The sequence below is a fragment of the Ixodes scapularis genome, unplaced genomic scaffold (assembly GCF_016920785.2).
Source record: "Ixodes scapularis isolate PalLabHiFi unplaced genomic scaffold, ASM1692078v2 PGA_scaffold6__148_contigs__length_123643588, whole genome shotgun sequence".
NCBI lineage: Eukaryota > Metazoa > Arthropoda > Arachnida > Ixodida > Ixodidae > Ixodes > Ixodes scapularis.
The window spans coordinates 48378234-48903363 of NW_024609881.1; the positions used below are offsets into that span (position 1 = coordinate 48378234).

Below are 525130 nucleotides of genomic sequence, written 5' to 3' on the forward strand. Positions count from 1 at the left end.
ATTTTAGCTGACGTGCAATAAGTTGAATATAAATTATGAAGCAAATCGCGAAACAAATCGTAAAGCGCTATTTTTAATGCCTCTCTGTCCGGCTCTGTTGACTTATTTTTACCAAGCTTCTTTCTTGCGGGAAGACATAATATCCGAGGCCTTTTTGCCTGGTGCTGTTATTATTCCGTGGCATACAACATGTGAAGCCACCGATTGAAAACCATGAGTAAACACCTGGCTAAAAGTCTCGTGCTAACCCGAAAACTTCCAAACGCCGGGCGTACAATGCGCATCGACGCGGCCGGAAAAATGGGGAGAACTACAGGTACCAGAATGCACCGCGGCAGCGGTGGCGTCGCGCAACTCCTGGTGAGATCGGTCTATTGCTTTGAGTGGGAAATTCATTTCGCTCGTCGCTGTAAACGTAGGACTGCTGGAACGATGATATTGGAGGCGAGTGAGATGTCCACTAAATTTCTGCACGAAGTGTGCCAAGTTTCATTAAGACGGCAGGTGTGAAAGTTGTTTCTAAGGGATGAAGAAATGAGGCTGTACGGTATATCCAATATTGGACCCAAAATGTTGTGTTATAGCGGGCTGTGCAAAGTGCAGATTTGGGCACACAGGTACTTGGACTTGACAGTATCATGACACAGCACTTATTGTACAAAAAAAAAAAAAAGGTGGCATAGGGAAACCAGGTGAAAATTTGGTTTGGGCTGCGTAACTCAATGGGAACCGGTTTTGACCATGAAAAGGCTGTCAAGAGAATACCACTGGTCGGGGGAGGTGGAGACTTTAGAGGTAGGAAAGGACTAGTGGACTGTACTTCCAATTAAAACAACTTTACGAGAGGTGGTTCCAAAGCCGAGAAAACGAAGTTGTCGGCCAACACACGGTTTGGCCGCCAAGGGCTTTTGGGGTCAGCTGTTGTGTAATTACCTGTTGTGCGAGGTGCTGATTTTCGGTGCACAGGTACTTTGACATGACCGTCACTTGGCACAATACTTATTATAACAAAAATAGTTGGCATAGCGAAACCAGGTGGAAATTTAGTTTGGGCGGCGTAACTAAATCATTGGGAACTGGATTTGACCGTCAAAGGCTGTCAAAAATACCACTCATCGTGGAAGGTGCACACTTTACAGGTAGGAAGGGACCAGTGGACGGTACTTCGAGTTCGAACCACTTTGCGATAGGTGGCTCTAAAGCCGAGAAAAAATATTGTTGTCTACAGAACTCGCGGTGTCAGTGTTTCCACATCCAAAAGGAGGCTGATCAAGAAAGAAAGCACAGCACATAAACTTCTATACTCAAACGCCGATTCTCCAGTGATTCCAAGTTTCATGGTTATTTTTTTTTTTAGATTTATATTTGTCACTTTTTTTACCGTTCAAATCTTTCTTCATGAAGTACAGATTGCGTGTATTTGTCCGGAAATATCATCGACACGTACGATGGGGACGAAACTTCTTTGGAGGGCATTCCTCCAACGAAATTGGCACTGCATACCCGCGAGTGTGGGATGGCATTTCAGTTCGTCCCATCGGCGCTGACACATGTAGGCGTTACTGGTACGAAAACAAACGCAGAGCGCAAAGCGGCAGTGTAGAATATGTCAGCCGTGCCGACACAGTGGCAGACATGATCGGGACACCAAATTTCTCGCGTCGTACGGCACGGCTCCATCGTTGTCGCTGTCCCACAAAACATCGGCGAGGTGAAAAACTGTGAGACTTTGTCTCCACGAGATACGACGCATAACTAATGAAGCACTTAATGACGCAGCACAGGCAGCACTTCATGCTGTGAACCCAGCGCAACAGCACCACTCCGACTTCAACGCGTACCAACGTACGCGGACCAACGTACGTTGGTACGCGTTCGGTGGAATCGAGACCGTTGGAGCTTTTCCTGGGTGTTTGTGGATCCAGCGTTCTTGTTCGTCGTGGTCTGTTTCAAGTACTTCTTAATTTTTAATTGCTGCTTGAAGTCGGGACGGGTCAGAAGCGCAGGTAGAAAAATAAACGTCCGTGGGTCGTCGCGACCGCGACGCCGTCGGCCATGCTGATTTGATCGTAAGAAGTGCGTAAGACAGCTTCGGAGGTGCCGTAGGATTTCGTCGTAACCTGCGCAAAACTTACGAAAATTTCGTTTCGTGAATACGAATTTGTTCTTAAGTTTTGTCTTACGCACAATTTTGGCGTAAGGTCGTTTCGTGAATCTGGCCTCTGCGCTTCCGAAAGTCGCAGGAAAGGTAAGACAGACGCAGACGACGTTGGGAGCAGACGACGTTGCAAAGGAGCAGACGACGCTCAGATAGGGGGTCGCGATCAGCCAATCAGGGCTCGGTGTTCTGACGTCACCGCTACCCCCTGCGCAAGAAGCAGACGAACTTGCCCTCCGCATTGTCAGCTGCTTTTAATTTCGCACTCACCTGGGTGGTGATGTTGTAAAAGTGAGAAAAAAAAAGGTCAACATACAGGCAAGCTGCTGCGTATTAATCTTGATGTTCAAACCCTGAGACTGGGAAGGAAACTTGAAGATATAACCCTTCTGTTTCTTCTATAATATATCTTCAACTTTCCTTCGCAGTTTCAGGGATCCAACATCATGGTTGTATGCACGTGTTTCCCTTCGCCGAAAGATCTGTCCCGCACGTTTCGCTCGTTGCATATACCTGCTTGCTTTCTAAAAGCCTTTTCGCCTTGCTCTCGAAAATAACAGTGAATTCCATTATGTGGTTTAAAACTGCAAAGTAGCACGATCGGGGGCATCCCGTTAACTAATCGCCTGTTTCTGCAGGTAGGATAAAGTGTCTATTTTTAACTAAACACTTGGTAATCCCTGTCGCTGACTGCTGCTCGAGAGTGTTATTTGAAATATCGAATAGTGATGACGTTGATGACGTGTGCCTGCATTGTAAAAAGACAATATACGATGATAACACTGTTTTTCAGTGTACCGAATGTCACTCCAGTTATCACCTTGGTACTTGCGCGAGCCTAACCGCAAAATCGCTCCGGGGGAAAAAGCTGGGGTATAAAGAAAGCTGGAAGTGTCAAACGTGTCTGGGAGCCAAGGGAAAACTTCGCAGCACTCATGAAGATGTGTCGACTACAAAGGTGACACCAGATGTACAGCAGCAGTTAACTCAAATAACGAGCATGTTGGCAATACTCGCGCCACTCAAACAACAAGTTGACGAGTTGGCAGTGATGAAAGAAACCGTCATGCACATTGAAAAGTCAGTGCAGGCAATGCCTGACAACTACGACGAGGTGCTAAAAAAGATGAAAGAACACGACAGCGATATTAAACAATTGAAACAGAAAGTAAACCAACTGGAACAAGACCGAAAGACTGATGAAACTGTGCAATTGAAGAAAGAACTAAATAAGTTGGAACAATATGGACGGAAAAACAATCTCGAAGTGCACGGTCTTATGGAAACCTTGAATGAAAACCTTTTGGAAAAACTAAACAAAATCGCTGACAAGATAGAAGTTCCACGGCTGACAAAAGAAAACGTAGAGGCGGTCCACCGCGTTTCAACTGAAGCAAAGAAAGCGCCCATGGTGATTGTGCGTTTTGTAAATCAACATGAGCGAAACGCATGGCTTCATAACAAGCAGAAGTTGAGGTCTGAAACTGGTAATCAGACTTGTACACGTTACTAAAAAATAGTAAGGAATTACATTTACAATTACTCAAGGCTAAATTGTAATTTATTACAATTACAATTACCCTCCCATAAAAGTAAGTGGCCGTTAACCCCAAAAGTAATCCGTTACTTTCGTGGCGTTACTTTCAACATTATTTTTCTCAATCAAGAAACAAAGGGAAGACGGTTATTCAAGTTCTTATTGTTGCCACCTGTTCCATTTATTGACGTTGAGTATTTTGAGCAACAGCTGACTTTCGAAAGTCTCGTCAGACATTTTGCGTTATTTCTTACTGAAGATGTCCACTGATACGCTGAACACACTCTTAACTGAGGCACTGGATAGGAGTGCCATATTGTGCCTCACGAATGTTTTATGCTCTGCATTGAGCTTTTGCAGCGAAGCAATGGAAGTACTATTTACCTCGAAGATAGAGCGAAGCTTCGTCCTTGCAGCCGTTGCCTGATATTCGAAAGTTTTAGTAGAGTAGGTAAAAGTAAGGTGATAAGTAAATAATAAATAAGGTTCGGCTCGATATTCTTCTTCCTTTGATTCTGAACAGGTCGAGCCTCGGTTGAGACGTTGGTAAATAAGAAAAAGGTTCCAATATTTTAATATAAGTAATCGAGAAAAAAAAACAGGACCCTCATAACAACACTTGATTAGAACGTTGGTTAAAACAAGGACATGTAAACGCACATTTGCCATGTATACCTTTCGAGGTGTCGTTTAAAAACGCACGGAGCACGGACCGACTGCAGTTTACTCCAGTGTTCTCCAGATAGACGTCAGCTGATGCCACGGGCAGCGAAGGGCAGAGAACTAAGCAAGCCCCGCTATGGCCCCACTCACGAGTGTCACTCTCTGCTCAAGCCCAGAATCTCAAGTCTATACGTCCCAGCCACCTTTATATTTTATTTGTAAAAATACCTGCTTGAGATAAGATGAGTCCTGCTGGGGTATAAACAGGAAGAAGAAAAAGGAAGACTATTACCATTTTCGAAGTGCTCGCAAAAAGCTGACTCACAAAAAGTGTCACTGAGATGCAGATAACTTGGCTGGAATTCACAAATAAAGTTGGCCAACCCTAGAAGTTGAACTACAAAAAAAAGTTAGTAGCTTTTAAAACAGGGTCAAATAAGGTGAAAGAAACAGAAAAATATACATCCTGCTTTTTAAGAGAAGGTGATAACTGTGCCTCGACGGACGAGAATGCTTGTGGCAATAACACCTTCACATATGATCACACCTCTTTTAGTGGATTTTAGGGTAGACGGAGCGTTGTCTCGTGTTGTGACATTATGAAAATGGTCCTAGTCACTATAAATGAGAAGGACATTGTTAATTTTTGTCTGTGCACTTACCACCTTGAGCTTCTCGAACAGGCATACATCACTTGGTGCCTTCCTCTCCCTGCCTTCGATCGCAAAAAAAAAAAAGAAGAACAAAGACAAAAAAAAAAAAAAGCGGATATGGCTTGCTCCCCCCCCCCCCCCCCCTTTTTTTTTTGTAGAAATGTTTATTTGGATTTTTTGACATTGTTGTCAGGGTCTAAAAAAATAGCTTCAGGGGCTTGGTGTTGCAAAAAAAGGCTTTGCGGAACTGAATAGTGCCAAGCCTCCCTTTGCGCTGATCAACACGCTTGACAGTGTCACTGCGCTCAACTTTACCAAAATGAAAACGTCCTTTCTTTAGAAGGGGGGAGGGGGGGGGGGGGGGGGGCTGGTCCTGAAAAAAAAATGTAACGGATTACAAGGAATCCGTTACGTAAAAGATGTAAGGGAATTACTTTAAAATTACTCTAGAAAAGATATAATTATTCCGTTACTAAATTACCGATAAATGTAAGGGATTACATGTAATTTCGTTACTTGTAACGGATTACGTACAAGTCTGCTGGTAATGATAACCTGTATTTCTCAAAGAATATGACGGCATTAAACAGACAGTTGTTTGACAACGTTAGAATGAAGGCCAAACTCCTCGGCTATAAGTTTGCTTGGCACAAAGAAGGGTGCTCGTACGTGAGGAAGCAAGAAGGCGAAGCGACAATTCGAATTGAGCACGTGAGCGATCTGGAAAAGATTAAGTAAGGAAGTACTTATGATAAACGTTTTATTTTTATTTGAAATGGCAACCCTAAAGCACACTTGCCTCGCGGCAGACAGGCAATATGTGTGAAAATATCACAACAGCTTTATTTTTAATAAATACTTTCACGATGAAGGACATTTTTATACAATTCATTTACAATTTTCTATCCGAGGGTGGGCACTGATACTATATACGTATGTTATCTTAATTTTTAATGGCAAATGAAGGCCTTATGCTACCGCAAAACTTGAAAAGTAATCTTGGTGCGGACTATATATCATGTATGACGTGCTTTCATTTAAATGTTAGGTCGGCAAAAAACAAAGCTGTCGAACTCGAGCTGCTTTTTTGACGAATTTGGTTTTAATTTTGAAGTAATAATGCTTACTGAAACATGGTACCCAGAAGAAACTAATATATTAAGACTGCCTTCGTGCCGTTCTTTTTATATAATTCGTACTGACAAACGCGGTGGTGGTTTAGCGATACTGAGAAAGTATGTTCTTTGTGAATTAGAAAGTGATTACAGTGTTTTCACTCCGGATTACGTAATGCTGTATATACGTAATAATAAGCATATTTTTGCAGCGGTTTACAGACCACCAAACGGTAATGTTGAGTCGTTTTTTGAATTTTTTTAATCTTTCTTGGTTTTTGTTAACAAAGAAAAGTGCATTGTAATATGTGGTGGGAATTTTAACATTGATATGTGTGCTGATACCGCTGTTAAAAGGACTTTAGAATCGCTAATCAATGCAAATGGGTGTGCAAATGTTACCAATAGACCTACACGTGTTACTCTTTTATCTGAAACGCTAATAGATTTGTTCATTTCTAATAGCCCTGTTGAATATATAAAGGCCGGTGTCATTGGTTGTGATCCGAGTGACCACCTCCCTATATTCATTTCTCTTAAAAACGTCCCGAAAAAGGTCTGCAATACGAAGCGGACACTGATTCAAAAAAGAACTTTAGATCGACTAGACGCCTTCGAAATCGCTGTCTCAAAGACAAATTGGAATAGTATACTTTGCGAACTTAGTGCCGATGGTGCTTACACTTTTATTGAATTATTTTTAAGTTTGTATAAGCCATACTTTTCCTTCACACCTATAAAAACAAATGAACGCATAAGAAAACCTTGGATAACTCCAGAGCTACCTTGTAAAATTAACACAAAAAAACGTCTTGTATGGCGAATTCGCAAAATCAAGAAACAAGAATGATCAATCAATATTCAAAAACTATCGCAACAACTTAATGAAAGAACTACTGCGTGCGAGACAGCGTTATCATTTCGACATGTTTAAAGCCGCACAGGGCCGTGCAGACGTCATGTGGAAGCGGCTAAACTCTCTCATCGTGATCGCCCATCCAGTTCTATTGAAAAAATTATGCATAACGGCACTGAACTTACTGGTTGCTCATTGGCAAATGCTTTCAACGAACATTTTGTAAATGTTGCGAGTACGTCTGCAACAAATAATGCTGCTATTTTTAGCGGTAAAAAAAACAGTGACACGATATTTTTAGACCCTGTGGTAGAACCCGAAGTGTTGAGTGTATATTTGCAGCTTAAAAATAGTGGAAGCTGTGACGTAGATAGTATTCAAATAAGGCCTGTAAAGCACGTGATTCATTTGTTAGCACCTGTAATAACTCACATGTTTAGTATTTCTCTAGCCACAGGAGTATTTCCTAAGCGAATGCAGATTGTTACCCAAAGGAAAAATCCATCAATGTAACCCTGTTTGGCAGTCAATGTTTTCTAGTGGACCGCTGACTGTACGTCAAGCATGTCTGATTGGCCAACAAGTTACTCTGACCGACAGTCAAACTCCAGTCAGACTTCACTTGTCGGTTTTCTGATGGTTTCCTGGTGGCAGTCGTCCGCCGCGAAATGCCATCAAGATGTCTTGGTGGCGATTCTGATTGTACATCGATTGGCTCTGACTGTACGTCAAAAAGCTTTGACGTGCAGACAGACGTACGGTCAAAGGACGTAAAGTTCGTTCGGATATCACTATTTCGTCAAATCTATGAATACGAAAAATAATCTATGCACAAGAAAACGATTTCGGGACGTTAGCCCATAAAACCGCTCATGTTAGAGATATGACACGCAGCCGACCGACAACCTTGATCAGAAGCCCGCCGAACACTTCGCTGACTTCGTTTCGACCATAGAGGCTTCGCCGAGCTTTCATGAACGATCGCTCTCGACTCGTTTTGTTTGCCCGCTTGCTCCAACCTGTCGATCCTGCCCGGGCTCTACAATGTATTATGTTTTAGTAGAATTTCTACTCGACAAGACCCAGCCTGTTGTGAGGTCTGACGATGTAAGGGACTTTAGCGGTGTATTTGAAGACGACAAGGTGTACCATGTCTACAGGGCCGGAGACGCGCGAACAAAAGGATTGTTCTACGGCGCGAAAGTACTCTACATGGCAGGTGAGTAGAACTGAAGTACGGCGAGTGATGTACGAGTGCTCTGCATAACATGCTGAAGGCTTAACTGCATTTGCAGCCGAAGCATCTCGTAACGGATGGTCAAATCGAGTTTCCTAAGCGGTGGCATAGCATAGGGGTTACGGTGTCCGATTTGTACTTAAGTGGTCGCGGGTTGGATCCGGGCTAATCCTGCTTTTTTTTTTTCTTTTTTTTTTTCTCGAACATTGTTTTATCGAGGCATTTGGCGATATTTATGAGTGCGTATAGCTTTACTCTTATATAAATGCTGCCCTTGTCGATGAAATTCCCTTGGCAGTGGCAGTCAGACGCCATCTGATGGACCATCAGATGACGTCTGATGGTCCATCACGTTCCACCAAGGCTGTTGACTGGCAGTCAGTGTCCCAAATTACTTATCTTGGTGGAATTTTCAATTGGGTAAGGTTTCAGTATTGTATAAAAAAAGTAAGCGTAAATGAACTGGGAAATTACAGATCCATCTCAATATTGCCAGTGTTCCCCAAGGCACTCGAAAAAGTCATTCATACCCGATTAACTAACTTTTCTAATAAGTACGACTTGATAATAGCGTCGCAGTACGGTTTTAGAAAGCACAAATCTACGGAATCCGCTCTACTTGTTCAAAAAAAAATGGTGGCCCTTGGAATATTCATAGATTTTACCAAAGCTTTCGACTGTCTCAATCATCAAATTCTATGTTCTAAATTAGATAATTATGGAATTCGAGGGCACGCTTTAGAGTTAATACGGTCGTATCTGGGGCATCGGATGCAATATGTTAGTATTAATGAAAACTCCTCCACGATAAAACATTCTTTTTGGCGTACCACAGGGCAGTATTTTGGGTCCTTTCCTTTTTAATATATATGTTAATGATATTACCAATATTAATCCAAATGCAAAATTTGTCAACTACGCTGACGACACAAGTATACTCTTTAATTCAAATAATGCTGATACCTTAATTGATATGGCAAACCTGACTCTGTCTAGATTAGAAATATAGAGTGAGAACAACGCGTTGCAAATAAATGCGAAGAAAACAAAAGCCGTGCTTTTTCGCCCGAAAAATAAACTTGTAAACATTACAAAAGACCTAAATTTAAAATCTAGCAACATTCAAATGGTAAACTCCTTTAAGCTCTTAGGTGTTATTTTCTCTGAGAATATGTCGTGGGAAAATCATATAAACAACCTTATTCCAAAGCTATTCCGGGCTGTGGGCATGTTAAATCGTCATCGTTATATTTTGCCAGAAAAAAATAAAATTATTATTGTATAATTCTCTATTCCACTCCCAGCAAAGTGCAGCAAATTAGAAATACGAATTTTTTTTATAAATCTTGCACAAATCTCGAAACACATTCATAGTTACTCTACCCGCGGAGCTGAATGTTGGGAGGTGGTCACACCGAAAACAAATTATGGCACACAAACGCTAAAATATGCTGTTCCCAAATTATTTAATCTGTTTTTAGCTAAAGGTATTGATTGGGACAAATTATCGTTGAGTGAAGTGAGGTCACCCTTTTTTCACTGATGTAGTTGCTCTCTTTACTCCGTGTTTTGTTCTTAATACTATGAGCTTGTTTTTGTTTTTGTTTGCCCGTCATGGTCCTATATGTCAGCATTGTGATAATCTAATGTATTGTGCTTAACATGTTGTGATGGTGATCATTTTCTGTACATTTGGGTTTCTCTTTTGATTGCTGTATTATTTCCCCACTCTGTCGCTGCTGCTGTAGGCGGTCAGGAACCCGTTAAGCTGTACCTCACAGCTTTTTTTTCCTGATCGCCCCCATCATCTTATGGTAGAAGTAAACACTATTATTATTATTATAAACGTGCACCGATTTCACCACTACTTCGCCGAGACTACCAATCGTTTCGTATCGCCGCTGACTATGGGCGCTGGCTGTCGCTCGACTCTGGCGCTCCCTATAACCACCTGCTTTGAGCGAATTGGGAGGATAAAAAATTACTCGAAGAAAAAGTTTGCTACCGGCTTCATGAGCGCTGCAACTTTATTATCAATTTTACAGAAAAAATGAATACGTTGTACAATTCAATAACAACTGCATATACTCTATTTGCTTGCTTATCACTAGGGTGTGTACTTTCCGGTGTTTATTTGTGAGAAAAATCGGAGGATGTTTTTCGGTGTTTATTTATTTTCGAAACACCGGTGTATTTCGGTGGAACGTTTCACGACGAGGCTAAAATCGGTGATTATCGGTGGAAAAAAATGCGATTGATCACAGACAGAGAGTTCCAATTTTATTCAAAGATTTCATACACTTCTCAAGGAAACATATATTTCTCACACTTGGTTATTATAGTAGATGCAAGCATACTTCGAGAGGCTTGCATCCGTCATGGCAGCACGTTCCTTGCGGTTCACAACCCGCAATTTTGAAAACGCACGCTCTACATTTGCGCTGGACACAGGAAATCCCAAAATGTCCACCGAGGCTTGGGACAGTAGTGGCCAGTCAGGTAAATGAAGTTTCCAAAATAACACTGGATCAACGGTGCTAGTCACAGCATACTGGCGGTAACAAAGGAACTCTGATTCTAGGTCACTGAGGTAGCTCTCGTCTCGGAGGACCAGTCGATAGATACTTTCATAAGGCACAAATCCCTCTGGCAGCTCCACGTTTATGCACGGATTAACAATTGGCACGCGGCACCAGAACGACGATTCATCCATGAAATCTGTGGCGTAGTCACCCTGAGCTTTCCGCTTACTTCCCATCCTGGTGGCCTTCTGCCCCGCGTGACGACGAAGGGAAGCAAGTCTCACGTTGAGAAAACCCGCAGACGCGGGACGGACGCGCCTTCTCAAACACGTCTGCAATTTTTTTTACAGAACGATCCTTTTACATACAGCCGAAAAACTCTCCCGCCAACAAAACCCTTTTTCCGTTTCCCCAAAAGCCCATGGAAACTAAACAGATAACAAGGAACGCATGTCAGTTCTGAAAGGTCAGTAGCTCTGTACGACACGGATGTTGGCAGTGTCTTCCAGGAACCACAGCAACCTCTGAATACATGGCTTGCACCGACATTACTTGGCCAGACACAATGGGGAAAGGGCACGTGAGAGCGTACCCTCCACTGCGTTAATTTTTCCACAAAAGGGGGCCATGGGCGACACAATGGGGCAAAGGCGGTGTGAGAGCTTAGCTTCCACTGCGTTAACTAGACGCTTTTGACCCCCAGAAAGGAGGGCGGGCTGACGCCACGTGCAAGCCATGTATAGACACTGGAAGAATGCAGTATCCACGAGATAACACGTTTGACGAACCTCTACGGGGAAGGGGTTTCGCTAGGTCGGAATCGTGCGACGACCGGTGTTTTTCGGTTTTAACCGGGGCGAAAATATCCAACCACCGGTGTTTTTCGGTTTTACCCGATTTTATATTTTCGTCACCGACGGATGTTTATCGGTGTTTTTCGGTTAAAACCGGAAAATACACACCCTACTTATCACGTTATCTACAACGTATAAACAACTAGAAGTAGGAGACAGGTGTACCTGACCCGCTAGGCCACATTCTCTAAAGCAAAATAATGTAGAAATGGGACAAGTTTGAGACTTAATTGTATCAATTGCAGTGTTTCGCACGTCGTATTTACCGACAGTTTCTCAGAGTACGAGAAGAAACACATTTGAACCAGCCAATTGCATGAAACTCAATAAGCGCAAGGATTACTTAGGACACCCCGCAAGAATCCATTTCGAGCTGCTTTCGATCGTGCATCGAGCCGGCAACATTAGAAAGTTTTCATAAATCGTTTCTGCCCGTCACGCTACAAGGTCCGAGACTTAGCAGACAAAACTAGCAGCGTGCATGCTCAGTAGTGGCGTCTGCGTTGCGGAAAGCCTGACGGAGGAAGAAAAGCGGTGCACGAGAACTCCTATTAGGGAGTTTTCTGAGTTTTCGTCGTCCACGACGAGGGACGGGGGAAGCGATCTACGAAAACTACCTAATGAGCCAAGGCTGAGAGTCTAGTCGGTGACAGGTTAAGAATTTTAAGGGAAGCTCCTCGCACTTCGTCTCACTTTAGCAGAGTGATAACTGGGGAGGCGATAACCTCCTCTCTAGCGTTCGCACTGCTATATTGGAAAGAGGTGGGAGAAGCTTCCCCAGAACTCTACTGTCACCGATCGTTGAGTGCTACAGATGTAGTCTGAGAAACCTGGGATTTGGAAACTAAAGCACCTCGCGTACCAACATAATTGCTAATTTCATTTAAGAAATTCTATTAATTACCATGCTTATTTTTCTCACTCAACTCGGGGGACATTTGAACGCACCAGCCAGGCAGTCTTGGGGGAGGGGGGGGGGGGGGGGGGGGGGGGGCGTGTGGCAGATGTGCACCTCATGAACGTTAACATTAAACAAATGCCGATAGAGCCTTTCACATAATAACGTAAGAAAGGAATAGAAAGAAAGACTGAAATTGAAAGCAACCACTACTGGGAACAAGCACAAGGCGACACTGCATTCTCCAAACAGGACACGCTTTCTATTATACACAGCTAATAAAGCGGGCACGCTTTATTAGCTGTGCATAAAGCGCCCCCCCCCCCCCTTTCCACTTAAAAAACAACAACAACGTAGTTTTGGGTGCGCGTGTACGTTTTCAGGAAGGACAGGAGCCACGCAAACAGCATGGCTTTCCTCCTAGTTGCTGTCGTTGACCCCGGTTGCTACCCCTCCCCCCTGCCCTCCCCTCCTCCTGGCTTTCGGCAGGTTAGGGACTGACAACAGCGGAGACCTTGACGGCCAGCCAGCAGAACGTGTGAGTGACTACGTTCAGGCTCATGTCGTGAGCGCGCTCAAGACTTTGCCCAAGGACGTAAGCCTGTCCGAACAGGACACCTTTTTTTTTTTAGTTGACAGCATTTTATGTACGGGATTGCGGGTCTTCCTCCAGTCCTAGTCCCCTTTAAAACAATTTTTCTTTTTTTTTTTTTCTTTTTTGCCGGGAGAAAGGTTATTGTTTGATTCCGTCCTTGGACAGAGGCTTGGAGGACGCTCATCGTGTGGGTTTGCACAGTCATTCACATGCTTTGCTGAATGTCAAGGCCACCGCTGCTAGTCTCAATCCCCAATCTCCCGAAAACAAGAAAGGGTGAGGAAACGACACCGATATGGTTAGGAGCAAAGACGTGTTGATGTCCTCACTAAAAAGCCTAACTCTTGCAGCAACAATCAGAATTGCTTTAACCAATGCGTTTCTTTTTCGAGGGGGGGGGGGGGGGGGGGTTGTTTGCCGTGTACGGCATTCACAGTGTTCTGTTTGACCAGCTCATAGGGGGAGGGTAATCCTCCGCTTCCGCTCCAACAAATGCTGTGCGCAGCAGTAAGCGTGTCTTGAACCCCTTCAGAAAGGTTCCGCTATGTCGCGGCACGTCCCTTCGGACGATGAAAGTACGAGTTTTGTCCCACCTCGAGAACAAAAACAATTTTGTCATTCACCAGGTAGTTTGTACTTTCGAGGAAAGATTGCGTAAAACGCTCCTTCGACGGACGGAATGTCACCCACACGTTCGGCATAACACTGTTGGCTCCATAGCGCCAGTACAAGTAGTTATCATTTCTTTGACTTATTAGTTTCAGAAACAGCACCGGCGAGATTGGTGTGTTCCAACCGGTGTCCTCAAAAAGCATACTGAACTCAAATCTGCAGACGCCCTCCTCGACTTTACATACTTGGCGCATATAGACCTGGGAACCATCAACGACAACTTGCCCAAAGGGTGTTCTCGCGACGAAGCACAGGGACCCGGATGCAGCAGCTGCCCTAACCTGCTTCTGGTCAATGTTATCGAAGACGAATATGTTCCTACGTGGACATCCAGGCGCAAAGGCGTCGTCAGATTGGAAGCCGGGAACAGCTAGGTTCCAGACGTCGAACTCCTCACGGCGAACACGGTCTTCAACGAGCGCGTTCAGCGTGTCCCGCGTGTTCATGATGACCTGGTTAATGTCTTCAGACCTCGTGTTTAAGTTGGTCACCAGAGATTCGGACCGTTTCAGTGCTTCCGCGCACTCGTACACTGATTTGAGGATAAGGTTGGAGCTATCTTGGACAGCAGACATTAACGAGTCTGCGCCGTTTATAGCGCTTGACGAACCTGGATTTTCACTGAATTCAGTATGACCGGAATTGACCTCTCGAAACACGCAGGTACTTTGCGCGTGATTCCACATCTCAGAGCGGAGGATGCGAGTTTTGCAAGAAGGGCAAGGCACAACGTGGAAGTCGCACCCTGCGAAGTGACTCTCCAGCTCGCATGCTGGGCCAACGAAGGTGCAACCGTTGCGCGAGTTTGTACAGCGCACCGATTTGTCGTCGAGGCTATTGTTAAAGTCGAAGGTCTGCGAAGATTCACGATCCACGATGGTTCCGTCTAGCGGACATTGTCGACTGTCCATCTCGATGACTCGTTTGTGACACTTTCCGCAAAAGGAGTGAAAACACTGTCCAGGCAGGTAAGATGACTTGGACACGACCCCGCAGAGGCTGCAGCACATGATCGCCGGCAACGGCCTTGTGAATTCTAGAGGCCTCCAGTCGAGGAAACTCGTGAAGCCCACCAGGATTGCCGCTTGAACCATGACTTCACCGCTCTCGCAATCTTCACCGTGGTGTGCAGCAAGTCAAGGCCGTCTGCTAGGCTGTCTGTCTCTGCGTTTTGATGTGGAAGCATTAAAAAGCTGCCTTAATAGGAGCTCGATTAAGTAGAACTACTGGCCAAGTACATTGATACACCAAAAATGCAACTGAGGCTAAAAATGCCACATTTTAACGCGATGACAATAATCCCAACACCTCAATGTAAACATGAAGATCAGTAAAAACGTAAACAGTATATTGACTTTTAAAAATTATTAGTGCTATACATTAGTTCCAAGGGTCACCCCTAACCGCACTTAAATCTGACAGAGGTTACACTAGCTGCAATTGTTCGGAGTTAGAGTAGACCAAACTGTGGCTAGCCTGAGACCATCCCATGCAAAAAATGGTCTATGGTCGTCTACGGAAAGTTCTATGTCAGGCTACCAGCCCCTATGGCCCTCTATGGTTGGCCATAGAAATCCTAAAAAACAGCTACAGCCAGCTATAGAAAAATCTATGGCTTAGTGTCTAAAGGCTGGGAATTAATACATTTTCGTTTCCCGTCTATAAAAAATTCTTAGTCACGTGTCTAAAGACTGGGAACCAATAAATTGTCTTTACCCGCCTATAGAAAATTCTATGACACTGAGTCTAAAGGCCGGGAACTAATCGATTTTCTTTACCCGCCAATAGAAAATTCTATGGCCCCGTGTCTAAAGACTGCTAACCAGCAAATTCTCTTTAGCCGTCCATAGAAAATTTTATGGCCCCGAGTCTAAAAATTCCTCCTCAATGCTCGCGGCGGCACCGGCGGTCGAACCGCCGCTGCCACCACGAACATATTCAATGGCGGTGAAGGCAACGTGAGGGCTTGGTTGCCGTCACGTAGAGCGATCCCACTACTGCCCATGCGCGGTGCTAGCGGAGGAAAAGCGGAGCTACGGAGGTTGGCGGAGGTACACTAGTTTAACAAAAAAGCGAGGCGCGAACATATGGCGTGATTCTCTCGCGAGAATCACGCCATATGTTCGAAGTTGACAGTTATGTGTTATTGTGTCTGTAGTGGATCTTAAAATTGTTGTATTTTTGTATATTTATTTTGTTTGTGTTCCTGTTTCTCCTCCGAGTGGTGTAAAAAAGGGGCTGGAGCCTCGTCAGAAGACAACTCGTCTTCTTTTACCCAGCCCCCAGACCCTTTTTTGTGTCTGAAATAAAAGATGGATACATACATACATATGTGCCCGCTTCGAGATCGCGGGTGTTCATGGAGGATGAAACCTCGCTGATGCGATAAGTACAGGTGGCGATTTATCACTGGCATGACATGTACGACCACTGTAGTCACGTTACTTGCTACATGACAAGTAGACATAACAACCCTGTGTATCCCTTGTCTCCTTTTGCGTTCGCACACCAAGATGTCTAACCAACACGCTCTCACCGATTCTATCTATAAAAAAAAGGACGGACAGACACGTAACTATTTTATCCTTAAAAGCCTCGTCCCACTAGAGCGACAAACCGATTTTTGTCCGGCGACACCACGTAGTTCCGTGTCGCTGATGCTGTCCCACTGCGACGACCAACACCCGCGACAAACGCCGACAGGCGCCGCCAATTCGATCGACGACGGACGGTTCTTGTCTGTCGTTGGACTTGAAGCGCAGCAAGCAGTCTCACCAAAGAACATCTCTCAGAGACGATATCCTCCTCGCCCGCTTGTACGCTCTGTTGACTCTCATCCCACCCTTCTACCCTTTCTCCCGTGGCTCGCTCAACACCTCCTAGAACAGGAGACCGTAGCGTTCTTCTCGTGACGTCACAAAGGAAGGCCATCGGGGGCGCGCGTCGAAGCGAAGGGAACAAGCGTGGATCGACCGTCGTAAGGCGCTTTTAATCCCATACGCGTGTCTTATAAGCTAAAATGAAAGAGGCACATTGCAACGGGTTTAGAAAATATTTTATTACACGGGCAAAATATTACACCGCTAAATATTCGGTACTAATTGACACGAGGTATCCGTATAAGACGTCTATAAAAAAATGGTGATTGTTTTGAGTCGAAAATATTGAGCCACGCAATTATTGCTACAGGAATGCATATTTCATACGGAAATACTTCGACAAAATGGCGAGACACGTAGTGATTGGACACCGCAAAACAGATCACAGTAAAAAATCAGTTAGACGTAGTCAACGCGGACACGGCTAAGCAAGTGTCACTTACGCTCATGTAAGCAATGTAATCGCGTGCAGTCATTGAAATTTTGCATTATACACCGGCCATGGCAGAATGAATGTAATTTCGATCGAATGAATATATGAGGTCGACAACTCAGCTTGCGACGCCCGTATAATCACTCAAGACCGCGAGCTGATTAAACCCCATATCATTTAATCAAAATATATTAACTTTTCTGTGTGGCAGGGGTAGTAAACTTACTATTTACAGTCTACTTCTCCCCTTGGGCTCGAGCTGCCTTAGAACAAAGTATAACTTATTTTGTATAAAGTAATACTATAACCTTAATACAGTTAAGATGCTAGTATAACGCGGTAAAGGCAATAAAATAACATTAGTATTATTACGAAGATGTGCGGCCGGCAGCGAATGACAATGACGCCTCCACTCAATGAGGTAGAAAGGATTTTATGGAAGCGCGAGGAGCTTGGCGCGTGATGGTCAGGCACGCCACTGCCCCAGCGCCGTTGCCTTCTTCGTCACATTACCCCACGTTTAAAGAGGACGACCCGGCCGATGAATGGTGGAAACACGAGAACAAAACAAACAAGCAAATTAGTCGTTAGTTGTTGATATAGCAGGAGTTTAGTCTGCCAGAATATGGCGACATTGTTACCTACTGTAGGTAAGCACAAAGTAGGATACGACGTTCCGCGGAAAGCCATTCTCGCAGACGAGAGACTCGTCGTCACCTTTTGTAATATTCGGGATGCAGTATTGTCCCCCAAAAAACACCTGCCCTCGATCATTAAAATAAGAAGTCTAAAACATCCTCAAAATCATCTTAAAATTTCGTGGCGCTCACATAGAATGCCTTGAACGACAGGAACGATTCGGGAATTCTAGTTCAGAAAAAGTTTGGTGTCGATTGTCACGACTCTTTGCGGAAAGTCGCCAACGCCAAATGAAGCCAAGCGGAAGCTTCATTCAAGAAATAAAGAAATCGTCTCCACTTTCACCGTGTTTGTCGGCGCGTTTTACGCTCAAAGAGCAAAACACGAAAACCGCGTCGCCAGACTGTTCGTCTGTGTATTTTGAAGTGTTTTGTTGACAACTCCAGTCCCACTAGAAAACAAGTTTCCTTGACCCCGTGTTCTGCGTTGCGTCCGCCAGGCGGGACGGCGGACTCGTCCGTCGCTCGTTGTCATGTGTCCCTGTCGTTTGTTGCTGTTTATCGCCCTAGTGGGACGACCAGCTCGCCTGCCTACTTGCTTTAACTTCAATGACAAGTGGGGCGCACAAAAAAAAATGAATCGTCGTAATCTTAGATTTTTTTGTGTGTGATTACGTTGCTGTTAAGATCGTTGCTCTATTCGAGTCTACCCGTCTCTACGTTCCTACCCCCGCTACCTCCGCGAGAAACATATACTCTTGAAATAAAGCGTACGCACTATACAGCGAAAGGTGATCCGTGCGGCGTTTATTTCAGTTCTGTGTAAAACAGAACAACATATCCAGTCGATAAGAACGAGCACTGCGTTGCGACAAGTGAATGCGTCCGACATACGTTGTATAGTCCCTCCACATCGAAACTACGCTCGCGGGAATACTCGTTTTTCAAAAACCATAGCCCCGCACAAGAAATGACAAATGACGATTCGGCGAAGGAACCAAGCAACGGATTCAGAAAACAAGGTCAACTAATCATTTGGGAAGAGTCCGCTTCGAAGGAAGTGTCGCACAGACATTCCATTCTAGTTGCGGGACGAAGTGGGGGAATGAGGGCGGATCGGCGGGCTTGAAGGAACGGATGATTCACCACTGCCGACAGTTCACCGCTGCTTTTTTAGTTTGCGCTGCGCTGCATCTCCTGTTGCATATCAAATACCGCACTCGCAAAAAAAAAAAAAAAAAGACTTGCATTTATCTGCCGGAGCAGCAACCACATGTGACAACACAGCGTCCTTCTCGAGGAGCTTCCAATCCGGCCGCCTACCGCGTATACCATTTAGAAGTGCCGCCGGGCTGCACTGTCCCCTGTGCGTGCCTGCATACCCTCGCCCCCATTATGGGGCCATTCTCGCCAAGATAATTGTGCCAAAAGCTGGAAACCCTAAGCAAGATGTGTCAGGAAGTATGGATGCTCATACACTAAAGTACGCAACGATACACTTGTCTATCTGCTTCCTCGTCCTTGTATTGTCTGCGCTTCTTTAGGTGACCATGAACCAACTGGACCCAATTGCTACCTCGATGCACATTACATGCTGCGACTTGTCGCGAGAGTTTTCTGCTACATTCTGCGTGTGCGTAGCAGTACGTGGTCTCTAATGGTAGAAATCTGCTGTTATCGAAGCGATCGAATTTAACCGTATGTTTTATTTGCACTGGCGCGCGTCACCGTTAATTAACCTTCTTAGCGCCTGGGGCAGAGATACACTCCTTTATAAAAAAGAGTCTATACTTACAAATATACATATCGAATGTCCGCTTCTGCTCATGGCGTCGGTAGAATCTAGAAAATCAAACCTGCGGCGCGTGCTGGCTCGAGCCAGCTTCCGTCATTCTCTTCGCAAGTTAGCGACGCAGATCAGGTACGGTAATATAAAAGATAAATAGAATTTTTTTGTGCGCACAACTTTACCGGGGTAGACATCGAAAAGTAGAACAAGGCGCACAAACGATGAGGACGCAAAGTAATAGAAAGACACAGGAGAAGCGCCGACTTTCAACTGATACGTTCAATTGAAAGGAGCAAGAAACAGCGATAAACAGCTTAATCATGGTGCAATCACCATGTGTCAAAGAAGGCAATCTCCTTCCAATGTAAATGAACCGATGTTTGCCTGACACATCGGCTCGCCCCTTCGTTTTTGATGGTCTAAGTTTAGAATCCCTCCGGCATTGATTCCCGCCGCTTCCAATGATGATGACGTTAATAAAGTTGAGGCGACACTCACAGTCTGCGCAGTGTAGAAGAAGGTGACTGCCCCCGCATGACGGCGACGTTTTGTTGTTATTTTTCGAACTTATTTGCGTGTTCGGAGCAGCGGTCCGCTGGCCGGGCGTCACTGGAAAGACCGCGGCCATCTTCGGGCCGGCGAGAACGCCTCCGTGCAAGGCCAGCCCCAGGGGTGGGCGACCTGGGCGGTGGCTCAGGGCGTCATCAATAGGGCGGCGCCGCCGAGCCCCCGTTTTGAAATTATTTTAGCTTCTTTATTTATTTGAACACAGCGCCCTCTTTTGGAATGCGGTTATCGTCTGACGAAACGCTCTAGTTTGGTTATTACTCACATGTATACTAACAACGTGATGCTATTCCTAGCAAATAGGGGCGTATAACAAAAAAAAAAAAAAAAAAAAAGAGACGGTGGGGGGAGGCGCCACTGCCGGAGTTCGCCCAGGGCGCTTGATGATGTAAGGCCGGGCCTGCTTCCATGGGCCGGGATTTGGAGACCCCTGTTCCAAACAGACCATGGCCAGACGGCTGCTATCTTTCCCAACAAATGTCGCCTGTTCATACGGCCAAAGATATGACGGCCCTTCTTTATGAGCAAGGAGGGGTGAGCCTTTGCATAATACCTAAAAGGGGTTTCCGGACATTTCATCGAACGCCGTTTCATCGAAAAATGTACGTTTCATCGAACGCCGTTTTATCGAATCGCTGATGGCCGTTTCATCGAATGCCTTATATAAAAAGTGTGAAGATGCTCTTTTATGCACGGATCGATGGCATTTTCGTGTCATTCACCCATTTCATCGTCAGGTTTTTTAATGTACAAACTTGTAGCTGTTACAATTTATTTTGCTGCAAGTAACCCATGAAGATATTTGTACCGATTTTTATGTTTGTTTCGCATATTGTGCTCATCTGTTCAACCCCTCTGTATTACGCGATGTTACTTGAGGGTATTGTAACAAATAATTAAAAAGCTGCACTGCCGGTAAGAGCGCACTCCAACTCATGGAGGCCAGAATGCGACTTAGGTTTTGCGCAGGCGCAACAACTTCAGCCCTGTGAGCTAAGGCCCTTACTGTGAGCCTCCTAGCCTCTCATGTCTTTCTTTTGATACTTTTTTACTGCCCGAAGCTTGCATTAGCTAAAGCTGATGTGCTATTTATGAAACTACAACGAAACATTGTTTTTTTTTTGTGTGTGTTTTTTTTTAGTTCTAAGACTCAATGAAGACAAAAGTAAGTACGTCACTTCAAAATTTTATTTGAAAACTTTCGGGGGTTCATGTGCTCGTGCGACAACCATTCACCGTTTCAAATTACGAGCAATTCCTCTCAAAAAATCCCCCCCCCCCCCCCGCCCCAGCCATGCTCCGTCGGTTTTTATAAAAAAGGCGGACCTTCTCATGCTATGGCCTTCTGCTGGCGAGGAGGCTCTTGGGAACTCAACATCGCCTCCAGCTTGCCTTCTGTCAGTTGATGTTCAGCGGCGATGCAAGTCAAAAACTTCCAGAACCCGGGATGGGCACCTCCGACCAGCTTTAGAAAGCGGGAATGCCACCCTAGCGTTCGGTAAGACGGCGTTCGATAAAACGGCGTTCGATGAAACGGCGTTCGATGAAACGGCGTTCGATGAAACGGCGTTCGATGAAACGGCGTTCGATGAAACGGCGTTCGATGAAACGGCTTCGATGAAACGGCTTCGATGAAACGGCTTCGATGAAACGGCTTCGACGAAACGGCGTTCGACGAAACGGCGTTCGACGAAACGGCGTTCGACGAAACGGCGTTCGATGAAATGTCCGGTCCCACCTAAAAGGTGCTGATTTAAACATAATTGAACATAAGTGGGGTCACACGAAAGTGAATCTCTCGAAACTTTTACTGGCCATCGCAAACGCCGAGGAACTTTGGAAAGCGATACTAAAGAGTGGCAGCGCGTTTAGACGATACGTCCTTCATGCAAGCCGCTTCGTTGCCTGCCAGAATGGAATACGTCATCCAAACCGGTGGTGCTACGACGCGCTAAATCACGCTACGTGCAAACGTGTTTGAACGGACAAGCGTCGAGGCACAAGTCTGCTTTGCTTCTCGGCACGGCTCGTGTATAGATTATCTTTTGTCCGAGCGTTATATTGGCAGGCGTCAATAAAAATGCCGTCTTCTTGTCGTCGTGAGCATTCGGTGCCTCGTTATGTTCCTCATTATCAGTTAGGTGACGCGCGATATGCAGGAGGCGGTCAGTAAAGTTCATAGATAAGAGCTTCTTACAAGTCAAATCTCTTGATACTTCTTTGAGAAGTAACGACCACCAATACAAATGACCAAGCACAATCCGCTGGAACAAAATGGCGGCATTCAGTCCAAACCTCTGCTGTGCGCCGCCATTTGCTACCTAAAACCTGCACCGTCACGCAGTCGGCGCCTCAAAGAATGTCGCTACTTCTAGGAAGCTCTTATCTAGGGACTTTAGTTCAGACTTCTGCTGTGCGCAGCCATTCGTTCCTAAACTCTGCACCGTCACACAGTCGGCGCTTCAAAAAATGTCGCTACTTGTAGGAAGCTCTTATCTAGAGACTTTACCTACAAGTAGTGACATTAGCTGCGTTCGATTTACCTGCATCTTCTGCACCGGTGCAGAAAAGTGTAGGGCGGTGTACCTTCGGTCGTACCTCAATACACACACCAGAAGTCCTACACTTTTCTGCACCGGTCCAGAAGGTGCAGGTAAATCGAACGCAGCTAGTCTTTAAAGCGTCGACTGCGTAACGGTGTAAGTTTTAGGAAGCGAATGAAGGCGCACAGCACAATACTGAACTGAATGACGCCATTTTGTTTCAGGGAAATGTGCTTTCTCATTTGTATTGGTTGTGGTTAGTTGTAACATGAAGTATCAGGGAACTTTAGCAGTCAGTGGTGAGGGGGAGGGGGGGGGGGGGGGTGGAGCCCCTTCCGCGCTGCCGTCCCTCCTGAAGTGACGGCAGCGCGGAAGGGGCTTCACCACTCTCTCCACTCGTTTGCGAATACGACATTCAAAAATGTGTTCACCACGCGCTCCTGTGTTCTCTTGCATATGGCTCACGATTACGAGTCAGCGGAGGACCATGTGATTTCCTTCAATGCACGAACTGAAGATAATCAATTTGCGAGCGACAGTGGCAAACTGCGGTTCGTTGCTGCGGTTAAAGGACCTGTAACTTGGGCATTGCATTGTTTCCATACTGCGAACGTGTGCCTGGAGGCCACAGGGGAGGTCCTGGGTACTGGGATTTGCGCGCTGTGTAAAACCACGGGGAAACTTCGGAGATCGAATTGGCCTATTTGAAAGTCCTACTATTGCGGAGGCAGCGGACGGGCATGACCTTTTGACTCGAGGCGTTTGAACGCGAAATGAGTGCGGAACAGCGTCCTTGCAGTACGAAGCGCGTAGTCGCGCAGCGGTGGCAATCAGTTCATCGAACGACGTTTCAATTGACACGCAATGTTTTTTCGACGGATTAGGGAGTTTACGTAGACCGCGTTTTCCCTCCGCGAAGCCCTCCGCACCGAGGAAGGCACTACTGCGGCTGCGCTCCGACGGCCTTGACTGTGCGTTGCGGGACAGCAAAAACGAGCTACGAAAACTGCTTAATGGGGAGTTGTAGTAGACCGTTTTTCCCCTCCGCTACGGTATCCCCGAAAAAAAAAAACGCCGCAGCTGCGCATGCGCGCGCCAGCCTTCTCTGCATAGTTCAAGGTAAATTGTGGCGGATTACGGAGCGCTATCCGGGTGCTTAGCGGGCTGCGGGAACGGTCTACTGCAATTCCCTATTGTTTCGACATATCGTTTCGTCGGCAGCTCAGATTCGATTTTTTTTTTTTTTTTTTCTGTAATACCCCGTTTTAGAGTGTCGCCGCGAAGCGACGTTTACGGGTGGGTTAACATTTTTGTAATGAAGCGACCCAGACCGCCGCCGGAGTCTGACAGTGCGATTGTTAAAAAGGAACCGCATGTAAGCGAGTTAGCAAGCGCTGAGACGAGCGACGGCGACAAAAGTCTGCGACGAGCTAAGAACATTTCTCACTGTCACTCGTCGCGTCGCTCCGTTTTTGGATTTCTAGAAAACGTCGCTTATCGCCTTAGTCGCTTTCATGCGGTTTGCCTCGTCACGCAAATGACCGGGGGACAGCAAAGCCGGTCGCCGTCGCTTGTCTCGTCGCTCGCCAAATCGCTTACATGCGGTTTATTCTTCATCACAAAAGCAGCATTATATTATTTTTCAATGGAAAAATCTGGCTCATACTTTGTCCAACGAGGATGTGGCTTCCACTGCAGTCTCAGCTTAGGGATGAACCGAGTATAGTTTGCAGCTTTCACCTCAATCACTCTGCATACTCGTGGCTCCGTCGGCCCCAATTTTCCCACTGAAAATTTCCGAAAACCGCTTGACATTTGAATGACATAAGGATGTATCGTGAATGTTTGCCGTCCGTACCGCTAGTGGTGGGCCAAGCGTCCGGCCCCCGATGTGCAATAAAATCACTCATTTTCCGCAAAAAAAAAAAAAAAAATGGAATTTTTTTTTTTTGGTGGTGGGGTTACGACGGGCTTGTCTAAAAATACTAAAAGAAATACAATAAAAATTAAAAAAAAATCAAAATCAAATTTGATCACTTTTTTTAATGTTAGTTTCGAAATATTTGTGCTTTCCGCACCACTGCTCCCCAAGAAATACACATTTTTCTGTCAGAAATCGACATGTTCAAAAGCAGAGAACGAGCGCGTCCATCTGTCTGAAGGTTGCTGGTGTGTTGTTCTCCGGTCAAAAGCGTGTCAACAAAATTAAAAGAGCAACCACAAGCCAACCATAAGCAGAATGCGAAACCTTACCGTGACTGACAACTGCTTCAGACTTCACAGCACTCGTCGAGACACCTCAAAACGTTCCACAGGCAAGCACAAACTTCGGATGCAAAGACCAAATAACCGCCCCCACTTCTAGCTTGCTCCGCTTGCTATTTCTAAAGCGTTTTCTCGAGTTCTTCGTGCCTGTCGGGATTGGATAGATGGTTCGATGTGTGGCTCCAGCGATAGCGTCTCAAGCCAATGAATTCAACGATAGCTTACGCCATCTAGAGCTGCGGCGGGCACTACAGAGAACCCGCCATGATCCAAAGGTCTCGATCGTCTCGATTCATCTGCTTCCTGCGAGCTAGTTGCCATTATGTGCGCTCGATTTGTCCTAGTTTCAGCGAGTGGTGTTCGCTTTAGCGAGCGATCCTTCATCAAACGGTATAACACATTCCTCCATCCAATAGTAATTTTAAAGGGGCACTGACACCCCTAAGGTCGTATTTTTGTTTTATTCACTAAAAAGATGCAAATTGCAGTCATAGACACGCAAAAAAAAAAACGAACGCATCGCGAAAAAAACTTTTTCGCGCGCGCGCGCGCCTTTTTATTTTTGGCGTTTGATTCTCCCACCTCTAGCCTCCTCGCTTCTTTTGATTCGTGACGTCAAGAATCATGAAATTTAGAAGCTTTGTAGGCGACATCTCTATAACGTTTAATAACGGCAATCCTAAAATGTTTTTTAACGCAATTGCGAACGCACTACGGCCCTTCTTTTTGAAATAGCAAAAATAGGGAGTTCGTTGTCGTGCCGTATCGTGGACTTGTATCCTCCCACGGAAAACAGGCGACACCGCTCAAAACCGGTCCGCCGGCGCTCGCTCCTTTCCTCCTCGCTTTGGGTCGCCATGGCAACAGCAGGGAGTCGTGAAAGAAAGTGGACTCTCAAGGCCCGTTCACACATCTGCGTTCGGAGCGATCACTATGCTTACGAACGAATGCAACCGCTGCGACTCCAACGACAACTGTGCGCGACGTGTACACACACATGCAACCGCATGCAACCACACGAATCAACAGCCAATAAGAAACAAGCTTCAGCTCTTCCTCCTAGCCAATAGGAAGCAACCCAGCTATGCTTACAAACACGGCGGACGGTTTCGTGCCCGACGCGGGGTAGCGGGGTCGTCACCGGAGCAGCCCGAGGTTTCGGCTACGGCGTACAGTCACGAAGATCTGCTGTGCGCCTACAATAGCTGTGTAAAGGCTGGTTCAGACATCTAAAACGAACCCGTTATCCGCGACTGCGTCCGTTGTGACCAGAGCGACCGGAACGATCGCTCTGCGCCGCGCGTACACTCCTGCTACCACTGCAACACGCGCAGCGGGTCGGCAGCACGGCGATCGCCTCTCCGTTGCCGTCAGCTGTTTCAGCGGTGCCTCCAAAAAGAAGGGGACGCGCTGCCACACAGTTGGGTAACAGAAAATAGACAGACCGTCTTCTATGACCTCAAGCTTTATTACTCTTTTTTTCAGGATACGCTTGCAGGGTAGTGCATTAAAAAAAAAGAAAAAGATGCAGTACGCCGTCTTGCACGATCACGACTTTAATACACGACTTTACCAACAGTACAAAACTCGCCACACGCCTTTTCTACGATTATAAAAGACGATGTAATCTTAGCAACGATATAGCAACGTAGAAATATAATTTGACAGACGATGCGAGCGTTCAGGATCGCTAACACTAATCACCTTTTTCGGGCGATGAAAACGAGTAAAAAATTCGCATCCTTTGTACGGTACGCACCAGTAATACCTTGAACTTGAGCACACGCAAGGAATTCGCAAAAAAAAAAAAATCCGGGTGATGTTTGAGGACACAAATGCTAAGAAAGCACCACTGTAGTCGAAGTAAGCAAACACGACGGCACGGGCGTTTCTGCTGTCTTGAGAGTGCCGCCACGAGATCGCCGCACAAGTAGGTGGATCTTCCCTTCTAGTACGTGCTGGGTTATCATAACGACACACGACGAAAATTCACAGTCAAGGATAGCGCTTTTACGGGGAACGATGACCGTTTACCACGCCGTCTATGTCGACGATCACCACCGACGTCATGTTTTCAAATAGAAGGAGCCTGGCACGACCGGCATGCAACGCGCGCGACCGAGCTCCTCGACCTGTGATTGGTCTGTCGCTCCCGCCGTTCCCGAACTATTCTAGTCACCATACCCGAACGTAACGAAAAAGTTCAGCCCGGCTCAACTCCTTGCGTTGCGAACGAACACGAACGAAACGACCGTTTGGCGTTTCGTTGCTATGGTAACTCGTCGTTCCAACCGGTTACATTCGTTCGTAAGCGTAGTGGTCGCTCCGAACGCAACTGTGTGAACGGGCCTTCAGGACTCCGCAATATTTGACGTCAACGCACCGGCGCGAATCGCGCGGGAACTTCGAATTCGGCATTTGGAAATTGTTTTTTTACTTCACAAATACTGAATTCCCAAATTTCAAAGGTAATGTCCCGGCATCGTTTTCAATCGTTTCGGATAATAAAAAAAAAAATGATCTTGATGTGTCAGTGCCCCTTTAAAGGAAGGTTTAAATCGCTTATTTTCGAGTACTTTCTACCAGACAAATGTAAAAACAATCCACCAACACTTCTAAAAATCGCCACTTCAAGATATCTGGTATGAAGGTGCGCGATAATGTGTTGAAACGACTAAGCGCGCTCCCTCAACAAAGAGATCCTGATTATATATATATATATATATATATAAAGAAACATGTACGGAAATATACGCAAATGTTCCAACTTCCAGCGGTACCCATACATGGCGTCAGCGTGCTCTCTCGTCGTCCTCAAAGTAAGGAGGGCTTTGTGGGACGAGCTTGTCCTGCTCAATGTACATTTTCTGAACTGAATTTGCCCTCCTGTTCTTAACCTGCGCCAAACACCACCTATTCTTTTTCACGATATATAGGGACCCTGTTTTCATTCCTTCGTGCAGGACCGGCACTGCACTATCAAGCGCCCCGGGCAAACTTTGGCCAAGGCTCCCCTCCGCCATCCCTTTGTTTCTATATGCCCCCTATCTACTAGGTGGGTTCCGGAAGAAATGTCCCCGGAAAAAACGTCTCCGGAAAGAATGTCCCCGGAAAGAAAGTCTTCAGAAAATACAGGGTGAAACAAGGAGACGGCAGGCTCTTTAAATCGACCGGAAAATTCGGTTTCTGAACCTATCGCGCTACGACTTAGTGCAGCGTTGCCCACAGATGGTGCTTTTTTTTTTTTGTAAAATTTGCAAAGAGCGAACTTACCTAAGGAAAAAGTAAAGAAAGAAAAAGGCTTAGCTCCTATGGAAACGCAGCAACGCCACCGGTCTGCAAACAACACGGCGCCGTTTCGCAGGGGAGACAAGGGATGGCGCAACGAAGACCGCCAACGAACGAGCATACGGCGCCGAGAGCCGGCACTTTAGCAGACGATCCTTTCGACTCAAAAGCGGCTCGCGTTCCGCAGGCGGCGACAGTCGCAGAAAAAAAACAAAAAAAAAACAGGCGCGGTAACAACAAGGAACTGCAATTCCTTGTCTGCTAAACACGCCGGCTCTCGGCGTCGTCTGCTCGTTCGTTAGCGGCACTTGGCGTCGTTAGGCGTCGCGATCGCTTGCGCCATCTCTTGTCTCCCGTGCGAAACGGCGCCGTGTTCTTTGCAGACCTGTGGCGTCGCTGCGTTTCCATAGGAGCTAAGCCTTTTTCTTTTGCAAATTTTACAAAAAAAAAAAAAAAAAAAAAAGCACCATCTGTGGGCAACGTTGCACTAATAGCGAGTTCGTTTCACGGCACTCGTGCCCACGCGTGCCCACTCGCAGCGTGGAACGGGTTCGTTTCAGCCGGCACTCCACGAGTGGTTGCACTCTCCGAGTTCGTTTCAGCGCTGATATTCCACGCGTGCATGCACCCGCTGCACCGAGAAAATCGGGAGTGCGCCAAAATGCAATCCCGTCATGCCTCGCTCCGGCGGGGCCGGCGAGGAGCGAGAGCAGGCGACGAGGGTTCGTCTGCTACGATGTGTCGCGGAACCGAACGGAACAAAAAGTAGATTTTCTGATAGAAATCGCGTCCCGCGGGCCACGAAATCAAACGCGAGCTTGAATTGTGAGCGTCTGCTATTTCCCGAAGCAAGCAATTGACAACCCGTGATTTATTTGCAGGTTTTAAATCGCTCTGTTGCCGTACAAACGCTGAAATATACCAGTGTGTAAAGAAATGCTCAGAACAAACGTAACAGCGGCCCCCGAGATGTCTATCATCATCCGTGTGCGGGTGGAAAATTTAATATTTGTCGGCAACACTCCCCCAGCAGAAACCTCTGTCTGCCCAATAAGCATCAGAGAAAGATAAAGATGGTAACTTTACCCGAGGATTGGGCAACATCATCATGTTTAACATTTACCTACGTCAGCTAACTTGCCCCGTCGTATTTTGTTCGAGAAAGCTCTCGTTCTTGACGCCCTCACCAAGGCTAATTTCTGATCCACCTATAATGACAATCCAAATCGAAAGTCCCAGTTTTGCTGGATATTCCAACAGGCTAGTTTTAAGCCGCACCCTTTCAGTGGTTCACGCATAATACCATGCTCAAACGGATCAAGCTTCTGCTCGGACAGCATCATCAGTTTTCTTCAGTGTAAACGGTTATAAGAATTGAAAGATCGTAACCAGCTGCTTTGTATAAAACTGGGTGCGAAAATTTACGCCGTATGTACCTATCTCTACGGCAGCCGAGCTGCTTGAAGTCATCGCAACTATAAACTACAGGTTGCAGCGACCACAGTTTGTAGATAAACATTGGTAGCCAACTGCATTCTCGCATTCCCACGCATCACTCTGAACAGAAAGGCGCTAGTTTCGGTTTGAAATCGGTACCTTTTCTACAACATAGATGGCGGCAACATCAGTCTTCTGCACGCGGTGCATTTGGCGAGTTCGTTTGAGTCCAGTTTTCCGTGCAACACTCTGTGAGTGCGATGCATTCTGGGAGAGAACTCGAACGGTGCCAGTGCGTGTGAAACGAACTCGCTATAAGTCGTAGCGCGATAGGTTAAGAAACCGAATTTTCCGGTCGATTTAAAGAGCCTGCCGTCTCCTTGTTTCACCCTGTATGTACTGTATGTCTCCGGAAAAAAGGACCCAGGTGGAAAGTAGGAAAAATGTCCCCAAAGGATTTTCTATCGCTGGGACTTCCCCGATTCACATGGCCTTCGGGCGGTCCTGTCATTATCCGGCAAGGAGGTTAGAAGTACTAGGAGGGGGCACGTTGCAATATTGGTGAAGCCTAGTCATAAAAAGTTTAAACGATTTTGTGCCCAGCGTGACCGCAGATCTGTCTGGCGATTGGTGCGCGTGATATGTCACGTGCGAGATGGATAATTGATTCTAGGAGGATCCTTGCAAGCTTGCGCGCGCTCCGTCCGGTAGTTTTATCAGGTCGAAGTCTAGACTGTGGTGTATTCTAGTACCCCACAGCAAGACGAAGTCTAGCTACGGTCACGTGAAGTGGTCACGTTGGCATGGTAAGTGTGGAGAGTAAGGAGGAAAATGAGAAAGAGGCGAGGCGTCAAGGGAGCATGGCTTGTGGAGGCTACGCGGCCGACGTCATGCCCTCTCCTACCCTTCTATTCTCCATGTTATCCGGTCACAAATGACCTCACCCATCTAGAGGTAGACAGGAAGACTGGAAGTCACACAAAGCAACCGAAGTGTTTGCCAAAACCAAATTATTGTTTTTTTTCTTTTCATTGTGAAATAAACATTTATAACACTTTTAGCCAAAACCAAATTATTGTGTTTGGGGAAATTTGAGACATACTTCTGTACTATTTCAAAATAGGTAAAAAGTGCGACACTGCTAGCAGGAACAAACGACCGCTAGTCATTTTTTTTTTTTTCTTTTTCTCGTAGAAACGAAAAGTTGTCAACAAAGTAACCATAGGTACTGAAAGCGCTCGTTTGGGGATATAACGCAGATGGTAAAATTTCGTTCCCACTAATACTCTAAGTAAAATGTGAAAATGCGCCAATGTCGTGCTTGCGCTAACAGCGTCGCGGTGTGTACCACGGAGAATCGTCTATTTCCTGATTTGTTGAGACCGTTTTTTCTTACTTGCCACAGGGAGCCTTTTTTCCCAAGGACATATGACCGGACCGCCCGAAGGCCATGAGGATCCGGGAAACCCAGAGACAAAGAATCCTTTAGGGACATTTTTTCCTACTTCCCACCTAAAGCTTTTTCTTTTTTTTGAGGGGGGGGGGGGGGGGCATTTTGTCCGGTGCCTTTTTTTCGGGGACATTTTTTCCTACACCCCTACTAGGTACGACACCACGTTGTGTGCAAACATGTGAGTCGTAGCCCAACAGGAATGTTTTGCCAGACGAGTACCGCATTCCAAAACGAACGGCAATCGAGCAGTTCAAATAAATAAAAAAACCTTAAAACAAATCATAAGGGGGGCACGGCGGCGCCCTTCTCTTGATGCCCCCCCCCCCCCGGGCGACCGCGTTATTGTGCTTCACCCCCGACCCTTTTGTAAACATCGGAGGGCATGCCTGCTGCAGTGGTACTCTTGCACGAGAGTTCACGTCAACAGTGCACGGGTTCAACGCTCTCGTGGCTGTTGCCTTGACTGTGCACAAAAAAAGTTTGTGACGTCAGGATTTTCCCCCTACAAACCATAAATTTACAACAGTATTCTTTTTCCTTTTTACTTGCACGTATTGCTCTTTAAAGTACTGTCAGCACTGTGGACACAAAAATAATGTCTAAAAAGATATACTATCATGTTCTATTTGTGCAAAGGCTCATATAACCAAAACTGCACACAACTTGTAAGGCATTCAATAAATAAGTACCGGGTGCCACTGAAAAAATATATGTTTTTCCATGTGCAAAAACAAATTCTGCTTTGCAAAACACTCAAGCTCAACCGCTATAGCAGTCTAAACCAGACACTAATGTTTCAGAACCTGCCGCGCTCCGATGAAAAAGTTAAAAGCGAATTTCGGCAATATTCAATGACAAAATGAGGCCAGTCTCCGGCAGCCGACAACAGTTATTTCCCTGTTGTCGCCGGCTCTGACGGACTCCATTTCCTCAATACAAATTTTCGAAAAATCGCTTCCAACTTTTTAATTAGATAACAGCAAATTCTGAAAGTTCGGCATTTGCAGTGGTTCCCACTGCTAGTGCTGCACATGGGCAGAATCTACGCATTCGGCGATACAGTTTTTCTTTTTATCTCGAAAACTTGGTACTTTGCTTCCCCAGTAGTGGTGAAGGGCACAAGAGCACTCCCCGGCAATCGGGGTAACGAAAATTGTCCATCGGCTGGCATTCTACTCTAGCTGGCATCATATTACGTTTCAGCCAAGGTTGCAAGAGCGAAAGGATGGGATCGTGGCTTACAAGGACACTTCCCAAAACAAAAATGTGGGCTATAAACAAAACAGTTCCTGCAACTCAAGTAGATGTGAATATCATGTAATATAAAGGCCCAGTAGTGTTGTGCTTTCCGACAAAGTGAGTATATTTCAACAAGCCAGGTTTACTGCATGTCAGTCCTACTTGTTTTGCACTAAACAGCACCAACAAAGAGAAGCAATCTGTAAATGTATGTCTCAACTGGACATAGGGGAGGCTATGCACGGATCGTGAGCAGAAACACAAGTCAGAAGTACCATTATCGTGATCTCAGAGGTTTAGTAGACCCGGTACTAACACCTAAAGAAAACACAATCTGAAGCACTTACAACCCATTTAATTTTGTCAAACCAAGAATTTGATCAGTTTGGAAGGTATTTGCATTTGTCGAGGCTTTTAAATCCCCAACTTGTTTTTTATTGTGGAACATATATTGTGAGGTTCTTCAGTCCCAGCATAGAAAGGTACCAATTACTCCTTTGGACAAAGCTGACAATACTCGCTAAACACAGCACATGTAAATTTTTCTCACAGAATTGTAGGCAATTTAACGAGCCATAGACAAATGCCCAGATATTGACAAATGTGCTGTCATTTAAGCGAATGTAGCAACAAAACAGGAGAGGCAAGCTTGATTAGCATATATCCACATTAAAGGAAGAGAAACACATATCTTCCTTCAAAATGCCACGCTGGGTTAAATGGGAACCCACGTCGCCTGAACAAAACGCAAATTTTCCACACAAGGACAGTATGACTGAGAACTGACAAAGTTTACACAAGGTGCATGATATAGAGCACTAGAATTTGACAAATAACGCCGACATTCTTGACTCATTGCCAAAGAGAAAATTGTTCGCCCCCACGAGTGAAATTTCTTACCTAACGTCGGGAGGTGAAGAACACTCCAGTATGTTACACCCTTCCACAATTACAATGTAAAAGAGAAAGGCGTCATGGCCAGTAGATTTGCCGAACACAAAGTAAAACAAGGGCACTCCCCATTTGTAGCACACAGTAGACAACGAGAAGCCCTGGTAAGAATGAGTCCACACAAATCCTAACATAAGAGAGCATCAATCGATCACCAGCCGCCCTTCAGAGGTGGTGATACATATCAAGAATATACCGAAATGGTTCATTTCGTGCCACGAAAGAGCACTTTTGACCAGACAAAACATTTTCGTTCAATTTCTCGGTGCGGGTGGACCGGGTGTTGCGCAGAATGATACGGGAAGTGCAGGCGAGGTCGCGCGGCTTATGATTGGCCCTGGCCGCACGCAGCTTTGGCTGCGCTCGGACGTGAGCTGGAACGCACTTGTAACTTTGGCTGTAGGCCAAGTAAGTACAGCTCTCTCAAATCTCTCATTTCATGGTGGCCGTAACACACGTCTTTGCCGACGCTGTTCGTTCTACCACGCTTGCGCAAATATTTTCCGGCAACTTCTTCGAGCCGGGTTTAACGATGTTGCTGAGAACCGCCAAAGCTTCGCCCTCCGTCAGGATGTGCCAGGACAACGGACCTTCGACAAACTCCACAGAAGTCAGTGTCAGGAATCTCAGCTCTGGCAGGAACGGCCTCATGATTTCTCGCAGCACGGCGGCATAAGACTCGTCGGTTTCTTGGGCACAGTTAGCGATCGCCCATGTGTAGACGCTCTCGATCACGTCATACTCGTTAAGGCAGAGCCGGGGGTGCTTCAGTATCCTGATGACGACGTCCCTCGATGCGGAGACGAACGCGCTCGACTCCAACACCTGATCGGCGTTCTCTTCCAAGAGCCTGTCGATGACGCTGTCGAACTTCATGATGCTTCCGTGCGTCATCGCATAGTCTAAGACATCGCACACGTTGGCTGGCTGCATTGCCTTTTGGATGAACATGTCGCAGGCTTCCACGAGCTTCGGCTCAATGTACTTCTGGGCGGCCGTTCGTGTGTGCAGCGCCTGCTTTATGTCGACGAAGGTTATTTGCTGGCTGTAGAGGTACCTGGAATGAGGGCAAATGTGACGCACACCTTATTCAAACTGCCGAAATGCTATACAGCCATGTCTTGTAAATATGTACACCTCTATTCCTCGTGAAAGCTTTCCATACTGTGAGTTGTCTATAGTAATGAGACAGAAATACATGTATTTACCTAGATTGTCCCCGAAAGTTTAGTCCATAAGCAGCGTATGTAAATTGTCTAATCATTTTCTTTGTTTACCTGTAAAATAAGTATATCTCGATTTTAAATAACAATTCAGTGCTTGGCACACTATGCAACCCTTATCCGGATAATGACGTGCCTCAGCATCCCATAAAATTGTTTATTGTATTGTTGGTGGCCCATGTTTTCTATTCCATACAGAACGAAAAAGGAAAGAAAATGCGACTTTGAATTCAGCTTTTGCACCTGAATTCACACAACTTTTAGTCAAGGTTCTTCATCACGTACAGAGGTGGCACACTAAAACTTCCACTTTGTTTTTTGCTTTGTGAGGAGGGAACCAATGAGAAATGAATGGCATGTAGAAATGTTATTGTGTCGTCTGCTCAGGTATCCTTATGAACGTAAAAACGATTCCAGGAAGCACTACAGTGGCCTGCACTTCGAGGCCAACCGGAAAGTCAATGAAGCTGCAGGGTCAGCGTGATGAGACTACATCAATTCTCCCAGCTCAGAGCCACAAAAGCGTGCAATTTAAACATTGCAACCTCAAGCAACAAACAACTAAGAAACGTAACTCAGGGCCAGAGTTACGGGACATGCTTGTGGTAGGGTGAGGGGGGGAGGACCTTTATATTTCCATCTTGATTTGCAAAGGGATGCAACGTCACAAACAAATTTAATGTGACAAACGGATGTATTGTTACCGACAAAAAAAAATACAATTTTACGAAGAATGAGGTTTTTCTTAGAAAAACCTCATTCTTCGTAGATCATTTTCTCAGTGCTGCCAACACAAAAACAAAAGCAAAATAGTTTCTAATGTGCATTGAAAAATTAATGGACTTGCAGCCGCACGCTGTAGTCTCAAGGCTTTTATTTCAGTCTCCATCTTTGTAACCTGCGGCATCCTCAGCGCCCGAATCTGACCGGTGTCAACAGTGGCCAGAGTTGCTCTTTTTAGCCATCCAGTAAGTGCCTTTTCTGGGTTTGTTTTAGCCATTTAGTCCATAGAATTTCGCCTAGACATCCGATTCAATGCTGTTGTCGAGCGGCTGCAGTGAGCCGACTCGGAACTGAAAGCGTACGCAGATCTTGTCAACACAGTATTCTTGACCTGTTGCACGTCGCCATACTGCGAAGTGGTTGGTACGAATAATACACAAAGAACTTTTAAAACTTACGTTGGGCCAGCTGAATGGACAATACCCACCACACACAAAAAATTACAGGACAGAAAACTGATGGTTGAGGCAAATTTGTAGAAACCAGAGGGGTGATTCTCCATGAATGCGATTGCATTTATCGTTGCACACTGCCAATGTGACGCACGTTGCACGCCGGCTACTGGCGACATGCGTGAACTACAGGGGGCGCTTCTGTAGCTATCATCATCATCGTTTGTGACGTCGCGGGTAGGATAGGATGCGCAAATCGTGGATACCTCGGCTCGTCAGCTCGCTAAATGTGCTGTTGGGGTAACGCGTGGCAAAGCCTGTTCTACAGGTTGTGTTTACTTGGTGAAGTGATATTTGCAGTAAGACATATTACCAAAGCTTGAAAATGTGGCACGCATAGTCGTGCTAAGAAACACTTTTAGCGCTGAGGTGTCGGAGCACTGGGATGGTGGTGTGCTATTCTCTACCCTAGTAAAAAAAAGCTGGATGATGAAAATAGAATATCCAGCGTTTTACCCTGCTACATCTACCATGGCAAATAGGGTGTTATGATTCAGACAAAATAAAACTGAGAACAAATGTCTCATCAAATTGGAACTAAGATGATTAAAACGTGCAGCACAAAGAGACAGGGCAGAACAGAAAAGACACAATCGCTGATTGTGTGTCTTCTCCCCTCAGTCAAAAGGGAAAGCGAAATTCGAGAACCTTACGTGTGTGCAGTAAACACTTCAGTGAAAGCGCATTCATGTATCCTGTTCGTTCCAATGTGTTGTGTGAGTGCTGGTCTCTTATAAATTCAAAGTTCCTTCCTTATTTTTTTTAATGTAAATTAGTAAACAAACTTTTTAAAATAGCTGGCTGAAGAAGCGGTGACTGGCTTCCGGGGTGCAAGCACAGTGAGCTGAAATGGTCTACTGTGCATAACTACTGCACATTAGAAGGCCAGAATATACATAGCTGAAAATCTTGAGTAGTGGCTTAATAATGCTACCACATTAAAACTATGTATTTTGTTCAGCTGACCCCTCATAAGCAATGAGCCAACAAGCTCAGCTTGGGCCAGTAACTTCTAAAGATCTTTTTTTCGAAATACTTTGGTCTAAATATGGGGTTTGCATCCCTTACACGAGTGTGACCCATACACGCAGTAATTCAATTTGTGCTTTTTTTGATAGAAAAAAAATTTGCCCCTGTGAATTTTGTTACTGCTCAGAATGCAAAGCACCGCACCTCGAAACCTCTCGACCTGGCATGCAAGTAACTGCACACACGTTTCTCTCATAATTTTTTAGGATATTTGTGTTCAGGAATCAAGATAAAGCTGTATGTACTGTTATTATCACTAGCCAGGGTCATCATTATGTAAAACGAAGCCCTAAACAAAAGCAAAAAAAGAAATAAAAAAATGTGGACAAAGGTTAAAAAGTTAAATATCTGCAAGAAAATTTAAAGTACACATTCTAATGTTACATACAAGGTGTCCCCCCCAAAAAAGTACATGTCTTTCTTCACTGCAAAAACAAGCCATGCATCGCTGAACGCTTAGTCTGCACCCAAATGTAGCACTAGAGGTCCAAACCAGACGCCAAAGCTTCAGCACTAACCGTTACACCTCATTAAAAAGTTACGTGATTTTCTGAAAATTTTCATGAGAAAATGGCGGCCAACAGAGCTCTCGAATACATGGTGCTCATGGTGCCACAAACGGAAAACAGGCAAAAAATGTGCCCTATTTTCCCATTGAAAGTTTCAAAAAGTCGCTCAAAACTTTTGAATAAGATATCCGCTCACTCGATTTTTAACTTTGGCGTTTACTTCGGACCTCTAGTGCTATATTTGGGCACAGAATGAGCGTTCGGCAATGCACATTTTATTTCTGCGATTAAAGAAAACACTGTAAATTTCTTTCTGGAACACCCTATGCATGCACATCTGGTTGAGTACAAATGTAAGAGCTACAAATATAAAAAAAAGAAACCCAATTTTTTTCAAATGTGGCAGGGACATCATTGAATATTAGTGATGGGCTGAACTTTTGCGGCGCCGAATCTTGGGATTCGGCAAAGCCGAACTTTTGCGGAACTATTCTAAAGATTCGGCAAAAATACATCGTTACCAGACTTAATTTTGATATTTCGTTATTTCTGTCGAAAAAAGGTTTTATGCTTCTTTTTTCTTAATTTAAATGCAACATGTAATGCATATTGACATAGTTATGACTAAATAAGGTGATGTTCTACAAGATAATTGTATCGGTGTCGTTTTTGTGTGTTTACTGGGAATTTTAGTGACTCCTTGCAGAAGTGGCGTGACAACAAGGTTGGGTAGAAGCAAGCGTGACGCAGTCACGAATCACGCTATGAGAGTTTCGGTTTTGAGGCATCATCAGAGCAAGCCTGCATGTGAGTGTACATTGTTAAAATGAAGGCAATAACACTGCGTTCTTGCTTTCTCTGGGAGTCACCGTTTTGTGCGCGAAAATGAATGCAACGGTTGCTGAGCCTTTACCAGAAAAGATAATATTATTGTAAATATGCATGTTTTTTCGATTTGAGTCACTTGACGTCAGCTTTGCATGAAAGTGTGCGTTCCATATTCACAACGTCTTGTTTTAACCTTTAAAATGCCAGTTTCTGGTGTTAGGACACACACAAACGTTTCGGAAGATAGGGAGAGTTGGGAATGTCGGATGTACAACATCGAGTATTTTAGTTTTCTGCAGATACATAGAAATTCCGAAATAACACTAATTGAAAAAGCAATATTATTTTGTTTTGGAACACACCACTCTTGAGCCGAAAACAGAATTGTTATAATTGCGCGGAGTGCTTTAAAGTAATTGTCGGCCAATGTTTGAATGTTTCAGAATGCACTGCATCATTTGTTACTTGCGCAGGGGACTGCGTAGATTGCTGGTCGATCTTCTATTCTTGAGGCAGAAAATATTGAAGAGAACCTCACCCACTCACAAACGCACAGTTACCGCGTTGCCTACTCCACACCTCGCCGTAACCGCTGGTTGTACTACGCCGCACGATGGTAACCGCACGACTGCACGGCGTCCATTTGCAATCCATAGCCCCGTCGCGTTCTCGCCCGTGCAGAGACATTTGCCGAATTTTTGCCAAATCTTTGCCAAACTTTCCTTCAAAAGTTCGGCATTTGCCGAACTTTGCCGAATCTGAAGTTTGGCAGATTCGGTCCATCACTAGTGAATATCCATACAAATAAAGAATAACCAAATCAGCAAATTGGCTGGAGTATAGTACAAAAGCTAACATGACGTGTCAACAAGATAGAGAGAATAGCAGCGTACGCCACAAGGACGGTGCACTCTTAACATAGCCGCTTCCCTGAAGGGAAGTAGTATGTACTCTTCCCCTTCAGGGGTGCGGTAAGCTACTCAATAATGTCTATGGAAAGAGCTTGGCAATTGACAAGGCCAGAAAAGTTTGAACTTGCACTGCAACCATGAAACAATAATGCGACATCCCTTGCTCAGAAATGCCGTGCAGATCTCATTTTTACTATAAACAATATTTTAGACTCCGTTGCAAATCAGACACGGCATGTAGGGTGGTATACGAGTAGGACCTAAGTTGCAGGCAGCGCATACACCAACTTGAAACGCAACCTTTCGTGCTTTTCTACCGCTAAACATCGTGTAAAACGCCAATTGCTGTCTATTTGGTGTGCTTTGCAAACCTCTGATGATTTATGAAGACAGAAAACTTCATGTTTGTACTTCACATAAAACGCTAAAATTTAGTGAGGAACGTAAATAAATACAAGTTAAGCTCATTCTCCGTCAAACCTTTATCAAAAGTGTTCATTGCTGAATAATAAAAAAGTAAAAATGACGTTACTACCTGCTATATATCTTAAAAGTGCAGGTTGTGACAACCTATCCAGCAGGGATGGGCAGTATTTCAAATACAAGTATTTGAAATACATATTTTAAATACTTTGTATATTTTGCATTTGTATTTAATTACGAATTGGGTAATGTATTTGACGTGTGTATGTAAATACTAAAACAAGGGTATTTCAAATACAATTGTAATTAAATACTATTTTGTGGGCGAAAATACATCCTTCAAATTTATTGGCACTGTCCAGAGCAGGAAGAAAACGACGCTCTGCACCGAAAGCAGTGTATCTCAATCAAGCACAAGCGTTCAGTGACTTTGTGATTACGGTGCTAGTCCAGGGCAAGAATAGTGACAAAATCGACGTTCACAGGCAGACTGGCTAAATAAGTGCCTGGGACAACTTGTGATGCTTTCAGCCTGATTTCCACCCATATTTTTGGCTCAAACATTCTAAATACGCAGGTCGTCCAGATTTTCGTAACTGGTGCGAGTTGCAACAATAAAAAATCCTCTAGCTAGTGCTGCGCGTCTTGGTCGTCTCGGTTCTTTGTTGGTCTATACCAAAATGTAATCGACAAAAAAAGCTGCTGCTTTAAGCTCTGTACTTTTTTCACCTATTACGTCCAAGCTGATTACATTATTTTTGTGATTATATTTCTATAACGTTACTAGAGCCTCGCACACTAACTCCCGAGTGTGCGATGCAAAATTAAAATGAGATACCCAGAAACCCGTTGCAGGTGCCCTGAAGTCGCTGACGCAAATTTTGAGGAATGTATTTGGAAAAGTACTTGGAGGAGACCAAATACATTTGGTTGTATTTGTATCTTGTACTTAAATGCTTTTTTGGAAATGTAATTAGATTTGTAATTAAATACATTTTTGACGAAGTATTTTGTATTTATATTTCAATACATATTTGCATGTATTTTGCCCATCCCTGCTATCTAGAAACATGTTGCATTAGACAAAATCAGAAAAACTATTTTCTTGAGCGACGTGAACTCGAAATACACACCGAGAGCCAAGTCTGACCCAATGACGGTTACGCATGCCGTTACTCTTGCGACACTACACGAGTAAACAACGAGGGCCCCCAGCCCGCAAGCACGTGAGATACAGAGCCACATCCTGTCGACCCACAGAGCTGTAGAGCTACCCCAAAAATCACCTTTGTCTTCGTTGTGGATTAGATTTTTCACGTGTGCAAGCCCCTCCTCTGGGACCATTACTCCCCCCTCCCCCTCCCCTCTCCTCTCCCTCCCTCCCTCCCTGCCCCCTTCCAAGCTGACAAACAGCAGAAGTTAAGTGTTTTTTGGCCCAGTCAACAATTGGTGTTGCGCGACGTAATTACACTTTCTGCCCCCCCCCCCCCCCCCTCCCTCCCTCCCTCCCTCCCTCCCTCCCTCCCTCCCTCCTCCTCTCCCTCTCCCTCTCCCCCCCCCCCCCCCCCCACGGGACGGTGGGTTTAGGAAAGAAAAAGTGGGCAACTGACATGCTTATGTGCCCTCTCACTGGAGTTTGTCACATAATAATGTATCGTGCATAAAAAAAAAAACTTTTCTTCTTCTTTTTGTGGCGTTCTTCAGAAATGCATAAAACATATTGTTTTTGTTTTTATTGGTTGGGAGATTGTGGGGCCCCCTTTTGTGGCTGCGTGGTCCTGGTGCCAGCGCCAGGGCTCAACACAGCCGCCTTGGCTGCCCATGCCAAGTGCCAGCCCTGTCACTAGCCATTACCTGAGGAACGTAGAAAATCCGTCTGGGTCCAAGTCGGTGATGCGAACCTGATCCCCCTCTGGCAGATTTCCATAGAACATGGATTCGAAGACCTCGTTTCGCATGGCGAGGACCATTTTGTGGGCCCGGACGCTTCGAGGGGAGTCGTCGAAACCGTGCTCTACCAGGAACTCCACATCCGTGTGCATTCCCCTCGTGAGGAAGCTGAGGTCGTCCCTCAGCGGCCCTTCGCCCTCTGCAGTGACCGGTTTCTCGACCTGAAAAGGGCGATACACCAGTTTTATTGCTCTTAGTAAATACCGCTTAGATAAAGACAATAGTAACCTATGCTCCACGTACGCGCTACTTTTCTTTATGCAATGCCAGTTGCAGAAATAATCCCGGAAAAACGAGCTGCCTTCACTCCCTCAACTCGCATCCAGAATGAGCGGCCAAGTGATCTGGAGCCAATTATATGTGCCGCCAATGTTTATCATAGCCGAACACTGGGGTTGGTAAAGGTAGGAAGCTAGCAATGGAGATGGGAGAACCGAAGCTATCCCCTGCCTATCTCAAATTGTCAGCGACCGTAGTTATAACTCGCGCACCATCAACATACGGGGTGTTTCTTTGCAAGCTTTACAGGTTTGTTTAAAAAAAAAGTGAAAGCCCTGTAACGTCGAATTTGAGTGGAGCTCTTGAGGAGGAGGAGGGAAGGGTACGTGACCTTGGGGGGTCACGTGACGATGCCTGATGACGTCATCATTGACGATAACAATGCGGATACCGATGACGTCATCAGTGATGATGACGATGCCGGTGACGTCTTAAGTGACGTCACGGATGACGTCATCAGCGATGATGACGATGACGATGCGGATGCCGATGACGTCATCAGTGATGATGACGATGACGATGCGGATGCCGGTGACGTCATCAGTGACGTCACTGTTGACGTCATCAGTGACGATGACGTCATCGCATCGTCATCAGTGATGATGACGATGACGATGTGGATGACGGTGACGTCATCTGTGACGTCACTGATGTCGTCATCAGTGACGATGACGTCATCGGGGGGTCACGTGACCTCGGGGGAGGGGAGTCACATGGCCTCAGTGGGGTCACGTGGCCTCAGGGGGTCACGTGGCCTTAGGGGGTAACGTGACCTGAGGGGGTCACTTGACCTAAGGGGTCACTTGACCGAAGGGGTCACGTGACCTGGGGGTGGGTCACGTGACCTCGGGGGGGTAACGTGACCTCGCGGTTACGCCGACGCCACTCAAGCCGGAAACGGGCCCCTAAGAGCTGCGCTCTAAAAAGCCGTTAGAGCTACACTTATGCAGTTTGTGCAGGTAACGTATGCAGCAAGGGGGACATAATATATGGGACTAATTATAACAATCAGACAGCTAATTAAGTAAAATTTGTAAATTAACTTTATAATTAGTAAAAATAGACATATGGTTCCAATTACAGTGATGCGATTGGTCGTAGCCATTTTGGAGCAGCTATTGAAGCAGCCAAAAGTTCATTTTGGAGAAGCAAAAAAAGCTTTCGGAACATAGCCGCACATTTCATTTTCATTTATATCACTGCAAATGTGAGGGGGAGAGGCTGCAAATATTAGGAGAACGAACACTAGCTGCTTAGTTGCATGTGGAAGCACCAAACACGGTAACAAGAAGACGACTGATGAAAAACAGCGCAAAATGCCGTGAATGATTATTTTGAAATACGAAATCCCACTGAACAAATGTTAAAATACAATAACTTTGAGCACCTAGATTTATGTGTACTTCAAATTCTAGGGGGGGAGGGGGGCAGGTTGTAACAAAACTGCAATTCTTAATTTAGACAAAAAACGAAGCATAACAAATGAACCTACAAAAGAGTCCATGTATACCTTCTTACACCTCGTCTCGCTCTAAAGGAGTACCTTTCCCCTTAGCACAGAGGTGTGCTGCAGCGAAGCAAGACATGCAACATTGCGACGCCCAGGTCACAATTGTCATTAAACTAACTAACCCACCAGAAAAGACCACGAGACTTATTGCGAAACTTCCAAGTACTGTCAGTGCTTGGTGCGAAATCAAACCAAATAGTATGTTATTTGAGGTGATCATCTAAAGTCCTGACAACCCGCACGAACCTACCCTACCTATGAGGCTTGGTAGCGAGGCCTGCAGCTGTTATATTTTCAGTATTTTTTAACTTAAGTTCTGGAGCAATGTTGGTGCAATTTCCTCAAATGTTGGTCAAACGTAGCAGGGTGTAGCAGGGTAAGCACTTTGGCACAGTTTGGTGTAACAGTCACATTACTGCAATCAGAAACTTGCTGAGCAGCATCCAAAACCACTACATCTATAAGTTTTTTTATAATTTGAGCGCGTGGGAGCGTAATAGTGCTCTAAAGGTAAAAATCATGCAGCAAGTACTAGGCTAAGGCTATAATAAGAGATGGAAAAATTGCAGCAGGTACAAGGCTACCCGCGCCTTAATGCACGGGTAGCCTTGTACCTGCTGCATGAATGGCACCTTTAGCACACTACTGTGCTTCTCACACCCTCAAAGTCTTACTGAAAATTAACGATTTTCGATGACGCTCAGCAAGATTCCAATTGGAACCATGTCTAATTTAACTAATAAAAATGTTATTTAACGAATTTCAATTAATTAGCTGACTGATCGTTACGATGAGCCAACTACACAGTGATGTGATTGGCCTAAGCCGTTTTGGAGCACCTTCTGGAGCAGCCAAAACAGAGTTTTGGAGCAGCAAAACTGGCTTTTGGAGCAGCTAAAACAGTGTTTCGGAGCAGCGAAAGTTGCTTTTAGAGCAGATATTCTTAGAAAAAAAAAAAAGATTAATTTCAAGTGGTGTACAAACGAAGGACACATGGCTCGCCGCTATCAACTAATTATTGTCAAGATAGACAACCTGGGAGTCTTTCAACATGTAACTGAAATGCCAATGACATGACACATTTGCAATGCTTCAGTTAAATGATACAAATATATCGGACCAAACTGCACGGCTGGTACCCAGCACGCTAGCGTCGGAGCGTCCGCACACGCCCACGTCTATCACTGAAATGTTTTTTTGTTTTTTTAAAGACGCGAGAGGAGAGACGGGGAGAAAAGCCATGCAAGACCGGATGAACGATTGATGCAGGGTACCTTGTATCGGACGGCTGCTTGCACCACCTAGCTCATGTGTGCTCAATTACGGTACTCAGTTTAGTTTCGGTTTTCAAAGGCGACCAAAATTGGTTCTTTGGTGCAGGCTTGGCGCAGATTACCCATATTTTGGCGAAATGTAGCAGGATGTAGCAGGGTTAGCCCAATGGCGCAGTTTGGCGCAATTGGCGCAGCAATCACATCACCGAACTACACTATCTCCCCTTATTATAACTCACCTCCATAAACCATATAAATGTAGCTTTTACAACCTTTTTTTTACAAATCTGTAAAGCTTAAAAAAATAAAAAAAAGCTGTATATCGAGTGGACTACGGCACCTTTTTCAGGGCTGGGGACATGGCGTCCCTCCTAGCCATCCGAACGGCCTTGTGGATCTTTCTGTTGCCCACTGCGCCTGGCACGGGTAGGCCAGACATGGCCCCTTGCCGAACGAGGATGCTGCCGAAGCAAGCCGAGGCCAGAAGTGACTCGGGACGGTGGCTCGCCCTGGCGCAGATGCCCAGTGACGGTGGGTCTACCTCCTTCAACCACCAGTTCGAGGTGGCAAAGTGCCACCTCGAAACGCCAGGCGTGGCGGCCTCCAACCTGGGAGCTGCGCGTGAATTAAAAAAAGTAAAGTTTTACACGGGCTAAAAGAAGAGCTCCGGCGAAACTTTGGTAGGCATGACCTGCAAAAGATTAGTTCAACACATTAACAGACACATCTGAACTAGTAACCCAATTTACAAACAATAACTTTTTTTTTGGAAAGTTGTTGAATTTCTACATTTTATTTGAAAGGGTTTATTAACATTACTAAAATTGAGACCTAAAATGTTGTAATTGGGGGCAAGAAAGCTTGTTCCTGGCGGGTTACAAGTTTGATAGTGTGAAGTGAAAGCTGCGGAAGCTTATGCCAGCAAAAACAGGAATTTACAAAATAATGTGTTTCGTGACTGCCTTCTGTCTAAAGAGTTCTTTAGACATTTTCTCAAGGTCTATGTGATGTCTACTTTGAATACCAAACTTCCTGCACATGATGAATACATGTGCAGGAAGTGACAGTAAGGTCCGTATCATACCACTGAAACACAATTTGTGAAAACTGATTTTGTGTAAATCTTTGCATGGACAAACATCTCGTGAAAACTCACTTCATGAACAGGTGCTCGTGCACCGTTCGGTCAACATCTTTCTTTTACCAAGCGCACAATCAAATTAGGAAGCCGCTAAAGGCTAATGCATGATTCACCGTCGTGTTTACCTAGGCTTTGCACTCCCCCTCCCTCCTCTCTCTTCCTCGGTAAACCAGGCGAGACACAAAAAGTTTGTTGCGAGAACAGCAGGGTAGTGCTCAACGAAACATGACAAGGTGCGTCGACGAAACTAATCCGAGAAGCCTTCCGACTGAACGACACATTGTTCGACGAACTAACTGCCGCAGGTGCGCAGGGTGTGGATATACGAGCTGGCCCAGCAGCGTTCAGGCCGGGGTGGCACACACACCATGCGGGAATCCCCGGGTATGTTAAAACCGTTCCTAATGCGGTTGGGATGGACTGCTACATTTCCTGTTGCAACGTGGCAGTCAGCTTCATGCCTTAGCATACTGGAGGCACCCCATACAGCATTTTACGCCTGTCGGCTATACTCCGTTGCACTCTAAATCCGACCACAGCCAATGCTGCGATCCGACTGAACCAGTCAAGTGGCGCTGAAAGTACATCGTCACAGCATTCGTCGTCTTTGTGCGTCTGCCATAACTGGATAAACCAATCGTGCACAAAAAAAAAAGCGCAGGATCACAGCACATTCACTGCATGGGTCTGGTTCGGATGGTGATGACAAGCACACGGATGAGTGCCACGATTCACTTTTGGCAATGCCTGATCGGCATTGCCGTATTGTAGTGTCGACTGTGATCAGAGCGAAGCGGAGTATAGCGCTTAACTCGGGCAGCTCAGATTGCCATCGACTGTACCTCACTTGTGCCCAAATAAGAAATGCCGGGCTTATTTGTGAGCCAGGGGTCTGCAGATTGGCAGGGTCCAAGTCACCGCCCCAGCTGAGATCACGATTTCTTTCGTGGAGCCTTTTTTTCCCCTCAACGAAACGGACTTTGTGATTTCGGAGCATTCAGTTCCGATGCCTCGCTTCGCTGGCTTGTGAAAGGCTGAGTTCTTGCGAAACGCCACGCAGACATTTACAGCAGCCCGATACCCGGGTTACCTACGACGGGTTGACTGAAAAGCGATGAGACCGAGTTTTTAAAATTCAGAATTGGCCGACTCTACAAACTCTCATTATTTCATATATATTTTTTTCAAGGTAGCATTTTTCACATTCAATATATTAATTTGAATGTTTCAAAAACCACTCAAAGGTAAAAATGTTTTGCAGTAGCACGTTCAGCATTGCAGCCGCGACTGCAATACAATCTTGAGCAAGCACCTACTCAAATACGGAGATAATAGTGCAAAACTGGGGGATGGACACTCCTTAAGTCAACAATATGTTAAGATATGTCCTTTGTTCATTTTCCAAATGTTACAAAATTCAGGGGCGAGCGCTTACTGTGGAATGGGCAGATGCTCGGTATTTTATGCACGTTTACTTCATCGTATAAAGGGAACTTCCTTCCAAGCTGTTCTTTTTTCTTTTTCTTTCAGCGCTGAAAATGCCCAGAATTGATAGGGCAATAAGTCTGGGTTATATGTAGAGCATTACAGTGCAGTTAACACTTTTTCAAGGTTAACGCGAAATTCACCAACGCTCCTTTGCTCTACTCTCACAAGCAACTTTTGTCATTCAACAAGACGTGTACGAGGTGCCGTCACTCTCTGCGACAGGACATTAAAGACAATCGTGGTCCAACTGCAGGTTCAGACACGTGTAAGTATTCCAAAGAAAAACGGAAGCATTCTCGTTACTTCTACATTACCCCTCCTATACCTGAAGAGATAATAAAATTGAGATCAATTTGTGTTAGATGAATTTTGGACGCCAGTTTACTCAAGTTCAAAGTCCCGGTTGAATTGAGCTTGAACACATGCTGTCCTTTCTCCCAAAGAAAGCCTTCCTTCGTGGCTGAAAGCTTGTTGTTGACATTCCAGTAAGTGGAACCACTTTTATCACCCCAAATAAACGCATTTGTGTATCGATGAACTGCAAATTAAACTTCAGCACCAAGTTCTTTAAGTTGACGAACAAAGAGGTAGCCATTCTACTAAGTATGCTCCTACCACCGCTCTACTTCATTTCACCCAAGTCCAGATGCAGTTGAGGCTGAGAGTCGATGGGACCGATCTGTCAAAAGTGGATCATCCTGGTGTTTGTCATGTTTGTGTGTGTCCTTTCATTGCTGAACCGATAAACAGTAAAAGCCTAGTGACTTGCACTTTTTACGCTGCTCAATTGGTCCCATTACCTGGTGGCAAGGACTGTGTCAAACAGGAAGTGAAGAGCAATAAAAGCAGTAATTCATTTATTTACTCCTTTAGGGTACATACCCACAAGCACTGAGGCACTGTAGAAACGAGTGGGAAATAAAAACAAACAACAAATGTAGCTAAGACATGCAAGTGATACGCAACACAGAAATTACACGTCCCAGAAAAACAAAGCAATTAAAATAAAATTTACGTTGAGTTGACACAAAGAAATGCGAACAAGTATTGGCAAAAACAGAAATAATCATATATATAGGGTGCGCACATTGGATCTTTCAAAGTAAAACAAGCCGGACAAATCAGCACCTCCACATACGAAGTTCAAACATTCACCAAATGTGCCTAGAGGTCTTGTATATTCTCTAGATAAATAGGTGCAGTTCACTCCCGGTAAAAATTAGACCAACAAACTTACCGAAGTCAATGTGGAAGTGTTGGCAGCCGACTGAGGTAAAAAAGGATGCAACTTGTTCGCAGACGATCGAAAAAGCGAGCAGACGACACACACTGTTGTCTGCTAGCTGCGCCTACCAAGGGATGGCGCCACAAGTTACATTCACTGCTAATTTGTCCGTCTGCGTACACGTCTGTGTTGACATCGGCAAGTTTATTGGTCCGATATTTTATAGGAAGAGAACTACGCCATGGAGTTTTAGGAGGTAGACGTCAGCACCACAATGCACATTCAGTGAAAACTTGAAACGCAATTCCAGTTTGTTTACAATACATAGTAAGAAAACAATGCAGTTCTCTTTAGTACCGACCAAAAAGAGAGCACGCCAAATATTTCAGTCCAATTTCGCTTAAAAGTGGAATAAACTGGCAAACAAGGGCTGATGTGAGCGAAATTACCAAATTCTGCTAATCTTAGCAATCAGGCACAGTGTGACCAACGGTGCAGTCAATACCGCCGTGTCTGCGCAGCCCACCCTGGACTATCTACGTCATGCTCAGGGCGCTCGGAGAGAGGTTCGCTTATTTCATACTTTTTCAAGCAAAGCTTACGGGCGGCGCTAGCGGCGTGCTTGTCGTTGGCCATGCGATTCGCCGAATGCAGGTGCTCCCGTGCGAGCATATGCCATCTCCGGCAGTGACCCTCGCGTGTGAGAAAGTCAGTTTGTGACGTTGAGCACAGCATACTTCTACAAACCCGTCGTGACATAATCACGTCTGGTTCACTGAACTTCACTTTCTACCATTTTTTTTCAAAACAAGCCCTTAGGAAAGCTTGCCTTCTGCGCTCAAACCCGAGCTGCAGCCGCAGGCGTCGTCAGGTGCAGCAGACAGCTGACCGTAGCAGACTACACTTTCACCCTTCCGCCGAGTTGCGTACAGCCGCCCGGTACGCGAGTCAAGATTTGTACCAAGTGGTTACAGATGTCAGAGCACGGAGGCAACAACACGGCGGCAAAATTGCCCGCCGAAGGCAAGGTTTTCGTTTTGGGGAAGGCTTTAAATGAAGATTGGTGAAAAATAGGATGCCCTCTTACAGATATTACAAACACAATCAGCCATGGACTGAAATTTCTTGGAATTGATTGGAGTTGCCCTTTAAGCGTTTCATGCGCCGGCACCAATTTTTCTGGCCGTTTAATACCGTAAGCTTCTCTGTATTCACCCCGTAGATGCAACATTTGCGAGAAGATAGTTGCAGACATCTAACACTCCCGAAATGAAGTAATAAAAATAATTTTAAAAAAAATTCTGAGGACACCCAAGCGGTTACGAGCTGCGAACGTAAAAGCATTAATGTCCGCTCCCTTAGTTCATCTGCAAATGCACTGGCGTGGACGGCCACATTTCGCTACTACCGAGGTTACAGCTGCCGACGATATAAATGCTTCAGGCACCGCCATGTTCGTTGGCGCCGAGAGGAGCAGAAGCAGTTGCAGTGCCAAAAGACCATCCTGGCTCGCTGGTGACTGCTGCGCTGCTGGGTGAGGCAGCGGCGCAAGTCAAAGCTCGGCGCGACGACCCACGCCTATTCCTCCCGCTATAGGCTGGCTCCTTACCAACCACGACGCCGCTGCTACGGGGCCAGCGACGCGCCGCAGCCAATGGGAATTTATGGCTTGTTTCGATGCTCAAACAATGCCGGCTGCCCTCCATGGGACAGTTAATGCTTTTGCATTCAAAAAAGTGAGTAGCAAAGAAAGGGTGCCGATTTATGATGAAAAGTGACACAAGGGCAACCACTAGGCACCGCAATAAAATGAATGGCGTCGTAAAAATAGGCATACCAGTAAACTACACAAAGTAGCCAAAGATGTGCCTGCCCGACAACGAAATCAACAAAATCACTCAAAAAGGAGCACATCACGGCCGAAGGGACGAAGCAGAGATCAGACGGAACGTATTTGTTGCGTAAGACCTTTACTACACGGAAGCTCTCTACCAAATTGGAAAACTTTATAGTGAGCTAAATTTTAATTAAAAAAAGTACAAATGCAAAAAACACAAATAGTTTCACGAGCATTGCTTTAACCCTTTAACCGTTTTGTACGAGCCTAGCCCGTCCACGTGGAGCCGTCCTGAAACCAATCATGACGAATTAAGGCTCGTCTGCTGTCCACACACGCAACCCTTTTGCACGAACCAGGCTCGCTCGTGGTTTAGTTTGCAGCTCTAATTACAAATAACAGCACCGCATCTTTTTTTCGTAAATTTTGCTTCTTTTTTGTTTGTAGCTAGAAATTTGATTTCAAAGAAAACAATTAAGCCATTGAGAGTCATAAATTCCAGAAAAAACTAAAAACGGTTAAAGGGTGAAATTACGAAAATTGTAGAACCCCAATTCAAATTCCCACCCACCCCTAAACCCCTGAGGTTCGCACCCAGCACGCTACTCCTCAGCCATCCTGTACCACTCCTCGCCCATCCTCTTGTATTGGTTGACCACCCTCAGAATCTCCAACTTGGCGGCTCTCTGCAGGTGGGGAGGGATCTTCTCCAGCGCATAGCAGATGTAAAGGATGAAGGCATCGTCGGGTTTTGTCACGTCCAGGTGCAGACGCTCGCAGATGTCATCCTTCCGCCTTGCGCACTCTTCGACCGCGCCACGTATGGCGGCCTCGAAGTCGGCCTCGGTGGGCATCGTGGGCCTCTGAGGCGGCACCTCTCGGGTCGCTGGCAGCCCCGGCTCGTCCTACGGGAAGAGCCGATCGCCCGTCACACTTTGCTCAAAAAACTTACAATGCTTACCGTAATATCCCCAGGGATAGCCCACCTAAAATCGCTGGCAAATGGGATGAAAATAAGGGGTTGGCTAACTTTCGATGTGCCATAGAAAAAAGATGAAAAGAAAAATGCTCGTTTTAGATTTTATGATCTTCGAAACTTGTGATTGCAGAAACAGGCGATGAACCAAAGACGACTGTCCTTCCCAGTCAGCAACGTTCGGCTTGTCTGCCGCCGTAGTTAAGTAGCACCGCCTTTGCCGAGGCCACCGTTGTTCAGGGCCCTGCAATTATCAGAAGCGGGCCGTCTTGCGGCGTTTCAGAAAAAATAGCAAATCCTGCCAAACATAGGGGGCGGGCCATCTTTCGGGGGTTGGGCATCTCGCGGGATATTACGGTAGGCTTTTAATGTCGCAAAATGCAGCGTGTGCCACGCTCTGACCTAGAAAACCGTAAACAAACTAATAATGCTTATTCGTCAGATCTATAAAAGAAGGAAACTACAGCGCGAAGTACATCTAAACGTGAAATACATAACCGGTCTTCGTTTGGAAAAAATAATCTGAAATGCGACCAAAAGAACTAAGCGTCGGTCTACCAATGTACGAACTGGACAAAATGGAAAACAATGTCTGGAAAGTTGGGGTAAATATGCTCGACGTTCCTGATTGAGGAACCTACAGTCCCGGAGAATGTGCAATGCCATTAACGAACCCCTGCAGTTCTCACGAGGCAGAACGTCTTAACCACAAAGAAGGTGTCGACGAGTCCAACACGAATGTCGGATTCTCGAGTGGTACACCGAGACTGGGGCAGTTTGTAAGACTGAAAATAAAGGTTACCATATTTTTTAATGTACAGAACAACACACCGTTTACAAAAAAGTCAGCTTTTGGCCACATAAGGTGTGGGCACTGCGCATGCGCAGGACCCATATTCATGTGAGGCAAAGCCTCTGCGGAAGCGCCATGACGGCAACAATGTCACCCTAGCGGCGTGACGTGGGGGCTGCGTATTAGTGTATAAGTATAGCAGTTTTTCCTAAAAAGTTTCCATGGGGGTGTCTTACAGAACATTGTCATTTATATGCATTTTACTTTTTTTGTCAGCAAGTACACACATTCACTGCCGAAATTTGTCACGGGGGTTATGCATCCTGTTAGGTACATCGGCGAGGGTATCTGAAACAGGCTCGCACTTGCGCATATATCGCGATCGCAAAACGCACGTGCGGGCTCATCGATGCAGTCTTACCGCACCCACTGCACATATATATATATCGTCAAAATGCCGGCAGAACGCTAACCCCACTTTTACTGAAAAATGCCCCAAAAAAAAAAAAAAAAAAAAACAAATTTCTGCAAAAAATGTTGAGTTTGAAAAATGACATATTTACATCCACCAACATCTAGATAGTATTCGCAGAAATTTTCACTACTTTACACTGCATAGTTATTTTTTTATAAATTATTTTCTGTTCACCAAAGCTAAAGAAAGGGTAGGGTTTGGAGCACTTTGAATGCATTTTTCTCCGTTCCACTTTTCGGTATAAATTCTATTTCAGCCAATGTATCGTTTGATAGTGGCAATGCAGGGAAGGCTCGTTCTTCACTTTTCCTGACTGAAATTTAATAAGGAGTGCGGCTATGGAAGTTTTTTGTCACTTTACGAATGTCTTTTATAAAAAAAATGTTGACATTGTGTCGAAGACACAGAAGACCAAAAAGTTGACCAATTTCGCAGAAGAGAAAATTAATAGAAATAAATGACTTTTTACAATAATCTTTCCATAGCCGCACCTCCTAGGCATTCTGCTACATATCAAGCAAATAAAAATCTTGAATATTGTGATAATTTTCCGACGATAGATTAACTAAACAAAGTAGGCATGTTGTTGCTAGAAGCTGCTCTAATTTCATTCCCACCTCACCGACAGACCTGAAATTGTGTTATGCACCCTCTAGCATGACCACCAGCGTACCCTGTAAATTTAATTAATTTTAAGACAAGGGTTCAAAGGTTGACTCTCCCAGGGGGTGTGTCCTCTTAATCCAGACATGGCCGCTTGTCTGGTCAAATCGGGCACTAAACATATAATTTTTAGAATTTCCAATTTTTGGAAATGTTGACGGTGGGCGCTCGAATGAAGTGGGCGCTTCCACGGTATTTTACAGTAAATGTAACTTATGTATAAACCTTTTATGAAGAAAACCATTGTTTAAGGGGGCCGCGAGTTAGACCGCAAATTATGCTAATGTGTCCGACGTCGCTGAAGAGGCCACACAGCCTTGAAACGTCCCGCAATTTTCACTCCACCTAAGTCGCGACTTAGGTGGAGTGCCATTTTCGTCCTGCATCGTACTCCCGAGTCCGTTTTGTTGGCAAATCGGTCTTTAATCCTACCGATCAAAGTCGGAAAATGCAAAGTCGCACACACATTTTATTTTTAAAGATTTTTTCCGAGCTCAAGAGACGCTCCGAGTTTGCTGTAAAACGGGTACAGATCTAGTGGAGTGTTGGGACTTGACGTCGCATTGTCGAGTCGTGTGACGCCGTCGCACAGTGACGTCAGCAGACAACGTGACATGGTTGATGTCCAGCGGCCACCGTTGTGCAGACGTCACGCTAAATCAACACTGTCCGTTAACTTTGGTGGACTTTATGCACTTTCGCGTGGTGTCGTTTCATGCTTTCCTCGGACGTCGCAGCCCTTAAACATTCCACATCAAAAGTGACGTAGAAATACTCTACAGTCGTGATCGAAAGAACTGCTAGACACAGTGGCACATATGTTTTCCTATGCAATAGTACGTCGGACACGCTAGCGGCGATGGCGGGCTCAAGATAGACTCGGTTCAGCAACACAATCTTCATAAAGTCAGAGGGTTCAAAGTAGCCGACGATTTATATGTTGCCACATGCTTTGACGCCACCACGAGGTAAAACCTGCGACTGCAGTGACTGGTAGTCTGATCACCGCACAGCCAAAATGGTACATGCACACGGAAGAATGTTAAGACTTAAAAAAAAAAAAAGCGAAAATGTGGTTGGTGAGAACATTACATGGATGGACTCCATGTAGCCACTGTCTGGGTCCACAGGCTCGCCATATGCATCTCTTTGGGAACCGAAGGTGTCCATCAGTAAATCTGCACACGAAAAAAAAAAGAAAAGAATAAGTGCTGAAAAGATATACAAAATGGCGGAAGTAACAGATGACAAAAGTGAATGCTACCTTCCTCATTTAAAAATGGTTCATTCGGAACGAACACAGTTAACACGAACGAGAGATTGCTAGCTATTCTTTAAATGTGACTGACGGCATTCCTCCAAGGGATGGTTTTGCCCGTGAGGCACGTTCTGCCGATTCTCGCTGGAAGTATCAGTCTTTTTACTTTCTCCAACCACACACGAACAAGGGCTCGTGCCTCTATGTTTAGGCTCTGAGCTGTGGGACTTGTCCTTGGGAGCTGACCCTTTGGCATCCTTGGGAGGGTGGTTCTGCCCGTCCAATTGGTCGAGTGTGTTGCAACCTGTACCCAATGGGATTCTAACTACACCCTGATTGGTTGGGACCCAGGTTTCGGCGCACTGACATAACCAGTGTTGCCAGATTGGGCTATATATAGCCAAATTGGGCTACATTTTTTTCTAGTTGGCGTCAAAATTTCGTGGTTGGCTATGTGGCTATTTTTGGGCTATTCCTAAGGGTGCGGCGAACTCTTGTCGAACCTCAGGTTCGAAGTCGAACTTTGAGGTTCGACTAGTTAATTTTCAAACTTCTAATCAGTTTCGAGAAAAAAATGTTTTTTTTTTTTTTTTTGGCTAGTCAAGAGGAGAGAGAGGAGGGAGAATGGCTTCAAACTTCTACAAACTTCGGGGTTTTCAAAATGCGCAGTGAAGCAATGCTAGCAGAATTCAAGTGGTCTCCCCACAGCGCATTGGAACAAATTTAACAATAGATTGCACTATTACTATTACACAAACAGATTGCACTATTACCACAGGCCCGGTAGCGCGTCTTCTACCCTGACGAAGACTGAACTCTCCAAACGCAGCTTTGGTGCCCATTGTGAAAATTCTTAGGCATCGCCCACTTTAAGAGAAGAAACACTATAAAAAATAGCGTCAACCGGAACGGGGGACGCTCATATTCTGCACAAAGAAAAATAGGCGGGTGGGTTATTGGTAAGAACCTTAGATATAGGGGGTTCTGGTTTGAAACTCCCAGTTCTAAGTGTTTGCTTCTGCATTCTGTTCTTTTACTGTATGATCATATCTCCCGGGCTTCACAATACAGCTATCCGTGTATGTTTTCTACTTCTGAAAACCTACGAAGGATGGGTCATTGTTTCACAAATTTTCATCCTTCTGAAACTCTTTTTTTTATCAGGGAACTTAATGTACACAAAAAGTGGCGCATCTGAGGGTTGAAAAAGAGATTGTAACGTGTTGTTTTTTACGCGTATGAAAAATTGTCAATAAAAGGCTTAAAAATTTTTGTTTTTAGTCTTGGCTATTTTGGGCTATATTTATTTTATGGCTTTGGCTATATTTGGGCTATAGCTCCCAGCCGTTTGGCGCTTTTTTGGTGGGACCATCTGGCAACACTGGACATAACCCCCCACCGGATAAAAATGGTCAAGTTTGAACTGGCCCGACTGGCCCGGTAGTTCTCTCCCGCGGTTCGCCAGGTTAGGCCTCATTCACACAGCCAGCGCCTCTCCCATCCCGGCACTGTCACGGGAGCACGCCGGGGCGGGGACGCGACGGCAGGGTGTCTGAACAGGCCGCGCAAGCAAAGCGACAGCAGGATTGGATGGATCGGATTGCTCATTTATTCAACCTAATTACAAAATAAAGAGATAATTGCACCTGAACACTAGTGCGCACGTTTCTTTTTTTCTAAATTAAAGATATGCGTCTGTTATTAGCTATTCCCGCCGAGAGGAACAAGAAAAACAACACAACAAGCGTTGGCTGACTGTTGGCAACTGAATGATAAAAAATCTTCCAAGCTTAGCGAAACTTTTATATTTTGTGATTGGTCAGTTTTCGATGGGGGCGGGACTCCGTCATCGGCCGGTGCCGTAGAGCAGCTCCCTGCGTCGCCTGGTGCATCACAGCTTTCCGACGAACACCGAGAAGGAAATCCTCTCCCCTGACGTGAACGCCCCTTGCGACGGTGATGGGATGGGAGAAACGCCGGCTGTGTGAATGAGGCCTTACTTGTGGCGTAAGCGATAGTCCCTGCTCTGCGGCCTAGCTGCCGTCCTCACCGTGGGCGGGAAGACACCTACATCCAATTTGGTAACTGCTTAACTACATATGTAAGCCGTGCGAGAAAGTTAGTTACAGTTTTATTATTTGTACTGTCTTCGTGTAATTGTTTTATGCAGCAGTAAAGTTTATTTTTGTTTCCTGTGTTCCTCAGAATTTCGCCTCCAAGTCTGTAAACTCTCCACCGTCGGCCGCAACAAGTAGAAGTCTTCAATCCTAACCAGCATCTGGACCACCATCTTCCACAATCCGTTCCAAACCCCGACGCTAGACACACTCTAAGGTGCCCATCGAGGTTTAGGACACAAAACAATGTGATCTCTACTTGCACAAACCCAAGTGGTTAGCTTTTGTGTCTGTCTGGGAAAGATGCAAAAAAGCGGTGATGTTAGTTCCGCACAAACTGCATTATGCACTGTACGTTACTCCGAAAGAAACGTGAACAATTTTATAACCTTGGTACAACAATTTCAAAAGCTTGTTCCTGCTGCGAATTCTATGCATGCACCAGCTAGTGTTGCTGTTAAAAAAAAAACTAACAGACAGAAGTGCACAACATCCCTCAACTTTTACACAGTCTTAAATAACCCGGTGCATGGGGCAGCATAACCGCATGAGGACCATTTTGCTGGTCTAAAGTGGGTAGCACCACTGAAATGTCTAACAAACCTTGACAATGGTATACAGCTCTTGTTGCATTTGAAAATGTCACTTTGAACTGAGCACACTGGAGAAGGCTAACGAAGCTCAGCTTTGTAAGCCGATTGCAATCTAATACAGAAATGACGAAATGTTATTCTGCTAATTTACCGATAAGCACCATGTGGCTACGGGGCTTCGTTACAAATGTAAGCATAGAGCTCGTGTGTGGAAAAAACAATAATTTTCTTGCTCTGGCCGAAATGTTTAATGTAGAGCAAATCTGCTGACGGATGTCAAGAAAAACAATCTGTTTCCTTCCTTTTCATGGTCTGTTGCAGGTTAAAGGGACACTGACACCCCCCAAAAAGTTTTTTTCATTTTTTGCCAGGCGCTTCATTATGGTGTCGGAGGACTACCCAATTAATATTTTGCAACAGAGTAGCGTATTTTTTTAATAAAGCCAAAAGACGCAACTGCTCGAAACCGAAACCGAAACCCGACGGAGGTCGGAGAAGTGGAGAGAAGAGAGTGAGTGGCGGAAGTCACGTGGCTACACCCGACCTTGCCGCTTTTTGTTTTGTTTTTTTCTTCTCCTCTCCGTAGCAGACGACACGACATGCGGCATACGGGAACTGTTCGCCGTGGCGTGCGCTTCTTTTGCAGTTATGTTTGTTCCGCTCGTTGTTCTGTACTCCAAGATGAGTTGTTTTGTACATTGAGGAGTTGGAGATCAGTAGTGAGTGCTCGTGGTGAATTTCCATGGTCGGCTCCGAAAAGAATACACCCAAGATGTTGCGTGAAGAGCTGGCTCATATCTCCTGCGTCCGGAAAAAAAGGGCATTGTGCGACAGAGTTTCCGAAAGATCAACGGGATCGGGACCAATGGCGGGCTGCAATTAATGTAGAACATATACCGGCACCTCAGAAAGCGGACACTACCTGATTTATATGCTCCTTGCATTTTGTGGAAAGTGATTACATTGAGTTCGCAGGTGTCAAAAAGGAAATCCCATACCATTTAATTCAGCAAAGTATCGTCCACAACATTTGTTTGTTATTTTTTTGTTTGTTTCTTCAGTGATGATTGTAAAAAAAGAAAAAGATATGTAAACATCAGAAAATGTTTAAAAAGAAAAATAAACTTTCACGGGGGATCGAACCCGGTCCTACCGCGTGTGAACCGGACGTCTTTCCCACTGAGCTACTGGGGCATCACGTTTTTAGTGGATCTCTTTCCTTAGTAATAATTCAGCCGGTAAACTGTAAGTTGGAAAGTTTGCTGCCGATTTTCCTTTAGCAAAAGCACTACCGGGTCGAACTCGGGAAGCACCATGCATTGGCGACATTCGCACCTAGAAAAGAAATCGTACGCGTGCATATTCTTCTCGAAGTAGACACGTCGTGCTTGAAGTTTGCGCGAGCGATGTCTTCAGCCACGAGAAGGGAGCGACGTCTCGGCGACGTCTTCGTGCAAATCGGCTTGGTGGTCGGGCGTGTCGTACGGGATGAATACCAATTCTTTTGATCAGTCCCAAATTTCTCTTTTAAAAGTAGACAGAATTCGCCGGTACCGCGAACGACAGTTATGAAATAGAGGTCCCACGCCCGTCGTCCGCTGCCATCGCCGTTCCCGCGAGTCCCACGATACGCGAAACGACGAACGCACAGAATGCTTCCGGTAGTCTGTGGAACTTTTTTTTTTCAATCAACGTATTTGCAGCTTTTTAGAAGCCACAAAAAATGGGTTTCATATTTTTTTCTATTTTTAATATTGAGTGTGTGTTTTCAGTGACCCACGACTTTGATTAAATTTGGTTGTCGCATCGATACCTTAGAAAACGGCCCGTGACCGCGAAAAAGAGAGTGAGCGAGACTCGAACCGGCCAGTTCTTGATCGGCGGTTCTCGGGCGGAAAGAAACCGAATTTCGAGCCGCAAATTCTGTTCTGGGTAGTTGAGCTCTCATATGTCACGTACAACTAAAAACCTCGGCGAGCATAAATACCCTGTCAGTGTCCCTTTAAGAATAGCATGGCAAGCCTCTCCTACGAAGCTCTCTGCTCACTATGGTGGTTTCCTCCTCTCCTGCATTTACTCTGCTCAAAATGTAAAGGGTGGAGGGCTTTGTGGGAGGAAAATGTCCTGCATTTCTTTACCTACATTCTTTACATATGGTATGCATGCTTAGCTTGTTTGTGCATGATGGCCTCCTCGCCCCTCACTTTAATTATTCACAACAGCTGTATGGGGAAGAGCGCACAAATACTCACCTGTTAGTGTCTTGTGATGAAAGGAAACTTGCTTGTCGGGTTCAAATTCTGCCTTGCTGTACGTCCACCCAAAGCTGTTCCTGAGCAGCTGCAGGAACCGACAATGCAGCACTGGCAGTGGTGGATATTTTGGGGCTAATGGAAGAAACCAAAAGCATATTACACTGAAACTAAGAATCAATCATGCTTATTGTCGGCAGCGAGAAATACAGCACAATATTATCAGCAGTCAATTTGGCCATTTTGTCGAGGAACTTAAAACGGGTGCCATGCGAGCTTTCCGACATAATTGTACCCAACAACGCACAGGCCGCTGCTTTTCTTTAGCTTTGTTCAGTGTCGGGCTCACTTTTTCTGTCATGCCGGATTATGTAGTAAATCCGGAGTTAAGGTATAAATTACAAATACAAGTTTTATAAAATAAACAGTGGTGGAACTGCCAGGTGGCGATTAAGAGCAACTCTTGTCGCAGGGAACAAGAGGTTTTGGAGCAGAGATTCCCATTCTTGGAGCAGATAAGTATGACCTTTCATGTCAGAAAATTTTATACAATCTTGACAGTTATCCTGTGGAGAAAAACTGCAATTATTGATGTGTTGGGAGACTACTTAAAGTACCATACCTACAGGGGGTCTGGCCACTACAGATATTTACTTATTTATTGAACATTCATACTCGGGAAATTTTGCAGATGTCTCAATAAACCTATTAGGAGTACCGATGGCATCTTTGCTCTGTGCTTGATGTAATTGTCATGAGTTCGACATCAAACAGACATTTTTGTGCTGAATGTGTCTCACGCTGCTCTCTGCTTTGTAGTTAGGCATGTGCAAATAATGAATTTTGGGTTTGAAGCAAATTCAGAGTGTATAGTGGCTTTGGCCAAATATTTTTTAATTGAACATTGAATAGTTGTTGCACCTTTCTCTATGCTTTTCACTGCTGTTACACCACATGAAACGAAAATTCAGTTGAACTAGCAAAGGTTGTTCCCAAGCTTCTAAATGCCCATTAATGAGCTTTGTTAAATTTAATCTTGCTATATTTATAGACTGTAGCCTCAGAAAGTCCAATACCTACATTGGGATGGCAAGTAAACAAAACATTTGACATAAAATTAAACCTGTAAAGAAGCCAAGCCATACCAAATTGAGGGGATTTATAAATATTCTTGCTACATGCAACTTTTTTCTAAATAAAAAGGAAAAAAAAAAATTAGCACAAATGATGAACACAAGTTGTTAGAACATCGCTGCCTAACATATATACCCTTGCATAATAGCCATAATGAATTTTTTAAAGATTTTACTGCAATGTAAATATCAACAATCACAATGTTACCTCTTTTAATACACCAGGTATGCACGTGCACCATACCACTCTAATGTGTGTTTTTCGTCTAAGCGTGCAGCTGCAGAAGTGAGTCGCGAGATTGCGGTGTTAGCTCTGCGGGTATTGCTTCTCACCAGTGCATCAGTGCTTGAGGAGAAGGAAGCTAACCCGCCGCAGTCAACACTTCGAAAAGCACAAACATTGCAGTTAATTTTGAAGCGAATATCAAATAGCACATTTGAAACTAATACCTGAAAATCTGAATATTTGCACAAGCCTACTCTTCAGAATTAATACTGAAACATAAAAAAAACTGTACTTTTCTTTCTTTTTAGTAGCATCGCCAACAACGGCACATGGCAGACACTTTCAGTTTCCTCTCCCTTTTGGCACAGACATGGCACACATTTTGCACAAATACAGCCTTTGTAGCAGCAGGTAACAGGTTATTTGTTCTGGCAGATTGGCGCAGCAGTTCCACCACTGAATAAATTACAACAAGATTATGCTGCTAGACATCCCTAGGTGGAATATACATGGATGTAAGTTCACTACCCAGTATACAAGATCTACAAGAGCCCAACAATTCAGTAAAAATACTTGTGGTTCGAAATTGTCTTTTTTTCAGGAGTAAAACCGCCAGTTTGAGAACAACTTGCTCCGGTGCTTGCATTTGCTTGAATGGAGAACCAAGAAAATGCAAGCACAACATTGCAGCACTACTGGGCATTAATAGCTTGCATCATCTTTCTTGCATGTGTCATTTTTCTCACTTGCATGAGCACCATTTTTTGTGGAGTTCACTTAAACATATGAAAGCTCAGCAGCAAAAAGCAGCCCTCAAATATTGAAATGACAGTGCAAACGTGGTTTCTGCATGTACATTGCCCAATGGCATCGCTTGCTTCAATAGCCCCACTGGAAATGCAAGGACTTGCAATGACAATGTGCACTATGTTGCACATTGTCAACATTTAAAAATTGGCTTAACCGCTTTGATCCGTTTCCTTGTTCTGTTTTATCAGAGGAATAATGATGGAAGCTTATCCCCGACTCAACAACTTACGGCGTGCACTGGGGTATGCAAATGTAATGTGCCACGATCCAAGAAGATTGAAGCAAGCACGAAAACAAACTGAAATGCAAAATGACAATGTTGCTTTTTTTCAGAGCCAGTTTGTTTTGAGGAACCCAGTGCCAGCTCTAGTTTGATCTCCTCATGAATAGTTGCATGTAGTAAGACCTACGTCCCTTCGAATACCCCACAAGCCTTTTCATCATATTTGTGACGCCAAACGCACGGGTTTATGCACTCAGGGACACAAACACTTGATCGCCTATCTTTTGCCATTTTCCGGAACTGAGAAGTATCTTCTGCAAGGCATACATACATCATCAACTTCTACCAGTTTTGGGCAGTGAACCGACCGAGAAATGAGATCGAGTGACGACAGTGCATGCGCCACTCGGGCGTGCATCTCAAAGCACAAACGAGCGTTCCGTAAAGAGGCGATACTCACCCATGACAATCTTAGTCACATTCCAAGGACACTCCTGCCTTCCTTGGTCCCCGTAATCTATGCGGCGGACATTTCGCAGTCTGGGTACCACCCAACTTCGACAATCAACAGTTCTCCGAAGTGGGCGCCCGTCGCCGAAGCCGCTGTGTCCGACAGCATATCACGGATTCGCGACCGGCATTCATTGCGCGTGGACGTGCCTTCGTCCGCGGGCGATGCGTCTGTTGTTGGGGGTTGTTTCAAGCAAAGCTGAGGAGTTCGACACCCATCCAACTCCTCGCGTCGCTTACAGCGGGGAAGTTTGGTGCTTCCTATAATCTCCAACAGGACGAGGACTGCGGAGCATTGCTTTCAAATGCCTGGCGTCCAGTGTGCGCCCCCTGCCTCGTGTTGTGCGTCGACTGCACCTGGACGCCTGAGGTTTGCGAGATGCCGAAGCATGGTCAAAGGTAGGCGCACTCTCGCTAGAGGCAAGACAACAAAAGGACGTCCCTGCCTTTCTAATTCTATCATGACAACAGCAGTGGCGATTTGCCGCCGCAGGCGGTCGCACTAGCAGCAGTCGCTCTAGATGTAACCATCCTTAAAAGGGCCTTAAACCACAATCTGCCAGTTTATTTATGATCATGACTCAATTCATGGACCAAAAACATCCTAAAGAACCAAACACTACACTCGCGCGTTGCCGATTTCTGTATCAAAATCGGTATCAAAAGTCGATTACCTCCGAACTAGTGCATACAGCAGAGCGCACTCCGGTGTCTGCGACAGTTCCGAGGTAGTCAATCATTAATACTGATTTTAATAAAAACATCGGCCATGCACAAATGTAATCTTTATTGTTTTTTTTTTTTATGCTGCTTAGAGCTTGCATATTGAGTTACGTCCATAAATAGACCACTACCAAAAGTGGTTTGGTGGCCCTTTAAAGCGCATTCGACAGAAACATTTGAACTGCCCGTCGGCACTCAAGTGGGTGTTAGGAAGTTCCATAGAATGGCACACCCGACTGCTTTGCACACCCAGGGAAATAGTGTCGCTGTCGCTGCACATGTTCCGAACCCATACCGTGTTTTGAGCTTTGGGTTTGCACCAGTAACATCAGGAAGGGAAATTCCTCCGTTTTGTAGCCTCCCCATCTTCCAAACACTTACGATGCCCCTGGTTCGCAAGCTCGTTATCTGAACCAGCGTGGCTATCCAGACCGGTAAAGGGATTATGCCGAGCCTTTGAGCAATGTGCGACCGCGATTTCAAGCTGCTGCGGTGGCATTGCTGCCAGTGCAGTGCACGCACGGAAGCTATGCCTCGACCGAATCTGGTTTCTGCACACGCAGTGCCAACACCTGCCGTGGGCAAACGCGGATCTGTTTGTATACAGTGGGTCGGGCAATAGTCGGTAAAAATGTGAAAAATGCTGTACAAACCGTGCCTCCAACGTGTGCTCGTCGCCGACCATTGTGCTTTAGCTAACGAGGCTCCAAAGGCTCATCAAATAAAGAAAGCATCCGCCGGAAGCGGAGCTTGCGGTGCATCCTTACCCTCTCATCGACTAAAGTTGGTTTACCAAGTCGTGGATGGGGTTAGCCAGAACATAAACACAAACACATGTAAAGAGACTACACACGAAGAGGACACTGCAGTAAGTGCAGTTCTCACTAAACTTATCCGGAATGCGCAAAAGCCATCTTACCTGACGGGAGGACTATTCTGCGGCAGCCAAAGAAGTGTTTCACGACGCAGCGCTCAACCGAACAGCCCGAGCAGGGGAGGCCGCTTGCTCGACGGCAGCATCGTGGTCCATACTTCAGCTTAGGCGAATGGGTGGTTCATGCTTACAATTCACAGAGAACAAGAACACACTTCAAATGTTTACTCGCACAAAGAAAGAACACACACACTGTGCTGTGATAGAAGAAAGGAACATAAAGAAGTACAATACAAACCAGACTTGAGAGTCAGCACAGTGCGGGTGTTCTATCTTTGAGCGAATGAAATTTTTAAGCTTGACTGTCCTTGTCCGCTTTGAAGTGTAAGCAACATTGCGGCTTTACCGTGGGGAGCGCGACCATTTTGCTGGCCGGCCAATCTGCCTTTACCACCACCTTTCACCATGAAGATGTAGACTGTCCAAACGGTCAGCAATGGGACATTTCGATCAGTAAGCATTTAACATTTCTACCGCATGAGCCACCTAATAACCGACGACTTTGGCAGCGACCTGTGCACAGTAGGGAGGGGGTAGCACAAAGCGTGGATCGCCTCACAGGCTAAATTGCTGCGTCGTCCCTGGTCCGGCGGCAATTTCAGCTTTAAGCGAGCGTCCTCCAGTGCTCAGACTGTTCCACCAATTGCTTCATCACTGAGCAGTTCCACAGTTGCTACCAGGATAGCGCTCCCACGAGATGAGACACCATTCGCGTGTACCGGACAAGTTTGACTACCTCTGTACATCCACTTCCTCCTACTGCGAATCTGTGTACACATTAATGCGGGTCCGCATCGTTTCGTGAAAACCCTTTTCGCAAACAACTTTTCGCCAATGCACGCTTCATCGAGACTGGGCTAGTTTGATTAACCTACACCTCCCGCACCGGCTAGCCTATCTCAAAGCACATACCGGAAGTGCACTGCCCTGCGTTTTTTTGTGCTGTGCCACTTTTCTGCGCCGGTGTAGGCTGGCTAGAGCAGGTATCGACTCGCCAGGTTTCGCCGACAAAATCATTTTCTTTTTGCTAGCCAGACTGGCTTTACTTCGCTTGCTGGAAGTATACCGAGCAGCTCCGACACCTCAAGAAACGAACCTGCGAGCCCTAAATAAGTCTGGTTTGGCCAATACCCGCGAGAAGACAAGGCCCGCACGTTTTGTCGTCGTTAGTGGATCCGCGCCCGGCGGCCCGTCCCATGCGGCAGACATGCTAAGCTCGACGATAAATGTCACAAAAAGGCCGACGCAATAGCATGTGCTTGCGTCACAATCTTTGCAAGAATCTTCAAGACGCGCTGGTGGCAATGCTGATACAAGCTAGGCAGCGCTGCGTGGGGCCATTAATGATGACATTTGGGAGGGGGAAGCTCAGAACCAGTCTTCCGAGTGACATTGGTACGGCAGGCTAGACTTCAAAATTGATTGCGCTACCGCTGTGGGTTTGTGGGCCTATTTAAGGAGGTGTTCTGGAAAATAAATCTTTAGCTGCGTTCGGAGTTCGTGTCTGTCCATCTTTTTTTTTTTTTTTTTTGTCCCCTCGCCCCAGGGTTATTATATTTATCCTTAACCAGCTCGCCTACCTATTTGCTTTAACGGCTCACTTCGCTCCGGGAAAAGGTATTATGATCTCAGGCTACAGCTTGGGAAAGCATCGTCGAAACTTTTGAGCGTTCGGCAAGCTAGGCTACCACGACAATGAACACAAAAACAGGATTGACACGGTTACCCAGGAGCGGGGGAAAACGGGGCGGGCAACACAAAGGATGCCGCCGGCAAGGGCGATGTGCGCGAAAGAAAGCTTTCGAACAAACGTCGCAAGACGTCTCGATAAAACCAAAACGAGTGACTTTCGATGAAACGAACTGTCGATTAAAGATCGCATGCCAACGCAACGATCTGTCGATGAAACGTCGTTCACGGAACCGACAGTTAACGGCTTAAAAGTACCGCCAAACACGTGTGAACTCGTCCTCCAAACCAAACAAAACCTTGAGCTCAGGCTCAACGTGAACCAAGTTACCGTGTCTGATGACCGCAGCAGGCTGTATGGGTTTCCTCGGTGGACCGTAAAGTTTTAGATGTCAAATGAAATGACCACAAACTGTCGTCACTTGAACTTGCAGAAGACCCTTGCCAGTTGCCTGTCGTCCTGTCGTACTCGGGCGGGAGTGCGGGAGTGGTCGGAGGTGGCTTGATGAATGGATTGTAGTTGTGGTTACAGCCAGAAATCCGACAAATCCAGTAACGGATGGATAAATACGGTTGAGCCCTTTGGATCGGGCGGTAGCTTACGCCACCTAGCCATTTTGTTTTACCATGGCGGCAGCCGGCGCCATCTACCCGCAACCTTTCCCACTACTCCTAAATTTCATCTAATTTTTTTTTTTTTCGTTTAACGTTTGTATTTGTTTTTTTAATAGCGGGTTCGTTTCACGGCACTGGTGCCCACGCGTGCCCACTCGCAGCGTGGAACGGATTCGTTTCGGCCGGCACTCGACGAGTGGTTGCACTCACCGAGTTCGTTTCAGCGCTGACACCCCACGCGTGCATGCACTCGCTGCACCAGTGCGCTGCACCGAGAAAATCGGGAGTGCGCCAAAATGCAATCCCGTCATGCCTCGCTCCGGCGGGGCCGGTGAGGACTGGAACATGTATGGACTAGAGCATTATATAGCTTATAGCGAGTTCGTTTCACACGCACCGGCCCCGTTCGAGTTCTCTCCCAGAATGCAGCGCACTCGCAGAGTGTTGCACGGAGAACTGGACTCAAACGAACTCGCCAAATGCACCGAGTGCAGAAGACTGATGCTGCCGCCATCTATGTTGTAGAAAATGTACCGACCTCAAACCGAAACTAGAGCCTTTCTGTTCGGAGTGATGGGTGGGAATGCGAGAGTGCAGTCACTACCAACGTTTATCTACAAACGTTGAACGCTACAACCTGTAGTTTATAGTTGCGATGACCTCACGCAACTCGGCTGTCGTAGCTCTAGATAGTTACAGACGGCGAAAATTTCTGCACCCAGCTGTCTACAAAGCAGCTGGTTGCGATCTTTCAATCCTTATAACCGTTTACACTGAAGAAAACTGATGATGCTGTCCGAGCAGAAGCTTGATCCGTTTGAGCATGGTATTATGCGTGAACCACTGAAAGGGTACGGCTTAAAACTAGTCTGTTGGAATATCCAGCAAAACTTTTCGTGGGACTTTCGATTTCGATCGTCATTACAAGTGGATCAGATGTTAGCCTTGGTGAGGACGTCGAGAACGAGAGCTTTCTCGAACAAAATACGACGGGGCAAGTTAGCTGACGTAGGTAAATGTTAAACATGATGATGTTGCCCAAGCTTCGGGTAAAGTCACTGTTTAGATTTCTCTGATGCTTATTTGGTAGTCAGAGTTTTCTGCTGAGCCAGTTTTGCCGACAAATGTTCAATTTTTCACCCGCACACGGATGTTGATAAACATCTCGGGGGCCGCTGGTGCGTTTGTTCTGAGCTTTTCTTGACACACTGGTATAGTTCAGCGTCTGTACGGCAATAGAGCGACTTAAAACTGCAAATAAAGCACGGGTTGTCAATTGCTTCCTTCACGAAATAGCAGACGCTCACAATTCAAGCTCGCGTTTGATTCCGTTGCCCACGGGACGCGATTTCTATCAGAAAATCTACTTTTTTTCCTTTCGGTTCCGCGACACATCGAAGTAGACGAACCCTCGTCGTCTGCTCTCGCTCCTCGCCGGCCTCGCCGGAGCGAGGCATGACGGGATTGCATTCTGGCGCACGCTCGATTTTCTCGGTGCAGCGAGTGCATGCACGCGTGCGGTGCCTGCCACTGAAACGAACTCGGAGAGTGCAACTACTCGTGGAGTGCCTGCCGAAACGAACTCTCTTTACGCCGCGAGTGGGCACGCGTGGACACGAGTGCCGTGAAACGAACTCGCTATTATATAGTGCTCTAGTATGGACTGGAGCGAGAGCAGACGACGAGGGTTCGTCTGTTACGATCTGTCGCGGAACCGAAAGAAAAAAAAAAAGTAGATTTTCTGATAGAAATCGCGTCCCGCGGGCAACGAAATCAAAGCGAGTTTGAATTGTGAGCGTCTGCTATTTCACGAAGGAAGCAATTGACAACCCGTGATTTATTTGCAGGTTTTAAATCGCTCTGTTGCCGTACAAACGCTGAAATGTACCAGTGTGTAAAGAAATGCTCAGAACAAACGCAACAGCGGCCCCCGAGATGTCTATCACCATCCGTGTGTGGGTGAAAAATTTAACATTTGTCGACAAAAGTCCCCCAACAGAAACCTCCGACTGCCCAATAAGCATCAGAGAAAGCTAAAGATGCTGACTCTACCCGAGGATTGGGCAACATCATCATGTTTAACATTTACCTACGTCAGCTAACTTGCCCCGTCGTATTTTGTTCGAGAAAGCTCTCGTTCTCGACGCCCTCACCAAGGCTAATATCTAATCCACCTATAATGACGATCCAAATCGAAAGTCCCAGTTTTGCTGGATATTCCAACAGGCTAGTTTTAAGCCGTACCCTTTCAGTGGTTCACGCATAATACCATGCTCAAACGGATCTAGCTTCTGCTCGGACAGCATCATCAGTTTTCTTCAGTATAAACGGTTATAAGAATTGAAAGATCGCGACCAGCTGCTTTGTAGGCAGTTCGTTGCGGAAATTTACGCCGTCTGTGATTATCTCTACGGCAGGCGAGCTGCTTGAAGTCATCGCAACTATAAAAAACAGGTTGCAGCGACCAATGTTTGTAGATAAACGTTGGTAGCGACTGCATTCTCGCAGTCCCACGCATCACTCCGAACAGAAAGGCGCTAGTTTCGGTTTGAAGTCGGTACCTTTTCTACAACATAGATGGCGGCAGCATCAGTCTTCTGCACTCGGTGCAGTTCGTTTGAGTCCAGTTTTCCGTGCAACACTCCGTGAGTGCGATGCATTCTGGGAGAGAACTCGAACGGTGCCAGTGCGTGTGAAACGAACTCGCTATAACAGACACGTTTACTGCCCCAGTTTGAACCATTGGGTTAATGGGTTTCAGTATAAAAGCTCGCTATGGGCTTTTGTGCAAAAGCCCACAGCGAGAACCAGTGGCACCATGCACTGAACTATTTTTCAACACCTCGTGGTCGCTTGAAAAAAACGTTAATTTTCTCTCAACGGGGTATCCAATATGATCGCATGTAATGGAATGTGTAATGATTTATTTGGACATGGGATATCTTTGTACATACATGACGGCGTGCGAGGTTAGACACAAATATTACAGCCCCGCCTGCTACCCGGTCGAAACCAAAACCGAAAATGTGTAAAACATAAACTTGTAGGTAGGGTTTTCACAGATAAACTCATCACGTGAAAGCAAAGGAGGCGAGGGCGTCGGCAGATTTCAGGAGATGGGGGTGCGACTCAAGGTTGGAGGGAAAGGGAATTTCCGTTTTTATTCTCTCGATGATTTAATCCGAGTGAAACGAGGGGGTGGAATGCTGTCAAATCTGTTTAGTCTGGCGACCCCCCCCCCCCCCCTCCCCCAGTGGATCTTACCCTGTAAAACTAGCCGGAAAATTCGGCGCTTTGTCATGGAAAGCTCGAACTTTAACCGAAGGTGCGTTGACGTAGTCAGCTTTACGTTACATATTTTCAAGGTGGGGTTTTCTTCGCGTAAAAAATTAGGCCGACTAAGTTACCCATACACCAACTCATGATTACAAACAAACCGGAGCGCCCGGAGCGCCCCTAGCGGACGCCACCGGCGCCGCGCATGCGCGATGGGGGTATGGGCAAAACAGAGATCATACATACTAACTCGTGGAAATGGAGCGTGCTGGTTAAGTTACGGTGTTGGTGGAGAAATGTGTTGTCCTGTTTTCGTTCTCTATGTTATTCTCCACAAACACCGATACATACTAACTTTAGAGGCTTTAGAGGAAAAGGTCCGCCAATTTCCCATGCATTCTGGCTGCCGCAAGCGGCGGAGCATGCAGGCCAAGGACGTTTAAACAGACAGGACCCGGCATGACGTCAGCCTGAGTGAAGCCGGAAGATACGTTTAATCCCAGACTGCCTTACGCACCCGTTCCGAGGCCGTGGGGTAGCGCACCGGCGGTTCGTCTGCTTTCTAATCTGCTCCGGCGTGTGCTTCACGAGGCTAGCTTTCGATGCGGTCGGCGTCCGCCGTGGGCGTCCACGATGCAAATTCTTTGCAGCGTGAGTGTTTATACTTAGTTCCACATTATGTGCGAGCGAAGTCAGAACTGGAAGCGCGAGCCCGTTCTGTGCGCTCCTGGCTTGCATGCGCGCTCATGCGATCTGCTGCTGCTGTTTATTAAAAATACGTTGCGCACCGCCAAGTCCTTCACGGTGCGTCGTCTAGAGCGTCTCAATTCTCGTCACTTACTTTCTGCTGGGCAACCAGGCGTTCGTTTATAATATAAAAGTCTCCCGTTAAGCGCTGTTTCAAATAACAGTGGGTGCCGCCATTACTTTCGGTGCACACAGTCGCGTTGCCACGGAAATGTCATGGCAACGCGGTTGTTTGCACCGAAATTAATGGCCGCGCCCACTCAGTAGGCTTTTCACTGGTCAAGAAATGCTCGTTGCGGCTCGTGGCCACGCCTACTTCCGTTACACTTCGCTCCATGCATTGGGGATAGGGACGCCACCTCCTGCCTATTATAAGCTCCTTGGTGCAGGCAGACCCTCAGGGTCCCACACATGGTTACCAACTGCTTTCAATTTCACAAATGTAATTATATCATCAGTGCAGTTTCATGAACTTCAACAATCCACGAACTTACCGGTGGAAAGATATTCGCGTTCCTTTCGAAGCTTTCTTTTTACATAGCGCGCGGATGTACGGCCGCGCGCTATGTAAAAGGGTCAACGCTAAAATAAACCATAGTCAACGCTAAAATAAACCTGGGTCAACGCTAAAATAAACCAGATACCCGGCTTCGCCGGAGGGGCGCGGGTGGGCGCGGTTGAGGAATACGAAACCGCGCAACCACCAGATTTCAGAGATTTCGGCAGAAGGGAAGTTAATGCATCGTAATGAATATACCGCTTTTAATAAGCGTTAGAAAAGCTCAAAATTTTGTTTACAATGCTAAATTATCACTATTTATATTGCTGAAAGTTTTCAGTCTTCGCGATTACCATTGCGACTGTCGTCCTTCAGCTGGCAACGTTGGTTTCTTTCTCTCGTGTTCTGTCGCTCTCTTTTGCGATCTTTCACTCGGGACCCAGGATGTCGGCGCACGGGATTTGCCACTCCTCCTCACCCACCTTGGGCAAGAAGCTCGCCGTCGCCCATAAACAAACCATTGAAATGCGATGTTGTCGGCGTCGGTGTGAGTCCCCCTGCCCTTTTTCGCGTTCGAATTGTTGATTCTACGTCTTCCTAACGATGTCTGACTACTTGAGCGGCGTCAGCGAAATTAACGAGGCTCGTTACACAGCAATACTTCGCGTGAATAATCTGACATGCGGCGATTCATTCCGCGTGGACGCCGCAGAATGTACGCTAAAGCCTGATTCACATGATTAGATTTCGCTCGCAATTTTCAGTAGCGACATCGCTCAGACTGCAAAAGCGTGAACCGTAGCTGAGATGGTCGACGTCGGTACTGAAAATCGCAAGCAGAATCTAACCAAGTCAACCAGGCATAACAAGTCGGTGATGGCCACTGGTGATCAACATGTCCTTGTATCTACTGTTTACGTCGAGCCTGCTTACCAACCTTCAAACTTCTTAAGTCTTTTGAGGCCTGCACTTACTTCTTATCGCAACTACCGGGCCCACGTTTGGTCTACGCGGGCCGGTGTCCTCTAAAAGAGCAGACGACAAGCAGAAACGTTTGAAAGAGCTGACGACAGTTCAAACGATCAGGCGACCGTTTGAACTTGAAGACGCACTGAACGTAGTCCGCAGGTGGTCCGTACAACTTGACGGTTTTCCGGCGTTCATTTTGAAACAAAACAAATAAATCTGATGGCCAGAAGTATCCGTGAATTCAACTCAAAATCCTTCCCGCCCAAGCAATCGTGGTCCGACGGCGTCTGGTTTTCCCTTTTCACGGCACATATACACGTTCTCCGACGAACCGAGCGCATGGAAACTGACCTTCAAACCTTTCTCGACCCTTTTGGTACAGCCACAGTCGCAGCATTTTGACAAGAAGGCAGGTTTTTGTCTGGTTCCTTTCAAAACAACACAGGAATACACGTCTCAGATGGGCACTTCCGCCCACAGCCCCGGACCGGAAGTGCGTCCGACGCGCCACCACCGCGCCGTGACGTAACAGAGATGAGTTCGTGTATACTATCTCTCACTAAAATTGTGCAGTGGACGCAAAGGCTGCGCTGGGTGAGGGAAGAAAGGGCAAGCATTAGGGGGCTGCAGAGGAAAAGCGAAACCTCCTATCCCCTGCAATGTTCCTAATTCTCGCCCCTTCTCTCCTCACCCGCTGTTACCCCTCCTCTCTTTCCCGGCCTTCCTCGCCCTTTTTTCCCTCACCTATCGCTGCCTTTGCTTTCAATGCTCGGATTTATTATAGGCAGACCATCGCAATGGTGCCATTCTGTAGCCAAGCTCTGCGGGAAGCCAAGGTCGATTTTGCAGAAAACACGAAGGCGCAGACGCAAGGCGGCGTGCTGCGGCGCGCTGCGTAAGGAAAATAGTGCGACGTGCGGCGACGAGCCGCGCATGCGCTGTCATCGTCGTCTCCTGTTTCCCTCTGGGTATGGTGCCTGTAACGCGTCTCCGACTGGTGTGTTTACCGTGGCCAAAAAAGTGGTCCCTCGATTTCCGCCTGATGACGTCATAGATGTGTCATGCTGTCGCCGGTCGCGATCCTGGCGGCGTTCCAACAGTTATGGTGTATGTGACAGACGCCTGTTCTGCTGTAGGTCCCTCCCTAATGCGGCAGCCCACTGAAGTTACAGCAGCCGGAAGTTGGGATGCCTGGGACGCTTTGACGACAGCGACACTCGCGTTCGCTGGTGCTTTTCGCCAGCATTTCTACCGCCAACGGCCAGGATCGCCACAGGCAACAGCATGACACTCCGGCTTCTGTGACGTCATTTGTTGCCACTTCAGGACCACTTTTGATGTATGGGCGGGAAAGGACGCTAAACACACCAGTCGGAGACGCGATCCATACCATACCTCTGGGTTGCAAATAGCCCGCCCGTGGATCGCGCATCACCGTGGTGGTCGTGGTGTGTGGCCCCCACGGCTCCACGGTCGTGGTGGTGTCGTGTCGTGGTGAAGTAAAGCGCGATCCCAACCAACGCGTGTTTGTGCGCGCGTAGGCATTGCCTATTTCGTGAAGTCGCGCTGATTCATTGCACCTTCCCTGCGCGCATAAGAAAGTTGGACACCTTCAACTTTTTTCTGAATGCGCACGAAAACGCGCCGTGACGTAGTAGGGAGCTCCTCTCCCGGCCAATCGGCGGAGGGCTCTAGTTCTGGCTCCGCGTTTCTTTGCGATCTTGCGCAGTTTCGCCCTTCCCACGTTCTCCGCCCGCCCGAACGATGGTTCAAAGGCCAATTACTTATGACAACTCAGGATTCCTTACTAATAGGGGCGGAACATTCGCATAGGACGCAAAAGGTGACGGTAACAATCAGGGTAAAAGGCCACTCTCTTTGTTTCTTGAAAGCATCATCTTTTGCATTCATAACAGATAAAAAAAGGACAGTTGCTTTTAATTATATGAGGAAACTCGTGGAAAGGTATGTCAGCGTGCGTTTTATCTGATGCTAGGCATTATGGTATGTCAACATCAGGCCAATCGCGTGGTCACACGAGGCGGCGAATCACATCATTTCTCGCCGTCGGAATCCTGTACAAGTTGTTGCTGCTGTCCGCGCGATTTATGCACTTCGTAACACTACAGCCTGCCCTTTTCACGGGGCTCTTTCTATGCGCATGCAAAATTCATTGTGATAAACAACGCAGCGGCTGACGGAAACGCCGTCCGCTCGCTTTCGAATGAGAGCTCGCCGAGTAGCCAAGATGGCCGGATGTGCCGTTCGCGTATCGCGTATCACTCCGCGAGAGCCGCAGACGCGAGCAACGCGATCGTCGTCAGTGTCGTCTGCTTCCCGTACCTTGCAATTTGCAAGCGTATGTTCTAAAACATCGCTCGCGTTATGAAAAAAGGCTATTGTACTGTACCCAGTTCCTACACATAATTTTCAGTGACTTAGGCAGCTTTCGGTTCGTTCGATTTTAGTCTATGTTTGCGAACGCAAAGCGGAAAATATGTTCCTCCGAAACTCGGCGCTCTGCAAGGCCGTTTTCCTCTACGAAGATCGGATCCAGCTCGGCGCACGTGACCGCTTCTCCGCCAACAGGTAGTATTCACTGGCGGCCATAGCTGTGTGCGCGAACGCTGAGCGCGTGCTGATGGCTATAGCATCCAGGGCTCTTTTGCAACCTGCATTCCATACCGTCAAAATGGCCGGTCTACAGAAATTGAACAACGCTTTTTGTGTGCTGGCGCTAATTTCTCCGGCTTGTTTTACAGCGTAACGAAGCGGAACTACCGCAAGCACCAACCAGGACAGACAGATCAGTCTTGAACAGTGCGAAACCCCCGAGACTGCAGGAACACATTTGTAGGTGTGATATTGTGACCAAGCAAATGGCCTGCTGTTGACGTACCATAATGCCTAGCATCAAATAAAACGCACGTTGACCAACCTTTCCACGAGTTTCCCCATATAATTAAAAACAAGTGCTTTTTAATCTGTTATGAATACAAAGGACGATGCATTCAAGAAACAAAGATAGTGGCTCTTTACGCTGATTGTTACCGTCATCTTTCGAGTCCTATTGCGAATGTTCCGCCATTAGTAAGGAAATTTGAGTTGTCATAAGTAATTGGCGTTTGCCCATCGTGCCATCTCAGTGTCATCTATACACTCAACGTGCGACAGTGCTAACGTTAATTCGACGTGCATCATATGGCGCTCATCGCAGCTACCCGGTAAGCCGACGGTGAAAATAGTGAATTTGTGCTACAAAATTAACTGCAACAGTTCGCAATGATGTAATGCATTTGTAGGCAGTAAATGTAAGTATCGGACGAAACATTCCAAATTAAGGAAAGAAAACGCATTGAAACGCGACGAAAAATACGAAGGCATTCCCCAGGTGCGGGGAAGAGAGCGGTGCAATCAACCAAATGGAGGCCGCGACGCGTGATTCTAAAATGGCAGCGCCCATGGCGGGGAGGGGGGGGGGGGGGGGGGGGGGGGGCAGCTGAAAAGGTTTATACACGAACACAGTGCTTCCAAACAAGCCCGGTTTCCCCACACCAGGTGTGGGCACTGCGGGGCGAGATACAAAAAGTTTGTTACGAAAATAGCAGGGTCGTGCGCGACAAAACGTCTAAGGTTTTTCGATGAAACGAACACGGGAAGCCTTTCGATCAAATGTCGCACGCCGACGAAACGATCTGATGAAACGTCAGTCGACGGACTGAATGCCACCAGGCAATAATTTAGATCAGGATCCGCGGATATCCACATCCGCAGCCCCTGACATCCGCATCCGATCCGCAATCCGCCAAAATCGGTCTAATTTTTATCCGCATCCGCCAGTTTACTGCGGATATCTGCGTATATCCGCGGATAATCCGCGGATCTGCAGTGCTCTATCTATAAGATTGAAACGACAGACGGTTTTGATCTATGGCCACCTAATTTAGGTCTGTTTCTCATCTAGGTTGGAAAACAAGAATGTAGTAATATTTGGCATTAAACTGTTTAACCAACCTTATACGCAACCGATGCTACGAGCTGATAGACCGATCAAACAATATCAAAAGCTCAAATCAGTGGGTCATCCGTGCACTTAATTGTTTCACCGATAATAAAACACAGACAGAAACATGGCGAACGCCATGTTGCCGCACTCATGACGCTGGCTGATTGATTCCCTCTGCTCGTAACATGGGCTGCGTCCGAATCTAAAGTCCAACGAAGTACAAAGTGTCTCCTCAAAAAAATGTACAAAAATTTTTGACCTCGCAAAAAAGAAAGAAAGAAAAGAAAACGCATCGCCCATCGCTTATTCTCTACTTAAATGTGGAGCTAGGGGTCCCAACCAGATGCATCCAAAGTTTCAACACTAACGGTTATCTCATTAAAAAGTTATAGATGATTTTCTTAAATAATCTATAACCTCGAATATATCGAGGTTATAGATCTTCAATACATGGAGACATGCAGTTATCGAAAACGGGGGAATATTGGCCCAATTTTTCCATTCAAAGTTTCAGAAAACCACTTATGACTTTTGAGCAAAAGATAACGGTTAGTGCTGAAACGTCGGCATCCGGTTCGGACATTTATAGTGCTACATTTTAACGGAGAATGAGCGTTCGTAGATGCGCAACTTGTTTTAAAAAAAAAGCAAAAAAAAAAAAAAAAACTTGTAAATATTTGGGGGGGGGGGGGGGGAGGGGGGGGGGGGGGGGACGCCGTATATGAATGTTTTCGGGATCTCCCAGTGAAATGTAGCGTAACGTTGGGAGTAATACAACGAATGTTTTTGACTACTGAGCTTTGGCATCTCTGATGATTTTAAAGTTTGCCGCTACATTCTAGCAACCAAAATACAACCCGCTAAAATGCTAGATAGGGACGAAGACGAAGGACAAAAACAGGCGGGACTCAGCGCTTTTCTTGTTCTTCGTTCGTCGTTGTCCAGTTATGCTCTTTTTACGTCAAGGTGTCAAATTACCAACTAGCCCAAACAAACCTTTTAGCAAACATCATATGAATCTAACTTTCTCTTGACGTAACATTAATGCATTTGTGCTTTTGCCATTTTCTTTACCAAGGTGGCCTGCTGGAACAAGCCCAATGGCTGCATCTTCGTGGGGCCCGTTCACAATCTGCCGAAGCACAATATCAAGTGCGCTTTCCACGTCGTCTCTTGCCCTGAGTTTTCCTTGTCTGCTCTGAGAAGCGAGATTGTGGGGCACTGCGAACATAGTTGCCGCGGACTCGCCGCTGGACCCCTAGTGGTCACAGATTTTGTCAACGGGGGTTATGACTGAGCGCATCGATCAGACGAGCAACAAACTCAAAGAAGCGTTGGGCAAGCTCTCTGAAGACCTGTCCGGTCTGTACACAAGTCTCAACAAGTGCCGGGCGGATGTCAGGCAAGTTGAAAGGAGGTCAAAAGAACAGCTAGAAGCCCAGTGTACACTTTTTGAGCACTCGTTCAGATTTCACATCGAAGGTCCGGTTCTTGCGGAGGACGGACTGAGTGAGGTCGCTGGTGACGCCGGCAAACTCAAGGGAGGGTGCCAGATCGGGGACTCGAGCACACACGTCGAATGCCCGCTGAACGTCACAGAGAGCGCGTGTCAAGGCGTACCTCCTGATAAGCAAGAAAAGAAATTCCACTGGTACTTAAAGGAGGTCGCATATCTGGTGAGAGAAGCAAAAAATAATAAGGTGGTGAAAGCTGAATCTCCACGGCACTACGTGAGTGGATGTATATACAACGTGTCCATCGTATGCTATAGTGGCAGAATGTATGGCTGCATTTATTTTGCGTGAAAGTTGAAACTCTATCCCGGAGCCCACGATTCAAGCCTCGAATGGCCATTTAGCAAGATTGTGAAGGCTTGGCTCATTCACGACGCGGATAAAGAGAGCCTTTTTAAGGAGATAGACGTGAGTCGAAGTAAACGTGACCGCGCGTTCCATAGGCCAGACAGAAATCCCAACGAGAGTTTTGAATGTCTTGAGTTGTATAATCAGGAGTATCTGGAAGAACGAGGGTTTATTAAAGATGACACTCTGCACCTGTTGTTTGAGTTTGAGTAATGTTGAGTTCCCTTCTCTCGCAAATGATCAATCAATAATAAAAAAAGGTGGCGTAAAAATGTAAATTCTCCTTTAATCTCCCATTCAAAGTCGCTCTAGTTTATTCTCAGTGACGTTTCACCTCTATTCAGTTATATCATTTTTCTAGGACTCGCGTTTCGAACAGGGTAAACACATCGAGAGTATTTACATTATGATGTCAATCATTATATATCACATGTTTTCAATCCCATAGATTTTTCTGTTGATTTGTTTTTGCAATTTAATATAAATGTGACATCGGAAACACTTTATTCACGTATTAATTTCTCGTTATTTGATTCCTTGCATTTGTGGACTAGATTAACCCCGTATCAAGCAAAGAAATTGTATTAATATGTGAGGACGCGCGGTGCTCTTCCGAGGCGAAATAAGTCATCTTTGGGGGCACAAATAAAATGGGAGTGTTGCACTTTATAGCCAGAGAAATTTATACTGAGAGAGTTTGGCCTTCTTAAGAAGAGTTTGACAGCCTGGCAACCACAGCAGCATAGTCTGACAACCGAGGGATGACTACTTCCGTTAGCCATTTTGGGGCTATGACTCATGTCTATGCGATTTCTCAGGAATAAAAAATACGAAGAAGTAACACCATTTTGTGTTATCGTGAAATCCGCTTGTTCTAGCGGGAAACAAGCTCCGCCTATTGGCCAAACTCTCTCAGTATAGACGGCTCTGTTTATAGCTAGCTCGCACTTCGTTCTTGAGCCGCGCGGTGTCATTTTGCGCGCCAAAGTGCGAAAGGAAGAAGGTGTGGCTCCAATCCACGTTGTGCAGGCGGTTGGCCAGCGAAGCTGTGGTATCGCCTGCAACTAGGGTGCCTTCAAGGACATTGAGGCACCCTACCTGCAACGATTGCCCCCTGCACTATACCAAATGACGGCACTGGTCGCAGCACGCCACCGCTGGTCGTATTACGTTTCTTTTCCCATTGGGGAATTGTAGTAGACCGTTTCCGCTGCCCGCTAAGCACCCGGATAGCGCTCCGTAATCCGCCACAAGATCTTGAACTATGCAGATTAGGCTGGCGGCGCGGCTGCGCAGCTGCGGCGTTTTCTTGACGGATACAGTAGCGGAGGATAAAAACGGTCTACTACAATTCCCTATTGCCTCTCCTCGTATTCACGCTGCTTCTCTGGAGTCCCAACTATGCGTGGCCTACCCGCAGCGGTGCTGCAGCAACCATGAAATCAGGGTTTGTACTTTTATATATGAAAGGCTAGTGACGTCACTCCCCACATTGCAGGCTGTCGTCGCCGTGGGAGCTTGCGCAGCAGTAATTTTTACCGAGAAATGTATGCGGTGAGCGCTAGGCTCAGATGGCTCGCTGCGTCCTCAGTGTTTCATCGTCAGGTCAAACGAAGTTCAGTATGTCCGGTTTGTCTGACACCCGCTTGACGTCTCCTCCATAAAAGTAAGTCACATCTTCGCATACTTAAAAAAAAAAAAAATTAAGAAGCCAGCTGAACAAAGGAAGGAAGATGACAGGAGAAAAGAATGGCGAACCGACCTCTGGTTTTACCCAAGATGTTTCAGAACCAACTAGCTCAACTTTTCCCCTTAGTAAGAAGCCACTTCGGAGGGGCGAGTGTGCGCTCGAGCTCAGCGGCCATTATTCTTCGTCATTCATAAGAACACTTCAGTTTTTTTTTCCTTTTTTTGTTCCGTTTTTTCTTTTTTTTTTTTTCTGGGTGGCCTGTATGCCGCGGAGTTTTCGTCTGCAGCTAGTTGCAGAGGTAGTGCCCAAGGTGGCACCGTGTGCACGAAGCCAGTGGAGAAAAAGTCAGCTAAAAGCTTTGAGTATAATTAATAAAAGAGCGCAAGCTGCTTGTACGAGGATTCCATGTAGTCTTGACTTAATAGTAGCTCGTGCTTTCATTATTTGGTGTATATCGGATTAGTATAAATTTACACCAACTTGCCCTTCTCGCACCGTTTTCGGTGATTAGGTGAATTCGAACGTGAAGAAAGCACACTTCGCGTATAGAAAGCATCTAGCGACAACAAAATCATTACTTCGAGTAAGTGATTTATAGTAAATAGACCCGATTTAAACAAATAGTGTTATCTAGATTCAATAAATCTGATTGAGTTAATTTAAAACTAACTCACGATTAATTTCCGCTCTAGATTGGGGTTAGGTGGTATTCACTGAGCCTGCAGGTTCGATTTTGCCAGGGAGCGCCACCGTCGATCCGCCATCTTCGAGGTCGCGTTTTGACTGGCTTGTGTACGGGGTCGTACGTTGGTAGTGTGTGCTAATTTCATATAGTTGAAGAAACTTCGTTGAACAAAAGAGAGAAAAAAAAAAGGTTTATCTTGGGGGCGGGCCGTTTTAGTTTCCATGTTGCCGCCGAGTACCGTGTTTAGAGGCTGAACCACATGTAAACAATTTAGCGAGCGACGGGACGAGACGAGCGGCAGCGACGAGACAAGCGACGATGACCCGCTTAGCTGTCGCTCGGTCACTCGCGCGACGAGGCAAACCGCATGAAAACGACGGGAGCACGCGACCAAGGCGATTAGAAACGTTTTCTAGAAATCCAAAAACCATGCACGCGACTACCGACCGTGAGAAATCTCTGTCGCTCGTCGCTGTCGCCGTCGCTCGCTAAATCGCTTGCATACGGTTCACCCTTCACTGCCGCTCGTCGCATAGCTCGGTTTTAGGATTTCTAGAAAACTTAGCGCTCATCGCCTTGGTTGTGTGCTCCCGCCGCTTTTATGCGGTTTGCCTCGTCGCGCGAGTGACCGAGCGGCAGCAAAGCGGCAGCGAAGCGGGTCGCCGTCGCTTGTTTCGCCGCTCGCCAACTCGCTTACATGCGGCTTTTAAATCGCTTGGGCTAATGAAAAATGCGCCGCATTTTTCATAAGCTGCGCACTCTGTGAGCCGCACGGTATGTTTTTGCAGAGGAACGAACACCGAAGGCACGACGTACGACACAGAGGAGATGGAGCAACACGGTTACACGGCCGTAGTGGAGAAAATCCACTAGAGAAAAACAATAAAGAAACTAGCAAAACAAAACAAAGAGTAATCGCACCGTGCTACAAAAGCACCAAAGTAGAAAAATCAGTCCTTGCAAGTGCTACCGCCGTGGGCACGGCGCGCGACACGGAGCGCTTCATGGAGCCGAAGGAGCAACGCGGCCGCGGTGAACGAGTCCGATAGCGACAAAAACGAACTAAAACACACAAAAGATACTACTACGGCGCTTCAAAAGCACCAAAGTATAATAATACCCACAAGTTTCGGTCAAAAAGACCCTTTAAAGTTGTAAAATGCTGCTAAACAACGCTCAAAAGGTCCGGCCAGACGACACCCGCGATAGAAAGAGACCTCGAAGATGGCGACCGGGGTAGGCGATGCCAGCGAACCTAGCGAGTGACGTCAAGTGAGTGTCACCTATATCGTAGTAGTATAAATTTACACCAACTTGCCCTTCTCGCACCGTTTTCGGTGATTTGGAACGTGCAGAAAGCACACTTTGCGTATAGAAAGCATCTAGCGACAACAAAATCATTACTTTAAGTAAGTGATTCAGAGCAAATAGACCCGATTCAAACAAATAGCGTGATCTCGATTCAATAAATCTGATTGAGTTAATTTAAAAGTAACTCACGATTTATTTCCACTCTAGATTGGGGTCGTTTTTTCACGACGGTTATGCAAAGGTATGCGGAAAGCAAGTCGCCTGCTTCTTGTGCAGGGGGGACCGGTGACGTCAAAAAGACGCCGAGTTCCAATAGGCTGTGATTGACAGGACTAGAGCCGCTAAATGAGTGACACTAGGAAGGACAGTGGGTAGACATCCGTGCTAGATACCTTGAGGTCCACCCACTTTTTTTTAAAATCAGCCAATAAGACATTGTCGTTCTGACATCATCGACAGCCCTGTACAAGAAGCAGACGAACTTGCACTCCTCATAGGCTTAGCACACCGTTGTCCTTACTTGTTTCTGAGAGGTTAAGAAACCCAGGCCGTGGCCTATTACGGTCCTGCTTCGTGATTGGTTCTTCGGCGCTCTTCTCGGTTCATGCTGCATTCTGATTGGCTGCGAAGAGATCATGAGATGCTCGGAAGTCTCGACACTCCGCATTTCTAAAGCTGTCGGCGGCGACAGCAGCGATAACTTAACACCTGCAACACGAACGAGGGGACTGCATATTTCCTTCTTTGATACGGCGAGCTGCTGCGGTCGTCACGGGAATTCCATAGGGAGTTTTCGAAGACTGCGTTTTATTATATACCGGCGCGTATTTTTCGGAGTTTTTTGGATTTATTCGAAAACACGGAACCCTAAGCATAAGTTACATGACGTCAATAGGGAGCTTTCGTAGACCGCGTTTGCCTTTCCGCTAAGCCCTCCGCAACGAAGCCCTAATGCGCCTGAGCGCCGATGTCCTTCACTGTAGAGTTCCGGGTATCGTAGAGGGTTACGCAGAGCGTTTCGGGATGGCGAAAACGATTCACGAAAACTCCCTAAATTCCCGCTAATTTTAGCGGGGAAACAGAATTGACGTATAGGTCGCGTGCCGTCAATTTCCTTGAAGTGTATAGGTCACGTGATGTCAGGTAACATCAAGTGACGCTGCTTTCCCCGCTAAATTTAGCGGAAAATGCGCGGACGGATGGGCGGACAAAAGTTTGGGATTGGGGGGTAGCGTGAAAAAGCATTTGATGCTTTAAAAATGGCAGAAAGATGTATTGGTGGATTTTTAGGGACTGCATTAGCATGACCCTTGGGAAATGCCACACATGTCCCCATTTGGGAATCACTAAAGCTGACCTTTTTACTTTTCTGTTTTTACTTTCTCTTTTGCTTCCTACATTTTTTTGCTGCCTCTTTCTGGCCTCGTTACGGGGTCAGTGTCAGCGTTGCCCAAAGGGGACGTGTGTGGCGTTTCTCAAGCGTCATGCTAACGCATTCCTTAAGAATCCACCAATGGATCTTCCTGCGATTGTTTCGCCCCCTTTTCTGAACTTTCCGCCTGTCAGAGTACGTCCGCGCCCTTGGATAGGTCATTCATATTCTTCGTGGAAAGAACCACATCCATACCACTCGTGGAAGGAACCGCATCCATATAACTCTTGGAGGGAACCGTATCTAACCGTATCTATCGTTTTAACCACAGACACATATCACAGCCCACGCACCGCTACCGCGGAAACCCAAGGAGAGGAATATCCGGCGACGGCAGAACGGCCAATGAGCACGCCCGTGTTCTACAGCGAAGTGGTGCCTCCCCTTCTCTGGCTCCACGTCAGCTATGCGGCTCTCCTTTGACGAAAACCCGACGGTGTCTGTCAGTTTATCAGCACCGGGAAGAAAGGGAGAGGATGACGCATGCTGACGTCAGCACTTCGGACCAATGGAAGCGTCGTACGCGTCACCCTGTCCCCTCCTTCTCCCTCTTTTCCCAACGTTGACAAAATGTCAGACACCGCCGGGTTTTCGTCAAAGCTAGCGCTCTAATTCTAACGCATGAAACAAGCGACAGGCTCTATTTAATACCTACGAAATTGAAAGGGTGGACATTTGCCAATTACGTTACTTTGATCTACCCAAGTGAATCTTTTTAAGCTGGAACAGTTGAATCTCAACTGGTTCAAACTTGGACTAGCCGGTTCCAACTTAGAATCAGTTAGGACCAATAGGGGTCCAACTACGACCAGCTTAGGGCTCAACTGGCTGTAACCATAAATGTGGTAATTGGGACAAGTTCATTCATGGTCGCAGACAAGCGCCGAATAAAGACAGGGACAAGAAATGAACGTCTGGTGCACTCGCAACTAACATTTATTGGAAAACTAATCCCTATATAGTCGTAAAAAACACCACTCAAGACTGCAAACGGTGTAGTCCTCTATCAAAAAATTTATATTATTTTTCCTTTAAGATTATGGGTGTGTAATGTGTACACCTCATGATCAATAGCTGCACATTCCCACGGCGTCAGTGTGAAAGAATTTATGATACCTACTTCGTCCCGTCAAATAATCGCTTACAAGCAAAATATATATTGCATTTTTGAGTTATAAATCAGAAAAAAAAGAACAATGCAAATGACGTCAACATATAATAATAAAAGTAGTAAAAGGTAAGCACGTTTTAATTTTTCATTGTTTGATTATCTTATGTGTAGTGCATTCTGGACAGTTCAAATATTTAATTTTAGTGCAGCAACTGTTTAGTTTTCATCTTTTTTTTTGTTTTGGCTTATTTGAAACTGAGATTTCTTACTATATAAAATGTGACTTGGAAGACAAGTCAGCTGATTACTGCTTGGAAGCCACGAGGCTCGTAAGATACAAGGTGTTTCAGCTAATTTGTTGCAAGACTTACAAAGGAAGGTTGGTGCAGGCGCGTCGAACCATTCTTAGCAATTCTATCGATCAAGTCAACTTTTTTCTACAATGAGCCAAAGTGGGTAATTAATACAAATTAATTAGCTAACTTTATGAATAATACTTTGTGTGCAAACCCTCCAGTACAAAAGTTGTAGAGCGTGTTCACAAACATCCCATCGCGTCGTTTTCATCAAGGTAACCTCGCGTGCCTATTTCTTTTTAAATTAGAAAAAGTGCACTAAATAAAAAAAAAGTCCCACGTGGCTAAAGGCATTAACATGGCAGTTTGTTGGCGTGTAGTCACGCAGGACTTTTTGCAATCTCAGATCGGTTTTCCAGGACAGAAATGCCACATTTAAAGAAACGGCTCGATGGAATATTCTCTTTTGTGTTAATTATTTAATTTGTCACTCCGCAAAGAGAAAAGAAAGATGTCCACAACAGGAGTATGAAAATTACTTAATGGGTTGAACACGTGCAGCGTGCAGACATGCTCTGTAGGTTTTCCATAGAGCCGCTAAACATCCCGTAGGGAGAATTTTTTTTCATAACAGGGCTGTTATTCAGTTCAAAAATATTTCGGATGATACACTGGTCAATATTATAAATGCACAAAAAAAAACCTCTGAATATCCATAAATATTTTTGTTTAAATTAAAAAAAAAAATGACGCTGTTGATTTGCACAGAAGGTTGTAAAATCTGAACACCTCTAAGCCCAAGGTAATCAGTCTGCTTGCAGGAAAAGTCTATACTATATTTCACCTTACGATGTGGCACAGAAAAGGATACAAGCGCGAGCTCCTTACTCTAGGTACAACATTTCATCTTTGGTGCTACTTCCTTTTTGACCCCGTGGTGAACCGTCTTTTGTCTCGATCGCTCGCAGCAATCTTCGGCCATGCTAAGCTGCCAATGGACGGTTCAAACCAAATGGGATTTCGGCTTGTGGTTAGAGGAACACTGATATTTTTTTTATAGTTTCCGCGACCCGCTGCTGGTCGAAAGCGTGCAGGTTTCATTGGACGAAGCACCGGCGGACCGGCGGCGGGAGCAGCCAATGGGGCGACGGTCACGGCGGCTCTCCATGACGGCTAAGCGGAAATGTTTAGTGGCAAGCTAGTCTTCGAGGAGCAGTATAGAGCAGAAGAGACTGCTTCTAAAGCCTGCCTTTGTTCTCTTGAAGAGTTTGCGAGAAGCGAGGGGCTCCCCGCTGCTCCTGGCCGGTGTTTGTGGGCCCCTTCCAAGTTGATATCTATCCAACCCTGAATGCGGTCAGCCGAATACATATATGTCCCCAATGACGTCAGACACTTAAAACAAAAAAAGTCCGGGTTCCGCTTTTTGGAAGACGAAGTAGGCGTCGGTTTGGACCGGTTCTGTATTCAGGACTCTGAATACAAAACTCCACGGGAAACAATTTAATACACCTTGTGACGTCCCTCGAAGGACGGCATGAGAGTTGACGATTACCCTGATTTGGTCATATTTCAATTTTATTAAAGACTAGAGCACGCTGGTAAAGAAAAAAGCAGTTTTTTATTTGTTTTTATATTTTATGGATGACAGAGACCGATTTCCGCAATTAATTGACCAAAGTCTGAAAATCGTTGCACTGATATTTTGAAAGTTTCCAAAATAACTGTTGCATCCATTTCTCTGCTGCAGCACACAGTTGGGTAAGCGCGCTACATAATGTTCCAAGTACGCGGTACAGCTCGCGGGAACGGGCGTCGATGCCGCGAAAGGGTTAAGAAGCATATACTATACTTCGCAATGATATTGACGCTCTATTGACTTCGCGTATCTTATTAACCCTTGGAGTAGAAGGTGTTAAGAAAGAAAAAAGAAATATCTGACTTATGTCGCTATCTCAATGATGACTGGTGATGACACAATCTTGTTGATTGAAACTGGTTATGTCTTCAGATGTTTTCTTCTGGCGTTGTGCAGATGTCAGATTCCTGCAAAAAAAAAAAAGGAACATTCGTTATTATGGAATACATTTTAGCGCTCAGAACACAAGAACAAAAAAACTAGCCAACCCGTCCCCCGCTTGGCTGTAGTGATGGGGCTGTATTAGAAACACGGATGGTATATAAGTGACGTTCCATGTAATAAAATCAGTTGTTAGTAGCGTATATATTGTAATGTCTGATTCTCGTCCTTTTGTCGTTGTGTTTTGAGCGCTAAAATGTATTCAAAGTTCCAAAACCAACTAGCCCAGCAATCTACTCTACTGAAATTCGTTATCAGTTTGGTTGAATTTAAATGCTCTTAAGTAATTAAAAAAACTGCTACGAGTTAAGTGATGATTGAACATTCTTACTTGCTTCATCGGAGGCGGCGTCATACGATGGGTTATTCAAAAACACAGGAGCACTCCTGCAGGAAAAAAAAATGTTATATTAATTATGGAAGACATTTACACAATTAACAAAGGGTCCTCTACGTGTAACACCTATTATGTGCTGCATGTTTAACCACATGTAAACACTTGATAGCATAAGTAATTTCTAGGCATTAGCGATGAAGATTTTAGTTGAAGACACGTGTAAGCATATGCTACTTCTAGAAACCGTGGCAGGAGTACAAATAATTTTCTTCAAAGTTCACCTGATTAAAAAGTAATGTTGCAAATAACAAAAATCAAGTTCAAAGGTAAATATTTTTTTAGCGTAATTTGTTTCGACATATTAGACATACATCCACAACTTTGTATTGTTCAATATGATTAAGACTGCTCCTAAAGATTGAAATCATAATTTTTTTTATAAAACAATAGGGTAAAACTAGAGCCACGAAATGAGGTACGCTTTGGGTATCGCCACTCCGTTCCCCGATCTGCTAGTGGGCGCCGCCATCTTGGTGTTCAGTGCAGAGCAGACGCAACTGTCGATCGTCAGAATTCAAAAATGCGACTTCTTCACCAGGTACGTTGCAAGGGAGCTCAGGTGATATTTCTTTGCTCTGTCGCGAACCGTTTCAACATTTCTGGAGGACGGAAAATCATGTCCTGCGATTTCGAATAAAGCTTCAGCTGGCAACCAAAATTTTAAAGGGCAATTCCGGCCAAAAATCAAAATGAAATAAATTCCTGATATCGCTGTAGTGACACAAAATACGACCCCAGCCAAAATATTACGCCCATGGGACGCCGCATTCTCAACTAATGGCGATAATAAAAATGCGACCCGCCGCGAGCCTCTGCTCCTTAGCGGGCGGCCAGCGGGTTGACGATCGCTAAAGCAACATTGGGCCGTGACGTCAGTATCGTTCTCTTTTTTTCCTCCGGTCCGGGCGTTGCGCGGAGTGCGGTTCTTTGAGCCGCTACCACCGCTACTTCGGCTTGTGATTGGCGTGTTTAGCCGTTGCATTTATCTGTAGCCCGTGTAGCTTCGGTACAGCCTTTTGTTTATTTGCTTGTGAGGACTCCAAGACTCGTTTTAGCGAGCAACTCGGTGCGCCCAAGACTGCCCAGCTGGTCCTCGAAAGATGCCGAGTGCAACTTGTAGTGCTGTGGGCTGCTCAAACAACCCGTTGCGCAACACGGAGGTGCTTTTTCACAAGCTTCCAACGGACCGGAAATTGGAGAAGGTATGGGTGACCGCTGTTCGACGAGTGGACTTTGGACTTCGGCTTTTACGCGCCCCAGGAAAAAAGAACGAAAAAACAGACGTGTACAGCCCAGCACATGTGTGTTCGGGCGCCGCGGCCCGCGCTATAGAGCCTCAGGTCTTCGTATATGGAGCTGACCCGCAGCGCGAAAGCAAGAGGGCCCACAGTACTGTACGTCACTGGCAGCGCGGCGCAGAGCAACGCCGCTCCATCCACGGAGCCCCGATGACAATCTAGGCCTAGCGACGAGTACGGAAGACCGCACACACGGCGACAGCCGCCGAGTACGGCACCGAACAAGTTCACGGGTTTTCCAGTCGCTAGCTTTTGGGTATACGCACTAACTCTTGCTACTTATGGTGGATAAGTACCACGTATACAGAATTAAAACAAAATCAGCTTACCTCCTATCTTTAGACGGCTAAGCGCAACAGAGGTAGGTGCCGCTCGGCTTGCGTACTCGTTCAACGAGAACGATCCTGACGTCACGGTCACATAGCGGCTAATTTCCGGTGTTGCCGGGGCCTCGAGCGGGTAGTTTCGGTTTTTTGCCCGCGCCCCAAACAAAGGTTTGAGGCCGTCGATATCTTTAAAACTACGCACAATAACGAGAAGAAAATCACACCTTGCAATTCAGGGACGCTGACTGCACTAAAAACAGTCATAATCCCAATATCGAAAGTATGGACCGGAGTTAAGCACCGTCTGGCTGAAGTGTTGTTTCTCTGAAGCGTAGCTTTATTTAGTGGCTCCAAGTAAACCCTTCAAGCCGCATTAATAACCCGCCCCCCCCCCCCCCCCCTCACCTGACCCCCTCCCTAAAAAAAAAACGCGAGGCTACGCCACTAGCTGTAGCGGTCTAAATCATTGTAAGCCCGAATTTTTATGAGCCCGTCGGTACCGAATAACAAGAAAATGGCAGTCCGAGGCAAGTTTAGTCTTAGTTATTCATAAAGCATATAATTACCGTACAATTGAAATACTCATTAGAAAAGCCTGATTCTAAAAAAAAAGCAAAAGAGCGATATGTTTTATTTAGTTTCACCACACTATACACAACTTACGGTGATGAGTCCAAATTCATGGCTTTAGGAGGCGGTTAGTTCTTTTAAAGTTGTGAGCTCGGAGCAGGCATCGAGCGTTATGGACATAACAATCACCACTTGACGCACATTTAAAGACGTAAACTGATTTAGAAAGGCGAGTTGGGCTAGTTGGTTGTACATGCTTGAAGTGAGGCGCCAAAACAACGAGGACACAAGGAGAGAAGCAGACAGGACGTGGCGCACTTTCAACTGAACTTTATTTTAGAAAAACACAGAAAAGCAAGCTATGCCCAATGTACACGTGCGCATGGGTAAGAAATAAAGATATAAAGATAGAACGAAGCCATGCGCGTTCTCCTACGTGACACGTTCATTTTGAAGGAACATACTCCCTATCAGATAGAGATAAAGATGGGGCGCTGACACAGACATCGGTGCCACGAGATCTTATGGTGAAGGCCTCCAAGATTTCGCCAGCGATTTTTGTTGCGCCGCTTCCAACAATTCTTGTTTCGTCAAACTTTGGGTCACACTCGCAAGTTTGACAAAACAAGAATTGTTGGAAGCGGCGCAACAAAAATCGCTCGCGAAATCTTGGGAGGCCTTCACCATAAGATCTCGTGGCACCGATGTCTGTGTCAGCGCCCCATCTTTATCTCTATCTGATAGGGAGTATACGTTCCTTCAAAATGAACGTGTCACGTAGGAAAACGAGCTTTGCTTCGTTCTATCTTTATATCTTTATTTCTTACCCATGCGCACGTGTACATTGGGCATAGCTTGCTTTTCTGTGTCTAAAATAAAGTTCGGTTGAAAGTGCGCCTCGTCCTGTCTGCTTCTCTCCTTGTATCCTCGTTGTTTTGGCGCCTCATTTCAAGTATTTAAAGACGGTTCTAGAGAGTTGCAACGAGAACAATATACATATATACATATATCCATAAATTTTTCATTTTCTTGATTATACCTATCTTTTTTCTGTCTGTTTCAAATTCAAGCTTCTAGGAACGTTTGTAAAGGTTGTAAGTACCTAGTGATACAAAGCGTTTGACCACGTCACAAAACATTTGACCCTGTTAAATCATCTCTGGCCATCTCCACCGCAAGATGGCCAAGTGTGATTGGGTCCCACGTTGGTCGTTAATGTTTTTTTTTTCTTCTGTGCTACCGGCCCAGAGAACGACACAAGGCACCGGTTCAACAGCACAGTCATTTAGTGACTCATCGCTGCACGCCGCAATCCAAAAGCTCCCGAGCACACTTCTGCGCCGTCATTTTATCAACGGCGTAGCGCCGTTCGCGTCTAAGATTGCACTTGGCCACCTCGCGGCGGAAATGGTCAGAGGCTTTGTACAACCAGGCTGCCTTTAGGTAGGCCTCCGTAGATGTCCGCTCTTTATAATTATAAAGATGCTAGGATTTTTGTTTGTGTGGCATGACTACCGTTTTTTATTATCAAATTTAGAAAATAATCGTTGCGAAGTTTTTCAAAAGAACTCACAGCAGGGTTCTCCTCCTTCTATGGTAGAGGAACCCAATGATGGCAACACCGACCAAAATCAGAACCACTGGCACCGCAATGGTCCAGGCAGTCGCCGCTGCACAGAGAAAAAGAAGAATATATATTTGCTTCTCTTATCCATCACGCCTTTTGTGGCCGGCATCAAATGGGGTCAACATCAGAAAACTTCCTCCTACAGAGAACGAACGGGGAGCATGATAAACATCTTTAGGAACTTGGTCAGCCTACTAGGCATAAAGGAAGTACACCGCCAGAGAAAGACTTAGGAATAAAAAAGGAAAGTCTCCGCGTTTCCCATGCAACACTTCATTTTGCTTTCGGTTTTATTGTACAGTGAAATATCAGCCGAAAAAACTTCATGGCACCTAATGCATAAGTTTGCTCAAGTGAATGTTCACTGAGTTGAAATTATTGGACAAAACGAAGGTTTGCTGGGAAATTAAATTAATTTTCTTCTTATGGATAGTTTGTTCAAGTAGAGTTTGTTCAAGTGGTCTTTCACTGTAACTCAGCATTGGGTAAAGCATATCTTAAACGTACCTGAGGTAAAGTACAAAGTAAATTAAAGGTGATGTACTCCAAGTGAAGTAGTAAGTACACTTGGTGCAATGTATTTGAAGTAAAGTACTGTACATACAGTATACATTTAATGTACAGTACAAGTACTCTTAACACAATCTTTCATGGTGCCCTTTCATTCTCATACATAAATTTTTAACTGGTATGCACTGCCTAAAGGGTGATCGTTGTGCATACGTTTTTTTTTTTTAAATGGCGGCGAATTTTGGAATAGTTTGTTCAAGCAGTTTGTTCAAGTGGTCTTTCACTGTAACTCAGTATTGAGTAAAGTATATCTAAAACGTACCTGAAGTAAAGTACAAAGTAAATGAAAGGTGACGTACTTCAAGTCAAGTAGTAAGTACACTTGGTGCAATGTATTTGAAGTACTATAAATACAATATACATTCAAGTTACAGTACAAGTACTCTTAACACAATCTTTCATGGCTCCCTTTCATTCTCATACATACATTTTTTGAACTGGTATGCACTGCCCAATGAGTGATCGTTATGCACCAGTTTTTTTTTGGAAATGGCGGCAAATTTTGGATAAAGTCAAGTGGTCACAAAGTTGTTGTTTTACTCTCAGTGACAAACTATTTAACACAATCAACTTATAAGGGACTAATTTGTATCAATCTTAAAGCCGCCATGATTCACCAAAAAAATGTCCAGATGCCGTCCCAAAACACGATAGCGCGTTTTTGCATGTGGATATACCATTTCTTTTTTCGTTCAAGGTTAGTCAACTGTCTTCTCGACCTCAGAAATTATGTAGAGTACTGTAAAAAGAAAAAAAAAAAGAACTTGAGCTTGTGGTAAGCGTGGAGACCGAGAAAGTAAGTGCGTAACTCCACTAGTATTCTTAAACTCCTCGCCTGCGCTGAACGAGCGAGAAGTAGCAAGAGTTAAAGATGTTGCGGAAAAGCCATCCTCATTACACACGGCGATGTGTCGTAATATTTGGACGATAGCCCTCCCGGTATTTCTTTAGAATTGAAACAGCTTCATTTTACTTTAAACATTTAACCAGAACAAAATTTGAAAAAGTACTTTGAAGTCGGGAGTTGCACTTTTCTGGAAAGATACCAGAAAAAAAAATGCTTTAAGTAAGGTACAAGCACATGCTTAGGGAATGTACTTCAAGAGAAGTTAGATTTTTCTAAACCTACTGAGCTAGTACTTTAAATACATTGAACTTAAAGTACTATCCTACAATGTTGTAACTAATATGTTGTTTCTTAATGAAGACGGTATGCGTAAACCAGGAACTTCCTTTTGTAATCCTAATTTAATTAAAAATACAGCTTGAAGCATGAGCTAGCTAACTTTTGTAGCTGGTTTCTCATTGCATTTTCAAGTTGCATGATTTAAGCAAGCGCAGGCAAGTCCTTCTACGTTACGATTGCGGCCAAGGAAGTTCACCTGCGAACTTCGCTTTTGACGATGCAAGTTACGCTTCTCCCCTGATCCGTTAAATGTATGGGAATCTTCAAGCAAGCTTCTCCTCTCTAAGGTTACTAGCTTGCTCGGAACTATAGTTCCACTACCCAAACTATAGGGTGGTTCAAGTCACCAGGCTCGATCTAAAATTGACCGTAAAAATCGACGCCTGCACGTAGCAATCTTAACTTTTCGTCAACGGTGTAATTCACCAGGTCGGTTTTCTTTGGTAAAATTACAAAGCGTAGCTCTCTTTCTGTAAAAAATAAGGCCAAGGAACTTGCCAGGGTCTACGGCGGGCAGCAACGCAGACGACAGGAGTCCAGTAGCGGGGTGTGTTTGGCGTTTGTATTGATAGATGGCGCTACCTCCTTATCGCGACGGCTTGCGACCACCGTGGCTTATTAAAATGAATATAATCTTTTTGAAATGTACCTTCGGTTAAAAAATAAACGCGAACAATAAAAGGAAAACTTAAAGTAAAAAAAAAAACGCGTCTTCTGCGTAACAGCGGCGCTTTTGCTGCCAACGGATCTTGTCTGCGTGTCGTCTGCTATCTTTCGCTGGCCGGCTGCACCTTCAGACGCTGCTCTCGAAGCCATCTATCAATACGAACTCCAAACACACCCAGCTAATGGACTTTGTCGTTTTGGTCGCCGCCCGCCGTAGACCCTGGAGAGTTTCTTGGATCTATTTTTTAATAAAAAAGAACTACGCTTTGTAATTTTTTCAAGAAAAAACCGACTTATGAAATTTTTGATTGCTACGCGCAGGCGTCAATTTTTACGGTTTATTTTAGATCGAGCCTGGTGACTTGAACCACCCTATATAATGCACATTTGCGGTTTGAGATTCCCATACATTTAACGGATCTAAAACACTTGAATCTTCCAAATACTAAGTTTTGTCTACTTTAATTACCGCAGCTCTCCGCCGCACCAAAACTTGGCAAATCGCTAAGTCTACCGTTCAAGTCAGCCAATCAGCGAGTCGGAAAGAGACACCTGTCTGTACTTCACCGTCCTATAGTTGTGCGCAGTACTGTCAAAGCTATGGGCGGAAAAGAGAGTAAAGTCCCTTTTGTGCGAATTTTAACTAACAGAAGAATCTCCGAGGGAGAAAAACCTCATTGAAAACCGTCTGTAGGGCCCACCAGGACCCCTGAAAGGTCTTAACGCACCAATCAAGAATCAAAATTTTCTAATGGGCCTCATGCCCGTCAAAGTTTTCTAATGGGTCTGACTCAAACTCTTCAGAAATTCTTGAAGGGTACCTTCAAGAATTTCTGAAGAGTTTGACAACCCGTCAAGGTTTTTTTAGAGGCCTATGGGATCTATTGCAAAAAGTTTCGGGAGGGCACGTGACCCATCGAAATAGTTTTAACACGTCTGTGGGGGAAATCGCGTGACCCTTCAGGATGTACGCGTTGGGGAAGGCGCTTTGCCATTTTGTATCAGGCGGCCAAACGACCAGTCGCTTCAGTGTTTGCTTCCCGTCCCAAACGTGTACTTTATTTTATAAAGCCGATTAGTCTGCGGATTAGAAAGAAAGCCTCTCAGTGGCTGTTTCTTGTGCCTCTCGTACGCACAGCTTCAGAAGATCGTTCAGCGACTATCAGGAACTACACCGTTGCCGTACTTGGGATTTCGTCAACAGTGGCCGATGTTGGTTTCGCTTTTGTCGTTTCCGCTGAACATGTTGCTGACGGTGCGTGCGTGCGTGCGTGTGGTGCGCCCGCTTGGTTTTAGGAGTCGAACTACCAAACATTTTATGAATTTACCCAGCTGCATTGTGAGTACCTTGACACAATGAAAGCCGTTTACAACTCCCTGTAACGCCGAATTAGAGCGCAGCTCTTGAGAAGGAGGATTGGAAGGTACGGAGAGGAGGCTATGCCACTCCTCCTCTGCTGCTCGCCTTCCATTTAGGGGAAGTGTTTCCGCTAGATTTAGCAGGGAAATTTTTCCGCTAGATTTAACATGGAAAATTTTCAACTAGATTTAGCGGGAAATTTTCCCGCTAGATTTAGCGAGGAACATTTTTCGCTAGATTTAGCGGGGAAACTTTTCCGCTAGATTTAGCGGGGAAATTTGTTCGCTAGATTTAGTGGGGAAATTTTCCCGCTAGATTTGGCGGGTAATTGTTTCCCCTACATTTAGCGGTGAAATATTTCCGCCAGATTTTGCGGGGAAAATTTTCCGCTAAATTTAGCGGGGCAATTTACTGATATGCACCGCGTGGTTCCGCCGACGGCGACGGCGTTCCAGCCGGAAACGGGCGCCTAAGAGCTGCGCTCTAAAATATTTTTGGTGACAAGGAATTCGGTTGATGCTATTTGGTTTGATTGCTTTTGTCTACAGTAGCTTGCGCTGCGTTTTCCGTACATGTGTGTTCTTATTGTCTTTCTGATTCTCACCATGCATGTGGAACTCAGTCTAAAATAAACTTCACGTGTAATAGAACTGAATTCTCAAGCGAAGCTCTCGCAGCTTAAATCGCGGCGCAAAAGTTTCAAGCTGCCCTTTGCACAAGTTCGGGGGCACCTTACCTGACAACTGTGTTATTACGCGAGATCTTCGCGTTTCATCTCACATAGGTCACAAAGGAAGTCATTTAGCACCATCGTGATGCTGTATACTGTGCATCCTTTATCGTTTTTTTCCCAAGCAGCAAAAAATATTTGAGTGATCCAATTGGAATTGCTTCCTGTTCCTGCCTCACCCCGACGCCACGCTCCATTTCAACACAGCCATCAAACAAGGCGTTTGGATTTACTAACCCACGTAATACCCCAAAACATTTATGTACTGAGTGAGTCAAAGAGATAATTGGCTGCATGATGGTACCGGATAGGTTAGTTTCTTAATGTATCCCGCTAGAATGTTCCACAGAGGTGCCTAAAGGTGGCGGATTTTGCGGTATATCAAAATTTCACTAAACAAACTTACACGAGTGGAAGTTTAAAAGCAAGAGCTTGTAACCTCTACTTAAGGCGTCTTCAGCTAACAAAAGGCGTCTGATTGGCGCGGTTAACAAATTATATTTTCCCGAGGAATCTGCCGTATCCGGTCGGCATGCTATTCAGTACCTCTAGAGCGAAAATAGTTTTTGTGGAAGCGGTAAATAAAGCCGATGCCAAAACCGACGCTCAAACATGTCGGCGATTTTTAGGGCCGTAACGCCAGTGGCAGGCGGGCTGCAGGTCGAGAAGGCTAACTAATAAACAGAGCATGCCGAGCATTTGTCTCGTGCTGTTGCGCAAGCGCTGGAGCGAGTTTCCAGAACATTCATTCGACATCATCAAACTTCTCGTAATCATTTGGGAACAGATTCTAGTGCGCAAAAGAGTGAACCCCTGCCTGCCACAGGCGTCACGTTCTCATTTTTGAACGGGGCAGCTGCCCCGTTTTGGGTATTTTATTTTGCTGTTGTGTTGTAGTATCTCTTTTTTTTGGTCAAGTGTACTTTGGTGTACCCGCCCTCACACAAACACAAAAGTGCTTTCGTGAGACGGATTTAAGTGTTTGTATAATGAAGCGAAAATAAACGATTACTATTGCTGCCAATAAAAAAAGAAATGTAAAAAAAAAAAACCGGTGAGGAGCAAAACTGAAAATCTATTAAAATACCGGAATATTGCTTGGACCCAATATGTTAGTTACCAGTTCAGCTACGTTTGCTGATGTGTTTTTAGACCATGAGTCGGAAGGCCCGCGAGGGAGTTGGACGCGGCCTCCGACACGAAACCATAAAAGTAGCCCCGCCTTCTCCCACAGACTCAAGGACAACATGGCACTTTTTACCTCAGATGGGGCGAGACAGGAACAGGAAGCAATTCCAATGGGAACCATTGACCGGCATCCCTATATTGAAGCAGAGAACGTCTAGACTTCCTTTCTGCATTTCTTTCACCTACCTGCCTCCTTGCCCCCTCCCAACACACGCACACCTTCGCGACTTGCTGCCCGGTCCCTCGGCCTCTTCCGCGTCGGCTAAGTGACGACTCGGCCAACACCATCGATAATAACGGAGGCCTCCGAATGCCCCACTCTCCTTCTACGGAACGTCATCACAGTCGGATGGCGTCAACTCGGCAACTAGACTCGAGCCCGATGCCGAGCGTCCTTCGACATGTTGATTGGACACGAAGCCCAGCTGAACTCTGAAGCAGCGCTCGTATCCAATCCGTGTCTTCGCTCCATCCCACTGTGTTGACGTCACAATTCTGGTGCACAGGCTTTGATTATTCTAGATGGTGTTGACTCCGTTCGATGCCGCAAGAGGTTTCCGACCACCTTTGGTTTAGAAAATTCTGCCGCAAATCAGAGACCATAAAAAAACAAGTGAATACTGTTTTAACGAAAGCTAGATGTGGGTCGAAAAACGCAATATTACGCAAAAAAAGAAAAGAGAAAATAATTTTGGGTTTTTATGACATTTTGTTGTCTTTGAATCTTCATATCTTATGTATAAAAGTAAGTGGCGGGTATGATGACGAAATTATGGCCGATTCGTCTGGGCCCGCATCGCACCGGTGCAGTGTGGTTCGTGGTACACGGAAGGTTAGAGGGGAAAGGGGAGCTTCCTTCTCTCCCCGCCACTTTTGTGTGCTAAAGTGGAAAGAGTTCACTGCACTGAACGGGTGCGATGCGGGCCCAGACGAATTGGCCATTAGTTGAATACGAATTTAAAACCTCCCGGCAACCGAGAACGGAGTAAATCTGAGCCATGAATTCTGCGCGAGGGTCTTCAAAATGTGACGTCACCCGCCATCACATTTACGTTGACAAGTAGGCATAGTCGTCTCCGCTCCATAGAAGTCTCCTGTTGTTTCAATTTCTCACAGGAAATTTTTAACGAAGCAATTTTTTTTACGCCGCGAAGGACTATCGCTAGATGCTTGTATAGTAAGATTCGAACGCGTTTTTCCCTTTACGTAATTTGAGGGCATGTTGAGATTCTGCGGATAAGAGCGTTTGTTCTTAATATTTTCTCATCACAAGCAAATTTTGACTTTATGTGGTTTAAAGCATGTACAATGAAACTATTAAAGATTAGTTAGAATGTATATTTTTATAAGTATGAAATTTTTAAGAAAGATTTGTTAGTCCCTTGAAATTAGCGTTTTTTTGTGATCTTTAATGATTTCAAAATAAGTCTAGCAGACATTATTTTTCTTTATTGCCCTTAGTGCTTTAAAATCAGCGTCATGTTTTCGTCTTCTATCTTATTAGGGAGTTTTCATAGATCGTGTTTTCCCCTCCGCTAAGCCCTCCGCAACGAAGATGCCGCTACTGCGCCTGCGCGCCGACGGCCTTGACTGGAGAGTTCCGGGTATCGTTACGGAGAGCGTTGCGGAACGGGGAAAACGTTCTATGAAAACTCCCTATTCTCCTTGCGTAGTTGCGGCGCTTTGAACGTGAAAATGAGCGGATTAGTTTATTTTAGTAGGCTTTTTTAAGTGTGTTGTCATGCCCAACGCGTGTACAAGAACATGCTTTTTTTTCTGCATGTCCATTGCATCCAAAACATAGTACACAAGCTATATCAAATATAAGAGCGGATTTATAAAGAAAATAACGAACGCTATAAACTAGGAAAATTTCATTTAGTGATCGTAAGTAATAAAAACAAATGTTTTCCCCTGGCGCATTTCTTATTAAAGTCGTAAAAACGTTTAGTGTGCACAAGCCACGGGAACGTGTTTGTTTACCGGATGAATGGATTTGTAGCTCGGCCGAGCTGCCAGCGACAAGCTCGCACCGTTCTCCGGACGCAGTGTCCGGACAGGTGCACGTCGGACGTTCGCCTGCTGCCAGGACATCGCAGTGGCCGCCGTTCAGGCAGAAGGAGGCCGGACAACCTAGGATGACAAGTAGAAAACCAGAACATGTATCTCGATAACGCAACTAATGTTCAGGAGACTGATCTGGCGCGACCAACCAACACGTCCTAGATACCCCGGCCGTAGTAATGATCGTCTATCGGACTTCAGTGGCGAGTACAGATGTGTCCCGTTGTGTTGGTGCATTTTCTTTATCCGCGTTTTACGGACTGTTTTATCCCCATAACATACACTGCACGACACTGTTAACACAAACATGACTTTGACACTTTTATTTTCCTTTACATTCAACTTCGAAAGAGTCTTGGCGGGCCTAATATTTTGCTGCTTAGGTTAGTGTCCCCAATGATTACTCTACACCGCACTGTATAGTTTGATGACAGCAATTCAATTCCAAAAAAAAAAAAAAGGCGATCGCTTGTTTGCGTTCACAGTATCGCGCAGTGTACAGCGTTTACCAACTGACTTAATTTGATACTTTTAGTACCGTAGCACTGAGTTTTTCCACGCCACCCGCCGGAGGCGTGCACGAGGCACAGACTGGAAACGTGGGTTACGTGTGCGATCGGCTGGAATTGGTGCTCAATCAGGAAAGTCACCTCCGCCAATCCCATCTAGAAGACAAGGCCTGCCAATGACGTCATCGTTGGTGGATCTCCGACCCGCCCCCGAGCGGCAAACATGCAAAACCTCGACGAGAGACGCCGCAAATAGCGGCGGACGCGTTCATCTTGGCGTCGTCGAGTGAATCCACTCGTGATGACGTTTACGGGCTAAGGCGCAAGCCTTGCCTCCTAGGCGGTATTAATAGCGCTGACCCGCGGGAGGTGTTATACAGAATTCAGCACTACGTCCTTGTTGTGTAGGGAAGGTTGGGTCAACATAGAAGTACATTTTCGTTTTCTTGCTTCAGTATCCTATTCGTGATAGATTATATTAAGCGAGCAGCTTTTTAATTCCACCGAGATGCAAGTGGCTATTATAAGAGTTTATAAGATGTCGACAAGATGCGTGGTTTTGCAAATCTGTGTGTCAGAAAGTCCCCTGTCATTCTCACTTTGTAGGCTTTGGCGGTTATGGGATGTCTTACTTAGGTTTGAAAACGCAGTCGTTTATATGCGGCAACATGTTTTATAAGAGGAATGCTTAGTGTTATATATATGCGAAGGAAGTCTAAAATATTTTTTTATTGTTTTACGCAGATTTTGGTTAGGGCTAGGGTTTCATAACAAAATTTTCTCCGAAAGACGTAATTTTCCCGTTAAATTTAATGGCAAAAGGTAAATTTGCGTATTCTAATTTAGCACCAAACAAATTTTCTTGCTATGCATGTAGCAGAAAAACTTGAATAGGTGCAACATTGCTTATCTATTTGATTTCCCTGCTAAATTTAGCGTGACAAAGCTTCCGATTAAGTTTGGCGAATACATTACCCCCCCCCCCCCCTCCCGTAACAAGCATTAAAAACAAACTACATTTTGTGCATCTCTGGCTTATCCTATATATGATATATCAAGCACTATTTTTGCTTGATTTGACAAAGATTCTCAAGGCCATCCAACCAAAGAACTGAACATAAAGTAAGATAACTCGTTATTTTTTTATTATAAATAGTGTATGGATGTGACAGTGCTATGATCAACCTAATTAACTATGTTTTGTCTATTTCTACCTTTATTTTATTTTTTGTAGATATTTGGAACGTGCAAGGGAAGCCTGAAGCCACTCTGCGGACTAAAAAGTTTTTTTTTCTTTTTTAAAGATATTCATTTTGTTGAGAGGTGACTGATTTTGTAAATTACAGGTCAGGCTGATGGCGTTTTCCATTAACCTAACCTGTAAGGTTAGGTTAGGGCAAACGCTATGCAGTGGTTGGGGCGGATTTATAGGTCAGTGGGAATTCGGCTTCATAGTGGGAAGCTGCACAGAGATATAAAGTCACGGACAACAATAACCTATTTCTCTTTCTGAAAACACTTAAAAGAGTCGCCCTTGTGAGCTGGCAGGCTGGGGAGGCGGTCGCCACCTCCGTCTTTCCATCCCCCATGAATCCGCCCCTGACACTGGTGGGGACTATATACCGGGCTCGAGGTATCGAAAACAAAACTTTTCTCTCAAGATTTGCGCCTACTTATTTACAACAAGAGCGGGCTACAGTCTGGAAGATACGACAACTAGGAGAGAGTTACGCCGAAATTGTATTTACTCCCACAAACGGTCTCGTCGGATCCGTCGCTGCAGTCATTGTGGCCGTCGCATAAGAAGTTTCGGTTTATGCACCAGTCCGGCGACCCGCTTGGGCAGAAGGCCAGTGTTTTCTCGCACTGGTTGCGGCCACCGCACTTTTCGTCCAGTCCGTTGGGGCAGTCCCGCACTCCGTCGCAGAGCAGGCCCAACGGGACGCAGTGTTCGTCGTCCCGACAGTCGAACTCTCCATGACCACACCCGGCAGTAGGCGGCGTCACAGTTTCTCCAGACGCAGTGCTCGACCCCATGGTGGGTACTTCGGCCGTTGTAGCCTCGCTACGGGGTGCTGTAAGAATGTGTGACACGGAATAATTGTATATGTACAGGAAGTCTTTGCGCAGATAAGCTAGTGAAGATTAGACTTACCACAACCCCAAGATGGTAGGTATAGCAAAATACGACAGACGCATATATTTATATATGTCGAACCTGCAGTCTCGGGATTGTGTTGTGTCTAATCGTGTATGCTCCGCTTGCGAAGCAGGGTATGGCACAGGTCTAAAATTTCGGCCTCCGAGTATTGTGGGATGCGACCGTCACTCTCGCTGGAGAATCGATGTGTACTACGACATCAGTCGGCAATTCACCGCGCACGCGCATTCGAGCGCCTCCCACTGTCCCTCGGAAGCACGCGCGCGCACTGAGTCGTGTCGTTTGCTTGATTACGACCTCTTTAAGACTGTGCTCTCTTTACAAAAATAACGCAACTAGACATATCCAAGTTGTACATGCAATGTCCGAAGGTTCAATGACCTTCCTGAGCATCATACTTCAGTGTAAGGTCTACCTTTCGTGGGACGCAGAGCGAAAAATATCTCCAGGCGCTCCGCAAGGCCGCTTCCCCGCAAGAGATTAACAGAGTACTATGCCCCGGCGCTTGTCCCGTCCCGTCCTCCCGTGTCCTTCGTCTTTAGCTCTAATATTTTCATGAGGTTCCCCGCATGCGCTGTAGTCAGATTCGAATCACGTGACCCTTTCTCTGCCAATGAGCAGTTGGCGGCGAAAGAAAAGGGAAGACGATAGTTTGATTCCGCAATCTAGTTACTCTTGTGCGACGCAGGATAACTGTATCTGCTTCGCTTGCAGAATACGATATAACAATGGTCTCTGTTTTTTATTTTTTTATGCGAGTGTTGTGGGAAGCGACCCTTGCTTCTTCGCAGGAGACACAAAGATGTCTTGTGAGCGACCTATGTTCAACCCTACCAATAGTCCGATCATCCCTAAGCTGACAGTGTGGTGGGGATTAAGCGATCGCCATGTCAATCAATCTCCTCCCTTTCGTTATCTGACCCCACTCTCCGCGGACGCGACTGCGAGCAGAAAACGTTCTAAATAATGCGGCTTTGATTTGAACTTTGTTAGTTCCTGGTGGTCGTAGACTGTGAGTGTTTCAAAACTTCTCACGAGGCACCTTAACCCCCCACCACAAACTCTAAAAATGTTTTCTTGGGTGAGGCAACTGATTCTGGTGTCCCTAAACTTCTGAAACTTAAGATGGTTCTGAATGTGGATGACTGTTCGGCATCCGTACTTGCGTTAGTTTGAAATGGTTTTTGATTCATGAAGAAACAGGACTAGTTCTTTTGATCTTGATGCTTTCCAGGCATTGTAGAAAAGAGCTAATGACTGCATGACTGTTTTTTGGACATCAAAATAAATAATTTGTTCATAAATACTTTCCTTTTTAAAGAAGCCAAGCTCATACAATCCTTACGTGTTTCTGGTGGAGCCAAAGTCCTAGGAGTTGACTCCGTTGAATGAGGTGTCGATGCCGTAACTGCAAAAGATCACAATTACAGTTTATATTTTCAAAACATATAAATCCAGGTAAAATTGCATGATTCTATATATTTCCTGATAGGAATAATAGTATCAGACAGTATGGCTAACAATTTTCATACTTCGGTTCTAACAAAACACTAGTTAACACTTATCGAAAGATTAGTTAAAGGTTTATAAAAAGCTAGGTAAAAGACTTATCAAAAAGTAGTTGAAAGTCTTAAAAGCTAATTAAAGGACTTGTAAAAAGTCTAGTTAAGTGACATAAAAATTCTAGTCAAAAGTATTAGATAATAATAGTTAAGATTTAAAATATCGGTCAAAATACTTGTCATAGCACTAGTTAAAAAGTTATAATAAGAATGGAAACACTGCAGCCAACACTTCACATCATAGAGAGCTTCCTAGCAGAAGTAGGCATGAAACTATCGGCCGAGAAGACTACACTCCTGATATTTGGTAGAGAAAGAGACAACATCAACCCTACTCTAAAGTTCGACGAGCAGACAATAGAAAAGAGTGACGAACACACCATTCTCGGAATCCACGTCAACACCAAACTCAATCCCGACAAATGGATCAAAAGAATGCGCGACGCATGGAGACACGGCACCTCGATCATCAGAAGAATAGCGAATAAACACGGCGGAGCAGGTGAAGGAATTGCCAGAACGATAGTTCAAGCGGCACTCATACCGAAAGTCACGTATGGCTGTCGCTTTTACAGATTGACACTGCATCATTGGGCCCGTCTCGAAACCTTGATGAACGACGCTAGAAGATGTATCTCGGGCCTTCCGAGACAAATAAGACTGAAAGAACTACATAAATGCGTGCCATTTCCGTCGCTGAAAAAATTGGCCTCCACGCAAGAACAAGCACAAAGAGTCAAGATGCAACACACCAAACAAGGCAGAGAAATCGCCAAACTACTTGGTTGGAAAATCGAAAACAATGCACTCATACCAGACCAACTACCACCATAGGAGAGGATCGACATAGCCCAATCGGCCCCTATACCACGAAAAATAAACGGCACAAAAAACCAAAAAAAGACGGCGACACAAGGCAATGAAGCACGCCGAGGAAATAAAAGCCATCATCGAATGTAACGACTCACCTACCATCGTCTGCTACACCGACGCAGCCTTCAGTGAACGAGGAAATGCTGCTCTTGTGTGGTACGTTGAAAACACGAAAACTACTTCCACGAAACAAGCACCTTTCTGCGGAACGGCGCAAGAGGCTGAGATCACGGCCATTGAAGAGGCCCTGAATGCACTAGGACAAGAAGCCCAATACGGCACGAGCATCACCATGTTCACAGACTCCCAAGACGCCATCCGTTCACTGAAGACGCAACAAGAAACGTGCAAGGCGATTCGAAATATTACGACTACGGCCATCAAACTAAGCATGCGCGACATCCGAGCCTCGGTACGCTGGATCCCAGGTCACGAAGGGATCGAGAGCGACGAGATAGCCAACGAGGCAGCAGGAGAGTTAACTCGTTCCTTCCTCCGCTGCCTTCAATGCCACTCCGAAGCCCCCGTGCCCTCTCGAACCCATCAAAATCCACCACAAACGTCACGACCAATCGAGTCTCCGAAGAGCGAACCTGACGGCTTTTACGACCCTTTTTGGGAAATTAAGGCAGCCTGCGAAGTTGCCTTTGCCGGGCGCCACACAGTGCATGCTCGTGATGTTAGCGTGCACGTGCGACTGCCAGCGTGCCAAAAGATACCTTCGCGTGCACACCGCACACGTGCTTGAGGTTTTGTGGCGTCAGTTGCTTCTGTTTGCCGCTGTGGTCGGACTCGGCCACAAAAGAAATGCCCGAGGCTCACCACTCCAGCTTTTTTATTTTTTTAGCCGTTGGCAACTATGCGGGGCGCAAGTTCGTCTGCTTCTTGAGCAGAGATTGCGGTGACGTCAGAACAACGCCGAGTTCTGATTGGCTCCGATCAGAAGGGTAGTGAGTAGACCTGGATGCAGCTAGCATTTGAGGTCTACCCACCGCCCTTCCACTCGGAGTCAATCGGAGCTCAGCATGGTTCTGACGTACGGGTAACCCCTGCGCATTAAGCGGACCAACTTGTTCTCCGAACAGGATGCTTTTTAACTCACCGTCCGAGGTTGGAAGCGGACCCTCCGAGCATTTCCCGGCGAAGACTTCGATGTCGTCGATGGCAACGTCGCTTTTTCCCAGTTTACCAGGATGACCAGAAATGCGAATCTGGGAAGCCGTGTCAAATGTTGAAGGGGGTTCAGTTTCGGTTACCAGTACAGAGACGACAAAGGCGAGAATTTCGTAAATGTATAAGTAAAAAAAAAAGAAAAAGAAAAAAAAAAAGAAAAAAAAAGTAATCTCCGAGCATTTGAAGGTGAGCTAAGAGTTATTTCGTTGTTAATGCTATCCTGATATACGACGTCTTATAATTTACCACCGGGTGTTTCCGCGAAGACTTCAAAATTCTTGAAATAATGTGCTTCAGAAACACGATGACTCATTTCGGGAACACACTTCCATACAAAACAGACGCTAAGAAGTGAAAAAAAAAACAAGCAAAAAGAAAACATGCTAATACGGTAGCCAACTCATTAACATACATTTACGAATAAACTTTTCAATTAGCTCAGTGTGGGGTCCTGTAAAGCGACGAATTTGTAGCTGCAAAAAAAAAAAAAAAGGAAACAATCTCAAATTGGCGTCTAAAGCGGAGAAAAAGTCGCTGTGCACATGCGCGGTAGAAAATCGCGCAATGATTCTGCAGAAAGCTGATTTTCAGCGATCTTTGTGTTTTAGTGAAGACTTCGCTTAAACATGCGGCATACGACACGCAAGTTTAGATGACGTGCAACGTCGTAATATTAGACATCTACTGAATGCGCATAATATATGGTTCTAGAATAAAGTGACACGATTGATGAGGAACAATCTATACACCTGATATAAACCAAGAAAATTTAATGTGGACTGTATAAAACATACCTCTTTTTGTTCGGAAATATAGTTGTGGTGTCTAATACAAACATTAATTAAATATTGAAAGTATGCAAGAAATATATAATTAGTGCTAATTTTTTTTAAAATATAATATACAATTTACGAACCTGGAATTTTAAAAAAATCTCTTCGCAAGATACACTGTTACAACATCAGAACTAACTGAGGCGTGAATTGACATACATAGCCTTACGGCTCCGTTTTCTAAAGCATGAACGCTAAAAAGGCTAAGCGACGTCTAAATATTGATCTGGCTGCGTTCAAATTCTCAATGAATAGAGAGCTTGGCGTGTTTATATTTCACTCGCCGATAAACATTTCCTCAATTTGTGTCGCGAACTTGATGACGAAGTATCATTACTTCGGACTATTTTCACGTGGTGTTTCTTTTTTTTTTTTTTAGGTCACAGCCATATTTCTTATAGAGAGACCTCGAATGTCGCAATAAGCACGCAGAGGAAAAAGAACACCATGGCTTGGGCATTTCGCCGACTGAAAAAGAGGTGTGATAGCACTGGATGACGGTTTTAACGAGCGTTGCTATCTTTCTGAATAGATCCTTTCCAGAACTCCGTCAAGCAACGCCATTTCTTGGGAACGAAGCTCGTGAATAGATCCGAGACTTCACCGAACGCCGAGGCCGCACTTGTTCTCCAAAGGGGCTCAGCCGAGTTGACACCGCGTGCTGACGCAGTCCTCGGGTTCAAAAATGTTCCCGAAGCAATCATTTCACCATAATGAAACAAACGACAAGGACTTTACGTAACGAATGTAACAATATAATCGGACGTTTCGTCTCTCATACTGGACACATCGTGAGCAAATCCAAGTTGGAAGGAATGAAAGAAACAAATCCTTGAACGAGGTCCGAGTACACCCCAGGACTTCTTTGACGCGAACCTCCATAAACAGGGTTACCTCATTCCTTCGAAGTTGGCTTCACCGATGATGTTTTCAGTATGGGGAAAGAAATGTTCGAATAACTTAGTATATTTGTTACGCAAAGTCGGCGTAGTTTGTTTCATCACGCTCAGCTAGCATGCCCGAACAATGACATTCTCAGCAAGTTGGCGAAGCTGCTACTATGTAGATGGTGTGCACTTGATAAAAGGGTCTATTTATTGGATATATTTCCCGCTAAATTTACGGGAGAAATCATGACGCCATGTCAGGTGGGATTGCGGTGTCATGTGACACCATGACCTCACGTAACATCACGGCGTCACCTGACACTATGGTGTCACGAAACACCACGATGGTACATCACGTGACACAACACGTTATGTGACACTGTGACGTTATTTCACACCACGGAGTCACGTGAGATTCTGACGTCACTGGACACCATGACATCCCGTCGCACTGTGTCGTCATGAGACACCATGTCGTCGGATGACACTGCAACGTGTCCTTTAAATAGAAGGAATTCTCACCCTATAGATAGCTGGCAGGTTCTTCATATCTTGCTGGAACAATGTCCATCCACTCTTTTCGGGAGCCGAGATTGTTTGCTTGTGGACAAGAACTTTCGACAGGTCCTTAACCCAGATATCGATCTTTGCATCACCTTCAGGTAGGAAAAGGGAATAAAAAATGAAACACGTTTACAATTCTCTGTAATGCCGAATTAGAGCGGAGCTCTTGAGGAGGAGGGAGAGGGGAGGGCACGGAGAGGAAGGTATGCCCTCCTCCTCCTCCGTACCCTCTCCTCCCTCATCCCCTCCTCTTCCTTGCTCCTCTGCTCCTCGTCTTCCCCTACTTTCCTCCTCCTTCCTCCCCTCCTCCTTCTCCTCCCCTTTTCTTCTCCTCTTCCTCCTCCATTCTCCCTTGTCTTCCCCTCCCCTCCTCCTCCTCTGTACACTCTCCTCTTTTTCCTGCTTACCCTCCCATCCACCTCCTCCGCACCCTCCCCTCGTCCTCCCCCATACCCTCCCCTCCTCCCAGTTTCCCCGCTAAATTTACCTGAAAATTGACGGCACGTGACCTCAACAGCAATTCAATTAAGTTCGAACTAATGTTCTCCACTGAAAGTCATATTCATTCACGGTTAACAAAACTAGATCTACTCACATCAGTACAGCTACTCTGGCAGAGCATAAGGGACACTTGAATTCATTTTCAAAAAGTGGCGCCCTCAGCTTGGAGTGTCCAAGGAGTAGCGCGATTAATGTTTCATGACATTCTAACCGCATTTATTTGCAGCGCAAGGCTCAACTTCGAATCTAAAAAGCTGTTAAAACTGGCCCTTACTCTAAAGAAAGGATCACTGAACTGTGCTCAGAAAGCCAGGAACGTTGATCTCAACATCTCAACGATGTGAATTAAACGCAATATTGCATATTGCCGCGCGCAGGGGTCACGGACTTGTAGAAAGTTCTCGTTCACTCTTGCTGCGGACATAACTATCGTTCATCCCTGTTTTTGTTGTTCTAGAAAGTGCTTGTTCATTCTCGCCCCGAGCGCGCTACGCTCGAACCTTCTCCGCCGAATCTTCGAGATACTGACTCACTCTAGATAAAAGGCCGCCCGCGACCTTGTCGAGTCAGTCTCGCCCCAGCGCTCGATTCTGCTGACACGCCGACTTCGACGCCCGCGACGCTCTGCTTTCTTCTGTTTCCTTCTTTATTTTTGGCACAAGTTCGCCACATTAAACGTTTATTTATTTCTGTTTATTTCTTGTTTATTGGTCACGACTCACCACCCGTGACATTTTGGTGGAGGTGCGGGGTACCGCATGCCCGTACAGCGTTCCCCTCCCAGGACCCGCAGTGCAAGCCCGACTCCAAGCTCGCTGAGAAGACCACTCAGCGCGGAACCTGAAACTCGGACCAGCCGCCGCACCAAGGGAGAGGATCCGGAGTACGGTTTGCTCCTGGATAAACCCAAGCCGAAGAAGACGACGATGGACAACCAGTCGCAGGCCCCCGCCGCTCCTGCCGTCGTCTACCTACCCGTCGCTCCTCGGACACCGGCTCCGTTCCACGGCGAACTCCACGAAGACGTTGAAGATTGGGTCGACCAATTCGAACGCGTCGCCCGCCACAATAGCTGGACCAACGAGCAACGGCTGCAAAACGTGTATTTCTCGCTCGAGGGGACTGCCAGAAGCTGGTACGAAAATCACGAGTCTTCATTGACATCCTGGGACATTTTCAAGAGCCAGCTGAAGGCGACATTTGTCAACCAGCACCGCCGAGAGAGAGCCGAAGACTTACTGCGTACCAGGACTCAAGGCCCCAACGAGAGCATCACCGGCTTCGTGGAGGATGTTCTCCGCCTAAGCGCCCGCGCCGATCCTCAGGCTACCGAGGAGAAGAAGCTGCACCACCTGATGAGGGGTGTGAAAAGCGAGATTTTCGGCGGTCTCATCCGGAATCCCCCAACAACAGTCGACGAGTTCATCACGGAGGCGACAAATATGGAACGGGCCTTGCTAGCCCGCGCCAGACACTACCAACGACACCCTGGCGTAAATACTCTAGCGACATCTGGATCCGACCTGGGCACCACCCTCCCCGACATCCGTGACCTTATCCGTGAAGCCGTCCGGGAGGAGTTGAAGAAGTTGCTACCTGCTGCCACAAGCCTGGATACGCCCTCAGTCGCCGAGATTGTCCGGGAAGAACTTCAGCAGGCGCTGCAGCCAGAAGTTCTCGCCAGCGCCGCTCCTGAACCACCGAAGCTGAGCTACGCCGCAGCTACCCGGCGACCACCGCCCCCTGCTCACCCGTATACGGCGCCACCTCGACGTGAACCTCTAGCGCCGCAGTATTCACGACGCCATGAAGATCGGGCGTACGTCCGCCCAGAACAAGCTGCTCCACGAAAGACCGACGTGTGGAGGACGGCCGATCGACGCCCGTTGTGCTACCACTGCGGGGAGGCCGACCATATCTACCGTCGTTGTCCCTACCGGCAAATGGGCCTGCGTGGGTTCCACCCGAACGACCCACGCCCGAGGTACGGCGAACGCCCTCACGACATCGAGGAGTACCTCCGACGTTCCCCCTCCCCAGTGTCGTCTCTCCGCCGTGAAGCCCGCTCCCCATCGCCACGACGTTCAGCCTCCCCAGCGCCACGATCCCGCCGAGAGAGCCTGTCTCCCCTGCGTCGTCGGGAAAACTGAGTGAGGCAACGCCTGGAGGTGACGTTGCCGAAAACGACGGAAGCAAACAGCCTCCGAGAACGCCGGAGCGCTCCCACTCTCTCGACGCCCCGCATTGTACCGACGCGCCTGCAACGGTGTCCAACAACCTAAACGTTGTTATCGATGGCCAAAACGCATCGGCACTCGTTGACACCGGGGCAGACTACTCAGTATTGAGTGGGAGGCTCTCTCGCCACCTTCGAAAAGTCACGACGCCGTGGGATGGACCGCAGATACGAACCGCCGGAGGACACCTCATCACGCCTGTCGGAAGGTGCACCGCTCGCGTCGAAATTCACGGCGAGACGTGTCCTGTGAAATTCGTCATTCTACAAGACTGTTCCAGAGACGTCATTCTCGGCATGGACTTTTTGTGTGAATACGGCGCCGTCATCGACCTTGGAGAAAACAGATTGACGCTGCGGACACCTGTTCCGCCTTCAGAGAAACTCCAAACTGCGTCAGCCGCCGTCCGAGTCGCTGCCGACCACGTGAATCTGCCGCCGCGATCTAGTGTTGTCGTACCTGTCGTGACCGATGCAGCAACCCGTAGCGAAGTTCTTCTGGAAGGTAACCTCCAGTTGCTCCTGGGAAGAGGAATAGGCGTCGCACGAGGAGTAGCTGAACTTCAGGATGGCCGCACTGTGGTCCTCGTGACGAACTTCCGGAATGAAACGCAACACCTCACGAAAGGTGCAGCCGTTGGCCACGTCGAGGATCTCCGAAACTCCGCCGAAATCGCCGCCATTACTGATGAATCCTCGCCACCTCAGCAAGACGGTACGTCGCCAGCGCAACTCGACATCGACCCTAAACTTCCGGACCCAAAACGACGGCAGCTGATTAACCTCCTCGCCGAATACCGTGACTGCTTTGCGACGTCGTCGAAGGTACGCCAAACAGCCGTTGCGAAGCACCGCATCATTACCGAGGACGACGCGCGCCCTGTGCATCGATCACCGTACAGAGTCTCCGTTAAAGAAAGGGAGGTGATCCAGGAGCAAGTTCAAGAGATGCTGAACGACGACATAATCCAGCCATCAAGCAGTCCGTGGGCCTCTCCAGTCGTACTGGTTAAGAAGAAGGACGGAACGCTTCGGTTCTGCGTGGACTACCGGCAGCTGAACGCGGTGACGAAGAAAGACGTCTACCCACTCCCCCGAATCGACGACACGTTAGACCGGCTGCGCCACTCTCGATACTTCTCATCGATGGACCTGAAGAGCGGCTACTGGCAGATCGAAGTCGACGAACGGGACCGAGAGAAGACAGCTTTCGTCACGCCGGATGGGCTGTACGAGTTCAAGGTAATGCCCTTCGGACTATGTACGGCGCCAGCAACTTTCCAGCGTGTTATGGACACCGTACTGGCAGGACTGAAGTGGCAGAGCTGTCTGGTCTACCTCGATGACGTCGTGGTGTTTTCCAGCGACTTCGACGAGCACTTGCGACGACTCCGAGCTGTTCTTCAAGCCATACGGACCGCTGGACTCACCCTCAAGCCGTCAAAGTGTCGGTTCGCCTATGACGAACTGAAGTTTCTAGGTCACGTGGTTAGCAACGAAGGCGTGCGCCCAGACCCTGAGAAGACTCGCGCCGTCGCGTCCTTTCCAGTGCCGACAGACAAAAAGGCCGTGCGAAGATTCCTTGGACTTTGCGCCTACTATCGTCGCTTCGTTCGGGATTTCGCACGGATTTCCGCACCGCTCACAAACCTCACGAAGGACGCCGAGAGGTTCGAATGGGCCGAGGAACAGCAGCAGGCATTCGACGAGCTGAAGCGACGACTCCAGACGCCTCCGGTTCTTGGACATTTCGATCAGGATGCGGACACCGAGATTCACACTGACGCAAGTAACGCAGGACTTGGCGCGGTACTAGTTCAAGTACAAGAAGGCACCGAACGAGTCATCGCCTACGCAAGTCGGACACTGTCCAAGGCAGAGAGAAATTACTCCACGACTGAGAAAGAATGCCTTGCGGTCGTCTGGGCAATCACGAAGTTTCGTCCGTACTTGTACGGAAGCCCGTTCCGCGTAGTCACGGACCACCACTCGCTCTGCTGGCTTGCGAACCTCAAGGACCCGTCAGGACGCCTCGCTCGATGGAGCCTCCGGCTACAAGAGTTCATCATGACTGTGGTTTACAAGTCAGGACACAAGCACAGCGACGCTGACTGCCTGTCCAGAGCCCCTGTCGAAACACCTTCCGGCAGCAGCGACGACGATGATGACGAGTGCTTTCTAGGGGCAGTGAACACCGATGACATGGCACGACGTCAACGAGACGATCCGGAGCTGCGAGCCTTAATCGAGCACCTGGAAGGGCGCGGCGGTACCGTACCCCGTGTTTTCTCACGAACCGTGCCGACCTTCACCATTCGACAAGGTGTACTCTACAAAGAGAACTTCGGGAACAACTCGCCGTGGCTGCTGGTAATACCGACCGACCTTCGAGGGGAGATCTTTCAAGCATGTCACGACGACCCGACGTCCGGACATCTTGGATACAGCCGGACACTGGCCCGTATTCGTGAAAAGTATTACTGGCCCAAGCTCCCCAAGACCGTCCACCTGTACACACGATCATGCCACGAGTGCCAGCGACGCAAGAAACCTCCGACGAGGCCGGCCGGACTCCTGCAGCCTATTTCTCCTCCAACTGCACCCTTCCAGCAGATCGGAATGGATCTACTTGGTCCTTTTCCGCCTTCGACGTCGGGGAACCGCTGGATCATCGTCGCCACAGATTATCTCACGCGGTACGCCGAAACGAAAGCTCTTCCTTCGGGGACTGCTGTGGAAGTTGCCAAGTTTTTCATTGAGTCCATCGTCCTCCGGCACGGCGCTCCAGAGGTCCTGATTACAGATCGCGGATCATCGTTCATGGCACAACTGACCCAAGAAATCTTCCGACTCAGTCACACCAGCCATCGTCGTACAACTGCGTACCACCCGCAGACCAACGGGCTGACGGAGCGACTCAACAAGACAATCGCCGATATGATCTCTATGTACGTCGACGTAGAGCACAAGACGTGGGACGAGGTGCTGCCCTACGTCACGTTCGCCTACAATACGGCGGTCCAAGAGACCACTGGATTCACCCCTTTCCAGCTGGTACATGGTCGGAAGGTAACGACCATGCTGGACGCCATGCTGCCCCATGAGCCATCTCACAACGAGAGCGACGACGCCCAGGCGGTTGCTCAACGCGCCGAAGAAGTTCGCCAGCTCGCCCGACTCCTGATTCAAGACCAGCAACGCGTCGACGCCGGCCGCTACAACCTTCGTCGCAGGGACGTCCAATTCCAGCCCGGAGATAGGGTGTGGGTATGGACGCCCATCCGTCGCCGCGGCCTCAGTGAGAAATTGCTGAAACGATACTTTGGACCCTACAAAGTGCTTCGTCGCCTCGGTGATCTTAACTACGAAGTCCTCCCCGACGGAACGCGCCCATCTGCAAGACGTCAGCCGCGACCCGAGGTGGTGCACGTCGTCCGGCTGAAGCCGTATTACGAACGATAGAACTTTCCACTCTCGTCGACGGGTGAACTGTGAACTGCGGCTCGCGATTCTGCTGCCTTTTGGTTTTGGATTTGTTTTTGTTTGTTGTTTTTCGTTTTGTGCTGCATCGGGACGATGCACTTTCTAAAGGGGGGGATAATGCCGCGCGCAGGGGTCACGGACTTGTAGAAAGTTCTCGTTCACTCTTGCTGCGGACATAACTATCGTTCATCCCTGTTTTTGTTGTTCTAGAAAGTGCTTGTTCATTCTCGCCCCGAGCGCGCTACGCTCGAACCTTCTCCGCCGAATCTTCGAGATACTGACTCACTCTAGATAAAAGGCCGCCCGCGACCTTGTCGAGTCAGTCTCGCCCCAGCGCTCGATTCTGCTGACACGCCGACTTCGACGCCCGCGACGCTCTGCTTTCTTCTGTTTCCTTCTTTATTTTTGGCACAAGTTCGCCACATTAAACGTTTATTTATTTCTGTTTATTTCTTGTTTATTGGTCACGACTCACCACCCGTTTAGATAATCTCATTTCAATGCCACAGGAAAAAAAGAGATAGTTATGTACATCGTTGGTACCCTTTAATTTAGGGAATTCTGCTAGGACCGCGATGACCGTTCCCTTCACCATCCAGCCTTTATAGTAAATTAAGGCTGGATGGCACGGATATGTTACGTGCCTCTCTTAGGACAACCACATATTTATGTACACACGTTGCAGAAGATATTCGACGTTGAAGGAACCGACCAGCTCCATCAGTTGACTGTCCGTTCTAGCCTTTGTTGTCTTTCATCTGGTGGCTCGTGCAACAAATCACGCGGTGTCAAAGCGCACTCCTTTTCTTTTAAGGGGTATCCACACGAAGGAGAACTCCGCGGACGGATGTCGTGACGTCAGCAACCCGGAAAACTCCGTCCCCGGCTCCGCCGCGTGCACCTGCGGAGCTTTCGTGCTTACAGCACGAAGCCTCCGCGCCTCCGCCACGGAGGAGAACGGGAGAACGGCGCTGCGAGGCGTCAAAAAGGGATGACGTATATCTCACGTGATGCGCGCTCCGCGGAGGAAAGGAGCGGATTTCTCCTTCGTGTGGATACCCCATTAACAGCGCAGTGTAGGTCAGGGGCTGCAATGTAATATGTGTCGTACGGGTTCCACTGATCCCTACTAGAGGGTGCTGCATCAATACCACCTTACCACCTGGAGGAAAAGGCCTGCGCATGACATCATCATTAGCGGAACCACCCCAAGCGGCAAACACGCCCAAGTTCGACGAGAGCGATACGCGCTGGTAGCGATGCTGACGGAATCTAGGCTTCACTGCGTGGATCCACTTGTGATGACGTGTGTTTGTGTGCGGGGAAGGGGGGAGGGGGGAGGGGGGTCGATGAAGGAAAGGAGGTCGGACGTCAGCTGATTTTTTAAGTGTACTCAGTTGGTCCATGGTCTTCTGTGTTTTTGAGGGGGTTTAAGAATCCACCCTAGCATTGAAGCTCGAGAATTCGGCATTTGAAGTGGGTCATGCACACTGAACCAACTAGAATCTCAAAAAGTATATGGAGCAAACGGTTTTCAGGAAGGTTTCTCGGGTTTGCAGGTGCTGTTTTTGCGCAATGCACATGCTCTCTTAAGATATCCAGAAAAAAAATCCAGCGCCTTGGACTGTGTTCGAAGGAACGCTGGGAATGGACAGATAGCTTGTCAAACGCTCACTTCCGGGACAAGCCGCCTACTTCCGGGACAAGCCGCCTACTTCCGGTGGCTTCATACTTGGTGGCTCACTACACCATTCAGCATATAGAGAAGATTCGTGAGGTTTCTTTTAAGCAGGGCTACAACACTCAAAATTTATAGCGACAATTGTCATCGCAGAAAAATGCACGAATTGTTTGTCTTTTGAAACTGTAATACTAAACAGATATTTTCCGTTACATAAAATATGAACGACCAACAAAACACCTTCCATACTCTTCTACTCTTCCAATGCCATAACAATAAAATGATCTACGATACGACAAAAACATTAGGTAATATTGAAAATGGCAGATCAATGTGTTGGATTACATATCACAACGTGTACTCACTTCCTTGGGCCATTTGGTAGAACATACGGAAACAAGCATCAGGTCCATAGCTGAGCAGTTCACTATCTAGGTAGCCATTTTGAAGCACGGATAGATCTTGAGAGTCAAGGAGCAAATAGATTCCTGCAAAATATAATAAGATTTTGTTTCATGGAAACTTTGAGAACGTTAACTCTAAGCAATATTGACTGGATTCGAATTGTGAAAGACAATACCAAATAACATAAGCTTTAATAAAAAAAAAAACAAAAAAAAAAAACGGTCGTGTACAATTGCGAAAACTAGCACTTCCCTGTATTTTAAGGAGTGAGAGAGAAGAGTATTGCGAGATGCGAGTAAGTTAGTGCGTACTTTGGGAAAGTTTGACATAAATCCATTACATCTCGACCAGTTCATGATGCGGAAGGTAATTTCCACGTACAACAACGCGCAGCCTCCTACAGAAATTATGTATGCCAGTAGACGACGCAGCCACGAAGCGAACCGCACACTTCCCATTAGGACTGTACGTGTCAATATCGGGAAAGAATTTCTCCCATCTTTGTTTTTAACAGGCTTAACAAATACGAAGTCGTCTGTAATCGCAACCCCTATCGTCAAACTCCGCGTCCAGTCGCGAAATAAGTATCTACGTGTAAAAATAATATGTTTATGTTGCTTCAGAAATTTATATTTGTGTAGCCGGCTTGAAACGAGAGGACCCACGAATAAATAGGTTTCAGAAACGTCCAGTGGTCAGAATCCTCACCTTCCAGAGTGTTGAGAGTGTGGTCGACAGAGGGACCCCCAGGGGTCATGGTGGCGCCACTGTTGCGGTACCACTGCATTGCACCGCTGTGGCTCGCAGAGTTCCCCCAGTTGCAGAAGTCTTCCTCGAACTGGCAGCTTCCGGCAGGAGGGCAGGATTCCTGGTGGATTTGAATGTCGTCCACGGCAACTGCCGTATCGTGATCGCCGGATGTGGTTCCCGTGAATGCAACCTTTGGTAAGAAAAGAAGGGTGTTAAACATGAAGATGGTAATTTGAATTTGTTCGGTCATAGTCGCCTCTATAGGGGCAAAGCCAGTGCTTTCGGCGCAAGAGCAATGAACAACCAGGTTGCCGTAAAAGGGAGAGGAGGAGCGGCAGACGAGAGGGAATCATCTTGAACGCAGCGTCACACTACAGTCATGAAGCGAACAAATCCCCTCTAATTTTTGCATTTGCGAAAACAACGAGAAAAAAATGGTTGGCTCTTTTTTTATCTGGTTCTTAGTGGGGTATGTTGATGTGTTGAGGGGCTGGGAAAAGAGGGTTAAATTATTGTTTTTTTTTTAAATTATTATTGTCGGTCCTGAGTAAGTTAACTGTGCCTCAACTCTTGTGCATGTGCCCAAAACATTTCTCCAAGAGGTACACTTTGCTTTATGTTGTATTGAATACTCTAAATCCACCCTGTATCAGCAATTCTGAGCTAACAGTAAAAATCAAAAACAAAAAACGTAATAAATAAAAGAAAACTTGAAAAAAAAAAAAACTTTTTGTAGCGTGAGCTACACTGGCCGAGGTTGAGCAGTTTCGCGTGGCTCGCATAATGAGCCGTGCTCCGTGCTGCGCATGCGCGAGGAGCAGTGACGTCACACGGCACACAGCTGGCGTGCCGGAGCCGCCGCCGCCGCGCCCGCCTCGCCGGTCTGCGCATTCCAGAGGAGTGATGTCATAGCCGCGGCAGACGCACTGGCGCTGCCGCGTGCCCAGCTGTGCGCCTCCGTTGCGCAGTAGCCAAGTGTGACGCTCTACCGGAGCCGCTTGATAGCGCCTCTCACTTTGTGCGCATAAGCTCACGCTCCGTATATCCTGGCATGCATACCAATGCTAAGCCACCACAATTTTTGTTTTTTTATAGGCAGCGAAACATTAGATGAGAGTTTAAGAAAGTACCCACAGATCTCCGAGGGCACCACCGGCATTATATCAACTTCCTGTCATGTTCTCTTGCTCCGTCTCTTCCAGTTTTGGCGGCCCGTTCAGGCATCGTGGTACGCTCGGTCTATTTCACAATTGACTTGTTGATGCTTTTTTGCGTATAACTGTTTCGAAGGCTGTTATAATTGCAATCGCCGAATAAACGCAATCAATAAAACTAACAAGGAAGAGACTGAACATAAAGTAGGGTTAATTTTACATTATTTTTGTAAATGCACTCATTTATTGAGTTGCAGTTATTAAATGTTGGAAGGTTTTGTAAGGGAGTCTTGGCTGCATGTGGTGTAACAGTACGCCCGTCGCTGCGCATCTGCCTAATTTTGAAGAGCTCATAGTAATATATATTGGCCAACATGAACATTCCTTATGCTCAAATTTAAGGTGTACAATGTGTTCCTAGCCCGTATCAGTGGGAGTAAATTGAACTGAACGATGACCAGGGCCCGTTTGCTCGAAGCACTAACTGCGGCTAAAGTTAGCCGCAGTACCTAGGAGAAGGATTTTGAAATCACGTGACTGGGCTCGGTAGGGATGCGGGCAAACATGGCGGCGCCCCGGTGAGTGAGCGCCGCTCGCTTTGGAAATATGTCGTTGTAGCTGCAATATCGGGCGCGTTAGTCAGCAACGAATAGTGCGGAGGCTTTCGCTTTGCTTCAAAGCATGGGCAATGACATCGCCGCATTTTTTAGATAGCTTCGATTCTGGGCATTCCTTAGCCTAAATGAACGCGATAATTGTCGGCATGGCAACGTCTTTGGAAAGCGGATTGCCTTGACTCAATCGGCCACACAAAAGCTGACAGCGTCCCAACAGACTTTCTTCTAAATTATCCGAGCATCGCGAGGAGAACGCTGGAAGTGTAATTCTACGGTCCACGCGCGCTGGCCTTCATCTTATAAAAGATTCGAAGTAAAAAATCATGATAAGCCTTTAACGAACGTGCGTGCAAGGCAAAATTTGTTTTATACTTTTTGCTTTAGAACGGTTACTACTGCAGACGCCAGCACATGCAACGCGTTGAACTACAGTCGTAGCATGCACCTCGGTGCTTGGATAATTTAGAAAAAGGCCTGTTGGGACGCTGTCTGCTTTTGTGTGCTATCAACAATCCGCTTTCCAAAGACGTTGCCCTGCCGACAATTATCGCGTTCATTTAGGCTTAGGAATGCCCAGAATCGAAAAACTATCTAAAAAATGCGGTGATGTCATTGCCCATGCTTTGCGGTTTAAGTGAGGTAAAGCAAAGCGAAAGCCTCCTGCACCATTCGTTGCTGACTAACGCGCACGATATTTCAGCTACAACGACATATCAGTTTCAAAGCGAGCGGCGCTCGCTCACTGGGGCACCGCCATGTTTCCCCGCATCCCTACCGAGCCAGTCACGTGATTGAAAAAAATCCCTCTCCTAGGTACTGCGGCTAACTTTAGCCGCGGTTAGCGCTTGGAGCAAACGGGCCCAGGTGGCTAAGTTTCATTGGTGTGAACTTATTCTACGTGGTAATATTGTACATCCGTGTGAACTTATTCTACATGGTAATATTGTACATCCGTGTGGCAAGAACTTGATACCTGTCGTTAGGGTCAACGAATGAAAAGGAAAAAGACGAAGTGATGTTGGATCTAACGAATAGCGTCGGAGGAAAATGATGTCAGCATCAAGCGTTGTTTCCTGTGCATCGTTCTTTTCTGGAGCTAGGTTGGCAGGCCTCACCACGAGTAGCCGCGGAGAAGGTTCGCAAAGGGTTAAGAAAGTTCCCTTCTTTATTCGGATAAACTTGCTCTATATTCCCATAGCATGTATATAAAGCTATTTACTTCCTAGCAGCAACTGATTTTGATCTCAACATCGTCGAATTCATCGAAAATCCGCAGAGCCTCACGAAGAAAGGACCACAGCTATCAAAATTTATTAATGCGAAGGTAACGATAATTAGTTTTTGGAAGTAACAATAACGATATTTCGTTACATTTGGAGGACGGTAACGAATCTCAGTAACACGTAATATTTTGACGAACAAACGTCTGTCGTCCGTCCCTGTGCTTATTCTTTCAGAAAAATGTAACGCTATTTCGTTACTTGTTTTCGGTAACGTGCCCTAGGCGAAAATCAGTCCACTTCCAGCTGGATTATGGAACTGTAAATGAGGTGGTCCAGCTGGATTCCAGCTGGATCCAGCTGGGTCCAGCTGGAACCCAGCTGGACCGCCTCCTCCGTTCGCATTTCCTTCGTACCCGATAGTACAGGAGAGAGATGGCTCACCGCGAGAGGTCCCTGGTGTCCCAGCAGGTCGACGGATCCGGAGAGCCACGTCATGGAAGGCACTTGAGAGGCCAGGACGCTCCAGATGGGTTCCTCGCGCTGAAAGTCTGTCACGCGGCTGACGTTCAGCTGTTCCCCGTCTCCGCCGGACAGGTAGTACCAGAACTTGACGCAGCGTCCAGCAGACGGCGGGACGCGCACTTCGGGGCTCACCAGGCGACCGTAAGACTTTGCCAGGCGAGCATATTTACCTGGGGTAGAGGCGCAGTTTCAACCTGTGTGCTTCGTCTACAAAAAGGGGGATGTTTCGTTTTTCTACAAGAAACGAATTGCAACAAAAAAATTCCTATGTCCTTTGTCCAATAAATACAATAGAACAAATACAAACTATATCAATTGTATAAGGTCCATCGAACGGTCACTATGTTTCTTACGGAGTAAGAAAAAACAGACAAATTGCCACCTGGACATTGAAGATTAAGACTTGTACCAAATGTGAACTTAGGTGATAGAGTAAAGTAGCAATTTGAGCTAATTGGTGATCCAACATGGCAGAACGGCGCACAGAGCACGGAGGAAGGCAAAATACGGGTAGAACGAAAGAGCGCTGACTTCTGAGTGATCTACTTTGAAAGAGGAGAAAAAAATGTTTCAGAAATTAACCCCACGTGAAAGCTAAGAAAAAGAGAAAAAAAATAAAGAAAATAATATATGCTAGGTATGGTTGATTTCAGCGAAAATATGAAGGGAAAACAAATCCCTAGAAAGACAAAAAAAAAGAAAAATAAAGAAATGGTATAACAGCACCAAAGGAAAAAAAAAAACAAAAACAAAAAAAACGCCCGGTAGTAGTCTTGGTGAGACAGTTTATTTGCATAAACTGTCACATAATTCGAAACAAGAAGCCAACAGGTATGATGCTCCAGTAGTGCTCACTGAGCCCCCAAAGATTAGCTAAGTTCTGTGCAAAGGTGGGCTCCGTATTTGACAGCTGGTCACGAACCTCATGCCAGAAGAAACGCAAGAACAAGTTTGTTTCATGCAGAGAAAGGGTAGTTTATAAGATCCCCTTAACGTGTGGCGGTTTCTATTTAAGGCACACTGAAAGACGCATCATTCACGCCACAGTAGGAGGGCACCGGCTTGCCCTGTCTGTCCTCCGAGTGCGCACCGATCTTTTGTGACACAACTATTCTCGGGAAATACCAAGATCGGACTACTCAAGAGATCTTTGAGGCCTTTCAAACGAAAAGTTAGGCTAGAAATGGGTGAGGCATTCCCCTCTGAAGCTGAGTACGAAGGAGCTGGCCTTCTTAGCAAACGCCAACGACGAGTGATTTTGGCCGGCCTGGTGTCAACAAATTGCCTTTTTAGTAATCGTCTCCCCTTCTTTCATCATTTTATCTTTGCTTTTCTACTTTCCTTTTTCCTTTCTAAAGCTTCGTCTTCCATTCCTATGCTTGCTGAAATGAATCATACCTAGCCTATATTATCTTTCTTTTCATTTTTCTTTCCTCCTTTGCTTTCACGTGGAGTAAATTTCTGAGGCCTCTTTTTTCTCCACTTTCAAAATAAATCAGTTGGGACTCAGTGCTCTTTCATTCTACCTGTCATCTTTTTTTCCTCTGTGTAGTACGTTCTTTTTACCATTAGCTGGCGAATTTTTCCTTGTACAATCTTAAGGCGTAACTCTGTTCCTGTAAAAAGAGACAAGCTCGTTAAATTCAAGGGCGGTCGTACTCGGAGACGACCGAGATAACGATAAATGACTTATGTCCCCATCTTCCGTCAAGCGCAGTGAGCAGACGACGCAATTACCCACAAAAAGGGTATTGACTGCTCCGACCGTAGAATACAAAAATAAGCCTTGTAGTTTCTGGAACAAGGCATAGGCTTCTATTTAGACAGCCGCTGTGCGAATATTCACTTAGCAATATCTACAACGTATCAGTGACTGCACATCCGAGAGTTCTAGTTGGAGAAATGTATAAACGTTGGCTAGATAGTAGGACATATTTAAAAAAATACAGGACATCGTGACTGAGACGATGAGCTAGGAGCCCGGACACGGAAAATGCCGTGCCTGTGGAAAGTATCTTTCCTCCAGAGGTGTGCAATGTTTCCACCTTTTTTGTTGTCGCTATTTTGGCGTGAAAGCGATAAATCGCGCTGTTAAACGTTTTATAAGCAAAGATTAGAGGACGATGTCACTGCGAACGAAACCAGAGGCACGAGCGAAGCGAAGCAAGAAAGGCGATGGATTCACAAGGTAAGGATGCATGGAGCACCCAGGTACGACCGTTTCGCCGGGCTGTAATGCATCTATTTTTCCCGTGTATATTGAGCATACAAGTTTGCTCTAGATTTAAACGACAACTATACTCTGTTTCACCTTATGATGTACCGCAGGAAAGGCTACAAACGCGAGCTCCTTACTCTACGGCACATCTTGGCGGCACAAGCTCTCGTGCATTAAGGCCAGCTGCCAACGCTCTGAGCTCGCACTTCTAGCCTTCGCTGCGGTACGACATAAGGTGAAACGGAGTATAGAAGTTACTTCATGTCCTGTCTAAGTAGCAAGGATTGTTCGAAATCATATCTCAAAAAATAATGTGAGATTAATCTTCTCTTAAGCCTCTTAAGGGCTGTCCAAAAAAAAAAAAAAAAGTCAAACACGAAAAAAAAAAAAAAAAAAAGACGCGCTTCTTTTTTGAAGTGCCAAAGTTTAGGCGAGCTTTCACGTTTTCAGTGAGAATATCAACTGCGCAAAGACCACAGATTTCCACCTCGCCTCCTCGCTGTCGTCTTTTATTTTATTTTCGTGGAGTTTGGGGAGTGACAATTACAGGGGAAGTCTTGGCGACGGCCAGCAGAGCGTTTGAGTGGCTGTCCATATTCACGTGACATGCACGCTCCAAGCCTCTGGCCAAGGACGCAAACAAAAAGTAGCTTTCACAAAAAACAACAATAACAACAACAATAATTTTGAAAGCGCACCGAAAATGGGGGAAAACTTTACTTTCTCAACAGTAAATGCCGTACATTTTATCTGATGTGTCCTCTTTAAACAGCCCTTTATAATTAAGTAATTCCAGAGTGAAGAAGGGCTTTTCATTGAAGATAATAAAAATAATGATAAAACACTAACGATTATGTCAAATACTATAGAAAGTTTATTTAAAATCCTTATAAATTTTCAAGTCAGGAGTTACCCAAATTTGTATTAAAAATACTAAAATTGGTAATTTTTCTAGCGTTCTAAAATCCTCTCTTCAGAAAACTTTATATACCATCAATAAAAGGGTGCCTATCGTTTGATCTAGGCTCAAAATATGGGTTCTGGAATTAGAACCCGTTGTTCTGCTGGCGTGATCAATTCTGTTTATTCTCACATCTGCGGCAGCTGAGTACTGGAAATCAGTGTGAATATATCGAATGCAACCATATTGATACATTAATTTATAGGAATTTTGTGATTCAATTTGGGGTCATGGGAGACAAGGCATGTTCCCCTTTCCCCCAAAATTACGTACCTGAACCTGTTTCTGTTGTGTGATCAGTACTTGGTTTCGGGATCGTGTTTCCCCTGTTGATTTCCCAGTCGTGTAGGGTCCAGCCGCACAAGTTGTATTCAAAGTCGCACACCACTAGTTCAGAAAGAGAGATAATGGTCATTAAAACTTGAAAGGCAATGCATAATGGACGCTGTCCGAAATTCAGTGCAATCCAGTGGCTCCAATAGCAGTTTAAATTTGCCATACAATGGCAGTAATAAACATAGAGTATTTTATTGGGTGCCACTACTTTTAAAGGTCAATGCAGGACGACAATATGTCCTGCAAAGAACTATTTTTATGTGAAAGCATTAACTGTCCCACGGAGTGAAGCCGGCGTTGTCTGCAGTCGGCAGCCAAGTTCCCAATGGCTGAGCGCATCGGCACCTAAAGTCCCATTGACCAAAAGCAGAGAAACGCAGATGCTTCGTCACGGAAGCCGGCGGGGCGCTCAAGGTCAAAGCCGACGTGCCTCAGAAATAAAACAGAAAGAAAAGCACAGCAACGCGGATGAATCGTCACGGAAACCGTGGAGCCGGCGGTTGTGCCACGCCTGCGCAGTGGGGTAGCGTGATGTCACCGCTGGAGCGCCGTGTGAAAAAGAAAAACGTGGCGCGCTGCTTGTAGGAATGCACTGCGTGTAGGAATGCTTTCGCATTCCTACACGTAAGCAGTCTTAATTATCATTCTTTAATTTTCTCTGGAGCTCTGAGTTTCTAAGGCAAAAAATAATACACAACGGGTCAAAAAAAAGCACCAACGCACATAGACGGCTTCATAAAATTATGCACATCAAGGGGCTTTTGCGCCGTTTGCGTGCCCCTTAATATATTGTCTGGAACCGAGTTATAATTGAACGCTTACGTAACTCTTATATTCATTTACTACGTCGTATGGCACTAATGTCCCGAATATAAAGGCAGCACATACTCCGCTTAAAGGGGTAGTGAAACGAAATTTTAGCGCCGATCTTGTTGCATAAATATGGGCTAGGGACAGGCACCACCTTGGAAAAATATAAATATCGCGCTGTAAAACACAGGAGAACTAATTTTAAACATAATTAAACGATTTCAAATTCTCATCTGGTGGATGGGGGGAAGTTCTCGTGACATCACTTGTGGCATAGGAGCAGCGCCGTTCTGCGGCTATACGGCGTGCCGGCAGAATTCGCCTAGGCCTGAACACGTTTGCAAAGCCTTGGCGGAGAAAGCCAAAGCGCAGTTGGCCACAGTGAGCTCGTTCTCGTTGTTGCACGACGCGACCCGAGCATGCTTCTGGCACTGCCGGTATTAGTTCCTGCGAGTCGCGAGCTGTGAGCCGACGTTAAAAAGGATATGTTTGAACTACGAGGGTGTCAGCAAGAGCCACGCAAATACCTGTTCACACTCGGAGCGGACACGCGCGTTTGATCGAAGTGCTGGATTCGCCCTGTTAGACCGCGTTTTGGTAAGCGCTTCTGGACCGATCTTTTACGATTGCAACTCGATACTGACATGACACTCGGCAAAGAAAGGTTAGACCGACATCGCGTAGCTCCCACGAACTGCTATAGCTCGACAGTGACGTAGCGTCGTGTCAGAATAAAAATGGCATACTAATAACAGAGTGTACATACCGAGTTGCGAAGGTAATCCGCATGGCGTTTATTTGAGCTCTATATCACACAAAACAAGGAGATAGAATCAATGAGAGTCCCTTTTCGACGACAGCGTTCGTCACCGCTGTCTCGGAAAACAAGGAGATCGAGATGACAAGGGGAAAATATTGACCTCTGAAATTTAGTTCAGGGATCAAACTACTCATCCGGGAAGGGTCCACAAGGGTCGCGCGGGCATATTCCATTCAGCAGGCCAGCCGGTCATGGACAGACGGTCTTGGCCAAGGACCGCCGGAGCAACGGTGCGCCGAGTCGATGTTGCTGCTAGGCCTACTACATTCTGCCGAGCTCGCTCGGTCGGCAGAATCGTGGCCGTTGTAGCTCTTCTCGTGTGTTTGTGGATCCTGCGTTCTCGATCGTCGTGGTCTGTTTTAAGTACTCCTTCCTTTTTCCTTGCTGGTTGAAGTCGGGACGCACGAGAAGAGCACGTAGAAAAATAAATGTCTGTTGGTGGCCGCTACCAAGTAACTGAGCGACGCTGTCGGCCTTGTTGATTTGATGGTAAAAAGTGCGTAAGACAGCTTCGGAGCTGTCGTAGGATTCTGTCGTAACCTGCGCAAAAGTTACGACAATTCCGTTTCGAGAGTACGGGTTTTCTCTCAAATTTGTCGTACGCACTTTTTTCGTCATGAGTTCGTTTTGAGAATTCGGCCTCAGAGCTGGTTTTGTCAGTGCTGCCGTGGTTGCAGACTTGCCGTGTTGCAGCGTGCGTGCAGCCCTTGCACATCTCAAACGGCCACGTTGTCACAGGTCGTAAATCGTCGACGCGCCACCAAGTGGCAACGCTCGTAACCACAACATCCACGCCGTAGCCTTTCCCGTCGGGCACAAGTGACGTCACGAATGCGCCCAATATCCCAAGACGCATCGCGCTCTCCGATTGCCGATTTTTGAGCGCGCGCCTAATCGGGCCCCTTAGGCAGAAAAATATAGCCATCCGTTCAAAATACAAACGCGCGATTATGATTTATGAATATCATTGATCATATTGAACCTATTTCTGACCATAATAGGTGTATTTCAAGTTTCGCTTCAGTATCCCTTTAAGGGCGTCTTCAACGTCTCCCTTTATCAACAACCAGAAAGGTGCCATTAGTATGGCACAGATAACATTCCTCAGATCACCGTAGAAATCAAAGTCGTGAGATTGAATTTCAGAAAGGTTCTTCTGTATGTCGAGTGCTGTCAGGATTCAGTAATATGAAATGGCACAAACGACTTTGCGAAGGAATAACATTGTTCTATGAATTTCATCAATTCGTAGAAATGGATGTAGGCTAATCAGACTGAGAAATTGGGGAGACAGAATTCGCAGCGTGTTTGAGCTGCGCTAGGTTTGCTCTCCTTTTGGTCACATGATCGTTTACGTCAGCCAATGGGAGTGAGATTCCAGTAGCAAAAAGACATCTGCTGCGTGAGTAGCGCTATTAAATTCCACCGAAGTTCGAAATGCACTAAGCCAACGAAATGATCTAAATTTGGGAGGCCAGGTAGGTGTTGCTTAATAGGCCCTATCATTGCGTAGCGCTGCCTGCGACGTGACATACGTTGAAATAAAGCTGAGGAACAGCGATGTCTCCCTTGATGCACTGTGAAGCTTATTTATCTACTTACGATTATATTGAAAGTACGTGTTAACTTGACATGCCCCGATAAACACGACAAAAACTGAGTAACCATAGCCCTAACAATGAACAGGGTTCAGTCATACCTTTGTTCTTGCACTCTCCACCCCTAACGTCGATGTGATCCACTGCAATAACCGCAGGTGTGGATCCAGGTAGAACAGCCTCCAGCACAAACTAAAGAAAAAAAAATCGTCAATTCAGCCCCGCTGCTCTCGTTTAAACTTCATGACGCCAGACGTGTCTGCACTTACGTGCTGCCACGTCTGGCGTGTGTCAGCACTTACTTTTTTTTGTAACTTAGAGAGTTATGGAACACATAGTATTTACTGAGGATAACAAGCATTAAATTGCAAAACATTCGGCCTCTGAAGTGTGTTTATGTTCTTGTTAAGCCAAACTATCGTCTCTTATTGAATGGACCATAGTTGCGTGGAATATGTTGCCAAAAATGCTGTTCATAGTGCGAAAATCTAAACATTTGTTGGAAATTTGAGAGTTACATCCTTCTGAAAATATTTTGCAACCAATGAACTTGATCTTTTTGACGTGATATATTATTTTGTAGTTTGTTGTATTACTGTTCCTAATGGTTTTTATTTTGTTAAGCCTTTCTGCGTCGTACTTTTCTTTTTGTTCTCAGATAAACCTACGTATTCGTAAATAAATTAAACAAAAATGTGATATAGATGAAATGCTTGAGATAGCGAAGAGATTCAGAGGACTTTTTTATAAACTGAAATCCCGGCTGGTTAAACGTGAAAAAAAAGTCATAAACTTGGAAACTTTCATAAAGAGTAAGGTGAAGGCGTTTAACCTGCTGCGTTTAACCTGGAAATTGTTTACAGCAGCCATGTTTGAATGAACTAAGATTGATTGGATTCTAAGAAGTCTGGTGAGTGTGAGTACAAATTGTGATAACATTTTGCACGAATATATTTGTATGAACAGAGGGTATAATCCGTTTCCTTCTTTCTGTGTAGTGGTACCCGGAGTTTGGAGATGGAGTGCTAAGATCCTCGTGGAAAACTTCTAGAAAGGCGGAATTCAAGATGTTTGCAAAATCATTCCATGGAATAGGCTCACCAGAACCAAACAGAAATATTAACTTTTTCTCAATGTGACTCATTAATTTTTAAAACTGAGGCCGGCTACTTAGAAATGAAGTGCAAGTGTGCATTTGTTGTATCAAGATAGGCAAATTTCGGATACGCTTTTTAGACTTTGTTGGAACATTGGTATTTTTTTTTGCGCGTCTGACAGTCTTTGCAATGTGGTATTAAACCAAGGAGGCATGGAGAAAACTGAAATATTTCGAAAGAGCATGCTATTGATGATTTTTTTATTAGGTGACTACGATCTGTTACTTGATCAGTTTTTGTTAGTAAGGCGCATTATAAGGGCATTGACTAGTGTTTTCCTGGGCGAAGTGTTAACCCTCGTGCATTTCTTAATCACTTATTTTTTAGTGTCAAGAAAGGAATCGTCAAAGTTCCGGAAGAAAATTATTTATCTTGTAACTTGAAAATAGCTCTAACATCCATCTAAAGGGGATTTGCTTAGGATGAGAAAACGAACAGATCTAAAAAGGGATGGATAAAATATATGTTGAAATAACACTGTGAAGAATATGATCATAACAAGTACGCAAGATGATATGATGAAGTGATCGTGAGAAGCACGCAAGGCGATATTATGAATAAAACGCTGGATTATTTTGTCACTTTACACCGTCTTTAATTCTCGTTAGATCGACTTCAGCTACTAACGAGATTCGGATAGAATAGTTTTCGAGGTTTCAAAATCGTATATTGATGGGCGTCTGGCATCTTGGTCAATCTTGGTGATGGGCGTCTGGCATCCCTTTCATCTTGGTCGAATAATCCCGACGGCAGTCGAGAAATCAACTAAATCAAAATCTTTATTGCGGTTTAGTTATAGACACAAATCGAGCGGAGCGTAGAATACATTCCTGCCAGAACTCTTCGACTCTCGTTTCGTGCAAAAGTCAAGCCTAACGAACGTTTTTAGGCAGAATTATTGTCCCACAAAATGTAATGTAATTTCCATTCTAAATATAGCAGCTAAATTATGTGTTGCACATTAGCTAAATTTCCGCTGAATTTCAAGCAGTTTGCTTAACTGCGCCGCTAAATTTAGCGAGGAAATTCTACCTCACATTTTAGGCAGCTCGGCTTTATTACAAAAATCAGTCTTCCTTGAATATTTTCGTCCCACCTTCGGGGAGATCGAGCGGAGTAGGGGCAGCCAAAGAATGCATTTTACATTAAATGTTAACTGTTCATCTTTGAGTTTTTTTTTCTTTCTTCCTAATTAGTGATTTAATGTTATATTCACGTAAGCTCTTCCTTGTATAGTGACTATTTCTATTCTCGCAAAGTTTATTTGACGAGGCTGCGAGAGCTGTCAGCATATTGCGCGATTTGCGCCTAATGCGTTAATTCATATGTTATGTTTTCCATGGGTGACTTCTTGACGTGTAGGTATTTTTATGTGAACCTTTGCTGTGTTGCGTCTTGCGGCTTTCGGGTTAGACAAACTTTTTTGAACAGCTTCGGTTTGTCTTCCACAAGCCTTGTGTTTTTTTGTTGAAAAATATGTGCAGTTTATTATTTTTAAATCTGGTTATACTATTTTTCCGTCTTGATTTATCTTGCATTTTTTTATTTTTATCATTATGTTTATGTTAATAATATTGTAATCCTAACGTTGTATTTATGCTTTTTGTATTTTATTTATTACCTCACATTTTTGTTTACCACTCTATCTGTCTCTTTTTATGTTGCATGCGCCAGCACCAAAACCTTAAGGCCGTGCACCGAATAAAATAAATTCTTCATCCTTGAACGTTATTAATATTATTACTAAATGTATAGCATTTATAGGGTCAGCCTTAGCGCTTTTTTGTTTGTGGCACGTGGCCTCGATGACGTCACATGCCACTGTGAATTCATTCTAAAGGTGCTCTAAAAGCGTAGTATTTATAGGTGTTTTGCAACGTCACCTGATAGGATGACGTCACAGGACACCGTGACGCGCGTGACACTTAGGTTATGTGACACCAGGAGGTTACGTGACACTGTGGCGTCACGGTATCGTGTGACGTGACCTGATGTCACGTCAGATGGTCATGCGATATCAGGTAACACCATGACTTCACGTCGTTATCACGTTATGTTACCACATGACGTCATTGCATCAGTTGACATCATAGTATAGGAGGAGCGTGAAGAGGCCCTATAAATTATATGCATTTAGAATGCCTTTAGAAAAAGCCAATGGCAGTCATCATTATCATCATCATCATTAATATATCATTATTACTCATTATTCCTTAATTAAATTAAACTTATCCTCACATGGCTGTAGGAGTCGGAGTAGGCATCTGCGTATCCCATAAGCCAGGCCCTTCCCTGAGGTCCAGATCTGGTCCAGAGAAGTTCGGTGGAATTGTCCTCCGAGCGGGAGAGGAGGCTGAGCCTTCCGCTGTTGGGGTGCCTCATGCTGTACCAGAAAGAGAAGCAGCGGCCGGCGGGACCCGAAGCACCTAGGCGCTTGGACACCAGGTGGCCTCTGCCCTCCTCGGTCGCGTGGTTCGTGGTGTACATGTACGGGCCTGGAGATACACAAAGTGGATTATTTAGGCACAGATGGGTGTTGGCATACTCTGTTTCACCTCAAGTCCGAATGGGTCTGACGCCACGAGCTGATGGAACCAGTCAAACGTCATAAACACACCATCATCGTGTTTGTCATGTTTCTGTAATGGTTCTATAATCGCCACACCAATCATGTACAGGGAAGGACCAGTGACTTTCGCTTTTGATGTCGTTTGATTGGTCCCATTACCTCGTAGCGTCGGCTGCGTCTGAACTTTAGGTGAAACGAAGTATATTACACGGAATCGGTGGGACCTATGGCTGAGTAGCGCAGATCAGCTCGGAGCACGTGGAGCGAAAACTCGCGCTGTTGAACCCAGGGATCGTGGGTTCAATTTTCACCCGTTCTCACCTACCGAAAGTTTACTGTACTATATTGAGTAAAATATACCCAGGTTACTTAAGGGTTGCGTTTGTTTTTGTTTAGTTTTCAAAGTGTACATTCCTTTTATTCTAGCCCAGCATAAACTGAACTCGAATGTGGATGCCTGTGTGGTTTCTCTAAATTAAACGACGAACCTAATCATTGTATCTTTACGTGCGGAAGAGGAAGGATCGGTGCCGTGTCTTAAGGTCCGACGAGAAGACAGAAAGGAGAAAACTCTCTCTCCCTCAATTCCTACTTTCCATTCGAGAAAGAGGGAGATCCTCCTCCTTCTTGTGGGGAGTAGCTCAGTGAGTCACTGTTGTGGGAAGAGGGGGCGAGAAGAGGGCGAGAGGGAATGAACACAAGGAAACTGGAAACCAGTTTTCTTCCCTACAGAAGACGAATGTGTAGGTCGGCCTCGCAGCGCATGGAGCGAAAGCTCGTGCTGCAGAACCTAGGACTTCTAAGTTCAATCCCCACCTTTGCGCGTTTCGATCTGGACGAACATTGCACCGGCGTGGGGTCGTGTATCACTATTTCGTGATGCTCGTAAAACATCTCAGGCTAGCAGTTGTACTTCACTAACACACTTTCTGGTACTACAAATAGTACGAACAAACTCTGCACTATCTTCACTGCTCGGAATGTACAGAACGAGATAAGTACATGCAAGCCCAGAATGGGAGTTCAGAAACATTTCTAGTAGAAAAAAGTAATTTGAAACTAATGCCATTTTTCTAAAGTAATTCGCTAGTGTGATGAATTACGTTTACACCGTGGTGCATTGTAATGTATATGAATTACATATCATAGTAATTGGGAAAGTAAGTTGTAACGTAATTTTCTAACACAAACGTAATTTCGCCAGCCCTGCAGCTGAGACAGCATAGGCCTATTTTGGCTGAATAACTTCCGGCTGTCTAAAGATACACACAACATAAATAGTACGTGCACAAGAAGAAAGCGTACCTGAATGCCCGACGTCAAGATAAGGGGGCAGCCAGCGGCGACTAAGGATCCCGCCGGCGTACTTGACCCAGTCGAGTTCTGTCGCCTCGTTCTCAGGGAACCACCCGCACTCGTCGTCCCGCTCAAACGAACAGCTTACGTGCAACTCCTCTTCGTCTGATGGAGAGAAAATAAAAACATTTCGGACGGAACCAACTATGTTGCTGTCTAATTAAACGATTAGCTGCAGAGATGATTGAAAGAGCCGCGGCAAGTCACGGGTCAATTTTCCCGCTAAATTTAGCGGCTAAACCGAATTTGTGGGTAGGTGACGTAACCTCAAGCCACGTGATGTCATTTTTCCCGCTAAATTTAGCGGAGAAAATGAATTGGTGTTGAGGGCACGAACATCAAGTCACGTGACGTAAGCTTTCCAGCTAAATTTAGCGGGGAAATTGAATTCGTGCTGAAATCACATCACCTCACATTTTCCCGCTAAGCGTGGAAACTGAATTTATTCATAGGTCACGTGACACCACGTGACGTCATTTTACCCAGTAAAGTTAACGGGGAAACTGCATTGGTATTAAGGACACATTACGTCAATTTTCCCGCTAAACCTATGTGGAAAAATAATTTTTGTATAGGTCAGGTGACATCGTGTCACTTGAAGTCAATTTTTCCGCTAAATTTAGCGTGGGAACTGATCTTGTGCATAGGTCATGTTACATCAAGTGATATCGATTTCCCCGATAAATTTAGCGGGAAAAATAAGAGGCCAGAAACATATCTTGAAGTGGCCTTAAGAGCTCAAGAAAGCTAACCGCTTTATTCGTCGCTTTAAAATCGCTTTAAAAAATGTGAAACCCCATGACGCAAAGTCATATACACACCTAAGAAACATGACTTCCTATCTGATAACCTTAGAGAAGCACAGAATGTGTGAAAATGAGCTGGGCACATGCCGTGTGTGTCCAACGCCACGTGACGTCACAGAGTCACACGTCATCTTAAAGTCACGTGACCTCGTGACTGCCTCATCACGTGGAACCATTGCATCACTCACTTGACGTCAAGTTTGGGTGTCATGTGACGTTGCAGTCCCACACAACGTTTTGATTTAATGTGACGTCACGCTGTTACATGACGTCATGATATCATGTGACGTCACGTAACAAGGTAATATATCACGCGACAGCCCGACGTCAAGGTTATGTTAGCAAAATACCCTTCACGGGACTATATTGCTTATATGACCTTGATCATTGTCGTCCGAGCGTAACGCTCGAGTTCGCGTTCCACAGCCCAGTAGACAAAAATGGCAGCGCGCACAAGGCTATAATTAGCACGGTTTATATACTTTTTTTGCAGGTATACGGCGTCAGGGCGTCGGCATCCTTCCGATAGTGTGGGCAGGTCGGTTATAGTCAAGCATTGCTGAGGCGTACCCACGGCCTCAGCTATACTTGGACATCAGACGACCCACCCACACCAGTGGTAAGATTGTGGCGCCCAGAGGATGCATACTTGCAAGCGTGTATTAAGGCAACCTGCAATGATGTTTACTTTGGCGCTATCCAGCGACTCAAGCAAGAAGCATTGGATATGCCTGGGAGTGGCGGCCGCATCGTTCAAAAGTGAGCTATTACTCTGTTGGCGCCGCTTATCCTATGCGGAGGACAAGTTCGTCTGCTTCTTGCGCAGGGTAGCGGTGACGTCAGAACGCCGAGCCCTGATTGGCTGATCGCGACCCCCTATCTGAGCGTCGTCTGCTCGCAACGTCGTCTGCGTCTGTCTTACCTTTCCTGCGACTTTCGGAACTGCGGAGGGTTCACAAAACGATCTTGCACCAAAAATATGCGTAAGACAAAACTTGGGAACTAATTCGTATTCACGAAACGAAAATTTCGTAAGTTTTGCACAGGTTACGACGAAATCCCACGACAGCTCCGAAGCTGTCTTACGCACTTCTTACGATCAAATCAGCATGGCCGACAGCGTCGCGGTCGGGACGACCAACGGACGTTTATTTTTCTACGTGCGCGTCTCACGCGTCCCGACTTCAAGCAGCAAGAAAAAAGTAAGAAGTACTTGAAACAGACCACGACGAACAAGAACGCTGGATCCACAAACACCCGGGAAAAGCTCCAACGGCCACGATTCCACCGACAACGACCAAGCGAGCACGGCAGATAGGCCTAGCAGGCACTCCGACTCGGCGACCGTCTGCCCATGACCGGCTGGCGTGCTGAATGGAATATGCCCGCGCGACCCTTGGGAACCCTTCCCGTCTTATACTTTGATCGCTGACCTCAGTTTTAGATTAAGAGGTCAATCTCTTCCTCTTGTCATCTCCTTGTTTTCCGAGGCAACGGTGACTCTCGCCGGTAAAAAAGCGGTGAATCTGCGACAGACGCAGGAAAGGTAAAGCAGCCATCGCTTTGACTAGCAGACGTAAAGCAGACGACGTTAACAGCGCCGACCCGCCGACGCCGCTAAAGGGTGAGGAATCTCGCCGCACACGAAAGGAGGGAAAAAGTTTGTGGGAGGGAACTTGCGGACACTAACACGCTCACCTGTCGGTTCTTAGCAAACAAACCTCAGCGTTTCGGGACACCTCGCCAGTGAGTCCTTTGACTTCCCTCCTTGATGCGCGTGTGCTAGTTCATGTTAAACAAAAACAACGTACTACCGCCCGAGTTATTTCGTCTGCCCTCTCTGAAAGGCAAAGCCGAGCTTGCTCGACTTTCAAAAGTCGCAGGAAAGGTAAGACAGGCGCAGACGACGTTGCAAAAGAGCAGACGACGCTCAGATAGGGGGTCGCGATCAGCCAATCAGGGCTCGGCGTTCTGACGTCACCGCTACTTCCTTTCTCATGCGCAGAAGACGAAAATGAGCCCACCTGCGAGGCGTCTATACTTCGTTTCAGCTTCGGTCCGAGCGCGGCTGATGTTATGAGCCGAAGGGCCAATCAAACACCGCAAAACGCGCAGCGTCATGGCGTGCTCTGCGCTTGATAAGACTAGCCGGCGGAGGAGCACGCCGGAGCACGCACAGAGAGACGGCGAATACCGGCTGGTCCTATCAACTGCAGAGAGCACGCCATGACGTTGTGCCTCTTTCGCTGTTTAATTGGCCCTTCGGCTCATAACATCGGCCGCGCTCGGACCGAAGCTGAAACGAAGTATAAGACAGACACAGACGACGTTGCAAAGGAGCAGACGACGCTCAGATAGGGGGTCGCGATCAGCCAATCAGGGCTCGGCGTTCTGACGTCACCGCTACTTCCTTTCTCATGCGCAGAAGACGAAAATGAGCCCACTTGCGAGGCGTCTAAGACAGACACAGACGACGTTGCAAAGGAGCAGACGACGCTCAGATAGGGGGTCGCGATCAGCCAATCAGGGCTCGGCGTTCTGACGTCACCGCTACTTCCTTTCTCATGCGCAGAAGACGAAAATGAGCCCACCTGCGAGGCGTCTAAGACAGACGCAGACGACGTTGCGAGCATACGACGTTGCAAAGGAGCAGACGACGCTCAGATAGGGGGTCGCGATCAGCCAATCAGGGCTCGGCGTTCTGACGTCACCGCTACTTCCTTTCTCATGCGCAGAAGACGAAAATGAGCCCACCTGCGAGGCGTCTAAGACAGACGCAGACGACGTTGCGAGCATACGACGTTGCAAAGGAGCAGACGACGCTCAGATAGGGGGTCGCGATCAGCCAATCAGGGCTCGGCGTTCTGACGTCACCGCTACTTCCTTTCTCATGCGCAGAAGACGAAAATGAGCCCACTTGCGAGGCGTCTAAGACAGACGCAGACGACGCTGCAAAGGAGCAGACGACGCTCAGATAGGGGGTCGCGATCAGCCAATCAGGGCTTGGCGTTCTGACGTCACCGCTACTTCCTTTCTCATGCGCAGAAGACGAAAATGAGCCCACCTGCGAGGCGTCTAAGACAGACGCAGACGACGTTGCGAGCATACGACGTTGCAAAGGAGCAGACGACGCTCAGATAGGGGGTCGCGATCAGCCAATCAGGGCTCGGCGTTCTGACGTCACCGCTACTTCCTTTCTCATGCGCAGAAGACGAAAATGAGCCCTCTTGCGAGGCGTCTAAGACAGACGCAGACGACGTTGCAAAGGAGCAGACGACGCTCAGATAGGGCGTCGCGATGAGCCAATCAGGGCTCGGCGTTCTGACGTCACCGCTACTTCCTTTCTCATGCGCAGAAGACGAAAATGAGCCCACCTGCGAGGCGTCTAAGACAGACGCAGACGACGTTGCGAGCATACGACGTTGCAAAGGAGCAGACGACGCTCAGATAGGGGGTCGCGATCAGCCAATCAGGGCTCGGCGTTCTGACGTCACCGCTACTTCCTTTCTCATGCGCAGAAGACGAAAATGAGCCCACTTGCGAGGCGTCTAAGACAGACGCAGACGACGCTGCAAATGGAGCAGACGACGCTCAGATAGGGGGTCGCGATCAGCCAATCAGGGCTCGGCGTTCTGACGTCACCGCTACCTCCTTTCTCATGCGCAGAAGACGAAAATGAGCCCACCTGCGAGGCGTCTAAGACAGAGGCAGACGACGTTGCGAGCATACGACGTTGCAAAGGAGCAGACGACGCTCAGATAGGGCGTCGCGATGAGCCAATCAGGGCTCGGCGTTCTGACGTCACCGCTACTTCCTTTCTCATGCGCAGAAGACGAAAATGAGCCCACCTGCGAGGCGTCTAAGACAGACGCAGACGACGTTGCGAGCATACGACGTTGCAAAGGAGCAGACGACGCTCAGATAGGGCGTCGCGATGAGCCAATCAGGGCTCGGCGTTCTGACGTCACCGCTACTTCCTTTCTCATGCGCAGAAGACGAAAATGAGCCCACTTGCGAGGCCTATTGTCTGAAGCAAGAAATACTGGGTAGGCCAGGATACCGTGATCACATAACATGTCAGTACGTCGGAAGTTACGGCCCTGCCGTGCCAATCGGAAGGTGACTACTTAACACCGGAGTGCGCTTTTAGTGCGAAGAGCTATCAGACTTTTCACTGCGTCACGCTCCGATATCTGTGCGCTGCGCTCGTATATGTAACGCATATCAAAGCCGTCGGCATGAAATGTGGGACATGTCGTTCACATGTCGTTTACCCTCTTAATAATAATAATAATAATAATAATAATAATAATAATAATAATAATAATAATTTATTTGGGTAGATATTTCTTCAAATCGAGGCACGGGTCTGTCAAAGCCAGTAAAGGCTTGTGGGACAGCACCCTACAGGTCATAGTCACAATATCCCCACACACAAACAGTATCAAGCTCATCATCTAGTATCTGCTCTCGAATGAAATAAAATATGACGAAAAAAAAACATACACATAGGTTCAATAACTACACTGTGATGCTATAGATGGATATGTAGAAATAAAAACCATACACGCGCACACACACTCACGCATAGTTGTGTTGTTCAATTGAAATCTTTGAGCACTTGTTTGAGTTCTTTTAGAGAGTTCACACCATATATGGTTTCTGGCAAGTCATTGAAGGTTGAAGGCACATAAAAATTGCGAACACGTTTTCCATAGTTCGTGGTGATAAAAGGCACTTTATAGCGTTCGGTCCGACGAAGTGATCTAGACACTGTGTGAGGCTCTTTATAGTTATCGTTCCAAAAATATTTCAATACAACAGTCTGAATGAATAAAGCATGGAATAGTGGCAAACCTAAAGTTGTTATTTTTTCTTCTTCAGTTTGTGACGATGAACAGTAGACAATGCTCTTAAACATTCCTTTCAAAATTGAATGAATTTTTTGGCACCATATCACAGACCCATGCCCGAAAATTGTTATGCCATACCTTAAAACACTGTACGCTAACGCTTGAGCTATCATCTTTTTGGTTGATATAGGAATTAATGATCTTGTATTATAGAGTAAGCAGGACACCTTTCTCAGTTTTTTACAGATATAAGACATGTGAATCCATGACAAAGCACTATCAAACTCAATTTCTAAATACCTAACCTGATCTGCATAAGGCACTGAGCAGCAGTTGCTGTCTGCACAGTCAGACGTATGCATGTAAAGTGGATGATCAAATGTTATGATTCTTAGGGGATTATGAAAGCAAATAAGTTTAGTTTTTGATATATTTACCTCAAGACAATTTCTTTTAAACCAGTCAAGTAAGCAGCACGTATCTTTTTGAAGTAGCGTCGTTGCTGTAGCATAATCAAGATGGAGCGAGAGCAACACCGTGTCGTCAGCGTATTGGAATAGCCTACATGTGGAGACAGCGTTGGACATATCGTTGACAAACACGTTGAAAAGAAGAGGTGACAAAATAGATCCCTGGGGGACTCCAGCTTTTAAATTTACCTTGGAGCTTCGTCTATTGTTTATAGAGACTACTTGTGTACGGCCGCTCAAAAAGTTTTGAAGTAGAGAAAAGAATGGACCGCGGAATCCAATTTTATGTAATTTTTTAAGTAGAATGCTATGGCTGACCGTGTCGAATGCCTTCGCCACATCAATAAAAAGTGCACATGCGACTTGACGCCTTTCAAAAGCAAGATGCAGTTCATCAGAAAAATCTTCCAGAAGTGGTTGGGTACCCCGGCCACTAACGAAATTATATTGTCTAGATGATAGAATATCAAAGCTATCTAGATACGACGTCATAGTATTAAGGATATGTTTTTCCAAAATTTGGACTATACAAGGTAAAATTGAAATTGGACGGTAATTGTTAAGTTTTTTACGCTCTCCACCTTTGAATAAAGGCTTTACTAAGGCACTCTTCAAATCATCCGGAATTTTCCCATTGGAAATGAAACCATTTAACATATAAAGGAGTACGTGCTTTATAAAATCATAATTTCTCCGTAGGTCTTCTGCATTGATTCCATCTATACCAGGGGACTTGTTTGATTTAAAACTGAAAAGTGCAGTTCTAACATCAAGCTCCGTCATCTGAGGAAGGAAAGCCGAAGAAGCATTTGAGTCTACAGTCCCTGCCGAAAACAGAGCGTCATCACGGGCTACTCCGGAGAATTTAGCGAAGAACGTATTAAAGTCCTCAACCAGTTGCGTTGTATCGTGACCGAATGCTTTCTCGAGTGTGTGATCAATTGATTTATTAATCCCCATGCCTCGTAGTTGATTCACCAAACACCAGGTATGTGATATACTTGACCTTGCTTTAAAAAATTTATCTCGAAAATATTTTCTTTTTGCCGAACGTATCAGCGCGTTTAAACGATTTCGTGTACTGCGGAACTCTGTCTTCAACTGAGAATTTTTTGGAGAACGTCGGCATCGTGCCCAAAGGGCATCTTTAGACCTAATTGCTAACAGAATGTCATCAGTTAGCCAGTCGTGTTCGTTCCGACGTCTCCTCACAGTGATGACCTTTTTTGCTTGTATCTTGAAGGCACAAAATTGATCTCTAAACCTACTGTAAACGTCGTCAAAGTTATCACTAGATAACAAAATGTTCCAATCATTCGTCCTAACCAAGTTATCAAACTTCGTTCGATCAATTATTTCAATTATTTTTGATGTCTCTTTCGGTGGTTTAACATTGAGTTGTGGCATAAGTTGAGATGCCACGAAGTAATGGTCGGAGAGTTTTTGCTCAATTACTGCTGATTTTGCAACTATATTCGGTGCGCGTACATTAATATTTACGCGCACCGAATAATAATAATAATAATAATAATAATAATAATAATAATAATAATAATAATAATAATAATAATAATAATAATCAATCAATCAATCAATCAATCAATCAATGTTTTTATTCGTGCCCGGGAACAACCTTGCGGTCTTGGTACAGGTGCACTGTGTTAACATGTAAGGCAGAACAGGGTATAAAGCAATAGTACGGACAACACAAACAACGGACAAGCCCTAGAAAAATACACTTAACAATTATAAAAAGTAAACACAAAGTCACAACACACGATAAGCTTAATGGTACTACCGCCAACACCAATTGCTAAATAATAATAATAATAATAATACTAATAATAATAATAATAATAATAATAATAATAATAATAATAAGAATAACAACAAATATAATAATAATAATAATAATAATAATCAATCAATCGATCGATCGATCAATCAATCAATCAATGTTTTTATTGAAGTGCCCAGGAACAACCTTGCGGTCTTAGTACAGGTGCACTCAGGAAACATGAAAAACAACACTACACACAACAAACAAATAGTAAGCAACACAACACTTAAAAAAGATCACATATGTCACATAAACTCGCTAGGCTATACCACCACGATAGCGAAAGGAAAGGAAAGCGAGAGTATAAAAATTGGTTCTGAGCAACTTAATCAGGTGCAAAAAATGGGAAGCCAAATTTAGGTGAGGAACTTTAGCGCTCTGATGAACTCCGGTGTGTTATTGTTAAATATGTCAATAGAGTCTGTAAAAGAGGAATTATAGGTGTGCCCAATTCTCGACACGGGGTCGTGAAGATTAGTTACGGGAGCATTGTAGAAGGATGCATTTTGCCTTGTAGTTTTTACGGGAATTTTCAAACGCACATTTGATATCAATGATGTGCAGTCAGTGATGCCATGAATAAGTTTGTACAGAAATAGGATGTCGGCATGTTCTCTCCTACGCCGCAGGGTGGGCAATGCCAAGCTATGTTAAACTGGGACTGCTGGATCATCGTTTGAGGTGGACGCATTGCGCGACGAGAAACGATGTCTGTAGATGCATAAGAACTTATTCTGAACACGTTCGATTCTAGCCGAGGTTGTCGCGCAGATTCCATTCCATACAACAGAGGCATACTCGACGTGTGGTCGACATAAAGCACTGTACAGTGTCACAAAAGTACTAGGGTTATTAAACTCTTTAGTAATGCGGCACGTGATACCAAGCGTACGTAAAGCTGAGCTCACAATATGGTCAACATGACTCGAAAAGCGTAATGTACTATCAAATACAACTCCAAGGTCTTTGATTTCATTCACACGTGTCAAAAGAACTGACTGAATGTCATAAGAGAATAATAATAATAATAACAATCAATCAATCAATCAATCAATGTTTATTAAAGTGTCCAGGAACAACCAATTGGTCTTAGTGCTGGCACACTAAAAAAAATGAGCAAAAACACACACATACAAACACGCATACACGCGAGTGCAGAAGGAGAACGTAGTTCTCCAGTCTGAGAATAAAAATATTAACAAGTATGAAAGACACTAAGATTAACAAGGGAAATCAAAAGCACAAAACAGAGACATCACCAGGTGTGAGAGCAAAAAGCAAATACTACATCAGCGCTTCAACTGATCAGCCCTTTTCCTGCAAGAGGAAGATTTGAACAGCATTTCCGAACTTGCTCCCGCATGAGTTAAAAAAATCAATTGTGTCAGAGTAGCGATTATAACACTCCGCCGATCTTTGGATCGGGTTTAAGTTGCTAAAATGTCGAGCTATATAAAAAGATGATTGGAGCCGTGTAGGCACACGTGGAACTCTGAGGCTCACTTCGGACAGAAGGCTGGGAGAGTTAATCGAGCCGTGCAGGGTCTTAAACAAAAACAACAAATCTGCCTTCACCCGACGCTGCTGGAGGCTCAACAAGTTGACAAGTTGCGAGTTACACACACCGTTCAGACAAGGATTACCATTCTCATGGTAACGATATTTAAAGATAGAAATAAATTTGTTTTGGACTCGCTCGACAGATGAGCTGTTGGTTTTGGAAATGCCGTTCCAAACAACCGAGGCGTACTCTAGCTGGGATCTAACTAAGGAACAATACAGCGTAAAAAAAGCGGACGGGCTTTTGAACTCCTTCGTTATGCGAGACACGACACCTAACGTGCGCGAGGCCGATTGAACCACTTTGATGACGTGAGTGTCAAATCTCAAGGTTGAATCAAAGACAACTCCAAGGTCCCTCAGTTCACTTACACGTGACAGCAGTTCGCCATGATAACTATATGGAAAGAATATATCATGGGTCTTGCGAGAATATGTCATTATTTTTGTTTTAGAGTGATTCAAACGGAGGTCATTGTCTAAACACCAACGACCAAAGGAATATGCGTCATTCTGAAGCGCGATGCAATCCTCTAAGGTCGATATTTTTTTGTAAAGTTTTATATCATCAGCGTACTGCAGAAATGAAGAATTTAATATAACTCGAGAGACATCATTTATAAAAATATTAAAGAGGAGGGGGCCCAAGACAGATCCCTGAGGCACTCCAGAGCTTGCCTTGTACAAGGACGAGGTAGTATTGTTGACGCGGACGTAGGCTTGCCTATCAGACAAATAGCTTTTTAACAAATTGTATACCGAACCACATACTCCGTACGAAGAAAGCTTGTATAAGAGGATGTCGTGGTTGACTACGTCGAATGCCTTACTCAGGTCGAAATAAAAAAACGTCAAGCTGACCTCTATTACAAACTACTTCAGAGGCAGCAGACATAAAAGATACGAGATTGGTGGATGTCGATCTGCCGGACATGAAACCATGCTGATTAGGAATGACTATACTACGAAACTTGAAGGAAAGAAATTGATGGATCACCATTTCAAAAAGTTTGGAAAAAGAAGAGAGAAGAGAAATCGGTCTGTAATTAAGAACATCACCACTATTTCCAGATTTCAGGACCGGAACAACCACTGCCAGTTTCCAGTCGTTAGGGAATATCCCTGACGTCAAGGAGTTATTGAAAATTGTGCACAGTATAGGCGTAAGTAATTCATGATAAGCCTTAACAATTGCAGCGGGTATCCCGTCATGACCTGCAGACAATGTGGGTTTCATTTTCTTAATACATAGCCTAACACATTCCTCATCGACAACCACAGAACCTAATGAGTCGCCAAAAACGTCCGAGTGAGGAAAAATAGATGAGGAGCAGTTATTATTATTAATGTAAACTGACGCAAAGTGATCAGCAAACAACTCAGACATGCCCTTCGCACTGTCGCTATGCTGATTCAAGACGATTTCGGACTCAATATTCTTCCCCAAGCGCGATTTACCGTACCTCCAAAATTTCTTGGGATTTTTAACAAGATCTGATTCCACCGAGTTAGAATGCGCCTGGCGATCACGGTTTAAAATTTTCTTACATCGCTTTCTGCAAATTTTAAATTCAACTTCCCACTTCGGAAGACCACTTTTCTGAAACCTCCTGTGCAAAAAATCTTTCCGTTTTAAAAGCGTTCTGAGTTCACGAGAGAACCAGATAGGGAAGCGAGATTTTTTAGACGTTTTAAGAGGGATATACATGTCCATAGCCTCCTGAACAACAGTTGTGAGGAGATATACTTGGCCGTTGATATCAGACGACTCAGGATAGAAGCCCAGTCAACACCCGAAAGATGGTGATACATTCCAGTGTAGTCCCCCGCTGAATACTTATATGATGTGTGTGGGGAAGGACCATTAGAGGGACTGAGGACCGGAGGATCAAAAACAGAAAGAACTACATCAAGAGCAGGGTGATAGCTATCCTCAGGAACCATAGAAAGTTCACTTCGAGCCACACGTATACCGTCCGTGTTTGAAAAGCATAAATCTAAAGCATTATCTTGGTCATTTAGAATGTTATTGTGCTGTCTAAGATCTAAAAAGGAAGTAAAGTTGAGGAGATAGTTGCACTTTTGTTTACAATAAAAGTTGCCAGTAAGGACATTGAATTGTGTCCAGTTAATCCCTGGAGCGTTAAAATCCCCCAAGATTAAGATATTGCTCCCCTGTGAATCATTAATAGTATTTTCAATGTGAGCAAGACATCTTTGGAAATCATCTGGTGTCGTCTGAGGAGGAAGGTAAAACAAACCTATTAAAATACGTTCTCTGCTAGAACACTCAATTTCAACTCACAGAGACTCAGGAAATCTCTCCAGATCCTCACGTCTTCGTGAACTATATTGTTTGTTAACCGCGACCAATACACCGCCTCCTACTCGGCCCCGGGAAGAGAAATCACGATCATGACGGTAGACATCAAAACAAGGCGGAAAGTAGTCGGAGGAACTAACACTAGGACATAACCAAGTTTCCGTTAAGCAAACAATTGAGTAATTAGATAGAGTAGTGTTGGCAAAGAAACATTCAGCTTTCGTCCGCAGGCCACGGACATTCTGGTAAAACAAATCGACGTTACTCATCTTTGTATTTAGTGTTGGGCTTGTCGCTAATAATAATAATAATAATAATAATCAATCAATCAATCAATCAATGTTTTTATTCGTGCCCGGGAACAACCTTGCGGTCTTGGTACAGGTGCACTGTGTTAACATGTAAGGCAGAACAGGGTATAAAGCAATAGTACGGACAACACAAACAACGGACAAGCCCTAGAAAAATACACTTAAAAATTATAAAAAGTAAACACAAAGTCACAACATACGATAAGCTTAAGGGTACTACCGCCAACACCAATTGCTAGAAAGAAAGAAAAAAAAAATGCATTCAAAGTGGGGAATTTCGGCGTGAACGCCGCAAGTTAGTGCATACAGTTCTAATTTAAGTGATGGCCTTTAACGTTTTTACAAACTGCAGCGTGTTATTGTTAAATATGTCGAGTGTTTCAGAAAAAGAAGAATTATAAGTATGCCCAAGTCTGGACACAGGATCGTGGAGGTTGAGTAGACGCCTGTTGCAGAAGGACGCATTTTGCCTTGTTGTTTTTAGAGGAATTTTTAAGAGTACTCTTGACGTCAATACCGTGCAATCAGTGACGGCGTGGACAAGTTTGTATAAAAATAAGATATCGGCAAGTTCTCTCCTACGAAGCAGGGTAGGTAGTGCCACGCTACGCTGAACAGGGACAGGGACATCAGTAGTGGTGGGTACAATGCGCGCTGAGCAACGATGTCTATAGATGGAAAGAAACTTGTTCTGAACCCGTTCTATTTTCAAGGAATTTGTGGCACAAATTCCATTCCATACAACAGAAGCGTATTCAAGCTGTGGTCGACACAATGCACTGTAGAGTATAAGAAATGTGCAGGGGTTAATAAACTCTTTAGTGATGCGGCACGCACTACCGAGCGTGCGTAGAGCTGCGTTCACGATGTGATCCACATGACTGGAGAAGATTAAGGTGCTGTCAAACACTACGCCAAGATCTTTGATTCTGTTCATACGTTCCAAAAGGTCTGTCTGAATAACATATGGGAATACAATGTTATGTGTCTTACGAGTGTACGACACGACTTTCGTTTTAGAGCTATTTATCTTTAGGTCATTCCCCCGGCACCATTCTTCAAAAGCATCAACATCTCTCTGTAGCAAAACACAGTCTCGGTCTTCTCGTACCTCCATAAACATCTTAATATCATCTGCGTACTGAAGAAATGAAGAGTGACGAATCACAGTCGAAACATCATTAACAAAAAAAAAAAAAAATAATAATAATAATAATAATAATAATAATAATAATAATAATAATAATAATAATAATAATAATAATAAATTTGTATTCAGGAACATTCATAAAATCATACAGGAGTGCGGGGGCAATCAAAGCCAACGGTGGCTTGTGTGACGCCGCCCCAAAAAAAAATGAAAAAAGAAAGAGACAGAGGTTGAATGTCCAAGAACACAGTTAGTAAAAAATTAGAACAAAGAAAGCAGAAAACGGGAAAGAAAACGATCATAAAGCAGTTAGGAGTGCACAAGACAGGATGACTAATATATACACAAATGCAAACGTAGTAAATATAGACACAATTGTGAAACGACCAAGAACAAAGTCAGTACAAAAATTCGCAAGAATAAAGGAACGTGGACGAGAAAATCAAGAATAAAGCAGTTAGGAGTGCACAAAACATGAATAATATGTACACAAATACATACGCAACTAAATATAAGCATTATGTAATCTCTCCTCCAGAAAGATGAACTTTCATACTTTTCTTCAGCTGGCTCAAAGAATTAGCCTGCAGAATTTCAGAGTGCAAATTGTTAAATGTCTCAGGCACATAATATTCGCGCGTATTCTTACCATATCGAGTACGAACAAAAGGGACTTTAAATGTTTCTTGAAAACGAAGGGAACGAGTAGGTACGTTTTTTCTCTTGAAATCATCAGACCAGAAGTAACGTTGGACAACAGTTCGAGTAAAAAGACTTCTGAGACATGGGAATTGCAGGAAATTAAACAGGTCACTGTCGTCAGGTATTTGCAAGCCGTAAGATACACTTTTCAAAATATTTTTTAAAATGCTATCTATTTTACCATGCCACTGGGTAGAACAGTTCCCAAACACTGTAATCCCATACCTTAACACGCTATATGCCAGTGTGTGGGCGATTATTTTACGTACAGAAAACGGCATAAGCGATTTGGTGTTATATAAAAGACAACTTACACTCCTTAGCTTAGCACAAAGCGACACGAATTGAGCATTCCAAGTTAGGCCGCAGTCAAATAAAATTCCAAGGTACTTGACAGATTCAACATATTCCAATGAAACACACTTGCATGATACACATTTTGAGTGATGTAAAACAAAAGGGAAATCCAGACGCACGTATTTAAGGGGATTATGGAAACAGATAAGTTTAGTCTTATTTACGTTAACATCCATAAGGTTTCGCTGAAACCAGTCCATGACTGTAGTCGCAGCACACTGTAGTGAGCGGGCGGCATTTTCAAAATTAAGATGTCGAGTGACTATTACGGTATCATCCGCATATTGATAAAGCTTGGCTTCAGAGAGAGATGTTGAAATATCATTAACGAACAGATTAAATAGAAGTGGAGACAAAATTGAGCCCTGGGGTACCCCTGCTCTTAGCATTGTTCGCGGACTGCGGGACTCAGCTGCAATTACAAGCTGTGAGCGATTTAAAAGGTAATTGGACAGAAAAGAAAAAAACGGGCCACGAAAGCCGTAGCTATGCAGCTTTCTCAAGAGGACTGAATGGCTGACCGTATCAAACGCCTTCGATACGTCTAAAAAAAGGGCACAGCTTACAAGATTTCTTTCAAAACCGGAAAAGAGTAAATCAGAAAAGTCTTCCAGCAGAGGTTGAGTACCTTTTCCCCGAATAAAACCAAACTGACTAGGTGAGAGAACATTATGCACGTCTAGAAAGGATGACATAACTTGGAATACGTGTTTTTCTAGGATTTGAACAATAATTGGTAATATAGAAATTGGGCGGTAATTTTCAATCTTATTCGCTCCACCTCCTTTGTATAAGGGCCTTACAATGGCAGTTTTTAGTTCATCTGGAAGAACGCAACTCTCAATAAAGCCATTCAGCATATGAAGCAATACATGCTTGATAATCTCATAATTTCTGCGGAGATCGGAAACTCGGATGCCGTCAATGCCTGGAGATTTGGAAGACTTGAAACTAAACAGTAACGAGTGCAGGTCGACATCATTGAGTGGTGGAAGAAAAGCAGAAGCTGCGACGACATTGTTGAAAGTGATGGAAGAATCTCTGCTTTTACCAGAAAAGGTCGCAAAAAAACTGTTGAAATCTCTTACAACAGTTGAAAGATTTGGACCGAAGTTTTTTTTCAAAACGTTATCAACAGAACTTGTAGAAGGGTTGCCACGAAACTCATTGACGAGAATCCAAGTCTGTGTCATGTTCGAGCGAGACTCTGAAAATATTTTATGAAAATACTTTCGCTTTGCCGAGCGAATCATAGCATTTACCATGTTTCTGCAAATTTGATAGTTCGATTTAAGTACAGTATTACTAGGCGAACGCCTATATCGAGCCCACAAGTTATTCTTTTCCGCTATTGCCGCCAAAATGTCTGCATTCAACCAGTAGTGATTAGGCCGACGTCTTTTAACGCAGATTTCTTTTCTTGAGGGAACGTAAAACATATTAATAACATGAGCGAACTTTTGGTATATGTCCGTGGAACTAACTGATTGAAGAAACCCATTCCAGTCTAAAGAAGAATGGGTTTCTTCAATCAGTTAGTATAAAAATAATAATAATAATAATAATAATAATAATAATAATACATTTTTATTGGAACACGCATTTAACAAAGCAGATACACGGGCCTGTCAAAGCCAGAAATAATACTAATAATAATCAATCAATCAATCAATCAATCAATCAATCAATCTTTATTATACAGTGCCCAGGAACAACCCTGAGGTCTTGGTGCTGGTACACTGGTGGATAAAAAAAACAAAAAACAAAAAAACACACTATACACATCTCCGCAGAAAATAAGATACATTTTTAGCATAATACTAGGCAGTGCACGAGTAATTAGTACAATGAAATAAAAACGAGGCAGTAACAGTAGAGACGGAACACAAGACCGAAGGACAACAACTGCACCACCAGAAAACACGACATGGAGATGACGACATTCAGACATAACAAAGCAATTCAGCAATGCTCATCCTGCACGGGCAAGTTTTTAATAGAAAGGACAAACGTCCTGTAGCAAGGGTTGAAAATATCAAGTTTTTCAGAGTAATGATTCAAACGCTGAGCCATTCTCACAATTGGGTTTACCGGACTAAACATTCTAGAAACATAAAAAGATGACAGAAGACGAGTAGGCACACGTGGGACCCTAAGGCACAGTTCAGATAACAGGCTCGGAGAATTGATGAGTCCATGCAGCGTTTTAAACAAAAATAGTAAGTCCGCGTTCTCCCGACGCCGGTGCAAGCTAAGCAAACCAACACGCTCTACCGCAGACTCATATGTTAAACAGTGAACATCCTCCTTTATGTAGCGATGTTTAAAGATAGAGACAAACTTTTTTTGCACACGTTCGATCTCCAAGGAGTGACTTTTAGAAATTCCATTCCAAACAACTGAGGCATATTCTAACTGTGACCTGGATAGCGAGCAGTATAACGTGATAAAAGCCGTCGGGTTTTTGAACTCCCTGGTTAAGCGAGAGGCAACACCCAACATTCGCAAAGACGAGTTAACCAGTTTACCAACGTGATCAGAGAAACGCAACCCAGAATCAACCATGACTCCGAGATCTTTCATTACACTTACTCGAGACAAAGTCTCTCCTTGAATATTATATGCAAAAGAGATATTGTGAGTTTTCCGAGAGAGCGTCATGACCTTGGTTTTGGACGGGTTCAAGAGAAGGTCATTTTCAGAGCACCATCGGTAGAAAGAACATGCATCTTCCTGGAGCTTAGCACAATCACGTTCAGTAACTATTTCTCGATAAATTTTTATATCGTCAGCATATTGCAGGAATGAAGAATTTAAAACAGCAAAAGAGACGTCATTTACGAAAATTGTGAACAGAAGGGGTCCTAAAACAGATCCCTGAGGAACGCCAGAGCGAGTCCTGTACAACGAAGAGTTCATGTTGTTAACCCGGACATATGCCTCTCTCTCTGACAAGTAGCTTTTTAACCAGTCATGTACTGAGCCACATACTCCATAGGAGGAAAGTTTGGATAAAAGAATAATGTGATTGACTACGTCAAAAGCCTTACTTAAGTCAAAGTAGACAACGTCCAACTGACCTCTGTTACATATTACACGAGATGCAGCAGACATAAAGCTAACGAGATTGGTAGTTGTTGATCTGCCGCTCATAAAACCATGCTGATTGGGAATTGCTAAGTTTCGAAATTTGAAAGACAGGAATTGATGAACTACCATTTCAAAGAGCTTAGAAAATGGAGAGAGAAGAGAAATAGGTCTATAGTTACAAATATCACCTTTTTTTCCCGACTTTAAGACTGGAACAACAGCAGCGACTTTCCACGTCTCAGGAAAGGTTCCCAACCTTAACGAGTTGTTAAATATAGAGCACAGTACCGGCGTGAATATGTCGTGATACGTTTTGAGAATCGCAGAGGGAATGCCGTCGGGCCCTACTGATAATGTTGCTCTCATTTTCTTAATACAGGATCGTACGGACTCTTCATCAACATTAATGCAACTTAACAAGTCACCAAACCCATCTAAGTGAGGCAGCACAGGTGCAGAACGCTGCGTACTATCCCTGTAGACGGACCTAAAATGCTCAGCAAATAACTCAGGCACGGACTTCAAATCGCTCTCGTGATTATCCAGGACAATCTTCGACTCTATATGCCTCCCAGAACGTGAATTAATGTACTTCCAGAATTTCTTCGGATTATTGACAAGATCTGATTCCACTGAGCAACGATGAGCCCGGCGGTCGCGATCCAGGACCGTCTTACATTGCTTTCTGCAGTTCTTGAATTCCACCTCCCACTTTAAAAGGCCACTTTTCTTAAACTTCCTGTGAAAGAAGTCCTTTCTTTTCAGTAGTGTTTTTAGCTCACTGGAAAACCAGTTAGGAAAGCGAGATTTAGTAACTGTCCTTAACGGAATAAAAGTATCCATGGCCTTCCGAACAGTTTGCGTGAAGAGCATGACCTGGTCATTCACATCAGGCGACTCCAAGATCAATGCCCAATCAAAACTCGTGAGGTAATGATGCATCCCGACATAGTCCCCTGCCGACAGATTATATGAGGTGTGCGGCGGGGAATCACCAGAATTAGCACGAACAGAGGAATTCTCGAAAGAAAGTACAATATCAAGTGCAGGATGATATGTATCCTGAGGAACTAATGGCAGTTCACCCCGTGCTACACGCACGCTGTCCATATTTGAGAAGCATAAATCTAGAGCATTAAATTGGTGATTCAGAACATTATTGTGTTGTTTGAGATTTAGGAAAGAAGAAAAGTTTAAGAGCTGGGTGCCTTTCTGCCTGCAGTAAAAGTTGTCCGTAAAAACATCAAGCTGCGGCCAGTTGACTCCAGGAGCATTAAAATCCCCCAAGATTAAGACTTCGCATCCCTGTAAGTCATTCACTGTATTCTCTATGCCAACAAGACAACTATAAAATTCATCTGGCGGTGTCTGGGGAGGGAGGTAAAATAAACCGATTAAAACGCGTACTCCCTTTGCAGCCTCAATCTCGACCCATACGCTCTCGGGAAATTTCTCTAAGTCTTCGCGTCTCCTAGAGCGGTAGCGCCTGTCGACTGCGACCAACACTCCACCTCCCGTTCTGCTCCGCGGGGTAGAATCACGATCGCGACGGTGCACCTCAAAACAAGGAGGGAAGTAATCGGAGGAGCCGATGCTAGAACACAACCATGTTTCAGTTAAACAGAATATAGAGCAATTGGATAAGGTAACATTAAATAATAATAATAATAATAATAATAATAATAATAATAATAATAATGTTTATTTTCCACTATAGGATTGTGACGATCAGGGAAAAAAGCTGTCAGGTACAGCTTGACGGGTTCCTGACCGCCTACAGAAAGCAGCAACAGAGCCGGAAAAAACGATATTCCAGAGGAGAAAAAAAAAATGTACAATGATTGTCGCTATCACACATTTTAAAACAATTTTTAGATTTCTTTCCCCCTTTTTTTACATTGAGGCAGGACAGACAGCAGAGATAAAATTATGCAAAAACTAGTCACAAAGATTACAAAGAAAGGCAACTACCTTCAGCTGCTAGAGAAAAAAGATGATTTTACTTATCTTAGGGATAACTTATCCCAATCTATACTTGTAGTCTTATACGAATTGAGTAGATTAGGGAGAGTGTATTTAAGCATTTGTTTGCCATAGTTTGTTCTTGATGTAGCCACCTCCCAACATTCAGCACCTCGGGTAGGGTAATTATGAACATTTTTTGATAAATTTCCAAGATCTGTTAAAAAGTTGTGTCTTTAAGTTGCTCTACTTTAAGGCTAGTGCTAAACCTATAATCATATAATGTATGCGCGTTTACGACGCGAAATGTCTGAAATAAGCCAGCTATGTGAAAATCATACGAGACGGCAGCTATAGCCCTCAGTGCTTTTTTTTGCAATACATGTAACTTTTCTAGGTTTGTTAAAGTTGTTGTTCCCCAAACTAAATGGCAATAATTTAAGTGAGAATAAAATAGAGAATTATATATTAATAATTTAACGCTTGTTGGTAAAATATAACGATGACGATTTAACGTGCCCACAGTTTGGGATAGCTTTGGAATAAGCGAGTTTATATGACTTTCCCACGACATATTTTCAGAAAACGTGACACCTAAGAGTTTAAAACAATTCACAATCTCGATTTTGGTTGAATTCAAAACGATGTCCTTGGTAATGGTAACGAGCTTATTTTTAGGACGAAAATGCACGGCTTTGGTTTTATTTACATTTATTTGTAATGCGTTGTAATGACTCCACGTTTATAACCTAGACAGGGCCCGATTCGCCATATCGAATAACAGATCAGGATCATCTGCAGAAAACAGTATGCTCGTGTCATCAGCATAGTTTACAAATTTTGCGCTTACATTAATATTGACTATATCATTCACGGACATGTTAAAGAGGAAGGGGCCCAATATACTGTGGTACACCAGAGGGAATAGGTTTTATAGTGGAAGAATTCCAATTGGATATAAATATATTGCGCTCGATGCTCCAGATAAGATCTTATCAGCTGCAAAGCGTGCCCTCGAATCCCATAATTATCTAATGTCGATAGTAAAATTTTATGATTGAGGCAGTCAAACGCCTTGGTGAAATCTATAAAGACTCCAAGAACCATATTTTTGTTTTCAAAGCTTTGTAAAATAAATTCTTTTAAGACAAGTAAGGCAGATTCTGTCGACTTGCGTTTTATAAATCCATACTGTGATGGAGTTATCATGTTATACTTCATAACCCCAAGTTACAACGAGACAGGGTATAACTGTCGGCTCTCACTTTGCTAGCGCCGCCTGGCTGTTGCCGGCAGGCTAGAGCGCGCCCAGATGGAATCAAGCCAGCGCCAAGAAAGCAAGGCGGTTTCAAAAAAAAAAAAAAAGAAAAAGAAAAAAAGGGGGCGAAGGCAACGAGCTTGAGTAAACTTAGAGTGGTTAACCAGCGGCCAAAATGGCGCCCCCCCCCCCCCCGTTGCCGTTATTTTGCCCGTTAGCCACATTAGTGATCACGTGATGTTAAGATGGCTGCGCCCAGAGGCGGGCGTGATCAGATTAGCCAGATCGCGGGGTCAGCATGGCCGTGTTCCAAAAATTTCTTAGGGTATAAAGGTTCTGTACATTGGCGTTCGAGAGCTTACCTGCGTTCAGTTACTCTGTCTTGTCACGTGACCAGATCCGCCGGAGTAACTCGTACCCACTCGATCAGCCCCAGTGGGCCGATCTGCTGACCGAGATCTGGCCAGTCTGATCTGGCCCACCTCTAGGCGCAGCCATCTAGACGTCACGTGATCACTAACGTGGCAAACAGGGAAAATGGTGGCAACCGGGAGGCGGGGGTGCCATTTCCACCGCAGACTGTGCGTTTCAGCTTACCGCTCTAAAATGATACTCAAGCTCGTTGGGCGAAGATGAGGTGCAAACAAGTGCATCCCGAACCCAGCAACAGGAATATGCCGAGTCACAGTGACGCCGCACTTTCGTTGTCCTGCCATCTTCCTGGTGCTATACTTGGTTTCACTCCAAGTCCCACCACGGTCAACGCTAGGATCTGATGAATATTCAGTCAAGCCGCGCCAAAAGTCTATCGTCATGGCGCCCATCGTCTTCGCGCATTCGCTATCCACGGCTAAGCCAATTGCGCACGGTGAACGCGGCCTGATCCCCGCACTTTTTTCTGCGACTGTTGAGCCGATGCTTGCAATTCCACGAAGAAAACCAGTGCCATGATTGCGCATTTTTGGTGCTACTCGATTTTATCCACCGGATGGTATGGTCGGCTACAGCCGGACTCGAGTGGAACGAGGTATGCAGTTCTACTTACCTCCGTTCAAGAATTTCGACTTTGCTGGAGACTGAGGTCATGACAATGAAATGTAAAAGTACTCGATTCGATAATCGTTAAGTTTTGAACGAATATTTTGATAAAGATGAGCACAATATGTCGGCTTCAAGAGTCCAAAATAAGACGTAGAAACCTCTTCTTGGTTTAGATGATTTTGATCTCGCTAGGAATCTTTTTGTACCTTGCACGGTAAAATTCGGTTTTCTAACCCCGAAACGATAGTGAAATCTTACTAATATTGTACACCACATAGACATAATTACTGTGCCCAAGAATAAATTGTTAACCTCTTCCAAGAGACTGCAGTGCACTAGAAGATGGTAAAGTTGTTCACGTCAAAATGTCCCATATCCTGTCGTAAACTGTAGCGACAAATTCGCATACAAAGCCTACGTACTTTTTATATAAAACAAAAGCAAATTTTCCCCGTGGTTGTTTTTCTTCGGATGACCTACTGCAGTAAGGCAAACGGTCGCTACATAAACAATAACAGCATCACATGACATAGATATTGTTCATAAATTATTTATCAGACTATAAAATAGGGAGCAGCCGTTAAACGTTTCTGCCGAAACACGAACACCAAATACACGGTAACCTCCAGCTGTGATTAAAGAAGTCGTGTTTACTTACAGGTGTCGCTCCGCGTGTCTGGGTGGCAGTCACGGTATTCGATCCCATCGATACTGGCATGTTTCTGATCACTCAAGAAGTAGAACTGAAAAAACCGGAAAAAACTAGAGTTTATTTGATTTAACTAAAAATTGATTCAATGGATTATCCGACAAACCTGAACTAAGAACCAAAATTACAAATAACAATATTTATTTTTCGCAAAGTTATTAAATTTTCAAATTTGTTGCGAGACTGAGATGCTTTGCAAACAACACTAAAAACGTAACGTCATTTTTTTTTTTATTTGGAAGCGGTGCAGCTTGCACCCGACGGGTTACAAGAAGTCTGATGGCGTAAAAAAAGTACTGAAACATTTTGAGCAAAAAAAAAATAAACGCGCAAAATACTGTTTCTTTCAGGAATGCCTGCTCGACTTATAAATCATTCACCATTTTACATCTGCCCACAGAAGAACGCGACACAACTTGAAGGTTGGTTTTGGCACAACCTTCCTTTGCCGTTTTCTGCATAGTTATTTTAAATTTAAAGGTAATAAATGGCCTGCCGGGAAAAGTATTCCAAAATCTAGCAGTCTAGAAATAGCACAGGTAATCTAGCATGCCACTGTATCCCGTAGAAAAATTAGATTGAGTAGGTAAAAAACAAAGAAAAAAAAACGCCGGAATAGGAATAGACCCGCTGTTTTCAAATAAAGTATGCGGTAAATAACCCTCATTTATAACAGTAAAGAAACAACATTTGAGCAGAATAGTTTTTAACAGGAAAGCAGCGGTTAAATCAAGGTTCCCAATAAAATCTCACATTAAATTGAAAATATGCGTATGAAAATAATATTAGTATAACGTAATGAACCATCAAATATTTCGACTGTGTGTGTTGAATAGCATAAAATTATTTGATGCTATTTGACGAAATATCAGACACTCTAAGGTGGTGACTGATGAATAAATAAAACAACTTTGATTGATTTTTGTAGAATGAATGATCAAAGGGTTTATGTTAGTTACCGAAGAGCAACTAAAATTTTCAGAAGACGGTGGCTGGAAAATCGAAATATTCTGATATCAAAAATTGATTAAAGAGTCAATGGTGGTGACTGATAAATAAATAATCTGTTCCAATAATTGTTGGCGTGCCAGTCATAGTTTCTGATGCCACACGTATCCGATCAATATGGTGTCTTTCTAGCCTTAAATTATAATAATAGGACAACCCTGAAATTTCTTTTAGAGTTGTCCTTTTATTTGACGCATGTGCGTCAAATTTTATCGTAAATTTGACGCACGTGTGTCAAACTTACAAGTAGCAAAAAGTAATATGAACATTTATACTACATTGGCACTCTTTTACGTCGTCGTTTTGAATTTCAGAATATCTTCAAGATCAAATTTAATTGATAGGAGGTTCTCACAAAAATAACATACAGAAGAAGAAAATCGCACAATTAACAGGCATGTCGGTCACACGTGGCCAACATTGCTTCTCTATTTATTTGGTAAACGCACACATTTTTTAATGTAGCTTAATTGTAATGGAGTGGAAGCAATTCCGGAAGCACTAAAGTGAAATTGTAACCAAGTCCATCTCTTGCTCACATCACCATAATCACTGAGAGATTAAGAAACAAAGTCCTTGGCGTGTTTTAGGAATTTTAACATCAATCCGCCGCCAATGATTTATTGCAAACTTAGCGGATAAGAAAGCCGATGAACAAATAACGATGCAAGAATGTTGAAGGTAATAAGTTACTCCCAACGTTTCTTAAGGTTTCGGCGACTGCAGAAATAATGCTTAAAGTTAAATAAACGGCTTGTAAAGGCAGACACTGTGAACGTTTTTTTTATCAGTCACAGGTCTTTAGAATGGTCTCAAAGTTGCAAAAAAAGCTTACCCTGACACCAGGATACCAGTTGCCAACCTTGACTGACATCTTAATCCAGGTTCCATTGCTCTCACTGCCCCTTAGGAGGGCGAACCGCTTGCGGTAAACCAATCCAGACGTGGTCGTTTTCTGCACTCCAAACCACAGGGATACATTGGCTACAAAAAATAAGAAAAGTTTTAGTTCACAATTTTTTGTTTGCTTTAAAGTGAAGATATTAGGATTTTCTGCGTCGACCAAGTAACTGCGCTAAAACCTCTAAATGAAGGATACTTTTGTTTCATTATGGAAACAGGATTGCGTTGTGTGCGTGTAATTCTTTTATAAGTAAACCCGTTTCCTCGTTGGATGTCTTTCTTCGATCTTGATCGTTTGATCTGTTCGCAATTCGACAGTTTATTGTGAATTTGAGAGATTTATTCTTACCATAACAAGGTGTTGAATTGGGCGAGTTGGTAAAAGTTTGACATGGTGGGTGTAACAGCTTCAAAAAACGAGGACAATGAAAGGAATAGACACGACAGGACAACAGCTGTTGTCCAGTCGTGTCTGTTCCTTTCATTGTCCTCGTATTTTGAAGCTGTTACACCCACCATATTATACTTTACCACTACTGCCAAAAACTCGACTTGTATAAAGTTTTATCGCAGGGTAAGATGAGCATCTTTATTTCGACTAATGTTTTATAATATTGATATTTTTAAAAATGACTCCAGAGTTAAAGCCACATATTGATAATCACGGATTCATCCCAAAATCGGTTCAATATACTGAAAGACACATCCAAACTATTACCCCAAATTACAAGTTAGAATAATTTTGTTTAGCAAAGTTATTGAATTTTTTTATTTCCGTACTGAGAGGCTTAAAGGCTCTACTGACAACACTAAAACGTGACGTCAGATGTTATATGGGACCAATACGACGTGTTGCAAAGTGCCTACTTCACCTGCAAGTTATGCAGGATGTGACGTTGGTTTTTGTATCACCGATACCGTTTTCTTTGTCGCCATTTAAAATTCATAAACAAATAAACAGCATGCCGGGGAGAGTAAAGTCATGGGTATTCCTAAAATGTGTTGGGCAGCTCAAACAACTGCCGGAGCAATTATGCTTAGGTTGGAGTATATGGTTGCCTGGCAGGGGGCGAACAAGCTTTTTTCGCTAGGTTTGATGAGCTAAAGTCAAATTTGGGGGTTTTACGTGCTAAACCAACGACGGGCATCTGGCACGCCCCAGCGGAGGACTGAGGATTAATTTGGACCACCTGGGGATCTTTTGACGTGCGACCGAAAGCTCGATTACACGGCGCCTTCTCCGTAATAAGCCTCCGTCAGATTGCGGGCACCTCGGCCGGGATTCGAACCCGCCACATGGGGATCCGTAGGCCAGGTTTGATGAGCTAAGACGTGTCTAGACAATATGCCTCGGGATGTTTTTACTGTATTTAGCCAATCTCTATTGAAAAATCCCGTAAAAGCTTCCAGTGACATTCGGTGGAAACGGGTTAATTTCCACTTATTTTCACCAGAAACCAGCGTAGTTTACCAGTCTTTGGTGGAAGCCACTTTCCTGGAAGGTTTACCAGAATCACTTTCGATTACCCGTCGCTGGAATCCTACCGGAAGGTACTCTCGTTTGACGGACACCAATCTTCACTGGAAGCCGACGCAAGGGGAACAGCTAAAGGCAAGGAAGCCAAGACGAGCAGGGGAACTGAATTTGTAATGGTGGCCGCCAATGCAGTGGCATTCACGTGAGTGGGAGTTTTAGCTCGGGACGACGTTGCAATCCTCAAGAAGTGCGTGCAGCGAACTGTTTTGACAATCCAAAAAGGTGGGCACTTTCACCCGTTTACATCCGAAACCAGTTTACCAGTATTTGCTAGATTATTTGCCGGCCAACAGATTTCACTGGAATTTCACCGGCATCGGGTGTCCAGATTTCGCTGGAATGCCACTGGCAGCCACTTTCGTTTACCAGACGACCCGGTTTTGCTAGAAATCTTACCCGAAACGGGTGACTCGCTTCCCTGTTTACCGAACTTCACTCGAAGCCGGCGCGAGGGGAGGGGAAAGCCGAGACGAGCCGGGGACTGGGTGTGTAATTATGGTGCCTCGCACCAAGGATGAGTCCCCACGCCCCCTTTCTCACTCGCATTGGGTTCGTGGGGAAAATGCGAGAAAGTTGTTTTGCTGACGTTTTCTTTTTTTTTTCTTTTTTTTTTCAGAAAACCGGTTTCTTTGACCGTCAATGAGCAACGGCCGGCCAGGAACGGACGCTCAGTCTCGGCTTCTCGTTCCATGTGTGCGACCTGTATCTTCCAAAGCAGCTGGGTGTGCAGATGAAAAGAAAATATTTTTCAGTAACCTGTTTCTTACGCCTCTTTGTCCGTCCGTCTTCAGAAGCATCCAGCGAGCGAAAAAGACTTTTGCCCAAGATTTCTCAACGTCGGCGGATGTTCCTTTTGCGTGTTCGTGGTTTTCGTTAAGCGTGCTACTGACAGTGTGTTTGTGTCCGCCTGGTGCAACCGCGGCGACTACATCAGGGACGACATTGCGATCTGTGCCCGTGATTTTTCTAGAGGCGGCGGATGTTCATTCCGCGCGTTCGTGGTTTTCACTAAACGTGCTATTGACAGTATACGTGTGTGTGTCCATGTGGTGCACCTGCGCGGTTTTATTAGTTGGACTACCGTACGTCTAGGAATTTACCCAGCGGCGTTGTGAGTACCTTGAAAGATACCTTTTGCGACGAAGAACTGGGTTGTTCCCATTTGTTTGATCGCTTATGTCTACAGCTGTGCAAATTGTTTCACTGGTATCGACCCTGTTAGGTTCCCTGCTAGGGTCCGCATAGACCCTTCAGGTCTATATGGACTACTTTAATTGTTACCGAATCGTCCAGCATCTGGTAAACGTACACCAACCACGGTTCACAAGCTTCCTCCTAAGTGCCTTACGTTGACGCCCGAAAAAAAGAGAAAAAAAACACGGTAAATTCTGCCAATCTGGAGATCTTCTGGTAAATTCTGGCTTTACTGGAAGTGAAAAGAGTCCCATAATCCAGTAAAATAGACTTTTACTGGGAATGACATCCCGGTAAAAAATATTTTTCAATAGGACTGTATAAAATTAAATCATTTGAGACATGCCGGGACCTTTAATTCGCGATACATGAGATGTTTCTTAATACCTTTCATTCCAAGCATGACGTCACGTTTCACGTGAGCTTTGTGCGGTCATGTGGCTGTGACTTCATGACCTTATTAACCAATCTTGGATTTTCGCGTCACGCTATCGACATTGGTATTCCTGCGACACAACCTTCTTAACGATGTTGCGTTCAAACAGCGTAAGTAGAAGTCGTCTTTCTTAGGGTACCCCTGTTTATTAAAAAGTTAATAATAAAAGTATGAACTTTTCACGTTTAACTTGGTTATGCTGCGCTTCGAGCGCTTGGTTCCTGCCTTTAGTAACACCTCGTCTCACGCATAGCCCGGCAGAAGGCAACGGTTGCCTGCTGGAGGCGAAGCATTTACTTTGTTCTTAACCGGTCACCGACTACCCTCCCAACACAATGAGGGCAAGAGCGACATGTTTTTTTTACGCCATTTGTTTGCTGCCCGAGATTTCTCGCGAACTCAGAGAGATTCTCCACTTTACGTTCAAACTTACCGTGCTTAAGAAATGCATAAAAGCTGACGGTGCAAGGGTGGGCCACCAGTCCCAATGGTGGAGTTAGCAAGGCATTCGGCCCTCCTTCTGGAGCATCTGCAAACCGACAAATACGTCTATTTTAAAGCAATACAGCTTTCCTTCTAAAGGTTTCAGACGTGATTGCTAATGTAAAGAAATCATCGGAGAAAAAGCTTGGAAGCCCTTGTTTTAACGCGTAGCTTCAGTGACCAGCATAGCAGACGGGTGCTGCAGTCACTGACAGTTCACGGGCAGCTATAGACCGTTTCCGGAATTGCGAAATTATGGATAAATTATGCGCAGCAGCCATTAATTGGTCTCATTGCTTCCGGCGTGAAGCCTGTGATTGATTTCGAGTTCGCGCCGAGCACTGGCGCAGCACTCGTGTGTGGAATGCGTTTCGATCTGAGTACGGTCCGAATGCCAAGGAAGCGCATAATCTATGCATCGTTTCGACATTCCAAAAAGGGTCTATTGCACCTGACAGCTTAAAAAACGGAGGGCGTGGCCTAATATGTTAATGTTTCTCGCTTCGTGATTCGTTCTTCGGCGTTCTCATTGCTAATGCCGCAATTTCAATCGCTGCAGCGGAGCCGATACTGAGACGCTCGCCATGTCTTGCGTTTCTGAAGCTATCAGTGACTCTAAGTAGCGGAAAGCGCGGCGAGTCGCGAGCATTTCATTATAGTGCCGCTTCCAATTAGATCGCAGCGTTCTTTTCAACTTTATTGTTTCCCTCCGGCATAGAGGGGAAAAACAGGCTATTGTCGTTTGACTAAGGGCACTCACACAGAAATTGGAAGCGCACTGGCTAACATGAGGAAAAAACTCCGACACAGAGCACTCGCCACGGCAGCTGTCTGGCGAACATAAGATATAAAAAGACCGACACAAGGCACACAAAATATTACTTGCACCGAGGACCATCTCAAGCAAAGTGAACCTAGGCTAGAACTAGAGAAACAGAAATCGAAGATGTTTTTTTTTTCTGGACGTACTCATAACATCGATGTCACATCTTTTCATACCGTTTAAAATATTTCAAAGAGAAAAACGCGTCACTTGGAAACCATAATTTGCCCTTGAACGTGGCGTTGACCAAGTGCCAACGCAACGGCTTGGTTTCTATATCCCTCGGTTTCATATCAGCGATGGAAAAACAAAAATGTTAGTTTTGTTTGACATACATTTGCTATGTAAGAAAAGGTTTATAAGTGCAGTGTTCTCTAATTGGTAATATTCTAGCGTTTTGAATAATGGTTGCTTGTGAGCGTAACGTTCAACACTAAACATATTACGAATAACCCACATCCCAAGATTATATAGGGAGCGAATAGTTGTTTCTGTATGGTTCCCTATAAAAAAGGGAGTAATTGTGGCACGAGTAAAATAAAGAGTAGCACAAAAGGGCTATGACTGAACGGTGTAATACATGACGACATCTATAAATGATACCTACAATCTGCGAAAGTTTTCTAGCTATACGTTGCACTGTCGCGTCCCAGCACATATATTCGTTGAATATATCATCAAGCACCTTCACACTTTGGACAATATCAACTCTGCAACCTCCGAGGGAGAACACAGAAATGTTCAAACACATTGTATTCCTGGATCGAAAAGAGTTTGTTTTGTTTTGTTTTATCCTTACTAATTAGTAAAGAGTTGGAAACCGTCCATGAATTTTTTTGGTCTAAGCTGCTCTTCACCGTATAGAGAACCTGATCCACAATCCTACTTGAAAAAATGAAACTTATGTCGTCAGCGTATATTAAAAAAATTTGCATGGTCGTCTACATTAACTATATCATTTACGTACACGTTGAAAAGGAGGGGTCTAAGAATGCTTCCCTTGGGCAGCCCGATGTTATCTTTCTCAGGCCAGAGCGCTGCCTGTCTACTTCGACGCATTGGTGTTGATATCTTACAAAACCCTCGACCATATTCGAGGTAAGACCCCGGGCACCGTACGCATATAGTTTTGAAATTAAAGTTTTATGGTTTAGACGGCCGAAAGCTTTTGAAAAGTCAATAAAGACGCCCAATGTAATTAACTTCTGTTGGATGGTGCTTAAGATTAGTGGTTTTAGTATGAATAGCGCGAGTTCTGTCGAATGTCTCCTCCTAAAACCAAACTGGCAAGGTGCTAAAAAAGCAGTTGGTGCTATGATGGAATGTTTGTAAAAAAATTAATCCAACCTCGGATGTATTATTTTTTCCAGCCTTTTAAAAAGGCCGGTAACACAAAAACGGGCCTATAGTTACCCAAGATGTTTCTATCTCCGGACTTGAAAATGACTGAAACCATAGCTATTCGCATTTTTTTGGGAGAAATTCGCCGAAAAACGAACCACGGAGAAAGGGGAGTAAACATACTAAGCCTCGCCCACATTTTGTTAAGTAGGGAATATAGGCGTGACACTAGCAGAGCAGAATGTAGACATCGGTTGTAAATGGCATCTCAATAACTAAGAAAACATTGGAGAGAGAGTTTCTCCGAATAAACCAAACACATTTCTCTTCCTATTTGGTTAGTGAATATTTTCGAAGCTCTAATTTGGGCGTGTTACTAAGCTCCATTGATAGATCAATTGTTTATTTACCTGTATTTGTGTGCCTGAAGGCACAGTAGAATCCGTCGGGATCGTTCGTAGAGTCTGTCTTCGGCAGCCCATAGTTACCCGCTGGCTTCTTGCTGACATCCTTAGCCGATATTCGGTTCCACGTGTACTTGGCATCAGGGTTATCGGTTCTCAAGCCACACAAATCGGTAGAGAAGTCACAAGCTCCTGTGGTGATCAAACTTTCTATTAGCAATGGCACAAGAACCGAAAGGTCAATCCCCATTCTGATAACGAAGAAAGGACCACTTGCAAAATACTCCGCCTCACCCTATGCTGAACTAGTGCCCGAAGGCTGGCGGGCAAAGCACTACTTCAGTAAAGCTTGCCTCCGCATTGCGAAAGAGCGTGCGAGATAAATTTTAATACGCAGAGCACGAAGAGCACTAATCTTGCGCATATGGTTCACTGTCGTGATAGCACGCTAGTTTTTATTGCTGAAGTGAAGGGACAAGGTATTCATTTTCAAACACATTCATACCACATTTCGTAAACATTTCAGCAGGTAGGAGACGTTAGAGGGCGCGCAGCCAACAATTACATAAGGGCGTTTCGCCTTAGCCCTAACAACCCAATTCAATCTCTCTGTACGTACCCGGACCCCGGACCCGCATTTCCCTTCCGCACGTGGTCCATACCACAGGTCCGCACATACACACCCGCTTCAAACACTCGATTCGACTCTTCATTTCTTAATGGCCACTGGTTCTGAGCCCGGGCTCTCTTTGCCACATCGCATCCATACAGTATTTAATTTCTTCAGAAGTCTTCAGTAGCACGCTGACATCGGAGCAGCCGCAATAGCTCGATAAGCAGACGAAAAACTCGCCTCGACATGACGCGTCTTGGCGCACTGACGACGGAGCAAGTATACCAAGTGGTTTCCAACAGGCTTGTCATTGGACCCGGCGTCCTGTAGCATTGGGCTTCAGTCCACCGTAGGATTAGACGGTGCATAGTTAAATGTGGTTTAAGTAACTGAATCCCCAGTCAAAGCAGTTTTTTTTATTGAGTTTCTTTGGTCGTCGCTTTTTTTTGTATTGCGGGTTGTCTCGTTCAGTTTTTCAAAACAAAACACCTTCATTATGATTACAAGTACATATGCCGGAGCGGCACTATTTCCAGCTTTGCTTTATGTCTAAAATCGAAGCTGATTAAACCTTTGATATTTATATGTTTTTAGTCATCACTTTACCGTTCCTGCTTAAACGACCATGCACAATCATCTTCTTATTGAGATCATACTTCTTTTGAATTCATCCACATGCTTGTTTAAAACCCCACACATACTCTACGCACCAAAGATTTGCATAGTTTAATGTTTATTCTCCTAAATACTGAGTAAAATCTTTACGCACCAACTTTCTCGAAAACTGCGGGAAGACCCTGGTGAAGGTTAATAGATCAACTCAGTTACGGAATCGCCCTAATACCCCTCTTACACGGGCACACTTAACCGCGGTTAACTCAGCTGAACTGCTGTTACGCGGCACCACAGATACCGCACTACACTCTCGGACAGCTATTCCATAAGAAGTGAAGAGCGCGCGTGCACTGCTTCGATGGATGATCAAGATGCTCAAGCGCACGTTCGCTCATAGCTTCGACTGCATAGCCACAGAATGTTGCCGGCAAATATTGTGTGCTAACTGCGGTTTAGCGTAACTGCAGTTAAGTGTGCCCGTGTAACAAGGGTATTAGACGCCACTTCCAAGACCAGCATCCACCCGCCCTCCCCCCAAGGTGTTCCTCTCGTCGTTCAACGCGCTACAGTTTCTTGGGGGCACGGCTGCTATGGCAGCTACACTTACACAGGTTTTCAAGCACCTCGTCGAGTTGCCGCTTCGCCGTAGCTTTTCCGAATCGCACAGTTCTGTAAGTCAGCCTTTATATTCCATCTCACTAGAACCGTGCAGTACGGTCAAATCTGCAGGGGAGAGAGCGTATGCCAACCTGATCAAGAGGAGAAAAAGAATGAGCAGGACAGAAAAGCTGGGAATCGCAGCCTTTTCCACCTGTTTTTTCTGTCCCTCCTCTTGAAAGGTTGGGACACGATCTCTACCCTGTGGCTTTGAATGTACTGCACGGTTTTAGTGAGACGGAGTATAGATAAGCTGCAAATCACGGGTGGTGAGCTTAAGGGGGAGAGGGTGTACCTTCCACTGCGATACGTAAGTTCCACAGCTGAGTTCATCTAAGAGCGTTGGCCATGACTAAAGGCACAAATATTCACTTGGCCGAGTAGGAAATAAGGAACAAACAAAAAATAAAAAAAGGCAGATTAGACTCACCGCAGTCCCTTTCGTCCGATCCGTCAGAGCAGTGCTGCTTGAAGTCACACACCTGGCTCTGTGGAATGCATTGGCGAGACGTGACGCATACGAACTGTCCCTGAGGACAGGTGGGCGGGTCCGTGGGAGCGGGCGTTGGGGGCGCAATGGGCAAGGTACCTGCACCAGCCACAACAAACAAGGGAACGCATGACATCTTAAAAACTTGGTTGGAATCGCAGCTGTACACTCTAAGGACTTTTAAACGTCTATTTTTCGACAAAGCACTTGAGAGAGCCGACTGCCGTAATCTACGGAGGGATAACGTAGACGATTGGCCTAGCGGGTTCATTATTAAAAGTACAAACAGCGCAATGACAAGGACAGAGTAAATGGAGGTAATCAACAGCGCTGTTGTTCGTCTGTATTTCTTACTCTGGTCCTTGTTGTTGCGCTCTTTGCACGGAGGGATATCGGTAAATCAAGGCCGAGAATATGTTTTGGTCTAAAGGACAGTCTGCGCTCTGGTGCTGAGCGTAGAGAAAGGTGACGCACAGTGCCGACGAGCAGACTGTGAAAGTGGCAAGCTGCACAGTACAAAACGGAGCGGACTGTTTTTCATGCGTGAGCGTTGGTGACCTGGTACATGCGCTGATCTTGGACTGGTTTGGAGCACAAGTATATAAAATTCGCAAAGTCGCCACGGGATAACGACACAGCCTCACTGGCTGTAAAAACCGTCTAGGAAACACCTCCTGCAAGTGCCGACCAAAAGCGGCGGGATGCATATTTCGAAAGGCTTGGCGATAGGACGCGTAACAACGGAGGCCGCACAGGATTGGCTGGTTGTAGTAAGCGACGCCGTGACATGTGCTGAGAGGCTGCAATCACCCCGCTTTGTTATATGTAACCGCAGCGCGAAAAGCTCACGCGTTTCTTCGACAATCTGCATGGCAGCATCAGCAGTGATTTCGGCCCATTTCTTTCTATACGCCTTGCAAGTGGGCTCATTTTCGTCTTCTGCGCGTGAGAAAGGAAGTAGTGGTGACGTCAGAACGCCGAGCCCTGATTGGCTGATCGTGACCCCCTATCTGAGCGTCGTCTGCTCCTTTGCAACGTCGTCTGCTCGCAACGTGGCCTGCGTCTTCTTGCCTTTCCTGCGACTTTCGGAAGTCGAGCGAGCTCGACTTCGCCTTTCAGAGAGGGCAGACAAAATAACTCGAGCGGTACGTTGTTTCTGTCTAACTAGCAGACGCGCATCAAGGAGGGAAGTCAAAGGACTCACTGGCGAGGTGTCCCGAGGCGCCGAGGTTTGTTTGCTAAGAACCGAGATTGAGCTTGTTAGTGTCCGCAAGTTCCCTCCCGAATACTTTTTCCCTCCTTTCGTGTGCGGCGAGACTCCTCACTCTTTAACGGCATCAACGGGTTGGCGCAGTTAATGTCGTCTGCTTTACGTCTGCTAGTCAAAGCGATGGTTGCTTTATCTTTTCTGCGTCTGTCGGAGATTCACCGCTTTTTTACCGGCGAGAGTCACCGTTGCCTCGGAAAACAAGGAGATGACAAGAGGAGAGAGATTGACCTCTTAATCTAAAACTGAGGCCAGCGATCAAAGTATAAGACGGGAAGGGTTCACAAGGGTCGCGCGGGCTTATTCCATTCATCACGCCAGCCGGTCGTGGGCAGAGGGTCGCCAAGTCGGAGTGCCTGTTAGGCCTGTCTGCCGAGCTCGCTTGGTCGTTGTCGGTAGAATCGTGGCCGTTGGAGCTTTTCCCGGGTTTGTGGATCCAGCGTTCTTGTTCGTCGTGGTGTGTTTCAAGTACTTTTTACTTTTTTTCTTGCTGCTTGCAGTCGGAACGCGTGAGAAGCGCACGTAAAAAAATAAACGTCCGTTGGTTGTCGCGACCGAGACGCTGTAGAAGTTCGTAAGACAACTTCGGAGCTGTCGTAGGATTTTGTCGTAACCTGCGCAAAACTTTCGAAAATTTCGTTTCGTGAATACGAATTCGTTCTGAAGTTTTCTCTTACGCATATTTTTGGTGTAAGATCGTTGTGTGAACCTGGCCTCTGCACTTTCGAAAGTCGCAGGAAAGGTAGGACAGACGCAGACGACGTTGCAAAGGAGCAGACGACGCTCAGATAGGGGGTCGCGATCAGCCAATTAGGGCTCGGCGTCCTGACGTCACCACTACCCCCTGCGCAAGAAGCAGACGAACTTGCCCTCCGCATTGGGAACGTCCTCACCGAACGCTGGAGTAGCTCTCGTGTCCAATGCCCGCTCAGAGTATTTGTGCCCGGACAATGGAGAATTCGGATAATTGGTACAGCAGCTACTACATGGCGCCCATTTTTGAAAATACTTTATTAAAGCAAGGATTTTACCCACCAATTTACCCGAAGGACTTGAAGACCCGAAGGACATCATTTAAAAAGAATATCAATCATTTTAATTTTGATCACTTAGTTCCTTCCATTTGCATCTACATGTATAATCCGCAGTTCGCCACTTAAACATGAGGTGGCGGTACTTGTGCGAGGATCGGAGGAAGCGCGCACGCAGCGCAAACCCAGAGGGAGAGGAGGACACTCTCGCTCGAACAGCGGTGATGGGCGGACGTGCGACATGCCGTTATATTAACTATAAAGTCAGTTATTTATCTCAAAACGTCTACGGAATTAACACATCAATATAAAGAAAATTAAGTAAAGGAATATACTAACCGTGGTATGGGCGGCATCCACTTGTAAAGGAAACGTCGTCGATCGCGATGTAAGAGGCTTTGTCGGTGGCACGGTGTTCACCTCTGAAGAACACCTGGAGAGACAGCGCGTGTCAACAGATCGAGGATCGTTAACAAAAGGGCGAGACCAACACAACTTGTTGTCCTTTAAGCAAATACTCACTGGATCATCGCGCTAGTACCAAAGTCGGCGACAGTTCAAGAAACAAACGGCGCATCTAGTACGCACCATCTAATTAAGACTTCTCAGCCAATGAGGTGGCGGTATCAGCCGATAAGAACATCGAAGAACCAATCACGAAGAAGGAACCATACATGTGCCACACCCCTGTTTCTTGTTTTGCGTGTCATTAAAAAAGAAAACACGAGACTAATATAATCAATTCAACCTTAAAGCGGAGTCTGAATTAAAGCGAAGAGAAACATACGCGAATACTCGAAAACAAAAAGCGCCTTGTCACGTGGTTGGAATAGCGGGAGGGAATAGAACCACAGAAGCAAGATACATGCCCTGACATGTGCTTTCTGCTAATGCCTTATTTTTTGCACTTTTTTATGTAATAAAAGTTTAAAAAAATCTCTCGGTGAATACATTTTTATAGGAAATGTCTTTTTACACATTTAAGTCCTCGCGTGGAAAAGTGGCAAAATAGTTACCTTATGCCACAATGTTTTGGTGGTCGAGTCCCCGAACACTCAGCAGTTGGAAAGCATATGTGGGTGCTTTCTTGAGTTCATATCTAACTTCTATCAGCCTGGACGAGACCGCATATTGCACCGGTTCACAGTTGTATAATCGCTACTCCTTTAGCCACAATCAAGACATTAGACAAACAGTCATGCTGCCCCGAGCAATTTGTTTTCACGTGAAACGTGCTTTGTCTCATCACGGGGTCTAGAAATTGTTAAAGCCTAGAAGTGAAACCACCGTTAACTCGATGCTGATTAGCTGATCCAGGTGATGACGTAACACACCCCCTAGCTCAATGCCGATTGGCTGGTTCATGTATAACGTCACGTGCGAGGCCACGTTCACTCGACGCTGATTTGGCTGGTGATCGCTCAATAATTCACGCGCCACCGCTCGCCCGCCATACTGTGGTTGGATGCCGTCGGAGAAACATCTGCGGCTAAGAATAATCCTGGAAGACCGCCAGGGGTTTAAAACCCGAGTTAGCGCCGGCATCTTCATTTCAGGAATTGCTATCGAGTTACATGCCACACGTTAAGCCAGTTGCTAAACTAGCCGATATAGAGCGCCGAAAGCGTAGACGTCAAACCCAAGAGGAATCGGACTGAAACAACACGTTTCACGTGCAACATGATTTTCCAGCAATTTGCCCTTCAGTTTCTTTTTTGCGAAGGCTTTAGAAGCACCAGAGTTAACGGATTTTAGTGAAGACTAACCTGTCGTGGCAAGACAGATTGACTATAACGAAGTTCGTCTTGACAGCCCCATTGGAAACAAGAACCTTGCCATATGCCTAATACCCTAAGACAACCGCATACGAACAATTATTTCAAAATTAGGTAGCTAATATTTTTGTTTATCTTTTCAACATATTGGGGATTGTAGCAGATAATGGAAATAAAAAAAAAAGAAATTCAAAATGAGGAGTAGAGTGACAACTTCGATAGCATTTCACATATTTTTGTATCGAAAACGGCCCCGATGCATGTTCCGCAAAGTGCACCTAACTGTTTCAATAAAAAATACAACACAATGTGCGGACTTCACACTTTTTAGTGGCTCGAGAAACTCTTTTTAGCCTATCTTATATTCGAATTATACATAAAACATAATATTGCGAGTGCTGCGAGCTACATCTATTTAATTAAAATGTCGCTAACTGGCTAAGTTGTAAAACAGGTAGAATAAAACAATAGCGTTTGTGTGCCCTTTAATAAGGCGAGTATAGTAGATAACCACGACCACGGATAAAACTTACAAATATGTTAATTCAGCAAAATATATGTAATGCGTCGTTTGGCTCTTTCATATGGTATTGTAAGATGGGTCAGAGTTCATATGACTTTTTATTTGCAATAGGTAAGGAATCAAGAAAAATGCCTAACATTTCATTGTTGCTGTAAAAGCTACGAGAGCAAAGATAAAAACAACAACGCTCTGTAACATTAAGGTTTGAAGTGACAGTGCTAAACATGATTTATTGCCTGAGATAAATAGCCAACTAAAAGAAGCTGAAAGAATTGAGTTCACACAAGAGCACTCCCTAGATTTGGGTTAGGAAAACGTATGACTTCGTAAGAGAAAATGAGCTCCGAAATTATTGTTAAGGTCGCTATTTAAAGAAAATATCTTCAGATAAAATTGTTAGACTTTTGAAATCTTTTAACCATAACTTTAAACGACACTCTATTAAACTTAAATTTACTCCCGCTTAACTCGAATAAAACAAAAGCTGCTCGTTACACCCAAATTCGAAAAATATAGAGCCAGAAAACGTTTTATCTAATGTCTAATTTCCGTTCATATGCTTTAAGTCCAAGTTACATATTGTGCCACTTGAAGTTGTCAAAAGAACAGAACAAAATAGTGCGGTTTTAATAAAATTGTTATTGCATTTTGTGTTAGTTTAGACAACAGAAAATTAGTCAGCCCCTTGTGCGCGTTTGTGTCCTCTGTAGATGAGATATTTAGCCAGTGCAGCGCCACCGCTGGTGTGCGCTCTTTAGCGTGCCTCGTGCAGTAGCGGTTGCACGAACACACGCCGGTACGATACTCCTCCATATCGAAACGGGCAGGGGTGGGAATTGATCCCAGGATCCTTGGGAACTGCAGCGCGAGCTTAAGCTCCACGCGCACCGTGCTCCGAAGTGCGCGAACAGAATCGGCCACCGATTGCCCCCCGTTTCCATACCTGGAACGGACGTTCCTCACGGAGGTACTCAAAATGTCCGAGGAAGTCGAAGGAGGTGTCAAGTTTCCCTGTGCTCCAGATCTCCGTAAGCGGCCCGCCGATCGTGTGTCTCACGCCGAGGATTAACCTCGATGAAGCACCGTTGTAGATTGTGTAGAAGAACGTGATCTGTTAAGCGAAAAAAAAAAAAAGCCCAAAAAGGGCGATTAAAGTAATATCACCGAAGTCGACGAAACAAGTTTTGTTACTTTAAAACAAACCCGTATCTTATTCTTTTGCGACTTTTGACACAATCAGCAACCAGAAGCCAACATATTGATGCGCCAGGCAATTTTTATTCTTAAGATTAGGCTGCTCAATATAATAAATAATTGAACGTGAGATCCAGTGACATAAAATTGCCACGGCGGACTGATTATGCCCTTAGGGCATTCGAATATTTAGATCCTAATCGTCGATTGATAATGGACTTGTTATTATACCATAAAAGAGCTAAATTTTTGAGCGCCATTCCTATTCTGCCTAAAGATGGAAATATTGTTTCCTCGAGCACGCTAAAATACTGGGTGTTTATGAGGAAAGAAATCGTGGTTTTGTTTCCCGTTTAAACAAACTGCGGATCGCCGAAAGATGAAACTCAGTGAGTATGTGAAGCTGGTAGTGCTACAAGATAGAACTCTAATCTTTGAACACATGACGTTACCTGAACAAAACGGTAAAAAGAAAGACAAACATTTTTTATTAGCCGATGACCACCTAATTTTTATATCGTCGAAACGCAAACTGACATTGTGGACGCATGTGACATATGTAACTGTAACTAAAGACGTGTCAGCAAGAGAGAACACGAAGTCTTTCTTGCTGAAATTATTTTTCACTCATATAGTACTACATGTGCCCACAATATCAATATTTGTTTTGACAATATTAGGGTAAGGGAAGCATCGACACGTAATGAAATTTTGTTTTTCTCTTTTATCATTTGACGCAGTTATCCGCATTCCATCACCCCAGTCGTACATTCGCATGGAGTTTTAATTTTCTGCGATGCATAGTTTATTTACGAAGGGCCAAAAAAAAAAAAAAGGTTTTCTTGTATTACAAATATCTCGTTCATTTTCCTCTTTAAAGGCGCCAAAGTTGACACTGCTTATGTTCCAATCAACTCGTCTCATACGCAGCGTGGAGAGACCAACCTAGTTTTACAAACATTACTGGTCAAACTTGTGTTATGACGGAACGTGTATTTACGCTTTGCTTTCCTTAAAATACGTGCCATAGTCATCTCTGCACATTTTGCTTTAATGGTGCTACGCGTTTTGGTTCTATTGAATGCAAAAGTTGTCCATATGACGCTGTCAATTGTTTTACTCCTTGCTGATAACTTTGCTTCAACGCCGCGTGTTTTGACGCCAAATCATCTACTGCTCTTCACGAGGACTTGGCTGACTTGCGACACACACTAAAACTTTAAGGGTGTGAATCAGCGTATTCTAGGACTAACAACTCAAGGGTGTTGCAGCAAGATCTATAGGACGATGTAGGAACGTTTAGAAAAAGGACAGGCGATGTTAGCAGCTTAGTGGTGATATATGTTTTTGGCAAAAAATTTGGAAGCAACAGGTTTACAAAAAATTTAACGGGCAAGAAGCACCACATGCCAGATTTCACACGAACAAAAGCAACCACACACACAATAAATCATGCACAAAAGAGGAATCAATAACAGGTTCAGTGCTCCACCACATTCAAAGCTACTCATCTGGAAGTGACCACCTCCTCAATTACGTCATTTACACGTGAACTGCTTTCTTCTTATCAAAATTTCACGCAATGCATAGCATAGCTACGTTCAATGAATACAACTCCAAGTAAACAAAAAAAAAAAAAAAACATTGGTGCAGGCAATAAATATTAGAGACCGTCAATAAAACAACCTCTAATGAAGCGGGTGTTAGTGCGGGGAACAGTATTGAAGAAGGATGGTCGCCTCATTTCTTTGTAGCACAATATTCCCCAACCGTTTTATACCCTTCAAGAAATGAAGGGTGTTGCCTAAGAAAGCACACTATTTTAAGTTGTTTTAGATTGTGTTTCAGGTAAAAAAAAGGGTGCTGAAATTAGTTGTCGTAGATGTAAATCTCTGGAAAAGCTTTATAAAAACCTTAGGGGCGGAACATCACTTAGTGTGTACCAAAGCAAAACATTGTGTTGTCTTTGTTTACTCACCGCGCAGGTATCGTTGGCTTGTAGAATAGGCCCGGCGATTTCAGATTGCACTGCAGTTTCACTAGAACGGAAAATCAAGAACCGGCCTGACAACGAAAAAAAAAAAAAAGGAAAAGGAGGGCATTTAATCTGGCATCTACTAAAATGCGTGTTTTAATGCAAATTTATAAATCGTAAGCTTTACCACGGAGCAGATTGCTAAAGATTAGAGAAGCATTGTACAGCTAACGCGATCTCCTTAAATTCAACATATATCACAGACATCTCGGCATTTTCTCCATTGCAAGAAGTTAGCTAATGCAAACTTAAGTAGTTCTACCCCAAATTAAGTAAAAGTTTATCAAATAGTGGTATTTTCAGGTCATACCTTATAATAATAATCCGGGGAATACTTGTTTTATATTTATGTAAAAACTATTTATGAAAGCCTTGTTTTTGGGAGGACCATTCAACTGTATTCGAAAGTTGTAGCTCACTTTATTTTGGAAAATAAAATTTCGAAGCTCGAGGCGAGGAGGTTCCCCAGGTCTTACTATGGTAATTTGCTCAGCCGTCAGTGTCACACCGAAGCGTGCACGTAGAAATATTTTTTTTACTTATTTTACTAAAGGATCACGAGATGTACACGTAATATTAAAAACTACAACAAAAGATTTCTATGCAGAAAGAAAGAAACGCTACGAATCACGTCAAGTAAATACGTTTTCGAGACACATTCACAGATTATTTACGAACAAACAATGTTATACAAAATAGCACAAAATATATAACAATGAGTATATATAAATGCTTTTTACGAATATATAAATAAGATATGATTAGCCATTATTTTAGTTAGATTATAATTTTGAAAAACGCAGCTAATTTGTTTTTTATTCGGAAAGATTGCACATCAATATCTAAATGATTTAATAATTTATTTTTTTTAAACATCATTAATTGTTTGCGGCGCCTTGAAAGAACTTGTAAATGAAAATATTCAGTAAAATATTCCCCAAAAAGAGAAAAGCGACAAGAAACCTTTACTGAAACTGAGCTGGTTTTTTTTTCTTTTTTCGTTATGGGGCTTCGCCGCACGACGCCGGCTCCAAAAAGACATTCTCTTGAACCGACAAATGCTGTGCTGCTCTACCGTAGGGTGCAGGCTCCATGCGGTCCCTAGCTTAGCTTTATAATTATATTCCCTTGCGTAGCCTAAAAACACCCTTACCCCCCCCCCCCCCCCCCCCCCACCGGCCCCTTGCTTTTTAAAACACGTCCAAAGCCAGTGTTTTTCAGAGCGCTGTAAAATGCTGCGCACGCCATAAATCTTTATAACGTGGGTGGATTTAATAGTCTTCGATAATGCCCACCATGTGTTTCGTGGAAATGTTACCTTACAATTTAATAATTACAAAGTTAAGTATTATAAGTAATGATTAACATAGTCATATCAAACACTTTTTCTCTTGTACTAATTTAGTCATTTGGAAGCAGGCACGTAGCCAGGATTTTGTTTCGGGGGAAGGGGCCCGCCCATGACAAAATGCTGTATGAGGGGGAGGGGGTAGAAGAGATCCCAGCAAAATAGAAGATTTTTTTTTTGTTTTGGCCCCCCCCCCCCTTAAAAAAAAAGCCAGAGAGGGGGGGGGGGTGAGGGGTGGCGGGGCCCGGGCTCCAGGCCCCCCCCCCCCTCCCCCCCTCTCTGGCTACGTGCCTGTTTGGAAGGAACCGAAACTGCATGAACATTTTTCTTTGTGCAAAGCATATCGCACAGAAAAGTCATGTGAAACGTGCGCGTGCGTATTTTTCACATAAAAGATTTGGCCCGCTTTTGTGGAACACCCTGTATACGTGTAGGTATAATATAGCTGAGTGCTTCTCCCTGAAACATGGCTTTAATATGGTACATACTTTAAAGAAATATTAAAAATATGACTTGGATTATCAGTGTATAGACTGACATGAAAATAGACAACAAAACCTTTCTAGTTATCAATTTTAAACTGCATTCTATTGAAACGTACGCATTGATACTTAAACATGGTGCGATCGATTGTTTGCCGTCACAAAATGTTGAACACCAAGATACCGGCTTTCCAGATACATACGTACTTCCTAGCCTCGCTTTCGTGGCGACAGGCCTTTTTGCGTGCGGGCTTTGCGTTTCACTGTAATGGGCTGTCCAAACAGTTCTCAACTGTCGGCAGCTGTGGCGTCTGCCGAAAGTCCTTCGTGAGCAAAAGCTAGAGACAGCAGGACTCTCTACAGCCTACGATACAGCGGCATCGCTGTACAGCTTTCCTCAGTTCGAGAAATTGTCTCCTTGGAGCCGACGTCGCGCGGCAATTCTCCTACAACGAAGCCAAGCTAGTTAAATTTGAGTGAAGGCTTGTTGATAGTTTCTCTTTCGGAGAACATATCATACTCAATGTTTTGCAATTACAAGTTAGCTTAAGATACTGCAGACGATTAGGGATAGCTTAAAATAAATAAAAGGTGCAATTTTGCCGCAGTTAGATAAATCAGCTCTGTTTTCGGGTTAACAACGGAACTAAAATAATGACAAAGCATATCTTTTTATACATTCGTAAGATACATTTAAAGGTGCTCATTTCGATATATTTGGTGGTATTTAATTTGAAATAGCTTGTTGGTAAATAGTGAATGTATCTCTGAAACACCTTCGCTTGACGTGTTTCGTAGCTTTCTTGCATAAAAAAGTTGTTATTGTAACTTTTAATATTTCGTATACATGTTAAATATCTTTCATAAAGTGAGTATAAAACGTTATTACTGCGTGCATGCATTGGTGTAAAATTGACAGTTGTGCAAAATACCATAGTGAAACATTGGCAATATTTACGAATGAAGCATTGAAATTTCATATCTTCGGAACGGAGTTAGGTAGAGCGTTGCAATATAGCTGAATGTTCTTTCCAGGTATATGGCTTTTAAATATATTCTTTACGTAAATATTAAAAAAAAGAAAATACGACCAGTACCATCACTGTACGATCTGACGTGGAAACACCCATAAACAATTAACTGCAATGAGTGCATAATGTTTTTGTTCTTTAAGTACATTTGTATATTTTACATCAAGTTCTGAAGTTCATATTAATACCATATTGATATGTGCACCGATTTCAAGGATTATGCATATTTATTCAATATTAAGGGCAATCGCGAGGACAGTAGTAACTCGAGTGAGCCGGGGCACCAAAGCGCAACATTATTATTGAAAATATAATGGAGATGGAGTATAATGGAGATAATGATTGTCCCAATATTTCATGCGACAACAGCCCAACTTTCCGACGAGGACGCAGCAAGAACGAGAATAAAATGGACAATTCACTGTATTATAACACAATCCAATAAATAGAAATTCCGCTTTTTAACAAAACCCTAACTCATTCCTATCTGCCAACGCATCCTGTGTTGTTGGGTTGACTTTTCTCATATAAAACTCTCACATCCTCTCAGCAGGAGAACCTCTTCACACAAGTATTCAACACGCGATAAACAGGTAACAGACAATTTTGAACGAAAAAAATAATTGGCAGTGACCTTTATCAATCAAATTCAATAATGCTTTGAATGTAGCAGCAATTCGTTAAATTTGTGTAGAAGACAATAAACGTCAGGTGCCGTTTGGCGTCAAGTCATGATGTCATGCCTCCGGACGTCACGTGACGTGACATCGTGGGGTCACGTGACACCGTGATGTAACGGGCCCCATAACGTTACGTACCATACGCCATGATGATTTCCCCACTAAATTAAGTGGGGCAATTGATGTCACAGGACCGGACGTTACGTGTTGTCACGTGACCTGACAGCATGTGTTGTTAGATCACGTAAATTGGCAGCATATGCGATGCTAGATTACGTGACAGCTTGCCGTGATGTGACATGACCACGTCATCTGACATCGGGCCACTTGACATTGCGACTTGAAACTGACGTCAATTTTCCCACCAAATTTAGCGGGGAAATCGGATAATACGTGACATTTTGACGTCATTTTGCTAGACCAAAATGAGTGAGGAAGAACATACACGCCTCCAGCAGTACGCTTCAGCTGTTGAGACAACAAACCGTACTTTGTTTGTTTTTGATCCAAGAAATCGAAGACGACGATTCGACTAAAGCACTGGTCAGAGAAAAGCGCTCGTGTCTACACCGTGCTAGTTGAGGTTACATTTCTCTGTTTATGCTGTGTTAGTAACACTGGGCTGTAACTACAAGCTCAATAAAGCGCCCCCTATAGTTTGATATTTTTCCCAATAGCTTTAAAAGTCTTTCATGCTTTAAAGGGATGCTGAACCGAAATCTGGATTCACCAAAACACGCGGCAAAAGCGTGCAACGGGGTGCTACAAACACCAAAACATCACTCATACAGCGATATCTCAAACGGATGACTGTCTTTTTTTCAAAAAAGAGGCGCATTTGGCAGGAATGTCGACGTCATGTTTCTCCGAAAAGTAGAGGGAACGGCCTCGCGTCTTATCCGCCTCGCGGCCTTGAGGGAGCGAAGCGAAGAGAGGAGGAATCTAGGTTTCTTGACGTCACACGCCTCGTCGGCCTGGTTCCATCTCGACTTCTTTTTCCAAAAATATGGCCGTCCATTTGATGTATCGCCTTACTAGCAGTGTTGTAGGGATTGTAGCGTCCCGCCTACATCTCCAGCATTGTTTTTGTGAAATCCAAATTTCGGTTCACCATCTCTTTAAGATGCGTTTTCGTGGGTCAAGCGGCACAAAGAGCGAGTCACCTTCTTGGAGTCCAGTGGTGTGGTCCCTGGTGGGGGAGTAGGCCAAGGTCCGGCCCGGACGAATCCTTGTCCACACAGGTGTATCGAATGCACTTTCTTTAGGCACAATCAGCTTCCAGTCACAAAACGAAGAGTCAAAGTTGCATCCCAGATTGTAGTCTCCTGGAAAGAGCATTCCCAAGTGTCCGCTTGAAATAAACGCTGGTTTACACATGTGCCTTTGTCTGTGACTGAACGCGTTAATCTCATGTAACCGCTTAATACACTGTCAACCTGGCGTCATCTATCGGGTAGGTATAAAACACTTTAGACCTGCGTATATATTTCTATACTTTTTTGCGTTCAATATTTTTATTGTGGGCTTGAGATAATGTTGAAACTGTTTTATGCGACTATTGCTCGTAGGTGGTGAGCTGATATGATCTCGAAAATATTCTAAAATAATCTAGTTGAGCGACAGAATGAAAATAGGTTTATTGGTGAAAATACGGTTGCACTATGGTATCTTTACCGATAAAGCCAGTATAACTTTTCTTTATCTGGATTATTGCCACAGCGTTTTGTCACCTTATCAGTAGGGTTTCATCCAAGATCGAGGTACGCGAACGCTTTTTGAGGATTTTTTTGATATCCTGAATTCGTCCTTGAGCGAAATCAAGTTGCTTTCGCGCTCTTTTTGGACGTAAGTATGGTATTTGACAGTGCATGCCACAGACTGTTGATAACAAAACTTTTGAGGTTGGGAATTCGTGGTTCTTTTCTAACACTACTCGCAAACCTCCTACAGGAAACACGTCAATTCTTTTGGATTGGACAGTTCCAGAACACCTTTCGAATACTCAAAGTCGGTGTTCCCCAAGTCTCTGTTCTGAATCCAAACCTATTTAATATTTTTATCAATGATCTTTACAGTGCTGTGCAGGTTTCGTTACTTCAATACGCTGAAGACACTGTTATTTTATCTACCGCAACCAGTTACGCAGGTGCGATATCTTCTTTGCAAGATGCGGTGATTAAAACTATGGACTGGTTTGCAGCGACTTTTTTTTCTTGTTAGTTGGTCTAAGTTGCAAAATATTTGTTTTCATAAGCCTTTAAGAAGGTTATACCCACCTATCCTTTATTGTTATATACGCCTGATTGTTTATTGTGTTCTCGTGAACCGGTAAAATATACATCCACAGTGAAGTATCGCGGCTTGTTGTTAAACAGTGATCATGCCCGGAACTGCCATCTCGCCCACGTCTGCAAGTCGCGCACTATGTTGTTTGATATATAATCCGTGATATTATATGCCGTTATCGTGTCTGAAAATTGTTGTACATGCTTTGGGTCACATCATACTTCGATATGGCATATCGATATGTCATATCGATATGGCGATATGGCATTGTGCTCTACGTTGGCAAACGAGAATTAATTAAATTTTGCGCTTTCTGTGGAAAAATGTGTTTTACAATTTATTCCTGGGAAAGGACAGAGATGTGTTTAGGACATTACATATGCTCGATTTTAATTCACTGTAGTCTGAAATGGTTGTACAAAGGCAGCTTCAAACTAGCCCTTTTAGGACCCGTCCCTGCACGTGATCCAAGGCCTAAAGATCGCTTTTGGACGCCTCGATGTTCCAGGAGATATAGAAAATGAATTCGCAAATACTATAACTCAGCATTCTTCAACAAACTTACGACCAGTGCTCTGAATTCTAGTTCCAAATACAAGATGAAACGGGTTTGAGAAAGTACATTATAATTACAAAGCGTTCTTCTATAAATAGGTTTTTCACAAGGGATCCTTATTCACGAATCCTGTTTATGTGTGTTCCCTTCTGCTGATTGGCAGGCACTGCCAGGCAAGCCCAATGTGGCTTTGGCGGGCCTGGTTTTTGTATGCTTATTTTAACACGCAATGAAATATTAATATTATAATTTTTTTTATGGAACTGGAAATTTGTCTGGAGTTTATATGAATTTCAGGTTTCAAAAATTATTCCTTTGCCTGCAATCTTGATTTCAGGTTTCCAGAAACAATTGCAGTTAAATTTTTAGTCGTGAAAAGTTATACTGTTTTGGTGTTGATAGGAATGGCTTGATAAGAAAGTCAAAATTATGCTTTACAGAGGCACGCTTTATGCAGATAGGAGACTACGAATCTCAGCATTGGAGTCTTCTTTCGGAATCGCCTGTAGGCGATTCCGAAAGATACCCATGCTCGCGTATCTTTCGGATTGTGTTGTGGCGCTAGAGTTGCAAGTGTTTCATCAATTTCGTTTCTGAAGTGTTTACAATCCCGTAGGTGGAGGTCAATTTGCTTTGGCGTCTTTTCTCTGCTGAAGATACATTCTGCTGGTTCTCGCGTAAATTCTGGATCTTCGGCAAAAATTTTTGTGTCTCCCATTTATTGGGGAAGAGTGAGGTTGGTCGCGCTGCCAGTTCTTACCCTTCTCAGCATAATTGTTTGATATCTCCTGAGTCCAGGAAGAATGGAGTTCTTGTTTTTCGGGATTTCGGTTTTATATTTGCTTCTATATAGTCTTTTTTGTCTTGTTTATTGTACACTTCCCAGAGAAAGACAAAAAGGAGGATGAGGAAGATAAATAGAAAAATATGCAACAGAGGAGAGAATAAATCTGCATTCCTATCGTATGAGTAATTAGAAACCTTTACACTCGGCGCAGTCGACATGATCCTTTGAAAGATGTGGATTCAAATATGTTCGTCTCATGGGGAAGGAAAAGTTATCATAGAGGGCTACCAGCTGGACGGTGAGGAACCAGCTCACCTAAATCCTCTGGCTGATTCAAAAACGAACAGTAAAATTAAACGTCTGGATGCAGAATTCCCACGAGTGTTTCCAGAAGCCGTCCACTACATCCCGTAAAGTAGCTTCGGATAGCCTGGACCTGACAGTAGTGATGCAAAACTATCGATAAATTGACTATCTATACTATCGATAGTTTTTTCCAAGAGTATCGGTAGTTTTTCTATAGTTTTTCGATAGTCGACTTTGATAGTACTATCGATAGTTTTTCGATAGCTTTTTTTTATTATCGATAGTCAGATTTCTGGCGACTATTGATACTATCGGTAGTACTATCGATAGTTTTGCACCACTAGAGCAAACAGTTGCTGCACCGAAGCTCGCCTCCCTTTCTCCTCTGTTCGCCCAAACTCCCGTCTTCGTCATCACTGAAGGCTACACCAAAGTTGGGAAGGTAAGTAATTGGGCTAGTTAATGTCCCATTTGAAAAAAAAATAAATAAGCGTGAAAAAGAAGAGGGAGTGACGCAAACTGCTAGTGCCGCAAAACTATCGATAGTAAATCGTCGACAGTACTATGGATAGGTTTACGACAGTCGACTATCGATAGTGTCCCGATAGTCAATTAACGATACTTTTCCGATAGTCGACTATGGATAGCACTATCCATAGCTTTTCGATAGTCGACTATGCATAGTACTATCGATAGTTTTTCGATAGTCGACTATCGATAGTACTATCGATATTTTTTTTTACTATCGGTAGTCAGATTTCTGGCGACTATCGATAGTACTATCGATAGTTTTGCATTTCTACCAGACAGTCGCAGTTTCTCAACTGCTACAAATGCAAGTGTCTCAACTCGAAAAACAGACAGTTTATGACCGCTATGACCGAAGCTATTAGAGTGCACACACATAAACGGTAAGAAAAGTGAAACCGGATTATTCGACGGCGAATCTTCATGTGCGGCTACGTGGCTTGTCTTGTAAGAGTAAGCCTGCGAAAAAAATCGTTGGATAGAATATACCGACCAAATACTATATCTGGAACTCTTACTCGGAGGGAACGCGAAAAAGAGGTATGAAGTTCGTGTCTGCGAGCACACTGACAATTCGTAGAATCTTTAGAAGGAGAGCTTCAAGATTTCATTGAAAAAAATGTCCGGTTGAACGATTGGATAAGGCAATCTTCCACAAGCATCGAGGACGCAGCTTGCTGGATTGCTTCTATGAGAAGCGTAGGCTCCTGCCGCTCGCTGACCCCGACTTACCAGAAACATCGATCATCCTTCTGGTCATCCATGACATGAACAAAGATGTACTGCGACGAGTGCAATCACAAAACCCAGAGACCACCCAGGACCTTCTACATTCGCTGAAGGGAGCGAGCACAGACTACCCTACTTCTTTCAAACAACCACGGCCAGTGAATAACCCCAGAAGTTCGGCCTTTAAACCTCATTGCGACAGGGGTGCCTAGAAAGTCAGGCAGGTAGCAAGCCCAAGATGAATAATTCAAAACCCAATTCACTTAACTACATTGTATGCCGTGCCGCTGATGAACAATAAAGAAAAGAGTAAATAAGGGTGTACAGTCCTACCCAAAATCGAAGAAGGCTACTGTCTACCTGGTGAAATACGGCATTCTCTAAGCTCCCGTTTTCGTCAGTGGTAAACATGCTAATGCCCTAGTTGACTCCGGGGCATCCGTCAGTCTTGCCAATATAAATATCGCTGACGCAGGAAACATGCGAATTGGAACCCCTATCGAAGTTCACAGTTAGGACGGCACTGTTAAGCTCATGAGAAACTGGGTGACATTGAAAGTTGAATTTCATGGACAGAAACTTACAGTGGAGTTGCTACTCGTAGAAGATGTCGACTTTGTCTTCATTTTATCTCGACCCGATCTAAGGCGCTTCCGAATGACCGTCTTATGGACGGACAAAATAGCACTAGACCAGGGGGCGGACGCCCACCTTGCCGACAACAGTTCAAATACTCCGAATCGTGAAGAGTCCCGAGGAAGTGCCTACCTCGTACCCGCGGATCTAATATGTGTGGAAACATATCCACCTCCAACCTCGATTATTAAGGTTTCTTTCACACTTCGGCACACTTAGGCAATGCGAAAGAAACCTTACAGTGTGTCTTATGAAAACAAATTGTCGCTCAAACATGAGTTACAAGAAACGCTAGATGCCGAGATCATCAGGCCAGCGACATCAAAATTCGCATCCCCAATCACCTTCGTACCGCCAAATTAATTCCCAGACAGAACGCTTCCCGTTCCCAACACCTCACATAGATGACATCATCAAAAAAGCTGCGCGACTCCAGCAAAACGGACGCCACCAAGCGGGAAAACTGGGAACCAGCCGGACCAGGTCGCTCCGCGCCCCTCCGCGTCTCTCGTAGCTTTCGCGGACACGTGTTGTCGGCACGGTGGCGAACAGTGTAATTTCACGAAGGTCCGAAAATTTCTTAAGTTTGCCTGAGTGTTCATTACTGTGGTGAAGCCTCAGTAGATTGTTTCCTTCCATCACGTGTCTGAAAGCCCGTTTACTCCACAACTCACGGTCGCGTGCTTTCGATTTCTTGGATGGGGAGGAATCACAGAAAAACGTTTTGATTTCTTTTCTGTCTCTAATCACATTCAAAGTGACGACTGTTTTGTAACTGATAAGTGGTTTCTTTGTAAGGATGTAGAAAAGTGGGCTGAGGACGACAGATAATGCATTTCACTGGAGGGAACCCCGATGTTGCAGTGAAGTGAAAGGGAAGGTTCGATAGCTGCTTTTCTTGAGTTTGGTTGTGTTCGGTTAGCTTCAAGTTTGAGCCACCCACGCCGGTCGGTGCGTTGGCTATTCATCTTGGTTGCTTTTCGCCGAAAAAGCCTCTGGACCACACCGAAGAAGTTGGGCTGATTTCGCAATTACTTGATTTAGGGAAATTTGCTCGCTGCAAATGATGAATGAGGGAAATTATATGTTTTCAAAAGATGGGGGACGAGTCTCGCAACGTTAGAAGCTGTCACGGCATTTTAGTCTATCGCGCCTCCAATATTTATATTATACCCCCGTCGAAGCCAGCAGCAATATACGACTACATTGCTCAGGCTGACCGGCCACAAAAAATACTCATTTTCTCCGTTCAGGATTCGAAGCAAAGTTCAATGCAGAGATGTTCTGCGTGAATCTAAGATGGAGACTCTCTTCAGTTTGTGTCCGCGCTGCCGGCTAGAACCATTTGGCTAAGTTTAAGTAGTATCTCTCTGACTGTCAAATATACTTTTATTCAGCAGTTCACCTACTAACTAGTCAACTAAGCTCATAGTTCAACCCGAAGAATATACTAATATCGCTTTAGTGGGACCATAGTACGTAATATAATACATAACCCGCTAGTCAAAATGACTTCTCGATTGCTACTAAAACCTGAATTGAAATACGAGTGTCAGCTGCTTAGTGGGGCGCCAGCGGGTTAACATGCTTCTTGGCTCAAGAAGTGATTGCTTAATTTTCGCAATTTTCCTGAAGCCAAGTGTTGTTGACCGAGCAGGCGTCTGGAGCTGTTTCTTAAACGCGGATACGCACAGAAGCTCCATTTCGCGGACAGATAAGTCGCATGGTCGAGGCATGCGAGTTAGCTGAAAATTACTCTCGGTGGAACAATTCTGTAGTCATCGCCGCTTTCCTTTGATGGTAAAAACTGATTAGTCTGTTACCGTCTCTCCGGAGCCCATAGTTTCGGTTTTGAACGAAATCTCCGAAACGAAAGTTAGACACGAAAAGAACAAAAAACACCGGGAAAACAAAACTATGCTTTGCAAGTTTATGTGCACCGGCTACACTTAACCGTCTCAGTTCAAATACCTATAAAATTGGGCAATAAACAAAAGAAAATGTGTTCAATTGAACGCGCCACCTCTTCAGGCGGCCCGGCCGAGCCGACGCGACCTGGACTCAGTTGCCATGTTTGTTTGGTGGTGGCGCCCTTTATAGGTCGCTGGAGTCGCGAATGCTCGTGGTTTTCCAGGACCGACCACTTCAAAGGTTATTGCCAGGTTCCCCTACAAGAAGACACCAAGCGCTACACAGCTTTTGTGACGCCATTTGATGTCTATACGAATATAACCGGCTACCATTCGGCTGGAAGAGCTCTGGAGCGTGGTTTCAAAAGATGACGAATGAAGTACTTAAATACTTTTTGGGACATTTCTTCGATGTCTATGTTGATGATATTATCGTCTATTCCTGGACAAGAGAGCAGCACGACCACCTGTCTCGAGTTCTCGAAGCACTCAGCGCTGCCAGGTTGAAGATCAACATAAAAAAAAGCGCATCCTTCGAAAAAATAGTGGTGCTCCTCGGACGAGTTTTCAACGGAAAAAAAACAAAAAGCACCAAAGAGGAATCAGTGCAAAGAATCTCAAAGCTGAACCCCCCTCGCCCCCCCCCCCCCCCCCCCCCCTCGAAGTTTTACGATGTACATTTTCGTGTTTTTCTCAGGCTTGCTGGAGATTTCTGGGGATTTGTAGATGATTACACCACAAACACAATGTGCCTAACCGCACTAATTAAGGAAGATACGCCATTTGTATGGTGCCATGAGTGCGAGAGGGTGTGTATCAGTACTTGGTCAAGGTAATCTCTTCTGATTCGGTCTTGGTATAGCCCGAGTACGAACAACATTTTGAACTTTAAACATACAACTGAAGGAACAAAAACCACTCCCATTGCAGAAAAAAAATGATCAACAGTGAAGTGGAATTACGACACACGACACCAGAGTGTCGTTACAAAGATACAACCCGGGGGCATGACTTTAGTGCGAAAAGGCTTGCAGAGTTCAAGACCGCCTTTTATGTGGTAATTAAGATATGCAAGCAACAAGGAATCCTCCAGGCGTTTTACTACATGGGACCAAACAACATTACCGAAATGGCTTCTATTCGAAACATCGTTCCCTATCATCTCAGGATGGTTGAGGACAAAAGCCACGGCGAATGATTAGTTCCAAGAGAAAGACAAGAAGAAAGATGACGAAGATAGATAGAAAAGATGAAACAGAGGAGGGAATAAGTCTTCATTCCTCTTGTATGAGTAATTAGAAACCTTTACATTTATGATGGCGGTTGAGTCGTTTTCACAATTCAAATTGTTTCTCTCGGCAAAGTTTGTATAATATTTTTTTTTTAATTTTTTAAAATTTGTTTACGTTCTTGGAAAGGATGGGACGACTATACTTTTTGGCAACTTTGATAGCAATCTCGTTTCCCTTGATTTCTGTGTATCTGTGGGTCCAACGCAAGAATATCGTAATGTTCTGGTTTTTCTGTGTTGGTGTTGCTATCCAGTTATACGCCGTCTGGAAGCGTTCCTGGTCTACATGATAGAATGCGCTAGTGTGCCAAGTGGTAACTGCCTTATACAAAGGGAATAGCTTTAAGTGACAAAAGATCACAACGCACTATTTTTCTATGTAGGAATAGCGGTAAAATGAAATATTCTTGAAGCTGAGATAGTCTTGGGTCGGGGTAAATTACACTAAATTGTTCATCACAAAAAAAAAAAAAAAAAACGCGGGAGAATTTAGAACAGAAGCTGACAATTCGCAGCAAGAAAATTACAGCGTGTTAAATAACTCGGAAGTGAAAACATAAAATTGACACTGTAGAAACCACGATGTAGAAGGTTCACCAGATCGACTGTCGTATATGCTATTGCAACAAAGAAGTTACGTTTGTTTGTCGCGAAAATGTCAAATATCAGTCACCGCTTGGAATACAGCATATAACGTGCCAGCAAGCTTACAAATAAACTGTTTAATATTAGGCTGATAATGTGCCAACAGAATTTAGTTTACTCAAACGATGGAAGAAAAGTGCAAAATATAATGCCCAGTACTCAGAGGAAAGCTGAAGTAATTGAACACAGATAGATAGACTACCGCGTCAACGACAAAATAAACGTTGCAATTAGTAAGTGTGTTATGTTTTCGTTGCCTAAGTCCTGAAACAATATCTGTTAAACTGCAGAATGATGTCCAAACATCCCTATAATTGTTCGTATAGGCTAGTAACGATTGAACTTGTCTTGAAAATGATTTGCCAATGCTTTCATCGTGTCACTGTTTCACATAGCACTATATTTTGTTACACTGAATAATTTCCAGGTGTCTTATATCCGTATGTTTTCACTCTTTTTCTTCTGACTCCGTTTCCATGTGGAGAACTGCGAACTTGATCAAATGAATACCTCCGAAACTAAAATTTTATACGTGCAGTAGTTGTGGTTAGGAATAAGCAACTAAGTAAAACGAAACAAGTAAAATACATAAAAAATTGTGATGTGGGAAGGGTTAAAGAGGCCTCATAAAGTGCGTTTTCTTAGAGTTCGTGAATATTGCGTCAACCTATATTTTTTATCGCAATATGCCACTCACCGCAATTATGTTCGTCGCTGCCATCTCCACAGCTGTCGACATAATTGCACACTTCAAAATGGAAGATACAAGCTCCATTTGCGCACTTGAAGTCCTCTTCGCATGACGAAGGATCAGGTGCTTAAAAAAAAAAAATAAGTGTCAAAAACACAAACATCGACCCTAGAGCTGCTCACACATCGGGATGTTATTTGCTTTTAATGTAGGTAATGGAGTGCAGTAATTAAAGTAACACACTAATCAGAAGACACAAGAAAATCGAGGATGGTCACTTACGAGGCAGGCCGCAGGCTGCATACTTGATTTCGTCTATGGCGAAGTACCCGACATTCGCAGGGTGCTGAAGCCCACTAAAATGGAGCTGAAAACATAAACCAAATGGCGGCTATATTAAAGCCACACAAATGACGCGCTGCTTTTAGATATAGCTACCGGCATATTAAGAAAGGCCGGTCTTGGCGAGAACTCAGTATATCAATATCTCTGCTCAGCCATCGAGATAGCTGAATTGTCCACTGAAAGTGCCCCAAGACCGACTCCCGAACCAATAGGCGTGAACACAACAGGTCACGCTTCGCATTTTTACGGGTGACACATAGCAGGGATTGTGCTGGCGGCGTTTCTTGCTGTCGGTCGTCGCAGCGGAGAAGAGAAACCCTTCTTCCTCTCTTGGCCCGAGGAAAGATAAATCGGGTGTTTCCAATCGTCGCGCCGCGCGGAGAGAGAATATTATGCGTCCCAATCTCCGCTCATCGCTGAACGCCCCCATCATTACACCTTCCCTTCACCGCTCAGCAGTATCGGAAAAACTTGCACATTCGCTGTCGTCGGCAATGCCGCAGACTCTTCCTAATGGCGTCGCCGCGTCAAGACCGTACTCCATTCCAGGAGCAAGCTGGGAGGGAACGGGTATCTTACGCAGCAGCCCCCGTGCACGAATACCTCCGACGTGGCCAACACGCAACAAACGTTTCACCGATTTCAGTCTTCGCCGAATCCGTGCTCTGCGCAGCGACAACGTTCCACTAATCGTAACCGGCGGCTTCAACGTCGACCTTGGCGGCCGCAGTAGCGAGTGGTTCCTCAGCCTCGTGGAAGCGGAATGGGGCCTCTGCGTGGTGTCCGATGTCAGCGCACCGACAACGCGTGCCGACACCACCATCGACCTCGTGCTTACGTAATTAGATAATAAAAAAGCATTTGACACAGTATCACAGTCACTGTTATTGCTCAAATTAGAGCTTCTAAACCTAGACACTGCCATATTTAAGTGGATGAAAGCATATCTATCATCACGTCGTCAGTGGGTTATTTTGAATGAGGAAACTTTTAATTTGATGAAGGTTACATTTAGTGGTTTTCGATGACGCTCAGCAGATTTTTAATTGAAACATACATTTGTGTTCAATAATTAAAAAAAAGTAACTTACAAATCTTAGTCAATTATTTCGCATTGTGACAATCAGTCCCCATATTATGTTCCCTGCACAAACACCATTAGGTAGCTTTCACGGCTCCTTTAAAAAAAAAAAATCTGTAAAACCTAAAAAAAAAAAAAAATTCAGCCTTTCTACTTTGGTCAAGAAGGAAGACCAGCGAAGCTGTACTACGGTGGGAATGAAGTAATGGCTGGCCGCAAGTCGGAAAGCCAGAGTGGAAAGGCTGGGAAGGTTGCGCCATCTATGAGCGACGGTGGCAACCAGACAACTGGCAAGCCGGTTGTCTGGTTGTCACCGTCGCTTACAGAAGGCGACAGCTGTCCAGAGTTTCGTGTCATCATTTGTTTGCTGACAGACACGATACTGGGGAAACTGGTTCTTCACAGCTCCGCTGTCAAAAAACCTGTGGAGAACGCGCAACTCACGGATACACCGCAGAGCCAGTGGCCAAAAACTACGGCAGGCGTCGCCTAAACGCGAAAGGGGCGACGCTGCCAAATTGCGCCGCAGTTGAAGTAGATATCCCGACTGCCATACTCAGGCTAAACCCTCTGACGTCACACCTCTGAGGTGGCGCTGCCGTTGGTACAGCGCATGTGCAGACGCCTCCTCTCACGCGAATATGGTTTCTGCGCACGCCCCAGCGGCGTGTTGGTCTATAAAGAGTGAAACCTTCAGAGAGATGCAGAGTATGGCTTATCGTGTTCACACTTTATGCTCAGTGACTCGCCCCCTGAACGTTGTTATATGCGAACGCCGAACTCTCATTGGATGCTGGACCATAATAAGGTACGCACGACTCGGCACGTCCCTCGTATCATAAACTCTCAGTGACCGTACTCGTGAGCTATATTAAACAGTTGCGCGCACCGTTCGTTTTTACGCCGAGAACTGAAATAACTAAACGAAAACACTCAAGACTTTTTACGTGTAGGAAGGCTTTTGCATTCCTACACGCAGCGCATTCCAAGAAGCAGCGCGCCACGTCTTCCTATGGCACTCCGGCAGCGACCTCACGCTCCACCACTGCGCTGGCGCGGCACCCCCGCCGGCTGCATGGCTTCCCTGACGAAGCATCTGCGTCGCTGTGCTTTTGGCCAATGGGACTTTAAGCGCCGTTTCGCTCAGTCAATGGGAACTTTGGTGACGTTTTTCGCTGCTGCGGATAACGCCGGCTTCGCTCCATGGGACACTTATCGCTTTTGCATTAAAATGCTTTAGCATAAAAAAGCGAGGTAATGGTAATAAGGAACTGTAATAAAACAAAATAATTTTAATGATTAGCTTTTTGTAAGTAGTTACGTGAGAGATGTTTCTGAGTCGGCATTTTTATGGTAGTAACACGATATATACCGGCCTCGTGAGTTTTAAAATCCAGAAATTACCGTCGTGCGCGTTACTATTGGTGCGTGCAGTTAGTCGACCGAGTTAGGGTGTGTATTCATGTCGGAATGGGAATATTTTTAACGCAGAATTTGATTCTTGAGGAAGCAGACGTTCATCTCGCGAGGGTTCATTTAGCGTGTCGCGTGGCACCATAGAAAGCACTAGAGGTGACCGGCTGCCAACATCTTCCATAAGCCACAAACAAAGGAGGAAAGCATAAGAGGCCGGAAAGAGGTCGAGGCGACGCCGTAGCGCTTCTAAAATCGTTTGCCAGTGCCCCTTAAGGTTTCGGCAGCAACACGGAAATAATGCAGTCATATTGAATCTATAGATCACACCCTCATATGCAGGATGACTTTTTTAAGCAGCGCAGCCAACGTTAACTCCAGCTTGAGCCTTCCAGGCACGCGACGCCGTTTCTAGCGTCGTCGCGTCCTCCTTTCGTACACTTTCTTTTGTCGCTTTCGAAAAAAAATTCACAAATGAAGTGTCGTCAAAGCATATCGGGCTTCTAATTCCTGCCAATTCAGCGTTTTGTTTTTCACAATCGATCTTTTCCACATACCGACGGCACCAGGCGGTGGCAAAACGAACTAAAATTGAGAAAGTGACCTACTTCTGCTACCAATCGAAAATGGGAGCTACGCTACCAGTTTCTTCGCCCTCTGAGTTGCGGCGCGAGCCCAACAAGACCTTAAAAAGGGGCATTCGTGGCGTCTGCCCAAACGTCGTGTTTTTCTTTCCGTCCACTTTCTTTGTCTTTGTAACAGAATTATATATATGCTGCAATTACGTGTTCTACCCGCTAATCCACAGCCTCCTTCCGAATTTCCTCGATCTTTCGTGCCGACTTCCGCAGCTTGGCATCGGATGCAAGCGCGTGCGCAGAACGCTTCTCGAAAAAGGTCCATTGCGTTCGACGGAGCTTGCGGCACTTGTGTTTCGCAGCCGGCTAACCCTCTTCGGCTCTCTCTTGGCTCTACACGCCTCACTTTTAGGCTAAATTAAAGCTAACGTAAGTAATAATTCAATTCTACATTAAAAGGCACGAAGGAGGACGCGGTGCTGCTTTAAAAAGAAACGGCGGCTAGCGCCAGGAAGACAGTGACTGGGCATGAGCTTTCGCTGCGTTCGTCGTAAAACGAAATTCTACGACTTACTGATCGATAACTCAGTATACAACTTTTTTCTTTTTTAAGTTTCGATTTTGTTTAAGCAGTTACAGTGTGGTGCTTGGAGCGGGTCTCCGAGCGGTGCGTTTACCGAGTCCTAAAAAGTGGCTCCTCGATTTCCACCCGATGACGTCACGGAAGTGTCATGGCGTCGTCGGCTGCGACCTTGACGCGGTGTGATAGCAGCGGTGGTGGATAGGCGGCAGACGCCTCTTCTGCGGCACGTAGCTGTCCGGCCGGACACTCCACAGAAATGTCGGTAGCCAGGAGTTAAGACACCGTAACGTCGGCGACACTCTCGTCTGCTCCTGCTTTTTTTGCCTGGACTTCTAACACCAACCGCGCCAGGACCGCGACACCTGACAGCATGAGACGCCTGTTTTTGTGACGCTATTTTTTTAGCACTTCGGCACCAGTTTTGATGCATCGGCAGAATGGGACTCTAAGCGCACCAGTCGGAGACGCGTTGCGGGCTCTGTGTCTACAGGTGACGTCATCACACGGATAAGGCGCCAACTCGGCACCTGCGCACGACACGGAGCATCCTTCGACGCAATGACTGGACGCGAGGCCTAGGCGAAAGCTGTAACACCCGCGTTTTTACACTATGTCTGCGCTGGATCTCCCGCGATGACGTCAACACGCTAGTTCGCGTCCTTTGAGAATTGTAGGTGGTGGTGGTGTCCAAATCCGCTGACTCACCCTCACTTCTCCCGGGTAGCGTCCGAGAACAACTGAACCGAGGTGCCAGATTCTTTCTGAAGGCGGTGGTGCAACGGCACGCAAAGTCCAGACATTCATCTTGTACCCCTTGGTTTCAAGTTCAAGGTCCACGTGGGTGGAAGTGTCTAGTGAAGATAGTCGCGGAAGAAAAAGGAAAATCAGGAACTCAGAACCATTACATAGCCGCCGCAGACCCATTGGAGATTTGGCAAAACAAAAATGCTCAGATAAAATAAATGATGTTTAACAGAACGCAAAATATAGATTATTATGATTAAAATCTTGATATAAATCATAATACAAATAGTAATTCAGCATATTATTTCTTTCATGATTTTTCTAATGCAAGATTTACTATAATAATTTGTGTTTTCGAGTGAGTGTCTGGCTGTAGTAGTACTGGTGTAAAAAGAGGGTGATTGCCTCTTTGTTTTTCGTTGGCGGTTTTTGTGTCTCTTTGTGGCATTTTCAATTTGAGCGTTTCTCCAGTGAAATCCATTTCAGCTGCGTTCGAGACTTTCTGTGCCTGTGTCGTCCTTTGCTTGCCAGCAGTCTCGGGGTTTGTTTATATCTAAACTTCACTAGCTGGTTTGCGCCCTTACGTTTGGTTCATTAAACCGAACCTTTGACAAAAAATATGTTTGAAAATATATTTTAGTAACCGTTTGTCTATGATTTCAATCTGGCCCATGACTTGGGCCTTTCATTTCTAATAAAGTTCTCTCCTCCTCTCCTCCTCCCTTACAATTTAAGTGTTTTCATTCGCACTTATTTTGTAATACCGGATGTCCGAAATAGCGGCCAGGCTCTTTAAACCGACCGCAAAATTCGGTTTCTTAACCTACCGCGCTACGATTTTGTGCAGCGTTGCCCACAGATGGTGCATTTTTTTGGTGAAATTTGCGAAGAGCGAACTTACCTGACGAAAAAGTAAATAAATAAAAAGTCTTAGCTGCTATGGAAACGCCGCGAAGCCACCGGTCTTCAAACAATACGGCCCCGTTTCGCACGGGAGACAAGAGATGGCGCAAGCGGTCGCGACGCCAACTGCCGCCAACGAACGAGCATACCGCGCCGAGAGCCGGCGGCATTAGCAGACGATTTTTTCGACTGAAAAGCGATTCCAGTGAGTGAATACAGAATATAAATGTATGTTTCTTAAGTAACAAAATCAAACAAAACTGCCATATTCTAAGAACAAGGCATTACAGGTTTGTTGCAATCGTGTCATCGGACAGATTGATCGCATGTTAGGGTAAAAAGTGTCTCGGCAGCTGGATGACCGCCCAAAGGGCATACGAGATCTCAAGGTTATCAACAACTCTGAACAGTCAATAGAACCAAGCACAACCTGATTAAAAAGTGTATATCTCTAGGAATTCTTCTACCATGCAGAGTTAAAAGATTGAAAGATAGAGGCCCACCAAAAGAGAGTGGTAGCTGTAAAAGCGGCGGCGGCCAATATATCTATCAAATAACATTTGTACAAATCTACACTGAACATTTTCAACTAAATTGCTGTGTGACGTCGCAATAGAGTTCCATATTGCGGACGAGAACTCAAGACGCGATCTAAGAAGTGCATCGTACAAGGTTAACAGACACGCAGGAAAATGAAACTTCCTTGTCAAGCGCGAAATGACGCCAAGGCAGCGGAGACCATGACAAACAATACGAGAAACGTGTAAACTAAAATCTAATAAGATGCATCCCTTTAACCGCCTTCGCCTCAAGAACCACAATAAGAAGAAAAAAAAGCTCTTCTTGTAGAGAATTATTGGTTTACTAATTTACATGGTGTGTTAAAATATACGTGGGTGAATTTTATATTAGCTGGCTGTCATTTTATTAAGACCTACACGTGTTTCAAACATCAAAAAGCATAGTTCCTTCCTCTGGCAACCCAATTTTGTAAGAACTACTTTGTGCCGCGCACGAATAATACGCGAAACTTCCTTATTTCTTGATGTAACGAAGAGTATAGTAAGGCATTCGGGGGGGGGGGGGGGGGGGGGGGGGGGGGGGCAAGCATTTCGTTTCACTTCTCTTCGTCCTCCTCCTCCTTCTCCTCCTTGGCTGCGCATTCTTTTTCATCTGTGTGGATTGCCCTCCCGCAATCGACCGCCATCATGAGCGTCCGAGGATAGCAAGAGGCGCTCTTCAAAGGAGGCCGTTACTTTTCCTTATAGAGGGGTCTTTAGTTTCCCCGGGGACCTAATAATTTCGCAGAAACGCTGCGCCCTTTTTTCCGGTCTAGAGTTGTGCCGCAAATAGTTTCTAGAACAACCATAGCTTCAACACGTAAATTATTCCGTTATTAGAGAAAAAATCGGTTAGATTGTATGCAACTCACTGGCGTAGTTGTACCAGAAGGTGAACAAGCAAAGATGGTCCGTGTTTCGGATGATGGGCGCCGATGCAATCGCTTTTCCCACAACGTGCTTGGACTCTTTTTCACCCGCAAAGATCATATAGAAACCTGCAAAAATTGAAGCAAACAGTGGTAAAAAACAAAAATTAAGGAATAAATGCGAGCCCGTTCCTAAAAATCTTCCCTTTTCGAAAGTTAACCCGGTGATAGAATGAAAACCCAGTACATGCTCCGCCTGCAGCACGCAAACGTTGCCATTTGCCGGGTTTTGGTTGCACGTGCGACAAAGTGTCATCTAAGGCAGAAAGCTCGCGCTCGAGATGGTGTGCACTTGGTTTTTAACCTGTCACCGACTACACCATAGTCGTTGAAAGGGGGCTAAGATACGGAGGGTACGGATTATTATGTTCATCATTATTGTCTCCAAGCTCGTTTTCTGGCTTTCTCATTGGTTAACGCGGCACCCTCACAAGCTCTCCGGAGATAGTGAGATTATCTGCTCAGGACTCGCCCAATTTTTGTTTTTTTAGGCTGCCAGTGACTATATTGTCAACTTTTATTTTAAATGTCAAATTAAGAACACTGTGCTTGGATTGAGTGGACTTTGAATGTACTCAATATTCCAAAGCTCTTATTTAATCTAATAATAGTTACGTAACAGCTAAGCGTATGTTATAGCACTACAGCTAGATTTCCTGTTCTTTTGAAAATTAATTCAATAACAAAAGTAAGATCTTTACTAATTTTTAAATATTGCAGCCACCTGACCTTCCAAGTTATTACGTATTTCAGCGCAACAGCAATAAAGTCGAAGCTAGTAGATTCAGAATGAGGAAGAGAGTTTACTCCCCTAGTTCATGACAGTTACGGAATGCCAACACCTCAGAAAGAGAGGCGAAATAGACCTGTTGCAAAATGTACGGCGCCGCGACGGCAGGGGATTTTGGGAACCCTCGGTACAGATCACGCGCATTCTCGTTGCGCCTGCGCGACCGCGCGCGAGTCGCGCCAGCAACCGCCAGCAGCCGTCGCAGCCATCCGCCATCCCGCCCATCCGACGGGAACTTTGTACAGTCGGGAGCAAAAGTTTGCGGGGCACGGCAGCGCGTGCCGAAATGCATCGCCGCGCCGTGCAACGGCGCCCCGCCGCATTAAAAAGCCGCGCTTTGCGCATGCGCGCCCTTCCTGCTGGCAGTCATGTCTCTTTCGCTCGTTTCTGTCCTACTCATTCCTGATAACCGGAGTCGGCGCCAGGGGCGCAAGTTGCCGTTTCGCTGACTGTCGTGCCTCGAGTCCTCTTCAGCTGCCTCATCAGCCACGCTGGGTGACGTAGCGCCCGGTTACCCCACCCCGCGTGCTCCGTCACAAATCGCGGCGGCCGAGGCAGCTGATGTAAACGCGCAGCATGACAGCCAGCGAAGCGCTATTTCGCGCCCCTGGCGCCGACTTTTGTTATCAGGAGTGCGTCGGAAAGAAACGAGCAAAAGTGACATGATGGCGAGCCCGAAAGGCGCGCATGCGCAAAGCGCGGCTCCTTAATGCGGCGGCGCGCCGTCGGACGGCGCGGCGATGCCTTTCGGCACGCGCTCCCATGCCCCGCAAACTTTTGCTCCCGACTGTACGTCAGTGGAAGCGTGAACGCATCGCAACGGGTGAAGCTTTTCACTTTGAATACGTTGTTCGTCGTACTTACCTTCACGTCTGGCAGTGTCACTTAATCCACTTAGTTTCACCGCAAACGTAGTAGGGTTCGGCTACGTTAGACAAAACTCTGTCGTTTGCTGCGGGTGCAGCAGACGACAGAGCCGGTACAAAGAAGAGGGATGAGATAGGGGCAGCCTCGCAAAATAGCCAACGCAATACCCTTTCTCCCATATCCGTGCGCTCGTCCGACTCGGCTCTCAGCCGCTCGAACATTGTTGCCATGGTAACCTGCGCCTGCTCGCGTATACCACGTGGTAGAGGGAGGAAAGGCGATGGGTGCGGACTCCCATTATGGGTACCGAGGACTCCCTTATTTGTCGCCCGGCGCGAGCGGGCTTTTGGGAATTTCGCAAAGGGTAGTACGTTCTGGTTATGTAAAGCATACCTCATTTGCCCTGAAAGCGCATGTTGCATGCTTTTTTTAAGTATAGCCAAGTAGCGTAAATTAGTTGTTGCCAGTCTAGTTGCATAAAATAAATTGCTCATATTCAAATCAACCGGTTTCAACACCAAAAATTGCAAAAAGAAAAGACAAAAAGAAGCAGGAACGTCAAAATTTGTTATTCATGTGCACACGAAGAAAAACGTAAACAAACTATGTCGTTGACGCTGCTTCTTACAACACGCGCTCAGATTTACTGGATACGCCTCGGGTGTTCGTCCTAAAAGAAGCTTTCAAGTTTATTTTTTATATGGAGCCACCTGGGAGTACCAGCGTCAACCAGACGTTCTGTTTTCGTTTTGAACATGTTTATAATGTTTGCATTTTTTCCCACAAACCTACATTCATGAAGTTTGAGTACGATGAATCTACTGCCTATAGATATCTATACAAATACATTTTAGTTGTACTCAGTTCATTGGCTTACTCTGTAGATGAGCTAAATTTCTCATCTACAGCTGAGAGACATGTCGCACGTAGAGGCAGACTTAGTTCAGGCTGTATAAGTATACACACAACACACACACACATTTATACGATCATTTTACAACCGGATCGCAATCGGGAATGCACAGGTATTGTCGCTGACAAGATGAGAACGGCATGAAGGAGTTTCAGTTGTCCCGCTTCGCGCGCGAGCTTCTTACTTTCGACAACGCTTCGGCGTCTCGCGACCCTCAAGCGAGAGCCCATAGCCGAAGTAGGACGGAAAGCAGCAAACAAGTACTGGAGGCTCAACATCGGAATAAGACGCCTCGCTCCTGTTTCCATGTCAGTGACTAGAACAGTACGTTGCAACGCAAGCGGCTGCCACAAGGAGGAAAGGGGTTGGAACCCTGCTCGGACGGATCTTCGATTTATTTACCTCCACTCTTTCCAAAAGTTCCCGCTCATACTTGTCAGTCATCCAGCGTTTTGGTTCGCAACGTTCGTGAACGCACCGCTTGCATAAAGGCAGCGGTAACGAGCTACTTTGGCACAGTCACTTTTCCATTGCCGTCGGATAATGCCCGGTGCCCGTTTGACCTTTAATGAGGCGCCAATAAATGATGTCTTTCAGTTCTAACTTATTCTGCTCTTTTGATCTATGACAATATTTGGCCGCCAGCACGGGCAAGAAAGTTCCTCGATTGCATCGTGGATCCTCGTACATACCGTTTGTGGTGTCGTCGTGGTTAAGCTTGGGACTTCCGGGAATTTCTCCAACTTGCCTTCTCTGCCAGGATAGCAGACCTTTGTCTCCGAGACGTCCGAGGTCCCAGCCGCAGGGAGTACTTCGGAAGTCGCAGCTTCCGCAATCTGCCTCATCGACACCGTTTGAGCAGTCCTTGACAAAGTTGCACACCTTGTCCATCGGAACCGTCTCTTCAGTGGTAATGCTACATACGAAGTCATCCGTGATCACCGTGTCTGCAAGTGCAGAAAGTTTTATAGATATATACGTATACGTGTCACTCGGGACCTGCAATGCCGTTTGGTTTGGCGTTATCTAGCGATTAAAGTACGAGACATTGGGTATGCATGGAAGTGGCAGCTTCCATGCAGCACTTTGACAACGTCGCAGACCCTAGTTTCACAAGCAAGAAATGTTGGGTAGGCCAGGAAGCCGTGGGTGTATAACATGCCAGTACGGCGGAAGCTACGGCTCCTGCGGGCCAATCGGAACAACGGAGTGAGGCACGTGCTACGTATCGTCATGCTCCCATATGTGCGCGTTGGGCTCGTGTACGTATGGCATATCGAAGGCGTCGGAGCACAATGCAGCGCGTAGCGTTCGCCATTTGCCGAGTTACACCTCGATAGGGCATAATTTTGGGGCTCTCACACTGACGGCGCCGCCTGACCGTTGCCGACTGCAGGGCTGCTCCGTTCCACTCGAACGGCGCGTTTACGCTTGCGGATTCGCGGGCGGATTTGCGGAGGCGGATTTGTGGAGGCGGATTTGCGGAGGCAGATTTGCGGAGGCGGAAAATATATTTTGGAGCCTGGTGGCGAATTCGACTCGTCGCTGGCGGAGAATTCGGGTCGGTCAAGGACCCATATCGAGATTTTCCGTCTGCGACGCGTCCATTTCGCCACCAGGCTCCAAAATCCACTTTCTGCCTGCGCTGATCCGCCCCGGATTTCGCGAGTGTAAACACGAAATAAGGCATCATTCTCACTGGCTTTGGAATCGCAACCGTGAAGCAGATTTGCTCGATTTCATCGTAAAATTACGCGGGAATTTGTATTGCGTCTTCGAGTAACCGCGTCCGCAAAGCGGTTGAGGACGCGGTTGAACCTCCAGTGTGAACGCGGCGCAGGTCCAATCGCAGTCGACTCTACGATTTGATGGTGGCAAGTAGGCACCGCCAAAAGTGTTGCGTGATGATGCACTTTGTGCGTATGCCATAACCGGCTAAACCAATTACGACTAGAAATGAAAAAGGAACACGAAGTCACACGCCGCATGTGCCATGACGAAGCACTTTTGGGAGTCTTGATTAGCTCCAAAATATCGTAGCGCCGGGTCCGGTTGGACTGAGAGCGAGACGTCCCAAATATTACGAATTGGCAGGTTATATTTTTACCAATCCACGTGTTTTAAAGCCAGAAACAAAACCTGAAAGTATAAAACAGAGAGGACGAATGACGGGAACAGGACATCTTTCATTTAGCAACAACATAAAATGGCACAACGATAAAACCGCCCCCAAGGGTCTCAACACCCTCAAAGAGGGAAAGGTGATACTAGTTATAAAGGAAAGGGAATACACTAAGAAAAGTTTGAAAAGCGCATCAGTAATCTAGTTATCTCCGATTACTTAGAATTCAACCTTTGTCATTGTCAGTGATATTTCAATGACAAAGGTTGTATTTTAAGTAATCGGAGATAACTAGATTACTGATGCGCCAATGACAAAGGTTGAATTCAAAGTAATCGGAGATAACTAGATTACTGATGCGCTTTTCAAACTTTTTCTTTTTAGTATATTCCCTTTCCTTTATAACTAGTATATCCTTTCCCTCTTTGAGAGCGTTGAGACTTGAGACCCTTGGGGGGCGGTTTTATCGTTGTGCCTTTCTATGTTGTTGCCAAATGAAAGATTTCCTGTTCCCGTCATCGTCCTCTCTGTTTTATACTTTCAAGTTTTGTATCTATTAACCAACACGCTCATTTTTAATTGTAAAGCCAGAAATTTTTTTCTTTTTCAACGCTACTCCTTAATTTTAAAATTTGGTCCGTGCGTCCGTCCGGTTGTGCATTTTGTGAAAAATTTAGCGGGGAATGTTAAGTCACGTCATGTCACATGACCTATACACCTTGGGGAAGTTGACGGCAAGTGACCTCTACGTGAACTTAGTTTTCCCACTAAATTTAGCGGCAAAATTTCCGGCTTGGGGCTGTTTCCCCATAATGCATTTCATGAAATATAGAACTTTGAACGTAAAGGTCGCCGCCAATTTTTACACTAACTGTTTAAGAGATGCAGATTGTATCGTATTATGTTGCCACCTCTCGATTCGGGGTTCGTTCTCCGAGGCCCTTGTTCGGCGAATGACGCGATTTCGTTGGGCTGCGGAGGGAGAATAAAGCTCTCGGGACCTGCCGGGAGATCCAATCGCTGAAATTTACACGGGCATCTCGGCGAATGAGGATGTTCAAAATGTTATGTCCTTAGACCTAAAAGGAAAACAATCTTGGCTGTTACCCTGAGCATACCGCAAAGCCCGTGAAACGGCACGCTGAGTGTACCAGCCCAGACTTTTTTTTAATTTGGGTTTAATACTATGTTTCGCTTCCTTATTCACCAAGCTCCACGAGCATACTTCAACGATTGACTCTCTCAAGCGCTTTGTGGGGAAATAGGTGTTTAACATTCTTTAGCACGTATGGTGCCCCAGCACCCGCCTGTTCAACAACATGATGACTCACCATGTTCGGTGCACTGGCGTTCGTCCACCCGAATGTCGTCGATGGCGACGAAGGCAGTGTCGTCGGTTCCGGAGTAGGCTCGGATTGTCACCTGTTACGAGAATAGTTGTCTCTTTAATGGCTTATACCTGAAAAGAATCTAAGACACATCAAACCTCGTCCAAACATGGGTCTTAAGCGTGAGAGATCTTGTTGGGCCGCCCAACAGACATCTGCAAATTTACGCCTTTAAAAAATAACAATAAAACAAACATGTTCCGTGTTTGTTCGTGTGCGTTCTAACCTATCACGGAAGCTCTACATTCAGTATAGTTTTTCTCGTGCCGATCTTATCTTGGGATAAATATAATCGTAAGTCTCATTGGCACACGTGTCTCTAAATTGACACTCTTAAAACACCTATCAGCCCTATGGTCATCGTTAACTCAAAAAACACAGAGCGTGGTTTGTCCAGCGCATCTTATTATCGGACCGCAGCCAATCAAATTCCGGCATGAATAATTTAAATTCGAAGAGGGAATACAAAGTATAAGCATGTATATGGGATTAGGCTTCGTCCTCCGGTTCTTAAGTTGTGAGTGGCTATGGAGCCTGGATCTTTTAACACACATCTGTCTTTCTTAACTAACGCAATCGAATATATTCAAAATTGTGCTGCTCTATTTATTCTTTCTAATTACTCTCGCTTTTCTAGTGTCACTGCAATGAAATCTCAATGAGCTCTTGCTGATCTTTTCGTTCGTCGCTGAACTTTCCGTCTTGGCTTTCTTTATCAAATTTACTATTCGAAACTATTACGGCAGTCTCTCCTCAGACAGCCGAGCTATATCTCGGCAAGACTTGATCATTCATGCACGAATGCCCGCCCCAAGACCATTTTAACAGCCCATCAACATTCCCTCCTACCAGAAGCTATTGTGGACTGGAATGACCTTCCCGATGACATGGTCCCCATCACCGATAACGCTAAATTTAGAATTGTACTAACCAACCACTCTCCTCTGTGGTGCCCCTCGGGTCCTGAGGGTAATTGTAAATAAATAAATAAATACGAATCACGGCACCTTTGTCCCTTGGTCAAACCAAAATAGATCCGTACATTTTATAGAATCGAAATGTAATCACACTGCCAGTGTCACGGCAGTCTAAATTAGTTTTGCTTTACTGCCTCTTTCTTCATCGCAACAACTGACTCTAATGCCTATGAAAAAGGTAAAGTCTTATGGTTTTATAGTAAACAATTTTGTAATATATCTCTGATAATGTCGTCCCGTGTTATTTATAATGTTATTTATAAACACAAAGTTCAAACGTCAAACCACAACATTTCCCTCACTTCAATCGTACACGCGAAAAATGAAATTATATCCCCAGGTCGACGAATACTATTACTGACATTAACGTATTCAGGAGGGACATCGCTAACCACTTCTGTAGTGACCCATTACTTATTTGGTAATTTTTATGTATGCTTGTTTATTACAAATGTAGTTACTATTTTGTGATTCAGTTTGACTTTATATTTTGTAATACCCTCAAGAACTGGGCATAATTTAAATATTGAAAAATAAAACGACTGCAACTAAACATTCAAAACAAAACAACCAAAACTCGGCTCTCTAAAGTCGGACAAAACAACTATTAATTACTTTTTTAGTACCGCAACTACCAGGAATTGATTGATCAAACCTAAAACTTTCTCTGTATGTGGGTGAAGAACCTTCATTTCATCAGTAGGCCTTAACATAAAGACATGTTGTAATAACAGCGTCGTTTCCAGAACGTCCTTGATGTGTCATATACAAGTAGCATGGTTTATTGGGCCAAAATATGGCTTCATCTTTTACTTGGGGGCCATGAAAGCCAGAAAAGTCAAAGGTATAACCAAACTTGATATTATTTGGCCAAAGTCTGAGTATGTTTGCACCAAATTTTCGAACAAGTGGTAAAGATAGGCTTCATTGCCTAGTGATCTTCAATCGTCGCCTGGCTTCTTTGGTTGTCAGATTCCATGAAAATGCCGGAATTAGGTCTCAATTCTGGTCATTCGGTTGTAACAGGTCGCCTCTGAACGAAAATCGATACACAGGTACCAGAGTTAGCTTCATTGCTGGTTAATCGACTACCAGGTGGTATTTTTGGTTTACACCTGGCACTTTCGCAATTACGCGCTGAACTAAAAGAAGCCAGGTTTGGTATTTGTTTTGATAGTTAGAGTCATAGAAAAGTATTTTGGCCCTAACTAGCGGCTTATAATAAAGCCTGTTAGACCCGGGTCAGGCTCGCAGAATTGCCAGAGTTGGGCCAAGTTAGACTTTTCTCAGGTGTACTTCCTCGTCAAGTATAGCTGGAAACCCCGAATAATACTTACCCCATACTGTAGTACCCAGCTCAAGCTCAAGTCAGAGGTGTAGTGCTTCCAACCCTGCGTAGCGTTACGCAAGACATTGTCGCCGACTTCAATGCGGCATCCGCTGGAGCTCGCGGAAATGAAGTACCAGAAACTGGCACACTGAAAGCGACGCTCCCGTAGCTCGAGAACAGCCGAGTCCATGACGTTTCCTGTGCCTCTGAACAACAAGTAATGGCCTGAAAGGAAGAAGATTTACTATGAGCATGAATCCCACTAGAGTCACTTTATAAACTATGATTAGAGTACCGATGCTTCATTTCTCGATTGTCATGTAGGCGCCGACATTTTGTTGGCTCTTGCAGAGGGCTAACGATGGGCGATGATACGATTAAAAGATGCGACTTCTTGGTTTTTAGGTATATGTTGTCAGAAAGCGCCGGCGACGTTGGTTTGTTATGTCGTGAACTGTTTAATCAGTTCTGGAGGACGTAAAATCGTTTTCTGCGATATCAGATCAAGATTTAGATAACTGGCAACAATTATATTAAGCAACAAGACGGCTAGAGCGTCGCGACTCTGAGCGTAGCTTGTTCAGTGGCACTAAACCGTGCGACCTAGAGCGCTTTTTCAGTCCATTAATTTCCCTTCAAACTTGGTTAGTATTTCTTCCTTTATTTCTCACTAGCCCCAAGTCTCCCCATTAATGGCGAGGAGATTTGTGCGGCACTCATTACAAGTAATTATTCAGCGGAAGAACACTGCATTGCAGCGATACGAGGTGCATGCTGAGGCCCTCCCCGCATGCTTTTCAATGGTTGGAACGCGAATAAAAATAGTTCAACATAAGGATATAACGCAGAAGGCTGGTTTTCTCCCGCGCCTCATAATATGACTAGCCTTACACGAAAAGCGTGTTTCTTTGGCGCCCTGTTTTTTTTTCGTTTTGTTTTGTTTAACAGTAACATGGGTCTAAAGTATGAAGTAGCAATTATATTTTTAAATGAAGCCATGTGTATAAAAACTATGTTAAAAAAGAAAACCTATGCCCCCATACTACTTATATCCGATAATACCACATGAATGACGAAGTTCGAAAAAGTGAAAATCAAGTAATTTTATCAGCGGACCTTGAAATGTTAAGTCGTTTAAGAGAATGTTCCGTATTTTAGACATGCATTGATAATATAAAATACGCATAAATAATGTCGGCTGCTGTGATGCAACACTTTGATTTAATTAGTATAACGCTAATTCAATTAATATTAAAGACAAGTGAAAATAAACAGCAATACTATTCATACGTAAACTACAGAGAAGGCACGGTAGACAACCGTGACCAAACAACCGATTGACCCTTGCGTTCTTCATTAAAAAAATAGTATGTCATAAGGTTCTTTATTATTGTATTACGGAATATGTGTGGTGTGGGTCGTATGTGCCTTCTAAATAAGTATTGCAGCCAGATACAAAAGAAAAGCTCGACGCCAAATCTTTACAAAATTTGGGGAGAAGAGGACGGCCAAACAAACTCGTCCAGTAAAACGTATGGCGTTCATGTTCGTAGAGCACTTGGCGCATAAGTTCTAAAATTATAAACTCACCGTCCTCTGTTCCCAACGTGTGATCATTGGACAGTCGTTCGAAGCTTCCAGCACGCTCCACTTCCCATTCAAGTTTGGCTGTGCTTGAATTCACTGAGGAGTTCGCAAGAGACAGCGTGGCGAAAATTAGTTTATATCAAAGCACTCATATTTTATACAGCCGAACGTGCCACGAACCTTCTGTTAAGGTGGAAATGTTGTTGAACAAGTCACAATTAAAAAAAAAAAAAATGAAAAGAAAACAAAGTGAATAAAGGCAAAGAAACTAGTGAAGGTATATAAAATGCTCGCTATAAAACATAGTATTTGTTTTTGTACGATACTATTTATTTTAGTCATCCCGCAATTTCTACATGATTTGGGCTAAATTCAACAAGAAAGTTAATATCACATTCGAATATCATCCTTCAGTATAGATGCCACGTTTGCATTTGTTTCTTCGGGGATTGCCCAGCAATGGTTGATGATATCAATATCCGTGCTTAAAAATACTACTACTAGCAAAATCATTAAAAAAACAATATTTTAAGTTTCTTTCGATGACAATCTGGATGCTGAGCTTACATTTCACGTCAGCCCATGGAATGCAGACGTCCTCTTCGAAAGTGCAGTAGTCTGAAAACATATTCATAGTGTAAGTCTTCGGCTTGCATTATTACTCGTGTTACTTAAAAAAACACAACGAAGGTTCTACTCAATTTATTGTATACGGGCTTCTGAAATCATTCTACGACGAGCACGTTGACAAACTAAATGCGTTTTTTCGCATGTGAGGGAGTCACGTACGAGTGGAGGCTCGCCAACGATTCTGAAAGACTCTTCTAATATTATACTATCAATTTGATAGACAGGCTGTGGTTAGGGGTTGTGTTTAATAAACTATTACAAGAGGACATGTAACGCAGCAGTGTAATACGCTATATTTAGCAGGCTTCTGTCTCACAATATTTAGCGGTAAGCGTTTCCCCGCTAAACATAGCAGGGACATTTAATTGGTATAGAGCACCGGCCAATTCCGGTTTTACCGCTAAATTTATCGGGGAATCTGAACCGGTTTAATAAACCCCTTCAGGTTTTTCTTGCAACTGTAGCTGTAGCCTAGTGTGTTAACGCACAACTCTTCCGAGTGCGTGGAAGGAAAGCTCTTGCTGCAGAACCCAGGAATCCTGGGTTCAATTTATTGCGTCGTAAGTTCGGCAAGTTTAGTGAAATTTAGCCTTGCCCCCGAAATCAGATAGGCTCATAAACGAACACCCAGCGCAGGTCAAAACACACTATACAGTGCGTGTTTTACGACTTCAATTATATAATTAGGATAAGTTTAAAATTATTTACTTGTTACGTCACTTACTCTCAGGCGGACACTCTCCATCGGTGAACTCGACGTCGTCCACCATTACACCAGACTGTCCGGTGAAATACGGGAACGAGACAGCTTCGAACACCAGCTGAAAAGACAGGCGTCAAGGGTGAAGCAAGTGGTTGTGGTTCCTGTTTACAAATAAAATGCTGTTCCAGGTTTTTAGGATCAATTTTTTTTTGCCTTACAATGTAGGGATTTAGAAAGCCAGAACAAGCCAAAGTTGAACCACGCTTCCTTTGGGCATTAATTCGCCAAACGAGCGCAAAATGTAGGCTTCAGTGCTAGTTGTTTGGCCGTCACCTGACATCTTTAGACCTGGATCACCGAACAAAACCCCGAATTAGGCTTTATCTTAGGTTATTCGGTTTTACGCGGCAAGCTTGGGCCTGCGTTACCAAGCAAGTGCCATATTTAGGCTTTACGCCTGGTGCTTAGTTTCATACGTGGCACCTTTTGGTAAAGTCTGGCACTTTGGCATTTATCTGGCGAGCCAGAGGAATCCAGCAGAAATGCCAAAGAAAAAGCATTCCGGCACTAACTAATGCCTTGGAGCAAAACTACATTAGACACAATTTAGGTTCCTAGATTCCCAAGCCTGTGTCGTATTAAGCGTTTCTCTGGCGTTGCTGCCCGTGATAATGCCGAAGCAAGGAAAACAACCGGCAGTAGAGAGCTGAACGCGACTTGAACATTCGGGTTCCAACGTGCTCTCTCGTTTCCCAAAAATGCCCGACGACCACCGGGAAACATCACCATGCGAAAAGACACGAACACACGTGTAAACATTGCACACCTTTCCATCTCTTATCACCTAAATTAAAACTCGCGTCACTTGTCTGTGGACGCAATCGAAGCGCCCGATATTTCGCAGAATGAAGCCACTACTGCGCGTGCGCTCAGTACGCATTCCACAGCCCGGCAGACAAAGACGGCAGTGCGCAGAATCGCGACTACTGAAACGGTCTATGCACCCCGAACAGGTGGCTCTGAAGTCTCTCCGCTGAAGTGGCGCTGCTCTCTGGTGGTGCTTGTTCGCAAACAGCGTGTCGGTTGATACGCCGAGTAAGCAGTGATTAAACTGCTCGCCACAATATCTCTCGGTTAACGAGGCCCGAAGGCTGAATATTTGACATCACCTAAAGAGGCCAATGCGGGCACAGGTTGGATGCGTCTGGTGCATAAGCATTCGGCTTGACTCCCGAGCTCGGTTTACTGGAGACGCGATTCTCAACCGAACGCCGATCACAGCACTCGTGTCCAGTCTGTCTCGCGTTTGCCTCTTTTATGTGACTTTGAAAACTCGGCCCCCGGCCTTGTGTCTTCCATATTTCGCTTCACCTTAATTCCATACGCTGACTACGCTATGAGATGATAGGACCAATGAGACAAAAGCGCACCATCATTGTGCTCGTCATGTATCTATCAGTACGTGTCATATCATCGCTGAACCAAGCATAAACACACAAAAAGGCTTAGTGACTCGCGCTTTTGATGCTGCTTGATTGGTCCCATTACCTCGTAGCTTCAGCTGCGTTTGAACATAAACGAACTACAGGAAGTCTTGGCTGAACCAGAAGAGCAGGAAAGAAGGAGCGATGAGAGGGAGTGATGACGAGCACGGCGAACCTCCGCCCCAGCAGACGACATCTTGACCGTGAGGTTATCCGTAGGTGTAAACACCGATTGCTAAGTCTGGCAGATGACGCCGGCATTCGGCGCCCGACCGCCAGGCCAACAAGCTACTGCTTTCTCTTTGCGGGAGCTGATAACGACCTTCTCCTTTCTAATTGGAGGGATACACTGGGGTAGAGAGAAAGAAAACGTGTCTTTTTGTGTCTACCCTTTATCCTTCTAATCAGAGATCGACGCTCTGACGCCTTTGTACCCTCTGCGCGTGAGGCAGACGAACTTACTCGCCGTATGCACAGCTCAAGCTCATCTGCCTCTTGCGCTGGGGTTGATGTGACGTCAGAACGCCGAGATCTGATTTGCTCGATTAGAAACATAGTGGTTTGACCTCTAGGCAGCTAGCACTGAGGTCTACCATGACGATGCTTCTAATCGGAGCCAATTAGAACTCGGCCTTTTGACGTCAGCGCAACCCCTACGCAAGAGGCAGACGAAGTTGCACTTCGCATACAAACCCAATAAAAAAAAAAAAAAAAAGTAGACGTTGAACTGGTGTCCAAAAAAGTACACACATTTGGCCGGAATCTTTATATTTTTCTAGAGTTATAGAAAATCTGAAAAGGTGCGCTTTATTTAAATGGGGATGCGAACTGCCAAGAACAGTATTGTAATGGTCAGTGTACTTTTTTCAATAAATAAGTTTGGCCCGTAAGCAATAAATATAAATTTACAATATGCAGAATAATCAACCGATCAAGTACGGTTCTTTCACCCGTATATTTTCAAATATTTTATTTTTGGACACCAAGTAAGATGGTGAAAGTTTCCCCGTGAGAAATTAAGTCGGTTATAAAGCTTTCCTCAACTTTCGTCATACGTGTTCGTGCAACCTAAAAGCGAGAGCCAAAATCTGAATGTTCGGTGGAACGCCCCAGGCAGTATCAGCAATATGAATATTTTATTGATAAAGAGTAATAATTCTCATGCACCTATCTAAACTAGGAATTTCTAAGGCGCTCGTGGAACTATGGCCGGCTTAGAAAGCCGTTCTTCGTATTTTAAGTTGCAATAAATATCTATGGAATGCCCAACATTTTACGAGACAAAGTCATGCTTTTTGACATGTAGAAGGCAAAAAGATGATTAATTAAAACTTACCTGCCACTTGGTCTTTGAGGAAACTGTGACAGAACGTGGGTTCCACCAGTGGGGTGTTGGTCGCGTGAACACAGAAAGGACTGGGTCCCTCAGCGCAGTTTCTTTTCTGTGGCTGCACAAACGTAAAATAAAGAAAAAAAATTGGAAGTGACTTTTATTTCTGAAGTCCTATAATGCCTTAAACGCATTATAATGAATTGGCGTGTAACAAAACGTAATTTTCCCACTAAATTTAGCGGGGAAACTGAATATTGTATAGGTCACGTGACGTCGATTTCAGCCTCTAAATTTAACGGAGAATCTGGATTGGTGTCTCGGTCACATGACGTGAATTTTCCCGCTAAATTTAGGGGGTAACTGAATTGTTGTTTAGGTCACGTGACGCCACGTAACGTCACGTGATACCACTTTCCCCGCTAAATGTAGCAGAAAATGCACGGACAAAAGGACGGACGGACGGACGGACGAAAATTTGAGATTCGGGGTAGCGTTAAAAAGCATATTATGCTTTAATACGCTTTATATTGCGTATCGCTGGAAGCCTGAAGGCACTTTTCAACTTTCATCTCGCTTGCATGAAGCCCACACTAATACTGTCGACCTCTGCAGTATTGACACGAGGAAAATGTTTCTTCGGCATTACACATGTGTTTGGAACTGAGGCATTTACCTAGAGTTATTCATTACCTATAGTCAGATACAGTTTAAGAAGCGTAGGTAGTGAAAAATTTGTAGCCGCCTCGATGGCTTTGAGGCGAAACACCGGCCCAATTGGTGGGTTTGAATCCCGGCTGAGCTGCGCAAATCTGAAAGAGGCGTATTGCGGAGGAGTCGCCGTGTCACTGAAACTTCTCTCGCACTTCAGATGTCCCTTGTTCTTTTGACAACCAAACTAAAAGATGCGATTTTAATTGTACTTAGACTGGCGAGTGTCGATCCCCCCCCCCCCCCCCCCCCCATCATCAATTACTATCAATACTTATCCCACGAGACCTTGTAAATGGCCAATCAGGACGCTGAAGAACGAAGCTAAAGAGCAAGAAGCGTGTAAACGTTAAAACACGCCCTTTGTTCCTTCAGCTGTGGGTGACTGCAGTGGTAGTGGTGCTACTCAAAGTTGTCATAAAGTAAACCAGAGAGTATGACAAGGAAGACTAGCAACCTTTCATTTCTTGTAATAGAAGCATAAAAAATCTAGATACAGGTTGCTATATTTTGTTTGGAACAAATTGAATAAAAATAGACGTAAGTTACAAAAAGGCCGTCTTCATTAACTCGTTATTTGATCTGACTTGTCTGATATTAGATGGTGTAAAAGTCACCATATAAGCTGGCAACCTAATTTTAAATAGGCAATTTCGCATTTTAATGATTGGATTGCTGGGTCACGGTGCAATTGCAGTATGCGAGACAGACAATATTAGAGTTCAAACCGACCTAAATGTCTGGTGTCAAATCTTAGTTTTCGTGTGTTTGCGAAATGATTTTGAACTGGACGCAGACAGAGCGGCGGAAACTCTTAATCCTATTACCGCATGGAAGCGTGACGCACTCGTTCCGGGCGCTTCGCCATTATGTCGGAATCGCGACGTCGGCGCATCCTCCAAGGACATGCTGCCAAGATAATGACGAGCTGCACCAAGAGATTACGTCACAATTCTATCTATCGTTGTGAACGGAAGTTCTGGCTCCCTTTTTGCACCTTCGTTGAGAATCAGACAATGCAAAAACAAATTGTTGAATATCTCAAAGCCCATCGGCATTTCATAAATTTTGATATTGATTTAAACTCTCATAATAGCTGTCTCTGAAACTTCATTCGCTATATAAACTATAAAAGTTAAAAAAAGATAATAAAAATAAAATGATTCTAGCTAATTCGAGAACTTATCTTAACGGTTATCTCATTATTTGATGTCCGCCGTGTCTGATAATTAAACGGTAAAAACACATATAACTACAACCCCTTTCGTAAAAAAATGTAGGTGGGAATTAAAACCATACACCTTGTATATATCGGCTGGCTACCAATTATCTTCCACAATTATAAATAATTTTAAACAAGCCTTAGTGTTTCCGAATAAATAACACACTTTAAACTGGCACTTTCAACTGTGAAAATAACTCTAGTACCACTCCGTTTTAAAATCATCTAAGCTTAATTTTATTTGTAACATAATTTTATTGTAAATTCAATGTGATCCTCCATTAAAAATATATTCACCTATACCGCTAATTTTTATTGACATCATATGAAAGAACCATATCACGTTATAAACATTTTTCTCAATGAAGAGCGCACAGATCAATTTGATATTCGGCCATGGTCCTCTACTATACCTTCTTTGTCAGGTGGGGGACATATAAATAGCATTTTTTTTCACCCCCAAATATTAATATGTTTCATGTATTCGATCGGTATAATACGTGTATTGTAAGAAAGATAGTCTTGAATCACTTAAAATGGTTCACGTCCACTAATAAAAGTATCTAAATGTCGGATGTTTAACGTGAAACGTTGTCTATATAGGTGTCCGGAATTTTGTGAAGCCCAGACAAAAGCGTGGCGGCAAGGCTCTGTACTGATTGGCTGATAGGTGGGAGAGGAAGATAGGGGTGGGCTAATCGATGCTAGAACATTTCACGTATGCAACACAATTCCCATATATTTTAGATAGGTATTTTGCGTGCTGTTATAGAACGTACGTATATGGGAGCCTCCCAGTAAAAAACTAATTGTTTTAAAAACTAAACATATAAAAACATATACAAATATATATGTACCTTTATAAGCCATATACAATTGATCTGTTTATTAAATAATTCATCTACGATTCTTTTTTTCAGCTTTTTTAATATGATCATGGGCTTTTTCAGTAGGGTAGTGCCGTCGAGTGGGCTTACACGTATACATTGAGATCGCTGGGTTTTCCGATGCCTTTCCACCAGAAGGTCACGCACGTGGCGGGGCTGGGACCACGGTGCTCGAGGAAGACTCTGGCCTCAGGGTGGGCGGGATCAACGACGGTTGTGTTCACGTACAAAAAATGGCCTGTGCAAATTCACGAATAAAGTTCAATTGAACAAGTGTGTGTGCAGCGTTTAGAGGGAAGTGTTTTATTATTTCATAGTGCCGAACAATTATTACAGAGACTCTTTAGAAACCAGACAGAAGACGTAGCATTTGTCACGTGACTGGCTTCAATGCATGATCAATGTGCTTCTTTATAAGCTTAGGCCATGTTTTTTGCTAGCCTATATACAATACAGTGATGTTGGGTAATATGTCTTGCAGCAAGCAGTCACTCGTCATAAAGATGTTACAGGGTTGAACACAGGTAAAAATTAAAATCTGCTCTCACCGAATTACATAATAAACTAATATCTAAGCCAGGGAGCTGCTGGAATTGAAAGGAAAACTCAAGAGCTTTAACTAGATATGAACAATTGTACTCGCGCTATGGCAGTAATCATGATGCCTATATCGATAGTCATGTGCCATAATTCAGTGATCAACTGGTTGAGCACAAATGAAATGATCCGCTAATATCAAGTGACACATCAATAATACAAAATCCATTAGCTCTAGGCATGCAACTGAAAACTAGATGGGTTTTAAAAGGTCATTAAGAATCCTGCTTGTAGGTTATAGAAAATATATGTGACACGCATGTATTACCCATGGATGCCCGAATGTGTATGCATGTAATGAACCCGCTCTTCGTATCAGCGAAACGAAATGTATCAATGTGCTACACTGGACCACCAGCGTTGTGAAATAAATAAACGTTTTAATTGCAAACCAACAGACGTGCAAGGGAGTAAAGTTTGAAACCCAAACAACGCGGCTAATGTGCACATATTTTAAAACAATTCAACCTATTTACAGCTCCTCTAACGCTATACAGACGTGTCGGCGTCCAAGCTAAAAAAATAAAACAAGATATTGTGTGGCACATAGCCTAAAAACAAAACTGGGCTGCACCACCAGCTATAAAAGTTATAATACAACTAACAAAAAAATATTTATGACATGTCATCAAAGTAAAGAGTACAAATCAAACACGAGTAAAAACGGGATTCTACTTCTAAAAATTACTTCATTTACGACTGTGTTTTCCTTACCAGTAGAGTCTTGCATGGTGTGGTCAGGGATATTCAGCACTCTGCTCCGACCGATGTACCACAATCTTGGACTTACGAATTCCGTGTTGAAGCGGCACGGACTGAAGATCTCAAAAGTGCACTTGTCTGAAAAACAGAAGGAGATCACTTATTTGCCACAAACACACAATTGTACTGAAGTATTGAAGCATTGATGTTCTGAAGTATCGATGTATTGAGCATTGAAGCATTTTTCACTTCCTTTCCACATTTCTTTTAAAATGGAAAATAAACATTATTATTATAAGGATTCGAAATCCTAATCAATGAAAGCTTGGGTCTCTTGAAAAATTAGGACATAAATACTGTCATGTGATTGATGTGCTATGACGCACGAAATGAACATTTAGTTTGAAATCAAAATATCAATTAAACAAGCTATATGTTTTGACATTTTCATTGTCGTACACTGAACTAATTTGTTTTATTTTACATAAAAAAAACTTACTATTTAATTACTATCTGGGCCGCAACAGAAATAAATTAGTTGAATACAATTTAAATAAAATGTAGTGTATACAGATGCTTACACTTTATATTCAGTAGGGTAATATAACGTTGTCAAAATCAACCAGCCTTTCTGAAAGCCTTTTTAAGAAATTTCACACCAGAATAAGAATTATTCAACTGATAAATGGAATTCACTGTTTGCCTTCGGGAGATTCAGACTTCTCCATTAAAAATGTACGCTATATTGCTGACGTAATATCTAATCTCTTGTTGTTTCAAAGTCCACCAGTATAAAATATTTTATAAATGGCATGTACAGTGCGTTCGATTTAATTTTTAACCGATCTCTTTTTAAATAGGAGGCGAGTGTTATACGCGTTTTGTCTTCACAATGCATTCACCAGGCTCGGCGGACATTAGATGAGGGGATAATTGTAAAGTTAAGTTGACTAATTAACGAAGTCTGTTGATAACCTTTCTGATGATTGGGTTTAGAGGTCATGTTGCAGTTGCAGCACTGATGACAATTAATATTAAAGGTCAGACCTATTAAAATAACTTGTGAAAAAGTAATGAATTTTTTAACAATATTAATCGATCGACGCTTGCGTTTTTTGGCTCAATTTAAATAGTAACTACTATAAGAGCGTCAAGAGCCCTGCCCACAGTAATGCTTGGAAGAGTGATGTAGGCGTTTCAACCATGTCGTCACCAACTCGGCAGCTCGTCCTTGATGCGTGCGACAGCGACGCAAGAGACAACGTCATTGAAACAACTACGTGAGTTTTCCAAGCCTCACTGTGAACATGGCTTGAAACGCTATTTTTAGTGCAAAATATAAATCGACGAAAAAAAACACGCATATTGATCGATTAATGTATAAAAAATCATTCCCTTTGATAAATTTCTTATGTAGTCTGGCCTCTATTAGTAATTGCCATCAATACTCCATTTTCAACATGCACACTAAAACCAACACTTGAAGAGTTAATTAACCCAATTTAGTTAATTAGTCAACTGAGCATGATGATTACCCCTCATCTAATGTCTGCCGAGCCTGCTAAATATATGGTGAAAACAGAACTCGTCTAACACACGGCCTTAATTAAAAAAATATGTTCAAATTAAAAATCAAACACCCTGTATATTGATATACAGTGTATTAATAGGGATGTTAAAACACTCACTTGGCATAGGACATTGACCTGGAGTCAGCACCAAGTCATCCAGTGCAATCAAGCCAGATATCATGTGGGCATCTATGGTAAACTGCCATCAGATATTAAAAAAAAAATAAAATAAATATAATCCTTCAAGCGCCGCGACTAAATAGTCATAGTATTGAGTAAACATGCGCGCCTAAACACAGAGGACGAACACGAAGGAGTGGACAATGACAAGCGGATACAAGTTTACTCAGTACCATGAACCTACTACCCGAACAAGTCTTCCTAAATTGGCTTAGTAGGTATCTATTTGTTATTAAGAAACTCATCCAACAATTTTGTTTAATGAATCGCCACAAATAAAAATATGTATTCCTGTAACAACTTATCTTCTATATATGTTTAGTATCAAAATTGATTAATCGGAACGTCAGCACGATCGACTTCAGTTTCAATCTAATAACTTCGAGGAGGTTCTTAAAAAGATGCCAAACTATCGAGATCAGTTTAAGGTGTCTGAATTGGACACGTATGCCACACAGAAAAGGCAGCTAAAACGACATCATAGAAATAACATTTAAACAATTGGGCGACATTTACGTCCCCATACACATTTCGAGTTAGGAGCGATTCTGCATTTCGAGACGCTGACCCCGATATAAACGCCAGTTTGAAAATCGCTGAAGTACTTATGGCGAGACGTGAATATTGTGCTAAATCGTCTTTTAGGGTTAGTTTTTATTGTGGTGTACAGTGCGTGACACAGTTAGCGCGAACTAACCCTTAAGGGCCGACTTTAAATAATTTAAAGTCCGCCTTTTTTCACTCGAAATACAGCATTCCATAATCTTTTTTTCCCGGCGACATCTGTAGTCTGGAACGGCCTGCCCGAAGTCATCGTCTCTGCTCAAGACATCGATTCATTCCGCCAAATGTTAACCTAGCTATTTTTTAAACTTACTTCCTTATGTAATACCCTGACTCACGGTTATTAAGGTATTTAAATAAATAAATAATTTAAGAACGACGCTCGTTTGCGTTTTACTTCGAAGGATATTGGTTGGCACTAAGTCTTGTTGCTTATGCTAATGTCCCAAATAAGTACTTTTCACTACCATGGTTGCTTTTGATAACAGCTGCTCTGATACAAAATATCAGTACAAAGCCGGCAATCGTTTGTTCGTACTAACAGTGCCGAGCTGTGTACGCCTCCTATTTTTTATAGGGGTCGAGGTAATCTCCCATATCTGATACACGCAATATACACGTAAAATTAACACGATCATACATTTACCGCATAAAAATATAAATTTTAGGCAAATTAATTGAAAAGAAAAATTCAAATTATCTGCCAGGCAAAGGCTACCATGGTCCAGCATCGGATTGACGTGTGCGTTCTCAATGAAGAAACATTCATAGAATATATCGTACGGTCCTTTTGTATGGTATTACGGATAAGCGTGCGTATGTGGTTCTTTCAATAGGATAGCGACGTTTTACGCAATATTAGATTTTCAATGTTTTACTATAGACGACACAAAGTGCATCCACGTGTGGACATACATATACAACTAAGAATACAAAATCAAATATAATTAACCAGCACATACATACCTGCTTTTTTCCTCTCTAATATAAAACACCTCAATTTTATTAAACAATAAATTGAAGCGGGTGTAAATAAAGCACATTTACGAAGAACCCGGAAACCGAAGCAAAAGAAGACACCCAACACAAAATTTTTAAGCACCGCTATATTGAAGACGCTTAAAAGTTAAAGGGAAGATGGGGCACTTCTACATTTAGGAAAAAACGCTTGAATTGCGTTCATTTGGCCTTTAGATTAACATATATCAAAATTGTATTTCAATGCGACGCGCTGGAGAGCCATACGAGCAATTTCAAAATAGGACTGAAGCCCCGCCCCCCTAGCCTTGGGCAGCCAAAAGAGCCGTCGATGACGTCACGGACAGCGACTGTCTTTCGCGTTTTTCTCGCGTTTAACAATTCTTACGCAGCAAATGGTTTGGGTATTCGGGTTCACGGGGGAAAAATACACAAGAATTCACTTCTAACTCATTTTTTTCAAGAAGCTCCGTAGCTTCCCTTTAACGAAGAAAAGAAAAAGAAAGACATACCCTGTCAACATTTTCTGGCAACTTCATCTGAACCAGGTCATGTGCCCAATGGTGGATAATGCTTGAGTGGTCACGCAGCAAGGGGTTCGACCAGACTGTGTCGTTCAGCGAAATACTGAAAAACAGAAGAATACATATCGCCAACCAGACGCCACACTTCAGAAGAAAGGAAGCCTCTGTCGAAGCGCGCTATTATCGCACTACAAGCTTTGCAGCAAGGAGAGCTCAAGCTCATGCTGCGTTCCTGGAGCAGCTACTATAGTTCCCTATTGATCCTGAGTTCCCTATAGTTCCCTATAGTCCTGAGAACCTCATTATCGGCCCGGAGCCAATCAGATTGCGGCATTTGCCGACAAGAACTACAAAGGACCAATCACAAAGGAAGAACCGTTGTTCGTGGTGAGCCACACCTTGCGATTCTCGAGCGGTCGGTGACTATCGGTTTTGTCGAAGTGTTTACTTACAATCCTTTCGTCTTGGGTAGAACCGCGTGCCATAGGGACACGCAAAATTCGTTGCGTACGTCGGTTGGAATCTCGGGGCTTTTGAGACGAGCTGTTGCGTACTTGGCGCCCAAGTGTTCGGCGTAAATGAAGCGTCCTAAGAATAAAATCACAGGAAGAATTTAGAACAGCTCTTCTGAGATCAGAGATTTAGTTCACCGGTTTTTTATTGAAATATACGACTGTATTATACTATAGTGCACTTTAGGAGTTTCATTAAATCGAATCTTTTTACTCACGAGTGTTATGTAGGTTATTATCGCTCCCTATGGGATTCAACCTACTCACTAAAGGCCAAACCCACTTGGCCAACGAAATTCAGATTTCCCTCGTCAACAAGATGTATAGTGTCTCTGTGACACCCAGAAACAACTAATATAGCATAGTGTCAATAGTGGCATCTGAACTTATGTCCACAAAACCAGACACCGCGAAGTGACTTCAATAAACATGGTGTGAAAGTGAAATTCGAACCCACGTCCGAAAAACTGGAGATAAGAATGAGTACGGAATAAAGGCTTCATTTTTATAGAAACATTTTAGCAACACAAACATGAAGACTTTATTTCCATAGACTATTAAGTGCACGTCAATTACACAAGTAAATTATCGGCATATTATATCTTGACTTGAGGCGTACAAAGAGAAAAATGATAACTGGATTAGTTCTTTTGTATAATCACATATAACTGTTCGCAGAAAGCAACATTTATTCATACTCAAAACCACACCCTACATTAAGAACTTGGCCTACAGTGAGAAACCGTTTATTTAAGCCCTTTTTAAGGTGAAAAGACTAAGCTTTCATTATTGATTTTACTATAAATATTTTACTAATAAATTGGGAAGATTTCTTTATTTAAAAACGTTGTGCTTTCCCAAGAAAATTAACTACATAACTTGTATGGCGTAGGATCAAGATCAACCGGCATATTTTACCTAGGCACCATGCCATACATTCTTAGAAAACATGACTTGGATAGCTAATATAGTCGACGGGGATCTTTTTTTATCGCGAGGTCACCCTTGATGCACTTTTGAAATTTTCATGCGAAGTGCTGACCTTGATATTCAAGCCGTCTGATATTTTCATGAACCTAAAAGTACTATGGTAATCTTCCTGCTGAAAGCATACCAGCCTTCTCCAAAATTCCCAAGCGAATAACAAGGTAGGCTTTCCTCTGTAGAACAAGACCATACGTCGTTTTCCGGTAACTTGGCGAAGAGCGAATGGTACGACCCCATCGAGCCACTGAAAGCGACGGAGACACGACACGTGAGAGCCCCTGCCAAAGGTGCAGCGGCAGAGCGTAACTCAAGCATTTGAAAAAGAGGGGAAGGAGGAAACGCTCTCTTACCCAGCCCTCTTTTTGTAAGTCCAAGACGTCGCTCTTCTCCCCCTCGAACACTAGTCCGTCACTTAAAATTCTTTAAAAAGAGGCTTTCCTTTCTCTCTGCCCCCACGGTTTCGACCCTACTACGGACAACAAATGAGCAGGAGTATAGTCACGTGCCTCCATCCAAAGCGCTGATTAGTTCCCTGGGACCGTATACCCTTCGCTGTTTGCCAAGTTAGCACAAGACGGCGTATTGCGTGATGCGCCTCATCCATCAATCAGCTTTTTAGAGACACCTGCCATAACGTTCACTTTAAAAAGAATAGCTATTGCAAACATACAGACACCATTCAACACACATGGAAAACTCACTTTTCAGTAACACATCGCTACAATATCACTCGCTGGACTTGGTTTATGCATAAGTGGACAAATTATGACAACCAGCCAAAATAAGTTGAAGAAATTACGCCGCAGAAGAAAATTTTATAAGTAGAGCGTAGAATATCCGGCGTTTATTTGCAAGAAAAAGCGGCGGATATATTTTGCTGCTTTTTTTTTTTTTGTTTTAACTGTCGGTGTATTCCGGCGATTTCTTGCGAATAGACACACCGCGGTGATTATAGGTAAAAGATCGCATGAAGGCCTCAGTTCAAGCCTGGAGAGAGTTTAGACAAAAAGGGTCCTAGCTAGAGTAAATATTCCCAGCAATCGGTGTTCCTTGTTTATTGAGTTTCGCAGCATTATATGTTTATCTGTGTTTTTCGGTTTTAACCGATTTTGCATTTTAAAAACAGACAACGTTTATCGATGCTTTTCGGGTAAAACCGGAAGGTCTACGACCTATTAATAACTTGTGTAGTATTGCTTCCTAAAATCAACTTTCTTTAGAACTATAGGTTATAAAATCGTTTCAGTCATTATCACCATTGAAACTACAGCTATAATTATCGCGCTGGCAAACCTAAATGTTACTATATCTTTTCACTTGATAACCCAAAATGAACGAAAATATTTTTTTGTTTGTTTTAAGGTGAGCAACATTCTGCAACAATGTATCTCAAAAAAAAAAAAAAAAAAGAAGATCTTGCAATGCATGGTTACCTCTGTACGCCCGGAGGGTGTGGTCAGATTTGGGAAAGGGTGGATTTTTTTTGGCGGGTTCGTTCAGCTTAAAGTGAATGTCGCCGAGGCTGGCATCCCATCCGCAGAAGGTGCCGTTCTCAAAGTCGCACGAAAGAGCTGAAACAAGAAAAAAAAAAAGATTAAATGTCACATTTAATCTCTTTTTGTGGTAGACGGAAGGCATGACGCACGCCCTTCATGCCTTCCGTCGTGCTTTGGCTGCGCGAGCGTGCTCTAGTACGAGCCGGCGTTGGCGTTGTTGAAGGTGAGAAGCTCGCGCATCAGGCAGGACAACTGGTGCTCCTATATGCCTTAACACCTTGTCATTGACCATAGTTACTACAGTCATGTAGCTCAATCATTGCGAACTGCGCTAGCTAATATCAAATATATCCCCCCCCCCCCCCCCCCCCCCCCCCCCCCCGAAACGCTGCCAGTCGATGCCGGCACAGACGCAACTCCATAATCTGAACATCAAGTTGGAATCTTTCTAGAGACTTGTAGGCGTTTAGTAAACAGTTAAGTTGCTTTATAACTACGGATCCGTGTTTTTTGGGTGGTTTATTTTTTCCCATTAGGTTTGGTGTTTGTCGGTGTCCATGTTTGGTGTTGATAGAAAGGCGTCACTCATCCGGGTATATGTTGGAGAAAACATGACACGGGAATGGGATGTTCCAATATCTAGTGACCACGCGCCTGTCCCGAATATTCGCTAAACATTCCGGTACCGGTAAGAGGAGTAAAGAGTGCTGTAGGCTCCGAAGAAAGCAGCAGCCTTGAGGACAGTTCGGTCAGTGTTCTGTTCCGGGCTAAGATATTGAAAACTGTAGATAAAAGATATTCTTCCTGCATGAAGATTGGGTATTCCTCATTGAAGGCCAACAGGGATTCGGTGTATTTCGTTTTTTTTTTTCATTTCGAGAAGCTTGTCATGAGGATTAATTTTTAGTGTTTATCGGTCTTTACCAAAAACGCGAAAGTTTATTTTAAGCAAACTAAAAAAAAAAAAAAAAAAAAACTGTTGAGAAATTGCGTTTGCACGTTTCACCGATTCGTCTATGTAGCGCCAAGAATGGAACGCCCGAGACCAAAAGATGTCTACCTCGTACTGGCATATTTGTTCGATATACGCGCAGATTTCTTTTAAGGTTCCTTCAACGATCGTAGAGTTATGCCACATACGCTCACATTTTGATGTTTTGTAATCTCTAGTGCTAGTATGTTCCAGAATATTAATCTTCATATTCGCCATGTATGTGTTGATTGCTTATCTCAAACATTGTATAGAATAAACTCTTTAGAATAGGCCCCTTCAAGCAACATTGGTTGCCGCCATTTATTGGGCACAATGCCTGTGAGAGGAGTCGAGCTCTCGCCGAACGCTGACGCAGCTCCTGTGCCCAATACATGCACAGACTGTGTGCCCAAGTGATGGCGGACTCGCAGCGACTACCAGATAGATGGCGCGCATTTTTGAAATGTGTCGATTGCTCACGGTTGCAACCGGCTGAACAATGAAGGAAGGAGAAACAGAAAATACAATTTACCGCACGACTACCAATTATTTTAATAAATCTTCCTCCCCTTCTACTAGTTCGTATGCGTATCCACCAGTTCTTCTGCGAATAGTAGAAAAGGACGACGATTTACTAAAATAGTTGGTTGTCTTCTCTGTTTCTTCTTCCCTTCTTGTTCAGGTGGTTTTACCCGTGATGTACATTAACGATCTAGGTCAGCTCATCTCTGTACGGGTTTATTGAGCTTGAATGTCCCAAAATCCTCATGCAAAATCATAGCCTGCATATCAACGAAGATAGAAGAAAAAACATATTGCCTTTAAAAAAGGGTAGTATGGAGAAATAAGTTTGGGCGCTTACGTTCGGCAATTGCTACTCTTGAAGCCAAATGCCTTCTCGAATTTAATTGTTTCTCGAGGTGTCATAGTGAACAGTATACAACACCGTCCTGTCAAATTCCTTTCATGCCTAAGTTTTAAGTGCTCTTGATTTCACACATTAAAAGAAAGGCTAAGGCCCTGAGGAAGGCCTCAGCATGCCTTCGTCCCCAACGTGTATTGTTTTCAAACGAACGTCATTGGTAGGTATTAGCGGACAGTTTTGCTCACCGCTTTCTTTGCTGCGCTGCAATCACTGCGCTTTCTGCGCGCATTGATCTATGTCTGCTTTGCCGCAAAAACCCTTCTGAGCATGCGCTGTAGCTCCGTTGCGTGATATATTAGACGCTGCCAGAGGACCCATAGCTCGGTGACTCAGCATATTTTGCCATGGGTGATAAGTGCTAAAAAAATCCATACAATACACCCCCCCCCTCAAAAAAGAAACAACAAAAAACAACACATTGGCAAAGTATTGAGCATAGCTAACGGGATATCGGAACGATCTAGTAGAACTGGACTAAACTGAGCGTGAACGAGATAACTTCAGGGAATAGATTACCAAGAACAGGGGGGCTAAGCCAACACAAGCCTCCACATGGTCTCCTCTCCCTCTATGAAACGTCATCACAGTCGGATCGCGCTAACTCGGCTATTGGGCCCGAGACCGACCTCCGACGCGCTGATTGGACGCGAGCTCCAGCCGAACGCTGACACAGCACTCGTGCCCAATCTCAGGCCTCGATCGATCCGACTGGGATGATGCGTGCAGAGGCCTTCTGTCTACGTGGTTCCTATTGTCACCGAGAGTTTATAGAACGCGGAGCGTGGCCTATAACCTACGCGCTTCTTGCACGCGGCACTGGAGCGATAATACTCTAAATCTTCTTAAAATAGCCACGCGCTGCGTTTGTTAAAGCTATCTGCGACTATAGTAGTGGGCAATTAAGATAATAGATTGATTGAAAGGGTGTAAATGCACGGGAATCCTTCTACCACTGTAAAGTCACTGAGCTGGGGCTATCTTTCGATTTGCTGAAGGGTCATTTTTGAAGGTTATGAAACAAGAGTGTTGTAGTTGATCGCATATACCCGTTTTCTGTAACGAATTCTCATTGAAATTTGGCGTCGTAAGGTTTATTGTTTTGGTATTAGCTTGAGGTAATATTTATATTTAAAACCGGTCAGGGTAGAGTACTAAACGAAAAAAACAAACAAACAGACAACAACTTAGATGTGAAGACAAAAGAGCCAATACGATTTTCTTTAATTATTTGTTCTTTATATCTTAGCCGACTTACATGCTTGTTCAGCTATGACATCTGCAGGTTCCCCGGCTGCAAAAACAAACGAAAACAGATGACAGACACAGTGTATGAAAAAATTGTTACGATATTTAATTTTACACTCATCTAGACCATACCATATTTTTAATTTTTCTTAATTACTGCTAAATTTAGAGGTAGGCAAACTGGCTAAGTAAAGTGCTCGATTGATATTGCCGGTCTCAAGCTACAACAACAATCTCAAATATTTATAATTTTGATGTTTTACTTTTTTTTAAAGAACCGACGAACGAATTCACGGGCTTTTCTTGCTGCTTCGAAATTGCGGGAGGTTCAGGCTCTAATTCTTACCTGAAATAACGCCGACGGCGGCTATTCCATTGGCTCCTTTTCCTCTGGTAAGTGCAATTATAATCTGGGACTGCTGGGAAGGCTTGAGCTTCAACTGTGTTGTCTGCCAGGCCTCGGCCGCCGGAAGTTGAACTGTCTGGAGCGTGGAAGGAACTCCACTCTCATCCTTGTAGCCGACCTGCCTCAGCTCCATGGAGACAATGTCTGTGTAGTGTCAAATACACACGCATCAAGAATGTAAGTGGTAACAATTTTCTTTTACTTTCATGCACCGGGAACTCACGCGGGAAATGTACCAAACTCAATTTAGGTTGTGCATTGTGAAAATTCTCCAAAAATATTCCTGCGGTGTACGCAATCCCAGGTACATCCATATGACTTTGTGGAATATCCGCTTGACCTGGCATGGTTCGGTTTCAGACCACCGAAGCCAAGGCAACGTGTGTCTTGTTTCGTTGTTCAACTTAATCATGCTTTATTTTCTATGAACCCGATATTTCGTATTTGAATTTCTGAAAGCCGAACATTCTAATATGGGAGTATTTGCTCCGGGTTGCCAGACTCTACAAAGCATTATCACGATCTTGAAGGGGTGGGGATCCGTAAGGAATAAAAGGGAGGGGGGCAACCTCTCCCCCCCCCCCCCCCATTCCCCTCCTATCCTACATAATAATGAACGGCAGGTCAAGCATAAAAATACTTGTTTGTCTAGAGGGTTGCGGTCGGCCAATTCCAGCATACCTAAAGCTTTTATAGGGAAGCTGTTTATGGCTAGGGCTCCATAACTTTCTCGTGTGCGTTGGCTCAAAACTATTGGGAAGGAAATCGAAATAAAGGGGGCGCTCTGGCCCGTTTCTTTCCCCACACCTCGGTGTTTACTCAACATAAGGCCTGTGCATATGCACACAGGCCTTATGGGCATGTCCATGTCATCGTCTACAACAGATCGCGGGGCACAGTGTAATGTAAAAAAATACTAAAATCGGAGCAAGTCTGTGTCGTGTGCTAAACAGCTTCGCTGGTCTCCCACCTTCACAAAGTGGAATGGCTCATGATTTTTTACTGCTTCGTATTGTTCGCCGGCGCGCCCTACACTTGATTGTGAAACAGCTCAGGTACACTTCAACTAAAGATAAAGTTCCATGCCCTGGGTATAATCTCAGAAGTTGCCTACCCGTTCAAACAAGGGGCACTTATCTGTTACTGTTATCCAAACACAATACTTTTCCGGCTCTAGCTTAACTAACTAAAAAAAGTTTTTTTTTATATCAATTACAGGACTTTTGAAGGAACTTTAAGCTGACAACTCTGCGTATTCCTACAAGAACCCATTAAGAACTCTAGATAGTGAGTGGGAAGGGTTTCAAGTATAATTTCTAAGTTATGTACTACTCAGAAATATTAGAAAATAAATCTGCTATATTGTTTAACCTTTCAGACTAAGGATATATCTCAAGAATCTTGAAACTGTTCAATCCGATATTGCTTTGATCGTTTTCTAACATCCCTTGGTCTTCGGTTGTTTACAAGGCTCCATTCAATTCAGATAAAATTAATTTTATTGCTTTCATAGTATTTGATGAAGGAAGGAGAGAGGGAGAAAAAAGAAGCTTACATGGTGTAGCTCGACAAATCTCTGCCTACTTGCCAATATATAAAAACAAAGTCTTTAGAAAGACGATGCAACGATTTTCGTACTTTGCGCAAATACCGCTTAAAACGGATCCCTGACGTTAATGACCTGTGAAACAACCGTTCGTGTTCCACACGCAATCAAAGTCGCAGAAAAAAAATTGCAGAAAAAGGAGCAGCGTTCACACCTTCAGCTCGCAGCCAGAACTAGGGGCCACGTGATATGAAGTCGATTATATGCCGCCAATGTTGATCACAGCCTTGCGCTGGGATTGGCAAGGCACGGGACTTGCGCTGAGTTCCAGACACTGTTGTGGTTTAGCTATTGTCGTTTGTTGGAGCGATTGCACACGGGCCACTACCCGAATGCTTCTCGAGTTATCGATTATCACGACCCAAAACGAGTGCGCACGCTATGCTGGGGCCCATTCTATCAGCCACATTCAAATATCGTCGCTGGGCGGTACTACGACTGCCCAGCTACGGCATCAAGGTTTTCGGAGGAGAAATTGAATGAAACTGCTTGCCTTTGTCCTTGAAATTACACGGCAACAAAGAAGTTTCTTGGTCAGTGGCGTTGCGTGCCAGTATCATTGTGTCCCACTAGTGCCAGTAAGCTCGTGTAAAGTGAAAAACATTCCAATTGAATATCGTCGCACTGCCCCTTTAATACTCCTTAAATCAAACGAGTTTCGAAACAATTTATGTCGAGGTTATTTTTCGTGTACAGGAAAGCAATGTAACTGAAACAAAGTTCTACAACACACCGTCAATTTGAACTAAAACTATTAGTGTTTTTCAAACGCCGCTCCAAACTAGGGTCGTTTGAACACGAGACGCACTGACCTGGTCCGCTTCGGAAGTACGTCAGTCGAAGGGTGTCTCGCTTGTCGTCTACTTGGAACACGGGGCTCACCAAGTCTGCCTTTTCAGCCCCGGCAGGTGGCGTCCAGCCACTCGGCCGACCGGTGGGAACGGTTAAGTCAACGTAGGCGAACCTCGTCCAAGACTTGGACTCGTCTGTACATAAAAAAATAAAGAATATCTTGATCATATCTGACAAACTCGATGACAAATAGAATGTGTTTCCAATGAGCTGAACACATGCTGTGTGTGTGTGTGTGTGTGTGACGTCAAGTGAAATCATGAGGTGAGGTGACACTGTGACATTCCCTGAATTACGTCAAGTTCGTTTGTCGTTAGACGTCCAAGGTGTCACGTGACGTCATAATAACACGTGATGTCGTAATGTTACGTTGCGTTGCGTTGAAGTCAGAGCATCACATGCACATTGACGTTCAGGTAACACAAGGAATAGAGCCCATATGGGGCTCTATTGCTTATACGACTGTGACCTCTGTGTGTGAGTCGGCGTCACGCTCGGGAGTGAATTGTCACTCTGCTCGTGAAATCGAGCCCTACCGATATTCTGTGCTAAATAAATGCAGCAGAACTTTGCTTATACCTCACAAAATTGTCATAATTAGAATACGTTTCAGGTTCGGCAAAGCTCGAGGCAATCGTTCGGGTACCGAGACTTCTGCCGCGACTTACAACAAAGCTGTCTTTGGTTGCCATTATGGTCACGGGTTCTCTTGCGCCAGCCAAAGGGAATGCTCACAACCTGCGATGGAGCCTCGCTGTGGTGAGAAAACTACTGCAATGGCCGCCCAAGTACCAAACTCTTTAGAGAAAAGGAACCTTGATATACACACCATTTGTAAAAAAACATTGAAAGAACACTTTTTCACACAGTGAATAATTGTGCAAAACTTTTGTTGTCTTTGCTTTATATTTTTCCTGCATGAACTGTCGGAATACATGTTTTAGTGTGCACGATGTCAGTATTAGTTTATATTTGATGTAAATTGATTACATGTATATTTTTCATGGTTTGAATTTCTGTGTATATGTCTTGTCAATTTTAAACTGTCGGTTCGGTTGTTTCTTATGCCAAGGTAGGGGCAGGAACCCCGTCAAGCTACTGTATTGTAGCTTTTTGTTCCTGCCCTGGCATTTTTTGTTCGACAAGGAATGTCAAATAAAGAATTTGAATTTGAATTTGAAACGTACGAAGTTCGTAGATTTGCTTCAATTTGGCGGATGATTACTTTCCCGCTAAACCTATTCCCGTTTTCACCTCAATAAGCGTAGCAAAAGAAGTAAGGCTTCTCGCACAGCATTAGTGATTTCCCCCTTTGTGTAGAGAATTAAGATATATGTAGGTGACCTGTAGATTATGTATATGGTGTCTTATTAAGACGTACCCGTTCCAAACGCCAAAACAATCGCTTTTTCCTCCGGCAACCAAATCTAGTAAGAACTACTTGGCGCCGCGAATGACCAGTGCACAAAACTTGCTTTTTTAAAGGTAAAAACGTTTATAGTGATGTTTTTGTGTGACGCTTTTTTGTAGTGCTGAAAGTGCCTTGTCCTCCGCTTTAAATTAATCTAAATTGAGAAAGTTTATTATAGTTCAAATGTATTTTTCTCTTAACTGTGGGTCTGGGGAGGGCGAGATTTCTCTAGAGCGTGATTGTGCAAAAGGAACCAGCATGAAGTGTCCGTAGTAACCTCTTATTTTTAAATCATTACTTTTCTTGTAACAACAAAACGTTGTTTCTAGTTGCATCTCCTGCAGGCCACGGAAATAGACGACCCTCTTTCCCCATAAGAAATAATATACCCGGGCATACCGCGAGTTTGCCCAGGTTTTACTGAACATGCTGAGTGTGCGTGATTAATAAGGCTCCCAATACGTTCACACCGCATAAAATGAGGCATGAGTCACGAAGAACCAGAACTGCACTTGAAGGCGACTTTATAGGTTGACAGCCGGTACTTAGATTCAAAAGTTCCCAAAGGAGTTAGAATAAAATGTCAGAACCCATAGAACCTGAGTTTTGATACGTGGCCTCTGGTTTACCATCGGAGACGAAATAATTTTAAAATACTTACATAAAAACGGTGCTGTTTATTTTTAATAACACCTAAACACTCTCGCAGAATGGACACGATAAAACTTTAAAACGACAATTAGCGTCAACAGGAAATAGAATGAATTGATTCAAAAAGTTCCTAAACGCAATCTCGGCAACGTTACGCCCATAGCAATAACGTCGTGTCATCGCTGTTGACCTTTAAGTACTTACGCGTAGTTTACGAGACTCATCCAGAAAGTAAGAATGGTTAGGGCGCTAATCCTGCAAGATTGATCACCCACGTGATTTGTATGGACAGTTCTGTCAGCTCACTATTTAATCCCACCCTCAATTCTGTGAGACTATGTATTTTTTGTTTTGTTTCTCCCTTGAAATAGTGTGTATAATTCAACAGAACAACCCGCCGAATCCGATGTCTGTTGTGTGGTAAGATTCTGAACGCGATAAATCTTACACCCTGCAGTTCATAAGAAATTCATCAACAAATTTGCGAAATCTATAAACTCAATTCAATGAGCACGTGAATTCAGCAGAAATAGGCTCGAACTTCGGATATTTAATGAAGGGCAACAGAGCGTCAATGATGCACTCCAAAGCAGTAGGCTGTCGCTGGCCACGATTGATTTTACGGAACAACTGAATTAAGTAGATCTGTAGAACTGACCATTTACTGCTCCTTGTCTCGCAACACATGTCCCTAATATTTTGAAATCATTAATTTACAATATTTTAGAGAACATCTTAGTAGCATAAAATGTTTTCACGACAGGTGCCAAAAGTGTTTGCTCGTGACGAAAATGGCAAACTTCTACGAGAAAGACGTAAATGAAAAAAAAAAGTATAACCCATTAGAGAAAACGATTGTTTATTTTCACGAAAGAAGGGGTCAATCTGCATTTCAATAAAATCCTTAGAGCTTTAGGGGACTATATTAAAAAGATGAAGTGTCTAAAATTCAATGAACGTAAAGCATTTCCCCCAAAGAACGCTACATAGCATACTAATTTAAACAGGGAACAGACTTTCTTGACGTGCCTCGCATTTTAGAAGTAAGAATTCCGGATATAGCCTTTCTAAATATGCTTTCAGTTTTGAACCGAGAACTGGAAACTGGAGTACTCACCTCCAGAGGCTTCTGCCGATGGGTTATGGGGCGGCGGAATTTTCGGGGACAGCTTCGGCACTGCGACCCGCCCTGTGCCCACCAGCCACTGCACGCCTCTACGCGTGAAGTCGTTCACGTAACCGCAAAAGTCTTCTTCAAAGTCACACTCAAAGAGCGGTCTGCAGGGCTCGGGGTCGAGTTGCACGTCATCGATTCCGAAACTGGACAGAGGGTACCCTTTGCCTGCACCCCCGTTTACCCGAAACACCACCTGGTGGAAACAATGCAAAGAAATTATAGTCAGGTGTACAGGCTTATATAAGAAACTTACATACTGCGACTCTTTTCTTGATTTCATGCTGTCTTACAAGACCCAATCGTTAAGTGCGTGTGGGTATAATGCGTCGTAGTTTTACAGAAAAAAAAAAAGAAAAAAAGAACGCGTTCCAAATGTATATTTCAGATATTTGAGCTCGTGATTCTACAACTTTCAGACGTGGAATTAGGTCAGGCGTACATGTCAGTCTCAGTGAATAGATTTAAACGATTATTCAGGAGCACAGAATGACACGAGGGTAAATACGCCTTGCTTTTGGTCGGGGACGTGCTAACTTTACTTGTACTAATAACTTATGCTATTATCACTCATAAGCATGGACTCTGTGACGTATGTATAGATGTCTTCCATAAGATGAGCATTAAATTACCAAATAGCGTCACGAAATACAGTCCCCTGGCTCCTAAATGTTTGCGCGAAAAAAATCGCAAGCCAAAGGGAAGGGACTCCCATGCTCTGAAGTGTTAAGACAAAAGAGCATGTTTGAAGGTGTGGCGCAACAATACACAGTTGAATCTTTTTTCACTTGACGCGACCTTATTTACGAAACCCAAGTATACTCGCACGCAATGCCACTGACCAAGAAACTTCTTAGTTGGGATGTAATTTCAAGGATAAGGCCGAGCGCTTTCTTTATGTCCTCCTTCGCAAAACGTGATTACGTACTATGGAGGTCGGAGTGTTGGCCACAGTGAAAGAAGGAAGAGTATGAATAAGGACAGAAAAGGGGATGAAATTGCACTCGAGCTTCGAGCATCTCCTGGAAAGGGCATCATTGGGTTGGGGCTCCGCGCAGAAGCGCGGTTGCGCGCCTCGCGGCTTTAAAAACGTGCGCGCGGATGAGAATGGTTGTAAGCAGTGAGAGAGTGCAGGCGAGCTGGTAATCAATCGACATCTTGTAAACCCTGAGATGGGGAACGATAAAAAAAAACGGACGAACACAATCTGTTGTGTTCGTCCGTTTTTTTTTTTTTATCGTTCCCCATTTCAGGGTTTACAAGATGTCGAATGGTTCCTCGAGCTCCTGTCGTGCTGCGCCATCTTGCGGCGCTAGCAAGAAATTGGAGCAAAGCTCGACACATTTGCTCCATGTCCAGACCAGGCGAGGTGGCGCCGTTCAGACGCCTCTCCCGTCCTCCATCGTGGTGTTGGCATAGTCCCCGCGGTGACGATATTTGAATACGAATCATCGATTGGACCCGAGCATTACGTGAGCACTGGTTCTGGGCTCGTGATAATCAATAGCTGTACAAACACTCGGGTAGTGGCTCGTGTCCAGTCGCTGCAACGACGATAATTGCCGAACCGTAACAATGTCCGGAACTCAGCGCGAAGCGATTTAACATGGGCGGCATATAATTGTCTCCAAATCACGTTGCCGCTTGTTCTGGCTGCGAGTTTAGGTACTGAGCGCTGCGTGTTTTTTGTTTTTTTTTCCTGCGACTGCCCGTGAGTGGGGAGAAAATTTAACGCGTGTTTCGTTTGTTATAACCGACAGGGAGTCATTCTTTTTTAGTTGTACTTGCACAAAGTACAAAAAAAAAATGTTGCACCGCCCCTTCAACACGCTGCGCTTTCTGTCTCTTGACATACCACAATTATTATTGTTGTTTTTCGACAAGATACAACAAACGTTTTTTACACATGTTTTCTCCTTTATTTTTTTTAACACGATGTGTTTTTAGCCTACACAAATCACTAGTAGTTATGGCGCATCACCTAAAGAAATCTCCCAGAGACTTAAAAAAAATATTTTAATGCGATAATTTTGTTAATAGAACTACAACCGGAGCGATGAACTGATAAGCGTTATATAACACGTTTTAGACGGAGGGAAGTTAAAAAAGCATTTTTTATATAACCACAACACGAAATGATACCGCAGATGACCCACTTTCCACTAAAGCCGGGGCCGCACTGCTCATAGATCATAGAAAAGACGGTGTGCAAACACGAGCCAACGGAATATTCCTGGTTCGAATGCTGCGTGGCAAGTTTTCTCCTTAAACTGACTGCCATATGCGGAATTTGAAGTACGGATCTTCCGATGACCCGCGTTCGAATCTGTATGCAGACGGTCTTTTGTATGATGTATAAGCAGTGTGACCTCGACTTAGGAGAACATTACTGCGGGCAAGGGGAAGCTAAAAGTTAACTTTCAATCAGATCTGTCTCAATACTTTTCTCAGATTTCTATGATTAAAGGCCTAAAATGAGCCAGAGAAAAAATATACCTGCTGTCTGCACATAAACCAGAAATAAAAGATAAATCAAAAAATCAAATTTGCACCCATATGCGACACACAGCTCCCCAGCCTAAAATATACTACGCGCTCAGCAAACACCTTCTCGATAAACGAGGCCGTAGTGCTGAATATTCGGTATCACCTAAGGAAGCAAATGAGAAGCACGGGTTGGACATAAATGCGTCGTCAGCGCCCGGCTGAGACTCGCCTTTCACCAGAAAGGACACAGGTCTCAGCTGAACGCTGACGCGGAACTCGTGGCCCGGTCTCGCGTTTTCTTTTTTAGACGATGTTAAAAACTGAGCACTACGGCCTTGCAATCTAAGTGCTCTTGACTCAGCGCAGCAATCGGCACAAATTTCCCTCCATTCGAGCGTTTGACGTTCACAAAGTTATACATACTTTTTGTTTTACCACATGATCCCTTTTCATAGAAATAATAATTGCTTAGATGACGGTTCTTAAACATTTACAAAAAAAGACGAAAAACAAAAAGAAAACTGACAATTTTTGCATTTGTTGTTAGATTCAGCAGTACCTTAAATTCCTCCAGGTGAGCGATGGGTACAAGAGCCAGCATCCAATCATTCTTGGGGTACGGCGGTTGTTCCCACATGACGACAGGCTGGCCGCCTCCCGCCGAATCCAGTTCTACGACGATTTTTCCGAGGCTCAGGTTGTCCCTTCGGTACCAGAACCTCAGGCAATAGGGCTCAGAACGCCCTCGAAACCATGGGCTCGTCACCGTAGAGTCGTTGGTTGCGCGGCCTCTTTGCAGCTCCAGGAAATAGTCTAAGAACAAAGAGGACACAACTCTTAGTACCGCGTTTTTAACTACTGACAGCTGAAGAAATGCAGGGAGGGTCCATGGCGTCTTATTATCGCTCCCCAACCAATGAGACTTGAGCATTAGCCGATTAGCACTCTGAATAACAAATCCCGAGGCTATAACCGCGAACCTAGTGAGCCACAGTTCGGGTCTTTTTAGAGCGCAGCTCTTAGGCGCCCGTTTCCGGCTTGAGCGGCGTCGGCGTCGCCGTCGCCGTCGACGTCACCGAGGTCACCCCAAGGTCACGTGACCCCCCAAGGTTACGTGACCCCCGAGGTCACGTGGCCTCCACCCCGAGGTCACGTGACCCCCTCCCCGAGGTTACGTGACCCCCTCCCCGAGGTCACGTGACCCCCCTCCCCGAGGTTACGTGACCCCCTCCCCGAGGTCACGTGACCCCCCCGAAGTCACGTGACACCCCCTCCCCCCGAGGTCAGGTGACCCCCCTGAGCATATTAAAGGATGAGGGGAGGGGGAGGATGAGGAAGGGTCTACCCTCCCCTCAGTACCCTTCCCTCCTCCTCCTCCTCAAAAGCTGCGCTCCAATTCGCCGTTACAGGGAGTTGTAAACGGCTTTCAATTTTTTTTTCTTTTAAAACTGCAAATACTATTTATAGAGCTTAAATAAACACGATGAATGACGCGTCCCGCTCATTTTAATACCAGTCCACAAAGAATGAGTCTTTATTTTGTGTAATTTATTTTCCCCTCCCGAAGGCATCAAGCAAAGGATTACTTCAGGGGGAAAGGGATTGATTGTGCGAGAAGCGAATTGCTCGAAAGCGCAAAGTGATCGTGGAAATCCAGTTGCACACATACTTTTTGTGTTGCATAGGCAAATAAACGTTTGTTTAGCTGAAGTGAGGATCAATATATATCGTGCGGTGTCTTCTACTATAGTCACTGACACAATGAGAACGGCTCGGCGTGTCTTTCGAAGGTCCGGCCTCTGTCACTCGGATAAATCTGGAGATTCTGCTCTTCTCCAAAGCACTTGGGGCAGCCAATCGTTGCAATATATGGAGGTCGCTTGGCGAATGATGGGGCTGGTAATATGTTTAAACCTAAAAATATTGTCTGCGCTGTAAGCTTGCAGCGGCGGAACGCGGGTGGTTAGATCATTATTGCGTTCCGCCACATCTACATTTGCGCCTGCTTCACGAGTGGTAACTTTGGCGCGCCCCCGAGTTTCCCTCGAGATTCAAGTCGTTCTAAAAAGAGTTCATTTAGTGGTTTTCGATAACGCTCTCTAAGTTTCTAATTGAAAGCATATGTCTATTTTCATTAATTAAAAAGTTAATTAATGAATTTTAATTAATTAGCCGACTTATCGCAACGATTAGCCACACATATAATGTCCCCCTGGCCGTATAACTCACCTTCATAAACCGTATTAATGCATCTTTTACGCAGTTTTTGTAATAAATCTGTTTCGACTAAAAAATATCACCCGGTTTACATATATGTACTCCTCAGATTGTTCAGCACGGTATATCACAAAACCGAAATAGCTCAAGAGAGGAGCAGGAGGAGGAGGAAAAAAGGGGAGGAGGAGGAGGAGGAGAGGATGAGGCGAGGAGCACGGGAGGAGGAGAGGGTACGGATGAGGAAGACGGATATACCCTCCCATCAGTACCCTTCCCTCCTTCTCCTCAACAGCTGCGCTCTAATTCCGAATTAGAGGAAGTTGTAAACGTCTTTCTTTTCTAATTTGTTTTAGGGGAAAGAGGGGGGGGGGGGGGGTCGGAATGTACCACCAGCCTTGTCATTCGCTGAGCGCCTTCCGTAGATTCCAGCAATTGGATCTCCAAAGTGCTTTGCGGGAGATGCAGACGTTTCAGATTTCTTGGAGTGCCGCACGGGCTCGATGCTTTCCGTCGTGCTTTATCTGCGCGCTCGAGGTCCACCAGACGCCGATGCGATATCGAAGATATAAGAACCTCGCTCTGGTGGCGCAACAACTAAAACTCTTCCCTGCCGTTTTCAATTTTTTGCTCACATGATCAGTAACGGTGAGAGGTTTTATAAATTAGTTTAGCAAGGGCGCCACGCATGCCGATGCTCGCATTACTGGACTACTATGACGTAGCTGGTTGAGAATGCTGGTGTTCCTCGGTATTTGGGGCTGCATTACCCTCATCAGGACGTTCAAGTACAATCCGTACAAAAGGCACAGGGTACAATCGGCGGGGCTCACTTGAATCGGGTGGTCCTGAGCGGGTGTGGGAGTGTACAAATTTCTCGCCGTTCGACTGGCGTCTCCAGCCGCTGCTGGGATCACTCAAGGTCCATCCGCAGGTGTCGTACTCGAAGTCGCACCAACCTGTAAAGGCGATAAACGAAGAACAAAATCGGATGTGCATACGGACATGAGAGTTTGGTAACGAGTTCTGTTCTGCAACGAGATTTGTATTCCATTAGGAACCATACGAATCGCCGGTCACATGTAAACTGGCGGCTCTAGGCAAAAAAGTCTGTCGTTTGATAATTCCTTTTTGAGTGTGCGACAGACCGCTGCATATTGTCATTGCTGCTGCTCATTAACACACCGGGAAGCTTATTCGGAAAAAGCTCGTAAACTAAGTCAACCGGCTAACATCGGCAATCTCATTGGCGAGTTTTCAATGCTGTCACATCGCCATGTTTACGGGGAGGGGGAGAGGAAAGGCGGAGGGGGGGGGGGGGGGCGCTTACGATAACATTCCTTAGTGATTCACGCGCTAGCCTTTGCTCACATGACAAGCGTAAGCAAATCGGGGAGTCAGCTGAAGGTTAGCGCGTGAATCACCGAGGCGTGTCTTACTAAGCCTCCCCTCCCTCTCTTTTTATCTTCCCCTGTAATACATGCCATGTAAAGTACATGCAAATGCACCATTCAGAGTGTCCAAATCGGCCTGTTAATCGACTGTACAAGGTTTTCCGGATACGCCACTGTGCGATGAGCACCTCCCAGTCACCCGTTTGCAAGAATCAGATAAGAAAGCTCACGAGCAGAAGTCGAAATTCGGTGGACCTTAAAGGGACACTGGCACCGTCCAAAAAAACTTTTTTTTTTGCCAGGCGATTTGTAATGGTGTCAGAAGTGTACCCCATGAATATCTTGCTACAACGTCACCTACATTTTGATAAAGAAAAAATTTCAACTGCTTGAAACCGAAATTAAACTGGGGAGGAAGAATTATAAAGGAAGAGAATTTGCCAGGAATCACGTGACTGGAACTTTTTTTTTCTCTATTTTTTTCAATCATCGTATTTGCAGTTTTTTGAAGTCACAAAAAATGAATCTCGTATTTTTTTTTTTATTTTTAATCTTGAGTGTGTTTATTCAATGACCGACGACATTTGATTATATACTGTGGTTGTGTCTGAACCAAAGAAAACGACACGCGACCACGGGGAAGAGAGTGAGCGCGACCCAAGCCGGCCCGTTCCGGATCGGCGGTTTTCGGGCAGAAATAAAACAAATTTAGAGCCGCAAATTCTGTTCTGGGTAGTTAGGCTCTCATGCGCCAGTTACAAATAAAAAGCTTGGCGACCATAAATTCTCAGTCAGTGTCCATTTAAGACGAACAATGCGTCTGCATGTAGATGCCTACACTCCAAAACCAATCTGAGTTAACTTTCCCACAGAACACACGCACATACAAAAAAAAATCAAATACTGCGAACAGCGGCTGGAATCCGGCGAATGACAAGGTTCAGAGCATGATTAGACCCAAAAATATACGATCTGCGCAGGTACAGTGAGCATAACGTCTGGCTTGCTCATTGACCCTAAGCACATTGCCGTTCTTAGATCTCTTCGTACTGCGAACGCCGTCATTCACTGTGAGCCTTGTATTGTTCGCAGGGATTGTCTGCATCCGCTTTCTGGAGGAAAGTGAACTTATAGACCTTTTTTTGTTTTTGTGTATCGTCCCATCAGACACTAATTGATAACATACTAATACTTTAACAATTTATGTTTAAAAAGATGACTCAACACTTTAGTGTATATATTAAGATTTTACTCCGTTGTACTACTTTATACATATTCTGGGCTGTTTTTTCAGAACCACCAAGGTTAGCCAAGCTTTCGCCGGGTATTGTTCACTGAGAACGTTTACATGGCGTGGCTTCCGTAATTTATTCTCCCTTAAACTAGACATGCATGTTATATCTGGAGATTTCTGTCATCGTAACTTGAAAAGAATCTATGAAACACAGTTTACATGAACGCAGTCAGTCAACAAACAGGGACTTTGTGGGCTAGATGAAATAAGCTAACTTTATCTCCATGCAAACGTAGTTTTTTTAACAAAGAAACACGCTTGATTTGTTTACCCAAGGTGTCGGTGACGACTTGACAAGCTCCGCTCGTAAACTCCATTGGGCCGAACGCCATCTCAGAAGGTCTTTCTTCGTTACTTCCTATTTGTACTTTAATCTGCAAAGGAAATGTAAAAAAAAAAAAGAAGAAGCAAACGCTTTACAGCTTTCCGCTTGTTGATTCGAAATCACTTGTACGGATCGACACTTCGACATTTGTGTGACTCAATTGAGCTGAACTTATTGAGTAGGCGTGCTCTTTGATCACGATCCATTAGAGCCACTGACAAGGCAAGAGCGGCCGAGAGGAGCTTCAGTTGTCCAACTTCAAGCTCGAACTTCCTGCATTTTTCAACGCTTCGCCGTCTCGTGCACTTGAAAGCACAGCGGAAAGCAAAGCGCGGTGGAAAGCATAAAGCTCTTGTCGGAAGCAGGGAGTTTGAAAGACACGCCCTGCCGTTCTAATCCTGTCAGTGACTACAGCTTCTACACAACTCTGCTTCCTGAATCGTACTTTCCACGGCTTTTAGCATACGCGGTATCCACCATATACGAATATAGTAACAACTGACATGCCGCGTCAATAGAATATGCATTAGGTAGCTTTACACGTGTAAGGAATGCACAATCACGTAAAACGCGAATAGTTCCACGGAACCGTGCGTCTATTTAGGGCCGCCCATCTTTCTGGACTACTTCGAGTTGACCATATTTAGTGTCACAGTTTAAACGATTTGCACTAGATGGGGAAAAGGGGGGAGGTGTAAACGAAACCCCGCAGCTGTGATTATATGAAAATAATTAAAAGAGCGCCGATTCACAACTGACGAATAGAGTTAGAATTTGGTGAGAGAGGTGTATGAAAATTGCGATGACTAACTCTACGGAGTTTTCGCAGTTGCGATGGCCGAAGGTTTAACGCAAAGGGGTCGTGAAACTCAGGGTAGAATTACAGAGAAGAAAGACGCATTAAGAAATTGCAAAAAACCCATAGCGCTGCCTTTCTTCGCCTATACATGCTTAACGTCAGAAGTAATACAAAAATGCTTACATTTACGCTTTTTTTTAGTTGGAAATTAAGTTGGATCCTTTAGGAAACTATATTTATACTTTGTAGCCACTCGCACAAGTAACTATTCAATCATCTATATTTTACGAAGAACACATTGATGCGTGCGTGGCGAAGTTGGCAACGAACATGTCTGCCACGTGGAGGAGCGTGGTTAGGCCCCCACTCAGCCCGGTTTTTCATATCAACCAACTTTTCTGTTCTGGAAGGCTCCAGCCCATTTACGGCAGTCGGCGCGTGTGTTTCAGATCAGAACATTCCCAAATGCATCGTGTTCGTAAAAGCAGCGGTGACACCCAGCTGCGAGGCAATCGCTCTTGCGTCCCCGCAACATGATGTGTAGCCTTTTTTATTTGCTTAAGCCTAATCAAACATTAATTTAGTTCTGTAATTGTGTAACATTTTCTACCTGAGACATTACTTTTACAATTGTAATAAACTTTGAGGAGTCCGGTGTTGAAGCCGATTCATGACGGCCAATGCTGTGGGAAGCCGAGGAGGACGACGGCGCGCAGGGGGCAGGAGCGGTGGCCGGCGGCCCGGTGCGCGTGCGAGAGTGCACGAGGATTCCGCCAGGCACTGGGGCAAGACACACGGACGAGGACTGCAACGGCAAGGCTACAGCAACCAGCCGAAACAGTAAAACGTTTTGAATTCATTCTTGCTCGTGTGACTTCTTGGGAGGGCGGACCAGGCAGGGACCGATTGGGCAGCAGTATAGTAGAGCGACCCACACAACTGGCGCTTCCAACGTGGGGCCCGATTGGTCTGCTGCTTGTTCTGTTCGTCCCGGGGAGTCACACAGATCTATTGAGCGTTCAGCGTGGTGTAGAAGGGTAAACGCTAACGATGCCCCCCAAGACGAGGTCGACCCCCAATAGGGACGAGGACGACTCGTTGGAGAGCGGAACTCAGGAACCGACTGACGCTGCGGGGGCCGGAGAAGGCTCTACACTCTTAGAAAAAAGGGTCAGTATAGTCCTCCCTAAAGGGAGGAACGCTCTTGACACATATGTTCCTTCAGAAAGGGAGAAACTTTCGTCCCTTAAGCAGGGGATGAAAAGTTCCTCCGTCGACTGCATCTCATTATGGCGGCCACGAATCGAGCAAATCGAGCTCGGTAAGGCTTAACGAGAACACTAAGTCTATTGCACGAAGCGAGAGGAGCAGGAAATAAAAACGTAACACGAGCTTTCCGCGAACTGTATTTATTTCCGAAGTTTCTTTACCCCTGCAGGTAAAGAAACTTACGTTTCGAAAGCATGCAGTCACTCAGTCTTCTCATCGTCAGCACTGCGATGTTCAACGGAGACAACCGGCACTCAGTTCGCGCACTTTATGTCCTACCTTTGCTATTCCTCGAGCCACAATTCCTTCGTCAACCGTTGCGTCAACCGCACATCACGGAGGAGTGAACATCATTCGCCCGCAAAACCAAAAGCCGCTCTAAAAAAAAAAGCAAATCCGAAGCAACCTCTTGGCTTATCTCAGCACGGTAACACGAAATTATGGCGTAGCCGCGTAGCGTAAAAGGATGTTAAATCGCTTGCCACCAGATGGCAGGGTCAAGCAGAGTAATCGCACGTAGCTAGGCTAGGTGGCGCTAGGTACCGCCCAATTCATGTTTTACAAAAAATATTTTTATTTTCTGACGCCACAATTGCGTTTCCTTTTTTTCGGAATCTCTAACACATGTAGACACGTTGCGCACACTACAAACATCAGGTCAACATATATTCAACGCATACACAGGCATCGCACATACAGACATCAATACAACGGCACACTACCCCGATCACTACTACCGAGCCCTGCGTTTCCGTCTTTTATAGTGGTCGTTTTGAACGTACGGAATTTTTCGGTGACTCCCTAAGCAAAAAAAACTATTTCGAACATGTTCATTTTTTTCCAGCAATGTCATACATCTGAGGCTATTTTTAATGGCTCAGGGGATGAATCTCTTATTAAAAAGAAGACGCTCGATCATGCCATAATTATTTGAAAGCCAATAACTCGAGCCGCTCCAATGTGGTTCTAAGCCATGAGTTTGTTTTCCCGCATGGCCCTTCGTAGCCAGTATTTATATTGTAGTGTTCGTTTTTCTATTTGTGCTGTTCGCCCAAAGCTGCAATTGCCGTCTTGAATTAATCTCTGTAGAGCGGATATCCACTCAGCTGGAAGTGATGCTTCACGGGCACAGAAATCGCTTTTCGATCAACTTGAATGCAGTCAAAGCCGCGACTTCCGACAACTATTAAGTGTACGGAGCTGCGCCGTTGCGAGCTCGAAAACTTCTAGCGCTCATCCCAGCGCGCCACTTAGAGGGCAGTTTCTACAGGAACCGTAATATATTTAAACAGTAAAATAAAGGATAGCGTTTTTTGTTTTTTTTTCGATTTTGCCTGTCTTTTTTTTAATGCTAAACTTCCATTATAAATATACGTACTTTCCGTCATACTTTCGTAGTGTTGTCTTTTCCCCAGAGCGCGATCGCTCTCGGGGACCGACAGTCCCATTGGCCACTGTACGATAGGAGCTTACCGTTCAGACCAGCGTTCCAACATGACTATCCACTCGTCGATCGACTGCACCTAATCCCTCAAGTGGTTTTAAACTCTTTAATGTAAAGCGGAATGTCATCCTGCGACACCCCGGCCCCTCCGATAACGGCCCGACCAGCGGCATCAATGCCCGACAGTTTACGTCATCTCATCTTGTTGTTACACCACTGATACGCGAACACACGGTCACATCGGCGATAATTCCAGTCTTCTGTTCACAACCCACAACACTGCCATCACGATGTCGCTGACACGAAGAAATACAGAACCACGTTGGCGATGTTGCTGACACGCAGAAGCATCACGTTGAACGCCGGTTGGCCCTCGGCACGGGACACCGGAACCGAACTCAGCACGGAAGGCACCCAGGCAGCCGGCAGGAAAACCTGCCTTCCTTGGACGCAGTTCCCGCGATTTCCATAACGTCGAAAACGTCGACACAGTTCCTCGTGCTTTCGCTGCTGTAGTTCCGCGTGTGTCCCGCAAATTGGAGACGGCCGTCTTACCCAGTGTATGTAGCGCTGCTGGCACTGCTCCGGAACTTCGCTGTTTCTAGCGGCTTCGTTAGCTCGTTTGATAAAATTAGTGGTAAAAACGTCAATGCAATCGAAATGTTCTGCACGTTTGGACTAGAAGACGGAATTACAGGTGGCCTTTGCTGCCGCTGAAGCTCAATGAACTCAACATTAATTTATTAAACAACGTGCGCGATGTGCTCGAAAAACGAAACCGAAAGAAGATGGGTCGGGAGGGCGAAAGCTTTCTCCGGTCTGCCTGGAGGAGGAAAACGTCTCGGAGAATATTAAGGACTCTAATTTTCCTTTCATCGGTCTGGGTTTGTTTATGTGTGTTTTGGTAAACAAAAATTTAAAAAAAACTTTACAAAAAACAAAAAAAAACAACAAAAAAAACCGCACTTTTCTGGGGATCGAACCGTTGACCACTTGGTCAGTAGCGCGATGTTCTACCCCTGCGCCAACTGAACAAGGAGGAACTCGCCCTCCTCCTTTCATCTGAACTGGCGTTCCTCCCTTCTCTGGGAACTTGTACGCAACAAGGAGGAACAGTCGCTTTTGCTACCTTTCTCCTCCCTTTTTTCTTAGAGTGTAGTACGCGAGCATCTCCAGATGCTGGGATTTTACCACCAGCTCCAGCTGGAGGCGCGGCAGACGTCGGCGAGTTTATGCGCGCCATGACGGCGATGATGGAGACGTTCTCACGACAAATCGCGACGACTCCAGGAGTCGCGAGTGCCGCGCCTATGTCTCTGCCCCGACCGCGATTGTCCGTACCGACGCCGACCTACGCGGGATATTCCGACGGGAAATCGGTTCACGATTTCTTACAGGACTTAGACGCGTATGCAGCCGCGTTGGGAGCATCAGACGAAACGGCCTTGGTGCAGATCGTGCCAATCGCGTTAACGGGCGACGCGTCGCGCTGGAGACGGTTGCAAAGACCGTTTCTATCGATGGCGGACTTCCGGACGCGCTTTAGGGAGGAATTTTTGCCCCCTGATTACGAGATGCGGATTAGGGACAAACTAGCTAATCGCACTCAGCACCCCGACGAGAGCCTCGTGGAGTACGTTCGCGCGCTCCAGGAGCTCTACTCGAGGGCCGAACCATCCGCGTCTGACGCAGAGAAGGTAGCTAGAGCGATCCGGCAATGTCACCCTATATTCAAAGCCTATCTGCGCGGACGGGAGTTCGCGGATCTGGAGGCACTTGCCAGAGAGGCGCGAACGGTCCAAGCGGGCTTGCTCGCTGAGCTGCAGTACCGCCCCCCTCCGAGGGCCGAGGAGTCCCTAGAGCCAAGATGCGCGTGGGCAGGACGCGCCGCAGACACTCACATTGAGTCGCGGACAGCGTATACGGCCGTTGCGGAGCGCGGTCACGGGGTAACTATAACGCCCCGGGCTTTGGACCCCTTCGCTTACGAGCAAAGGCGCAGGGCAGCCAAAGCAAACTCGGCCCGAGTGCAGACCCGTAGGGGTGGCGCAGTGGTCAACCACCGCAGAGACGCGACTGGTCACGACAGTCGCGGGAATCATGACTCACCGCGGTTTGCCACAGATGAAGTGTCGCTTGAGAGTAACGATGGACAGGTTGCGCGTAGCGACCGGCCACAAGTCAGGTGTTACAACTGTCACCGTCTTGGGCACATCAGGCGGCATTGCACGTGGGTAGCGTCTGGTTCTCAGGGTTCCCAGGGAAACGCCAGAGGCCGGCGCCACTAATCAGGTCCTCTGAGTCGAGGTTGCCGGCCGCTGCCGAGGCCCAGTATCAGTGTGCCGACAGGGTTGAAATTGTGGCCGGCGACCGCGTGGCGATGGCCCCGTCGGCGTGTCGGGCTCAGAGCACGACATCTGAGAAGGGCCCGTACGTGCGGGTAGAGATCGGTGGTAGAGAATATTCGGCACTAATTGACACCGGTTCTACCCTTTCTCTAATTGGCGATAATGTGTACGAGGACTGCCGTAACAGGAACCTTTGCGAGCGGGAACTTGTAACTCCGCTGCGTTTAGCGACAGGATTGGCCGAAGCGCAAGGGGCGATGCGCCTTCACCTTGGCCTTGACGGCAGACGAAGGAGGCAACGTATCGTTTACTTGCCCGGTATGTCGATTCCTGTTATTTTGGGGCAGGACTTCGTCTGTCGTGAGGGCATAATCCTGGACTTGAGGAACAACGGGTATCGTTGTAGTGCGTTTTCTCCTCTTATTCCCTTTGTTGCTCCATCATCCCTGGTGCAGGGAATGGAACGTTCGCTCGCTGCGTCACACCAGGAGCAGGTATTAGCTGCGCGAGTCGTGCCCGGGAACGTCGAAATGATAATTGCGTCTTCCGATGGGCCCGCCGACCAACGGCGGATGCTAGCGAACGCCTTGTCCCAACACGCAGCTATGTTTACCGAGAGACCGGGGCTTACGACTGTTTTACAACATAAGATAGATACAGGAGAGGCCAGGCCGTGGGGGTGTAATCCTAGACCACTAAGCGTACATAAACGGGCCCTCCTAGACGCGGCTCTCGACGAGATGCTGGACACAGGGGCGGTGCGGCCATCGCAGAGTCCCTGGGCGTTTCCAGTAGTTTTGGCGCCAAAGAAAGACGGCACCGCGCGCCTTTGCGTTGATTACCGAAGACTTAATGAGGTCATTAGAAGCGACGCGTATCCTTTTCCCTCTATTGAGTCTATAATGTATTCGCTTGGAGGCGCGAGGGTTTTCACCACGCTGGATTGTAGCAGGGGCTTTCTGCAGATCCAGGTGGCGCCAGACGATGTCCAAAAGACGGCGTTCACCTGTTACAGGGGGTTATTTGAGTTTACGCGTCTTCCGTTTGGGTTGTCGAACTCGCCGTCGAGTTTCCAACGGCTCATGGACATCGTGCTGGGCGATGCGAAATTTAACTTCGCCATGGCCTACATGGATGACGTTGTGGTATTCTCCAAGTCGTTCAAAGAGCACCTATCTCATCTCGAGATCGCCTTAAGGCGAATGAGTGAGGCCGGTCTAACAATTAATCCAAAAAAGGTGCAACTGGCCGCCTCAAAGGTAAATCTTTTAGGCTTTGTCGTAGACAATGGTACCTTGAAGCCGAACGATGAGAAATTGAGGGCCATTCTCGATTATCCACCACCGCACGATGTAAAGAGCCTTCAAAGGTTTCTGGGGATGGTTGGCTTTTACCGGCAGTTCATCCCGATATGCGCGGATCTGGCGCGGCCTTTGAATCTGCTGCTCCGGAAAGGCTCGAGGTGGGTCTGGGGTCCAGAGCAGGGTGCTGCCTTCTCGTCTCTCGCGAGGGCAATAGCAAGCACCGCTAGCCTTCGGTTACCAGATCTTAATCGGCATTTTGTTGTGCAGACAGATGCGAGCGACTACGGTGTCGGAGCAGTATTGCTACAGGAGCATGATGGACAGTTGCGCCCTGTGGCATTCGCTAGTCGAACGCTCACACCGTCGGAATGCAACTACAGCGTGACGGAAAAGGAGGGGTTGGCCGTCATGTTTGCTCTGAAGAAGTTCTACCTCTATTTAGACGGTACGACTTTCGTTATTCAGACTGATCACGCAGCACTTAACTGGATTCAGAGGCTAAAAGAACCCGCGGGAAGGCTGGCCCGCTGGGTGCTAACCTTGCAGCGCTACTCGTACACGGTTGAGTACCGAAAGGGATCGACCAACAAGGTCGCGGATGCGCTCTCTCGGGCGCCCCAGGATGGTGGTTGGGAGGAGGTGACGCAACCAGAGTGTAACGAGAAGCGCGGGAAGAACAGGAGAATGTCTCCGGATGCAGGGGTGAGGTCCCTCACGGACGGTTGGGAGGAGGCGAAGCAACCGGCACTCGTACACTCTAAGAAAAAAATGGAGGAAAAAAGTAGCAACGGCGCGCCTTCCTCCCTTCTACCGACGCGCCCCCAAGCGGACACGAGAAAAGGGGAGGATCGAAATGTTTTTCTCCTTCTCCAGGCAGACGGGAGAAAGCTTTCGCCCTCCCGACTCATCGTCTTTCGGTTTCGTTTTTCGAGCAGGTCGCCCACGTTGTTTAATAAATAGCTGTTGAGTTGATTGAGCTTCAGCAGCAGCGAAGGCCGCCTGTAATTTCGTCTTCCAGTTTAAACGTCCAGAACATTTCGGTTGCATTGACATTTTTATCACTAATTTTATCAAACGAGCGAACGAAGCCGCTAGAAACAGCGAAGTTCCGGAGCAGTGCCAGCAGCGCCACGTACATGGGGTATGGCCGTCTCCGGATTGCGTGACTCGCGCGGCACGGAACTACAGTCTCTGCAGGCTGCAGCACTACAGACTACAGTAGCGAAAGCACGCGGAACTGTGTCGACGTTTTCGACGTTATGGAAACCGCAGGAACTGCGTCCAAGACAGGCAGGTTTTGCTGCCGGCTGCCTGGGTGCCTTCCCCCCTGAGTTCGGTTCTGTTTTCCGATGCCGAGTGCAACCGGCGTTCAACGTGGTTTTGTGTTTGTGCGTGTCAGCAACATAGCTGCAACATCGTGATGACAGTGTTGGGTTGTGAACAGAAGACTGGAATTATCGCCGATGTGACCATGTGTTCGCGTATCAGTGGTGTAACAAGAAGATGAGATCGTAAACTGTTGGGCATTGATGCCGCTGGTCGGGCTGTGATCGGAGGGTGCGGGGTGTCGCAGGTTGACATTCCGCTTTACATTAAAAAGTTTAATACCACTTGAGGGATTACGTGCAATCGATCAACGTGCGGATAGTCATGTTGGAACGCTGGTCTGAACAGTAGAAGCTCATATCGTACAGTGGCCAATGTGACTGTCGGAATGGTCTCGTCCCCGACAGCGATTGCGCTCTGGGGCAAGGACTGAACAGTACGAAATCGTGACGTAAAGTACGTATGTTTACAGTATGGAATTTCGGCATTAAAAACAATAGTAGGTAAAATCGAAAAAAAAAAGCTACCCTTTATTTTGCTGTTTAATTATACTACGGTTGCTGGAGAAACTGCCCTCCGTGGCGCGCTGGGATGAGCGCTAGAAGTTTTCGGGCTCGCCACGGCGTAGTTCCGTACACTTAAACCTGCCGCAAGTCGCGGCTTTGACTACATTCAAGTTGATCGAAAAGCAATTTCTCAGTCCGTGAAGCATCACTTCCAGCTGACTGAATATCCGCTCTACAGAGATTAATTCAAACGGCAATTGCAGCTTTGCGCGAACAGCACAAATAGAAAAACAAATAGAAATTCAAGCTACTACGTGCCGTGTGGGGAAACAAACTCATGGCTTCGAACCGCATTGGAGCGACTTGATTTATTGGCTTTCAAATAATTACGGCATGATTGAGCGTTTACTTTTTAATAAGAGATTCAACCCCTGAGCCATTCAAATACTTTCAGAGGTATGACATTGCAGGGAAAAAATCAACATGCTGGGAATATTTTTTATTGCTTAGGGAGTCACCGAAAAGTTCCGCACGTTCAAAACGACCAGTATAAAAGACGGAAACGCAGAGCACGGGTGTAGTGTTCGGGTTAGTGTGGTGTTCCGTTGTATTGATATTTGTGTGTGCAGTGCATGTGCTTAATGTATGTTCACCTGATGATTGTAATAAGTGTATGGGTGTCATGTGTGTAGAGTCAAGGGTCCTCAAGCGCAGTAGTGGCCTAAGAGAAGCAAATAATTTTTTGTAGAACATGAATTGGGCGGTACCTAGCGCCACCTAGCCTAGCTACTTGCAATTACTCTGCTTGACCCCGCCATCTGGTGGCTAGCGATTTAACCTTCTTTCACGCTACGCGATAAACAGCGGCTTCGAGTTCGTTCTTCCGAGAGCGGCTTTTGGTTTCGCGGAGTGAGTTTGACCTTCTCCGTGATGTGCGGTTGACGAAGGAATTGTGACTCGAGGAACACTAAAGGTAAGACGCAAAGTGCGCGAAGTAACTGGGTATCGGTTGTCTCCGTTTAACATCGCAGTGCTGTCGACGAGAAGACTGAGTAACTGCTTTGGAAACGCAGGTTTCTGTACCTGTGGGGGGAATCTGGCTTCGGAAATAAACACAGTTTGCGGAAAGCTCGTGTTACGCTTTCATTTGCTGCTGCTCTCGTCCCGTACAAGAGACGTAGCGTCCTCGTTAAGCCTTATTGGGCTCGATTCGCTCGATTCGGGGCCGCCATATTGAGATGCAAGCGACGGAGGAACTTTGCTCCCCTGCTTCAGGGACGAAGGTTTCTCCCTTTCTAAAGGAACATAGGTTACAAGACCGTTCCTCCCGTAAGGGAGGACTATACGTACCCTTTTTTCTAAGAGTGTAGCAGCCTTAGCGCGCGGCACGAAGGAGCAAAGGATCGTCGCTTGGGGTGAAGTGGTCAGCAAGGAAGAGCTTGTCGAGGCCCAGAAAGCAGATGGTTTTTGCCAGCGGGTGTTGGGTAAACTGGCTGAAATTGCGGTCGACACCGGGAAGGCTGGCGGTCGAGTTAATGATCAATTTGATTCATATCTGCTGGGCGAAGACGGCTTATTGCTTCGCTACATCCTAACGATCGATGAAGGGGAGGGTAATGAGTCTCCCTTCAGGGTGGTGATTCCCAGGAAGCTACGGAAGAGGTTTATCGGGTAATTCCACGACTCGGCTCTGGCAGGTCATGGCAGTGGCAGCAAGACTTTTCATAAGTTATGCCGCGCCGCGACCTGGCCGGCGATGAGGCAAGACGCACTCCGATACGCCCGCAGCTGTCCAGCCTGCCAGAAAGCGAAGCCCAGAGGGGGCAAGCCTCCGGGCTTGATGCAGTCGGTGGAGAGTCACTACCCGTGGGAGATCGTCGCTTGCGACATCATCGGCCCACTGCCGAGAAGTCCGCGGGGAAACCAGTACCTCTTGGTTATTACCGATCATTTCTCAAAGTGGGCAGAGATGTACCCACTGAGGAAGCTAGTTTCAGAGCGGATCTGGGAAAAGTTACTGGATACTTTCCTACGCTTCGGCACACCCAGGTGTCTCATTAGTGATAACGCTAGTTACTTTACTAGTAAAGTGTTCGTTTACTCCTGCTTGGCGCTGAACATAAAGCACAAGAGGACAACACCGTACCATCCCCAAGCCAATATCACTGAACGAGTGAATCGGAATGTCAAAAGCATGCTGATCGCGCTAACGGAGAGACACCGAGACTGGGATGAGCACATCGCTGAGATGGGTTTTGCCATCCGGAATACTGTGAACAGATCGACTGGTTTCACGCCAGCGTTTCTGAACCTGGGTAAAGAGATCCCGTCTCCGCTGGAGAACGAGTTACGGAGCAACCAAGGAACACCAGGACGCCCGCTCTCTAGGTATGCAGAACAGCTAACGAACCGCTTGTCTGGGGCGCTGCACGATGCTAGAGAGAATCTTGATGCCGCAAGGATCGAGCAAGCGGCGCAGTACGACAGGAGCCATAGGCACTTGGAATTCAAGGTTGGTGACTTGGTCCTGAGAAGAACCCACCCTCTGAGTAACGCAGCTAGCGGTTTCGCCGCATCGCTTGCTCACAGATGGGAAGGGCCCTATGAGGTAAAGACGCGAATGTCACGGCTTACTTATAAACTCACTCGGTGTGATACAAATGAGGAGTCGGGTCCAGTTCACATCGCGGACTTGAAGGGGTATTACCGTCGCGATGGGGAACATATTGAATGAAAACTACCGCCGCCGCCACATTCGGCCACAGAAAGTGATGATTTTCCGGTGTCTGACAGTGCTCTTTCTACACAGGATGCCTCCTTGGAGAAACCGCCCCAGAGGGCCATACCCAGGAGGCCCACCGGACGGGCCAGGCCCCGGGCGGCTGGACCCCAGTGGTCCGGTCGACCAAACCCTCGGGGCGGCCGCCCAGGGAGGCGTCAACACCGGGGATGGCCGAACGGCGGAGCGGGCCAGCGCCGCCCGGGCTCCGCAGGTACCGCGAGCCCGGCAGCCGGCAGGCCTACGCGGCACGGGGCAGGGCCGTCCGCAGCAACATCGCGGCACCAGGCATTGCCGTCCGCGACGGAGCCCCCCACCACGGAGCGGGTCCGTCTACGACCGGGGGACCTGCCTGGAGTCAGCCCCCCTGCCACACCGTGGCCACGTGGACGGCGTGGGAAAAGGAGGGGCGGTCCACTTCGTTTCCCGCCGGCGTTGGAAGCATCAACCCAGACCAACGCCTGGCCAGCCCGACCACCAAGTCCCACTCCCGTTCCGTGGCCACACGCAACCGGCGGCGCCACGGGTCTTGGGAGCGCCTGACTCCTGCTGGCTGTGCGGGGTCCCGATAATACATCTGGACACCCACGAAGCAGGTCGACTCCATTCTGACCTGCTGGAGGCACAGCCCCTCCCGGACAACGTGGCGGCAGCGGTCCAGACTCTGAGGGCAAGCCGCCCGGACCTCCTGGCTCCCGCTGCCTTGGCCTCCGTCCAGCCAGCCCGGCCTCCCGAAAACCGTGCCGCCGCACCGGCTGCCGCAGCCGCTGTTATCGAACCCGCCACCACGACGGCCCCCACAACATCGGCCGCCACCACATTTTGCGGCCCAAGCCATCGGGCCAGTGTCGTCCACCAGCCCCCTCCGTCCCCCTCGACTTCCGACGACGCCATCATGGCCGAGGTGAAACAACTCCTCGGCCAAAACGAGTGAGCACCCGGGGCCCCCCGAAGACCGGGCCTTGAGGGGGGGGGGGGGGGGGAAGTGTGGGAAGCCGAGGAGGTGCACGGGAGATTCCGCCAGGCACTGGGGCAAGACACACGGACGAGGACTGCAACGGCAAGGCTACAGCAACCAGCCGAAACAGTAAAACGTTTTGAATTCATTCTTGCTCGTGTGACTTCTTGGGAGGGCGGACCAGGCAGGGACCGATTGGGCAGCAGTATAGTAGAGCGACCCACAATGCTGAACGACACAGTAAGATGGATCACCCTCAGTGGTGCAACACTATCAACAGTACTACCGATAGTATCGATAGTCACCAGAAATCTGACTATCGATAGTAAAACAATTATCGATAGTACTATCGATAGTCGACTATCAAGAAATATCAATAGTACTATTGATAGTCGACTATCGAAAAACTATCGATAGTACTATCGATAGTCGACTATTGAAAAATTATCGATAGTCGACTATCGTAAACCTATCGATAATACTGTCGACGGTTTACTGTCGATAGTTTTGCGACACTAGCAGTTTGCTTCGTTCTCTCTTTTTTTTTTCTCGCTTTATATTTTTCTTTTTGTCGAATGGGACACCAACTAGCCCAAGTACTTACCACCCCAACTTTGGTTCAGCTTTCAGCAGTCCTGAATAGTAACGCGTTACTAGTAACGCGTTACTGTAACTCCGTTACTTTTTCGGTAACTTGTAACTGTAACGAGTTACTTTTTGAAAGTGTAACTTGTAGCTGTGGTTCTATTACTTTTTCTGAGGTAACGATAAAAGTAACGACGTTACTTTTGTCGTCACTTTCCAGTTTTTTTATGAATAATATATCAGTGAACGGGTACAGCCTAGCTCTTTCTTTGCACTTTTCAAGTTGTCTGTTCCGACGTTTCGAGTGTGAAGTTGGCCTTGCTCAAACTTGTAAATACGTTCTTTCTCGCGAGTCACGACCCGAATATAGCCACGTGTAGGTGTGATGTAAAAAAAGAATAGTTATCTTTACGCACGCGCTTGTACTTTGTGACTGAACACTTTCATGTTAGTATCTTGAAGCACTATCAATATTGCCGCTGTTATTTTTTTTTCCTGGGCAAACTCTCTTTCATCGGGTGAATCAACCGTGAAAGAGAAATACACGCAGAGGGCATGGCAAATGTTTCGTATTTTGATTAGCACCAGTAATCTGCACTGATTTGCGCCCTGCTCCGGGGTGGCGTCAACAGTAGAGAGAAAATTTCCTGCTGTTTGCGGGTGGTTTGCCCGTTGCTCTGGTTGCGCGGGGTCTGTTCAACAAGGGCAGGGACCTGTTCGCCGTCAAACGGGGAAAACATTTAGACACTAATTTCGAGCAGCAACTGCTGCTAAGTTACAATATGAAGTAAAAAACGTGGTTTGTTGTTTTATGCAATAAAACTTGGTGATGGGCGTTTTCTAGTTTTTCTAAATTTTTTGTGTTATACAAAAGTAATTGAAAAGTAATGTCGTTAATTTTTAAAAGTAGCTGTAACTGTAACGAGTTACTCTTTTGCTGCGGTAACTGTAACGGTAACTTCGCTACTTTTTTCTGAAAGTAACTCTAACTGTAACGAATTACTTCTTAAAAGTAACTTACCCAAGACTGGCTTTCAGTGTTGACGAGGACGGTAGTTTGGGCGACGAGAAGAGAAAAGGAGGCGAGCGGCAATGGCGGCAACTGTGTTCGCTCTAGTAATGCACAACTATCGATAGTACTATCGATACTATAGATAGTTGCCAGAAATCTGACTATCGATAGTAAAAAAAACTGTCGATAGTACTATAAATAGTCGACTATGGAAAACCTATAGAAAAACTGTCGATAGTACTATTGATAGTCGACAATCTATAGTTTTGCGTCTCTAATCGCCCTACCAACTACAACAGCGAAGGGCAGAGGCTCACCTGGTTGAACTTGCTCTTCATGTCCAAAGTACGTCGAACGGTGAACCAGCGATCTACCGAAACACGGTCCATGTGGTAGATGAACGAAGTAGTCTTTGCACTCCCTGGAATCCCGTCGCCCCTGTCCGTCAGCAAGGACACTCGGATGTAAGCTCCCAGGGCTCCGAAAAAGTGGTATCGTAGGGTGGCGCAAACGGGGTGGGTTTGACGAGGAACCATCGGGGATGTCAGGTACAGAGAACCGCGGTTCTTGAAGATCATCCCACGATTGGTGAAGATGAATGTGCCTGTAGCAAGGACACAAACTTATCAATTACTGCTTGGCTTACTTTTAAGTCAAGTCTGCTTAAAAGATTCGAAGGCAAACAAAGCAAAAACCAAAATGTCGCCTGACAATATACTATACGTACCAATGCCGAGTTTCGGGGAAGCCATTATCAAACACAAAAAAAAAGGATATAAAGTGACGTTCTTATTGAATAACTTATGGTTTGTTTATCATTTATTTAAGTTATTGATTTATTTATATCTGAATTTTTTTGTTGACATATACCGCATTACATAATATATAAATTGCACGCGAAAACATACCCCGCCGAAAAAAACAGTATAACGTTTCGCTATCTGGATTATGAAAGAGTTAATATAACTAGATTTCTTGCTCTAAACCTGAAATCCAGTTTGCTGACTGGTTTGTTCGGTAGGGTAGGTTAGGAGATTTAGGTACTTAGCATTTTTAGACGTACGTCAAGACGACAATAGCATGACGGTCACAACCAATGCGTGCTGCTACGTCGAGTAAAGTTCGCTGATTTTGTGTAAGGCGAAAAGGAGGGCACGTTTATTTAACAAGTTTTTCCAAACTCCGACTGCGTGTACTTACAGGGATTGTGAACCGAAATTTGGATTTCAGAAAAAAACAATGCAGGAGATGTAGGCGGGGCGCTACAATCGCTACAACGCTACTGGTAAGGCGATATCTCGAATGGACGGCCGTATTTTGGGAAAAAGAGGTCGAGATTGAACGAGGCCGACGAGGCGCGTGACGTGAAGATATCTTGTTTCCTCCTCTCTTCGCTTCGCCCCCTCAAGGCGGCAAGACGGAGAAGACGCGAGGCCGTTCGCTCTCCTTCTCAGAGAAACAAGACGTGGACATTTCTGTCAAATGCGCCTCCTTTTCTTGAAAAATACGTTCATCCGTTCGAGATAGCGCTGTATGAGTGATGTTTTGGTGTTTGTAGCATCCCGGTTGCACGCTTTTGCCGTGTGTTTTGTGGAATCCAGATTTCGGTTCAGCATCCCTTTAATGCACCCAGAGTTTTTAAACAAGAACATAATTATAATTTATTTTATTCCAACACGCCTGCATGTTTCAACACCACAGAAAACATGGCTGGGCATCGAATGCAAAATAGTTTAGTGCACAAATAAAAAAAAAAAAAAAAAACATGTCCTTTACACAAAACATGCGCTTCGTGGTGCCTCGGGCAGCCACAGACATCGTGTATAACCACATAAATTTTAGTTTGCCCCTTTCGATAATATTTAAAGAAAGATATCAAAATAGTTGCGAATTTTGGACTAGCACCACAAGAGCGGAACTATTGAAAGAGATTTCTTATATGACTTCTTTTGTGGAAAAGGGATTCTCGAGTAGTCCACTTGGTCAAGGTTTCTCGATCACCCATAAATTGTGAAAGGGTGCATTCTACTTCTCCTTAATCAGGATTATTACCTAAAAACTAAAGGGGGTCCCCAAATAAACATTTGAAGCGAACTTTATCTTGAAAGTCTAAAATGCATGAAATGCAGGATTTAAAGAACGATCATTTCGTTTAAAATGTGTCTAGAAGACAATAAACACTTGTTTCGGGGAGTGAAGAACCTGTATTTCTATCGATTTCCATGTGACATTTTGTAGGAAACTAACTTGATCTATAGGTCATGTAACTTCAATTTTCCCGTTAAATTTTGCAGGCCAGAGAAGTTGGTGTATGGGGTCACGCGACGTGAGGTCGAGTGACCTCACTTTTCCCTAAAATTTAGCGGGGGAATTAAACAGGTGTATAGGGAACGTGACGTCCGCTAACGAGTCGTAAATTTAGCCACAAAAGTCAGCGGGAAATGCACAGGAGGATGGACGGACAACATTTCGTGATTGTGGAGATCCAATTAAATGCATTTTATGCTTAAAACAAACAAACAAAAAAAAAAGCATACCAGGAGTTTCAGCGGGAAGTGGTGTCGGTCCGATGTTCGTTTGTGGCAACGACCTGCTCCCGAAACGCCACACGACGCTGCTGTCCCTGGGTTCGAACGACCACTTGCACAGACTCTGGTCTTGAAAGTCACAATCCAAGAGGTGGTCCACTGGAAGAGACAACGCTGGATATTAGGGTTACCGAATGAGGAGCGCTTAGATCATAGACACATCAGTTGCCCGATTTGGGTGTGGGCGCCGCTATTTTTGTGTTTAGTGCACCGTGGGTGCAATGGACCCCTTTCAAAATTAGTAGCGCCACCTATAGTCGCTGCTGCGCCAATGATTCGACTGCACCATTTTTGGGGCACGTAATGTGAACACGTATTAGATCAGAGCGTTGCGTCTGCATTCAGCGTGAACTCCTATTTAATCACATTCTTCCTGTCTAAGCGAAGACGGGGAATTAAGCAACTCCAGTCGCGTTAAACTACAGAACACTGACCTGCTGTAGTTTCTGGGTCAGTTTTGGGAAACGTCTCGCACGAATCGTTGGTGAAGACCCTCAAGTCGTCCAGTGCAATATAACCGGGTGGATTCCCCGATCCGGTCACAGCCTCGAATATGACCTTCAGAAGAGAAAACATTAAAAAATTCATATATAAGTATGAACATCGGTTATTTCTTGAAGACCGCGGCAAAAAACGACGCATACCATTCATAAATCCTGGATCAGTCCGATGATATTTGTATTTGTAAACAAAAAAACTAGCAGCAAAAACGCTAGGTCTGTAAATATTCACTCTTCAGTGTTCGATGGGCACTTCCAACCACCGCATTTCGGTTAGCGTGGTCAGCGCGTTTATGAGTTAATTTTTTTTTTTTTTTTTACCAGAAATTGTCCCAGATTGAGCCATTATACGTCATTACCTATAACGCAGCTGCAGTGCCAAATTTCAATGTCGCCTAAACGAGATAAACTCGGTTCCGCGGACTGGACACCAGTGCTACGTCACTGCTCGGCAAGGTCTCGTGTTCTCACTGACTGAGCACGACTTCCAGCCGAACGCTGACGTGGAACTCGTGCCAGTTCGTTCCCCGCGTTGCCTTCTTTAAGTGACGCCTAAAATTGAGCACTACGACTTTGTTATCTCGGTGGCGTTAAACTTGCCCCTTTTTCAAGCTTTCTCAGGCAACACGCCCTGACTTGCTTAATGAATTCGTTTCATGAGCAGCTTTCTGGTTTTCTTTATGCTTTTGCAGCGTCATCCTTGTTTAAATCTTAGACATCCGCAGAAAACTTACCCTAGACTTGTCCGAGAGTGCGACTCGTCCCAACAGCCATGTATCGAATTCCCCGGCTTCAGCTTCCCATAGCAGCTGATGATGCTTGGCGTCTTTTACATCGTTCGCCACGGACGTGACTTTTACCTAAGGTTGTGAAACCAACATTGCGCTGTATTGGTATTTGAATACCAAGCCTTTTTTAAAAGCGAGACAACTTGCCGATTTGAGCAGAGCTAGTCACAATGGACTAATGGCACTTTTGTCGTTATGGAAGCATAGGTAAGAAAAATGGAGTTACAAAACTCTAACGGCATGAGAAAAATACCTAAAATATCGATATTCTTGTTTCGGTGCGCAAAAGGCAGCACAAGCGTGCAAGCCATTTGTGCTATCTTGTCATGCTTGTCTCCGTTTTTTCATCTGAGTGCAAAGATCATTGCGGCAATGTTTGAAGGGATGCCGCATGCTGCCTTCCTGCGAATTGCATGGATATCGGAAGGACGAACGTTTCACATTTTATGCAGCCGCACAAAAAAGTGAGTCGCCTTGGAAGAATATATTTCTGAATGTTCCTGCCTTGACTTGGTTCTTTTCACCCTTTCGTCCATTTTATCACATATCTGTTCCGGCTTTAAAAAAAAAAAGAAACTGTATCAGCTACTCCATGGTAACTGATACCCAGAATGTTCTAAATCTTTAGTCATTTTACGTTCCATAACACAACTTTAGGCAAAAGTGGCGTCTTAGAGATAGAGCTTTTTTTTTTCGAAAGCGATAACTTACTCTGAGCTTTGTATCTCTGTCTCCCGCGACAATGTAGCGGAACTCCAAGCAGTTGGTCGCCCGTCCTTTTGAAAGAATCGCTTCACTCACGAGCTGTGCCGTGGCGCCTTTTATCTCCCCGAAAGAACTGTAAAAAAGGTAGGAACCTGGAAACAAAAATACGGGTAAACTGAAACTTTTTTTTTTTTCAGGTTGAGCGGTATGGTAGCTAGCAGGAATATTAAGATTTCAATTTATGATATTTACCCTTTGTTGCATTCAAATGAGACCTGCTAGCACCTTTGATTAGTGGTATTCACCTTAATTCACGCATTTTGTCTTGTAAAAAAAAAAGCAAAAAAAATAAATAAAAGGCCTCCCTTAAAAAAAAAAATCCTTGTTCGTTATTTTCAAATAACATATACGTTTTGTGTCACACCGGTTTCTTGTAAGACCGGTCATAAAACTTGGCATCGCTCAAACGAGATTCCTCTACATATTTTGACATAAAAAAAAAATATTTTTCATGCGCCAACAGGCTCTTCGCAAATAAGCCCGCGTTCGCCCACACCATGTGTGGGCATCGCGCGTGCGCGGAAACCGGATTCGCATGAGGTAAGGAATTTGCGCATGCGCAGTACCGACAGCAGCGCCACCTGAGAGGCGTAACGTCAGAGGGCTGCGTTGGTGTATCCCAAAAGATTTTCCTACTCCTCCCACTTAGTAGGAAGAAATAAACTCTGCCCTTCAGAATAAAATGAGCTAATATATATGTTCTATAGACGGATTGATGTCGCTCCCAAATATTGCAAGCCTGCGGACCACATTTCTTTTGTGGTCAGCGCGTACCTATCTCTCATTTCGAAGCCTCCGCCTGATAGGGTCGAGTATATCAGTATAGGGCACGCATTGCTACATCAGTGTGCATTTTTAAAGCAAATGAATATAGCCACGGTCGCAAATTAAAAGTAAAAGCCAATGTGGCACTCGTGTTAAAAAAAAAGCTGAGGAGTTTCCTTTATAAAAAAAAACAAAAAACTATGCAATTTTTTTTTTATGTAGGCCCGTTTAATATGGTGCGTCTTAAGTTTTCTTTGATCTTAGTTGGAGCGTCGTAATAGTCAATTAAACTTTCGACGTAGCCCCGGCCGTGGCGCCGCGGTAAGCGCGGGATAGCGCGAGAACGGACTAAAAAAACAAAAAAAACTAGCAAAAGTGACGTCATCGGGTGGGTGAAATGACCCTTGCTTGCCAAAGCTGGCTCGGGAATGCCGACGAGGACGTCACGACGCTTTGGACAGGTGAGAGTCAGCAGAGAAGCTCGTCGCATGCCTTGCAGAAATCGCTGCAGGTATTTAGACCAATAAAAAAAAAGACAGTGCGGCATGCGTTTAATTCTGCCCAAGTTAAGTACAATAACTTAATTCACTGGTCAAGAAACTTTTCAAGCCCGCTCATAAATAATTTATTTTTAAAAGTGCTTCAATTTCTTTTCATGTGGCTATCTCATTTTGGGCATCTGGATATATATTTAAAAAAAAACACGGCGATTTTTTTAGATATTCAGACTAAACACATTTTCTCAGTATCAAGAATTTACTCTCTCCGGCATGATATCTCCCGTCTTTAAATTCGAAATAGCTATTGAGAAAACGGCCAATGGGGGATGATTTCAAGAATCACCATTAAAACTTTCCCGTGTTCTTCAGAGCAGTGTCGTCATGCGTTGTGTAAGTGTCAAGTCGAGCAGGCAGCTTAGGAACAGTATATTGCGTATGTTTCTTCACTGCGATAGCAATTAGAGGGACACTTCACGGCTTTCGCGCCGACAACTGCGATCCCTATCAACGCGGGTCATTTTCGGCACTCCGCCAAAAGATTCCACATTTACGTCACGCTGCTGACGGAACGCCGCGCGTCGCGTCACCTGTTACCTGGCGTCAGATGACACCATGACGTGACACTGTCACATCAAGTCACGTTGCACAGTAACGCCACGCGACTTAGTGACGTTAGGTTACACCGATAGTCACGTGATGTCATAACGTCACGTCACATTTTGACGTCACGCGAAATACGTCGTCAGGTGGCACCATGACGGCACCTAAAACATAAACATGAGCCTGCTGATAATGGAAATAGCAGAAACACAGAGTTTTCGCTACTTAGGTCAAAAAGGTCCTCGGGCAATAAATAAAAAAACATAAAAAAGTTGGGTGTATGTTAAATCAGCGAAAAAACGGGCGTGACAGTAGGTGGAGCTACACGCTTGAAACTTGAGAGCGCGATTTTGAAAGTGTTCTTCGGTGACCCTAAGGCGGTGTTAGTTTGTGTCCAATAACATTCAGGCAGCCACACCAACGACATGGAACGGCTCATGCGTACACGTGCAGTTTCGTCGTCCCCTGGATTTCAAGCATGGACGCGCGATTTTTGAAGCGTTCTTCAATTACTACGAGGCAGTCTTAGTTTGTGTTGAATAAAATTGTTTAACGGGTTCACGAAATACTCTCTACTTAATATACCCTTGTTGGTTCCTAAGCCCCAAGGAATTTTCGACTTTTAGGCTACTCGGTTTATTACGAAGCGTCCACGCGGACTTTATGGTGCGCGCTCGCACCTTTACGTTCATTCAGTCCATCTGCTCCGAAATGACCCCTTAGCTGCTCCGACGGCACACTTCAGGCCTCGCTGTGTTTTACCTTACGGGTAGCGTAAGTGTTTACCAATTTTGCTTTCTTTTTTTTTTTTTTGCGTGAGCTTACCCGACATTCACTTCGCACAATTAAATCTCTTGTAACCTGTTAGGAACAAGCTGTAAAACCACCAATAGACCTATATTACATCTGATGTTACTGGCCAGTGTTTCCAGTAGAACCTGTCAGCTTCTCAGACAAAATTCAAAACTTCAATTCCTTCGTGTAAAAAAATATTTTAACTTAAAATTTTGGTTATTATTTCAGATGCGCTATTAATGAGTTAAGCCAATTTTGAGGCAAATCAATTACTATCCATATTTTTTCACACAACTTTCAGGAAATTGTGCAATGACATTCGGTTTCAGCATAATTTGACAAACGGCAAAAACTACAGCCCCTGTGACCAAATAACAAACTCGTAGCGAGTCAGGCACTGTGCCATCAGCGCGCACTCTTTCTGCGGGAAGGTTCCTCGTGCGCACATGTTGTAAATTAGTTTTATGACTATGCTTGTTTCATTTTTTTCCCATGGTTAATGTCATGTTTCTGACAATTGTTTTTTCGTTTTTCTCATTGCTGGATGCGTACACTTAATAGGTTTCGCCTCACGCGGGGTGTGAGCTATGCACCTCAAACGTAACATTTTGCGTGTATTTGCTTGTATATAGCTACAACATATTTATAGTACTTTTATATTTTGGTATAAAAATCCAGTCCCACAAAACATTAACGCAAAAGATAGCAGCATCTGTAAATAAATACACCCTTGGTTTTCTGTCCTTGATAGCTCACAAAGAATCTGAATTCTCAGGATAAACCCTGGCGCGGTTGTGTTCTTCTGTGTTTGCCAGCCGGGTGTTAATTATTTTTTTTTTCAAGTTGGAAGCTACTGATATTTATTTCCGCTTTAGCATTTACCATTTTATAACTAAAGATGTTTGTCTTTCAAGTATTGTCTGCACGATGTTACGCTTAGCAAATATCTCGCCTATCACTTAATCGGTTCGAATAAATTCCCCCGCGGAGAATAGAAAAAAGTGACAAATATAGTAAAATAACGATACTCAGATAATCATACCTCCTATAATTGGAGAACACGAAGCAAAAAAAATAAAATAAAATAAAATCATGACCATTCTCACCGGTACTCGTTCCGAGGGTGTGATCCTTGCTGGGTTTTGGGAGCGTTGTCTTGGTGGCACCACCCCCGCGCGTCCATAGACCATAGCCGTCGTAGCTACCGCCGAGGTTCATCCAGGAACAAAACCCTCCCTCAAAGTCGCAGTCTTGGTTACTAATATCTGAAAAAAAAAGACACTAATAATCGTCATTTTTATTGGCCTGGTTAAATGTACAAACCTTAAAGATAACTTTTTTTAAAAATTGTAGTAGTAGAATTTAAGGTTCTGCAACTCCCTAGCGGTTATTCAGAGAGGTTTTAATATGTAGCTAACTAAGTGCACGTTCGCCTCAAGGGATTGCTCTTTTTAGCACTCAAACAAACAAAAAAGGTTAATTACCCTAGTGCTGTACGCACTTTAACAAAGGAATCAAAAACACTGTAATGAAGTCGCCAAAAAAGCTTAGTAAGATAGAACTGCATCTTTAGCTAAAACAAATTTAAAGACTTTTACGTAACGCGTTCTAAGCAATACGTATGGGTATCCAGTTACTTTGTTTTGATAACAAAGCAACGACTTAGTAAATGTTCGAGGGCACAAACGAGTAACATACATTTGATGCTTTTTGATGGACTGAAAAGGAACGCGTGCAACCCAAGTCGCCCAATTTTGTTTGTACCTATAAGATAGAACGTTCGATCTAACACAAATCATTTTTGTCAAAATTTTTGTCAGAAATTATTTTTTTTTCACGTCTATATTTCTCGTCACATGCATAACAGATGCTAGCAACCGCAGCAACAAGGGTTCTCAGCTGATGCTTTCGATCAGCATATTCCATGATGATTTGCGAATTCGGTATGTCCGTGTCTAAACACTGGAAGGCGGCTACTGCTAGAAAGACGACATATTCAGAGTAACGAGAACGTGACACGTTTCTTTTGAATATCCGTAACAAAAATCGTACTTTGTTACTTTTTGAACGAGTAACGGGTAACGGTATGTAGTCAGTTTCTTCAATAACACGTCTGAAATTTTATATAGCCCAAATGCGGGTTTAGGTGACGCATTTCTGTTTCGAATATAGGAAAGAAAAGAATCGCTTCAACTGAAACTTTTGGTTAAGACCAGAATTTCTGCATTTATTGATATTAACTGTCAGCTTTTTCGTGCGAAAATTGTTGCGGGTTGTTAAGGTATCTAAATTAACTTAAAAAAAATTAGCAGAAATATTTTATGTTTTTCCTAATTTCTGTTGTTAAATCAAAGGTTCCAACCACCCACAATACATATATTTCACTTTGCTGGTTTGTAGAGCCAAAAATACAGTTGAGCATCGCAATCGCGACCTATTTGGCTTAAAACTCCAGTACTGATGGTTCGTGGCAGTAACACTTTCTTGGCACGACACACATTGTGTCATCCGAGGTAGAGTATTGAAAAATACGTGAGTACGGTCTGACTCATTTCCCTCACCACTCCCTTTTACTGCGCAATACAGGATGCATCAATAGGATGTTTTACGTTTCATTTCCTCAGCCTGCTGCATAGCTTGAAAAATACATAATTTATTTTTGTGCATACTTTTCCGTTCGTCAATTCAATCATCGCTTTTTTTTGCGGACATTTCTGGCAGCCGTTCTGCCAAATAAGTTATACATGTATGTGTCACTTATGTACATTGAGAATGGCACGTAGACCTCAAAGTCCACATTTCTTTCTTTTCATGTATATAGTTCGAATACATTTGCATTTAAGTGAAAGTTCAATGGTTGTGAAGTAATTTAGAACAGTTGAAAACTTCTAGAAGCTGATTTTGTTTGATGGCGAAAGGTTAGGTGCATCTACACAACCTTTCTGAAACGAAGATGACAATGAACAGACGAATTGGGGTTTCTTAAAAAGAACGTTTTGTCAAGATATTTTATTGTATTTCTTCTCTCAAGAGAAGATGTTTAAAAATTATCTTATCTTTACAACGGTTATGTTCAGAGCATTAGTATTTCTAAAACAAGAAGCGAATCTAAAGACTAAAAAACACAAAAAAAAAAAAAAACTCACCCAGAGAACGTGCACATTCAGTGAGGCGTACATAATCCAGGCCACAGTAGAATCCACCATGAGATCCGGCTCCAACGTAACATTCAAAATCCAACTTCGCCGAAACAGAAAGAAAAACATAATTGATCATGTAGTCCACTCTCGACGCAGCAAAAAGAAGTTCGAAAAAATAAACTGGCGCAAAAAATAATAAACCGAGCAATAACAGACAAACCAAACCTGTAGCTTTTTTTTTTCGGCACAGCCCTGACACTCGATAGTACATTAATATATTTCCCAAAAAAGCACAGATTGTTCACATGAACCGTTTTATTGTATTAAAATAAAGAGCGCGATTTTTTAAATGGACACTGCACTCCCCTAAACGTTTTTTTACGTGCCTGGATAAGAAAAAAAGTAACAAACTGTACTATCTTCGGTAAAAAAGATTAGCAGAATATTTACGCCGCCAGCGTATCTTGTGTTAGCAGCGATTGCAATGCATTATTTTATTTTCAGGCATCTTCCCTGTAGAACAGTATGTATCAGAAACGCTCAAATGAATTCACGACGGAAATATGCACCAATTCAGATTCAAAATGCGTTTTTATTGCCACAAACACAAGGGGAAGGTGAGGGGAATATGCCGGGAATATGGAGGAATGTGAGGGGAATATGGAATATCTTCGTCTGGGCATGTGGCACTAGGAAAAAATATGAGGGAGGAAAGAATCGACACATATACGTCCAGCTTCGCTTCTAGCACGAAGTTTAGGAGACTAAGCTGGCCGTTTTCTTTGTCTGATGACTTCTTTGGGTGAACCCAGTCATCGAGGTTGAGGGCATATATGGGTTTGAATTTGGTCCGAATTCGTTGATAGTAGGGGCATTCCCATAAGAGATGAGTCATGCCTCCTTTTATGTTGTTCGTGCATTTGATGCACGTGCTGGAGCGTCTTCCTTTGCTCCATGCGGCCATGCGTGCCGGAGAGCGGGTGGCGCCTGCCATGATGCGGGTGAGGAGGACCTTGTCCCTTCTTCCGATCCCTCTCGGTAGAAGGTCGGGCGTCTTGGGCAGGCTTTCCCACAGTCTTGTCCTGTAGCTCTCCTTGATTAGGATCCTCTCCTTGTCAGGATCATATTTTTTGTGATCCCATAACGTCTTCCCATTACCGGGTGCGGCGTATCCGTGGTCGTGTGGTTGTGAGGATGTGGGTGCTCCCCCTCACTCACGGAAAGAAACGAGCGCCGCGCGAGCGAGTTGATGCACCTTTTTATTGCCGGGGATCCCTGCATGGCCCGGGATCCAACTTATCTTGATGGTGGTGCCAAGTTGACGTAGTTCGGCTGCACATTTCTTAATTTCCTTGACCTTCCTGCCTGCACTGGAGGCTTTCTTAAGGCCCGACCACACTGGCGTGAACGGCGCCGCCGGGCGGCGCCGCTGGGTGGCACCGCCGTCCGGCGTCCCAACGCGAGGAGTCCACATTGGCCTCCGTTTTGCAGGCGTCACGTGACCGCACTGGTTCCCGCGATCGCGCCTCCCGTCGGATTTCCCGCTCTTTCGTCGTCTGGTCTTTCTTACATTCTTCCGTTCCGCACTCGCTGCCTACATAGTAGGAGTCCATAATGACCTGGTGATCAGCGTGAATGTGATTATCCTAGCCTGGTCGTTGATCTTGTGACGTCGCCGCGCTCTGAAGGGAAGGAGGCGCAGGTTTTGAAACTAGTTCAGTGTTCAGAACGTTGTCGTTCTCGTCTTGATTTTTGGGATAGATGTTGTAGATTATCCCTTTTGTGTAGTTGCTTCCGTACGTGCGGAAGACTTGTACGTCATTTGCTTCGTGGTCATTAATTTTGATCACCTTGATCCCCAGGATCTGTCTGGCTAAGTCTTCCGAGTCTGTCCGGACCGAAATGGCGTTAGCTTTTTCGATGCGGTGAAAAGTGAGCACGGCTTGATTTCCATGCGGCAATAATGCCACAAACTGAGCTTTGACAACTTGAATGTGGGGTTTGAGAGACATCTTCTTGGCCGGTCGAATCTTCAATTCCACATATCCTTTGGGTGCTGCTTGGTTTTTTGCTGGTGCTTCGTCTCATGTCTACCCGCGGCCTCTTCGACGCTTTCTTGTACGTTACTTAATGCCATGCAAATAAGTGGTTGCTGCTTTTATCGCTCCTCGGCGCTTCGTCCAACTGCCGGTCCCCCGCAGGTGGTCGGAGCTGCTTGGCCGGTTCTTGTTTTCGCCTCTGTCGCTTCCGAAGTAGGTGTAGAACTGTCATCTAAGCGAATGCCGGTGGCTCGATCGACGTTCCTCTCCTTGTCCAGCGTTCTGGAAGCTTCCATCTTCTTCCCGGGAACAACCACCATGGGGCTTTGGTGATTCCCGATGTTCGCCGGAGTGTCCCCGGTCGGGCCCGAGCTTTTGTTCTTGCCCTTTTTTTTTCTTGGGTTTCTTCCCTTGTTTTTTGTCGTCTTCCTCCAACAATTTCTTGAGCAGTGCGATTAAAACGGCCCTTGGGGTGTTACCCAGAGCAGTCGTCAATTCCGCTACGGCGTCCTCAATGTCCGCTCCTTCTTGACCATGCGTATTTATGCTCGACTTACTTGCTTTGGCATGGCCCTTGTTCTGGATTTGGCTTCTCGCCGGCCCAGCGATATCCATCTCGTCGTCGGGGGTCGTGTCTACCTGCTTGCGTGGCAGTCTCTTCTCCATGCTGAAAAACTTCGGAAAATATAACACATCCGTTCGACACGGCGTCTTAAATTCCCGCCGCTCGAGCCAACGCACGTGCTCTTAAGACCGCGCCGCCATTTTCTCAATATGCACCAACTCAACTTTCTGACGTCACGCCACTGCGGTGGCGCTGCTGTCGGCACTGCGCATCCGCAGAAACTTCACTTCTCCCGAATTTGGTTTCAGCGCACGCGCTGCGCGCACACCTCTTGTGGTGAAACGTGGGCTAGTTTGTGAACAGCGTGAAACTTACTTTCAGCGAGTTGTGCCTTTTTCCTGCGGCAGTGCGCTTTCGTAAACCTTTCCACGTGTTCTCAATGGCAAGTCTCAACGCTAACACTTAAAAGGACCATGAGGGCAATTTAATTTTTTTTTCTAAAAGAAGGTGTTTTCAGAAGCATTGGGGTCCTGGCACGCCACACAATTTTTTCTAGAACGTTGTGACTCTTATTTCTGTACCTGGAAATAAATTTGCGAAACCGAAACAAACATTCAGATTTCTTCCCTTTTTCGCCTCTGGAAAGAGAAGTGACGTCAGGGAGCACTGTCGGCATCGGTAGGATTTAGCGCACACTCAATGTGGTTCCCGTGGCTCGCTCTAGTGCACGGCGGTCTGTGAAGAAAATTTGGAAGAAATGGACGACAACGCCGCGCTCGCAAACGAGTTTGGGCTCCCGTTCAGCGACCTCACGCCGACTGAACGGGAGGTGCTGCTAAGGACGCAGAACTATGAATTGGCGCTTTACGAGGGCGCCCTAGACCTACCACCAACTCCTCGGTCGCCGCCTCCAAAGCGACTCCCCGCCCCACTTTTACCCAGACTCCGGCTGACGTGAAGGTGCTGCCCAAAGTCTTCTGGTCGGAAATGCAACGAACAAATCCTGACACCGCTGTCCACAGCTCTACGCAAGACGACGGCGCGCAACCAAATGCTGCGCATGGCTGCATCGGTCGGCAATTTATGCAAACTAACGTCGCCCGATCGACCGCACGTCTTTAGCCGACCTTTCGCGCAACCTACTACTGCACATTAACGCGGCATGATTGGTGAGACACCAGTTCGCAAAGCGAACACGAGACGACGCACGAAACCAAAACCAAAAGTCCGCCGCCCCCGGCGCTCGTACCTTTTTCTCTTTTTGTCCATGGTTGCTCGATGCTTTTTACGCGCCCGAGGTAGCAGTGCGGGATGCGTTCAACCAGTGACAAACGGAGGGATCGCTTCAAATTATGCTTTTATACACGGTATGAAACCTATTAATTCCCAACTACAACTTCAAAAGATTATCCAACGTTCAAATAAAAAATTTTCATCACATCTCACCACCGAAATTGAAACCAAGAGCGCGTCTATCCTTTTAACCAATCGCCAGACGAGGTGCCCGTTGTCGTCACGCTTCGACGGCGCACTTTAGTTCACCTTTCTGCCGCCGCCTCGGTGGGGTCCCAGGCATCGTTCCCGGCGCTATTATTACCGCGCCTGTTTGCTCGATTGGTGCGGCACCCTAACTTCTGTTCGGGCTAGAACTTGATCAACAGTATCTGAGACGTGCCTGCCATCCATTTCAATCGTTGAATAAAACTTGGAAACTGCCTTCATGGTCCCTTTAAGAAACTTGTACGGCGAATGACGACGAACGAGTAGAAAACGTGTCTTCGGCACGCTGCCGCCAGCCTCTGCAACGCTAGCAAAACCGCAATTTGCCTGTGAGCCGTCCGGTGGCTTCTCTCGCGCTGCAGCCACCAAGCGGGGAAGCGCGATCCAGCAATTGTCATGCAGTCTGTCTATGCTGGAAAAATCGGTGGAGAAACTGCATAGTGACGTCGCCGGTGGTAGGAGGCTAATCTCCGTCGCCAACAAACTACATCGGAAGAGAACTGCACTGTGACGTGTCCGGTGACGTCGCCGAACAGTTGCGATTGAGTTGAAACTAGAGTTTTGTTTTTTTTCCTACAGGGAATTTCGGAGAATCTCCGAGTAGGCTAGCGCACACCAGCTCGGAGCACGTGGAGCGAAAGCTCGCGCTGCAGAACCCTCGAATCTTCGGTTCAATCCCCGCCCCTGACCGTTTCGATCTGGATGAGCATCGTACCAACGTCCGGTCATGTATACACTTCGTGATGCACGTTGAAGACCCCAGGCTAGCAGTTGTACTGTACTGGCTAAATTGCTTATCTACAGTGGGTAACAATGTCGCCATGTTCAGGCAGACTAACCTCCTGCTGTGTGAACAACCAACGACAAATTTTACCTTATGACTATGTTTGACTGCATTAGTGTAACTTCTCTCGTGCTGCGCGAGAAAGAAAAAAATGTTTCTTCGGGGGTTAAATTTTCGGTGAAGTAGAAAGCGAAAAAGAAAAGAGAATATTTCCCTCAAGTTGGGTTCGTATAGTAGAAGAGGAGGAAAAAGAAAATCAGTTGTTAGTCCCACGGTGGGTATGCTCTTTCCTTTATGTGTATGTTTATTCTAGTTCAGTTGGCCTTACCTGAAGTAGTTGCTTCAAATAAAGCATATTCCTATCTCTCTCTCTACCTGAAGTATGAACGAACTAGCTCAACTTAAGCCTGTTACCGTTGTTTGCTTGGCTTTGAATGAAAACACAATCGTGTTAAATCGTGTAAGAGTATTTAGAATATTTATCGATAACGCCGCTGAACTTGCATCGCTCGAAGAACTTCCTTTTTGTGAGCGCCTTCTCTGCTTGAGTTTGTTGGAAACACAGCCACTTCGATCCGAGGCAATCGATGATAGCGTTGGTGACACAACTAGGTACGCGACTCACAGAGCACTGGAAAACACCAATGTTTTCGTCGCTCCCGACGGTTCCCTTGAAGCCGCCAGAGGTGTAGAAGCGTAGAGCCGCGAAGACTTGTTGTTCGACCGTCAGCACACGGGACCCTTCACGACAACGCTGGAGCTTTCCGCGAAGCTGGTCGTATACAGCCAGCGAGTAATCCCTCGGTCATCCGTTATTCGCCCACAAACCTCGCCTCGCTCGTCTCGAAAGCATCCCGGTGATCTCTAAAAACTCGATCCGCTGGCGAACCCAACAGTTGAGATGCATATGTTAGGGTCGCCATCTTTTACGATGCAGATTGATCTCTGGCTTCGTATCGACCACTCAGTTAACTGCATCGTCAAAGTGCACCGTGACGACATTTTGACGTCACCGCCAACTGCATCATTTTACGAGCATAGCTCGAACTGCATAGGGAAAAACATTTGAACGTCATGTCACGTGACCGGAGAGAATAGCCGATGAGTGCCCGATGTAGTATTCTACATCATTTAGTTTGCGTTCCAGCATAGATAGACAGATCAGTGCGCTCCGCAATCGGAGGAGGTCATCTCAGCCTAGTGCACGTAGGGCTGCTGGCGCTGCTCCGGAACTTCGCTGTCTTGCTTGTTTGGTAAAATGAGTGGTAAAAGCGTCAATGCAACCGAAGTTTTCTGCACGTTTGGACTGGGAGATGGAATTACAGGCGGCTTCGCTGCTGCTGAAGCGCAATCAACTCAACATTTATTAAACAATGCGAGCGACGTGCTCCAAAAACGAAACAAGATGACGCGGAAGGGCGGAACCTTTCTCCCGTCTGCCTGGAGAAGGAGAAAAGTGTCTCGTTCCTCCCTTGTTGTCGGGTCCCCTTGGGGGCGCGTCCGTAGAAGGGAGGAAGACGCGCCTTTGCTACCTGTTCCTCCTTTTTGTTTTTGTAGAGTGTAGGCTGACGGGGACTGACCCGCTGTCGGTGAATATACCTTTGACTTAACCACTGTCGGTGGGTACACCTCCGACTTACCCGCTGTTGGGGAGGTGGGTAAGACGGAAGTGACCATCCGCCTTAAGACCGACTTAGCATAGAACAATACGAAATCTAGTTTCAACGAGGTTCAGCATTAAGTAGGCCCAGCCGTCAAGAAATTCTCGCATTGAACAAGCTCACTTGTGTTCTACTTTGAATGTGTCAATAATCACTTCCTGGAGCCGTCCGTTTGAACTGGTGGACCAGTTACTCGAAATGTATTTCTACAATTCCGGACATAATTGGTTCTGCGTTTGAGATGCGACGAGAATAAAGACTTGGCGGAGAAGAAAAGAAATATTACAAACCCGAAAAGTGCTTGAGCCATCGAAAGAAGCTTGAGCCGGACTCCATTGATCATGGAACAGAGCATCGTCGGAAAGTCCCCAAATAATCCTCTGCGATCCGCCATTTTCTGAATAAAACGAGAAAGAATTTAGATACGCGATGATAATCTAATCATCCGCGTTTGGCCACTGCTAGCTGTGCGTCTGCTGCAGGAATGATAACTTCGGTGAGCCCCCGAGTTTCCCACGAGCTTTAAGTCGTTCTAAAATTGACTGATATTGCCGCGGGCGCAGCTGACCAAGTAGGCCGCGCGCCCGTGGCCCAACGGTTATCGCGCTTGCCTCCTACGCAGAAGGCCAGGATTCGATTCCTTGTCGCGTTTACACATTTTTGATGATGCTGTAATGGGATGTTCTGGTAAATTCGAGAACCGTCTTGGGGGCTGATTCGAAGTTAGAATGTTCTACACACCGAACCTTCTACTGTTCCAAAAGCCCACGCTGGTACAAAAGTTGCTCCGCGTGGCAAGCCGGAGTCAGTTTTGTCCCCGCGTGGGCTTCTGGAACTTGCGGCGTAGAAAGGTCGGTGTGAAGAACATTCTACACACCGAACCTTCTTCGGTGTGTAGAACGTTCTAACCTCGAATCAGCAAGACGGTTCTCGAATTTACCGGAACATCCCATTGCAGGATCATCAAAAATGTATAGACGCGGCCAGGAATCGAACCCTGGCCTTCTGCGTAGAAGGAAAGCGCGATAACCGTAAGGCCACGGGCGCTTTTTTTCTTTATTGTTAGGCCACGGGCGCGCTGCCTACTTGGTCAGCTGCGCCCGCGGCATTCCTTCCGGGGCTGAGCACCTCACTTGGCCGGTATGTCTTCGGAGGGGTACGCTTAACGGGCAGAGAATGCACTATCCCGCACCTCCACCTAAATGTCACGAATGAACAGGCCAGTAAACAAAGAATAACTGGGGAAACTGAAACGTTTAATGGTGGCGAACTTGTGCCCAAAAATAAAAAGGAAACGAAAGCAGAGCAGAGCGCCGCGGGCGTCGAAGTCGGCAAAAGAGCAGAGTCAAACGCTGGGGCGAAAACTGACTCCGGCTTGCCACGCGGAGCAACTTTTGTACCCGCGTGGGCTTCTGGAACATGCGGCGTAGAAGGTTCGGTGTGTAGAACATTCTAACCTCGAATCAGCCCAAGACGGTTCTCGAATTTACCAGAACATTACACTACAGCATTATCAAAAATGTGTAGACGCGGCCAGGAATCGAACCCTGGCCTTCTGCGTAGAAGGCAAGCGCGATAACCGTTAGGCCAAAGGCGCGCTGGCCACTTGGTCAGCTGCGCCCGCGGCAATATAGTGGATTTTGATTGTGCTCAGCATGTTTCTAATTGAAATCATGTGATAATGTTTACAACTTAAAAAGTTAATTAGAGTCGTTTAGTTAATTATCCGACTTATCGCAAAGATTAGGCATCCAAATAATGTCCCTCTGGTCGTATAACTCGCCTGCACAAATCGTATTACTACACTTTTTACGAATGTTTTGTAATAAGTCTTTTCGAATTAATATGAAACACCCGGTGCACATGTATATATATATATATATATATATATATATATATATATATATATGTATATATATATATATATATATATATATATATATATATATATATATATATATATATATATATATATATATATATATATATATATATATATATATATATATATATATATATATATATATATATATATATATATATATATATATATATATATATATATATATATATATATATATATATATATATATATATATATATATATATATATATATATATATATATATATATATATATATATATATATATATATATATATATATATATACAGGGATGGGCAGTATTTCAAATTCCATTTCATTTCATTTATTTATCCTTAAGGGCCCGGGTGGGGCATTACATAAGGGGGGGAGTAGACGAGAACTAAAATACACTTTGACACTTGAAAACGACACAAATAGGAAAAGGAGAGAATCAAAATAACAATAGTAAAAAACACAAAGTACTGATATGGTTTAGTCGGGAATGGTTAGTGGTTGTGTAAAGAGACTTCCTGGCGAAACCTTATTGGGTCAGTGATGACTACAATGTCGTCGGGAAGGGAGTTCCAGATGGCTATTGCATGAGGGAAAAAGGAAGTGTTGAAGGCAAGCGTTTTGCCTGCAATACGCTTGATGCATTGACTGTGATTAAGGCGTGATGATACTCGGTCTGGAGGAGCAAGAGTGGTGGTATGCAAGTATTTCAAATACAAGTATTTGAAATACGTATTTCAAATACTTTGTGTATTTTGCATTTGTATTTAATTACAAATTGGGTAATGTATTTGACTTGTGTATTTAAATACTAAAACCTGGATATTTCAAATACAATTGTAATTAAATACAATTTTGTGGACGAAAATACATCTCTCAAATTTATTGTCACGACTCATTTTGCTCATCCTAAGACGTGTCCAGAGCAGGAAGAAAACTACGTTCTGCACCGAATGCATTGTCTCTCAGTCAAGCACAAGCGTTTAGTGACTTTGTGATTACGGTGCTAGTCCAGGGCAAGAATAGCGACCAAATTGACGTTCTCTGGCAGACTGGCTAAATAAGTGCCTGTGACAACTTGCGATGCTTTCCAGCCTGATTTCCATCCATATTTTTGCCTGGAACACTCTAAATGCGCGGGTCGTCCAGATTTTCGTAACTGGTGCGAGTTGCAACAATAAAAAATTCTCTGGCTAGTGCTGCGCGTCTTGGTCGTCTCAGTTCTTTGTTGGTCTATACCAAAATGTAGTCGACAAAAAGAGCTGCTTGAGGCTCTGTACTTTTTTCACCTATTACGTCCAAGCTGATTACATTTTTTTTTGTTATTATATTTCTATTACGTTACTAGAGCCTCGCACACTAACTCCCGGGTGTGCGATGCAAAATTAAAATGACATACCCAGAAACCCGTTGCAGGTGCCCTGAAGTCGCCGACGCAAATTTTTGAGGAATGTATTTGGAAAAGTATTTGGAGGAGACCAAATACATTTGGTTGTATTTGTATCTTGTACTTAAATGCTTTTTTGGAAATTTAATTAGATTTGTAGTAAAATACATTTTTGACGACGTATTTTGTATTTGTATTTCGATACATATTTGCATGTATCTTGCCCATCCCTGTATATATATATATATACATATACGTATATGTATCTGCATTTCATTTATTTCCGCATGTTTTATATTTTATTACGATGTGTCATATCAAAGGAAATTGTAGCACTTAAGTACAGAAATAAATAAATGGCGATAATGATAATGATGATGATGACGACGATTATTATGATAATGATGATGTTACTCCGTTTTACTTTAAGTCCTGGAGCAGCCGTCTCTGGTTACGACCCGATGGATCAAACCAAGCAGTGGCAAGAGTAACTCGTCACAGGGCTTATCATCTTGGCGGCTTTCCTATCACGGAGTAAACCAGTCACGAAGAGTGAATGCGCGGTAACTCTGCACTTTCGTCTGTGCGAGATTGCTTTAGCAGGTTATAGCAAACCAACGAAGAAAACAGGCACCCTTCACGGCATTTAAACTCAGCCGGACTTCAACTGAAACTCAGCAAAGTCAAAGAATTTGTATACCATATGATATGAATTAATAAAAAAAAAAAAAAAAACGCATATTCTCCGAAAATAAAAAGCAAAATACTAGTACTTTTTGTTTTCTACTACTTAGACCATTTTGTAATTGTTTTATTGGGTGGTGCACGTTGTACCTCGTTAGCTTAACTGGTTCACACTGCCCCATTTTCTTACGTTAAGTTACGTTACGAAATATTCCGTTGAAGTCACCGGGACCTCTGTGCTTTATATTAGACGAGGCTACAAGTTCAGGGAGAAAGAATGACACGCGACATTCGAGACACGAATGTTTTGCTCACTTATACGTAACGTAACTTAACGTAAGAAATTGGGGCAGTGTAAACCAGCCTTTACAGTGCCTTTTAACCTATTCAATAAGCAGTAAAAGAGAGCGTTCTCTCAGTCTAAATGCGCAGAAAAGTGTCACAGCTACTTACCTCTAATTCGCAAAATTTACCATCATAATCAGTTACTAAGAAGTGAGCTTCTTTCTGAGCCGTCATGCTTGTCTTGTTCGGATTACCGCTATGAAGTAGATATCAGCCGTCGGCGTACTAGCGTGTTTTTTTTATTCATTCCTACCGAAGAATAGCGCTAAGAGAGACCACCTGTTCCCCTCAATCGCCACATCCACCGACGCATCAGTTTTCAAAATCGCCATTAAAAAGTTTAGTTTTTTCCTTGCTGCCTACATCTGTTTGTTCCTTTGTTTCGTGTTTGTAGTTTTCGGAATTTCATCTATTTTTTGTCTACATTCCACTTCCTTCTGTAACGGCCTCTGGACTTTGTAGGAGATGCAGTAAGTAATTGAAACAATAGACTCCCTGCGCAACGACATGACATCTGGCATATGGTGCCGAGTGCCGTGCACGACGTGTGACATCTACCAACAATACTACCAACACACGCACTCTCAAAAATAAAGGGGTATATTTTTACACCCCTTGTCCCATATACGACACCCCGAAACATCAGTTCGACGTTTAGCGCACTGATGTCGAAGAGACGGCCCCAACTTTTACGAGGGGCTTGAGAACGGTGAGATATACCTCATTAAACTGCTAAAGTACGTATCAAAGACTACAGAGAAGAAAAAAAAACCACTAAGGTTTTACAAAAGGCCAAGAAAACCCAGATTACGTTTTTCCAGTCAGTAACACGTACACTATATATTTTAATAAGTTGTACCTCTCGGCTATCAAGCCGCTCGTTAAAGTTCGTACCATCGGTTCGAAGTCGGCGTGCTGTACGCACCGAACTGAAGTTTTGGGGTGTCGTATATCGGACAAGGGGTGTAACAATACACCCTTTTTTTTAAAGAGTGCGCACGTCATGTGTTTGCCAGAATATTAATACTAGCCAGTGTCCGAAAATACCTGATATCAACTGTATTATAAGTAGGAATGTCTGCAAAATATATTTAATAAACATTTTGATGATAATTACCAAAAGGACAAGCTTTCTTTCGGAGGCCGCTAGTTAATATTACCCGCTAAAGTACACAGAAAGTGCGCAACTAATGACTACGGGTGTGTACCACTGTGTCATCTTGCGGAAACCACTCGTCATGAGAAAATGTTCATTCTTTTCATATGCCTTTTTTCGAAGAAGATTGCTTGGCTCACTGTTTTGGTCGGTGCTGTTGCTTCGATGAGCCTTTTCTCGTCTAATTATCCCGAAAAGCAAACCCCATACTGCGAGCAAGTGTTCCATAATGCATCTTTGGAGCATCGAAATGAAAGAACCGGGGCACGCCTATCAAAGGGCAAGACAGAGAAGAAGGCGCGTGCCATGGCGGGACAGCCAAACACGTACCATCTTTGGCTTAAGTCGGGGGAAACAAAAGCACGTGGGCGCACTTTTGTGGGGTAAACAAACACACGAAGCGCGCAAGAAGAAGGCGAACTTGCAGGCCGTATTCGCGGCGAGAAGTCTGGGTATCGCCGTCTGGTGGACTTTTTGAGAAACATGAGAAACATGCGGTATGACGCATTTATATTTATGTTGGAACGACAAGATTTATAGAAAAGTTACCTTTTATCGAGCAGGTATTCGCACAATTCGCTACCTTTCTACAAGACCCCCATTGACGTCATACCGCGTGTTTCTCATGGCCGACGCTCGCGGCTGCAGGTCGAGGAATATTAAATTTTTTCCTCACAATTACGCGGCGGAATCGAAACATTTCGAAGGAAGGAGGTGTGTTTTTTGTCCTTTATGACAAGATGAACTATGTCAAAAGTAGAAGATTCCAATTCTTTCAACGTTAAAATCGTTGCACTGCTCCTTTGAGGAACCCAGTGCGTGTTGGATTCCCGAGTGTCTTATTATCGCTGGGCAGCCAATGTTGAAGGGTTTTATAGCTTTAAACCGCGTTCGACTTCCCTATAATATCTTTACTTGTCAAGCCTAACTCAAAACAAAAATTATGCTCTGCCAAAACTTGTTTCTAACACTCGCCGTACCCGCAGAGCTTCGCTTCGTGTATCTGCACGCGTCTCGTCTCCGCACATCTCCGAATGTCTTTTTAACCCTTTCTTCACCGCTCAACAACACCGGGAACACTTGCGCCTTCACTCGCGTCGCCACTGCCGCAGTCGCTTCGTAGTGGTTTCGCCGTGCCAAGTCCGTACTCCGTCCCAGGAGCGAGCGCGGAGGGAACGGCTGGCATCCGCGGCTAGCAACCGGCGTCGCGCCCACACTGACCGCCAACAGGAGGCCGTCTGTATCGAGCGTACACGGCGACGCGAGGATACCTAGGCACTCACGACAGCGCGAAGCAGAGGGGCTTCCACGGCGACGGGAGAATCCCGAGGTTCCCGAACGAGCTACGGCTATCGCTTTTTAATTTCCTGCCCATTGTGAGCAAAAATTGGCATCTTTTTTTGTGCGTAATTCGTTAAGCCGGTGATGGAAAACGCAAAAAGATGGCGAACACCATGACGATTCAGTTTTGGCACTGCATGATAGGCTCTATCGGATTGTATACCGTTGGCTGCGGTGCGGCTGCGGTAGGACTTAAAGTGAAGTTAAGTAAGGTCATCAAGCCTTCCCGTTTGTGTTTGCCTTTAAACGGACGTGTGAAAATAGGAAAACGTATCTTGGCTTCTTACCAGTAACCAAAACTTGGAGTCCGTGCGGAACAGCCTCGTCGCCTCCTTTTGCACTTTCCGAGACGTAGTAGTAGAACCGTAAGCACTGACGACCCGTGTGCCCTTTCAGTTGCGGGGAACTGAGCAAACCGTTCGACTCGGTGCCCACTGGAGCGATGAAAGTAGCGAAGCCACCTGTGGGAACGTCACAAAATATAGTCGAGGGAAACAAAAAGCAGTCTATGCAAATCCAGAGTACAGTAACCGCGATAGCTGCGACGCCTTACCCTGGTGTATTCTTATGAATCTTGCAATTAACGCGGAGAAACCTTCGACAATGTCTGCTCGGAGAGTAACACACTCGTTTAACTACAAAACTATCCGATTGTTGATTTCACGTGACAACTGGCGTAGTCACATGATATAATAAGGTCTCGCGACGCAGTGGTGTCGCGTGACATGATGGCGTCATATGATTCTGCGACGTGGCAGTGGCATTCTGCGACGTGGCGACGACGAACGCCCTACGTAATTTCGAGCCATAACATGTTATCATTGTAAAAATGGTAATGATCTATATTTCGCTTCCCCTGAAGTCAAGACGCAGCCGTCGCTACGAGGGGATTGGACCAATCAAACAGCGTCAAAAGCGCACCACCATCGCGTTCGTCACGTTTCTGTGCGTGTTCTACCATCGCTGGAGCAATCATAAACGGAAAAGGCTTAGTGTCTTGAGCTTTTGAGGCTGCTTGATTGGTCTTATTAGCTCGTGTCGTCGGCTGCGCCTGGACTTAAGCTGAAACGAAGCATATTTAGGCCCTGCCTTTTGGAGGCCCAGATTATTCAGATGAATATACGCCTCTTCTACAATGGCGCGGCCATCTTGAACGTTGCCACTTCCGGTATGCGTTAAAACATGGTTTGGTCTCTTCACGCTTCTTGAAGGTGTTCAGGAAAAATGCATGATTGTCACATTCTTGTTCTGCCTATCCTATATTTTTCCGAATACTCCAGATTGAAATGCTTCATAGTTTTTCGTCCCGCATAAAAGATACGGAACCCACGTGACTGAGAACGAAAGCAAACGAAAAACGTTTACACCTGCTGAGTTTTACCGACCCTCTATGTAGGGCACAAAAGATATATCGGATCCTAAGAGTCAGCATATGGATAAGCTTAATAATTTGAATCTGAAGATATTGTTTTATATACTCTCGATAGTATTGCCTACTTTGATTTAAAGGGGTAAGGAAACCAAATTTTCAAGCTAATTTCTTTGATTAAACACGACGTGTAGGAGAACCTGTGAAACGTCAATGTTTCATTGGAAAACACAAGGAAACCCATTCTAACTGAATTGAACGACAAGCGAAAACCACCTAGTGGATGTCTGCGAAGCTTCGATAAAATGCGGCCTCGGCCTCCCAACCGCAGCACCAATATACGGGAAGTACGCCCACTAGTACAAATCACCTAGGCCAGAAGGTAATACCGAAAGTTTGGGGAAGAATTTCAGAGCACAGTTGGCCATTTTTCAATTCACTCCGCTAACAAATCGCTTCCACTCATTCTTTAACGACACTGCCGTCAGGTCTTGATGAGCTACACTCTAAGAAAAAATGGAGGAAAAAAGTAGCAACGGCGCGTCTTCCTCCCTTCTACTGACGCGCCCCCAACCGGACACGAGAAAAGGGGAGGAACGAAACGTTTTCCTCCTTCTCCAGGCAGACGGGAGAAAGCTTTCGCCCTCCCGACTCATCTTCTTTCGGTTTCGTTTTTTCGAGCAGGTCGCGCACGTTGTTTAATAAATAGCTGTTGAGTTGATTGAGCTTCAGTGGCAGTGAAGGCCGCCTGTAATTCCGTCTTCTAGTCTAAATGTGCAGAACATTTCGGTTGCATTGACGCTTTTATTACTAATTTTATCAAACGAGCAAACGAAGCCGCTAGAAACAGCTAAGTTGCGGAGCACTGAGAGCAGTGCCACGTACACTGGGGGATGGCCGTCTCCAGATTGCGGGACGCGCGCGCGCGGCGAACCGACGGAACTACAGTCGCTACAATAGCGAAACCACGCGGAACTGTGTCGACGTTTTCGACGTTATGGAAACCGCAGGAACTGCGTCCAAGACAGGCAGGTTTTGTTGCCGGCTGCCTGGGTGCCTTCCGCGCTGAGTTCGGTTCTGTTTTCCGATGCCGAGTGCCAACCGGCGTTCAACGTGGTTCTGTATTTGTGCGTGTCAGCAACATAGCTGCAACATCGTGATGGCAGTGTTCTGGGTTGTGAACAGAAGACTGGAATTATCGCCGATGTGACCGTGTGTTCGCGTATCAGTGGTGTAACAACAAGATGAGATCGTAAACTGTCGGGCATTGATGCCGTTGGTCGGGCCGTGATGAGGGGGCGGGGTGTCGCAGGTTGACATTCCGCTTTACATTAAAAAGTTTAATACCACTTGAGGGATTACGTGCAATCGATCAACGTGCGGATAGTCATGTTGGAACGCTGGTCTGAACAGTAGAAGCTCCTAGCGCTATCTTACAATGGCCAATATGACTGTCGGAATTGTCTCGTCCCCGAGAGCGATTGCGCTCTGAAGCAAGGACTGAACAGTACGAAATCGTGACGGAAAGTACGTATATTTACAGTATGGAATTTCGGCATTAAAAAACAATAGAAGCTAAAATCGAAAAAAAAAGCTGCCCTTTATTTTGCTGTTTAAATATACTATGGTTCCTGGAGAAACTGCCTTCCAAGTGGCGCGCTGGGATGAGCGCTAGACGTTTTTGGGCTCGCCACGGCGTAGCTCCGTACACTGAACACCTGCCGCAAGTCGCGGCTTTGACTGCATTCAAGTTGATCGAAAAGCGATTTCTCAGCATGTGAAGCATCACTTCCAGCTGAGTGAATATCCGCTCTACAGAGATTAATTCAACACGGCAATTGCAGCTTTGCGCGAACAGCACAAATAGAAAAACCAATAGAAATACAGGCTACGACGTGCCGTGTGGGGAAACAAACTCATGGCTTCGAACCGCATTAGGGCGGCTTGATTTATTGGCTTTCAAATAATTACGGCTTGATCGAGCGTTTACTTTTAATAAGAGATTCATCCCTTGAGCCATTTAAAATACTTTCAGAGGTATGACATTGCTGGGAATATTTTTTATTGCTTAGGGGGTCACCAAAAAATTCCGTACGTTCAAAACGACCAGTATAAAAGACGGAAACGCAGAGCACGGGTGTAGTGTTCGGGTTAGTGTGGTGTTCCGTTGTATTGATATTTGTGTGTGTGCCGTGTATGTGCTCTATCTATGTTCACCTAATGCTTGTAACAAGTGTATTGTGTGTGTATAGTAGAGGATCCCCAAGCGCAGGAGTGCGGCTCTGAAGCGCAGTAGTAGCCTGAAAAGAATAAATTATTTTTTGTAGAACATGAATTGGGCGGTACCAAGCGCCACCTAGCCTAGCTGCTTGCAATTACTCTGCTTGACCCCGCCATCTGGTGGCTAGCGATTTAACCTTTCACTCTACGCGATAAACAGCGGCTTCGAGTTTGTTCTTTCGAGCAGTGTTGCCAACCGTAGGGTAATTACCCTACTTGTAGGGTATTTTAGGGATTTTGGTATGTTGTAGGGCTGTAGGGCCGTCAGGCCATTTTCCCGCCAAAAGTAGGGTATTTTCAGACGTTGCTTCTTCAACGGCAAACATTACAAAAAAAAAAAAAAGCTGCCGCGCAAGCTTTGCATAGCTTTACAACCCGTGTGCTGTCACACCACAACATCGTGCAAAACGAAAGAATCCAAGTTGCGAGACGTGCTAACTGAGAGCACCACACCAAGTTGGAGTATGTAGGCTCCCTAAGTTGGAAAGTAGTGGAGAGCTGAAGCAAGTGGGAGAGGTGGGAGGAGGTGGAGTTGCTCTTGGGAAGTTTGGAGCCAGAAGAGGTGTCTTCCCAGTATAAATAAAGTTGTGTCCTCCTCCTCCTCTCAGTGGAAATGATCCCGCCAATTTTTTTCTGATGACTGGTCCATGCGGCGGTCCTTGTTACACCTGCGAAACACCTGGCACCACGGGCGGAACCATAGCGATCCCACCAGGAAAACGTCATTCGATCAAGTGAGTGCATCCCGGGGACTGGAGGCGTTCACTTGAGCGAACGACGTTTTAGCGAACGAAGCCGAAACCATTACGCGTCATCGAATGAGACTTGGCGAATACGGAGGAGCCGCCGGCTTCCTATCCTCCCCTGGTGTAATAGCCTATAGTTGATCGCAATAGTACTTTAGTTTGACGATTCCCTAGGCGGTACACCCAAAGAAGCTAATATACCGTTCGGATTAGCTTCCTTTTGTAATGAGCCGCCTTGTCTGACGCCGCGAGTGCTGGTTCCGCGTAGCCCAGTTTTTAATTGCACGACAAATCGACTAAACATGTTGGTTGGGATGTCTGTGCGCTCGGTACATCACTGTTGTGCTGATGCTACACAGCGCACATGCAAGATGCAAGCATGGTGTTCCAGAATAACGCAGGCATGCGCGTGCATGCGTGCCCTGTCGCTTTGTACTGTATTAATATTACCCTGTATCATCATAATCCATGCAATAGTATTATTTGAACAAAGATTTGCCTCGTAGGGTAAAATGTAGGGTAACAAGAAACATTCGTAGGGTAATGTAGGGCTTTCTGGACGCTGCCGTGGGGTATTTTTGAAAAATAGGTTGGCAACACTGCTTTCGAGAGCGGCTTTTGGTTTCGCGGATTGAGTTTGCCCTTCTCTGTGATGTGCGGTTGACGAAGGAATTGTGACTCGAGGAACACCAAAGGTAAGACTCAAAGTGCGCGAAGTAACTGGGTATCGGTTGTCTCCGTTTAACATCGCAGTGCTGTCGACGAGAAGACTGAGTAACTGCTTTCAAAACGCCAGTTTCTGTACCTGTGGGGGGAATCTGGCTTCGGAAATAAACACAGTTTGCGGAAAGCTCGTGTGACGCTTTTATTTGCTGCTGCTCTCATCCCGTACAAGAGACGTAGCGTCCTGATTAAGCCTTATTGGGCTCGATTTGCTCGATTCGGGGCCGCCATATTGCGATGCAAGCGACGAAGGAACGTTGCTCCCCTGCTTCAGGGACGAACGTTTCTCCCTTTCTAAAGGAACATAGGTTACAAGACCGTTCCTCCCCTAAGGGAGGACTATCCATACCCTTTTTTCTAAGAGTGTATAGTACGGTAGTAAGCTGGGAGAGTTGGGATTGGCTGAACATGACGAAAGACTTTCAGCCTTTTCACTCTGGTGAAGAAGGAAGACCAGCGGAGCTGTACAATGGAAAGTAATGACCGGCCGCAAGTCGGCAAGCCAGAGTGGAAAGGCTGCCGCCATCTATGAGCGACGGCGGCAACCAGATACGGGGCTTGGCGCCGTCGCTCATAGATGGCGGTAGGTGTCATCACCCGATCCTGGGGAAACTAGACCTTAACAGCTCCGCTGTAAAAATAGCACAGAAAAAGACGAGGGCAGGGACAGGAACGGAACACAGAAGGGCTTGTCTGTGTTACGTTCCAGTCCCTGTCATCGTCTTTTTGTGCGCTATTTTTCATCGAAAAGACTCGGGCTTACCTCGCAGAGCTGTGCCGGTATCGCCTGATGCGCGGAAGTTTCTGTGCTATGATGTAAGAATTCAAAGATTATCTCCCCGTCCAACTGATAACCCTGTTAGACGGGTGCGTTAAAATAGTTCAGAACGAAGTCCTTTAAGGAATCGGCGAATCAGCTCGCGATCTCATGCCTGTTGGCGTGCGCTCATTCGCTGATATTTAAAAGTTGGTTGTTCTGAACTCCTTTAACGTACAGTCACGATCAGAAGTAATTGGAACACGGGAGCGGTGGCCCAACTGCATTGCAGCGCGATCTAGCCGCGCTCGTAGGAACTGATAGGAGGCTAAGCGCATGCCTACCTGCCGGCGTCGACAGTCCCTCTGCACAGATCTATCTATTTCATTTACCAGCGGTGCAAATAATCCTTCGCTGCTTCTCAGATACAGCACTGCAACCGTGATGGCGTTGATAGCGTCCGTCAGCGTTACGAGGACGCTCCCCGCGAGCGCGAACTGAGGAAACGGGTGCACTCTAAAGCGGTTCGGTGCTGGTTCAATGACGCGGAAAACGCTGCGTGACGCATCACTTCGTAAAAAAAAAGTATTTAAATTGTTCTCGAGTAGATAGCAACGCCAGCTGCAGAAAATTACACCCAAAGCTGACAAAGACCATTAATTCCAAGCAACGAACAGCGTTTTTTATTTTATTTGTGTCAAGATAAGATATTAAAGAACATATTTTAAAGATATATTATATACTTCGTTTCAGCTTCGGTACGAGCGCGGCAGATGTTATGAGCCGAAGGGCCAATCAAACACCGCAAAACTTGCAGCGTCATGGCGTGCTCTCTGCGCTTTATAAGACTAGCCGGCGGAGAAGCACGCACAGAGAGACGGCGAATACCGGCTGGTCCTATCAACTGCAGAGAGCACGCCATGACGTTGTGCCTCTTTTGCAGTTTGATTGGCCCTTCGGCTCATAACATCGGCCGCGCTCGGACCGAAGCTGAAACGAAGTATAGACATTAAAGAGCGCGGGAAGCGTGCCCGCTGTCTGCTATCAGCGCCATCGTGGACGTAGCGTTGCGTCCCAGAAGCGGTAAAGAAGATTCGAACCGCCGCTAAAAGGAATAGGTCGAGAGAAGAGGAGAGGCCATCGGCGCCGGCATGCACGCATGCGCGTAGTCTCCTATCAGTTCCCACGAGCGTGGCTAGATCGCGCTGCATTGCAGTTGGGCCACCGCTCCCGTGTTCCAATTACCTCTGATCGTGACTGTACCTGTCTGACAGGGGTATAAGTCGCCGCCGAGTTGCTAAGTGCCACCGTTTGGACGATCGCGTAAGCCTCGCTCGACGAGACCGACGAAAGCTGTGCCGATGACTTTTCTTCAATAGTTTAGTATTCGCAATCGAGACAAGTCGCTTCCAAAATCATGGCGGTGTGAGCATTTTTTCGTAGCAGATTTTGTGTGACGTTGCGAGAACTGTACACTCACGTCCTCTGTGATCTGTGCGCCCGCTTGGAAAATCACGTAAGCCTCGCCCGTCGAAACAAGCGCAGGCTTCCCATACGCCGATGCATTCATCCCCTTTGCTCGTCTAGTGTTCGCACGGGACAAGGAATGCGTAAAATCGTGGTGTATGCGTTTCGTCGAGGTGGCGTGACAATACTACAGTCACACCACTATCGATGTGATAGGTTGTGTGAAATACTCGTCTGATACCACCGCCGTGCTGTCTTAACTGACTCCTCCTGCTTCCTTGCTCACCTTAATAAATGAAGGATGCCTACTTGTGTGGCACCTTCAAAGTGATATTCATTTGTCCGTGACGCTGGCGCCCTCGCCAAGTCTTGTCTCTGTGACCAGTCGGATGGTAAATCGGGTAAGCAGCAATTGCCTCGTTCTACCAATGTCACACATGAAGTTGTCCTTTCGTCAACTTCGACAACATGGGGTAGCAAATATTCCTGCATCTCGCCTCGTACAAGGTAACAGAGCTGCCTTAGCCGCCTCATGAGGATGTCGTCCCGTTAAAATAGCAAGAAGCTCGCACCCGATACCGACGTTGCCGATGTTGCCAATTCGGCCATGTCGAGGAGCAGAAGACGCATTACTTTTCGGCAGCAGTTAGCATCCTCTGGGTCTCGTAGATCTCGCGGTTTCGCCGTTCCGCGGCTTGTTCCGTGTGCGTTTGTCGTGGTATCGTTACCTTCGCAACTGTTTTCGGTGGTCTTTCTTGACGAGTCTACGGCGGGATGCCAAAACACAGTGTAGCAGAAGCTTTGGGGGCAGACCTGTGAATTCTTTGCAGTATATTCTCCAGAAAGCGCTCACCGGGGCAGCTCACTTGGTCGGTCATGGTATTGCAACAGCGCGCACGACCCCACCGGCTGCGCAATCTCCCGGTGATATGTTACAGACCTCGGGTACTCCGACGAAGCGAGGTAGAAACGCGTTGGACGCCACCAAGTATTAACACTCATAACTATGGTACGCTTGGCCGTAGCCACCATACTAGGGAGGCTCATGACGTCACGGGGCAACTTATGGACGGGAGATCTGGAGAAGCACCGCGCTCTTCGATTGACAGTTTTGAAGCGCTCGCCAGAATTGAATATTAAAAAAACACACACACACACACACACACCCATCCGTCTAAAATGAAAGCGTGCGATTGTCATTAGCCGATAGGGCGCGACATTGTTTCGGAAGCTACGATAACCCTATTTTTGGTTCAGATTTTGTGCTTCCAAAACTTTCATTGCATAACTTCTTGCCTGGCCCCTTTTTATGTAGTGCCCTCAGATGGGTCCCTATGGGGAAAAAATAATATTGAAATTAAATTAAATGAGTTGATCATGTGTAACTTATGTCTGAACGAGAGAGGTATGTTTGAAATTTCGATTCAGTATTCCTTCAAAGCACCAAGACTGCTTGATAGACCATACGCACACTAGTTCGACAGCTCTTTATATCTTTTCTTTTTTTTCTTTTTTTTAGGGGGGGGGGGGGGGGGCGGGGTGCACATGATGATAAGTTATGCTGCCTTTTTATTATATACCAATGCCCGGCTCGGGCGCCACGCCGCTGCGGTGGTGCTACTGTCGGTGCGGCGCATACACAGATGCTTCACTTCACGCGAATCTTATTTCTGCGCATGCGCAGTGCACGCAGCAAGTTTGGGCAAACTCGGATTGGTTTGTAAACAGCGTGTTGTTCTACATCTCCGGTCGGTTCCAGTGACCATTCAACGGTTAATCGCGTCGTCTATACTAGCAACATAGATGCCTAAAACCGTACAGACTTTAAGGAATTTATGAAAGAACAAAAAAAATACAAGAACAAAATACCTAGTTAACTAAAACATTCTTTTTATGGCTAATGCCGGAGTTCCATGAAGTGCGTTAGTGCGAGAACTACCTTTTTTTTTTATCCTCCACTTTTGATGTTAATTTCCTCTTTTAAGACCACGGCGCAGGTATAAATTTTCTATAGTTACCCCTCCCCTTTATAAATGTAAGCATTTTAGCCTAGAAAATATCATTTCCACAAACATTAGGTTCTTCGCTTCTGCGTGCTGTCGGGGTACAACGAGCAGGCATGACGGAGCACTGACCCGTCACGCTTAGAAATGCCGAGTCTCGAGAGGAGATGTTGCTTTTGAGGGGTACAATAGAAAGAGGCCAATTAAGACGGGGCTGCAGCTCTGTTAGAAAACAAATCTAGGCATGTACCGTACCACGCATTTGGACGTTATGATATGAAATCACCCTTTCTTGAACATTCAGATTGCAAGGAAATCTACGGCAATTCCATCATTCAAGTCGTATTAGTGGTGAGAGAATTACGAGCAAACGAATGCTAAAATGTTTCGGAGTTGTCTCTTTTTTATTTTGTTATAGAGCTAATAGCTTAAAAATTTTCCTCTTAAGATCTAGGTTTGATCTAAACCGATATGTTATTACCCTTCGATGGTGCTGATGCACCAACTCAATGGCCGAACAACAAACACTGCACTGTGAATGCCCCATGAAGGGGTACGAGTAAACTTTACCTTTGTATCTAGATAACAAAAAAACTAAATTGTGTTCGAAATTATATAATTAAAAAACTACCCCCCGTCCTTTATCTTCGATCTCTTAAGATGCATCAAAGTGTAGCATTTAAGGAGTAATGGTGTAAAGTTGTTTACAAGACATTCAGCAGTCCTTTCACGAATTGAAGAAAATCAATGTATATTACTTTTCCTGCTAAATTTATAGTAAAAATTGACGTCACTTACGTCACGTGGCATTGTATCACGTGATACTAGGACCTGACATGTGACGTCACGGTGCAGCGTGACTTTACGTCACATAACGTCGTGTCACTTGACTTTGCGTTCCCTTCTATATCTAGTGAGGAAATCGAAACCACGCAAATTGATGTCACGCGACGTGTTTACGTGACTTGACATATCGGTGTGAAGTAGTGAAGTCATATGAGGAAGTGACCGCACGTAGCATAAATTTTTTCCGCTAAATTTAGCAGATAAATATATCAACGGACGGCCGGACAGGCAGGGTTTAGGGATTCGGGAGTGCTCTAAATATATTCCATGCGTAAAAAAAAAAAAAAAACCTAACGAAAACCGTTCGATAATATTTTGTGGACACAATTGCCTCCAAGTTAAAACTTGCAGCCTTTCTTCCGTAGTAATAGTATAACGTTCTGAAAATGCTGTTATATTTTATCATTTTGAGCCAAGCGATACTAATTCACACAAAAGGGTTGACCGATATATGCTAAAACTATAGGCATTACTTTAGGCCGTTGATGATTGTTGAAACCAAACTTTCACAGATTCAATTCCAGCATTGCAGACCAGTCGATCGTCTGCAATGTATGGTGAATCTAAAAACAAACAAAAAACAGATCTTTAAAAAGAAAGATATTGGGTAAGAAGTTATTTAGAAGGCAACACGCACCTCCAAATCCAACTGTCACGTCCTTGTTTGTCAACCAAGCCGTGACACTCTCGCTCCTCTTCCAATGGTTCAACCGCCAGAGGTTTGAGCCGTTCCCCACGCTGTAGCCACAAGCGTCATCCCAGTCGAAGTCACAAGAACCGTCCTTCGGAGCTGCAAGAAAAACTCCGTGTCTCAACAAGCCTTACGAAAAAAAATTAACATCGGTTTGTAAGAAATGTATTCTTAAGGGTGGTTCACACACTTGCGGCTGCTTATGATCGAGTGCGTTAAAACATATCGTGAAATCTTCGGACGAGAGAAGACACTGGGTGCTATGCGGATAGCAAGTCGTCTGCTTTTTACGTAGGTGTTTTGGTGACGTCAGAGCGACGCCGAGCTCTGATTGGCTTTGCTTAAAGGATGCCTTGAGGCTTACCCAAGGTTACTGGATTACCTCAGTTGTGGAACTTCCGCGAAAAAGGGTACCCCTCCCCCCCCCCCCCCCCCCCCCCCCGCCCCCACCCCGCTGCCTCACTTCAGTCCGCCTCCCGTCGTTCGAAGCGCCATCTAGATTTCTGTTTAAGAACTGTGCGTTTCGTTGTGTGCGGTGGAACGCCATTTAGAGGCTGCACTTCCAAACGTGCGTATTCCATAGAATACACCGCAGTTACCATAGCAGCCGTCTGGCGCGTCGAACGACGGCAGGCGAGTCGTGCTGAGTGAGGGGAGTACCGCTCGTGCGTGCAGCGTTTGTGAGCAGTTCCGTAACTGAGCTAATCTAATAATATTGAGCCTACCCATTATTTTCTTTCTTAATCACCCAATACGAGTTCAGCGTTCTGACGTCACTACAACCTCCGTGCAAGAAGCAGACGAACTTACGCTTAGCATAAAACGGATAACAGTGAAATACTTAACATTTACATTTTTTTTAGGGTGATACATTTCTTGTTCATCTAAAAAAATTTTTTTACAGTGTTAACTTAAGCGATCATTTCTCACAGATTGTTTGTACATTTGATTTTGGAAAATGATGCAGAACGTTCGCTTTAGTGAAATGTAGTTTCACGGCACTCGATCCATAGATGTCGCCAACGTGCCAGTGTGTCCCATAGTCGTAAGAGATCGAAAGGATTCGGTCGTAAGCAAACGCAAAAGTGTCTGTGGTTTCTTTAAACGAGAAAACACATTTTGACGTAATAGGGTAATGTCACCGATAAAATGAGTTGACACCATCCTCGATGCTTCTTTGGCGTACTACCAGTTTTTAAGGGAGCTATGGTCCGACCTAGGAATGATTATGCGAGGTTGAGTTTCCATACTTTGAACGAAATAAGAAACTGAGAATTAAGAGAGCTTGTAGTGAACGCGTGCGCAGAAAAAGGCGGTATCGCGTGTTTCAACTCATTGTCCGCCGGAGTACCTTGACTTAGCATCGCATCCGTGAATCATATATAATGCAATGTACAGTCTCCGGCAATATGAAAGACCCACTGGGAGCGCGTGTCCGGGGCGGTGGCTGGCGGGGGCGCTGCGAACGCTCCGGGCAATTCCATTCTGCTTCGAGGAAAGGACGCTCACTCGGGCTCAGCTAAAGCGAAACGCGCTTATCAGTTTGTGCTGAGCCCCGAGTGAGCGTCCTCCCCTCGAAGCAGAATGGAATTACCCGGAGCGCTCGCAGCGCCCCCGCCAGCCACCGCCTCGGCCACGCGTTGCCAGTGGGTCTTTCATATTGCCGGAGACTGTACATACACGGCCTAGAAAGGAGTTTCAGTTTGGAGGAATTCCAAAGCTACAAAAGTTACCCGATATCACGCTTGACGTGTGAAGTGTCACGTTCACTCACAACCATAGGTCGGCATTTTAAGCTGTCCTCACTCAAACTCACGATCACTATTTTTTCCTCAATCAGAACTCACGCCCACTCACGATCACGATTTATTCAAAATAGGATCATCACCCGGACTCACCCTCACGGCTCAACGCAAAACCAAAACTCACTCGCCGTCATCATCACGGTCGTCACGCTCACAGATCATCACGGTCATCACGCTCACAGGTCATCACGAATCATCAGACTCACAGGTCATCACACTCACAGTTCCTCACGGTCCTCACACTCACAGATCCTCACGGTCCTCATACTCACAGGTCATCACGGTCCTCACGGCACTCACACTCTCAGCTCCTCACGGTCCTCACTGTTACAGGTCATCATGCTCATCACACTCACAGGTCCTCACACTCACAGCTCCTCACGGTCCTCACACTCGCAGGTCCTTGCGGTCCTCACACCCACACAGGTACTCACGGTCCTCACGGTCCTCACACAGGTCTTCACGCTCATCACACCCACAGGTCCTCACACTCACAGGTCATCACGCTTGCCGGTTGCTTTCTTTGTGCTCTTTTGTTTCTCTCAAGCCTTTGGTTTGTCTTCGCGTGAGTCGTGCGGCGGGGAAACTTCTGAGCCACTAATCCAATTTGAAAGAAATGTACTATGTTAATGTTTATGCTCCGCACATTTCTACCAAATTTCGTAAACCTGGATGAATTACGAAAGAAACTAAATGCAAGCTGACGAAAGTGGGTGCGTTTAACTTTCGCCTGCTGACAAGGGCGGCGGGAAAACAGAAACGCGCCTTCCGACAGGTTACACAGACAATGTCGCAGTGATTAGAACATCGCCTCGCTGTGCATACATCGCTCATTTGTACACAGATAAACAATTACTACATATATCACCTCCGTTTCTTTTTTTGTGCCACCCACAGGTACTTCTACGGAAGTTTATGCAGAATGTATATATAGTAAACATATGGGCATCGACCCATTTTTGTGTGTGTGTGTGTGGGGGGGGGGGGGGGGGGGGAGAACGGTTATATTAGGTAGGGTGGTTGCACGTGACGACGGTTTGAAATCTCACCATAATCCCTGTTGACAGTGGTGTCTGTCAGTCGTATGCTATTCTATGAACAGAGGCCGCGGTGACCGAGTTTTCTTCTCACTCGAGTTGCTTCTGCTTTTGTTGATCGACCGTGCTTGCCGGAGTAGGCTGCGATTTAGGGAGAATCATCGGCCGGCATTGTTTTTCAGTCATCTTGGCCTTTATAAAATACTGTCATCATTTATTATCTTGATACATGCAGCCGTCCTTGAATTGATTTCGTTTGGATTGGTTTGACTTTGGCATGACTTTGCTTGGTTTGGTTTGCAGTGGTTTGGGGGTTTGCGGCTGTCCCCATGTGGTTCTTTGTCGCGCTCTCGATCATGTAGGGCGCGCCACTTTTCATGTGGCAAGCCGCGTCATTCTTGACACGCAGTTTTACACGCAATCAGTTCGTCGAACAAGGTTTCATAGACAGATTGTTTCAGCGACACTGCGATGTTTCATCGGCAGATCGTTTCTTCAACATTTGTTTCATCGATGTGTCATCCGAAGATCGTTTTTTCGACATTCGATGCTCGACAGAGCTTACCACTCAGCCACCATATTACTACATTTCGTCGACACTTTTTTTTGTTCGTTTTGTTTTACTCTTACGTCTAACGACATTTTTCTTTCTCTCTCTTTCATCGACGCGGCGTTGGCTCCTTGACGTCATGCGTTCTTCGCGTGTTCGCAGCGCACTACGGTGTCCGCTTCGGACAGGGCGCAGGTGGCGCAAGCGCAAATGCTCCTCACTCTTTGTACGTATGCAGTGCAGTGTACTGTGCGTGGTGTTGGCTGTGCGCTTACGTCGCTTACGTTGCTGGAGTGGTGCGTGCGGCGAGGCGGCCTTTTGCACACGTATGACCGTTTGGCCGCGAGCTCGGCCTGTCTAGCGGATATTGGTTTACGAAAGGAGCGTGCCCTATAGGGGGGGGGGGGGGGGGGGGTAACTGATGCTCGGAGCTCGACAGCCAGACGGTCGGACGTAATTGTTGCTTTCTGTCGTGCTTTTGGCCGCGTGCACACTTGACGCTCGCGAGATGCTGAATCATTCCAAACTTTTTCTAAAAGGAGTTTTTCTCGGCGCAGTGGTGGCTTAGTATACCGCTCATTTTTTGTAGCGTCATGTGAGACTTATTTTGTACCCAGTAATGCACACGAAATTCCAAAACTGACGTTTTGCAAGTGTTCCGAAATAGGTAGTGACGTAGAGGTTAATCTGTCGGTTTCGGTAGTCTTTAAAAGTGCAATGAACGAGGTATTTGCATTGTTATAGAGTCGGAGCATAAGGAGTTTGAACGAATATAGGGGGCACTCCGATCGATCCAACGTGGCGGAAAAGGGGGGGATATACTTGCGACGCCCGTAGAAACAAAGCGTGCTGTTCTCTGTTTGTTTACGTGTGCGAGACGATCATCGCTTCAACCAAGACCTACCGTGATGCTACAAATGAAGTGTACAAGCCAGTCGAAGGCAAGCAATCTTGCCATAGTCAAGATATGTGTGCAAGTGTTCGACGTGAGCTCTCACGCTGGTGCAGCTGTCATCAAGTTGAACTGAATCTACTTGGGTCCAAAGAAAGGTGCACATCAACAATGTTGGCGCGTTGAAACTATGACGCGTACTTTATCTAAAACTAAACTTATCGGTCTGCGGCTACAAACATTTTCGTTGACGCTGCTTAGATGAAGTAACCATTCAGGCCTCGCATTAAACGGTGTTGCGAACTCTTCGGTTGTTCTAGTTAATTGCGCTAAAAAGCGGTTGGATGGAAAGTATGACAACTACAGCATACAAGGGACGATTGAGGTCTTTATCCTGCGTTCTATGTATGGAAACATCGGTATCCTTGGTGTTATATTGCGATCAGCTGGTCGCCGATCGTCCTGTTTTTATGCATAATGTAAACAAGCCCCGGAAGCGCCAATCTCATTTTGATGTGCTTGTGCACCCCTACAAGCCTCCTTTTGGCTCTTGTGGAAAGCTTTATTGTAATAGCATTAGTCTCATCGGCCGTTCGAGTTGTATGTGCCACGGTGATATCTGCTGTGTGCGATCTGCAAAATAAACAAGTCTGTATTAAATGCCAGAAGGAGAACAAAGGTAAAGCTTTTTTTAACTTTTTTTTCTTTTTACAAAAGAGGGCAAAGCTTCTGAAACAAGATCAACCTAAGCTGATATTTGAGTGTGCTCAAGAATGAATGGCAAAAGGTGCTTATGCTAAGTGGTCGATGTACACAGTTAATTTTCTTTTGCCTCTGCATTGTAAATTGAAAGATATGTATCAGCAGAAGGCACGTGTCCTTTTGAAAATGTATTTTATTAGGGCAAAAATAGGTTTTCATACACAACCGAAGAGTTCGCAACACCATTTAATGCTAGGCCTGAATGGTTACGTCATCTAAGCAACGTCAACAAAAATGTTTGTAGCCGCAGACCGATAAATTTAGGTTTAGATAAAGTATGCGTCATAGTTTCAGCCTCAAACGCCAAACATTGTTGATATGTACCTTTCTTGGTGAAAACTGCACCAACGTGAGAGCTAACGTCGTCGAACACTTGCACCCATATCATGACTAGGGTATGGCAAGATTTCTTGCTTGAAGTGAAGATCATCTCGCTACGACTAGCTACGACCACACACCGCAGCGATGCAGGCGTCGAAGGGGTGCATCGCAGTCAGTCGCCGTCACCCGACGCTGCTCGTTTGACATTCACGGCTTTCCGCCCAGGTGCTTCGTTTGTACTTGAAACCGAGTGTTATTTTCTGTGCTTGTGTCTGTGCTCAGTGGCTGGATATGGGCCTCAAGAGCAGTTCTTCAGGCTCAATAGCATTCGCCGAAGAACTTGTGAAGAAAATGCCACCCAGGAAAAAAAGCACGAAGACACAACGCACCAGCTTGGTGGACTATGCACTGGTCGCGGAAACCAGGCCCTGCGGAGTATACACCAAATGGAAACTATCTAAAAAAAACATTTTTAGGTTCAAATTGGCTTCTGCGGACTAAACGCCTGGACACTGCCTGTTATTATGCATTGTATATTCACCACTGTTTGTTGCGGCTTGAGACTGCCTTCCTGTAATGATGCAGAGGGGTCAACTGAACCTTGAAATAAACATAATTAAGCACATCTAGACACGATGTTCCTTGAAGCCAGATGGTCAGGGAAAAGGTGTGCCATTACCTAATTTGCCAACAGCACACCAATGGTCGCAATCAAAACTCACTGAGTCAATGGGCAGTTTTCCACCGCATTATCGCCGTGTAATCACCCATTTGGTCCATTAAACACCTTGAGGCTGTAGCCACCAGCACACCCATTCTAGATCTAGAAAGCTTATGCTGTAGACGAAATTCCCATATCATCACATTTTTAGCAAACTGAATGGTCCCACTTGTTACACTTTTAGCTTTGGAAGTAAACCAGTTCACAGTACCACCAGTGGCATACATCGTGTCAAGCATTAGTGCCGCGTGTGGCAGCAAAATGTCCTAACTAGGGAAGCAAACTTAATCGATCGTGTTGATTAAAGCACCTAGATACGGGAGAAATTATCAATCAATCAAAGAAGGACCCTCGAAAGGGAAGTTTTCTCGCGGAACGAACATTACTTTTTATTGGGCGTTCCGCAATGTAAGGCCGAAGACATTCACTCCGTGATCGGTACAGAAGCATTTGCTCAGTAGTCGGTCGTGCGTGATAAAAACGACAACAAAAACAAAGGTGGATTAGAAACGCGATAGATTCGCCTTTGCACGGAGTACTTAAACTTAAAATCGTGTCAACATAAAGCGACTATGGCCCGCCATGCTAGCAGCTATCTTAAATTTTACCCGTGTAGTCGTCACACCCGTGCACCAAACGAAAGCGTTGCTGCAAGCACCTCCGCCGTCAAGTTTGAGTCGCTGTTGAGTCTGAAGAACTGCTCTATGAGGTCCATATCCAACCACTGAGCACATACACAAGCACAGGAAATAAAACTCGGTTCCAAGTACAAGCGAAGAATCCGGGGCGGAAAGCCCTGAATGCCAAACGATCTGCGTCGGGCGACGGCGACTGACTGCGGTTGCGCTCCTTCGACGTCTGCATCGCTGCGGCGGGTGGTCGTGGCTAGTCGTAACAGATCGTGTCAGCTCTGTTGCTCGTACCGGAACACTAGAGCCGCGTAATATTCTTGCTGCTGAAGTTTATAAGCCGACGTTCGTGGCCAACACATTTACACAAAGCCAACGCCCAGCTAACCTATCCCCCTCTTTCTCTTTCGGCGACCGGCCGCCAGGGCGGTGACATCGCGTCGCTGACCGCTTCTACGTGCGCGAGCTCTCGCTGGAAGCGTAATCCTATTTATATAGTGCTCATCCGTGTGTACTGTAGCGAATATTTCAGGCCCAACATATCAATAGTTTATTGTTATCAACCAGGAAAACGCAATATCTGTAAACACCCCCCGACAAAGAAAGAAAACGAGAGCTCGCCGTTCGCTTTGACCAACGTTGGCTTTGACCAATAGACCGACCTCACCAACCGTCAAGAGCGTGCGTGACGCAGCCATAGTTGTACTTCACAGGAGGCAGCGGTAGTGCACGAGACGGCTCGTCTCGTGCACTACCGTGGCGTTTACCCTTGTGCGGAAAGATCACAGTTCCCGCAATTCATTGCGACAGAGGAGTCATTGCGAAACTGGCGATGAGGTCGGTCTATTATCCCAAGCCCGGTTCACAAATCTGCGTTTCGAGCGACAGAAACGACAAAAACAACACGAACGACATGACAAAGGGGACGATTATGTTCGTATTACAGAGGGTGGCAGATGATGCAATGAGCAGCTTTGTCAAGCAATCATGTGTCACGGTTGTCCCGGTGTCATGTCGTTCGTGTCGTTTCTGTCTTTCCTGTAGCTCGGAAGGCAGATGTGTGAACCGGCCTTTACGAGCCTACTCTGATGGTACGCTTGACCCGACCGTCACGGAAAATCGGTCTCCTCGCCTTTTCGAGGTGTCGCCACGGGTACGAATACTCGCGGGGTATTAAGTGATTTGTTCAGCACACAAGCGTCACTACAGGTTATGACTTTGTCAACATTGCCTGAATCCTATTCTAATTGTAAAATAAAATATCGAAGGTGTCTTCCCGGGCACAATGTCCGCCCATATCAAAATCGAACTTGGCGGTTTTTTTAAATGCAATATTTAGCATTATTTCGCGCATTAAGTTCCCGGAAATTAGCAGCACATTCGGGAAATTGAAGTTGAGTGTTGTTTTTTCATAACTCGCGGAAATGATGACAAACGGTTTCTCCGGACATTTAGTTGCACATTCACAAGATATATCATAATTTATGTTGCATAATTATCAAATTCGCGGCCTTTCTGTAACCATCGGTTCGAGACAGATTCTCTGTCGCTCGGTTAACAAGTGTTCATTCAACGCAGTAGCGACCCGCTGATCAATCTCGCCGTCCGCTACACCATTGTAAAAATTCATTATGGGCTTGAATCATCGCGATATGTGTCATATGCCTTCCAACGATAAGAAGTGTTTCAGAATTGAATTGTAAAAAGTTGGTTATCAGATATATTATTTTTGTTTTACAAGAAATTCTTGCCTCACTCTGAGCACCTATGCATTAGACCATAACAACGTAAAAAACAAACATGAATAAACAACGGCCAAGGGGAGCATAGCGTCACGCACGAAGCCCGAGAAGCCCGGGCAATTGGCGCCTCGGAGTCGCGTCCAGCCGGCGCGCCGGCAACCCGGCCGTGGCCGTGGGGCAGGCGCCGCGACGTTGCGGCCACTGCGCGCCTCCGTCAGCGAAGGCACACGGCACACGGCGAATTCTGCAAATCCCGATGAGCCAGTAGATTTATTGGAGTAAGACACATGGCAGCGTCTCACAGGCGTCCATTCTAGATGCCACCTGTCTTTATGCGACGCTCTAATTGGCCCACTGAGTCGTAGGTTTCACAGTTTGCTAAGTGTGCCCATAGGCAACCAGCAGTGCAGCTTGGAAGTTGACACGACACGTTGCGCCATCTAGCGACTGAAAAATAAAACAAATTGGATAGTCCAGGACGGCCTGGGTCGCGAGGACTGTGGGCGGGCGCATTTAGAAACCACGTGTGAACGTGGCATTTTGGATCGGCGTGAGCCTTTTTGGAACTGTTTTTTCATAAAATTAAGTCTCAACTTCACGTCTCTATGACCTTTCCGGGTTCCTGTGACATCTCCCCTAAGCCCAGAGTTTTCCCCAATAATAAACGCCGCTACTGCTGCGTGAAAGACTGCACGGTCGTGCAGGTGACCCAAGCGTCAGACTTTACCGCTTCCCTTTAAGACCTTGGGAAGCGACACGGCGACAAAGTGGATTACTGGAGTGCGATGCATCAAGTAAGTGAATTTTACATTAATTGTTGAAGTGAACGAAAATAGATGTGCAGGTTTGGAAAGTGGTCTGACAGGCTCCTTTTGCAAAAAAACGTATTTATACTAGTTTTTTTACGAGTCTCTGAGACAACCATTTAGAGAAATACAGTAGGAAAAATTGGCCCGATTGTTGCTTCGCTTTGACGTCGAGAATCAGACGATCAGGTCTTCAAGCGAGATGCCCTTCGACCTGTTCCGGCACTCGTAGTTGTAGGCGTGCATTTGGTTGCGACCGCGCGCGCCGTTCGGCACGCGCGGTTGCAACCAAAACCTTTTAAGCATGCAAGTTTTTAAATAGTGGATTTTCGTAGAACAAATTTTTGTTTGTTTCGGCTGCCAAATTTAATGCTTAGTCTGGTAACAAATGTGACGGCGTGCGGAAAACAGGATGCTCACTTTTTTCTGGGAAAAGCTCATGCGAAGCGTAAATATCCTTCTCATATCCTGTCGCCAGACTTGTGCACTGTTCTCTAGCACGGAGAGTTTGGTTCTAATTACCCACATTTTATTCTAGTGTCGTGGGGGCGCCGGGAGAAGAAGAGGACGGTCGAGCGAGGCGCGAGCGGGGGCCAGCCGGCGAGGAAAGAGGAAGAGCGTGCTGCACGAGGCTGGGGCCGGGCAGGAACGATAGAGCCGTTCTGGCTGGTCCGGCCCATGTCGGTCCCAGGAGCGTTCCACCAGCGAGCTTCGGATCAGGACCGGCGGAAACGGCGAGCCTGGCCTTATCGGCCTAGTCCATGACGGTCCAGGAATGGTTCTGCAGCGAAACTCTAGCTGTGATAGCCCGGAACAGCTAGCGTACGCAGTGCGTGGGAAGGACGATCCGCAGGCGTGGACACGGACTCCGACTGCCAGCTATGAACGACGGGCGACAACTAGGGTCGGCGGGTCCGGACTGCCGGCTCTCGAAGACGGGCAACCGGGAAGTACAGTAAACCCATTCGCTGCCATCTCGTTGCGTTGTGTCACTTCCTGGGAGACGAACGAATCACAGACCGATCGGGCGGCGATTATTATAGAGCGACACCGCAAGCGCACGAAGACAGTTCAAACAGGTGTCCAAATGACAGCTCCAGATTATGCTCTCAACACTTGGACCTATCAAGGCTCCCGATGGTCTTAAAAAACCGCATAAAATAAAAAGGGACATGGCGCGCACGTGCACACGGGGACTGCTGAAATCGGGTTCGCCGCCGCTCGCCACGGCCCGACGGGCAGACTAGCCACTGGCCGACCCATTAAGAGAGACCCCTCCGCTTGTGGCGCCGAATGCAGCACTCTCGTGGCGCCGCCTGGCCATTGCCGGCTGGCTGTCCTGCACTTGCGCCATCTTGCCCCAAACAACACTTAAAAGCGTGATATCGCACAATGTGAAAGACCTCACTCGAAGCTTCGATCGATCATGACACCGCCTTTGTCGCACTTCCTGAGTGATGACTCATTGCGAAAGGTACGTTGAGCTGCGCGGAGAAATGAAATTCCGGGTGCTGATGAGGATCATGCGAGTGATTTAATTTTATTGCAGCTGTGCGAACGTTATAGTTGACGCAATCATAAAATTATGTGCCCACTGACACCAACTTGACAACAGGAACCGAAATACACACGAACCTTTCTATGCCGCAGGGAGAGGAGCGCTAGCCGTTTGGAGCGCTTCCCCAACTCCGACGTTACCGCGCCGCCTCGAGGCGCCGTCAGTCCGTTGGTGTCTCGCAGTCTGCCGTGAAGCGAAGAGCGAAAGCCGAGGAGAGACGAAAGCGACCCCCCCCCCCCCCCCCTTCCTCATACCCCCTCTGCCCTCTACAGCTGGTTGAGACATTGCGGACGGCGCTGGCAAGGAGGAGCCTGCAAGAAGAAGCACCCCCCCCCCCCCCTCCTCCGCCCTCCACAGGAACCGGCGCGTTCACATGGCGAAGGAGCAGGCGAGCGACACCCAAACCAACTCTGAAGGCCCGAACCCCACGCAGTAGTTGCGAAGCGAGAGTCTCCTCGCCCACTAAGACGGCCCGGGAGCTCACGTGACCAACCCAGCTAAGAATATACCAGCGCTCACCGCGACTCATCATGGCCATGGTCCTCAGGTTCACGTCATCACGCAGACTAATGCGATCACCGGACTCATATCCACCCAAAGACTCACGTCTTGATTCAGGCTCATGCTCATGAGCCTCGAAACTCACAATCAAACTCAAGAGACCTCAAAACTCACACTCATGAGTACTTCACTTAGCGCTCAAGCTCACACTCACACTCAAGAGTTTTAAGAACTAACAATCACACTCACGGTCAAACTCACGTTCATGAGTTCGCAGGGCTCACACTCGCACTCACACTCATTAGTTCTCAGAACTCGCGATCACACTCGCGATCAGACTCACGCTCATCAGTTCTCAGGACTCACACTCACACTCACACTCATAAGTTCACGTACCTCACGATCACACTCACACTCACAATCACAATTTTTCGAGACTCGCGGCCTCACTCACGATCACCTCAAATCTGATGGTGAGCGTGAGTGATCGTGAGTGATCGCACTCATGAGTGAGAATGCCGAGGTATGCTCACAACGTGACAAATACGCTTAAAATTACCATCTCCTTCCTGTTATTCAATAAACTGCCCGAATAATTTTTTTAAAGAGGGGGGGGGGGGGATTTCGGCGGGGCATTTAAAGAAAATATATGAAGCGTCTACTGTCCTGAAAAATCATTTGGGAGAGTCAACTCTGCAGTCACGGATCAAGGTTGTCCAATGACTTGCCTGACAAGTTTAGACCTAAAAATAAGAATTTGCACTTTAACACGGAGCAGCATAGCAAAACTGCCAAAACGCAGACGGTCGTTTTTTTTTTTATGTCTTAACAATTTTTCGAGCCTCGTAATTCGCTGATCATCCGGCGTATATTGCAGCGATTGGGCCTCCCAGGTAAGTGCCTTGAGAAACAAGAGAATCACCAGGTGCCTCACAGTCCCTTTCACTTTAACTCCAAGCGCAGCCAAAGCTACGATCCAAAAAGCCAATCAATCGGCGCCAAATTTGCCTCATCATGACGCTCCTGGTCTTTATGCGTTTGCTATCAGCGACTAAGCCAATCACAAGCAGTCAAGAAACAGCCCTCTTGAGCTTTTCTGTTTTTTTTTTTTTGCGAGTGATTGTTTTATTTGGTGATAGCAAATCCACAAATACGTCGAGCGCCATGACAACGCACTTTTTGCGCTGATCTTGATCGGCTAACAGATGGCAGTCTTGGCTACGGTCGCCCTTGAAATCGAAATGAGGTATGCACAGCACAAAATGCTTATGTTTAATCGCCTGTATTGAACTCCGGAGAGACGAGCACTATTATCTTCAATTGTAGGTCAGAAAAAGAAATGCTTCGCTATTCGGAAATGAACAATTTTAATATGAGAGTGTGCACGACGTTTCATGTGCTCATGTCATGTTCAGTTTAATTACGATGTGCAAACCCAGATATTGGGAAGGAAACGTGAATATAAAGTAAAAGGCAAGAAAGAATGGTGACGGAGAAGCGCCTCAAGCTCGGCTAACAAGAATGTACCGCGTACAATGCTTTTTGTACACCTTGCTCAAAATCATCCACAACGTCAAAAATAAAAGCAAACGAACTTCGTTTTCAATGTAACCCAAATTCTATGCCAGCTCGTTCCGAACACAGCACGGTAGGAAACAATAACGACGAGGTGATTATTTGTCCCACTTCGTTCCTCGTCTTAAAAGGTATAAAATCGCCAAGAACAGCACGGACAATGACGAGGGAACACACGCGAAAGGCGTACCCGCAACTGTAGTTTATTCGGAAAGAACACGTCCATATAGAGGCCCAATCGGCAAGTCTAGTCATCGTCAAATTGGCGCAAAGCATTTTCGATAAAATCAGGCTCTTCGCTTCAAAGTGCGATTGATGCCTCACCTACACAATCTTTACGCTTTAGCCCGAATTTTGAATGCCTCCATGCATTTCTCTGCTTCTCTTTATATATAAAAGAGTACTAATATTGGTCACGAATGACAAGTAATGAGGCGATAATAACTGGAGAAACTCAAGGTTTAATGGGGCGAACTTGTGCCCGAAAATGAAAGAAAGGGAACAGAATAAAGCAGAGCGTCGCGGGCGTTGATGTTGGCGTGACAGCAGAGTCGAACGCTCGGGCGAAACTGACTCCGCTCGCCAGTACCCTCGTGGGTTTATGGATCATTCGGCGTAGAACTTTCGATGCGTAGAACATTCGGAACTCGATCAGACGAGAATGTTCTTGAACTTACGAGAAGGGCAAGTTGAAAGAGTAAATAAAAGGACATTACGATGGCTGGAATCGAACCTACATCTTCCGCGCGACATTCAAGCGCCGTAACCACTCGGGCCACGCACGCGCTTGCTCGCCAACGTGCGTGGCATTAGTCCCCCAATTAAAAGAGCATTGTCTCGATGCGACGTTCCGGGAACCAAAATTGCACAACAAACAAAAATAACGGCAAACTACGTAGACTTGTGCACCATAATCTTATCGAGCGTATAACAAAACACAATTCACAGTCCTATCGATCGCAGTACGGCTTGAGGCGCACGACGTGGACGACTTCCGGTCGTGGAGGGCGGCGTGATGAAGTCCGTGTTCCGTCCGGCATCACCCCGTAGTTCAGATGCCCGAGTCGACGAAGCACTTTGTAGGGTCCAAAGTAGCGCTTCAAGAGTTTCTTGCTGAGACCCCGGCGGCGAATCCGTGTCCACACCCACACCTTGTCTTTCGGCTTGAAGTGGACGTCCCGACGACGAAGGTTGTAGCGGCCAGTGTCGATACGTTGTTGGGCTTGAATCCGGAGTCTGGCGAGCTGACGGACTTCTTCTGCCCGTTGGGCAACCACCTGGGCGTCGTCGCTTCCGTCGACATCTGGTTCGTGGGGTAACATCGCGTCCAGCATTGTCGTCACTTTGCGACCATGAACCAGTTGAAAGGGTGTAACCCCGATGGTCTCTTGCACGGCCGTGTTGTAGGCAAAGGTGACGTACGGCAACACCTCGACCATGTCTTGTGCTCCACGTCGACGTACATAAAAATCATGTCGGCGATTGTCTTGTTGAGTCTGTCCGTCAGCCCGTTGGTCTGCGGGTGGTACGCCGTGGTGCGACGATGGCTGGTGTGGCTGAGACGAAGGACTTCTTGTGTGAGCTGGGCCATGAACGAGGATCCACAGTCTGAGATCAGGACTTCGGGGGCGCCGTGCCGGAGGACAGTGGACTTGATGAAAAACTTGGCGACTTCAACAGCCGTACCTGATGGAAGGGCTTTCGTTTCGGCGTACCGCATGAGATAATCTGTGGCGACGATGATCCAGCGATTTCCCGACGTCGACGGCGGAAAAGGACCAAGCAGATCCATTCCGATCTGCTGGAACGGTGCGGTCGGGGGAGCAATCGGCTGCAGGAAACCTGCAGGCTTCGTCGACGGTTTCTTGCGTCGCTGGCACTCGCGGCACGATCGGGTGTAGAGGTGGACGGCTTTGGGGAGCTTTGGCCAGTAATACTTTTCTCGAATGCGGGCCGGTGTTCGGCTGTAACCGAGGTGTCCGGACGTCGAATCGTAGTGACATGCTTGAAAGATCTTCTTCCGAAGGTTGGTCGGGATTACCAGCAACCACGGTGTGTTGTTGCCCTCGAAGTTCTCTTTGTAGAGCACACCTTGTCGAATGGCGAAGGTCGGCAGTACTCGTGAGAGGACACGTAGCACGGTACTCCCGCCCCCCTTCCAGGTGCTCGATTAATGCGCGCAGCTCAGGATCGTCCCGTTGACGTCGTAACATGTCGTCGGTGTTCACTGCTCCTAGGAAGCACTCGTCGTCATTGTCGTCACTGCAGCCGGAAGGGGTTTCGACGGGGGCTCTGGACAGGCAGTCAGCGTCGCTGTGCTTGCGGCCTGACTTGTAGACCACAGTCATGTTGAACTCTTGTAGTCGGAAACTCCATCGAGCGAGGCGTCCTGACGGGTCCTTGAGGTTCACAAGCCAGCAAAGCGAGTGGTGGTCTGTCACCAGGCGGAACGGGCTACCGTACAAGTACGGACGAAACTTCGTGATTGCCCAGACGACCGCAAGGCATTCTTTCTCAGTCGTGGAGCAATTTTTCTCCGCCTTGGACAGTGTCCGACTTGCGTAGGCGATGACTCGCTCGATGCATTCTTGCACTTGGATCAGTACTGCGCCCAGTCCCGCGTTACTTGCGTCCGTGTGAATCTCGGTTTTTCCATCCTGATCGAAATGTACAAGCACAGGAGGAGTCTGGAGTCGTTTCAGCTCGTCAAATGCCTGCTGCTGCTCCTCGGCCCATTCAAACTTCTCGGCGTCCTTCTTGAGGTTTGTGAGCGGTGCGGAAATTTTAGCGAAATCCCGAACGAAGCGTCGATAGTAGGCGCATAGTCCAAGGAATCTTCACACGGCCTTCTTATCTGTTGGCGCTGCAAATGCCGTGACAACGCGAGTCTTCTCGGTGTCTGGGCGGACGTCTTTGTTACTAACCACGTGGCCCAGGAACTTCAGTTCGTCACAGGCGAACCGGCACTTTGACGGCTTGAGTGTGAGTCCGGCGGTCTGAATGGCTTGGCGAACAGCTCGGATTCGTCGCAAGTGCTCGTCGAAGTCACTTGAAAACACTACGACGTCGTCAAGGTATACCAGACAGCTCTGCCACTTCAACCCTGCCCGCACCGTGTCCATGACACGCTGGAAAGTTTCCGGCGCCGTGGATAGGCCGAAAGGCATCACTTTGAATTCGTACAAGCCATCCGGCGTGACGAAAGCTGTCTTCTCTCGGTCCCGTTCATCGACTTCGGTCTGCCAGTAGCCGCTCCTCAGCTCCATCGATGAAAAGTATCCAGAGTGGCGCAGCCGGTCAAGTGTGTCATCGATTCGGGGGAGTGGACAGACGCCCTTCTTCGTTACCGCGTTCAGATGCCGGTAGTCCACGCAGAACCTAAGAGTTCCGTCCTTCTTCCTAACCAGCACGACTGGAGAGGCCCACGGACTGCCTGAAGGCTGCATTATGTCGTCGTTTAGCACTTCTTCCACTTGCTGTTGGATGACCTCCCGTTCTTTTATGGAGACTCGGTACTGCGATCGGTGCGCAGGGAGTGCGTCTGCGTCCTCCTCGGTGACGATGCGATGCTTCGCAACGGTGGTTTGGCGCAGCTTCGACGACGTCGCGAAGCAGTCGCTGTGTTTGGCGAGAAGATCACTCAGCTGCTGTCGTTTCGGGCTTGGAAGCTTGGGGTCAATGTCAAGCTGCGCTGGCGGCGTAATGTCTTGCTGAGATGGCGATGATTCTTGAGCAATAGCGGCGATTTCGGCGGAGTTCCGAAGTTCCTCGAGTGGCCATCAGCGGCACCTTTTGTGAGGTGTTGCGTCTCTTGTCGGAAGTTTGTCACGAGGACCATGGTGCGCCCATCCTGAAGTTTAGTCACTCCTCTTGCGACGCCTATTCCTCTTCCCAGGAGCAATTGAAGGTTGCCTTCCAGAACAACTTCGCCGCAGGTAGCTGCATCGGTCACGACGGGTACGAGAACACCTGATCGTGGCGGCAGGTTCACGTGGTCGGCAGCGACTCGGACGGCGGCTGACGCTGTTTGGGGTTTCTCTGAAGATGGAACAGGCGTCCGCAGCGTCAACCTGTTTTCACCAAGGTCGATGGCGGCACCGTATTCACACAGAAAGTCCATGCCGAGAATGACGTCCCTTACAGTGTCTTGTAGAGTGACGAATTTCACAGGGCACGTCTCACCGTGGATCTTGACGCGAGCGGTGCATCTCCCGACTGGTGTGATGAGATGCACTCCGGCGGTTCGCATTTGAGGCTCATCCCACGGCATTGTCACTTTTCGCAGGCGGCGAGAGAGCCTCCCACTCAAGAGTGAGTAATCTGCCCCGGTGTCAAAGAGTGCCGATGCGTCGAGGCCGTCGATAACAACGTTTAAGCTGTTGGACACCGTTGCAGGGCCGTTGATGCGGGGCGTCGGGAGAGTGGGAGCGCTCCGGCGTTCTTGGAGGCTGTTTGCTTCCGTCGTTTTCGACCACGTCACCTCCAGGCGTTGCCGCACTTAGTTTTCCCGGCGATGCAGGGGAGAAAGGCACTCTCGGCGGGGTCGTTGCACTGGGGACGCTGAACGTCGTGGTGATGGGGAGCGGGCTTCACGGTGGAGAGACGACACTGGGGAGGGTGAGCGTCGGAAGTACTCCTCGATGTCGCGAGGGCGTTCGTCGTATCTTGGGCGCGGGTCGCTTGGGTGGAACCCGCGCAGCCAAAGTTGTCTGTAGGAGCATCGACGATAAATGTGGCCGGCTTCACCGCAGTGATAGCAGAGCGGGCCTCGATCGGCCGTCCTCCACACGTCGTTCTTTCGTGGTGCTGCTTGTTCTGGGTGGGCGTGCGCCCGATCTTCCTGGCTTCGGGAAAACTGCGGCACTGGAGGTTCACTTCGGCCTGGCGGTGAGCTTGCGTCGGTCGTCGGGCCATGGCGGCGTAGGTCAGTGTCGGTTCTTCGGGTGCGGCCATGGTGACAGGGGCATCTGGTAGTAGGAACGCTCGCTCAACCTCGTCTCGGACGACCTCGGCAATGGAGATTAAGGCCGTGTGTTCAGCAGTCGGCAGAAGCTTCTTAAGCTCCTCCCGGACGATATCGCGCATGATGTCGCGAAGGCCGGGGATACTAGGGCTGAGGTCGTAGCCCGATGCAGAAGCAGCAGCGACGCTCGAGTGCCGATGGTAGTGCCTGGCTCTTGCGAGGAGGGCACGTTCCATGTTCGTGTCCTCCGTGACGAAGTCTTCGACGGTGGATGGGGGGTTGTGAACAAGACCACCGAAGATGTCATCCTTGACACCTCGCATTAGGATCCGCAGCTTCTTTTCGTCGGTGGCTTGAGGGTCCGCGCGAGCGACCAGGCGCAAAACATCCTCGACGAAACTGGTGATAGTCTCGTTTGGTCCCTGTGTCCTTATTCGAAGTAGGTCGTCGGCCTTCTCCCGTCGATATTGGTTGCGAATGTCCGTCTCAGCGCATCCTTGCAGGTGGTGCAGGGAATCAAGGACGTCTCGCGATTCTCGAACCAGTGCCTGGCCGTCCCTTCGAGCGCAAAGTAAAGACTCTGCAGGCGCTCTTCGGTCACTCGCTCGTACTGCTGTAGCCAGTTCTCGATGTCTTCATAAGGCTCACCGTGGAAGGACGCGAGCGTACGGGCAGCGACGGGTAGGACAACAACGGGTAGAGTCGTCATTGTCGCGGTCTCCTTTTTTGGTTTTTGCGGCAGGGGTACGAGTTCCGGGGCAGGCCTTGGTTACGGCGACTTGACCGGGCCTTGGTCTGGTCTTCTGCGAAAAGTAACCTCCCAGGGCTCAGCACGTCACTTGGCCGGCGTGTTTTCGGAGGGGTACGGTCCACGGGGATAGAATGCAAACACCCCGCACCTCCACCAAAATGTCACGAATGACAAGTGATGAGGCGATAATAACTGGAGAAACTAAACGTTTAATGGGGCGAACCTGTGCCCGAAAATGCAAAAAAGGAACAGAATAAAGCAGAGCGCCGCGGGCGTCGATGTCGGCGTGACAGCAGAGTCGAACGCTGGGGCGAAACTGACTCCGCTCACCCTGCTGAGTCCCTTTTGTACCCTCGTGGGTTTCTGGATCATTCGGCGTAGAACTTTCGATGCGTAGAACATTCGGAACTCGATCAGACGAGAATGTTCTCGAACTTACGAGAAGGGCAAGTTGAAAGAGCAAATAAAAGGACAGTCCGATGGCTGGAATCGAACCTACACCTTCCGCGCGACAGTCAAGCGTGATAACCACTCGGCCAAGCACGCGCTCACTCGCCAACGTGCGTGGCAATATCATACAACGCCGGTAATTAGGAGCTCTACGGTAAAGAGGAGCATCACGCCGTTCACTGCCGTAAATGCTCCTCGTTACCGGTGTTGCAGGATGTTAATATCATTGCTAGATAGAAATACTAATCATGCATAGAACTGCATGAGGCATTAAAAATTCGAGCGTAAAGTACAGATTGTGTAGTGAGGCATGAATCGCCCTTTAAAACGAACATGTCAGTTTTATCAAAAATGCTGTGCGCCGATGTTATGATGACTAGACTGACCGATGGGGCCGATATAGTACGCGTTCTTTCCGAATAAACTAGTTAAAAACGCGCCCTGTGTTTGTCTTACTTCGTCTGCGTGCTTGTTGTTTTCGTCGCTTTTATGCCTTTGAGCACTAACAGCCTCAGGACGTAACCCGACAGAAACAGTTCAACAGAACTGTTTCGGTCGGCTTCTCCACTAGGTCTGATATTATTGTTTTCTGCCTTGGTGTGTTTGGAACGAATTGGCTTAGAATTTGAGTCACCCTAAAGACAAAGCTTTTTTTTCTTCTTTTTTTTATGAAGTTGCGGATGACTTAGCGAAAGGAAAGTAAAAGCGCGGTATGAAATAAATTGTGTTACGTTAGTTTGAGACGCTTGTCTGTCGCATTTCTTCTGTCCCTTATAATTTATCTTCAAGTTTCTTTTCCAGTGCTAGTATCTGAACATCATGATTAATACGCACTAGTTCGTCTGCACTTCGCGCATTTTCCCTAGTAGTGTTCAGCTTTGCATTGCGAATTTTAATTAGAGCCCGAGATCTTTTCGCCAAAATCATAACTTTCAGTAAATTTCTCTCTTATGCCTTCGGCAAAAATAAATGCATCTGAATATTTCAGAGCCTATTCACAACTAAATTACAGGGAAACCATATGAATATCGATCATTGCTTCCGTGTGACGACAATGACTACGGGTTTTTGTCACAAAGCTACATGTGTTACACTGCGCGAAGCTGGGCGGGTCGCTTCCCGGTGTGAGATTTATTGTTACGATTAGGTCGCTCTGCAATCTCGTAGGCTACGTTTCAATAATGCAATTGTGTTGTCCTGTCGCGCTCTCTGTTTTTCTTAGGTTTTTGGTGAATTTACTACGCGAAAGCAACATAATAACAAACCTGAAGGACAGGGGCCCGGTTGGAACGTGATGTCATCCAGAGCGAGAAAATTGCTTCCCTTGCCGGCTTTAACGGAGGTCGATATGGAAACCTAGGAAAAAAAAAAATGTATTGCATGTAAGGTGCTTCGCTTTCTTCTAACCATTCAGTATCCCATGCAAGAAACGACAGCTGCACTACGGTAGGCATTGTTTAAGGACACGTTTAATATTTTTGGTAGATCACTCGCGTTGTTGCTCACTTAAGTGAATCTCTACTACAAGAGGGGTACAAAACGAAAGGAGAATGCCATACACTAATAGTCGTGCGGTGGGAAGCAAGAGAGGATTCCACTATACACTAATTTGTAATTGTGTTCTGCGAGTGTCTTCGGACGCGGGAAGTTATAACAGCCTCAATATGCGCCTGGTGTTTCGGCTGTCGATGAGAAATTAAGCCGGTACAGTACGACTGCTATACTTAGTTTTTTTTTATCAAATATTTTAAGAAAATACCACTCTTTTTTTTTTTTTCGCATCAGAGCTGCTCAAAAGGCGGAGAGGAAAAAAAAAAAAACTCCCGTTAGAAAGAGGAAGATAGATAAAAGGCAGGAACGACGGTCTAAGACACGGCATTCACGCTAAAGCATCCCTTTTTGCGCGTAGTAATAGCGTAATGTAGTGTGCCTTACAACCTATCGTGAATATTTGTTCTTATGTACGAGTATTTTATTCCGAAACATTTGCCCTAATGTTTCGACAAAAGAAGACAAACGGTCTTTTTAGAAGGTCACAACCCATGGTCACAGATGTGTATCGTGTATATTGTGGGAGTTGGGCAGCTTGAAAACATTGGAGAGAAAATCCGATGATACCTCTCACGCCAATCTAAGCGCGAACTATCCAAATAGGCCTTCACGATTCTACCCCGGTGATTCTATCATTATGCACATGTATGCACGGGTTATGTCTAACTGTTTTCAATTCGTTCACTCGCACACGCTAACACATTGAGCATTTATTATACTCTCCGCACTTTCCGAAACTCAGGGGAGCCAATGATAGGCTCCAAGAAATTATCAACGTGTACTTTCCTACAAAGAACTTGGAAAAGCAAATTGCTGCAATCTTCGGAGGAGGCTCGGCTTATCACGAAGACGATGATAACTTTAGAGCTGAAAATCCGTCAGCACTGTGCCACGGAGCGCAGTGAAAAATATCATGCGCAGTGCGACACCAAAGAATGTTTTTTGCATGTTTAAGCATGTTTTCAGATTTTCAGCTATCATTCGCGTTGCTGCTTGCGTCGGTTGCAGCGATTGGCTCAGGAAAATGGACACTGTAACTTTCTTAGAGCGTACGTACATACCTATAATGTTCGTATGAAGACGTGTTCGTTCTTGTGGGGCTGACGATTTGAACACCATTCCAACTCGTTTTACTTTAAGTATTTCTGGCATGAGAAATGTGGCCTCCTCTGTGAATTATGTATGCATAACCGGATTTTCCCCGTGATACGCACTAGGCTGTGCAATGTGCAAACTTATTGTAAAATATTTTGGGACCGGTTATCTGAACCACAAACCCTCTTGCGTCACTTGAAAGTTTTTCGTGTAAGCTTTTTTTTATTTTTATTTTTTGAAATATCGATTTCTTGTGGGTTACTGCTAAGGACGGTAAAACATATAAAGAGGGGGCTGGCAAATATAAGGATGCTGTATAAAAACCAAACCAAACAAAACACGCAGAGAAAACAATAAAACTTACTCCTGAGGGTGAACCTAAAGCCCTGAAGTACCGTTCAAAATAAACAAAAATTGACCAATGACTAAACAATAAAGGGACAGGCTCAGAAAAGAACTGACAACAAAAAAGAACTAAGACACACAAACGCATATATAAATCTGACATCAGAAAGGACACAAGCAGAGAACCTAATTGCGCATCCAAAATGTGCAATAATTGAACATCTAAAAAACCTCAGTGTCTGTAATAGTCCCGATAGTATCTGAGAAATCGTTCCAGTCTACATTGATGAGCGGTAAAACACTTTAATAAAAGCGTTTGTCAAACCTAATATTCGCTGAAAGCTGCAAGAAGTGTTAAGGCCGCGAGACAATCTCGCCGAAAGGTACAACAGTGAGCCTCTAGCTTTGACATCTAAACCACATTTTAGACCGATGTGTTTACCGCGCCCTGAACGGTGGGCCGTCAATTACCGCCTGATGACGTCATAAAAGTGTCGGGCTGTTGCCCTTCAGCAATCCTGGCGGTGGAACAGGAACGGCAGTAGTGCGGCAGACGCCTAGCTTCTGCTGTAGGTCGCCCTTCAGCTTGACAGTCCATTGAAGCTCCAGCATCCAGGAGTTGAGACTTCGCGACAACAGCGATCCTTGCTTCCGCTCGCCTCTTTCGCCAACATTTCTACGAGCAACCGCCAGGATTGCGACATGCAGCAGCGTGACACTCCAACTGCTAGGTCCTTTCAACCCAAAGGAGACGGCAATTTTCGTCATATTTTGGTTATGCTTGAAAAAAATGATATGAATAAAGACACATCTGAAAGTAAGGATGGCTAAGTTTGAGGGCTGAATTATGTTTATTCTTGCTGACGTCATGCTCCAAAGTGCAGGGAATTGGAGAAAACCTCCTGTACTTAAAAACATTGCTGAAAAAAAGTTATTCTTACCCCATAATTTTACGTTTGCATGCAATAGAGCACAAATATATTCTATCTTCCCTTGAAAGGAAAACACCTTACGCCGCCATTTTGGGTCAAGACAGCCACTCCAAACCGAAGCAAATTTTTAATATTTCTTAATTCTTCTTTGTCAAATTGAAATTAAAATTTGACTAAAAACTTTCTTTACTTATTTTTATAAACCTTATAATCGACAAGATTGCATTATAATAGTAAAAAAATAATCGGAAAGTTCTTAAATTAATGGTGAATATGTCACTTTCTTGAAAAACGGCCCTATAGAGGGTAAAAAAAGAAAAGAAAAAGCCATGTGGGCAACGGTGCTTGCATTTTCTGAAATAGCCGAAAGTTTAACCGACCCAATCTGTTCAACATATCATAAAATTGGAAAAGTATTTTTTGTTATTTTAGAGAAATATTTTTTTTAAAAATGAGGAAGGACTGCATCACCTCCAGGCGTCCACCTCGTCGGCAACGCAAGCCGTCGTCTGCTACGGTCGAGTGAAACATTGCACGGAGAACTTAATTTCGTTACTTATATTTGTATAGCTAAAGCTCAGGATCTTGACATTATGACAAGTCTATTTATAGTGACTAGAGAGTGCATATTTTTTTTTCTCTAAACTATATGTCCGGGTGCGCTTGCAAGTTGAATAGCGACAACTCGAAATATTGTTTGGGATACTTTTTATCAAAGCCGAAACAAATCACATTTGCAGCTCACCGACGTTTTTGTTTCTCCTTATGTGGATAAATATAAAATATAGTCCAGAAATACTATATCACATTTAGAATATCAGTGTTTCATTAGCTTTCAGTTCATGTCATAGGCTAGAACACTGCGCACGTCTGGAACGTCACCGGAATGATTCGTCTGCTGCGATGTCTTAAATTCGCATGCAAAACTCTTCCTGCACGATGGATGCGGGTGTTATTTTAGTTACCACGTAGTAATATTCTTTTGGCACGCTAATTTGAAGGCTTCAATTCCACTTTATATGTGCTCAGGTGACGGGAGAAAAGCCGTCGTCTGCTAACCGAGTTTGTGAATGCAGACGTTTCGTCAGAATTGGTTAGCAGACGGCGCGTCTTCACTTTTTGGTCACACTGCGTTTGCTTGTAAAAAATGAAATAGTGAACGCGGGAAACCGTCAACGATGCGGAGCGATAACGGTGATTTTCTTCCTTTTCAGCGAAAAGGTATTGGGGTGCCAATACATAGTGCAACTGAAAAACAGAGAGTGAAACATTAAAAGAAGCAGAACATTAAGAGTGGATATTGAGGCCAACGGCCGTTTGAAGCTTATAACACAACAGAAGCATGTTGCGTGTTTACCACTCGTAAAATATATATGTCTCCCCTATATGAAAAAAAGTTGTGTGTTGTGCTCCTATCGAAAACCCCTAAATATGAGTATTCGCTTGCCCTTTCTGGCATATTGATATCTTATCTGAGTGACATCTGGATATAGTATTTCTGGACTATATGTTACATTCATGTACATAAGAAAAAAACAAAATGTCGGTGAACTACAAATGTGCTTTGTTTCGTCTTTGATAAAAAGTATCCCAAACAGTATTTCGAGTTGTCGCTATTCAACTTGCAAGCGCACCCGAACATATTGTTTAGAGAAAAACAAATTATGCACTTTCTAGTCACTAAAAATAGTCATGTAACAACGTCAAGATTCTTAGCGTTAGCTATACAAATATAATTAACGAAATTAAGCTCCCCGTGCAGTGTTTCACTCGACTGTTCCAGACGACGGCGAGCGTAGCCGACGAGGTGGACACCTGGAGGCGATGTTGTTCTGCCTCATATTTAAAAAATAACTTCTCCAAAATATCAAAAAGTACTCTTCTCGTTTTTTGATATGTTGAACAGAGGGGTTGGTTAACCTTTCGGCTATTTCAGAAAGTGCGAGCACCGTAGCCCACATGACTTTTTCTTGCCTTCTATATGGCCGTTTTTGAAAAAAGTGACATATTCACGATCTATTTAAGAACTGTCCGAATATTTTTTTTTATAATTGTAATGCAACCTAGTCGAGCATAAGGTTCAGTAAAACAAGTGAAAAAAGTTTCTTAATCAAACTTTAATTTCAAGTTGACTAAAAAAATCCAGAAATCGCAAAAATTTGCTTAGGTTTGGAGTGCCTGTCTGGACCCAAAATGGCGCCTAAAGGTGTTTTACTTTCAAGGTAAAATAGAATATATTAGTGACCGATTGCATGCAAAATTAAAATTGCGTGATAAGAAAAGCTTTTTTTCAGCAATTTATCGAAATACAGAAGGTTTTCTCCGATTCCCCGCACTTTGGAGCATGACATCACCAAAAATAAACGTAATTCAGCCCTCAAACTTAACCAGCCTTACTTTCGAACGTGTCTTTATTCATATTAGTTTTCTCAAGCATAACCAAAATATGACGAAAATTGCCGTCTCCTTTGGCATGGAATGACCCAGCTGTGATTCCGCTTTTTATCCCCCTTCGTAACCCTTCCCGAGGCATGGGAATCATGAGACGCTAAGCGCACCCGCCAAAGACGCCTTCCAGTCACCGTACTTCTATGGCTATGTTCCAAATTTTACCCGAGCAACCTGCCTCCTACGTCAGAGGGTAATACCATAGAGTTATTATAATGTACGCTAGAGGTTCAACTGGCGCTAGTGTCTATGCGACTTCCGTGACGCAAATTGAAGCAGACAGCAACCAGTCTACTTCTGCGGTGTTCCTGTGCATTCCTATGGGAAAACGCGCGTGCATTTTGTCTCTTAGCCGGAAATTAACACGGAATACTTTGGTTATTTGGGTCGTACCGAATAGTATGTACCTTGATTAGCACTGTAAAAGTGTAATTGCTTTAGTTAGCGCATTTTTCTTCATCAGTGACCGATGTTTAACTTCGCTACATTTCAGTCCCAAACGTGTGTTCCGCAGCAGGTGTGTAGAAACAAGCGACGATTCGAAGCAAAATTACAATCGAAAGGAATGTAGAGTGTGTTCAAGGCTCGCCAGCAATCCGGTGGCGCTTATATATTGATAATATGCCAGTCCTGTCACTATATAAAAATGCCCCCTTCGTGCATGAGCGGATAAAAACATTCAAAACGTAGAGAATAAAGTCCGTGGGCTATAAAAGTTGTCTCTTCGTATTGTTTTCTCTGCCGGGCAGCTTTTATCGGGCACTTGTTCTCAAAGATTTCGAGCGTGCGAGTGATATTTTGAACGTAGAACAAGCAGCTTCGCTCAGAGCAGAAAGAATAAAACGGTACTTACTTATTTAAAATAGGAATAAATTACGTGGCCTTCAATTAATTTTGATCGTATATGCACGTGTAGTTAGTGATCCGGTGTTACTGCGTACTTCTTGCCGTCTTTCTTAATTTCCAGATGTTCTTCGTTCGTTCCACGCTGAAAAGCTCCGACGTCGTGTTCGCGCTAACAGTGTCCGCCAGTGCACATAAATACACGTACGAAGCTGTTTTAGCACCGTTTTTAATGCGATGAATTTGAAAGAAAAACACCGTAACTGTCCAATTATTTCGTCGGCCTGACTGAGAAATGTTCCAAGCTAACTAGTACGTATGAATTATTCGGTATATTTGCTCTTATGATCGAGCGCAGAGAGAAAATGCACTCACTTTTTCCCATAGAAATGCATTACCGGAAGTCAATTTTCGACTGGTTGCTGTCTGCTTCAATTTGCGTCAGCACACTAGCGCCACTTGAACCTCTAGCGGACATTATAATAACTCTATGGGTAATACCACGTGACATCGCGAGTAAACGATCCGCGACTCGATTTTGGAACGGCCGGGATAATAACCTGGATACTACGCGGATTGGCTTCGTCTTGGGCTACGGCAAAAATAAAACACAGCAGCGGTGGCAGAAAATAGCAGACGATCTCATAAAGAAAGCACTCAAAGACACGATAATATTAATAACGACGCGTTTTTTTTTGTTTTTTTTTTCGGTGGATTCATCAGCTCCTTTTACTCATCTTCCTTTTGAGCTGTATATTGCGATAAAAATTACTTACCCCTTACAGTTAGATATCAAAAATTGTGTTTTTATTAATCAGCGCGATCGCCCTAAATGCATATATTTCACGCATTGCGATTTGCACCGATTATGTTTTGCAGAAATTGATTCCACACGGTGTAGTGCTTCAGCACGAGGGTGCTTTCTAAAAAATGACATGAAACCGACGTTCGCTTTGACGCGTATATGATTATAATGAAATCACCGAGGTCTTCACAGCTTTACAAGCGTTATCCTCTCATTACACACACCATAGAGGAAACAAAAATACTGCCTTATCATTTACTGCGTTCAAACATTTTCAGCCTTGAACGTGAGAATACGGCATTCCCTCCAACGCCGAGGACGAGAATGCGGAGAAGCTCCTGTTTACGCTCGCACTCTGATAATTACAAGTATAACTTCCCGGGGAAGGTGCACAGTCTGGATGCAATGCAGTCAATTCGTGCGTTGAAAACAGCAAATCGCAATAACCAAACATGCTCCACCTATTCTTTGTCATTTCGAAGGTCCGCCACCAAAACCAGCGGAGCAAGCGAGGTTTGACGGCTGTCGGCGCGGAAAGCAGACGACGTGCAGATCACGTGACGTATTTACTCGATTTGATCCGACGTAACCCCCCGATCGAGGAGGGTAGCGTGAGTAATTACTCCGGAGTAAACAACCCGCTTCTGGAACGCGAGTTCTGACGTCATCGAGTAAGCTCGAGTAAGTTTTGGAACGCCACGGTACAAAAACTTTACTCCCGAGTCGGATCGAGTAAATTTTGGAACACAGCCTAACTGTGTTCGCTGCTATTTTCTCTGCCTGCGTAGAATTTTGTATTTGTCGTTTTATGTTTATAAACATACACCTCTTGCAACAACTTACGTTCACCAGTCCGGTCCGCGTCTCCGGGTACACAACCCTGTGCCAGAAGCCGACGAAGGCTTCAGACGAGAGATGGAAGGTCATGGAGAAGGGTCCCGTACAGCGGAAGAGCACGCGGGGCCGCTTCACGCCAGTCAGGTGGTACCAGCCGGAGAAGCAGAAAGGCGCCTCGAAGGAACGCCGTAGTCGAGCGATCCCCTCGCCCGAAGCGTACGCGACCGAACCGCTTTCTGTGGGAAACAAAATTGGGGAGAAAGCATACTTCAGTCCTTGCGATGAGCTGCAAATAATGTGAAGTGTCCTTCAAGGTGCTGCGGAGCACACTCTGCCGACTACTTACGACACGCAAACACACTGCACGCTAGTCATGACGTATTGTGAAATCACGCTGTCAGGTTACATAATCGGGTCACATGACGCCGCAGTGACCCTTAACGTCCCAGTGTTTGATGACGTCACAGTGTGAAGTGACGTAACCAGAGAAGCACGTCTAACCGTGACGTGTAACGCAAAACGTTTTCTGTCATATTTAGCGGATAAATTATCCCGCTATATATAGCGGATGATTTTCCCAGTCAGGACAACCCGTACGGTTTTTCTCAAGAACTGCACCAAAATACTCTGTACGGTGTACTCAGGAACTGTACTCTGTACTCAATAACTCTTGAGTACACTTGAGTACTCTTAAATACTCTTGAGTACTCTGTACTCAAGAACACTCGCTTGACGATTTCAAAATTTAAACCAACTCGCAGTTCTGACGTCACGCCAATGCGGTGGCGCTGCCGTCATCCTGTGCATGCTCAGACGCTTCGCTTCACACGAATCGGATTTCTGAGCATTCGCGGTTCTCACACCTGATGTCGAAAAAAGGCAGACTTGTTTTGCACAGCGTGTTGGCCAATGAGCTGCGAGGAGAAACTATTTTCTTGACGAACGCAGTCGTCGGTCAAGTCATAACTTACATGACCCAGAAGGACAACAGGACTTCACCTTTCTTCGAAGAGTGCACATTCCTAGTTCTTCTGATCGTGGCATTCGTTACCGCTAAATTTCCTCCAATCTTAAACTATACGCAACACACCCTGCCAAGCACTATTGGTTGATGACCTATCCTAAGCGTCACACTGTATACTGAGTGACGCTGATTATTATGTAAGGGCAGCAAACTTTCTTATGTTGGGATATGACTGGAGCGCGTATGTGGTAAAATATTTTGGATATTTACGAACTTTCAAGTTTAGAGGCATGAGCGATGACGCATTGGGACTGTCTATCGCGGTTCGTGGGTGTGCAAGGCTGGCATATCCTGATGACAGGAACGAAAAATATCCTCAACAAATTACAACCTTATACCAGAAATATGTCTAACAATATAAATTTAAATCTGACAATAAAATGTAGATACTGTTCAAAGTTGAATAGCGATACCACAATAATTGCACGGAATATACACTCTACTTCATTTCAAAATTAGAAGCTACAACTTTACCCTTAGGCTGCGCTTGTGTGTTAGTTTTGTCTCCACAACTTTGATTTTTCGCGAAGGTTCGGCGTCATCTGTTCGTAAACGAACAAAGTGTTTCTGATGGCGTACTTGAAACTCTATCCAGCTAATACACATGCATTGTTGTTGCATTAAAAGGTGACACACAGTTACAGCGCGTCAATGTTCAAACCATCGGCTACCCCCGCTCCAGACTATTATTGTCCGCCAATATCTTTTTGTGGGCGCTAGCGAAAAATGGCGGAGCACCACCTCTGTTACAGACTGCGTGTGCACACAGGCAACCCCAGAAAATGGCATTCCTACGGCCACGATCCCTTTGTAGTGTGATATTTCCCCAGCCTTGCTTATCTGCACTCCACTAATCTAACTTCCCTCGGCAGCTGAAGACACCGTCAATATGATAAGCGATTATACAAAATAGCTTACAAGGCAACTTTCGCCTGGCGGTATATGTCACTAGCTCATTTATATCGCAATACTGAGCTTGTGCTGGAGACCGTTCTTCCCCCACGGTGTCCCCCGCACTAAAAAGTATTATCATCGTGTTCCGCTTGTACGCAGCATTCTACTTAAAGCACTCACTCATCAGCAATACTCGGAATCTTTTGATATCACACTTCTCGGAGTGCTGAACGTGTGACACGCTTCCAAAATCGTTTGGCTATCTGCATTTGCATACGAGACAACTCTATCTGGCTCGGTTAAGCTTCGCAGTTTACTTAGCGTATATTCTGGAAAGGTAATCACGCATTTATGATGCAACATCACGAGATTCGTTAGCACATCGATGTGATACAAATTGCCGCAACTGTAATGGCGCAACTAAATAATTGTTCTTGGTTACTCGTAATATGATACCGTTCTAAACCCGGTCTATACTCGTAATGCGTGTAAATGTCTACTTAGAAAATATTTTTTTTTTACGCTTTCAGTTTCATAGTTTTACAGCATAGAAAGGCCGGGCGTGGTGAATAACAGCTCTGCGGCTAATTGCATTGCGGCGTTACTTAAATCGGAACGTTGAAGAACACGTCCCAAATTAGCCTCACGATCATAATCAACAAAGCTGTGTGTTTCTTAAGCGGTAGGTTACTCTAGCGTCTTTTGAACATGATGCGTAATATCTCTCCCTCCTATCTTGTTTTCTGTATACATTAAATATATCGGGATAACCATCCCTACTACTGGTCACTGCGCGGCTTCGCGTGTCTGATGTGCGGTTTTTTGATAAGAAGAAATAAAATTCAAGCTCGAAAACACAAGATAATTAAATATCCATCCATCCATCAATAACAGCTTAAGACACGGAGGGCGTGGCGTATTATGTTTAGGGTTTTTGCTTCGTACCTTGGTTTTCCGCATTCTTATAGGCTAATGCGACGACCTCATTGGCTACGAAGCAGTGCTGAGGTGTTCTGGACTCTCTGTGGATTTTCTAGGTTTACAGCAACTATAGTGAGTTTGCTCCTTACTAACACGCTCTATGTTCATCTGAATTCAGACGCTTTCTTCACCTGTGCCCGGCCCTTGGTCCACGCTGGGTCCGACATCCAAGTCACTCACTCGTGCCACTTTGAAGCAGGCTTGCTGAGAGCAGTTGGTCTTGTAACCCTCGCATAGGCCATTCTCAAAGTCGCACGTTTCTGAAATTTGAAAACGAAACTTAATTGACTACTTAATTCACTACGGCATTGCTTGATTAAAGAAGCAGGATTCAGAATTAAAAAAAAAAAAAACTTTCCCGCAACTTGTTTTTGTTTTAATTTTTATGCTTTACTTATCTTAAGGGGGTAAACAAATTTCGCATGTCAACATGCTTTCCAAAACTTATCACTAACGTGGTATCTAAAACGTGCAAGAATTGGAGCATTTACATTTTATATGAGGTTGGAGACATTGTTGTAGCCCGTACCCCAGTCTCGTGTGACTTGGGAGTATTTATTGACGCTTAATTTGCAATTATAGTCACACAAAAGTAAAGTTTTTTTTTATTGGCTGGTATATCCAACACCACCTAGCCAGAAGGCCTCCACACGCGTCATCATAGTCAGATCGATCGAGGCGAGAGATTGGGCACGAGTGCTGCGTCAGTGTTCGGCTGCGGCTCGTGGCCAATCAGCACGTCGAAGGTCGGGCTCGGGTCCAATAGCCGACCGAGCGCGATCCGACTGTGATAACGTTTCATACGGAGGCCTTCTGTCTAGGTGGTGTTGGTATATCACGTACCGCTAAAGGTTTGAAACAATACTGTGCCTCTTAAGGAAATCAAATGATTTTTAACGGAACCTTGAATCCCAAAATATTTTCATGCGTTCTTTCGTACAAAAATCTCTCGCAATATTTAGCAGGGACGTTGACGCCACGGGACCTGACGTTACGAGACCTACGCACAAATTAAGTTTCCCTACTAATTTTGCGGAAAAATTGAGGTTACCTGACCTATGGAGCAAAAAACATTTCCCCGCTAAATTTAGAGAGAAAATTGACGTCACGTGACGAATGCACAAAAACAGTTTTTCACTAAATCTAGCGGCAAATTTATATAAATCAGGTTCTTCCCTTCCCCAAACGACTGTTTCATGTCTTCTCAGTAGATTAAACATTTAACTACTGAAAGACAGCATCGTGCATTGAATAGGACTTCAAGAATATAATCGCTGCCAATTTTTATTTTTGTTTGTTTCTTTTCAGCGGAGCGGTATAGGCTGTGAAAAAGAAATAAAGAGAGAGAGAGAGAGAGAACGAATAAGGCAGGAAAGACAGAGGAATAAGGGTAGGGTTTTCTTACTCGGTCCTACTGTTTGCTACGTAATTTAGGATAGAAATTTATCACTGCCCTATACTGCTTGGCATCTGATACTCCACTGGATTCCTATATTGCACTGGATTCCTATGCTGCACCGGATTACAACCCTAGATATTACATACTAGTGCAGGATTTCATTACTGGATTTCTATCCTATACTGCCTAGATTCCTATACTGCACAAGATTCCTACCCTCTACTGCCTAATCAAAATATGAATCTAGCACTGGATTCCTACCCTGTACTGCCTCATATACTGAACGAGTGTATCACTGGATTCGTACCCTATAATAAATGAGGAAGGGTCGGAACCCATCACTCCATTAATACCCTATACCACCTGAGTTCCTACAATGCAACGAATTCCTACTTTATGCTCCTTAAAGGGATTGTCCGATCAAATTTTGTATTCGAGAAAACAATTGAATATCATTGTTATTGCCTCGAGACGCATCGTACGTGCAATATCTGAATTTTATATGGCCCTCTGCGTGAGTAATTGAGTTTATACTGCTCCAATCGCATTCTAGCGTAAACGCGGTTTTCGTTGGCAACATTGGAGCTCTGACGTCACAAAACACAAAGCGAGCATTTTTGTCTCGTCGATTGCCTGTGAGTGAACGCCTCAGCGTGCTTCGTTTTTGTTCTTGTGCTCGACTTGTTCTGTGGTTGGGTGAGATTTTTGTTGCGCGGTTGGGTGCCATATCCACCGGGCAGCACATGCGAGCCAAGACATGACGTTCCACACTTTTCCGCGAGACGTGCAGTGACGAGCAAAGCGGATCGTCGTCGTGCGTAGGGACTGGGTTCCCGTCAAGATCGAGATCTCGCTTATGCAGCAATCATCTCACAGAAGAAAGCTACGAGCTGAGCTCTAAGCGGACAGAAGGGTTACAAGCTGAGGTGTGATGCTGTGCCAACGATACTGAACTACGTCCACCCACTCCTCGCCCAAATCGGGCCAGTCAATTTAGGTCTGTTCGATTCCCCTGAACTGGCTGAACTAGTTCAGCGTCCGTGCAGAGGCAGACGACAAGAGCAGACGGCGATAGCAGACGACACTCCTCGTCCGCCTCTGCTCGCGGTACCATTTTTCGCAGCTCTTGCTCAAATGTCTGCAATGTTTAACAATAACGCCGATACGGAGGTTGCATTTCCTCTCATTTATGATAATAACGTACCCGTGATGGATACGGAATTAAGATCATAACCGAGGGTAGGAATTTGATGATTATGATATTTTGAAAGCGTTTTGGGCACCTGCTCGCGTAGGTTTGGCTCCCTGTGGTGAGTGTTGAAATATTGGCTCACGTAAATTGTTTCTTTTTGGTGCTTTGCGGATATCCACAGTGTTGATATTCTTACTTACAGACACAGGAAAGGTATTGCCCTCATGATAGTCCCCGCCTTCAGTTGCTCTTGGATGCATACTGAAGATCCGATACATTTCAGAGGTCTGGGATTTAGTGCGTTGACACTCGCATGTCCCCGTAGCTGAGCGTAAAACTGCATGCTTTGTCCGCTGGTATCTGTGGACGCCCACTAACGGGCCTGGGAAAAACGCCGAGAATCGGCATATTTGCCGATTCTCGCTTTAACTTGACGCCGAAGTTACGGTCGATAACTGTCTTGGCCAAGACGCTACCGTCAGGCTTTCCTTTTTGAGGTGACCGGTATACCGACCGCGCTGCCGCCGGCGATCTCCCGACGTAAAATCATTCCGATGCAGCGAACCTATCGTCGAAATGCAAAGATTCCCTTTGAGGGGCTTTTGCCGCTACCAGAACCTCCTGGCCGAATCGAACAGACCTTGATTATGCAGCGAAACCAAAACCAACAGCTAGGCCATCTCGAAATGATACCATAAGTTGTATTTAGCACGCGTGCAGCCCGATATCTGTTTGACCCGCGTGTGAAAATGGAGCGTGACTACGATTCACCAAGCTCGTCCAAGTCAAGTGACGACATGCATTTGAACGGTTCGCCGTTTGCCTTCGGCCCGCGGACATCGCCTCTGGGGGAACGACCCGCAGCCTCATCACCGATCCAGTGGATCCGCCGAAATATGTGCCCAGATGCCGCTTCGTGTACCTAACTGTGCCACTTCAGAGGCGAAATCTATATCCTTTGCTTTGCAAGCACCCCTAGTTCGATCGGCGTCCGTCACAGTTGTGTTTGCGCGAAACAGCATACGTTTCTCGAAGCTTTTGGCTGTCTGCGTGTAATATCCTGCTAAAAGGCGGGAGTTTTTCTGCACGTGCTTGGGAACTGCATTAAAAGAACCGTGTTTCAGTAGGGTACTGCCTAGGAGACTATATAATTCGAAACAAAATACAAGACACCCGTCGACCAACGCTTGTTATCCCCACCATCCGACAAACCTTTGTGTTTTGTGACGTCACGCAGCACCTACGGATGTCAGCCATTGACACTGGCTAAATTTGGGGTGCAGTTTCGTACATAGGCTCATGAAAGGTTTAATTAATAACGGGAGATCATTTACCAAAATAAAAATAACGTTTGTCTATATGAAGGCTCCCTCGATGTAACGAGCGCAACAACTTAAGTACTTCCGGTTTCGACCGGACAATCCCTTTAACCTAGGGTAGGAATCCATCACTGGATTAAGTTATGACAGTATAATATAACCGAGCAGTCTTGGAGGAGGGGAATATTTTTCCTTACTGTTGTCTGCAAGCTTGTTCTTTTTGTAGACTGTAGCTAATCGCGTCGTGAAAATAAAAGTGTTAGAAAAGCTTATCGGTTAGTTTCGCGCATTGTCAACGATTACGGACCAGTCGTATCTCTGGCATTTATGAATGATCCCTCCATGTGCCTCATAGGTATTTAAAATGTTAGAAAGCACGCAGGATTTTTAGAGCGCAGCTCTTAGGCGCCCGTTTCCGGCTTGAGCGGCGTCGGCGTCCGCGTCGCCGTCGGCGTAACCAAGGTCACCCCAAGGTCACGTGACCCCCAGCTCATGTGACCCCCAAAGGTAACGTGACCCCTCCCAAGGTCACCCCAAGGTCACGTGACCCCTTACAAGGGCACCTCAAGGTCACGTGACCCCCCAAAGTCACGTGACCTCCCCGAGGTCACGTGCCCCCCCCCCCCCCCCCCCCGAGGTCACGTGACCCTCTCCCCCCGAGGACAGGTGACCCCCCGGAGCATATTAAAGAATGAGGGGAGGAAGAGGAGAAAGGGGAGGAGGAGGAGAGGTCTACCCTCCCCTCAGTACCCTTCCCTCCTCCTCCTCAAGAGCTGCGATTCGGCGTTACAGCTTTCACTTTTTACGATTTAAGCCCGCATGGGACTCTACCATGTTTTCGATATTACCTTTACCTCTATTTTTGTTTTCTCACGCTACTGATTGCATAGCATATCAGCTTCCTAACCAGGTCCTTTGTGCGTGTGCACTTAAATTCACTAAATCATTCCTAAAAGGCTATGTTCATGCTAAGTCTCTTAAGTTTTGTTTTATTATGTGGCGGTCCATACTTTTACAACGCCTATGATGGCACTAGCAGCATTATGATAATAAACATAAATATAATTGAACGTTTTTCTTCCGCATTCATCATTTTTAATTCTCTTAGCTAACATACGGCAGCCCCGCTGTGTGCATATGTTATTGGGTAAGTTGTGTTTCACTTCTCTTTTGTCCACTATAAGTGGGGTTCTATGGTTTCAAAATTTACTTTTAGTTCAAATCAGAAGTTATTTTAATATTCCCCTTTACAGCGAATTCGATATGTATCAGTGGTTACTTTTATGAAGTTACCCAATATATTAAAACTGGGGTTTATCAAAGTTGACACTTCATGTATACTGGCATTTTTAATTACGTACAAAGTAAATCACATTCACACACAAACGCCCCGAATAAAATAAGATTAACGCCAGTGTTATTGTGAACAGTATTTGTTGCAGATCTACAGGGTCCTAGCCCATATATATATACACCAATAAAGCAAAAACCACTCACCTCCCTCATTTAAGAGGGCGGAAGGAGTGAGTTTAAGCTCGAAACAATAACAGTGGCTGGCATAACCAAATGCTTGAGGTGCTTGAGGTCGGAGTTAGAGTTTTTTTGTAGAAGAAAGAACTTAAATGCTTGGTGGATAATAAAGACGCAGATCCTGTTTTAACCCTCGAACTTTGGAAGGAAAGGTTTTTCTAAAGAATTCGGGCTTCACAGTCTCAGCTCCAAAAACAAGAAAATACTGCGCAAACTGTCCAGACAAGGTGTAGGACCTTCTTTTGTACAGTTAGGTAGCGATCTTGTTTGTTTTATTGTTGGGAACATGTAGAAGGCGATAGAGTAGATATATCGCAGCATTCTTTTAACAAATTGTAGTGACTAAGTGCTCAGAAGCCCGGAAACCAACAGGGCGAGGGGGATAGTAATGGTTACAAGTAGTTTTATTACTTCCAGAGGTAATCAAATTACTCTTCCGATTTCCCCCTCAAAAATTATTCAAGTTCTTGCAAATCAGTCCAAAAAGTAAGACTACAAGTAATTGGATTTTTTGTAATGGGTTCCAAACATTAGTTTTTTTGTATACTCAGGACTCAATATTTTCTACGTTAGCGGTGTGTTGTTTTTAATTGTTTATAGGAAAGTGGCACCCAGAAAATCCGCACCTATTCATTGAAACAAAGCTAAAAAACAAGATACTTATATTACCTATACACACATTTAAAACATCGTAATTCCTTACATCTATTTTACGCAGTAGGGAAAGAAAAACTATATCAATGATAATATTTCTTTGCGTTTACCAAGCACTTCGCCATAATCTGAAAACGATAGTTTCAGTCGCGTGAGCATTTATATAATCCTACAAGCTGTAAAAAAATGTAACCTCTCTTACCTGTTGTCCCAAAAGTGAAGCATTGGAATATAACACCAGCCGCAAAGAAGAGACGATTCACCGTCTTCGCGGGCATTCTTCACGCCCTTCGAGTTCAGGATAGCGCAAGCACCAAAAAAGCATCTAGAATCCCACAAAAAGAAAAAAAAAAACGGTTTGAGAAACAGATAAAAGTTTTGTCCCCCGCTTGTTTGTCGAGTATGACCCTATGTTTTTGAGTGTGTGCGACTTGAATGAGTTCAAATAGTTTCCCGAGTTAGACGTCTACGTGATCCCGCCGAATAATCTGTGTCCGGGAAGCGGACAAATAGTTGTCGCCTCCACCGTCACTGTCTCTCCTTGTCCTCGTGACAAGGTCAAGAGCGATAATTTCCCATTGTTTCTCCGATGCTGTAATATCTCTCGATCAGATGCGCCCAAGATATAAGATGGTCTACTGCTGCAGTCGCACTTTGACATGATACAAAAGACGCGGTGTACTCTGCACACACGGCGATAGAATTATCTGTGAACACGGCTCAAGAATGTTTGAATCAGGTTTTTTTGCTACCTACCTTTTTTATGCTTGTAACAGGTCTGCAGGCAGTTTTTGTATTACCAATCTGACGAGAGCGTCAAACCTCGCGTGAAGCACGCCTCAGTAAGCGTACGCAGACTGTCTTATGTAGGATGAATGAACCGCGGGGCCACGGCTTAATAGTTTGCGGGGCATTTGATATACAGCCTCCCATTGCCAGTTTCAGAAAGACATGAATGTAAACCTTTTACTTCGTTCTAGAACTTATGGACTTGTAGCACTATTCTGTGGAGACATCGAGAGATAATTGATGGTTAAAACTAAGTTGGCATATGGCTGATTGACACACTGTAGAAACACGAATATCCAAGTTTTTTTTAATGGGTCAATACACCCAAAATTAGAATATAGCAACAACCAAAAAATTAGAGACCTCTATAAATCTTGGAATGCGAAACTATAGCGCAGCCCTTGAGAACGAGGACGGGAAGGAATGGGTAGGGAGGGTATGCCCTGTCTCCTCCTCCTCCTCCGTACCCTCCCCTCCTAATCCACCTCATCCCCTTCCCTCCTCCTGCCGCTGAATTTGTTGATGGGTGACGTGACACAAAGTCGTGACGTCAGTTTCCCCGCTAAATTTAGCGAGGAAACTGATTTGGTCTTGGCGTCACGTGATGTCAATTCTTCCGCTAAATTTCGTGGGGACATTTGCCACTAAATTTAGCAGAGGAATTCCCCCGCTAACTGTAGCGAGGAAGCGTCCCATAATGCAACGCGCGCGGTAACGCCGACGGCGACGCCGGTCAACCTGCAAACAAGCAGCTAAAAGCTGCGCTCTAAAAAAAAAATTCATGCTTTTCGCGGGTGTTTTTTCGTTGGTAAAAATCACCCGAAAGTTGCCGAAACGAATGCTTCAGAATAAATTAATATTAGACCGCCTCACCGTGCTTAGGAACGAGGACGCAGTGTGGCGTCCAGAATAAATACCACAACGTGTTCGTGCCAGGAAAGTTTTAAGAACCTATGATGTTATTTACTAAATTTCACCAACAAAAAGCGAAATTTCACGAGGGAAAGCTTATCCTGCAGGAACCGGAAGATACTTTACCGTTTAGAGCGCAGCTCTTAGGCGCCCGTTTCCGGCTTGAGCGGCGTCGCCGTCGCGGTAACCGCGCGTCGCATTATGGGACGTTTCCCATAATGACGTCACACGTGACGACACGTGTGGCGTCGCGAGGGCGAAATTTTCTGATAAATTTTGCGGAAAATATTTTCGCTAAATTTAGTGGGAGAATTTTGCCCTCGTGACGTCACGCGTGACGCCACTCAAAACGGAAAAATGTGTCCGCAAAGTTTGGCGGGAAAAGTTTCTCGCCAAACTTTGCGGAAAGCTTTTTTTGCTATATTTAGCGAAGAAATTCCCCCACTAAATTTAGCGGAAAACTTTCCCGCAAGCTTTTGCGGGAAAATTTTACCCTTCTGACGTCACATGTAACCCTCCCCTTCTTCTACTCAAGAGCTGCGCTCTAATTCGGCGTCGCAGAGAAATGTAAACGCCTTTAATTTTTTTGCTCTGCATATTTTCTGCACAATAATCTTCCCCGTCCGCTTAAATATGCTGGTGTTATCGTTTAGGCTACCGGACAATGCACGGAGTGATCCATGTGCTGTCGCGTCTTACGGAAATGTGAGAATTCTTCCAATCAGACTGCCCAAATCGATTCCTTACGCTTTCTCGAAAATAATTTATTTAATGGAATAATAATACAAAAAGATGCACATAGTCCGCCACCACCATTATTTGATTGTGGGACAGGCATTTCTAAAAACTTCCATCCCTTTATTTCCATGGCAAAGATTCAAAGCGCGCGCGCGCACACGTGCGCGCACACACACACACACACACACACACACACACACACACACACACACACACACACACACACCGACACACACACACACATACACACACATACACACACACACGCGCACACACGCACACACACACACACACACGCGCACACACACAGACACACACACACACACACAGACACACACACACACACACACAGACACACACACACACACACAAAAAGACTGATAAGCCAGGAGCAAAATATTGCTGGTACCGCTTACCTCGAACAGTAACCCCGCTCATTTGGGTTTTAGATACTTGGGTTGCAACCGTCTTTAGCCCTGTCAGCAGCCCTCGAATTAAGGGTTACAATATTTTGCAAGATGGCATCGAAGTGTGCGTTGCTTTAACTAAATTTTAAAGTTTAGAACGCGGTTGAAGACACAAAACTAAGAGATAACAATGATAACTTCTCCTACACATGGCCTCCGTTTCGTAGGCAGCTTGTCTCAAACTTCATGCTCAAATATTTACGGCGAAACAAAAAAGAAAAAAAAAAGAGAGAGGATTTAAGGTGCTGTTTGGCGATCTTCAAAGTGACGACGTCGGCTGGCTCCATAATACAGTTAATGCTTTTTCGCATTAACACATTCAGACACACAGCGGCGCTCTGCTCCGTGAAACGAGTGCGCTCAGGGGTTTCTCAGAGAAAGAGTACGCAAAAAAGAGCAACAAAGAATATGGAGAGAAAAAAAAAATTCTTCGCAGCAATGGGTTGAGGTCAGTGTTGCGGAAGGGGCACCCCCATTCCATTCCAATTCCATTCCGGGAATTAGAGTTTTCGATAATTCCATTCCTTTCAACTCCTAGGAATGGGGACACTGGGCCCATTCCCACTCCTGGAATGGCTGAATCATTCCATTCCTCTAATTCCGAAACGTAAAAATTGGCACTTGACATAAGCACCGTAAAGTTGACATTATCAAACGCATAGACAATTGCAATAAAATGCAAAATGCCTAAAAAAAAGCACTGATTTTACTAAACGGAACGCTGGTGGTGCAAATTGTTTGTTTACATTCTATACAAACATCGAGAAAGCACCTTGATATGGCGATGCTTGTTTAAAACGTCGGTCTTTCGACCACGTGGCTCGCAACAAACAGCAAAACTTAAATCCACAAATTTTTTTTGGCAAAATTGTCTGCATTTGTTTTCTAGGACATACGCGGCGAGCGTGTTTGTTTGATAAGACCATAAAAATGTCCAGTTCTTGTGTGGCGCAGAAGTAAGCTGGATTACTGTATTCTTGAAATACCTGCACAGCAATACGGCTAGTACGCTGCTGGAGGTGACTCCATGTACCGTGGCAAGAACGCATCCCCTGACAAAGTGCAACCTCTACGGCACAGCACGAGAGACTGTATATACCATGTCACGAAACTGTCTTTGTGCAGGTCTAGTCAGTTCAGTGACGCGACAAGAGCGGTGGCGACAATCTGCTTCACTTTACGGTGGACCGCAACAGACAGCAAGTGGGCCATCGAAACCAATCCAGTGCCTTCTGTTCTTAGTGTCACATGACCCATGGGGCGCAACAACGCGCCGTGCGTGTAGTCCCGCTCACGGTGCTGGATTGCCTGGGGTGACTCGTAGCGTCCGCAGCGGTCCATCACAAGGGGAAACAAAGTGGGCAGAGAAGAAATGAGCGGGAATCCGCTAGCTTGCTTGTAACCCTAACCCACTTGAATGTAAAACATATAACACAGAAAACAAGCATCGGAACAAAGACCAAGTAATAGACGGACCTACACGTAAAAATGCAGTATAAAAAGACAAGCGTCGGAGCAAAGTGCAAGAGGAGAAGAGAAAAGTGAATCTCGCTTTGTTTTAATGCCGAGACAAACCCAGATTTCGCACTTCAAAGGAGTGCGCGTGAATGAACGTGGAAGGCAACAGGCCGCCCGCTAAACACCGCTGTTCGAACTATAAGAAAACAATAACTGATCATCTTTCGGCGGCGCGCGAGTCAACAATAGGGTGACCACCCGTCCCGCGACTCGCGGGACTGCCCTGCATTGAGGGCTCGTGTCCCGCGTCCCGCAATAAATACCAAAATCTGCAAAATGTCCCGCAATTCACATAGACGTAACATTCACTGCGCAAATTATGGCGCTTCCGAACAACGGGGCACAAGGAAGCGCGGAGGTCGCTGATAAACGTGTGAATCTCGATGGTATGCCATTTTCTGTTCAAGCTCTGCGGGAAGCGACTGTCGTTCTTGCACGACAAAGATGCGCACCCGCCGTTCTGCCTCTTCCCTTGATGGAATAAGTATGGCAAGCAAAAATGGCCCTCCAAAGGTTGAAAAATAAACTATTGTAATCATTTGCAAATCATACTGTCTCATGCAAAAAGTAGTTCTGAAAAGCATCTTTTTTTTCTTTTTTTTTTTTTTTTTTTAGTGAAGAGGGCCACACAAGGCAAAGAACCAGCAACTTACAACGGTCGAAAAAACAACAAAATAAGGTCCTAATTTTGTGTAGGAGCATGTCAGTATAAGAGTAAGTATCCACGGGAAACAATAAAACTAAGATTTACTGTTTCCTATTTCCTTTTGATGCTTGGGAGTCGGCTGCAGTCGATTTTTATGTTTTCAGCTTCGACACCTTTATTAAACTATTTACAATTACAATTAAACGAAATACTGTAAACGACTTATTTTCCCCGGGCTCAATATTTCGCGATTTAGGTCAAAGGTGAAGTTTTGGAATAATTCGCGGGTTCTAATTTTCTCGGCGCGGTGGGATCTCAATATAGATTCCAATGTAATTACATATAACCGTAATTTGCGGGACCTATTTTTGCGCGAATCGTAGGCGACTCGCTAAATTGACGAAAATTAGGTTCTCGCGAAAATGAAGTCGTTTACAGTATATCACTCTGAGTGAAATATTGTTTTAGCTTTGCCTCAACAGGATATTTAAGAGTATAATATGCTTTCGGAGAGCGCAGGATTTCGGGGTGTGCGTGTTGGTAAATTTCCTTTAAGACTGTTTTCTTGAGTCGTGAAAATACCGGCCTCCTTCTACTACCTCCCCCCCCCCCCCCCCTTTCCCGGTCAGGGTGTCCCGCATTTCGCTGGCAGGAAGGGGGTCACCCCTGTCAACAAGTTATCAGAGCTCTGCGAGGTACGAGTCGTCCCCCGCTCCCAGATCTCAGTATGTGCGCGCGCATATTCTATGCCTTCGTTTCTTTTGCTTGGTGCTTGGTTTCTGGTGTCGCTCGCTCTCGTGTAACGCCAGTAAGGCCCGTCGCCTGCGCGAAAGGCGCCACCGCTAGCCCCATCCCCCTACCCCTCCCTCCCCCTCTGCTCTTTGCTTTGACGCTTTTTTTTTTTTTTTTTGTATTGCATTTTTTGCGTATAAGTCTGTTAGAGCTCCAAGCGGTTTAGCTGTTTTCCGCCCGCTCATTTTATTTCTGAGAAACTGGCTCGCTGACTGGCTCAAGTTCACTAACCGCAAACACTAAAAAAAAAAAAAAAATAGAAGGACCGGGCCCATTCCATTCCCATTCCATTCCGGGCAAAAGGCATCTAATTCCATTCCCATTCCATTCCCCTCAACGTTTCCGCCATTCCATTCCCATTCCATTCCGGGGTCGCGAAAATTCGGAATGATTCCAGAATCATTCCAACTCCGGAGTGGCAACTCCGCAACACTGGTTGAGGTAGGGTGCCTACATGTTTCCGCCGCTCCGCTGTTTAGGGTGGCGACAACGTTTGTGATACCTGTTGCCGACAAACCAGTGTTGCCTACCTCGTTACCATGGCAACCTCCGCCGTTTCGTCGACCATTTTGTCACACTCGCCCGTCGTGTGCTCGCGCTACTCGGCTAATCCTCGTTAGGGCTAGGGAGCGCCTACCGCTCTCGTTCCGACGGCGAGGTTTCGGCATGCGATGCCGGTCTGTTGCGTTCCATTTTGTCGACGGGACTCACGTTTCGATAAACGCAACGCATACTTCCTGCTCGCAACTTCAAAGTATGAAACACCCGAATAAAGAGAGCGACAGCCTCGACGACCGCCATTCCCCTGAGCCTTTGACTCGTCTGATTCCTCTTATGAACGGAAACGGAAGTGGCCTCACAGTGTTGCCCAACGTGTTGCCGGTGTGTCGAGGCTGCAAAAACTCAACGTCGTGTACGTTTAGCGAAATAAGAAGTGGGACATAATGGCGGTGAGAGAGTATCTGGGAAAGGGTAACAAGAAGCTGGCGCCACCCTAAAGCGGAGCGGAAACATGTAGGCACCCTAGGTTGAGGTGCTTCCACCACGCGTTCGGTTCTCTTTCGCCGCGAGCAGGTGCCAGGGCTTTTCTGGGCGCGGCCGCGTCCCAATGCGCCGAGAAAGTGAGAGAGAGAGGAGGGGTCGAGATCGCTCCGTGTCGTGAGCAGAGGTCGGCATTTTAGGTCGCCCTCACTCACCCTCACCCTCACAGCCACACTCACCTAAGCCCCTCACTCACCCTCGCCCTCACAGCTACACTCACCTTCAGCCCCTCACTCACCCTCACCCTCACAGTCACACTCACCTTCAGCCCTTCACTCACCCTCACTGAACCTCACGGCCCTCACGCACTCACCGCCCTCACGGCCCTCACGCCCCTCACGGCCCTCACGGCCCTCACCGCCCTCACGGCCCTCACGCCCCTCACTCACTCATGGCCCTCACACCACTCACCGCCCTCACGGCCCTCACCGCCCTCACGGCCCTCACGGCCCTCACCACCCTCACCGCCCTCACGGCCCTCACGGCCCTCACGGCCCTCACGGCCCTCACCGCCCTCACGGCCCTCACGGCCCTCACGCACTCATAGCCCTCACGCCACTCACCGCCCTCACCGCCCTCACGGCCCTCATCGCCCTCACGGCCCTCACCGCCCTCACGGCCCTCACGCCACTCACCGCCCTCACGCCACTCACCGCCCTCACGCCACTCACCGCCCTCACACGCCTCACCGCCCTTGCGGCCCTCACACCCCTCACGCCCCTCACGCACTGATGGCCCTCACGCCACTCAGGCCAGCTTCAGATGGGGCAATTTCGCCCAGAAACTTTACGTCGCAACACCAGCAACACGGGACGCCCGCGATCACATGCAGCAACGAATTGCTGCAATTTGCCATCGTCATCATAAAATTTTATTTTTCTTGTACTATTTAGACACAATTACGCGTTATAAACGTGTTTTTATGCATTTAAATCTCGTTAAGAATACTAATGCACCTTTTTGAAACAGTTTATTTCCCAAAAAAACGATCGATTTCAAACCAGAACCAAGTCTTTCGGTGTCATCATCACCGGCACGAGGTATCACGTGAAAATTTTGCGTCCCTGATTGGGTGCAGCCGCTTCAAACGCATTCGAATTGCTCCGAGTTGCATGGCCCTCACGGCCCTCACGGGCCTCACCACCCTCACGGCCCTCACCGCCCTCACGGCCCTCACGGCCCTCACAGCCCTCACCGCCCTCACGACCCTCACCGCCCTCACGGCCCTCACCACCCTCACGGCCCTCACGGCCCTCACGGCCCTCACGGCCCTCACCGCCCTCACCGCCCTCACAGCCCTCACGGCCCTCACCGCCCTCACAGCCCTCACGGCCCTCACGGCCCTCACTCACCCTCACACTCATGAATTTTCCTGGTTCAGAAACTCACTCACCCTCACCTCACCTGTGAAGATGAGGGCGAGTGAGGGTGAGTGAGGGCCCTCATGAGTGAGGTTTGCCGAGGTATGGTCGTGAGAAGAAGCTAGCTGCCATGTTCTCGTCCGACACGTTTGAGTGCGATAGCCAAACACGAGACGCCTGCCTCCCGCGTCTTATCGCGTTCGACGAGTGCCGTGGAGACAAAGGCTGCTAGCTTTAGGTGTACCCACTAATCGCTCCAACCGGAGCTCGGCGGTCTGACGTCCCCACTCCGTCTCGTCCTCTTTCTCACTTTCTCAACGCATTGTGTGTGCGTTTTCTTATTCTTTTGTCTTCATCACGCTCCATCTATTGCGTCCCACACTCCAACAGGCTCTGAGAAAGTCGTTTTTACACTGCAACCGCAGAATATGAAACCCAATTTAGACATCCACAGAGCGCTAAAAAAAGAAAAAAAAAAAAAGGTGTAGCCTTGTCACCTATACGACACCCCAAAGTTTCAGGTCGACGTACGGCGCACTGATATCGAACTGAATGCTCGAACTTCTGCGAGAGGGTTGATGACGGTGTGATATAGCGTATTGAACAGCTAAAGTACCTATCAAAGATTACAGAAAACAAGAAAGAACACAAAACAAAACACACAGAGGTTTTTGCAGAAGGGCCAAGGAAACCCCGTTAACTCTTTTGGCAGTGAGTCACACTTACATTAGCTATTTTAATAAGTCGTATAACTCGGCTATCAAGCGGCTCGTGAAAGTTGGTACCGTCGGTTCAACGTCCGTGCGCTGTACGTCCATTTGAATTTTCGGGGTGATGTATATGTGACAATAGGTGTAAGAATATATTCTTTTCTTTTTTTGTGTGTGCAGTTTCCACCATAGATGTATTGAATGTACGCTAGAGGTTCATCTGGCGCTAGCGTGCTCTCGCAAATTGAAGCAGACAGCAACCAGTCGAAAGTTGGCTTCCGGTAATGCATCCCTCTGAAGAAAAGCAAGCCCATTTTTTATCTGCTCAGGAGCATAACAGCAAATATTACGAATTATTCAAACGCTCAGCTCGGAGCGTGGAGCGAAAGCTTGCGCTGGGAACCTCCTGGGTTCGATCCCCGCTGCCCCCGCCCGTTTCGATCTGGATGAGTTTCGTACCGGCACGCGTTCGTGTGATTACTACTGCGTGATGCACGTTAAAAACCCCAGGGTAGCGATTGTACCGCACTGGCCAAATTTCTCATCTACAGCTAAGAGACCGATTACCCGTTGAGGCGCATCTCCATCAAGGCTGTATAAACATAAAGATCAAGCCAATTTTTATTCAAACACAGTAAATGGCTCGCTACATTTCACAATTGCGTCAGTGTAAATATTGGTCAGTTGCACTGTTCTTTTTCTTTCAAATACAAGTCTTAAACAAAGTGCTAATATAGCTTCGTACATGCGGTTATGTGCACGGTTGGACACCGTCAGCGCGAAAACAGCGTCGGCGCTCTTATGCAGGGGGGATTTACGTGCCAAACGAACGATGGATATCTGGGAAGCCGAGAGAGACGGCAAGAACTACGGAATACTGCTAGATGATTACCCCCTCTCATTGTAGACGTTTAAAGGGACCATGAAATGATTTTAAAATCGAGTTTCATCCACCGCACGTCATAAAAGGTGTGAAAAGAAACACAAAAACACAAAAATAGGGAGCCAAAAAAATTATTTGCCATAGAACTTTTAAAAGAAAACTGGACTCTTTTGCGCCTTCCTTCCTTCGCCTGTTCACTACGATGCATCCGCGGAAATGGAGCACGTCAGCCAAATCCAGGTCGCCTATTGGGTAAGAGCCTACCTCACCAGCACCGCTATCGTAAAGAATAAATAGCCGGCGAAAGTTTCCTGAAAGTTTTGTTAAATAATATTCAGATCCACATTTTGTAGCATAATTAGAGATGTGTGGCGAAAATTGCCAAATTTGATAATGCTGAGAGCCAGGCGCCATCTATCGTGTGGTAAACGAAGCAACTACTGCGCGTGCGCAGTAGGGCAGGGCCGACAGTTACGTGGGTGGCGGCGACCGACGAACATTTATTTTCTTTGTTTTCCTTCCTCTCAAAACTCTGACTGACTGAACGTTTATTTTTCTACGTGTTCTTCCCGCGCGTGCCGACTTCAAGCAGCAAGAAAACAGTACTTAAAACAGACCACGACGAACAAGAACGCTGGATCCACCGACTCCGACGAAGCGTATAGGCCTAGCAGGCATTCCGACTCGGCGCTGCGTTGCTTCGTCGCAAGACCGTCTGCCTACGATCGGCTGGCGTGCTAAATGGAATATGCCCGCGCGACCCTTGTGGACCCTTCCCGTATTATAGTTTGATCACTGACCTCAATTCTAGATTAAGAGGTGAGGTCAATCTCTTCCCCTTGTTTTCCGAGGCAATGTTGACGAACACTCGTCGAAAAGGGACTCTCGTCGATTCTATCTTCTTGTTTTGTGTGATTTAGAGCTGAAATAAACGCCGAATGGATTACCTTCGTAACACGGTATGTACACTTTGTTATTGGTATGCCATTTTTATTCTGACAGACTGCACGTCACTGTCGAGCTATAACAGTTCGTGGGAGGTATACGTACAACCCCGGTCCAACCTTTCTTTGCCGAGTGTCGCGTCAGTATCGAGTTGCAATCGTAAAAGAACGGTCCCGAAGCGCTTACAAACAGCGCGAATACAAGACTTCCATCAAGCGCGCGCGTCCGCTCCGAGTGTAAACAGGTGTTTACGTGGCTCTTGCTGACACTCGTAGTTCAAACGTATCTTTTTTAACGTCGGCTCGCTCCTGCATCTCCGAGGCCGCGAAAAACGCCATCTACGTCGTTTTGCAAACGACTGACACGGGCCGGCCCTTCTGCCAACAATGACAGGGTGGTTGACTTCTGGAGTCTTCACCGGAAGACTCGCTGCACTTCCCAACAGGCATACCGGCGTATGGGACTAGTCCCATGCTGTCGCTGTAGCGCAACATATCTCATTGAATTTCGCTCAGCTGCGATGCGGCGATGACAGGCGCCGATTCAGGAAATACGTCGGTGACATCAGCGCAGTAAAACCTACCGGCGCACCCCAACTCGTTGCCGCTAACACTCCCATTCTTCTACTGCCGAGAGAACTTCCGGTTCCGGAAACGGCCTACGTCACGGCTTCTTTTGCGGTCAGTTGGAGAGAATGAAAAAACCGATATTTCAATAATTTTTTGTGTAGAAGTTAATAAACCGAGACGAAAACGGATGCCTGTTCGGCATTCAGTGAACATTGACGGTTTAATGTAAAAGTTATCTGGAAAAAGTAAAAAGGTCATTTCATGGTCCCTTTAAAATAAAGTGACGGCCAAATAATTATTCATATTTTCATAAAATAAGTACTGCCTCATTCTTTCTGCTCATGCACATGTGCAAAGATGTTTGTTCTAGCGCTCAATATGCTTCAAAATTGAGAGAAGCCAGAAAACAGGTGCCCGATAAAAAGTGCCAGGAATAGGAAATAATAAAGAAGAGACACATTTTCTAGCCCACGTACTTTATTTTTAGGTTTCTGGTGTTTTGATCGGCTCCATCGTAAAATGTTGCACGATGTGGTTATTTTAATAGGGTGACAGGATTGGCATATTATCAATACATTAGCCCCTTTGGAATGCTCGCCAAACTGGGCCAAACTCTGCACTTTTTCCGACAGTTATTTCGCCTTCATTCGGTGTTTTTACACACCTGTTGAGGAATGCAGGTTTGGTCCTTACATATAGCGAAGTTTAACAATGTTCACTGCTAAAGAAAAGTACCGAAACTAACGCCATTCCACAGTTAAAAGTAATAAAGGTATATACTATTCGTCACGACCCAAATAACCAAAGTGATCCATGTTATTTTCCGGAGAAGAGACAAAGTGCACGCGCGTTCTCCCATAGGTATGCACAGAAGCATCACAAAAAGCAGACTGGGTGCTGCCTACTTCCATTTGCGTCCCGGAAGTCGCGCAGACACTAGGACCAGTTAAACATCTACCGAACACTAAAATAACTCTGTACTTGCCACATGTGTACATAGTTTATACACACAAACAACACATCACATTCTGTGTTACTGCTGTCTTTGCCACGATACTGGAAAGAGGTGACATTCTGGTGAACAGATCTGAACAAAATGGCGACATTATGCATAGTCTCTTCAGGTATTATCATGCACGCGAGACGAGCCGTATTTTTTTTCTATAAATTTTTTATATGTTTCTCCTTAACATGTTTAAAAGATTTACAAAAAAAAATTAAAAATAAAGAGTTTTTGAAGAGAAAACGTTTTGTGCGCGCCAGAACGGGTATATTGGATTTTATGAAGCTTTCGGTTATGTCATGTTTGGTGACACCTGCTACGCTTACTAAAATAGCTGAAACTGAAAAAAAATGTTGCGTTCTTAAAAGGTTCTGAGGACTATTGATTTAATTACATACATCATTGTTGAGATTATGTATTTTGCGTCAAAAATGCGCAAACATGGCTCCTTTGACGTTTTGTCTCAAAATTTGTGAGCTGCTATCGAACACTTTTATTAGCCACAACATTAAAATGTTTATCTTTCATTCTAACTAAAACGTTATTTTGAATGATATATAAATGTCATTGCTTTATCCTAAATGTATAAAATTTTATGGCGTTCCTAACTTGTTCTATATTACAGCGCAAAAATATTTCAAGGGGCGATTAAAAAATAAGCGATCTTCTGTTTTCCTAAAATTGATGGCGATAGTTATCTACCATACTCTTGTGACTGTTCGCAAAAAAATGGGTTGCATCACTTTGCTTCCTTCAAAGTTACAGCGCTGCAAATTGTAGGTTCCACGCCGCCATTTTTGCCCAATTCCACAGGCGAGATTATAATTTTGATGCCATGTATTTTATGACAAGATACATTTCTAAGTTGTATCTGGGTATTAGGCTCAAGTTTAAGTATTGTACTAATTAAATAAATACGCACGTTGCTTTATTTTGTATTTATTTAACCAAAAAGACTGTTTTTTTCCTTTACAATTACAAGTTCTAGGAGCTTTAGCTGAACTTCTTCCATAAAAGAGGGACGAAAACTCGTCATCGCTACTACGCGGATGATTAGATTATAATCGTGTTCCGCCACTGGTGCTTTTGCGGCTGCTGCACGAGGGGTAACTTTAGTGCGCCCCCGATTTTCCGCTCGCTCAGCGTTGCGGCAATATCAGTCAAGGACCAGGTAGATCCATTCCGATCTGCTGGAACGGTGCGGTCGGAGATAATTGGCTGTGGGAGACTTGCTGGCTTCGTTGGCGGTTTCTTGCGTCGCTGGCGCTGCTGGCACGATCGTGTGTAAACGTGAAAGGTATTACTGGCCCACGCTTCCGAAGACCGTTCACCTCTACACACGATCATGCCACGAGTGCCAGCGATGCCAGAAACCGGCGACGAAGCCGGCAGGTCTCCTGCAGCCCATTGCTCCCCCGACCGCAGCGTTTCAGCAGATCGGAATGCATTTACTTGGTCCTTTCCCACCATCGACGCAAGGAAACAGAGGGATAATCGTCGCCGTATATTATCTCACGCGGTACGCCGAAACGAAAGCCCTTCCTTCAGGGACTGCTGTGGAAGTCGCCAAGTTTTTCATCGAATCCATCGTCCTCCGGCACACGGCGCTCCCGAAGTTCTGATCTCAGACCGACGATCATCATTCATGCGCCAGCTGAAGAAAGAAATCCTTCGTCTCAGCCACACCAGCCATCGTCGCACCACGGCGTACCACCCGGAGACCAACGGGCTGAAGGAGAGACTTAAAGGGCAACTCCGCTTCTTTTTTAGTAGTGCAAAACAATACAGTTCTCTTTGTTATCATCTACAAAGCCCACAAAGCAAATATTAGGATGAAATTCCGCCTAGAAGTTTAATAAAATCGATTTCAAAGTTCAACAAGCACGAATCTGCTGGTTTTGGATGAGACGTGTGGACCAGACAACACTGCCCGGCTGCATTTCCGCTTCCTCCAATATTCTCCTCCCGGTACGTCCGTGACGTCATCAAGCATGTACAGGTTTTTTTCATTTTGTTTTCTTTCCCGGGGAGAGCAGCGCTGGCAGCGCCGTGCGGCCGTGCGACGTGAGAAACGTGAACGACGCGCTCGGCCGGCTCCCTACTGATAGGCCAACGCGCCGACGCCTCGCCTCGTCGCCTCGTTGAGCGCGGTTTGCGTGTGCGGTGCGTATCGTTGACGTGCGATGCCTGTAAAAAAACGCAGAAGCAACGGCTCTCGGTGTTGTGTCACGGACTGCTCGCATTACCAGTTGAGCAGCCCAGGAGTTCTTTTCCACGCGTTTCCTCCCGCCGGCAGCGAGCGTCGGAAACTTTGGACTGACGCCGTAAACGGATCGGGCTCCACGAAGCCTTTATCTCCAACGGCCCGTATATTCGTCTGTTCGGATCATTTTTTACCGGAGTGTTACGAGAAGAATTTGCGCATGTTAGCCGACGGTGGCCTCTCGACGAAGCACTCGAGGTTGAAGCTGGACGCCGTGCCGTCCGTCTTCTGTGGCAAGACAAGTCCCAAAACAGCAGACTGCCCATCGGTGAAACGTCGTCGAACCAAGTACGTATTTTCGGTTGTTACCGCGTGTCTTCTGTCGAGCCCTTTCACACTCAAACACTATGCGCATCGCCATAATCGTTTGCACACAGGTTTGACCGAAGCTGCAAGCCCGAGCTTGCAGATTTGCTTACAATTTAGCTGGGTGCCTACTGCGAGCCCACATACGCTCGCACTCACTTGGTATTGCTTCATTGCCCCCACAGAGTGGAGACCAAAATACAGATGTAGTGTCTGGTTTGCCGGCAGACGCTACACTTGAGAATGAATCGTCGCCAGAAGCACCCGCACAGTGCTCTAGACAAGTATGTACTCGTGTTTATATGTTGTTTGTTGTACCTGCCAAAACTATCACATGGTGCACCACTCTTGCAGAACAGATGCCAAGCGACTGTTGCAATGACAGAGTGCAGCAGCAGCAGCACAGCCCCAGCGTGCGACAGTTTGTCTTCGGATGCTTCGCCCGGTGACGACTCCGAAGAAGCCACGGGAGCTCGAAAGATACCACTCAGTGAGCCTGTTGACATCCAACGAAATCAAGTAAGTGCAGAATGGTCTCGCAAAGTATGTACTCTTGACAAACAAAATGTAAGGGGGCGAGGGAGCTGGTGTAAGTTCATTGTTGAATAACCCGCGACTTGTCTTTTTTCTATCTTCACTGCAATCTCGGGTAATTCAACAATTATCTACTTTTTGTTTACTTTGCTGCATGTTGGAATGCCTTGAACTGCTGTGACGGAGTGTATTCCCGGCTCATTCGATGCTGTGCGTGCAGGCACGTGTGTGTCTCTATGTATCCCACCGCTGCCACGAGTTGTGATGACTCTGATTAGGAGGTGCACATACACCGTCGATGGGACCCGATGTCGAAGAGGGACAGCACCCAGCTCTAGTTCAAGAACATGCGGTTTTATCTAAACTCAGGTTGGGTCCGCAACACAGATTCGACAACCACAAACACTAATCAATCAAGCAAAATATCTGCACAGCAGGCTTAGCAATAACATGCTATTGGTGGGCAGCAACCACAAGTCGCACAATCAACGGGGATCTGTTCAGAACAACCTTCAACGCGAAGCTATTGGCGGGCATAAACACAAGTCCTCTGACTATTCGCGAGTTTAGTTCAGTTGCTCACTCACGAATACCATCCATGCACCGAAGCCTTTCTCCTGTAGGTCTTGGAGCTCATGGAGTCAGTCCGATGCCGTCTTGGGTTCTGCCGCTTGTCCCCCCTTTGTCGTGCGGGTCGGCTTGCTGCCGGGGTCTCACCCCGTCCGTCTGAAGGCTTGCGATGGCTGCTTTCTTTTTTTCACGTCTTCCACCACCCCGCACACCTCATCGGTCCCTCGCTCCGCCACCGACTGCCTTCGGATGGACGGGGTGAGACCCAAGCGGCCAAGCGACCAGCCGGAGAAGGCAAAGTACTAGGGAGAAATGACCATCGGAAGCCCTCGGACGGACGGGGCGAGACCCAAGCAGCAATCCGACCCGTACGACAAAGGGGGGACAAGCGCTAGCACCCGAGACGGCATCAAACTGACTGTGCGAGCTCCAAGACCTACAGGAGAAAGGCTTCTGCACATGAATGGTATTCGTGAGTGAGCAGCCGAACTAGACTCGCAAATAGTCAGAGGACTTGTGTTTATGCCCACCAATAGCTTCGCGTTGCCGGTCGTTCTGAACAGATCCCCATTGATTGTGCGACTTGTGGTTGCTGCCCACCAATAGCATGTTATTGCTAAGCCTGCTGTGCAGATATTTTGCGTGATTGATTAGTGTTTGCGGTTGTCGAATCTGTGTTGCGGACCCAACCTGAGTTTAGATAAAACCACATGTTCTTGACCTAGAGCTGGGTACTGTCTCTCTTCGACATCGGGTCCAATCGACGGTGTATGTGCACCCCCTAATCGGAGTCATCACAATGCTATCACTTCATGCATCACTCTTGCAGAACAGGAACCAAGCCACTGCCGTTGCACCAGAACACAGCAGCACAGTCCCAGCGTTTGACAGTTTGTTTTCGGATGCTTCGCCCGGTGACAACTCCGAAGAAGCCACGGGAGCTCAAAAGATACCACTCAGGGAGCCTGTTGACATCCAACGGAATCAAGTAAGTGCAGAATGATCTAGCAAAGTATGTACTCTTGACAAACAAAATGTAAGGGGGCAAGGGAGCTGGTGTAAGTTCATCATTGTTGAATAACCTGAGACTTGTCTTTTTTCTGTCTTCACTGCAATCTCAGGTAATTCAACAATCATCTACTTTTTGTCTACTTTGCTGCATGTTGGAATGCTTTGAGATGCTATCACTTCATGTATCACTCTTGCAGAACAGGGACCAAGCCACTGCCCCTGCACCAGAACACAGCAGCGCAGCCCCAGCGTGCAACAGTTTGTCGCATGATGCTTCACCCGAGGACGACTCTGAACTAGACAAGAGAGATTGCCAAGCATCACACAGTGAATCTGTTGACCACCTGCCAGGTCAAGTTGGTGCACACTCCAGTGTATTTACATGTGTATTTGTGAGCCGACCACCTAGATGCAGCGCATGGAGCCAGACACATACAAGTGTGCTATCAAAAGGTACCTGCGTAGGAGCCATTTTTAGTCTGTATCCTAAATATTGTTGTGCAGACCGAAATCCCTTTTGAAACCTCAGTCCAGATTCAGGCGTCAACCACGTTGCCAGGTAGATGGATGTAGTGACTTTATATAGACTAACTGTTGTAAAGAAGTAACCATAAATGAGTTTTGTGTGCAATACACTTTTGTTGAAGATTTAGTACGCCGCAATGTTGGTCCTGAAAATTAGTTTGTTTCGCTAGTCACAAGCCAAAGCTCTCTGGGAGACGAAGCTGATATCCCTGGACATCAAGGTACCTCCCCAGAGGGTGGCGGGCAGTCACGCCCGTGGTGTTCCTCGCCTCCATGTGGCATAATCCCAACTCCTTTGGAATTCGATCTCACAACCGAGCTTCTGGGGCCCGAGGCTGACCCTTTGGACACCGGCGACGAGTCCAGCGACTTCAATGAGTCAGAGGACACGTCTACCGAGCCAGACACAAGCTACAGACCCAACGATTCCGTCAACAGCAGTTATGGGGCAGATTCTTCTGACACCAGTGATGACTCCGTGACCTCGGATGATGGAAGACCTCACGGGTATGTGTTTTCTATCTTCTGAGAAACCATAATTTTATACTATGACTAGGATCTAGCCAGGTATTTTTTTTGTTATTTTCAAGTGTGACTAAAATAATGAAATAACAAGACAGGAAAAAATATGGAGGGGATAAAAACAACATACTCTGATAGTGGAAGGGTTGTAACTGTACTGCTTGTTTTGTTTCGCAGGAAGTGCAACATCTCTGCTGAGGCTGCTGGCCCTCTGATGGAAAAAAGATATCTGGTCTGTGCGTCGAAGCTCCTGGAGTTGTTTTCGATCTGTAAGGAGTGCCTGGCCCCAACAGAGACGAAACTGAAGCAACGGGGGACTCTGCTTCACGCCGTAACTACATGTGTTAGGGGCCATACAACCGTATGGGAAAATCAGCCGACGATTAACGGCAAGGCGCTGATGAACATCATCTCTCCGGCCGCTATAACATACTCTGGCGCCAGCCCTACACGTGTTCTGCGCCTTCTGGGGTCAATAGGTGTCGCTGTGATACACAAGACTCAGTTCTTCAAGGTCCAACGCTGTCTGGTCTTCCCTGCTGCCACAAAGGTGATCACACCTGCAGCTTACAAAATTGCTTGCTAAAAGGTGATTCTTTGTAGTGAAGATGGACGTTTGTGATTTTTTTAATTTGAAAGGTCTGGAAAACGGAGCAAACTGTCCTCCTGACATCAGTGTGTGGCACTGGCCTTCACTTGGCCGGTGACGGCCGTGCAGACTCACCCGGCTATTCTGCCAAATATGGGACCTATAGCTTGCTAGAAACCAACATCAACAAGATCCTGCACTATGAGGTTGTCCAGGTAAATACTGGTTAAAACAATTTTTTGGAAAAGTACTAGCCAATCGTGTTGCGTACGTGAAATGTTCTGCAATACTCTGCCTTTTCAAGTATGAAACACAATTTCCTAGCAATTTGCCATACATCTTAAATGCGAAGCATTTCTGAGTACTCATCTCCCTTTGCGCGTGGGCTGGTTGGGTCCATGTTGAAAAAACAGCGCGACTAAGACGAGGACACAAAGAGACGAAGAAAACACAAGACAAAGCGCTGTTTTTTCAACACGAACTCTCACCAACTCGCCCAGTTATCTATCCTGGTTGGGTCGCAGGTCACCGCGAGTTCTGTTTGTAATCATGAATGCGCAAGACGCCAGGAGATGTCGTGCGTGCATTCATGCACAGCACTCTTCACCAGAAGTTTAATGTGTACCATGTGTACACTTCATAGTTGTTCCTAGAATGAAGCGATACTGGTAATGATAAACCTGGCGATCTTCCACAGCCTTCCATATTCGGAAACTCCCCTCCGTCAGTGCGCACAGGCGGCTGAGCACCTTCTTGCCTACTTCACGCGTCGCCTACCCCTTCTGGTCATGTGACCTCCCCCACATACCAATCAGCATTGAGCTTCAAAGCCACGCTACCTTGCACTTCACTTTTCAGGCTTCACAAAATGCTGAGCACCTAGCCAAAGAATGCTTCACAGTATTATAACTATTCTTTGCTCATTGCATTGCTTGAGTAATGATTTTGTTACCCTCTCTTTCTACATCAGTCGAACGAGGTCAAGTCAAGCAACCATATGGAGACTGAGGGCCTCAAACGTTCTTTCGACTACCTCCAGGGTTGGGGGTTCTTCCCGGATGTACTTGTGACAGACCGGCACTTTGGAGTGAGTGCCCTCATGAAGGACAGCTACCCGAACACGAAGCACCGTTTCGATGCTTGGCACATAGCTAAAGGTAACTAACTTTATTTTAGAAAATAATCACAACAGTCGCTACCCTGGGGGACCACCTCAGATTAGATGTTTTTCTTCAATAAACAGGATATTTGGGTTTTCCCATATGCATAATATATTTTACCAAGCTATGCTGAAATTGGTTTTCCTGTTATATCATAATTTCGTCTATTTCAGGGTCTCCTCGTCACACAATCAGTATAGTGTGACACGCTCAATAGTCAAGTCTTGTAAAGTGCTATTCCAGCATGGTTCTACTCGCGTCTCCAGCTCGACGCTCGCCCTCCCGCAGCGGAAACGGGAAGCACTCTAGTGAGAGTCCCCCGATTCTCCTGCTCAGTGGGCACGGCGGAACTGCTCGCGATCATGGCTCGCGAAATGTCATTTCCGAATGCAAACAACACTCTTCACTGTCCCAAAGTAGTGCTGCAGCAGGTATGGGATTGTACCTTACAGGAGAGTTTTAGTACTGCGGATAGAAGCAAACGCAAGCGGTGTGCGTTTGCGTTAGAGTTGTAAGCCCCACGTTGCGCGTGCGCCTCATCGCCATGCGCCATCCAAGACTGCAATTTTGGGCTCCGCGCACGCACGGTGTGCAACATGCAAAGCTAACACAAACACACAGCACTTGCGTTCACTCGTATATATAATACTAAAACTCACTGCTGTTTCACCGGCTTCCAACGCCAACAAAACGTGCTGCAGTGAGCAGACGTGCAAGCAAGTAGGCATTCCTTCGAACTGGAAAGGCTGAGATTGGCAAAACGGCGAAGCGTAAAAATTAAAGTAACTAAATGTTATAAAAAAATTAATAATTAAAAAAAATGTTTTGGGCATTTGGTCTGGAAGGATTTTGGTGGCGACTTACGTTGTGCCGATTGTCAGAAGTCGTGACTTTGATAGAAAAATATACTTTAACCACAATTGATGTAATTTTACATGGATTTCTCACATTAGCTAAAATGTTTTCATTGACTTTGGACTATTTCTATCTTATTACTTGGTAATTAAAAATGCTGCAATTGGCACCAGTGATGATAATTAGCACACTTTTGGTTGTCATATTTGCTCGCGCGTTTGAAATTAGATCAGAAGCATTGCTTGAAAAAATTACGTATTAGAATATCTGAATTTTAATAATATAATTAATACCATTCGCGGCAATGTATGCCCCCAATTAATGCCAAGATCACAAAAATATGCCATTTCACCATATTAGTCTTTCCAGAAAGGTATAATTTTGTTTTCTTTTTAGCATATGAAAAACTCTGACATAGTTATGAAGGTCGACAAACGGTCAAACACTGGATGTAATATAAAGTTTTAGGCGTCACCCGTTGCCTATAGAAAACACACGCACACACTTCAGCTGTCTGACTCGGATTGCGTCTTTGGGTTGTTGCAGTGAGAACAATGTTTATTAATTTATACGGTTTGTGGACATATTGTAAAAATTGGAATTATTCTTTTATTCTTGTGCTGAGAATAATGTTAAACCAATTAATCATCTAAATACCCAACAACTCATTAAAAGGCCCGCAGTTCATTATTTCCCATGGCATTTATCTGAGCGGGAAAAGGCAGCGAGAACGCACAAATATCAGCAGGTATTTTTTCAACAACTAAAATATCAGCCTGGATTGAAACATGTATGTCACAAAATAAAGTTTCGGCGAACAACTTCTTTAACTAGGTAATTACTATGTGAGACACATCTTGAGGTATGAAAGAATCCGAAAATAAAACCTATGCTGAGAAATGAAATCTAAAGTAGAGATTAGTTTCGGTTTCGCTCCAGATATAAAACACGCATCCTTGCGTAAATATTACGCTGAACATCGTTCTTGTTTTCAGGGTAAAGAGGTGACCTGCGCCCATAACGCCCTAGCTTCCTCATATTACCAGAAATAATTTGTGTCGCTCAGTAAAGCCAGCACACTAGACAGGCTCAATTGCAACACGCATCTCCGACCCTCACTATAACCGCCATTTTGGAAAATGAGTGGCGCTACTTATAGTTAGTTGGAGTCGCGAATACACTAACTCGTGTTTTCAAACTTGCCATACTCTGACTGTGTCCAGTTTACTTGGTCGTCGATGCTCATACTCCCATGCCAAAATGCTATACCTCAGCTTGCCATGCATGTACATTTTCTAATTTCTAGGAATTGGGAGCAAGCTTGCTACCGCAGGAAAGACAAAGCGAAACAGCATCCTGAATAACTGGGTGAAGACTGTTCGTGCCCATGTTTATTGGTGTGCTCAAACCAGTAACGACAACGGTGCAATGGTGCTGGCCAAATGGAAGTCGTTGATGCGACATGTCGTAGACGTGCACCAGCACCCTGACCCGATGTACCCTGCGTGCACTCATGCCTCGAGAGAGGACCGCTGGTGGCTTCTTGAAGGTAATGCTAATTGCTGTTTGATATATTTGTAATGTTAATTTGTAAGTAATGGTCAGCTAGGCATCAATAACACGATTTGTGCTTCTCTTGTTTCATGCCACATTTTATTAGCAAACAAAAGGAAACTGCAGATGCTGGGAACTAGTTTCAGGAAGTGGTTCAATTGGCCGTGGCTTCTGCATAACCTTGGGTAGATTAAAAAGTGTAATAAACAAAGTGGAGGGTGATGAAACACTGGCTGTTCTTGATTGGATTAGCTGATAATAACATATGCAAAGAAAGAACAGATTCTGTTACTTCTATGCACCTTTTGCAATGCTGAATGGGGTGTATTCGGTGGTAACGTCGTGTGGCTGACTTATGCTGAAAACCAATAATTTTGTAATCTAATATATGTGAAAATATGGATCCTGTGTGACTGTATTTTTTTGTCCAGAAATGTTTGATTAAATTGTGTGTATCTTCGCACATATACTTTACTCTCTGTTGTAATGTCAGAATGCATGAGCTACCTAGGCCATTTTGCAATACCATAATTATGGTATAGCAGCAATTTTTATTTTTAACCAGCAGCCTTATTTTGATGTCATGAAGACACATAGGATAAGAAAGCGAAATTTTGAGTTTGCACAGAGGAACTGTAGACATGACCCAGGAAGTGTTCTATGTGCATTGCCCCAGCGATTAATGAGGCGCTGTTTCTAACTGCAGGATCTGAGCCATACATCGCACTGGAAAAAGTTGTGATGTCGCGTCAGCTTTTGAAAGACATCCCAAGGATCTCTGGAGGTGGTCAGACGTACCGCTTGGAGTCTTTCCACAGCCTGCTCATCAGGTTTACACCCAAGTCAACTCACTTCACTTTAGAGGGCATGGTGGCACGGTAAGCTGAAATAGTGTGATTTGCTGATGCCACACTGCTTCCCTTTATATTTGTATATAATTTGGAATCTGAAAACTTTTCGAGAAAAAATCGGCAAACATCTGCACACACGTGAAAACCTTGCGAAGATTTTGGTTTTATTCCATGGTCATTCATACAAAACTAAACCCAAAGCTTGTACTGGACCTTACAATCCAAAACTCCAGATCCTCACAGCCTTTCTAAACTTTTGCATGTGTCCAAAACACACAAATCAGCATTTTTAAAGGTAGAAATGAGAAATTGCAAACATATGACTCCTACCTGCATGCAAAGCTGGCCTTGAATCGAAGAGCAAGCGTAGTTATATTATTGTTACCAGGCACGCAGCCAGGATTTTGTTTTGGGGGAGGCCCGCCCATGACAAAATGCTGTATGAGGGGGAGAAGGAGAGGAGGCCCCAGCAAAATGGAAGATTTCAAGGGGGGGGGGGGGCAAAAAAGGCCCCCCCCCACCCCCCTGCAGCTATCTGCCTGATTGTTACCTCTTCTGGTGGAGGCTCAGTATAAACATTGTTGTTACAATATTGAACGATTTCCACACATGAAAATCACTTTGATGCAATGATCCTGTACAATAGCAATAAACATGAAAATATGTTTTAAAAAGCAGAAAAAAATGTTTTTACAAAAGTAAAGTGTGCGAGATTCGGCAACCCTGCGCAATGTGTGTAAAGGTTCAGCAGACCATTACACACCATTCGGAGAAAGTTTGGCCCATCACTAGCAAACTATCGTGCCTGTTCTGTATTGCCTTCACAGGACTTCCATTGCTGTCCTCCACTACAATGAAAATTCAAAACGGAAACAAGCCAAAACAAAAGACAGCAAGGAGCGGTATGCACTCCAATACCCGAAGGCGAGAAAAGGCGAATGGGTCGTAAAACAAATCATGGAGCCTGCGTCATACGGTAAATGGAAACATTTTTATTGATAGAATGGCTGGGGTTTAATCATCACCATTCTTTACTTAGATTATATCCACAAGCTTCTCAGCTGCTGCCTAGAGTTGGCGGAAGCCGTCCCCACCTACAAGGAGGCCGAAGCCGCCTATGTTCCCTGCTCTTGTAGGCAGCCTCTGTGCAGTGCATCCCAAGGGCCGAACAAGGAAGCTGCAGTTTTAGCCCACAGGACCCGGTTTCACACTCAACAACGCCAGGGCCAATGTTAGGCATGGGTGAGGAAATTGGCAATATTTTAAATTAAGTATTCTTACTACGGATGACAAATTAACTGAGTGTATTCTACTATTGAATGAATAAAGAACTTGCATGCTAGCTAGAATTTGCATAATATGTGTGCACAAGTTTGACTGCCAGTTTTGCTTTATTTCTGAAATGAATGAATGTTTTATAACCTTTCAAAATCAACTTCTTTATTCTGCCCCGTAAGCAATTACAATTTAACTGTAGAAATAATGGGGCAGATGCCAGCGAGCTGATAGAACTGAAGACTTGCGGAAAAAACAAAACAAAAAAGAGTCAGCACAGAAACAGTTGAGGTTTGGGCTAGCTCATATGTCATGGTTAAAAATTAAAAGCTGGGGAAAGGCACGAACAAGAATGAGAAAATAGACAAACATTGCACTTTTTTTAATTTTTAACCATGAATTACCCAATAGCCCAAACTTCAAATGTGTCTGTGCTGTCCCTTTTTTGTTTTGTTTTTCCGAAGTCTCGGCTTTTACAATGCTGGCAATTTAACTCTTTTGCTTAGACAGCGTGTACACCAACACTTCAATCCCACTTTGGACGGTCAAAAAAATCGGTTTCTCAACATATCGAGCTCGGATTTACTACAAAGGTGCGGTTATGCAGTGCATGCCGGGAGGAATTTAAAATATCGTGAAATAAACTTGCCTTGTTCAAGAAATAAAATCCGCCTGGGTCACCCGTAAAACGGCTTCATAGATTGCCCGAAACAAGTTATTCTTTTTTCTTATTACTTGAAGAAGGCAAGTTTATTTGATGATAATTTAACTCGCTGTGTGCACCTTTGTAGCAAATCCAAGTGCAATACGTTGAAAAACCGATTTTTGCGGACCATTCAAAGTGGGATCAGAGCGTTTGTGCACATGCTGCATATAATAGATCAGGTACAGGCATGGACAGTGATCAACAATACTGGAATCCCCTATATGTTGCAGATGGAAATCGCTCCCGGATCTTGCCGACCACACAGCATGGGAGCCTGACACGGCGGTGACGGCCCAGCTTCCCCCAGACCCACCACATGAACTGCTTGTAGGCTGTGAATCTGTATGTTCTGCAAACGATATGCCCACAGACACTCATTAGTTTGCGAAAACAATCACGTACTGCGGTGCATGTTGGGAACAGACAAGCAATGCAGTGTAATGAACATGTGATGCTGATGAACTTTCCTTAGAAGTTCAGGAGCCCGAGATATGCTCAGAGTTCTTTTTGGTCTTTGGGCGTCTTCGCCTGTAGGATAGCATCCACCTTCTTGGGGTTTGGGTGAATCCCTTGTTGGTCTGCAACATGTCCTAGGTAGGTACTCGATAGAGTCCTGCATGAAGAAGCATTTTTCTTTCCCTTGAGTTTTTGCCATATGTAATGTTGATCGTTCTTGAAAGTTACCACAATGTCATCCTGAAATGCACCTGTGTACGGTAAGTTCCCCATGAGTTCTTCGATGATGCGTTGGAAGATAGCTGATGCGGGGGGTTATTCCAAATGGCACTCTGTTCACCTGATAGAGCCCTTTATGCGTGTTCATCACTGTAAGATCTCTTGATTCTTCTGTTCAGGGGATCTGGAAGTAGGCTTGTCTGCAATCCAGCTTAGTGAACTTCTCTCTCCATGACCAATCTTCACAAAGAGATCTTCAGTATTGAGTGTAACCTTGTAATTCCCGCATATGCTAGCAAACTTGTCCGTTTGCCTTCATCACTGGAACAATTGGAGTCGCCCACTCACTCCTCATCACAGGAGTGATTATGTGCTCTTCCTCAAGACGTAATCTTTTGTCGGAGGGCGTATGGAACTGACCTTGGTCTGAGAAGCTTTGGTTGAGCATCATCATTCACGCAGATTTTCACGGCATAGTTCTTCAGCTCTCGGACCTTCAAAGATGGAACTGTGTTTCTGTTGCACTCTTGCGAGAGTTAAGGTTTCTGCACGCACGTTGTGCACTTCCTTCCAGTTCACTTGAAAATCCTGAAGCAATGCCCGTCCAAGTGTAGGAGGTCCCCCTTTCTTCACCACTTGAATTTTATGATGCTTGACTTGCCCGTTGTACTGCATCCCCACTTGAACCATTGCCTCTGGAATGATGGGCTTGCCAATGTATGGCTTCAGCGTTATTCCCGAAGGTTTTAACTGGATGTCTGGAAGAATTTCTTGAAACGCCTCCAGGTTGACCACAGTCACGGGTGAGCCTGTGCCAATCTCTATCTGAAGAGGGTTGTTGCAAATCTCCACAGGTACTGTGATGGATATCGGGCAGCTTGAGTCGATGAAATAAAACGGAGTTTCGTCTTCCGAGTTCTATGTAGTGACATGGTTGGTGAAGCTTGGCTTGTCCTTTCTTCTTGAGTCTTGTGGATCTCGTTTCCTGTCACGGCAGAACATTTGGAAGTGTCCTGTTCTTCCGCATATTTTACAAGTCTTGTTCTTTGCAAAGCAGCTTTCAGGGTTGTGATTGGTCTTGCCGCAACGGTGACATGGGGTCCTGCTTGTGCAAGATTTTCAACTTGTGAAGCGCCTAAAAAACACGAGACAGGACCAAGCGCTGCGCTTGGTCCTGTCTCGTCTTCCTCGTGTCCTCGTTGTTTAGGCGCTTCTGACGTTAAACGTGTACCGACTAGCCCACCTATCCATTTTACTGCAAGATTTTCCTCTTCCCTCGCTTGCTTTTTTGGGAAATGATGTCTTGTATTTTTGTCCTTGCACCAAGCGATTGATATCTTGTTGGGTCTTGGTCTCGCTCCTTATTTCCTTTGCATCCTTCATGGCTACCTCCATCGAAGTGGCAAGATGCACTGCTGCCTTGAATGTCGGCGTCAGTTCAACCAGCAGTTTTTTTTAGAATGTTTCCGTCCTTAATGCCAATAATGAGCTTGTCTCGAAGTCGGTCGTGGAGGGAAATACCAAAGTTGCATTGCAGCGAAAGCTGTTTGAGTGCAGCTACGTAGCCTGCGATGGTTTCGGATTCCAACTACTTCCAGTGATGGAATTTGTAGCATTCAACCATTTGATTGGGCATCAGGTCGATGTGGTTCTACACCAGTCGAACGGTCACATGCGCAATCGTTGCAGGACGATTCGTCGGATAGGAATATTCGTCACAGGATGACTCGTCATGCAGGCAACTGGTCACATCGATCGGGCAGGGGATGATAGTAAATTTCAACAACTGCCCACATTCCCTGACGAGGAGTTTCACGACTTCTCACTGTCACATAAAGCAGTAGATAAAAAAAAAAACTAATCGTACAATACTCATCCGCTTTTTCTTGCATTATATTACGAGTCTTCAGCAGGTTGATCTCAGTTGCTGGCTTGATTGAGCAATAATCCGACTGGCAGCCAAATTGGTTTTTACTTTTGCCTTGCATACACCTATTCGACAAAACCAAAACGTATCTGAATTCGTTCTGCTGAATGTGTACGAGTACCCCAAGTGCAGCATCCTGGCTCTACCTCTCTGTTGCGATCGCCTCCATCCTTTTGAATGTAGTCCGAGTTCAAAAATAGTTGCTCTTATATGGCCTCCGCATTCAACGTTCGGGACGGACCCAGAAGCTGAAACGCCTGTTACAAATTCTTTGACCTTGGGAAGCGAAAGACATGCTAAGAGGTTACCCACTTTGTCAGGCCGAACAAACATTCAATGTTCGGGTCCGAACGAGAAGCTAACATATCTGTTACAAATTCTTCGCCTTTCGGAAGCCAAAGACATCCTAAGTTATGAGGTGAGCCACTTCGTCCGCCCAAGCAAAATTGAACAATACATTTCTGGGGAAACAAACTATTGTGGGACCGGTTGGCCATGTGACGAGTCATCCTATATGATGAATGTTCCAGTGTGACGAATTGTCCTGTGACAACTGTGCATGTGACGAATGGACCGTATCCCGTACGCAGACCATAATTACGATTTCTAATCAAACTCTTCAATTTTCCCGATGCGAGGCATTCTTTAGGTTTGAGATCCGGCATCACTCACGTCACCGCTGCCTCCTTTGTCGCTCAGTTGTTTATATCCGTCTTTGTTGCATGGATCCCATCCTCGTCGCCAGTGTGATTGATGTACCGGTTAATTTGGGCAGTGCAGGATATATTTATTTAACTGTTAGGTTACAATCAAGCCCTGCACGCTTGGAAAAAAACAGACTGGGCATGGTCTGCGACCATGCCCAGTCTGTTCTTTTACAGGCGTGTGGTGCTTCTCCGTGGCTCGCTCTCCCCCGCCAGCGTCTTCGGTACACCCGCTGTTGCCTTAGTTCAATAGCATGTGTTCGCTATACGTGGCGAACATGAACATAATACATGGCAGAACCCAATGATTTTCCTATTTATGATTTGAAGTGTTTTTGTACCGAAACTGATTTATCAAGGGGGGAATTTATCCTTTGCAATATATACTACCCGAGAATTGATTTCACAGGCAAGCAGTGCATTAAAACATAACTGTTATCAAAGAACTGGTCTTACTTGTTCTGGTCCCTAGCTGCTGGCTCGAAATAAATGGGCTCATAAGACGAGAGCTGCTCATAGGCTATATTGAGCAGCCTCTCGTCCAAACACACGAGTCTGAAGAGTGCGCCGTCTGTGATACATTTCCCCACAATCTTTCCGGCTACTTTCGGAATGTCACGGCACCAGTGCCCCACTTCTTGGGGCCAGCTCTCACAGGTGCACCTGGAAGAGCGTAAACCACAAAAGAATTGTATTTTATCCGCAAAGCTTCACTGCAGCTGCCGCAACCATCAAGTGTTGTTTCATTCCTATAATTGTGGGCTTTCTTAGTTTGCTGTGTGACATCTATCATGAGCCAATTCTAGTGGATGTGAAATTCTGAACAGATAACTGAAATAAAAATGATTTTGTAGATACCTTTGGTTGTTTTCTGCCAATCAGAAGTACTTATATACTGATTGACACAAGGCATGCGTGGACTGATGAAATAATGTACCGGACTTGTGACACGGGAATGTGCTCTCTGGCACGTCGTTCCCTCGCTGGTAGTGGAGGGTCAAACCGGTACGGATCGGGGACATGTATTGCCCCTTGCAGCAAACCTCCAAAGTCTGCCTCGCGGGGTAGGCTGTCGTCGTCTGACATTTGTGCTGAAAGTAAGCATATGGATTAATTGTCCGATTCTAAAAAAAACGGCCATTGAGGCCCACTGAAGAGGAACACATGCCTGCTAAGATGTAAATGTGTATTCGAGATAAGTTTTAACTTTATACGTTGAGCCGCTTATTTTTTAGTGTCTCAAAATAAAGTTACCGGTCTAAATTCTGCAATGGAGATATTGACTTGAAATTCCCAGTTAAACCCCAGCTCCTAGTACGAAAGAAATAAAAAAAAAATAGAAACACCAATTGGGGCATTTTCCTTTGTACTTGGAATTGAGACCTAAAATTTTAATGTCCAAATCTGACCAGTAAAATACTTATTCAAGGTAGGTTTCTACTTATTGAGAGTCCCTGATTTTTGCTGGCAATTTGAAAGTCAAAAATTTTTAAATGCCCGAGCGTATGTGCTGTAATTCTGCATTCCTGCTTGAATGAGCCAATAATACAATTGGTCTCAAACTAATTACGTCATACAGCGACTTCATATAAAGAAAGTAATATTATTTTGTAGCTTACATAATGTCGCTAACCACGGTCGGCTTATGCTAATATTACTTCACTCTTATTCACTGGCCACAGAAAAGTGAATGCAAATTTGGTTGTTTGCACCATGCAGTACGTCTGCACACGTTTCGTAAGATTTACACGCGATATTTTTCTAGCATAGGCGATGCAGAGGGGTGGCTCTATTGTTTCCGTTTCGCAAAAACCAACGAAACGAGTGGCCGCCGCCCGTGTATGGCATCGCTGTTTGACTCGAGCACATCGCTTTGGCATAAATACGTGTTGTGCGATTGATGCAAGAAGGGCACTTCAGTGAAACGCAACATAATTTGCGATCGTGAGCTTTCGAGAGGTCATACCCTTCACGCAGCGTTCACACGGATCCGCTTCCACACGGATCCGCTTCCAGTGTGAATGAGCGGGCGCTAACACGGCATCGGCGCTTTCTCGCGTTTTGCTGAAACAGTGAAATTATGAGTGGAAACGCTTACCATCTGAGCTGTTGACGAGATGAGCCATTTTTACCAACAAACGGGGACAGTCCTATACGCGTACATTAAACGCACTGAAACAATAATTTTAACTACACACAATTTAAGTTTCAGCAGAAATTGCCGGCGACAAAATACTAAAAGCAAGACACGTCTGAACCTCAGACTCGGCAACGCGTATTTACGTGCACTTACCTAGAGTTTGCCTTCCACGAATTCCTACAAATTATGCTTTTGGGGAAACTTACCTTTTCGTGTGTTTTTCCCACGAAATCTGTCGGACAAAACGATGTAGCGGCGGCACGTGCCCTGCAGACGACGCGACGATGACTGCGAAGCGCATGTCCGCGTGATAGGTCACGTGACCCCTGGTATATCACGTGGGTGTACATGCTCAGTGATGCCGAAGACACAATGTTGTCCGGCTTCGTCACCGTTCCGGTTTCGGTTTGCGATCATGGCTAAAGTAAAATTGCACGAAAAATATTTTATTTTTCGGGAAACAAAGGATCGGGGATTGTTTTTGAGTGCTTCTTAAATCAAAATCAGTCACTATCTCGAAATTTTCGAAATTGAGCGGAGTTGCCCTTTAACAAGACCATCGCCGACATGGTCTCCATGTACGTCGACATGGAGCACAAGACATGGGACGAGGTGTTGCCGTGCGTGACATTTGCCTACAACACAGTCGTACAAAAGACCACTGCACTCTCAAGAAAAGGGGGTGTAAGAGGGTGTATTGTTACACCCTTTGTCCCGTATAATACACCCCAAAACTTCAATTCGACGTACAGCGTCCTACAGTCGAACGGACGGCCCCAAATTTTACGAGTTGCTTGATAGCCATGTGGTACAACCTATTAAAATAGATAATGTACGTTTTACTGACCACGAAAAACATATTCGGGGTTTTCTTGGCCCTACTGTAAAAACACGGTGTTTTCTTTATATGGTCTTTATATTGAAACGTACTTTAGCGATTCAAAAAGTTATATCGCACCGTTATCAAGCCCCTCGTAAAATTTGGGGCCGTCTGTTCGACTCTAGGGCTCAGTACGTCGAAATGAAGTTTTGGGGAGTATTATATGGGTCAAAGGGTGTAACGATACACTCTTTTACATCCTTTTTTTTAGAGTGTGGGGTAACACCCTTTCAACTGGTGCGTGGTCGCAAGGTAACGACAATGCTGGACGCGATGTTACCCCACGTCGCTTCCGTCGTCGACGAAAGCGACGACGCCCAGGTGGTTGCCCAACGGGCAGAAGAATTCCGTCAGCTCGCTAGACTTCAGATTAAAGCCCAACAACGTGTTGCAACTGGCCGCTACAACCCGGGGACAGGGTGTGGGTGTGGACACCGATTCGCCGCCGTGGACTCAGCTATAAAGTCCTGAAACGCTACTTCGGACCCTACAAAGTGCTCCGTCGACTCGAGGATTTGAACTATAAGGGGATGCCCGACGGAACACGGCCTTCATTACGCTGCCCTCCATGACCGGAAATTGTCCACGTCGTACGCCTCAAGCCGTACTGCGATCGATAAGACTGTGAATTGTGTTTTGTAATACACTCGATAGGATTGTGCTGTACAAGTCTACGTAGTTTGACTTTTTTTTTGCTGTTTTGTTTCCCAGCACGTCGCATCGAGGGAAGAGTAATGCCACGCGCATCGCTGAGGGAGCGCGTGCGTGGCAAAATGGTTACCGTGCTTAACTGTCGCGCGAAAAGTCTAGGTTCGATTCCAGTTAGCGGACTGACATTTTATTTATTCTTTCAACTTGGCGTTCTCGCAAGTTCGAGAACATTCTCGTCTGATCGAGTTCCGAATGTTGTACGCGCCGAATAATCTAGGCTAAATGATCCAGAGACACACGCGGGGGTACAAAAAGTGCATTGCCTGGCGAGCCGAAATTAGTCTTGACCCGGCGATCGAATCCTGCTGTTACGCCGCTATCGACGCGCCCGCGACGCTCGATTGTTTTCTTCTGTTCTCTTTTTGTTTTAAGCACAAGTTCGCCCCCTTAAACGTTTAGTTTATTTCAGTATTTGTCGCCTCATCATTTGTCATTCCTGAGAATACAATGGTTTTCGATTATGCTCAAGATGTTTCTAGTAGATACCACACGAATATTTTTACAAATTAAAAAGTTGATTAAGAAAGTTTAGCTAATTATCCGACTTATCACAAAGATCAGCCAGTCACATATGTCTCCTTGGCCGTATAGCTCACTTGTACAAACCGTGCTAGTGCATCGTTTACGAACGTTTATTAATAGTCTGTTCGAGTTAAAATTGAACACCCGGTATATATATATATATATATATATATATATATATATATATATATATATATATATATATATATATATATATATATATGTATATATATATATATAGAGAGAGAGAGAGAGAGAGAGAGAGAATTAAACGCGGGAATACCACGCCCTGATTGTAAATCGCAAGAGTGACAAAAGTTACGCACGGTCGGAGCAGCATAATGCGTGACCTGCGGCGTTAACACCGTCACAAGTGAATACGCATTTTTTATTCTTCCTTCTTCATTTTTATTGTAAAAATTTCGTCTCCACTCTTGTGAGCGGAACCAAGCTATATGTCGCTTGTTTTAGCTTGACGGTCAAGAATCTGCACCATGATTTTATGGATCGCGTTGATGTCGCAGCACGCGCTCACCTCCTCCTCTCCACCAGAGTCTTCCCGTATACACCCTTACAATATGGGAACGGCCGGGAGGTCTTTCTTTTGCCGCACCTCCAGCGTAAGCTTTCAACCTTCGATAACACTTCTGAGTCTCGTGAACGTCGAGCGTTCAAGCGAAGCCCAATCTCAACGAAAGGCAACGAACAGCTGCTGGGGTTCGGGCTTCGCAGAAAAATGTCCTGCCGCTAACAGTCTGTCAGTAACCAATCCGGAGAGCAGGTTGTCTGCTTCTTGCGCAGGAGTTGCGGTGACGTCAGAACGACGCCGACCTCTGATTGGCTTTGACTGAAAGGATAGAGTGTAGACCTCAATGCTCGATTCCTTGAGATCAGGGTTGTGAAAGTTACTTCAAAAATGTACCTAAGATACAGTTAGTTACTCATACGAAAATGTACCTAGGCACGTACCTAGGTACTCGCTTAAAAAAACGTACCTAGGTACGGGTACAGTTACTTTAAAAATACTTTATTTTATCCGAATTCGTGAATATATATTGGAACGAAAGCTTTGCATACTAAGGATAAACAATAAACGAGTTCGATAAGGGTGCTTTATTGGTGTCAATGCGAGAAATAAGGAAGACCGTATTCACATGAGCCGGCGCTGACGCCGAAGGGCCCAGATACGTCGGCCGCATGAAGAAACGCGTGAGTCGAGAGCATATGCACCAAACCTTCGCGACATCGAGCGAAAGGCTTCAAGCTTCCTCGTTTTTTTCTTCTTCATTCGCTAGTTTGAAGAAAACTAACCGTTTTCTTTTTTCTTCCGGAACTTTCTCAGTTTTGATAACCGCCGAATTTGAGTCCAATTTATTGAGTGGAAACTGTAATAGATCCGCGATGATACATTTCTTTATGGTTGTAATTATAATTAATATTTAATTATATTTTATATTGTATCTATGGCAGAAGAGAGCCACCATCAGGAGAACATACAGGCAACAGAAACTGTGCACATCTTTCAAGTTATCTCCTCTTGTATAGCTGTCAGAGGAGCTTCAAATGCGCAATGAAGTCGATTTCAGTTTGAGATGAAGGAAGCAGGTCGCTATTTTCCCTAAACGTATTTCCGAAGCGATTCCATAAATTGGTGTCGCTTGAACGGCATCGCTAATCCACCGTTCGCTCAAATTAACACCGCCATTCGCTAAAGCGTCGTTCGATGAAAAACCATAGACGGGGCTTCGTTCGCTAAAACGTCGTTCGATCAAGTAAGTGTCTCCCAGGTCGTACCCAACTCAACGTTTATCATGGCACATGGTAGTGTGTTAATACTTCAAGATTTATAGTTTCTATCATTTTGATAAGTGAAGAAAAAATTACCTGTAAAAAGTAACTTCATTTAGTCACAAGTTACTGAAAAATGTACCTAAGACACAGATACAGATGCCGAGAAACGAAAGTACCTAGGTTTGTACCTCAGGTACAACAAAAGTACCTAGATACCGATTTCCTGTTACGTCTTCCTAGGTACTTTACAACCCTGCTTGAGGTCTACTCCACCTACTCTTTGTTTAGACCGCAGTTCTCAGGCGCTCGTTCCCGTGTTTCGCGGAGTCGCCGTCGGCGTAACCACGTGCATTGCATCATAGGACGTCACAGGCCTATACACCAATTCAATTTCCCGCTAAATTTTTAAATCAGCCAATAAGAGCTCGACGTTCTAATATTATCGCAACACCTGAGCAAAAGCAGAAAACTTGCGCTCCGTATTGCGCTCTCCTCAGATGGCAAAGCGTGGTTTCTCTACGCCAAGATTCATTGAAAAAATCCTTGTGCAAAGCACGCAGCGTGTGCATAATATCTTTTCCACCGCGCCAGATAAGTATTCATAAAAAGCGGGTATAATGGTTATATTAATTATAGATTACCTTTTCTAGAGTAAGTAAAGTAAAAGAAAACTCATGTGCAAAGCAGTTGATGGAAAAGATGTCCACATACATGAATCGTGATACTGTTCCAGCACACAATAGTAATTCAATCATTTTTTATTCAGTTCAACTGTACCGGGAATGAATTGGACATTTTAAAGATACCTGTCAGAAATCAATCTTTGCGGCTTTTTCTTAAATGATTCATGTAATTTCACATCACTAAAAAGAGCGAGCCTACTTTGGCTCTACCAGAAGGAACAGGTGGAGTATGTCTTGTTCAACAAACCCATCCCATGCAATATTATCCAGGGAATACGGTATCAAACATGGAAAGATCTCATTGGCAATCCTGTTCGGCCTTTGGAATGCGGGTTCCCTTTCTTTTCGACTCGCATCTGTCCTCCCATAGTAGCTCTTTGCTCTGTCCCTGTTGTGAATGACGCCGACCATGAATTTCTTGCTAAACGGCCACTCGAGCCTTCTATCGTAGTCCCCAGGATAAATTCTCAGCCCAGAGCTGAAATAAACGGTATCTCCGTACTTTCTCAAAATGATCACGATCGACACCTTGTAGCCACACACATACTGCCGGGGGCTCTCAGCTAGCCCAACCCCTTCCTTTACTGTTTTTTGCTTCAGGGCTGCCCATCCCTCAAAATGCCAGTGGAATCCCTTTGCTTCACGAACCCTCCGTCCCTTTTGACGCATGCTCCCTGTGGCGTTCAACGGACGTGAGACGCATCCACGCAAGTTTTCAGCCTGGCATCCAATTACTTCACTGGGGACGCCTGCCACTGCACTCAGCCCGACCTCTGGAAAAACAGGACCTTCAATATATAGTCTGGCTAAGTGTTCAAGAAGTGTTGCGCACTGAGCTTCAAGCTGTTGATTAGACCTTTGGTCAGCAGCCCTAACGTCCTCCCGGCACTGGTTAACGCAGGCGCAAAGCCAGGACAGGCCTTCAGACTGAGCTTCAATCTGCTCGCTGGACTTTCTTCCTGCTGCCCTGATATCCTCCAGGCATTGACTGAGGCTGGACTGCAGACAGGATAGGTCTACAGATTGAGCATTCAGCTGTTCTTTGGACCTCCTTTCAGCGGCCCTGACGTCCTCCCGGCACTGGTTGAGGCTGGTGTTCAGACAGGACAGGTCTTCAGAGAGTTTGCCCAAGGCTTCTTTGAGTTCGTTACTCGTTTGCTCGATTCGGTCGTAACCCTGGGTGGCATGATCTGTGTCCGCTGTGGGTCTAGCGGTGGGAGCGCGGCAACCATTTTTGCAATGTCCCACAATCTCGCTCCTCAGCACGGCCAGCTGACACCTAGGGCAGGACACGACGTGGAAAGTGCACTCGGTGTAGTGCTTCGGGAGACTTTGAACAGGACCTATGAAGCTGCAGCCATTGTGCTTGTTCCAGCAAGCCACCTAGGCAAAAAAAGAACGGCGGAAGTACGGGTTAATTTTTGTCAAGAAAGAAAAAAACAAAAAAACATATAACGGTGATATGTTTTAAGATTGTAGTTAAAGCATACGTGGCATTTTAACGAGTTCTATTTTGGTCGATAAGAGGCGACGATAATATTTCAAATCCTGACCGGCTTGGCGCGGACTCGAAGGCGGGCCCTGCAAGGACTTTTACTGTTTCTTAATTTGCACCGAACCTGAGCGCACTGAACGTAGTAACTTAGTGAAACTTTTCTTTTCGCGAAATTCGCTTTATTTTAAAAGTTATAGGCAATTTAGAATTACAAAAACAAGCAAAAAATAACCTCCTTGATGACGTCGTAGCTCACGACTTGAGCTAGTTCAGGGCTTGAGTGGCCGTGAACTAGAGGAGGCATAGTGAGCTCCTCGAGCGCTCACGGCCGCCGCACTCCGTGTCGACGGCGCCAGAGGGCGCCACTAAAGCATGTTCTGGATAGGCTGTATGCAGCGGGCAGCCAAAGCGGCTTTCATTGCGTTTGCTGCGCGATTAAACACTAATTCGGCATGACACTTCGCGCTGCCATACCGCGAAACGGCCAAACCGCAAGACAAAGCCTCTCGCCGAAGGCCTTCGGAACGCTCGGAGCCGGTCGGTTCCTCCTGTCCATACGACTGCAGCGCCACCTAGTACATCCGGGATTTTTCCGTGTCGGTGCCTTATCCGACTACTCCTTTCTAGTATGCGCCGCCTTTTCCACCGCTTGGCGGCGGGTATGTCGACGGGTCACTTCTTGTTTCCGTACTTTATAAACTGCATTTCTTTCTTTTTTTCATCTATAATAGTGAACAAAAACCACTTTTATAAATAATTGAAACGGTTCGCGCCACTTATATTTTGTATTTCGACCAAAAATAAGTTTTTAGTGGCTCTGACCAGTAGCAAGCCCAGGACCAAAGACGTCACATTTTGCGCGCTTTCGGTACCGCGGGTCGCCCTCGTCGGTGGAGGAGGTTTCCGTGTCGTCCGGTTAAAATATGGCGCACTGATATTTAGCTACTCTTTCCGTGCCCGCTTGCTTGCCCGAACCCCAAGAGACGTGGAAACCGCATAAAAGGTAGACGCTTAAATATGATTGCAGGGCCCCTTTAATGGTGCCAAGAATTGCAACATTTTTTTTTCAGTGCCAGAAGAAAGACGCGTATTAATTTGTAGGGTGTAGTTCTAAAGGGCCTAAGATTAAAAACTGTATTGACCCTGTCGTTTTGATATTTTTATTTTTTGTTTTACTTTAAGTGAAGTCCTTTACTTTTATATCCTGTCAAGAAAGTCTTTTCGTTTAATGTTCACATATTACGCTTGTTTTGTAATTTTTATTATTTTGCTTCCAATAGACCTCACTTTTTTTTAAAGGCAGAACGTTTATTTTCTCGTTCCTAGTTCTGCGAAGTTATTTGGTTAATGCAGCTATTTCAGCATGTTGACGCAGGCTGGGCTCACGGTATTGTTCCTGCAAGAATATTCATAAAGGACGTAAGACATTCAAGATATCAGAGTTTGAACAGTAAAAAAATGTGCACACGGTTATATATGCGGTGACATGGTCTTTCTAATATTTGAACAAGGGAACGAGCAGGACAAAGAGCTAGGCTGCAACAGCGGGCTGGACCTTTCTTTTTTTTAGAACATTCCTTCCAATTATTACGGCAATTTGAGAAATAAAATTCAGCAAATCAATTTTCCTGCATTTGCTTTTTTTCCTTTTTCTTTTTTGCTAACCCATATCGTTTTCTATGTTTTGTTCAGAAGCAAGGAAATACTGCCTTTCTGGAATACGTCGTTAACCATTATGTTTACTGCCTTCACAAAAGTGCTTCTTTCGTTTACAGCTAATAAAACTAAATTTGTGTTGTTTATACGTAGACAGCGGAAAGTAAGCTCCAACGGGGGTCTCTGTTTCCGTTGTAAATAAGGAATTCAGCCAGGTGTTTTCAGTGTCCCCGCTAGAGTGAAAAATTTAAAGTGTCCCATGAAGTACTGATTACAACACCGAATGCCTGTACGATGCTCCTCTAAATTGAAGCGTGCAAACGTGGGAACTAAAGCCAGGATCGCTGGGTTCTTCATTGCGAGATTTCACACTCCGTGACGAGCTGCGGTGCGCCTACACACTCAGCCCCCGATCCCCCACCTCCATTCATGGCAGTGTCATGCAGCAGACGCCTGGTATTGGAGATCGCTCCCAGGTTTGACAGTTTACGGAGGCAACGGTAGCCAAGAGTTGGGACGCCGCGAGGACAGCGAAACTTGCATTCTATCGTGCTTCTTGCCGGAAGTTTTACAAGCCGGCAGGATCGCGAATTCCGACAGCATGACACACCTACTTTGGCGACGTAATCTGTGGCCACTTCGCGACCACTCTTGATGCTTGGGTTGTGTAGGAGGCTGAACGCACCATTCGGACAGGCGCTCGAGGCATCATACTGTTACTTATGATTCACGCAGAAAATGGCATTCACCCGGCGCTTTCCGATGTAACCCTGTGGAAGATCAATTCGGCCAAAGTCATCGTCGCCGAAGGACTCCTCGTCGAGGGGACAGGTGCTCCCTTGCCGAGCGCAGTGCTCGTGGCACTCGGAGCAGATCGTGTGGCCACAAGGCAGCCTGGAAGCTTTCAGGGATACCAGTCCACAGAGGGCGCATGCGCTCTGCTCGATGGAGGGCTCCTGGAAGAGGATGGGTCTCCAGTCAAGAGCGTCGGAGAATCCCACCATGCAGAAAGACCTCATCTTCGATGCGCCAGCGTCGAGCCCGGCCTCAAATCTCGTCTTGTCGAGGTGGGGTAAGCCTGCGAGAATAAAACGCACTCGATTATAAACGGTACTTACAGTGGATCTTGTGTAAAACAAGCCCGAAAAATCGCCATCTGCTTATAAAAACCTCAAACTTTGACCGAATAAAGGAGGTCAGTTCTACCTTGCAAAATATTTGGGCGTTCTTTCGCTGTGAAATACATTAGACCAACGAACTTGCCAATGTCAACGACGCACGTGTTCGCAGACGACCGCGTCAGGAAACATGCCTGCTCGCTGCTCCCGAAAGGAGCGGCGAGCAGACGACCCACTTTGTTGTAAGCACACTGCATCTCACGGGAAATGGTGCCACAAGTTACGCTCTTCGCCGATGCCATCACCTGCGAAGAGAACCGTCGTTGACTTTGGCAAGTTTGTCGTTTCTATCTTTTATTAAAAGAAAACTATGACTTGTAATCTTACAAGGAAATATTTATCACCCCGTTCCCATTCAGTGAACGTTCGAGCTTACTATGTGCAGACTCCGATTTTTCCGGTTTGTTTTGCAGCGTAACATTCACGTTACACTTAAATAAAATCTGGTCGCAAAATAGCTCTTAAGGGTTCTTCGGCTCGTCCGTAGTCTCCACCTTTAAAGCCGGTTCACACTGTCCTATTTTCTTAGGTTAAGTCACGTTACGAAATATTACGTTGAAGTCACCGGGACCTCTGTGCTCCATATTAAGCGAGGCCACCAGTTAAAAGAGAAGGCTTGACACGCGACATTCGAGACACGAATGTTTCGGTCACTTATACGTAACCTAACTTAACGTAAGAAAATGGGGCAGTGCCTTTAAAGTTATCTTAATTACCCCGCATAAAAGGTATTCGGGAGAAGCCTATAAAAGGTTATTCCAAGGTCCTTTTTGATACAAAAAAGGTCTTCATTGCCCAGTTGCCATTCTAGTCCGCCAGGGGGCGATATGCTTGAGTTGAAACCGTTCTTTACGAGCTGAAAAAGTTCTGAGGTCGTCGAAAAACCTTTGAAGACGGATATCTCTTTTAAAGTATGCCACCCTATTTAACAATATAACTACAGTGGTTTTTTTAGACGAAAAAAAAACGAGCAGTGATTAGAAAGTTCTTTTTTTTTTCTAAAAAAATAACATTAGAACCAGATTTTCTTAACGCTTCAGAGAGTAATTAGGCTCAGAACAAATTACAGTTCAAAAACATAGGTGCCTCTAGATCGAAATTGTTTTGAATAAGTAGTCGTACCTGGCGTTCAACTCTAATAAAACGGCACTTCCTCCAACAGGATATTACGTTTTGTCATAACATAGCTTAAAAAGATTACCCAGAGTTACTTGACCTTTTATTCACGCCCTAAACAGACGATCAAACTTAGCGCTAGAAGTGCTTCAATAGAAAATACTATTCAGAACTAGGTTGTTTTATGCTAAAATCAAGCGTAGGATTTTCCTGGACGTTTTTTTTAATAAATAAAAACTGTGATCGTGCATGGTTTTTCCTAAATTCCTCATCACATTATTTGTTACACCATGTCGAGGAATAATCAAAGCCAACTAATTTTGATTTGTATGGAAGGCGGAGCACGATGTTATGACGAAACACATAAAGTGGTTCCTTCCACAGGTTCCACTTCTCATTTCTTCTTTCGATCACAAATACTCGAGTATAAACATAATATCAGGGTGTCGAACCGGAACCGAACCGAACCGAAAACCGGAACCGAACCGGTATTTTTTCCGGAACTGGACCCGAACCCGAACCGTTATATTGTTATCGCGATGAACCCGAACCGGAACTGAACCGGAAAAAAATAACGGTTACCGGCTCATGTCAAAACGGTTCGGCCACGCGCTGTTGACAATGAATGTGCTATCAATGCCATTTGTTTTTTAAGTGCCGTCAACTGACACACACCTCGCTTACATATTTTTTTTCTCCACTCAGTCTTAGGAATATAAACGCTGCATCCATGAATCTTGACAAACGCTGCATCCATGAATCTTGACATAGGAACCAGTATTGCGCTGGTCGCGGCTTGCACGGAAGAAAAAAAATCAAAAGGCTGTGCAAAAAAAAAAAAAAAATTGCGTCACGGGATTTCATTTACCTACAATCTCGTAAATCCTAAATGCTGCTGTGTGCTCATTTCATAACACGTTTCTAGAACGCGCGAGTTCTTGAAGCTTGCTTCCAGCGGAATGAGAAAAGAAAGGGCTGTAATAATTGTGATAATCCATGACTGATATGTTACACCTGATCCTGCGGGCCGTTTTGGTAATCAAGTTGAAACTGTATAATTATATGTAATGGTGGATTTCTTTAAAGCTCGGTAGCACTGTAACCAACTTAATACTTAATGTAATGGTGGGCTTGGTGGCAGCGAGACGAATATGCCACTGAGTTTCTTCTGTCTCACCCTACAGATCGCTGTCTTCGGAACGGTCTGGTCATCCCCGGCTTCCGTATGCCGCGTCACCGCGGATTTGTTGCCGCACGGGTTCGCCAGTTCCCGCTTTCTGGTTCCTGAACCCCCGTCATCGTGTGATGATTCGACACCTTTTGACGACCGGCCTGCACTTCATCTAGCAACACTGGATTGGACCCTCTACGGAAGCACCGCAGCGACACCTACTTCCGCTACAGATGCCATAAAGCCATCGACGCAGTCTCTTCTCTTCAGTGGGCTTGGTGGCAGCGAGACGAATATGCCACTGAAGTGTCTTCTGTCTCACCCTACAGATCGCTGTCTTCGGAACGGTCTGGTCATCCCCGGCTTCCGTATGCCGCGTCACCGCGGATTTGTTGCCGCACGGGTTCGCCAGTTCCCGCTTTCTGGTTCCTGAACCCCCGTCATCGTGTGATGATTCGACACCTTTTGACGACCGGCCTGCACTTCATCTAGCAACACTGGATTGGACCCTCTACGGAAGCACCGCAGCGACACCTACTTCCGCTACAGATGCCATAAAGCCATCGACGCAGTCTCTTCTCTTCAGTGGGCTTGGTGGCAGCGAGACGAATATGCCACTGAGTTTCTTCTGTCTCACCCTACAGGTAGAGTTTGTTTCTTTGCCAGACGGTTTTAAGTCCGATGATCGCTTTCTTTTGCTGCTACCGGGCCCACTGGTTGGCATTTGTTCTGATATATTGTCATGGTTTAGGATATGTTCATCTATCCTGTTGTGTAGTGGCGATATTGAATCTAACCCTGGCCCCGAGACGCTAGCTCTCCTTCAGCAATTACTAACTGGCCAAACACAAATTGCCGCGGACGTTACTTCTATCAAAAACAGACAAGAGGCTCTGGATGCTAAGTTTGCCGCCTACGAATCTCGACTTGTTGCAATCGAAGCTGGCTCGTCCCAGATATCTGATATCGCCCGACGGTTGCAGTGTCTAGAAAGAAAGAGTGCCGCTCTCGAAACAGCTGTCTGTCAACTTACAGGTAAGAATGATGATTTGGAAAACCGTTCTCGCAGAAACAACTTGGTCGTATATGGTCTAGAAGAGCCTGTTAATGAAACCCCTGCATCACTACTGGATAGTGTAACTGAACTGTTGACCAGAAAACTGTCTGTGACTTGCGATGCCATAGAACGCTGTCATCGTATTGGTATCCCCGCACAAGGTAAAATACGACCTATAATTTTTAAATTGATGGACTTCCGTGACAAAATGCGGATACTCAAAAATGTTTCTAAACTTAAAGGCACACGGATATTTATTAACGAGGATTTTTCACCTCGTATTAGAGACATTCGAAAACAACTCTGGCTTAGTACTGCCGAATTCCGAAGAAATGGCGCAAAGGTCCGTCTACGTTACGACTACGCTCTTGTTGACAACGACCGATACTCGTGGGATTCAACAAATAGAACGCTGATAAAAGTTCCTCCTCCGGTTCTTGCCACCGGATCGAACTGACAGTTACCGAATAAACCATTGTCTGTATTAAACATTAATGCTCGGAGCCTTGTCCCTAAATTTACAGAGTTCTCGTGCATTGCAGCTTCTTATTCACCGCACGTGATGTGTGTTACGGAAACCTGGTTACACGATGGCCTTCTTGATTGCGAATTTACACCTCCTAATTACAACGTGGTACGATGCGATAGGTCTTCTAGAGGTGGTGGTGTCGCGCTTTTTTTTAAATCTGGTATTAGCTTTTCGGTTCTTCCCTGTTTACCTAACACAGAGTCTTTATGGTGTAAGGTGCAGCTTGATAAGTTCGTTCTTGTTATCGGAGCGGTTTATCGCGCTCCTAGTTCGGGCCTGCAAACGATCTTTCATATATATGACTACATTCACAAATACAATCTGGCGAATTTCAAGCTTATCTTGCTGGGCGATTTTAATGCACCCGATATAAACTGGGAAACGCTAGTGGTTGGCTGTCGCGACAGGGCCATTTGTGATGCTCTAGTAGATATAGCTGTGTCATTCGACCTAGATCAGGTTGTCAAAACGTGCACCAGAGATAATTCTGTTCTTGATCTTGTTTTTCTAACCCATAGTATCGCAAACCTAGGTTATGACTGCGAGGTGGTCGAGGGAATTTCTGATCACAAAGCTGTCCTTGTCAGCCTTAACATTCGTGTCAAGCATTCGAACCCTGAATTCGTCACGTTCCTTGATTTCAACAGAGCTGACGATGTGTCAATTATTGATGAACTTAGTTTTTATTTTGATGATTTTTGTGCCATAAGTCTAGACGCTGATGTCAATACGTTGCTTAGATATTTCAACTCCCTTATAGAAAAATGCATCAACAAATTTGTACCTGTTACTAGAAAGAAAAAGAACCCTGGGCACCCCTGGATTACGAGAGAGGTGCTGCAGTTGATGCGGCAAACGAAGAGGAGACGTCGTTCAACGAAAGATAACACAGAATCAGTTGTTCATACCTCGTTTGAATATCTGAAAACAACCTTGAAAGAAAAGATGTTAACAGCTAAAACCAAATATTTTAATGTAACTTTGTCTGAATTTATGAAATCAAATCCTGCCAAATTTTGGAGATCTATTATTCCAAGATGTAGTGTATCACAGAGTTTTACTATTGAAGGTGAATCTGTAAGTGAGCCGACAAAGATAGCGAACTGTTTCAATGATTATTTTAAATCTGTATTCAGTCGTGACAACGGCAATGATTCAGAGTTTTCCTTTGAAGGTATATACCCAGCTTTATCTGATTTAGAGATTAGTGTTTCTGGTGTCCTGAATCTACTAATGAAACTTGACTGTAAGAAAAGCCCTGGCCCTGATGGAATTCCAAATTCTTTTCTTCGCCGTTATTCACTTTGGAGTTCAAAATACCTATCTGTCATTTTCAAAAAATCTATTTCTACTGCAACAGTGCCTCAGTCATGGAAGTCGGCTAAAATTATCCCCTTGTTCAAGTCAGGCAACAAACAGATGGTCACAAACTACAGACCCATTTCGCTCACATCGTCTTCATGCAAACTTTTGGAACATATTGTCTATAAACAGATATCTGAGTACCTCGAGACTAATTTTATTCTTTGCCCTCAACAGCATGGTTTTCGTCGTGGTTACTCCACCTCAACCCAACTTCTTGAATTCACTCACGACATAGCTTTAGCTTTAGATAAAAGAGTACAACTTGATGCCATCTTTGTAGATTATTCTAAGGCTTTTGATAAGGTACCACATCATAAGCTTCTTCAGAAATTACAAGCGATATTAAATAATACGTCATTAGTTAATTGGATCGAAGATTACCTAAAAAATAGATCACAGTTTGTTTCATACAGGGATGTTCATTCTAGCAATGTCTCAGTTAGTTCCGGTGTCCCGCAGGGATCAGTTTTAGGTCCTCTTTTGTTTTTACTTTATATTAATGACGTTGCAAATGGTCTTCAAGTTAAAATTCGCCTCTATGCAGATGATTGCGTTTTGTACAACGAAATCAACTCGGTAGATGACCATGCCTTACTAAATGACTCTCTTGAACAGTTTTTGAATTGGAGTAAAAAGTGGCAGATGGAAATTAATTTTGAGAAATCTGTAGTTATGTCATTTACTAATAAGAAGGAACCGTCTGTTTTTAGCTATGGTACTCGTAATATAATTCTGCGTCAAGTTCACGAATACAAGTATTTGGGTATTTTTTTCACGCCTAGTCTCAAATGGGATAAGCACATCAGTTCTATTTGTTCTCGTGCTCTGCAAAGGCTAGGATACGTCAAGAGAACTTTAAAATCTTCAACTAGGGAAGTTAAAATAACGGCGTACAAGACCTTGATTAGACCTATCTTAGAGTACGGTTGTGTGGTGTGGGATCCCTATCTAAAAGGTGATATAAAGCAGATTGACGCAATACAATCAAAGGCAGCTAGATTTATTTGTAATAGATATGACCGCAATTTTTCTCCTACATCTGCCATGACTGACATAGGACTTACGCCTCTGGATTCTAGACGCGCTGTAGAACGGCTCAAGCTCCTGCATAAAATAGTGAATAATAACTGTACACTTAATCGAGAAAAATATGTTAGTTTTGTTACTGAATCACGCACTAGAAGCTTCCATCCATTAAATCTTGTACCATACAGAGCCCACCTTAACTGTTTTAAATATTCTTTTTTTCCTAGAACGATAGAAAACTGGAATAACATAAATGGATCCATTCGTTGTCTCGATTTTGATAAGTTTGTGTTAGAAATACAGTAGGTGTTCTGGTATGGTGCCTGTACTTGAAGTGTATGTGATTGTTTTTGTAATCTTTTGATATTGCATTTTTCAAGGTTTTCTAAGTTTTGTTTGTAGGGTGTGTACATCTTTAATCGATTGTCTTTTTGAATGTATATGTATGTTTTCTCTCCACTCCTGCGATGACCTCATCGAGGTCGCAGTATTTTGAAATAATAAAATAAATAATACCAAGTTTGGTTTTTATCAATATTGCGTTATTGTTGTTATTGTATAACTAATGTTTTCCCAGTCAGATGTACGTTGTCTATAACGGATTGAAAGGGATATTTCATTCTGATATGATCCTTTCGTGGTTAACAATTTGAGTGAATAAATACACAACTTCGTTTCAAACTTCCGTTTCTGTGGTAATCTTTCCAGGAGACCGTTTGTTTTGTACCGTTTTCGGTGTACACTCCGGAATTTGGGATTTATTCTCCTGCGCATTCCTTGCGTTTCTAATTTTACGACTTTGCCTAAACTGCAAATTTTTGCGCAGTAGAGAACAAAAGCGGGAAATGGAAAATTTCCCGGGTCGTCCTACGCTTTGTGGTATCCTTAACCTTTTTGTAGTTGCAGACTAGTGCTTATTTTGGTTCCTGCCGAAGCTGTTGAAGGGGCCACGAAAACAAAAACAAGCTGGTATTTGAAAAAAAAACGGCTTTATACCAATAACAATGATACCAATTTTAACGCCACTTAAATACAATTATGTATTTATTTTTGAAAAAAGATCAATCAGTGGCAAGTTCTTTTTTTTTTTTTTTGCGAGAGAATAACCTACGTCATAAAGCAGCACCTCATAGTACCACGTGGTCACTGGAACAGAAGTGGTTACCTTCTCCCGCATCGCTTTAGACGTCCAGGGAATATAGTGTGTGGTGTAGTTAGTTTTGTGCGAGTGGCGGCCGCTGACGAAAGCCAGCACCACGATGCATCCGGTTTCGTATAGGCACTTAGAAGCTAACATATTTGTGAGACAGCGAACTCTTCTATTTTCATATTTATCCTATTACGTCCTTTTGGCGTTGCGTTCGGTGAAGCGTTTTTCATATTCCGTATCTTGTCTAATGAAAACTTCTTTAATGGTCTAATTTGAGTTACCGAAGGCTAGTTCAAATAAAGAAAGCTGTATTTTCTCCCCACTGTTCCTTCAATTGCTTACACGCCGAGGTGGCGGGATAGTTAGCGAGTTCTACTTGTAAGTGGGTTTGTAAGGAGGTCGCGGATTTTACAGCTACTGCGTCGGACCCAATTAGATGAAGTCCGAATGCGTAAACGTCGGTGAGGTAACCTTTGAGTGCACATAAAGAAACCATTCCTGGCAGAAATCCCTGAGCCTTACGCTACGATGTATCCCGTTTCGTATGTGCTGATTTCAGATGTTTTATTTGTAATTTATTTTGATGTTGCAATTTGTCATTTATAATTTCCGAACCGGTTCGCAAACCGGTTCAGCGCCCCGAACCCGTTCGCGAACCGGTTCGCGGATCGAATTAATTGAACAGGAACTGAACCGGAACAAAATAAATTTACCTGAACCTGAACCGTAACCGAACCCGTATTTTTTTTGGTTCGACACACCGCATAATATACATTTTTTCTTGCGGATACGTCACTACCAGACATGCTCTGCCATAACAAATTGACATTTTAACGCTCCAACTGTTTTAAACTCACGTATACCTCACTCAATGTGCGTTAGTATTAACGCTGATTTTGATCTACCTTTACGCGTATCCTGTAGGCAGACCCTGAAAATACGTCAAAACTTGTTAGAACGTCAACTGTATAAGTTGTGCTGATAAGGATGGCATGCTGTTCGGCTGCAAACACAGGCACCACACGATAGTTCACAGAGTAAGGAAAGAAACTCGGTGACACGTGACGAAAAAATCGAAATGCATTCACCAAGGTGCGGAGGGGCGAGCGGAGCGAGAAGCTGAAGCTAGAGTTGAAAAACACCTCACAGTTCCCGCACCACGTGATTCGAAGATGACAGCGCCCATGCGACAGCGGCAGAAAAAACAACGATTCTCCAGCCATCTTGGTTCTTTAAAAAATTGTTGCCAGTTATGTGAAGCTTTACCTGAATTCGCAACGAATGCTTTACCTCCATTTCTGGAGCTTCCTGAAGCAAGGGACACGTGGCTAATGAAAACAGGCGCCGCGCGGCGGCGTGTACCAATATCCATAGCAGGGGAGGGGGGTACGTGCGCCGTTTCTTGTGCATTCCCTTCCCCCTTTACGGCGCTCCGTGGTGGCGACCATGATGAAGACTGAAGCCAATGTTCCTATAACTTTTAAAGATAGAGTTAACCAGAATGTATAGCCACATGCGCGCCTTTTTAATGGCGGCCGCAGCCTTCCGCAGCGCGGCAAGTGCTTGTTTTTTGTTGTTTTGGTTTTGTTTGGACCGAGAGAGCGCCGGACAACACTGGCAACAGGGTATCTAAAATTTCCCGCCGTTCTTTTGGCTGCGCAGGATGTGCGATGTTCTTGCATTTCTCGCTTTGCGTGCTCATGTGTCGGAAACGTGCTGAAACTGTTCGAGATTTGGCTGAAAGACAGAAGACTATTTCAAAACCACAGGAAGTGCTCTAACGGCTACAAGAGCCCGTTGATTCACTCAAAATCGGAATTACAAGCCAGGATTCGTTCTCCGTCGACAGATGTGCGTAGGCGTCGTCAACCCGCGTAGTGGTGCAGTGTTTCACTTTGTTTGCTGCAACATTGCGATGCAATCATACAACAAAGAGCTGGAATCTTCACAATGAGTGGTGTGGCACTGAGCGACAGAAACGCCGCGTTTCAGTTGAGATCCAAACCGTTCATACCAATCTTTGTCAGCTGATGGCTCCTCGACTGCGCGAAAGTAAATATTGTTTACTTTGGTTACACAGATGTAAACGCCTGCTTATGCTATTCTGTTTTGTTAATCTGACCACGCACACGCTTGGATGATTTTCTACCTATTTGTCTTAAAGGTAATTTTTCTTTCCTTGGCTTGGAACTGGCCAGAAATAAGTTTCTCGACGAGAAATAAAGCATTTTAGAAGTACTGCACTATTGATTATAATTTGATCAAGATATGCTGTACTTATTTTTACATCTCCAAACTTTGCATTCTCGATCCCTCTCTGGCACTGTCTAGGGATCCAAGGTGCATTCCTTGTACAACATAAAAGTGTATGCGGAGGGCAAGTTCGTCTGCTTCCTGCGCAGGGGGTAGCGGTGACTTCAGAACGCCGAGCTCTGATTCGCTGATCGCTACCCCCCTATCTGAGCGTCGTCTGTTCCTTTGCAACGTCGTCTGCTCGCAACGTAGTCTGCGTCTGTCTTACCTTTCCTGCGGCTTTCGGAAGTGCAGAGGCCAGATTCGCGAAACGATCTTACGCCAAAATGTGTGTAAGACATAAGTTAAGAACAAATTCGTATTCACGAGACAAAATGTTCGTAAGTTTTGCGCAGGTTACGACAAAATCCTACGAGAGCTCCGAAGCTGTCTACGCACTTCTTACGATCAAATCAGCATGGCCGACACCGTCGCGGTGGCGACTCGCGACGACCCACGGACGTTTATTTTTCTACGTGCGCTTCTCACGCGTCCCGACTTCAAGTAGCAAGAAAAAAGTAAAAAGTACTTTAAACAGACCACGACGAGCTAGAACGCTGGATCCACAAACACCCGGGAAAAGCTCCAACGGCGACGATTCTACCGAACGCGACCAAGCGAGCACAGCAGTTAGGCCTAGCAGGCACACCGCGACTCGGCGACCGTCTGCTTACGACCGGCTGGCGTGCTGAATGGAATATGCCCGCGCGACCCTTGTGAACCCTTCCCGTATTATACTTTGATCGCTGACTTCAATTTTAGATTAAGAGGTCAATTTCTTCCTCTTGTTATCTCCTTGTTTCCCGAGGCAACGGTGACTCTCGCCGGTGAAAAAGCGGTGAACCTCCGACAGGCGCAGGAAAGGTAAAGCAGCCATCGCTTTGACTAGCAGACGTAAAGCAGACGACGTTAACTGCGCCAACCCGCCGACGCCGTTAAAGAATGAGGGGTCTCGCCGCACACGAAAGGAGGGAAAACGTATTTGGGAGGGAACTTGCGGACACTAACACGCTCACCTCTCGGTTCTTAGCAAACAAACCTCGGCGCCTCGGGACACCTCGCCAGTAAGGCCTTCGACTTCCCTTCTTGATGCGCATCTGCTAGTTGTTAGACAAAAACAACGTACCGCTCGAGTTATTTCGTCTGCCCTCTCTGAGAGGCGAAGTCGAGCTCGCTCGTAAAGACCTGCACTTCCGAAAGTCGCAGGAAAGGTAAGACAGACGCGGACGACGTTGCGGGCGGACGACGTTGCAAAGGAGCAGACGACGTTCCGATAGGGGGTCGCGATCAGCCAATCAGGGCTTGGCGTTCTGACGTCACCGCTACTTCCTTTCTCATGCGCAGAAGACGAAAATGAGCCCACTTGCGAGGCGTATAGGCAAATTATTGGAACATCAAGCAAATGAGGTCTATGTTTTATTCAGTGACCTCAGGTGAAGTGAAAGCTGGACGTCCTCAGAGAAACCTGATGGCTGCTTGCTGTGTTTTGAGACCTCTGTGTTCCTCGTCCTTCTGTTTGCTTTTCCCTGATTGTGGGTCTTCATTGTAGGCCTAAAGTTTCACCCTTGGGTGAAAGCGAGCCTGAGATTCAGGTAAAGTGTGCATGTTGAACCAAGAACTGAAGATACACCGTCAAAGCGAGTATGGAAACAAGCTGGTTGAGAACAAACATTATAACCCTGGCCTGAAGGAAAGGCAGAGATGGCGCAAACAAAACTCTGAACTCAGCTTTGAAGCTTTGAATTTGTGATGTCTCTGCATCTGCTCCAGTGTTACAATGCCAGACACTCATAGTTAATGCATGGGATGGCTAACATTAAGATGACCATTTTATTTTATTCACTGGCTCTAAATCATGGACTCACACAACACCTTTGAGTGTCAATTTCGGAGAAGACATCTTTGATGGTTAGCTCAGAAATTAGTAACAGATGGCAAGACACTCCAGATAGCAGTAACAGATGGCAAGACAAGATGGCACACCAAATATTAATAAAGGACAACAATAAACCGCCAATTAAATTTTTTGACAGACATCAATGGTTCCAGGATTGAAACTAATCAAAATTTTATCAAGTGATAAAATCACATTTCCTGGAAGGTTACAGTAGTATACACGATACAAGAAACATATTATCAGAATAAAACATGTCCTCTCTAGGTTGTGAGCCATATGTGCGTCAACTAACAAGAAACTTCTCCTCATCGGGCACACTAAATCATCAAAGTCTAGTTCGTGCATCAGACAGTCAAGTCTCGTTATATGGACCCCGTTAATATGAATACCCCGCTATATGGAAACCATTTTCAGAGAGAAACTGGGAAAACATATGCACTCTTGTCTCGTTATTACGGACAGCTCCTGGCTACGCCACTGGCTCGAGCAGACAATACGCAACATTACACCGGAAAAAACAAAAACAAAAACAAAAAAAAACATTACGGCTAAACAAAAAGAAGAGAAACGCCGCCAATTTCAAACTTCCCCTCACGGTGCTTGCGATGAGCTCGATTGTGAAATAACTGTGGCGCCACGGGATACAAAATAAAGTCCATTGGGGAAGACAATTTTCAGGTTTTCATCGAAGTGCAAACTTAATCCTCCTATTTCTGTATTGAAATACAGGGAACGAAGATCCCGTTGGAAATATGTTAAAGCGATGATGAAGTGACCTTTTTTTACTTCTTCCAAATAACTCCTACATTAAAGCTTCCATCTTCACTGAACGTCGAACAGGCATCCGCTTTTGTTTCGGTTTATTAACTTCTACACAAAAAATTATTGAAATATCGAGTTTCGATTTCTCTCTAACTCACCGTAAAAAAACAAGCGGCGTACTTTTGACAATGGTGACGTGCTCTGTCACCGGAACCGAAAGATTTGTGTTTGTTCTTTATCCCTCTTGTTCCCCCTCTCCAGGGATTATTTTTATCATTCTTGTCCAGCTCGCTTGCACCTTTGCATTTAATTGCATTATAATCATAACCTTAAATTGCAAGCGTCACCCTTGTTGGTGCTAGACTGGTGGCAGCTGATAATAATAATAATAAGAATAATATAATAATAATATTTTTACTACTTGACAAGAAAAAAAGTACAGAATCAGGCCTGCCAAAGCCACATCGGGCTTGATAAAACCCGTTTGCCCTACTGACGTCTAACCTCTGGTTAGCTCAGTTGGTAGAGCGCTCCACCTGTAATGGAGAGGTCCCAGATTCGATACCCGGACCAGGCGGATTTTTTCGGTCGCGCACCAGTCATTTAGCTGTGTTTGGAGATTTTTGTTTGTCCTTTGTCCCTCTTGTTCCCCTACTCCAGAGACTATTTTCATCATTCTCGTTGCACCCTTGCATTTAATTGCATTATAATCATTTTTTTTACTCGGGTGTTTAGCCTGTTATTCACAAGAAAAGAAAAACTTGGTTCTAACTTTACAATGTAAAGCCAATGCTGAATGGAGGTGTCCCAGCTTATCTTGATGTGTTTCCGTAGATTATAGTTTCTTGCTCTTGTTGATGACAATGTGTGTTTTCTTGGCAAGCAAAGTACGCACTGAAAGTCTAGATTTCCGTTTTGCTTAATCCCCTGAATTTTTGACATCTTATTAAGATATGGCCATGGAAACAACGGACACTCCACGACCGAAAACTCGACCAGTCAGAGAAAAAGTGGCGGATACAAGTTGTCGACCGTCCATCGGTTCTCACTTTCATACCAATATTCGTGGACGCCAAGGGAAGGGAGGGCATAGAGAGCGAGAGAAGCGGTGGCCACTGATCTCACAAAACAATGGAGGATAGAACCAATTTTACGCATTCTCTCTCTCTCTCTCTCTGTCAGCACTCCTTAGATGGTCTAACCCCTTGTTGACAGTAAAGTGAGGAGTGGACTCGACCAGCATGCCCCGACAAATAAACCAAAAGGAGCATCGTCATTACCCTCGAAGACGATGCTCTTAGCGTGGCGCCTGGCGCTTTTGCGCTTTTCAGCCGAGCCTCAAGAGTGTGCTAGAATACAGTAGCGCACATCAAAGACAAAGAGAATTCGTCCCCCTCACATGAGGCTACATCGTCTGTTAGGAGAGTTGTGAACCCGCGAATCGAGGGGGTACGGACCCACGTTTGATGTCTGTGCAGGTGGCGGGAGACGTCGAAGAAGTTGGAAAGGGTTAAACGGTGTAAAGGACAAAACAAATAAACACGAAGTGCTTTCTCGTGCCCGGGAGAAGAAAAACACGAAGGAAGGGGACGGAGAGCCCAGTCGGCGTTGTCTTGCTTGATCTTTGTGTTTCGTATATTTGTGCATGCCGTGCCCCTTTTTCTAGTGGTTCTAGTGAATCGTGTTTGGTTGACGGCAATTCTCCCCTCCCTGATGTCTTCTATTTTGTTGAATTTGCTCTCTTTACGCTGCTGACTGTTCAGATCGCATTATGTTACTGCATTATGTTTGTATTTTTAAAAAGTAACGAGTAATTAAAGTAATCGTTACCAATATTTTGTAATGAATATACATTACAGATTACTCCCAAAAAAGAAACGTGACAAGTACAAAATTACTTGAAAAAGTAACGGATTACAAAAAATCCGTGACAAGGATGCTTCTTTTTCATTTTTGGGCCTCTGGCGAGTAGTATTTCAGATATGCAGATAATAGAACCGCATTGGTCAAATGAAAACAAGAAATAACAAAGCGCAGAGGAGCACATACATTTTTGTTTTAATTTTTTTTCAAATTTGTTTTTAAATTTATTTGCTCTCCATCGCTCTTTTATTTTAATTTGACAAGTACACACATATATATATATATATATATATATATATAACGGACATGGTGGCGGAGGGGCCGAAGGCGAGGGTACAGAAGACGAAAAGACCCCTTGGTAAAAAAGCAACAACGGACGATTTAATCTTCGAGGTTTCGGCCGGAGTCCGGCCTTCGTCAGGAAGAACCTGACGAAGGCCGGACTCCGGCCGAAACGTCGAAGATTAAATCGTCCGTTGTTGCTGTTTTCACCAAGGGTTCTTTTCGTCTTATATATATATATGTATATATATATATATATATATATATATATATATATATATATATATATATATATATATCGTTGCGGGCGTCTCAGTTCATGGGCTAAACGGGCAACCCAGAATTCAGTCCCCCGTTCTCCACACGACCTCGTCTTCTTCTTCTCCTTTTCTTCCTTTTCCTTGTCCGTTACACTCGCCCCTCCCCGTTTGGAAGTCCGTCACGGACGATGCTAAGATAGTCACCACGTGTGACAAAGTTTCAGATGGCTTGAATGGGCTGTCAAAGTGCGGCGTCGCCCACGCTGAGGCAGGCTGTCAAGGTGTTTGAGACGGTATGTTACGGGTCCAAGTTGCCTGCTAATCTTGAAAGGTCCACAGTACCTGGGCCAAAGCTTTTCCGAGTGCTGTGGACATCTTAGGTTCCTTCGAAGAAGCACCACATCACCTGGTGAAAACGACGGCAATGAGGTTTCTCTGTTGTGACGTTCGGTTTACTTTGATTGCCTATTTAGAATAGCCAGCCGAGCCAGTTTTCTGGCTTCACTTAGTCGTTCAGCGAAGTTCTCTTCATACTCTCGCGCCCGACGGGTCCATGCAGCGCCCATCGATGATTCCTGCGGAAGCGTCGGGAGTCTTCCGTAAACAAGCTCAAATGGAGATTTGGCGGTCACTTCCTGTTGTGAAGTGTTCAAAGCGAACGCCGCTGCACCAATGAAAGTGTCCCAGTTCTTGTGAGATTTATTGACGAACGCAGCTAATATATCTCCAATGCTGCGGTCGGTGCGCTCTACTAAGCCATTCGTTTTAGGATGGTCGGGCGAAGCGGCCGCATGTTCAATTCCGTAATCTCGCAAAGCACAACTGAAAGTACGGGACATAAATGACGTTCCCCTGTGAGATATTATCCGGCGGGGTGTGCCATGCTTCTATACAAGGTGCTTGTTGACGAAGGCGACGAGATGCAGAGCTGAAGTGTCGGGGACCGCCTCCACTTCGACCCACTTCGTCAGGTAGTCTGTTGCGACAATGAGGTACTTGTTTCCATCATCAGATTTTGGAAAGGGCCCCAGGTGATCGATTCCAACTACCTCAAACGGGCTGCCTGGAGGTGGTATTAGCTGTAGTTCAGTCTTCGCCGGGTGCGGTGGTGTTTTCCGCAGTTGGTATGTTGCGCAAGACGCGACGCACTGTCGGACATCCGTCCTGAGGTGCGGCCACCAAAATCTCTTGGCGACATTGTCGAGCGTCCGGTATTGCCCGAGGTGCCCCGCAGTTGGAGCATCGTGGCACATCTCAAGAACGTTCCGACGCATTTTGGGGGGAACTACGGAGAGCCACGCTCCTGAGGGATGTGCTCGATGACACAGCAGACCGTCCCGAAGCTGATAGTACGCTCGTAGACGCCGTAAGCGACGTTCTGAAAGTCGCGGTCTCCCGTTCACTTCGTCAGAAAGCAACTGGATTATGTTGAATGTGTCACATTCTTCTGCTTGCGCTGACTGCAAATCTAGGAGTGCGAGTACAGGAGCAACTCTGGCGTCTTCGATGGGGTGCCGTGAGAGGAAGTCGGCGTCTTGGTGCTGTTTCCCACTTCTATGAACGATCGAGAAGTCCAACTCTTGCAGCTTCATTGCCCACCGAGCCAATTTCGGAGTTAGATCGTTTTTTGACTGAAGCCAACGGAGAGCAGAGTTATCTGTCACGACTGTAAAATGCTTTCCGTAGATGTATGGACGGAACTTTTCCACTGCCCAAACAACAGCGAGGCACTCGAGTTCTGAAGAATGGCCTCGACTTTCTGGTTCGCTAAGTTTGCGGCTTGCGTATATGACGGGATGTTCTACTCCTGCATTGTCTCTCTGGAGAAGAACAGCGCCAAGCCCTTCGCCACTGGCATCAGTGTGAATGAACGTCGGTGCTTCTTCTGAAAAATGAGCCGAAGTGCTCTTTTGATATCAGCAAAAGAAGCTTGTTCTTTTGCGGACCAACGCCACTTGGTGTCTTTTTTAAGAAGCTCAGTCAGTGGAGCAGTTCTTAGAGAGAAGTTTCTTACAAATCGACGAAAATAGGACGCAAAGCCTAAAAAGCTTTTCAACTTCTTTGTGGTAGTGGGCTCAGGAATATTGGCTAGCGCTACCAGCTTGGTTGGATCCAGGCGAATACCCTCTTTGTTGACAACATGCCCTAAGTAAATGACTGTGTCGTATCCGAAGAAGCATTTCGATGGTTTCAGACGGAGATGCGCATTGGTGAGGGCATTCAGCACTAGACGCAGACGGTGCTGGTGTTCTTCAAAAGTGTCAGCGTATACGATGACATCATCAAGATAAACTAACGCCATCGTCCACTTCAGGTGTCCAAGCACCCTATCCATGAGGCGTTGAAAGGTCGCAGGTGCATTGCAGAGTCCGAATGGAAGACGGTTAAACTGGAACAATCCGTCAGGAGTCACAAAGGCAGTTTTTTCGGAATCTTTCGGCTCCAGCTCCACTTGCCAATATCCGGACATGAGATCCAGAGTAGTAAAGTAGCTGGCACCATGAAGGCGATCAAGGGCATCATCAAGTCGTGGCAAAGGATACACGTCTGGTTTTGTTATGCTGTTAAGTTTCCGGTAGTCCAGGCAGAATCTTGTAGAACCGTCTTTTTTCCTAACCAGGACAACTGGTGACGACCAAGGACTGTTGGAGCTAGTTATTATGTCCCTTTGAAGCATGTCGTCTACCTGGTGGGTTATCTCCTCCCGTTCTCTCATCGAAACACGTCTTGGATTGTGATGTACTGGAGCGTGATCACCAGTATTGATGGCGTGGCGCACAAGTGGTGTGCACCCTAGCTCTTCTGGTGTAATAGCAATGCACTGCCGAAAGTCCAAGAGCAGTTCTTGTATCTGTGCCTTTTGTTGTTCTGTTAAGTTGTGGCCGAAATTAAATTCCGACCATGGAAGGTCACTAGCTTTTTCAAGGCAATCTTGCGGGACAGACATTGTTGGTGCCGCACTAATTGTTGCGACCGTGGCATGTGACAGGGCAAATGTCACAGGTCCGAAGTCTTCACCGGATTTCAGGAGCAGGTCATCATTCGTCAGGTTTAAAACTGGAAGCATCAAACTCCCCTTCTCGCAGGAAACAAGGCAGCGAGGTATAGCAAACTCCATCCCAGGACGAGATTGTAGCAGTGATTCAACTAGGATATCTCTTGACGTCATTGAACCTGGAATTATTGCTGTAGCCCAAACTGCAGATAACTTAGGTACAACAATGTCCGATGCTGCGACCATACGGAAGACCTTCTGTGGTTTTCGATTGACCATCGGTGCCATTAGTGTAGACACAAATGTCGTAGCAGTTGCGACGGTAGAACACACTTGGGCTGCAGCGGTCTTCGGCAGGTTTTTCAAGCTGGACCACGCTAGGATAAACCCATCGAATAAGCTCTCAAAATTCCAGGAAATTGCTTCTTTGCTTCGCCCGCTATCTCCTTGGGGCAACTCTGTCGCAGAGCAACTGGACTGATCGCCAGTGCTGAAAGTTGGTACGGCTGACAAACAATGTTCACCTCCCCGAAACGATAGGGAGAGTTGGACGTTTGAACACCAGTCACGGCCGAGTATCATTGACCATTGTAACTTGCGCACAATTACAAAGGGGAGGCTGACTGTTGTTCCTAAAGTTTCTACAGTCAACGAGATCTGTCCTTCTTGTTCGATTGTAGAACCGTCGGCTGATATAAGACAGACGGTACCAGGAAGTGTTTTGGGCGTGGTACACTTTGCTGATTGCAGTAATGCATAATCGATTAGACTTACTGCAGCTCCGGTGTCCACGATAGCATTCACATGTTGTCCCAACTCATGAAGATGAACTGAAAGACATGGCGTTGGCGAGGTGCGCAGTGGCGTTGTCACCAGAGGAACATGATGCACTACATGAGACTCAACCTTGCCAGGCTCACTGTCACTTGAAACGTTTGGCGTTGGTATAGGTTGCATTTTGCACGGGGCCTAGTGATTTGGGCAGGATCGAGCTAAGTGCCCAATGTCACCACACGTGAAGCAACGACGTTTACTTGAACGTACCGGAGAAGATCGGTGAGCCACCCGCGAAAGCTTGATTCCAGATGTCGACACCATGTCCATTGCTTTGTTGGCTGCTTGAGCTTCGAGTGCGCGAGCCAGTGCTGCACGAGTCGTGGTTGGGTGGGCGAGTCGCACAAGAAGCTGGATGTCGGTGTCTTCGATTGCGTCAATGAAAGCAGTGGTAGCTATCTGCTCCACGTCGACTTCCGTACATCCGACGAGCGCTCTTCTCGCCATCCTCTGGATTACGCCAGCTAGCTCCTGGAGTGTGTCCGTGCCTTGGCGGTGGTGCTTTAAAGCAGTCAGGTGAAATTGCTGGAGATGTTCATCACCAAAGCGGGACTTTAGAGCTTCTATGAGTAGTTGATATGAGGAACGACTTGTGGCAGACATGCTCTCCAAACATTCAGCAGCATTCCCCCTTAATTGGGCCACCATTGCACGAGCTCTGGACTTTGAGTCGAACCCGTAAAAGTCCGCAACTGTTTCGAATTGGATGACGAAGGCTTGCCATGACGACTGCCCATCGAATGTCGGCAGCTTGAGTGGCGGTCCGTGGTGCACAGGCAGTCGAATTCGAGATTTTACAGACGAAAGGCCGTCATTGAGGCGTTGCCCTACATCGGCAACCTGACGTTCGACCGCAGATTCCAGCAGAGACAGACGGGTTGCGAGGCAATCGTCGAGGGTTCCAAGCGGGTTCACAATGTCCGTAGCACTCCTTTCGGCGGGCAGATTAGCTAACCGCTCCGTGATTTGCATCGCCGCGGAAGTTGAGATGACGCCACTTGCCTCCGATTGGGTTGCCATTTCGTAATCCCACCGCTGCCAGCAAATGTTGCGGGCGTCTCAGTTCATGGGCTAAACGGGCAACCCAGAATTCAGTCCCCCGTTCTCCACACGACCTCGTCTTCTTCTTCTCCTTTTCTTCCTTTTCCTTGTCCGTTACAATATATATATATATATATATATATATATATATATATATATATATATATATATATATATATATATATATATATATATATATATATATATATATATGGGGGGGATTAAGGCGGGCTCATCAAACCCCGCCCCGCCCCCTTCCCTCCCGGGAAATTACGAACTTTCCGCCTATGTGGATCAGAATATGCTTTAACAAAACATTGAAGAATCATTCGCCAGCTATTTATTGTTTATGACCGAAGTGCCGGCGAGGCAGGCTCCTATCCAACAGGCGACGTGGATTTTGGCTGACGTTCAATAACACCGCGGATGCATCGCAGTGAAAAGGCAGAAAGCTTTCGAAGGAAGGAAGGGACAAAATAGTCTGCTTTTTTTTAAAAAAATTTCTATAGCGGAACATTTTTCGTGGGCTCCATATTTTTGTGTGTTGGTTTTCTTTCCTCAGCTTTTAAGACGTCCGGTGGATGAAATTCGATTTCTAAATCGTGTCACGGTCGCTTTAAGAAAGTTGCCTTCCAGAACGCCGCGTCAGAAAATATATTAGTGGCTCTGTTTTCTTCAGAAGTGTTTATGAATGGCAGGTTGGAAAAGGTGTAGTTTGAAGGAACTCATGCTCCCCTAGAAAATATCTTGCCCCAAAACCGGCAAATGAGCGACAGCGCTGCAATTTTTTTTATTAACTTTTTACCAGAAACAATCTCAAAGTCAATCAGTCCGGTTGTTGCTGAGCAGTCCGACCAAAAAGTTGCCATTGGAAATGCACAGGGACCGCATGACGTGATCGGTGCGTGACACGCTCGACTTCTAATAATCCTGTCATGTATATTAAACATGCTGTCTCTCTCTTTCTCTCTCTTTGTACCGATGCCGCATTCCGGCGGGGGAAGGGGAAAGGGAGACCCCTAGAACGTCTAGAAACACGAGAAACAGGAGGCGAACGAGACGAAGAGACCGATTCAACTACGAAAGGAACGAAAACGGACGCGAATATAGTGCTCTGGCATCAAATTATTTCACAAAGTTTTCGTTACATCCCCCGATTGTCAGTTAACAAAACCGTTCGTTTCGTTCAAACAGATCACCAGTCGTTAAATGACGTTCGATATCGTTCTATTGCATCCGGTGTCCGACAAAAATAACAGTGAGCCAAAATAAAGACTTACCAGGAGCTTGTGACCGGCGGTTCGTACGAATTTGAAATCACTTTCGGCGATATCCGAACAGCGAGGATTCGAAACTATGCAAACACGTGTTCGCGCCAACCTTCGCAGGGGGAGAGTCGGAGATCGTAGAGGCGCGTGAATTGATCGTGGTGGCGGCGGAGGGCGGGGGCAGCGACGGAGCGGGGGCAGATCGTCTAAGCAAGCAAACAAGCGAAAAAAAAAAACAAAAAACTGTTGAGCAAAAAAAAAAAAAGAAATATATATATATATCAAGAAACTTGAGAGGGAAGCAGACGAATGGAGAGGGTGGTAGCAGAGTCCGTACGCCACGCTGCGCCGCACCGTTTCCTTTCACCCTTCTCCGTTTATGTGTTCCATGCCTCACACCGTACGTAGCAATCAGGAAGTCGTATTTTTGCAGCGAAATGGCGGCGCCGATAAAATTCGAGATTAGACTGCCGGCCGATACTGTAAGCGCGAATCAGCAAGAGCCCCTAAACCATCGGCGTTTGAAGTGTTAGCACTCCTGTCCGCAATTTCCTTGAGGGGGCCGCCATTCTGGGGCTTCGTGCAGAGCGGGTGCCACTGGCGATCGTTACGATTCGTGAGCACGACATACTGAGCTTTGTATACGGTGTCGAGAAGCTCAAGCAATAACGCTGTGCTTCGTCATGAGCCACCTGGCAACAATGATTTTTAGCACCCCGATGAGTAAAGCGCCCTTACTCTGGATATAATATCTAGCAATTTGAAGAGAAACTTGAATAGAAAGTGGTGTTAATATATCAAGGCTAGCGTATTAAGAAGTAGCAATGCGAGGCGTAGAAAGTGGTGCTAATGTATCAGAATTTGAGGAACAGTTTGGCGATAAAGTATGAATGTCCCTGTGACACGCGCTGGTATTCTAGTGCCTTCAATACTTTCTGCGATCACCACTGGCTCACAGGCCTTCATCGATGGAATTGCATTCGAGCGTGGCCAACCACTACTGCGCCGACGGCCGCGTGGTGCGGGAAATCACTATGTCTATCGTCAAAGAAGACGTCGTGACCCGGTTCGATGAAGCAACCAAACGAGCGTCATTCGCTAAACCCCTGTCGAAAAAAAAAAAAAGGGGGGGGGGGGGGGGGACCGAATACTGGTTTAAGTTGAATAGCGCGCTGTAATCGCTAATTCTAACACTCTAAGGAGACCCGGTGAGTCGTTACTTTCTACTACGGGAGAATATGACTGATAGTGATGCTCGCTCGAGCCCCCCAATACATACCCCGCTAGTTAAAAAAGAGTAATATCGCAGTTTACTAACGCGGTCAATATCCCCTGAAACACCCGATCCGACCGTTTTTGGCGTCTGCTGTTGCCGCAAGCTCTATGATGTCTAAATTTGTCAAGCTGCTAGAAGTAAGGGACCTCAACTTTGCGCTCCGTTTCTAGTTCGGGCCAAGGAAAATAACCAAAGAAACATCAAGGATTCTTTCAGCTCGTATTGAACGCGATAGTGCTTACCGAAAACCCCGATTCCAGTGGTTCGAGTTAAATGGTGCTCTGCTGCTGGTCGTGTTCGAAATTCGCCAAATCCAAAACTCTGCAGCCTGCCGCTAGACTTTCCTGCGACAATGTCGACAGAGCAGCGTCCGTTTGACGCAAGATAAGTGGAGCGGTATATCTCCACTCCTTCTCCCGCACGTTCCCCTGTCCGCCCTTCTGTCTGTTATCAAAGCGAACTTCGTCATATGGAGACGATATCTGAACGAGCACGGCGTCAGAAATGGAACGAGTAGAGTGGGTGTCACGACCTTCTCTACACTAACGTCCACGTCATCTAAGCGGAGCGCCTTCTCCCGCTGCAGTCCGTGCGCCTCTCCCTAGTCGGCGCTGAAATTCAGCCCTCCTAATAGCCGCGGGTTCGTTGCGGCAGACCACTTTCTCGGATCAACCGTGATTTACGGTGGCGTATATGGTTAAGCATAATTACTCTTAGAGCCCCAGTCGCATATCACTTTCTTTTTAATCTTATTTTCCTAACAGGAACGTTCCCTTTCTTTGATTTTTGCTCATAACTGTGTTGCAATTTACCAATAACCGAAGCAGCGAGCGCTTCTTGCTCTCAGTGGCTTGCGCCGAACCGTGGGGTGCACGCCAGAACACGCACCATTCAATTATCTGCTAAATAAAAGGCGTAAATTGACAAAAATCACAAAATGAATGTCTTTACGATTGACTTCTAAATTCATCTACTCATCAAAAAGGTGAAACCTAATGACTCCTCTTAAAACGCTGAAAATTAATTTAGCTCTGAATGATAATCGTGTTTTTGAAATGCATGTGATCTACCCATCGTCTGAAGCCCACAAAAGTTCCCAGTGCCTGGAAGCAGTAGGTTGTTACATATATAAAGCAATGAGTGAACGCCGAAAAGACAAGGTCATCAACCAGTTCTTGTTCCTGCTTGCCGTGAACTTAGATTGCGAAATTAAACTGATACCTTTCTTCCACGTGCACATCGCGACACTGTTAGCGCGAACACGACATTGGCGCCGTTTTGCATTTTATTAAGAAAGAGTATTAGTGGGCACAGTATCTTACCCCTCATATTGGAGCCCTAGATGAGCTCTTTCTATAACAATGATATATTTGATGACAGCCTTTTGGTTCTAAGAGAAAAACACAGAAAACTGGCGATCGCTTGTTTTAGCTACCTGTGTCGCACTCTGTACACCAGAGAAAAGCACGAGTTTTGACAGGGTTACTTTTCAGCGGGTTCTGCAATTCTGTTAACATTAGTTACAGGATAGATGCTTATGCTTGCCCGTCATGCCCGTCGTTTCAAGCGGGCTTTTGCGTTTTGAAAATTTAATTTTACGTTTTTTTTTTTTTCAAAGCATTCTGTTTTTTCGCTCTATTGATCGTGCCCTTTTTCTTTTTACTAATCACAATATATTTGCACTTTCAGTTTTTCTGTACATATTTTAGTAATATTGCATTTTTGAACCAATGATGACTGTTCTGAACTTGCCATATATCTAGACTTTATAAATATTTTTATGTGAGAAAAATACAACAGTTATACATTTTAGACGCGGCTATAGATGCGTCCTGAAACATGGGCGAATTTAGAGGGGTAGGGGGCGATGGCCCCCCTTCAAGGTTTCCAAGTTAAACTGTTGCTTGGATGAAAAATCGACATACACCAGGTTTTTTTCGGGAAGAAGATATTAGTTTCCGCTGACATTACAAATATTAGAACAACAAAACATATCCGGGCAACGTTTCGCCCGTTATGTCATCTACAGGGTGTCACGAAAAAAAAATGTACAAGGTTATTTTTAGATCAAAAGTAAACTAGGCATCGCCGAACGCTCAGTCTCCGCCCAATGGTACCACTTTAGGTCACAACCAGTTGCCAAAGTTTCAGCCCGAACAGACACGTTATTCAAAAGTTATGTGATTTTCTGAAAATTTCAGTGGATAAATGGCGGCCGACGGAATTTTCGAATGCATGGGGCTCTATGGCACCAGAAACCGAAAACGGGCAAAAATGGGCTCCATTTTCCCAGTGACGTTTTCAGAAAATCACTTATAACTTTTGAATAAGGTGTCCGTTTGGGGTGAAACTTTAGCATCTGGTTGTGACCTATATCGCTACCATAGGGTGGAGAATGAGCGTTCGGCGATGCTTAGGTTATTTTTTAGGTAAAGAAACAAACAAAAAAAAACTCAATTTTTTTGTGACACCCTGTACTTGCAGTTTCCACCCCGCCAACCAGATTGCCCCCCCCCCCCCCCCCCCCCCAGCGATCCATAAATTAGCCACTGCCTGGAGAAAGGAAAACAAAAAGGAGCACATTTTCAAACGTCGCCTGAACTCTCAAATGCCATCCTAGCTACAACCTGACACTAGGTCACAGTAAGAAAAAAGAAACGTTTTGATTGTTAGAGATCAGAAGCCTATCTCTTTCCAGCTTGAGGGACAAACTAAATAGGCACCCATTAATTTATCCACTTCAGTTAAAGATTACTGCGATGCTCGAATTCAAACTTCAATCTAAACAGAGCAAGACTATTTTCGACAATCATATTATGACGGTGTCGGACTCAACTTGAGGTGTGTTAGAGGGGAAGGGGAGGGGTCATAAATAACTGCCTATAGTTCGTGGAAAACAACTCCTAGACTTGCAAATAGGTGAGCAAACGTTTTAAATTACTGTCCGAATTCGACACTGTAGTTGCCCAACTGTGCAGAGAAAATCATGCCGACTGGTTTCGACGTCAACTTAGAGGTGGCGCTGCTACTTTCGCGCTATCATCATCATCAAAGCCGTGATAGAAGCATGGCTGTTTATTTTTTCCAACGAGGTAGAGGGGCTTAGAGCGATAAACCGGGGTTCCGGTCTGCACTCGAAAGTGACCCCCATAAGGAGGCTGCCATTGTACGCAAATTTGACCACACGTCACATGACCAAACCAAATACATGACGTCACAGGAAAGATGGCAGCGCCCATGCAGCGGCTGGCCCCAGCTGGGCCGGAGCTTGTCGGATGCTTTGTTGGTTGTCGTTCGTCTCGGCGAGTTGATTTCAGACGGGGAAGCCGTCATATGAGGCCGGTCGAAAGCGAGTTCAGAGTTCAGCGTGGTGTTTGACGTAGGTATAACGTGAAAATACGGAGAAACGGTGTGCATTTCGCTGGTGACCGACCGGGATATTGCCACGGAAGAGACAATCTGACCTACGTTGCTCGGACCTCGGATTGATTCGGATACCGTTAGGATAAAATTTAAGGCGACGTTTCTGTGCTCTCGTTGACCATCGGAATCTTCGAGACCATCGGAATCTTCGAGGTTTGCAGTGAAGCGTGTGCAATATATTTGGATACACAGTTTAGCGACGGAAATTGCGTGAGTCGTGCTTGGCGGTGTGCAATCGTGGTGCAGCTTCGATCAAATGACCGAGGGCTCACTTCGGTTGTGCGGCGCAAAGGAAGGCTGCCTTGAAGCTGGTAGTTCCCGTGCCGTGCTGAATGATACTGTGCTGCTTACAAATTGTTCCAGCGTAGAAGTGCACTTTCACGGAGCACAGGTGTGCGGCGCACCGAAGAGCTGCCTTCAAGCTGGTAGTTCCCGTGCCATGCTTTAAGTGATGCTGTGCTGCTTCCGAAATTGTTCCGGCGTAGACGTGCACTTTCACGGAGCACAGGTGTTGCAGTTGGCATTGATCCCGCTGGTCTGTCGCACGTTTCGTCAATACAAACGTTTCATCCACACTCGTTACGCGAATTGCAAGCTGTCCGGACATTTCACCGAGCGTGTTACGTACCCAGCTCACGCCGCTTTGTGGTAACAGTCTGCAGTGGCTCATTACCAGAAAAGTGGTCCCATATCCATTTCAGTTCAGTTCGTCCACGGCAGTCGCCAAACCCCGAAGGAGAGGATTTATTCGGACAGAATGCCACTAAAGCAATGCAGCTTCTTCAGTGGTCAGGATAGATTCTCTTCTGCTAGTTTTGTTATACTGTCACGGATCCTTGTTCCAGTCCTATCTTCTATCAATATTCACTATTCTGGGACACTGCAGGTCATGCTCAGCTGTAATCGTATGTTCAGGTGGAGGTGCTGGGCACTTTACCCGTAGCCATTCACTCTGTGTGAACCCGGCGGCTCTTCAGCCGAGTTACCCGATAATGGGACACGGCTGGCGGACTATTCTGCGTCTTATACCCCTGTCGAGCCGTAGGCAAAGTCCTGACCCGAGCCTGGCAGAACAACCGCAAGACGACCGAGTACCACAAGGAGCAACCTCGGAAATACACCACGAAGCACCTGAAATCCGAGCCAGTTGCTGCTACCAGGAACAACCACCGGAATTCGGTCTCCTGTCAGAAAATCCGAAGCTGACTAAGCCAACAATGACAAACCTGTAGCAGCAAACCGTGTCCCCTCCCACCATTGTTTGCATGCTTGTCGCAAATCACACTCCGACGCTTTTTCACGCAAGCTGTATGAAGACGTCAAGGACTGGATTGAACAATATGACAGTGTCGCCCGCCACATTGGGTGGACAGACAACCAGCTCCTGCAGAACCTATACTTCTCGTGGAAGCAACTGCCGGCGCTGGTCTGAGAACCATGGATGGTCTGAGAACCATGGATCCTCCTTAACGTCATGGGAAGTTTGCAAGATCAAGCTGAAGCGCGCATCCGTCAGCCAACATCAACGAAAGAGAGCCGCATTCTTGATTCTGTCCAGGACACTGCCCCAATGAGAGCGCCACCGCACTCGTGGAGGATGTTTTGCGCTTGATCGAGCGCCCACGCCCACGCCGACCTTGATGCTACAGAAGACAAGAACCTAAGAATCCCATGCGCCTCACGTGAGGGACAACACCTTCGGCAGCCTTGTCCGCAACCCCCCGACAACAGTCGAAGTGTTCATATCACTGAGGCTTCCAACATGGAATGTGCACTGCATGCCCGAGCCTGCCACTATGAACAACTTCCCGGCGTCTCGACAGTCGAGTTGTCCAGCTACTACTTCGACGCCAGCCTCCCAGGCATCCACGACATCACCCGTGACGTTGTCTGGGAGGAGATCAGGAAGCTACTTCCTGCCATCAGTTGCCCGGCTTTTATTTTGATTGCCGAGATTGTTTCGGAACAAGTTTGACAGGTATTTCAACCGAGACTTCTGCGAGCGAAGCGGCATCTGACAAACCAAGGGCAACTTACGCCACAATGGCACGACGACCGCCACCGGCTGCCCCTTAGTATTCAATGCCAATTCAATGAGACACTCTAACGCCGAAGCATTCCCGACATCGTGAGTAGGACTGTGCTCAACAAAGTACACCGAGGAAAACGTAGGTGATCCGAATGTGCGACCGAAAACCACTTTGCTACCACTGCATGAAGCCGACCATGTCTACCAAAGCAGCCCGTACCAATGAATTGGTCGGCGAGGGTTCGTGCCAAACGACCCTCAATTATGTCTCGAGGAGCGACCACGGGAGATTAAGGATTACCTTCGGCGACCTTTGTCCCTGGTGCCGAAGGTGCTGAATCGAAGATTCTGAATCCCTGATTACCCCAAAGCTCCTCATGTCCATCACCTCAACAAGAGGTAAGCACGACAAAGCAGGTGAGCGGCGATGCAGTGACAGTGGATTTGGTGTCAGTTGTCGTCCAAGGACAATACCTAAAAATTTGCTGACACCAATTTTCTGTGTCCACTCCACGAAGCACACAAGTTCCAACTTTGAAGGAGAATGCCCCTGAGTGACTTGAAGGAATAGAATGGTTGGTTGCTCTCAAAAGTGAACTGCAAGCATCACCAGACTTGGATAGCAAACAAAAATTGTTGCCAGCTTTCAAGTCAACAGTACAGCAAAAGGCACAGCCACGTAAGCAATACATGCCCGAGCTTGCTACATTGATGCCGAAAACTACCAGGAAATTTTTCGGATTAGAAGCCAGCCCTGCAGCTTCAGTGCACATGACGTATGATTACAAGACAGCATCAGTCGGTCAAAGTTGCCACTCGACCAAACTGAACACCGACGTGCCAGGAACGTCATCCGACAACGAGGTCCACACGTACTACGACTGAACGCCTGACACGAGACTGTCGCAGAAAGAACTCGTTATGGAACCATTTACTAAGAATCAATAATTATGTAATCAAGTGGAAATAAACATATTTGATACACTAGCCAGATAAACATATTTCCGCTTGCCTTCATGCCTTGAGAGTCTACACACCAAGAATTGTGTCCATTGCACGCTCTGGACCTTACGAGGACACTCGCTTCTCTGACCCTTCAATATTAATTAAGGGGTCATACCAGACTGGCTGACTTCTTGCAAGGGGCTGCATTCGTTCAACCTTTCCTGAACATGTGGTGCATCCGAAAACCAACTCCAGTGATATGAAAATATTATTTATTAATTTATTCCTTCCAGGGGCCTTCGTAGGCAATGCAGAGAGGATACTTAAAACTACACACATGATAATAGCATTAAAGCACACTTGTTAATTGGAAAAACAAACACACCTCTGAGCATATAGTTTAATAGTATGTGTTGATGCATTGTTATATAGCATGACACTTCCTATATGTATGACACAATAGACCATTTGCAGAACCTTATCAAGCAACACAACCGTCACCATTTTTTTCGGCGCAAAGCACTCGAATGGGCCCCAGTTCACGTCGAACGCCAATGCAGCATTCGAGTCCAATAGGTGCTGAGCCGAATTCAAAGGGATGGCGGACATAACATTCTTGTCGAACAAATACCCAAAGTATGAAAGCCTGGGGTAATTACAGTAGTAGCTACTGTAATTTGTTTCATCAGAATTTGGCAGACGGCAAAGGCTACGGTCTCGGTGAGTCAATACACACATTGGAGAGAGGCACATGACAGCATATCACCAGAGTGCTCGTCTGCACAGATTTGTCACACACCTTCGCTCCGTCTCTCTGATTGGCTCGAGGGGGCTGTGGTGGTTGGCCTTTTCCAAGTTACGGTGATGCGAAGTATAGACAGCCCACACTTTTAAAAAGAGTCTATTGAAGAGACCGAAAGGAATGGTAGTCAACATTTTTCAACAAGACTGCTCCCCAGGCAAGGGATGAACACAAATATGAATCATCTTATCCAGGTAATTAGAACAATTAAATCATTGACCGACTAATACAATGCACTCTTGATGGAAAAGAGTATAGCTGCAATAAATCCTACAAAACAGAAAAAATGCGCAGTTAATCTATGCATGCACCAAAACAGTTGTTCTTATAGCAAGTCGAATAGCTTTGAAGCAGGTGCCTGCAACGATTTATTCTTCCCCATACTCAATAAAACGCCAACCTCGTAGCTGAAAATAAGGGTGCAATTCGCACTCACACACACACACACACACAAAAAAAAAGGAAGAAAAGCGATCGAATGTAGAATCGTGGATTAGCACAAAAGGTTAAAATCGCAGGAGCTTCCTCGCTAAAAGTTGCTATGGTTGTTCGGTGACGGAGGGCTGAAACAACTTCCCTTAGGCCCTAACGCGACGTATACATTTCGCGTAGATTTTCAGATATTTCAACGTTCAAACAAAGCTAAGAGAATGCGAAAATTTCATGTTAAAAGCACTCAAAGTTCTATCGATCCTCGGACACATCCCGGAATCCAAGCACCGGTACGGCGATGCAGAGCTGATGCTGTCTCACAGGCGTTAATATCCAGATGATCCAGAGCGATCTTGCGCAAAAACGGTATAAAGTCTCATTCCTTCATATTTTCACATTATACCTGCGTCAGCGAGCACGGAGAAGCCTGAAGTCGTCGGAAAGCAGCTGCACATCACGGCTACCGCGCACCGAACAAACTCACATCCACCAGCTCTGGGCGCTGCCATCTACCTGTGACGTCACGGCTCTTGGAAGGTCACGTGACGAGTGGTCACATTTGCGTAAAATATGGCGGCAACCGGGGGGGTGCCACTTCCGAACTTCCGGTTTATCACTAAGCCCCTCTACCTCGTTGATTTTTTCGCATGGTTTCAGTGGAAAAACAATTTCAGCGGAAAATGATGCGGTACTGTTCGGTGCTTCAGTAAAGATCGAATCGTGTTACCAGGGCACGGCCTAAATTGAAGTAATTGCTCGTGTGGATGCATCGTCTACTCTGGGCAGGCGTTGGGAAGCACGCACCACCACGACGTATGCCTGTCCCCGGGTGAACTTCACTATTTATGTTCAATATTTGTTTCTTTTAACAGATATGCATCGGTTCACCAGCGTGCGAATTCAACAAAACAACGAATTCGAGCCCGGATAAAATAATATTGATACTGTGGGCTGCGAAATGGCGGGTTGTATGTAAATTTGTTTTTAACTTTTAGTTTTTGCAGTATTACATATACTTAGCATAAAGAGCAGTTAGTGCCGTATTGGAAATTACCGTGCTATTGAGCTTTGCTGCAGTCAATGTTTCCCTTAACTGTGCCCTTGTGTGGGTATGTTTTTCGGAGTCGGAACAAATCTGCAACTTTGCGATGAGGAGAAAGTTCCTCTTCCAGTTATCATCCGCAAACTGCTCGTAAGCGGGACAACTGAAAAGTGTGAAACAAACTGTTGTAATATATGTTCCGCGAGTGGAACAAACGAGTGTGACTGATTAATGCAGTAGCGTGCGTGTTATTAGAGGCGCTTCTAGGTTGTGCGGGTTTACCCGCTTCAGTTTTCTCGGTGGGGGCCGCGGATGTCAAGAGGCTAATATTATAAATGCATGTCTAAATAATCTTCTGTTCAAGCATAGTAGACTCTGCTACTCCAAAAACAACCCGCAACACGACACAGACGGCAACGGCCGCAGTGACACTCTTTTGTTGATGAGGGCTACCGACTCTCACGAGACTTTCCGGTCACTCTCCGCTCTCCCCTGACGGAAATTGGAGGTGGGCAGTTCATCGAATAACCTTCAGACTATTCGAATGGTGCTTTAATTGAACCATTTATTTTCGCAGTTTAATCTGAATGTCGTGCTAGACAAGGTCAGACAATTAAAAAAAAAAAAGCCTCCTTTAATATTCCTTACTATTCCCTTTAGAACACAGGCTTGCACGGTAACCCACTTCAGAATACCTGTGAATGTCATCGAGGGTGATTATACTGTTTAAATATTAACTTAAGAATGACTTTACTTTAAGATGCTTCCCGTGTTCATATATCTGTAGGCGTGACAACGTGAAGTTTAAAATGGGAATGCAATATGCCATTTATGACATAGTAAAAAAAAAATATGTTGTTTTAACGTCTTTCGTGTAATATGACTGGAGAATAAACAATTAACGGATTTATCGATTGATTAGTCTATTAAGGGGGTGGCAATCAGTCGGGATAATTTGTTAATAAACCCTCAGCTCCAATCAATATTCATCGTTTTATGAAAGCAATGGATTGTGCGAGATAAAAAAAAATATGTAGGAACAAATGTTCTACAAACCACCGCACTAAGATTACGGAAGCAGCCCACTTAATATGCTGAATTTCCACGCGTGTGAAATCATACAAGACAACGTTTAGTAAGAAGGAACGACAACAAAAACATCAAACATTTAATAAGGAGGGTCTAGCTCGGCCGGAAACGGGCTTGCGTCGTCCAGATCCATGCCTCTGACCGTGCGCCCGTAGCAGAAGACGCACGGCGGTATGCTGCGGGCACTGCCCGTGCCGCACATAATAAGGACTAGAGTTCCTGTATAGCTACCTAAGGGAGCCTATACAGGAACTCTAATAAGGACCGCGTGTGGGCGCCGCCTGGCGGCGGTCTCTCGTCGAAGGTACGTGCGGGGGGTCTTCCAGATCGAGTGGTCGAGGGTGTTACCCAAAGTGCTTCTCCCAGCAATAGAAGAAGTAATAAACTTGTGGTGGATACAGCAACGCTCGCGTAGTAGAGAACTCACCGGCATTGTGTTACCGCAGGCAGAAGAGCCTATACCTGGGTAGTTAATGAGCTACGGTAATTAAAATGTTATAATTCACTTCTTTTTTGTAATAGGTAATATTGCGTTCTACTACGTTTTACTAATATTAAATCGTAGCAAAAATTTGGGCAGAACAAACTATGTTACGGTCTAATTAAGCGATTTGCTGGAGACAATACTGAAAGATCCGCGGCAGGTCTCGTGTCGATTTTGTGGGGATTTATCGAAAGGAAGAGAATAAAGATGGCTCGTGAGGAGGTCAAGCTAGCGTGCGCTCAGGACGAGCGCGGGTTAGAACGGGTGTGGACACCAGCGGAACGGTTTTCAGTTCTTGAGTCTCCACTTTGTCGCCCAACGTGGACCGGAGCCGTCCGTCCCCCAAGAAAGACGGCACGGCACGCCTCGGCGTAGATTACCGTCCTCTGAATGCGGTCACGAAGCAAGATGCATACCCCTTTTCACCAGTCTCGTCTGTTTTATATGCACTGGGGTCTGCGCGGATACTTGCAACCCTCGACTGTAGTAGAGGATTTTTGCAAATTCCCGTAGCAAGAGATGACGTCCTCCAGACAGCATTTGTTTGCCCCAGGGGTTTGTTTCAATTTGTCCGACTACCCTTCGGCCTATCTAACTCCCCTGCGAGCTTCCAGGGGCTTATGAATACAGTCTTGGGTGATGCAAAGTTTAACTATGCAATGGCCTACATGGACGACGTAGTAGTGTTTTCTAATACTATCGAAGACCACCTTTACCATTTGCAGGTCGTCCTGAAGCGCATGAGTGAAGCTGATCTCACAATTGACCCGTGAAAAGTGCAACTTGCATCACCCAAAGTGGAGCTTCTTGGGTTCGTGGTTGACCAAGGATTACTCCAGCCGCAAGAAGAGAAGCACGGAGCAATTATAGAATTTCTCGTCCTCCATCATCGTGTTACCACGAGACAAAAAAAAATTACAACGGTACCTTGGCATGGTGGGATTCTACCGCGAGTTTATTCCCAACTGCGCTGATTTGTCCCGGCCCCTTCACCAGCTATTACGCCGGGAGGTTCGATGGACCTGGACTTCCACTCAGGAACAAACGTTTAAAGCGTCAGCAAGGGCTATTGCTGATACTGCATCTCTGAGACTTCCTTATCTCAATCAGGGTGTCGAACCGGAACCGAACCGAACCGAAAACCGGAACAGAACCGTTATTTTTAGCCGAACCCGAACTGAACCGAACCGAAATCTTTGCCGCCATCATGGAACTGAACCGGAGCCGAACCGGAAAAAAATATAGTGGTAACCGGTTCAAAACGGTTCAAGGTAATACTTCTTTTTTTATTTTTTTTTAGTATCAAAAAATGAACTTATGGGAATAAAAAATTGGCGGCTGTATGGATCTATGGATCAAATCGTCATATACAGAATTGAAAAGTATCGTAAGTTGTGGGTTTTCATGGCACTATAATTAACCATGTGCCACGATGTCACGTGACGTCATGGTGTCAATAAATGTGACCTTGTGATGTCATGTGACTCACTGCGTCAACTCAATTTAGTTTGAGGAAGTCACTAGATGTATTAACATTGTTGGCACCATGACGTAACATGACATCACGATTTCGCACCGAGAGTCACGTGACACCGTGACGTAAGCGATTTTCACAACCTCTAGTCGAGTGCTCGGGTTCATGGCAATCAGCACCGCTAAAAATTCAGGTAACGGCTTATGTCAATTACGTATGGTAATAGCTCAATTCTAACAATATCTGAAGCTCAGCCCAAGCTTTTGCTTTCCAAACCCTAGCCGTCTAGAGCATGACTGTGATGAACACTGGCGGTATCAAAACACGTGACCGCTTGTTTAAATTGTGAGTTGAGGAGATATCGACAGTTGTCTCTTTCCTTTATTTTTTCTGCATCTGCTATTAGAGGAAAACTAATGGATGTTTCCGCAAGCTATCAACATTATAGGTTATTTCTGAACACTATTTATTGAAAGTACAAGAAAAAATGTTGCAAGACCTATTTTACAATATTGAGGCACCCAAATAGTTTTTCGTTGTTGCTGAACTGCATCCGAAAGATGTCCCTGAGAATAGAAGCACTGAAATTACTAAATACGACTTATTAATATGACGTTACATACAAGCACGTGTGTACGGAAGGAATACTAAAAAAAAAGGATATTTTAGTGACCTCAGAGAGGCAGCCGAACGTTGGCAGTCGCTGTAAGTCTCACACGAGCGTCGTTCTCAAGTTATTGCCCAAGCTTCGACTCCCTCTGTACTTTGCTTAAAGGAGCTATAATAATATTTCTATACATCACTAAATACTATACTCAGGATCACTCTCTAACGTTAATATCTGCTTGAACTTGGCTTTGCTATTTTTTCTAGGCAATGGCAGTCGCCAAAAAATGCGAGAAATATGAGCATCGTTCATCCCCTCAACTTGGAGCCAGAAGCGGCCACGTGGCCTGGTGCCTATCTTCCGCCAACGTTATTCATACCCCCCTCGCTGGAATCGGAAAGAAAGAAAACGCGTGCTGGGGAGCTGCAGGCATTGTTTGAGTTCGGCTATTCTCATCACCGCAGTCGTTGGACAAGAGACACTACCCAAGTGTCTGCCAAGACATTGATTGTTACGAGCCGATGTACGGTGCTCACGCAGTCCTCCTGTCCAATCCATGAGCCGCGCTCGACTGTGGTCAGGCGGATGATTTTGATCCTACAATTGCGACATCAATCTTTGGGATGGCAAGACTAAAAAAAATAGTCTCATTTAATTTTCGACAAAGAAGTTTCTGAATTAGTGGCGGCCTGTGCGAGTATACTTGGGCCAGAGGACCAGTACGCCTCGGAAAAGTCATGAACATTCCAACCCGATGTCGTTTTATGACCCATCTAAGCTTCACGGGGTGCAAAATAAAAGCAATGAAGGGTTGCGGTTAACAAGTGCCACATAAAATTATCGAATGACCACACACCAACGGAGGAGGCAATTCCTCAGGAATACTTTCAGCCTTTCCACTCTGGTGAAGAAGGAATACCAGCTAAGCTGTACTATCGTGTAAATGAAGTAATGGCCGGCCGCAAGTCGGCAAGCCAGAGTGGAAAGGCTGGAGAAGTTGCCGCCATCTATGCGGAACGGCGGCAAGCAGACAATAGGCAAGCCGGTTGTCTGGTTGCATTCGTCATTTATAGATGGCGGTAGCTGTCCAGAGTTTAGTGTCATCATTTGTTTGCTGACGGACACGACACTGGGGAAACTGGCCCTTAACAGCTCCGCTGTATAAAGAAGTGCGTGCGTGTGTGTGTGGGGGGGGGGGGGGTTTAAAAACATACTGTGTTGTAAAGGCTCCTCTTCCGTGCATCTTTGGCGCAGATGAAAACGCGTGACTCCGGAGACTACTTTTCTTGCAAAAACGCTCTGACCAAAAAGCACTTTCTTGTCGTGCCAGACGCTCGGGCCGTTCCTAGTGAAAAGCGTCTGACTCGCAACTAAAGGGTCGTGGGTTCGAATCCCGCCTAAAATTCTTAATTATATTTTTTAAGGCAAAATAATTACTTTCAAAGGTGAAATCATTTGAGGCATACGGCGACCTTTAATTCGCATTACATGTCATGTTTTAATCACTCTCATTCCACGCGTGATGTCTCGTTTCACGTGAGCATTGTTGGTTGCTTGAAATTCTTGCGCGAGGGTATGTAGCTCTGACGTCATGAACCTATCGACCAATCAGAATTTTCCAGTCACGCCACCGACATCGGCTTTTCTGCGACAGTGTCAAAATCATCAGTTAGCAAAGGTGATGCTCATTTGCAAATTAAATTGACCGGCATCTTGTCAAGAACAAACTTTAACAGCCAGGCTATGCCAGCTTATTCTGCATAAGAAAATTTTCACTTGGGCAAGTGCTATTTTGGGCCAGATTCGATCTGAGTGCGAAGGTGCGTATAGATTAAAGTGAACAATTGCGATTACTTCTTGCTGCATGATTAGTGGCATGCATGCGGTGCTGAGTGTAAACAATGTTTGGTTAGAACAACAAGCATTTGTATTGCCGCTCGGTGTTTCTATAAAAAATAGTCTGGAAGGAATTATCCTAAAACTTTTGTTACATACTAAATATTTCATTGCTTTTAGCTCAGTTGTGTCGTCATCATATACAAATATATTGAGAAGTGTATTTCGTAAGCCTTATTTCATAATTAGCATGAGCACGAGGTGCTCATTTCATAATTTTATGTGATGTAATTATTTCCTTAGTTCAAGGACACAATCACGATTTCATTTTTAACACTGCGACTCAAAGTTCTATTAATCACGTGTATTTTAGGCGACCTACCACACTTTGCGACAACATTTTATACCGTGTAAATAGATCAGCTTGAACATTAGAATTTTACTTAAACACGAAGAAAGCACAATAAAATACAGTATAGTTGTAAATTTAAAGCTGATCTATTTACAGGTATGTACCAACTAGCTCAACCCTTTACTCTTGTACTTAAACATTTTTATTCAGGTAAAATATATGCCACTGGTAAACAAAGGGATGTGGAGTCGTATGGACATGACGTTATGTATGTTAATGTAGAGTTTTTTCTACTCTTCCGTCGAAATTAAATAACTGAATTTCATATATTTGGTACCTAAAAACAAAAGTAAATTTCACGGACGATCGAAGAAATGATATAGTTAATCGTTTCACGGCGTGAATAGGGTATATTGCAAGAACAACGCGAAAAATATATTCTCAATTTAGCGGTTCAAACCGGTTCGAACCGGTTCGAACCGGTTTGAACCGGTTTGAACCGTTATTTTTTGCTCCCCGGAACTGAACCGGAACCAAACCGAAAGCCGTGAACCCGAACCGGAAACGAACCGATAAAAATTTCGGTTCGACACTCTGACTTCTACACAAAAAATTAATAAAATGTCAACTTTTTCTTTCTCTCCAACTGACCGCAAAACAAGCAGCGGCGTAATTTTGACGGTCGTGACGTGCCCTGTTTCCGGAACCGGAAGTTCTCTCGGCAGTAGGAGAATAGGAGCGTTAGCGGCAGTTGGCGGCGGCGAGTTGGCGGTGTGGCGGTAGGTTTTACTGCGCTGATAGAGCGGATGTCACCAATGTATTCTCTGGATCGGCGCCTCTCATCGCCGCGATAGCCATAGACACATCGCAGCTGAGCGAGATTCAATTAGATATGTTGCGCTACAGCGACAGCATGGGACTAGTCCCATACGCCGATATGCCTGTTGGGAAGTGCGGCGAGTCTTCCGGTGGACTCCAGAAGTCAATTCAACTGTCATTGTTGGTAAAAGGCGGCCCGTGTCAGTCGTTTGCAAAGCGACGCAGATAGAGACAAATGGCCGCGGCGTTTTTCGCGGCCTCGGAGATGCAGGGGCGAGCCGACGTTAAAAAAGATACGTTTGAACTACGAGAGTGTCAGCAAGAGCCACGTAAATGCCTGTTCACGTTCGGAGCGGACGCGCGCGTTTGATCGAAGTGCTGTATTCGCGCTGTTGGTAAGCGCTTCGGGACCGATCGTTTACGATTGCAACTCGATACTGACGCGACACTCGGCAAAGGAAGGTTGGACCGGCATTGCACGTAGCTCCCACGAATTGTTATAGCTCGACAGTGACGTGCAGTCTGTCAGAATAAAAATGGCGTACTAATAACAAAGTGTACATACCGTGTTACGAAGGTAATCTATACGGCGTTTATTTGAGCTCTATTATCACACAAAACAAGAAGATAGAATCGACGAGAGTCCCTTTTTAACGACAGTGTTCGTCAACACTGCCTCGGAAACCAAGGGGAAGAGATTGACCTCATCTCTTAATCTAAAATTGAGGTCAGCGATCAGAATACGGTAAGGGTCCACAAGGGTCGCGCGGGCATATTCCATTCAGCACGCCAGCCGGTCGTGGGCAGACGGTCCTGGCCAAGTACCGTCGAAGCAACGCTGCGCCGGAGTCGGAGTGCCTGCTTCAGAGTGCTAGCTGCTAGGCTTATCTGCCATGTTCGCTTGGTCGCGGGTCGGTGAATTCGTGGCCGTTCTGGCTTTTCTCGTGTGTTTGTGAATCCAGCGTTCTTTTTCGTCGTGGTTTGTTTCAAGTACTTTTTTCTTGCTGCTTGAAGTCGGGACGCGCAAGAACACGTCGCGGACAAGCAACTGAGCCCAACGCTGTCGGCCCGTCGGCCATACCGCCCCTGCTTTGTTTACCACACGATAGATGGCGCTTGGCTCTCAGCATTATCAAACTTGGCAATTTTCGTCACATCTCTAATTATGCTACAAAATGTGGATCTGAATAATATTTAACAAAACTTTTAGGAAACATTCGCCGGCTATTTATTGTTTACGATCGCGGTGCTGGTGAGGTAGGCTCTTACCCAATGGGCGACGTGGATTCGGCTGACGTGCTCCGTTTCCGCGGATGCATCGCAGTGAAAAGGCAGAGAGCTTTCGAAGGAAAGAAGGCGCAATAGAGTCCAGTTTTCTTTTAAAAGTTCTGTAGCGAATAATATTTTTGCCTCCCTATTTTTGTGTTTCTTTTCACATCTTTTACGACGGGCGGTGGATGAAATTCGATTTTAAAATCATTTCATGGTCCCTTTAAAGAATGGTGCTTTTGGACGAAAAGGATTATATTGCTTCTGAGGGGGAAAGGAGACGCTTCACGTGACAGTTCCTGGTAAGAACGAGCTCCTATTGCCCGATTTTAGCGTACTAACACGGATTATAACTTTTTCTAAATCGGAAAAACGAAAACATATCATCCTTTGACTAAGAACCTTCAACGTTAAACGAACAGAGAAACCGATGAGTTGACTACCTTTGAGCCATATCTAAAGAAGAAGCTATTCGTCATGTTTAACACTTATGTCGCGTCTGCCAGCAAAACAACTGTTAAGTATAGTTCACTCTGTGGCGTATATGGCTCTTCCCGTGTAAACAGGAAGACCTGAGTTTTGGTACATATACTCTAAATAAAATGAACACAAATTACTGCCTCAGGGTATCGAAAAGTAACGTCGAAATAATTTTATTACTTTTGGAAAGTAATAGCAATGTAGTGTCATTACTTTTAGTAATGCGGAATTTGTAATGTAGTTTAATTACATTTTAGCAGCTTTTAAAACAGCAATTAGTAATGCAATTTAATTACTTTTTGAAAGTAATTTTGCCATTTCTGTTGTGCAACGATGGTCCGAGTCATATATATATATATATTTTTTATTTATGCAAAATATATATGTTCTTGGCAGGAGTTATCAGCTGTTATGCGAACACCGCTGCTAATTTACTTTCCCAGATATAAAATTTAGCACATTGAAACTTGGAGATTGCCTTTTCTGTGGTTGTATATTTTGCACCGAAGCATAGACGTAGTAATATTTCTTTCTGTTTCATTTGTGAAAGCTTTACAACACGTGCGCATAACGTTAAATGTTACAATAAAGGATTTCCTTTCAAACATTTTTGCGAAACAAATCAAATGAACACGTTTTAAACACTCGTTCACAAATTATATGCCAACAAGCAAAAACCATATAAAATGATGAAAAATGTATCAAAAGTATCATTTATAAATTACTTTACGAATGAGTAACAAACGTATGCTTTGGCATCACTGCAGCTTGTCACAATGAAGAAACACGGCTCATACATGTCTCAATGTGGTAAAATTGGTAGTAAATAAAGACAACTCAACCTGTGATTTCCCTTAAACACTTCTTAACCATTTGCAGTGACTTGAACCAACCTGTGATGGCAAAACGTTGAGTAACTCATGATCTCTCAAACAGAAAAACGACAACAACTGTTCACTTATTTTGAGCAAGCTTGTCTTCGTTATAGGTGCTTTGCCGCACGACATCGGCTCCAAGGAGACATTTCCTAAAACTGACAAAGGCTGCTTTATCGTAGGGTATATAAAGCTTTGCTGTCCATAGCCTAATTTTATATTTATGTCTCCTAGCGTTGCCTCCTAAGGCGGTCTCCGAAGGTCACGTAGGAGATGCCCTTGACCTTTCCGTACGGGCTGACGGATTGCCTGAGGGTCCCCTCCAAGACGCAAAGGCGGAATCTGAACACAGAAACGTGCCCGACTCTGGCGCCGACGGGCTCCAAGAAAATGTCCATATCACAGTTTTAAAGCAGCCTTGTGTCGCTAGTCGGTCGGCATCAGTTATGCTGTTGACTGAGGCCATAAAACCGGGAGGTCGGCATTAGCCACACTCACCTAAGCCCCTCGCTCACCCTCACCCTCAGAGCTACGCTCACCTTCAGCCCCTCACTCAATTTGATCCTCACAGTCACACCCACCTTCAGCCCTTCACTCACCCTCACTGAACCTCACGGCTCTCACACCCCTCATGCACTCATGGCCCTCACCACCCTCCCGGCCCTCATACCCATCACGCACTTATGGCCCTTACGCCCCTCAGGCACTTACGCCCCTCAGGCACTTACGCCCCTCACGCACTCGCCGCCCTCATACGCCTCATGCACTCATTGCCCTCACGCCCCTGACGACCCTCACGCACACCGCCCTCATACTCCTGACGCACTCACGGCCCTGACGCACTCATAATCCTCACGCCCCTCACGCCCCTCACGCCCCTCACGTCCCTCACGTCCCTCACGTCCCTCACGCACTCATGGCCCCCACGCACTCGTACTCCTCACGCACTCACGCCCCTCACACACTCACGTCCTTCACGCACTCACGTCCCTTAAGCGCGATCCAAACCAACGCTTCTTTTTGCGCCTGTAGGTCGTGCGGCTGCGGATGTAACGCATTTCGTAGTGTTTTTGCTGTTTCCGGGCGCGCTTCCCGAGTCAGAACCGTGCGCTTTGGTTTAAACGGGCGAAACTTCGGGCGAGCGCGCACGCGCGCACGCAGGCACGAGCTCACAAGCAAAGTGCAACTGCGACAGACTGGCCGGCCAGACGGCGAGAGAAGGAGAGAGAGAGAGATCGCGTTGTCATGTTGGAAGAGAATAAAAGGGAGGGAGGAGAGGGCAGCCAGACGGCAAGAAACCAACGAGAAACGCGGAGCCGGAACTAGCTTGCCCTCCACCGATTGGCCGGGACACAGGAGCGTCCTACTACGTCACCGCGCGTTTTTGTGCGCGTTGAGAAAGAAGTTGAAATCAACCAACTTTTTTATGCGCGCCCGGAAGGAGCGAAGAAGCGGCGCGACGTCACGAAAATACGTCACATCCGCAGCCGCACGACCTACAGGCGCAAAAAGAAGCGTGGTTTGTATCGCGCTTTACGCACTCACCGCCCTCACCGCCCTCATGACCCTCACCGTCCTGACGGCCCTCAAGCACTCACACCCGTCACACACCCACGGTCCTCCCAGCCCTCACGGTCCTCACTCACTCTCACGCTCATGAATTTTTCTGGTTCAGAAACTCGCTCACCCTAACCTCACCTGTGATGATGAGGGTGAGTGAGGGCCCTCACGAGTGAGGTTTGGCGAGGTATGCATAAAACTCACGCCACCGTGGTGTTAAAGGTACTTCAAGCCGCCGGAGCCGGCGGCTACAGGGAAAGCATAACGTTTACAGTAATATTAAACGGCACATTAAAAAAGTCGTATTTTTCTTTCACAATGTGCGAAGAAACGAAAGCGATAGCTGTTTCACGGTCGCGCAATGCGGGTGGAATGGCGCCGCCCCGTACCTGGGGACAGAAGTGAGACTAGGTTAATTCTCATATCCATCGTGGTTGGCGCCGTCCATGCCAATGACGACCGCCGCCAGTGCTCTGTGATCAGCGAAGAAAGTGGGGAAGAGCGGCGAAAGTTTCTAAAACCATCCAGCATTACGCGTAGCAACTGTATACTTCCAAAGTGGGATTCCGCGTAACGCGAGTAATGTTTGAAAACAAATGTTTCGAGCAGACTACACGGAAGACTCCTTTCGTCGCATTTTTACTGGCGGGATGCCCAGGCTCCCCTCTCTTCTTTCTCCGCGCTGCGCGGCCGACGGGAAAACCCGACTTCCCTCGTTCCGCGCCAGGAACGGAGATAGGGGTTTGTTTCGTAACGGCGACGACACCCCACGAGGTCGTATTCTCTGCAAAGTGTCGCCGGCAAAGCCATCGCTTTAGAAAAAACAAGACTGTGCCTTAGACTGTACTGACGACGTCTCCATGATGCAGAGTTAGAAAAGCCCAGTACCGCGAAAAGGGTGTCGTCCCAGGCAGTACCGTAACTTAGCCATCCAGCCATCGCAGTAGAGATCAGGTTGTTTTGGACTCGGACCTCGATGGGCACCTTGGAGGGTGTTTACCGTGAGGGCCGGGGGTGATCGTGGAAGATGGGGTTCGGATGCTGGGTGGAGTTCAATTCTTATTGTTGTAGCCGACGGCGGAGAGTTAACGGACTTGGAGGCGAAGTTGTAATGAATATAACAAACGAAGAACTTTACCGATGCGCGAAAAAATTACACGAGGACAGTACAAATATTGAAAACTGACGCCTCGGCATCAAGTGTCCTCTCGCGCACAATGACGTAGGCGGCTGATCCGCAGAGCACGGGCTGTCGCGCACGACAATGGTAAAGCAGTTAACCGTGGGAAAGAACTACTGGGACGCTCGGGCCGTTCAAACTCGACGGTTTTCCGTCCTGCCGGGGGTTGAGACTGAGAGTGCGCCGAAATCTGTCCCATCCTATCAGAGCCTAGTTAGAATCCCATTGGGCGCAGGCCCCGATGCACTCTCAACTAATCGAACGGGAAAACCCACCCGCATCAGGAAGCCAAAAGTTCAGCTCCCAAGGACTTGTCCCACGGCTAGAGCCCAAACATCGAGACACGAGCCCTGGTTCGTTTATAGTCGGAGAAAATAAACTGAGTTCGATGATTCCAGCGAGAATGACCTGAACGTGCCTCACGAGGAAAACCACCCTCGGTGTGTAAGCACTAGGTACGTTAAAAAAAAGAACAAAAGATAAACGGATAATTTACCAGGCACAACACACATGGGGCTCGAGAACAGAAGCGTAGCGAAAGATCACACCAGATAGCTAGGAATGCGGCGACCATTCCGGGGGGTTAACCCGATGCTGCGCTAACGCGTAAATTTCTGTCGAGATCGGGACACCCCGCAGCCAGCGCCCACAAACACATGATTCACGGTCTCCACCGTCGTGGCCTGTGCCCGAGATGCGCGTCCACAGCAGTTCGTCCAGTTTACGAAACGGCCTGTCCGTTGACAAGTGCACTTAGGGGTTGTGCTAGTTCTGTAGGTGTGCGTGTCTGGATGCCCCGACCTTTGGGTTAGGTTGAAGACTTGCGGGCAATGACCCACCTTGGGAAGGGCGCAACCTCGCCCGCTGTCAGTGTTGCCAGATGGTCCCACGAAAAAACCGCCAAACGACTGGGAGGTATAGCCCAAATAGAGCCAAAGCCTTAAAAAAAATATAGCCCAAAATAGCCAAGACTAAAACAATAAATTTTAAGCCTTATATTGATAAGTTCTCACGCTCATACAATACATGTTACAATCTCTGTTTCAACCCTCAGATGCACCACCTTTTGTGTACATTATATTACTTGCGAATGTCTCAAGAAAAGCTTCGGAATGATGAATATCCGTACAAAACTCGTCCTTCCTTCGTAGGTTTTCAGAAGTACAAAACACACAAAGACAGCTTTATTGTGAAGCCCGGGAGATATGATCATACCATGAAGGAACAAAGTACAGAATCAGAACAGTCATAACACTAAGCGTTTCAAACCAGAACCCCAATATCTCAGATCCTTTCTAATATCTCCCCTGTCTCTTTTTCTTTGTGAAGAATATTAGTGTCACCCATTCATGTTCACGCTATTTCTGATTGTGTTGTCCTTTCTTGGGGTGAGCAACGACTGGAAGGTAGTCAATTGTTTAGCTGTGAAACTGCGGACTTCTCATTTTTACAAACCTGGGTGCCTAAGGATTCTCACAATGGGCACCAAAGCAGCATTTGGAGAATTCAGACTACGTCCGGACAGAGCCATATGCGTCCGGGTTGAAGGCCTGCTACCGGGCCTGTGGTAATAGTGCGATCTGTTCGGTTTGCTCCACTGCGCTGTAGGAAGACCGCTTGAACTCTGCAAGCATTGCTTCACTGCGTCATGCGAAAACCCCAAAGTCTGTAGAAGTTTGAAGCCTTTCTCCTTCCTCTCCCTCCTGTCGACTAGCCAAAGGAGAAACTTTTTTGTTTCGAAACTGATTAAAAGTTCCAAAAAGTTCCAACTAACCGAACCTCAAAGTTCGGCGTCGAATCTGAGGTTCGACAAAAGTTCGCCGCATTCTTAGAAATAGCCCAAAATAGCCACATAGCCAACCACGAAATTTTGACGCCAACTAGAAAAAAATGTAGCCCAATATGGCTATATATAGCCCAATCTGGCAACACTGCCCGCTGTGGAAAAACTATATAGGTTCAGCACGTCCGTCTTGGCAGCGCGCCAAACTGCGACCACCTTTACAGGCCCTTAGGAACCCCCCCCCCCCCCCCCCCCGCCCCCCCCCCCCCCCCCACAGCCTCCTTCCCATTTTCATTTTTGAGAAGGCAACCTGTCAAGCTGGGTGTTCCGGGGGAAGGGGGGGGGAGCTCCCGGAAGTTCCGTATTTCGTGACGTCGCGCCGATTCCTTGCGCCTTCTGGGCGCGCATAAGAAAGTTGGATGATTTCAACTCCTCACAAAAACGCACTGTGACGTACTAGGGCGCTCCTCTCCCATATCCTCTCAAGGCCAATCGGCGGAGGGCACCAGTTCAGGCTCCGAGTTTCTTCGAGTCTGGCGCAGGTGTTTTCCGCGGGTCCAGGACTTTTCGGTGTAAAGTCTTTCGCTGTAGGACGTTTCGGTGTAGGGCGTTTCGGTGCATGTACTTTTCGGTGCACGAACTCTTCGGTGCACGGACTCTTCGGTGCACGGACTTTTCGGTGCACGGACTTTTCGGTGCACGGACTTTTCGGTGCACGGACTTTTCGGTGCACGGACTTTTCGGTGTACGGACTTTTCGGTGTACGGACTTTTTGGTGTACGGACTTTTCGGTGCAAGGACTTTTCGGTGCAAGGACTTTTCGGTGCACAGACTTTTCGGTGCACGGACTTTTCGGTGTGCAGACCTTTCGGTGTGCAGACTTTTCGGTGTGCAGACTTTTCGGTGCGCGGACTTTTTTGGTGCGCGGACTTTTTTGGTGCGCGGACTTTTTCGGTGCGCGGACTTTTTCGGTGCGCGGACATTTCGGTGCGCGGACATTTCGGTGCGCGGACATTTCGGTGCGCGAACATTTCGGTGCGCGGACATTTCGGTGCGCGGACTTCTTGGTGTGGAACTCTTCGGCGCGTGGACACTTCGGTGCACGGGCATTTCGGTGCACGGACATTTCGGCGCTTTTAGTGGAATCGAAATACGATATTTTTTATTTTCTATAAAGTCTTGCGGGCCGCTAAAAAAGTGATCTCACAAAAGAAATTGGAAAATTATCCCGAAGTAATCGATTAATTTCAATGTTACTTTTATTGCAAACTTTTGGAGATCAAAATACACATAAACAAATAAAAATTTCCCCGTTTACTGTTTTTTTTTTGTGGTTGTTGTTTGGTCATTTACATTTTGACGAGTTTCAATAGCAGTTGTCTTTTGAAGTGTGCGACTTAAAAAATTACCGTTTTCCACTAACTAATGGTGAACTAACTGGTCGTTTTGGAGCGCGCCAGGATCAGTAGACTAGATTCTAGATGGAGCATGCGATCCGAACGGAGTCTCTTCGCCTCCGGGTTCCCAGTGGAACATGACCACTTCTTCAGGATCGGCGGAAGCCTTCCCGTTATTCACCTTCCAGCGGTCCCGGATCTCGAAGCACACGTTTTCGCAATAGCGGCGCTAACAACACGTGTTCAACGCGCGAGCTAAGTTAAGCATGATGTGAAAGATGTGTGTCGATAAGCGGTGTGCATCAGCGTATCCCATTTGCCTATTGATCGGAATACTCGTGAATGGTGTCCAAGTACGTCTCGATTGTTGGCCTCTTCTGCGGAGGCCCGAAAAGGTAGTAGACCTTATGCGGGACATCCAAGCAATCCTCGTCGTCACTGCTGCTCGAGCCGCTGTTACAGGAGTAGCTGCTCGAGCAACTTGACGACAATCTGTCATCAAGCAGCAACAGCAGTAAAACTGGCGACACTACGTGAGCGGTCATTACTAATTCTTCCGAGGCGAGATGCCCGGCGAGAGAGGAAGTCACGTGTGCGCGCCGAGGACTGGCCAGGCTGGCTTCCGGTTGAATCCGCCGAAATCGGCAGAACGACTTTTCTCGGATCCGGGTCGATATCTGGAGGGGGAACTGATCCAAAATGACGAGCGGAACATACCCGTCTCGATCACAGTCGCCCAGTGAAATAGGGACGCTCCAGAAAAGTCGATCCCGGCGCTCTCCAAAACGACCAGTGGAATTTGCCATAACTTTGGAATCATTCCAATTTCCAGTCACTAACAAGCAAGAACCGCGCGCGCAGGAAACAAGCGTGTTTTCTGCAGCTTTCAAAGGCTGAAGCAGGAATTCGGTCCGGCCGCCACTCCGATACTCCGTTCACCTCTAAGCTGAGACTAAGGGGGAAACTACGTCCTCCTTGGACCAGTCAAACGCCTAAATTTCAAATCTCTTTCTACATATTTGTATACAGTGTAGACTGTCAGAATCTTCAGACAAGTTGAAGACAAAAGGAACTTGAAGGAAAAACCAAAAGAAAGGCCAATAATGAACGAACAATTTCAGTTCGAACTCCACTCCAGGTAGCCCAACAAATTTCCTTGGGGCAGGTTGCCCTTCCCGACGCGTTTCCTGTTCCGCAAATTGTCCAGTGACCATATACGGCTTATTTGAAAAGTTGGAATTCGAGAATTCTTTGATAGATTGGCTTTCGTTGAGTTGACCGGGTCCACAAGGACTTCCAATTAAGTTTATTTTTATATGTGGTTTATTTAGTGGCAAAAGTTTGTGTGAGTTTGGCTGGTGTTTTGTTTTAAAGAGTTAACTTTAGAAAACAACATTCATGATGGTTCCATCGAACTACTGGCGCGAAATGTTTGGCGAGTGACTCTGCTTCTTAACTTTAAAAGCTTGATCATTGCCTTGTTCTCAACTCAGCCATGGTTTCAGCTTGGCACTTTCAATGATAACAAAAACTTATACTGTAAAGGATTTAATTTTCGCGAGGACTTAAATACCGAGAATTTCGCAAATCGCCTACAATTCGCAAAAAATAGCTCCCGCAAACAATTCCGCTAAAAAGTAAACTCATTGGAATCTATATTGAGATCCCATCGCGTCGCGAAAATTAGAAACCGGGAATTATTCCAAAACTTCAGCTTTGACCTAAATCGCGAAATATTGAGCCCGCGAAAAATATGTCGTTTACAGTGTACGTTTTGGTGCTACTCTGTAGTTCTTAAAATTCTCTGGCCACAACCCGAAAAAAAGATTGTGAGCCGAGAACGTTGCTTAAAACTGTTGCTGTCTTTGGAGAGGTTGCAAGTTGATAAAAAAAGGTGAAAAGAGTTACAAATACAAAAATTCAATTGTTATCTTTAAAAAAATTCAAGGCACATATTTACACCGAAAAGCCCGTCCACCGAAAAGCCCGTCCACCGAAAAGCCCGTCCACCGAAGAGCCCGTCCACCGAAGAGCCCGTCCACCGAAGAGCCCGTCCACCGAAAGGCCCGTCCACCGAAAGGCCCGTCCACCGAAAGGCCCGTCCACCGAAAGGCCCGTGCACCAAAAAGCCCGTGCACCAAAAAGCCCGTGCACCAAAAAGTCCGTGCACCAAAAAGTCCGTGCACCAAAAAGTCCGTGCACCAAAAAGTCCGTGCACCAAAAAGTCCGTGCACCAAAAAGTCCGTGCACCAAAAAGTCCGTGCACCAAAAAGTCCGTGCACCAAAAAGTCCGTGCACCAAAAAGTCCGTGCACCAAAAAGTCCGTGCACCAAAAAGTCCGTGCACCAAAAAGTCCGTGCACCAAAAAGTCCGTGCACCAAAAAGTCCGTGCACCAAAAAGTCCGTGCACCAAAAAGTCCGTGCACCAAAAAGTCCGTGCACCAAAAAGTCCGTGCACCAAAAAGTCCGTGCACCAAAAAGTCCGTGCACCAAAAAGTCCGTGCACCAAAAAGTCCGTGCACCAAAAAGTCCGTGCACCAAAAAGTCCGTGCACCAAAAAGTCCGTGCACCAAAAAGTCCGTGCACCGAAAAGTCCGTGCACCGAAAAGTCCGTGCACCGAAAAGTCCGTGCACCGAAAAGTCCGTGCACCGAAAAGTCCGTGCACCGAAAAGTCCGTGCACCAAAAAGTCCGTGCACCAAAAAGTCCGTGCACCAAAAAGTCCGTGCACCAAAAAGTCCGTGCACCAAAAAGTCCGTGCACCAAAAAGTCCGTGCACCAAAAAGTCCGTGCACCAAAAAGTCCGTGCACCAAAAAGTCCGTGCACCAAAAAGTCCGTGCACCAAAAAGTCCGTGCACCAAAAAGTCCGTGCACCAAAAAGTCCGTGCACCAAAAAGTCCGTGCACCAAAAAGTCCGTGCACCAAAAAGTCCGTGCACCAAAAAGTCCGTGCACCAAAAAGTCCGTGCACCAAAAAGTCCGTGCACCAAAAAGTCCGTGCACCAAAAAGTCCGTGCACCAAAAAGTCCGTGCACCAAAAAGTCCGTGCACCGAAAAGCCCGTGCACCGAAAAGCCCGTGCACCGAAAAGTCCGTGCACCGAAAAGTCCGTGCACCGAAAAGTCCGTGCACCGAAAAGTCCGTGCACCGAAAAGTCCGTGCACCGAAAAGTCCGTGCACCGAAAAGTCCGTGCACCGAAAAGTCCGTGCACCGAAAAGTCCGTGCACCGAAAAGTCCGTGCACCGAAAAGTCCGTGCACCGAAAAGTCCGTGCACCGAAAAGTCCGTGCACCGAAAAGTCCGTGCACCGAAAAGTCCGTGCACCGAAAAGTCCGTGCACCGAAAAGTCCGTGCACCGAAAAGTCCGTGCACCGAAAAGTCCGTGCACCGAAAAGTCCGTGCACCGAAAAGTCCGTGCACCGAAAAGTCCGTGCACCGAAAAGTCCGTGCACCGAAAAGTCCGTGCACCGAAAAGTCCGTGCACCGAAAAGTCCGTGCACCGAAAAGTCCGTGCACCGAAAAGTCCGTGCACCGAAAAGTCCGTGCACCCAAAAGTCCGTGCACCCAAAAGTCCGTGCACCCAAAAGTCCGTGCACCCAAAAGTCCGTGCACCCAAAAGTCCGTGCACCCAAAAGTCCGTGCACCCAAAAGTCCGTGCACCCAAAAGTCCGTGCACCCAAAAGTCCGTGCACCGAAAAGTCCGTGCACCGAAAAGTCCGTGCACCGAAAAGTCCGTGCACCGAAAAGTCCGTGCACCGAAAAGTCCGTGCACCGAAAAGTCCGTGCACCGAAAAGTCCGTGCACCGAAAAGTCCGTGCACCAAAAAGTCCGTGCACCAAAAAGTCCGTGCACCAAAAAGTCCGTGCACCAAAAAGTCCGTGCACCAAAAAGTCCGTGCACCAAAAAGTCCGTGCACCAAAAAGTCCGTGCACCAAAAAGTCCGTGCACCAAAAAGTCCGTGCACCAAAAAGTCCGTGCACCAAAAAGTCCGTGCACCAAAAAGTCCGTGCACCAAAAAGTCCGTGCACCAAAAAGTCCGTGCACCAAAAAGTCCGTGCACCAAAAAGTCCGTGCACCAAAAAGTCCGTGCACCAAAAAGTCCGTGCACCAAAAAGTCCGTGCACCAAAAAGTCCGTGCACCAAAAAGTCCGTGCACCAAAAAGTCCGTGCACCAAAAAGTCCGTGCACCAAAAAGTCCGTGCACCAAAAAGTCCGTGCACCAAAAAGTCCGTGCACCAAAAAGTCCGTGCACCAAAAAGTCCGTGCACCAAAAAGTCCGTGCACCAAAAAGTCCGTGCACCAAAAAGTCCGTGCACCGAAAAGTCCGTGCACCGAAAAGTCCGTGCACCGAAAAGTCCGTGCACCGAAAAGTCCGTGCACCGAAAAGTCCGTGCACCAAAAAGTCCGTGCACCAAAAAGTCCGTGCACCAAAAAGTCCGTGCACCAAAAAGTCCGTGCACCAAAAAGTCCGTGCACCAAAAAGTCCGTGCACCAAAAAGTCCGTGCACCAAAAAGTCCGTGCACCAAAAAGTCCGTGCACCAAAAAGTCCGTGCACCAAAAAGTCCGTGCACCAAAAAGTCCGTGCACCAAAAAGTCCGTGCACCAAAAAGTCCGTGCACCAAAAAGTCCGTGCACCAAAAAGTCCGTGCACCAAAAAGTCCGTGCACCAAAAAGTCCGTGCACCAAAAAGTCCGTGCACCAAAAAGTCCGTGCACCAAAAAGTCCGTGCACCAAAAAGTCCGTGCACCGAAAAGTCCGTGCACCGAAAAGTCCGTGCACCGAAAAGTCCGTGCACCGAAAAGTCCGTGCACCGAAAAGTCCGTGCACCGAAAAGTCCGTGCACCGAAAAGTCCGTGCACCGAAAAGTCCGTGCACCGAAAAGTCCGTGCACCGAAAAGACCTTGCGCCGAAAAGACCTTGCGCCGAAAAGACCTTGCGCCGAAAAGACCTTGCGTCGAAAAGACCTTGCGTCGAAAAGACCTTGCGTCGAAAAGTCCGTGCACCGAAACGTCCGTGCACCGAAACGTCCGTGCACCGAAACGTCCGTGCACCGAAACGTTCGTGCACCGAAACGTTCGTGCACCGAAAAGTTCGTGCACCGAAAAGTTCGTGCACCGAAAAGTTCGTGCACCGAAAAGTCCGTGCACCGAAAAGTCCGTGCACCGAAAAGTCCGTGCACCGAAAAGTCCGTGCACCGAAAAGTCCGTGCACCGAAAAGTCCGTGCACCGAAAAGTCCGTGCACCGAAAAGTCCGTGCACCGAAAAGTTCGTGCACCGAAAAGTTCGTGCACCGAAAAGTTCGTGCACCGAAAAGTTCGTGCACCGAAAAGACCTTGCACCGAAAAGACCTTGCACCGAAAAGACCTTGCACCGAAAAGACCTTGCGTCGAAAAGACCTTGCGTCGAAAAGACCTTGCGTCGAAAAGTCCGTGCGCCGAAAAGTCCGTGCGCCGAAACGTCCGTGCGCCGAAACGTCCGTGCGCCGAAACGTCCGTGCACCGAAAAGTCCGTGCACCGAAAATCCGTGCACCGAAAAGTCCGTGCACCGAAAAGACCTTGCGTCGAAAAGACCTTGCTTCGAAAAGACCGTGCACCGAAAAGATCGTGCACCGAAAAGATCGTGCACCGAAAAGATCGTGCACCGAAAAGATCGTGCACCGAAAAGACCGTGCACCGAAACGCCCTTCACCGAAACGCCCTGCACAAAAACGCCCTGCACAAAAACGCCCTGCACCGAAACGCCCTGCACCGAAACGCCCTGCACCGAAACGCCCTGCACCGAAACGCCCTGCACCGAAACGCCCTCCACCGAAACGCCCTGCACCGAAACGCCCTGCACCGAAACGCCCTGCACAAAAGCGCCCTGCACCGAAACGCCCTGCACCGAAACGCCCTGCACCGAAACGCCCTGCACCGAAACGCCCTGCACCGAAACGCCCTGCACCGAAACGCCCTGCACCGAAACGCCCTGCACCGAAACGCCCTGCACCGAAACGCCCTGCACCGAAACGCCCTGCACCGAAATGTCCGGATCCCGCTTCCCGCTCGCCCGAAAGCGCACCGTACCAACCAACGCGCGCGCTTGTGACTGAGAAAGTGCACCGGAGACAGAAAAAACGTCACGAAATACGGAATTTCCGGGAAGCGCACGACCATACGCGCACAAAAACGCGTTGGTTTGGGTCGCGCTTTGGGACTTTTGGGCTGCAGGATATTATTTTGCAGGTAGTGAGCAAACTTTATTTCCTCTAATGGATGAATCAATTATATTACACGCTACTTTTGAATCAAGCCTACCAACAAACAATGTCGAGACAGCTTCCACTGATTTCTTCGAAGCTTCCAGCCGAATTTTCCCCCCGTCGGCTTTGTGCACAAGGTGCCGCTAGGAACATCGCGAGCAAACGCAAGCACCGTTAATTTGCGTTAGCGCTGCGTGTCCTATAGACTGCGTGTGCGGAGCCCTGACTACGTTTTGGATTGGCTCTTGGCTACGAATCACATGGACAGCGTGGAGCACGCATCGCGAACGCAAATGTACAGCGCTTTTTGTCTTTGTTCTTAAATACTGCTAAGTTGCGACGAGGTCTCATAAAGGGACGGCAAGGTAGGGTTCGACTAACCGAACACTCCGCTTCGTTTCCCCTGACGATGCACCGCAGAGGAAGCTACGAGTCATCTCAGCCTATCCAATGCCATCTTGGTGCCACGTGACGTTTGGAAAACGAGCAGGATTGCGCGGGCGGCGCCTTTCCGTGATGCGTTCACAGCTTTGGATTGACGGGAATGGCTCGTAGCATCTAGAGACACTAAATGTGATACGCTTAGAGAATCGGCATTCTGTTCACCAATATTTTTTTATTGGTGGCGCCATCTTGGTGCTTGTGCAGAGCAGACGCACCTGTCGATCGTCACGTTTCAAAAGTGAGACTTCCTCAGCATTACATTCGGTTTTAGCGAGCTTATGTATTATTGCTTCGCTCTATCGCGAACTGTTTAAACATTTGTGCAGGAAAGAAGAGCGTTTCCCCGTGATCTCGCATAAAGCTTCAGATAACTGGCAACCATGAATTTAAGCTCCAAGATAGGTAAGTGTCATTAATCTGAACCGCAGATTTTTTAGTGGCACTAGTAGCGTCCTTTCGCGGTTCGGCGGTCCCTCATAGTAGTATGCAATCCGTTTCTTTGTCTGTACCTCTCCTTTAACAGCCCGCCTGTGCATCTTTGTGCGTATGCGCTAATGCGCAGATTGTTATATTTTGTTTCTCTATTTTGCACCGTTTTTCGCAATTATGACATAACGTGGCCAAAAAAAACCGAGTGCAAGATAAGGATAAAGCTCACCAATTTTATTTTGCCCCAGAAGAGCGCCGCTTTTGTCTCGAAAGAGCCCATACATCCCCACACATCAGCAACTTTCTCGCTTGATGACGGTGTAGTCACACAAATAGAAAAGATAAAATATTCAGAATGATCAGGTCAATCAATAGTTTTTATCTTCTTTAATTTTCTTTTTACATGAAATGCCCGATTTAAATCAACAGCAAAACCTGCGCGATTTAGTATACGGGTTATACTGATACATCGCGATCTAAATTTTTATATTTTTCTTATTATGCCTGAAACACAATTCACCTTTAGCAAACAATAAAACGAGACAGCTGTGAAACTATTATGAATGAACCCGCGATATTGAAGGAGGGGTAAAGAAACTAATTTTAATTTTAGTAGCTTCTTTTTCCTTATTTTGACTTTATCGTTCGTAAGAAAGCACGCTTTCAATTACAAGACCTCAAAGCACAGATGCAGTGCATCACTTTGAACAAAACCAGAATCTTCTAGATACCCCAGGTTCCACTCTTTAAAGAATAACGATTCCCGGCGGACTTTTCCCTCTGGCCTTTCGAACGTGGTGTGTGCCTTTTTATTTATATCTACTGGTCTAAAAAAAGTAAAAGTTTTGTCCGTGCTGTTAATATGTCCAACCCTGACAGTCTTTCTGAACGGCCATTCAAGGCTTGAATCGTACTCTCCAGGATAGACTTTTAAATAAAATTCAAAATACAAGATGTTTCTAACACATCGAAGAGAGCATTCTAGGGCCACGTTGTATCCGCTCAAATAGTGCCGGGGGCTCTCAGCTACTGCTCTCCCACCCATTGCTCGATGCATCAGAGCGTCGAATCCCTTTAAGTACCAGTCGAATTTCTTTCGTTGGTGATCGGGGCACAGGTTTTGGCACATGCTCTTCGTGGCATGCAGCGAACGTTCGGCGTGTCCGCTCAAGTTTCTGGCCTGGCAACGCTTCTCTACTTTACCAGCGACGTCACTCAATTCGCCCTGTACAAGAGAAAACCCTTCGATATGCAGTCTGGACAAGTGTTCAAGAAGTGCCGCATACTGAGATTCCAGCCGTTCTTTCAAACTTAGTTCTGCTTTCCTGGCGTCCTCCTGGCACAGCTTCAGGCTAGTCTGTAGACAGGACATGTCTGTAGAGAGCTTGCCCAACGCTTCTTTCATTTCATTACTTGTCTGTTCGATGCTCTCGTATCCTTGTGTGGCACGGTCTGTGTCCACAACGGGCCCTACGGCGGCTACCTGGCAACCATGCTTGCAGTGTCCCACAATCTCGCTCCTCAGCACGGACACTTGACACTTAGGACAGGACACGACGTGGAAAGCGCACTCGATGTAGTGTTTCAAGAGACTGCAAACGGGACCCTCGAAGTTGCAGCCATAAGACACGTTCCAGCAGGCCGCCTTGGTGAGACCAAAAAACATCGAAAACACAAGTTACAGAACGTCGTGCCAATGAAATACAAACGAGAAAGTATCACTTATAAGTCGGAAAATGTTAACGGCATTTAATTAAACCTGGAGACCTGGAGAACTGTAGTACTTCCGGATCGTGGTAACATCAGTCACAATGTAATGTGACATTACTTCGCGATGTTTGCAGGACGATCGTAGTGCTAAGCATCGCTACATATTCTCAATCTCAAGTCTATAAAAATTCTGGCTTTACGGCAAGACAAGACAAAACTGCCAAAGTATAGAGCATTAGGTTTTCGGCATACGCAATGTTCGGACTTTCGGGGTGCTTTATTCCGTAGCGAAGCGCAGCATACTCTACTTCCCACAAAATCCACCCCTACCTACTTTGCAATAATGATGCGTGTAATTGGCCGATCTTGGGTATCCTCAACTGCAGTAAAGCCACTCTTTAGCTATGATTATCGCGACATTTCGGCATAGTGACTCCGAATCCAGATATGCTTTTATGTCATTTGCTTTAACCTTGCTACAACCATGACTCCAGTAATATAGAAATAGGTGCTTTGGATATATCGAACGTGCTCTTTGAAGCGTGCATAATTTTTATATATCCGCCAATGAAAATATGAAGGGAGAAAAATTATATTAAAAAGTGAAAAGGAACATGTTAAAAAAATTATACGGTTTACCCAAAGAACATTTAAATTTTATATTAACTCGTATTAAGGCACATATAAGTTCCTTATTATCTTATAGGTTTCCTATTTTGTTTGACACAACAATTTGTTCTCTTTACATGGAGAAGCATTTTTGAGACACAATTGCTTGCTGCCGCACACGAACAGATATTCTCTTTACTACCGGTAATCAAGAGGGGTGCGTGTTACTGATGGCAATTTGTTTTGATATAATTTCTAGTTTCATTGTTTCCTTAATTATCGCTTCTTTGCGTGCCGCGCGAAATCTAAGAGATATCAGTTACACGCGGCATAGCAAAGAGAGGTAAGTGCGCAAGCCGATGTTTTTCAAGCAAATATTTAGAGGAAAACTTCATCCCCACCTTGGCGTAATGTCAACTAAAAAAACTACTTTCCTATTCTACCTCCCATAATCAGGAATCAGGCGCAGCCAAAGCGAAAAGTGCGAGGAGGCTCAACTGAACGGAGCTTTCAATACTACGGTTTTGCGTGCAAAGCATGAGAGCTCGAAGTCGCTTGACTCTCGCTGCGGTAGTTTTTGCTTTGCTCGCACGTTTCGTGAAACCAAGATAGGGGTTTGATACTCCAATGCAGTTACCACTGGGATATAAATGCTAAAACTATAGCTCAGCACTCTCGCAGCACAGGTCAAGTAGTTTCCCCAATGCAATGATGCCAGTAAAAAGGTACTCACTTCCTATTGCTTATAATTCACACAACAAACATAAAATCAGCGCTCACCCGGCGTTTACCGAGGAAGCCCACTGAAAGGTCGATTCGGGCGCAGTCATCGTCGCTGAAGGATTCCTCATCGAGGGGACAGGCGCCCCCTTGTCGAGAACACTCCTCGTGGCACTCTGAGCAGAGCGTGTGGCCACAGGACAGTCTGATGGCTTTGAGGGACACCAGTCGACAGAGTGCGCATGCGCTGTGAGCGATGTCGGGCTCCAGGAAGAGGATGGGCCTTCAGTCCAGGGCGTCAGAGCATCCGGAAACGCAGAAGGACCTCATCTTGGATGTGCCACCGTTGAGCCCGGCCTCGGGTCTCTCTTCAATAAGGTAGCTTGAAACTACGGAATAAAAGGTTTTCGTCATATGCACATATCAATTGGCTGAATATTTTACGACTCGCTAAAAACAGACAGGTATATGGCCGGATTTATTTTGCTTAATTAAAAAAAAAAAAAAAAAACGTTACATCAGCAAAAACGTTATATCAAGAGAATCAATTATATGTTATGGCACAAATATATCGTCATCCTACAAATAAAATCTAGAAGCATGCAGAACTTGTGCAGCGTGTTTTGTACTCCTCGCACCATCTGAATTGAATTGAATAAGGGGTTTTATGGCGCAGCAGCAACATAGGCCATAATGCGCCAACCGCCATTTGGGCGACTGAAGTTTTTCGCTGTCATTAATACATAAATCAAACTAGAAACCTGCTAACAAAAGCCGCGGGAATCTGGTTTCATAAATGAGCGAGAGATCAGTGGTTGGTCACTCGTATAAAAGCTGGCCGTGTTATCATACCTGTTCTACATTTCATGCCGTTTTACGCCGGGAAACGGTTCTAAAGAACAATCTGTGTTAATGCAAGCCATAAGCATTCAAGCCATTAGATTACACTAATTTTTAATAATTAGTGAGAACTGCACCCGACAAAATTGAAATGGCACTTCCTCAGCCAGAACAACTCTTGGACTTAAATAATAATTAATCAAGGGGCGGCGGGTCCTTGGGTATCTTCTTGTAGACGGATGATCAATTTCAGCGTTATAGATGTTTCATTATGGTTAGCACCGGGGAAAAGGCTGTTTAAGGCGTAACTGCAAAGTAGCACTGTAAAGTTTGGGACACGGTGGGCACACGAGCGCTCCGGCGGCGTTCGGCTCCGAACCATCCTGCCACCGACTGAACACGAGTTCCAGACGATCGCTGACGCGGCACTCGTGCAAAAAATGTGCCCCACTCCTGCCTCCAATCGCTGAAAACAAAAACCCACCAGCACGGCCTTGCTATACAGGAGTTGCTGGTTGAGTGAAGAGATGACTGGGAGAGGTGTCACTCCGCCATTCACGCCTCCTTTGTACTTGATTCTATATGCATGCCGCTTATGCAGTCAGTTGAAGCTAATCCCAAATATAGATAGCCTGAAAGACAAGTACAAGACAAGACACGCATTCTACTTGCCCTTGTCTTTTGCGCAAACTGCTTTCGAGATGCTTAGCACACTAGGCCATCGACTCATATTGTGACAGCTAACTTGTGCTAAGACTGAAAAATGCTGGTTTACGCTTCGCGTGTACAACCAACTCGGTATTATTTGGGGTCCTATGGACCGAGTTAAAGGGATGCTGAACCGAAATCTGGCTTCCCCAAAACACGCGGCAAAAGCGTGCAACGGGATGCTACAAACACCAAAACATCACTGATACAGCGATATCTCAAACGGATGACCGCATTTTTCAAAAAAAAAAAAGAGGCGCATTAGGCAGGAATGTTGACGTCATGTTTTTCCGAGGAGGAGAGGGAACGGCCTTGCGTCTTCTCCCCCTCGCGGCCTTGAGGGAGCGAAGCGAAGAGAGGAGGAAACAAGGTATCTTGACGTCACGCGCCTCGTCGGCCTGGTTCAATTTCGACCTCTTTTTCCAAAAATGCGGCTGTTCCTTTGAGATATCGCCTTACGAGTAGTGTTGTAGGGATTGTAGCGTCCCGCCTACATCTCTTGCATTGTTTTTTCGAAATCCAAATTTTGGTTCACCATCCCTTTAAGGTGTTTCGTGATGCGCCTATCTGGACAATTCGAGTATTGATTAGCTAACTCGTTAAATAATAATCGGTTCGCCATCTTTAGAATGCAAACGCTGTGGTTCGTGTAGAGAAACATCTCATATCGTGTCGTTTCCGTCAAGTTAGCCTTTGTGTTTAATTTTTGCCAATCCTTAAATTAACACTAACCCCCCCCCCCCCCCCCCCCCCCACCTTCCCCGCCTCCGGCCTCAAAAATGTTTTTTTTTTCATTTATTGACGAAGATTGCTTAATAGATGCCACAGTGTCACGTATATTCTTAATAAAGACAAAAAAAAAAAAAAAAAACTGATTGAAACCGAGACCGAAACACAAGCACGGAACATCATGGCCAGTGTATTACGTTGGATGGGTCGCAGGATGACGGAGCTTAGGAAGCACTAGACAACGTCTTTATTCTTCTGAATGCACACAGAACGATGGGAGGCTAGTACGAACAGAAAGAGTGCTAAAAGGCAAATCAGGGGGTTTTACGTCCCAAACTAAAGAAGGACATCTGGCTTGCCCGAGCGGAAATCTAACATCTAAATTCAGCGATTTTTTTGTTGTGTTTTTTTTAGGTGGAACTGGATTTTTGTGACCCCCCATGGCGTCTTCTCTGCAATAAACCTCCCTCACATTAGGCGCACTTCGGCCGGAGAAAAAAACAGCATTAATAACCACACTTCAACAAGCACGAGACACAGCTGACGAATGAATCCACCCATTTACTTGTGTATACGCAGCGCGCTGGAGGACTGCACGATTATGGCTGAACCACCTGAATCGGGTGACGACTCGCATTACCTAGCCCTGACACCTCTGTCGACGCAGCGGGGAGCGACGGCTTTGTGAAGGAGATCGGTTCAGTTATCGCTGAATAGGTTTAGATGTATTGTATGTACAGACCTGGCCCCATGACGTACGGTACTTAAATTTTAAAAGACGGCGTGTTGTTTAAAGGTTTTGTCGAATGCATCCGAGAGGGTGGAGACATGACTACTTTATTCGTAGAACACAGGAAACAAACCACTTTCAACAAAAATGACATGTTTATCGAAGGAATGTAAGTGAAGTCTTGAGTTAGATCTAAAACGGGTCTGTGTAAACTATTTCATCACATGAACAGCGGTCCCAGATGAACCTGTGTTTTTGTCAGTAGTTCTGATATTCGATGTATCGAAATATTCGAAATTTTGACTACTAAAACTGAGAATCAAAATATTTGGGCACTTAATATTTTATCTAAATTTCAAACTCGAATATTCGCACACCCCCGAAATAAAATACCTCGACTTGGTCAATAGGACTGTGTAAATACTGCGTGCACTCTTAAAAAAAAAAAAAAGGGTATCACCTTACACTATTTTGTTCCATATCCCTAAAACCCTAAAACTTCAGTTCAACGTACAGCGCCCTATAGTCGAACAGACTGCCCCAAATTTTACGAGGGCCTTGATAACGGTGCGATAGAACTTTTTAAATAGTTAAAGTACTTATCAAAAACCACAAAAAAAAAAAAAACACCCGAGTTTTTACAGTAGGGCCAAGAAAACCCCGATTAATTTGTTTGTTGTGAGTAACATGTACATTAGCTATTTTAATAAGTTGTAGCACACGGCTATTAAGCCGCTCGTAAAATTTGGGGCCCCCTGTTCGATTATAGGGCGCTGTACGTCCAATTGAAGTTTTGGGGTGTATTACATGGGAAAAAGGGCGTAAGAATACACCCTTTTTTCTGAGAGTGTGGGTACAACACCCAGCGCACAACAGTTTCGTTTACGTCTTGGCAGAATTTAGCTTAAACACCCTGTATGTATAATTCGCTCGCGTGTCTCAACCCGCACCTGTCTAAAGCCTCTCTATATGTTTTTTTTTTTTTTTTTTCATACGAGCGGAATAGCCCTTTTGAATCGAAAAGGAGACGCCTTAATGCAAACGTTTCGACAAACGTGCTGTGTGACTTGGTGTCGGGAGTTTCAACAGCGCGTATCTGAGCCACGAAGCCAACAGCTGTTCGCACTCGGAGCGCAACCCCGGATGGGTTATTACTACCAAGAACGAATTTCAACCTTGACCACTCTTTCATACCTCGCGGAAATTTTTATATTTAATTAATAATCTGTCCTTGAAGATGTGAGGTTATGTTGCACCAACACTACAAAAGACGAAAACAGCGAACAAGACATTTGATATTGGTCGGTCTGAAAAGAAAGCACACGTGCTAGAACACAACACATTTATTTAGTGTAAACTGTGTGCTCACTCCAAGTAATGATCACAAGTCTTAACGGCCTGCATCTTCGGAAATAAAATATCAGTGCGCAATACAGAAAAAAAAAATGACGCGGACACGCTGCAAGCTATGGCTATAGCGTTGGTCAGCTCTCAGTATTCTGGCATCGAGCACGAAGAGCCGCCGAGTTCTTGGCTCAGCTGTGCGCGTATGTGTGACTCGCGACACCGGATAACACGGCTTCTGCCAGATGGCTCCACAGGTATGCGAGGTCAAGCGCTCCGCTGGTCCGTTTCGTTTAGGTGATTGCTGTACCGGGACAGTTTCTGGAACATATATTGGACTAGTGTGTTTGGCGTCCTATGGCACCAATACATCAAGAGAGGTCCTGGTGTGCCAAGAAATGATGTCACAGTAGACATTGTGTCACGCTGTCAGATGTCGCAACCCTGGCGGTTGGCGCTAGAATACTCAGCCAAAAGTACGACTGAACGAGAGTGTCTCCCATCCAGGAATCCCAACTCCTGGCTACCGAAGCTTCCGGGGACTGTGAAGCTGGAAAGCGACCTGCAGCAGAACTGGCCACATCCACCATCTCTGATGCGACACCGCCAGGATCGCTTCGGGCGACAGCGTGACATTTTTATGACATCCTCAGACGGGGATTAAAGGACAAGGCTTTCTAGATGCGGTAAACACAGCGGTCGCAAACGTGTTCAAGGCACCGTTCTATCGGTTCCTAAAGTAGTATAAACGCCACTTGTAAAGCGAGGGTTAAAACACTAAGGTCGACGAAAAAACATGCCCTGCCCACCATCCTCTCGCTTATTCCCGCAAGTGGCAAAAGCCTCAGACTCCTGAATACATTTTCTCAAGGTGAGGGCAGACTCATGGTCATGCATAAAAATGGCGTCAAGAAAGCTACTATATAAAACAACCGCTAAGCGAGACGACTGTCAGTCGCTGAAACGTAGTTCAGTGTAAAGGGTTTCTCGAAGTTAATATTAAGTCCCCTATCACGTATAAACATCAATATCACCGCAAACTTACAAAAAATATTATACAAATAAACTACAAGTCAGTGGATTACAAGTTTGAAGTTCCGTCGAATCCGAAACTTTGCAGCCTGCCGCGACACGTTCACGCGAGGTCACAGGAGCTTACTGCGAACCGTCCGTATAACGAGCGATAAGCGAAGTGTTAGTGAAATATCTGCTCTGCACTATTTCTACATTCTTTTCCCCGTCTTATCAAGAAGCGCCTGCCTAAGTGCAGGCGGCTGATGTCTGAGGGAACGCGATATTAGATATGGCTGTACAAGAGAGCGCCATAGGGCCACGACCGGAAGCCCAATTCTGCAATGGTTCACAATGACAGAGTGTGCATTCCAATCAGGAAGACGTCCGCCTGAACTTTATAGGAGGAATTCCAGATATATTTACTATGCGTCGTTTGAGAATAAAGGGATTGTCTGGTGGAGTTTTGCGTTCGAGAAAACAATTAAATGTTTTTGTTATTGTCTCTAAACGCATCGGTCGTGCAATATCTCAATATGATATGCCCCTTGGCATGAGAAATTGAATTTGAAGCTGCTCCAATCGCATCCCAGCGGTAACTGTGCTTTCATTGGCAACATTTAAACTTTGATCTCAAATAACGCAAAGCGAGCATTTCCGTCTCTGTTCGCCTGCGAGTAAATGCCGCAGCGCAATGGCGTCACTAGGGAAGGGAGGGGAAGCGGACCGTCCCGGTCGGTGCAGCGCTAAGACGGTGCAGCAGGGCAGTGAAAGGAAGGGGAGGGGGGCAGACCCACCGCCTCTCTCTCCCCCCCCCCCCCCCCCCTTCCTTTTACGGACCTTAGTGACCTCACTGCCGCAGCCTGCTTCCTTTTTGTTGTTGTGCTCGAACTGTTTTGTGGATAGGTGAGATTTTTGTTGCGCGGTTGGGTGCCACAACCGCCGGGCAGCACCTGCGATGCGCGAGACGTGCCCGCGACGAGCAAAATGGATCGTCGCCGTGCGTAGGGAAGTGGGTTCCGGTAAAAATCGAGATCACGCTAATTGAGCAATCATTTAAGAGAAGAGAGCTACGAGCTCAGCTCTAAGCGGACAGAGGGCTCGTAAGCTGAGGTGTGGTGCTGTGCCAACGATATTTAACTACGCCTACCCACCCCCGCCCCAATCGAATCACTCGGATTGATTATGCAGCGAAACAGAAACCAACGTCTAGGCCAACATGAATTGATGCCACAAGCTACATTTAGCACGCGTGCAGCCCGATTCCGTTTGACTCGAGTTTAAAAAAGGAGCGTGGCCAGTTCGTCCGAGTTCGTCCGAGTCAAGTGACGATCCAGAAATGTTACATGCATTCTGAACGATTCGCTATTTGCCTTCGACCCGTAGCCGCATCACCGATCCAGTGAATCCGCCGACATGTGCACCCAGATGCCGCTTCCGAGGAAATATCTGCCTCCTTTTTGCAAGCGCTCTTTGTCCGATCGCTGGCCGTCGTAGTTGTGTATGCGACTTTCATACGTTTGCTCGGAGATAACGGCTGTTTTCGAGTAATATCCTGCTAAAAGGCGCGAATGTTTTTTAACACGCTTGGGAACTGCATTACGGAAAACGCATTTTAGTTGCGTATAGCGTTGGGAGATTATGTAATTCGAAACAAAATACGAGACATCCATCCGCCAACGCTCGTTATCCCGACCATCCGATGAACCTTTGAGCTATATGACGTCAAGCAGCAGCTAAGGACGTCAGCCGTTGACACTGGCGAAATTCGAGGTGCAGCTTCGTACACACACTCATAACAGGTTTAATTAATATTGGTACATCATATGTCAATAAAAATGAGGTTGTCTACTCTATAAAGGCTCTCTCAACGTAACGAGGGCAATAACTTAAGTATTTCCTGTTTCGACTAGACAATCCCTTTAAGTTCGGCCGCAGCCAACGATCAGGCACAGCCATTCGAAGCGTCTCCAAAAGTGCATCGTGACGGGGCACTCACTGTGCGTGACGGATTGTGCCGGGGATTGGAAAGGCACAAAAGCGACAAGCTCCGTTAAAAAACACATTTGATGCCTCTTGGTTGGCTCCATGGTAGCATGGACTGCGGTTGTACTTGGAGTGAAAAGTGCAACTTTAAAAAAAAGTAAATACCTACCGGTATTGTTTTTTCTCAGATTAGGGATGGGTATTGTTAACAAGCTTCATAATAGAAAAAGTATATACTTGGTTTGAGTTTGTTTGGTTTGGCGCTGCCAGCTAAGCAGCGTCAAAATCGAAATTCACTCGGCCGTTTTTTTTCTGTTCATCAATGGTTCGGCGACGATGGAACATGTACTGAACAAGCATGAAGAACACCCTGATGGTGCGCTCTTGGGGCAGTCTGATTGGTCCGTTCAGCTCGTACCGTCGGCTGCGTCTATACTATGCGTCACTAGTCATGTGCAGTAGTGGCGAAGGCAACGCCGGGCGAAGAGAGAAAGGGCGAGCACTGGGAGGGTGGGACGAAAGACGAGGGCAAGGGAGGGCGAGGGGAGAAAGGGAGAGCACTAGAAACGTTAGAGAGGATGTTTCTGTCCTTTTCAGCCTTCCTAGTCCCTTTCACCCCTCACCTGGCGTTGTCTTCGCTTGTACTGCACGCAACTAGCGACACGGAGTATGGACTAAAACGAGGTATAGTGTGGATGTAATCAAAACACACAAAAGAAAAAAAAATAATCGGGGCTGTCGTTAATAAGAAAGAGCCAATCTTTACTAAAAAAAAAAAAAGGAAAAAGTATACCCACACCTTTCTCTTGCGTTGACTCGAGTCTCAAAACAGCCTGTACTTGCACTGAACTGTCTGAAAGGCTGGGTTTTTCTTCAGCCGTGGCGTAACACTGCTTACGTCATACGAAAGGCACTGTAAAAAATAACTGCCCGAGGCGCGCTTGTTCCTTGGAGATGGACAGTATGTCAAATAGAAGTGTTTGAAATACCTCCTTAAAATATTTTGAGAATTTTTGTATTTCTTATTCGAATACATATTGTCACTATTTATATATTCATTTATTTACATATTGTGTTTGTCACTTGTATCTAAACATTGAGAATTGAGCATTTCATATAATTGTGTTTTTTTTTTTTTTGAATTATAGGCAACATGGTGTACTCTACGCGTTGGGATTCATGTGCAAAGAATATGGAACTTGCTGCGCTTCGCGCCTAATATACGTGGCAGAAAAAAGGAAGAATAGAACAAGCAATGGACTGGTGGCTACAGTTATTTACCTTTTGATTGTGTGCTTAAATTTTAAGTCGCGCGAACTACATGTTTGAAAACGCTTTATTGCATTAACCGATCCTTTCATGGTAAATGCCATAGAAGTACTATGCACGATATTTAATTACTGCATGGTCTGAGACTAAACTGGGCAACATATATGTAATAAAGTATTGAGTGTCGTGTTTGTTCTCCTTGTCCCCACTCTCCAGGGTTAAAAATGTCTATATTCAACCAGCTCGCCTGCACCCTTGCCTTAACTTCATTGAGAGCTGTTGGTAGTATACATAAAAATGAAAGTATGCTCCCCACTTTTGTTAGGCCTATTATACAAATCTTTTCTACGCGTACAACGGCAAGAGACCCGCTCAGCTCGTGCACTGGCTTTGGCACTGTTTTCTTTCCCCGCGTCTCAGCTGAGACGCCGTATCTAGAAAGTCAGCCCTGCTCCTTTTGGCCCCGTGGAACATGGCGCTGCCATAGCCATCTGCATCGTTGGCGGCCGCAACCTCGGCAGTAGCGAAACGTGGCCCTCCACGCCACTACGCCGCAGACGAACCAAGGGAGCGGAAGAACGACATTCATGCTTTCGCATTCACAACTCATAAGAAGTGCTTAGGTGTCCTCGGAATTTTCACCCTTCTAGCTTACAATCTATTCCTCCGTTCACTCGGACTGAGGCCGTGTATGGCAAGTGTTTTTGTCCTGACGTGGAGTTTTTCACTATCCTTGCATGTTTCTTAAAAAAAGTGTGATACTAAGGATGACTTTGCAGCGCGAAAAGTTTTTTGTTTTGATTGTCTTTCTCATTGTGCAAGTATAATAAAACATGGTAAAACAATAAAACACGGATTCATTGATGCATGGATACTTACATGATAAAGAAATTAATATGATTATTATCATTTTATTATTATTATCTTTATTATTATTATGATTATTATTTATATTTATAACATTGTTAATATTATTTAAACTTAGTGACAAAAATAGATCTCTGAATCGTGCCGGTCAAGTCGAAAGGCACACAATGAGTATGCAGCGTGTTTTCAGCTCTCTTAAGGTCTACTCACACGATGCATCTTGTTGGCGAATCTCGTGTCGCGAAACTAGGTTTCGAGAAACAGATCCGCTAAACGCAACCGGAAAATTGGCGCGCCTCCGAAAAAGGTGGCGCGTGCTCCTGAGTACTAATGAAACATTCCGCTGAAACCTTACCGAGGCCTGCCTGTCACCTGAGGGAGACACGCGGACGCTGCCAATGGCCGCTCGAAATCGCTATAACGTCTGATCTTCGAGGGGGAGCGAGCTTTTGGACGAGTCTGATTTTGGCCGATTCCGTATCGGAGCCAAAGCCGCAAAGAGAAAAGCCAACATGGTGGCGGGCGACAAGCGGAGAAGCGGTGCGCACGCGTTGCGTTCGGGCGATGTGGATGCAGCAGGCGCGTAGCCAGGATTTTGATTCGGGGGGCGGCTTGCCACGACAAAATGCTGTATGAGGGGGAAGGGGAGAGGAGGCCCCAGCAAAATGGAAAACTTGGGGGGGGGGGGGGAAGCCGGGCCCCTCGCCCCCCCCCCCCCCCATCCCGAAGTGCCAATAAGTGCTGACACACTTATCGGCCCCCCAGTCTTGATCACATACGCTTCATGAATTTCAGTAATTGTTTTTTCACTGCGTCACCCCAGAATCATCGTTCTCAGAAAATGTGGAGTGCAAACCCCCCCCCCCCCCCCCCCCCCCCCCCATAAGTGGTTGCAGTGGATGCTAACTGTCCGGGATGGAACTGCTTGAAGGGAGCAGCGTGCACTCTCGCGTGGTCATTCGCACAGCGCTGTTGGCCCAGATATAGGCGCCCGCAGAAAAGGGAGTGCCATATGCAGCACTGGTTGTACAGTCGTCCTCAATATGAGCATGAACACGCCGCCGTCGACCGATTGGTACTGCCAGCTCCAGCTAGCGGCGCTTCCACGAGTCACTGCGAGAATAAGCGCCTGCGCAGAAAGGACGGATGCGCTGTTGCGATAGCGTGTATCACCCCCGTTCTGGAATCTTAAAACCGCCCGCGGCCCGTCTGTTTTGTTTTATTGATAGTTAGAAGCGCTGGTTGTGGTAAGCAATCGGCCACGGACTGCGCTTTTTAAACGACAAATCCTGCTGGGTAGCTTGCCCGTGTCGGCATAGTCGATAGTCACTCTTGATGGTATAAAATAATTCGGTTTGACAAGGAAGTAGGAATCGGGGGCGTTATGATTGGGTCTTGAAGTTGGTATCAGTGAAGACGTTTTATCTATACTTCGTTTCACCTTAAATTCAGACGCAGCCGATGCTACGAGCTAATCGGACCAATCAGACAGCGTCAAAAGCACGCCATCATGCTTGTTCGTCACGTTTTGTGCGGGTTCTATGATTGCTGAACCAATCGCACACAGAAAAAGACCCAGTGATTGGAGTTTTGGCGCTGCTTGATTGGTCCGATTAGCTCATAGCGCCGGCTGACACGTAGTATGATGAAATAGGTGTTGTTATCGTTTCAAAATGCGGGCGTGTTTGAATTGGACAAAACGCGAAATTTATTTATTATGAAAGCTGATGTTGAGATGTCGCGCCTACCCGAAGACGAGCGACGCCGCATTATACACCTGTGCCTTAAGGAGTATAGCCAAAGAGCCATCGCCGATTTGGTGCAGCGCCCATTGAAAACCGTTAATCGCATAATACAAGCATACAAGAGCGAAGGCCGCATTGCGGACGCGCCACACAATCGACGTCCACAAGTGACAACAGCCGACCAGGATCAGACGATTGTGGCGGCCGTGGCAGTCGACCCGTTTCTGTCTGCCCGAGATGTCCGCAATGCCTGCAACCTTCAGGTGAGCACATCGACAATTTACAGAAGGTTTTCGGAGGCTGGGCTCAAAAGCCGGATAGCTGCCCAAAAGCCTCGGATCAGCGAAGACAACAAGAGGCAGCGGTTGGCATTCGCCAGAGACCACAGCTCTTGGACCATTGCAGACTGGAGGAGCGTCCTTTTTTCTGATGAGTCCACATTTACGACTCGTTGGGATCGAAAGCGACGCGTATGGCGGCCGGACTGCTGCAGATATGACCCCGAGTTCCTGCAGGAAGTGGCAGCAAGTGGTCGGTGGGTTGTGAACGTCTGGAGAGCTGTCTCCTACCAAGGGCTTAGACCACTGCACAGAATTGAAGGAAGGCTGACTTTTGAGAACTAATGCAACATCTTGGACGACGTCATGCTTCTCTATGTTCTCGGTGGCCCATTTCCTGACGGGGATTTTTTTATCCAGCAAGACCTCTCCCCAGTCCACACCGCCGGCAAAGTGCGGACGCTGCTGGAGGAGCGTTACGTCAGACAGCTGTCTTGGCCTCCAAAAGGTGCTGATATGAACATTATCGAGCACATCTGGGGGCTTATGAAGCGGAACCTGGCGAAGCGATCCCTCCACAGTGCACGCGCGACGACCTCTGGAATGCCGTGGAAGCCGAGTGGAACCGACTGAGGGGACGCACCGATATCGTCGAAGCGCTTTTTCAGTCTCTGCCTTCGAGAATAGCGTGCGCCCTCAGGGCGCACGGTGGCATGACCCGCTACTAAGACGCACAAAAGACAATCTAGGAAGTGCTAGATGTCTTAAAACTAGGTCACTGTTAAAAAGAATAAACATGGTTGTTTGTTTTTCTTTTTTGAAAAAAGCGCTTTCAAAAGAAATAAACATATTCCTATGATATGGTGTTGTTCTTGAAAGACCGATCAAAACAATTTGTGAGTTCACAAAAAAAAAAAAAAAATACATGCGCGCCTCCTTAGAAAAAAAAAAAATCAGTTCCGCGTTAACGAAAAGATAGCGCATGAAGCGAGATCAGAAAAACGGAGCGCGCGTGGAAGGTCGCATCTACACTGACCGCGCAATTTTTATAAATATATAAAGCAGCACTCACTGCCTTATCCAAACTGACATGCAAGAGGGGGTGGCGTGCGTTCTCGTAACAGCGCATCCGTCCTTTCTGCACAGGCGCTTATTCTCGCAGTGACTCGTGGAAGCGCCGGTAGCTGGAGCTGGCAGTACCAATCGGTCGACGGAGGCGTGTTCACGCTCATATTGAGGACGACTGTACTCTCATAAACAATGTTCTGTTTTATTTTACACTGTGTAACTGTAACACTAAGAGTGACGCACTGGTAATTGTCTTACACAGCCTTATACTTTGTCTTCAGGCACTTGTAGTGTCCAACGAATTTACCAGGCCTAGTCGTACCAATGTTTTGATATTCCGCTTAAACACACCGTATGTATAATGTGCATTCGTGATTTAATCCGCTCCGTCTCGAGACTCTTCATTTCCTTTTCCTCCGCGGAATAGCATATCTGTAGGCTTCTGTCTTTTCGGATAAATCCGAAAAACTAAAAAAAAAAACTCCCACCGGTAGAAGTTTGGTCTGTTCGGATTAATCCGATAAACTCAGAATTTTGATGTGCCATTGCCCCCTGCTTAAAAGCTGCGTCGTGGCAACTTGATTCTATGAACCGACCGCTAGACAAAACGACTGCCAGTCACTCTAACGTCGTTAAATGTAACGAGTTGTAACATATAAAGAGCAATATTGAAGCGTGCTTACCCAAGATCCGTAACGGTTGTTTCGAAAATGAGAGCTGAGTTGCAAACGAGTTAGAAGCTCCGCCGAAATCGAAACTTTGCAGCCTGGCACGGCACGTACTACACGAGAGCAGGCCGGAACTGACTGAGCGGCGTCGGCTTGAGGAGAGATAAGCGAAGCGATAGCAAGATAGCTGCACCAGACGGACGCAGCTTTGAGGTTTCCGGGTTGACCAAAGTGTGGCGCTACGCGATGTCTTTTTTTACACCAATCATCTCGTTACAGCGTGTACATAGTTTGCATTTGTACTTCTACAATTCGTCGCGCCAATAATCAACCTCAATCACCGTCTTTTTTTTTTTATTGCCCTTTTTGTAGCTAAGCCAATCAGAAAGACTCTCCCTGGCGCCAGCGTTTGAATCGCTGCTCAAAGCTGCAGGCAGCCGCTCTGCAGGCTCCGCCGGCGGAGCGGTGCGTCGGACGCAAGTGCGTGCGCAAGCAAAGTAGAATACGTGGTGGCGGGGGTTTACGGAGGTTACTGCGTGGCAAAGTGATGCTAAAATACCACCACGACGAAGAAGATGGAATGCAGTTCATTTTGCTTCCCGACGGACGACAAGCCAGCCAGGTGTAAACAGCCTTTTTAAAAGCCCGGGTTGAATTGTGATTGCGTTAAATGTGTTGCATTAAACTTCCCGAATGTTGGGTGTTGATCAATTGCCACACGTGGTACTCTATGCATATTTATATATTTATTGCTAGCTTTCCATAATGTCAGATGAAGGTATTTAGTCCAGCTTTCTTCAATTCGCCTTCCAGGGTCGCTAAACTCGTGGAACAAAACATTCTTTGTTTTCTGACGTAGCGGGGAGAGTGACCAAAAGAACGCCGCAAAGTTTCCTTCTCCCTGCGCGCGCTCAACTTCGCAACTTTTGACGAAAAATTCCCCGCGATCCCTAGACGGTGCACGAGAGCACGAGACAGCGCGGGGAGGCGAGCGTTCACGCCGCTGGCCGCTCGCTGTGCGTTGTCTTTAGGCTCTGTTGCGCCGTTGGGCCGAAATTCGATCCTGTTATGCCTCGCTCACAGCTTGGTGTACGATTGCAAGCAAAACAAAACGCAAAAGTAATAAAGAAACGTTATGCATGCGTGCACATACACGCACACACTGAGACTGTCAGCGAGAGAAATATATACTTTGAGAGAGGAGGCTACAGACCTAACTAAACGTCAAGTTGATTTTACCTCGGCTGGTGTGGCAGCTTATGGCGAATTCCACTGGTCGTTTTGGAGCGCGCAGGGATCGACTTTTCTGGAGCAATCCTATTTCACGGGCGATCGGGATCGAGACGGACGTGTTCTATTGGTCGTTTCGGATTAGCTTCCGCTTCAGATCTCGATCTGGATCCGAGAAAAGTCGCTCCGCCGATTTTGACGGATTCAACCGGAAACCAGCCGAACCAGCCCTCGGCGCACACACGTGACTTCCTTTCTCGCGTTGCATCTCGCCTGATCTCGCCCATCTCGCCTCAGAAGAATTCGTAATGGCCGCTCGGGAGGTGCCGCCTGTACCGCCCGTACCGCCCGCCTTACCGCTCATTCACACTGGAAGCGGATCCGCGTTCGCAAAGCGGTTGCGAACGCGGTTGTATAAAGATCCAGTGCAATTGCACGCGCACTCGATGACATCAAGTGCACGTGCAATGGACCTTTTCCGAGAAGCGTTCTGCGCACGCGCGAGCGCCCGATGCCAATTGGCGGCGGAAGTCAGAACGAAACATCGAGGAAATTCGGAAGGAGGCTGTATATCAGCGAGTAGAACACGTAACTGCAGCATATATATAATTGTGTTACACAAAAAAAGAACGTCGACGGAAAGGAAAACACAACGTTTGGGTGGACGCCACGGATGCCCCCCTTTAAAGTCGCATTGGGCAGACGCCGCTGCTCAGGGGACTCAGAGAGCGAAGAAACTGGTAGCGTAGCTCCCATTATCGATTGGTAGCGCAGGTAGGTCACTTCCTCGATTTTTAGTTCGTGCAGCCACCGCCTGGTGCCGTTGGTATGTGGAAAAAGTTCATTGTACTGGATCGTTATACAACCGCGTTCGCAACCGCTCTGCGAACGCGGATCCGCTTCCAGTGTGAATGAGCGGTTAGACGAGGAGCGAGAGCAGACGACGGAAGTTCGTCTTCTACGATGAGGCATTCGCACAGCGGAACCAAAAGAAAAAGTAGATTTTCTGCTCGAAATCGCGTCCCGCGGGCCACAAACTCAAACGGGAGCTTGAATTGTAAGCGTCTGATATTTCACGAAGGGAGGAATCGACGACCCGTGCCTTGTTTGCGAAATTTGAGTCGCTATGTTGCCGTACAGACGCTGAAACCTACCAGTGTGTAATGAAGGGCTCAGGACAAACAGAGGCCGCGAGATCTCACATCATCCATGTGCGGGTGAAAAGTAGAACATTTGTCGACAAAGCTCCCACAGCGGAAACCTGTGACGCAGTCACTCAGCGTCCGGGAACGCTAAGCATGGAGCATTGCCCGAAGCTTGAGCAAAATCATATTTGAACAACAGCTATCTTGCCTCGTCGTATTTTGTTTGAGAAAGCTCTCGTTCTCAACGCCCTCCCCAGGAAAATAAAGTCTTACGCAACGTATTGCTAGATATTCCAGCGAACTAGATTTAAGCCGTATCTTTTCAGTGGCTCACTTATAATACCATGCTTGAAACGAAGCAAGCTCTTGCGCGTACAGTGCCATCAATTGTCTCAAGTGTATGCTGTTTTGTAGTCAGCTGGTTTCGGAAACTCACGCCGTCTGTAGATATCTCTGACAGTCAAGTTGCTTAATTGGAAGTCATCGCAAATATAAGTTACACGTTGCAGCAACCAACGTTTATAGATAAACGATGGCAGCGGCTGCACTCTCGTATTCCCACCCATCACGTCGAACAAAAAGGCGCTAGTTTCGGTTTGAGGTCGGTACTTTTCTACAACATCTATGGCGACAGCATTAGTCCGCACTCGGTGCATTCGGCAAGTTCGTTCGGGGTCGGTTCTCCATGCAGCCCTCCGCGGGTGCAATGCATTAGAACTCTCACGGTGCAAGTCTAGATCGCGGATCGGGAGCCCGTCACTGGCATCACCGGCGGCCATTGCTTGACAACAGGCAAAATACGTAACTCTAAGGGAGAAACACCCAAAAGTAGGAAGCTTGTACGCGGTGCTCGAGAGCGAGTATTTTATGACGCGCTGCGATCAGTATGTCGGATGCTTGGAGATCAAATAGACATTCGTCAAGCGTTCGAACATCGATTAAAAAAAAAACACAAATCGGCCGGAGCACCACCGATTTTACCGACGTTGCTCTCTTCGGTTGCTAAATAACTAGCCAGTTTTTGTAGAGCGTGTTTCCCCCTCCGCTAAGCCCCTCCGCTACCCGGAACTCTACAGCCAAGGCCATCGGCACGGAGGCGCAGTGGCGGTCTCTTCGTAGCGGAGGGCTAGCAGAAGGGGAACACGGTCTACTAAAACTCCCTAATGACACGTTCAGCGACTGGACGGCACGCTCTGAGTTTCAGTTTGTCACGGAGGCCCTCACAGCAGTTCAAAGAAAAAGCTTTCACCAGAAGTACTATGTACAAGCGGTAAAAAGTTAAAACGTTGCGAATGTCCCAAGTAAAGGCCTCTTATAACTTATCGTTTGCTGACTCTGATGACTCCACAATAACTTTCGCTAACCCTTGTCTCATTAAACACATCACAGTTAACGCCCAACAAAGTCAACCTCGACCCTCAATCACACAACATTTTTCTTTTAAAAAGATTGGAATTCTAACGCATTTAATATTGCTGCCCACAATATTAACTGTTATTTGCGGAAAACACGATAGAAGTTTCATGGTTGAGAACAACCTACTAACGTAATAAAATTTAGTTTTCCCGTTTCTCCTATAGCATGCATTAGCTCGTGTCAAGCGATGACTGCCGGTGCTGCCACTCAAGTTACTCAACCCCAGCAATACAGGCCTCTATCCACGATCCAGCCTACTGAGAGATCAGTGGTGCCAGTGCTATTAGACATAAATGGATTACTTACATCGATACGCCCTTACCTGCCGGATGTCAAGACGAGGCGCAAAACCGTACATCCGGCAAATATTGAAGCTGGTTTCCCGCCGAAATTGCCTCAATACTGGCCAAGTAGCGACGTGCTGTTTCGGCGACTTGTTTGTGTAATTTATTTGTTCAGTCATTTTATTGGGTCCCGGGCCACTGTGTACACCCGAAAAAAGAAGTGTACTGTGGTAATTACACCTTCACCAGAAGGAGTATTGTAGCTTTACATCTTTATAAAAAGGTGTAGTGCATTATCACAGATTTTAAGAAACGTGTTTAAAAAATCACACATTTTTAAGGGTGTGAAGTTTACATTTTTCTAAGGTCTATCGCTACACTTATTAGGATGTTAGTTATGGGACGCCTCACTTACATGTATAAATGTGCGAAAATGTTTAATGTGTATATATACCTCTAACTGAAGATAATCTCCTTCATGTGATTACATCGCGTGTCGATGAAACGATCTGTCGATGACACGTCGTCCGATGAACTGATTTGACCGCCAATGAGTGACGACTGCCAGTAGAATTTCGGGGAAATAATTTGGCCGGCTGCCGAGAGACTCGACCCCACCCAAGAATTACCCCGGTTCTTGTTTGTTTTTTAACATTCTGAATTGTATACCGGCTTAGTAGTACAGTCCTAATCACACTTGTCTATAACGCGCGAGCGTGCGGCTTTCTCCGGGGAGCGCTAGACTGGTGCCATTCGCGGAAACTAAGCTAGTCACGTGGTGCAACATGCAACGGCCCGCTCGAGGGGTGTCCTGCCCACTCTATCAGCTGGCGGCGAACGCGGAAGGCTGCTCGCACGCTTTTTACAAGCATCATTGCTCGAACAATAAACAAACTAATGCATGAAGGCGTATCAACGATGTCGTCATCAAAAAACAAAAATATATATCATAAGAACTTTACTTTTATCGCTTATCAAGCTGGTATAAGGCTTGCCACTATGCAAAAAACAAAAGTATATCAATGGACCGGATTCAACAGGATTGTGCATAGCATCGAGAGAATCCTACGGCAAAAAAGCACTGATGGCTGACAATGACACCACGAGTGCCGAAAGACGTCCGAACAAGGATAGTCGGAATGAGTGAAGCGGGGTTGTCCCAGCGACACATCTCATCAAAGACAAACGTGTCTCTAGTGACGGTCAAACGTAGGGAGCCTTCATGTGCGCTTTGCTAGGGTGATGCCACCCTTTGTAATACCACTCGCCGACAAACCAGCAGCCATTTTGTTCCTCGGCGATAATCCGTGGGGCTTATAACCCTCCCGGAAACAAGCACCTTATCTCAGAAGTTCGGAGCAGCGTTGTGGAACCCACGGAGGGAGGATTAGCATTTTCCCCCTCGGATGGGATTACCGATGGACACAAAGGCCACTTTCCGGCGCACGGGGAAACAATGAGAGAAACAAAATGGCGGTGGAAGAGGGTGTGGGAAAGGGAAACAGGCAGTTGGCATCACTCTATGCGAAGCGCACATGAAGGCACTCTAGTCAAACGAATCATAAAGGCGTACCAGGACGAAGGCCGCATCGACGATGCTCCCCGGGGTCGTCCTCCTTCGTGTACGGCTTTGAATGAAGACCTGCTCATCGTCGCCGCCGTGGATGATCCGTTTATGTCGGCTTCAGAGATTAGGAAGCTTTTAAACCTCAACATTTCTGTAAGCAGCATTCGAAGACGGTTGTGGGATGCAGGCCTCCACTGCCGCATAGCTGCCGAGAAACCACGTCTTTACGAGAGCCATCGACGCCAGCGACTCCTCTTTGCGCAAGAGCACGTGTCTTGGGGTTTGGACGAGTGGAATGAGGTGCTATTTTCTGACGAGTCCAGCTTCACCACGTGCTGGGACCAACAACAGAGTGTGTGGAGGCCAGCCTGTGCCAGGTAATACCTCCGTAAAATCTATTTACTTCGAAATGTAATCATATTTGACGATGCTTCGAACAGGCTATACGCAAGGTGCTTCTAAAAAAGGGGCAACAATTATAATGCGAAACTGCACATCGCATTGACAAACTGGTGATGACGAATTTTCCACTGACAAGATGAGCTTTTAGAGTGCAAGGTGCATCCTTTTCACTAGTAATAATTGTTTGATGATTTTCGAATAAATAACACTTGGGTTATTAAAAATAAGTAGCAAACCGAGGCCCCAGGGGTGCATCGCAGTAGGTGTCCTCACCAAGACTCAATGAAGCGTCATCGTAATGTTTAAAATTGCAATAATTAAGTTGTGAAGATGCTCACAAGCGTCTTCATAACATTTGGAATCGAGAGAGGGTCGTTCAGATCTCCAACTGTCGTTTTGATTATATAAAAACCATTTCGTGTAGCGGAGTAGAAAACCCTTGGTGAAAACAACAACAACGAACGAGTTTATTTTTTCGACGTTTCGTCCGGAGTCCGGCCTTTGTCTGAAAGGCCGGATATCCTGGTGGAGGCTGGACTCCGGAAGTCCAGCGGAGGCCGGACTCCGGCAGAAATGTCGAAGAAATAGGCCGGTCCGTTGTTGCTGTTTTCACCGAGGGTTTTTTACTTTGTTATACCTACGCCTTCTGCCTCCCGCCACCATGCCCGTTGTATATATATAGCGCTCCTACCTTTCTTCAAATAATAAAGCCGTCTCAGCAACCATTATGGAGGGATCGCATTTTTAATTCATTATTTTTTTCTTTTGCAGATATGATCCACCATACGTAAGACCAATCGCTGCTAGTGGCAGAGCCTCAGTCAGTGTGTGGGGCGCTATTTCTCCACACGGACTTGGTCCGTTGCATAGAATTGATGGCAGCCTGACAGCACTACAATATGTCGACATTCTCGACCATGTCATGCTGCCATATGCACTTGACGGCCCCTTTCCGAACGGCGCTTTCAAATTTCAACATGACCGAAGCCTCGTCCACAAGGCAAAGGTTGTCAGGGACTACCTAGAGGAGCGTTGCATCACAGAACTTCCATGGCCACCGTGCGGCGCGGACATCAATATCATTGAAAATGTCTGGGGCATAATGAAAAAAAGGTTGGCTAAGAAGACACTGAGGGACTCATCGCGTGACACCCTTTGGGCGGTTGTTTCGGAGGAATGGCAACGACTGCGGGAAGACGGAGAACTTTGCCCTGCACTTTACGGATCCATCCCTCGCCGCATCAACAGTGTCATCTCGCAGAAAGGCGCATTCACCCACTATTGAACTCCAAGCTATTATTTATCCACAAGATTGTGGTAGCAATAACAAGTATTTCTTATTATTTTACACAAACAGACCCCGCAATAAACCTTTATAAACGAATATTTTAGTGTGCTCGTATTTGTTTTTTCGCAGTCTCTTCAAGCCATTAAAACGTTTTGAGCACATTTTCTACGAAATCAGTTTGCACAATTAAAACCGAATATCTAATAGGCCTCAAAATAACATTATGATATGTTCAGATGCGAACCACGTCTAGGGGAATTGGAAAAAGAAAAGACCACATGCGAAAAAAAGAACACTGTTGATATGCTCACAACAGCGCGCAAGCGATAAACGGTCAGATAAGCGATCAGAAGCGAGCGTGAAGTGTGCTGCGAGCAGCCTTCCGCGTTCGCCGCCAGCTGATATAGAGTGGGCAGGACAACCCCCGAGCGGGTCGTTCCATGTTGCGCCACGTGACTAGCTTAGTTTCCGCGAATGACACCAGTCTAGCGCTCCCCGGAGAAAGCCGCACGCTCGCGCGTTATAGACAAGTGTGATTAGCACTGTACCTCTTCGGATATTACAGAAAACAACGATGGCAGCAGCAAAAACTCTCACAACCCGGCTCACAGTCATGTGGGAGACTGACAGGTTCTCGTCAGTCGCCACCATGCCTTGAAAGCTACCAGTTCCGAAGAACCGGAGCGAGCAGAGAACTTGTTGTTCCACGGTCATGGTAAACGCGATTGTCCGCCGCCTCGAAGTCCGTGCGCCGAACGAAGCTCGTCGCAGAGTCAACGCACAACGACTTTCGATAGCCGGTACTCTCGCCGAAAGTCGTCCTCGGAGAGTTGAAAGGCGTCCGGTGGTCTCGGTAGCGACTCCGACGGTGGCGGAAGATAAGCTCGGCAGCAGCGTACGGCACCGCCATGTTGACAAAGTTCTTCGCCTCGATCCGAAGAGAAGATTTCGAGCTCAAACCACGGCTCTCGCACAGTTCGGAAACGTCACTTTGACGTCAGCGACAACTTCGACAAACGAGGTTTCTAATCACTTTTTTTTTACACAAACTTTGGAGGGATTTGGAGCGTCAACAGGTCCCCTAGGGACAATCTGCAATGCGTTAATTTTAGCTTGGCGCAGGAATGTAGGGACAAACGGGTGCTACGTCAACAGCGAAGCGGTTCAATCAGTGGGCTCTTCGCGCCCCTCACGCGCTGCATGCGCGCCCCGATGAACTCTGCTAGATTCTGCCTCTCTCAAAGAAATGAGCGTTCTAATGAATGACACCTCGCTCGGCGCGACGTCAGCGTCGCGAGAGTCTAATTAGAGCGTTCCGCAAACATCGGGCACAAAGTCGTGCTCGACTAGCTTTGCGACCCAGGTAATTTACAGTATGGGAGCTGAATAAGCAGTGTAAAATAAAACTCACGTGAACCACTTTTTATTTTATCACGTTGCTTCGGCGGAGCTGTGCGTGTTGCGCGTGTCGCTCAACATCGCAAAAAGAACGGCGAACCGTCTATCGAAATGGAACGATATGGTCGTTTCCAGCTTGCAAATGCGATTCCTGACTAAGGCGCCGTATACTCTATTTCACCTTATGATGTACCGCTGGAAAGGCTAAAAGCGCGAGCTCCTTGCTCTAGGGCACATCTCGTCGGCACAAGCTCTCGTGCATTAAGGGCAGCTGCCAACGCTATGAGCTCGCGCTTCTAGCCTTTGCTGCGGTACAACATAACGTGAAACGGAGTATAGCAAGCGTCTCACGCTAACGTCTTCACACCAACATATCACGCGCGCGACATATATACAAAGCAAAGCGGTAAAAAAGGGGAAAAAAAGAAAAAAAAATTACTGACCTTTTTTTTTTGCGTAGTTTTGTTAAGTGACGCCAATCGTCGGTAACATAGAGTTATTACAATAAACGCTAGAGGCTCAGCTGGCGCTAGTGTGCTGTTGCATTTTGAAGCAGGCATGCAAGCAGTCTGAAATTGACTTCCGGTAATGCATTTCTATGGAAAAAAAGCGAGTGCATTTTCCCTTAGCGCTCGATTATAAGAGCAAATATCACGAATAATTTGTACGTACTAGGCACATTGGAGCATTTCTCAGTCACGCAGACAAATAATTGGTCAGTTACCGCATTTTTATTTGAAATTCGTGGCATGAAAAATGGTGCTAAAACCGCTTCGTATGTGTATTTACGTGCACTGTCGGACACTGTTAGCGCGAACATGGCATCGACGCTTTCCAGCAATTGGGATATACGTGCCAAACGAACGAAGGACATGTGGAAAACCAAGAGAGACGCGAAAAACTACGCAGTAACACTGGATAAGTAACTCCTTGTGCACGCAGATGATCAAAATAAATTGAAAGTAACGTAATATAGTCAGATTTGCAATAAATAAGTACTGCTTTATTCTTTCTGCACATCAATATGTGCGAGGATGCTTGTCCCAGGTAGCACACCGCGTCGGCCGGTATCGGGACTACGCCGGCCGGTCCCGGTAACAGGATGGCGGCGCCCGGCCATTGGCGCCGGTGAGCTACCGGCCCCGGCCGGCGTCGGGGTTTCGTCTTGCTCACTGGCCAGTTCAGCCGAAGAAGTTACAGTGACTGGCCGGCATCGGGTTTTTGCTGTCTTTGCTGGCCAGTCTTTCCATGGAGGTTCCAGTAACTGGCCGGCAGCGGTATTTTGCTGTCTTTGATGGCCAGTATTTACATGGAAGTTCAGTAACTGGCCGGCATCGGCACTTTGCTGTCTCTGATGGCCAGTATTTACTCGGAAGTTCAGTGACTGGCCGGAATCGGCGCTTTGCTGTTTAGGCTGGCGAGCCCCGCCATGGAAGTTCCGTTTACTAACCGACATCGTTTTATCTTTTTTTTTTTTTTTTTTTTGCTGTTTTTACTATGCAGTCAAGTCATTCGGATTCTGACGAACTGTGGCAATTCATGAATAGCGAGTGGAAATATTCGCATTGATCAATCCTTCGCAAATAACTGCCGACGCTGGTGTATTTGATCCCAGCATGGCAAGGCTGACGTGTTTTAATGCGAAAACGCGAGAAAAAAACAATGCGGCGAGGAACATTTGCAGTTCAGGATTCGAGAATCTGACCACCAACGCCATGAAGAATAAATTACACAACGCCGAACGATACCTTTTCAGGAAGCTAGTTTAATTTGATGCACTATACTTAAGGTCGGTGGTATACGCACGTATTTGGCTCTGATAAGAAAATTAAAATAAACACGGTATAGCGGAGAATCCGAATGAAGAGCAACAACCACAATTAACAAACACGTGGCATGATTGAGCACGCGCTTTGAGTTACAAAAAACTATAATTTGCATTGCATTGCAGAATCTGGACAAGAAAGAGATGTGTGTATTGCTTATGACGCTACGAGAGGTACACAACTCTCCTGAGATCGTGTTATTGGTGATTTTAATTGAGTGTGAAAATATGCTATTTCAGTCAAGAATCGGCTGTTTTCTGTGGTAGTTACGATCATCTAACAGAAATATTTCAAATTTTGACATAGCCAGACGATCTGTCCCCCGGTAGCTTATGTTATTAACGACATACCGCACCAAAAAAAAAAAAAAAAAAAAACTTTTTTTTTTTTTTTTTTAACACGATAAAGGCGTTGTGGATGTTTACACTGCCGGGTCGTGAATGTGACCCCTTGACGCTGCGAAACATAAATGTTCTAATACCGAACGATGCCGTCTCTGAAAGCTAGTTTAATTATCCGCACTGTTCTTGGATCTCAGGAATAAAAACATGTCTAGGCCTAATAAAAAAGTAAAACTGCGGAGCGCAACCTCGATAAGTACAATCAGGCGGCAGGCGAGGGAAATATCACTGATGTACCAGAAGAAAATTAAGTACTACTTTCCGTAAGTCAGAAAAATAAGAGATGTGCTTAATACGTACCGCGCTGTGAGCTCAACTAAATAACTGCCTTAAAATAGCGGTATTTCTGTTTTAATAGTGGGTAAAGTTGACCACCTTCAGACAAACTTCGGCTGCATCACTGTGGCAGTTTGACCACTTACTCATTTTCTCATTTTGCTCTCAATATTCCCATTATTATTACCTTCTTTACTTCGTTGAAAGGACTTGCGCTGTTTGCCTACTACACTGACCCAGAAATTAGCATGGAGGGAGCGAATTATCCCGGCAAAACAAGAGGGCCACGGCTTGTGCATTGCATCAATTTAAATTTGGGCTCGCACTTCTTATTTCCACATTTTGCGTGATTTTTACCCTAAAGTAAGGGGCCGGCAACTGCAAAAAAACATTAAAAAAATATTAAAAAGAAATAAAAAACGTAGTAAAAAAAACAAGCACAAAAATTTGCGCTTCCGGGATTCGAACCACCGACCACAAGATCACCCGCATCGCACGTTAACCACCAAGACCAAATCGCCAAATCGAAAACGCGTTGTTTTCAGTAGTTTATATGTCTGCTGAGTTTGTTTGAAAACATTGTACGGTTAGTCTCGTATGTAATTTTTTGCTACGTGTTCAGGACGTATTTCTAATATTGTAGCAATTTTTGCATACTCAATGATTTATTATTAATGTGTTTTTTAATAGTTTTTTAATGCGCTTTGCTGATCGTTTTATTGCAAGCGTGTTGAAGATACGCGCACATAGATTCCGTAAAGTCGTTAGACATCCATAATAGCCAACGAACGCGATCCAATCCAATCCGCAGCCTTGTTTTGCCGGACGTGTTGGCGGTGTGTGTTTCACGTCTCTGTCTTGAGGCCAATTTACCGATTAGTCGTGATGCGTGGAGTTTAACTTAGTTTCAAATGTGTCCGAAAAGGAAGGAAGCGACTGTGAGCCGTGGAACTACGTGGAATCTGCTCAACAGCCAAGATCATGGCACGGTCGTTTCAAAGTAAGTTCCTTTCTTTGCCCGTTAGGGCTAGATTATTCTTTTTTCCGTTCAAAATGCTTGTTATTGTCTACCTAGATCGCTTGCTTTTACCAGTATTACTAATTGTGCGCGAATGGTGCTATGCGAGGCTGTTTTGCTTCGTTCACAAATAGGCTGTGTACTCGGTCCAGGTCCATCAATAGCGGCGGAACTTTTTGGGAGATGGGGGGGGGGGGGGGGGGGGGGGGGGGGACGGGACGGGACGGGACGGGACGGACGGCGGCGCCGGCGGCGGGCGGGTGGAGGCGGAAAGGGGAGGGGGAGGGGAGGAAGAGTGATTGCCTCCCTCCACCGTATTGTTCACTGGTAAACTAGGATGTTTGGAAAAGCGCGGTGCCCAAAAAAAAAAAAAAAAAAAAAATAGAAAAAAATAAAGCACTCAACTCAGCGCGGTGCCCCTCCATCGTCTAAGCTCTAGGTTAGACACTACGGGTGGATTCCGTGTGCGTATTTGCGTCCGGAAAGCTGAGCCAGGCAAAAGGCAGAGGAGGATCGAGCAAGTCCGTAGCTTCCGCCGCGCAGTCGTCTGCAAACGGCTTTATTTTCGTGATTCGTTATCAGAAAAGAATTGTCAAAAATTTGTGCCGCGATGAATTCATCCCATGGTGATTTGCATAGCATACCGCTCCTGATCGCAAAACTTTGTGCCCACGAAATAATTTTTTGATGCCGCTTCTGGGGAAATTTACAAGCATGTCCTAAATTAAGGTAGTGTCTCGCCAGTTTATGAGAGGTATATTTAGTTCAGTGTAAGTATATAGTGTTAGGCATGCCTCACCCAATCCCTGTATTTTTTCGTTTGGTACTGCCTTGAGCGAATGGTGTAGGTTGTAATTGTTTTTAGTTGTTGCATGATTGTAGTAAGGGGGTGAGCTTTACTAATTGAACAGCTTGAAAAACAGTTCACCACAAAAGGCAAGGAGACAAGCAGAGTAACGCGTAAACCATACTCAAGCGCAGACTCTCGACTCGCATGAACAGAGAAGGAAAAAATAAAGAATGCGGAAGGAGCTCAAGCACAGGCCCAAGTGGAATGCGCCGATTCACCCATTAGCAAGAGCAGATTTTAAAACCATAATTTCCTTGTCTGTTAAGGCAACAGATTGATGGCCAATACATAAAGACAGCTTAATCTCTCTCTAAAGTCTACGATGAATTGTCACCTACTTATGCACTATTTACACTGCTCGTGTGTCATCCTTATAGCCTCGTCCCACTAGAGCGACAGACAGCAACAAACGACAGCGACACACGACGAGCGACACACGACGCACGCTGTCCCACCTGGCGGACACGACGCAGGACACGGGGATGAGGAAACTTCTTTCCTAGTGGGATTGGAGTTGTCAACAAAACACTTCAAAATACACAGATAAACAGTCTGGCAATGCGGTTTTCATATTTTGCTCTTTGGGCATTAAATGCGCCGACAAACACGGTGAAAGTGGAGACAATTACTTTGTTTCTTGATTAAAGCTTCCGCTTCTCTTCATTTGCCGTTGGCGACTTTCCACAAACAGTCATGACAATTGACACCAAACTTTTTCTGAACTAGAATACCCGAATCGTTCCTTCTTTTTTTGGGGGTCGTTCGAGGAATTCTAAGTTAGCACCAAGGAATTTCACCCTGATTTTGAGGATGTTTAAAACTTCATATCCGAATGATCGAGGGCAGGCGTTTTATGGGGGACAATACGGCATCCCGATTATCACAGAACGTGATGACAAGTCTCGTCTGTTGGAATGGCTTGCCGCGGAACGTCGTGTCCTACTTCGTGGTGAGCGGTCTTTGGTCAGTCCTCGAACATGGGTGTATCCATCCTGATTTAGGGGCGTAGACCTCGGCGTCTTGAAGCACCAAATCGCGCACCAAGTTTTTGCGAGCAAAACCAGCCACTGACAAGCCTTTCGCAACATGACTGCCCAGCGCCAGCAAGCAAGCCGCGACCACTATGAGCAATCGAGGGACTGGAACTGCGGGAACGGGGAGAGGCCGCCAAGGGCTTCTCTGAAGGTCGAGCGGTGGAGCAAGCCACGGGAGGAAGGGTGGAAAGAGAGGCAACAGAGGGCACGAGTGGGCGAGGAGGATAAGTTTGTATCCGACGGATGTTCCTCGGTGGGACTGCTTGCTGCGCTTCAAGTCCAACAACAGACAAGAACTCGTCCGTCGTCGATGGTTTGTCGGCGATTGTCGCGGGTGTTGGCCGTTGCAGTGGGACAGCGTCGGCGACACGGAGCTTTGTGGTGTCGTCGGACAAAAATCGGTGTTTGACTTTAGTGGGACGAGGCTTTTAGAGAAAATGTGAATAATTAGCAGATACTGTGAAAAACATACAAGGGAATTATTTTAGGCCTTTATTATTCATAGTATGGGCGACCAATGTGTTCGCACATCCGTCTGTTACCTGAGCTGCCAAGAAAATTGTGTTTACAGTCTTATGCATATGGGTGGGAGTCAGCACGTTCCACTTGGACCTGTTCGAACTTTTGCTAAAGCTCCTTCCGCATTCTTTATTGTTTTTCTTCTCCAATTTGTGAGTTGGGAGTCTACACTCGTATGTAGTGTACGTATTCCTCTCCTTTATTCCTTGTTTTTTGTCTGTTATTTTTCAGGATGTTCAATCAGAATGAACTCACCACCTTATTACATGGAAAGGCTGTTGTTAATTCCGAAGTGTCTGTAAAACAATCTACCTGACATCTTTTGCTCACGCCCCGGTTTCTGAAGCTCACGTTCTCCGAACACAGCCTTTCTGATTTCTCTGATTATTTTTCTTTTTTTTTTTTATGCTCAATAGATCAAGTTGTAAGTGTGCACCAGTCTGCGTCCTCTGTGTTCCTGTCCTTTTGTCCTTGTCTTTTTATGCACTTTTTTCAAGTTGGTCCGTGATATTTTTTATCGTATACTCTAATCTCTGTTTTCATCTTTATACTTGCTGCAGTCCTTACCAAGTAGAAGTTGGCATTCACTTTCACCATCCTGATGTGAGTGTCCTGAGGCGATACAGAATGACAGCTTCCTCTGCTGAAGGCCAGGCTTGATGGAAGACTGCCAAGGCTGTTCATGGTAAGGTGCTCTATATATTGAGCAATATAATAGCAACTTATTGCTGATAGGATTGTTTTTAACGCAGACTGTGTTTATGGACTGGCCTTTAGCAATTCCGATGCCACTCACGTGGAATGAAACCCTCTAGGGGAATTGCGCATCCCATTCGTAAGCGGAATGCTGAGTTTACAACAGAAGTGCGTCTCAACTTGCTGCCAGTATTGCTGTGTGTGTTGTGTTTGTATTTTTATTTGTTTGTTTAATGTTCCCAATAATGGCTGCAGCCTTCCCATTGGAAGTGGCAACACACAAACACAAATGGACGGCAAGAGAGGTGAACAGCGCCACTCACGCCGTTCGCCACCGCACCCATTGGTTTTCGGAGAGGTTTGCAGTATTGGTCTCTATGGTATTTGGTCATATATCGCACATGAACACAACCAGGGCACTGTGCCTACAATTCAGCACTCGCAAGATTTGCGTGAATACACCCTGCAGCTGGTCGCACTTTCAGAGTAATTTTAATGTTGCAAAAATAAATAATGACATTGGCATATTTCTCGTGCCAAATCCTTCATGCCTGTTCCGAACCCTGATCTCCACGAGATCACAGTAGAGTCGTTTCTGTTGTACAGTAAAACCTCATTATTTCAACCCCCGCTAATTCGGATAATTTGAACTGTCGATCCAGTCCCGTCAAACATATGTATTAGTCAATGGCAGCAAACGCTCATTAATTCGGAGGGAATGCGGCGCACTATGGTTAATTCGAGCAGGTGGCGCTAGCTACCGTCTGTTCCAAAGGGTATGACCGCTATCCATCCGAAGTGCGCACGTGGTTTTTCCGGTTTTCCAAATGGTTCTTCGCTCTTTCGGTTCTCCGTGTTTCGCACCAGTTTTGCTCTGGATCGCCGTGCTTCAGCGCGTTACTCTCCTGGCATGGAAGCAGCAGAAGCATTGCTGCAACAGAAAAAGGGTAGCACAAGTGACCGACGACCGGAATGGCAAAATCGCGACACGCGGGGCTATTGTTCCCGAGCGTGCCAATAGCAAGAGTGACAGTCACGTTTTATGCCTCAACGCGGGGATCCTAAAGCCCGCCATTTTAACAACTATCCTATCCCTCAATTTTTCGCCGGCCACCCCCACATTGAAAAATGCAACGTGACTGGCACTCTCGCTATCGGCGCTCGGGGAAAATAGCGCCAGCTATCGCGATTTCGCCGCTCCGATTACTGGTCAGTTTTGCTACTCGTTTTCCGTTGCAGCTGTACTAGGCTAAGAATTTAGCGACGAAAGTGGAAATACTGAGGGCCTTGGAGGGCGGCGTCTCTCGACAAGTGATGGAAGGTTGCGACGTCAAGAAAAGCACTTTGGCTACATACGTAAAAATTGTGGCCGATATCCTACAGGCTTTCGAGAGCGAGAACTTCAACACGAAAAGAAAGCGGCCTTGGAAGGTGGTGCACCCGAAACTAGAAGAGGCCTTGCTGTGCTATATTGTCAGCGCACGGGATGCGTAGCTCCGACAGTGCGAGTGCGGTGGAGCACTCGACCGCACTAAGGAAAGTTGCCGTCTCCGCCCAAGTGTCGTCCAGAAAGCAGGCGGTAATAACAGATTTCTTTTCAAAATAAAGGAAACGTTTTCGCGCAGCTTTCTTTGTTCTTTCGATATTTCGACCTTCGGATAATTCAGACATTTTTGCCGGTCCCATGAGATCCAAATTAACGAGGTTTTACTGTAGTGGCACGGCAGACTCTATACTTGTTTTGCTTCAATCTTTGTAAGGGGGACGCTGTAATCCAATTCTACTCATCCCTGTTGTACTAGATAGCACCATATTTGCAGAGATAGTCTTCAGATTTTGTAGTTCCATCGAAATATATTTCAGCTTATAAAATATTTGTTATTTGGCTTGTAAATTTTCAAGCAGATCTAGATTGAAGGCAGCAAATATCTTACCTGCAGTCATGGTATGTGTCCGAAGTATATTGCATTAACATAATTGACCCAACCTCTGATTTTTGTTTTCAGTGCCTCTAGCGAATTGTGGATGCTAGGATTGCTTTTGTTTGTTTCACATTATCTACAACACTTTTTTCACCTTTATACTCAGTGCAGCCCTTGCCGAACGGAAGCCAGCATCGACTAGGCCAATTCGTTCCTGCATCACCAGCCGACCCGAGGATCAGGTCCATGGCAGTCTGCAAAGGTTGTTGATGGTAAGCTGCCTTATATATACAGCTGTGTAATAGCAGCTTGTCCTGGATGACAATTTGAAACGCGTGTTTATGTTTTAGAAACTGAAATTCGCATGGGCATACTTGCAACGTGAAAGCTTACCAAGCCTGTTCTGATCTTTCATCCTTTTGAGATTTCAGTACAGCCGTTTCTGCTGCACACATTCTGCCTACTTCGGCCAGGTAGAGACTTGATACATATGAAGGTAAGCAGGCGATTATCAACTGCTCAGTGCTGTCCGTGGTGACGTTCTCTCCTTATCAGACGACTTACCATGCTTGGTTCGCAAGGCATTTTAAAAGGAGAGCAAGTCCGCTGGTGCATGATGCTCCCAGTACTGAGCAGTCGACGATCGCTTGTTCACACTCGTAGAGATCACGACTGTACTTCAAGCTCGGCAAGTGTGACACTTATGTGATTCAGCCTAGCTGTGGTGTGCTGAGCGGTATATGTAGAGCTAGTTTACTTGTGCACACACAGTGGCTGTGCGGTATAAAACGCGCCCAATTGGCAACTTTAATGCAGTCTCGTGTAGTTCCATTGATGTTTTCTTTTGGCGTGCATGATATGTGTTCACACTTTTTTTTTTCCTCGCTTACCGACAGTCCTAGCTGTTTGCAGAGAGTAAGTGTGAAACATGCCAACAAGCCTCTAAAGCAGTATGCAGTGCAATTTTGGTCTATTGTGCAAGCGAGGAAGAAGACTGCTCGTTTGGCTGTTGAGGCTGCGACATAGACATTAGATAGTTTTATCTGAGCATTGTTACGACCCGCTCCACTCAAAAGGAAAGCACCTGCATGCTCACAACGCTCAGTCAGCAATGACCAGTCGGAACGCAGATGCCGATGGAGCAGACAACTCCTGCACCCCGATGACCTCTGCCGACTGAGCGTTCCGTGCGTGCCTGGTTGCTTTCCTGCTCAGTGGCTGAGCGGAGCGGCCCGTAAAAAGCGCTCGGCTAAAACTTTTTCTGATAGGGGGTGGCTGACGCATAGATATTTCAGGCAGAAGGATGGCCGACATTGGCTCACATCAATTCTCAGTATGAGCAGCTCTCATCGCAATACGGAAATTATTATTCAAACTTCCTCTACCCCTTTCTGAAGGTTTTGAAGGTGCTCCTAGCAGTATTGTTGGGCTAGACATAATCATACCGAGATCCACTCCAATAAATTCTAAGAGGATGAAGTCAGTTGCCACATAGCTTGTGCAAAGCTAAATCTGGAACTCACTTCTCCTTCCTGTTTTTCACTGTATTGAGAACCTTGTCTCAGTATGTGATGGGTCTGTGAAGAAAATTGACCAGATAAGCAATATTACTCAGAAAATAGATGTCCCATACATATTAACCTGCATCTACCAGCCACTGTACACCACCTCACTACTGATTTGTTATCTTTCTATTGATTTGCCTGAACTGTTCGCACCTGTAGATATTAATGATGATCACGAGGGAATGTTTCTTGTCATATGATGTCATATGCTTAAAGTAAGTGAGGCTTGCGGGCATTTTCAAGGGCTATGGGGCATGCCGATGGTAAACACTCAATGTGAGTTTATGGTAGACGCTAATAATATATACTAGTTTCTGGGTAAGTCGCTATTTTTTATTTGGTGAAGTCTGCAGATGAGTTTTAGTCAGGTTGCCATTATGTGGGAACACAGGGGCCATATTCTGCAATATATTATATGTTTACATGTGTCTACCCAATCTCATTAGTATGTGTACAACAATGAGCTGTATTCGCGACTCCAACGATCTATAGGGGGCGCCACCACCAAACAAACATGGCGGCTGGGAACAGGTCGCGTCGGCTCGGCCGGGCCGCCTGAACGGGTAGCGCATTCAATTTAACAGATTTTCTTTTGTTTAATGCCCTATTTTATAGGTATTTCAACTGCGACGGTTAAGTGTGGCCGGTGCAGATAAACTTGCAGAGCATAGTTTTGTTTTCCCGGTGCTTTTTGTTCTTTTCATGTCAAACTTGTTTCGGAGGTTTCGTTCATTACCGAAACTATGGGCTCCGGAGAGACGGTAATAGACTCTAATCAGTTTTGATCAGGTAAGGAAAGCAGCGATGACTACAGAATTGTTCCACCGACTGTAATTTTCAACTAACTCGCATCACTCGACCATACGACTTATCTGTCGGCGAAATCGAGCTTTTGTGCGTATTAAGAAACAGCTCCAGTCGTCTGCTCGATCAGCAACACAGGCTGCAGGAAAATTACGAAAATTAAGCAAGCGCTTCTTGAGCCAAGCTTGAGCTTCTTGAGCCCCACTAAGCAGCTGATACTCGTATTTCAACTCAGGTTTTAGTGACAATCGAAGTCATTTTGACGAATGTGCGGGTTATGCATTATATTACGTACCATGTCCCACTAAAGGGATATTAGTATATTATTTGGGCTGAAATATGAGCTTACTTGACAAGCTATTAGGTGAACTGCTGAATCAAAGTATATTTGACAGACGGAGAGATACTACCTAAACTCAGCCATATGGTTCTAGCCGGCAGCACGGAGATGATTGCGGACAAATTTGAAGAGAGTCTTCATCGGAGATTCACGCAGAACCCCTCTGCATTAAACTTGACTTCAAATCCTGAATGGAGAAAGAGAGTATCTTTTATGGCCGGACAACCTGAGCAATGTAGACGAATATTGCTGCTGGCTTCAACGAGGGTATATTATAAATATTGGAGGCGCAATAGATCATAATGTCGTGACAGCTTCTAACTTTGCGAGACGCGTCCCCCATTTTTTGAAAGCAGACAATATCCCTCATTAATCGTATGCAGCGAGGAGGTTTTAGAGAATCAAGTAGATGCGAAATCAGATAAACTTTTTCGGCGTGATCCAGAGGCTTTTTCGGTGAAAAGCTGCCAAGATGAATAGCCAATGCATCGACCAGCGTGGGTGGCTCAATCTTGACGCTAATCAAACACAGCCAAATTCAAGAAAAGCAGCTATTGAACCTTCCCATTCACTTGACTGCAGCATTGGGGTTCCCTCCAGTGAAACACCTCGTCTGTTTTACATACCACTTATCAGTTACCGAGTAGTCGTCACTTTGAATGTCATTCGAGACAGAGAAGAAATCAAAACGTTTTTCCTTGATTCCTCCCCATCCAAGAAATTGAAAGCACGCGATTGTGTGTTGTGGAGTAAACAGGCTTTCAAGCACGTGATAGAAAAAAACAATTTACTGAGGCTTTATCACACTGATGAACACTCAGGCAAACTTGAGAAATATTCAGACCTTCATCAAATTACATTGTTTGCCACCGCGTCGACAACACGTGTCCGCGAAAGCCGCCAGAGACGTGGAGAGGCGCAGAGCGACCTGTTCTGGCTGGTTCCCGGTTTTCCCGCTTGGTGCTGTCCTTTTTGCTAGGGTCGCGAATATGTCAAGGATATGATTTGTCATTGTCTCAGTAAGACTAATGAATCGCTATATTTACCTAAAAATGCTGGATCTCTCGCACCTATCGGGACGAACGGCAATGTTAAACTACATGCCAACTACTCCGGCGAGTTTGCCCGTCTCTCGACATGCCCTTTTGAATTAAAGTAGATGATTTCCACGAGCCTTTCTTTGAAGAGGGCCTTCTTCATGCAAATAGCTAACCTTGATTATGAGATAACTGGGCCATTTTTGCCGCTTGGTTATCCAGTGTGTTGTAACAGGTGTCTCTTAGGGCAATCAAAGTATTTTTGTTTTGATATAGTTTCCAGATTGAAAATGAAATGAAGACAATTAACGCATTGGTTACAAAAAGTTTTTCTTTTACATGGGCTTCTTGTCTCATGCCTCTGGTTTTCTGGCCACTTGATTAGCTTGGTTTATCTTTTTAGAGGTGATACTTACTTAGTTTTTGTGCTTTTGTTTTGGGTGTTTTTCAGGCTGACTTTCTTTTTTTTGTTCTCAATAGTGTGTATATATTGCTCCGTTGAGTTCAATGAAAATTTGGTTTCGAGTCAGCACTCTGTCCGTGTCCTTTACCCTGTCCGTCGTCCTTTGCGCTGTTTTAACCTTTTAAGTGCTTGCCCAGTTTGGAATTTCTGGATTATCATGTGCAGCTGGTATTGATTTACCCTGTCATTTTACTGTGCTGTTGATTCTCTTTGCAGGTGCTCTAATGAAGGACTCCCCTTCCTGGGTGCATGGTCGACTTGCATCACAAGCTGCGTGAAAAGTGTGAAGAACATTTCCTAGGCCCGTGACATGCAGCCTCTTTCATCCAGCGCACTCCTCTAGCGACAAGCCCATGATGACCAGCCAAGATGTAGCTTCACTGGAGCTGACAATAAACAATTACGGTAACAATTTTGTATGTTTTATTTGTTATCATGTGCATGAGCGACAGATGGCTGTGGCAGCCGCTTTACCAATAAGGTGTGTACCTATGCCAGAAATTTACTTTCATGTACAGTGCAACATAATTGTTTACACTCATTTGTTGTTAAAATTACCCTTCTTATGAACTACATCATTTCTATTCAGGTGTAAATTGCACACAAAACCACATGTTAGGCTGTATGACAAGACCGGGAACTGTATGATTTTAGCCGTCTAGCCTGGGGTCTTGCTGGTATCTTGCGGTACTGCTGGTAGTGCACTGGGGATTTGTGCTGGCAGCAGCCCGGGAACTCGCTGGGACAAAACAAGCCCGGGAACTGTATGGCTTGAGGCCGCTAGCCTGGGGTCTTGCTGGTATCTTGCCGCGTTACTGGTACTACGCTGGGGATTTGTGCTGGCAGCATCCCGGGAACTGTATGGCTTGAGGCCGCTAGCCTGGGGTCTTGCTGGTATCTTACCGCGTTACTGGTACTACGCTGGGGATTTGTGCTGGCAGCAGCCCGGGAACTCGCTGGGACAAAACAAGTCCGGGGACTGTATGGCTTGAGGCCACTAGCCTGGGGTCTTGCTGGTATCTTACCACGTTACTGGTACTACGCTGGGGATTTGTGCTGGCAGCATCCCGGGAACTCGCTGGGACGCCCAGTGCCGGGCGTCCCAGTCACTGGCCAGTGACTGGCAATCTCACTGGCCCGTTGTCGCCCCGCGGTGCGTTTCCAGCGTCGCCCCAGTAGGATCTTACCGGCAGACCGGTACCGCCCCAGTCCCAAACCGGCGAGTTGTGCTACTTGGGGTTCTGCGTTCAAATCATCGCCCGGACGCTCCAAATCTTTGCAAAGGGGATCCAGAAAGCAGGTGCCCGATAAAAACTTCCCGACATAGGAAATATAAAAATACACACCTTTCGTAGCTAACGTCCTTTATTTTTTTGCGTTCGAATTTTTTTTTAGCCGATCGTAAAGACGCACGACGGAGTCATTTTCGTCCAATGACAGGACACGGCATATTAGCAATATATAAGCACCACCGAAATGCTAGCAAACCTTGAACATACTCTGCATTCCCTTAGATCGTTAGTTGGCTTAGAATCGTTGCTCGTTTTCACATACCTTCCTTGAAACAGAGGTTTGGGACTGAAATAGAGCGAAGTTTAACATTGTTCAGTGGTAAAGAAAAATGCTCTAACTAAAGCAATTACACCTTCACAATACCAATAAATGTACATACTATCCGGTACAACCGAAATTACAAAAGTTATTCATGTTATTTTCCGGCGAAGAGACAAACTTCACGCGCATTTTCCCATAGGAATACACAGGGAGGCTGGAAATGTAGACTGCATGCTGTCTGCTTCAATTCGCAACCGGAAGTCCCGTAGACACTAGCGCCAGCTGAGCCTCTAGCGTTTATTGTAATAACTCTATGGTCGGCAAGGTTGCACTTGAAATCCAGATCTTGTACGCAGTTCTGCGACTCCTACATCCGGCTGGTGTCATTCGTAAAAAAAGATGTCGTCGCGTAGTGGTTCCATGGCAAGTTTTACACACAATGAATGCCATTCGGTAGAACGTTGTCGATGTGACAGCGTTCGTCAAGGTAATATTGAGTCACGTGTCACATGCGAAGTGCATGCGGATTCAAGTCGAATAGGTGCTGTCATCTCGTTTTAAAAATTATAAAGAGAGCCGGTAGTTCACGGCTTCCCACTTTGAAGGATATGAGTGACACCGTGCAAAATGTTTACACCTTACTAAAAAATGTATTACAGCTATTACTACTCTTCGTTATAATGTGTTCAACTAGATTACTTGATTACGTGATAGTAAAGTAATTGGCCGTTTCTTCAAAAAAGTAATCGTTACTACTCCGATTACTTCCAAAGTTCAAGACGGCATGTATTTCTACCGTGTTGAAAACGAACCTTTTCTGCTATCCATTGTATTAGAATGACCGGATTGCACATTACTTATCTTATAAATCCTCGACTACTGGCTAACCGTCCTTTGTTGCAGACTCGGTTCAAGAATTCCTTGCTAGGAAGGTTGTGGGAAAGAAGGGCACTATCAGGAAGGAGATGGGAAAATAGAAACGCTTACAAGTATTCACAAGAAATCAGAAGACTGATTACTCCACGGTAAAGGTAACAAAAGTATTACAATATTAATCGAACAGTCGTCGATTAAAAGTAATCTGATATCTTGTTTTGAGTACTGTACAAATCTGCAGCGCTACACGTATTCATATTACTCATCTATAAATGACTGGAATTATGTGGCAAGCAGAGCCAAACCATGGCTTAAAAGGATTCCTGAAGTGAGTTCAAGTACGCCGAAATGTTACGAAGAGAACAGTCAGCATCGAGCCAGTACACTCGAAATCGGCTCATTGAGCACAATTATATTAAGAAGGGAGTATGCATATTGAATTTTTCCGAACTGTATAATAAGTATGCTGCTTTTCACTAAGGGTTAAAGTTCGAAAATTGCCTATCTCGATAAATGAACGTGCCATTTGTATGAGCGAGGTTCATAGTAAGTTCCATAGTAAAACAACGGAAATAGATACAATACATTTTGTACCCTTAAACTTGTTATCAAAAGAGCAGAAGAACCGAAACAACCTGATCGGTAATCTTTCACTCCAGGCACCTCTGATCTATACATTTCCACTGAAAACATGTATTTCCATTGATATGAGGTAGAGAATATGTAGTGCTGCTCAGTACCACGGTCCTCGTCGAGAGTCACAAAGCAATGCAAAATAACATTGTGAGCATACCGAAAGCCTTTAAATACTGTGGGGGCGCTCGCGCGCCCAAGCGGGAAGGGGGCCTCGCTATAAGAGTCAAGCGAACTCTGCCCAGCGGCAGTCGCCGCCGGGAAGTGGAGAGGTAATAAACACTTGTCTATTGATCTGGATTCCGGTTGCCGTACCTCCCTACGGGCAGCAGCAAGGTCAAGCCGCTGCATCTGGCGCCCAACGTGGGGCTTCGCGGGAACGGACCCATAATGTCGCAGGCAACAATTTGCCATGGTCCTCTGCTCTCTACGCTCTGCATGACACCGAACAAAAGACCGCCGCGTGGTTTCGCTTTCTGGCATACAGTACACGAAAGTGCGTATCGAAATACGTCCTGTCTCATTCCTGGCCATGTAAGTGTACGGCAAAGTTTTTCGTAGGTTTTCTGACCGGAAGAATGGCCAGCGAGAGCAGAGTCGTGGTAGTAACGCAGAAACGACTTACGTAGTTTGCGTGGTACCACGATGCGAAAGGGGGTGTCGTCGTCTGGTGAAGGAATGTATCGGAGTAATAAGCCGCGGTCTCCGAAGACGTAGCAGTCAAACTGCCGGTCACTGTTGGTATCGCCTCGGGCTTGGCCTGCCAGCGTGTTGATCACCCGCAGACAGAAGCCGTCGGTCTGCTGTGCCGCCCGGAGATCATTCTTGTTCACAAGGGCGCCCCCCAGTGGTCGTCGAAGGTTGTCCGTACTGCGGCGGCTAGCTGCATTTCTTCGGGATCTGCCGGCGTCGCTGTAGGGACCGGTACGCGTGACAGCGCGTTGGCGACGGTGTTTGTAGAGCCCTTCTTGTACTGGATGGTTTAGTCGTAGCGTTGCAGTGCCAGCGCCCATCGAGCAAGACGTCCTGCGGGATTCTGGAGTCTTTGTAGCCAGGACAGGGCTTGGTGGTCCGTCTGGATTACGAAGCGGACTCCGTCCAAAAACATGTCAAATTGTTTTGAGCGGGAACACAGTGGCGAAGCATCCAGGTCCGCGTCCTGCGGCACGTGGGTGGCTGGTGCCTGCTCCACCGCGAGCGCGCAAGACCCGCCCGAGGAGTCGGCGAGCAGCAGGCACCAGCCGCCCACGTGCCGCAGGACGCGGACCTGGACGCAGCACTGAGCTTACACCGCCGACTGCGCCCGCACTTCCTTCGTGAATCGGACGACGTCATCTTTGAAGACGACGACGCCTAGTACGCGCGCACCCAGAGGGGGGGAAAGTGTGGGGGCGCTCGCGCGCCCAAGCGGGAAGGGGGCCTCGCTATACGAGTCAAGCGAACTCTGCCCAGCGGCAGTCGCCGCCGGGAAGTGGAGAGGTAATAAACACTTGTCTATTGAACTGGATTCCGGTTGCCGTACCTCCCTACGGGCAGCAGCAAGGTCAAACCGCTGCAATACTTAGGTTTGACGACTCTGCAACAAGGCATAAAATTGGGCTAGTTGCTGCATTATGAAAACTTGGAAACAACTCAAAATACACGAAGGATATGAACGAGAATTGAACGAACACAACGCTGACTGGCAACTGAAGTTTATTCTCGCAAGGAACAGAAAGGAAAACATAAAAGAACCAAGATAGATAGAGGGGGGGTTATTATATTTTATATATCTTGCTTCTTTTATGTTTTCCTTTCTATCCTTTGCAGGAATAACTTCAGTTGCCAGTGAGCGTTGTGTTCGTTCAGTCATCCATCTTGTCCTTCGTGTGTTTTGCTCTGTTATGAAGTTTTCTTGACGGCTCTCCAGATTTAATTCGCTGCCGTTAACTTGTTCTAGCATAAATAGTGATACCACCTCACTTGTGCTTTCATGCAACAACCTTAACAAACTCGTGTTTTCGGCGCTTTCTTTCCTAAGGTGGCCTGCTGGAACAATCCCAATAGCTGCAGTTTCGTCATTCTGCTGAAGCACTACTTCAGCGTCACAGTCTGCTGAAGCACTACATCGAGTGCGCTTTCCACGTCGGGTCTTGCCCTAGGTGCTCCTTGTTCATGCTAAGGAGAGAGATTGTGGGACACTCCAAACATGCTCGCCGCGTACCCACCGTTGGGCCCGTAGTGGTCACAAACCGTGCCACACGGTGTTACGACGGCATCGAGCAGACGAGCAATGAACTTAAAGAAGCGTTGGGTAAGCTCTCTGAAGACATTTCCTGTTTACACACCAGCCTCAATCAGTGCCGAGAGGATATCATGGAAGCTGAAAGGAGCTCCGAGAAAGAGCTGGAGGCTCAGCTTTCGACGCTTCTTGAACACTTGTCTAGATTGCACATCGGAGGTCCTGCTATTGCAGAGGGCGGACTGAGTGAGGTCGTTAGTGACGCCCACAAAGTAGAGGAGGTGTGCCAGGCTGGGGGCGCGAACGCGGAAGTCGAATTCCCAATTAACGGCACAAAGGGTGCGCTTTTGCACGTGCCTTCTGGTTTCCAAGGAAAAGAATTCCACTAGTACATGAAAGGATTCGCGGCTCTGAGGAAGCAAGCAACGGAAAAAGGAAGGGCGAAATCTGAAAGCCCCCTGCACTACGTGAATGGGTACAACGCATTCATCGCGTGCTATCTTGAGCGGGGTCATGGCTACATTACATTTTTCTGCAAGATAAATATCTATCCTGGAACCTACGATTCAAGCCTCGAATGGCCGTTCAGGAAGACTTTCAGGGTCGGGGTGATTCACGAGACGGACAAACAAAAAAAATTTTTTTGAAGGGCAAATGCGAGCTTAATGGCCGTATTCTTAAACGGGCCTCGACTCGACACTCCACCTCGACTCACTAAAGTGGAGGAAAGCAGCTCGCCTCCACTTGTGGAGCCGTCGGGCTTCACAGACGCGCCTCGGCGTTTCCTCGGCTGAGGAGCTCCTCGAGAACACTTCCTCCACTCGAGGAAACTCGAGGAGACGTGAAAGGCGTCTGGTTACGAGGTTGTAGTAAAAAACGAAGTTGAAAACAATATTGTGGTGTGAATTATGAACATATTAGTTCATTTTATTTGAAGGGACACATTTTACTAACATTGAATTGGGAGTCTGCAAGATTTCTGCTTCGCAGCGCGCATGTATAATGCGTTGTGGCCGGTTTTCGGACGAACAGCCACAAGCGTTCTCCAGTGGCGGCCGCTCTCCAGCTTTTGCGTCGTAGAGGCAGCTGTAGTGTGTGGCTACCGTCGTTCGTCTCTGCGTCTCGCCCGTTCTTCGCCGTCTCACCTCGTCTCACCGCTTACCTGCTTCGCTGACACCGCCTAGAACGAGCATTTTCACCCTTCCTCTTTCTTCAGAGTCCTACTAGAGTGCCTTGCCTTAAAACGATGTCGTTCAACGAAGGTTACAAGAAGGGGCGAGTGGTTCCACGAAGGAGTGGAGCTTCTTCGTCGTTCTACTAACAACTCCCCGAAAGAAGCTAAAATTGACGCGTAGAAGAGTCTGCACCAAGTATAAGCGCCAGGCGCATGTGTGCCCACGAGTGTTGGGACAACGGTAAACCCAAGTGGAAGAAAACAGACTCCGAGAAGAATCAGGGCATCCACGCAACAGGTGTAAAAAAGCAATTTCTATATTCGGGCAGAATAACGAAACGGGTTCGCAAAATCACATGACAGGACGTGTGTACTAAATAACTCTGCAAGGGACTTTGCTGTGGCCACCTGCAGCTAGTCAAGCACGTTACTGTCGAGGCCGTAGGTGGGCAGTGACGGTGAAATATATCTTTGGTGATTCTTGTGCCGACATCGACAACTTACTTTGCGTGTTGTGCTATATCCAAGCGAAAATTACGCTGCGAACATTCTGGTTGCGCCACACTACCTCAGCCTCCGGCCCCTTTCTTGAGATTAGAGAAGCAACCTGGACGTATAAAGAAAAACGCGACGCACGAAACTGACACTAGTGCACGTAGAAGTTATGCTAAGTAGGAGTTTCGACTATGTCAATTAGACATAGCACTTCATCTCCTTGTGTGCTAATCTTTTGAAGAAAAAAAAAATTTGTGCTGGTTTAATTGACTACCAACTTTCATTTCTTAATTGTAACCTCCTAAGAAATGCCATTATGGGAACATGAGACGTGCTGGAGTCCAGTTGTTGACAGATGTCTTTTTTCAGGTGTTCATGTTAGTGTGCAACCATTGTCATTTATTTGCGAGGTTAACCAGCGCCTTGTACAGGCATGATTAAGCTGGCACAAAATTAATATGGGTAGAAGTATACATTATTGATTTGAAAAGTTGTGTGTATACAATATGACTATTGTCGATGATCACATTAAGCTACTCCGGTATTTTCCATGCATATCAAGAAACAGCCCAGGTATGACATCACTTGTTTCGCATTTATTTCTTGCAGTTAAGTGTCGAACAACAAATTGTACCGCATAAGTTGTAGTATGATTTGTTTTTCTTTCTGTGTTGTGCTCTGTAAATCTCAACTCATGGATGCTGTCACAGGATATTCTTCGGCCTTTCATTGCAGGAGGGGGCACTGGTGTCGAACCCGCTGAACAATGAGCCCGTCCCTCCATCTTGTGGGGGCACTGGTGTCCCACATGGCAACGCAGCTGCCAAGCCCGTACAATAGTGGCAGCGCCCGCGCTGGTTGGCCGGTGCTCTCAATGCTGCGAGCCGCCATTCCCGAAGCCACAGTGAACGAGCATGACGACTGGCATGATGCCTGGTAAACGTTTTCGATTGCATTTGCTACGTGCCTATGATGGTTAGTTGCTACTTGATCACACAGCTTCCAATGTTTATTTATAAAAAAAATCTCTCTATGCTCTTTCGTTTATTATTTCTATTTTGGCAAACTGTCTCGTAGGAACGCTAAAAACTGTGACAATGAGTCACATTTTCATAAATGCGACTCGTTAGGGGTGCCACGTAGGAACACAGTAAATTCCTTGGGTCTGGATAATGACAAATTATTGACGAATACACAAAACGTGTGCCCGAGGGCCAACAGGGTCCGAGATGACAGCGATGTTTCTTTTGACGGTATCACCATTTGGAGTCTGCCCTGCCGCTACTGACAGTATCACGGAAAGGAAAGGGTCAGAACAAGGAAGCAAAGCTTTCATGTTTACCAACAGTTGGCATTTAACATTTCTGTAATGAGGTCGTTGTGACAGTTTCTACCAGTTCTCCGGTGTCTTCACCGTGCCTGTAATACTCGGCGTCAATGTGTTGTGCTTGCCTAGATGCACCTACCTCACCGCTGCTGGACTGGGGTGGCATCATGGAGGTTGCGGTTGCTGCGCTACCAACCAAGCCCCCGCCTCCTCTACCTTCTCAGCCGCCACGTGTGGTTGTCCGAGTGAAGACAACTAAAGGCCGCACCAACTGGAGGAGCTGCACCTGCTGCAGGTGGAGCTACGTCAGTGTCAGGTTGTCTATTAACAGACGCAGGCCCAGGTTTTCCATCAGCAGCAGCGTAACAAGCTGGTTCGAGCTTGAGCTGGTCCAGCTCAACTAATCATGCTGCAACAACTGCTTGTTCTCGGGGCCCAGCCACAACGGTAGGCTGATTTAGTCGATTTGTTTCATCTTCCTCTTTAGTAATTACAATGTTTTACATTCTCTTTTGTGTTTAAGAATGCTTTATTAAAGTCTGTAACTTGCTTCATTTTATCCCTGACCTGAAGTTGTTACAAGTATTGATTGTATCTCGTTCAGTAAAGCCTAGCCTTTTTTTAACTTGTTTCTCGATTGGCTATTTGTAGTGAACATTTTATGCAAAAGGGCAGTTACGTCAGCTTTAAATCTATTCTTTTATAACTTAAATTATTTTTATTTTTTTACTTTTTTTTCTTACTAATTACATTGTTTGTATGTTTAGACAACGGGAAGTTTGTCAGCCCCAGTGAGCAACTTATCTCCATTGTAGACGAGATATTCAGCCAGTCTCGTACCACAGCTATCCTGGGGTCTTTAACTTAAAGGGACCATGAAATGATTTTAAAATCGAGTTTCATCCACCGCACGTCGTAAAAGGTGTGAAAAGAAACAAAAAAACACAAAAATAGGGAGCCAAAAAAAATTATTTGCTATAGAACTTTTAAAAGAAAACTGGACTCTTTTGCGCTTTCCTTCCTTCGCCTGTTCACTTCGATGCATCCGCGGAAATGGAGCACGTCAGCCAAATCCAGGTCGCCTATTGGGTAAGAGCCTACCTCACCAGCACCGCGATCGTAAACAATAAATAGCCGGCGAATGTTTCCTAAAAGTTTCGTTAAATAATATTCAGATCCACATTTTGTAGCATAATTAGAGATGTGTGGCGAAAATTGCCAAATTTGATAATGCTGAGAGCCAAGCGCCATCTATCGTGTGGTAAACGAAGCAACTACTGCGCGTGCGCAGTAGGGCGGGGCCGACAGTTACTTGGGTGGCGGTGACCGTCGAAAGTTTATTTTCTTTGTTTTCCTTCCTCTCAAAACTCTGACTGACTGAACGTTTATTTTTCTACGTGTTCTTCCCGCGCGTGCCGACTTCAAGCAGCAAAAAAACAGTACTTAAAACAGACCACGACGAACAAGAACGCTGGATCCACCGACTCCGACGAAGCGAGCTGCTCAGAATTAAGGCCTAGCAGGCATTCCGATTCAACGCTGCGTTGCTTCGTCGCAAGACCGTCTGCCTACGACCGGCTGGCGTGCTAAATGGAATATGCCCGCGCGACCCTTGTGGACCCTTCCCGTATTATAGTTTGATCGCTGACCTCAATTCTAGATTAAGAGGTGAGATCAATCTCTTCCCCTTGTTTTCCGAGGCAGTGTTGACGAACACTCGTCGAAAAGGGACTCTCGTCGATTCTATCTTCTTGTTTTGTGTGATATAGAGCTGAAATAAACGCCGTATGGATTACCTTCGTAACACGGTATGTACACTTTGTTATTGGTATGCCATTTTTATTCTGACAGCCTGCACGTCACTGTCGAGCTATAACAGTTCGTGGGAGGTATACGTACAACCCCGGTCCAACCTTTCTTTGCCGAGTGTCGCGTCAGTATCGAGTTGCAATCGTAAAAGAACAGTCTCGAAGCGCTTACAAACAGCGCGAATACAGCACTTCCATCAAGCGCGCCCCTCCGCTCCGAGTGTAAACAGGTATTTACGTGGCTCTTGCTGACACTCGTAGTTCAAACGTATCTTTTTTAACGTCGGCTCGCTCCTTCATCTCCGAGGCCGCGAAAAACTCCATCTACGTCGCTTTGCAAACGACTGACACGGGCCGGCCCTTCTGCCAACAATGACAGGGTGGTTGACTTCTGGAGTCTTCACCGGAAGACTCGCTGCACTTCCCAACAGGCATACCGGCGTATGGGACTAGTCCCATGCTGTCGCTGTAGCGCAACGTATCTCATTGAATTTCGCTCAGCTGCGATGCGGCGATGAGAGGCGCCGATTCAGGAAATACGTCGGTGACATCAGCGCAGTAAAACCTACCGGCGCGCCCCAACTCGTTGCCGCTAACACTGCCATTCTCCTACTGCCGAGAGAACTTCCGCTTCCGGAAACGGCCCACGTCACGGCTTGTTTTGCGGTCAGTTGGAGAGAATGAAAAAGTCGATATTTCAATAATTTTTTGTGTAGAAGTTAATAAACCGAGACGAAAACGGATGCCTGTTCGGCATTCAGTGAACATTGACGGTTTAATGTATAAGTTATCTGGAAAAAGTAAAAAGGTCATTTCATGGTCCCTTTAAATCACAGTAGTGATACACAACCGCATGCTGCTACAATGTTTATCCACATCGATACAGGCAGAGGCAGAGATTGAACTCAAGATTCCTATGTTCAGTTGTGCAAGCTTACACTCCACGTGCTCCAAGCTGTGATCCGTTAATGCAGTCGAACACCGATCCCCTTGATGGAAATTGGGAATCTGTTTGAATGCACAGCCAGGTGTTTCCTAAAAATTGCCACCGTTATTTATGTAATGTCTCTTTTATTATTGTGTAGTCCGTGTGCAGCCTCGCTCATTAAATGCTGTTGTCACAGAGTTTTGCCATAGTTTTCATTGAGTTAAGACGTCTGATTTCCTGTCCAGGGGTTTGTGCCTCGCAATCCTCTATGAACTTGCACCGCCTACCACAGTAAAGTCGACACCACATTGACGAGCCTTGCCCACTGCCTTTTCACTGCGGAGGTCGCGCCGTGTCACAAAGCTTTTGGTTGCTTGTCCAAAGATCCCCAGGTGGTCAAAATTAATCCTCAGTTTTCTGCTGGGGTGTGCCCGATGCCCGTCGTTGGTTTGGCACGTAAAACCCACAAATTTGACTTCACTGCCTTTTCACTGCACACTACTACAGTGCCGACGTAGCAATTGGGCCCAAGTTTGCAGCTGACCACAGAGTGATACAGTAATTGAGCAGCGGTTTCAGCTAAACCCTGGTACGGTGCTCACCTCATTCATGCTCGCATTCAGTAATACGCAGTGTGATGCCATCAGTTTGAGTGCATGGGCCCTGCATGCTTGTGTAACTGTTAGGTAGGATACCCTTGACTGCCTAACATCGGACGGTGTAGGAATTGATGCGCTATTGTAATATTTATTCTAACCGAAAGCTCTTCATGTGGGGTCACAGCTGCAAGACATCATTTCAGACATTCTCACGTATAAGTTTATTTCGAAATAATCTGCACTGAACAACTCGCTGAAAAGTCTCGAGTCTGAACACGGCAAAATTTTGAGTTATTTTAATGTAATTACCTGAAGCTTCTCACTTTCTTTGTATCCTGCTACCCCCCTGCTTTGTGTGATGACAAATATTGAATGGTTCTCGAGCAAAATGTTTCCACAACAAAGAGGGCAAGTTGGTCTTGCTTCTTTTGGAAGATTGATAAAACAGCAACCACCAGCATAGTTTCAAATACTGTCGTCCAGCGGGAACCTGAGTAGAACAAAGACATTGCAACAATCTGTGGTGACCAACTAGCTGAGAAACGGGCGGATTTGTTTCGGTTCAAATTAGAAAGTGTGTGGCCATAGTATAAGGTTGATTTGTTTCTGGCTCGATTGCATTTTGAGCTTTAACATGGCCAGTGACGTGATTCTTCGGTGACCTAAGCTAAAAAGGACATGCTCTGCATTCAGTTCCTACTGGAAACACCACACAACGAGTTGAGCCCGCACCTATGCCCCGTTGAAAGTGTCCACGGGGTCTGGAGTCGATGGGAGATGAGACTGCCTTCAGCATCGTCAGTGGGGGGTAGGACTGGTAGAGCGGGAAGTGGCTCGTTCTGCAGGTGGGCCAAGTTTTGCAGTGCAAGTCCACCAGTGATCATCAGAGCTGACCATTCAGGCTTGTGCTGCTAGCACATGTCGAGGCACGGAAAGGGCCTAGGCCCGCTGCACTGAGTTCCTAGCCCAGAAGTGGACCTTTTGGTACCTACATAAAACAAAAATGAAGACAATACAGCACAATTATTGTTTGAATAGAAAATGTGGGACTAGTTTGTGGAGTAGTGTATGTCCGATTAATGCTCAGACTACTGTTTTCGATAGTAAGTGCTGTGTATGATAACACTCTTCTTCAGATGTACACACACAGCTCTTTGTCGTGAGTGGATAATGTCCCTTCGCGCACATCTTAAGCTTCAGAAAGTCTCTTTTAGATGGCTGCAGGCATCAGTCCGGTTCGGGTGGTATGCTGTACGATATGGACTTTGGTACTAGTTGAACTTTCGGTACACTCTGCTGCTTGCCGAAGGATGTCAACCTGCGAATGGTGTGATATCGGGGTATGTTTCCTACATTATTGTATATTTCTGTGGACTCGTAAGCCGCGGTCTCATTTTAGCAAGAAATGCCAAGAACCAACAAACATCCAGCCTCAATGAACAACAAATGTTATTGGGCAGTGGGTGTTCGCCTTGAAGTTTGGTTTCCACGACACAAGCACATGCAGACACAAAAACTGTTTACATATGTGACTGTTGTAGTTAACAACTGCACAGACAACTTAATGAATGCCACCAAATGAATGCTTTCATGTGTATGTAGAAAGTAAACATTCGCTCATCATTTTCAATTTTAATTTTATTTTATTTTAAGTCTTCATGTCTGAGAATCTGACGATCAAAAAGGTTCATCTGGAATGAGACTGTGTTGCAACACACATCGTCTCATCCCACATTCACTGGAAATGTGCTTTGGTCATGATCATTCTTGCAAGGAGGGTGCGCTCGGGCCGCTGCTATCATTGTGCTCGGTAAACCGATCGGGAGTTCGTTCTATTTTAACGTATTTCTATGCTTTCACAAGAGTCGGCAACCGTTTAATGACATTTTTTTTCTTCATAGAACGGGAGTACGTTCACGCTCGGTCGTGCAAACTGTCGCCGGATACAGATTTGTTTTAAAGTTTTTATTGATATTGTTACGTCAGAGTCTAGACCTACGATATCGCATCTCAGCGTACAGTTTGATTAATTTAGTTTGGCACTCCTAACGCAAACAACAGGGGTGAACTTACCTGCACGTTGATGGAGAAGTATCCATTACTGTTTCGAGAACACTTCCACATCGGGACCGCCGAGTCCTCTTAACAATGCACCCAGTCGCCCCTGGAAACTTCATTTCACAGCAGCCCCGCACGAACGCATTAAAGTTCGCTGCGCCCTGCGGGAACTTCAGCGAGCGGGTGAAAATGGTCCGTGCGAGGAGCCGCAAAACTCGCTCCGCAACCCGGCACACAGTCGGCTGCGGCATGTTCACATGGTTCCCGTAACAACTTGGAACGTCCTGGCACCATAAAAGCTCAAAGCAACGAGGAGCTGCAGCGTCGTTGAGGGCGGCAGGCCCTGAGTACTCGCGCTCCTGGCAGAGGCAGCAGAGTGCTCGCCGGTCGCCTTCGTGAAGCGGCACCGCACAGGAAATCCACGGTCACTGAAGTGTTCCAGCGGGTTCAGGCGTTCTCTGAAACTTCGTCTCGTCACACGTCTCGATTCGCTGTCGCCTGCGTCGTCGTAGAGGATCTCTTCTGCGCTTAAAACGAGGTGCACGAACTCTGCGAACGACTCGCCGGCCGCCATGACACCCCAAACTCAAATCGAGGAGCGGCTCGAGGAAGCGACAGAGCTACCTTGAGATTCTCGAGGGACGAGTCGAGTATTTCCTCGAGTCGAGGAGCGTTTGGAGTGGAGGTCGGTTTATGAAGCGCAAAACCGGCCTCAAGTGGAGTTTCGAGTCGAGTTTGAGTCGAGTTCGAGTCGAGGCCCGTTTATGAATTCGACTGTAAGTATAGGACAGACCGCGTTCTGGAAGCCACTGCGAAATCCCAAAGATCAGTTTGTATGCTTGGCGTTGAAGAACCTGGAGTATATAGAAAATTATGGGTTTGTTGGAAACGACGCACTGCACCTCTTTCTTTTTGGTTGAGCAGTTTTAAGCCCGCTTCCCTAACGAAAGAAAAAGAAATACGTAAAAAAGAAATACACTGTAAAAACAAGAATTTGCTTTTTACGTCCCGGAAAAAAATAGTTTTGTTTCGTTCACGGTGCACTTTCACCACAATGCGCAGAGAAAAGAAGGGAGAGAAGCAGACAAGAACGCGCGGGGTCGTGAGAACGCCATGTTTTGATTCGAATTATTAGAGGGTTGACCTAAAGCTAGCTGCTTTTGTTTCCACTGCACTCGCCGAACGCGTTAGGACCCGGAACACCGGCCTCCGGAGTTTGCCTTTCGCAATGGACGAGGGCAGTGGCAAAAATACAGCCTCTGTCTCCACTGCAGTCGACGAACGTGGCAGAACGGATCACGCCGGCGCCCGGCCTTTGGCTTTCCATTGAGAATGTGTTCGACGACTGCAGTAAGACGAAGCCAGCTATAGCTTTAGGTCCACCCACTAATCACTCGCATCCCTGTGACCTGTCGTTTCCTCCTCTCCCCTAGTTTTTGGTGTATGGAGTTGTAGCGTTCGATAGAAATAAATGGCGTTTTAAGGCAGGTGAAACATTTTTTTTTTTAAATTTAAACGTTGGCGTACCATTATTTAACCTAAAATTCAAAAACACACCTGTTTTGTTCATTTGTTGTACATTTCACGTAAAAATAACGTAAAACGTTTTATCAAAATGCTGAGTTGTATTGTATTACAATTTTCGTTTGTGTAATAAAGCCAATCGTTAAATAGCAAAAAAAATTGTTTATTGTGCAAAGATGCTCCATGGTCTTCTGAGGAAAAAGCGGTGCTCTTTGAGGGTGTAAAATTCGCATGAGTGTTTTGCTTCATCGTGAGCTTCCACAGTGTTTTTCAATAACCAGGTGTCATACTGCGAGCCAGAGCACAAAAGGCTAATTCGAAAACATAACAAATCCGCGGGCGCGTACGTGCACACACACACACACACGCCGGCACATTAAAAAAAAAAAAAAAAAAAAAAAAGGTGCGTAACCGCCTCCATTCGTCCCCACCATCAGAGCGTCATCTACTCAGTACTGGTACTTTGAGCTGTTCGTCCCTCGGACAATTCGTCCCACCCGTTGGAATTACTCCCTTATTTCCCCTCTTCAACTATGACTTCCTCAATCTTTCGTTGAAGCTTAACTCGCGTCGCTATTGATGAAAGAGGCCTTGGTAAAACTAAAATTCGCACGCTATATTTAAATATTGTGACTACCCGCGCGTATTATAGTACACTTGTCCTTTTGCGAGAAGCATGAAAACGAGTTCAAAGAGATGTGAAGACACCGATAGCGAACCTCCCTGCTTTCCCAATCCGCTTCTCCCTGCCTCCGAAAATGCCAAATTGAGTCGAATTCATGTCGGAGACGGACGTCGGATCAATTAAACGATCAGTTTGTTTCGACGACCTAGGCCGTTTGTAGACCACCAAATAAGTTGTTAGCATTTCAGAAGCTTTGTCATAAAGGCGTAAAATTGCCCTGTCTGAGGCAGCTGGGCTCGTATTCTCATTGTACGCGTTATCGGGGAAAAATGGGACTAATGTTTTGAAACTATACCGGTGGCAATCAGATTCTGGAGTGTTTTTTCATCGACGAATCGTTTTGTCGGCAGCGAGAAGTTTCATCGACAGTTCATTTCTCCGAAAGATTCCCTTCCTTGTTTCATAGACACACTTGCTAATTTTGATCGAAAGCATATTTACGCGCATATCGCCTTGGTCGTGGTCATCCAGGCGGTAATTTAGCTCGCCTAGCCTTTGGCGGTTCCGATAAGAACTGGCACAGGCTCGGGCCTAAAATTTAATATATATTAAAGATGTGCCCCGATATCCTCGGGCAAGAACGCTAGCTGCATCTGCTAGCCACATATAAACGTATTTCGAATCAACATCAAAGTTATATTGCCGCGCGCAGGGTAACGTACTTGTAGAAAGTTCTCGTTTATACTTGGTGCGGACATAACTATCGTTTATCCCTGCTTTTGTTGTTCTAGAAAGTGCTTTTTCATTCTCGCCCCGAGCGCGCTACGCTCGAACCTTCTCCGCCGAATCTTCGAGATAGTAGAAAGTTTTAGTATAGCGTTGCTGGATCTTACGTACGCAATACGCAATAGAATAGCCTACGCTAAGAATGACCTGCTCGGACCGAATTTAGTTGTGCGTTACGTTTTCGAATGTACACATGATCTTGGTTAAATTTGCTAGAGCCGTAGAATTCCGCGTGCTTATAGCGCAACCATGCTCCTGGAAAGAAATAATGAAAAAGAAAAAGTGTCCAATCATTTTATTTTAGATTAAACCAAGCCACAGCTGCCTCGTCAAGCGCGCTTTTCTGCGGGGTACAGAGGCTACGAGTACGAGTGCGTAGCCAAATTCGATCACGGAGCCTCCGTCAGTCGTCCCGTGGAAACGGCGCCTTTTATCAATGCTATCGTGGAATGAAATTCATGACCCTGATGTCCAGTGCACAGCGAGAACTTCGGTGATTTCTTTTAGAGTCGTTCGTCCGTCGGCAATGAACTGTGGGAATAGGCTTAGCGTTGAGCAGATCGCAGCGTCGACGCACATTGCGAGCGGCGAACATTTCCACTGTGCACTCCTTCAGCTGCAGGGCGATCTGATTCGACCGCGGTAGGTCCCAGAAAGAATCGCCGAGCTGAACACTACGCAATTTCACGTAACACAGAACTTCGAAAACACCACGTCGCCCTTGCTGCGCCAGTCGAGGCAACCGCCATCTTGAAACTGGCGCTCTCGTTGGATCCGAGATCTCTCGAGAGCGTCCCGCAAGGCCCGCTAGCGAGCAACGCAAAATCCCCAGCGTTGCGTGCGTACACAATACGCTAGCTCTTCTATTGCGTTCTGCGCATGCGCACTCACGACCCACAATCTCCTTGCGTACGCAAAGCTATACCGTACGGTTCACTAAAACTATCTAGTGACTCACTCTAGATAAGAGGCCGCCCGCGACCTTGTCGAGTCAGTCTCGCCCCAGCGCTCGATCCTGCGGTTTCGCCGACTTCGACGCCCGCGACGCTCTTTTATTATCTTTTGTACTCTTTTATTTTTGGCACAAGTTCGCCACATTAAACGTTTATTTCTTCCTGTTTATCTCTTTTTTTTTGTCACCACCCGTGACATTTTGGTGCAGGTGCGGGGTACGCATGTTTCTTCAGCGCACCCCAACGAGGGCCCGCAGTGCAAGTCCAACCCCAAGTCTCCGAGGACCCAACGAAGAGAGGACCGAGACCCGATCAAGTCGCCGCAACCTCGGCCTACCCCCGGAACTTGGACCACTGCCGGACAAGACAAAGAAGCTGTCGAAACCGACGATGAGCACCACGTCGCAGCCAGACGGAACGCCACCGACGTCCATTGTCTACGTACAGGCCCCACCAAGGACGCCACCGAATTTCAGAGGAAATGTTCATGACCGTCCGTCACGTACAACGACCGTCCCGTACAACTTTCAGACTCCGTCTAAAGGCGCGTTCACACTCTTGCAACCGAGTACGACCGAGAAAGACTTCTTGGGACCGGATGCACTGAGCGGGGCTGGTCCTAAGAGATCGCAAGAGGCTTAAAAACCGGTTTGGTCTCTCTCGGTCGCACTCGGTTGCAAGAGTGTGAACGGGCCTTAAAAGTTGTACGGGACGGTCGTGTTTTTCAAAGCTCCCCGAGAGACGCACGAGGACATGAGCATCAACGGAGCGGCTGCGTTGGGTGGGACTGGCCAGTCGGGAGGGGAATGCAGGATGTCCCTCCCGGCTCTCCCATCGGGCAAGCGACTTGCAACCACCGTCTTCCTGCACGGCGACCCTAGGGTCAAACCTTACAAAATAGGTGACTTTGCCAGATCTCTGGACGCCGCAATCGGGATGAAGAATGTGGCGGCTCTTGGCGCCTTTCAGCTGAATCACGTATGGGCATGCACGCTTCACGACGTGGAAACACGGGATCGTCTTATTTCTCTCGGGGAACTGACTGTGAAGGAGAGGAGATGCGTCATCGTCGACCCTAATGTGACCGAGGCATTGCTTCGGGTGCACTGGCTGCCAACCTACGTGAACGACGAAGAGGTGAGCGCCGTTTTCCGATCCTTCGGCAGGATCAAAGACATTCGACGAGAGATGTGGCGGGCGCCGGGTGGCGAGTACGAGATTGAAACCTCTACCAGGATTGTTACTCTCTCGCTTCGCGACGGGCTGACCAGGGATGAGCTGCCGCACCAGGCGACAGTTTCCGGCTACCCGGTCCTTGTGTCAGTGGCTGGCGGGCCGCCTCTTTGCCTGCGCTGCAGGCAGGTGGGCCACATGGGACGACAATGCAGGGCTCCTTGGTGTAGGCTGTGCCGGGAAGTCGGACACACGGAGGACGACTGTGCTCCAACCTACGCATCCAGGGCAAGAAAGCAGGTGACCACCCCGGCAAACATCCAACTAAAGGGGTGTCCAAACAGGACACTACAAAACCCGCGACTCCGGCAAATCGTGCCGCGCTCTGCCGCGATCCGCTCCCGGCCGTCGGAGGGAAATTTCCCTCCGTCAATTCTTCCCGGGGGGAAACTTCCCTCCGTCAAATCTCCCCCTCGCTTCCTCCACGGCGGCCTTGCTCTGCTTATCACGTGGGTCCGGAGAGCCACTCACACGCTCTGTTGGCTGTCGGTCAATTGCTCAAGGCCTCCGCTCACAAAACGGAACCGCATCGGACGCCATCACGACGATAGTGAATCTCGACAAAGAAAGCAGATCCGAGGCGGGCGAAACGCACCCTTCGACGCAGGAATGTCCCAAATCCACCCAAAGCCGTACCTCCTTGGCCTTCGAGCCGAGGCGACGGCGGTACGCGAGGGCGTTGGCGAGGTGAGCCAGACGCAGGTGGCGTGTGACGTCAATCTGAAGAGGAGAGCAGTCGTGATCGTAAAAATTTTCACGACTCCTGCAAACATTTTCACGACTCCGACAGACCGTAAAAATAGAAGCGTCCGCTTCAATTTTCACGATTTGTCGGAGTCGCGGGTTTTGTAGTGTCCTGTTTGGACACCCCTTAATGGACCACGATGAGACGGAAGAGACCAACGAGCAGAACCCGACGGCGGTGACGGCGGCGATAGCGGCTGAGCCGACAGTGGCCGCAGAGGCGGTGGTGGGTCCCGGGGCCGTGGCCGAGAAGTCGGAGCCACACGTTCGTGACAAATCGGAGGTTGGTGAACGAGGGAAAACCGACACACCAAAAGCCGATGCTTCGGAGGACACGGCCACTCCGACGCAGTCAGCAGCGGAGGCGATCGCTTCGCCAGCGGGGGCAGCCGCTCCGGTGGTTAGCTCCAAGCTTGGTCCTACACCAAAAACCTGTTCCAAGGAAACGAGGGGGCCGATCAGGCAAAGTTCCAGGCAACAAAGGACCAAGGACGAATAGGCCCTCGAGCATCGGCTCTTTCTCGTACTCGTTTTTCTCCGTACTGTCGTGCCGCCGATGGGGATTAGGGAAGACCGGTCCTGGTTCGCTTGGTGAGCGTCATGTCTCGGTTTCCGTTCATCAACCTGTTTTTACTTTGGTCTTTATTTGCTTGCTGCTTTTTTTTTTTGCTTTATTTCTTAGTCTGCGATGTTCTTGTTTGTCAGAGCCTACCTTTTTCACATGTCTGCCATTCACCAATCGATGTATTTTAAACCTGAATCGAAACAATGTCCTTTTGCCATTATAACATGAACAAAAAAGAGTACCCACTGCCCAACGAAGTAGGGCGAAAATTCAGCGCCTTCTCTACTACTCCCCTTTCTCTGTTTCATTTAAACATTCAATCAGCACGGAACAAGTTTGATGAGTTGAATATTTTTTTAGACGATTTTGGTTTCTCTTTTGATTTCCTTATGTTAACCGAGACGTGGTGCCGTTCTGATGAGACGATGGACCCTTTGGATGGATACACCGTTTATGACTTAAATCGCTGTTTAAAGCGCGGGGGTGGTGTTTGTATTTACGCAAAAACTGCTTTCGAATGTACGGTCATAGATCAGTTGACTACTGTTACAAATGATTTTGAAATTCTGACTTTAGAAAGTTCAAAATCTATATTATCTGTTATGTATCGTCCATCAAATGGTGATATGGACTTGTTTTTGGAATTCATCAAAAAACTATTTATGTTCATGGGTGAAAACAATGTCACCTTCTACTAGGGCGGAGATTTTAATATAGATATGATGACGTCATCTCCGCGACAATTGCAGTTTTTGTCATTGTGTAATTCCTACGGTTTCTTTTGTCCAATATCCCAACCAACTCGGGCAAATCATACGAATGCAACGCTTCTAGACTTGTTCATAACAAATATTGATGATTCACGCCTAACTGCTGGTGTCATTGGGGCCACAGTCAGTGACCACCTGCCAATTTATTTGTTTGCCGATCTAAAAATTCGGTCAAAAAAGTCTTCGAACACAAATTACACTTTTCACCGAGATATAAGCTCAAGTAGACTAAGCTATTTTGAAGAGGAAATACAACTTACAAACTGGAGCGCGGTTCTTTCCTGTGACTCAGCTGACCAGGCATATGATCTCTTTCTTGAAACGTTTACAAATATCTATAACCGGTGCTTTCCCTACAAGAAGTGTCGAGTGCATAAGAAATCACGCAAGTCGTGGGTTACTTCGGAGATAATTAGAATGATGAATCGAAAGAATGCGCTCTATAATAAATTTCTGCACACTAGAGATTTGGGCGTCCTCCGCGAATTTAAAATTCAAAGGAACATGGTGACTAGCGCTCTTCGCAAATTAAAACGTACATACCATTACGATATGTTTCAGGCTGAACCTAGAACGGATGTCATGTGGAAAAAAGTGAACATGTTGGTAAAACCTCACTCTCGTAGAGACTCAATTAAAACGATTACTGTAAACGGCGAGTGCATAACTGGCGCCGCGTTGGCTGACAGGTTCAATAATCATTTTGTGGACTTAGTTGATAGCGTTCACTCCGTCAATGCTTGTGACCTAGTCGATAAGATTTTGGAGAGTGTTTTTCTTCTGCCTACTGACGACAGTGAATTGATATCAGTATATAACAATTTTAGAAACAGTAAAAGTAACGACGTGCATGGCATTCAGATCGGGCCTGTAAAGCGTGTAATTCATTCTATCGTCCCTTGTTTGACCCACATCTATAACCTCGCTCTTCAAGATGGGGTGTTTCCTAAAAGAATGCAAGTGGCCAAGGTGTCCGTCCTCCACAAGGCAGGGGATAAGAACAACGTGGGTAATTACAGGCCTGTGTCTGTATTGCCGGTATTCTCCAAAGGACTAAAAAATTATGCACATGAGACTATATGCTTTCTGTGAAAAACACTCAATTATTACCCCTTGTCAATTCGGTTTCCGAAAGGGGTACTCGACAGAGTTGGCGCTACTAAAACAAAAAGAAATGATACTTACAAACATCGAAAACAAACTCCTAACATTAGGCATATTTATCGGTTTTTCGAAGGCATTCGATCGCCTTAATCATAAAACTTTACTGCAGAAACTGGACCTTTGTGCAATCAGGGGTGCTGCCCTGAACCTAATCAAAAGCTATTTGCAAGACCGTTATCAGTACGTTGAAATTGACGGGGAGCGTTCAAACATGCGCCAAATAAAGGCAGGTGTACCGCAAGGGAGTATTATTGGGCCCCTTCTCTTCAATATTTTTATAAATGACATAGTGAACTTAGATAATAGCGTCAACTTCATAATATACGCAGATGATACAAGTTTGTTTTTCTCTGGAACTAGCATTGACGTCATTATAAGAAAAGCAAATCAATTCTTGCAGAGTCTAAACGTTTGGACCACCGCAAATTCATTAACAATAAATGTTGCAAAAACTAAGGCAATTATTTTCCGCGCGAAAAATACAAGCTGCACCAGCAGCCTGCCGGGAGGGCTATCTTTTGCCTCACGAGATGTGGAAATTGTAAAAAATGCTAAGGTGCTTGGCGTGACTTTTAATGAACATATGCTGTGGGATGAGACGGTGCAGGACACAACCATAAAGCTCTCAAAGGTTGTAGGCGTTTTATATAAATACCGTAATATCTTACCCCCCTCGATAATGCTGGTTATATATCACGACCTGTTCTGCTCATATTTCGATTATTGTTTCCTGGTTTGGGGTACCACTACGAAAACGAACGTTCAGAGACTTTTTATAATGCAAAAGAGGGCAATACGAATAATATGTAATGTAGCGTATGATCACTCCACGAAATCTTTGTTTAAAAAGCTTGACACGTTAAAAATCACCAATTACTACAGTTACAAGCTTTTGATGTCATATAAAAGATCATTAAACAACCCTGCTAGCGTTTTTAATCCAGTCTCAGGTTTGGAGTCGCGAGACGCAACATACAGCACTCGTCATTCTCGAAACTGGGCCGCACCGCGCTCCAAAACCACTTATGGTGACCAGAGACTGGCTTTTACTCTCCCAAGGATTTTAAACAACCTTCAAGCAAAGGGAATTTCCGTGGCCAACACAAGCAAAAAGGAAATTCGTGACCTATTTGAGTGATCTATTGAATAGGTGTTGTCATGTTTTGAAGGTGCAGAGGAAGTCGCGTATATATTTTTCAAAGTCAATGTGCATTGTAGTGCATGTGCTCATTACTAAACTCTTGGAGCAAGCGTGTGCTACTCTGAATTATGTTTACCTTGTTTAACCCTTCGCACTGTACATAATTGACAGCACTGACCTGTGTAAGCGCTCGATTATCTGTTTTTATATATGTTACATTGTTCTTTCACTCATATGTTGTGTTTCTTCTGCGGATGTAAAGGAGAGGCGGGGGCTTCGTCAAGCAGCGACATGCTGCTTTTTTCCCCGCCTTCCCCTCTCAGATGAAGAGGAAATAAATTGATTGAAATTGATTGATTGAGATGTGGACGACTAGTTGGGTCAGTACGAACGCGTCGCACGGTTCAACGGATGGGGTCCTGAGCAGAACCTGCGAAATGTTTATTTCGCCCTGGAAGGCACTGCACGCACCTGGTTCGAGAACCACGAAGCGTCAATTTCGTCGTGGGAAGACTTCCAGGCGGCACTTCGACGCACGTTTGCCAGCCAGCAGCGACGTCAGCAGGCCGAAGAACTTCTTCAAGCAAGAAGCCAAGGGCCAAACGAGAGCGTCACAAGTTTCGTCTAGGACGTTCTCCACCTTATGAACCGCACCGACCCAAACGCTCCTGAAGAGAAGAAGTTGCGGTTCCTGATGCGAGGAGTGAAAGAAACCATCTTCGGAGGCCTTGTGCGGAACCCGCCTATCACCGTCCAAGACTTCATCACCGAGGCAACAAACATCGAACGTGCCCTTCAAGCACGCGCCTCCCACTATCAGAGACTTCCTGGCTTCGCTGCCCTCTCGCCATACAGCAGCAACACCCCGGGCATACGCGAGATCATCCGGGACGTCGTCCAGGAGGAAATTAAGAAGATCCTGCCTGCTACCCACCAGCCGGCTTTAGTGTCAATAACCGAAGTTGTCCGCGAGGAGGTTCAGCGGGCAATTCAACTGGAGTCTCCTGCCAACGTAGCTGCACCCGAGGAGCCCACCGTGACCTACGCCGCAGTGGCCCGACGGCCACCGCCTCCTCTTCGAGCCTATGTTGCGCCGCCCCGACGTCAGTCTCCTGCACCGCAGCACGACCGTCGTCGAAACGACCAGGTTCAGTACGCCGCCCAAGAGCCCCGCGCACCTCGGAAGACCGACGTGTGGCGAACGCCCGACCGACGCCCTTTGTGCTTTCATTGCGGGGGAGCAAACCACACCTACCGCCAATGCCCATACCGACGACTCGGGCTGCGGGGGTTCCACCCGAATGACCCACGCCCCCGTTATGGTGAACGCCCTCGGGAAATCGACGAGTACCTGCGACGACCTCAGTACCCCGAGCCTGCGTCCCGCCGAGAGTTCCGATCGCCGTCGCCACGACGTCCAGCTTCGCCGATGCACCGACCCCGACGTAAAATCCTGTCACCCCTCGCTCCTCGCCGGGGAAACTAGGTGCGGCAACCCCTGGAGGTGGAGTTGCCGAAGACGACCGATGCCAAGATCCTCCACGAATGTCGGAGGGCCCCCACTCGAACGCTACCAGAGATCGAAACGACGCTCCTGCAACGGTGTCCAATAACCTAGACGTCGTCATCGACGGCCACGACGCATCAGCACTCGTGGACACCGGAGCGGACTACTCAGTCTTGAGTGGGAGGCTCTCCCGCCGCCTTCAGAAAGTCACGACGCCGTGGGATGGACCTCAAATACGAACCGCCGGAGGGCACCTTATTACACCGGTCGGGAGATGCACTGCGCGAGTCGAGATCCACGGTGAGACGTGCCCTGTGAAGTTTGTCGTTCTGCAAGACTGTTCGAGGGACGTTATCCTCGGAATAGACTTCCCCTGCGAGTATGGCGCCGTCATCGACCTCGGAGCAAACCGGTTGACTCTACGATAGCCTGTTCCAACACCGGAGGGACCCAGAGCGATGTCATCTGCGGTCCGAGTCCTTGCCAGCCACGTAAACCTGCCACCGCTGTCGAGTGTCTTTGTGCCCGTCGGGACAGAAGAAGCCACATGCGGTATAGCACTGTTGGAAGCAAGCGTCCAACTTCTCGTTGGACGAGGGATCAGCATTGCGAGAGGCGTAACCGAGCTCTAGGACGGGCGTACCGTAGCCCTTGTCACCAACTTCCGGCAAAAGTCACAGCACCTTACCAAAGGTACAGCTGTGGGCTACGTCGAGGAAATTCAGGACTCAGCCGCGATCGCCGTGATCTCAGAAGACGCCTCTCCGACGCAGCCCAAGAGAATAACGCCATCAGAGCTCGACATCGACCCGTCCCTCGCAGCCCCACAACGACGACAACTCAGTGACCTTCTCGCCGAGGTCTGTGAGTGCTTCTCCACGTCGTCAAAGGTGCGCCAAACGACGGTTGCGAAACATCGAATTGTTACTGATGACAACGCACTTCCTGTGCGTCGGCCACCGTATCGAGTTTCTGTGAAAGAAAGGAAGATCATCTAGAAGCAAGTTCAGGAAATGCTTGATGACGACATCGTCCCGCCCTCAAACAGACCGTGGGCTTCCCCAGTAGTCCTGGTGAAGAAGAAAGACGGAACCCTGAGGTTCTGTGTGGACTATGGCCGGCTGAATGCAGTAACAAAAAAGGACGTCTATCCGCTGCCCCGCATTGACGACACCCTGGATCGGCTGCGCCACGCCCGTTACTTTTCGTCGATGGACTTGAAGAGCGGGTACTGGCAGATAGAGGTCGACGAACGAGATCGGGAGAAGACAGCCTTCGTCACGCCGGACGGACTGTATGAATTTAAAGTAATGTCGTTCGGACTGTGCGCAGCGCCGGCAACCTTCCAGCGCGTTATGAACACCGTCCTTTCTGGTTTGAAATGGCAGACCTGTTTTGTGTACCTCGACGACGTTGTAGTCTTCGCAAGAGAATTCGACGAGTACCTGAGACGACTGCGATCCGTGCTAGAGGCTATCAAGACTGCTGGGCTGACACTCAAGCCTTCCAAGTGTCGGTTCGCCTATGGCGAGCTGAAATTCTTGGGACACGTTGTGAGCGCTCAAGGTGTAAGTCCTGATCCTGCGAAGACGTCCGCTGTCGCCGAATTCCCGAAACCATCTGACAAGAAGGCCGCCCGAAGGTTCCTTGGGCTGTGTGCCTACTACAGACGTTTCGTTCGTGACTCTGCACAAATTTCTGCACCACTGACGCATCTGACGAGGGACGACGTGCAGTTCCTGTGGGGAAAGGAGCAAGAACAAGCGTTTGACGAAATCAAGCGAAGGCTCCAGTCGCCCCCTATCCTCGGGCATTTTGATCAGTTTGCGGAGACAGATATCCACACGGACGCCAGCAATACCGGTCTTGGTGCAGTTCTCGTTCAGCGACAAGACGGAACAGAGAGAGTAATCGCTTACGCAAGCCGGGCGCTGTCCTAGGCAGAACAAAATTATTCAACGACCGACAAGGAATGTCTGGCGGTCGTCTGGGCGATAACCAAGTTCCGCCCCTACTTGTACGGGATCCCGTTCCGCGTGGTCACCGACTACCACGCCCTCTGCTGGCTCGCCAACCTCAAGGATAGGTCAGGACGCCTCGCCCGCTGGAGCCTTCGACTGCTAGAATTGCACGTAACCGTTGTGCATAAATCTGTAAACATAATGACGCTGACTGTTTGTCTAGGGCTCCAGTCGAACCTCCAATCTCCGGCGCCGACGACGATGACGACGCCCGTTTTCTAGGCGTAGTAGACGCTACCGACATGAGGGCACTGCAAAGCGACGACACGGAACTTCGCTCCGTGATCGACCACCTCGGAGGTCGAGGAAACTCTGTCCCACGGGTCTTTTCTCGGGACCTACCGAGCTTTGTCCTGCGGCAAGGCGTGCTCTTCAAAAAGAATATCGGAACCAGCCAAACTACCTGGCTACTGGTTGTCCCCAGCAGGCTCCGAGAAGAAATTTTGCAAGCGTGCCACGACGACCCAACGGGCGGACATCTCGGCTATAGCAGGACCCTTGCCCGGATTCGTGACAAGTACTACTGGCCAAGACTCCCGAAGACTGTCCATCTGTACACACGATCATATCACGAGTGCCAACGGCGTAAAAAACCTCCGACGACACCTGCGGGATTCCTGCAACCGATATCGACCCTATACGCCCTTCTAACAAATTGGAATGGATTTGCTTGGGCGCTTTCCGCCATCGACGTCGGGGAACCGCTGGATAGTCGTTGCCACGGATTACCTTACCCTGTACGCGGAGACGAAAGCCCTTCTGTCGGGAACAGCGGTGGAAGTCCCCAAGTTTTTCGTCGAGTCTATTCTTCTTCGACATGGCGCCCCCAAAGTCTTGATAACCGACCGAGGGTCATCGTTCTTGGCCCAGCTCACGCAAGAGATCCTTCGGCTCAGCCACACCAGCCATCGTCGGACCACCGCGTACCATCCGCAGACCAACGGGCTAACGGAGCGGCTCAACAAGACGATCGCCGATATGATCTCCATGTACGTCGACGTAGAGCACAAGACGTGGGACGAGGTATTACCATACATCACGTTCGCCTACAACACCGCAGCTCAAGAAACAACCGGGTTTACACCATTCGAGCTGGTGCATGGAAGAAAAGTGACAACCATGCTAGACGCAATGCTGCCCCATGAGCCTGTGGATGACGGATGCGACGATGCCCTTGCGGTCAGTCAGAGAGCAGAAGAAGCACGCCAACTGGCCCGCCTTCGAATCCACAATCAACAGCGTGTCGACGCTCGCCGGTACAATCTTCGTCAGCGCGCCGTCCATTTCCGACCGGGAGACCGGGTATGGGTTTGGACACCACAACGGCGCCGCGGTCTCAGCGAGAAGTTTCTGAAACGCTATTTCGGACCCTACAGGATCATCCGGCGCCTCGGCGATCTTAACTACGAAGTCCTTCCCGACGGAACACGCCCATCTGCAACACGTCAGCCGCGACCCGAGGTGGTGCACGTCGTCCGGCTGAAGCCGTATTACGAACGATAGAACTTTCCACTCTCGTCGAGGGGAGAACTGTGAACTGCGGCTCGCGATTTTGCTGCCTTTTTGTTTTAGATTTGTTTTTGTTTGTTGTTTTTCGTTTTGTGCTGCATCGGGACGATGCACTTTTTTAAAGGGGGAGGGAAGGGGATGATGCCGCGCGCAGGGTCACGGACTTGTAGAAAGTTTTCGTTTATACTTGGTGCGAACATAACTATCGTTTATCCCTGCTATTGTTGTTCTAGAAAGTGCTTATTCATTCTCGCCCCAAGAGCGCTACGCTCGAACCTTCCCGCCGAATCTTCGAGATAGTGACTCACTCTAGATAAGAGGCCGCCCGCGACCTTCTCGAGTCAGTCTCGCCCAGCGCTCGATCCTGCGGTTTCGCCGACTTCGACGCCCGCGACGCCCTGTTATTATCTTTTGTACTCTTTTATTTTTGTCACAAGTTCGCCACATTAAACGTTTATTTCTTCCTGTTTATCTAGTCTTTTTTGGTCACCTCCGTGACAATATCACCGAAATGCACCGATACAGTCACCGGCGTATTGTGGTAGAGCAAACGCACTCTCAACCACATATAAACGTATTTCGAATCAACATCAAAGTTATATGACCGAAATGCACCGATACAGTCACCGGCGTATTGTGGTAGAGCAAACGCACTCTCAGCGTGAAAATTTTTTGGACAGTTCGGGGGAGACACGGGTGTCAAAAAATTAATTTTACGCGACAAAAAATGTTAGAGCGTTCCGAAAGCCTTCGGCGAGCAGGTTTGTCTTGCGGTTTGGCAGCGCGAAGTGGTTCCCGTTCTGAACTGAGCTTTACCCCGTGCTTGCTGTCGTTTGTGGCCAATGAAGTGTCATGCCGAATGAGTGTTTAATCGCGGAGCAAATGCAATACGAGCCGCCCTGGCTGCCCGCTTCCTACAGCCTATCCATGCTTTAATGGCGCCCTCTCGAGCCGTCGACACGAAGTGCGGCAGCCGTGAGCGCTCGCTGAACACCCTACTCCCCCTCTAGTTCACGGCCATTCAAGCGACCAAGGACGTCATGAAGAAGTTTATTTTTTGCTTGTTTTTGTAATTTTAATTTTCCTGTAACTTTTAAATTAAAGCGAAATTCGAGAAAAGTTTAATTAAGTTACTACATTCAGTGCGCTCAGGTTGGGTGCAAACTAAAATCCAGTAAAAAAGTCCTTGCAGGGCCCCTTTAAGAAGAAACGAAATATACAACACTCATCGAAGAACATATTCAAACCCCCCGTACACGAAGTGCCTGCATAGCAGACGATCCCATGCCTGATGTTACGTCAAGCGTAACGGCAGGATTTCTGCCAATGACACTGGGGAATCCGGGGCGCAGTTTCGTACAGACGCTCATGACTAGTTTAATTAATATCTGGACATTATATATCAAAATAAAAATAGCGTTCGTCTAATGAAGGCTTCTTAGACCTAAGGAGAGCAAAAGTTTAAGTACTTCCGGTTTCGTCCGGACAATCCCTTTAATTTAAAATTGAGGTCAGCGATCAAACTATAGACCGCTCCATTAGGGTCATAGCAGAGAGGGTAACAGAGAGAATAAAATGCCCTCCCCCTCTCACCCGAATGTCGTCTGCTTCACCGAGTGGGCAGTACCTAGCATCCGGCTAGCGTGCAAACTCTGTTTTGGAATCTGCGCAGATGCGCATATTTTGGTATGCCAGTTATCGTGTAATACTATGCTGGATGAAAAGACTAACAGGGTCGAATTGCGCTGTTCCCTGCGTGCAAATAAAAAAAATAGGGAAAACTGTGCCACATTGGCCGGTCTCTCCGGCAAAAAGTAAATCCGGTTGCTGTACCTTTTTTAATATACAAAGTTCGTACTGATGTAGGCCGTTGGCGACCATGAGTGGAAGTCTGAAATAATGAATAAAAACGTGCTTTCCTGCCGCAATACACGCAGTAGTTGATTGTAGCACCGCCGGCTGACTCAACAGCTATTTAAGTAACGGAAAAAAGATACGCTAGTTGATCATTTACCGAAATAGAACGACAGAGAGCTATAAGCTGATTTTCGAGTAGCCACAACTATCCTAAGAACGCGAACCACTTCACAACGGCAGCCACGAGCGAGAGTTCGATGATCCGTACAGCCCGCCGGTACAGCCCGAAGATGGAGAATGGCAACCTCCCGGTTTGTCGTCTGCTAGCGGAGTCGGGCGCGTGACCTCTCTCTCGTTTTACCCCGCCGAACCCACTGAATTTCCCGGATGTATCGAGAGGGTTACAGTTGAAAACGAGCGTGTTGATTAATAGATACAAAACTTGAAAGTATAAAACAGAGAGGACGAGGACGGGAACAGGACATCTTTCATTTAGCAACAACATAGAATGGCACAACGATACTGGGCGGGCACAATAACAGATTTGGGAGAGAAATCATCGAGTCATTTGCCATGGGGACTGTTAACAACAACATTTCTGCACCGTCATTATCATTGACAAAGACAGAGGTCGAATTTCTTAACACCAGAGATGACTAGAATATTGACACCTCGTCGTGACGCTACAGCTTTTTAAACTTTTATATTTATAGTACAATTCCCTTTTTGGACTGCAAACAAGAATAATTCCGCATTATCACTGACAATGACCAAGGTTAATTCTAAGTAATCGAAAATAACTAGATTACTGATGCGCTTTTCAAACTTTTCTTTTAGTGTATTCCCTTTCCTTTATAACTAGTATCTCCTTTCCCTCTTTGAGAACGTTGAGACCCTTGGGGGCGGTTTTATCGTTGTGCCATTCTATGTTGTTGCTAAATGAAAGATGTCCTGTTCCCGTCCTCGTCCTCTCTGTTTTATACTTTCAAGTTTTGTATCTATTAACCAACACGCTCGTTTTCAACTGTAACCGACAAAGTTTTTCGAGCCATGTTTCGTCCAAACCCCAACTCCGTGTCTTCGGTCTTCAATCCGGTGTCCTTTCTGGAAGCTGCCATCTTCATTTCAAAGATGACCCAACTTCGTCTTCGACTGCGTTCACTGGACCTCTACCTTCGCAAGGATTTGCCTCACCCCTGTGTAGAGCTGGCATTTGGGTTCCGCTGCAACAACTGGGCTTCATGCTACCGAGTGATGCAGATTACGAGAAAAGAAATTTCTCATGAACTTCACGTGATGGAAAAAGTGCTTCCCTCCCAAATGGAGAAACTTTTCGGACAAGGATTCAGCGCCCGAATGGAGTACAATTCATCATGGATGCTGCTGCCAGTCTTCTTCAAGCATCGTGGAATAAACTGCTCAAGGAAGTCAACACCTCGTGTCTACAGGTAAAGACCACCAAGTTTGAACCTCCCGTGACGCTTTCTACAAAAAAGCTCTCCGCTGCCACAATGGATCTGCTGTTGATCTTCCTTCGTTGAAGGTAGACCAGCTAGCCTCTGTGCATCAAGTAGCGTCGTCTATACCTGAACATCAACGGCAAGACTTTCTGGGCTTGGCAGTGCGTGCAGTGTTTCACCATTCACCCCCTCGGCCAAGCAGGCTTCCACTACGTGCGGCTGTGCAAGAGCTTCGCCAAGAACACCTAAAATTACTTGAATCGGACAAAACGGGTGTTTTTGTAATTTTGGAGGAAAGTGCTTTTAATGATAAGGTTCTTGATGCCTTGTCAAAGAATTTTGAGCCCTTAAAAACAAGGCCTTCGGGTAGACTGCGTCCGAGGGCAAAGGAACTTTGTTCCTCCTTGAACTTGACCTCTCTTAAGAACGTCATTGGTAGTCCTGCCAAACAGTATTTGTCTGTTTTCTTTACTGCAAAGACTCACAAGTATGGAGTTCTCTTCAGGAGCATAATTTCAGAAATTGGGTGTTGGCAAAAGCCTCTGGGTCGTTATCTACAAAAACATTTGTCTAATATCATCCTCCCTCAGCCTTTCAGAGTCCAAAACTCCCTTGAATTAATCCCCCGCTTCGATTCGCTTCATTTTTGTTCCATCCCGCACTCAGTTATGTCTTTCGACATTGAAGATATGTATTACAACCTAGAACCAAAACTCATCTTAGATTCTGTGACTAATGCAATCCATGAACACGGAATTTGCGACTTTCAAAATTCCTCCGGTGTTTCGGTTGAGGGCTTCATCGACCTGATAGATATTTATTTACAGTCCACTTTGGTAGAATACGAAGGAAATATTTACAGACAAAAGAAGGGAGTTTGTATAGGCTCTTGCCTTGCACCTGTCCTTAGTGAAATATTTCTTCTCTTTGTTGACAGGGCTATCAACGATCAGTTGAAAAAGTCCTTCCAGGGTTGCCTAGTTTTTAGGTATGTTGACGATTACTTGGTCATTTATCCAGATGCTGCGTCCGCTGACAGCATCTTTGAAGTTTTCAAAGACTGTGCGGCAGGGCTTACTTTTACCCGGGAAAATCCTTCAGTGGAAGGATTACAATTTCTGGATTTACGATTGCATCCTCATTCCTAAGGTGTTTGTTGGGCCTTCCAGCAGAGGTCGGAGAAGCCAGTCCTCCCTTTCACCAGTGCTCACTCCAAGTCCGTTAAGCATGGAATAGTAAGGTCACTTTTCAAGTCCTCATTCTCCAAGTCGTGCAAGCATTTCTCGGAAAGTAGCCTTAAGTTGCAGCAGCAGAGGTTAGAAAAAGCAGGCTATCCTGCTGACATACTTCGCTCCACCCTTGAGAGGTTCATTATCAAACCACAACTTCCGCAAGTTGTTTCAAAAAAGAAAGGTCGTTTCGCTGTGATTCCCTACATGCACAATTCCGCGCACCGTTTAAGGTCTATCGCGTCCAAGTCTGACACGAGTGTGGTTTTTTTCTTGTCGTATGCGCCTCAAACAGATGTGCAAAAAGGTTAATGGGAGCGACAGTCCCCGAGGGTGCAATGTAAAACATGCAAAAAAGTTCGTAGAATGCGAAGAAAGGAAGGTTTATTCGATTCCACTAAGCTGTGGCAGTCAGTACATTGGACAGACTGGGAGATGCGCCAACCACCGACTCAGAGAACATAACTTGGAAGCATCAAAGGCTTCAACTGAGTCGTATCACCCCATTGTCGTTCACAGCCGCACATGCGATGACTGTACACCTCATTTTTCTAATACTAATATACTGGGCGGGCACAATAACAGATTTGGGAGAGAAATCATCGACTCATTTGCCATGGGGACTGTTAACAACAACATTTCTGCACCGTCATTATCATTGACAAAGACAGAGGTCAAATTCTTAACACCAGAGATGACTAGAATATTGACACCTCGTCGTGACGCTACAGCTTTTTAAACTTTTATATTTATAGTACAATTCCCTTTTTGGACTGCAAACAAGAATAATTCCGCATTATCACTGACAATGACCAAGGTTAATTCTAAGTAATCGAAAATAACTAGATTACTGATGCGCTTTTCAAACTTTTCTTTTAGTGTATTCCCTTTCCTTTATAACTAGTATCTCCTTTCCCTCTTTGAGAACGTTGAGACCCTTGGGGGGCGGTTTTATCGTTGTGCCATTCTATGTTGTTGCTAAATGAAAGATGTCCTGTTCCCGTCCTCGTCCTCTCTGTTTTATACTTTCTAGTTTTGTATGGAGAGGGCGCTGCTGTCGAACAAAATGGTGCCGCCCAGAGAGCGCTAAGTGGAATGGTCTATAAGCAAGATAGAAACGCAGCCAAGACGTTTTGGGAGCACTTGAACTCACTCGGTGAAACGACGCAAGCTAGACAGAGAGAGGTTCATACTCTCGCATAAGGGAATTAGAGGGAGATGATACGATACAATATCTAGGAGCTAGGGATGCCGCGAACTTTTTTGAACCGAAGTTTCAATGATCGAATCAAGTGGTTTGGAAGGTTCGAAAGATTTCGAATTTTCGGCTTTTCTACATCGTAAAATTAGACGGAAGTCGAATTTTCGAGCTTGTTAAACTAAGTTCGATGCTTTTCGTATCGTCGAACTTATTGCGCTAAAAAGTTCGATCCTTTTCGAACCTTCGAACTATTACACTGCAAAATTCGATGCTTGTCGAACTTTCAATCTTGGTAGACCAAAACATGCGATGATTTTCGCACTTCCGAACTTTTTGCACTAATAATTTCGAAGAATTTCCTACGCTCAGGAATTCGATAGTTTTCAAAATTTCGGAATTATTTATCAAGAGAATTAGAAAAGTTTCGAACTTTCGAATCCTGAACTATCAAAAGGTCGACGAATTTCGAACTTTTAGAGTAAAAGTTCGACGTTCGTCGAACTTCGAAAGAGCGGCGGACGGTTTCATTTGAATTCAAGTAGTGAGGTACATTCGTAATTTTTTTTTGAATTTTTACACGCGGTGCTGCGTTCCTTACGAAAGACAATGCCGTTTATTTCTATGTTCTGGTTTTCTTAGTTTTAAAGAACTAGATTCCCGAAGGAGCGAGGAAGGACGACGGTTTCTTGACGATTGTCGTTTCTGCCATATTTGAAGCGCGCTATAGCCGAAGCTATTTATGGTAGAGATGTTAAAGTTTTTAAGAATGAACTATCTATAGCCTAGGTAGGTGTCATCTTAGGATGTGAATATTGTTATTCAAGATGAGTTTCGAAGAATTGTCCTAACATGTACCTACGTGCACTTATGCGCTAACCTTGTTTTTTTCTTTTGTTTCGCCTAAGTTGCTTGAGGTATCGCATTTAAATTTAAAACTACAGAAAGTACGTATCATTGCCATCTGCAGAATACAAAAAAACGTATTCATTGTTTTTTTCACGTTGAGGAATAAATTAACTCATGGGAGAAGATATCTAATATTGTTTAACTTCAGCACGTCATTAAAAAAAAAGCATTTGTTTTTCCGCTTCAGGTTCTTGGGACGTGTTTCTTTTAGCCTGTACACATTTTGGTAAGAGAAACTTGTTTCGAAGCTCTGAGCCTCTGAATATGCAACAATACAACACTTCCGGCGAATTCTTGATAGCCTCTTTTTTTCAGCTTTTTATCTCCGCATTTATTATGTTTTTTTTTTTGTTTTTTTTTTTCAATGGCAGAGTTATTTAGGTCGAAAAGACAGCTTTCTTCCGAACCACTATAAGCATATGACAAGTTTCTGACAACGAGTTTCCGACAATGACCATCTGCGAGATCTTTTATGCAGTGAAGAACGGCAGTAGGCTATACATAGGCGTTTCCTCCGTCCCGGAAAATAAACCCCCAGGACAATTACAGACTTAATTTGCTATTTGCCAGCGCCACTGGGGTGGCGTTCGATCGGATTACTACCAGCGTGCAAGGGGTAGGGAGGTAGTTTACCAGGTCGCTTCAAGGTTTTTCTGAGCCTCAACTTCCTCACCGCCCCTGGCCGATTCGAACTGGATGAGTATCGTAAAACAGTGCGTTTGTGTGATCACTACTGTGTGATGCACGTTAGAGACCCCCCCTGGGCTGGCGGTCACAATTACTGATCTATGGTAACACGCCACTCTGTACTGGCAAATATAAAACGCTATGGCAGGGAATTCTGCCGTACGTACCTTATGTTACTATTAAAACCCTGGCTTGCAATTTCTGCTATCCAAAGGACTGGACTATGCCCTTGCTCCACGGTACGTTCCAAAACCTGACTTCATAATTGAAATTGAAGAGAAACTCAGGCATGTGCACGATGTCACAGGGGTAAATCTCGCGAGAAGCCGCGTTGTCAGTGTTTCGAACAATGTGAAACCGGCCGGGTCAAATTTAGATCAACAAGAACGCATTGCTCTTAATGTGTTGAAGTCAGACAGCTCCATCATGATTTTAAAGGCCGACAAAGGAAAAGAAACCGTTGTGCTTGATAGGGTTTACTACATGAAGAAGATGTATGAAGTTATAAATGACAGTCGCTATTTCGTGAGGCTATCAAGAGATCCCGCTGCTAAGTCCGAAAGAGAGTTAGCTGACCTCCTTCGAGAGCTGAAAAAGAAAGGACGCATCAGTGACGACCTATACCGTCGTCTCTTCTCCTTTGACGCCGCGGCACCCAAGATGTATGGACTCCCCAAAATTCACAAACCGGGTTGCCCCCTACGCCCGATTGTATATGTTATTGGTTCATCCACTTACAGCCTTTCCAAATATCTGGTTACGATTCTGAGCCCTCTTACGGGAAACAATGAGTTTAGCGTCCGGAATTCCTGTGACTTTGTTGAACTTATACGCGCTCAGACCCTGCTACCGCACGAGGCTATGGTATCCTTTGATGTGATTTCATTATTTACGAATGTCCCCAACGCCCTGGCGGTTGATGTCGCCCGTGACCGGTTGTTGGCAGACCAGTCGTTGTCCACTCGCACAACCCTCCTTGTTGATGACGTTATACTCCTTTTGCGTTTTTGTCTCAACCAGTGAAATTTTAGTTTTAATGGGGTCATATATCATCAGGTCAGCGGATGCTCTATGGGGAGTCCAGTGTCCGTAACCGTCTCGAATCTCGTCATGGAATATGTTGAGGAAAAGGTAATGTCTGGCATTGATTTCCCCGTGAAGTTCTACCGTCGCTATGTCGATGACACTTTTGTAATAGTTAACAGAGAGAACGTAACCGATTTTCACCGCAATTTGAATAGTGTCCACCCCTCAATTCAGTTCACCTGCGAACATGAAACCAATAGTACCTTGCCGTTTTTATATGTACGTGTCCATAGAACAAGTGAATCTTTCTTTAAGATGGAGACATCCGTATATGGTAAACCATGTGACAGACAAAACTTTCTTCACTACCACTCTCATCACCCTACTCAACACAAAAGCTCAGTTGTAAGATCGTTGCCTTCATCGTTCAGAAACAGTCCCATCTAACTCAACACTTAGCGATCAAGAACTTAGCCATGTGCGGGAGGCTTTGAAGAAACGTAACTACCCCGACCGGTTTATCAATCGCGTTAAGAAATAAATGTCCCGTCGGCGCCCGGATCGAGCCGAACGAACACGTGACGTCGTGTGCATCCCGTACGTTAAGGGGGTTTCGGAGGCATTGGGACGCGCCCTTAGGCCGTTGGGGGTACGAACTGTATATAAACCCTACAGAACAATTGTCAATGTTATCTCCAAGCCAAAAGACCCGACCCCGCCAGAGGTAGAAAGGGTCGTGATCTACCGGGTGCAGTGCAAGGAATGTGACGCTTCCTACATTGGAGAGACGGAACGAAAAAGAAAAACAAGACTAAAAGAACACGCACAGGATGTCGCCAATTCCACGAGCGCCACCCGCTTCAAGTCCGAACTCGTCGACCATGCATGGACGTCAGGACACCAATTTGACTTTGACAAGGCGAGGGATAAAAGGTGGGGACCGAGGAAGCTGCTGGAATCTTGGTTCATCCAGAACGACAAACGCGGACGTGATTCATCGCTGGTAAACAAGAACCGTGGCCCCCTGCCGGGCGTGTACACAAACTTTATGCCTAAATAGCCGAACTTTTTTGTGCGACTCTCACTCGCTCTGCGCTCTACTGAAGATGCCTCCCGCATGGGAGGCGAAACGTTTAATTAAATTGTTATTTTTGTGATGTCAAGCCGTTTTTGTTATTACATTTATCATGTCTTCGCCCGGCTTCTGGAGTATTTTTGCGCTCCTAATAGACCCCTTTCGGAATTTTTGAAACACAAAAAAAAATTTAGCCGGAATAGTAAAACATCTAGCAACATTGGGTGATCGCCGCCATTACGCAGGTATGGTGTACTAGAAGACTGGGCAGTGTAGCGAGCGCCGGCGGAGAGGTGGCTCTTTCAGCGATGACCGGATCGGTGGCCGCGAGAGGGCGCAACGTGTAGTAGGCGTGCTGCCGGAGTGCAGAGCGCAGGCAGCGGTAGCGCTTGGCTGGCGTGGCGTTCCGCACGGGTTCGATTGTTTCGTATTGTTTGGCTAACTCTTTACGGTATTCTTTATTTCTGCTGTTTCACATATGATTTATCGCACTAGTTCGTTGCCAAATGCTTTGCCCGAGACGTGCATCTTCGGGCAGGACGCCACAGTAAACATCCCGACACTGCTAGCGCGAACAAGACATCGGCGCTTTCTCGGATTTACTTCGAAAGAGTATTAGTGAGGACGAACTTTTAGCACCTGCATTATAGACCCGAATGAGCTTTTTTTTCAGCAGTTAGAACTTTGCTGAGATCCTTTGGTTTTTCATAGAAAAACTGGCGATCGCTTGTTCGCACTAATAATGTTGCGTTCTGAATAGGCGGGAAATCCATCCCCCAGGGAAACGTTTGGGAAGTCTCTTGTAAGAGACGTCCCAAACGTGTGTAATCCCCTGGATAACGTAGGATAAGCATGCTGATGGCATGATACCTAAACAAATGTGTGCTTTTGTGAACCTATAATTTCGCTGTCACTGTAGTTGTGATCGGCTCCATATCACATGAGCGAATGACATTTTAGCGAACAGCGACATTTGAGCGAATCGACGTTTTAGCGAATAACGGGGGCGCGCGTTAACCCATCCGCCGCGCTGCGCTTTACGCCACTTCGCCGGCGACAGTCTGCGGCGGCTCATTACAAAAATGTGAATTCATTTGGTCCACCCGAAAACGCCGCTTCGCGGCGTCCGACTCTTCGCAGTTGTGATCAATGAATTCCGTGGTTGAAGCGCACTACCCTAATGAATTAACGTTTGGGAAAACAAAATGGGGCTTACAAAACGGATTATATTGTCTACTTCCGTAGGCTGCATGTGATGGAGGTGCCACTGTCGACTCTCGCAACTACCTCCACGGGCTTTCGAAGGAATTTCCAGCACTAGCTTTTATCGTGTTTGCTGTTACTACGTAGGGTTTTCATACAGGACTGTGCGAATAGTTAGAAAAATGTATCCACTCACCAGCTCTGATAGTAACCACAGTGGATAAATTCTTATTTATCCACTGAGCACCAGCTATATTGATATGTGGGCACCAGGGCGCACAGATAAATTTTTAATTATACACTGGGCACCAGCCACTAGCGCACTGATGAGATTAATGAGGTGCTTCCCAAGGATTCCGGAGGCGACGGTACTTGCTTTTCCCAAGAGCTCGGGAGAGGGGGGCTCTCGAGCTCCCCCGTAGTCGGCGCCTGTGGCGTTTTGTACCTCTACATTCTCCAACGTGAGGTCATGATCTTGATGAGCTTTGACATCTTCAGGATAAATTACTCAGTATCTTCCGCTGGGCCATAAGACCCTTCAATTTACTTGCGGTAAAAAAAGAGGCCTCTTAGCACCTCCTCATTGAAGAGACGGAGTGCTGGGCCAACCTTCATCTTTTTAAAGCTGTTAGGAAAAAAAAAATGATTTGCTGATGTGAGGCCATAACCTTTAACGTCACATTTTCACAATCACTTCTCGAAGCCTTTCTAATGCAGTCAGCGTGCACAGGACCCTTCGGTGTGTTCAAACCAGTGTCTATAAAACCGATTTAGCATATACTTTAGAGTGCAAAAAGTCCGAAAAAAAACGTAGAGGACGACTGTCATGACTGCCTGCATTACATGAAGCAGAGTCTCCCTGTCACTCCTTTTAATGTTGCGGGACGACGACTGACGCCGATCGAACTCGCGAGGGGCACGAAAAAGGGAACGGGCTTCTTTGCAGGACCGGTAGCCACTGTTGCAAGTCCCGGCACGGGCCCCAGGAATTGAGGTTAGGGAGGGGGGTTTGGGGGGGCATTGAGAATATAAGAGTCGTTGCGAATTAAAGGGGTGCTTTCGGAAAAACAAGGGGGAAGTACACCCCCGTAGAGGGGTGTAGGGAAGTCACTGCCCCGACACAAAACACGTCCCGTCTCTCTTGTCCCGACGTTTTTCCGTCATTGCACGCGTTGTCTACATCCCACTGAACGGCACCGATCACAATCCATTTCACTCAACCATTAAAAAAAAAACTGCAGCAAAACAAGGCGACGACGCGAACCACGCCGATCACAAGCAGTACGACCACACGGCAATCCAAGCGGGAAGGAGCACGCCTGTTACCCGCAGCGCCCCCTGGCGTCCTTGCGCGCCGTCATCGCTGTGCCGACCTCCTCCCTCCGTTGCTTCTCGGCGCGGACGACACACTGCCCAGTTTTAGTACACCATAACGCAGGGTTCAACTTTGGTTCAACTCGTTCGACCGGTCGGCGCGCAGCCTAGCCGCCGTAGCGTTTCGAGCTATGGCTTGTGCGGGTGTTTTCCCGATCACCTGTTGGACTAATGATCTATCGATACTGCCACATATAAGTGACAGATAGGTGGAGCAGTTTTACAGGAGCCGGTCAGGCACTGACCGGTGCATGGAAAGAAGCTACAACTTCTTCGTCGAAGCATACGTGGTCCCCGCATCGATAAAGGCTAACTACTCACGGAACAGGCAAGTTCCTTCTTGGTTTGTAGTGATTTTTTTTTAGTAACATTTTTTTAATTTTAACACAGTTAATCATAGTGATCGCGCTTTTAGAGTGGCCACTCCGAACGACCCGGTACGCTGCCCCCGTCGTGAGCTTGTCGTTCGGTGACAGCCGAGAACTCGCTCGTTTTCTTTTTCGTACCCCTCCAATAAACTTACGACCGCGTACCAGTAACTGCAAAAGGTGCCTCACGAGTCACAACCTTGAGTGTTTAAGAAATCGCAATCGCAAATCGTACAGAACAGCAGAAAAGGTTGTAGGGGTGGGTGGCAGGCAGCATTTTAAATTCCTTCCTCGGTAACCTTTTGAACACTAAGAAGTTACGCGGTTTGTGGCCTTCCTCACAAAGCTACAGAGTAGGCTTTCCAGAACCACTGATGTATCGGGTTTATTTCACGGCGTTTGTAAACGTACCACTTTGTTTTAATCCACTCGAAATGCGACATTGCAAAAAAAAAAAAAAAAGTGTGCTGGAACTGATTTTTATTTGCACAGAAAATATGCACAGCTGTTTGGAGTGTAAAACCGGTGTATAATTTTTTTTTTATTCAATTCAGCGCAGGAAGTTTCTTCATCAAGGGTTCCTGCTACCGAAGCAAGAAGAAGACCCAAGAACAACATACAATGTGTTCAGGAATAAAAACCGTTGAATAGAATAACAATTGTCGAACATGCTCTAAACACCAACTCTTTGGCTGCATGCTCACAAATTTCCAAACTGATTAGTAGCGTGACGTCCTTAAACGTCTAGCGGTACGGCCTTGGCACTCTGTTCAGGCCACGACTCCAAAAGTTCCCACGATCGCAAGGCGGGTTCGAGTGATCTTCAGACTCGGTGTACACTTCATTTAGTCCGTACACCCCCTCCACCCGACGTCTGTTTTCTGGAAAACTCTTTACCGGCGTGAGTAAAGGAAACGAACTTACGGAAGAAGTAATGATGCATCTACACGCCGAACAACCTAAAATTGCCTCGGTGTCAGTGAAGAAGCACTGAAGGAGGGAGCCGCTCGCGCATGTGAGCCGCGCACTGAACCGCGGCCGTACCTCTCTAGTTAAAGACGGGGCGCGACACACGGCCACACTACTACAACATATAATCGTTTGCGATGCTTCCGCTTACGGATTATAAGAGCGTTTTCTTGTCTAACCCGCGAAAGTTTTGTAAACAACACGAGGACTCTCGGTTTTTCTTTGTGAACACTTTAGAACTTGTCTGACACGTACCTTTTTTCCGTCTCCGTCAACGTATCCATCCTGCGTACACAAAGGTACGCAGCAATGCGATGGCATATTGATGCGGCGCGCAGACTGGGACTCAAAGTGTAAGCAGCACCGTTGTAGGCGGTAAGATGCAGGCGGTTCTGGCGGGACCCCTGCGTGATGGCGGCGGACCTATAGTTGCAGTTGCGTGCAACAGGTGGCGCTCTACTCCGAAAGGGGTCTATTTCACCGGTACGACAGCCATGGGAGGCCACTGCGAGCGAGTGGGGACAGAAATCAGACTTGGACGTAGTTCAACTACTCTACTCATACTACATTAGTTTAACTACTTTTTCGAGTAACTTGGTAACTTTCAATTACAACTTGATTTGGGTAATTAGTAGTTTAATTTAACTACTTTTTTCAGGTAACTTCTACTCAAATCGAACGCAGGAAGAGATGCTTGCTGAACAAGCCTTGGTCGGGTATTGACCTGATCCGGTAATGCACACAAGCGCTGCGTTTCCAGCTGCAACCGTGAAAGACGGGGACACTCTGAGAGTTGTTGTTTTCGTGCTGTCTGTCTTTAGTGAGTTCTGACTCAAGCGGTAGGTTCCACGGGAGGCGCCACTGGAATGACCTCGCAGCTGGGCGCCTTGTCGTCAGCGCATACGCCTTTGCAAAGCCGGATTCTCCCGCGCACAAACCCTGGTACGGATAATCCGTTCATGGGAGCACGTTCCCGCTTACAGCTGCAACTGTATGCGAGCGACGATGCTTGTTCACGTAATCCTTCGCGTCCTTCCGACCATCCATGCCTGGGAGACCTCCTCTTTGTTAAAAATGATTCCGGCGAGTCAGAATGTTGTAGTCGCCGGCGAGGATTGCGAGTTACCCTTGGGAGATCCTTTAGTTGAACCCAATTTTTGTTTCAGTAGCGTAGCACTAGCACTACGACGTGACGCGCAGTCGTCCGGATGATCTCATCGTCGCGGCGCGAGACTTGAACCCTTGACGGTCTGGTGCACTCGCCCAGCGTACTCTCAGAACGACGTCGGAATGAAGAGGGGCCAGTCATAACAATCTCAACTTGACGAAGAAAAAAAAAAAAAGAAGGAAAGTTTGTTATTAAAGACCCTCTACCCGAGGCAAACCTCACAAGTTTCGTCATGGACTCCTAAGATGCCGACACTCGCTTACCCGACCCCGCACGGCCTGTTTCACAAATTCAACGCTGCCGTTCCATCCAGCCCGTCGGCGGAACGTCTATTTAGCTGGGCTGGGGACGTCTTTAGAAGGAAATGGGGAAAACTCTCCTATCAAGAACTTTGAAAGTCAATTGCTTCTGCGAGCGAGTAAACTATTTTGGCGAAAACGCAAGCCATAAATAGACTGCATTTATTTTAGGCTCGCAGGGTTTTTCATTGATCAAAACTGCTGTTCATACCACAAATATATAAAAAAGTAACTTCGAAAGTAACTTCAAAGTAACTCGCTACTTTTTACAGTAGTTAGTAGTTTACTCAATTACTATTACGAATGCGTAATTTCTACTCTACTCCAATTACTTTTGGCGCCGATACTCACTAACTTAACTACCTTTTTTGAGTAATTTGTACATGTCTGACAGAAATAATGAGGCTTATCGGATGGCGACAAGCCCGAAAAGCATAACCACCCCGTCCATTTCGCTCTCAAGAAAGGAGATTATCTTTCTGAGGCCCTCAATGGAAGCCGAACGCTGACAGACTAGGCAAGGCGACAAGGTCACCGGCAGAAGCGGCCTTTCCTTTTATGCGTTGTTGATTCCCCTTCGACCTCGCCTTTTGCAAATCCTCCCCACCTGCTTTTGTGTCTTCGTGTGGCTGTCAGCGAGCGCGACAGCCACTTTAAGCAAATCAAAAGGGTGAAGCGAAACGCGTGACCCAGCGTGACCTCTCTACGTAGGACGCGTAGGACAAAAACGTTTGGACGAAAACTTTTCACGTGACTTTCTCTGTCATGCTGATGGGATCTGTGGGGCTGTCGTTTTCGCCGTTTGCCTAGTTATAGAAATAAGCGGGCCACGTAGGTCCGGTTTTCGAACTGCTCTTCACTGTTCTGTTGTATTCGTGCGCTGCAGACGCGACTGTGTTTTTTCGTCGTAAACGGTCGGAATACGTCCATGCCAATTTTTCGGTAACAGCCATTTTTTGCACCGGAGTTCGTGGAATACTTGTGATGTGTTTGTTGGACACGCTTCGACAAAAACTGCTCTTCGCCGACGACGAAACGTCAGTCCTCGAATCCTCGAACGTGTTTGTGGGGTGCCTGAGTTGAATTATGCATCTATCAAGGATTACATGATATCGCTCTTTTATTAGTAAGTGCACTGCAAGCATGATTCTGATAGTCGTCCTGCTTTCCTCTCAATCTCCGCGGTTTTTGTGTGATGAGTTTTGCTTGGCATGAGGACAGTGTTAATTGTATTTTATAATTTGCTTTCCGTTTTACAGAGAAGTGTGACCTTTGTAAATATGTTGAGAATACACTGTGTGCAATGATAGTTGTTTAATAAACTTCTGGGAGCGATCGAAAAAAAATTGTTTGTCCGTATAAGTGATTGGATATGCAACAAATGACATGCAACGTACATATACTTGCACGACGTTCGGCCAATACGAAGCAGACGCATCGTAGAGTTTTCGCACAATATTGCGCGAACGCTAGGTCGGGGCGAAACAGCTGTACGGCAATACCCGCCGGGTATCAAACGGTGGTACAAAACTGGACAGTTGAGCGATATTGGAACCGACTTTCGGCCGGCACTGGCACGATACTGCAAAGTATTGCCGTGCTGCTTGGGAACGGAGGTGATGACATCCTACCATCGTGTTTCCAACGCTTGTTTAATTTATTTCTCTTCTGGGACGCGTGAAAGAGCACTTCTGTGACACACCAGAGATATTCGAAACTTGGGCTGGCCTCTCGGCGGCACTTATTTGGCACTTCAGTGGGTAGCCAGAGAAAAGCCAAACTTCGGCATGCCCCGAATCGACAAATTAAAATTTACTGCGGCAGTTATGGCTCAAGTCTGGCACTTACTTTGGCGCTCCTCTGGCGGACCAGAGAAACGCCAAACCTTGGCACGTCCCAAATACCGAAATTAGGCGTTGCTCTGGCAGCTATGGCTGGAGTATGGCACCAACTTTGGCGCTCCTCTGGCGGACCCGAGAAAAGCCGCACTATGGCACGTCCCAAATACCGAAATTAGGCGTTATTCTGGCAGCTATGGCTGAAGTATGGCACCAACTTTGGTGCTCCTCTGGCGGACCCGAGAAAAGCCAAACTTTGGCACGTCCCAAATACCGAAATTAGGCGTTACTCTGGCAGCTATGGCTGAAGTATGGCACCAACTTTGGCGCTCCTCTGGCGGACCAGAGAAACGCCAAACCTTGGCACGTCCCAAATACCGAAGTTAGGCGTTGCTCTGGCAGTTATGGCTCAAGTCTGGCACCAACTTTGGCGCTCCTCTGGCGGACCCGAGAAAAGCCAAACTTTGGCACGTCCCAAATACCGAAATTAGGCGTTACTCTGGCAGCTATGGCTGAAGTATGGCACCAACTTTGGCGCTCCTCTGGCGGACCAGAGAAACGCCAAACCTTGGCACGTCCCAAATACCGAAATTAGGCGTTGCTCTGGCAGTTATGGCTCAAGTCTGGCACCAACTTTGGCGCTCCTCTGGCGGACCCGAGAAAAGCCAAACTTTGGCACGTCCCAAATACCGAAATTAGGCGTTACTCTGGCAGCTATGGCTGAAGTATGGCACCAACTTTGGCGCTCCTCTGGCGGACCAGAGAAACGCCAAACCTTGGCACGTCCCAAATACCGAAGTTAGGCGTTGCTCTGGCAGTTATGGCTCAAGTCTGGCACCAACTTTGGCGCTCCTCTGGCGGACCCGAGAAAAGCCAAACTTTGGCACGTCCCAAATACCGAAATTAGGCGTTACTCTGGCAGCTATGGCTGAAGTATGGCACCAACTTTGGCGCTCCTCTGGCGGACCAGAGAAACGCCAAACCTTGGCACGTCCCAAATACCGAAGTTAGGCGTTGCTCTGGCAGTTATGGCTCAAGTCTGGCACCAACTTTGGCGCTCCTCTGGCGGACCCGAGAAAAGCCAAACTTTGGCACGTCCCAAATACCGAAATTAGGCGTTACTCTGGCAGCTATGGCTGAAGTATGGCACCAACTTTGGCGCTCCTCTGGCGGACCAGAGAAACGCCAAACCTTGGCACGTCCCAAATACCGAAGTTAGGCGTTGCTCTGGCAGTTATGGCTCAAGTCTGGCACCAACTTTGGCGCTCCTCTGGCGGACCCGAGAACAGCCAAACTTTGGCACGAACCAAATACCGAAATTAAGCGTTACTCTGGCAGCTATGGCTGAAGTATGGCACCAACTTTGGCGCTCCTCTGGCGGACCAGAGAAACGCCAAACCTTGGCACGTCCCAAATACCGAAATTAGGCGTTGCTCTGGCAGTTATGGCTGAAGTATGGCACCAACTTTGGCGCTCCTCTGGCGGACCAGAAAAACGCCAAACCTTGGCATGCCTCGCATTCCCAGATTAGGATTTACTATGGCAGTTATGGCTCAAGTATGGCACCAACTTTGGCACTCCTCTGGCGTACCAGAGAAGAGCCAAACTTTGGCATGCCCGAGGATCGCCCAACTAAGGCTATAGTTAGGCACCGTACTTTGGCACTGATGAGTGCCATGGTGCCAAAACCTAACTGCGCCAAAGTTGGGCCCTTATGTTTGCCAGACCTTTGCCCAAGTTGGGCATTCCTCTGGCGTGCTACCTGGGAGGTGCCGGCGTGCCCATGGAACCAGCTGTGGGTTTCAGTCTACTTGGTGAGTACTCGCCCATTCGTTTTACTTTTTACGTGCTTTCTTTTCGAAGCGTTTGTGACTTGTCCTTGTGTGTGTGTGCAGGAAGCGTGAAGGCGAACTTGTGCGGCTCCTTGTCACACACGTGCTTTGCGCCTTGGATGACCTTCGAGCTTTTCCCAAGGAAGTCCCGGAACCGACCTGTCACTGAGCGAGCAGTCAGATTGCGGGAACGCACACAGAGGCGAAGGTCCCACCGAAGCCGAAGGGGGGGACGGGACTTCGTAAGTGTAACAGGGAGCTTTGTCTCGTAAATCGCTGGACAAGACGAATTCTACAAATCGGGGGGCGGCTTGGTACCACCTAACTAGGCGGCGTGTTTCGCTGAACCCACCCATTACGTGCTAGTGCTCGTATTGGCACCCCATTTGCTTTCACTGCGGATGTTCGAATTCAAGTTCGATTCTCTGTATTGATGATATTGCTTGCGAAAAGTATAAAGAGTTCTATTTTGACTGGAGCACGAACTTTTTATACAAAAGGCTGTAGATGTTGCACTTATTTGCTAGCCCTCTGGCTGTAGTTTATTGTGAAGGTTGTAGGAAAAAACGCACATTGAGTAGTTACAAACATATATATATATATATATATATATATATATATATATATATATATATATTATACTACACGGGCCCTTCACACTATCGTACGTGGTCTCCGAGGAGGATATGAACGAATATCTGCAGATGAATGAACCGTACTTAATCCAATGAATCAAAGAATTGAAGTTTTCAGGAACCCGCCGAAAGCCAAAAAACGGCGGAGCCAGGATTTGAACTCTGGGCCTCCCAATGTCCGGTCGGGTGTGCTAACCTCTACACCACTCCACTTTTTTTTTTTTTATTTATTTATCTACACCATTCCACCTTGGCTTTCTGGCGTTTCCTACCTGTCTTATTAATGCACGAGAAACGAAATGTATCCAATCTGAAGAATTCTGGAAATCCCTCCCCGACTTCCAGTCACCGTTACTACTGGAGCAGGGAGCACTGGCCTTGGCGGTAGCGATGGCGCGACCACGAGCCAAGGTAATGTGGCAGCTGAAAATCCTGAACTCTCCGACACCGGTAATCAAGGACAAGGAACATCGGTGACGAGCCCATCGATCGTCCCTCCGGCGCTTCAGACTGGTTTGAATGTACCGACATGCGACCTTCCTGGACTTAATTCCGTTGTACAGGAGGCCGTGCAAGTCGCCGTGCGAGGAGCGATCACGGGCTTGGCTGACCTGCTACGTTCCACAGCTCAGCCCACGAATGACGCAAGACCACCGACAGGCTCTGGTAAGCTGGTACCAGTGTTCAATCCCGTGACGAATCCAGCGCAGACCGTCGAACATTGGATAAGAAAAGTCGATGAACTATCTGTGATATTCTCATGGAACGAGCGACAGACGTCGTGTTTTGCGCTGACGAAACTGAAAGGAATCGCTAAAACATGGTACGACGGCCTCGTCAGTGTCCAGTGCTCGTGGCTTGAATGGAAGGCGGAGCTGAAGAAAGCTTGTCCACCTGTCAAATGCTTACAGCGCCGGCACCAAGAGATGGAAGCGAGAGGGAAATTGGCAAACGAAACCGTCGAGCAGTACTTTCATGAAAAAGTCAGCCTAGCTCGACTCTGTCAACTTCCTGAAGATCAGATCGTGGATTATGTCATAACCGGCATCAATGACGAATCTCTCGTTCGAAGTCTGAGCGTTGTCAAGTTCCCGACACCGGAGGCTCTGCTGGAATGTCTAAATGTTTGGACGACCGACTCGCCGTCATTGAGAAAGCGTCCCACCGGTCAGATGTGGCTACCGTTTCAGCGACTGTCAAGACAGTTCCATCGAATCACCGATCCACCCAAAGAGTTGTTAAACGAAAACCGGCCTTCAACTCTAGCGGTGAGCCGCGTTGTTTTAACTGCGACGATTACGGACATATATCTGCAAACCGCAGTAAACCACAGAAGCGAGAACGCTGCAGCAAATGTCAACGGATAGGACATAAAACAGCGGACTGCAGAGCAAGCGCCAAATGTAGTACGAACGTCAAAAGTCATCACATTGAAGATAAACAGGAAGTGAATGCACGAAACGAGAAGTACTTTCAAGATGCTCTGGTAGACGGGAAGCCTATTCGAGCTTACGTTGACCTTGGAAGTCAGTGCGTTACGATGCGCAAGATAGATGCCGACGATTTGGGAATCAGCTATAACGAGCCGTCCCGGGATGCAAGATTGCGGGCTACGGTTCCGGTCAAGTTCTACCGTGTGGAATGACGGAAGCAAGCATCACAGTGGACCAAGCTAGAGCCCGCGTTCCAATCTACATTGTTCCAAGTGAAGCGCAAGCGATTCCGCTTCTCATTGGACAGCCCTTTACTGAGCAACCACATGTCACAATCGTGCGAAGAAGGAACACACTTCGCATTTTTGAAGAGCACGGCAGCTTTGCTGATAAAGATGACCAGCTTCGATTCGTTCAAGTTCCTGATCTTCTGCCACGTTCTGTTACGCTCTGGGCCAAGGAGTCTGTCGTGATTCCACCGGACTACGTAAGAATTGTTCGTCTGACGACCAAGGCATCCGCCACAGGGCACGTCTTCGTTGATGCACAATTTCGAACGCAAGAGGGCAGGGAACACTGTTTGCCTGCTTGCGTAATCGACGTCTCGGAAGGCGGCAACACTGTTTTGCCTATTTTGAATGTATCGAAGTCCGACCTCCATATTTCGAAAGGAGAAGTAGCAGCCAGAGGATCCTGGTGTTCGGGAACAATTGAGACTGCGTGCCAGCGAAAGTCGACGGATTTGTTGGAACCGATTAAGGCGGAGGATATACGAAAGGGGCCTCAGGTGACTGCTGAAGAATTTGACAGGCTGCTAGAGCTCATTAACGAGTACCGTGACTGTTTTGCCGTCAACGTCTTCGAGCTTGGCTCTACGAGTGCGGCAGAGATGAACATCGAGACTGTTGCTGGGGCAAAACCAGTATCTTTTCGTCCATACCGGCTGTCCTACGACCGACGCACTCGAGTAAACAAGGCCGTTGAAAAACTGAAAGAAGCAGGTGTTGTCCGCGACTCATCATCCGAGTATGCGAGCCCACTACTTGTCGTAAAAAAGAAAACCGGAGAGGAACGACTTTGTGTTGATTACAGAGCGCTGAATGCGATTACTAAGAAGGGTAAGTATCCTCTACCTCTTATCGAAGATCAGCTGAACCGACTCCAGGGAAACTACTGCTTTACGACACTTGATCTGACATCGGGCTATTACCAAGTTCCAAAGGCTAAGGAGTCCCGAGCTAAGACTGCTTTCGTGACGCCTGACGGACATTACGAGTTCTTAAAAATGCCGTTTGGTCTCACCAACGCTCCAGCGGTCTTTCAACGTATGATGAATGCCGTATTGGGACCGTTGCGGTATGGTGTCACCCTAGCGTACATGGACGACGTTCTTATCCCTTCCACAGACTTTAATGAGGGTCTTGCTCATCTCAAGCAGGTCTTCCAGGTTCTACAAGCTGCGAACCTTACGCTTCGTACAAGCAAATGCACCTTCATGACAGAGAAAGTCACGTATCTCGGCTTCGAGATCGGAGTGACTGGACTCAGACCCAGCGACTACAAAGTGAAGGCTCTAATTGACTTTCCAACACCGTCCCGAGTGCACGAAGTCCGACAGTTTGTTGGACTGGTCAGTTACTTCAGACGGTTTGTCAAGAATTTGGCAACTCTCGCACAGCCATTAACGAAGCTTCTAAAGAAAGACGCACCTTGGGAGTGGACCACAGAGCAGGACACCGCGTTCAGCGTCCTAAAGCTGCGCTTGCAGGAACGCCCTGTGTTGGCCCTGTACAACCATGAAGCCCCGACGGAAGTTCACACAGACGCAAGCAAAAGGGGGCTGGGGGTCATGCTACTTCAACTACAGAGTGATGGCCACTTCCACCCCGTGATTTACGTAAGTCGCCAAACGTCAGAGGCTGAGGGACGTTATCATTCATACGAGCTGGAAGCACTCGCCGTGGTGTGGACGTTGGAACGACTCAGGACTTATATTCTTGGAATCGATTTCAACGTTGTCACGGACTGCAGCGCACTACGGGGAACGATGAGCAAACGTGAACTCATACCCCGAGTGGCACGCTGGTGCTTGCGGTTGCAAGAATTCACCTTCACGGTTATTCACAGAGATTCAGCGTCTATGCAGCATGCTGATGCGTTGAGTAGGTCTCCGACTGGACCAGCGGAAGAAATGGAGGCGTGCGAAGGACTCCATATCTACGCTACAGCGATGGAAGAAACGGATGACTGTGCCGCGCAACTACTGGACGCCGATGTGAAACACATCAAAGAGGTTCTGGAGAAACCTGCGTCCTCGGCCGAGGAGCGCCGCATCCACTCCGAGTATAAACTCCAGAGGAATGTTGTCTTCTGAAACATTGATGGAAACTCATCAAGGCTACTGTGGCTTGTTCTGAAACCACTGCGTTGGCAGGTAGTGCGACGTTCCCATGATGATCTGGGGCATGTGGGGACGGAAACGACGATCAAACGGATCCAGGAGAAATATTGGTTCGCAGGAATGAAGCGCTATGTACGGAGATACGTCGCCTCATGCGCAGAGTGCCTCTATAATAAGACGCCAACAGGAAAGAAACCTGGCATGCTTCATTCCATCGACAAGGTCGGTGTTCCGTTCCACACACTCCATCTGGACCACTTGGGACCGTTTCCAAGATCAAGACACGGGAATACGTACCTGATTGTAGCTGTGGACGGGTTCACAAAGTTTGTGATACTCCCACCTGTTAAGAACGCAAGAGGCCAAGCGACTACGCGATGCCTGCGACACATCGTTGGACTTTTTGGACCGCCGACGCGAGTAATCACGGACCGAGGAGTGGCGTACACTAGCACGACATTCAAGAAGTACTGTGAAAACTCTGGCATCATTCACATTTTGACTTCAACAGCCACACCGTGTGCGAATGGTCAAGTCGAGCGTTTCAACGGGACAATCACTCCAGCGATTGCCACTTTGACAAAGGACAAAGGTGAGAAGATCTGGGATGAGGTTGCTGACCTTGTTCAGTGGAGCCTGAACAACACGTACCACAAAGCGATAGACAGTACACCGTTCAGATTGTTGTTCAACTTCGAGTCAAGAAGCTTGAATGGCGATCACCTCGATAACGCTTTGCGCGACCTGTCTACTAAAACTAGCGAAGGGATGTCAAATAGAAGGAAGGCAGCTATCCAAGCCATCCGACTTGATCAAGAGAGGCAGAAGCGTCGCTACAACCAGAAGCGATGACATGCTCCAACGTTTGAACCGGGAGATATCGTTGTGGTTCAGCGAGAACCGACGTCGATAGGAGAATCGCGCAAGTTGCAGGAGAAATACAAAGGTCCGTACGTGGTCATGAAGCGACTTCCAAACGATACCTATCGCATCGAGGACATACCTGGCCACCAGCGGACTCAACGTTTTTACACTTCAACAGCTCCCGTCGATAAGCTGAAACGACTCAAGACATTCGATGTGGACAGTGAAGGAAGTTGTGAAGAAACATCAAGTGAGAGCACTTGATTGCTAGGATGGCCGAATGTTAGCGCCGTCCTCGAAGACGACGAAGAGTACCCGTAGAGCGCTCCACGATCCGTGTTACTAATGGTGAATTCCACTCGTAGATCTGGAGCGCCTTCCAAAATCCGCGAGGGAGGCAAAATTCGGCTCCCTGGGACCCGCTCCGAATCGACGAGGGGAAGATAAACTTGCATTTTTGGAGCGACCTCTCCCCATACCCCTTCTCCCTCCGCCGTAGAAAATGGCCGCTGCTCGAACTTGACCAGTCCCCCCAACGCCGGCTGATCTTTCCAACGACCAGTGACGACTGTCACTGCTTAGCTGCAGAAGTAACACGCGGCACAGGCCGGGCGAAATTATACGTACCACGGCGCCCATGTCACAAATAACGAAGAAGTCCGCGTTCGGCACCGTCACATACCTTTCGGCCGCCTCGAAGCGGCGGGGCACGGACAGCGATTACCAGCGGTGGAGTTCAGATTTGTAGTACGACTTTAATAAACTCAGAGGTAACAAACCATCACTTGCGCGGTCATTGCCTAACCACTTCTTGTTTTATTTCACGAGAAAACGCCGACAGAATGCAGTGCAAAAAGGTAAACAATCACTGGCTGCAGAATGAATAGGCCTAACCTTGCGTCTTCCTCCGGCTTTTCTGTCGTTCTTTTTCTCGTTCTTCCTCTCGCGATCACAGATGTCAGCGCTTACGATTTGCCACGCTCCACATTCCCGGCTCTTTATCCCTGATCTACGCGAAGTAGAAGCGTTCGAGCCGTCACAATCCAGAGTAAACAACCGACGCACCCGCACAGTTCCAACTCCACGACCCAACCGGCCCGCCGATCTCTCCAACCTCGCCGCGCATGCGCACCGCCGATTTAGACGGAAATCACGTGGGCCGCTCTGTCAACTTCCGGAGAGATCTGTGAAACCCCGCAGTGCAAGTTCGGCGGAGTTTGGGGCGCTCCGTGGAGCGGGCGCTGCCAGAGATCTACGAGCGGAAGATGACCAACTTGAGCCAGATCTGCGAGCGGAATATGCGCGCTCCAAATGGAGCGCTTTTGGAGCGCTCGAGATCTGCGAGCGGAATTCACCATTAGAGTTCTTTTCTCGGCAGCCATACCTGCCTGACGTATATTAAACGTCCTTTCCTAACCTTCTCTCGGCCGCCCCCGTCTTCAATGTCAAGGCCGTAACAATATATATATATATATATATATATAAGACGAAAAGAACCCTTGGTGAAAACAGCAACAACGGACGATTTAATCTTCGACGTTTTGGCCGGAGTCCGGCCTTCGTCAGGAGGCCGGACTCCAGCCGACGAAGGCCGGACTCCGGCCGAAACGTCGAAGATTAAATCGTCCGTTGTTGCTGTTTTCACCAAGAGTTCTTTTCGTCTTCTGTACCCACGCCTTCGGCCCCTCCGCCACCATGCCCGTTATATATATATAATGTAGTGTCGAGTACCGTCCAATGGCACTCTTGCAGAACGTTCACGTGCCGTGCAATGGCACTCCACTCACGCCTTAAAGTGCCGTCCGAATGTCTTCTGCAAAGCGAATTGTCAAAACGAGTTGTTCGAAGTTGTAGCGTACTTCACCTCATAGGCAGCGGACCAGGGTTCAATCCACAGAGTGGGCTTACTTTTTAAAAACTTTTTCGCGAACATTTTGTTTTGTCGAGGCATTTGGCGATATTTACGACATTTCTTTTTTACTATTAACACTGAAGAAAAAAACTGATGTTGTCGACGAAACTTTGCTTAACATCGCTATGGGCACCCCTTCCCGGAGGTACGTGGGAAACAGCGGTGCTTGGTATAGGACAGAGGGGCTGGACGCTGCAAAGTGGCATGTGCCACGGGGCCAAGTAGGTTAATAGTTTTGTAATTAGCAGCCGCATACTGTCGCCGCGAGGCGGCATGAATGTAGGCGGGGGGTTGGTTAATGAGCTCCCCAGGGATACACATGCTGTTCGACTTTCTTTCGGACGGCACTTATAGGCGCGAGTGGAGTGCCGTCGGACGGAACTGTAGACGGCCGAAAAGCAACAGGAAACGAGGTGTTTCGAACAACTTTCTTGAAGAGACCATGCACTGATTTTTCAACTACTTCCTCCTCAGTACATAAGCAAAGTGAGAAATCATGTGGCTGTATTTCACTGAAACCCAAAGTTCTGCCAGCAGTCTGAGAGCCGGCATGGACAATCCCCTACATAAAATTCACACTTCACATTTTTGCAAGCGCCGACAACCATGAAGGGAGCGACGAGACAAGCGATGGCGACCCTTTTTGCTATCGCTCAGCCGCACGACGAGGCACACTGCATGAAAGCGACAGGAGCAAGCGATCAATGCGATGAGCGACGTTTTCTAGAAATTCAAGAACCGAGCAACGTCACAAGTGACAGTGAGGAATCTCCGCCGCTGTCGGCGATGCTCTTCTCATTTCTCACTAAATCGCTTACATGTGGTCCAGCCGTAATTGTCTGAAAGCGAGAGACACGGCCCACGAGTGAGTGCTGTGCCGCACGCACTTCCAAGTGCCGCTCATTTCAGGGCTACAATGCCATTTGCTTCCAAGTGCTGCACGGGCCTCCTGCTCAGGCGCTTTGATGCCACTTACGAAACTAGCACACAGTCATCAAGGGGTTTTAGGCGGGGTTAGCCATCCGGTGTGTTTGCCGCACCATTCTTTTCGGTGCCTCTTCAGTCCACAGTCACTTCACAGTCACAAGTTGGAACGCCATGACGACAGCAACACTTGTGTCTGCTTGTCTTATTCACCAGAGGTTTGAAGACCAACTGCAGACTTTCGACAGCATGACACTTTCGGTTTTGTAACATCATTGTTGCTTCCTTGGGTCATCTCTTAATACATGGGAGGAACAGAATGGAAATTGCACCAGTGGGGAATACGTCCAGGCACTATACCTGTACTAAAACTTGCTTGAGCACCTCTTTATTTAAGATTATGTTTACATTTGCAGCGTTACATCGGAGGCGGGGTTTCCCTACCAGAAGAAAAATTTGACTGGGCCATAGGTAAGGCCAAGTTCGACTCGCGCTGCTGATCCTGTTGGCCCGGTGCCTCTGCAAGGGCGAGGACCTGGTCAATAGGAGTGTGACAGGCCAACCTTCCAGGCGTGATGAAGTATGGCGCCGTGGGAAGGAAGCCCATTACACCTGCCAAAGTGGATGCAATTGCAGGTGCGTGCCTTGCTGCATGTCCACCTTCCCGGCTCTAAACTATGCAGTAATTGGCAGGTTCATCATCGTGCATTATATAGGTTTTAAAGACCATACGCGAAATAGCTCTTGGGTATCATCATCATCCCGCTCGGAGCCGACATGTAGTGGGTTTTTCTATCTTGAATGTGCAAATGGCATTATACCTCGTCTCGCCTCAGCATGAACAAACTGCGAAAGCTAAGCAAGCGCAAGCGGGTAGCCTTGACTGGAGGATGGAACCGCAGTATGTGTGCGTCCACAGGTTTCCAAAGTCAACGGCAGAAGCTTCCGAGGGTGTCCCAGGCATGCACCAGCAACTTCGGGAGGATGCATGGGCACTGCTATCTTGGAAGCACTTTCTAAGATTGAAAGAAAATAAACACAGTTGGCAAAAACTTGAGTCTTAAGGCCCACTCACACTCTTGCAACTGAGTACGACCGAGAGAGACGAGATCTGTTAAAACTTCTTAAAAGTTCTTACGATGAGGGAACACACTGTCATTCTGGCGCCATCTATACGGCGACCCTGAAACTGCATTTTACAAGAGCGAAGGTTTCGCGGGATTTCCGAGGTCAAGCGTACGTATAATACCTATAAGAAAGGCTTGTTTATAATGTTGACAAAAGTTTTTCGAGCCGAGAAAGAAAGAATAGTCCGAAAGAGAAATAGTAAATATGCCGGACCGCCAAGTTTACACTGCTACCCAATAGATGGTGCCAATGTGTCCTCTCGTTGTAAGAGGTTTTAAGGAACCCAGTTTTAAGAGGTCGCAAGAGTGTGAACGGGCCTTTAGAGAACCATGCAGTGAACGGAAAACTTAACAGTTCATGCGTTCTTGGCATTCAATACACTGTTCATCAGGTTGTCGGCAGGCCTCTTCACGATGTATAATTCGTGCATTACTTTGGTATTTGTTGATTTTTCTGGAAACAGGTGCCAGCAGGTTCGGGCATAGACAATGGTAATTATATTCGTGCATCGGTACAACTTTTTTGTTATTTTATTTTAAAGCTTGCAATTTAGTTTCGAAAGAACTTCGTGGTTCCCATGGCAAAGTTGCAAACATTATATTGGTGCGCTCAAAACCAGTCCAAGGTCAGAAGTAATGCCAAGGCATCTAAAAACAAATAAGGTGACCAGAAACAATGCCATTTATGATGTTGTCAAGCTAGGCCTTGCAAATGTTATCTGAATCGGGTCCACTGATACTCACCCGCGTAGGAGGGTGTCTTTAGTGCTCATGCTTGTTGTTTAAATATACCTTGAACATGATTCCTTACTACGGAGGACTTGCATTACGAATGACATTTCTAGTTAACGGTGGTGTTCCTGTTAACAAACCACTGCATTAGGTGGATAGAAAATAAAAGTGAAGAAGTTAACTTTGGTCTTTAATGGCAAGTAGGTTCATATGGGATCATTTTTGCTTCAGTGGAGGCTCAAGTACGCACGACACTGAAGAGATTCTCCTTTCAGTCGACGGAAACAAGAGTACCACAAGAGCCAGCGAGGGAAAGGGAACGGGACCTCTTGGTGTCAACGCCTTGCCGCCTGCGTGGCTGTGCTCCGAACCGTGCAGCTTTCGCCGAGGCAAACAATTAGACCATTCGAAAGTTTTGCGGATAAAAAAAAAAGACTCACTTGGATGCCTTAGTGTAAACAATGCAATGCAGCACTGAAATTTGCGAGTTGCAGGTAATGTCACAGGTAGGATAGATAACCTCTACATTCTCAGAGTTCTGTGGACTGATAACCTCTACATTCTCAGAGTTCGGTGGACTAAGGGGCTGCCCAAAGATTACGCAGCAGGATGGCGCCATTACAGAGCACCAGCATATGTCGTACCATAGCTTCCTTTATACTGACAAAACATGGCAGATTGCCACGAGAAGCGGTCGCCGAAATGGAAAAGGTGGAGTGACATACAACGGTGAAGAGTCTCGACGCAGTGGACGCGAAACACGAAAGAAGTATGTTTCGGGTCCTCGCCACTGCAAAAGCTGTGTGCTGACGTCCAGGTTACCCGAGGAATGGCTCTTTAATGCTCTGTGCTACCAAATTCTCACGCTCCAAATCTGTGACCAGGCACTCTATGACTCCGTCGTCGAACTGGCAGGCTTTGTGAGTATAGAGGTGCTATGGTCATACTCTAATTCACTTTACTCCTTTTTTTTTTCTCAGGGGGAGAGCGTCTTTTTGTTTGCATTCATAAAAAGGAGGGTTAGAGTGTTATGATTAAATTGGTGCGGACAACCGCTAACAAGCTCTGTTTGCTGTCGTCAAGGCGTACGCTATTCTTATCAATGGCGATCTTCGCAAAAGAAAACAAGGTAGGGGAAGGGACAAGAGCGGAGGAAACCCGTCCCGTTTGCGTGCTCCATGTAGCTACTCACGTTAAAGATAAATCACACGTAACTATGGTTGTTTAAGATAAATCAGTTTGAAAGGGTGTTTTCGCTATGCCAATCTGTAAACATATTTTTTTTAAAGCTGGAGACCAAGTGAGATAAGTGTCATCCGCTGTCTTCTCAACTGGTTATTTCAATATTTTATTAGGAGTACTTAGCCATGACTTAAAACAAACCAAAGACCAGATTCGGGCTCATATTCGAAGGCAAAGAGAACCACACAAAGCAAAAAGTTTTTTGCTTTGTGGGGTTCTCTACGTGTATTGGCCCAACTACCGTTCCAGTGTTTTGTTTTTTTATGTGGAGAGGGCGTCTTATGATTCAGAAGTATGAACTATGTTTAGAGTAGTAGGGGAAGAGATCCTTTTGTCCAGGTTCGAATATGGATGGCTGTTGCCTTATCACGTCGACCTGTAAAGGTTGTCAACGTTCTTACATTGTGTGATGAAGACTGGCGCGTGAACTGTATAGACTTCATCCTTTTGGGTTGGTGGAGATGACCTTGCGATTGAGACTATATAAGGAGGTGGACTTAATGTACGAGTTAGCTAAGTTTGAGATGTCTATTTTCTGTCCCTTCTACGTTTTGACGTTTTTTCTCTACCCCAGTCTCAGGTTAATTTCAACACGGTTAATATTCACCAGCTCGCCTGCATTATTACAATGTTTTAGTACCTTGTAGTAGGCCTTGTACATGAAGCGTTCCCTCACATGCATACAGATGTTAAAGCAAGCTTTTAGCCCTCTCTAAATTCCATCGTGGCTTGCTTTCGTTACAACTAAAAAGGGAGCACAATAAGACGGGGACAAGAAAGGAAGAAACAAGTGCTCACTACCAACTAGTTTATTCAGAAAAAAAGTCTTCCCTTCCTTCCTTGTCCCTGTCTTAATATACCCCTTTTTCATTTTAGCCACGAAGCAGCTTGCCCAGCAAAGAATTTTATATTGCTTTTTTTGACTGTACTAGACACACTCAGTAAATAAGTCTTGCCTAGCACCTAGCTTATGCAGGGTGCTGCAGAACAGGTACAGCTAGACTTAGTACCCTCCCCTCTTTCCTCAGTAGGGACCATGCCCCTTGTGCTTCAGGTGCTCTTAGTGCACTTACTGATTTACTACTTACGTACCCTTTGAGCCTTAAATTGATATTCTTTTGAAAGGAAAAGTAGACAATAGCAACAGCAGCCTTCCCCACCCCTCCACTCTCTATCTCTCTCCATGGGAATATTTTTGGTTCCTCCTGATGGCTAAAATAATTCTAAATGCAGTGGTCTGCATTTTTATGGTGTCTACCTGTAAGCTGATACATCCACAGGGTGTCTATTAACCTGAAATTCTCATGGAACTCGTCAAAAGTTGGCTTCATCAGAGAAAATGACCACTAAAAGTGGAACGGCGATGCGGAACAAGGCTTGACGGTTGCGCATGGGCACGACTATGCTGAATACCGTTTCCGAATTATGATCCTTCGACCCAGAAGTGGTCAGGAAGTTTTTATCAGAATATTCAAGGGAAATTCTAGAAAAGTCAGGAAATTTGAAATCAGTAATTTGGTAGACACTCTGATGCACTGGTTCCACCGTACGAAACACTTCACAATCAAGTGAGAATTGGGGAAATCGAAATATAGAAAGGGAGCAACGGGCGTCTGCCTCACTTGCCTTCACTCTGCTGCATGGACTTTCCATCTATGACACTGTGGGCACTTAACATGTCCTCGACAATTTTACTTTGGTCACCTACAACTTCGTCTAACTTCCAGAACTTATTTATTATCACTGGCTTTTTTTTTTCTCAGGACCCAGTAAAGACTTTCGGGAACCCGGCGTTACTTTTCACTGGAAAGTACCCATGGACATCTGACAGCATGTCCGTTGTCTGCGAGGACCTATGAATCGACGTTCTGGACTTTTCAGCAGGAATCTCTCGGGTATTAGCCATGTACTGAGCATAGAAAGGTCAGTAGGGGGGGGGGGGGGGAGGGGGGGAATCGACGAAGCACACTTTTTGTGCTTGAGCGCCTCATCGGTAAAAAAATACAGATTTCGGTAAAAGCTGTGAAAGTTGTGGCAGCCCTCGGAGCACATTCCTAGAAAGGGAAAAAAAATTACGAATAACGGTTAATGTTTTAATGTTTTCCATATGTATTTGATGAATATTCCAATTATAATACAAAGGTTTGTGTGTTCCATTGTGTATCCAAACTTCTGTTAGATCTTTTTTTTTTTTTGTGCATCTGTTGATCTGAGGATCCAAACCATAAAAGGAGAAACTGCAAAAAGAAAAACAAAGCTTTGAAAAAACAGCAAGTAGGCAAACCAAGCTTTTAGGAAACTTGTTTGTCATTTTTTTTATTCTAATTTAATCCTCAACACCAAGCAGGCAAAGCAAGCCTTCACAATACTTGTCATTGTAATTTATTTTCATTCTTGTATAATAGTTATACCAGTTTTGTGTATTAGTATTATTTCTTATGATATTTGTTTAGTTATTGTGATAAAACACCTGTGATAAGACAAAGCAGGCTTTCGAGCCAATTTGTATCACATTCGTTTCTAATGAAGTAATTGTTTTAAATACTTGTGGTTTGTTTTGCAGTACGTGCATTGTAGGACTCATGAAGTTGCATTTGCACAAATGGCAGTGTTATGAGCTGAGACAAAACAGCTATCTTTATTGTTAAATTTGAAGATTCCTGCAATTTATTGCCACCCACCTGTTCACTTAAATCAGTAATGAAGCAAGAGAACATGCTCGTTCACATCAGCTCTTGCCAATAGTCCAGACATGTGATAAAAGAGATATACAACCTATTGTAAATGATAAGTATAATTAAACTAATAGAAAGTTAAGCTGCCGATTAAAAAAACAACTTTTAATTTTTTTTTGGTGTGTGAAAATTTCAATGTAACAAAACAACGCTGTCCTGAAAGCTTCTGTTGTGTTTCATGATACATTTAGACCTTTACACTTGCAGACAATTGATGTTAGCGCTTCTTTTAGGAGGAATCGAAGTTTTCATTTCAACTTTTATACTTTCACACAGTTGATGTTACTACCTTTTTTTTTAAAGGAAATTCAAGTTGAACCTTGCAGGCGGAAGGAAGTCTCCTAACGATCTCAATGCCTCCTTTGGTTCAACAAACTGATACTTGACTAGGGCTGCTATACTCCAGACAAAGTGAGAGTCAGCACTGACTATCTTTCGGAGAGTCGCTCATACACTCCCATGACTCTTTTGCGATAGGAGTCGGGGGACTCTTCATAAAAGGAGGGTCCTCACAACTCTTGTTACAGAGTCACAGGGATTACCAGGAAGGAGTCGTGTGACTCTTTTACTCCGTGGGATAAGAGTCGTTAAAGAGTCGCAGTTGAATTTGTCACCTGGAGTCGCCCATACACTACCATGACTCCAGTGTGATGAGAGTCGCAAGACTCTTTCTTAAATAAGAGTCAAGTGATTCCACAAACTGAAGTCGTGGAGGAGTCAAATCTGCGGCGCGCCAATACCTCCCAAAGAGAGTCATAGCGACTCCTTTTTATTTTTTTAAGAGTGTAACATGGGAAGGAAAGGCGATGGGGAAAATAGAGATACGACGAGGCCTTAGGCAAAGGTACCCGTTATCTCCTTTGCTGTTTATGTTGTATCTGAGAAGATTGGAGCAGAGCCTTTTATACTGGGAGAGTTCGGCGGATGGGAGGGGCTTACGGCCCGTTAGGTTTAGCGGATTCAACGTGTTCCGCTCCCGCCATGATGTGCCTCCCGGCAAGTGTGTCCCCATTGACGTGCGATGTATACACGTGTAGGTTTTGCCGTGAGGGGAAAGTCGGAAAACAACCATTTGTGATTCGGTGCTTTATTCATGTAAAAATTAGCGAACAAACCGCCCATTTACGAGCGGCACTCATTTATAAATGGAGAGTCGCTCAAAAACGCCCGACATGCGACACTGCTCGGCGGCCTTGTGCGCATTTTTCCGTGGGTAAGTTCGATTGTCTGGATCGCTTCCCGACTGTTTACCTGACCACAAGCTGTGTGCACCGTTGTGCAGAATACGGCGGACCGATCGTGTTTTTCCGCCGTGCTTCTTCACCTGCCGGTCTTTTGGTGTTTTTTTTTTCTTCTGACATTGTTTGGTTTGCCGTGAAGCAGCAGCGTCGGCATCGTGTTGTGCCTGAGCTTTTTGGGATTGACAACCGCTTTCGAATTCACTGTCTGCGAAGTGCTCCTAAACAAAAAAAGGCATGACAAGTAAGTATTTACTACGCGATTTATGAACAAAATGAAGGTATCGCTAGCGAAACAAAAGCGCTTGCGAGACGGCGAAGCGGAGCTATATGCAAGGCCGCTTCTAAAACTCGAGCGTAAAGAAAGCTACGAGAGCGAGATGAATGCTTTGAACGTACCGACGGAGCGCACACGCTCATACAGTGCACGCGTCGTTCAGCGCGACGTGCACGCGCTTGCAGCGATCGGCTCCGTTCGCACTTATAGCGCCTGTCCTGTATACTTCTTGTCCTTGTCTTTCTGTTACGCTATTTTATACGTTTCGCACTTATACTGAAATGCAATATACACAGTTCAAAGTTGGCAAGCTATACTTCGTCTCACCCTAGCATGGACTAACCGCAAAGGTCGTGCTAGCGCGAGCGGCCAGCCTTGACTGCCTTGACTAGAGCACTTGCTGCCCCAGCGCTTGTGCAGCCGCCGCGTCTTCATTCAAAGCGACTAGCTCGCGCTTTTAGCACGCGCGGCTAACAATAGTCCATACTAAGGTGAGACAAAGTATAGGCCGCTCGCAAGTATCACGTCTTGAGCGGCAGGAAACGCTTCGTGATGAACGGACACTCTCACCTGACGCTGCCGCGTCAAGTCGCTGCACAGTTTTAGTCAAAATAAAACGCGTTTAACTCACAAAATAAATTAATTATAATTAGGGTTCCGCGTTTTTGGTTTTTATTTTTTCAAAATTCGGCGTACTTTTTTCGGTTGATTTTAAAATTCTTTTTCGTTTTTTTTTTTTCGGTGTATATTTATTCCCAAAAAATTTACCGTTATTTTTTCGGTGAATATGAAAGAAACACCATCGGAAACCGGATCAGATGATCCTTATAGCTGTGGTATTTGTGATGGCTCAAATAATAACGGCACATATACATACGGGGTCTTCGCTACAACTTCCGTCAGGACACACCTTAAAACCGCGGAATTCGCTGGCATAATCTTTAGCGCGCTTCTTTTTCCTTCCCATTCTGACGACTGTCGTGTCCCAGCGAGGGACAACGGCAGGGACGTCGTGACTGAACCACCGTCATCAGGCCAATGATGTTTATTCAGGGCGCAAGGACCCAGCTCGAGAAAGAGAGAAAGACGAAGTGGCATCTAGTGGCCGAGAATTATAGACGCTTTACAGCAGCTGTGCATGGGCGCCGCCATAACTGTCCTTCAGTTTTTGTTCCCTCTTATTCCGTTCGCTTCACTTCATCATTATTACAGCAGGACAGGTTATTGCCATTTCAGATGCTACTGTGTTCTTGTGCCCAGCAGGCCCTTGTGAAGACCCGTCAACGCCCGCTTCAGTGGCTCGGCATCTCGGTAAGACAAGAGAAGGGCGGCTATGGCGGCTCAATCTAGCGCATGTGTAAAGCGTCTATAGATGTGGCAAAGAAGTGGCAATGAAAGAAGAAGTGAGAATACAACATTTCCCCCCCCGTTAAGAAAAGAAGAGAAAGAGGAAAGAAGAAGACAAAACAAATGCAACACAAATTACATAGGGCTCAATGCAATATACAAAGTACGATAGACAAGAATAAATAAATGTACAATAACCTCAATAGGAATCAGCACGGTTTGTACATAATAATATACACGGAGTAATTACAAGCTTTGTACAAAAATTGACACACACAAAAGATACGAAACGTAATAAACATTAGGCATTTGTAAATCATACTATCAAAAATAAATTCCGGGCCCGGTTCTAAGAATCTATTGGATAAGCGAGTGACCAATAGCAATACATAATCGCACACAGTGATACAAAACATTAACATGCCTAACATTCACACAGCATCTCCAAACCTCACAGGTTTCCGCCGCTCACGTCTAGAGCGTCTAACAATCTCGTTTGCTGGCGCTGTTGCGGCGGTGTTAGATGCAGCCATTGCACCTATGTTCCCCTGCACAGTCCTGTTACCGGTGGATCTTCGATCGGAAGTGTCCTGATCACCGTTAGGCTGAACCGGTGGATCCCGTGCAACAACGCCTGATGGCGTACACTGGGCACGAACCTGACTGTCATACGCGACAGGTGGCGATTCAGGAACCCAGTGAACTGTCAGGCCTCCTGATGTCCGATGCTGAAACGTGTTTAAGGGCGTCGACTGTTTCTCGGGTGGAAGGGCAGCGGTCAACTTGGATGCGTTCCGGACTCTTCCGTCCTCTAGGCGGAATGTCCAACGTCCAACTCGTTCCACTATTTTCAACGGATCGCTGAACTTGGATTTATCGTAGCGCGTTTTCTTTGGAAGCCGGTAGCGAACGAATTGACCAACAACAAATGTCGGTCGTTTGGCTCCTCGTCGCTGGTCAGTGTATTTCTTGCTTGACTGTAGCCGATGGCACACTCGTTCTCGTAGACGTTTCATCTCCTTTACTGGGTTGCGAAGAAATTCCCGAGGTGACAGACCCAGGATATGGAGACGCGTCTTCGGTTTCCTTCCGTGGAGAAGGAGCGCTGGCGACAGGCCTGTTGTGGCATGTGGGGTACACCGGTACACCCCTAGGTAGTCGGTGACTGCTTCTTGTAACCGACGCTTTTCAGCGGTAGCGAGCTGAATGAAGCTCTTCAGTACTCGATTGAACCTTTCGACGAGCCCATTGGCTTGCGGATAGTACACCGACGAGTAGACGTGGTTTATGCCTCGGTCTTTCAGGAAGTCGTTAAACTGTAAGGACGTGAACTGTGGCCCGTTGTCTGACACGAGACAACCTGGATCACCTTCCCGAGCGAAGACTGATGACATAAATGTCATCACTCCAGAGGTTGTCACGTCGTGGCAAAACTGAACCTCTGGCCATTCAGAAAAATAATCAACAAGAGTGATGGCATACCGGCATGCTGGCTCTGCTCGTTCAAATGGACCGACAATGTCGATGGCGACTTTGGCCCATGGCCGCTCCGGAAGTGGAACTGGCTGCAAGGGTGTTGGTGAAGCATTGACAGGCTTGTCTGTCGCTTGGCACACCGGGCAGCTTCTGACCACACTTTCGGTTTGACGATCCATGGCAGGCCACCAGTAGAGGTCTCGGAGCCGACTCTTGGTCCTGACGATTCCTGGATGGCCTTCGTGAGCAATCTCAATCAGTGTATTCCTCAGTGTCGTAGGAATTACAACATTTTCTCCTCTCATCAGCATGTCATCTACGACTGAGAGTTCGTCACGAACACGAAAAAAGGGAACAATGTCGTTGGACAAAAACTTCTGCGACAGCCAGGATGAAACTACATAATCCATCACTTGACTTAGAATGACGTCATCTGTCGTGGCTTGCTGCAGCTATTCTTTTGTCACGCAAGGAGTGACGAACGACACGATCTCCTCTTCAAATGATGTCCCACCTTCCGTGTCAGCTACTGGCAAGCGTGACAGAGCATCCGCCACACGGTTGTCAGATCCTCGCTGATACTCAACCGTGAAGTGCACTCTAAAAAAAAAGGGAGTAGTACTTCCTCCCTTAAAGGAGGAACTCGCATGTATCATATATTGCTCTACAAATGGAGGAAATGTTCCTCCTACAAAACGGGAGGAAATTTCCTCCCCTAAGAACGGAGGAAAATCGCCACCTTTTTTCGCCCACTGGAGGAAACTTTCTCCCCTCGTGTAATTCATATAACTTCCACCAGATGGCGCTCAAAACAGAAAAAAAATAATGTTGGTGAAGTGCCAATTTGTTTTCCAATGTCCCCCGCCCTTGAACGCTACATGGCAAATACAACACCAAACATACAGAATACACGAAACACAAGGAGAACACCCCACAAACGCAACAACGCACCGACACTGAACCCCCACCCCTCTCCACGTACGCTAACTTCGCACTCTCTCTATATATGGCAGTCTTATTTTTGAATCCGACTTGGCCGGTGACTGCCATCATTTGTCGCATAAACACGGAGAGCCGGAGCGAATATTACTCGTACTTCATACATTATTTCACTTATCTCTTGGAATAGCCCCTATCTCTTAATTCAACACCCTGACCAAAGCAAATGTAGATCATTAGGTTAATTAACTAAAATTTAATGAATATATTTTTAATAAGTTCAAAGAATCATGTTGGCAATGCAGTGTTGAAATGCAGTACACTGGTGCTAAAATTTGCCACCGAGCTATAGCTTGATTGGAGTGTGCAGTGCCAGTGTAATCTATTTTAGGTTTCGGCGGGGGAATGATTAATTTTAATTGTTGCACAAGAATTTCAAGGAATTTTTCAAACAAAAAATATTCCTGGTTTTAACAAGACTCGTTGCAAGAGCAGGGGACATATCTTGGGTCACGCTTCGCCACCCGTAAAAGTGAAATTTAATATTGTTTTAATTTTCTAACCTGGAGCGTTCTACCTATAAATAGTAAGTGCCGGGAGCGATAAGGACCCGCGAACCATGACTTTGGTATCACAACCGCTTGAAAACATCACGCTGCCCAAGTCAAAAAGTTAAAAAGCCCGTGTTGAGAGTTTTAGATCGTTCAGTCACTTCCGCAACTCTATAAGCAATCCATTATGGGTATGGCCTCCGCTATATGTACCGTGGCGGAGCCGTGTTTTCATGTTTTAGAGAACGTTTGCAACCCGTTGCAGAATATAGCGTTACGAGAGCTAACGCAATGCAACTATTTTGGACACTAAAGCTAAAATAAAAGGTTGTACAGCAATTGTTAGTAATATTCTATTCATGTCGCTATCTAAATAGAACGTTAATAGTAAGCTTATGTTCATCCTTGCTTCTTTTAAAAGTACGTCCGGTACATTTGCGACGAGCAGACTTGAGATCCACGTTGTTGACGCCGGGTGAACTTGGTCGTGTGCTACAGCCGGCCAGCGCTTGTTTCGCGACACGAGAGAAACCGCGCGATAAGGGACTAAGTGGGCCGCATAAAAGAAAACAAAAGTGCGACGGAATTATTTGTTTACTTTACCTTCTTCTTTTTTTTTTTTTTTTTTTGTTGCGAGTGCGTTATTGGATATGTAGCACACAGTAGCAGGAGATGCCGCACAAACTAAAAAAGCGGCGGTGAACCGTCCGCTTGGTTGAATCATCCGTTCCTTCAAGACCGCAGATCCGGCCTCCCTCCCCCCCTTCGCCCCGCAACCAGAATGGAATGTCTGTACTACCCTTTCTTCCAAGCGGACTCTTCCCGAATGAATTGTTGACCTTGTCTCCCGGATTTGTTGCTTCGTTCCTTCGCCGAATCGTCATTTCAGCGTCCTTTCTTGTGCAGGGATCAGGTTTAAAAAAAAAAAATATATATATATATATCGCGTGTTCCCGCAAGCCGGTCGTGGTCCCGATGTTGACGGACTGCGACGTGTGTCGGACGGCAGTCGCTCGCCGCATCGCAGTTCTCCTTCCTATCGACTGGATATGCTGTTCTGTTTTACACAGAACTGAAATAAACGCTGCACGGATTACCTTTCGCTGTATGGTACGTACGCTTTATTTCAAGTGTCTATGTTTTTCGCGGAGGTGACGGGGCTAGGAACGTATAGACGTGTCGACTCGAATAGAGCAGCGATCTTAGCAACAACGTGATTAAAGAAAAAAATGTTCCACGCTTATGACGATTATTTCTTGTGCGCCCTACTTGTTACTGAAGTTAAAGCCAATAGGCAGGCGAGCTGGTTAAGGATAGATAGTTTCGAGTCTGTCCGTCCTTTTTTTGTTCCCTCGCTCCAGGGTCCCTATGTCCACTTGTAATGTAGCAAGCAACGCGACGAAAGCGGTCGTACTTGCCATGCCAGTGATAAGTCGCCACCTGTACTTATCGCAGCTGCAAGATTTCATTCACAATGAATAAGCGCGATCTCGAAGCGGGCACATACGGCGTGATTCTTGCGAGACGCACGCCGCGCTACGCGCCTCGCTTTTTGTTTTGTTAAACTAGTTACCTCCGCTAGCCCCCGCAGCTCCGCTTTTTCTCTCCTAGCACCGCGCATGGGCAGTAGTGGGATTGATCTAGGTGACGGTAACCAATCCCTCAAGTTGCCGTCACCGCCATTGAACATGTTCGCGGCGGCAGCGGCGGTTCGAACCGCCGCTGCCGCCGCGAGCATGGGGGAGAAATTTTCGTCCCTTTTTCAAGCGCCACCAGGTTGCGCTGCATCTAAATCGGTGAAATGGAGGAACGGGTGCGATTTCCTCCCTTCCGTAGGCGACAGGGAGGAAAATCACCTTTTTCCTCCATTTCTCCTCCCTTTTTTTTTAGAGTGTGGTACATCAGCAGACGTGAGGACCATCGCGTGATGCGCAACGGACGATGTCCTGTACCGCGTGTTGACAGAAGGGCAATCAGTGCCTGGTGGTCGGTACGTAATGTAAAGTGGCGACCCCATAGGTAGTTATGCCATCGCTCACATGCCCAGAGACATGCCAGGGCTTCTTTTTCCCCAACAGAATACTTTCGTTCTGTTGGAGTGAGCGTACGAGAGGCAAAAGCAATAGTATGGACTTGTTTCCCCGCTCGTTGCTGGAGGACAGCCCCAAGCCCATATGCGGACGCATCTGTTGCGACGATTATCGGCAGGGCGGGGTCGAACATCCGAAGCACTTGACTGGACGACAAGAGAAATTTCAACCGTTTAAAACTTTCGTTGGCCTCTGGGTCCCAAATGAATGGAACGTGTTTGCGCAGGAACCGGCGAAGTGGTTCCACTTCGGTCGCAAGTCTGGGAATAAATCTGGAATAGTATTCCACCAGTCCCAGGAATGACCTGAGCTGGCTAATGTCCGTTGGCACTGGTGTCTGGTTGATGGTGTCCACTTTTTGTTTGAGAGGATCAATTCCCTGGCTGCTAACTTGGTGACCCAAGAAAGAGAGTTCTCTGACATCAAAGACGCACTTGTCATTCAAGCGTAGCCCCGCACTGGAGATGCGCTGAAGAACGGCTCGGAGGTTAGCAAGATGCTCCTCGCTGGATCTGCCAAAGACAATGATGTCGTCTATGTAGAATAGCACACCTTCACAGCCATGTAAAATTCTAGACATCATTTGTTGGAATGTGGCAGGAGCAGAGGCCAGGCCAAAACATACTCTCTTAAATCGGAACAGCCCTTCATGTGTTACAAAGGCTGTCAGGACTCTGCTATCTGGGTGTAGTTCTACCTGATGGTATGCAGAAGCCAGATCTAGTTTTGAGAAGTGGGTTGCAACAACCAGGGAATTAAGCAGTTCCTCTGTGTGTGGTAGAGGGAAGCTGTCAATAACGACTGCCTTGTTTGGCTCCCTGAGATCTACACACATCCTAATTTTTCCATCCTTCTTTTGGACTACGACGATTGGCGACACCCATTCAGACGCGTCAATACGTTCAATCACGTCATTTGCTTCAAGGCGCTTAAGCTCGTCTGAAACTTGCTTGCGAACCGTAAACGGAAGTCGTCGCAATTTGCATTGTACTGGTGTAACATAGAGACGCACTTTTACCTTGTGTACATAGCCTTTGGCGTGACCAAGCTCGGAAACAAAAAGATGCTTGTAGTCAGCGCTCAGTGATTTTGGAAGGCGTCCCACTGTAGGTGTTTCAGGTGTCGCTATTCCAGCAGCAACTTGTCGATCTCCGATATGAGGAGGACCACTCTTCGGAGACAGCCGTGATGCGGAACTTGGTTCCCCTACAGCAGCACGTAGACGATCCTCCCACGACGACGGCGGTTGCTGGAATTTTTCTGGAGGGCTGTGTGCTACCCCGGCACCATCTGGTACTTCGTTGGTCAATGAATCCTGCCCCGATGAGGAATTTAGGCCTTTGACCTGAGTGTGAAGACAGCGCAACGCTGTCCCTATAGGATGCGAAGATCTAGGGCTTGTATAGCATCAAGACCCAAGAGAGACGTGCCAATGTTTGTAACATAAAATAATATAAACGCCGTTTTTTCCTGGTAGGAGACATCTGCGTAAAATGCTCCCAGGACTGTTATTATCTCATGTGAATAGTTCAGGAGAGCCGTTGGTGGTGAGAAAAGCTCGATGGTTCATTTCTCTTTGAGGCTCTTGAAAACCGCTTCCGAAACGATGGAAACGGACGATCCGGTGTCCACGAGAAAGTTGACAGCATGATGGAAGACGATGACGTCTATGTAAATGGCCGATCGACGACCACCAGGAGTAACGTTCATCACAACTCCATAATCGTCTTCGTCGTCATCAGAAAATATCTCTTGGATATGAACGGAGTTCTGTCGACGGTTGGAGCTCCTGCAGACTCGCGCGTAATGTCCACGCTTACCGCACCCATAGCACGTGGCATTTTTCACTGGGCAGGCCGCGGCGATTAGACATTTGTGCAAACCACAGTTTCGGCATTCTGGCAAGGTCTCCTGGTGCGATCTAGGTGCCCAAGGCCCGGATGTGAGCCTCTTGTACTGGACCAACTCCCGGTTATTACGTGGTACTGACCCTGATTGGTCATGAGTGGACGTCCGGGAGAGATTTCGATTTGAGGCTCGACGAGACAGAGGCTGGTCATGTTGTGGTGCATGGCAGGTAGTCAGTCGTTCCGACGTAGGCGGACGCCATGATACCTGGCGCGAGGAAGAACATCCTTTGTTACCTCGCTGCTGTCGATGGGATGGTCTACGACGTTCTGCATTGACCTCGCATGCTATTGAAGGCTCGTCGGCATATGGCTGTGATCGCATCGCGCTTGCTTCTTGTGCGGCCTTCTCTAGGTGAAGAGCGACGTCGACGGCGCGCTCGAACGTTAAGGCTTTGTCGTAGAGCAGTCGTTCGCGAAGAGAAGTCGAGGATATTCCCGCTATGAGCTGCTCGTGAAGGTCTTCGTCAACGCGGGTTCCAAAATCGCATGTGGTCGCCAATTGGCGTAAAGCCGCGATATACTCTGCGAGCGACTCGTTGGCTTGTTGATAGCGGCGGCGAAACCGATATCGCTCTACAATGGCGCTCGTGGTTGCAGAGAAATGGTTGGCTAAGGCTGCGACCGTTTTTACGTAGCAATCATGAGAGGGACTTTCCACAATGACAGACTGACTTGACGTCGTAGCTTCTCCAGCCGCGTTTACAGCTGGCCCCGTTGCTGGCGGAAGCGTAGCGGTAGCGGGTGGTGGAAGACGACTCACTATTACGGCATCATAGATACGTTGACCTTCATCACCCAAGTTGTGGATGAGGATGGATTGACGGCGAACGGCAGAAAACTCGGCAGCACCAGCTGCATTCATGTAGCGCTGGAACCGCTTGTACCATTCGTCCCAAGGTACTGGAGGTCGTCCAGGCGCATCCAGAAATGGCTTTGGTGGCGCGATGTTTGAAAAAGCCATCTTTGGGTAAGAGCGGATCAGCTTGCGGCAATCTGACGTCCTGGTCCGATCTAGCAGGAGGCTGCGTCAACGTTCTCGGAGCGAGGCCTATGTCCGAACGCTGCGGTAAGGCCTAACTGCGCTGAGTCCAGAATTGAGCTGCGGCAGGATCGCAGATCGGCGGACCAAGGTAGGCGAGGACGCGCAGTCCCCCGACGAACTTGGAGGCTAGCAGGGACCGTCAAGCATCCTCGTCGCCAAAAGGATGTCGTGTCCCAGCGAGGGACAACGGCAGGGACGTCGTGACTGAACCACCGTCATCAGGCCAATGATGTTTATTCAGGGCGCAAGGACCCAGCTCGAGAAAGAGAGAAAGACGAAGTGGCATCTAGTGGCCGAGAATGTGGCAAAGAAGTGGCAATGAAAGAAGTGAGAATACAACAACGACGTGACCCTCTGAGGTGATGACCGTACGGGCCCCAGCGGAATGGCAAAAAAACAAACAAAAAACATTGTATTTGTTTTTATCTTCAGGGTAGTTTGAGAGAGGGTGTTAAGAAAGGTAATAAATGCTTGCTTTGATTTCCTCTGAAGTGCATGAAGCGAAAAACCTTATACTAGCACACATCTGAACTTTTTTTTTTTTTTTTTTTTTTTAGGACCGGGGACTTGACACACCAAGCCCGATCACAGAAAGGACGTCCCGCGAAGGCCAATCCACGACCTCTTTGGTTGCATGCTGAATCCTAGAAGAGGGCAATCACGAAGACGTCACACACTGTCGAACCTTGCAAAGCCCTCTCTCTCTCTCCCTCTTCAAAAAATGAAGGCACTTTGAGTAATCTCGAAATGAGTTTGAGATCTCAGCTACGAATGTAATATTGAAACTATCTGGAATCATTTTTTTAGAAATAAGTTCAACTCTTTGGTTGGTGCATTCCATCCTTTTAGGATTGTTGATTCCAAGTTACGTAAAAACAACCCATAGATAAGTAGTAACTTACTTTCCTTGCTAAATAAAAAAAAATAGAAAAACGACGTTCGTAACTGAAATATAGTAGACTTAAGAACAAACGCGCTCTTTACAAATTAAAACGTTTAAGCACACAATATAAACAAAATCTGAAGGATCTAAAACAAAACTTCTCTCGTTTTTGAACGATGAACTTAAAGGGATCTCAAAAGAACTCTGAAATTGTGTAAAAAAAAAGAAGAAAGTCTCACTCGGTTTTTCTCCCATTATCGATAGCGGTCAACTTGTTGCAGAAGAGAAAAAAAAATTATACGGTTTTTAACAACTACTTTCATTTGTTTTGTTTTTTCCATCATCAGTTTCCACTAAACATCTACACCCTCATCCAGACTTGAAAGAAAAATTGGAATTGATTTTTTCTTACAACGGCTTACCGAGCAGTGTATCCACAAAATGTTCTGGTGATGCAGGGTCCTATTTAGATGTTTTGTTTAAAAAAGTTGCTTTTTAATGATAGGCTTCAAGCGAGTAATTATAATACATACTTGAGATACTCTCCCCGCTAAATACGTCGAGTGTACAGAACAAATACTTCGAAATGTAATTCAATTACTCCCGGACTACGTAATTTGTGTCGACTTCAGTGACAATACATTGCTTTGTTTGCGAGCAACAAAAGAAAAAATTAAATTGAATCGCAGTGCTATTTTATGCAACCCCGGTACAAGGAGTATACATCGCTGGTGCATGTTACGAGATATTTTGAAGACAATTGAGCAAAAGAGGTAATCACATCTTCCGGTGCTTTTAAAATGCACACCTTGGACGCGTCGTTTCACTCAGCGCCTGAAATCACTATATCCGGAGTTCACTTTAAAAAAGTTGATATTCTACGCAGAAGAATGACCGGAAAACGAGGAGGGGTAGGCATGGCGTTTAACGCGCCTTCTTGAAGCAGGATGCCCCAAATGCTGCATTTAAAGATGGCTAAACTTCAAAAGGAAAGGCACAGATGGGCACGAAGAAGCACTCTTGCCCTTCTCGCGTTTGTCGATTTTGCTATTCTTTCTTCACACTAAGCTCTAGGAAACCCTTTAAAAAGGCGTACTTAACTTTGAGAGGACGCATTGTTTGCATTTTGAGAGCTCACCCTGCTTGTGTCTTGTTTCCAGTCTTGTTGGTATCCCTATTTTCATGAAAGGTTCCGGCCATCGCAGATCTCGAGTTCGGGCCATCGCAAACACAATCAAACATTAAAAAAAAAAAAACTGTTTATTTCTTTGCATATTTTTTACTTCTTTTTTTTTTTTTTTTTTTGTTCTGTTAGCATTCTGAGTATGCCTCTTAGAGCCTGGCTCGTTTCCGGTTCTTGGTTCTTTTTTCGGTCGTTCACGCTTCAAGTTTGTGATCGGTTCAACTCTGCGCTAAGGGTGTGTGGATTACTATTCTCTTAAAATAGTCTCGAGCCAATTTATTTTCATTTTTTGCAAAGATTGACAAATGTATTTGAGAAATCAAGTACGAGATACCGAAAAATGTAATTAAGGTTGAGTAGCAAATATTCACGAT

The 525130-nt window shown here is 45.9% G+C and overlaps 6 protein-coding genes and 3 pseudogenes across 6 annotated transcripts; 3 read left to right on the forward strand and 6 right to left on the reverse strand.

The window, feature by feature from the left end:
- Window positions 1-11713: 11713 nt before the first annotated feature.
- LOC115327433 lies at window positions 11714-25014 on the reverse strand. The gene is made up of 2 exons (XM_029988453.4): window positions 24863-25014; window positions 11714-14924 (listed from the first exon to the last, which is right to left on the reverse strand). The coding sequence occupies exon 2, from the start codon at window positions 14852-14854 to the stop codon at window positions 13631-13633; it is 1224 nt and encodes a 407-aa protein (XP_029844313.3). The 5' UTR covers window positions 14855-14924; window positions 24863-25014; the 3' UTR covers window positions 11714-13630.
- Window positions 25015-32626: 7612 nt separating this feature from the next.
- LOC115327457 (BTB/POZ domain-containing protein 6-B) lies at window positions 32627-65978 on the reverse strand. Its single transcript, XM_042294448.1, has 4 exons — window positions 65811-65978; window positions 44754-45028; window positions 41255-41511; window positions 32627-34299 (listed from the first exon to the last, which is right to left on the reverse strand). The coding sequence occupies exons 2-4, from the start codon at window positions 44850-44852 to the stop codon at window positions 33675-33677; spliced, it is 981 nt and encodes a 326-aa protein (XP_042150382.1). The 5' UTR covers window positions 44853-45028; window positions 65811-65978; the 3' UTR covers window positions 32627-33674.
- On the reverse strand, window positions 50705-59839 carry LOC121838294. Its single transcript, XM_042294449.1, has 3 exons — window positions 59232-59839; window positions 54104-54189; window positions 50705-51009 (listed from the first exon to the last, which is right to left on the reverse strand). The coding sequence occupies exons 2-3, from the start codon at window positions 54179-54181 to the stop codon at window positions 50707-50709; spliced, it is 381 nt and encodes a 126-aa protein (XP_042150383.1). The 5' UTR covers window positions 54182-54189; window positions 59232-59839; the 3' UTR covers window positions 50705-50706.
- An 8299-nt stretch (window positions 65979-74277) lies between the features above and the next one.
- Window positions 74278-77901, forward strand: LOC115327447 (annotated as a pseudogene).
- Window positions 77902-85626: 7725 nt separating this feature from the next.
- Window positions 85627-321349, reverse strand: LOC8032364 (MAM and LDL-receptor class A domain-containing protein 1). Its single transcript, XM_040206373.3, has 62 exons — window positions 320915-321349; window positions 314750-314878; window positions 311726-311955; window positions 304129-304219; window positions 283747-283899; window positions 273206-273379; window positions 266419-266525; window positions 259586-259679; window positions 257546-257704; window positions 253726-253871; window positions 252961-253086; window positions 252161-252284; window positions 251676-251825; window positions 249456-249742; window positions 234755-234857; window positions 232629-232754; window positions 230141-230394; window positions 227038-227290; window positions 223819-223992; window positions 221341-221544; window positions 221005-221040; window positions 217789-217926; window positions 215309-215444; window positions 214845-214959; window positions 212728-212809; window positions 211052-211177; window positions 209831-209978; window positions 206927-207038; window positions 204128-204224; window positions 203341-203391; window positions 202777-202869; window positions 201194-201411; window positions 198823-198913; window positions 196062-196316; window positions 192743-192868; window positions 190369-190514; window positions 185946-186030; window positions 185670-185789; window positions 176462-176623; window positions 171701-171786; window positions 169472-169639; window positions 166570-166663; window positions 163873-164031; window positions 161564-161749; window positions 158940-159035; window positions 155272-155420; window positions 153378-153462; window positions 130946-131101; window positions 129310-129566; window positions 126016-126106; window positions 122624-122737; window positions 119091-119341; window positions 115614-115845; window positions 114866-114988; window positions 106558-106691; window positions 104245-104353; window positions 102053-102115; window positions 100295-100621; window positions 97957-98106; window positions 90220-90316; window positions 86387-86442; window positions 85627-86021 (listed from the first exon to the last, which is right to left on the reverse strand). The coding sequence occupies exons 1-62, from the start codon at window positions 320988-320990 to the stop codon at window positions 86014-86016; spliced, it is 8688 nt and encodes a 2895-aa protein (XP_040062307.2). The 5' UTR covers window positions 320991-321349; the 3' UTR covers window positions 85627-86013.
- A 34526-nt stretch (window positions 321350-355875) lies between these two features.
- LOC115327458 (TNF receptor-associated factor 6) lies at window positions 355876-360063 on the reverse strand. The gene is made up of 2 exons (XM_040206371.2): window positions 359741-360063; window positions 355876-357223 (listed from the first exon to the last, which is right to left on the reverse strand). Exons 1-2 carry the CDS (start codon window positions 360008-360010, stop codon window positions 356036-356038), a joined length of 1458 nt encoding a protein of 485 aa, XP_040062305.1. The 5' UTR covers window positions 360011-360063; the 3' UTR covers window positions 355876-356035.
- A 1512-nt stretch (window positions 360064-361575) lies between these two features.
- LOC121045960 lies at window positions 361576-365123 on the forward strand. Its single transcript, XM_042294754.1, has 3 exons — window positions 361576-361594; window positions 363972-365017; window positions 365112-365123. The coding sequence occupies exons 1-3, from the start codon at window positions 361576-361578 to the stop codon at window positions 365121-365123; spliced, it is 1077 nt and encodes a 358-aa protein (XP_042150688.1).
- A 48889-nt stretch (window positions 365124-414012) lies between these two features.
- Window positions 414013-416714, reverse strand: LOC115327448 (annotated as a pseudogene).
- A 37592-nt stretch (window positions 416715-454306) lies between these two features.
- On the forward strand, window positions 454307-465701 carry LOC120837163 (annotated as a pseudogene).
- The last annotated feature ends 59429 nt before the right edge of the window (window positions 465702-525130 follow it).

Coding starts and splice junctions, on each gene's coding strand:
- LOC115327433 (XM_029988453.4), bottom strand. CDS start 14,854: ATGGTTCAAGCGGCAATCCTGGTGGGCTTCACGAGTTTCCTCGACTGG.
- LOC115327457 (XM_042294448.1), bottom strand. CDS start 44,852: ATGTCTGGCCTACCCGTGCCAGGCGCAGTGGGCAACAGAAAGATCCAC. Junction 41,512..44,753: donor TGTCCCCAGCCCTGAAAAAG/GTGCCGTAGTCC, acceptor CGCCCTTTTCAG/GTCGAGAAACCGGTCACTGC. Junction 34,300..41,254: donor GGATTTTCTACGTTCCTCAG/GTAATGGCTAGT, acceptor CCCTCATTCCAG/GTACCTCTACAGCCAGCAAA.
- LOC121838294 (XM_042294449.1), bottom strand. CDS start 54,181: ATGGACACCTTCGGTTCCCAAAGAGATGCATATGGCGAGCCTGTGGAC. Junction 51,010..54,103: donor GCTACATGGAGTCCATCCAT/GTAATGTTCTCA, acceptor CTCTTCCCGTAG/GACGAGCCGGGGCTGCCAGC.
- LOC8032364 (XM_040206373.3), bottom strand. CDS start 320,990: ATGCCCGCGAAGACGGTGAATCGTCTCTTCTTTGCGGCTGGTGTTATA. Junction 249,743..251,675: donor ACTTCCCGCTGAAACTCCTG/GTATGCTTTTTT, acceptor TCCTTGCTACAG/GCACATTCATCTTCACCAAT. Junction 207,039..209,830: donor AGCGATCTCAATGTATACGT/GTAAGCCCACTC, acceptor ACGTTTGTGCAG/CCACAGAAAAGAAACTGCGC.
- LOC115327458 (XM_040206371.2), bottom strand. CDS start 360,010: ATGAGGTCTTTCTGCATGGTGGGATTCTCCGACGCTCTTGACTGGAGA. Junction 357,224..359,740: donor GTTACATCGGAAAGCGCCGG/GTGAATGCCATT, acceptor TTTTTTGCCTAG/GTGGCTTGCTGGAACAAGCA.